This window comes from Pongo pygmaeus, chromosome 7 (assembly GCF_028885625.2).
Source record: "Pongo pygmaeus isolate AG05252 chromosome 7, NHGRI_mPonPyg2-v2.0_pri, whole genome shotgun sequence".
NCBI lineage: Eukaryota > Metazoa > Chordata > Mammalia > Primates > Hominidae > Pongo > Pongo pygmaeus.
The window spans coordinates 150,907,967-151,460,271 of NC_072380.2; the positions used below are offsets into that span (position 1 = coordinate 150,907,967).

A 552,305-nucleotide genomic window follows, 5' to 3' on the forward strand; every position below is an offset into this window, starting at 1 on the left:
TGTATTTTTTTCCTTCCTTCCTCTTCCGTTTCAAAGCCCTTTTGCTTTATTCCATGACAGCAGTCTGACTGTCTCTCTTGCCTAATAGAGTAAACTTGCATGCCATGAGTGATGCTGAGCCACTCTGACGTTGTTTATGATTTAGCTGGTTCATGTCCCCACCCTCCTTCAGGCTACCGCCTTCTAAGAGATACCATCTCCTATTGCTGACCTGCCCAGGTTTCCTGAAGAGATCCAGAGTGCACTGTGGCACAGCATGTCAAAATTAGCTTCTTTGCAGGTCTTTAACCCAACTGCAAGGTTTACAGAATGCAGAATACCCTATGCCCCAACTCCTCAGCTGTAGAGTTGAGAACCTAATGGCAACTCCTCTGCCAAGGGCTGTTTCCACTCAGCATCCAGGTCTGAGACATGGACTCAGGTTTGCCATTTCTGCTGCTTTTACAAAATCCCCCTGACAGTGGTGAATGAAAGTCTAGCTCAATATATCGCCCTACTTTAGGGTATTTTAAGATAATTCTTGCAGACCTCAGGAAACTGCCTCTGATGAGGGGATTTCAATCATCTATGCAAGAAATTGGTGGAAATATTTTGAGAGAGAGGGATTGCAGCTATATGATACTTACATTAATTTACATCTTGTTAATAACCTCCTTCTCTAGGTCCACATGTGATAAAGCCATGCATAAACAAGGAGACCAATGAAATGAAGTGTTGATCACACTGCTTAGTCCCTCGCATGGAGCCATGAGCAGCACACAGAAAGTCAGTGAACTATAATCAAGCACTGTCTGTGGCTCTCAAAAGTTACTTGATCCCCACTTTAACTTATTCAGTTGTCAGAATAACTATGAAATACATATTAGCTCCACTGTACAGATAAGAAGATGTGCAGAGTTCTTTAGGAACTTGCAGAAAATCTCAGAATTATTAATGGTGATGATGAAATGTGAACCCAGATTTTTGAAGGCAGATTCTATACCTGGTGTTCTTTTCACTATGGTGCATGTCTCAAAAGGAGGAACTTTAAAGTCAAAAGGTCCTTAGAAGCAATGTGCCTTACACTGATGAAACTGACATTTAGAGGTATGTAATCGTTTTGTTTTCACCCCGAGGTCACATATACAAAGAGCAGCAAGGTCAGGATCAGAGTCCTCATCTCCTCTCATGCCACCTCCAATGCTGCTGCCACTGCCACTGTGTTCCCCTCACTGTGGGGGATGAGACCCTCCTTTAGAGCCACCATTGCCACTTTCAACTTATACTCCCCCACAGGCTCCTTGCAGCACTCAGGTTACCAACTCCTCTCTGATCTCTGGAACCCAAGAACCACAAAAGCAACTAATCTGAAGTAATGTCTCTGCCTTCTTCTGAAAGGACCAATTTAAGAGGAGCAACTTGAAGCAAAGAGGTCAGAAGACAGACTGACAAGGTACATGCTTTATTGACACATCAAACAGACTGCAGAACCAGGCAGCCTTCTCAGCAAAGAGACAAAGAGAATATTTCTACTAGGAATAGGGATGAGGCAGGGGCCAGGTACACCTGGAAGGTTTTCACCATAGAATACTGCTGCCTGAGGATGTTATAGTATACCCTACAAGTGAGGAAAGCCTAGCAGCTGGGTACTCTCCGTCTAATCCACTGGAGGCAGGTACCCAGTGTGGACTTGCTGACAGTGACTGTCACCATTATCTCAGGTAGTTTCTGCACTCAGATGGAGTGCTGCCTTTTCAGGTCTTGATTTCCATTGAGTCCACTCTGCTTATGCCAATGGCTCCCATGATCACACTCTAAACTTTCCTCTGAACTCACTAATTGGAACAAACATTTCGTATTCTCAAACTTTTTAATCATCTTCTTCCACCCCACTCAATACCCGTGCACATACTCTTAACTATGGCATATTATGTCGCCGTTAGGTTCATGAGATCAATAGTATGTCTCATATGGTACTACCTTCAATGTGTGCCAAGAATCCAACAACTCAAATTGTTGAGCTTGAATTTCTGCTGTTCAAAGTGACTTGAATTTAACCTGTTTTCTTAGCTTCTTTTTTTGAGAATGAAGATGTTTTTTCTACTGCCTTTCATGAACAGTTCCTCCCCATGCCTGGGTCCTGGCTCCCCTCCCTGAATCCACTCCTCCAGTGTTCTCATCCCACTAAATGGAGCCACCAGGTATCCAAGTAGCTCAAAGCAGAATCTTACAGATGTTCTTGAAGTCACCCCCTTCCCTGCACCCCCCCCAAATGCAATCTATTATCAAATACTGCAAATGAATTCTGGAAAGCAATAGAGAGGCTTGGCCTCCCTTGTCAGACCTAGATCCTGGAAATCTATAGACTTAAGAATAAATGTCTTCCTGCTGGTGGGATATTAAGATGATATAAAATGTGAATAAGCCCTGGGAAGGGAGCCTCTGCATCCCAGAGTCTCATGTGCTGAATCAGAAAGTTAAGTACAGACGAAGTTATCCTCAATAGGCTAAATTTTCTAGGACCTTGGAATATTCTGTATTTATTTCCCCCTTCTTTACAGCTGAGCCATTTCTTAAAGGATTGTTTATTCACCGCTACCTGATCTCTGGTTGGCTTTGAAGCACATTAAGCATAAACATCATGTCTGTCCTTAATAATTGTGGCACCTGTGTTGAGCATTTATCATCCAAGGCAGCATGCTACATGTTTTCCATGTATTAATTCATTCAATTCTCTCACTAAATCTACAAAGTTGGCACAATTGGTACTGTCAGTACTCCCATTTTATACATGAAGCGACTGAGACTCACAGAAGTTACATAACGTGCTCCAAGTCAGAGCTAATAAGTGACATTTCACAGATGAGAACACTGAGCCCAAAGAGGTTAAGTTCAAAGGCATGTGGTAAACAGGTGGTCAAACTGATATACTACCTATATCTGTTTGGATCAGATGCCTTTGGAAGGTTAACAAAATTCAGCATGTCCTGGGTATATTGTGTTCATCTGAGTTGAAATAAATTTTGTCCAGTTCCTCAACAAGAAAACCAGCGTTCTAGCAGAGGAGACAGAATGCATGTGAAGAGAAATACTCTCAAAGCAGGAGCACGTTCTTGACTGGGACAAAAAGCCAAAAATTAGGAACCAAAAAAGTCATTGAAGAAGAGAAGTTAAAATAGGGAGCTCTAGAAAATTCTCATAAACAGAGTGGGGTGCTGACTGCCTCAGTACATAAAAGGCTAGCCAAACAGCAGAACATTAGGATAGAGCATTGTCACCAAGGATAATTTAGAAAGTATAAGACAAATCAAGCCAGTGGCTTTATCCCAACATTATAAAGGCAAAGTCCATTTTATAAGCAGTCTAACTAATTCCTGAAACTTACACTTCTTTCCTGAAAGCTGTCACTGTCTTGTTGGTCATGACAAAGAACAATAGAAATCTTTTGTCTTTTAGCCAGATATCAACAGTTTCATTCCATTTCTGTGGACCATTGCAAAACACCAAGAATGGAGTTCACTGTGGGACAGTGCATGGGATGAACAAAAGAGAACTGAGTGGTTTTATTAGGATGTGAGCAAGCAAGGCAGAAGGGGTGCAAGGCTAGTACAATGGGCGTTGTGTCACTAAGCACAGATGCTCAAGGGTTGGGTTGATCATCATAACTGATTTGGAGCTCACACTATGAGGTGAGAAAGAAATACATTTTTCCCCCTTAGAAATAAGAAGGAATGTGAAAAGAAAACCCATTCTTTGTCCTGTAAGAGATGCGGAAGGAGAGAACAGCAGCGTAAATGTGTGCATAAGAGGGATTCTCACGCTTGGGTGAGAAAAAGCAAATAAAGCCCATGCTTTGATGTTATAAGTAATTTTATCAAGGTCTTACGGTGTTGCTTGCAGCATTTGAAGAATGAGAAGGAAAGGAAAGACACGTGCCTTGATTGAAGCTTAAAAACTGCCAAAAATTAACTTCCAGAATTCCTGCCCTACTTGATGATGCCTCCATATTGCAGTTAGCAAAACTATACATGAATTCCACAAGGAGTCTATGGATTGGCATTAAGACATCAGAAATTTTTTAATTGTATTCAAAATTATGTGTTTGTGTGAATGCACACATTTTGATAGAGGAGAGAAGTTTGCAGAGATTTCATAAATTTCTTGAAGGAGACTAAGTTCCCAAATATTGAAGAAACACTGTCAGATAGCATTGATTTTTCCTATGTTCCCCTATGTCCCTGATTTGGGTTTTCATCACATAGCTCAGGTATATCTTTGAAATTGACATTTCTTTCTTTTCTTCTTCCTTTTTTTTTTTTTTTTTTTTTTTTTTTTTGAGATGGAGACTTGCTCTGTCGCCCAGGCTGGAGTGCAATGGCGGGATCTCAGATCACTGCAACCTCTGCCTCCTGGGTTCAAGCAATTCTCCTGCCTCAGCCTCCCGAGTAGCTGAGACTACAGGTGCATGCCACCATGCCCAGCTAATTTTTTGTATTTTTAGTAGATACGGGGTTTCACCATGTTAGCTAGGATGGTCTCTATCTCCTGACCTCGTGATCTGCCCACCTCGCCCTCCCAAAGTGCTGGAATTACAGGTGTGAGCCACTGCACCCGGTCTGAAACTGACATTTCTATTGCAGTGATACATCGGTTACCCTGCAGCTCAAAACTCTTTGGACCAGCAGCATTGGTATAATTTGGGAGCTTGCAGAATAGGGGTACCACCCACAACCTATTGGATGTATTTGAATTGTCTCTCTGACTTCTAATGCTTGCCTGAACTCTCTTTCTCTAGCTGCACCAAATACTTTGCCTTTAAATAAAGGCCTCACATGAGTGTGCTCTGTGGATTCTGGTGAACTCTTTCAACTATTTGAACTGGGGGAACCTTTGCAGGGTAAAATTCCTGACCCGTGAACTAGAGCAAGTAACTAGCTTTGGCCAATAGGATGTTAGTGGATGTGATTATAGCCAAGTCAAAGGTGCTTGAACTACAGGGACTGACCATTTTAGGATCACTCTCATTGCATGAGGACATGCTGGGAGTAGCCTGATGAAGGATGAATAATACGACAAGCAGAATCAGGCCAGTTGCCTCAGCAAAGGGCAGCCTAGCTCTGTGGACAGCCAGCCAACCCTGAATATCTAAGTAAGCCCAGTCCAAATCAACAGAGCCTGCTGAACAAACTCAGCTGATTCCAGAAAACTGAGAAAACAATGTCCATGGTTGTATGCCCCTGAGGTTCTAAAGTTGCTTGTTATACAGCGTTACTATGGCAATAGACAGAAGGTATAGACAAGTTCTACACCAGCCAACTAAGGTGTAGGAGGATGTATCACAGTGTGGCTGCCAATCAAATAAGTACACCAATATTGCTAGAGTACTCTGTAAAATGCCAAATAATTTGAAACCAGCAGTGAGGCTCCTTGCAGACCTCATACATGGGAAACCCAAGGGCCACACTTGAGGAAGGTTACTGACATATTTGCCCTTTGGTAGCCACGTTCATGTACAGTAGCCACTTTTCATCACAATAATGTTTTATCAATTTAGTATGTATATATACAGCAATGCATCATTTAATAACAGGCATACATTCTGACAGATGTGTGCTTAGGTGACTTTTGTCATTGATACGGTTTGGATATTTATCTCACCCAAATCTCATGTTGAGATATAATCCTCAGTGTTGGAGATGGGGCTTGGTGGGAGGTGTGTGGGTCATCTGGGCGAATCCCTCATGGCTTCGTGCTGCCCTCACCGTAACAAGTGAATTCTTGTGAGATCTGATTGTTTAAAAGTGTGTGGCACCTCCCCATTTCTCTCGCTCTGGCTCACACATGTGACGCACCTGCTTCCCCTTCACCTTCCACCATGATTGTAAGGTTCCTGAGCCCCTCTCCAGAAGCCAGGCACATGTTGGTGCTGTGCTAGTACAGCCTTCAGAACCATGAGCCAATTAAACCTCTTCTCTTTATAAATTATCCAGTCTCATTTATTTATTTATAGCAATGCAAGAATGGCCAAACACAGTCATTGTGTGAACAACATATACTTCCACAAACCTAGACGGTGTAGACTACTACAAACCTGGAATGTAGGGTATAGACTATTGCTCCTAGACTACAAACCTGTACAGAAAGTTAATATGCTGAATATAGTAGGCGATTGTAACACAATGGCATGTTTTGTGTATCTAAATACTTTTTTTTTTTTTTTTGAGACGGAATCACTCTTTCGCCCAGGCTGGAGTGCAGTGGTGCCATTTCGGCTCACTGCAAGCTCTGCCTCACGGGTTCACACCATTCTCCTGCCTCAGTCTTCCGAGTAGCTGGAATTACAGGCATCCGCCACCACACCTGGCTATTTTTTTGTATTTTTTAGTAGAGACGGGGTTTCACTGTGTTAGCCAGGATGGTCTCGATCTCCTGACCTCGTGATCCACCCGCCTCGGCCTCCCAGAGTGCTGGGATTGCAGGCGTGAGCCACCATGCCCAGCCAACATTTCTAAACATAGAAAAGGTACAGTAGAAATATGGTGTCATAATCTTAGGCGACCACCATCTTATATGTGGTCTGTCATTAATTTAAACATTGTTATGGGACAAATGACTGTGTCTGTATACATATACATATATACACACACACATACACACAATAGATAATAGATAATAGTACATATACAAAAACATCTGAATTCAATACTAAAAATAAAATGTGAATTTTCTTCCCACCTAAAATATCAGTTTATTTATTTTGAGGCAGTTCAATATTGCCAGTGTCATATACATTGCTCTACTGAGGAGCTAGCAATGCAATTAGCTTCAACTCTAAATGTAACCACACAACTCTTCTACAAACACATTATATACATATGTAAAATTGCCAACAAACCTGCAATGTTAGCCACCATTTGCAGTAAGTCCATCACTGAAAATTTGAACCCCTAGACAAGAGTGATTAAGTGACTTTCTCAAAAAGTCATCCAAGTTGAGAGAGAAACTTGGTCTCTAAGCCCCCTATTTGCAAATCCCCATGGCTGAAACAGGCTCCCAGGGGAAGCAAAGCCATTCGTATATTTTCTTCTTTGTCTTTTGTAACAGGCATAATGCCATGTCACATTTAAAAAATAAAAATGCCATACTACTGAGAGTTAAAAGTACTCTCTGGTGCCTCTTTGAAGAAAAACCCAGTGGGAAGTCCCTGTAAACTCTTTGAAGGAGCCTCTCTCACTGCTGAAGAAAATGCATCCTTGCTCTTGACAGAGTAATAACGAGATATCCATCTTGCTGAAAGCTATGCTGGCTTTACATGTATGATTATGTTTAAATGATCACATATGCATTATCCCCACTCATATAGATACATTTTAAACTATTTGATTCACATCAAAAAAGACCAGATTAATTTATCAGGATTGCAATGGTGTGATGTAGTATAAAAGGCACAGGCTTTGGACCCAGGTATCAAAAGGTTTCTACTCTGACTCTCTCAATTGCTGGCTTTACGATTTTGGTCAAGATGCTCATTTTTTTCTGAGTCTCAGTTTCCTCATCAATAAAGTGGAAAGCATGATATCTATTTAACAAATATTTATTGAGAAGTCATAGTGCTTTTCACCAAGGATATAATGGCTATAAATATAAACACCAACCCTTTCCTCACAGAATCAGCAAGGAAGACAATAGTGTTAGTTACAACTTCTTCCTCAACCCTATCTTTAGAATTTAAAATACAGATTCCGAGTGTATCAGTCTGTTTTCATACTGCTATAAAGAACTGCCCAAGACTGGGTAATTTATCAAGGAAAGAGGTTTAATTGACTCACAGTTTAGCATGGCTGGGGAGGCCTCAGGAAACTTACAATTATGATGGAAGGGGAAGGGGAAGTAAGGCATCTTCTTTACAAGGTAGCACGAAGAGAAATACTGAACAAAGGGGGAAGAGCACCTTATAAAGCCATCAGATCTCGTGAGAACTCACCGTCATGACAACAGCATGGGGGAAACTGCCCCCATGATTCAGTTTCCTCCACCTGGTCTTGACACGTGGGGATTATGGGGATTATAATTCAAGATGAGATTTGGGTGGGGACATGAAGCCTAACCACATCACCAAGGAAAGAGAAGTCAGTCCCAGTGATTAAGGATCTTACTTATAAATCCCTTAAAAAATGAAGACTTCTCTATTTAGTCTCTGGTCTGTAGTGGCCGGAAACTGTGCCTGTATTGCAGGGACCCATGTGACTCATCTAGCTCTTCTTCTAGCTGCCCTCCGAAACCCACCAATTCACAAAGCTTAACATTCTGCAATGGAAAAATACGCATCGAGAGCGGTATGCTCAAAGTGGCAGCCAGCTACATGTAGTGGACTATTTCATATTCCCCAGCAACATTCTGGTTTCCTTTGTAAGTCCACCACCACCACCACAGTTTTGTTTTCTGTCTCTACCTGCCTCTTGGCTATACAAATCGATTTCAGTTTTGTGTTTAAAATGGGAATGAAAACTGAGGACTTTGTAAAAATAGCTTTTTAATATATAGGTGTCCTCAGAGGTTCCTGAGCACATTTCAAAGTAGAAATTGATTAATGATGATAACAACTGACAGAGGCTTTACATTCAGTGGAAGAACCGAGTCTCCCTTGATCTTGCACTGGCCCCCAGTCCAGCATGAAAAAAATGAGGACAGTCACTGAAAGAGTCTACTGAAATCTGTAGATAATGTTTCCATCTCTGATGAGAGGTAAACTGTTTAAGTCACTATGTGGGAATATTTGTTTTAAAAACAATTCCCTCTTATTATGAGCACCCTTAGAAAATTCCCAAATGCAACTGGGTGTAACCAATATATGATATTTTTTATTTTTCACTGGAATAGATGAGATTTAATGCCTAGACCAGTGTGCTTATGTAAGGTGGCCATAGCCTGCATGTCCCTTTTGTAAAAGTAGAGTGCGTATTATTTCTATTAATAAATGCACTGATAAAGCTATCAGTCACCTCCCTTTAACAACTGTGCACATTTTTTTGCCTTCAATAATTAAATTCTGTCTGTTTACCTTTTTTGAGATATATATCCCATGGATAGATTAGAGATATATTAGAGACAAATCAAAAACAAGGTGCAGAGGAGATCTAAGTGGATATCAGCACAGGCCACAATTCCTAACCCAAGAAAGCAATGAAAAAGAATCAGAACCACCCTTTGCCTGTTGAAACAGGCACCAGCTGGGACCCATGGGGAGTTTGACATCGAATTTCAGGTATAATGTTCTCTCATTCAATCAGCAGTCTCTGAGAAAGTAGTGTCTCTGAAACCCAGGGATGTTTGCATGACTGGAGAATCTAAGTTTTGGCAGGAAGCTAGGGTAGATGTTGTCAAGGTAGGAGAGGAGAGGATGCCTACCCACTGAAGGGCATTGCATTTTCCAGATGAAAAACTTTGACCAGTTTTTGTCCCTGGGAGTTCTGAAATGTTCATCTCATTCTAATAAAAATAAAAGCATGGTCTAGCCACCAGGAAAGATGACAGTGTTAATTTGGGGAGAGTTTAAAGTCATTCTCATATTTTTTTTTCTGGGGTAGGTAGAGATGAATTTGCCTTTTGCTTAAGTTCCAAAGGAAGAAAGATATTTCATAACTCCAGCTCATTGATATTTCCCCCTCTGCTCTCTGGTCTAAAAAGGAAATTCCATTTGTCACTTCCCTTTATTGACATACCCATACAAACAGACTGTTACTGTGGGCATTATGCACCTTTCAATAATGAAATAAACTATGACCTCAAACATGAAATAGCACAAGCAGTGAAAACTTAGAATGGAAAGTTTCTGCTAGTGAGAAAATCTGGACCTCATCATCGCTAGAGCAGGCTGTGCTTTTTAAAGTCTAATTTTGAAGCTGAAGTCTGTCATTTATGTTAAAATGCAAAGTGTTGGGGGAAGGTGGGGGGCTCCGAATTTATCATATGTGGGAAGACCACCCTGTTGTTCATTTCCCTGCCATATGGGAAGGCTATTACAAGCTCTTCTGTGAGGCATTTGAAACCTCTTCAATAGTCTTTCTGAAAGTTCCAAAATTTGTCCCAATTAAATTTTCAGGGCTGGGTGCGGTGGCTCATGCCTGTAATCCCAGCATTTTGGGAGGCCGAGGCAGGTGGATCATGAGGTCAGGAGATCAAGACCATCCTGGCTAACACAGTGAAACCCCGTCTCTACTAAAAACACAAAAAAATTGGCCAGGCCTGGTGGCAGGCACCTGTAGTCCCAGCTACTTGGGAGGCTGAGGCAGAAGAATCGCTTGAACCCAGGAGGCAGAGGTTGTGGTGAGCTGAGATTGCGCCACCAGTCTGGGCGACAGAGTGAGACTCCGTCGAAAAAAAAAAAAAAATTTCAGATGGGGAGGCATACCTGGCAAATGCTTCCTAGGGGATGAACCTTCAGCAACCCAGCTTTGGGCATCTTCATGTGCTGTGGCTTTGGGAAGTGGAGCTAAGGCAAGGTGAGAGAGGATGCTGTCTTGCCCTCAGGTTTTATAGTCTGAAGAGGTGCATTATTAGCTAATGCTTCATTCTTCATCCCATATCAGAAGACAGACAATGAATATCAATAGAGTTCTCATCAGGCTCCTTATGGAGGGTGTTGCAGTAGGGCAAGAGCTCATTCTTCCTTGGTTTAGCCATCAAATCCATATGTGGCCATCTGGCATGTAAACTGAAGAAAAGAATGGTCCCTTTCCCAGGGCTGTTGTGAGGATTTCATGAGGTGATTCTCATCAAGCCCTTGCAGCTTCCTTGCACCAGTGCAAGCTTCATGGCATTAGAAAGACACGGCAGCCCTGGTTTATGCCCCCGATGCCTAGTCTGCTGGTGGCCAAGTTGTGAAGCAGGTGACAGTCTGTCATGGAGTGACTGAACGTCTGACTATGGACCCTAGTCTCTCCACAGATGTGTTCCAAAGACTAGGCTCACTAAGGGCCATAGGAGGTCTTGTTATAAACTTGAATACAAATTTATTATTCGTAAATATGTTACTTTCTATTTTAATCTAAATCCTCGAGTCCACAACTGTTAAGACTCGTGAGATGGAAGGATGGAGATGAAACCATTGAACATCATCAAACCTCCAACATACATATATAAGAAATAGGGTTTAGGTAAGACAACTAATCAGTCCAAAGAGATTGCCTTAGCTTCACCATTCCATAATGCAGTGAGTCATTCTTTCTTTACTCCTCTGTAAAAGGCTCCCATTTTCAGTCTTTTTACAGTGAAATAGAATTTTCTTTCATCAGATGTTTATTTTGCTCCAACCATGAAGCTACCACAATAGATATAAAGATGAATATGATATGTTCTCTTTCATCAGAAAACATCCTACAAGTGAAGGAAACAAAGACGTAAACAGTACAGTGTATCCTAATAATTGTAATTATAACGTGAAACATCCTAGATACAACTCTTACCAGCACTGCAGCCTTGGACAAGTTAATTAACCTCTTTGGAATTCCATTTTATCACCTGATAAATTAATATAATATATCCCTTTTATGATAAGGTTAGAAATAATAGATATTGCTAAATAGCAACAATAATAATGACACTGTCATGTGGAATTTGAGAGCTTTCTAAGGAGGTACCTGGGTTGCCAGTCCACATATCATTTAACCAGCATGTACATAGAACCAGGCACAAGATTATACACAGATTTTGGTTTTCTGATTTTTTTAAGAAATAAGGTATCTGATTCTTAAAATCACCTAATAAAAATTCCTAACATAAAAGTGCCTGCAAGGAAAGGAATTTTGGTCAGGAATAGATACAAATAAATAGGTTTTGAATATTTTGAAAAAGTAGCTGTCATTTATCATGGAAAAAAAATGTCAAGAGTAGAGAAGGCATAGATGTTGCAAATCTCTATTGTTGGGGTATAAGACCTAAAATCAAGACTCAATATGACATGCTGCCTTGATATCTCATGAGATGACCTTACCACAAGTTTTTCTCCTCCCTTTGTTCCCATGAATAAGATTCCTTGACCAAATAACCTTCTCATTCAAAGGGACTAGGCACACTTTCTGCTTATAACCGAGTAGTTGATTTCTGTTCCCTGCCAGCCTGTAGAATGATTCAAACAAGCCAATCACATCCTCCCATAGAAAAAAGGGCCACCCTGCTCTCTTGATACTCCAAGATGTGTCTCCTACAACCCCTGCTTACTCACTGCATTCTCAACTGTAACCTCCACAAGGTCCTCCTCCCTGGAGCCATGGGTAGATGTGACTAATAAACTGCTGTGAGCTTCTCTGTCCAGTGCTGGGTGTCATGTGTCTGTCTGTCTCCATGACCCTCAGGTGGAAATCCTTCCTTATAAACAGAGTGCGTGGGAAACAATTAACACAATTGTTCTCTGATGGCTTTATTGGAGTGCATTTCATATCATTACCTACCTTAAAAAAATTGTTTTATTTTTATCTTTTTTTTTGAGACAGAGTCTCGCTCTGTCACCCAGGTTGGAGTGCAGTGGCGCGATCTTGGCTCACTGCAAGCTCCGCCTCCCGGGTTCATGCCATTCTCCTGCCTCAGCCTCCCGAGTAGCTGGGACTACAGGTGCCCGCCACCACACCTGGCTAATTTTTTGTATTTTTAGTAGAGACGGGGTTTCACCGTGTTAGCCAGGATGGTCTTGATCTCCTGACCTTGTGATCCACCCGCCTTGGCCTCCCAAAGTGCTAGGATTACAGGCATGAGCCACTGCGCCTGGCCAAAAATATATTTTTTTTAATTCAATGTGTGCTTGATTAAAAAGAACACCTTAACATTATTTGGAGTAAGTCAGACAAATTGAGAAGTAGAAACCGAGACTTCAAAAATGAACACATGAATGTCTTTTATTGAAATTAAACCTGTTTGACTAAGTGAATCCAAATAAATGCATTTTCAAATATCAGATATATTAATGTGTTGCCAATAATAACACTTTTTTCATTAAAATGTTTGAAAATGTTTTCAAATGCCTGGATCAATTACAACTAAAAGAAAATAACATATTTTCTAAATTATAAATTATTTCACATAGTATCATGCAAAATTCAGTTTCCGGTTGCTAACTGATCACTCTAAGGAAACAAAAATCTACATTTCTAGACCTGAAGCTTGAGGGTTTTCTTTCCCAAACATAAAGTGGTGGCGGATATATCCTTCTTAGTTTAGCATTCTACTGATCACCAACATCTGATCTAAATGAATGGTTCATCTGAAATTTTCAAGTACAGGTGACTCTGATTATGTAAAGACAATGTCTGTAATATGAAGTGGGGTTCATCTTACAGATGCTGTTCCTAAACACCTTGTAATTCCTTTAGGTAATCTTTGCTTTGAAGATAATGCCAGATAGAGTCCAGGAGGTGCTAAACCAACCAATTTAACAAAAACAAAGCTAGGAATGAAAATAGAATCTGAAAGTAAGGGGAGTAACACAGTTCTGACTCCATCCCTGACAGTGGCCCTCCATATTGGTAGGAAGGCACTTATCTGACTACATGCAATCATCATATTATGATGACTCTAGGAGAGATGTACCTCCATTTTGTACTTAGAATCATTAGAGAAATGCAAACCAAAACCACAGTGAGATAACATCTCACACCAGTCAGAACGGTGATTATTAAAAAGTCAAGAAACAACAGATGCTGGTGAGGTTGTGGAGAAATAGGAACGCTTTTACACAGTTGGTGGGAATGTAAATTAGTTCAACCATTGTGGAAGACAATGTGACGATTCCTCAAAGACCTAGAACCAGAAATACCATTTGACCCAGCAATCCCATTACTGGGTATATACCCAAAGGAATATAAATCATTCTATTACAAAGATACATGCACATATATGTTCTTGTAGCACTGTTCACAATAGCAAATACATGGAATCAACCAAAATGCCCATCAGTGATAGACTAGATAAAACGTGGTACATATACCCCATGGAATACTATGCAGCCATAAATAGGAATGAGATCACGTCCTTTGCAAGGACATAGATGGAGCTGGAAGCCATTATCTTCAGCAAACTAATGCAGGAATAGAAAACCAAACACCGCATGTTCTCACTTATAAGTGGGAGCTGAACAATGAGAGCATGTGGTCACAGAGAGGGGAACAACACACACTGGGGCCTATCAAGGGGTGGGAGCAGTGAGAGAGCATTAGGAAAAATAGCTAATGCATTCTGGCCTTGATACCTAGGTAATGGGTTGAGAGGTGCAGCAAACCACCACGGCACACATTTACTTATGCAACAAACCTGCACACCCTGCATATGTACCCTGTAACTTAAAAATAAAAATTTTTTAAAGTTAAGAATTAGTGGTGGCCATTACACATTTAACATGGTTTGAGTCAAGCAAAATTGTAGGGGTAAATAGTTTGGGCATCTTCACCAGCTTCTGGTGCAAAACCACATAATATTTCCTTTCTTTCTTTATTTTAAAAGATCCAAGTCTCAATCGCACCGATTGTCAGAAGACACAGTTTTTCTGTTTAGTTCTCCTCTTCCGATATGTCCAAGGCATCAGTGGGTGTTTTTTCAATTCAAAGAAGGAATCTGTATTTAACATTGTCATCACTCCTCTTCCCACTGTTCTGGACAATTCATAGAACTACCTCAAGGGAAGATGGTCTCTAATTGTCATGGTTCATTATCAGAAACATGTTATTCTGACCTTAGATGTTGAGACATTCTAACCTCTGCTGGGAAGCTGTGCTTGCTGCCCTGATGTTTCTCTCTTCTTTTTCTGGAAGTGGGTGGACAAAATTCCTCCCGCCTCACTACTACGCTCCATCAGGGAATGACTTGTGACAGAAATAATAAAATTGCCCCCACAATCCACTTGTTGTGGAAGATTATCTTTCATCAGTGGTGGAGAGGCAATTTGTCTTTATGGGACATGAGACCTTTCTTGCGAACATCCCTGAAATCTCAGGTTTGTTGACTCCTAATTCAAGCACTGGTAACCCCTTATCTGGAGAATAACTGTCTCATTGTGGCACAGCATTTACACCTGGACTTTGGGTGTTCTAGATGAGAATGTACATAGAGCAGGTCTTTTAATAATACTGTTTTGCTCAACGTCACTTCATTATGATGTCGACGAGAAAAAAAAATAGATTCCCCATCTAGGTGGGGCTTGCATGTCCTTCTCATGTCTACATGGGTTTCTCCAGGTACTTTTGTTTCCTCCCATACCCCAAAGCTGCGCACCTTAAGTTAATTAGTGTGCTACACTGTCCCAGTCTGAGTGAGTGTGGCTGTGTGTGTGAGTGTACCTTGCAATGAGATGGCCTCCTGTCCCAGGCTGGTTCATGCCTTTCATCCTGAGTTGCTGGGACAGGCTCCAGCCACCTGTGACCCTGAAATGAATAATTGGGTAAATAATTATCTTACTTATGTATATTATTTTTTAAAATGTATATTAGCTTACATTTATTTCAGTGTTTTGAGTCTTTCTTTAGAAGTTTAATGATTGATGTTTTTGTGGTCAGAAATATACTGTAGAAACTTAACTCTTATTTATATTAATTAGCATATGCTACAATTGGTTTTGTTACATGTTCTTTCAATTAATATCACAGTTTCCAAGAACCTATTGATGATGTTAAGTGAGGACTTATTGTGCCTCAGAAGGAATTGGCAGAGTTATTTCCCTTCCCAGTGAAAACATGAACCAATAAACAAATTCTCATAGGACCTTAGACATGGAAATCAGTTGGCTTCAATCTGAAAGCCCTGACTGTCTAAAACAAGGGATACTTCATTCAACTTCATGTCTATGAGGGAGGGACATTCAGTCTTTAGTGCTCTGCTCATGCCCTCATGCCCAGCTCTCAGTGACAACATCCCAAGTTTATGCAGCCTGCATTGGTGCACCCAAGAAATGCGTCAGCATCTGGAAGGATCCCCAGAGGAAGCATGGGATGAACTGCTAGAGAAGATGACTGTCCCCAGCAGGACTCAGCACCAGCATCTCTTAATTCCCATCTTCCTAAAAGCCATTGACTCAATTCAGAAAGAATGGTCCTCCTCCAATGCTACCTGTCTGTCATTTTATCATGAAAACCCATAATCAAATCTTATTCACTTACGGAAATTTGCTAGAACCTTTTAATTCTGTCAACTAAAAACATAACACTCTTGTAAATATGTTTCACATACAGACAATGCATTCCAATAAAAGGTATTTTCTTTGCACTCTCTCTGCTTTTTGGCTCCAATTAGATTATACACTATTGAAGTCCAGAAAGCCCAACCTTTCATTTTCAGTCTTCTTCTCTGTGGAACCTACTATATTAACTGCATTAACCTGACTAACCTTTGTTAAATATTGATTGAATCAAATTAAATTGAAGGACAGCCTCTCTCTGTGTGAGATTTTAGAATTAAAAACACAGTGTTTACATGGTGAACTTGGGGGCATATTTCCAGGAACTCAAGCTTCGGTTTGAGAATAGTGTATTTTATTCCCAAAGAGATAAGCTACTGAATAGCTTTACTCATTCAGTGCAAGTGAAGGGATGTGAAACACAGGAGAGCAATCATCCAATGCTGATCTCTGGGTCAACCAGGTTCCAAAGGTATTGTCACTGCAAACCTTATTCCATTAAGGCCTGGAGATTATTGGGGACCAGGACATCTCCTTGCATAGAGACTATGGTCATATCTTCCTCAGCACGTATAAGACTTAACCTGTTATCTATGCCCCCAAATCCATACCCCCTCTCCTTTGCTCCACATTATCTCACTCTTGGCTGATATTTACTATAGACTGTCCTCACTCCTCATCCATCCTACTGTTTCCCTCCATGCTCAAATCTCAATATGGGACAACAGTTCAGGGTCTTCCCATTGTCAACAAAATGGTCAGTGTCATGACTTGTAGATCCCCCCCATAACCAAGGATCATCTACCTTCTCAGTCTCATTTCCATTTTCCATGTAGTCACATGCAGCTACAGGTCATTCCTGTAATGCAGTAGGTCCCTCACACTGCTCTGCATTTCCCTGTGCTGATTCACTGGATAGGACGACTGCACCTGATTATCTGCCAATCACCTGCTCATCTTTACAACCACATAGAAATCACCTTCAAGAGGGCCCCTGTCCTACACTTCCCAGGCAGAAGAGGCACTCGGTTCACAGAGTCCCCTCTAGACTCCTCTGCCAGCATGCTTATGGCATGGCCTTACACCTTCAGTAGATATTGCATTCATTGCTTCTCTTTTCCATTTTAGGGCATGGCAAGCTTTCTAAAGTCATCTTATTGGATGCTCCCAGATTTTCTCTTCAGCTTTAATTCTATCAGTGGCTGCTTGTTGTTTAGATCATATATGCCTTACCAGCCAATGTTCTGCTAATATTGATCTCTGTCATCTATTGATTAGGGAGGGCAAGTCATGGAACCTCTTTGAATTCTGGTTTCTTCACCTCTAAAATGAACTCACTATTATCACTTAAAACATTAGAGTGAAAACAGAAAAAAGTAACTTTAATAAATTTTCTACCACAAGGTTTTGTGATCGTAACCTTCAACATACCATTAGGTTATTTAGTAAATATTCAGTTTATACTCTAGGCCAAGCAATGCAAAATATTAAGAAAAATCAGACCCAATCAGTGACCTCACTGAGTGTACAACTAACTGAAAGAGATAGGAAATAGTTACATTATGACAGCTACACACACACACACACACACACACACACACAACTGTAAGAGAAATACCATCTTAGAAGAGGAGCTTTGTGTTATAGAAATTATAATAAGGGTCATCCCTGACCATCATGTAGGGTCAGGAAAGGCTTCCTCAGGAACGTGATGGCTGAAGGATAAATAAAACACAGCTGGAATGAATAGAACATTCTCCTTTTTTCTCTTCTGTTCTGATTCCCACTTCTTAGGAAGCCAAAGAGGCACACACACACACACACTCCTTATGCCCAGTCCTCTACACCAGCTTTGTCCAATAGAACTTCCTGTGACGACAGAAATGTTCTGTATCTGCACTGAACAACACAGTAACCACTAACTCTTTGTGGCTACTGAGTTCTTAAAATGCAACTGATGAGACTTCGGAACTGAAATTTTTATTTTATTTATTTTAGTTAATTTAAGTGTAAACATAAAGAGCCACATGCATCTGGCCTGTGAAGTTCTAGACTCTATTTCCTTTCCAAATCTCAGACTCTGCTTGATTCATGATGGGTACTGACACACATTACTTCCAAGCTGTTTTGCAGAAACAGAATGTTAGAAAGGCATCTTGGCACCTTTTATTCAGAGTGAAAGTGACATGCACTGACTCAAATCAACTCTAACTGATTCATTTGTCTGGGACAAGTTGCCACGCCAGAGCACGAACTCACCCTCAAGACTTCTCACTAAGAATATCAAATATGCCATCATGTTTTCCATTAAATGAGCATTAAAAACTAACTAGTTCTTCCCTTTTCCTCCTATGTCACTATACACAGGAATTCACTCAGTTAACATTCGATGATGATTTTCCATGTACAAGGCTCTAGGGTAGACACTGGTAAAGAAAATAAAGAAGAAGATGTCTCTGTCCTCAAAGAGCTTTAACATTGGGAGGGACAAGGATGAGCAATTAAATCAGAGCTTGGGTGGGGCCAGTTGGGAGGACTCAGTGGGGATAGCTATATGAAATGAGATACAGAAGACGAAGCAGTCCCTTCCAATCACTGACAGGGATTGCGGTGTAGACCCCCACTAGTTTTGAGGGTTCACCTATGGGATTGGGCCCCACCTCCTGTGATGGACACTGGTCCCATTATGCACCATGGGCTGCCTTCCTGCACTTTCCTCCCTCCACCACTCTTACAAAAGTACTTCATGGCTCACCTTCCAAATACACCACTGACCTGCAAGCCTGTGTCTTAGGGCATGCTTCTAAGGGAACCTAATAAAGAGTAAAGAAATGGTAACCACTAAACATGCAATTTCATGGGCTGACAAATTTTCAAGCAGTAGCAACATATGACCGTTTTTATTTTATTTTTTCTCATTTACCATATTAGGACATTTAAAGAACAGCAAAGTATCATCAATAAATAAAAGGATTGCTTTGAAGGACATATAATTGTTCAGCCCTTCCAAAACACACAAAAAAGGAAAAGATGAAAATTACACACTATTAGTAGAGGAGAAAATAATTTTCAAGAGGACAGTTATCTGCTTTTGCCCTTGTTTTTCCCATCTCACTGTGGAACAGTAAGAACTCTGTCACAGATGGGCACATGTCCCTCGGACTGTGCTTAGGAAGTATTGAAATAGAAAAATAAAGAGGGATGGAATGCAATGGAAGAAAAAAGGAAAATAATAGGGCAGCCTATGGAGGTCTTTTGACTTGAAAGGAAATGAGTGCTCGAAGGGCTATCAGGAGCTTTGGTGATTACAGAGTGAGACGTGTGCTGAGTGTGTGGTATATATTCTCTCTTTGGTGTATCAGAAGAAGGCCTGGATTGGGGTGGTGGTGATAGAACTTGAGAGAAAAGGATAAGTCCAAGAGATGTTTCAGAAGAAAAAGGCTGATCTATTGCAGAGAGAAAAGTGGAAGGATGAGTCCAGGATGATTCCTAAGTCTCTGTTTTGGGTGAGGGATGGATAATAGTGTTGTACAGAATCTATTATACAAGAGAAGAAAGTTTAAGAAAAGGAATGTCTGGGGAATAATCAGATTGAAATATTTTGTTCTGTAGGAAACTCGTGTGTGTGTGTGTGTGTGTGTGTGTGTGTGTGGTGGGGGGGGCAGGGGAGGTGTGTTTCTGCAGAGAGAAAGAGACAGATTGGAGTCTTCTTTAGAACATTGGTCCTCAGTTCTTATCCAGAAGCCATTTTGCCCCTTGGGACATTTGGGAATATGTGGAGATGTTTCCACTGCAGAGGGTGCTACTGGCATCTAGTAGGACGTGGGTAGAAGCCAAGAATGCACAACAAATAATTCTACAGTGTCAAATGTCAACAGCGCAGAAAGTGAGAAAGTTTGTTCTACCATTAACATGAGACAAATGAAAGAACACCAATTGTGAGAAAAGTCAGACCTGGATTGGAATCTCAGCTCTACCACTTACTTGTTGTGTGACCCGGAGAATGAGATTTGTTTTCCTGGAGACCCAGTTTCTATATATGGGAAAATGATGATGACACCATTGCTGCAAATGCTACATGAAATCATGTACAAGAAATTGATGGATGCACATAGGTGCTTAGAAAATGCTTCATTTCTTTTCCTTATATTTAAAACCCATAAATGATCAATAAAGTAGGTCCTAGACGTATTAACAGCTTCTATTTCCCATACTATGACATGGCTATTTCTTTATCTATGTATAAGTTTTTCTAAGAAAGACTATAGTAAAGCTGAGGTGGAATTCCTCCGAATCCCCATGCTTTCCCTTGAATACGTTTCCCTCTCATGGGGTCAACTGTCAATGCATTTGTTGCATTATATGTTTATTTCCCCAAGTATAGATGACAAGCTCCTGGAGGCTAGAGACTATATTGTATTAAACTTGTATCTTCATCACTTTTCCTAATGCCTGGAATGTGGTAGATATCCAGTACACATTTATTAATGAAGAATTAGCTATGAATAGTTTAATTAATTTCCTGTAAACAATTACCAAAAGCACTCCATCTTATTCTCTCCTTGAACCCATACTATTTCATCATCTTAATTTCATACCTCATTTTCATACCTTATAAATTAACTCGTATTTTGTGTTTTATTTGATATTTCAAATTTAATGTTTCAAAGTTGGCTTTATTTGCTTTCTCCACTAATCTTGTTTCCTAAATGAATTATCAGCTTATATTCATGAAAGGGCCTCTTCCCCATCATTTTGAGTTTCTTCTTCTTCTTCTTTTTTTTTTTTTTTTTTTTTTTTTTGAGATGGAGTACCGCTCTGTTGTCCAGGCTGGAGTGCAGTGGCAGTGGCATGATCTCGGCTCACTGCAGCCTCCACCTCCCAGGTTCAAGCAATTCTCCTGCCTCAGCCTCCCAAGTAGCTGGGATTACAGGCACCCACCACCACACCAGGCTAATTTTTGTTATTTTTTTTTTGGTAGAAACAGGGATCCATCATGTTGGCCAAGATGGTCTCGAACTCCTGACCTCAGGTGATATGTCCTCCTTGGTATCCCAAAGTTCTGGGATTATAGGCATGAGCCACTGCACCCAGCCTCCCATCATTTAGATTTGAAACTTTATAGTAATCTTTGACTCCTTCCTTTTGGTGGCAGCTGTATCTAAACAGCCACTGAGGTCCATGAGAAAACTCTTCATGCAGTCTCATCAAGGTAAACAATGCCCCTTCTACCCTCACTGGCTTCACTACAGCCCATGAGCTTAAACATGAGCTCCAGCACAATGGTACCAGTCTCTATAAGAGATGATGACTTCTGGGAAAAGTTTGGTCTCAGCATCCTGCCCAAGACCCCTCATGATCTGTCCTCATCTTAACATTTTCAACCCCCAAATCCTTTCCTCTCATGTGCAAGCCCTTCTCTCCAGTCTGGTCACTCTCACATTTACTATCCTTCGATTCTGTTTCTCTGCGTCTACACTTGGAGAATGACGAGCTGGTCAACAATCACTATATTGTTATGTTACTTGACCATTAAGCAGCATTTGAAAGACTGACCATTTCTTCCTATTTAAAACATTTTTCTTGATGATAGATGCTCTTGCTTTTTTCTTTTACTTCATTTGCTGAAGGTTCTCAGTCTCCACTGGCAGTGTAGCCTCCTCCTTTCAGCTTCTACAAGGCGGAGGGCACAGAGTTCAATCCAGTCCCCCAGCCCTCTTTTATTACTAACTCTCTTGAGATTACTTCATTCACTCCCTTGGTTTTAGGGTTATCTATTTGTGAGAGTCAGTGTGATAGAAACTGCTGATTATCTACTCAGTAGCCAATCCCTCTTTTATTTATATCAGAATCCTGATTTTATTAAGGATGGCAATATATCCAGATTTTTCTGTTTCAGAGCATCCCTTGCAGATAGGCACAACCTATAGGACATAATAGAAGTTGTTGGATTGAGTCTCCAGGGAAGCCTTTTATCATTTCTTACACTTCTTCCTGGGCATAACTCCTACCTGAAACACAGGTAGGAGGGCTAGAGTTCCAGAAACCATCTTTGACCATGAAGCCAGCTTCAGTGACTAAACCACTTAATATGATTTATAGAGAAGACACATAAAATCAGCTTTAGTCCTTGGTAATACTGAACCACTAAGTCAGCTCAAGACTTCCTCCCTTTGGGTATTAATGTGAGATAATAGTAAACTTCCCTTTTGTTTAAATGATTGTTATTTTCTTCTCTGTTACTATCAGCCCATGACAATTTCTAACTGATACACACACCCAGTTTTAGATCTACATTTCTAAACTCCATCTAGAATTATCAACTTTTACATAAAAGTCCTAATAAATGTCCAATATACTTCTCAGAAAAAAAATAGATAAAATGAAACTCATATTTTCTTCTGGAAGACATGCTCCACCTGCAGTCTTCCCCATATGGGTAAATTATTCCATCTACCCTACCTCTCTGGATAACTGCTCCAGGGTTATTCTTGATTCTTTGTTTTTGTTCATCTTCTTCAAATCATTTCTACCCACAAGCCATCACAATCATTCCTTGTCCAAGCTCATCCCAATATGTATTGATTTCTCTTTGCTGTCACTTGCACAGTCTAGTCCAAGTCATCATTCTCTTTTCCTGACTGCCATGACAGCCTCTTCACTGATGTCCTTGTTTCCACCTCTTCTTGTTGAACATCCAATCTCTATGCAGCAGCTAGAGCAATTTTAATAAAGACATACTTTTATACAATCCCTTTGCTGAAAACCCTTCAGGGACCTTCTACTGTAGTCAGAACCACACAGCCTGAACTGAGATGCCTCCCACTAGTATATACCTTAGACCTTATCCCAAACCACTTGCCCTCTGCTATGCCTCCACTGCACTGCCTTTATTGTGAAAGCTGGGGTGCTAACATTCTTTCTCAGCATGTGTCATTTATTGGCGCTAGCCATGTCCCCTTCCAGGAATGCTTCTTCCCTAATCTGTGTGTGCACCCAGATTCTACTTTATAACCAGAACTAAGCTGGAAAGTTATCTTCCCCATGAAGCCTCCCTGATCACTTATTCAAAACTGCTGCCAATCACTTCCTATCTCATCACCTTATTGTAATTCTCTGCACACCATTCATTATTTTATATCATTTTTCCTTTTTAATTTATTTTAGCTTATTTAATGTCTTTCTTTCCCACATTAAATGTAAGCTCCCTCAGAGCAGGGACCTTGTCTCTCCCATTTGCTTGTGTATCCCTAGCTCCTAGAACAGGGATAGCAAACTAATGGTAGCACACAAAATTTTTTTGAGTAAAGGAATGAGAAAATGTATATTTGATTACTTCAGCCCTTCTGCCTTTAAAATCCCTCACTCTCCTTTCTATATCAGTAGTTAAATGGGCTCATACCTCAAGTTCAAAGTTCAAGTTCAAATCTCAAGATTTCAAACCTCTTGAGGAGAATATCTTGCACTTATTTGTACCCCCAAGTATCTCACGCAGTATCAAAAGTCAGTACCCGAGTCAGCAATGCAGGGGAACAGACCTCACCATTGTCCAGAACCCAACCTGCCTCATTTTCTCCTGTTTCTCTGATCTTCATGTGCTGGTCTGTGTGCTCAGATTGACCTCTCTTATTCCACATAAAATCCTCCTGCTTGTACTTCAAAACTCATTTTAAACATTAGCAAAACCTCTCCTCACCACTTCAGCAAAGCAATCACTGACTTATTCGATTCAAATGGCATTTTCACATTCCCGTAATATTGCACATATCACAGTGTTTGCAGGGCTGCCTTTTTAATATGTCTGCTTACTTCTCCAATGAGCGGCAGTCCACGTCTCGCCCACTTCTAGAGCCCCATTTTTTGGAACAATTTCTGTTACATATTCTCCATACTTTTTTGTTGTTGAATGTTGTTGAATGCTTATGTTCTGCTTTATGTTCCTTTTATAGGTTTTCATTGAAATGCTGATATTTTTTCTAGACTTAACATATTTTCAATGATTCTCTTAAGAGTCCCTCATTTCTCCAAGGCTATTTTTCTGATATCCATTTTCCTGAAAACTTACGTTTGGACCATTGCATAAGAAGCTCCATTTACAGGTTAAGGGTGGTGAGTAAGAAGAAGGAAACACAGGTACTTTTTTTTTTTTTCTTTAGCCATAAAACTCAGAATGAATTATGGTATGATTCTATGAGGTACAGAATAGAAAATGAACCATGTTTTCCACAGGCACTGACTTCATCACTTCCAGCAGGTAGACGCTGAGCTGGGGCTTGCTATCTTTGGCTGAAAGGATGTCTGTGCCACCAGGGAGAGATACACTCGCCAAGCCATTCAGCCACATCTCAGAGCCTAAGAACCCCCACATTTAGGACTGGAAGGAGACATCAAAGTCACCTTTCTAACCATCTCACAAACAGCTCCAGAAGGGAGACAGGATGACACTAAAGTCAATTCAGACTAAAGGGTTTTTTTGTTTGTTTGTTTGTTTTGAGACAGAGTCTTGCTCTGTCACCCAGGCTGGAGTGCAGTGGTGTGATCTCGGCTCACTGCAACCTCTGCCTCCCGGGTTCAAGCGATTCTCCTATCTCAGGCTCCAGAGTAGCTGGGATTACAGGCATGTGACACCACGCCCAGCTAATTTTTGTATTTTTAGTAGAGACAGGGTTTCACCACATTGGGCAGGCTGGTCTCAAACTCCTAACCTCAGGTGATCTGCCCACCTTGGCCTCCCAAAGTGCTGGGATTACAAGTGTGAGCCACCACTCCCGGCCCAAACTGAAGTTATTGAGTATGATTAACCTACGGAGCTGATGAGTGGGGCAATCTGAAGCAGAACTCAGCCCACCATGTCCTCCAGTGCCTGTCCTGCTGCACCATGCTACCTACTCGGGGAAAAAAAATAGTTTGCCACCTTCCACCCAGGACTTTCTGATAACCATGAGTCACATGATTCTCTGCACTCCCCTTATCAAAAACCTAATTGAGTTTCTTTTTTTGCAGTGTATTATTACTCCTTCAATTCTCTTTCTTCTATGCTAGACTGCAAGTTCCTAAGAATAGAAACCATATGTGTTATTTTCTCTATTTCTAGCTCCTAACACACTGTCTGCTGCATGCAGATACTCAATAACTATTTGTTGAATTAAGGTAGAAAGGGTATATAAGCTTTTTGTTCTCTCTCACTCTTATTCTTTCTCACTCTTCCTCTCTTTAATAGAGAACTCAAACATCCTACTTAAATACCTACCTAGAAAAATGTGTGACAGCCTGTGCATCCTAAGGACGGTCCAAATCTCACCAGTTAGAACCTTATATTTAACTAGGACCAAATCTCACCAGCTAGAACCTTATATTTAACTAGGACCAAATCTCACCAGTTAGAACCTTATATTTAACTAGGACCAAATCTCACCAGCTAGAACCTTATATTTAACTAGGACCAAATATCACCAGCTAGAACCTTATATTTAACTAGGACCAAATATCACCAGCTAGAACCTTATATTTAACTGGGAGGAAATCTCACGAGTTAGAACCTTATATTTAATTAGGACCTCCACTATTATTACCTATTTACAGTTTGCCTGAGGACCTAGGAACAGAGATACTGTTTGAAAATCAGAAGTTATCTGAGAACTTATCTAACCTTTGTGGTAACTTTTCTTCAAATGTGCCCAAAGCCCCTGGCTCCTGCCACATGATTTTTCTTGTCTCCTTTTTATGGGAAGAAAGGATATTACTAGATCAAGATCATTATTCTTAAGCAGAGCAGAGTAAGTCCATAGTGCCCTTTCTCATAAAATATCTGCATATCTGAATTGAGGAAAAATGAATATTGCTCTAATTCTTTAGTGAGTTCATTTGTTTGATACACATATTTCTATATTGTTTCAGGAGAAATGTGTCTCTTTGTTTTTCAAATAAGCAAAAAGAAACAACTGAACATGAATTTTTCATGACCTGACAATTCCTACCCTGAGATGATATGGGAGGTAGAATTATTACCCCTAAAGCTTTCTGTGTCCTAATCCCGAGAATCTGTGGATAATATTACCTTACAAGGCAAAAAGGGTTTTGCACATGTGATTAAAGTTAAGAAATTTGAGATGGAGAGAATATACTGGATTCTTCAGGTCAGCATAATCCAGTCACATGAATCTTTAAAAGCTAAGACCCTTTCCTGGATGTGGTCAGAGGAAGATGTAACTAAGGATAATTGTCAGAGACATGCAATGCTGCTGACTTTGAAGATGGAGAAAAGGTCATGAACCAGGGAATGTAGGTGGCTTCCAGAAGCTGGAAAAGCAAAGCAATGTATTTTCCCCGAAAGCCTCCAGAAAGGCATATAGTCCTGCTGACACCGGGATTTTAGTCCAGTGAGATTTATATCAGAGTGGGAGATACCTAAAGAACTATTAGGTAATACGCTTGTTTCATTTTAAACTATTAAGTTCGTGGTAATTTGTTACAGCAGCAAATAGAAAACAAGAGAGTAATGAAAAAAGCCAACGGAGCTCTTGTCAGTGCAGGGAGGATAGGGCAGCCTGATTGAGTGTGTAGCTCCTTGGCTGTTAGGCCAGGGATAAGCCCTCTGTTCAACCCCTGATCACCAAGCTTGGGCCAAGAACCACTGCAATGTGTCAAGATGCTCATCTCCAGAGAAAAGGCTGAATGTAGGCGGTGTGGGAGGTGTGGGGGGAATCTGATTAAGTATAATATCATGGAACAGGGAGTCCCCTTACCTCTCTGTCTCTACTACCTAGTTTAGTGCCAGTAGCCATATAGAAATGCTTCAATGAATGAGAGCTATGTGAACACTACAGTTGACCTGTAATAAGTGGAATATAAAACTCTTGGACCGATCTTTTTGGGGTGATGTATTCAAAAATTGTGTTTTTTAAAAAATAAGAAAAGTATTTAAAAAATAAAGTCCTTCGCACTAGTTTAACTTATTTTAGAAGTCAATGAATTGAAACTTTGAGAAGTTAGGAGATTTGCCTGGGGTCATCTAGCAAACCGGGGGGAAAATGTCACAACACAATCCCCTGAGCCCTTGACCACTGCTGTCTGTATTATATCAAGCCGCAGTAAAGCTGGCAAATCCATTAAAGAGGTAGACCAAATTTTATAGCCTGGAAAATATTTAGAACATAAGCTAGTAATTTCAACACAATAGTCTATGTAATAAACACTGTATATGATGTTGGCTTGCAAACATTTCAGACACATTCCTGGGTGGGCAATCCATGCTGTGTCATCCCATTGTCCACTCCCCATAAGAACAGGGTCCTTTTGTAGGGAGGGGACAACTATAACCATGCATGAGTAGCAAACCCATACACAATCACACCATAATATCTTGGAAAAGTAGGGTACTGAAATTCAGTTGATATTATATGGAAGTTAGAAAGAACAAAGGCTTGAAATTTGGAAGAAGCAACATTGCAATCTAGACATGAGAACATTAAGAGAGTCATAGCCAGGAACTTGGCCTCTTGGACCCTGAATTTGCTCATTATAATACAGGGATAATAGTGCATGCTTTGCAAAGTGGTCAATTATAAGGATTTATTCATTCATTAAATCATCAAATAATGTTAGATAAATGCACAGAATGTCATACAATCAGTGGCCAATTTTTTAAAAAATGTTTCTCACCTTTCCCCAGCTCTTTATGAATTTTTCCCTAACATATGAAATGAAAGCTTGATAATTAAAAAAAAAAGCTTGTTGTATGAAAAATGGTTTGTATATGATCTGTGTAAACTGCAATGATCAGTTGCCCCAACTCCAAGGAGATGGGCTGGATGGAGGCTTGCACAAGGTCTTAGCCAGCTCCAAACATTCTGTCTCACCTGCAACGTTTTCCAGGGCTGGTTTACTGGGGGCTTCACTTCCCTACCTAAAAAAAAAAAACCTGTTCCTCATTGATTGTGGACTCACAGCTCCATCTCGTGGATATCCTTAGACTTCCTTTCTAATTTTTTTTCCATACTAGAAAGTTCAACATATTAAATACTATCTCTCAGCGCAGAGGATACAAAAACCACAAACTTCCTTTCTGACTTTAAGAAGAAAATGCCTCGTTGGAGAAATGTACACATCCAAAACTAACTGAAATCGAAGGAAAATCCTAGCATATCTGCCTGACAAGCTTCCAGGAAAGTGCTTCTAGTCAAGGCGGAGGGCGTGGCCAGAAGATGGCCTCATGGAGGAGGTGGCAGATCATGATAATAACAGGCATTATGCATTGAGCACTGCTCTGGGCTGGCCTTCTAGATGCTTTTGTGCATTTACTCTCATAATCCTCATAAAAACACTGTGAGAATGTAGGGAAAGCCGACCTTCGAATCTAGGTGGCCTTGCTCCCAAATTCACTCTTGGTTACGAATGCTTGTTACTACTAGCTGAATAATAGTTTCCATTTCAAATTAAAGATTAAAAGTGCCATAGACAGGCTAAAATCCAAATTCCATAACTACAAATTCTCTGATTCCTATGAAGGAAACAACTTGCACTCAACAGAACCTTGTCCAATGAACAGGATTTTTAAGGCAGCAGCCTTTGAATGAGCGGGGCAGTTGGTGTCTGCACGGGTGGGTTTTCCAGGGAAGGAAGTGATGTGGGCTAAGTACAGCTGTGGGAGAAAGGGCGACTGAGAGAAAGGGGAACTGTAAGGAAAAGGGTGGTTGTGCCTCCAGATCTCATGGAGAGACAAGCAAAGGGGAGTGGGTGGCATGTTTTGCAAAAGGGTGAATCTCAAACTACACAGGGAGTGAAAGAATGCTGGACACTGGAGAGAGGGGTGGAAGACTGGCTCTACATTTACTGAGTTCTGTGACCTAAGACAAGTCACAGGTTTTTTGTTTGTTTGTTTGTTTGTTTTTGAGATGGAGTCTCATCCTTTCACCCAAGCTGGAGTGCAGTGGCATGATCTCGGCTCACTGCAACCTCTGCCTCCTGGGTTCAAGTGATTCCCCTGCCTCAGCCTCCCCAGTAGCTGGGACTACAGGTGCGTGCCACCACGCTGGCTAATTTTTGTATTTTTTTTTTTAGTAGAGACGGGGTTTCACCATGTTGGCCAGGCTGGTTTCTAACTCCTGACCTCAGGTGATTACCCGCCTCGGCCTCCCAAAGTGCTGGGATTACAGGCGTGAGCCACCACGCCTGCCCCTAGGACAAGTCAGATTTTTGAACTGGGCATTGTACCGCCAATCTCAGATGACAACTTTTTGATGTAGGGACTATTTTGGCGTGTCCCACACACAGTATCAAGGGAGACGGGGGGTACAAGAAGAAGCAGAGTGAGACCAGAGTGGAGTGGGAGCCAAAACAGGTGGGCGCCTGTGCAGAAAGGTAAGAGTTTTAATCTGAATGTCATAAAAAGCCAGGGTAGGGTTTGGGGCAGGGGAGTGACATGGTAGGATGAATGTTTTCTAAAGGATTTCACATAGGTCAATGTGCAGGAATGTCACAAATACCGTGAAGTGGGGGGAAAACCAGATACTAAAGATCTCACACTGCATTCCATTTATACAAAGTAGAAAAGTGGGCAAAACTCTTCTGTGCTGTGAGAGGTCAGGCAGTGGTTGATGTTAAGAGGGGCTGTGTCTGGCGGGGAGTAGGAGGAAGCCTGAGGATGGTGGGACAGGTCTGATTCTTCATCTGGAGCTGGTTACTGGGGGTGCTTAAGTTGTAAAAGTTCATCAAGCTGTATGCTTATTGTATGCACACTTCTCTGCATGCATGCTTTATGCTAGTAAAAATTTTCAAGGGAAATATTCCAGTAGGTCCTGTGTGGGTAAGGGACAACAGAGGAATGAGACCAGTTAAGAGGCAAACTCGGCCATCCTGGTGAGAGACAACGGGGGCTGGGACTAGGATAACTGAGTGAAGGTGGCAAGAAGTTGTCAAATTCATTCTCCATACCTGTGGCATCATCATCTACTCCAAGCCACTATCAACTCTCCTCCCGGCCTGTCCTTCAACCTCCATGCCTTCCCCCATAACCCAGCCCCTTCTGCAGCCACTGACCCTCTGAGTGGAGAATGCTCTATGCTCTTCCCCATATAAGCAGGGCCAGCGGCTCCAGGCTTTGCTTACTTTCTTTCCCTCTGTTGCTGCAACCACCCTGGATTTCATGAGAATACGTTTATAAAGAAGTTACAATAAACTAAGGTTAATGTACTATTGAAGGAAGAAACAAAACTATAAATTTAGTGTGGCCTAAGTGTGCAGTGTTTCTAGAGTCTTCAGTAGTGTACAAGCATGTCCTAGGCCTTTGCATTCACTTGCTTCACACCCAGAGCAATTGCAAGTCCTGCCAGCTCCTAGATGCCTATAGGCTACATCATATAGCCTAGGTGTGTAGTAGGTTATACTCTCTAGGTTTGCGTAAGTATACTGACACTATAATGTTCTCACAACAAAATCACTTAAGGACATGTTTTGCTGAGCATATTCTCATTGTTAAGTGATGCATGACTGTATAGGTAACAATATTTAATCTTCCTAGCTGGGAGTGCTTTGATATCTTTTATTCTCATTTTAATCCACTCCTTTTGGTGTCATGACATCCTAGTCTGTTGCATTAAAAGCAGTGTTTTCAAACTCACGAAATACATATTAGACACTGATGTCTTTCTGCTCATAATTTGAAACATCCGGCTGAACTCAATGCCCATATGCTTTATGAACCTACCCATCAGCAGGAGAGATTGAAAACAGCCTGCCAAGTGCTCCCTCGCTACTCCACTCCCACTTTCAGAATAAATTGCTTTAGCCCTTCAGAGTTTTGACATATTTATAAGGTAGCAGAGAAACACTCAATGTTATCCAGCCTCTATTCTATTTAAGCACATTTTTTTCTCCAACAATGACTTTTCACTAATTTTAACATGAATACAATGAGGAGAAACATTGCATAAGCATTGATTCTACAGGACTCTATGCATGTACTGGGACAGTTTCTTTTCTTTTTTTTTTTTAAATAATTCAACAGTAAATTTTCAAGATGTATAATTATTAGGTCTTCATTCTATGATTTATCTGTCAGCATATCTCAAAATATATTCTGTGAGGCACTAGATCTGCAATACATATACACACATGAAAAGAAATACAAGCCTCCAGATCAAATTGCTTTGGGAAACTATGGGCTAAATAATGTTAAAGAAGTTGTTTGGCTGCACAATTTCTTAGAGCTTTGAATAAGTGACTTATAAGTTCATATATATGATATCTTCCATACATTTGAATCTATTTCTAACTTGATATCTCTATGGAATATTTAATAACAGCTTGAGCTTAACATGTGCAAACGTGCTTTTTGGTTCTTTTTTCTCTGATTCTTGATTCTCTTGTTGACTTCTTCCTAACTGGCAACACTTTCCAGGTGTGGAAGCCAAAATCTTTGTTTTATCCTCGATCCACCTTGTTTGAAATATAAACAGAAATAATCCTCAGATTCTGCCTTTTCATGCATTCTAAATAAATCCCCAATCTCTGCTCAGCCTAACTGCACCGGTCCAAATCACCATGATTTCCAACTCGCATTATTATAATAACTTCTAAATAGTCCCCCTGCTTCTAGTCTTGATCCAATTCTAGAGGTTCTCTATTATGCGACTTAGAGTGGATCTTTTAAAAGTGTAAGTCAGACTGTAACCTTTCCTGTCTGATCAAAATCTTCCACTGGCTTCTTTTTGTATTTGGAATAAAATTACAAATCCCTAGCATGGGCTTCAAGGAACAATATCACATGGCTCTTGGCTACCTCTCCCACTTTATTTTCACCTACCCCTCATCCCCACCCCCACCTCTTCTTCTTTTCTCTCACTTATGTATGCCAACTACTCTTCTACCCACATGGACTTCTGTATCTGCTTTAACCTATGCCTGTCATGTTCTTTTCCTTGATATATATATATATACTTTTTTTTTTTTTGAAATGGAGTCTCGCTCTGTTGCCCAGGCTGGAGTGCAGTGGCGCAATCTTGGCTCACTGCAACCTCTGCCTCCCGGGTTCAATCAATTCTCCTGCCTCAGCCTCCTGAGTAGCTGGAACTACAGGTGCACACCACCACGCCCGGCTAATTTTTGTATTTTTAGTAGAGATGGGGTTTCACCATGTTGGCCAGGATCGTCTTGATCTCCTGATTTTGTGATCTGCCCACCTCAGCCTCCCAAAGTGCTGAGATTACAGGCATGAGCCACCGCACATGGCAGCCTCCTTTCTTAAGAAATACTTTAGATTACCAGGCTATTTTCACTGTGAGATAAGTCATCTGGAAATAATTCCATGCTGACCGTTCTGTCCTCTCTCAGACTGTGGGCATAGTCAGAGTAAGCCTTTGACAGCATCAGAGGCTGGAGGGCGGAAGGATTGGAGAAGCAGAAGCAGAAGGGAAAGGAAAGGGAGCAGAAGGAGGAAGGAGAAAGAAAAAAAGAAAAGGAGAAGATATTTGGATTTTAGTTGTCTCAAAAGTAGAGCTTTTTAAGGCTAAATGATATTCCATTAGGTGTGTGTGTACCTCACATTTTTCTTTATCCATTCACCTACCATAGACACTAAGATTGTACATAATGCTTCAGCGAGCATGAAAGCACAGATACCTCTTTGAGGCACTGATTTTATTTCCTAATACCCAGAAAAGGGATTGCTGGATCCTATGGTAGTTCCATTTCTAACTTTTTGTGGAGAATCTCCATAATATTTTCTATAATGAATGTACTGATTTACATTCCCACCAACAATATACAAGGGTTCCCTTTTCTCCACTTCCTCGCTAACATGCGTCATTTTTCACTTTTTTGATAACAGCCACTATAACAGGTGTGAGGTGATATCTTATGAGTAAAACAAACAGTGGTTACCAGGGGTGGGTAGGTGGGAGAAATGAAGAGATATTGATTGAAGGGTACAAAGTTGCAGTTACATATAATGTAAAGTTCTAGAGATACAGTTGAAGAGCATGACTATAGTTAATAATAGTCACATGTTACCTAACGACAGGGATGTGTTCTGAGAAATGCATCATTAGGTAATTCTGTCATTGTGCAAACATAGAGTAAATTTACACAAACCTACGTGGTATAACCTACTATATATCTAAGCTACAAACCTACACAGCATGTCACTACACTGAATGCTGTAGGCAATTATAACAAAATAGTATGCATTTATGTATCTAAACATATCTAAACATAGAAAACATACAGTAAAAATAAGGTAGAAAAGATGTAAAATGATGTACCTGTACAAGGTGTTAACCATGAATGGAGCCTGCAGGACTGGAAGTTGCTCTGGGTGAGTCACTGAGTGAGTGGGGAGTGATTGTGCAGGCCTAGGACATTACCGTGCACCACTGCAGACTTCAGAAACATGGTACACTTAGGCTACACTGGATGTATTAACAAATAGTTTTCATTTTGCGTACTAAATTAACCTTAGCTTACTGTAATTTTTTTCTTCATAAATTTGTTTTAAATTTTTTTTACTCTTTTGTAATAGCATTTAGCTGAAAACGCAAACATTGTACAGCTGTACAAAAATATTTCATTGATTTCCTTATTCTGTATGCTTTCTTTCACTTTGATTTCTTCAAGTTTTTCTTTTTTTTTACTTTTTAAATTCTTTTGTTAAAAACTAAGACACAAACACACACTAGCCTATGCCCACAGTCTCAGGACCATCCACATCACTGTTCTCCGCCTTCACATCTTGTCCCATTGGAAGGTCCTCAGGGGCAATAGCATGCATGGAGCTGTCATCTGTTAGATAATAATGTCCTCCTCTGGATATTTCTTGAAAGACCCATCTGTGGCTGTTTTACAGTTACCTTTTTCTCTTTAAGAAGTAGAAAGAGTATACTCTAAAATAATGTCAATAAGTATAATAAACACATAAACTAGCAACATAGTTGTTTATTGTCATTATCAAGTATTATGTACTGTACACACGTGTATGGGCTATACTCTTATAAGACTTTTATACTTTTATAAAACAAACCTGCTGCACCAGGTTTAGTTATACCAGCATCACCACAAACATATGAGTAGTGTGTCATGCTACAACTTAAGATGGCTATGATGTCACTAGCTGATGGGAATTTTTAGCTCCATGACAATCTTATGGGACGAGAGTCATATACACAGCCCATCATTGCCCAAAATATGATGCAGCACAGGACTGTGCTATATTGTATATTGGAAATGCCCTGAAAGTGTAGATTTCAGGAGCTCTCGACACACACAAACATGCACAAACATGGTAGCTTTGTGAGGAGATGAATATGTTAATTAACTTGCCTGTAGTAATTGTTTTTTTTGTTTTTTTTGTTTTACTTTACTTTTTTTTTTTTTTTTTTTTTTTTTGAGACAGAGTCTCGCTCTGTCGCCCAGGCTGGAGTGCAGTGGTGCAATCTCGGCTCACTGCAAGCTCCGCCTCCCGGGTTCACGCCATTCTCCTGCCTCAGCCTCCCAAGTAGCTGGGTCTACAGGTGCCCGCCACCACGCCCGGCTAATTTTTTGTATTTTTTAGTAGAGATGGGGTTTCACCTTGTTAGCCAGAATGTTGTCAATCTCCTGACCTCGTGATCCACCCACCTCGGCCTCCCAAAGTGCTGGGATTACAGGCGTGAGCCACCGCGCCCAGGCCAGCCTGTAGTAATTGTTTTACTGTGTATACCTGTAACAAAACATCAGCTTGTACGCCTTAAATGGATACAGTTTTTATTTACAATAAATAAGCAAATATTTTAAAGTGTCTTTATCACTATTTTCATTGCTGCATAATAGATGTACACACTTTCAGGATACACATGATATTTTGATACCTTCATATAACGTGTAAAGATCAAATCTGGGTAATTGGGATATCCATCAACTTCAATATTTATCTTTTCTTTATGCTAGGAACATTCAAGTGATTCTCTTCTAGCCATTTTAAAATGTAAATTTTTAAAAACTACAAGGGGGAAGCAAGGAAGGGTAGGAGAACAAGGGAAACAGAGGAGGAAGACAGGAGAAGTTTTGGAGGGAATGTGGACGGTGATGGTAAAATAAAAGTATGGGAGATGAGACAAGGGTGCTGGAGGAGTAAGTTACAAAAGAAGAGGACATGAAAGGACAGAAGATGGAGGAGACGGAGGGACACAAACAGTTCTACGACTCACTACAAACTTCATCCATGAAAAGAAAAATTGATAAATTATACCTCATCAAAATGAGGGTAAAAAAATGAAAACTGGGGTAAATATTTGCAAGCCACTTTTTCACCAAATGACCAGTATCTACAATGTAGAAAAAAGATCTCAAAACTTTAAAACAGTAAAATGAATAAATATATAACTTTTATTCAATATGTTACTGGGAATTCCAGTCAACAAAATAAGAAAAGAGACATAAATAAATAAGAAAAGGCAGATTGAAAAGGTAGAAGTAAAAAAAATTGTTCCTATTTGCAGATGGGTTCAACAAGGTTGCAGGATTCAAGATCAATGCATAAAAATCAATTTCATATCTATATATGAATAATACAAACATAGAGACTGATGTTTCTATGTTAAAAGATACAATAACATTTACAATTTCTCCAAAGAAAATAAAATACTTTGGTATACACTTAACAAAAAAGTATGTATGTTGAAAATTACAAATTGTTGATTAAAGACATTTTTTAAAAGATCTAAGTAAATAGAGAGCTATATATCAAATATAGATTAGGAGAGTAAATAGAAACTCATGAAGTGGAAGTGTTAAACTAGTAAAGATTATTTATAAATTGATGTATAAATTTAATGCAATTCTTATCAAAACCTCAGCAAGATTTTATTGCAGACCTAAAAAGCTTAATATAAAACTTGTGTGGAAAGGAGTGAGCCCTAAAATAGCTAGAACAGTCTGACAAAGAATTTAGGAGTAATCACTTATCTGATATTAAGGTTTACTATTTACATGTAGTAACTGAGACAGTGGAGTGTTGGTAGAGGCATGGATGGATAGCCTAATGGAACAGAATAGAGAACCCAGAAACAGACCCAAATAAATAAACTCAACAGGTTTTTTTACAAAGGTGCAAATCCAAGTCAACAAGAAATGTTTAACAAATAGATCTGGGGCAGTTGATCATCCATTCAATCCAAGCAAGAAAGTGAACCCTGACCTAAACCTCTCACCTCACATAAGCACTAACTCAAAACCAATCATGTTCTTCAAAGTGAGACACAGAAATATAGTAAATATTATGCTATATAAAATATAATAAATATTATATCATATAAATATATAATAAATCATAGAAGAAAAATTTTAGGTTCTTAGGCTAGGCAAACAGTTCTTAGACTTGATACTATGAGCTTGATCCACAAAAGGAAAAATTGATAAATTATACCTCATCAAAATGAGGGTTAAAAAAAACCCTGAAAACTAGGGGTAATTACTTGCAAACCATTTTTCCAACAAAAGACTAGTATCTACAATGTGGAAAAGAGATCTCAAAACTTAAAAAAAAAAAAGTAAAATGAATAAACAAACATTCCAATTAGAAAATGGGCAAAGGACAATAACAGACATTTTCCTGAGAGGATAAACAGAGGGCAAATAAGTGCATATAAAGAATTTCAACACCATTAGGCTACTAGGGAAATACAAATTGAAATCATGATAAGCTATCACTACAGACCTATCAGAATGGCTAAAATTATTTTTTTAAGTAAAAATACCAAATGCTGGCAAGGATGCAGAGAAACTGAATCACTCACGCCTTGCTAGTGAAAATGCAAAATGGCTAGAATGCAGCTTGGCAATTTCCTATAAAACAAAACACAGTTTCCACTCCACCCAATCAACTGTGCTCTTCTAGAAAATGAAAGCATATGTTCACACAGAAACCTAGACATGATTGCTCATAGCTGCTTTATTGTTAATAACCAAAACCAAGAAACAGCCTGTGTCCTTCAGCAGGTGAATGATTAAACAAACCGTGGTACATACATACCTCGAAATTCTAGTTCTCTCTCTAAAAAAAAAACGATTGATACATGCAAAAACTTGGATTAAAAAAAACTATTGAAACATGCAAAAACTTGGATAAAACTTCAGGAATTTATGTTTAGTGAAAAAAAATCAATACATCCCAAAGTGAATGATTTTGTTTATGTAATTTTTTACATAAATGAAAATATTAGTGGTTGCCAGGGTTTAGGGATGAGTGAACAGGTGGGTAGAGGAAAACAGGTGTGGTCATCAAGGGAAAATGAAGAATTCTTGTGATGACTGAGCAGTTCTGTATTTTTACTGTGGTGGTGAATACATGCTCCTACACAGGTGGCACAATTCTATGGTAGCACACACACACATGCACACACATAGACCTACCAATAAATAGTACAAGTAAAATGGGTGATATGTGAATAAGATTAATGGACTGTATCAGTGTCATGGCTATGACGGTGTACTTTTGTTTTAAAAGATGTTACCACTGGAGGAAGCTGAATCATGGCTATGATATGGCACTATAGTTCTACAAGATGTTACCATTGAGGGAAGCTGAATAAAGGGTAGATAGGCTGTCTTTGTATTATTTCTTAAAACTACATAGGAGTCCACATTGATAAAAAATTTAATGAAAAAAAATGGAAATTTCCTAAACCAACCTGTTCTGAAACTCCTATTAGAAAATGTATATGAAATGGAACCTAATTAAACTAAAGAGCTTCTGCACAGCAAATGAAACTATCCACAGAATAAACAACCTACAGAATGGCAGAAAATATTTGCAAACTATAAATCTGACAAAAGTCTAATATTCACTTTCTATAAGGAATGTAAACAATTGAACATGCGAAAAATGACCCCATTCAAAAATTAGCAAAAGACATGGACAGACACGTCTCAATAGAAGACATATAAGCAGCCAACACACAAATGAAAAAAGGTTCAGCATTGCTAGTCATCAGATAAATGCAAATCAAAACCCCAATAAGAAACCATTTCACACCACTCAGAATGGCTATTACTAAGAAGTCAGAAAACCTACAGATGCTGGTGAGGCTGCAGAAAAAATGGGAATGCTTATCCTGTTGGTAGGAATGTAAATTAGTCCAGCCACTGTGGAAAGCAGTTTGGAGATTTCTCAAAGAATTGAAAAGAGAACTACCATTAGACCTAGCAATCTCATTACTGGGTATATATCCAAAATAAAATGAATCATTCTATCAAAAAGACACATGCGCTTGTGTGTTCATCACAGAACTATTAACAATAGCAAAGCCATAGAACGAACCTAGGTGCCTATGAATGGTGGATTGGATAAAGAAAATGTAGCACATATACACCATGCAATACCACATACCCATAAAAAAAGAATAAAATCATGTTTTTTGCAACAACATGGATGCAGCTGGAGGCCATTATCCTAAGTGAATTAATGAAAGAACAGAAAACCAAGAAAGGCATGTTCTCACTTATAAGTGGGAGCTAAGCATTGAGTTCTCATGGACATAAAGGTGGCAAAAATACACCCTGGAGACTACTAGAGAGGGGAGGGAGTGAGGGGGGCAAGGGTTGAAAAACTAATTGTTGGGTACTACACTCACCACCTGGGTAATGGGATCATTTGCATCTCAAACCTCTGCATCACAAAATATACCCATGTAACAAACCTGTGCATGTACTCCCTGAATCTAAAATAAAAGCTGAAATTATAAAATAAAAATAGAACAATCAATAAAAAAGAAAAAACTATATGAATCCATTTTGTATGCTTCAAAATATTTTTGGAGTATAAGAAACCGTTGCTGTTGCTTTCACTGAGACTCAAGCTCTAGTGTGCTTACTCCCTTTTAATTTGATTAAACAATCTGGCTTTGTGCGTTCTTGGATAAATTGCCCTGCCCCTCCCTACAACGACAGAGAATAATCAAAATAGATAACCCTTCCAATTTCCTTGTACAGGTACAGCCAAGAAAACCTCTGGAGCCTGAAGGAAGCTGAGGCTGGGGTGGGTCTCAAATGATTTTTAAGCCTGAGATGAATAATTTTCTACCCCCCGGATCCTGCCTTTTGAATGATGGGATGGAAGGCGGTTTTATCTCAGAAATCACCACTAAAGAACCTATTCATGTAGCCAAACACCACCTGCTCCCTAAAAACCTATTGAAATAAAAAATAAATCTTTAACAAATGTAGAAATGTATTATAGGGACTATAAGAGAATTAAATATCATCCTGGACTGAATAGGGCTCCTCATCAGAATCCTGGCCTTAAAGAATCTTGCTTTGCTCAGTTTCTGAGAAAGGAGAGGTCGGGAAAGTCTAGGTCCTGGTATAAAAAGGTGCCTTTGGAGGAAATGCAAATCTCATACCAGCCATGCCAAGAATACTACTTGCTCACACATTTCAAACACGGTTTTTGGACCACCCAGAGGAAGTATTGAAAAATGTTTATAAAGAGCCTGAGAAGTCTCTCACATTCTCTCCTTTCTCAAAAGAGAATGATGCTAATTTCTAACGTGTAACTGCAAATGTCTTTGTGAGACTACATTAAAGAGATCAAATGTGAGTGTGAGCACGAAGACTAAAAGAGAGAGGACACATTGCCTTCCTCACAGCATTGAACAGTTCACACATTGTCTTCTTTTCCCCTTTCAAGCTTTCAAAATCTCAACTTCTCTGTTCTATTTCTACCACTGCACATAGTAGCTGGTCCATGAAGCTCTCGTTTGATGTCCTACATTTGTGCTATAGAAATGGCATGCATCTTTCAAAACAAGAGGAATAATGACTTTGTAAGAAACATTTAGTAATCAAAGGGAAAAGTCTTTATAGAAGATCCCTTATTTTAAGAATTACCCCTTTAGGGGTTTAACCAAAAGTTAGAATATTCTATCTTGAATTCCTGCATATATATTCAGAAGGCAGTTGAAAGGTGTTCTTCCAGGTTTGAAAACCAGCAAGTGAGAATGCTGGCAGAGACAAAGAGTAATTCTTAACTGATATTTATAGCCTTCACTTATAGAGATTTACAAAGAACTGTCAACTACATATTTGTATTTGCTATCATAGTATCTCTGTGAGAAATAAGCTGTTATTATGACCTAATAAATAAGGACTCCAGTGGTACAGTGAGATAGCTTTGTCCAAGGCCCTTAACTACTACAGGGTAAGCCACTGAACTGAACTCAGTTCTGATTCAAAGTTCCTTCATTTATGCACTTAAATTCGATTAGCATTTGTTATTTATTATTATTTACTGGATGCTCTAGGACTCAGTCCTGGAAATAAAAATAGCACATATTAGCTGGTGGTTTTGATTGCTCTCCAAGAACCAGACATTCTGTTAAGTGTCTTGCACACATTATCTCATTCTGGCTTGAGTTATGAGACATTATTTTACCCATTTTTATTAATGAAGCAGCCATGGTGAGAATTTAAAACTGTGGACAAAGTAGCGTTAAAAACTGGCTAAGCTTGGGTGTTAATTTGCTTTGGCCCAGTTTTGAAATGCATGCTTTTGCCACTGTGACATAGACAGCTGCTGCATGAAGAAGCCCTTCAGTGGGAGAGAGAGCTGCACAGATACAGAATTAGAGAATTGTATGCTAGGGGCTATCAGAATGATGACCAATATGCTTTGGAGTAAGTCTCTATCTACGCCTGGGATTTTGATCTGCATATATATTTTTTTAAAAATAGAACAAAGAACTTAGAACTTGAATCCAGACTCTTTGCTTCTCTCATGAGTCTTTAAAGAAAGGAGTCAAACATTCTTTGTATTGTGGTTTCTTGCCCACAGACTACCCATGTGATTTTTAACATGGTGTCTGCTTTTAAAAGCTGTTCTCTTTCTAAGCATCTGAGCACAATGAATTGCTTAGAAGAAAGGCTGGTTGACAGCCTCTCCCTCGGGAAGGTTTCACCATGCCACTTGGGAACCATGTGGAGCCTCATCCACAGGTCCCACAGTCACATGGAGAGCCTCCCATCACCCCCATTACTTTATTTATTTATTTTTTGAGACGGAGTCTCACTCTGTCGCCCAGGCTGAAGTGCAGTGGCGCCGTCTCAGCTCACTGCAACCTCTGCCTCCCAGGTTCAAGCAATTCTCCTGCCTCAGCCTCCTGAGTAGCTGGAATTACAAGTGCATGCCACCACAGCAGCTAATTTTTTTGTATTCTTAGTAAAGACGGGTTTTGCCACGTTGGCCAGGCTGGTCTCAAACTCCTGATCTCAGGTGATCTGCCTGCCTCAACCTTCCAGAGTGCTGGGATTACAGGCATGAGCCACCACACTCTGCCTTCCTCGTGACTTTATAATACTCACCGTGCCTTTTCCCTTCTCTTCTAAAGATAAAACATAAACTTTATTTCCTTGATCTGCTAAATAGCCCAGACGGCCTTTTTTCCACTTTCTGCCTGGCCTAATTTAAAGCAGATGAGGAGACATTTACTCCAAGAGATGAACAGAAGCCCAAGAGTCTCTTAGAGGAAGAACAGCAGGGACAGAATACACTTTTTAGGAAGTTTGAGGACTTCATTTATACAAATTTTAGTAGGAGTCAACAGAGTCTTGTGACTGCACACACCCCAAGTGAAGGGACGGTTTCGGCAGCACTGAGAAGATGATGATGTCTGGACAGAAGCTGTGATGCCAATAATGTCAGTCTTCTCTTACTTGGAATATTACATTCGGTTTTAAATTCATTTTTTTCCTATTTTTAAGCATATTCATTGAATAATATTTCAATTAAGGTTAATTTTCAGAGAATGGAATTGTCTCCTGCTAGTTGAAGGGACTTATTAGAGTACTAAGCAGATCACTGAATTGTTGGGATGGCGGAAGAAACAGACTACTAAAATGAGCTTCCAGGAAGGAGCCCCAAAGCTCAGTACAGAACTAGCTCGCCAGGTGCTGCTGCTCCTTGGGGATGAGGAGGTTTTAGTATCAGAACATTGCCTGCCAATCAGGGAAGCCACCTGCAAACCACCAGTTCCACAATCAGGCCACAATCAGCATCAAATAAATAGATGCCTTTCACCTTATCCTAGTTCTGAATTCAAAGAAACGCCTAATTGGAATGCTCTAAATCACATCTAGAAACCTAGCAGCAAGTACGGTTGAGAAAACCTAGCAAATACTTAAGTTTCTGACCCCTGTGAGACAAGAATACATACAGGGAGTTCGGAGTGAGCATCAATGAATTCAGTCTATAGTATTCACAATAAACAACTTTTGTTTTTTCCTCTGATAGCATCCAAAATTTTTTTTAAAAAGCTGAGAACACATTATTTACTTTTTTCTCTATTTACCCATTAACATTTTACTATGCAACACCTAAAACATATAATAATGTATAAATATTAAGAAACAAAGCTCATCTATCTAACAAGGGACTTATTTACGCCAATCTTGAAAAGGGTCAACAGCATTCTGTGCTTCACATACATACACCCCAAGTGTGAAAAAGTAATAGCCACAGTGAGATACTGGAGAAGTTCTACGAGAAAAAACGCAAAGGCTGCCCCCTCTTCCACTCTCCCTGTATGGATCTGAGTGCAGCACTTTCCAGGCTTTTCTCAGACACCTGTTGAGAAGGAAAAGGCAGACTGGTGTTTTGAAACAGATGTTCTCCAGCATTCAGAGCTCCCACCTCAGGTTCAGCAGGCTCCACGATGGTCATTATGTAAGATTTTTAATTATAATTTAGAAAGTAGAAAATCTTAGAACTTCTTTCATATTTCACGTTTTTATTTTTCAGAAATGTACCAGCAGCATTTAGTCATTCAACTGGCTTTTCCCTCCTGTTGATGAGATGGCGAGCTTCTTACCAATACACACGTTTCCCCGTGTCTAACATGCTCAGTGGGTTCACACAAATGTCAGGTCTGGACTTTTCTGGGCATCTCCATGATATCCTCATTCAGAGATTGAGACAATTCAGAGGTACAGAAAAGTATTGAAGAAAGTAATTGTTCTACAGGAGTATTTAGAAAAGGCCACCACAAGCTAAGGAGATGATTGTGAACTTGATGTTGAGGCACCAGCTAGACTAGTAGATGTGTGGGTTATGAAAAAAGAAAATCTACTCGTATATGGCTTGGTTACATCTTTCTCTATGGTCCTTCTTGTTAGGGGGGAAAGCTTTGTTCCAGCTTATGATTCCATGTAGAGGGCCTACTTAGTAAAACATCCCTTTTTCCCATGCCCTACTCACCCCTCCTAGAGTGAGTGCAAAATGGTGATGCCAGTGACTAAGGTAAGGAAAACCTCTACCCTTAGCCTAGGATTCAAGGTTCAAGAGAAAGATGCACACCACGGTTAAGCAGGTACTCAGGGCTCATTCAACATACAAGTGATTTGGAGTTTAATGCAATAGGAATATTTCAAGACTCCCTGACTGATAGCCCAAAGTGTTTAATGTACCCTGAGCCTTGATTCCTGACAAGGAAAAACTGCCTTAGAATCAGGGTTGATGTACACGCTACAAGTCTAGACAGGGCAGGAGAGACAAAGGGAATGTGAGCCAGACCCAGTTTTTGAACATCAGACATTGGTCTGTTGTGCATCACTTATTCTCACTCTTATGCCAGAGTGGCAGTGGGATTTGCATTGTCTGCGAGTAAGGAGGATCCTTTGCTAGTTCAGAACCTGAGCTTTTTTTACCTTGTGGCTTTGGACAAGTCACTACACATTCCTAAGCTTCATCTTTTCCAGAAGAAATGATCAGCAGAGGCAGGCAGTGTATATGCAGGACCTTCTTTACCATTGAAAGGTCCTTAGAAATAATTAGAATTATTTGTATTGGAAGTAGAAAAAAAGAAGTCTGATGTGACATAAGCGAGAAGGTGTGTTGGCTCATGGAACTGGAAAACCCAAGTGATGAATCTGACTGCAGAGACCATTTGAGTGTTTATCTGAGCCAGCTTTTGGATCTGCTCCCTCTGATTGGCTTCATTCTCAGGCTCTGTCTCATAGTCCCCAGCATGGTAGACTCTGCATTGTCAAGTAGAAGTTGTACAGGTTAGACTACATTGCCATTGTCATCACATGCTGTCCGGTGGATGAGATTGAATCAAGGCTCACTCCTGAAGCAATCGCCAGTGTAATGTGCTGTGCTTACTCATATATTCTACCATTAGGACTACAGCCACTCCACAAATAAAAATTAGAGCTGTTGCCTGAAGGAGACAACTGTGTAGCAGAAGAAAGAGAAAAAGGAGAAGGACTGTGTAGAGCAGCACTCTCCAGAGGAAATATAAGGTAAGCCACATATGTAATTTTAAATTATCTATAGACACATTTTTAAAAGTAAAAATGAACAAGTAAAATTAATTTCAACAATATATTCTATTGAACTTTTCCTTTTCATTTCCACAGATATTATGGTGGATTATGTTTAACTTAATATGTCTAAAATGTTATTTTTAACATGTGATCAATATAAACATTATTAGCAGGATAGTACTTTTTTCACACTATAACTCTGAAATTCAGTGTGTGTTTTACACTTACAGAATATCTCAATTTCAACATATTTTAAGGGTTCCATAGACACATATTGCTACCATATTAGGTAGTACAAGACTAGGACAAAAAATAACCACCGCTCTATTTCTTCATACCTACTACCACATTGGATGCTTACAACCCAGTAGTTAGGTTGAACCAGTGTTTCACAAGTTGAATGACTAGCTTAAGAAACAGAGGGATCAAAACTCAACACTAGATATCTTGAATTCAAATATAAGTTTTAAGGTCAATGAGGAATACATTACATGTTCTATAAAAAGAGGTTGGAGTAGACTTTTTAGATTTTTATTGAAGTAACAGAAGCTCCTTGCGTCAGGCCAGGTAGCCAGCTTGTAACCCAAACCCTGCTCATTCCACCCAACTTATACCAGAAGATCTCTCATTAGTTTCTGTAGGAAACCACCCCGTCCTGAATTTGTACTCCAGCCTTAATAAGTGAACTCTCTAGAGCAGAGACTCCTCCTCAACCCCAGTAAGGGTCTTTACAGTCTCCTCTTGTGTTTTGTGCAAATCTTTGTCTGGGTAATTGGTAATCTGTCTAATAAACATCTCCTTCTAGAACTCATTCTTCAATTTCCTCTCTTGCTTACCCTTTTTCTCGCCCCTGGAATCTTGCTTTTGTAACATGGGCCCTCCCACTTACAAGGAGACTCTACAGATTTTTTCTGCCTTAAGGGAACAATCTCACCCTTCATGGATCTCCCATCAAAAGAATTCTACATTCCTATTATCGGTTAGGTAATGGGTTACTTGTGCAGGATTTTCTTGCTAAACATGACCAGAGATTGTGCCTACTCCTCTGGTCATGACTGGGCACCTCAACTGATACTGCCCTTCACCCACCCTGGCAATGAATGGGGGTAATTTCTGTCCCATTAATCACAAATATATATGATACTAACTGTATTACTGTCAGCCATATTCTTTAGAGATGATATTCTGAATTTAAGGGACTCTTGGATTTTAGCAACTCTGGATTTAGGAAAAGAAATGAGTGTAGGAGCATGACCACTTATTAGCACTTACTATTTGTCAAGATAAATACTCTACATTTATGATTTAATGCAATAGTCACTAAGCTCCTGAAATTGCAGTAATTATCTATATTTTAAAGACGAGGAAACTGTGTATCCAAAAGTTCAATAAAATTGCCAGAAATCTCAGTCTAATAAGTAATGAATCTCCCATTCATTACTTATTAATGAATTATTAATTACAAAACCCAGGCCGGTGCAGACTGCCCCCTTCTCCCTCCCTCTGTTTGCTCTGTGTTTGCCTCTTGACCACACAGTCCCTTTAAAAGAGCCAATTAAAACAAAACAAAATAACTCTGAGGACTAAGAATCCAAGGCATTTGTGCTGCCCAAGTTCCATCATTCAATATTCTTTTGGGATGGAGAAGAAATAAAACCAAATAAAGAATTATGTGCCTTTTAAAAAATTCAATTGGCAAACTTTGAGTTTCATCTAAACAATTCATTTGGTGTTTATTGAGAATTATACTTCTCCTATCTATTTAATCATTCATGACCACAATGCTATAATACTTGATGGACCCAAGCAGGATTCCTCTCCTTGGTTTTTATACTTCACATGAAATTCAAGCTCCCTTTTTATGTAGCAAAATAACAGAGAGCATCTGAACAAAAGTGCTGTAGGAACCAGGAATCCAAGGCTTTTCTCACTTTGAGACTCATTGTGTTCCTGCACAGACTCACACACAATAGAATTCCAGATACTTTTAATAAATAGAATACTCCATTCTTTTGAAGAGCAATGATGTCTGTCTTGTGATCACCTCATCCTGCTATGGCAGAGTTTGCTTCTAATCTCCAGCATCATTATGATTCATGAATATGAGGGACACTATAAAGTCATCTGTAAATGTTCCTAGCACATGGCATGTACTGGATAAATGTTAGGCTGCCTCCTTCCTATCAGCACTCTTAAGGCCACATACAATTGTCCATTGAGGTAGAAAATGACCTCCAAGTTTTGCTCACAAATTCTCTAATGTCTATATTAATTACAACACCTTGAAGATATTTGTTTCTGTTTCTAAAGTGCATTAACATTCAGCATCCCACTCTGACAAACATCCCTGAGAGTCAGGCAGTACCGAAATAACATCTGTCTTTACACAAAAAGACAAAGGTGAAGAGAGGCCAAGAGATTTGTCGAAAGTAGATTTGTTCATCCGAATACAGAAGTTCAGTGAATTGGCTCACTTAATGCCCATCCCATGACTCACCTGGTTTACAAAGGAAAGAAAGCTAAAAACTACATTTCCCAGAGGTGCTGGTTACAGACATTAACACTTAAGGGAAGTTTTGTTTGGAATTTACCCCTGGGGAGAGTGGTAGGGTATAAAAGGCACACATTTGACCTGCAAGGATTGTAACAAAAGCAGCATAATCCTGAATCTTGCTAGTAGGGTTGGGCTTTTTAATTCACAGTTTCCTGACCTTGGTAAAAGCAGAAACTCCCTGGATAGTTCATTCTGCCGTGTGGCTTTGGAAGTCATTCCAGGAAGCTCAGAGCCTGCTGTGCAGCCTTGTCAGTGTTTAGAGGTATCCTGGCATTTAATACAATTTCTTTCCGCTTAATCATCTGAAGGGAGTTCTGTTAGTTGCAACTGAGAACACTGACTGGAGCTTATGGTTAAACCAATGATCAAAATCAGATTCTATTGACTCCATGAAAAAATAAAATATTTTATATAATGGCAAAACTTAAAGAGATAGGATGGTATAAATGGAAAGAAAAAAATAGGCCTTCGAGTTACTTATACCTGGACTCAAACCTCAACTCTGCTACTTGTGGACATGGATAAGAGTTACCAATATGGCCAGTAAGTGAAAGTTTACTGGAAGTTTTTGTGAAAAATGAGTCATGAGGTTGATGCCAGGCAAGTTTTCAGGTCAAAGAGAAGATGTGGTTATTGACATCAGGTAAGTGCAGGGTCTTAGCAGAAATAAAACTACACAAGTAACTTTCCATATGTCCTAGAAAATGCTTCTATAAAAATCAGTATAAAAGTAGGGGCCAAGCACCGTGGCTCACACCTGTAATACCAGCATTTTGGGAGGCCGAGGCAGGCGGATCACCTGAGCTCAGGAGTTTGAGACCAGCCTGGCCAACATGGTGAAATCCCATCTCTACTAAAGCTACAAAAATTAGTTAGGTGTGGTAGTGGGTGCTTGTAATCCCAGCTACTCTTGAGGCTGAGGCAGAAGAATGGCTTGAACCCGGGAGACCGAGGTTGCAGTGAGCCAAGATCATGCCATTGCACTCCAGCCTTCGTGACAAGAGTGAGACTCTGTCTCAAAAAAAAAAAAAAAGTAGGAAGAGCCATGATGTTAATATAATGCCCAACCTTGTTTTTTTTTACTAACCCTGTTTTTAGACTCTCCCTTTCCTTTAATCACCTAGCCTTGTTTCCACCTGAATTGACTCTCCCTTAGCTAAGAGAGCCAGACAGACTCCATCTTGGCTCTTTCACTGGCAGCCCTTCCTCAAGGACTTAACTTGTGCAAGCTGACTCCCAGCACATCCAAGAATGCAATTAACTGATGAGATACTGTGGCCAGCAATATCCACAGTTCCCAGGAATTCGTCAGATTGATAACGCCCAAAGCGCTGCGTCTATCACCTTGTAATAGTCTTAAAGCCCCTGCACCTGGAACTGTTTACTTTCCTGTAACCATTTATCCTTTTAACTTTTTTGTCTACTTTACTTCTGTAAAATTGTTTTAACTAGACGCCCCCTCCCCTTTCTAAACCAAAGTATAAAAGAAAATCTAGCCCCTTCTTCGGGGCGGAGAGAACTTTGAGCGTTAGCCGTCTCTTGGCTGCCGGCTAAATAAACGGACTCTTAATTCATCTCAAAGTGTGGCGTTTTCTCTAACTCGCTCAGGTACATTATGAATATCACAGAAAAAAATAGGACTTCTGGGGCCTCAAAATATGACTAAGAGGCACTGTACCTTGTCTTCATGCAGGTTGCCGACTTGTTGGAATTCAGTCCAATTTTCAGGAGAGAGACTGTTGCTCTTATAAACAGAGGCAGTAAAATGCAGGAGGGAGCAGTTCCAGGCACAGCTGCGGAGAAAAAATTCAAAGAGAACTCGGTAGACTCTTGGAGGTTTCTATGCTGTTTATCTTTTTTCAAGTAAAGGGAAATAAAAAGCAATAGGAGAACTTTCTTTTGGCCACTGTTTCCATGAGATCGCATTCCTCCACACAAGGGCTCTTCAAAAAATTGAAGATGGTCTATTTTACAATTAAAAATTAACTTATTAGGTAAGTGTTTATAATTCCTTTAAGAATTTCCTTGGAGTAAGCAGATTGAGAAACTTCCCCACTTTTCAACTCTTTAGGTGTTTTCCACTCATAATTTTCTTTCAAAATGGATTCCGTGAATTTTCTTAGGCCAAATTGTCACCTTCTTTTTAATGATACCAGGCAGAAAGAATTCTAGCCGTGTTTCAAGAAATGTACTCACCAGCTTGCAGTGAGCCGAGATCGTGCCACTGCACTCCAGCCTGGGCGACAGAGCGAGACTCTATCTCAAAAAAAAAAAAAAGAAAAGTACTCTCAAGCAAGGCCTGCCTGGTTTTATTCTTCACACTCCTTCCCCGGGGCTTCCAGGATTCTGAAAATTTTTCTCAGTCTTCAGTTCCAAGGGCATATTTATCTCTCAAGACAAGTAACCATTTGGCTCATCTGAGTTCTGAAACTTAGTCCCCATTTGCATGATAACATTTTTTGCAGGGCTGTTGGAGGAGAAAGTGGGATAATACATCGGCAGTAGTTCCCACTTAAACAATATTTCTTTGAGATAATTCTGGCTCTTCACTGAAAACCATTTCCTTTTATAGTTAGGTATCACCAAGAGGTAACAGCATGCTGGCAGTCCTCACAGCCCTCGCTTGCTCTCAGCGCCTCCTCTGCCTGGGCTCCCACTTTGGCGGCACTTGAGGAGCCCTTCAGCCCACCGCTGCACTGTGGAAGCCCCTTTCTGGGCTGGCCAAGGCCGGAGCCGGCTCCCTCAGCTTGCAGGGAGGTGTGGAGGGAGAGGCGCGAGCGGGAACCGGGGCTGCGCGCGGCGCTTGCGGGCCAGCTGGAGTTCCGGGTGGGCGTGGGCTTGGCGGGCCCCGCACTCAGAGCAGCCGGCCGGCTCTGCTGGCCCCGGGCAATGAGGGGCTTAGCACCCGGGCCAGCGGCTGAGGAAGGTGTGTTGGGTCCCCCAGCAGTGCCAGCCCACCGGTGCTGCGCTCGATTTCTCGCTGGGCCTTAGCTACCTTCCCGCGGGGCAGGGCTCGAGACCTGCAGCCGGCCATGCCCGAGCCTCCCACCCCCTCCGTGGGCTCCTGTGCAGCCAGAGCCTCCCCGATGAGCGTCACCCCCTGCTCCAGGGAGCCCAGTCCCATCAACCACCCAAGGGCTGAGGAGTGCGGGCAGACGACTTGGGACTGGCAGGCAGCTCCATCTGCAGCCCCCGTGCGGGATCCACTGGGTGAAGCCAGCTGGGCTCCTGAGTCTGGTAGGGAGGTAGAGAACCTTTATGTCTAGCTCAGGGATTGTAAATACACCAATCGGCACTCTGTATCTAACTCAAGGTTTGTAAACACACCAATCAGCACCCTGTGTCTAGCTCAGGATTTGTGAATGCACCAATGGACATTCTGTATCTAGCTACTCTGGTGGGGCCTTGGAGAACCTTTGTGTCCACACTCTGTATCTAGCTAATCTGGTGGGGAAGTGGAGGACCTTTGTGTCTAGCTCAGGGATTGTAAATGCACCAATCAGCACCCTGTCAAAACAGACCACTCAGCTCTACCAATCAGCAGGATGTGGGTGGGGCCAGATAAGAGAATAAAAGCAGGCTGCCCAAGCCAGCAGTGGCAACCCGCTGGGGTCCCCTTCCACACTGTGGAAGCTTTGTTCTTTCGCTCTTTGCAATAAATCTTGCTACTGCTCACTCTTTGGGTCCACACTGCTGTTATGAGCTGTAACACTCAACATGAAGGTCTGCAGCTTCACTCCTGAGCCAGCGAGACCACGAACCCACCGGAAGGAAGAAACTCCCAACACGTCCGAACATCAGAAGGAACAACTCCAGACGCACCCCCTTAAGAGCTGTAACACTCACCGCGAAGGTCTGCAGCTTCACTCCTGAGCCAGCGAGACCACGAACCCACCAGAAGGAAGAAACTCCGAATACATCCGAACATCAGAAGGAACAAACTCCAGATGCGCCACCTTAAGAGCTCTAACACTCACGTCAAGGGTCCGCGGCTTCATTCTTGAAGTCAGTGAGACCAAGAACCCACCAATTCCGGACACATCACCATGACTCTGACTTCTAGCTGCTGAGGTTTTGGCAGATGTGGTGTGTACTACTTCCCAGCCTTCCTAGTACATAAAAATATTCTAGGCCAGGCACAATGGCTCATGCCTGTAATCCCAGCACTTTTGGAGGCCAAGCCCAGTGGATCACCTGAGGTCAGGCATTCAAGACCAGCCTGGCCAACATGGCAAAACCCTGTCTCTACTAAAAATAACAAAAATTAGCTGGGCATGGTGGTAGGCCCCTGTAATCCCAGTTACTCGGGAGGCTGAGGCAGGAGAATCTCTTGAACCTAGAAGGCAGAGGTTGCAGTGACCTGAGATTGAGCCACTGCACTCCAGCCTGGGCAAGAGTGAGACTGCGTCTCAAAAAAAAAAAAATTTTACATCCTCCTCCATGCTCTGTCACCTTCCTGGCTATGTAGCCTAGCCATAGAAGTCAAGCATTGAAGATAGAAAAGATGCTATTATCCTAGATTCCTGAATGACTAATGGAGGAGGGCCATACGTGCCAAGAGAAACCTTTGTCCAGGACTGTGACATGAGGAATAAGATTATGATAAGCAATTAAAACATTGGATTTTATTTAGCTGGACTTCTTTGCCTTAACTAACACAAGTTGTGTTAAATTTTGATTTCCTAAAGAAAGGTTTTATTGGCCAGGCTCAGTGGCTCACGCCTGTAATCCCAGCACTTTGGGAGGCCAATGTGGGCAGATCACCTGAGCTCAGGAGTTCGAGACCAGCCTGAACCACATGGTGAAACCCTGTCTCTGCTAAAAATACAGAAATTAGCCGGGCATGGTGGCAGGTGCTTATAATCCCAGCTACACGGTAGGCTGAGGCAGAAGGATCATTTGAACCTGGGAAGTGGAGGCTGCAAAGAGCCATGATTGTGCCACTGCACTCCAGCCCAGGCGACAGAAAGAGACTCTGTCAAAAAAAAAAAAAAAAAAAAAAAAAAAAAAAAAAAAAAACCAGAAATAAAGGTTTTATTTATTTTCCTCAGCTTATTTTATATGATAACACATAGGGACAGCATAATTCTTTTGATCTTATTCATCTGCTCTCCATGCCTTAAAAATCTCATTGGCCCATAATGATAATGATGGTATTCCCTCTCCCTTGGGTGTGCCGTTCCATCATGTATTCTCAATATTGACAATATCATTCTTAAGGGAATAGAAATTGGTTATAGGTGAAGGGGGAGAAAACCGTGTTCTTCTGTGTAGAAAGCACAAATAATCATATTGTACTAAACAGATACATCATGATATATCTGGGGGATTGAAATTCTATGGGGGCATAGTAAGAAAAACGGTGTCTAAAATGTCTTGTTAGAAAGGCCATGATAAAGCAGCAAGGTTGAGAAGCACTGCCTTCAACGCAGCATTCTATGGTCCAGTGGTAAACATCTGTCCCCATTATAGCTATGAAGTATTTCTCAAATGGCTTCTTCACTTCCTTTAGAACAATGCATTTGCTAAGAAAACAATATGCTGTGTAGGTGTTTATTATGATAAAGATGAAATATATTGAACAAATCATAGCCAAGAGACTCACCAGTAATTTTCAGTCCATTCAGCAGTTCCCTCTGAGAAATCTTTTTCTGCAGTCTTTATAAATGACCAACCCTAAAAGGAGTTGAGTCAAGGCAAACAAATTATGTAAAGAAAGCCTGAGCATCCCATTGATAAAAGCCTTGGTGAAACAAAGACTTCTGCATTTGAGAGTATATTCTTTCTTTGAAAAGATGAAAAAGACAGTGATGAACTGAACTCTAGACCTAAAATAAGAGTTTATATTTGGGAATTCCATTCAATTAATTCAGTGGAAACTATCCCCTAGTCATTATCCACTGAATGCACTCCATATGTCTATATCCCTAAGAGTTATATATATTCATTGTACAAATGTTAGCACATTCACAAAAACAGTCATGCATCACTTAACAATAGGGATACATTCTGAGAAATGTGCTATTAGCTAATATTGTAATTGTGAGAACATCATAAAGTATACTTACACAAATCTGGATGTTGTAGCCTGCTACACACCTAGGTTATATAATATGTAGGCTACAAATCTGTACAGCATATTGCTGTACAGAATATTGTAGACAATTATAACACAATGATAAGTATTTGTCTATTTAAACATAGAAAATGTACAGTAAAAATATAATAGATAAAAAATGGTACACTCATAGGAAGCACTTACTATGAATGGGGCTTGCTGGATAGGAAGTTGGTCTGGTCGAGTCAGGGAGTAAATGCCATGTGAACATGAAGGCCTGGACCATTACTGTACATTCCTGTAGACTTTATCAAAGCTGTACACTTAGGCTACTTTAAATTTATAAAAATTTCTCTTCAATAATAAGTTAACCTTAGGTTACTGTAACTTTTACTTTACAAACTTTATTTTTTTAACTTTTTAGCTCTTGTAATAACACTTCACTGAAAACACAAATACATTGTGCGGCTGTAAAACTACATTTTCTTTCTTTGTATACTTATTCTATAAGCATTTTTATTGTCAAAATCATGTTTTAAAACTTTTTAAATGCTTTTATTAAAAACTAAGCCACAAACACACACTAGCTGAGGCCAACCCAGGCTCAGGATCATCCACATCACTGTCTTTTGCCTCCACACCTTGTCCCACTGGAAGGTCTTCATGGGCAATAACATGAGTGAAGCTGTCATCTCTTAGGTAACAATGCCTTCTTCTGTAATACCTCCTGAAGGACCTGCCTGAGGCTGTTTTACAGTTTACTTTTTAATATATAACTAGAAGAAGTACACTCTAAAATATAGATTAAAAAATGATACAGTATAGTAAATACATAAACCAGCAATATAGTTGCTTATTATCATGATCAAGTATTATATACCATACATAATTGTATGCATGATACTTTCATAGGACTGGCAACACAGTAGTCTTATTTTCACCAGCATCATCACAAACGTGTGTGTGACGTATGTGGTACAACATTACGATGGCGAGGAAGTCACTAGGAGATAGGAATTTTTCAGCTCCAATATAATTTTATGAGACCACCATCATATTTGTGGTCCATCTTTAATCAAAACATTGTTATGCAGCCCATAACTGTGCATAAATAAATCACCTATATACTCTCTCTTATCAGTAACTACTGCTAAATTCTGAGGTATTTATTTCTAGTATTTTTCTAGGCATACAAATTTGAACCAATGACTCCCCTAATAAAAATCGTTCAAGTAATTCACTGTTGATTAACCCACCACGAAGATAAAACAAGGTGAAATTAGAGCTTCCTTAAAGCACAGTGGCACATTAAACCTTTGGAGTTTTACACATACTTCCCTGTCTTCTGGGATGTTTCTTTCACACATTTGTCTGACTGGAGCACCGTTATTTATCTTTTAAGATCCAGATGCAATACCTTTCCCTTTGTTATGAATTTCTGACCCAACAACAACCTCTGGTGGAGTGGTTCATTACTCCCTTTGCCATAACTCTATCTTGCACATGCCCTATCATAAAGTGCTAGCATGCTGTATCTTATTTTATTTGTTTGGATGTACATCCCTTACTAAACAGTGAGGAAATTAATTGAATACACACGTATGTATGTAATTAGTTATCTACTGAATGTTGGATATTGTATCAAATACCATGGATTAATAAATTATGCCTAGCTTCCAGCTGTGCTAGAGAAAATTACAGCAAAACCATGTCTCCACCAAAAAAAAAGTATAAAAATATAAAATACAACAACAGAAACATATCTTTTAAAGGCTTTAAGGAGCTGCTCAACAACTAAGATGTGAAGAGCCAAATTATCAAGGAAAGGAGAATACAGAAGCTCATTGAGTTGAGCCCAACATCTGCATGTTGCTTTTTGGCTGAGAAATTTAGTGATTCTTGTGTTTAGGCAGAAAACTAAGAAGTTAGGTAGAGGAATAGATCATAAAAGCCTGAGAACCCACCAGACCTTAGGTAATCTCACTGGGCTGGGAAGAAAAATGTCAGGGTTTAAGGTTACAAGAACCAGCACTTAAAAACAAAACCCTGAGATGGTGAAGCAGAAAATTAAACTCAACACCATTTGCCAGTTTTTCCCTTGAAACATTTGCCAAACAATTGAACAGCCTAAGAGACTAAGAAGTCACTCAGAAAGCAGCTGAAAAACAGAACAGAGTTTTTTATAAATGTCACTATGGAGGAAAAACTGTAATTGCAACTCAAGACCCACTAAGAAAGATTGCTAAGAAATATCCCTCACTCTAAATTAGCACCTCTGGAGGACTAAATTCTAGGAGTGGTAAAATAGAGGAAGCTCAAGCCTCACAAAGACTACTAAGCAGTTTCAAATCTGTTCAGTCCTTGGGTGGATTGAGGAGATCTGATCCACTGCTATATACAAAGATAAAGAAAATGCTCTCAAGAGAAAGACACCAGTATGCAGAACCTCCACAATGTTCAGCAATTATTTTAGACACACTCAACAGGACTCATGCTAAAAACAAAAAGAAAATAGAACAGACACATACGTAACTTAGATATTGGAGATCTCAAGCATGGACTTTAAAATAATTTATTATAATATTGATAAAACCTTTAGAAATTTGGCATCTGTACAAAAAATCAAATAAAAATCTTAACAATGAAAAATTCATAAGTAAAATGTACAGCTTAACTCATGGGTCAAACGATTTGTTGGGCGTGGTGGCAAAGAACATTCATGAGCTGGAAAATTGTCAGTTAGAGATATCTCAAACATGGAGAGCAAAGGAGACAGAAAGCACAGAAACATAAAAACATAAGAGATACATAAAACATAATAGAAAGATCCAGTGCATGTAAAATAAATACCCAGAGGGAAGAATGATAATATAAGGGAGAATAAATATTTGAGGGGATATTGGCTAAGAATTGTCCCAAACTGACAAATGACTCAAGCCAGAAATTCTAGAATTACTATGAGCCCCAAGGCAAATAAATAAAGCAAGTAAATCACAATGGAGTTATTTTAGTAGTAGTCTTGTAAACGTAAATCATGGAGGTAATCTTGTAAGCATTCAGTTAAAAAAATAAAAACAAAATACAAGAACTGATTCAGTATTTTTAAAGAATCTACAATATCAACGATATAGAACTTATCAACAGAAATGATGAAAGCCAAAAGACAAGAGAACATGTCTTCAAAATGCTGGAAGAAAACAAACAAAAACTGAAATGATATATCCAATAAAAATATTCTCAAAGGGGGTGATAAAATAAAGACATTTTCATACAAAGTATTAATTTAATTTCCATCAGATTTACACTAAATGAATTCCAGAAGATATGATTTAATCAAAAGGCAAATGACCCAAAAGGAAACACAAAAATGTAGAAAAAAGACAAAAAGAATGGAAAATGAATAAACATTTGGGAAAATAGATAGTTATCATTTAGAATAAAACTCTCAATTCAAAATTCGAAGTCCAGCAAAAATACCTTTCAAAAATATAGAAAAATTCAAACAAATCAACTAAATCTCACAAAACTTAAAACTAGCAGAATTATGTTACAAGGAATCTTTTAAAAAGATACTCAAGCACAAACAATATAATATAAGATTAAAAGTAGATTTACATAAAGAAACTAATGACCTGGAAAGAAGATAAATATAAAAGCATTTCTCCTTTAAAAAGATTCTAAAGGATAATTGTCTAAAGCAAAAATAGTACAAATGGATTGTAGCTGTAGAACATATGCAAAGAGAAATGCATACCAAAAATAGAACAAAAGATAGAGGTGACTGAAATTATATTCTTATAAGACTATAAGGTTTCAACATTTTACATGAAGTTTTATATTATTTTTATTGAGACATAACAGATGTATATATCTTCTAGGTACATGTGACATTTTGATATATTCACATAATGTGATCAAATTGGAGTAATTGAGATATCCGTCACCTTAAGCATTTTTCTTTTCTTTATGCTGGAAACATTCAGATTATTTGCTCCTATTTTGAAATACAAAACAGATTATTGTTAACTATGATCACTCTACTGATCTATTGAACACTAAGTCTTATTTATCTTATCTAACTTTATTTTTATATCCATTAGTTAACTCCTCTTCACTCCCCCCTCTCCATTCCCACCCTTTTGAGCTTCTAGTAACCACCAATCTATTCTCTTTTTGAGATCTACATTTTTAGATCCCACATGTAGTCAGAACATGTAATATTTGTCTTTCTTTGTCTGGCTTATTTCACTTAATATAATAACCTATAGTTCCATCCATATTACTGCAAATGACAGGATTTCGTTATTTTTTATGGCTTAATAATATTCCATTGCGCATATGTACCATATTTTCTTTATCCATTCATCTGTTGATGGCACTTAGTCTGAAACCGTATTTTGGCTACTGTGAATAGTGCTGCAGAAAACAAACATAAGAGTGAAAATATCTTTTCTAAATACTGATTTCCTTTATTTTAGATATATACACAGTAGTCAGATTCCTGGATCTTTTAAAGGTAGTCCATAATGAATTAAAAAGTTATTTTAAAGCTATAGGATAACCATTAAAAATCAAAGATAGATAGGTAGATAGATAGATAGAGAGATAGATAGATAATGCCAATAATGGAGATAAAATAAAGTTATAAATATATCTGATTAATTAAAAAACAGAAAAATGAAAAACAAAAAACAAAAAGTGGATGAAGGAAATACAAAACAATAACTAACAAGATGGTATATTTAAAATTGAATATACCCATAATTATATTAAATGTAAATGCTCTAAATACATCAATTAAAAGATAGATATTTTCAGTTTAGATAACAACAAGGCCAAACTACATATCATCTCAAACATACATACACACAAACAAAAACAAAAAATAACACCTTAAACATAAAGATGTGTATAGGTTACAAGCATGGGATAAGATATACATTGCAAACTTTAAGTAAAAGAAATCTGATGCAGAGAAATTGGCCAAAACAAAGGGGCTACAGGCCCCATGAAAGGCTGAAACCCAGCATGGCAATCATTAAATTTTAAAGTTCCAAAATAATCTCCTTTAACTCCATGTTTCACATCCAGCGCCCTCTGATTCGAGGGGTGGGCTCCCAAGGCCTTGGGCAGCTCCACCTCTTTGGCTCTGCAGGGTACAGACCCTGCAGCTGCTTTCACAGCTGGCATTGAGTGCCTGCAGCTTTTTCAGGTGCACAGTGCAAGCTGTTGGTGGGTCTACCATTCTGGGTTCTGGAGGATAGCAGCCCTCTTCTCATAGTTCCAGTAGGCAATACCCCATTGGGGACACTGTCACTGGTCTCCAACCCCACATTTGCCTTTCATACTGCCTTAGCAGAGGTTCTCCATGAGGGTGTCACCCCTGCAGCAGACATCAGCCTGGACATCCAGATGTTACTATACATCCTCTGTAATTTAGGCAGAGGTTCTCAAACCTCAACTCTTAATGTCTATGGACCCACAGACTCAACACCATGTGGAAGCTGCCAAAGCTTGGGGCTTCCATCCTAGGAAGCCACGGCCTGGGCTGCATCTTGGCCCCTTTAGCCACAGCTGAAGTGGCTGGGCTGTAGGGCATCATGTCCCCAGGCTGCACAGAGCAGCTGAGCCCTGGGCCTGGCCCCCAGAACCATTTTTCCTTCCTAGGCCCCTGGGCCTCTGATGGGAGGTGCTGCCAGGAAGGTCTCTGACATGGCCTAGAGTCATTTTCCCCATTGTCTTGGCTATGAACATTCAACTCCTCATTACTTATGCAAATTTTTGCAACCGGTTTGAATTTCTACCCAGAAAATGGGCTTTTCTTTTCTATCACATGGTCAGGTTGCAAATTTTCCAAACTTTTATGTTCTGCTTCCCTTTTAAACAAAAGTTCCAGTTTCAAATAATCTTTTTGTGAATGCATAGGACTGTGCAATTTCAGCAAAAGCCAGGTCACATCTTGAATGCTTTGCTGCTTACAAATTTCTGCCAGATACCCTAAATTATCTCTCTCAAGTTCAAAGTTCCACAGATTTCCTAGATCAGGGGCACAATGCCACCAGTCTCTTTGCTAAAGCATAGCAAGAGTGATCTTTGTTCCGGTTCCCAATAAGTTCCTCATTGCCATCTGAGACCACCTCAGCCTGGACTTCAGTGTCCATATCACTATCAGCATTTTAGTCAAAACCATATTACAAGTCTCTAGGAAGTTTCAAACTTTCCCACATATTTCTGTCTTCCAAGCCCTCCAAACTGTTCCAATCTCTGCCCATTACTCAGTTCCAAAGTCACTTCCACATTTTTGGGTATCTTTATAGCAGTGTCCCCCTCTCATGGTAGCAATTTGCTGTAGTAGTCCGTTTTCATACTGCCTTAAAGAACTACCTGAGACTGGGTAATTTTTGAAAAAAAAGAGGTTTAATTGACTCAGTTCTTCACACTTAACAGAAAGCGTGACTAAGAGGCCTCAGGAAACTTACAATCATGGCGAAGGAAAAAGGGGAGAAAGCAGGTCTCGCCATAGTGGAACAGGGGAGAGACAGGGGTCGGTGGGGGAGGTGAGGTGGGGGTGAAGTGCCACACACTTTCAAACAACCAGATCTCGTGAGAACTCACTCACTATCACAACAACAGCAAGGGACAAGTGACAAGTACACCCCTGGATTCGATCACCTCCCACCAGGCCACTCCCAAGACTTGTAGGGATCCAGATAAGATTTTGGTGGGGAAACAGAGCCAAATCAAATCAGTATCCATGAAAATTAAAAAAATTTTAAAAATGGGAAAATTTGAAAACTTAGTAACACACTGATAAATAATTCAGGGATGAAATAAAAAGTGAAAAGGATAATTAAAAATGTTTGAAGTTGCAATTAAAATATGACAGTAAAACATGTAGGATACAGCTAAAGCAATGTTTAAAGAGACATTTACAACATTAAATTTTTATATTAGAAAGGAAGATCATTCTCAAATCAGTGATCTAGGCTTCTATTCTAAAAAAACTAGAAGAATAATTAAGTAGAGAAAGAAAATAATGAAAGGCAGAAATCCATAAAATTGCGAAAAGAAAAGTTTTGAAAAACAATGGGAAAAAAAGATAGTTCTTTGAAAAGCTCAATAAAATGCTAAATCATTAGCCAGACTAAGAATAAAAGAAAGAATAAACAAGTTGCCAATATCAGGAATAAAAGTGGAAACATCTCTATAGATCCTTCGTAGATGAACAATATAATGAGAAAATTTAGGAACAAAGTTATACCTTCAAAGTAAGAAACAGAGAACATTCAAGAGAATACAAAGAATGATAAAAGGAGACAGCATTCCATATCCTACAGAAATTAAAATACACAAAATATGAAGAACTTATTAACATAAATAAGTCAAACATTTTAAAATTCTGATAAAATAGATGAATTGCTATAAAAACACATCTTTCCTGAAACTGAAACAAAAATCTGAATAATCATATACATTAAATACTTGAAAAATGCACAGGAAAAGATCTTCAGGAATAAATGGCTTGACCCTTGCACTCTTAGAAGTATTTGTAGAAAAAAAAACAGAACATTAATATCACGCAATGTTTTCTTTTCTTTTCCCAGAGAATGAGAAAAAAAGAAAAATTCTCAACTTGCGTCATGAGGCCCTAGCAAAACTTTGATATGGAAACTTGAAAGGAAAATAACAACAACAACAACAAAAAATGAGAAGTCTTAGCCAATTTTTCTCATAAATATGAATCCAAAAATCTTCAATGAGTTATTAATGTAAAATTGATATCTAATTGACATATAGTAAAATGAGGATATACTATTTTTCAATCTTGTTAAGCTTATTTCAGAAAAGTCTTAGTAATTGAAAATTAATATAATTTACAATATTAACACAATAAATACAAATTATATGATTATCACAGTAGATGGAGTAAAATTGTTTTATAAATGTCAACACTATTTGAATAGAAACAAATTTATAGTGAATGAAAACAACCTTTCTTAATAAATATTATCTACGAAATATTCTGTATCCTATCCAAAAAAAAGTATTAAAATGGGAAATCTTTGAAAGGAAAAGGAAGAAACAAAGTGTTGCTATTTGCAGATTATGTAATTACAAAAATAAAAACAAGGATGTTGACAGCCACCCTTTAAAATTAATAAATGAATTTAACAAGTTGCTGAAGGCAGATTAATATAAAAAACTCAATTGTATTTCTATATTCCATCAAAATTATATCAATAATGCATTTTAAAATACCATTTAAAATAGCACTAAAATGTCAAATAGTAATAAATCCAATAAATGGCATGCAAGACATCTTTCACAACACTACAAAACACAAAGGAGGGCCGGGCATGGTGGCTCAAGCCTGTAATCCCAGCACTTTGGGAGGCCGAGACGGGCAGATCACGAAGGTCAGGAGATGGAGACCATCCTGGCTAACACGGTGAAACCCCGTCTCTACTAAAAATACAAAAAAATTAGCCAGGCATGGTGGCGGGCGCCTGTAGTCCCAGCCACTCGGGAGGCTGAGGCAGGAGGATGGTGTGAACCCGGGAGGCGGAGCTTGCAGTGAGCCGAGATCGCACCACTGCACTCCAGCCTGGGCGACAGAACAAGACTCCGTCTCAAAAAAAAAAAAAAAAAAAAAACCACACACACAAAGGAGAAGAATTAAATAAAACAAATAAAAGGGGAAATATATTATGTTAATGAACTAGAAGAATCACTATTATAAACACACCAATTTCACCTAATTTGGACAACAGATTTAGGGGGATCCTAATCATCTCCTGATATTTTTGGTTTTGTTTTCAATGAAAATGAATAAGTTAATTGTGAAATATATACAAGCATGCAAAGGAACAGTAAGAGCTACACATAAACAGAAACAAGGTTGGATGACTTATTAGCAGAGAGTAAGACATTATAAAGCCACAGTGATTATAACATTGTGTTATTTGTGCAAGTATAAACTATAGAACTAAACAGAGTTCAAAAACAGACATCACATCTATGATAATTTGATTCATGAAAAAGATACACTAAGAACAATGGGGGAAAAATGAATTTTTAAATAAATAATGCTGTCAGAAGATATTAAATGGAAAAAAGAATTTTTATTTCTACTTTAGGACTGAAATAAATTAATTTAGGATAAACTTAGAAGTTGACTGTGAAAGTGAAATGCATGTTTAGAAGAAAACAGTAGAATATCTTCACAGCATTGGAATAGGATAAAGATTTTTCAAATAGAATGCAATAAGCTACAACAATAAAATATATGTTTGATAAATTGAACTTTATCAAAGAACGTCATTAGGATAATACAAATACAAATCCTGGAACAAGTATAAAATCTACAAAGATGACATGTAAGAATCTCATGAGGAACCTCATTGATTCCTCAAATTAATGAGAAAAATGTAAACACAATTTTAAAAGATGCAAAATCAAAAAGAGAATATTAAAGTGACCCATAAATACAGGAAAATATATTCAATTTGTGTAGTGATCAGAGAAATTCAAATTTAAACCATAATAAAATACCATTACCCAATCACTAGAATATCTACACTTTTAAAAGACCGACATTGTCCACTGTTGTAAAGTAATGGCATAACTGGAACCTTCATATGCTAACACAAATGGTACAAATTGGTACAACCACTTCCAAAAACTGTTGGCAGCGTCTGCCAAAGGTGAATATATAAATACCCTTTACCCAATAATTTCATGCCTAGTATATACCTACAGAAATGTACCCATAAGTGCACCAAAAGTCATGTACAAAAGTGTTCATAGCAACGCTACTCTTAACACTCAAATGTGGAAACAACCAGAATGTAAGTCTAAAGATAGATAAGTAAAATAGTCATATATTCATACAGTGGAATGTGATAAGAATGATTGGTTTTCCACAATACACAATAGGGATGAATTTTACAAAAATGATATTGAGCGAAGGAATCCAAACAAAGAAGGGGTAATAAGGTGAAGTGTAAAATCAGGCAAAAATCATCAGTGGTAACAGGCTTTGGGACTGTAATTGCCTCAGGAATTTATAGTGATAGGAAAGAGACAGGAGTTTCTGTTCTATTTTTCAATCTAGGTTTAGTGTATTTGTGTCAAAGTTGTAAAAAGTTTTTTACAAAAAAAAATCATAAAACTTCATTGAGCTTATGGCTTATGCATTTGTTAAGTGTCAGACACTGCTGCTTCAAAGCACTTGGTACTCTCAAGCCGCTTTCAGGCATTAACAGCACAAGGTTTAAACAAACATTGAATTTTTACTTTTTCTCATGATAGCTGCGACTTTGAGCAAGTCATTTAACATCTCCAAGCCTGTATTTTACCTGTACATAGAGTCTGACAATAATATTCATCCCACAGAATTATTTTAAAAATTTAGTTAATTTAAGGTATAGAGTATGTAACATAGTGTCTGACACTAAATACACCCCCAAATGTTAAATATGATTATTAATGCATATTAAATATGTATGACAATATCTGGCATGTAGTAAGCCATCAATGTTAATAGTGATTATTATATTAGTAGTATTAGCAAAGTTCATGCAGGAATCATTTTAACCCAAGGCCTGCCACATATTATTGTCTCTGTAAAATGGTGTGATGCTAAAATTCTAAAGAAAAGCAGCCCTATCCTTGGTCTTAAAGTTGGTGATGGCTCCAGGTTTCCTGCTTTCTTTTTTTTTTTTTTTTTGGTGATGGAGTCTCGCTCTGTCGCCCAGGCTGGAGTGCAGTGGCGCGATCTCCTCTCACTGCAAGATCCGCCTCCCAGGTTCACGCCATTCTCCTGCCTCAGCCTCCCGAGTAGCTGGGACTACAGGCGCCTGCCACCACGCCCGGCTAATTTTTTTGTATTTTTAGTAGAGACGGGGTTTCACCGTGTTAGCCAGGATGGTCTGGATCTCCTGACCCCGTGATCCGCCCGTCTCGGCCTCCCAAAGTGCTGGGATTACAGGCGTGAGCCACCGCGCCCGGCCGGTTTCCTGTTTTTCTAAAAGACCTGGAGATTGGAGAGAGAAAGAACAGCTCTCTGGCAGTTAGTTATCCCTGCAGTATGGGAGCATGTTGATGATAACTAAAATTGCAATTAGAGGAATTTCCTCACCATGCTTCTGGGCATCATTACCCTGGTTTCACTACAAGAGTCTTTAGCCATTTTCAATCTGTGCCTCATTAGACAGTCAGCAGCATGTAGAGTCTATGGAGACATTTGGTAAAATAAGCTTTGTGAAAAGGAGTCCGCCTTTTCCCTCCCAACCTTTTTCTACCTCTAAGTGTCTGTTCCACAGAAGCTGGGGGATGCCAATGAGGGTTTTGGGACTCGGTTTCCCATTCCATCAAAGTCCTTTTTCCCGGCAGGGCGCGGTGACTCGCCTGTAATCCCAACACTTTGGGAGGCCAAAGCGGGCGGATCACCAGGTCAGGAGATAGAGATCATCCTGGCTAACACGGTGAAACCTTGTCTCTACTAAAAATACAAAAAAAATTAGCCTGGCGTGGTGGCACGCACCTGTAGTCCCGGATACTCGGGAAGCTGAGGCAGGAGAATCCCTTGAACCCAGGAGGCAGAGGTTGCAGTGAGCCGAGATCGCACCACAGGACATTGGGAAAATGTCCTTTTTCCCAATTTATGTATGCGTGAAAAACATAGGAGACCTTTGCTATTTCGTTACATCATAAATCATTTTATTCCCAGACACAGGAGATGCAGGAGAAGCCCACTGCTGCCTACATTGCTTTGGGATAGGACTTAACCTCTGCATAACTTGGATTACTTTTCTGGGAAAATTGGAAAATAAAAATTGCTATCTGTCCAGTTGTGGGATTGAATGAAATCCAGAGTCATGAACGTTGTGTTTCTAACTCTTCACGTTCAGAACCAAGGATTCCTCAACCAAAGCACTGTCCCATCAAACCACACCAGGAAATTTCCCAGCACAAACTCTCCAGTCTCTGTCCTCCAGGCCTTTGCTCAACAAATGTCTCTTCCCAGAGGTGTTCTTCTCTTCATGATGTGCCTATAGAAATAAATCACTGCTTTCTAAGTCAAGCCCAAATCCATCCTTTTTATCTCAGTTAGAATTAACTTCATCTGAGCCCAGTGGTTCTCAATCCAAGGTGGATTAAGACATTTAGCATATCTAAAGACATTTCTGGTTGTCACAACTGGGACAGGTCACCTTGTGGGTAGAAGTCAGTAACACTGCTAGACATCCTGTTATATGCAGGACAGACCCCCCACAGCAAAAAATAATCCAGTCCAAAATGCCAATAGTGCTCAGGTTGAGAAATCCTGTCCTAAACTATCATCTTTGACTTAGCCAGAAACCTCTTTTGGCCTCTGCCTTACCAGGGTGGTTCCTGTGCATGTTTATCAGTCTTGAGCAGTGAGTTCCCAGAGGAGGGGGCACAACCTCATATCATCTGCTCATCTTGATGCCAACTTCAGTGCCTGTCACAGTGCTCTTCCTGCTCAGAGGCTGTGCTCGGAAGTGTTGGCTTTGTGGGACTGGAATTCTGTTTGATTTAATCGTATATTGCCAATACTCAGCTTTCTTTCCTTCCAGCTTATCCTAGGTCTAGGAGTTAAAGTGGTCAGAAGAAGAGATGTTGGTGTAAACTCCAATAACCAAAGGAGATATTTAAACTGCTCTCACTGCTACACACCATACAAACTAAAGCTGCAGGAGTGGAAACTTCAATAAGGAATGTATTAGTCCGTTCTCACACTGCTATGAAGAAATACCCTAGACTAGGTAATTTATAAAAGAAAGAGGTTTAATTGACTCACAGATCCACATTGCTGGAGAGGCCTCAGGTAACTTATAATCATAGTGGAAGGCTCCTCTTCACAGGGAGGCAGGAGAAAGAACGAGTGCCAGCAGGGGAAATGCCACACACTTATAAAACCATCAGATCTCATGAGAACTCATTCACTATCATGAGAACAACATAGGGAAATCCCCCCATTATTCAGTTACCTCCCACTGGGTCTCCCCCATAATGTGGGGAGATTATGGAGATTACAATTCAAGATGAGATTTGGGTGGGGACACAGCCAAATCATATCAAGGAACAAGGATGTGATTCCTCAGTGATGTTATTGGGAGCAAGGTAAGTTGCTAATGGGGCTTTTGCTGTGTTGGGGTGGGAGACAGATAAAATCTTGGGTTTTATCAGGGAATAGTCAGTTTGGGGATCTGGGTGATCCTAGCCATAGGCAGAGCATGAAAACATGCATAAGGTAACTCATGGATTATTATGGGGCACACCTGTCCTTCTCTGACTGCCCTGATAAACTTCTATGATCATCTGACTAAAACTTTTTACCCCCACCCAGTATATGCCCTACCAAAGATATGGGTGGGGGTGTGCAGGGTAAGCCCTTCCCCTTTCTCAGTGGTTCTTGCATCTCTAGGAGTCAAGGGAACATGCACTTCACCCTCAAATGCTATTTCTATGGTCCTAATCTTTTGGGATTCAGATTCGTACTCAACCTCTGTAAGGTACTTGGATGTGCTTTGGTCAAGAATAGGCTGAAGTAAACATCCTGCATCACTCCGTGAGTTTGGAGTGCAGGCGCATATCTCCACTTGGTATATAACCTGTTTGTATAATCTCATACTTGGCTCAGAGCCACTGTTGTTTGAAAAAGGTATAACTGCCCTGCTGACATTATACATACAGCATGGCATGGCATGGCTCAGGCACAGTGGCTTATACTTGGAGAGAGAGAGAGTTAAACTGCTGACCCTGTAGGGAGAGCTGGCCATGCAGCTGTGTATGGGAGCTGCATGAACTGCAGAGCCGGCTGCTGAGAAGGGAACAGACAGCTGAGACAGAAACAGACTGTGTGAGAGAGCTGCTGATGAGAGAGCAGCTGAATAAAACCATTTTTCACCTGCCTACGCCGCACCCCCCACAACCTGACTGTTCTTTCAGCTATCTGCCACCCATCCACCCACCCCCTTCGGAACTCAGCATGGCCTGGAACCTAACACTGGGGGCATAACATTTGGCATAGTCATCGCAGGACAACCTCTTATCTCTTTGATTAGATTATCTCACTTGTTTTTCCTACATGACTGGATGATATGGGAGTCCTGGGGCACAGCTAAGGCCTGTGAAAAATTGTAATTTTCATCCAGATCATAGGCCAGAGCTGCAATGGAGTCTTCCTGGTGCACACCCACACCAGCCAGTGCAATATGATTAGATGGTTCTTAAAAGCATGTGGGAAAGTAGCCAAGGCTGGAACAATCAGGCATAGCCACTTGGCAGATACATCTTAGGAAACACTAGTGGCTGATTGAGCGTTGATTGAAAATTGGAGATCCTGAATCCCATTTACCTATTTTTCTATCTCTTTTCAACTTAAAGACATAAACAATGTGTGGTGCAGTTGGCATAGAGAGATGAGTCTGGTCTTTCATTCGCTGATTCATTGAATATTTTCTAAGACTTACCTCATGCCAAACACCAGGCTAGGTACTGAGAACACAGTGGGTGGCCAAAGGATGTGAGGAGATGTGGTCATTGATTCGAGGGATGTTAAGGAGGCGATAGCAGCAGTCCTTGTGATAGAGGGGACATGGAAAATCAGAAAGGGGGTTGTCAAGAGTGATTCTGAGGTTCTTCAGGTTCAGAATCTGGATGGATAATGGCACCATTTACTGAGACTGAGAGAGCTAAAGGAGGTAAATCAGAAGGATGGAGGATCAGGAAGAGAGCTTGGCATGTGCTGAATTGAAGACGCTTTGGAGCCCTCCAAGGTATGATGTCGAGTGGGAAGTCGGCCACATAGCTTTCTTTCTCAGGAAGGAATTCTAAGCTGGTATTGCTAAAGTTTTGGTGGTAATGGAAGACTTGGGTGCACCTAAGTTACCCTATTTTCAAACTGGATTCATCTTCCCACTTAATTAAGGAGATGAGTACTATGTGGGCTCCCAATGGAAAGTAATAGGATGCTAAATGGAACAATTAAGCTGATTGGCATTCACTGATATCAGAGAGTAAAGAAACCCCAAGGGGAAATCCTAACCATCACGAATCACATCATTAAAAGAACTTGAAAGTCATGGATAATTTTTCACTACATTATACATCTACCTTTTAGCCCTTCAGACTGAGGCTATATTTTGCCGTTTTGTGAAGATAAAACCACAGTGATGAGAGATTGCTGTAGCTTTTCATCTCCTTGGAAAGCATCCTGATGAAGGCTAGGCATCTAAAGGCCCACAAATGCACCTGCAACGTGTTTCTGCTTTTCATTTATTTCTTATACATTCTGCTTCACCCATGAAATTCCATCTGAAAGGCAATGAGGAATGATGTTCTCTGTTCTGAGGCCCGGAACAAGGAGGATCAACATACTGTTGTTTCTTCACTTGTTAAAATTTCTCATTGGTTTACTCTAAGAGGTAAGTCTTAGCAAATATTCAATGAATCAGCGAATGAAAGTGTTTCTCTATGGGAGCAATTTTGTCCCCCAGGATACACCTGGTAATGTCTGGAGATGTTTTTGGTTGTCATAAATTGGGGAGAGCTTGCTACTGACATCTAGTGGGTAGAAGCCAGAAATGCTGCTAAATACTCCACAGTGCGCAGGACAGCTCCCACAAGGAAGAAAGGAAGAATTGTCCAGTCAAGTCTCTCCATAGTACCAAGGTTGAAGAACGCTGTTATACAAAATGGCGCCACAATGCCAAGCTGTCACTCAAACCCTTCTGTGATCCCTCTCTCGAGGTGTCAGCTCCATCTAATACCTTTACCTTCTCATATGTTGTTCTTCAATCATTTCGATCTAGTCATAACATCTGAAACATTATGAGTATGTATATTCCGTGAGAACAGGAAATTTTTCTTTTCTGTTTTGCTCATTCCTGCTGTTCAATAAATAACTGTTGAATGAGTGAGTGAATGAATACTAAGTGTAGTGCTTGCAAAGACAACTTCTCTTCCTGGAATGTTTTATTTTCTCTGTGTTGAGACCTAATAAAACATTGAACACTGGAGCATCACATCTTTGAGATGTTCCTCCTTGCCCCAGGCAGCCTGTCCTACCTCTTCCACTGCGCCATTTTTCACCTTTGACATCCCTCTATTTTGTTTTCATCGCACTGCACTGCAATTTATCTTATCTCATATTTATCTTCTCTATATGACTCCAAGTACCTTTAAGGCAGTGCTCCTGCCTGATTTACTGTCTCCCGTACCTGTCACAGTACGTGCCACTGAAGACATTCTCAGTAAAGATTTTTTTAATGGGTGAATGAATGAATGAGGGGGTAATTGAATTCTTGCCTTGGAACAAACATGGTGCCTAGAGGGTGGGAGAGTCACTGTAGCTAACAGTGAACACAGTCCCACCAGGTAGCATCCCCCACTCTGTGTGTCTGCATGAGCCCCAGGGAGCACACAGGAACCCCCGCAGGGCCAATCAACTGCTGACTATTGTGGGCACAGTTTGGAGTTCTTGAGAATAAAAATACCACAATATATAGATTTGTAAAAGTAAGAGAAATAGAGAACGTGTGTTAAGAAAGACATTAGGTCTATGTAGAAGCAGCCAGCATGATTTCTTCACTTTTCATAGAGAGCATTTCCCAAGGGACACTTGGGGAGGAATTGATGTTTCCAGCATTGAGGTAGACACTGAGAGGTCCAGTGGAGAAGGGCCATGTGGCCAGTCACCCTGCCTCTCTGCACTTGATAAAAATAAAAGTCAAAATCCATGTAGGGCCAGATTGTCTGGAGGTCAAGGTAGAAGGAGCTGAGTAAAGGAACAGACAAATGAGGGCAGTGAATTAGCCCAATGTCTGTCAGTACAGACCGCTGGTAAATACATGCTCTTCATGCGAGCCTGGTGGGGGTAGCTGATGCGCTCATCCCTCAGAACTTAGAGGAACTGAACAGGGAAGCAGAGTGAGAAGTGTTGCCCCGCCCAATTGCCTCCAGCCGGTTTATTTATGGCTGGGGTAAGAAAGGTAAAATTTATTACTAGCGAAACTCAAAAAAAAAAAAAAAAAAAAAATAGAAGAGCCCAGAGAGTTAGGATAGAAAACTGTTAACTAGAGGGACAAACAGATTTGACAGAGCCCAAGTTCTCTTGTTGAATAAATCCACAAATACTGATTGTGAAAGTGTTCAAGTAAACATTTCAGACACAGAAGAATCTTGAGAGAAATTACTGAAGAAAAATTCCAGAATGTGGCCAACTGGTGATGTGGGGCCATCATCTACTCTTCATTCTCTAAGGGAAGATATCTGCAAGGAAGTCAGGAGGTGACAAAGACATGTCCATGAAACAGAAGAGAGAAAGATGCTTTTCCAGGCAGAATCTGAAACCATCCGGATTTTTCTTAGAGTGCTTCTCCTAGTCAAGAGTATCATCAGATGGTTGGAATGGGTCACTCTTCTCAGTTGTAGTGTATGACATTTTCTGGGAGACATGGTAATCTGTCTTGATATTTGCAAATTTGAGGATGCTGACGACCATGGAACATATTGTTTGAGAATTTTAGGTTTGCAATAAGCACAGAGCCGAGCAGAGAGCCTGGCACCTAGAGGGTGCTCCACATATGTTTTGTAGAATAAATGAATAATTTCATACCATCATTTATTGAGCACTTATTATTCACCCACTGCTTTTCATATTTTATCTCAATAAACCCTCACAACAGTTTAGCAATGTAGGTGAGTGTCTTTGTCCCAAAAGTCTACATGAGACAACTGATTCTTAGAGGGGTTAAGTCACATGTCTGAGGTCTCACAGATACATTTTTAAAAGTGTCTGAATACAAAGCACTTGAGGTGAATGAATAAATGAAGGTATGAATGAGTGAATAAATAAAAGTATGAATAAGTAAATTAACGAATGATTAAAAAACAGTCATCAGGCTTGTAGTATCACATCAGGGTCAGACATGGTGATTACCAACCCTGCTGCACAGCAGACTCACTGTGGACATTTGAAAACATATGGTACACGGGACATTCTGATCGAATTGATTTGGGGTGAGGAGGAGCCATCAGGGTTTTTACCAGCTTCCTCATGATGATTTTAATGTACAGTCAGGTTTGAGAATTACTTGGTTAGAAGAAAGGATGGTTTTCATTGAACTCAGTTGCTTGGTGAAGGAGATAAAGCTATTATCTTATGTTGGATATTTACAAAGGCCAGGAGCATGTGTTTTTAATAATCTCACCCAGTGATTCTTATCTTCCAGCAAGTTTGGGAACCACTGCATTTAAGGTAAGGCAGCTGGTTACATATCTCTTGCTGCAGGATGGGGTTAGTCCTGGAAAGTAGCAATAGACTTGGTCTTTCCAGGAGGGCAATGGGAGGTCAGGGCCCCGTGGCCCCACCTAGAGATGGAAAGGAGGAAGTCAGCTGGATGCAGAAAAGGAGTTGCACTGAAGAGGGCAATTATATGGTGCTATTCAAACTGACAGTCTTTAAATATTTGTTAACATTTATTCAATAGGGGCTTGGAGTGACTGATTTGCTATTAATGCAAAATGTGTGCACAAATAATGTGCTTATTTGGCTTGAACATTTTATTGCTGTGATAGCGTTTCTCAAGAAGAAACATTATTCAATGAGAACATTAAGATTTTTCATTTGTTTTTTGCTTTGAATAGCTTTGTTTTAATTTCCAACTTCCACAGGCAAGGGGCCAAATGATATAAAACAATTTATTTCATGGATGTTTAGAGACCCTTGTGCACTATTGCTTATCCAGCTCAAATAGCTGCCCTGCACTGTTTGGGGCATCTTGCGAGGCCCTTTAAAAGACAAATTTTAAAAAGCCATAGACTTTCCTCTAGTGGAGAAAAGTATAATTGCAGAGACACATATATTTTTAATACAAATCTCAGAGATTAACCTTGTTCAGACACCACATTAAATGAGAACATAAAGAGGTAGCTTAGGCTCACCTTGGAGCATCTTAGAGTGTATTGTAGCAACGTTCAAGTCTGGCTCCAGGCCAGGCTCGGTGGCTCACGCCTGTAATCCCAGCACTTTGGGAGGCTGAAGCGGGCGGATCACGAGGTCAAGAGATCAAGACCATCCTGGCCAACATGGTGAAACCCCATCTCTACTAAAAATACAAAAATTAGCTAGGCATGGTGGCGCACGCCTGTAGCTCTAGCTACTCGGGAGGCTGAGGCAGGAGAATCACTTGAACCCCGGAGGTGGAGCTTGCAGTGAGCTGAGATCGCACCACTGCACTCCAGCCTGGTGAGAGAGTGAGACTCCATCTCAAAAAAAAAAAAAAAAAAAAAAAAAGGTCTGGCCCCACTTTTGAGGGCAGACAAGTTATTCCATAAATATGTATTCTATGTCTATGCAACGCTGTGTACTTTCTTCAATGCCTTCGATAGAGATGAACAAAACAGACAAGATGCTGGCTTTGATAAAATTTACATTCTAGTTGGAAGAGAAGGACAGTGATTAAAAAATAAACCACAATATTCATGTAATCATTAATGCTAGACAGAGAATAATTCCAGGGGCACAGAGAATAACTTTAGGGTGGGTGGTCAGAGGCTGCTCTGAGGAGGTAACGTTAAGCAGAACCGAAATATCAAAGACGAGCCTGCCATAAAATAATTCCCATGTTCCAGGCAAAGGCTCTGGGGTGAGAATGGTGTGGGTGTGTTCCATGTGGCGGAGAGGAAGGCCAGGAAAGGTCAGAAGAGGTCACAGAAGTGCACAAGGACCAGGCCAAATATGATCCAAAAAGCTAGGATAAGGGTCTTTATTCCAACAAAAATATAAACGCGTTGGGAGTTTTTTTGTTTTTTTCTTAAGACGGAGTCTTGCTCTGTCACCAGGCTGGAGTGCAATGGCACAATCTCAGCTCACTACAACCTCTGCCTCCCAGGTTCAAGTTATTCTCCTGCCTCAGCTTCCTGAGTATCTGGGATTACAGGCATGCGCCACCACGCCCGGCTAATTTTTTGTATTTTTAGTAGAGATGGGGTTTCACCGTGTTAACCAGGATGGTCTTGATCTCCTGACCTCATGATCCGCCCACCTCAGCCTCCCAAATTGCTGGGATTATAGGCGTGAGCCACTGTGCCCGGCCTCACTGGAGTTTTAAAGAGGGAGTTGATATGTATGACCACTTCAAGAGAATGAGTGAATTAGGTCAAGCAGGAAGGTGGAGAGAATCATTGAGAGACCCTTGCATTGATCCAAGCCAACAATGATGGTAGTTTGAACTAGGATAGACCCATGAAAATGGTGAGGAGTCATTGAATTTGGGATATGTTGTGATGGAGGTGTCAGAGGACTTAATAAAGCAATGACTATGGACCAGTGAGGAGAGAGAGGTAGGAAAGGTTTTCTGGGCTTTGGGCTTGAGCATCTAGATATGTATTGGTTCATTTACTGGAACAGTGAACACTGGAGTAGGAGCAATTTCGAGGAAGAAAGAATAAAAACTTCTGATTTCATAAACAGATAAATGTATTGTGGGCAGAAGAACATATGAAAAGCACAATTAATATTAGTAAGAAATATGCTTTGTGCTAAGTATTGTGCCAAATACATATAGTTCAGCTAAACAAATATTTACCGAATGATATCTCACATAAACCTCCACCCAACTATGTAGTAGTTATTATTGCCCTCATTTTCTTTTTTTTTTTGATTTAGTAAATGTCTTTTATTATTATTATTACTATTATTATTATTATACTTTAGGTTTTATGGTACAAGTGCGCAACGTGCAGGTAAGTTACATATATATACATGTGCCATGCTGGTGCGCTGCACCCATTAACTCGTCATCTAGCATTAGGTATACCTCCCAATGCTATCCCTCCCCCTCCCCCCTCCCCACAACAGTCCCCGAAGTGTGATGTTCCCCTTCCTGTGTCCATGTGTTCTCATTGTTCAATTCCCACCTATGAGTGAGAATATGTGGTGTTTGGTTTTTGTCCTTGCGATAGTTTACTGAGAATGATGATTTCCAATTTCATCCATGTCCCTACAAAGGACATGAACTCATCATTTTTTATGGCTGCATAGTATTCCATGGTGTATATGTGCCACATTTTCTTAATCCAGTCTATCATTGTTGGACATTTGGGTTGGTTCCAAGTCTTTGCTATTGTGAATAATGCTGCAATAAACATACGTGTGCATGTGTCTTTATAGCAGCATGATTTATAGTCCTTTGGGTATATACCCAGTAATGGGATGGCTGGGTCGAATGGAATTTCTAGTTCTAGATCCCTGAGGAATCGCCACACTGACTTCCACAAGGGTTGAACTAGTTTACAGTCCCACCAACAGTGTAAAAGTGTTCCTATTTCTCCACATCCTCTCCAGCACCTGTTGTTTCCTGACTTTTTAATGATTGCCATTCTAACTGGTGTGAGATGGTATCTCATTGTGGTTTTGATTCGCATTTCTCTGATGGCCAGTGATGGTGAACATTTTTTCATGTGTTCTTTGGCTGCATAAATGTCTTCTTTTGAGAAGTGTCTGTTCATGTCCTTCGCCCACTTTTTGATGGGGTTGTTTGTTTTTTTCTTGTGAATTTCTTGGAGTTCATTGTAGATTCTGGATATTAGCCCTTTGTCAGATGAGTAGGTTGCAAAAATTTTCTCCCATTTTGTAGGTTGCCTGTTCACTCTGACAGTAGTTTCCTTTGCTGTGCAGAAGCTCTTTAGTTTAATTAGATCCCATTTGTCAATTTTGGCTTTTGTTGCCATTGCTTTTGGTGTTTTAGACATGAAGTCCTTGCCCATGCTTGAATGGTAATGCCTAGGTTTTCTTCTAGGGTTTTTATGGTTTTAGGTCTAACATTTAAGTCTTTAATCCATCTTGAATTGATTTTTGTATAAGGTGTAAGGAAGGGATCCAGTTTCAGCTTTCTACATATGGCTAGCCAGTTTTCCCAGCACCATTTATTAAATAGGGAATCCTTTCCCCATTTCTTGTTTTTCTCAGGTTTGTCAAAGATCAGATAGTTGTAGATATGTGGCATTATTTCTGAGGGCTCTGTTCTCGTCCATTGATCTATATCTCTGTTTTGGTACCAGTACCATGCTGTTTTGGTTACTGTAGCCTTGTAGTATAGTTTGAAGTCAGGTAGTGTGATGCCTCCAGCTTTGTTCTTTTGGCTTAGGATTGACTTGGTGATGCGGGCTCTTTTTTGGTTCCATATGAACTTTAAAGTAGTTTTTTCCAATTCTGTGAAGAAAGTCATTGGTAGCTTGATGGGGATGGCATTGAATCTGTAAATTACCTTGGGCAGTATGGCCATTATAATGATATTGATTCTTCCTACCCATGAGCATGGAATGTTCTTCCATTTGTTTGTATCCTCTTTTATTTCCTTGAGCAGTGGTTTGTAGTTCTCCTTGAAGAGGTCCTTCACATCCCTTGTAAGCTGGATTCCTAGGTATTTTATTCTCTTTGAAGCAATTGTGAATGGGAGTTCACTCATGATTTGGCTCTCTGTTTGTCTGTTATTGATGTATAAGAATGCTTGTGATTTTTGTACATTGATTTTGTATCCTGAGACTTTGCTGAAGTTGCTTATCAGCTTAAGGAGATTTTGGGCTGAGACAATGGGGTTTTCTAGATATACAATCATGTCATCTGCAAACAGGGACAATTTGACTTCCTCTTCTCCTAATTGAATGCCCTTTATTTCCTTCTCCTGCCTAATTGCCCTGGCCAGAACTTCCAACACTATGTTGAATAGAAGTGGTGAGAGAGGGCATCCCTGGCTTGTGCCAGTTTTCAAAGGGAATGCTTCCAGTTTTTGCTCATTCAGTATGATATTGGCTGTGGGTTTGTCATAGATAGCTCTTATTATTTTGAGATACGTCCCATCAATACCTAATTTATTGAGAGTTTTTAACATGAAAGGTTGTTGAATTTTGTCAAAGGCCTTTTCTGCATCTATTGAGATAATCATGTGGTTTTTGTCTTTGGTTCTGTTTATATGCTGGATTACATTTATTGATTTGCATATATTGAACCAGCCTTGCATCCCAGGGATGAAGCCCACTTGATCATGGTGGATAAGCTTTTTGATGTGCTGCTGGATTCTGTTTGCCAGTATTTTATTGAGGATTTTTGCATCAATGTTCATCAAGGATATTGGTCTAAAATTCTCTTTTTTTGTTGTGTCTCTGTCAGGCTTTGGTATCAGGATGATGCTGGCCTCATAAAATGAGTTAGGGAGGATTCCCTCTTTTTCTATTGATTGGAATAGTTTCAGAAGGAATGCTACCAGCTCCTCCTTGTACCTTTGGTAGAATTCAGCTGTGAACCCATCTGGTCCTGGACTTTTTTTGGTTGGTAAGCTATTGATTATTGCCACAATTTCAGCTCCTGTTATTGGTCTATTCAGAGATTCAACTTCTTCCTGGTTTAGTCTTGGGAGGGTGTATGTGTTGAGGAATTTATCCATTTCTTCTAGCTTTTCTAGTTTATTTGCATAGAGGTGTGTGTAATATTCTCTGATGGTAGTTTGTATTTCTGTGGGATCGGTGTTGATATCCCCTTTATCATTTTTTATTGCGTCTATTTGATTCTTCTCTCTTTTCTTCTTTATTAATCTTGCTAGTGGTCTATCAATTTGTTGATCCTTTCAAAAAACCAGCTCCTGGATTCATTTATTTTTTGAAGGGTTTTTTGTGTCTCTATTTCCTTCAGTTCTGCTCTGATTTTAGTTATTTCTTGCCTTCTGCTAGCTTTTGAATGTGTTTGCTCTTGCTTTTCTAGTTCTTTTAATTGTGATGTTAGGGTGTCAATTTTGGATCTTTCCTGCTTTCTCTTGTGGGCATTTAGTGCTATAAATTTCCCTCTACACACTGCTTTGAATGCATCCCAGAGATTCTGGTATGTTGTGTCTTGGTTCTCGTTGGTTTCAAAGAACATCTTTATTTCTGCCTTCATTTCGTTATGTACCCAGTAGTCATTCAGGAGCAGGTTGTTCAGTTTCCACGTAGTTGAGCGGTTTTGAGTGAGATTCTTAATCCTGAGTTCTAGCTCGATTGCACTGTGATCTGAGAGATAGTTTGTTATAATTTCTGTTCTTTTACATTTATTAAGGAGAGCTTTACTTCCAAGTATATGGTCAATTTTGGAATAGGTGTGGTGTGGTGCTGAAAAAAATGTATATTCTGTTGATTTGGGGTGGAGAGTTCTGTAGATGTCTATTAGGTCCGCTTGGTGCAGAGCTGAGTTCAATTCCTGGGTATCCTTGTTGATTTTCTGTTTCATTGACCTGTCTAATGTTGACAGTGGGGTGTTAAAGTCTCCCATTATTAATGTGTGGGAGTCTAAGTCTCTTTGTAGGTCACTCAGGACTTGCTTTATGAATCTGGGTGCTCCTGTATTGGGTGCATATATATTTAGGTTAGCTCTTCTTGTTGAATTAATCCCTTTACCATTATGTAATGGCCTTCTTTGTCTCTTTTGATCTTTGTTGGTTTAAAGTCTGTTTTATCAGAGACTAGGATTGCAACCTCTGCCTTTTTTTGTTTTCCATTTGCTTGGTAGATCTTCCTCCATCCTTTTATTTTGAGCCTATGTGTGTCTCTGCACGTGAGATGGGTTTCCTGAATACAGCACACTGATGGGTCTTGAGTCTTTATCCAATTTGCCAGTCTGTGTCTTTTAATTGGAGCATTTAGTCCATTTACATTTAAAGTTAATATTGTTATGTGTGAATCTGATCCTGTCATTATGATGTTAGCTGGTTATTTTGCTCGTTAGTTGATGCAGTCTCTTCCTAGTCTCAATGGTCTTTACATTTTGGTATGATTTTGCAGTGGCTGGTACTGGTTGTGCCTTTCCATGTTTAGCGCTTCCTTCAGGAGCTCTTTTAGGGCAGGCCTGGTGGTGACAAAATCTCTCAGCATTTGCTTGTCTGTAAAGTATTTTATTTCTCCTTCACTTATGAAGCTTAGTTTGGCTGGATATGAAATTCTGGGTTGAAAATTCTTTTCTTTAAGAATGTTGAATATGGGCCCCCACTCTCTTCTGGCTTGTAGGGTTTCTGCCGAGAGATCCGCTGTTAGTCTGATGGGCTTCCCTTTGATGGTAACCCGACCTTTCTCTCTGGCTGCCCTTAACATTTTTTCCTTCATTTCAACTTTGGTGAATCTGACAATTATGTGTCTTGGAGTTGCTCTTCTCGAGGAGTATCTTTGTGGCGTTCTCTGTATTTCCTGAATCTGAATGTTGGCCTGCCTTGCTAGATTGGGGAAGTTCTCCTGGATAGTATCCTGCAGAGTGTTTTCCAACTTGTTTCCATTCTCCCCGTCACTTTCAGGTACACCAATCAGACGTAGATTTGGTCTTTTCACATAGTCCCACATTTCTTGGAGGCTTTGCTCGTTTCTTTTTATTCTTTTTTCTCTAAACTTCCCTTCTCACTTCATTTCATTCATTTCATCTTCCAGGGCTGATACCCTTTCTTCCATTTGATCGCATCGGCTCCTGAGGCTTCTGCATTCTTCACGTAGTTCTCGAGCCTTGGTTTTCAGCTCCATCAGCTCCTTTAAGCACTTCTCTGTATTGGTAATTCTAGTTATACATTCTTCTAAATTTTTTTCAAAGTTTTCAACTTCTTTGCCTTTGGTTTGAATATCCTCCTGTAGCTCGGAGTAATTTGATCGTCTGAAGCCTTCTTCTCTTAGCTCGTCAAAGTCATTCTCCGTCCAGCTTTGTTCTGTTGCTGGTGAGGAACTGCGTTCCTTTGGAGGAGGAGAGGTACTCTGCTTTTTAGAGTTTCCAGTTTTTGTGCTCTGTTTTTTCCCCATCTTTGTGGTTTTATCTACTTTCGGTCTTTGATGAAGGTGATGTACAGATGGGTTTTTGGTGTGGATGTCCTTTCTGTTAGTTTTCCTTCTAACAGACAGGACCCTCAGCTGCAGGTCTGTTGGAGTACCTGGCCGGCCGTGTGAGGTATCAGTCTGCCCCTGCTGGGGGGTGCCTCCCAGTTAGGCTGCTCCGGGGTCAGGGGTCAGGGACCCACTTGAGGAGGCAGTCAGCCCGTTCTCAGATCTCCAGCTGTGTGCTGGGAGAACCACTGCTCTCCTCAAAGCTGTCAGACAGGGACATTTAAGTCTGCAGAGGTTACTGCTGTCTTTTTGTTTGTCTGTGCCCTGCCCCCAGAGGTGGAGCCTACAGAGGCAGGCAGGCCTCCTTGAGCTGTGGTGGGCTCCACCCAGTTCAAGCTTCCCGGCTGCTTTGTTTACCTAAGCGAGCCTGGGCAATGGCGGGCGCCCCTCCCCCAGCCTCGCTGCCGACTTGCTATTTGATCTCAGACTGCTGTGCTAGCAATCAGCGAGACTCCGTGGGCGTAGGACCCTCTGAGCCAGGTGCGGGCCATACTCTCCTGGGGCACCGTTTCCTAAGCCCGTCGGAAAAGCACAGTATTCGGGTGGGAGTGGCCCGATTTTCCAGGTGCCGTCTGTCACCCCTGTAAAGGGAACTCCCTGACCCCTTGCGCTTCCCGAGTGAGGCAATGCCTCACCCCTGCTTCGGCTGGCGCACGGTGCGCTCACCCACTGACCTGCGCCCACTGTTTGGCACTCCCTAGTGAGATGAACATGGTACCTCAGATGGAAATGCAGAAATCACCCGTCTTCTGCGTCGCTCGCGCTAGGAGCTGTAGACCGGAGCTGTTCCTATTCGGCCATCTTGGCTCCTCCCCCTGCCCTCATTTTCTAACAGGACTCAGAAATGGTTAAGCCACTTGCTCACTCTGCCACTCAGAGAGAGAGTTAGGATTCGCCCCAGGTCTGTCTTCTTGCATAGGTTGATCAGCTCAATCTCTGCAAATGCACTCATTCAATTAGGTGTAAGACCTGTTATGTCTTTTAAAATTCATTTTACCGAATGTGCTGGCAAGAACAGCAGAGCTCCTCATAGCTCTTCTGACTTAACGCAGGGCAAATCAGAAGCTCATAAAATCTAAATTAAATACACATAACATTATGAGTTTTTTTCTTTTTCTTTTTCTTCTTTAGACCCTTTTCAGTGACAAAGGAGATGTTGATGAAATTTATGCAGGAGATTAAGGAGATGTTATTTTTTGAATTTTCCAGATGTAGAAACTTACCATCCTGCTATCCAAAATTGACACCCCAGTGGTGATGTCAGTTGCCTTCAGAAGTCAGAATTTTATAGATTTCCAAGACTGCTTTTTCACTGCTCAACCAAATCCCACATTCCTAATCCCAACAAAAGAATCGTGATGGGGAAGATGGTGCAGGTAACAATATTAGAGCTAGAGATGCCGCCTTAGATGAATCCCCAAGCCTCTAGGAGCCTCACTTCTCTCAACTGTCAATCCTTTAATACTCACAACAGCAGCCCTTACTTTGCCACCACACAAAGTTTTTGCAAGAATCAGGAGAAAGCCACGCAGATGTGAGATTGCTTGGAAAACCAGGAAATCCTCAGATTGGAAGAAAAGGAATACTCCACCCACCCCACCCCCATTCTGGCCCTTCTTGTTGGCTCTATGACTTTTGGCGAGTTCCTTTTGTGAGTTGCAGATGCTTGATCTGTAACGTGGGCGTAAAAGAAGGAGTGATGTAGTAGGTCAGAGATCACCATAAAATGATCACATCTTTAGGGGCTTAAAACAACACACATCTATTATCTAACAATTTGCATGGGTCAGAAGTCAGACATGGCCTAACAAGTCTCTCAAGCCCTCCCAAGGCTACAATCATGGTGGTGAGTGCTCCTTGTTCTCCTCTGGAGCTTAGAGTCTTTTCCCAAGGTTACATGATTGTTGGAAATGGAGTCTACGTTACAAGGCAGCCTGGCCCTTCCACAGTGAAACCATAGCCCAGACTGGAACTCGGGGAGAGGAAGCCCATCTCCTTGGCTGAATGCACCAAGATAGAACTTCTGTAACATGGAGCTTGGTGGCAGCACTGAAGCAGTGTTGGGCTCAAATGTCACAGGCTTCCACTGTCCTCACTGAGAGTTAGTACATTTTCTTGAATGACTGTTTCTCCATTTTAGTAGGCCCTTAGGACAACTTCCAAGATAGCCCTCACATTTTCCTCACCACCCTGACTAAACTTTAGACAGGCTTCTTCCTTCCTCTGGGATCCTTGGACTCTCTTTTCTTGGAACATTTACTTTAGAAAACTTATAATTGTGCATTATAACCCCCTGTGATATAAATCTCTTACCAAGCCTTTTGTCAGTTTCACAACCCAGAACTGTCTATCTCTGGACCCTGAGAACCATCTCTTTGCAACATAATCGTCACAGAAGTACTGTCCCTTTCTCCCAGCCTCTGCTAGAAGGTGGGAGCCTGACTTTGGTGAGTGCATTGCTCCAAGTTGTTGGACTCCCTCCTGTCATAAGGTGAAAATGTTTACTTTTCTCGAATAAAATCAATTGACAAACACAGACGGCCCATGATCTCATTCACACTCCAGCACTTGAAGTCCTTCCTGCCTTTTGTTTCAGCAAAGTTCAGCTCTGACTGAGTCCTGGCCTCGCTCCTCTATTGCAATGGCCTTGAATAAACTCTTTCTTGCCTACTTAATTTGGTGCAAATTTTTTTTTGAAATTTTGATGATTTTTTAAAATAATTCTCACCAGAGAAGTTGTGGTTGTGCTGGGGATAAAGTCCACTGAGCTCCTTACTCATCATTCCAGAAGTTACTGGAATGATCCACTCTTGAGATGCAATGTGCACACTTGACTGAGGGAGTCTCCAAGGTTGTTTAAGCCCCTCCATCCTCAACGCCTAGCACAAAGTAGGTTCACAGTAGACAGTGAACGAATGAATAATAACAACACACACAATTCATGATCCAGACACTGTGCTGGGTTCTGGAGACTTAATGGTAAGCAAAAGAATCAGAGCTTACACCAAGCTGGGTCATGATTGTGGTCAGATCTCAGCAGAAATTTAGGTAATTTTCCCTAAGAGCAATGCGTAGCCATTAAAGATTTTTTTTTAATAGGAGGTGATGTTTTTCATGTATATCTTTAAATGATAAGTCTGTGAAATGAGCTTTTTTAAAAAATGCAAGCACAGATTTTATTTTCCCTTGATGTTCTGAGCCCAAGATCCATTTCCAATTACTCTGACTCATCTTTAATTACCATCCTCTACGCAGGCGGAGAGGCTACCTTGGGCCCCGTGGAGTGGGCAGAAGTGAGGGCAAGCTGGAAAAGGGCATGGGAAAGGAAACATGGCCAAAAGCCTTTTCCATTTCACTTATTGGAAAATATATTATTGGGGGAGATGAAGATGATATGAAGCCAAAAAGCAAATATTAACACTCAACCTACACGCCCAGGATTTAATGAGAATTAGTCTAACAACTGGTGTCAATTTAAAAGGACTTAGAGAGCCTACTGATTAAAATATGAGGAAAAGTCATTCTGTTCCTGAACCAGACATAAGTTTTGTTTTGTTTGTTTCAGTTTTTCTTTTTGGGGGGGGATATCATTTTTTTTTTTTTTTAATGAGATGGGTAGAGGAAAGGAGATTTGGGACAAAAGCAACCCCCAGCCTCCTGACAGAGAAGCAAGAGTACAAACCTCCTGGCTTAGAAGCTGTTAATAAATACCACACATATATACAAAGGGACGCAGGGAGCGGTGCTACCAGCATGGGGCTGGGAGCAAATCTCCTGGTATCCTGTAGGTTAGGTCACTGAATTGTGTGTCCTGGAGCAACTGAGGTGCCCTTCCTGAGCCTCAGTTTTCTCATTGGTAAAATAAAGTGATTGAACTGATGATTTTAAGGGGAACTACCAGCTCTAAAAACACCAATGTCTCTGTAGTCTAAGGAAAGAAGGAATTGATATTAGTGTTGCTGAACAGAGCAGATCTTCAGGAAACTTTAGTCAATTATTTTTACCTTTGGAAATAGTGAGTAGCAGGTCACTTCCCTCCAAGACCCTGCCATTTCTCTCTCTACACCCCATCTGTCAAATGACTATGCCTTTAATATTCTCTTTGGAATAAGCTAATTCATTTAACATAAAAGTAAATAAAGAGGAACAATGAAAAGATAACAGAGGGGAATTGAGGCTAGCAGTGTGGTATTTCTCTAAGAACAAAGACTTTGGGCCCAGACTCCCTGAAGTTAAATGCTGGTGTCCTGGTCTCCCTGTCAGCTGTGTGTTGTCGGCAAATTACTCTCCAAGTTTCTGTTTCTGCATCAATAAAATGGAAGTAATATTCATACATATTTCATGGGGTTTTGAGGACTATATGTCACGATGCCTGTGTTTAAAGAAATGGACTAAGAGAGTGAAACAAGAATAGTACTGACAGAAATGTTACTAGCAACAGGAGGCCCCATCCAGTGAGGAATCCAAGCTCTGGGGGATCAGGGTCAGTGGAGGAGAAGCAGAATACATTCTTTAAAACTAAAGTCCCTGCATGCTACCTTTGATCCACTTCAGCAAAGCACAAATCTCTTAGTGGTGTTGGTTATCTAACCATGTCTGGGCTGATGATTTGATAGGCACTGGGCCAGCAATTGCATGCACCAGGCATCCCACCGGAGACTATGGTATCCAACTGCCTTTGACTGGTAAGAGATGGGTTTATGGTGCTAAGTCAGCTTTCCACCATTGTCAGCAAGCTGTGTCACATGCATGGTGCCAGGCAGAGTTCTTAGCATGTAATAATATCAGTTTTTATAACTAATATCACTTAAAAATGTACACACAATAAAAACACTCAACACTAGATCATAGTTGTCCTTAGAATTATGCCATGTGCCCTGACAGTCCCCTGCTCTAGTGGCTGACATTCAGCCTGCTCCCATATGGCCATCAGCATTGACCCAGCAATGGTCAGACTGGTGCCATCCATCATGTCCTAAGCTTTTTGCATCCATTTGCTGTGCACTTTAGAGTTTTATTGCATATTAAGCATTTTATTGCATAAGCTCTGTAACATGTGGATTTGCGACCTATAATATCCATTCACTCGTCCTATTCCAGTTCAGAAAAGTGTGCTTATGATGCTCTTCCAATTTCCCATGCAGCCAGGACCCACCCCAAAGGCTCCCTCCTCCCTCAGCATAAGGCAGCCCTCGTCAATTCCCAGACGCATTCCTGCACACCTGTACCCGTGCCTTTGCACAGGCTGTTTGCTTTGCCTGCTCCTCCTCCCTCCGTCCTGTATCTGGAAAACTCTGGATCTTTGTTCACAATCCAGTGAAATCTCCCCCTCATTATAATTTCCCCACCCCACCTCCCCTAAGCATCATTGCTCATTGCCTCTATATCCCTAGAGCTCTTTGCACATTATATCACCTTGCATTATCTTTGGGTCCCAGTTTCTCTACAGGAATAATGGGAAAGTAACAAAGAAGCATTCATATTTACAGAATAGCTCAAGAGGCAAGAATGTCAACAATGTTTCACACATGTAAAGACTTTGGAGTCTTGTCTGAGTAGGGAATGATGTTCAGGGGAGTCTGGAGGGCGTCCTCCTAAGGCACAGTAGTTTTCTGAGTCTGCAGATGGAGACTCCAGTTCCCTCAAGCGGGAGTGGAGACAGGGGAAGGGGTTATAACATGTCTGTTTACACAAGCATAAAACTGTTGCTTACCCATCCTCAGTGTTAATACAATGCCAAGCTGGCAACTGTTTTGCAAAGTTGACAGAGCTGTCTGTGAGGTTTGAATGAAATAGTATTTTACACAATATTTTTAATGGGCAGGGGGGGCATTGCAGACCTAAAAGGGGTAGATTTGGGGGATAAATTTGCCTTACTTGCTTATTTCTATGCAAATGTCTGTCTTTTTTCATTCTCTGATTCTGTCCATGATCTTGGAGCAACTGGATCAGGCAATCTTAGCACCCCTCTGTGAATCCCATGGGGACAGATTAGCAGAGGCCTCCAAGAGAAAAGTAAAGGACAAAGGGGGCCGAGGTCATCGGCTAAGAAATGTGGATCTGGGTTTCCCTGAAACCGCGTAAGATACACAGGGTAGACAGAGTTATTGCTACTGTTTTATAGATGAGAAAAGTGAAGAAAGGTTGATTTAGAGGGGTTGATCAATAATATTATTGGGACCAGCATGGTGTGGACTGTGACACAGATAAAGAATATTACAGAGAAGAGAGAGGAAAAAAGAATTCCAATTCTGGTCAGCTGGGAGAACTTCCTGGAGTACATAGTATAACAAAAATCAGTCACTCTTCTTCATTTATTGTTTGTTGTCAATGTATAACTCCCTCACTAGAATATAAGTTTCATCAAAGCAGGGATCTTGCCTGTTTGGGCAACCGATCGTCTCAAGTGCTTATAACACAGCCTGGGACATTACAGATTCTCAATAAATATTTGTTTATTGAAAGAATAAATGGTTCCCACAGATCTCCTGTGGATTACATCATTGCCCCTACAGATAGCAACAGAGTTCTCTTTAAATGCAACCATTGAATAACATCTTTCAGAGGAGAACCTGCACATCTCTTTCTAAGAAGGCAACTTTCTAGCTGATAACTGAATAAAAAGCCAGAATCAGGTAAGGGGGGCATGCCATTCCTACACGGAGTCCCATTCCTAGACCGATGGCTGGCACACAATATCCCTCAGTAACAGTTTGAGGATTAAACTGGAATAAATTCATTCATCATGCTAATGCTAGCTAAAAATTCTAAGACATCATGCTGCACCTCGCTGATTCTAACTTCTTAACTTCCATGCTCCTCTCTTGTATCCAAAGAACAAATCCCAAATGATACAGTTTGGCTGTGTCCCCACCCAAATCTCATCTTGAATTGTAGCCCCCATAATTCCCACATGTTGTGGGAGGTAATTGAATCAAGGGGGTGGTTTCCCCCATGCTGTTCTCGTGGTAGTGAATAAGTCTCATAAGATATGACAGTTTTCTAAATGGGAGTTTCCCTGCACAAAGCTCTCTTGCCTGCCATCCGTGCCTTTCCTCCTCATCTGCTTTCCACCATGATTGTGAGGCCTCCCCAGCCATGTGTAACTGTAAGTCAATTAAACCTCTTTCCTTTATCAATTACCCAGTCCCGGTATGCCTTTATTAGCAGTGTAAGAACGGACTAATACACCATCTTCTCTTTTTCTGGCTCAAATTCCAAGCAGAGAGCATTAGGAAGAGGAGCTCCAGTCCTCTAAGCTTCCGTGAGCGTTCCGCTATTTGCTGGGCTTTGGGCGCCCTCTGCAGGCCCTGTGAATTCCTGTCTCTGCCCCAGGCATAAAACCCAGGGAGGCGTCTCCCTGTAGGCTACATTTCCAGCCATAGGCTGCAATAGTGTTTCCATTGGGTGGAAGAGGTGGATAATCAGACAGCACTGGAGAGGATCCCTGTGCTTAGTTAGACAGAACCAGTTCAAGACGGATGCTTCGGGTAGGGAGGTGGGGGTGTGCTCTAGCAAAAAGGAACTCGGGCTTAGGGATTTGTTAGCCAATATTCACTTACTGTGAGTCAGATACGTTTTCGTTCATTCATTCATCATCGAATTTTTAATAGGGGCCTACTAAGTGCCAGGGCACTGGAATTCAGAAGTGGAAAGCAGGCCACAAAAACAAAACAAACCGCCTGCCTTCATGGAGCAGGCACCCTAGAGAGCAAAGACCAACAACCAATAAGATGAATAAGACAGGTAGTAAGGTGGACGGTGGTAAATGCCAAGGAGAAAAGATGAAGTGGAAAGAAGGCTCTGAAGCTTCTGTGGCAGAGATGGGGAGCAGTGAGATGTTTTATCAGAGGTTCAGCAAAATCCTGGCTGAGAAGGACTGTGAAATGAAGATCAGAATACAGAGAAGGAGTGTGCCTTGCAGCTCCCTGGAGAAGGAGCATCCAGGAGAGGGAACTGCCATGAAAATGCCTTGAGGCAGTAGCATGCTCACGTGCTCAAGGACCAGCAAACAAACTGCATGCCTGGACAGGAGAAGATGAAGAGGAAGTAGGAGGGCACGGGAGAGTAAAGTAGATTAGGTGGGAGAAGTTACAAGGGGTCAGTTGAATCCAGGTCTTGCTGACAATGATGTGGGGAAGATGAAGAGCCTCAGAGACCAACCCAAGCTCCAATGTGAACTCCAGTTGCTGGAGCACAATCCCCTCAGCTGTAAGATGTGGATCACGACACTGGCTTGTAGGATTAAGAAAGTGCCTGGCCTGCTGTCTTGAACCTCTTTGCCCCTGCACACATCCCTGCATGTCACATTTACTCAGTGACTTAAGGATTTCTACAACAGAAGGCCTGAGGCAAATTGTGGAATTGGTTCAAAGTGTCCCCCACATCTGCCCTCCATGCACTCGGTGCTTAGGGCCCTCCTACTTCCCCATCAAAACCTACTGTCCTTCCCTGGGGATGCTGTTTGTAGGCAGCAGCCTCTATAAAAGTAACTTCAACTGCATCTCCATGAACATTTGAATGGAAAACACTACTAGACCTAGAGAGAAGATTGGAGAGGGAATGCTGGTGTTGTCCATTTACTGGTAACACAATCCTGGTCAAACACTTAAACTCTGCACCTCACCCATCAGATGGGCTTGGCTCAGAGAGCTTGGTAAGGACCTAAGAGGAGAATCGGCACATGCATCATTTGTCACCTGTGATAACAGCACAGTGTGTCTTTACCCAGCACTTTATACATCAATTTCAGGTTCTGTAGACTCTCAAAATATTTGGATAAGATTAGAGCCACCTTTAAGTCTTTTTGTCCGTAACCGTCTTGGAAATAGGGGGTTAATTTCCTAAGCTTTCCTGAATCTCCGATTGTGTCCGTCTAAATTTGGGGAAACAATATTTGCCTTCTCTATTTCACAAACCAGACTGAAATACGTATGTAAAAGGCTTTAAAAAGAAAAGTTAAAACGGGTAAGTATATGTGTTTAAGCAGATAGTTTGAGCTAACACCTTTTACTCCAATTTACATGATTTTGAACTCTCCTTGTTCGAGAACCCTACATATCACTCAGATGCAAAATCCTTGGTGCCACTGAGAAGACACAGGACTATGGTTTCTCATGATCACACAGAGACGGAAGTTAAGGATCTAAGGGAGTTGCAGGGGCCAGTCACCTCATTGCCCCCTCTGCAGTCGGAGCCACCTCTCACTAGCTCCCAGCTTCCACTTGGTGACTCAGACACACGTTCAGACTGATTACCTTTTGCTCCTCCTACTACACAAACTTGATGCTCTCTGCATTCCCCAGTTTAGCTTCTGGAGATACCCTTAAGAGTGTGGCCAGTTTTCTCCATTCCTGTTCTACCTGTCTGTCTATCACAGGTCATTGAACGGTCTGTGGAAGCTCTGCGCATGGCTGTTATCCATCCCTGGTCCTATGAGCTACAGTCAGTGGAGGTAGGGTCAAGTGATGTAGACACCATGCCACAAGGACAAACAGAATAGCCCAGGGCCTCCTTTCCCAGCAGGGGTTGTAATCATGGGTGGTTTCTATTGGAAATGGGCAGTGGACAGATGCTTATCACGACTGGCCTTTCAGGACAGCAGGAAACAATGTATTAGACATTCCCATTGCGTGCTTCTTCCAGTCAACTAGACACATTCAGCAAAGCCACTATCTAGAGACAAGAGCCTATTCTTCCAGGTGCACTTTGGATGAGCAGCTTTGATTGTTAGAAACTCCGAGTAATCGGGGTGCACTGAATATAGAGATGAAGACCAGGTCTTTAGTTTACTAAATGACACATCCCATTCCGTGACCCAATCCTCCAAGGGTCCGGTTAGGAGTTCTCTCCTATTCTGTCAGCCACTCCAGGATACCCCAGGTCCTTTCTTTATATATATATACATATTTATATTTATTATACTTTAAGTTCTAGGGTACATGTGCACAATGTGCAGGTTTGTTACGTATGTATACATGTGCCATGTTGGTGTGCTGCACCCATTAACTCGTCATTTACATTAGGTATATCTCCTAATGCTATCCCTCCCCCTCCCCCCACCTCACAACAGGCTCCGGCGTGTGATGTTCCTCTTCCTGTGTCCAAGTGTTCTCATTGTTCAATTCCCACCTATGAGTGAGAACATGCGGTGTTTGGTTTTTGTCCTTGCAATTGTTTGCTGAGAATGATGGTTTCCAGCTTCATCCATGTCCCTACAAAGGACATGAACTCATCATTTTTTATGGCTGCATAGTATTCCATGTTGTATATGTGCCATATTTTCTTAATCCAGTCTATCATTGTTGGACATTTGGGTTGGTTCCAAGTCTTTGCTACCAGTTAGAATGGCGATCATTAAAAAGTCAGGATACCCCAGGTCCTTTCTAAAGGGTGCCTCCCAAAAATAACAGCCATGTGCCATGTATCCTCTGACGAAATGTTGAAATAACTCCTTCAGCAATGACTGCACTCCTAGAGTGGCTACTGTGCATTCCATAAACACAAAGTCTTGGCAAAAGAAAGTCAAAGGATTTTCTTTTATTATTGTTGTTTGTCATTAATATACATCACAAGTCACACAAAATGCCAACCAAAAAACAAATGTAGAAAAGTAGTAGAATTGTATTGGCACTAATGACTTTGTAATTACTATGGTGGCTGTTTTACAGACAATTTGCAAGAGTGCAGGAGATTGTAATTATTGTATACAGATATTGTCACCAGAATAGATACACATTAGGATTCACAGTGGCATCAAGCTGTACATTCAGTTTCTTTTTCAGATAAAGAGACTATGACAAAAGACCCTTCCTCTCTTTGCCTTCTACAATGTAGGAAGTCACATTTGAAAATAAAAATAATAGAAGAGAAATTACAGAGCCCTGCCCTGTGTGATCAATAAACAGAAGCCACAGGCTGGTCACCTTGGCCAAGTCTAAGCATGGGCATGCTTATGGATACTATTGGTGTGCCTTTTATTTATTCAATAACCTGGCTTTGTCTATTAATTTGGAAAAATGTAAAGGCTGTTTACTGAGTATCCAGACTTTGTATTACAGACAGGAGGAGGTGCTTCTTGACGTACTGGTTTGTAATCTGCCCCTGTCACCTTCTCTTTTTATACATTCCCTATCTTGGCACTGATCTAGGGATGGTGGCCCAATGGAGCATTGAAATCCTACACGAATGGCATGGCTGATGTCATGGCAGCATCGCATCTGGACTGGATTTCTGCTTCCAGACCCAGATGAGAAGCCAAAACCCCAATACCAGGGATGTGATTTGCTTTTATCGATATCAGGATGATATTAGTCTCAATGTTTCCCACTTGCTCTCTTGCCTCATTAATCTATCCTGCACTATGAATGCAGCCATCCTCTCCCCCAACTAGATTATAAATTCTTGAATAGCAAAGTCACATCTAATTAATTTCTGTAACCACCAATGCTTAGCACAGAGCTAAGCAGAGACTAAACATTTTAAAAACTAAACGTATTTAATATGAGTTATGGGAAAATTGTAAATGAAAATCAAATCACAGACTTTCATGTTAAGTTGTATGTAGAGAAGATAGTATTTGGGGATCAAGTGAAGTGCACTATTTAAAAGGAAATATATATGTGTATGTGTGTATATATATATGTGCAAAGATATAGGAATAGGTTATCAGACACACCTTGATTATTATTCAATTTTCTTTCTCAGGGCAAGAAAAATAAGCAGGGTATTTTGCCATATGCAATAAGTTTAACCTTGGGCTGAAGGACATTTCAATATGTCTGCAGTTTGATGCAATACAAAGGATTCTGAGTGACATTTACAGAATTAAATCTTTCAAACACTTTAAATTAGATATAATACTGCTCTCAGCTATGTGTCAAGTTGCAGCCTTTCCTCAACTCTCAACAATAGTGTACAATATACCCTAAACAGAAAAATAGTTTTATGACATAGATCATTCAATAATGCACTGAATTGACCTGAAAACGTCCAGTCTGGAAGCTTGTGGAGTCACAGTGGAATGTTCTGATGGAAGCTTAAGGCTAAAGTTTCAAACCAAGTAATCTTCCTGAAGCCATCATATATGAATCACCTTAAAGTCATGTAAGAAATCTCTTAATGTGTTTATTTCAAAGATACTTCCCTATAACCAACCTTTTGCTATAAAACATTCCCAAGCCACTCCCCAAGCTTTTCAATGCTCACTCTGTAAAAGGCATTGTTCCAGATCTCTACTTTTCCTATATTGTTTGCACCCCTGAGCTACCTTTCAATTAGGTATTTCCAAGCCTTTCCAAGGAAACTGAGGCCTAAAGATAGAATGATGCTTCCCACTACACAAAATTCCACTGTGATGTCTGAAGAAACTCCTCTTCTCTTGCAAATTCAGAAGCTTAGAGAGTAAACACGAGCCAACGTCAAACTCTGCATTAGCAACAGTTGCTGTGGATGACATGAGGGGCTGGAAAGAAAGCATGAGCTTTCAAGGGACTGACCCTTTCAGCAAAGACGTATTGACCACCCACTCTGTGCCAGGCAGCGTGTGCAGGATCACGTGCACTGGAAGAATTAGACATGGTTTCTGCCCTTGAGGAAAAAATATTCATATGTGAGAGATCTATAGAGACACAGATAAAAATGTGATGAGAAATGAGAAAAGAGTGGGCTTATGGAAACGTGAGAAAACCTAGCTCTGATGGCAAGGCACTGAGCTCAGATTCATCCAGAAGCAGGAATCTGCAATCTAGGAACCATTTATTATAGATTCAAACCCTACGGTAAAGGGAATGAATCATGGATGAATATGATCAGCCACTGCAACGTGAGAGTTGCAGAAGGAGATAATGTATGGAAGTAAGAACATGGCCTGGGACAGCTGTGGAAAGAAAGGTGTGTGGTGTTGGAAAAGGAACTCTAGGTTACTAGGAGAAAAGAGAATCTTGAGAAACATAGATGATCCGCAAAGAATGCAACAGTTCATACAATTACACTATTGACAATGCTTTATAAAACTACCTTTGTCACTAAGTATTTCTTGCTGTTTAATTTATTGGTTACGTAGATGTCTCATATAAGAATATATTATAATAGAAGGTTCAAAAGCTTATGGTTTAGGAGATGTGGACTTGAACTCTGGCTTTGATTTTCACAAGACATGTGACTTTTACAGTTAAGTAACTCTCTGGGTTGGAAAAATCATAGAATAAAAGATAAAATGAAGGCTGGAAGTTCAAATCTTGACTCTACCACTGCTAAACTGTGTAATTGTAGGCAAGTTACTTGACTTCTCCCAACATCATTTATACGTTGTGTGAGATTAAATGAAACCACATATGCAAAAATCTAGCCAACAAATTTGAATATTGTAAATTATTTCCATTTTTTTCTTCTTCATTTGTTAAAAGTTAGATGGACAAGAGTCCACGTTTGTTTTAGTTGTAGAAGTTTCTGATTCTGTGATGACACGAAGTTTGAGGTTTGAGGACTGTTTTTTTAAAGTCCTGTAATCACAACTACATCTACGAAACAATAATACACACAGTCTTTATAATTTGGTCATAAAGAGATCAAATATAGAGAAATAACCCGGTTTAATGATTCACAAAACACTATTCAGCAACACCCATACATTTACATTTGATCTAAAAGCTCAGTTCTATATATTCTGCTCTTTCTTTTGTGTAACAGAAGTAACTGGGATCCTTTTCCCAAAAATTAAAAATGGATTATTACAGGGTTTGTGCACTGAAAACTCTGTATTATTGCATACCATATTATTTCCATTCAACATAAAAAGTGCTGGGGAGAGTTCCACTTTTCCGAATTGTCCATAGTGTTTTCTACTGAAACTTAATTAACATCACACATAATTGCCCAGGTGCCATGGAAAATCAAGCTAGAAACAAGTAAAGAAAAAGTAAAATTGATAAATAAAGGAGGAAAGGGAGGAAAATGCACAGAAATCCGGAGAAACCCACCTTAAAGACTTTGAAAAATCTCCATGGTGGTTTCTCTTCATTTAGAAAGTATATGTGTGTGTGCATGTGTGTGCGTCTATACACAATATTGTATATAATGTCACCACAATGACCGTGCTTTGTCATATATAGATCAAGACCTGTCTGGTCGAGTGAAGCTGGAAATGCACAGTTCAGGATATAGACGTCAGATACAGTCTATATGAAGCAGCCCATTTTTCCTCTTCCAATTCTGATATTCACTATTTTAGACACCAACAGTTAAAAGTAAAACACGGCCGGGTGCAGTGGCTCACGCCTGTAATCCCACCAGTTTGGAAGACCAAGGCGGGCAGATTGCCTGAGCTCAGGAGTTTGCGACCAGCCTGGGAAACAAGGTGAAACCTGGTCTCTACTAAAAATACAAAAATTAGCCAGGCGTGGTGGCGTATGCCTGTAGTCCCAGCTACTCAGGACGCTGAGGCAGGAGAATCACTTGAACCCGGGAGGCGGAGGTTGCAGTGAGCCAAGATCGTGCCACTGCACACTAGCCTGGTGACAGAGTGAGACTCCATCTCAAAAAAAAAAAAAAAAAAAAAAGTAAAACACTAAGTTTTATCGTTACCCCAGATCCTTCTAGTGTTTAGGATGATATGATTTCCTAGCACAGTACCCAACACAAAATAGATGTTCAATAAAACATGTAACAAATAAGTGAGTGAACAATTGAAAAAAAAATGATCCAGATGCTAGCGTGTAATGCTATATTGGGATGGGTGCCTTGCAAGAAAATTAACAGAAAGCGTAATTGTTGTTCTATGTGTTCTTTGCCATGACCACACTTCTTTTTTCTTACAGGAACCCCACAAGTGTCCCTAGTAGCCCTGGTTATTTCTAATGCTCAGAAATATATGCTGTGAAACCAAAGCTAATGGCATGGGGAAAAAGAAGTAGCAATTACATTCAGGAGCTTGCAAATACCTGAATGCAAGCTTTCAAATCAGTAGCCAGGTGTGTAGAGACAGATGCCATCATCTTACACAGTGAGAGCCAACTGAACACTTGTTCACCTCCTAGCACTTTTAAAGGCTATTTTTCTTCTTTACAGAAACACCTTGGTTATGTGCTATTATTTATAGTGTGTTCTTTGCCATTCACGTACTACATGGGTGATCTCCCTATTGGTTTCTCCCAAAGCTCCTTCTGGACATGGCCTTGGCCACACTCACTGTGCCTATAACTTTCTGCTCTCTGTCTACTTTCCCCTTGCATGTATACCCTCCATCAGGATGGGGTGATTATTTAATTTTAGCTTTACGACCAACACCTGGCTTGTGCCAGGCTATTAGGAAACATCTGTGGCCGAAGGAAGGACTATAGTTTTGACTAAGTTATCCCAAGCTTGTGGGGGCTGCAGACTGCTTAACTGTCAGCTGAGGATTGAATAACTTTCTTTATAAAATTTTTATGATCAAAAGCAGCTTGTGTGATCACCTTAAATACCAATATAAGAATTTCGCTTGATTGCTTCCATGCATTAAAAAAAAAAAAAAAAATTTAACCAAATGACTATTCCCTCTTCTTTGCCTGTTTATATAATGCCATTTGTTACAGTTTTTCTCCATGAGAAGCCCAGCAGACATGTCTACCATGCTTCTCAAAGGAAAATTTCAGAAATGAGTGATGGTGGAGGATGTGGCTGGACTTCTCCCAAGACAGGAGGGATCAGATCTCTAGCAGAGGGTGAAGCATGGAAAGACACATGATGGCAGGGGCAAGCCTTGGTCTCCCAGGGGCTCTCATTACCAAGTGGAAATTGTCCTGCTAGTGTTAACAATGGAAATTTCCTCCTGATAGAAGAAGAAAATCCTGCATGGCAGCTGATTTCTCACACCTCTGTTTTGCTACTTTTGTGCTCAAACATATTCTCCATCTACCTTTGCAGTGGTCAAAGGTTCCCAGCCCTCAGCTCTCACCTGAAGCCCTTTGCTCATTCTGTACCTCTTGGAGGGATCCACATAACCCACCTTCACCGAGCCGGCTCCTACTCAGCCTTCGGGTCTCGGCTTAGACACCAAGCCCTCCCAAAGGCCTTTCCTGACTATCTCTACCCCACATCCCTGCTGTAGGTGGATGCCTCTGCTCTGAGCACACACAGAACCATACCCCTTCTGTGGGGCCACCCACTTCGATTTCCCATTTGATCAGCTGTGTTCCTTGCTAGATGGTGAGCTACTGAATTTTACCAATGCATCCCTGGCACAGAGTAGGTCCTCAAGACAAACTCGCCAGATGAATGAATGAATGATATAATGGAAGAGTGCACACTGGGGTGATGGGCTGTGCAAGGTAAATAGTCTCACCTTTCAAATCTCACTCTCAACGCTTCCTCCCTGGCCTTCCCCAGGCAGTAAGGAGTGGATACCTAGGACCAAGGAGCACCAGCCCCAGCCTTCCTTAGCGCTTTTGTTATATCCCATTGTGATGATAAGACCAGATCTCCCTCGAGCTCCTCATCAGCATGGACTGTGCATTTTACCTCTGTGCTCCCATCTGGCACAGATGGATGGAAGCTGCTCAGTAGATACCTGTGAATTGTAGAAGCCAACAGGGGGCTTTTCTGTCTTCACCTTCTCTCAGGTTCATAGCACTCCCCCTGCTTTCAAACTGCCATTGGGGTATTTGTTTTGCTACAAGATGACTTTGGGTTCATATCTGCTTTCCTGGATTTATTTGGCTTATAAACAACAAATTCCAATTAATCTCAATATTGGGCATTTTTATTTCTAACTCATTTTGGGAAACAACAAATCACAAAAACAAAAACAAAAATTACGCAGAGAATGAAGACATATAAGACCATTATCTTGGCAGGCATTTTGTTTATAATTTTTACAATCAATAATAGAATGTCCCTGTTTTACATAATATATATTTATATATATTTTATGTATATATATTTATATATTCGATATCTATATTTCAATAGAAAGAGACATAAAAAAGCCTTTTCAAATGAGGCATGACACGCAACGCTCAACACTCTTATTTACAATATAGAGATGTACTTTCTACACAATTATAATAGATGCTCAGAGGCCAGAGAGGGTTTACAAAGACAGCAGAGCACCCCTATAAAAAAGAGGTGCACCATGCAGCTGGACGTTTATTGCCATTAGTTCTCACTATGTCCAGACAGCATATTGAAGTTAAAAATGGCATATGGTTATTGGAGAAGATGATGATCATCAGATTCATCCCGGCTCCATAACCGCGGGCTACACAGTCTTTCAAAGGACCAGGGAATGACGAACATTGCTCATGAAAATTGGAAACGCAACATGAAATGCACTCATCAGAGGGACAGGGCCCATCATTTGGCCAGAAAGGAGAAGCTGCTACCAACTTATGGTTCTGTACTGAGCATGGGCACTTGCCTAGGTCAGGAAACACAATATCATGTGCTGCACCACTAGGGAACAAATGTCTCCCAGGTTACAGAGCAAATACAGCACTCCTCATGAAGAACCAGAGTCTATGCCCAGCTCTGACTCGGGAGCTCAGACAAAAATTCCCGGTGGAAAGTGACCAGAGGACTCAGTGAACCCATATGCATTACGACCACGATATAACAAGAATTTAGAAAGGACTCACTGAGAAACCCTAAATCCATTGTGTGGAAGTCTGCCTTTGCAAGACATTCAACTCTCCCTCAACGACCCTCTCTTTCTTAAACAGAATACCACATGTCTACACTCCTGCAAAGCTACCCACCTGGACTCATTCCCATGGTCTGCTTTTATTTTTCAAAGTCACATTGTTAATATAAGAGGATCTAAAATTCTAGATGAGCTTAGATTTATTTGGTTTTGTTACCATGGCATCAGTGACCTAGAGTCATGGTCTAGGTGCTGAGAACCCTGGTCCTAGATGCGTTTCCACACTTCAGAAGGGATTTTTGCAGAAGCAGGAGTTTTCATCTCCAAAAGATGAGGCTCCTGTCTTATTTACCCCTACTGTCCAGGTTCATTCATCTCTTCCATACAACTAAATGAATCTTTAGGCTTCCTTTAGCCCGTACAACATACTCAGTCTTTGAGACCTGACTATTAAACATCCTGGTAATTTTCAAAACTCACCTTTGAGTCACTTACCAATAACAGCTTACGTTGAGTCTTCAGTCTGGTTGTTCTCCTCCTATCTGATCTCACTTTTGTCCCTGTCATCTATTGGTTTTTATCAATGCAGTGACCTTTCCTAGCCCTTTATTTTCCTAAGGCAAGAAGACATTTCTATTGAAAGATAGCCAGCACCCTTCTTAGAGCTCCCCTGAGGTTTTAATCCAGCACTCCTCCATTTAGATGTTTTCCTCCTTCCATGGAGAGGAGAAGCAGCTGGCCATGTTAATGGTTTTAATTTTTTACAATTGCATCAAATGCTAACATAGCATGTCTTTGGAAGTGTATCAGCAGGAGCTTCACACGTGTGTGCATTCATCTCAGTGCCCCCTTCTGCTAGGTTAGTCTCACTCAATGTTCCCTACTACAGACAAAGATGTAAGCAATCACTAAAATAATTTGTGGATCAGGGCTCTGCATAGAAGAAGTCTGGGGAAGTAGGTGGAGCAACTATTCATAGTTTGGTATGTTCCTAGAGCCAAGTTTCTTTGTAACAAACTTGTATTTACCAATAGTGTCAGCTTTATCCCTCTTTACCTTAAGTCACCCTGCTCACTGCTGTTATGAAATAAAACTGGGATTTGTAACACATTCCTTGCTCCCTTGTTTAGAAAACATGAAGAGAGAATATGAATATGGGCATCACATTTTCTTGAACAACTGACACATTTGAATCTATTGAGGATTCTATTTACACAAATATGTTCCACTTCTGCACAGAGGTTAACCTGAGTTCTGAAATGCTTGTGTGCACTTAATCAGAAATGATAAAGCTATAAGCTAGTAACATATTGGGCAAGTCTAGTTAAATTGGAGTAATCTCTCAGTAAGCCAGTAGTGGCTAGCAAGGGGAGCTCACCAACTCCCAAGTATTCTGTTTATTCTCTCATATTTTTCCTAGAAAACATCTTGAATGACACTCCAGGTAACTATACAAATTCAAGCAAAGTTTGTTGTCATTTAGTCTATTTGCTCAGCTTTCTCGAGTCTCCAAAACGAAAGCACCTCTCATGTCAGGTTCCACCCGAGCCTCCATCCCCCAATGCTGTTCCCTTGGAGCTTCATTCTGAAATGGTGAGGTCTGTAAAAGCAGGTCTCAGCTAAAGCTCTCCACCGATCATAAGCATTACCAAAGACCTGCTCCCTCAAAGCCACTACTTGAAGTAGTTGAGTCCTGCCACCAAGAAAAACTTCTCCAGGAAGAGTTCTGAATCCAGCACAGCGATGTGAGCGGCTCGGCCGATCAGGGTGTTGGCAGTGTTGGGCAGGGCGTGGAACACGTTGTGTCGGATTAAAGTGCAGTCCTTGGCTTCAACCAGAGGGCCCAGGAGGTTGTTGATCATTTCTGCATAAACTGGCCCTGTAAAGGGGGGAAGAAGGACATGAAGCTGGTGCAGAAATTAGCAGTGGAATCTAGAGAACATCACTGGATGTGTGTCGAAATTCTGTTCCTGGGCAGACCTGTCATACAGCAGTTTCCAACCTCTTCCTAATGTTAGTGAAAGAAATATGAAATAAAATCAAAGTTCTCTTTTTCTAGTCAGATTACAATAGCCAGAAGTCAGAAGGGGATTCCTAATAGCGGCTTTATGAACCCATGCACCAGAAGTTATGACAGCCGTGTTCGTGTTCTCAATAATAGCTGTGCCTCCCAGCAGGGTAGCAGAGAAGGAGGCCTACACCAGAGAGGACCCTCAGAGTTTCAAGTTCTATTTCAGGGGATCTTGGGGGTTGGAAACACAGCTCAATAGAGAACTGGAAGCAGACATTTTCTGATGTCATGCATAATGCAAGCCACGTGGTATTTCACCCGACTCCTCTGATTCCAAAGAAGGAGAATGCAGTTTTCTTTATGTTGGTTTGTTTTGTTTTTACAATTGTTAGTCTGAATTGACTGTTTCCACCTGAAAGTGACACAGTTGCAATTTTGCATCAGGCCATGGAGGTCTCGGAGCCATGCAGTGCAGTTGAATTGCTGAACAATAGATAAATTTGCACACCTGGATCTACGATTTGTATCTCCTAGCCCTGTGTTCTTCTTTTCTGAAAAACTGTTTGTGACAACTTTTATATCATTGACAGACACCTTCTGGAATGATCCTGAGAGCTGGGATATTTTACTTTTGACCAACTGGGGAGATAGTAATTGGAAGTTGTAAGTCAGGTAAGCTTCTGGGTACCCACTCCAAACAACTGGGTCTGTTTTACAAAGCCAGTAGAGCAGTCACTTTGGGTGATGAAAGAGAGCTTATTCTGAGTTTAACAGTCCACAGCCTCACTCTGGACACTCCCTCATGCCACGTGAAGGAACTCACACCGTTTTCCTTTTCCCTCCAGTTATCGGCAGGGGAGAGTACTTAGAGGTCTGCTTTCCCAGACTGGGATGGACAGCTGGACTCCCCATCATGCAGGGGGTATGTATTTGGGGGTGTTTCTTTTCCCCCCTCTTCTTGGGGTCTTGGTAGGAGCTTTGAGGTAAAGGGATTGAAACGTGAAATTGAAATAATTAGGGATTTCATTGTAGCCATGTCAATTCAGCTAAAAAGAATTTGGGGTTAAAACAAATGGTATGGTCATTCCCAAGAGCCCATTAATGTCTTAGAGTAGCGGTCATTACAACAGGCAATAATATGATATGAGGTTATGTCACAGTAATTTTATGCATGAAATAGTCTTTCCAAGGGAGAATGCAGGTCAGCCAAAATTCAGCATCAGAGGAATAGTTAAGTAAACCATGCTTTGTGGGCTAAACAATTCTGTGCTCCTTTAAAATGATGTTGATGAACATTACATAATCATATTTTTAAATGACATATGTGAATATTATGTAATAACAAGAATAATAAATGTTGCCAATAAATGGAAATAGAAGCATATATTGTTACACAAATACCATAATTTGTTTAAATTGTATACACAATAAAGGTCAGAAGGTCATTTATTTAAAGAAAAAAGTCACTCAAAATGTAGTGATTACTCAACCAGATCATTTTCTGTTGAGACCTTGATTGGCTTCATAAGCCCTGGAGGCAATCATCGGTATATTTTTTAACGTATATAGCAAACTCTTACATGTTTTCTCAAATACAGCACTGTTTTTAAATTGATGGACTTTTGGCATAGGAGCAAATTATCTACATGACAATGTAGAGAATAAATTGGAAGGTTACGTGAAGTCAGAGAGGTTGAGAGGTATTTTATTTCAGAATTTTTGAAAAATAAAAATATTGGTACTTCTTCCAGAAAAAAAAAAGTGATAATCACATATAAACTAAACTTCGTATCAAGACTTCCAATCTGCTTAATTCACCAATTAAGCCACATTTCTTTGATGTCCATGTAAAAGTGTAACAGAAAATACAAATTTAACAAAAGAGAGGGCGATTTTTTCTTAAGATGACTAACAGGATGATTAATCAATTTAAGTCATATATTAATATCCTTTGAAGATACACTCCCTTTTCCTTAAGTGGCCATTGTGAATATTAAATAAGATAAGCAAAGCGCATGAATTGTGCCTGGCCCATAATAAATACAATTTGCTATGCTACAGCAGCAGTTGTCAGACTTTCTCTGTAAATATTTAAGGATTTCCAGGACGTGCAGTGTAACTACTCAACATAATTCTGAATTCTAGCGTGAAAGCAGCCATATACAATATGTAAATGATGGGTGTGGCTATGTTTCAATAAAACTTTATTTACAAAATGAGAGGTGGGTTGAATTTGGCTTGTGGACCATAGTTGTTGAACTCTGTTCTTCAGCCTTTACCAAGGTTGAAATGTCAACAAAAATACTTCTCTATGTCAGGGAGATAAGAAAGCAGGCAAGGAAAATTAGCAAATCCCTGCACAAAGAAACAGTTTGGCTGTCTATTGACAACAGCTATGTTTAGTCAAATCTGAACTGAAAACCAGATCATTAACTCTTTATTTATTGTCACAGGTCTTAGCATATAATGATGTCTCATGGGCAATTAGAAAATATTTAAAAATGAATTAAAAATATACATAAAAAAGCATCGATATTTAAAAATTCAGGCTGAAAAATTATAAGCAAATATCTTTAAATTAATATTTAATCTGAGAGACAGTAGAGTGAGATGGGCAGGCACTAATATACTCTAACAGTACACATGTTGCTGGTATCAATATTTTAGAAGAGAATTTGGCAAAAAACTTTAAGAGTAGTAACTCATTAACATTTTCCTCCAATAATACCACTACTAGAAATCAATTTTAATGAAATACCATAGATGTATTAAAAATTTACACATGCAAAGTCTTTCATCACATAATAACTAAAAAGGAAACCTTCCAGAAGCAAGCTATATGTGCAGTAATTGAGACGTTGTTAATTAAATTATGGTATATGCATATATATAGTCTATAATTATTAAAATGTGTTTGTATTTATGATATTTTATTAACATGGACAAATAACTATATTAGTCTAAATCAAATCATGACACAAAATTATAACATTTATCATGAACACACATGAAGAGACAGACTAGAAGAACATGAAAAGTAGGTAGTGATAGAGGTGGAGTTAGAAAGGATCATAAATTATGTAAATGAGTTTGACTTTTTCAAATATTCTATAATGTTTTTAATCAGAAAAAAAGAATCATTTTAGAATATGCCCTGTGTTACTTTTCATTACATATACTAGATGGTATAAAGCACAATGCTATTTTATGTATTAAAACTAATGTTTAAATATTTTTTCATCAAAATTCCTGTTGTATTTTCTAGATACCCATGAAAATTTGGAATAGACCCAATTATATATTAGCACCAAATCTTTGGACCTTTGGTACACTATTTTTTTGATAGTACCTTAAAATATAACAAAACTACTATTTACTTAAAAAATAATCAATATGCCTGACATAGAAATAAACAAATTAGATTGGATTCTGGAAGAGAAAGGGGACATTAGTGGACACTGACATAATTTAGATAAGGTCTATAAATTAGATAATAATATTGAATCAGTATTAATTTTCTGATTTTGATAATGGTACAATGGTTATGTAAGACGCTAATATTGGGCATCAGAGTGAAACATATATAGGAATTGTTTGTACTGTTGTTGCAACATTTTTTGAGTATAAAATTATTTCAAAATTAAAAGCTAAAAACATGTTTTAAAAAAAAACAATTAAACAAATTAACCAAAGGAAACCACAAATGCCAGCCCACATCCATCTTGATTGTCTGGAAAATTCCTACCTATCCTTTAAAACCTAACTCATTGTCATCTCCAGGGATCCTCGTCTGACTCTGTCCTGTGCCCTGTTCCACTTCTGGGCTGCCTTAATGCCTTAGGCATTATTTTATCTTTTGACTTATCATATTTTACTCTCATTGCTATTACTTGTCGAGGCTCCAACTAGACAATGTGCCCCTTGAGGGCAGGGCCTGTCTCATTGATTTATACATCCCAGTCATCAATTTCAGTGGCTGGCACACAATAGGACTGAACAAAAGTTTCATAATCTAATAAACATGTGACTGTTGATTACACAAAGGAAGGATCTGGCACAGTAACATCGAGATGAGCTATGTTCGTCCTATCACTAAGCTAAGATAAATGCAATGCTAAACCTATAGCCCAGGTGTTCCCAATAGGCAGTTAATTTCATGAATTTACTTTTGCTTTCAAATCAGAAAGTCCCTGAGCAAAAATTAAATGTAGCTTACCTGTGTGTCTGTCTTTGAGGGCAGTTTTACACATTTCAATCCTGGCTGAATGAAATGGCACATAACGGTCTTGGGGAGACGCAACCAGCACGACGTTTTTAAAATACTGCAGCCCTGTAACAATTAGTCAGATGAGTGCTTTTTACCCAGGTAGTTTCAACTTCAACACCCTCTGGAAATTTGCACAAATTTCCAGACTTGTCCTAGAGAGAGAAAAAATGTTGACACACCACACACTAGTTGTGTCATCACACAAGGACATTCTGTCCTGAGGTTTAACAACACACAGCAGATGGCACAGAGGTATCGTGGGGGCCTATGGCAGGTTGAGGAAAGAAGTCACTACACAGGGGCTTTGCATTTGTGAGTGGAGATGAAGCCTGTTCTCATCAGCCATGAAAGCTAATGAGACACACAGAAAGCTACTCTGGACACAGAGAAATAAGCAACAAGGATGTGACCAAAAAAGCCTTTTGGGGATAGAAATATTAAGGGGTTCATAAAGAAAACTCAGTCTATCTTTAGTTCTCCTCCTCAGTTCTTCCTCCTCAACCCCAGCACCCCCTCTAATTCCAGCCTTCACCACGTCCCATGCTATAGGAAAACAGCCTCAGAACTCACCTCTCTGCAGCCAGTCTTGCCTTCCTGCAATCTGTCCCCACAATGCAGACAGAGGGACCCTTCAAATTAAACATCACAGTGTATCCCTCCAGGCCTCAGAGCCCATGGTGAATCTCCTGAGCACTGCAGACTACCCAGACACTCCATCTGTACTGAGACCGTCCTTCTGATTCCCCAGATCCTGCTGGGTGGGCGGCTGTCAGCTCTTAGCTATGTGTGCCCTACTGAAGTGGGTCCCCTCATCAGACATCACACATTGGGGGCAGCCTACTTCAACTGCTGGCCAATACACGGGCGAGGAAGACAAAGGTGTAATGGCCAGCCCCTCCCCTTCCTTCAGGACAGCTCTCCAGGGCCACCCCAGCTCCTGCACCCCTGATGAGCTCTACGGTGATCACACTGCAGTCCCACCTTCTTCTGCCAAGTCCTGCCTCCCTCCTCCTCCTCCACAGAAGATAGCTCTAAGAGCTCAACTCAACACACAGAGGCAGAAAGTAGGAAAGGGACTCAGCCAGGCTCACAGATCAGCCCGTGGCTACACCAGATTCACAGGCACAGAGGGATTAGCAGAGTCAGTGTTTACAGGACGGTGGAAGATTATGACCAAGAACAGACCCTGGGCCAGGCCAGCTTGTGTGATGGGAGTGCGCAGGGCAATCAATCAGCTGCTCCACTCCCCGACTGGACATGGGGACCACTCGGCAATGATCACCCTTACTGCTGTCCTCTGTGGACATTCCCATGTAGCAGGCAGGGTCTTCATCACCTCTATGCACTTCCATGTGACAGAGAGAGGGTGCAGGCATAATAGCAGGCCTGCCTGACGATGACCCCCGCCTCCCACTGCACAGTCAACATCAGCAGAAAGTGTTGCATCTGCCTTTTTTGTAGATGGGCCTGTACCTGGGTGAAGTTGGCACACAGATCTTAGGCCTATGCAATGAGAACATTGAAAAACTGGCACAAAGTGGAAGCTACAGCTTCTGGCTATTGAAATGATCCTACACACCTTGGCTCAATCTCTCACGTGCCATATGGGCAACGGGCAAGAGGAGCTGAGTTCCTGGTAGCTGTTGGCCTCCCAATGAGCTGAAGAGGCTTTGAGTGCTGGGCCTCCTGACTAGGCCCTTCTGTGAGTGAATCAGTGTAGCATTATATCTCATTTGTGTCTCAGGAGTTGAATCCCAAGCTCAAACTCATAACTGCAGCTGTGGGGGAAACCACTGACCTGTTTTTTGGCTTAGTTGGTAGAGGAAACATTTGCGCAAATCAGCATTATCCCTGAATGTCAGCTGCAGTAGAGACCCAGATTTCTTCAGTTTCTGCATGAGCCATAAGCCTAGGAAGACAAAAACAAAATAAAAATCAAAAACATAAAACAAAACAAAAAATAATTGGGATGGAATTTTGGTGAGATGAATGTTAAACTGTGAATTTTAGTTAACTTGAAAATAAGAGAGAAGTAGGCATACTAGCAAATAGTTGGGAAGTTAGAGGTAAATTTGTCCTCTCATGTACTGGTGGCAAGGACTTAAATCATCCTGCAAAAATGATAGGACAATGGCCTTCGGAGTAAGAAACTACCCACACTCTTCAATCCAGTCAATCTCCTTCCGAAAAAGAAGCCTAGGGTAATAATTTTCAATGCGAAAAGAATATAAGAATGATCCTTACAGATACATTTAGGATACAGTAAAGCTAAAATAAATGTCTCACTTCACAACTCATCTGTTGGCTGGGCATGGTGGCTCATGCCTGTAATCCCAGCACTTTGGCAGGCCGAGGTGGGTGGATCACCTGAGGTCAGGAGTTCGAGACCAGCCTGGCCAAAATGGTGAAATCCCGACTCTATTAAAAAATTAGCCAGGCGTGGTGGCAGGCACTTGTAATCCCAGCTACTCAGGAGGCTGAGGCAGAAGAATCACTTGAACCTGGGAGGCAGAGGTTGCAGTGAGTCGAGATTGCACCATTGCACTCCAGCCTGGGCGACAAAAGCAAGATTCTCTCTTAAAAAAAAAAAAAAAAAAAAAAAAAACTCATGTGTTTAGCTAAGCTTAGGCAAACACTAACATTGATGAGTGTAAGGATTATGTAACCACAACAAGCAAATTAATCTGATAGAAACACAAGGAAATAAGCAAGCTATGGTATGTACATATATTACACTGACTGCTAAGTCAATGTGTGTGTGCAAAGATAAGTAGAATGAAATATATAAAATTACTTTGGATATGCTAGATTGGAGAAATTATTGGTAAAGCCTCTCTTTTTTAAAAATATTTCATAATGTTGCAAGATTCCTTTATAACTGTGGGGGAAAAATGTAGTTTAACAAATTTGTTTCTGTCCAAAGAATGGCTTCCTTGGTTGGGGAGGAAAACAGAGTGCAGAGGAAAGGACTTCCATTTGTTATGTGCCATTGTGTCGGATAACTCATGTTCACAAGTATGCCATAAAATAATTTAAAAGCAAACTAACTAAACTGACCAGGTCATGAGGAAACAACATTAGTGTGGGAGAGGACAGGGGACAGTGGCAGAGGCCTGGAAGATTGCAGGGACAAGGAAGCTTATCAGGGGCGACCCTAATGCCACATAATGGGTTTGAACAATCAGAGACTACTGAGGTAGTTGTTAAGAACATGATTTAATAAACGATTTGTTATTACATATAAAACTCAATGCCCTCCTTGGGCTTCCATACACCAAACCATGTCACCTCCTCAGCTAAAATCTCATGAGTAGTATCTACAAGGTCTACGGGGTAAGTCTAACATCTTCTCGAGTCATTCAACGTCCTTCTTTGTCTGGCTCTTGCTGATATATTCAATCTCCCATAGATGTTAGTCAACCTCATTTCCTTCCCCTGTGTAATCTGCAACAATTCTATGATACACACATGCACATATGCACCTATGTACCATATATATGTATACATGCTTGTACACATACATATATGTATACATACATATACACAAACACAGATACACACACACATAATCTCCATTTTACAAACAGGGAGACTGAGGAGCACAGAGATTAAATGTCTATGCCACAGTCTCCCTCAAGTGTCCTGGTCAGGACTTAACCACAGGTTTGTCATGCAGGTGGCCTGATTCAGAGTCCCTGTTCTCTTCATCACAACACCGTGTCTTGTCAGTCTTTTCCAACCAGGACCCCAAGGACATTGCCTTTTTTTCACAGAAATTTGAAGGCAGAAAGGATCCTGGAAAACATCTAGTGTCACCTCACTCAGCCCCCAGACACAAGGGCCACACCTCTAAGGACAGGACTCCTCCCTCCATGCCATGCTTGGAAAAGACTGCACAGTCACAGGGTTCCATGTGGAAGAACCTGTCCCCAGTTTCACACCCCAGAGGCCCCAGATTACTTCTGAGGAATGACGAGTCCTAGAAGAATCTTACCTGTACTAACCAGGGTGCTGTTGTTGTACAGGGTTCCCAGGTGAGGCCCAGACAGTGACAGGAACGTGTGGAGTTTGTTGAGGTAATACCGGAACCGGGGCCGTGTGAGGACCGATCGGATGATGATGTTGCCAAGAGAATGGCCAATGAAGCTGTGGAAAAACAGAAGGGGTACCCGTGAGTGTGACGGTGAATGCTGCTGCCCAAGAGTGCAGTGCTGGAAACATCAGGGGCCAGCGTTCTCCACCTCCCACTGAATGTAGGGGAACTGGCAAAGAGAATAGGGACTGCCAAGTCAACCTCATCAGGTTTCCAAACCCTGGCCATGAGAAGCCCGAGATGGGGTCTTTGTGAATGGGAGCTTTGTGCCCAGTCAGGGGAGAAGTGTGGGCATTTCAGCCAGCTTCATGCTGTTAAAGCAGCCTGCTTTTATTCCACCTGGGGGAAGGGAAGGTCCTTCCTGAAATGCACCTCTGAGCATTGAAATCTCCTGGTCATTCACAGGATCAAGTCCCAAGTGGTTATCCTGCTTGGGACGCCATTCATATATGGATGGCCTCACAATGTCATTCATCCTCTCCTTCACCCGCTGTGTATATATTGAACCACCTGCTCACAGCCCATGCTGTTAGACCCCCTCCTGCAGGCTCTGCTCCAGCCATACTGCTACTCACAGGCCCACGTGTTCAATGCATCATTACTCTCAAGTTAAGTACTTATTTATTGAGAGCCTATTATATGAGAGGCTATACCTCCCCACCTCTACTCATGATGAGCATAAAACCAGCCAAGAAAAGAAATCAGTGTCAGCCTATGAAACTGCCTTACCTAGCTTTTCTTTTGTTCTTTTTTTTTTTAAAATCTAACCTCTATAGGCTTCATATGTGGAATAAAGAAGTAACATTTTGTATCTGAAGACTAAAAGGGATAATGTATATCAAGGGATTAGCACTACGTCTACATATTCAAATGCATGAAAAATGCAAGCTGCTTACTAGCACTGTCGTCACTGAAACATTTGGTACAGTGTAAGAATAAGAGTAGTGTTGATTGAAACCCTCTCTTTGGGGTGGGCAACTCATTCTGCTTTTTCTTTTCTTTTCTTTTTTTTTTTTTTTTTTTTTGAGACTGAATCTTACTCTGTCGCCCAGGCTGGAGTGCAGTGGTGCAATCTCGGCTCACTGCAAGCTCTGCCTCCCAGGTTCACGCCATTCTCCCTCAGCCTCCTGAGTAGCTGGGACTACAGGTGCCCGCCACCACTCCCGGCTAATATTTTTGTGTTTTTAGTAGAGACGGGGTTTCACTGTGTTAGCCAGGATGGTCTCGATCTCTTGACCTCGTGATCCACCCGCCTTAGCCTCCCAAAGTGCTGGGATTACAGGTGTGAGCCACTGCACCTGGCCTTTTTCAAACATCATCTCAGTACTAGTTCCTCTTAATAGATAAGAAAACAGAGGTTTAGAGATTTAGAAACCTTACAAAAGGTTATATATCTGGTACAAGGCAAGAAACAAGACTCCAACTTGTGAGTGTTAGAACAAGAATTCAAACCTAGGAATTTTTGTTTTCAGTCCAAGACTCTTTCTACAGAACTACAGAATTTTCATTCTCCCTGACATAAACTATGGCAGAGATGAATGTGTACGCCAGGCCTGGTACTTACTTCTGCTTTAAAAGTAATTTATTAAAAGTCACAAGTTAGCTTAGCTCAGTGGTATACAGAAGGCATCATATTATTGCTTTTTACAGCAAACACTCAAAAATGTCCCCCCTCTTCCCCCAGCATTAACTACCTGTGGTTTCCTTTTACCTAATTCGGGATATGGAGAGGTTGTACAACTGAATGTGTTGAATGATTTCATCCAATAACCGATCCGTCATAGTATCAAAATCTGCAAATGTGTCCATCTGGAAGAAGAGAGAGGAACAGGTGTTGGGTATGGTTGTGGCGGGGGCTGGGCTCTGTGCACAGCCTGTCTTCTTCCACTAAACACCGTGGTGTCTACTGGGGGTGTGCCTACCTCCGATGTTAGGGCTACAGGATAAGATATGACTTCAGGACAAAAGGCCCACAGACTGCGGCTCTAAGAAAGAAACATGGAGATGCTCAGGAACACTCAGCTGGGAGGGTGGCTGCCACTGAAGTAGCAAGCTTGTGGTGCCGACTGCCACAGCACGTGCCTGGCGTGTCAGCGTGCCACTGGGATTGCCGCCCCTGCTTCAAGGAGGAGGAAATTGACTCTGGGAGGGGAGGCCGCCTATTCACCTCACATGAGCCAGGGTTCACACCGAGACAGACCTGACTCCAAAGGCCCTCCCCTCTCTGTGGCATAGCCTTTACAGTATGCAGTCAGCTTTGGGAAGGATCGTAAAGTCATCCACATCTTAGAATGGACGGTTGAAGGATCCAGGAGATCAAAGGAAGAGGAGGAATGCCACACATGTCCCTGAATATTTGAAGGGCAGCAACAAGGAAGATACGTTAGATTGGTTTCTATAACCTCAAGGACTAACTTTTAGAAACATGAATTAGAGTCAAAGAGAAACAGATTTGGGGCCAATATCCAAAAATGTTTGAAAAGTTCCTCATATGTGGAGCTGTCTATAACACTATGGGCTGCCAAGAGCTAGGAAAAGTGAATAGGGTGTCTCACAAATGTCTATCCTGTGAAGAAAGGAGTACGTGGTGGGGGATAGGAGTGGTGAAGAGAAGACCTTTACGAGTATCTGTCACCTGCCATCCAATGAGCTTTGAGGCGCGAGAGAATAAAGCATACTGCTAAGACTTCCTGGAACAAGAAAGAACCATAAGATCTTCTGCTTATGGGATCTGTGCCCTGGACCTGTTGCTTCCCATCTAAACCTCAGTGTCCTTATTTATTAAAGGGGGATAATGTCGCCACCTCCTTAGTGCCATGTTAAAAATTAGGTAAAATAGGCCAAGCGCGGCAGCCCATGCCTGTAAACACAGCACTTTGGGAGGCCAAAGCAGGTGGATCACGAGGTCAGGAGATCAAGATCATCCTGGCTAACATGGTGAAGCCCTGTCTTTACTAAAACTACAAAAAATTAGCCGGGTGTGGTGGCACGCACCTGTAGTTCAGGAGGCTAAGGCAGGAGAATCGCTTGAACCCAAGAGGTGGAGGTTGCAGTGAGCTGAGATTGCACCATTGCACTCCAGCCTGGGCGACAGAGCGAGACTCCATTTCAAAAACAAACAAAACAGGTAAAATACACCTAAGAGAGATGCTGCTTTCTTTCTCTAACTTTTCAGAGCCTATTTCCTCATCTATAAAATATTAATCAACATATACATTATTTAAACAAATGGCTATAATTATGAGGCCTGAGTTGACCATGATGAGCTATGCTTTGGAAATCACAGCAGGTTTAAAAAGTATTATCAGGAACTCCCCAACCAAGGTGTTTAAAAGAATATTAATATATACTGCAAGTGGACCTGCTGATGAGGCAACTTTCAAAAAGTAACAACAACGAGTGCATAATCAGTACTGAGTGGCCAACTCCTGCAATTAAGTGAATGGTGTAAAGGTCCAGCTCTAAAGACCTGAGTTTTCCAGGTTGAACCCAGCAGCCATGAAGCTGCATCAGAGAGTTGCTGGATGTGCACACCCGGAAGGATTATTTCCTGACCAGATCTATCTTGCTAACAATTCTTATCTTCCCTGAAAAGAAAACCTCACTAGCACAAATCACAAACACAAAGCGAGCAAGTGCTGCTCACTCACTTCCCTGCTCCCTCCTCTGACAGGCCTGGTTATATTTTTTATATTTTATTTTATTTATTATTTTATTTTGTTTTGTTTTGTTTTGGTTTGGTTTGGTTTGGTTTTATTTTTTGAGACAGGGTCTTGCTCTTTCACCCAGGCTGCAGTGCAGTGGTGCGATCACAGTTCACTGCAACATCGACCTCCTTGGGTTCATGTGATCCTCCCACCTCAGCCTCCCAAGTAGCTCGGAATATAGGCGCACAACATCACACCAAGCTAATTTTTGTATTTTTTGTAGAGAAAGGGTCTCACTTTGTTGCCCAGGCTGTTTCTGAACTCCTAGGCTCAAGCGATCTGCCTGCTTTGGCTTCCCAAAATGCTGGGATTATAGGTGCGAGCCACCGCGCCTGGCCATCCTCTCTTAATAGTGCATCAGATTTGTTCACGTATTAAAGTTGGGTGCACACAGGAATTACCTTCCTGGAGATCATATATAGTATCCTCCTCTCCAGGACAGCCTGACATAGACCCTGCCTAACTCCCAGAAGCTCTGTTCCCTGTCCTGTGAGGAGATGGTGGTATCAATGTGTGATAGAACTGCCACGAAGATAAAATGAAGAAACAGGTACAGAGTACTCAGATGCTCCAAAAAGTCATTCTCTTCTCTCTCCGTCAACATCTATACCTCTGTGTACTGCATGGTGTACAACTTTGTATAGAGCAGGTGCCCAAGTAAAGGCAGCAGAACTGAGTGCCAACAGTTAGGAAGGGAGTCATTACCCAAATAATTTATGCTCTCACTTGCCACCCACCCTAATGCCCTGTAAGGGCAAAGGCTCCAGTCAACTGATTCACATGTTCTCATTTCTTACCGTTTCCTCTCCCTCCCGAAATAAAACAGTAAGTCTTTTCTTTCCAACCCATCCAAATGCCTGGCCAGTGTTTCTTTTCAAGGTCTCCTCCTATCTGTGTGTGTCCATAAATTATCGTGGTGCATTTAGGAGGCTCATATAAGCATGCATCCAGGGTTCTTCCAGTTCTGATATTTTTATCATCATACCTGATTCTTCTCAGACATTAGGAAGTCCAGTTTTCCTCCAGGGAGCCCCAGTTCTATGAAAGTCTTTACCAGCCGGAGGTCTGCACTGTTCCCTAAAAATGACAGATAACCCCCACCCCAGTCCCATAGTTAGTCATATAAAAGGTTGACACACGAGGAATTTCTTTCTCTCTCCCTCTTTTCCCATTTCTACTGGGTTTTCTCAGTTTTGGTTAAGTAGATAATATAAACAACTAAAACAGCTACAAACCCCAGCTCTCTTGTCACCCCTCGGCCCCCCACACTCAGAGTCTGGTTCTTTCTAGCGGTCCCACCTTGATAGAGGTATCCCTGATCTGTGAGCATGTGGCTTGTGAACACTCTACATACAGGAACAGTGGGAGGTACACCGCCTCCCCTTCTTCCACAGCAGATTCCATTTTGCAAGTGGTTCTTCCAAATGGCTGATGGAGCACAATGGGACCCCTACCAGCCCCATCTTCAGTTACTTACTTAAAAGGAAGACTATCTAGTGCTGCCTTTTATAGGTAATCTGCAAGCCTCCCCCTACCTCCCAATTAGCCAATCATGGCACAGTTATCTAAACAGAATAGGACTGTCTCTTGGGAACAAGAGTCATGGCAGAGCAAGCTCTATGGAGGCACAGCAATGGCCATCAGGGCAGACGAATGAAAGGTTAAGAATGCAAGGCTATCAAGGCACAAAGAACACAGGAAATGCATTCCCAAAATAAAAGTCATGTGAAAAAAAAATGGATTTACTACAACAGAATAAGGTTTATATACAAGTATAGTGAGGCATAAATTTAATGCTGGTCGTAGGGGTTCAATCGTGTCTTAATAAATTTCTGTCCTATTTCTTAAAAGTTCCCTGAACAGTTGAAAGTTAGAAGCTGGGTATTTGGATATATAAATTACCTATTTTATCATGTAAATATACCCCACAGGTCATAGTTCCAAAGTAGTTCGTAAACTGTGAGTGAAAAATATCATTCTTTATGAAACTACCCAATGATTCAAAGGAGAGTGAGAGTGCCACATGGAATTGGGGAAGTCCAGGTGTTTGGGGTTATCTCTAATGCTTAAGGATGACTCAGATATGCCCAAACGCCACCCATGTTGGTGGCCTGTCAGAGTACATGCCCAAACTTGTAGGGTCACAGTCATAAAATGGTCATTTTTTAAAGGAAATCTGTGCATTTTGTGTTATGAGGTTAGTTATTATTCATTCCCTCTTTCATTTTTGTCAGTAAAATTAGGCTCTTTGGTCCCACTGTTTCTATTGTTTAAAGTTCCCTAATGATATGCCAGAGCCTGCCTTAGGAAAAAAAAAAAAAGCTGCAAGTGTTTATATTCAGCATTAAGTATTAAGTAATGGATAGAAATGGCCCCCTTTCCTTCAGCTACTGAGGGAAAGAGAACTTTCTGCAACTTAAAATTTTCTCAGCAAATATGATTTAATAAGGTGTTATTAATAAACTGAGAACGTTTATAAGAATACAAATCTTGAAGGTTTTTACAACATGAGTTGTGTAAATATTCATAACTGTTACTAATGTGCTCAGCTCTCTGTTAATACAAGTAAGCCCTTGGAAATTGAATTTGAACAAGTGGATCCTGAAAATTCTGCAGAGTTTAGACATATGCACCTTGAACTAGAGAAGTCATCTTCCAAAGCACCCTGTGCTTAGTATCAGTTGTGGTTTTTATGACTTGTTGCCCAGTTGATAATGTGATCCATGGCTCCATTTTCTGACAGTACAAAAGGGGTGAAGCCACTCTATCTTCATAACATTCTTCATCTTTCACATGCATGATAGAAAAAAAATTTCCTATAGCCTGATCAGATTTCTTATTTTAACAAAGTTATTGAGAGTTTTATCTCATTTTACTTTAGTGTCATATACATGAGAGGTACAGACTGGTCAGGAATGACATTGAGCTGATGAGTGAGAAAGTTTTTGTTGTTCCTGCAAATTCCAGAACCTAGCAAAGTCCCTGGTATACAAAAGGTATCCTATAAGTGGGAGGTAAATAAAAATAGGTAGCAAAATAGTTTGGGCCACTAACCTGAGCTACTCAAAATGAATACATGTATTCATTCTTCTCCATTTCTTCCTTTATTCAGACCATTGTATTGACTCATGAATTCCATGAATTCATGGACTCAAATTACTGTATTCATGCATTTCATTAATATATTCATTCCCATAATACATTAATTTCATTAATTCATTCACTCCATTTCTTCTTTTACTTTGACACTCATTCTATTAATCATTTATTCCATTTATTTATGTATTGATTTATTCCATTCACTCCTTCACTACATTTATTCATTCATTCATGTATTTTATTTACTTAACAGATTTTTTGTGACAGAGAGATATTTTCTGTAAGAGGAAGCCATACCATTTCCTTAGATTAATCATAATTACTGTCATTCCACAGTTGCTAATTGAACATTCTGTTGAATGAATACCTCATCTAAATTAATGCATAAGTATTTTAAGTTGTATATATGACAGAATTTGGGAAGAAAACTTGTTTTAGAACTCACCATCCAGGCCATGGACACAGACAACCAGGTGAATTCCATCTTCCAAATTTTCTTCCTCTTCCTCTGGTGGGAAATATGGTATATCAGAAGCCAGTACAGTTAAGTCACTGTACAGAAATCCTTCAATCTTCAGTTCTTTTTTAAATTTTTCTTTGGCCTGATAAAAACTGGAGAATACACTAATTAATCACAAGCCAAGCTGTGTACTTCATGTTGAACAGGAAATGAGCTGGGTTAGTATGTAGGAGGGCTGAGCACCCACAAGCGAAGTGCCTGCTGAGTGGCAAATGCTGACTTGAGCCCCCAGGGGACATGCTAGTGAGTGAAACTTTGTTCTGAACAAGGAGGCAGGAAAGCACTCTATAAAAACCAAACACCGCATGTTCTCACTCATAGGTGGGAATTGAACAATGAGAACACATGGACACAGGAAGGAGAACATCACACACTGGGGACTGTTGTGGGGTGGGGGGAGGGGGGAGGGATAGCATTAGGAGATATACCTAATGTAAATGATGAGTTAATGGGTGCAACACACCAACATGGCACATGTATACATACGTAACAAACCTGCATGTTGTGCACATGTACCCTAAAACTTAAAGTATAATAATAAAAAAAAATAAAAATAAATAAATAAATAAAATAAATAAATAAGAGAAAACAAAAAACAAACAAAAAAAAAAACCGAAGCTTCTATGGGTTTTGGTTCTGCAGATGCTTATGTGATTCCTGCATTGAACAGGAGACAGAGTGACAGGACATCAAAGATTCTACCCAGCTCCAAGGCCCCACGCAATCTTTAAAAAGTGAAAGCTTCTTGACTTGATTGACACCCAGGCCCACCATGGCTTGGCCTTCCCCTGCTTCTCCAGCATCACTCCTCACCACTCCCAGCCTCCACAAATAACACATTTCTTATAATTTTCTGCATGAACTACATGACTTGGCTTTATTTCCATGCCTGGGTGCCTGAGGGCCTGTGTGTCTGAAATGCCTTTCTCAACTTGGCTATGATGCTCTTTGTCTGGTTACCTGGCAAGATGATGGTTAAGGGACTGGACTCTGGAGTCAGACTGCGAAGGTCAGAATCTCAAATTTGACACTGACTATTTCTTGTTATTATCTGTTATAAAGCCTCATCATCATCATCATCATCATCATCACCACCATCATTGTCTCTTATATTTTCTTCTCAGAGTAGATGCCATCTTCTCTAGGAAGCTTTGCCTGGCCACTATCCCTATTCACACTCATTTCCCCAAGCCAAATTAGGTGCTTTTCCTTCTGGCTCCACCACGCACACATGAAACATCATATTTACCCAGTCACTGCCCTCATCAACTTCTCTCATGTGTCTGTCTCTCCGTTAGACTGCAGGTACAATATAAGCAAGGGAACCCCTGGCCAGGCAGGCACTGGACAGCATCTACTATGTCTGCTGTGTACTCATTGAATTAATGACAAGTACCATAGGATAGGTATTTAACATTCTTTATAAAACAAAAACCCAATGTTTACCTGCCTGTGGCAATTTCTTCTGGAGACACCGTTAATATGTAACTCTTCAGCATTTTGCAAAAGGGTAAAGAAGATGGGATGTTTTGACAAAATGATTCTATTATATACATAATCAGATATATAGTTTATAGATGGGAGAGCAATATGAATACAAACCCAATACAAGGATGAAGAAATGAATTCTGGCATTACAAAGGTAAACTTAGAAGCCCCACAATGTTAAAGGGTGCTTGGGAGTCAAATCTGAGGAAGAATTGTATTCCCCAAAGGCTCTTAAGGAACTCCCCTTTCGAAACACGAAAAGGTAGAAGTACAATGATATTCATAAGAGAGTTATAATATTCATAATAAAAATTGAACAAAATTGGCAGGGTGTGGTGGCTCATGCCTGTAATCCCAGCACTTTGGGAGGCCCAGGCGGGCAGATCACAAGGTCAAGAGATCGAGACCATCCTGGCCAACATAGCGAAACCCCATCTCTACTAAAAGTACAAAAATTAGCTGGGTGTGGTGGCGGGTGCCTGTAGTCCCAGCTACTTGGGAGGCTGAGGCAGGAGAATCGCTTGAACCCAGGAGGCAGAGGTTGCAGTGAGCCGAGGTTGCATCACTGCACTCCAGCCTGGCGACAGAGTGAGACTGTCTCAAAAAATAAATAAATAAATAAATAGTTGAACAAAATTTAAAGGTTCATTGGTAAAGAATTTGGTTAATAAATCATGGTATATTCATGCAAGAGAATATTGTGTAATCATTACAATGATGATGCAAACATAGATTTATAAACATAGAAAGATATTTCTAATATATTATTAAATTAAACATTTACAATTGCCATTTGTACAGAATGGTCTCATTTTTGTATAAAAAGCATAAATAGATATAGATTCACATAGAAAAAATGCAGAAGAATATACACAGTGGTTACATTTGAAGGTCGACTTATTGACCATTTTTACTTCCTTTCAGTATTCTGCATTTTAAATTCATATGATATGAATTAAATATATATGATATATTATCTATAATATGATATATTACCTTATTTAAATCAGAAAATCACAGATATCTAAATTTTGAAACAGTATGCATGAAATGGAGAAATATGTGGAAAAATTTAAAAGACTGTTGTGAGAAAGGTAAGCCCGTCAGCCAGCTTACCTAAACATCCTTTCACTGACTTCCTCATCCAACGTGCTGGAATGGGTAGAAACAACTCCAAAGGATCCCAAAGGCTGATGGGTGATGGGAAACAGAGTCTGTTTGGAAGAGAATCCAGCCCTGGCAGGTGTCTCCTTGGGCACAGATGAGAAAGGGAGACAGGTGGCAGTGCAAGACACAGATAAGTTCACAACCTCCACAGCCTTCAGGCTGTCCAGAGTAAAGGTCTCTGCAGAAGTCAGATGGGACCCCATGATGGAAGTGCCTGCCTTCAGCTCTTGGTTTTTCAAAACCTGGGAATGAACGGAATGGGTCACAGTGGGGCACACAGTGCCTGCTTTATGTTTAGCCTCCGGGAAGGCATTCACTCCTCTATTAAATGCTGTGTCATCCATGATGCAAGGTGAATCACTTTGGCTTTGCTGGCCTGTTGAGTTCATGTTGATGGCATCAGCAGCTGACGTACAGCTCAATTCAGGCACCTGATGTTGAGAGAGACCCTCAACCTCTGAGATGCCACTGTTGGAAAGAGCTGGCTGACCCACATTCAAGTCTTTAGGCATGCCCTTTGGGGTTTCCACAAGTGCTCTATGAAGAGATCTGGTCCTGGGGTTTTCAAGTGCTATGACACATGGTATTTCTAAATTAAGACCTTTGGTTTCAACGCCTGGAGTGTTCTCACTCCTGCTATCAGGAAGACAGTGTTCTTGAGCATCAGACTGCTTTCCTTTCCCTTTGGGGATGTCTATGTATCCGGGGCCCTGCTGGTTGTCAGCGTCTAAACCTATCTCCACCAGGGGATGGTCTGCTCCAGCATCCTGTGTTCCAGAGTCATCACAAAGTTGAGAGCAAGATCCTGGGGAACCTTGGTTCTTGCTGTGCATATCTGAAGGTTCAGCAAAACCTCCATCTTGCTTCTTGGTGCCTGCATCTTCAGCAGCCTCCTCTGGGCTACTGATGTGCGGAGCAGATACAGACTTGGTTAACTTAGTGAGTGCCACCTCCCGCTCATCCTCCTCAAAAGGTAAAGAGCTAATGGAGGTGAGAGAAGCCTGGATGCCACTTGGCAAACTCGTGTTACTTTCTGTGTGTCCACCCTCTAGGGAGTTCCGGTGGAGGGCATGTCTTCGAACAAACGGGTGCAAGACTTCCCGATCACTGGGCAACTCCAGAGCCCTGCTTCGGGCCTCTGACCAGGCGACGGAGCTTGGCTCACTCTCAATGCCTGAATCAGATATGACGGATGAAGATCTCTTGATGACCCCGGATAGCACTGAGAGTTCCTCCTGCTCTTCTGTGTGAGAGTCCTTCAGGGAAGACCTAATATCTAAGGGCTCCCTCAGGGTAGAACTTAGTGGATCACAGGGCTCAGAGGGGGTGAGTTTCAAGCTTAGCAGCACCATCTTCCCCTCTTGATCTATCCCCTTTCCTAGAGTACTTAATTCACGGAGAGTTGTTTTGTCTGAAGAGATGGCATTTTGGTGGCTTCCACCTACTACCACTTTGCTTAACCCAGTCCTGTCTAATCCATACTTATCTCTAGAGCTCCTACTCTCATGCTGAGCACTGAAGGCCACCAGGGGTTCAGCTCTGGAGGGGTTCTTATTGCTAGATTTTACATCAATGTAGGTCAGCACTGGGGCCTGTCCATCCTCTGGGCCTGGACTCCTTCTAGAAGTATCCACATCTGCCATTGGATATGTCCCAGCATCAGATGTTTGGCCAGTCCAACATTCATCTTCAGGCACACCTGCTTTGTTTTGAAATTCACCAATTGATATATACACCTGAGATTCCGAGCACATGTTCATATGATTTTGTGTGGCCACATTCTCAGCCGTCTCTGGACACCTTATAACTTCTTCATCAGAATCCATTTGGGATGGTTTTATGGTAGACAAGACAAGGTCTTCCCTAAAAGATAAATTGCTATTTACCATACAGTTAACTTCTTTGTCTTTTAGATTCATTATTGTAGGACTTGTCACTGGAACATCAAAATTAGGATAAACACTCAAGTTATGCCCTACAAAAAAAAAAGAAAGAAAATTATAGTGTAAGAATCTGTGTTTACAAGTTATCCAAATGTCTAACTGTATAATAAAGAATTTAGCTTTGAGGACTCAGTTTGAAGATGGCAGAATAGGAAGAGCTCCAGTCTACAGCTCCCAGCGTGAACAATGCAGAAGACAGGTGATTTCTGCATTTCCAACTGAGGTACCGGGTCCATCTCACTGCGACTTGTTGGACAGTGAGTGCAGCCTACGGAGTGTGAGCCAAAGCAGGGTGGGGCATCACCTCACCAAGGAAGTGCAAGGGGTCGGGGAATTCCCTTTTCTAGCCAAGGGAAGCTGTGATAGATGGTACCTGGAAAATCGGGACACTCCCACCCTAATACTGCACTTTTCCAACTGTCTTAGCAAACGGCACACCAGGAGATTATATCCCGCACCTGGCTTGGAGGGTCCTACACCCATGAAGCCTAGCTCATGAAGCCTACACCCATGAAGCACAGCAGTCTGAGATCCAACTGCAAGGCAGCAGCGAGGCTGGGGGAGGGGTGTCTGCCATTGCTGAGGCTTGAGGAGGTAAACAAAGTGGCCACGAACCTCAAACTGAGTGGAGCCCACCACAGCTTAAGGAGGCCTGCCTGCCTCTGTAGACTCCACCACTGGGGGCAGGGCATAGCTGAACAAAAGGCAGCAGAAACTTCTGCAGATTTAAACATCCCTGTCTGACAGCTTTGAAGAGAGTAGTGGTTCTCCCAGCATGGAGTTGGAAGTCTGAGAACAGACAGACTGTCTCCTCAAGTGAGTCCCTGACCCCTGAGTAGCCTAACTAGGAGACACCTCCCAGTAGGGGCCAACTGACACCTCATACAGCTGGGTGCCCCTCTGAGACGAAGCTTCCAGTGGAAGGATCAGGCAGCAACATTTGCTGTTCTGCAATTTTTGCTGTTCTGTAGCCTCCATTGGTGACACCCAGGTAAACAGGGTCTGGAGTGGACCTCCAGCAAACTCCAACAGACCTGCAGCTGAGGGTCCTGACGGTTAGAAGGAAAACTAACAAACAGAAAGGACATCCACACCAAAACCCTATCTGTAGGTCACCATCATCAAAGACCAAAAGTAGATAAAACCACACAGATGGGGAAAAACCAGAGCAGAAAAGCTGAAATTTCTAAAAATCAGAGTGCCTCTTCTCCTCCAAAGGAACACAGCTCTTCACCAGCAACAGAACAAAGCTGGATGGAGAATGACTTTCAGGAGTTGATGGAAGTACACTTCAGATGATCGGTAATAACAAACTTCTCCAGGCCAAAGGAGAATGCTCGAACCCATCACAAAGAAGCTAAAAGCCTTGAAAAAAGATTAGACGAATGGCTAACTAGAATAAACAGCATAGAGAAGACCTTAAATGACCTGATGGAGCTGAAAACCATGGCACGAGAACTACATGATGCATGCACAAGCTTGAGTAGCCGATTCAGTCAAGTGGAAGAAAGGGTATCAGTGATTGAAGATCAAATGAATGAAATGAAGTGAAAAGAGAAGTTTAGAGAAAAAAAGAGTAAAAAGAAATGAACAAAGCCTCCAAGAAATATGGGACTATGTGAAAAGACCAAATCTACGTCTAATTGGTGTACCTGAAAGTGACGGGGAGAATGGAAACAAGTTGGAAAACACTCTTCAGGATATTATTCAGGAGAACTTCCCCAACCTAACAAGGCAGGCCAATATTCGAATTCAGGAAATACAGAGAACTCCACAAAGATATTCCTCAAGAAGAGCAACTCCAAGACACATAACTATCAGATTCACCAAAGTTGAAACGAAGGAAAAAATGTTAAGGGCAGCCAGAGAGAAAGGTTGGGTTACCCACAAAGGGAAGTCCATCAGACTAACAGCGGATCTCTCGGCAGCAACTCTAAAAGCCAGAAGAGAGTGGGGATCAATATTCCACATTCTTAAAGAAAAGAATTTTCAACCCAGAATTTCATATCCAGCCAAACTAAGCTTCACAAGTGAAGGAGAAATAAAATCCTTTACAGACAAGCAAATGCTGAGAGATTTTGTCACCACCAGGCCTGCCTTACAAGAGCTCCTGAAGGAAGCACTAAATATGGAAAGGAACAACCAGTACCAGCCACTGCAAAAACATGCCAAATTGTAAAGACCATCAATGCTAGGAAGAAACTGCATCAACTAACGAGCAAAATAACCAGCTAACATCATAACGACAGGATCAAATTCACACATGACAATATTAAACTTAAATGTAAATGGGCTAAATGCTCCAATTAAAAGACACAGACTGGCAAATTGGATAAAGAGTCAAGACCCATCAGTGTGCTGTATTCAGGAGACCGATCTCATGTGCAGAGACACACATAGGCTCAAAATAAAGGGATAGAGGAAGATCTACCAAGCAAATGGAAAACACAAAAAAAGCAGGGGTTACAATCCTAGTCTCTGATAAAACAGGCTTTAAACCAACCAACAAAGATCAAAAGAGACAAAGAAAGCCATTACATAATGATAAAGGGATCAATTCAACAAGAAGAGCTAACTATCCTAAATATATATGCACCCAATACAGGAGCACCCAGATTCATAAAGCAAGTCCTTAGAGACCTACAAAGAGACTTAGACTCCCACACAATAATAATGGGAGACTTTAACACCCCACTGTCAGTATCAGACAGATGAACGAGACAGAAAGTTAACAAGGATATACAAGACTTGAACTCAGCTCTGCACCAAGCAGACCTAATAGACATCTACAGAACTCTACACCCCAAATCTACAGAATATACATTCTTCTCAGCACCACATCACACTTATTCCAAAACTGACCACATAGATGGAAGTAAAGCACTCCTCAGCAAATGTAAAAGAACAGAAATTATAACAAACTGTCTCTCAGACCACAGTGCAATAAAATTAGAACTCAGGATTAAGAAACTCACTCAAAACCGCTCAACTACGTGGAAACTGAACAACCTGCTCCTGAGTGACTACTGGGTACATAATGAAATGAAGGAAGAAATAAAGATGTTCTCTGAAACCAATAAGAACAAAGACACAACATACAAGAATCTCTGGGACACATTTAAGCAGTGTGTAGAGGGAAATTTATAGCACTAAATGCCCACAAGAGAAAGCAGGAAAGATCTAAAATTGACAACCTAACATTACACTTAAAAGAACTAGAGAAGCAAGAGCAAACATATTCAAAAGCTAGCAGAAGGCAAGAAATAACTAAGATCAGAGCAGAACTGAAGGAAATAGAGACACAAAAAACCCTTCAAAAAAAATCAATGAATCCAGGAGCTGTTTTTTTGAAAAGATCAACAAAACTGATAGACCTCTAGCAAGACTAATAAAGAAGAAAAGAGAGAAGAATCAAATAGATGCAATAAAAAATGATAAAGGGGATAACACCACCGATCCCACAGAAATACAAACTACCATCAGAGCATACTATAAATATCTCTATGCAAATAAACTAGAAAATCTAGAAGAAATGGATAAATTCCTGGACACATACACCCTCCCAAGACTAAACCAGGAAGAAGCTGAATCTCTGAATAGACCAATAACAGGCTCTGAAATTGAGGCAGTGATTAATAGCCTACCAACCAAAAAAAGTCCAGGACCAGATGGATTCACAGCCAAATTCCACCAGAGATACAAGGAGGAGCTGGTACCATTCCTTCTGAAACTATTCCAATTGATGGAAAAAGAGGGAATCCTCCCTAACCCATTTTATGAGGCCAGCATCATCCTGATATCAAAGCCTGGCAGAGACACACTGAAAAAAGAGAATTTTAGACCAATATCCCTGATGAACATTGATGCAAAAATCCTCAATAAAATACTGGCAAACCAAATCCAGCAGCACATCAAAAAGCTTATCCACCACGATCAAGTTGGCTTCATCCCTGGGATGCAAGGCTTGTTCAACATATGCAAACCAATAAACGTAATTCGTCATATAAACAGAACCAAAGACGAAAACCACATGATTATCTCAATAGATGCAGAAAAGGCCTTTGACAAAATTTGACAGCACTTCATGCTAAAAACTCTCAATAAACTAGGTATTGACGGGATGTATCTCAAAATAATAAGAGCTATTTATGACAAACACACAGCCAATATCATACTGAATGGGCAAAAACTGGAAGCATTCCCTTTGAAAACTGGCACAAGACAGGGATGCCCTCTCTCACCACTCCTATTCAACATAGTGTTGGAAGTTCTGGCCAAGGCAATCAGGCAGGAGAAAGAAATAAAGGGTATTCAATTAGGAAAAGAGGAAGTCAAATTGTCCCTGTTTGCAGATGACATGATTGTATATTTAGAAAACCCCATCGTCTCAGCCCAAAATCTCCTGGCTGATAAGCAACTTCAGCAAAGTCTCAGGATACAAAATCAATGTGCAAAAATCACAAGCATTCCTACACACCAATAACAGACAAACAGAGAGCCAAATCACGAGTGAACTCCCATTCACAATTGCTTCAAAGAGAATAAAATACTTAGGAATCCAACTTACAAGGGACATAAAGGATCTCTTCAAGGATAACTACAAACCACTGCTCAATGAAATAAAAGAGGACACAAACAAATGGAAGAACATTCCTTGCTCATGGATAGAAAGAATCAATATTGTGAAAATCGCCATACTACCCAAGGTAATTTATAGATTCAAAGCCATCCCCATCAAGCTACCAATGACTTTCTTCACAGAATTGGAAAAAACTACTTCAAGTTCATATGGAACCAAAAAGGAACCTGCATTGCCAATACAATCCTAAGCCAAAAGAACAAAGCTGGAGGCATCACACTACCTGACTTCAAATTATACTGCAAGGCTACAGTAACCAAAACAGCATGGTACTGGTACCAAAACAGAGATATAGACCAATGGAACAGAACAGAGCCCTCAGAAATAATACCACACATCTACAACCATCTGATCTTTGACAAACATGACAAAAACAAGAAATGGGGAAAGGATTCCCTATTTAATAAATGGTGCTGGGAAAACTGGCTAGCCATATGTAGAAAGCTGAAACTGGATCCCTTCCTTACACCTTATACAAAAATTAATTCAAGATGGATTAAAGACTTAAATGTTAGACCTAAAACCATAAAAACCCTAGAAGAAAACCTAGGCAATACCATTCAGGACATAGACACAGGCAAGGACTTCATGACTAAAACACCAAAAGCAACAAAAGCCAAATTTTGGCAACAAAAGCCAAAATTGACAAATGGGATCTAATTAAACTAAAGAGCTTCTGCACAGCAAAAGAAACTACCATCAGAGTGAACAGGCATCCTACAAAATGGGAGAAAATGTTCGCAACCTACTCATCTGACAAACAGCTAATATCCAGAATCTACAATGAACTCAAACAAATTTACAAGAAAAAAACAACCCCATCAAAAAGTGGGCAAAGGATATGAACAGACACTTCTCAAAAGAAGACATTTATGCAGCCAACAGACACATGAAAAAATGTTCATCATCACTGGCCATCAGAGAATTGCAAATCAAAACCACAATGAGATACCATCTCACACCAGTTAGAATGGTGATCATTAAAACGTCAGGAAACAACAGGTGCTGGAGAGGATGTGGAGAAATAGAAACACTTTTACACTGTTGGTGGGACTGTAAACTAGCTCAACCATTGTGAAAGACAGTATGGCGATTCCTCAAGGATCTAGAACTAGAAATACCATTTGACCCAGCCAAACCATTACTGGATATATACCTAAAGGATTATAAATCATGCTGCTATGAAGACACATGCACATGTATGTTTATTGCAGCGTTATTCGCAATAGCAAAGACTTGGAACCAACCCAAATGTCCATCAATGATAGACTGGATTAAGAAAATGTGGCACATATACACCATGGAATACTATGCAGCCATAAAAAAGGATGAGTTCATGTCCTTTGTAGGGACATGGATGAAGCCGGAAACCATCATTCTGAGCAAACTATCGCAAGGACAGAAAACCAAACACCGCATGTTCTCACTCATAGGTAGGAATTGAACAATGAGAACACTTGGACACAGGGTGGGGAGCATCACACACCAGAGCCTGTCGTGGGGTGGGGGGAGAGGGGAGGGATAGCATTAGGCGATATATACCTAATATAAATGACGAGTTAATGGGTGCAGCACACCAACATGGCACATGTATACATATGTAACAAACCTGCATGTTGTGCACATGTACCCTAGAACTTAAACTATAATAATAAAAAAAAGAATTTGGCTTTTTTTCATTCCTAATTCCTAAGAGATACTCTCTGGATTCTGAGAATTTCTCAAATGGTAAGAGTCTCTTTGGTATTTATGGGGTCTTGATAATTTATGCTAACCAGGGACTCATGATGAATCCTTAAACACTATATGCTAATAAGTTTGTTCAGGATAGAGGTTGGCCATGCCGGAAAGACCAATTATGTGACTAGAGAGTTAAGACATTCAGTCAAGTAATACTAGCCTGATTTCTGGGAAAGAGTGGCCTGGAGATTGATTTTGGTCACAATTAACCCCTGATAAACACTCTGAATTCTGAGGCTTAGACGAGTGTCTCTGGTGATGACACAGACTGGTGTGCCTGGGGGGTGGTAAGTCCTGAGGGCACAGAAGGTTTATGTCTGAGACCCCTCAGACCTCATCCTATGGCTCTCCTTTTTGACTGGATGTTACTTGTATCTTTTATAATAAAAATGCAATCATATGTATGATGCTTTCCTGAGTTCCGGAAGTCATTCTAACAAATTATTGAACCTAAAGAGTTATGGAAACCCACAATTTATAGCCAGTTGTTCAGTATACGGGTGGCCTTGGAACCCCTGAGCTGGTGTCTGGTTTTTTAATTTATTTATTTATTTTTATTTATTTATTTATTCTTTCTTTCTTTCTTTTGAGATGGAGTCTCGCTCTGTGGCCCAGGCTGGAGTGCAGTGTCTCCATCTTGGCTCACTGCAACCTCCACCTCCCAGGTTCAAGTGTTTCTCATGTCTCAGCCTCCTGAGTAGCTGGGATTACAGGCACATGCCACCATGCCCAGCTACTTTTTTTTTATTTTTTGTATTTTAGTGGAGATGGGGTTGCACCATGTTGCCCAGGCTGGTCTCAAACTCCTGAGCTCAGGCAATCCACCCGCCTCGGCCTCCCAAAGTGCTAGGATTACAGGCATGAGCCCCCGCGCCCAGCCTGGTGTCTGATATTTAAAGGTCAAGTTCATCAAGGATTGTGCCCTTAGATGGTGAAGTTCGACCCCTGGGTAGTTAGTGTCAGAACTGCACTGCACAAACAAAAAGCTGTCAAAACCTGTCATCCTTCAAGTTTTAACTCATCTAAGTATGTGTAATAATCCCCATTTGTAAATATCAAAGCATTTCTCCATCTTATGCACAATACTTATGGAGTAAAAGACAGCTTTAGAGCCAGAAAAGCCTGATTTTCAATTCTGACATTGCCATTTACCAGCGACGAGACCTTGGACAACTACGGAACTTAGATAAGCTCTTATCTTATTAGAGGTCACTTTCCTCAAATCTACAATGGGAAGATTCAAAATAAACTTCATGCTTTACAGTCATAAATCAAAGTAGAGTTATGATACAAGATGATGTTACACCTGGGGAAGACACATTTCTACTTTCTCAGAAAAATACTGCCAAGCTTGAATTCTATTCAGATAAACTCTCCTTTGTGGCATTCAGACCACAGGAAAGCTCCCAGAACCATTGTGATCTTCATAATCAGATGGTAGGGAGCCAAAGATGATCTTTCCCTATTTTTATTTAGGTAAGCCATTATCTCTCTCAATCTCTTCTCAATCTCTCATCTCTTCTTTCCTTTCTTCTCTCTCCCTCTTTCTCTTTCTCTCTGCCTCCCTCCCTTCTAAGAATTCGTAACTGGACAAAAACTATATCCTCTCATGTCTGTGTGTATCATGGCTGTCATGAAATAGTCGTGTGACATATTATTCAATTTACATATACACCAAACAAAAAAAAGGACTGGATTTTTATTTTCTTTAAAATGTTTAAATCCTCCACATGGTCTTAGTAGAAATTAAATCAATGCAATCACTATTGAATGTGACCATGAAGTAAACCACTGAGACATTATATAGCTAACTGCAGGAAGTATTAAGACATGATGCCTTTGAATGAAGTTTATGATTGCAGCAAGGAAATAACGGATCTCTTCCTTACCAGGGTGCATTCTTTGCATCTTAAGCAACTGTGAACAAACTTTCCTCTCTCTACAATACCCTTCCCATGACGTACCGCAAGTTAGACCTTCTCTAATAAATTCCGAGCCTCCCTTCTACTTACATGCAGTCTGATATATCCTATTGCCATACTATGATCTGTTTGTGCATCTGTTTTCAAGTCTAGAGAGAAGAGTTGGTGTTTTGTGAATTTCTATAGCCCCAAGGCTAGCATCATGGCTAGTACATAGGTGATGAATTGAGAATAGTACAGAATTCCAACAAAACAAATAATAATATGCTCATTATTGTTTGTATTGGTTTGAAAAAATTTGCTTCAATAAAAGTCCCACAAACAGTACTTTGACATATTCTATGTGAAAAATCCCTATCCTAGGCAGTGGCTTAGGAGGAGGGAAAGTGAGTACTAGTTATAACAGTGAACCAGGCTCTGCCTTTAAGGGATTTGCAAAATATTGGGAAACATATACAGATACAGCTATCTCTTCTGCCAAAATAATGTGGACTATGGCAAAACTATGAAGACAGTAAAAACACCAGTGGTTGCCAGGCACTGGGGAGAAGGCAGGATAAATAGGCTAAGCACAGAGGATTTTTCGAGCAATGGAACTGTGTATGATAATATAAGAGTGGATGCACGTCACTCATTATACATCTGTCCAAACCCATAGAATGTGCAACATAAAGAAGGAACCCTCGTGAAAACTAGGAACTTTGGGTGATAATGACGTGTCAGTAGAGGTTTATCTGCTGTAACAAAGGCACCACTCAGGTAGGAGATGTTGATAATGAAGAAGGCTATGCATCTGAGGGCACAGGAGGTATGTAGGAAATCTCTGTACCTTCCTCTTTATTTTCCTTTACTGGGAACTTGAAATCTCTTTTAAAAAGTCTTTAAAAAATAAAAAAAGAATGGGACTGCTGGGTAATATGAAATGAGCTTCTTCAGAAAAGGAGGGAATGAGCCATGCTAAGCACAGGGAGCAGCACGGGCAAAGGCCCAGAAGGCTGGGCACACTATGCTCCAGCTTCGGTTCATTCCCACGTGGATGGAACAAGAGTGAGGTATAGGGTGTATGAAGTCAGACAGAGAGAGAGAACCCACGCCACAGATGAACTTGAATGCCTTGTATAAATGAGTCATCTGGTCTTTATACCACAGGTCATAGATTCTTGGAATTAAAAAAAAAATTTAACCGATTCATCGCAGACAGTTAAGACAGGAAACAGAAAGTGCAGAAAGTAAGTCAGTTGCCAAAATAGCAAATAATTAGTTTCACTATTGTAACTATAGAAAAATGAAAGTAGCAAAGGATCTAATTGAAAGAGAATGGATTTAGAGTCAAATACTAATGAATAGTGGTAGTTAACATGCATTCAGAATGCCTTTATGCCAGTTGCTCTTTTAAGTGTTTTATGGACTGATCAATCCACTAGTCACAACAATCCCATGGAGGAGAAATTACAACCCCTTTTGCCCAATTTCACACGGTTAATAATTGTTAGGGGGAAAGACTCAAAACCAGACAATCTGACAATCTGGCCAACTCTTCAGGCTTTAGGCGAACCTCCCAATTGTCTTGAGATAGAGAGGCATGGTGTGGGTGTTGGGGGAGCAGAGACAAAGACAGATTTTGCAGAGTGCCTGGTGCATGGCACATGTTTAGGCCATATGATATGGTTTGGCCGTGTCCCTACCCAAACCTTATCTTGAATTGTAGCTCCCTTAATTCCCATATGTTGTGGGAGGGACCTGGTGGGACTTAATTGAATCATGGGGGCAGTTTCCCCCAGCTGTTCTCGTGCTAGTGAATACATCTCACAAGATCTGATGGTTTTATAAAGGGAAAACCCTTTCGCTTGGCTCTCATTCTCTCTTTGCCTGCTGCCATGTAAGACGTGCCTTTCACCTTCCACAGTGTGATGCCTCCCTAGCCACATGGAACTGTAAGTCCATTAAAGCTCTTTTTCTTTATAAGTTACCCAGTCTTGGGTATGTCTTTATCAACAGCATGAGAACATACTAATACACCATGGTACTGTCACAGACCATGAACAAATGCTATTATGGCTTTTGTTAGTTGTTTTTTCTTTTTAGAGACAGGGTCTCACCTGTCACCCAGGCTGGAGTTCAGTGACAGGAGGCACAGTCATAGCTCACTGTAGCCTCAAACTCCTGGGCTCAAGGAAACCTCCCACCTCAGCCTCTCAAGAAGCTTGGACTACAGGTGTGAGCCACCATGCCCAGAAAATGCTATTATTTTAACATAGAAATGGAAATCTTTTATTTCCCCTTTTTCCTTACACTAGAAGAATGGAATATAATTGTATCTGATAACGTCATGGCAAGGCATAAGTATTAAGGTCACTGGGTTCTTGAGGTAGGAGAAAATAGTTCTTTATCACTCATGCTTTTGATCTGGGGTTAAAGAATCATCAAAATGCTTTGTGAGAGACCAAGGAGTTCAAGAAAAGCTTCCAGTTTGGAGAAGGGGTACAGATATTTCTGTAAAAGTAGTCTGGGGGATAGAGAAGGCTCAGGTCAGAGGTCCGTGGAGAGAAGCCTGGAGAAGAGAGACCCGCCTCTGAGAGTGACTGCCTTTGTTCTTCCAGGAAGATGAGTGCACCTGTGCTGTGCCGGAGTCCCAGCCTCAAGCTCAACACAGAAGCTGCAAAGAGAGGCTGGTCCTAAAATATGACATTGTGAAAGGAAAACATCTTGAGGCCCCCAAAATCACTAAGCTAAAGGGAAAAGCCAAGCTGGGAACTGCTTAAGGCAAACCTGCCTCCCATTCTATTCAAAGCTACTCCTCTGCTCACTGAGATAAATGCATATCTGATTACCTCCTTTGGAGAAACTCATCAGAAACTCAAAAGAATACAACCATCTGTCTCTTACCTATCTATTACCTGAAAGTCCCCTCCCCACTTAGAATTGTCCCGCCTTTCCAGACTGAACCAGTGTTCATCTTACGTATCTTGATTGATGTCTCATGTCTCCCTAAAACACATAAAACCAAGCTGTGTTCTGACCACCTTGGGTACATGTCGTCAGGACCTCTTGAGGCTGTGTCACGGGTGCATGTCCTCAACCTCGGCAAAATAAACTTTGTAAATTAACTAAGACCTATCTCAAGTTTTTGGGATTCACAACATAAATATGGATAACCAATGGGTTAGAGGAACTGCACATTCGGACAATCCTAGAAAGACCTCCTGCAACCATGTCTTGTTGCTGTTTGACTCCAGGGCACTGACGTGAGAGGTGGTGAGAAAGGAGTGGGCAGAGAAGCCCCAGAAAGACTGAGGTTGATTTTCCAGCTGATGTTGCAGGATGGAGGCCCAGAGAGGGAATGAATTTATTTATTTATTTAATTGAATTTTTTTTTTTTTTGAGACAGAGTTTCATTCTTGTTGCCCAGGCTGGAGTGCAATGGCGCGATCTCAGCTCACCACAACCTCTGCCTCCCAGATTCAAGCGATTCTCCTGCCTCAGCCTCCCGAGTAGCTGGGATTACAGGCATGTGCCACCACACCCGGCTAATTTTGTATTTTTAGTAGAGATGGGGTTTCTTCATGTTAGTCAGGCTGGTCTCGAACTCCCCACCTCAGGTGATCCACCCGCCTCAGCCTCCCAAAGCGCTGAGATTACAGGTGTGAGCCACTGTGACCGGCCAAGGGAATTAATTTATTAAAAAAATAGAGATATATGTTGTAACTTCACCTGTGAGCTGAGGGACTGAGATTCATATTCACAAGAATGTATGTTAATATGTGCAGAAAAAAAGACTGGAAGACAATCTGCAACAAAACCTAATAATGATAATACTAGAGGATCTGCTAGTGGGCGATTAATTTAAATTTCTTCTCCAACAGTTCAGATTCTCTGTAGTTAAATCATATAACTCTAATGAAGATGCACTTACATATTAATATACATGCATACCTACGTATGCATACATACACATACATACATATGCAAACACACATACATACATGCACACACACACCCCACAGAAGAAAACATCTCAGTGTCATGTTTCAAACTTGTTTTGACCAGTTGGTTTGGAGGCTCTCTGGCCTGTACACTTTAAAACTGCCATACACTGTACTGACACTAGATGTCAGGGTATAACTGAGAACCAAATAACTGTATATTTGCAAGGTTGCACTGCCCTTGGAAGTCATTTGGATTTTTAAAATATCCTTTAAGTCTCAGGTAGCAGAATCTTTGAACTTCAGCCATTTTAAAGCATCCTTTAAATGACGGGCACCTAAATATGATGATTTAAAACTCCTTGCACAGACAGCGAGGCAGAGCATGGACTTTGGAATCAGAGAGAGTTGGCGTTGAACGTCGGCTTTAATAAGCCTTGTGATCTTTAATACATTCTTATACTTAGTGCCTCAGATTCTCTCTGTGGCATTGAGTTTGTGAGGTTGTTTATAGGATTAAACAGATAAAACACCCAAAACCTCCAGCATAGGGCCTGAAGTTTTTCTGATCCTCGAAGGGAGCACAGGACAATTTAGCTTGTTGGGTTTCCAGGAGCAGGGCCGTGGGGCAGGACAAGAAATGAACCTTGACCTCTCGCCCACTCCCCAGTTGACCTGTCAGTCCATTAACAAACTGTGTGTGAAAGCATGTGTGAAAGCAGCAAAACAGGTTGCACTCTGGATACATATACACAAACAATACACACAAACATGTGATCTTTTCTCCCTGAAATGAACCATTCATCTATTAATCCATATACAGTAAGTCCTCATTTAACATCATCAGTAGGTTGTGGGAAACATTGACCTATAACACAATTAAAAGGATGTATAACAGAACAAGTTTTACCATAGGCTAATTGATATAAACAAGCGCTAAGTTCCTATGGCATATTTCTGATCCCCAAAACATCATTAAACTTAAAGACTTAAAACACTTCTAATATTAAACCCTGAAGTAAATCTGAGATATACATACATTTAAGAGCAATTAATAAAAACAAATAATGATTTTCCCAGTATTTGGTGACTCGATGAGCGACGGCAGTTGTAGTGGTGGTGGGTTAGATCAAAGAGTAAATGTCTGCAAAGTGAAATTGTAAGGAGCACATCCTGCCAACCTGTACTTCACAATCAATCAGAAATATGGTAGCTCGCTGAGTGCTTCCATACTTTACCCTTTCCTGGTGCTTCAGGAAAACAAATCAGCCAGGACAAGATACCATCCCATTGTAGGACTCAGCCCTGGACAAGACACCATCCCATCTCAGGGCACACTCACACATACCCACACTCACTCTGACCAGGATGATGTATACACACCAATTCACCTAATGAGCACAGCTGTAGACCGTGGGGGGGGGGGGGGGGGGGGAAATCAAAATACCTGGAGAAAAAACACCCAAGCAGACAGGTGGATAATGCGCCAACTCCAAACAGACAGTGGCCCAAATGGCCAATACCTTTATTTTTATTATTATTATTTTTTATTTTGGGGGGATGGAGTCTTGCTTTGTTGCCCAGGCTGGAATGCAATGGCACGATCTCGGCTCACTGCAAACTCTGCCTCTTGGGTTCAAGCGATCCTCCTGCCTCAGCCTCCCAAGTAGCTGGGATTACAGGTGTCCGCCACCACGCCCAGCTAATTTTTGTATTTTTAGTAGAGATGGGGTTTCGCCATTTTGGCCAGGCTGGTCTTGAACTCCTGACCTCAGTTGATCTGCCTGCTTCAGCCTGCCAAAGTGCTAGGATTACAGGCATGAGCCACCGCGCCCAGCCTTTGGCCCAATGCCTTTAAAGTTCACCTGGAAATCATATTTATTTGAATGGCACATTTGAGATAAGAAAGAATCTTCATCTGACTTTCATGTCACTCTGGTGTGGGGGTGGGCAGGCTGTGGTTCCTATTTTGCAGGTGAAAAGGCTGAAGCACTACATATAATTCCACTCCAGAAGGAGTCAGGGAGGAAGTCTTTCATGGTTATTTTGTTAGATCGGTTTGTCTATTTCATGGAAACAAAGTCATTTCAAACCATTACTTTGTTTCCTCTCTATGAACTGACATAATCCTTCATTAATTTGGTCTCACTTTTGCTGGGACATAAACAAACTGTGCCATTGTAGGAATTCCACTGGAAAGCCTTATTCCTGAGTCTTTCCAAAACAAAACAGACAAACCTGTTGCAGGGCAGTCCACGTATCTGTCCTCAAAGATCACCGGCAGGGTGTTCCAATCGCCGTCGATGTCCAGGCACTCTGCAGGCAGCGGGGGCATGCTGGTGAGGTACTCCGAGTTCCGGATATCCAGGGACAGCTGGCTGTGCGTCTGTATCCTGGGGAGCACATGGCAGGGTGAGCGTCCAGGGAAGAGTCAAAGGTTTCCAAACTGTTGCCCCCTCTTCCTAATCCCGGGAAAATACTTGGTTCTCAGCTGACTCTGGCAATTGTCTGCCCATCATCCTTTTCTCTTCCACCCACATACTTAGCTCCCAGAGCCATAGTCTGCTTTGTTTTGGAACTGGCTGAGGTGTTGAAGTTAGAGGACGTAGATTGTAGGATTAGCAGAAACACAAGAGCATTTATCATAGACCATTTTATTGGAATATAATAAATACCACATTAGTGGGAAGCAAGCTGAGTTTTTAAATGACTAGAAATTTAGAAATTTTAAATTAGCATTTTGAAAAAAATGTAAATCTTTGTATCTTTTACTCTTTTCTGGCTTCTTGGACCACTTAGGATCTGGTCATATTTTGGCATATTTGAATTAAAACCTATCTAAAATACCTTTTTTATTGATTATTACAGGGACAGTGGCATCCTGGATGAAGGTATAAATTTCCCTAGATCAAGAGCCATATTTTTTGGTTTCCCCTGTAAGATGAAGAAAAAATGTCCCATATTCTTTCTTTATGACATATATATCCTTCCATCAACAGGAATTCAATTCCAGAGTTTGGAATAATCACCATTCCTAATTCGAAGGCTGGGGTGGTAGAAAGTGTGTATTCGCTTCTCATCAAGTTTCTACAGTAGGGGAAGAGTTTATTTTACTCTATAAAGGAAAAGCATGAACATTTCATCATTTTTTTCCATGCCAACTCAATCACTTTTCCCTCAAGGGAAGAAGGAGCCTTATGGCTATGAGTTTTGGGAAGACTTGAGCTTGCAGAGCTAGTTTATGTGTGTCTGTCTATCACTCTTGTTGGAGCAGCTCGGCCTCTGGAAGCCCCCCTTCTCCAGTCTTGTAGGCCAGCTGTCTGTAGAAGAGCTTTGTAGCTGTGAAACTCTGCACAGACTCAAAGCAACTTCTCAAACTCAGCATTCTCAGTAACAGATGCAATGAAGATAAACGTATAGAAATATATAATATTTATGTATGTATATTTCATATAATATACATATTGAATTTACATATTAACTATGATTTCATATACATATCTATTTAATATACATACTAAATATGTATATTTTGTTTCCTTCTCATTTTTCAATTGGATCTTAACCCACCACAATAGAAGGGAAGGGTTATTTTCTCTTCCTCAAAGCCCTGAAGGCTGTTACAACTTCATAACTGAATTCTTGGAATATTTAACTCTTCAAATGTTCTGTGAATATTTAACTCTTTAAATGTTCTCTGAATATTTAACTCTTCAAATGTTCTTCCCGGAATATTTAACTCTTTAAATGTTCTTCCCGGAATATTTAACTCTTTAAATGTTCTTCCCGGAATATTTAACTCTTTAAATGTTCTTCTCGGAATATTTAACTCTTTAAATATTCTTCTCAGCATATTTAACTCTTTAAATATTCTTATCTGAGTGTTTAAATGGAGTTTTATTGCACTCAATTCTGTACCTTTTGCCACCTTCTGAATCTGGAACTTCTGGACCAGTTTTGGTTTTATTAGAAAATATGCTGAACACCTGTGAACTTAGGATGACGTACACGGGCTAGGAAGTATACCTAGAGGATTGCAACTTGACTTTAGGTCGAACAAGCCAACATTCATGAAAAAAACAAGTGATTAAGCAATATAGCAGGACAGGTGTGGGAGAGTCAGGTCTAAGTTATGTTATGCAGGCTGTGATCTAGGGTAATGCAGCTTTTTTTTATTATTATTATTATTATACTTCAGGTTTTAGGGTACATGTGCACAATGTGCAGGTTAGTTACATATGTATACATGTGCCATGCTGGTGCGCTGCACCCACTAACTCGTCATCTAGTATTAGGTATATCTCCCAATGCTATCCCTCCCCCCTCCCCCCACCCCACAACAGTCCCCAGAGTGTGATGTTCCCCTTCCTGTGTCCATGTGTTCTCATTGTTCAATTCCCACCTATGAGTGAGAATATGCGGTGTTTGGTTTTTTTGTTCTTGCGATAGTTTACTGAGAATGATGATTTCCAATTTCATCCATGTCCCTACAAAGGACATGAACTCATCCTTTTTTATGGATGCATAGTATTCCATGGTGTATATGTGCCACATTTTTTTAATCCAGTCTATCATCGTTGGACATTTGGGTTGGTTCCAAGTCTTTGCTATTGTGAATAATGCCGCAATAAACATACGTGTGCATGTGTCCTTATAGCAGCCTGATTTATGCAGCTTCTTGAGCACAGGGCTTTTGTCAATGTGACCAAGTACCTAAAACAATGCCTAGCAAGTGTTGAAAAACTGACTGAAAATGCTAAAGGGTACATAGGAATCAGCGCCTATCTCTGATTGCAGGAATCTGAGGAGTCTGGCTCTAGGCCAAAATCCTGTGCGTGACTCTCAGACCCAACCACACGCAACTGCAAGGTTTTGCTAGGCAGGCCTCATGGGAGAAGCTTCCTTGCCATCCTTAAACTTGATGTACAGCCAGTGCAGTGTGGCTGTCAGGAGGAAGTTGCAGGATAGTTGTGTCATGCAAGATGTAAGTAAGACACTGTTACTATCTTTTTTTTTTTTTTTTTGAGACAGAGTTTCGCTCTTGTTGCCCAGGCTGGAGTGCAACGGCGTGATCTCGGCTCACCGCCACCTCCACCTCCCAGGTTCATGCGATTCTCCTGCCTCAGGCTCCCAAGTAGCTGGGATTACAGGCAGGTGCCATCACACCTGGCTAATTTTGTATTTTTAGTAGGGACAGGGATTTTCCGTGTTGGTCAGGCTGGTCTTGAACTCCCGACCTCAGGTGATCCGCCCACCTAGGCCTCCCAAACTACTGGGATTACAGGCGTGAGCCACTGCGCCCAGTCCACTATCTTTATTTGAAGATTAAATATAGTTTAAGAAATGCAAATGGGTGCCAAGTTGACAAGGGGTGGATTTGTGATGGTTGATTTTGGATGTCACCATGATTGGATTATGTGATCCTTATATGGCTAAAGCACTATACATTCTTAAACATTGCATGGATTATTCTCAGTGCTTCTGCTGAAAGGGAAATGTAGGTGGTTTCGTGTGGATTAGAATGACTGGGCTGCCCCAGGGGTGTCTGTGAAGGTGTCTCCAGAGGACACTGGCATGCAAATTGTGGGATTGAGTGGGGAAGATCTACCCTTAATGTGGGTGGCACCATCCAATTAGTTGGGTCCTGGATGAAACAAAAAGCAGAGGAAAGGCAAATTCATCTCTCACTCTCTCTTGGGTCTGGAATGCTCTTCCCCTGCTCTTAGATGTCCGAACTCCAGGTTCTCCAGCTCTTGGACTCTGGGACTCTCAACGACACCCTCCGCACTCCATGTGCTCCCAGGCCTTTGGCCACCATCAGCTTCCTTGGTTCTGAGGAATTCCAACCTGGCCTGAGTCACGCTGCCAGCTCCCTTGGTCCTCCAGCTTGCAGAAGGCCCATCATGGGACTTCTTGGTCTCCATAATAAAGTGAGCCAATTGTCCTAATATATTTCTTCTCATCTCTCTCTCTCCATGTATATCCTATGGGTTCTGTCTCTCCAGAGAACACTGACGAAAACAGATCCCGGTAACAGAAATTACCAGGTGCTAATCAACTGAAGCGAGTGGGGGGAGAAGTGTTCCAGGCAGGGATGCTCTCTCCTCCACGGCAAAGATCACAGTTAGGAAACACCACAATCCACCCCACTCAGCCCAACCAAAGGCAGTGGTGATGTCCACTTACCCTGCTCTGTTTTTACAATGCCTATCACCTTCCATCATGCTGCATAACTGATTGATTCATAATGCTTATTGTTTAGCACCTGTTTTCCAACACATGCTGTTTTGCTCAATGATGTATATCCCAAGTGCCTTAGACAATGCCTCCCATACAGCGAACAGTATTTGACTAAAACATACTTGTGAAATCAATAAAATCAATCAACATGGCATATTCAGGGAACTAGGGAGCTCTGCAAGAGTGGTTCAGACGGCTGAGGCTGCAGCAGGAAGGTCCTGAGCACATTTTTTGAGTCTGGACTCTATGTGGGCAATGAGGAAGCAGTGAAGACCAATAGGCCAAGAAGGGCCGCAGCCTCATCTGTGTTTTAGAATGATTATTCTGACCAGGCAGGGAGTCTGTGAGAGAGTGGGTTTCTTTACATGTGTGGCGCATGCAGGTGTGTGGTTACGGGTGTGGCATGTGTGCATGTATGTTTTCCTGAGTGTATGCATGTGCACATGTGTTTACATGGACACATCTGTGTTTATACAGGCAGAGGTGTGCATGTGTGTGCATATGAGTGTAGCTGGGTGTATGCACGGTGCATATATGGGAATGTTATTGCTGCATGCACACATGCATGTTTATGTGTATGTGTTTTATGGTGTTCTATGGAGAATAAAGAGGGATAAGCTAAGAAAGGCCAATTAAAAGGCAACAATATTTGAACAATATTTAAAGGGAAAAACAACTTTCTCTCTGAATTAAGCAAACTGCAGGGAGAATGTGGAGTTGGAGTTGGAGTTAAGTTTATTATTAGCACAACTGGAAGTGAATCTTGATTTCTGACACTCCAAGGCTCTGAACGACCCCACCCCTGCCATCACTGTAACTCCTCCACCTTCCTCTTCACACACTGCCCTCCAGCCTCACTGACATTCTCCTAGATCTTTGGTGCAGCATTCAGGCTGTGTCTGGCCTCAGGGCCTTGGCCCTGGCTGTTACCACCACTGGTAATGCACTGTCCTCCTGGGCTGCTTCCCACCTTCAGACCTTAGTGTAAATGACACCTTCTCTGAACTGTTCTCCTTTAACACCCTACTTTAGGGAGCCGCTGGTCCTACTCGGTCAAATCAGGAACTTTCTATTACCCAGTTCTTTAGCCCCATCTTAAATTTTCTTGCTTATTTGCAAATTTATTTATTGTCTTCTCTGTCCAGTGAGGGCAGAGACCTTGTCTACCTTGTTAGCTTTTTAATTCATTGTATGGAAAGCCCCCAGATCAGTTCCTGGATATAATGGATGACGAATAATTATGCAGAGGGAGGGAGGAAGGGAGGGAGAAAGGGAGTTGAGTAAATAAATACGTTAGCAACTAAGGGTAGCATTAAGTAAATAAGAAATCCTCATTCCTTATCATCAAGAGGATCCCAGCAGGAATCTGAACTCTGCCTTTGCCTTTTCAAACTGTCACCTCCCGTTCCCCTCCCTGCCCATTCCTTCCCCACCCCACCCATGGCAGAAACCACACAAGTAGGGAAAGAGAAGCCTGGAATGCAGCCTGCATAGGTCGGCCTTGCACACCTGTGTGTGAGTGTGCATGCTCCATGCATGGCCCCTGTTCAGCACATGGTCACCTCCTCATCTATCTAAATGACACTCTGGGGGAGCGGGCTTTGCTTGGAAACCAGTTGTTTGCACAGTAGGCAGAGACACTCCCATTCTGAGCATTCCGGCAGAATCCTTGGATTTTATTTGGGCTATCCTGTGTGGCACATAGGGAAAGAGTCTCCTGAAACATACAGGACCTGGTTCATCTCCTTTTTGTTTCAATATCAGGTTTACCTGAGTCCGGACTTATGCTGTCAGACTGTAATCCTGACTCCAGGAATACACAGCGAAAGCATAAAGACACTTCTGTTTTAGAGGTTCAGAAATCTGCATTTCACTTTATTTCTCCTCACGTATTCTTTAGGATGATGGCTCAACAGTGCACAGAGAAGCCAAAGCAAGGAGGTTACGAGTGTGGCCTCTGGGCTCCAACAGATCCATGCTTGTGTCACTTGCTGGCTGTGTGGTCTAAGGTAAGTTACTTAACCTCTCTGAGCCCAGGTTTCCCCAGTTTTTTGTTCTTTAAAGTGGGGAGGATAATAGTACCTACCTCATAGAGTTCATGTGAACATTAAACGAGCCAAAGCATGTAAAGCACTCAGTTTCTGATCAGAGTAGTTTCAATAGACTAAGCACCATGAATAAATGCCTATTCATTGGCACCAGGTAAAATGCCTATTGTGGTCAACCCTATGGACATAGCATCTCTTAGAATGAATTCCTTTTGAAAAGTTAAAACTTACAATTATCAACACAGGAAATGCAAAAGTCAGAGTGATGTCTCATTACTATTGTTATGAAAATGAATACATTGGTATAGACCTTCTATTCCATCACCACTTCCACGTTCATTCCTCAGCAAACTTTCACCCAATACCTCTTTGCTGTGTGAAAAGCACCAGCTAGACATTGGTAAAACAGAGAAGAGGAACAGTAAAACACACCCTTGCTACTGGTCAATTCTAGATCATTTGTTAACACTTTTTAAAAATTGTGACCCGTGGCAAAAGATGGTCTTCATTTCCATGGCAACCCAGTGCAATCACATACTCCCAGAAACACACACACTGAAGGAAAAGTTTCAGCAAACACTCCTTCCTCATACCATCTATTTTGCCTTGCCCTGTCCTTTCCTACTCCCTCCTATCCTATCCTATTTCATTTAAGAAGCACTGTTCCAAACACACTAAGTTGATTTCACTGTCCACTAAACGATTGTGACCCATCGTTGGAGAAACACAATTTAATCTGAGCTTGAACAAGATGGGTCTTGACAGCTGAGTTTCACCTGTGCCACCATCTACATTGCCTCATGTCCATCCTGATTTGGGAGTGTGCTGCTGCCTTGTGTAAGCAGCATGACCTCCCCGGGGTGACTACCTTTCTCCAGCTCTGACCTCCAGGTGTGCAGAACCATGTTCATGCACAGGTGCCAGCCCTGCATAGCCACTCTTCACTATCTCACAGTAAGCCTCACTTCTCTTCACAGCACTTTGTACCTTTTCTCTAGCAATCTTCTCAGTCTGAAATAAAATTCTCCCTCTGTTTTACAGCTCTTCTTATTCTTGATGACCTGGCAAAAAGTTTACTTTCTCCTGAATAGTATGCCGCTTATCTTAGTCTATGATTTATGTTTTTTGTTAATGTCTACTATTTACTGAATGCTTACAACATTCTCTAATCTCTAAAGTCACTCAGAGGATAAACATTACAATCTCCTAGGGATCTGGAGAGCTCCATCTCCCATCTGATTCAGATCTCCCTCAACCGTCACCTTCTCCAACAGACCTTCTGTGACAATTCATGAACTAGGACTCTCTGTTCCTCTCACAGCGATGCATGTTTCCCTATAGCACTCATTACCACTTAGCATATCATATCTATGTACTTGTAGGCCTTCCATCACCAAAATATAAGCTCAATGAGATAGTGGATTTGTCTGTTTTATTCACTGTTGAATATCCAGCACTCAACATAGTGAAGACCTAACTAACACAGTCAACACTAAATATATTAGTTATTGAATGAAGGACTCTTCCCTTTACACCTAAAAAAATCAGATATAAGAGATTCAGTAACTAGTTTGATGTCACAAGCATTACAAATTACAGAATTAAGATTTCAAATCATGTATATAAGATTTGAAATGCCAAGGCCCATAGTCATTTGCTGGTAAAAGAAAAACAAAAGCATTAACCATAATTATCATAGTACACAATCCAAAGTCTTTTCCTGGCTGACAAGGCCCCACATGGACTGGTCCCTACTGCCCTCTGGCCCTCCCTCCCGCCCCTCTCCTACTTTCTCATTCTATTCTAGCTACACTTGCCTTCTTGCTGATCTTTAAACACATTGTGTTTCCATATCAGAATCTTTATGACAACTATTCTGTCTACCTAAACAATATTCTCGTATGTCATGGCATGGCTTGCTGTAACCCCAGACACTGTTCAAATGTCACATCTTCAAAAAGACTTTTTCTTATCACTTTGGCTAAAACAGACTTTCTCTTCTACTCAGTGTTGCCTTGGAGCCCATTCACACTGGTTTGCAAGAGCTAACTGTGCACATCTCTTCCCAATTCCATATTCGGTGATAGTACAATGGTAGCTTGAAACTGGCCATTGTGAAAACATTTGCACAGAAGAAATCAGCAAACACTACAAAAGGCAGTTTGTCCTTTGTCTGTTTTTTTTCTCTTCTGAAAGCTGGTGGTTAAACATTTATGAGATTACTAGTCATACCCCATTTCTCTTAATTTTCTATGTTCTTATCTTGCTTTTTTCTTCCACTTGTCAAAACTTGAAATTATATAATTTATGTCTTGCCTGTTTCCTCACTAGGATGAGTGACCCATGTATACAGCACCTTTACTGTATTATTGCTGTATATCCACTCCTGTGTGGACAATACACATTCACTTACTTCATCAGTCACCGTCTAACATTTTCTGAGCAGAGTCTGTGGCTAGCTCCATGTGTTCCATGTTCATGTACACGCCCATTATGTCCTCACAATTGCTGTCTTACCCACTGTGTGGATAAGGAAGCTGAGACTGGATGGAGGTGAGAAAAAAATGAGAAGGACAGAAACATAACTCTCTCAAGGACCAACTGCTAATAAATGCAGGAACAGGGTCTTGAACCCATGTAATATGAGTGCTGGGTCATCTACAGTTTGTACAGGGGGTCAGTGTTCCAAAGCTCTTCCAGGAGAGCAGTTGTCTTTGAGTCTGTCTCCTCTGTGCGTGCTCACACTGCTTGAGAATGCAACCATGGCTCCACAATCTAAGGTTTACCTATTGTTGCAGTAACTCTGCAAAGAAGATTTCCTGCAGGGACCTTGATGTGCAATATTTTTCTCAGTGACCCTCCCAGTTATGTTTGTATTTGTCAGATTAGCTCTTCTCTGATTTTAATTCTAGAAAATATATTCTCCCAGTTCTAGCTGGCCACTGGGATAAAAGAATTAATGAGTGAGTGAACGACCGTAGAAATTCCTAGACTTGTCATTTCAACACGCAGCTGTGCTTTCCTTGGTGCCACCCCTTTACTTGCAGAATCCATGAGACAAGCCGTGAATGTCACTGTACTTTCCAAACGGAATGAATTGTGGGGAGAAAATAGGATTCTAATGAGAAAGGTGAAAAAGTCGCCACATCCGTCTTGAGTGATGGATGGGTCTCATGTGTTTCTCCTTCTATTTTTGCTATGGCATCTCAAGCATCTTTCCATCCACATTTAATGTTTGAGGTGAACATACCATTTGGAAGCAAAAAGAAACCCTTGGATTGTGGACCAGAGGACAAAACATATTGGAGGATTCTCTGCTCCCACTCACCTGGGAATCTATGAGACAGTGACCTCATCCTCCATCAACCCTCTCACTTCCTGGAGTACTTTTCAATTTTTTTCTGGAAGAAGGCAAACTTAGCAATCATCAGCCCTCCTAATTACCTAGTTCAGACTTAATTCTTATGCTAAATGCATTTCATAGCTACCACAGAGTCTCAGGCAAATTCTATGTTTTTTCTGACATAGTTTGAGGCCACACCACCTGCTTCTAATTCATTTTGCAGAGGACTCAGCACAGATGTCTTCAGGGACCTAGGGTGCCTTGATTCTGCCTACAAAACCATGATACTCAATGAAAGAAAATTTTGGCTGGTGACCTTCTCTGACACCTGCCAGCTCCCCACTCTGCAATCTGTCTGATTCTTTTGCCTGCAGAGGAAATGCAGACAGAAAGTGCAGAGGTGGGCAGACTTGTCTTCTTCACATCCAGTGAGAAAGTGAAGAGTAACTTTGAACAGCATGTCTTAGGTGGCTGATTTTAGGGATGAAGGGGGCATGCAATGGATACTTACAGATTCTCCTGAAATGTCAGGACTGCAAGTTTTTGGTGCTCCATGTAAAAGAAGGCCTCAGAAAACCTTCGGACCTGCAGAATAAAACAATGTAAACAGTTCAATTCTTTAGGTAGGTATTATCTGCACTTTCTTTTTTTTTAATCGAGGCTCAAAAAGATGAATGATATTTCCTAATAGGAGGAGAAGCATGCCCCTGACCTGAAGGTCCTGAATCAACAGTCTTCACATTCCTCCAAACTGATCTCTCTCCTTCAGAGCTCTTAGCCCACACTTGGTTTATGAACACACGTGAATGCAGTCTATGAATCTGTTCTTGCATTGCTTTTGCTATTATTTTTAACTTGAGGTCTTATTTATCCTACTAGAATATAAGACCTCTGTGAACAGGGTCCATAAATAAATGCAGATGAAACAGAATTCCCAAACCCAGTCATGTATGCTCTTTGAACATTTTGTGGACTCTGATCTTCATTATGTTTTGTCATCTTGTTCTAATGAGATGTTGGTCTAAATACCAACATATTTAGTTATGCATCAGCACCTACCCATATGCATCTAAGCTGGTGGCAGAGAAACACACAGAGAGCAATGTCTTACAATAAAAAGCACTTTTTCAGCTGGGCGCGGTGGCTCATGCCTGTAATCCCAGCACTTTGGGAGGCTGAGGCGGGCAGATTGCCTGAGGTCAGGAGTTCGAGACCAGTCTAGTCAACATGGTGAAACCCCATCTCTACTAAAAATACAAAAAAATTAGCCGGGTGTGGTGGCGTGAACTCATAATCCCAGCTACTCGGGAGGCTGGGGTAGGGGAATTGCTTGAACCAGGGAGGTGGAGATTGCAGTGAGCTGAGATCACACCACTGCACTCCAGTCTGGGTGGAGTGCGAGACTCCATCTCAAAGAAAAAAAAAAAAAAAAAGAAAAGCACTTTTTCCAAAATACTTTTAATATTTCTTGTGATAGGCTCTGAAATCCTCTGAGATTGCCAAGGCAAGTACTCTATGAATGACACAGCAAAGGCCTGAGAGGCTAAGAAAGTTCACAACGCCACCCTGCATGATCACGGTACAGACAGGAAAGCAGGAAGACCTAGAGGCCAATCCCAATGCTTGATCTAATTCTCATAAAGGTTCCTCCAAAGAAATCAAATGCATGTGATCAGAGAATGCACAGCAGTTGGCCACTCACCCTCAGGGTGTGGTGTTCCTGGGTGAGATAAGTGGTCACTTGGGAGTGCAGAGTGACCGTGTCCAGGAACTGGGTCCACAGAGCCATCATATGGGACGTGAGCCAGGCCAGATCCTTGCTTATCTGCTCAGCGATCTTCTCTGGATTGTTCAACATCTGGAGAGGCAAAAAAAGGTGGTAGTCAAGGCTCCTGACTCCATGAAGTCAGGAGTAGCCTTCTTCCTGAAGTCTTTACTGACTTTTCTGTTTTCAATAAATCACTCTCCTTTCTCTGTACATCTGTAGTATTATATTACACCTCATAGTACTATAGGATCGTGTTATCATGTTTGATCTGGAAGCTAAAACAGCAATGGCAACAATAAATTATTGAGGTCCTGTCTATAGAAAAACATCCAAAGCCCTTAGTCTAGCAGGCAAGACTGCCCACTACCTAGTCCCAGTGTATCTTTTCCATTTCATTTTACTTTCATGTATGTTCTGAGTACAGCTTACTCTTAGATTTCCATAAACATCTTGCACCTTTAATATTTTCTCTCTCTCTTCGTTTATCCTGGATATCCCCTTTCAATTTTTCTATCCAAGCCTTCTAATCCCATCACCACAAAACTCAATTCACCCTACTTTTCAATGCCCAGAGCCAACAACACTTGCTTTATGATGTCTTCACAGTTGCCACCAGCTGGAAATTTTTACTCACATTCTCCCCAAACTCCTCAAGGTACCCCAGATCCACCTACTGGACTCTACTCTGTATCCCATCAAATTCTGGATGCAGTACTTCACAGCAGTTATAACTTCCAATCATCACTATCTCCTATGTGTAAGGTAGAGTACCAGGTATTTGCCGGTGCTCCCCATCTAATCCTGCCAGATACCCTTTGGTAGAGTTACTGTGGCCATCCAATTACAGAAAGTGAAATGAAAGTCAGTAAAAGAATGCCCAACCTCACACACAGCAGGGATTCAATGGAAGGGATGTATGACTATGAAGCCACATCACCATGTCACCTTTGCATAGTAAGTGTTTAAAACACATCCTGAGAGAAGAGAGCATCTCTGTAACCTCACAGCACCTGAGGATGAGGCAATTCATGCACGGTAGGTGCTCCATAGCTTTTCTCCACCATCCTCCTCGCACTACTCCACATTTGTTTTTGTTTTTTTTTAGTGACAGGATCTCACTCTGTCACCCAGGCTGGAGTGCAGTGGTGTGATCATGGCTCACTGCAGCCTCAAATTCCTGGGCTCCAGCAATCCTCCCATCTCAACCTCTGGCTGGGACTACAAGTGCATGCCACTGCACCCAGACAAATTTTTATAGAGACGGGGTCTCACTATGTTGCCCAGGCTGGTCTCGAACTCCTGGGCTCAAGTGATCCACCTGCTTCAGAGTGTTGGGATTACACGTATGAGCCATCACACCTGGCTTCACTCCACATTTCTTATGGGGGATTCCTGGTTACATTAACTAAAACGTAGAGGAGTTAGACTAGAAAGGGCCTAGAGGCTTTGGGAGAAGGCCCTTTGGACAGAAATGCTTTAGATAGCTGCAGTTTAGAACCAGGAGAACCATCTTTTGGGGGAGTAACTTGAATTCTGGAGAGGTGAGAAGAGAGGTCACATCGCTGAGGATGGCAGGAAGCCAGTTGCCAAGGCCTGCCACTGACCTCTAAGCTTCATCACTTATTCAAGCATTTAATCCCAGGCACATGTTTAGAATAAGAGAGAACTCAGAGATGAACAAGAGAGGGTCTCTGTCCATAGGGAGCTTTGTTCAGTGGTGGATATTTCCACTCATTAACGTGAGTTAACAATTAAAAGTGCCGCGGAGCTTTCCACTATGCACAATAGACCAGGGACACACAGCCATAGCCACATCCAATCCCATTCCTTTCTCTTCCTTGCCCTGTGCCTCAGTTTCCCCATCTGTAAAGTGAGTATGCAAAGCAAATTACTGCTTTTGGATGTAAAATATGAGGGGATCCAAGTCCAATGCCTAGCTTGAAATGCTGGAATTTTCTTCTGCTATTCTTAGACTGAAGACTGGTGCTAGATGGAGACCAATTGGGTAAAGTGAGACATCCAAGAGTAAGAAAAAGAGGGAAGGAGGAGTTTGGCACCCAGTAAGGTTCTCTGAATGTTGCATATTTTTGCTTTATCATGGATGACTTGCTTCCAGATACGGAACATCATTCAGCCACAGCATCATCTCTGAGCTACTTCTTCCAAAAGGTAAGATAAGTCTGTGATGATGACACAAGCTATGAAACCCCAAAATGAGGGAATGGCTTGCATTTTCTTCTGATGGAAGCTTTACTTCCAGCACTGGCTCTGGGGCAGGCAGGGTCAAACAGGGAATGGCCACTCTTGGCCCATTCCCATACATCATGGTCAAAAGTGTTAAGTAAAAACTGGGGCCGGGCACGGTGGCTCATACCTGTAATCCCAGCACTTTGGGAGGCTGAGGCAGGCGGATCACGAGGTCAAGAGATCGAGACCATCCTGGCCGACATGGTAAAACCCTCTCTCTACTAAAAATAAAAAAAAATTAGCCGGGCATGGTGGCAGGTGCCTATAGTCCCAGCTAATTGGGAGGCTGAGGCAGGAGAATTGCTTGAACCCGGGACGCAGAGGTTGCAGTGAGCTGAGATCGCACCACTACACTCCAGCCTGGTGACAGAGTGAGACTCCGTCTCAAAAAATAAAGAAGAAAAGAAAAGTAAAGGTTGAATGGGGAATATGGTGGACAGGGTCAGTCATTACAAAACTTCCTGGCTAGAGAGTGAGGCTTTTGGATGAACTGTAAGTGACTTCTATATAGATTCTTGAACCAGTGCCTCTCACTAATAAGACCCAACCTTCTGCATCAGCACATGGCACAACTGCTCCTGAAAATGCCCCCCACCTCACCTCTGCCCACCTCCCATCCTGGCCCAATGCACTCCCGTTCCCAGCCATACCAACCTGCCGGCAGTGGGCTGCACACACACCTGGCCCTCTCCAACCCCAGGCCCTTGTTCAGGCTGCTGGTCTCCCTGAGCACCTTCCCCCGTCACCTTCCAGTTTCCTTTCTTCTTCTTTTCATCACTTTGGACTTGTCTGTCCTCTACCAGGTAACCATTTCAGAAGCCAATTTTGTGTCTCCTTGTTTCTTTTTTTTTTTCTCTAAATAATTTCAACTTTTGTTTTAAATTCAGAGAGTCCATACACAGTCCATATTGCTTCTGATGACTCTTTTGAACCTTCTCCAATGCTCCGCGTGTAAGTCTAAGATCCTTCTTGACGTCTACTTGACCTGCACAGGCACCTCTCATAGCACCTCCACCCACGTGTTGTTGGCTTCACTTCCTACATCCCTGTTTGCCTGCATTTTGAGCTTTAGCCTTCTCAGTATTCCCAGCCCCTAGCACAACAGCTGATAGAGAGTGGGGGTCAGTGACTCTTTACAAAATGAATAGGTGGCTCGGTGTCCGTGGGAGGTGTCCCAGGCCTCCCGAACTCAGACTGCCTCTCCCAGGCTCCTTGTTCCCTCACAGCACCACCAGCACGCCACCAACACAGTGGCACCGGCAAACACAGCACGAATCCTGAGCTCCGCCACCAGAGTGAATAAGAGAAAAAAGAAAAGCTATTTATTAAATGTGTCTTTGGGAGGATTATGTTTCCTCAAGTTGATTATAGAAATGGCTTTAGATAAGGTTAAAGAAGCTTCTAATTAAGCCACAAGAGGACTTTTCTACTCCACAGATGCCCGAGCCTGTGCAATCAGATGGCGAGCTTGGAAGGGTTTTTTCCAGAGAACGAGGAGGCCCTTTACACTAACAAGGAGGCAGCTGCAGCCCAGAGCTGTCATAGCTGAAATTCCCTGAAAAAAGGCCCTGCCATCCACGCCTGCCACACTTTCACCCTCATCACCTGGGTGCTAATCAAGCACCTTTGTTCACTCCCTCACTCTGCCAACTGAGTGCCGGTTCTGTCCCAGCGGTGTGCCGAGCTCTGGGGAGCCAAACATAAATGCACACAGTCCAGGAAGAGGTGTATGATCATGTTATAGCTATTTAATTAGATAATTATAATATACCTGTAAAGTACTGTGCAAGAGATATATACTGAGTACCGTAGAAACGTCATGGAAGGCTTCCTGAAGGAGGTGATACCTACATTACATCTTCAAGGTGAATAGACATTAAGTCAAGAGAAGCCTGCTTTACATTCCATGAACAAACTGCGCTCTCTCACTGGTCGTCAATTATAGTTGCCCATCGGAATCACTAGGAGGCTATAAGTCCACCAATGTCTGGGCCCGTCTCAGATTCTCTGAGGGTGTGGCCTAAACATTAAACCTTTGTAAATTTTTCCCAGGTGATTGTAATGGGCAACCAGGGTTGCAAACCCCTGCTTGGTCACAACCCCTGCCTTCGTGCATGTCCTCATCTTTATCCAGAATCCCTCCCCAACACCTTGTGTGCATACACGCTCAGGCCCACACACACCTGTGATGTCCACTCCTGTTTCAGATCTCAGTTCTGTGCCATCCATCCAGGTGCCCTCTCCTACATATACAGGAGGGGGGGTCTAAGAATAACAATGGCAACATTGACAGTTGAGATTTACAAGGTACTGTGCACCAAGAGCTTTACAGAAATTTTAATCTACTTAATTACTTAATCCTTATAGTAATCCTACCCATAAATCTAATATTATCACCCTTAATTTATGGATGGAGTAACTAAGGCACTCGAAATTTGAGCAACATGCCCAAGATTACAGATAGTAAGTGGGAGGCAATGTCTGGACCCAGGAAGTCCAGCTCCAAAGCTCTGTTTAGTTGCCAAGCAATGCAGCCTCTCATTAACCCCTCTATATGCTGTGTAGACCTGCATGCTGGCTCCTGTCCCACTGCATGTATTACAACAGCATGCTCACATGTCTGCTCAACTCACTTCAATATATATTTGTAGATGACAGAAGGAATCTCCTGCAAACTTTGCATGTATCAAACTCTAAACTCACATAATATACTTGGAGACTTCTGGCATGGGATTCACTTAATACCCCCTTCACTGAGAAATTATTTTTCCTTCAGATGTTCAAGGATTTTTATAACAACAACATAGCAATAGTTCTGCAAGTGCATCCACTTACATGACTTTGGACCAAGGGTGACGTGGATGAAAGAAAATTCAAGTTGTTCCGGGAGACATTTTATCAATGAAAAATGAAATCCAACATCTTGTTGAGTTCAGTTTGATAATTACTTTGGGATCTATTCTCTACCTGGTGCTATTTGGAGACGCGTTTTGCATTTTTGCTTTAGCAAATATTTAGCACGCTTAGTATGTTTTCGTAACAGCCTCCAAATATAAATAGAACTCAGTCCCTTCTATGCACGAATTCATGGCTTAGTGGAGCAGGAACAAAGTAACACAAATCATTAAACTAAACTGAGCCATGGCTGGGATGGAGCGCGGCACCATGAAACACAGGAGCTCACGAGGAGCTCTCAGATCCCAGGATCTCAGATGGTTTCCTGAGAAGTCAGCCTTTGGTTTGGGCTTTGCAGGCTGATGGGGATTGTGTCAGGAATAAAAACAAGGTGAGATGGGATAGTCCGGGCAGAGGCCATAGCTTGCAGAAAGACACTGTTTTTGCCCCCTGAAGGTCTGAAATACAAGGTGTGCAGGAGGGCTGGGGCACCTCAGGGACAGGTGAGAGGAGCATCACATGTCCATGGCTTTCACTTCCATCCTAAGCAATCAGGCCTTCATCTTGCGGGTGAACAGGATCTACCAGGAGCTTTTAACCAGGACAGTGAGAGTTGTCCCTGTGTTGGTTTCCATGCTTCCTGTAGCACACTCTGTATGGGAGGCTGTGTGAAGCAAAAGATGAGTCAGACAAGGGCTCCCCCAAATGGGGCCTTGTGGTTACAGAAGAAGTCCCCGTGAAGAGTGATACTGACATGTGGTGAGGTCTCACTGGGCCTAGAAGCTTTCCCATTCCATGGGACGGGCCATGGGAAGACAGGCTGGGTATTGCTGCCAAGGACCCTGGAACCTCTGGAGAGATGCTCTGTGTGTACTGCTGCAGAAAAGACCAGGCAGAGAAGAGTTGAACCCTGTGTCCAGCTTCATGGCATGGCAGAGGGGGACCAGGAGACAGCTATGTGCCTGCTGGATGTCCACCTAAAGGGCGACCCCCAGTGAAGGTTTAGAGTTCAGACACACACTATTCAAACCGCGGTACATGATATCCCAGCTGCACCATCATCTCCAGGGAAGTAGTTGCAATTGCAGAATCTCTTGTCCCACCTCAGCTCAAAAGAATCAGAATGCACCTTTTAACAAGATCCCCAGGTAATTCATGTGCACATTAAAGTGTGAGAAGTTCTAAAATTGGAAAGAGAAATTGGTTTTTCTCAAACCAGCTGCCTCCAGCTGAGCTTGGTGTTCCGGGCTGCCCTGGGCAGGCTCTCAATAAGCTCAGAGTCACCCTCTATAGTTAGTGCTGTGAAGTCCTAGCGCCAGGAATTCCCTGACCTGCGGGACAGGGAAAGGAGAGGTAACAGTGACCACAGTGGACAGCCAGTCCCCAAAGCTTTAGTTTCCCCACTAGGAATCAGGCCTAATAAAACCTACATCACAGCATCAAAACGAGGACCTATTGGGCACATGTGTAACATACTAATCAATGGGACCAGTGCAGACTAGGTGCTTAGTTTCTAGGAATGGCTTTCTTTCACTCATTGTTGGGAGGTAGATAGTGTCCCGGAAGGCCTCTTATGCTCTTTACCCCCTTGAATTTGAGGTCAGCTCCTTTGCAGCAGAACCTTGAGAAGCCACTGGGCCTCACGAGACCTGAGTGTCCTCTAGAATCACCGACTTCAAAAGGATGTTAAATGAAACAATGCATTTAAAAACCCTCTGACAAGAGGACTGGTCAAAGCAAACAAACAAATGAAAGAAACAAACCCCAAATACACAATCTCCACCACTCCCCCAAACCAACAAAACAGGCTGCCCACAGTCAGAAGCTGCTCACTGATGCTTAGTAACTGTACTTATCATTAGTAGTTCCTGCTAGGAGGGTATAGCTCTGGGAAAGACTACATGACAATTTGGGATCTTCCAGAAGTTTACTAGGGGGCAACCAGGGAATTCTCTTGTGTTATAGAAAACCCTACATTGCTGTATTATAAAAAATTAAACAACAACAGCAACATTGCTCTCCAGTTGATACTCAGCATGTGTTGAACTTGTTTGTACCAAACCTCATGTCTGAGTTTCATTAGAACCTGCAGGTCCTCTGCGAGGAGTACACCCCACTTCCTAATCAGGCTTCACAGCAGGGGTCCTCACCAACTGCTCCAGCTCCCCTCTCCAGCCTGCCCTGCATCCCCACCTGATCTCCACCTAGGTGGGACCCAAGTGCCCACGCTCTTCAGTCTGGTGGTCCCTTACCCTGGGCTTTGCATGGCTGTTCCCTCCGCCCTGAGGGTCCTTCCCTGACTGGTGTCTGACACCCCCCACTCCTTCAGGGCAACATCCCAGGCTCCATCTCAGCCTCCCCAGGCAAGATAACGTGCCCGCTCCTCCTTGCTCCTGCAGCCCCTCACCTCTCACTCCCTGGTTCCAGTACTGACCACATCAGCAATGTCCACCTTATCTGTGAACAAATCTATTTCTCATTGAGCTGCAAGTAAGTCCTCGTTGGTATCTTCTATCTTTGTATACCCAATGAATAGTCGAGTGGTCAGCACACAGTAGATGCTAAGTAAACGTTTATAAGAATTGTACGGAATAAAGATTCATCCACATCACTCCATTACTGCAGAGCTGTGTATCTTCAAATTGCTTTAAATCACCCAAAACACTTTCCAGCCTTCCCACCCCCACCACTGGCAGGAGTGGGGGAGACCAGGAGCTGGCAATGTTCTACCTCTAAACAGTGCTGCTGACTTAGCTTGCTCTTCAGGGATTTTTGGGAAGCGGGTGTTGTTTCTTCCATTGCAATGACCAGGCCAATTCTTCAGCAAACCAAGGAGTAGGCGGAAGCACACCCCCATACACCCTTTCCACCCTCTTCATCCAGCCACATCCGTGCAGCAGTTGGCTAATTTAGTTGCTTTGTATAAAATAAAGCCTGTGGCAATACAGTCACTCAAAACCAAGAACCGGTAGTCCTGCAGCTTGGGGCACTGCCCTAGAAGAGGAAGGCAATTAGTTGACCTCTCATAAAATATACTTGATCAAGTCATTGGCAGCCTGCATCCTAACCCCTGAATCTCCCACCAGAACCACTGCGGGAAACAGACAAGATAGCATTGCAATGGAATCCAGGTGGCCTTGCGTTTAGGCCCTGGGCCCACCCCTTAGTGATTTGTGGACTTTAAGGAAGCCACATTTCTCTGTGTCCACTTAAAGCAAAATGACTGGGGATACTTGAGTACCTCCCTCCTTGTATTCCCAGGGCTGCAGCAAGGATAGAGGCTGGTGAACCATGGCAGGGAGGCAGCATTCCCTAGGCCAGGTATGTTGGTATTGTCATTGTTGTAGTGACTGCAATTAACCTTAATCATCAGTTCCTGCCTCAAGATTCACTCCCTTTCCTTGTATGGTATTGTGATGGAAGGGAATTAAAATTTCTTACCCCCAAACATATTTCTTTGACATGTATTGAAAAGGCTGCTGCTTGGCCACCAGGCAGAAGTGACCTTGCAAAACTGCCTTAAGTGGGAAAAATTTGTATCTGCAGAGAATCTCTATCAATGAAGCCAGGCTCCCTCCCTTTTTCATGCCTTTCCCAAGATCCAGGAGGGATGGAGAGTTCCACACCTTTAAAAGTCCGAAAAGGAACATGTGCCACCTATTCTCTGTGAGGGAGACTTCATCTACACAACAAGGCCACCTTGGCTGGCCAAGCCTCTTCTCTCCCTCCCATAACCTGGTTTGCCAGAATCTAAGCCCCCATCTTTCTGTAACCTTAAGGTGGTGTGTAAGTTTCTGTAACTCACTGGGAAATTGGGTCTTTAGGGGGCCAAGAGCCTATAGCCCCCATATGATATACAAACATACACATACATATATATCTCTCTCCACAGTTTCTGTCACAGAGCTTCTATTAATAAAACCCTTGACATTTCTGAAGTCATAGGAACGTCTTTTGTTATTCATAAATTCCTTTCAAACATATGCTAATTGAGCCTGTGCTAATGAGGTGACTCTTGACAAACCTTTAGATAGCTTTAGGGTAGAGGCTGTTTGCCAGAAAGACCAATCCATGATTGGAGAGTTGGGACATTGAGCCCCGCCCCTAATCTCTGGAGAAAGGAGAGGGGCTGGGGACTGAGCTAATCAACAATGGCCAGTGATTTAATCAATCGTGTCTAATGTCAGGGAACCTCCATAAAAACCTTTAAGGGATGGGTCTTACAGAGTTTCTGGGTTAGTGAATGCCTTCACCTGCTAGGAGGATGGTGTACAGGTGAGGACACTCACCTGCTAGGTGGATGGTGTACAGGTGAGGACGCCTTCACCTGCTAGGAGGAGCTCTACAGGTGAGAGGTCCCTGCATTTGGGTTCCTTGCAAACCTCGCTCCGTGGAACTCTTCATCTGGCTGTGCATCAGCACTCTTTGCAATATTCTTTATCATAGAACATGTTCAGTAAGAAAAGTGCTTTCTGAGTTCTCTGAGCCATTCAAAAAATTATTAACCTAGAGGAGGGCATCATGGGAGCCCCTGATGTAAAGCTGATTGGTCAGAAGTACTGCAGGCCCAGGACTCACAACTTGCACCTCAAGTGAGGCCTGTCTTATGGGGCTGCACCCCTAACCAGTGGGATCTGATGCTGAACCCAGGTAGACAGGATTGAGTTTGAATTGGATCACTGGACATCCAGCTTATGTCAGAGAGTTGGCAAGGTTGTTGGTGTGAGGAAAACCTCCATGCATTTGGTGTCAAAGTGTCTGTGGATACAGACAAATCCTAGTAGTTCCTTTCTCTACACAGCTTGTCAGCCTCCTTTCTCATGGCTCTCTGTGACTTGGGAATGTGTTTCAGCTCCGTGGTGCCTGGGGCACACAGGCCTGTTCACTATTAGCCTGGGATCTCTCCACAGAGCCTCAGTCATCCCATGCCCTGCCTTCCTGCAGCCCTGCCCACTGTTCCACAAGCACAGCCTTGCACCTCATGTCTCGCTGCTCCCAGGTTCCATCTACCGCCTTTGTGCAAACAGAAAAGAGGCTCCGTATTCTCTCCAGGCTTGGCTCCAACCTAGCCTCCTCTCTCAGGTCCCCTGGAGCCAGCCTTTTCCTGGGTAGAATTAGTGGCACATCAACCTGGGATCCCTCTACCACATACTGATAGGGACAGGAGACAGGAAAACTCTGGGCAGAAGAGGGAAGGTCCTGGCAAGGGCCCCACCCTCAGGCCTGGAACTGTGGCCCAAAGTAAGCACATGCATTTCTATTTTCCTGCTCGAATGTTGCCTTTTCAAAACCATCCATGGCCTGCCCCACCCCCCATCCTATGCCCATAAAAACCAACAGGCTATACCAACAGAGAGAGGAGAAGAGGAGAAGCAGCTGGATGCCTCCCCAGAGACTACGGTTGCAGGCTGGAGAGAAGCAGCTTGACTTCAGAAGGATGGCTTGACAGCGTTGTTTCGCAGAGGCATCTGGCTGGGGATGGCCAAACTCTGAGGGAAGATTATCTTCCCGCTCCATGCCCTTTCCAGCTCCCCTTCCCACTGAGAGCCACTTTCATCAGCAATACAAGCCTCCGCAGTCACCACTCTTCAATTCATTCACCATCCTTCAATCACTTCAACCTCATTTTTCCTGGATGCCAAACAAGAGCTCGCGTACCACAGGTGTGGATGCAAAAGACTATACACTGACTGTCTGCCCTTATTGGCGGAAAGCAGCCACCTCATGCGAAAAAGCGAAAAAGTGTTAACTGAGCTGTTAACACTTAAGACATCTGCACGTGGCAAAGCTAAAAGAGCATTGACTGTAACACTCCTTCTGGGACTTTGGGGGTCATGGGTACTCCCCTCTAGATGCTGCTGTGAGGCCCACATGGACTTTCGCCCCTCTGAGCATCCCAAAGCACTTGCCCCAGCTCCTGTACCTGCTCAACTCCTGTGAGGGGTTGAGCTCAATGGGATTGAGTGAGTGGAGTTTGCCCCTGCTGGTGCAGAAGCAGCCAGCTAGCTCCAGTGCCTACGTTCCAGTTCCTGCCCACAAAGGGGCTAGGGAAAATTTCCTGCTTCAATACAGTACCTGTATCCAGTGTGGAGTCCTAATAAGATAAGTAAGCAACAACAAGGAAGGGGTCCCAGATGCGGGAGAACAATTTTTTTGAGACATGGCTAATCACAGACAACCTGCTGGCACAACATCTTTTCCCAAATACCTTGTTCTGCACATAGCCCCAGCAGCACAACCTTATCTGCATGGAGCCCCTCCAGCATGGCACTTTAAAACTTCCCTCCAGTCTCTGACTCTTTGCAGACAGCCCCTTGTCTGCTCTGCTGCCTGTGGTACCCTTGCAACTTATCTTCATACCTTCGTACTTTAATAAATCTGCCTTTCTTTACCTATGACTGTCTTGGTAAATTCTCTTAGCACCTGCAATGCCAGCCCCAGCCAATTACACCTTCAATGGCCACATCCACAACCCTCACCACTGTAAATCAAAAATAAAATTCTAAGCCCCCAAACTTACTGAATGAACCCCTCCTCTTGGTCAGGGGCATTCAAATGCAAACCTGAAGCACTAGTCAGGCCATGACACAAATGGTTACCTAGACATGCCTCACTATACCTTCCACCCTTTGGAATTCAGGCACAGCTGACCAGCAAATTATAATGTTAAAACAGAGGGCTTAAGACTGACAAAACAGACTCCTTGTAGCAAGAAAATACCAACACAACAGACAGCAGGCCCTGAAAGAAACTGAAGTATTTTACCCTAAAATATAGTTATTTAACATATTTTGGAATGACCCTGCAAAGCTGCCTCTTTAAGGGAAAATCTACATTGTATAGAGAATCTTCTTCCCTTTATGTTTTTGTTGTTGTTGTTGTTGTTGTTGTTTTTCTGATGTGGCAGAGAATTAACTAAGAGTCTGGCACCTTTTTAAGTCTTATAAGAAACATTTACCATCTATTCTCTCTGAAGCCTGCTATCTAAAGACCTTCATCTGCATAATAAGAACTTGGTCTCCACAACCCCTTATCTTAACCCAGACTCCCTTGTATTGATTCCAGGTCTTTAGATAACCTCTTTCAACCAACTGCCAATCAGAAAATCTTTGAATCTACCTATGATCTGGAAGCCTTGCTCCCCCAGCTTTGAGTTGCCCCACCTTTTTTGGACCAAACCAATGCAGATCTTACATGTACTGATTGATGTCTTCTGTCTCCCTAAAATGTATAAAACCAAGCTATAGCCTGACCACGTTGGGCACATGTTCTCAGGATCTTCTGGGGCTGTGTCATGAGCCATTGCCACTCATATTTGGCTCAGAATAAATCTCCTCAAATATTTTATAGAGTTTGACTCTTTTCATCAACACCAGGCCCATGGAATACGATGAACAATGACAAGGATGGCAGTGACACTGGCGGTGGCATTTTGCCCCAAGCTCTATTCTGAGCACTGTGCACCTGTGACCCCACTTCATTCTGCTATGGCCTGCCCAACGCTGGGCAGCCAGCTGGCTGATTCAGGACTGTGCCCTGCAGTCTGGGCAGAAGCCTTTACCCACTACTTTTGAGGTGACACATGACAAAGGACAACAGCACACACAGGTCCATTGGATCAGTAAGTGAACACACTGAGTCCAAGCTCCTTTTGCAGATGGGCCAAGAGCCTCAGGGGTATGACATTAATGGCTCCAGGGTCAGTCACTTCCTCACCTTTGCTACTGTTGATCCACTCACTCCAACATTTATTCAGAGCTTCTAGGTGCCAGGAGCCCTTCTAAGCAGGACAAGTTCCAGAGTGAACAAATCGCCTCCCTAGGCTACGTGCTGCATGAGCAAGGGGTCACACTGAGTCCCCAAGGCTTAGACCTGAAGAACACTGGATCTGGGAAGCACTGGGGGCTTGGGAAATATTTGTGAAATTAATAAAAACTCTCATGGGCCAAAAGACGAATGGCAGTGCTTCCCGGGAAAACGTTGATCCTTTTTGTCATGAAGACAAAAGGAACTTGGACATTTGACCATATTCCCTGCCAAAGGCATGAGTATCACCAAACTCTACTTTATGACCACAAAAAATGACAAGCCAAAGCCCCCATCATTTGATAAATACTTGCACTTGCACCAGACATGATAGTTTGCATTTTCTGCATCTACTGCACCGGGCCAGGCCTCATGGACTCCATCTCTATTCCCTGCACCGATGCTGCCTCCTGGGCTTGCATCACACTGGGGAGGGCTCAGCGTCGCAGGGACCAGCAGCCTCACCCTGTTCTGCCGGTGCTGTGACTCTGGTCAGTGTGTGAGTCAAGCCCTGTTTCCTCATCCACTGAATAGAATGTGATGGCTTATCTTATAGAATTGTTTTATCAATTGCATGAGAAAATTCACACAATGTAGCCAGGCAACTAGCCAATGTGCCAGCTTATTGGCTAAGAGAAAAAGATGTCAATGAAACCACCATTGCAAAATTATAACTGAGATGGTGAAAGAGACCTGAACTAATCACTTCGTTCTTGAGTCTAATCTCCAAGCTGTCCTTGTTCATTCCTGGGCATAGGCCAAACTAACTTTAGGAGGAACTTCATTTCTAGTTTGAAACAAAGATAGCAGCCCTTTCCCAAAACAAACCCCCTTCTTGCCTGGTGAACTAGACTGCCTTTGTAAGACTAACAAATTAGCCAAAATCTTAGAAATTATGGTTTAGGAGTCATGCAGCTGGAGGCTACAAGATTCTGACCCTCACTCTCCTCAAATTGCTTCTATGGAATAATATCACTATTGTAAAACCTAAGATCAGTGCTCGAGATATTTTGCAGACCCTGCACTTGATGGATCAGTTGGCATCACCCACATTGATAAACTTGCTCATCTGGTCTTGTGGCCCCCACCCAGGAACTGACTCAGAGCAAGAGGACAGTTGGACTCATCACCAACCCAACCAATCAGCACTCCTGACTCACTGGCCACTACTCAGCAAATTATTCTTAAAAACTCAGATCCCCAAATGCCTGGGGAGACTGATTTGAGTAATAATAAAACTCAGGTCTTCTGTACAGCTGGCTCTGCATGAATTACTCTTTCTCTATTGCTATCCCCCTGTCTTGCTAAATGAGCTCTGTCTAGGCAGTGGGTAAAATGAACCCATTGGGTGGTTGCATCAGTGAAAACAGATTCATTTTTATCCCCATTTACAGATAAGAACATCAAGGTTCATAAAGATTAAGCAACTTGCCTAAAGTCACACAGTGAGTAGGTAGAGAATTCAAAGCCATATCTCCCTGGCTCCGATGTACATAATCTTTGCAATATAGGATTCTCCATCACTACCACCCACCATCATGTGACGTATAAGGAGAAAACAGGCAGTGGTCCCTGCCTGCCCTCATGACCGCATAGTTGGGGCTCTGGAGGCAGAAGGCCTGCTGCGTGTGAGTACCGATTCCTCCCACCACTTACCAGGTGACTTTGGACAAGTGCTTTGGTAATGATGAAATCTCAGGGGCTATAGAAAGATTAAAGGGGATTATATTGACAAGCACTTAGAACTGTGCCAGGCTGAGAATCCCTGAATATTAAATATAAGTCGGTGATGCTGGTGCTATGGTGATCCTGGACTAGGGAAGAGAGGCTCCTGGAAACCTGAACATAACAGGCACAGAAAACAACACAGAGAACCTGCAGGCCACACCCAGAAGGAAAGAGAGTGGGTGTATTGACAAATAGTCACGAATCAGCTCTTCAGCCTGATCTCGTGATGGGAAATGGAAAAGCTGAACTGGAAAGCTGCCTGTTTCTGTGTTCCTTGTTGTTGTTTCAATTGCTAAAACTAAATTTCTGATAATTTACAGAGTAAAGCAGTTTCCCCTTGGGATGCTGAGCTGCACCTCCACAGGTACATGGCTCTGGCCAGGCCCTCAGGGGATGGAGCCTGAGGCAGCCCGAGCCAGCCCTGGAAGGAGAGGCCATCTCACCAGAGAGGAGCAGACCCCATGCGCAGAGCACTTAGGAGGGTCCTTGCATGAGCTCTCGAGTGGTCCCCTCGGAACAAACCTACTATGTAGATGAGGAATCCCAGGCCCCAGAGGGTGAGCCCACTGTCTCAGGTCCCACAGCTGCTCCAAGGAGAAGCTCAGAGCCTGGATTTAAACCCACGCCACCATGGCTTTGAAGCTTCTGGCCCCTCCCTAACGCAGTGGCTGCATTGAGGCTCACTCGGGGAAGGACGAGAGCTGTAGCCATCTAGAGCCCAGGGCCTCCTGTCTACCCAGCTGCCCGCTCATACACACATCGTCAATACTGCATCAGAGTTGGAGCATATAAGCCCCCAAGTGTGGACATCAGGTTTTTGACTCGTCTCAGTGGCCTTTACACACTCTCTAAATGGACTCCTGTGTTGCCCTCCTACAGTCTGCTGGCCCTGCATTTATGATAATCAGTGCTTGGTATGTGTTTCCCTGTTATTGCTACAAGCCAAGTCCCACCCCTTCTCCCACGCTGCCGTCCAATGGACCCTCCCTGAAGGCTCTCCAGCTCTAGGCTCCCAACACCCTCCTCTGTCTCTGCCTCCGCATTCCGCCCTCTCCAGGGATCTCCTCTGCATCCACTGTGAGACTGGATTTTACTAACTTTGTAACATGCTCTAAAGCAGGGGTGCTCAACCCTGGCTGCACATAATATTCATCTGGGGAGCTTTGAATAAAAACACAGTATCTGAACTCCAATCCCAGATACTCTGTTTCAGCCAGTTTGGGTGCCCAGGCTCAGGCAAAGATGCATCATTAAAGTTCCAAGGGTGATTCTAATGTACAGTCAGGGTTGAGAAACACTGGTTTAACAGACAGAGGTGTCGGTTTGGGGATGAGAGTTTGAGTCCTGCTTCTAGTACTGATTAGCTGTGTTAGTCACCCTGGTATAGACTTCTTTCCAATCTTAATTTGTCTCTTCATATAGAAATAAGAGTACCCACCCAGATATCTAACACAAGGGGGATGTAAAAGTGTTCCAGAGATTGTAAATAGCAGCAGCATGCATTTGTCAAATATTTATTCAGCCTTTACTCTTAATGCACAGTTGATGAGGCTTTGTTGGCAATGCATGTGACTGTTTTCATTATCATCACTGACTCTAGACTCCCTGCCATGTCTGAGGCCATCTGTGCACAGGTATAAGATTCTGTCATCCACAGTGAGAAGCACTGAGTTACTAGTCAACAACCGTTTGTTCAATGGATGGGTAATGGACAAATACATATGTGTAGCCTAAGCTTCAGGGAAACAAAAATCTGTTAACATGTTTAGTTTTTCCAAAATATCTAGCAAGGCACATACTTATAGAACACAGTGATGTAGGGTAACAGAATGTAAGAATATTTCTCCAGCTTGGTATCTAGAGTGAAGTTGCAAGTGGTGTCTTTTCACTTCTGTTTTTTACAGCAAGCAAGCAACTGCATTTGCCTTGCAAAACTACTGCCATTCATTCAGACCCCAGCGCCAGTTCCCCAATTACCTGTAGCTCTGAGCACAGCTGAGAAAGTGTTTCTTCAACAGCAAGGGCCTCTAGAAAGAAAAAATAAACTGTATGATTAAATGAACCCATACTGAAATGCAGCAGTTGCTAATTAAATGAAAAAGCAAAAGTTTCACATTGGCATTAAAGTCACAGAGACAAACACATTTCTGAGGACCTTCTATCTATTCTAACTTCCTAAAAGGACTGTGCTTATCAGGAGAATAAACCTGATTGGAGCCATGGACTGAGCACTAGATAAAAGCCAATATCACCTCATGCACACAGTTATGAGAAGCAGTACATCCCAAATTCATACAGCACTTTGTGTGGCCCAGAGAGATTCCACATTTATTTCTATTTTTGCAGGTACACACACACACACACAGGTATACATCTGTGCATCTATATGGAACATGGATTTGAATCTCTATCTTACAGATAAAATATCAGAAGCCCTGAGAACCTCCTGCTCAGCTCCACCAGCTCTGATACTCTGATACTGAAGAATGTGGCCATCTTATCAGCGGAAACCAGGTGGCCTCTGGCTACTTGTTTTAATGGTCACAGTTGTGACTGGGTTTGAACTCTCCTCTGATTCCATGATGCTGTGGTCAGTCATTTGCACATGGCTCTGGCATGGATTTTAATTAAAGCATGCTTGCCTAGGTGAGTGGAAACAATCCCTTAGCAGCTTGCGGTCCTTGCTGATGACCTAATTAGTAGACACCTCTCTACTTCACCACTGACCTCAGGTCCCTGAACCCCACAAGGCAAAATGAACTATTGATACATTAGTCATGGCTATGTATCCTCAGTGTCTAGCACAATATCTGACACATAGTACATGTCCAGTAAAATATGCTGAGGGTGTGAATGAACAAATAAATTCAGCTCCTTTGGATAAAATATAATATAAAAAGTTGTATCAGGAATCCAACTGCTACTGAAAAATCTCCATTTTTCATTTGAGCTATGTAAAGTCACTCTGATTCTGTGCATGTCTTTCCTGCATGCATAAGACTTGAACTTGAAAAAAATTCAATGATTTCATGATTCAAAGAGTAGTGCCTGAGTACAGGATTTGTATATGATGTGAGAGCTGACAAAGCTTATGGTAAGAAGGCTCCAGATTCAATTCAACAACTATAACCCTGTACCCACTCCTTTACTCTACGTACCGGAGACAGTGTGGCAGGGATCTGAGGGGAATCAGTTCTCAAAGACCTCAGTCTATTTGGGAAGCAAAACATGCAAATAAATTTTTTACGTGATGATTTCATTGCAGCAACGAACAATGAATAAGGCCACTGACCCAGCCAAAACCACAGTTATCTCAGTAGTTGCGGTCTAGGGGTACAGATAGGGAAGTCAAGGTATCCAGCAGAGTTCTGATGTTGAAATGGGTGTTATCATTGAAAAGCAGGCTGAGGACTTGGCCTGTGTTCTAGAGTCAATGAGGCCTTATTAGAGAACTTTGAGCAGAGCCAGGACATATCACCTATTGTTAACTGAGTGTGACATGATACAAAGGACTCTGCCCCAAGGGATCAGCACAGGATCCCTGAGCTCCTGTCATGGTTCTGCCACACATTACTGTGTGATGCTGAGCAACGCTTTTACCTCTCTGAGTTTCAGGTCCATCGTCTGTCAATCAACAGAGATTCAAGCCCACTGATTTCCATGATGTCTCATCTTTGGAAAATCCATGTGAAAAAATCAATTGATCCCCAGATAACCAAATGTAATGGATACTAAGAAGTTTCTATAATCACCCAGATCAAGCATATATGTATGCATATATATGTGTGTGTGTGTGTGTGTGTGTATATATATATAGTTCTTTATGAGGATTGTTTTACACTCTTGTAAGTTACAATTCCATAATTACAGCTTAATTAAGAAAAGGCTATAAACTAGCATTTTCCTCTAGAAAGCAACCTAAAATTATGCAGTGGGGTGGCAGGTGTGTAATAGGTACTCAATAGATGTCTGGCAGATGAATGCGTGACTGAATTAATGTGCCTTGAGGAGCATGTGTCTTCTCTTACTGCATTTGCATTTCCCAGATCCTCTCCTGGTAGACTAATAAAAATCACAGCTCAAACCTACCTGGACCAGGGTTATTCCTGTGACATTTACAAAAGCATGACAACTTTTCCCCATCCCTTGTCTGGAGGAGGCACATGAGCTGCTGGGATGGGCTTGCCCCTGTCCTGGGCCCTTACCCAGCTCCGTGTGTGGCAGCTCCGGGATGTCCCGCATGATCACCAGGAAGTGGAGACGGAGTCCCCGGTAAGCGTGGAGGAGCAACAGGCACAGGTCTCGGTGCCACTTGTGTGCGTGCTGCATGCAGTTCTCAGAGGTGATGTAGAAGCTTCCCTAAGGGGTGAAACAGAAACAGAGGCTGAGGAATATTGCACCTGGCCCAGGCAGCACAGGGCCCGGATGCTCCATCCACCCGCACCAACATTCACAAAATGTTTGGAGGTTCAGGGAAGGAAGCAGACCCCATCCTGAGTAAAACTGGAACATGGTTGAAGATTCCAGGAAAAAGAGAGTCCTGAGCTGGAATCGCTTCTTTATCTCTCCAGGTAAGAAAACACTGAAATCTGCCATACCTTTGTCTTATATTCAAATTAAAATAATAAAATAGCAACAATAATAATGAATGATCATGAAGGTGATGAGGACATTGGCCTCACAGGTTTGAAACAGCCGAGTGGCCCCACTTACAAGCTGATATGGTTTGGCTCTGTGTTCCCACCCAAGTCTCACCTTGAATTGTAATAATCCCCACATGTCATAGGAGGGACCCAGTGGGAGGTAATTGAATCATGGGGGTGGGTTTTTCCCGTGCTGTTCTCATGATAGTGAATAAGTCTCATGAGATCTGATGGTTTTATACAGGGCAGTTCCCCTGCACATGCTCTCTTGCCTGCCACCACGTAAGATATGACTTTGCTCATCCTTCACCTTCTGCCGTGATTGTGAAGCCTCCCCAGCCGTGTGGAACTGTGAGTCCATTAAACCTCTTTCCTTTATAAATTACCCAGCCTTGGGTGTGTCTTTATTAGCAGCCTGAGAATGGACTAATACACAAACCTCCTTTCCCCACTACTGCAGGGTGCACTATAGAGGCCATGGGACAGGTGGCTGTGGGCTCCCTTGCAGGGAGAAGAAATTTAGAAAGACCCTTGTAGCAGGTGGGTGAGCAGTAGGTCGTGCTGAAAAGGAGGAAAAGAAAGTGTCATCGTAATGTAGAAAGAAGTTGTGAGATTAAGTAACCAATGCTGAAAGCACACCTGTAAACATCTCTGCATGTGAGCATGCAGGGTCAGAACACTGTACACTATATTTTGTTTGTAGAAATAGAATGGATTAAACTGGTACAATTACAAAGTAATTTGTCCAATGAGGAAAGGACACCTAAGTCTACAGTGCACTTGGAGACCTAGGCATGATGAAAAGGAAGGAACAGGACAGTCTTTTCCTGCCAACTCAACAGAGAAGGATGTCCTGAGGTGAATTTCAAGAGATTTGTTCTTAGAGCAGAGAAAGGAATCGCGTGGGAAAAGGCCTGGGCACAGAAGTGGGAGTCTTTGAGTAGTATGCTGGTGCCCATCTACTGTTCACATGGCTGTGACGGGAGGAGGCAGTGGCTCTTCATGTTCCCAGGCCACCTTGCCTGCCTGCTGGAAGAAATGCCAGATGAGGAATTGGTGGCATTTCACCCTTGGCTTTTGCGAGTGAATCTGCCCAGCCAATGACTGGAGAGCCTCCTGCCTTGCTTGGTCTCCTTTCTCCTAGCTGCCATCCAAGAGGGCTGAGTTGATCCAATGTGGGTGGGCAAGTCTTCTGGAGTTGACATACATCTGCACATCATCTGCATTCCCAAGGGTGTTGTACAGGCAGATAATGACGTGCACTCTTATACCCTCTCTAACCACCGTACCACAATGATTGTCATGTGTGATGCAGGTTGCTACCAATTTGAAAACTTGGATAGAAGTCTCAGGCCTGGTGTCATATACCTCCGAGACTGTCTTAGGTGAGAGACTATGAGAAACCAGGAGAGGGTCAATGGGTTGTGCTCTCAGGAGCAACATCTGTGCAGCTGTAAAGCAGGATGGGTGGAGGAACTGCACTGCATCGTCCTGCAGGCACAACAGAGAACTTAGCCGATGCCATGGGGAGTGCTGGGCCTGCAGAGTTACCTGGCCTTGAGGCAAGGACCAGGTCTTTGTACCCATTCACTGATCAGTACTTGGTGTGGGTTACCCTATGTATTAATTCGTTTTCACAGTGCTATAAAGAAATATGAGACTGGGTAATTTATAAAGGAAAGGCGTTTAATTGACTCACAGTTCTCCATGGCTGGGGAGGCCTCAGGAAACTTACAGTCATGAGGGAAGGGGAAGCAGGCACATCTTACATGGCATGAGGAGAGAGAAATGCAAAGAAGGAACTTCCAAACACTTATAAAACCATAAGATCTCATGAGAACTCACTATCATGAGAACAGCAGAGGGGGAAACTGCCCCAATGATCCAATCACCTCCTCCCTCAACATGTGGGGATTACAGGTTCTTCCCTTGACACATGGGGATTACAGTTTGAGATCAGATGTGGGTTGGGACACAGAGCCAAACCCTATCACCCTAGCAGGGAAGTGTAACCTTGCGGGAGCAGCTCTCTCCAGACAGGGCAGTCTCCATACTTAGCCAATTGCTGTGGACCACCGACATTCCCAGCAGCATGAGGAGTGAATGGCTCAGGTCTGAAGGTAGGGCTGGACATCACACCACAGAGTACAGGGGAGAGACCCTCTGCAGAACTTTACCCTCCATGGCTTGCATTTCTCAGCTCTGAAACCTGGCCTTGGATTAAAAGCTTGTCAAATTCTTTCTGATTTGAACTTAAGACATTCAGCAAGGTTTGAAATCAGAAGACTTGTCGATTTTGGAACCAGAAAACTCAACCAACTGCCCTGTCTGTGCTCACCAGGCATTCAGGGTAACCCATATATTCACATTTCTACAACTTTCCTATTATATTAAGGTTTAATACAGAGAAGCCAGTATGGCTGTAGAAAGTCTAGGAGGGCTTGTATGCAGCATGGAACACATCAGGCCAGTTAGATCTGTGGAGCAGGAAGGAAGCCACTGCTTATGAAGCATCTAGATAGTCCTATTGTACTTTATCTCTTTTGATCTTCAGCAAGCAGCATGAAAGGCAGATACTCTTGATTTTCAAAATAGAATATAAATATGGTGAAACAAACAAAACCCCATCAATATCATCAAAGTAAACACAACATGAAGTGTCCCATTCCCCACAGTCTAATAATTTTTTTTGTAGATTCTTCTAGAATACTATGCATCTATGCTTTTGTATATGTATACACACTTGCTATATGTGTGTATGTCTTGAAAACATGCACTGACACACTTATAAGTTGGAGAATGCTCTGGCCATTTCTCTGTTCCTTGCTTTTATCAGCAAATATTGGAATTATTTCTGATCAGATCAAACAATAATAATAGAAACTCTTATTTCCATTTCATAGCTCAAAAGACTATGGCTCAAAGAACTGAGTGACATGTGCAAGGTCACTCTGCTTGCCAGCAGCAGAAATTTTGTTTCTCAGGATTCAGGGCTGAAGTGAGGTTGTCCTTTCTCAGCATGCCACACCTGCCTCTGAAACCAGGCCTGGCAGAGAGCACATGCTAGACAAAGCTCCGCTTGCTTTGACTGAGGCATTCAAGTCCTGCAGTGTGTCTGACAGCTGTGACTAAGCAGAAATGAAAGCAGAAAGGGGATTAACAAAGGCACCAAATACAGTAGTCATGAATTCCCAGTTGACTTCAAGCGGTCCTTAGAATCCCATTTTCAGGTCCCGCTACCTGCCACTGTCTCATCACCTTGGTCTCATTCTGCAAAGCTTCAGGACACGTTAAAGGCGGCAAGGAATCTATGAAGTCTCTTATCAAATTTGACTTTTAAAACTAGACGCCAATGCCATAGACATTTTTCAAGAGACACTTAAAGAAAACTTTGGGGAAATGTCACAAGGCTGATTCAGTATGATTATTGAAATAGTAATAAGACAAAATGCTAATCCAAAGAGAAATCCTGAAAAAAATGTATATGGCTAGAGAGTATTATAAACTAAACAAAACCAAAAAAAGTCCATTCTTCATAAATTGCTCAGCAGCACGACTTTTTGAAGCTGTGCGATATACTGCAGAAAATCCCATTAGTCAGTCGGGCAGACCTGCAGAGTCGGTGTCAGAGTGGACGGGCCAGGGTGCCTCCATTAGAATTGCATGAAGAGCATTGAAAAACCCTGCGCCATTTCCCTAGCACAAAGCAGTAACATTTTGGCAAGAGTCTTTCCAGCAATCTGAAATGAAACCCCTAAATAATAAAACAAAAATCAAGCAGGCAGACAGACCATTACATTGTGAATGAACTCGCAAATAGAAGGTCCCTGGCCTGGGCCTGCCCCACAACAGAAGCAGGATAGCTGAGTGCAGTGGCTCATGCCTGTAATCCCAGCACTTTGGGAGGCTGAGGTGTGCAGATCACAGGAGATCAGGAGTTCGAGACCAGCCTTATCAACATGGAGAAACCCCCTCTCTACTAAAAATGCAAAATTAGTCAGGCGTGGTGGCGCATGCCTGTAATCCCAGCTACTCAGGAGGCTGAGGCCGGAGAATCGCTTGAACCCTAGAGGTGGAGGTTGCGGTGAGTCAAGATCACGCCATTGCACTCCAGCCTGGGCAACAAGAACGAAATTCTGTCTCAAAAAAAAAAAAAAAAAAAGGTACCTCTCCCCTTCTGAGACTGAAGTAAGTCCACTGTAAATGGGAAAATATTTGTATGGTTAAATATGGAGTCTGCAACAAGAGATACAGGGCAAACAGTCTGTTTTTTTGTTTTGCTTGAGATAAGGCCTTGCTTTGTTACCCAGGTTGGAGTACAGTGGCGCAATCACGGCTCATTGCAGCCTTGGCCTCCTAGGAGCAAGTGATCCTTCCACCCCAGTCTCCTGAGTAGCTGGGACTACAGGCATGTGCCATCATACTTGGCTAATGTTTTAATTTTTTTGTAGAGATGAGGTTTCACGATGTTGCCCAGGCTGGTTTTGAACTTCTGGGTTTAAGTGATCCTCTCTCCTTGGCCTCTCAAAAGTAGTGGGATTCCAGGCATGAGCCATGCCCAATTAGTCTTTGTTTTTGCTTTCCCACTTACTACCAATGTCACCTTGGGGAGGTTTCTTCCCCTCCCCACACAGCAGGTACATCACCTGAAAAGAGGGCACGGTCCTGAAACCAGCATCAGAGGGTTGCTGTTAAAGATTAAATGAGATTATTCCAGCAAAATGCAGACTTATGTAATGCTCCAGTGTAAAGTCAGTGCACACTAAGAGGAACTTTTGCTTACTTTTGCTTACATGCTCATTGATGGCCTCGGTGAACATGTCTATGGATGGTGCAGCTTAAGATTCAACAGTGATCCACTTAGAAGCCTAAGAATGAATTTTAGCTTAGTGGGGAACTCCGCAGGGACACAGTTTGGTTTGAAGGCAGAATCTGGAGTCAAATAGGCCTGTACCTCACTGACGGATGGCTCCCTCACTAGCAGGTTGCCTGAGCTAGACCTTTAACATAGGAAGTGCCAGTTTCCTAACGAGGAAAATCAGGATAAAGTTAGTTAAAATGCTTATGGAGTTCTTGGTTTACAGTTTAGTATTTGAAAACTGTTAGATAAGATGTTTTATTTTCTACTTCATTTATTTCCTAACAGAGTATATATACAAATCAGACATAGCTTAGCTTGTTATCAACTCTTTCCTTTATGCAAATGTCTCTCAAATCTACATCTCTACGTCTAATTCCTGCACTGGGCTCTAGATGTCTATTGTCTAAACTTCTAATTGGATGCCTTGCCAAGCTGTCACAAAACCATCTTACATGGAGCTCACTAGATCCTTCTTTTCCCTCTGGTCTTCCTTAACGGACCCCACTTTGCCCAACACCCAAGAACAAAACAGGTTCTTCTATATTCCAGACTTCATTCTCACTTTGAGCATCTGTCACAACGTCTTGAGGGTTCTACCTCTAAAATTCTCTTAACTCTGCCCCAGGTTGTGCTGTCTGTATTGCTTACTTGAATTATTAAACATATCCATCTAACGTGTCTTGCTGTTCTGATCTTACCTTCCACCTGCAGCTCCTGTCTGTGCAAGTGGGTCATATCATTATCCACTGTTTGTAAGAGAAAGTTTGAATTCTTTTGTGTGCCATTCAAGGACTTTACACCTTAAAGCAGTAGTCCCCCTCCTTTTTGGCACCAGGGACTGGTTTCATGGAAGACAATTTTTCCATGGACCGAAGGTGTGGGGGATGGTTTCAGGATGATTCAAGAGCATTACATTTATTGTACACTTTATTTCTATTATTATTACATTGTAATATACAATTAAATAATTATACAATTCACCACAATGCAGAGTCAGTGATAGCCCTGAGCTTGTTTGTCTGGAACTAGATGGTCCCATCTGGGGGTGATGGAAGACAGTGACAGATCATCAGGTATTAGATTCTCATAAGGAATGGGCAACCTAGATCCCTCCCATGTACAGTTCACAATAGGGTTCATGCTCGAGAATCGAATGCCACCACTGACCTGACAGGATGTAGAGCTCAGGTGGTAATGTGAGTGATGGAGAGTGGCTGTAAATACACATGAAGCTTCGCTGGCTCACCTGTCACTCACCTCCTACTATTCAACCCAGTTCCCAACAGGCCATAGGCCAGTACCAGTCTGTGTCCCAGATTTGGGGACTGTTGCCTTAATGCGTCACATTTTCAGACTCACCTGCTATCTCTTGTTTTCCTCCAGAGCTTTAGTGGCACTTCTCTTCAGAGCCTATGCTCTTGCTGTTGGAAATGTCTTTCTGAATTAACCCCACTCATTGCCAAGATGCAGGTCAAATGTCACCTCCTCTGTGACATTCTCCAATCATCCCCTCCTCATGCATACTTCATTAGACCAATTCTTCCTGTATCTCTCATTCCAATACTCCCTGAACACTTTGGGAGTAAAAAGACTTTTTTACTTTTTAGTTTTATTTTTCAGGTTGTCTTTGAAACTGAAACAATTGGCACCTAGATTTCACTGAATACACAGAGAAAGAGTGAATGAATGAATGAGTGAGTCATAGCATCCTCTACAGGGCACTGCAATGGCATGACAGTGTAGACTTGATGTATACAGTCCTGGCCTCAGGGTCCAGCTTACCCTCACCGCCTCCTATTTTAGAATCGTGGAACATTCGCACAATTTTGGGATTTGGATTAGGATTTCCTAGATTACAATAATAATCATGCTATAGAAATTTATGTCCTATATAAATATACTTGTTCATGCTTTATATGGAATATGTATGTAACCTGATTTTAACTTTGCCTGGGATAAACACTGATAACTTTTCAACATGATTCAAACAGACCCATAAAAGCAAGACATATTTTTTAACTGAGAAATATCAATACATTGTTTGTGTTACAATTATGGAAGAATGCATAAATGGAATTGGCTTCTAATATTCCAGAGGTTTATTGAAAAAAAGAAATGTAAGGTTTATCAGACCTCAAAATCTGTAATGCTGTTAACAGTCTAGTGTTCGTTATATGTCTGCTGTGTGCCTGGTACTATTCTTAGTTCCTGGATTCCTCTTCTTGGTGATTCAGTGAGTTTTATATTATTATCCCATTTTCACTGATAAGAAAACAGTATCATCATAAAAAACAGCTAACACTTATTATTTGGCTCTTAGATGTCAGGAATTAAGTGCTTTATGTGTATTAAGCATTTAATTCTCTTGCCAACCCGATGCAATAAGTCTGAGTACTCACACCCATTTTGGAGAGTGGAAAACTGAACCTTAAAAGGGTAAATAATGTTTGCAGGTCTCATGTCAAAAAAGTGGCAGATCAAGAATCCAGACATGATGTGGTGCTGGAAGCCCCCAGACTTTTTCATCTCGATGTTGAACTTCCTCTTTGAACTGAGCTTCAGGCAGTTTAGATAGTTTGCCTGTGTTCACACATCCAGGAAACAGTCGAGTTGAACTGCTGACTCACGTCAGGGTCCAGGTTTAAAAAGGAAACCAGCTTCATCAATGACAAAGAAAAGCAAAGCCTCTTGTGCCAGCTGTAGCTTTGCTGCTAACTAGCTGCGATCTGGGAAAATCACTTACCTTTCCAGCTCTTTAATACCTTCTCTGTCAGCCACAAATTGCTGAGCTTTTAGTCAGTAATACCTAAATTATGTGTCCCAGTACTCTGGATTGTGGTGACCAGCTTTGAGTTGAACTGCAAATATTTCTCACCAAAAATTTGAAATACAAAATTCAAAAATGACTTTTTCTATTAATACCATTGGAGTCAAAGGTACCAATGTTGTCTCCTCATTAACATTCCACAGAGTGTATCTAAGAATGAGAAAAAGGGAGCAGAAGCTGCTGGGCTGGAACTGAGGGGTGGGCATAGGAGTGAGAAGGCAATTGAGAAACCTGGTCAAGGTCATGTTCTGACTCAGGTATCTGCTCCATTATGCATGTATGTACTTGCTGCCCTCCCCCTTCACACAGCTCCAGCAGCACCTCCACCTACACACAACTCAGTGTCACCTCGACCTATGCAAGACTCCAGCATCGCCTTCACCTACACACAGCTCCAGCATCCCCACCATCTGTGCATAGTTCAGCATCCTCTCCACATACCCAGGGCTCCAGCATCACCTCCACCTACACACAGCTCCAGCAGCACCTCCACCCACGAACAGTTCAGTATCACCTCCACCTATGCAAGGCTCCAGCATCCCCTTCACTACCCACAGCTCCCTCATCCCCTCCACCTACACACAGTTCTATCATCCCCTCCACCTACCCACAACTCTATCATCCCCTCCACCAACACACAACTCCAGCATCCCCTCCACCTACCCATAGCTCTATCATCCCCTCCATCTACACACAACTCCAGCATCCCCTCCACCTACACACAACTCTATCATCCCCTCCACCTACCCACAGCTCTATCATCCCCTTCACTACCCACAGCTTTCTCATCCCCTCCACCTACACACAGCTCTATCATCCCCTCCACCTACACACAGCTCTATCATCCCCTCCACCTGCCCACAGCTCTATCATCCCCTCCACCTACACACAGCTCTATCATCCCCTCCACCTACCCACAGCTCTGTCATCCCCTCCACCTACACACAGCTCTGTCATCCCCTCCACCTACCCACAGCTCTATCATCCCCTCCACCTACCCACAGCTCTATCATCCCCTCCACCTACCCACAGCTCTATCATCCCCTCCACCTACCCACAGCTCTATCATCCCCTCCACCTACCTACAGCTCTATCATCCACTCCACCTACACACAGCTCTATCATCTCCTCCACCTACACACAACTCTATCATCCCCTCCACCTACACACAACTCCAGCATCCCCTCCACCTACACACAACTCCAGCATCCCCTCCACCTACACACAGCTCTCTCATCCCCTCCACCTACACACAGCTCTCTCATCCCCTCCACCTACACACAGCTCTATCATCCCCTCCACCTACCCATGGCTCTATCATCCCCTCCACCTACCCAGGGCTCCACCATGCCCTCCACCTACCCACGGCTCCACCATCCCCTCCACCTACCCACAGCTCTATCATCCCCTCCACCTACCCAGGGCTCCACCATCCCCTCCACCTACCCACAGCTCTATCATCCCCTCCACCTACACACAGCTCTATCATCCCCTCCACCTACACACAGCTCTATCATCCCCTCCACCTACCCAGGGCTCCATCATCCCCTCCACCTACCCAGGGCTCCATCATCCCCTCCACCTACCCACAGCTCTATCATCCCCTCCACCTACCCACGGCTCTATCATCCCCTCCACATACACACAGCTCTATCATCCCCTCCACCTACACACACCTCCAGCATCCCCTCCACCTACCCACAGCTCTATCATCCCCTCCACCTACACACAACTCCAGCATCCCCTCCACCTACACACAACTCTATCATCCCCTCCACCTACCCACAGCTCTATCATCCCCTCCACCTACCTGCAACTCTATCATCCCCTCCATCTATGCACAGCTCTATCATCCCCTCCACCTACACACAACTCCAGCATCCTCTCCACCTACCCACAACTCCAGCATCCTCTCCACCTACCCAAAACTTCAGCATCCCCTCCACCTATGCATGGCTCCAGCATCAAAGGATCCTACAAGCGACTGTTGAGTGATCACAGACACATCTATATGGCTCTGTCCACATGAGAAATAAACTCACTTTTGTGTTCCTCTCCTTCTATAAATTTGTTGTATTACTGTGTCCCTCATGGAAATCAGGGAGAAAATATTGATCATCTTCTATTCTCAGCTACTTTTACATAGATGGCAATAACTCTGTGTGGTTGACTGAAACAAAACTTTTTTTTTTTTTTTTTTTTTCTTGAGACTTGTCTCGCTTTGCTGCCCAGGCTGGAGTTCAGTGGTGCAATTTCAGCTCACTGCAACCTCTGCCTCCTGGGTTCAAGTGCCCCAGCCTCCCAACTAGCTGGGATTACAGGCTCCCGTCACCATGCCAGGCTAATTTTCGTATTTTTTAGTAGAGATGGAGTTTCATCATGTTGGTCAGGCTGGTCTTGAACTCCCAACCTCAAATGATCTGCCCGCCTCAGCCTCCCAAAATGCTGGGATTACAGGCGTGAGTCACCGCACTCCACCTGAAACAATACTTCAAGAAGGTGAGGGTCTCTGTGAAGCTTGAGAGATGCCTTCAACTTTCTGAAGGCTCCTGAGGGACAGCTCATTGCATAGGATCCCACAGAGTGGAGCTAGAGCCAACGGATGAACGTTACAGGAAGGCACTTACTGTGGGTGAGAAGGCTAATTTTCCATCCTTAATGTCTTTCAACACGGAGGGACATCCATTAGCATAATAATCCTGGCCTTTCTCTGCCCATTTATTGGGCAAATGTTGAGTTTTGAATAAGAAACAGGTCTGCCTTGTTCTCCCTCAAAGGCGTCAATTTCCATCACTCTCAGCCCTGGGGTAGCCTGGTGAAGGAGGCATTCTGCAAGGAAGGCTGGTAGCTGATAGCACTGCCATACCAGGGTGGGTAAGTAGTTAAATCCAGGGCTCACAACTCATATATCTTTTTGCCCAAAGACATAAAGAAAAATCTGCAATTTGTTCTCTCCAATTGGTTCAGCACTCATTTGGCGAAAACAAGGTATTGTTTGTTTCACACTCAAAGTTTCACACACCAAAAGTTGTTTCACACTCAACTTCAGATTCGATCTCCTTGGATGATGAGGCCACTGAGGTTATCACCACTCCGCTGTGGACAGACTGCCTCAGAAGCCTCCTATCACCCAGGGTGCTCAGGAATTGAGGTTGGGGGGTGGCACACAGGAGAGTTGGTCAGCACTGGTAGAGGGTTCCAATAGCTCAGTGAGTGGTGTTCCCATTTCAACAAATCTGTTTCGTTTATAGCAATTTTATATGCTGGATTCTAAAAATTAAAAAAAGAAAGTTTGAAAATCATTAGACTAAATGAATGCCTCTGGAAGTCTTAGCTATTCCATTGTGATCCAGAAGGCAGGTACGAATTATGTGGCTGAAAATCAGACCTCAACAATCTTTTTGCTCATGGTTTTCATTTCTTATTCCTAAATATTGTTTTCTTTCCTCTCTGTTTCTAAGTCTTGTTTTATCCAGCATTTTTTAAAAATATTCTTTCTGATCCAGTTTATTTCAAAAAGATTGCAAGGTGATTTTTTAAATTATATTTTGTGAGGCAAAGAAACAGAGTCCCACAAAAACATCAGCAGATGTAGAATTGGAGGAAAGATCCAGGGTCAAGTCCAGGCTTTGCTACTCCCTTTGGATAGAGACTTTGCTGCCCTCAGAGGGCAAGAGTGAGGATAAAGGGGAAACAGTTCTTTGCCATCATAGAGCATGACAAACATTAGTCTTCTGATTATGATTATTATCGGTAGGAATTCCATATGAATCCTTTCACTGGTGTACTTAAGTGATATTTTATTTAGTAAACTAGTAAATTAGTCAATTCTTATATTGCCAAGAGATTTTGACCTATTCAGAACTTTTAAAAAATCTCATTATTAGTTAGATAAGTTGATATATTGACTACGTATAATTCATAACCATCTTATAAATTACCTTAATACCTACGATACATGTTGCATGAATACGTAAGTTGTTGTTATTAATCTGTTTGACTTTAGAGAACTATATTTTCATATTAAAAGCATTGTGGTTGGGTTTCTGTATATTCCTCAGCAATCAATGGGGTCAGTCTCATTTATCATCATGATCCTAATTGCTAGTTTTTTTTGGTGCTTCCTGTGTGCCCATCACTGTGGTGAACACTTGAGGTCTAGAGGTTAATGAATACTGTTCTCACCTGGAGGAGAATATACCCAAATTGAAGAAATCTGGGTCACAAACACATAATTGCAGCACAATATGGTAAGCATGATACCAAAGGAAACCATAGGATGTAGAGAGTGTGAGATGGGGCACACAGAGGCATTTAACAGGTAGGGGTAGAAAAAGGCTTTCTGGACAGATGCTGCTACAGTTGGATCTTGAAGGCATAGGTAGATACATAAGGGATGAGAGGAGGGCGTGACAAGCACAGAAGCATCATGAACAAGGGCATAGAGTGAGTAAAATAACAAAGTGCAGGGAGATAGAATCAGATGTGGGCTGCCAGAGTCCAGGAGAGAAGCAGGAGATGAAGCTCAATGGACAGACTGAATCAGGTCAAGTCACAGAGAGCTGGGCATAGCTTGTTGATCAAGAATCAATTCCTAGGAAACTAGCAACATATTAGCTATGTCCAAACCATGTGATATTGTGCCCTTCAGGGAGATACAGGGAGGCCTTTCTCTGTGACTCTGGCTTCTCACTGGCTCTGGTTTCTGGTCCCTCAAACCCTTAGGAAAGTTGTAATCATGGTATAAATTTTACATAAGTGGAATGGGCCCAGAGAGGTTAAGTCAATGGCCCCCAGTCCCACATTTGCTAAGATACAAATTTAGAATTCCAAAACAGCACAGCCTGGCTCAAAAGCCAAGCTCTTTATCCCACATGGGACTATTCTGAATTCACCAGAATTTAAGTCCCCAAATAGAAGGGTGGCTTCTCAACTGAGGGCAAGACAATGAGAAAAGAGATAATGAAAACCGCAAGAGTGAGAAGAAACAGGCATCACATAAATAGGATTAATTATGTAGAGTGTGAAGCGTCAACCAATGATTACTCCCATCCCTGAGAGGCTTGTCCAAGATCATCAAATCAGACATGTCTGTGGAATAAGTAAGCTATCAGTCTTGGCGCCTCTGGACATTGTGACCATTGTGTCTGTTTCTACTTTGAAAGTTGCAGTGGTTCACTATGGTGCCTTAGAGATTAAAAATTTTATGCTTTTCTGATTTTAATTATACAAGGCATTAAATTCCTTCAGCTGACACTGGGGCAGGCACAGAGTCAGCAGCTATGAGTCTCTTATTGTGAGTTCTAAGATCTCTTGTATGAATTTGGTCTTTCTCTCTCCCCTAGTATTCTTGATGGGTGTATTAGTTCATTCTTGCATTGCTATAACAAACTCCCTTAGACTGGATAATTTATGAAGAAAAGAGGTTTAATTGACTCAAAGTTTGGCAGGCTTAACAGGAAGCATGACCGGGAGGCCTCAGGAAATTTACAATCATGGTGCAAAGTGAAGAGGAAGCAAGCACCTTCTTCACATAGTGGCAGAAGAGACAGAGGGAGTAAGGGAGGGAAGCGCCACACGCTTCTAAACCATCAAATCTTGTGAGAACTCACTATCATGAGAACAGCATGGGAGAAACCCATCCCCATGATCCAATCACTTCCCACCAGGTCCCTCCCCATAACATAGGAAATTATAATTCGACATGAGACTTGGGTGCGGACACAGAGTCAAACCATATCAATAGGCTTTCTACATATGGTGCATTCTGTAGGGAATCCAGAAAGTGCATCAGAAGAAACAAGCATGGGAAACATATTCTATGTTCTGATACCAAGCATACACACACCCATGTAGGCCCTCATAAACTTCCTTACCTGAGCCTCACAGGGCATTCAGAATCATATTCAGTGTGGGGTGGGGCAGCAGAAGTGGCCTTTCTGTCTCAAAATTGGACCATCAGTATGGGGCATGGCTGTGATTTGAACGAGGTGTACCTGATCCCAGAGCCATGCTCCTAATCACCACCATTTTTTGCCATTATATAAAAGATGCTCAGTCCTAATGTTAGCTTTCTCTTGGCTCCTGCAGAAAACAGATCAGGCTATTCTGAGGGATCACTAAGCCACATGGGAGACCACTTAGTGGACCCTGTCATATCAGAATATTTAATTCTATAGGAAAGCAGCTCAAAATAGGTCTGGCTTTTATTCAAATAACTACAGAAATAATAGAAACCAAAATAATAGTATTTGCATAATAAATCACAGTTTACCTGGGACTTTAAGATCAACTCTATAGTGTATGTATTACCATTAGTCCCATTCTACAGATGCAGTGAGAGAGGGGTGGATCTCTCAGTGTCAAGAATCAACAGTTTCCTACAAAATCATTTATCAAAATTAATAGCTCACAAATAATCTGAGCATATTTTAAGTAAAATTTGGATCATATCAACAACCATGTTATGTTCAAATGTCATTGCATGGTTTTGGTAGCTGCATTTGCACAGGGTTTAAGATCAAGTTGTTAAACATATGGCCATGCTGAAGTGACAGTATTGATATTGCATTGCAACATTTTAAAATTGAGACTAGGGCATTTGACTTCTATTTAATGCTGCTCTGCACTTATTGACTGTTTGTTATTTGCTAGTATGCTGCTGAATGCTGTGAACACCTTCTATATGGCATATACCATGGATGTATGTGCAGCACATCTGCAATGATTTATTGCCTCCACTATAAAATAGCAATTATAAGTCTGGGCATGGTGGTTCACGCCTGTAATCCCAGCACTTTGGGAGGCCGAGGCAGGTGGATCACCTGAGGTCAGGAGTTCAAGACCAGCCTGGCCAACATGGTGAAACCTCGTCTCTACTAAAAATACAAAAATTAGCCAGGCATAGTGATGCTCACCTGTAATCTCAGCTACTCGGGAGGCTGAGGCAGGGCAATCACCTGAACCTGGGAGGTGGAGGTTGCAGTGAGCTGAGATGGAGCCACTGCACTCCACCCTCGGTGACAGAAAGAGATTATCTCAAATAAATAAATACAATAAGATAGCAATAATAATAGCAATTACCTATTAGCAACATGGTGAGGAGCAACTAGGGCAGATAATGTAACCAAGGTGCTTAAGGGAGAGTCTGACAAAGGATGGACACCTGGCACCAAATAGGTATTTGTGCTATGAGTACATAGAAGAAAGGTATGCAGCCCTCACTGCAGGTGTAGGGGGAGTGATGGACCTCAGGAAGAACTCTAAAGTAGAAAGAGGGATGCTTTAGAGGACTCAGCAGGTAGAGTGATGTTGCTGGCCGTCACACTGGCAACTGTACTATACAAATCTTGCCCCGCTTTTCCCTGCTCTGAAGAGACTGAGGCACAAAAAGGAAATAAAAGGGAAAAAGGAAATAAGAGGGAGCTAAAGCCTTGTTTCGCTGCAGTCTCACAAACACAGCTGCCCCTCTGCCTTTTGCTTTTCAGGATTATAGACAGATGATATGCATAGGCTATTTCACAATTGGATTTGCTCACAATGACTCTGCAGACAGCAGATTCTTTAATTAAGGCAACTGAAGTCAACACATCATTCCAGTGTGGAGAATACTTAACAATCCACATTTGAAAATGCTGAATCTATCTATTAAAACATTTATAGATGGCACTTTCATTTTCTAGCATTTTACTTCCATTTGTTCTTCATTAAAAGCAATTCCCTTGACTGTGTGCAATGTTCAGCAATTTTGTTAGCAGTTGGCAAATTGGATTCTTAATATTTAATCTAATTGGGAACAACATTACACAACTCAAACTGAACAAGCAATTTAGTTGTCAGATCATTATAAAACCATAAACACCTTTCTGATGAATGTCTTTATTTTTATAATGTGGCTTGAAGGTCCGATTTTTTTAAAAAAATTACTAGTCTCCAATTTAATGTGTACACATGTTTCTTAAAAATTACTAAAGAATCACTATGTGTGATATTTTTTAAAATGTGAGACATTGTCTGTTAAGTGAAATGAGCATGAGCTCCACCTTCCCATTGGGGTCAACTTAGATTCAGATACTGGCTTTGTAAATTGTAAACTCTGAGATCACGGCTAAGAAGTGACTCCTGAGAGTTCCTGCCTTCATGTGAAAATGCTGAATAGAACTACAAAAACAATATTGGAATGAGATACCACCAACTGGATACGATTGTTGAAAAGATTAAATTTAGAATAAATTAAATGACTGATATGTATTAAGTGCACCGTATGATCACTACATAAATAGTAGCCACGGTGAATTAAGTAATAAGTATTATTGTCATTATTAGTGTTAATTCTTTCTATTAATATCATTATAATGCCAACAGCATGTCATCTCATTTTCCCTCATAATTACACCACAGTCCAGAGTTACAGGAGACAAACAGATGGAGGAATGGGAGAGGATGGCTAAATTCCGTGTGTTGTTTTCAATTTTATGTAATTTCTTTTTTTTTTTTTTTTTAAAACTTGATGTCTTTGACTGCTTTAAGACTTGGCTCTCAGATCTGGCAGAAATAGCTTTTGGAGATAGAATTTTAGCTTGTTAAGGATCAGATGTGGAGAAAGTTTATCTCCCTTGCAAATTGCTGTTTATAGATTTAAGCAAGAGAAGGATGGATTTAAGCAGTAGAATGATGCAAGAGGTAAAAATAAATGAAAATGGACTGGGGGGTTGTACAAAGAAGGGAAAGTCCAATGAACTCACTTAGAAGTATAGAGGAAGCAGCGAGCTCCACTAGGCTGGAACCCACTTAGAGGACAGTATCAAGGAGGCACCCACAATGAACAGGAGAGCCTGATGGATAGGAGAGCTTCTGTAGCCCTGAAGACTTGTGGCTGGAAGACTGCTCTCAACCCAACTGGACCCAACATAATTTTTGATGGTGTTCAGGATGGCTTTGTTGTGGGGGCCTTTCTAACCCAGGGACCAAAGCTTGATCATCCTCCTGTGGTTTCGTGTTGACCTAATTTCTCCAAATCCAGCCTGTTCTGTCCCTGACGCTAGTTTCCCATCCCAACACAACTGCATCTATATTCTATGCCTTCACCTTACCAAATCCATTGCCCAGACAGCCAGGTAATTGCCCCTGGCTTTTTCTCAACAGAGATCCCAGAAAACGAGAGTCCATCTCCTCTTGGGAACGGCTCTGCCATCTCCCTGACTCAAATACTCTTACTATTTCTATACAAAGGTAATAAACAATTCTATCAAGAATAATTATGATTCGTGTTATTATGAATAGCCATATTTTAGAATTAAGTATAATACACACACATAGCATGCTTAACATGGTGCATGTATGCATTTATTCAAGAATCACTTATTGGGCATTGTTTCTGGACTAGGCACCAAGCAGAACTCTACTAGAAAATGAAAATATTATTTGTATATGACTTTGGGTTCAAGATCATTGCAGTTTAGCATGTGAGGCAGCACACAGACTAATGATTTTAGGAGTCTGATAAGTGCTATGATAAATTTATACATAAATACTATTGCAGCAGAAAGAAAGATGTCTGCATCATTCTGGGGTCAGTCAAGAAAAACACCATGTAAAAAATAATCCTGTTGTTTAAAATATATAGTTAGCCAGATAGACACATAGGTGAAAATTCCAGGCACCTAGATAAGGAAAAACATATTGCGGAAGGGAAAAATAAAATTGATATGATTCTAGCAGAAAGTACAAGGTTGAAGCTGAGCTTAGACTCAGAGGCATAAAGCAGTATGAAGGTGTCTCTTATTTGTCATGATGATGCATTTAAGATTCAGCACCTCAAATTAGCCTTAGGTGAAGATGGAGCAGAGGGAAGAGGATCAGAAAAAAATAAGCAAGTTGGGAGTCTGTGCACTGTCTAGATAAGAAGCAATTAGGACATATTTGCAGGCAGTGGAAGAAGAGGAGGAGGCAAAAAAAGCAAAGACACAGTTTGTAGAAATCAGTCACTAATGTAGACGTAAGAGAGAAGAAGGGATCGGGGATAATTCTGAGGTTTCCAGTGACTCAAATAAACAACACAGATTTTTCAAAAAGTTTTAGATCCCATGAAGATGGACATGATTAAATATCTAGACATGATTAAATATCTAGAGTCTAACAGCCTGGGCTCAAACCCTAGAACCACCATCCACAATCTACCTAATCTTGGGCCAGTTATTTATCTCTCTATGCCTAAGTTACCTTATCTGTGAAATGAGGGAAAACTAATAGATTCCTGGTAGGGTGCTAGTGAAGAGCAAATTAGATAATGTGTGCAAGAACTTAATATGGGAGACAGAAAATAGTAAATACTCAAAATAATATTTTAACTGACATTATTCTATTAATTGAAAGTATGGACTCTGATCTGAATGTTGGCCATAGAGCCACTTCCCTTATATCTATAAACTCACCACCATGATCCCTGGAAATAACTATTACATAGCAAAGAGAACATTAGACTTGGAATCTTGAATCTAGCATCTAATATTTACTAGATGAACAATCCTAGGCAAGTCACTTTCAGTCTCTGAGCCTCAGGCTTCCATTCTATGATAGAAGTTAGCAAGTTGCAGAGGCGTTATCAGAAATATTAAATGAAACAAGAGGGTGAAAGTGCTTTGGGACAGACAGAACATTACAGAACCCCCAAATCATGTTGCATTAATTGATACATCAATAATAATTGTCAGAAAGTACAACTAAGGCACTTTGGGAAGGTTGCATGGGCACTCCATTATCTGCACCCTCCTCCCACCCATGAATGGCTCAGATCCTACAAGTGATGCCAAGCGAAGATTAGAGAAGCCCCCAGAAGACATTCTGGCAGCCATGAGCAAGCATCAGTTTCTTTGGACATTCTCTTGGGCATGAGAATGAGATCAGCATAGAACAGGATTCTCTGTGCTACCCAGAGAAAGCAATTAATGAGTCTGAGGGGATGGCAAAAGTCAGTGGAAGCGATACTCATTTCCAATGATAAATACCAGAACAGACTATGTTACAGTGAACAGTACAGTGTACATGCTACTACACCTACAGACAAGGAGCCTGTCTGCACATGGAACAATCTGAAGACTTGGTTCCAATAGGGTTTCCTTGTCATGTCAACTCCAGGAATAGAAGATCTGCAGTGGAATGGTGGCAGTGAGTTGCTGGTTGCCAAATAAAATCTAAATAACTACAATAACAATTTTTATGAAGATACTACCAATAAGACTTAGAACCACTGGAGGATGGCTAGATAGAAGAGGACACATCTGATCAATTCTGAGAGAAGATTTCTTCAGACTGTCTTTTAATAACATTCACACTCATGATATTTATTGAGTTCCAGGTGCTTACACAGATGCTGAAGGTCATAGCATGAAGGCAGACATGTCTGCCTTCACTAGGCCTTCAGCCTGTAGTGAAGACAGACAACTGCCTGAAGTGAGATTGGCACTGCACTAATGGAGAAAGGGAAAGGATGCAGGTAAGGGGTGCTGGGTAATGCCTGTCTGAGCCAGGAACATTCATTCTGAATCCTAACGAATGGCCAAGGGAAAGCTTCAAAAAGTCAGTTATCTGATGTGCTGCCTTTCTCACTCATTTGGGCAATAAATACCTGAAGTTGTCTGATGTGTTTATGAACAAGATGATGGTTGGAAAGCATTACTGTTTCTAAGCCCCACTAAACAGCCAGTGATGGGTTGCTCGTTGGAGAGTGAAAATCTGCTCTCTAAACTCTGATTAATCCACAGGAATCTTTGACTTGGTAGTCTTTGCAATAAGCATATTCATATAGCCTAACCCATGTTCTTAGAAGAGAGCTACAATCCTAACCATCTTATAAAGGGGGAAACTGAGGCATGAGGACACATAATAAGTAGACTACAGAGCTTTCCAGGGCTTTGGGCTATGGAGTCTACCAACTTCTTCACTGTATGGTTACGTGACTTTGGCCAAATAACAGAAACCCTTGTTGCCTTGGTTTCCTGATGCACATGATAGTATAATAATAGTCACCTCAAAGCTGCGAGGGATGAGATAATCTATGTAAGCGCTGCCTGTCACCAAAATGACCAGCATCATCACCACCATCATCAACAGCATCATCACCATTATCTTGAAGAACATGCCCACTTATGTCAAGAGTCTGGAAATTTTCTCCAGAATCTATATTTATGTAAATAGCAACTAAATGAAATAATGTGCTTCATGGCTAGAATTATCAATATACTTCTGGATAGTCATATCTAGACAATAAAATGGTATAACTGAAAAAGTTCTTAGCTTAAGAGTGGGAAGAAGTGATGTGGAATTCCAATATTGCTCTCTGTAAGATAGGAAAAAATCTCTCTTGCCTCTAGCCTTCCATGTGAGGCTATTCATTTGTTCTCTGATATATTTCTTTTCTTTTCTTTTTTTTTTTTTTTGAGATGGAGTCTCCCTCTGCAGCCTAGGCTGGAGTGCAGTAGCACGATCTCAGCTCACTGCAAGCTCCGCCTCCCAGGTTCACACCATTCTCCTGCCTCAGCCTCCCGAGTAGCTGGGACTACAGGTGCCCACCACCACATCCAGCTAATTTTTTTGTATTTTTAGTAGAGATGGGGTTTCACCATGTTAGCCAGGATGGTCTCAATCTCCTGACCTTGTGATCTGCTCGCCTCAGCTTACCAAAGTGCTGGGATTACAGGCGTGAGCCACTGTGCCCGGCCGATATATTTCTTTATACAACAGCATTCGGTGAGTTTCCTCCTATGCGTGAGGTGCGGAGGATGTATCAGTGTTCATGAACTACCTAGTCCTTTCCTTCATGGAGCTTTTGTAGCGGTGGAGACAAAGTAGGAAGAGAAAAAGCTGAATGTTACTATGAAACAGCCATAGGATGAAGACAAGAAACTGGAGGGATTCTTTTAGGCCATCTCATAAATGCAAGGAATTCTTATTTCTGTATCAAAAATTACCTCTGTCTTCCAAACAATGAAACTATTAATGGAAGTCATATTTAACTCCCACCTCTTCACACTAAGTATAATTGGTAGAATTTAGTGGGTGAAAATTTAGTATTTATGGAAACATGATAACTAAGATTACTTCCAAATGTGTGAGCAATGAGACTTTAGGGGAAAATAAAAATGGAATCCATGTAGATGCAGTTCTTGAATTAACCAAAAAATGTCTGTGCATATGAGCAAAGATAGAAATAATTCTACTTCTATTACTTCTACTTAAAGCTAGACTAAAAATAATGAAAAAAATAAAAGCAGGAGAAGGAAAAAGATGAGAGCTACCATTTATTCAATATTTGCCATATGTCAATCACTCTACACATTAATCATGAGAACGACCATAGAAGTCACATGGAGATAGCAATATGTCCTGCTCACAATCACATACTAATTTAGTGCAATACCAATATGCAAAATAGTGAAGAGTTCAGAATTATAGACGTGGGTTACAATTTGAGCTCTAATAATTTCCCTTAGAAAAGATGCCTGGCATCTCAGATCCCCTGTTTGCTCCTCTACAGAGTGGGACTCATACTTAGAAATGTTCATGGATGTTAGAAAAGTTAAAAAGATGATGTTTGCAAAAACTGAATATACAGCACAGAGTTGCTCAATAAATATCCCTCCTCCTTTCTTTTTACATGGGCAGTGGATTTCTTGCCTTCTAAGGTTTGCTATAGGCCACTCTAGAGACCCTGTTCAATGCCCTGCTCCTCCCAAACTTACACACACACACACACACACAGAGAGAGAGAGAGAGAGAGAGAGATTTATGAATAGAATGTTGTCCCATCAGACAAGGCAACGCAGCCAGGAAACTACTTACCAGGCACCAGTAAAATACTCCTCAAGAAAATGAAATTGAACCAAAATAGAAAATAAAACCATTTCTAAAATTCCAACAATAAAATTAAGTCGAAATGAGTTGAACGCATTTGCAGGTGCTGATAAATATCATGTGCCTACTTACCTGGCTAACCCAGTGAGAGCTGTATCTGTAACTGCCTTTAATAACCACACATCTGAACACTAGTAATTTGGTCTCCATGGAAACAGAAGGTAATATCTGCACTACTGTTCATAGATGGATCTTTTATTATTTCAATATTTGATAAGTGATTTTTCAAGATGATAGAAACTGTAAAATATATTCTATTATGCATAACATGGGAGATAGGAAGTGGGGAGTTTGAAATACGCCTTTGGTTTTGCTTATTTTTCAGGGAGAAAAGAAAATGACACTGATGGGGAGAACAGGTTGATATTTTAGAGGAAAGGATCACAATTCCTAGATCTCCTGTAATTTCTAACACTGTTAAACCTGGAACCTGTCCCTGGCAGCTTTCATCATAGGGGTTGATTTGCTGCCTTTAGTCATTTCACAGAAGTCCACCAGGTACCAATGAATGCCCAGAACCCTAGTGAATTCAGGAAGGCCACTCGGCAATCACACATTAAGGATCACAAAATCTGGGTAAATATTTGAGATGGGGATTGAGAAAATAACAAAGAAGCATGGTCTAAGATACCAAATGGACCAGGCCTTCCTATTCCTCCACTAGTTAAAACAGAAAACCAGGGTCATCCTTGTATGTTCTTCCCTCTCACCCAGACCTGTTCATTCTCTCTCTTAAATGACTCACTTTACCTCCCTCCCCCATTTCCTGTTGCATTAGCATGGATCAGGTTCTCCCTTGGAATAATCCAAATGTGTTTTTACTAGTCAGCTCCTTCCCTCTAGGAACTCATGTTCTGGTAGAAACAGAAACAGATGCATACGTGCTTGTGATAAGCTATTCATAGACAACAGCTAATGAAAGGCTGACCTCCTGCCCTGGATTATCTCATGGATTTTAATATATTAACTCATTTGCTTCTCACCCCAAACATACTGATTGTTCTTGTTAATATTATTTCTATTTTACAAATGCTTTAACTCATATACAAATAGAGTGATTTGCCTAAAATCACACAGACACATGCACACACACACATATACACGCATGTGTGTTCATGTGCAGAACTTAACAAAGCAGAGAGCAGAACATAAGCAATCTGGGTCCAGAGCCCCATGGTGGGCACTAAAGCAGGTATATAATTTGAAATGCTTGGGTTGCCAAAAGGTGACAGTATTACAAGAAGTATTCTCTTGACTGGGTCACCTTTCTAGCCAGGAGTCTAGGATAGGCTTGCTGTTTCCTTCTGAGCCCTAGGCAAGTGTAATTCAAATGTCACTCTAATCAGCAGCTGAAGTACCACCCTCTCCTCTGGGGCACCTTGGGAAGGTCCTACACATCAACTGCTAGTGAGAGGCAAAAAGCATCGTTGTTGAGCCTGGAGCCTCTGAAGCCACACTGCCCAGGTGTGTGTCCTGCACGACTGCTTACTAGCTGGTTCCTTGACCTTTCTGGGCTTCAGTTTCTTTATCTTAAAAATGAGATTATTAATGACCTGCCTTATAGGTGGTCACTTCATTTAAATAGTAAATAAATGCACAGAGCCTAGAAGCATATCTAACGCATTTTAAGTGCTTGGTAAGTATTGATGAAGAAGAGGGTGAGGGGGATGGTAATGATGCTAGTGGTGGTGATAATAAAATTGAAAACAGCTATCACTTCTATACCACAAGAACTCCCCCCAACTATTTTGAGTCCTGTGTTCATATTGCCAATGTAAATTTCATCTCATGGTTTATAAGAAAATAGGAAATAGAACAACAACTAACTGCACATATATAAATGTTCAAAAGTCCCATATAAAAAGGAGAGTAAGAAGCAAGGGACCACTGCTTCAGCCAACAAGGAGAAACAAACATACTCACCCACGTGAAATAACTAAAATCTAGATAAGAGAGGTGAGCATGTTTTTCAGGCTTTGGCTATCAGGCTGCATAGACTAAAAATGAAGTGAGACCTACTATTGTTTGTTCTAATATAGTTCTTGAAGGGAGTTTCTGGGCCATGATGCAGAAAGGTGAAACCCAGGAAATTTCTAGCTGACTGTTTGTATTAGTCTTTTCTTGCATTGCTAGAAAGAAATGCCTGAGACTGGGTAATTTAGAAAGAAAAGAGGTTTAACCGGCTCATGGTTCTGCAGGCTGTCCAGGAAGCATACTGGCTTCTGTTTCTGGGGAAGCCTCAGGAAATGTACAATCATGGAAGAAGGAGAAGGAGAAGCAGGGACCTCTTAGATGGCAGGAGTAGGAGCAAGAGAGAGAGCAGGGAAATGTCACACTTTCAAACAATCAGATCTCCTGAGAACTCACTCACTATACGGCACCAAGGGGAATGGTGCTAAACCGTTCATGAGAACTCTGCCCTCATGATCCAATCACCTCTCAGCAGGCCCCACCTCCAACACTGGGGATTAGAATTCAACATGAGATTTGGTGAGGACACAGATTCAAACCATATTTCTCTCAGATTTGAGAAGACAGAATGCATATTGCAGGGAGTTTAGCTGGGCTAGAGTTCACAGGACAGAGTACTGAATAGGAGAGCCAAGGAAACAATTCCCAGAGCTCATGCAGGACTGAGAATTAACTGATGTATCAGAATGAAAAACTTCATAATTCATGAAATATAGAGGAGAAAACTCAGAAGGAGATTATCTCAGTGATTGGGTAAAATTAGCCCTAGAGTAAAAGCTGCTCTGATCCCACTGAACAAATCTTAAAAAGCAAGCTTTGGAAAGATCAGATTCCAAGTAACTTAACCACATCCTATTACAAAGCTAAAGAATGCATATGTATATATGAGTGTGCACACCACACGCACATGCGCACACACCCACACATATCCAGCACTGAAAAATATGAAACCACAATGCCTATCATTGAATACAAAACTACTAGGCATACAAATAAGCAGGAAAATGAAATATATGTAAAGAGAAAAATCAATCAACAGAAACTAATTCAGAAATGGCAGCAATGATAGAGTTCTCAGCAAGGACAGTTGCAGAGAGAAAGAAGATGATGTAGTGAGTGGGAGGTGGAGATGTGGAAGAGACAAAAGAGGAGATGGAGAGAGAGAGACAGAGACGAGGAGCCGAGAAAAGATGGAGAAAAGGAAGGACAACTGAGAGGTACGGGGATACACAGAGAAGTCACGTGAGTAAGGAGAGAGATGCCTGGAGAGAAAAGGCAGATACAGGAGGAGGAGCAGGTAGTGGCAGATAAAAGGGGTATAACAGGATGACAGAAAAGGGGGAGAATAGCAGTCGCCTGCCCACTGCTTCTTAACTCTTATCACAATTGCGACTCATAACTAATTGGTGCAATTATCTATTTATTCTACATATGCCTCCTCCCCAAAGAAAAACTTCCCCACCAAAGCCCTGTCTGTCCATAAAGCCAGGATATCATCTGTCTTATTCACTGCAGTTTTACCAATGATTCACACAGTCCATTGAATATAGCAGGGTGGCCTAAAGTTACTGAATATATTAAAGAAGAAGGGGACAAATATAACTGTTATTTTACTGACCAGGCTGAAGAGGTTCAGCAACTTTCTCAAAGACAAAAGCTAGTAAGTAGAATAGTTACATTTAGATGTGGTGGGTTTTTTTTTGTTTGTTTGTGGGATTTTTGTTGTTGTTGTTGTTGTTGTTTTAATTCTGAGCCCAGGATATTCCTTAGAGTCAAAAAAACAAAATGAATTTTTAAAAAAGATTCTGAAAAGCAACCCAAGTCTTTAACTGCTCAATGAATAATTATTCTTAAGTTATGGATTATATTTTCTCAAGTAGGACAACTGTGAGTACAGACAGTTCAGAGTCTTTATCCTACATTTAGGAGAAAGACACATTGTCTTCTGCAACTGCAGGTAGGGCTGAGACAATGGAATGGACAAGGCTTGGCTGTGTAGAACACTACTGTCGGGGACATGAGCCTCCTCCAACCATGAACTGGGTCCTTTTCATGTTCAGATTCCAAGATTAGGTACACAGGTGTTAAAGGGTGTCTGCCACACTGGTCTTCTGTAGCTTCTCTACTGGTGTCACACAGGAGCAGTTAGTTTCTATTTCTGAACCTCCGTTTTCTTGTTCTGAAATGTCAATGGTGATTTCTCCCTCTAAGGGTTATCACGGGGTTAAACAGGAGAGAACAACAAAATCCATGTAGCAATGACTATTCCACCAGGGCCCATTTATGAGAAGCCTGTTAGTCTGGAAATGTACAGTGAAGAATAAACTACTTCCCCCAACACTTGTAGTCCAGGAGCTCTTGACTACAGAGACTGGCAAGAAAATAAGCAGTGACAATGAACTGTAACCGTTGAAATGATAGGAGTGAGCAAAAATATATCTGGGTCCCAAAGAAGGGCCTCCTAAACCAGCCGGGAGTCAGGCAAGAGGGTGGGAAGTAGATGAGGACTTTGGAGGAAAGGATGCTTGTGCAGAGTCTTGTAGGAGCAACAAGAATTCATAAGATAAAGAGGATCCTGAAGGGTATCCCAGGCATAGGAAGCAGCCTACAAACAAGTGGGAAACTGAGAAAGATCATGTGTTCTTAAGGATCCTTTGGCATGGGTTGAAGGATAGAGGTGGCCAAGACTCTGAGTTCAGTGAGTATTAAACAATCACAGACACATGTCTTACTCAGAGCATTGTGCACTAGTATTGCAGAAATGTGTTAAACTCACATGTTCATCACAGCACTATTCACAAGAGCAAAGACATGGAATCAACCTAAGTGCCATCAATGACGGATTAGATAAACAACATGTGGTCCATATACAACATGGAATACTATGCAGCCATAAAAAATAACAAAATTATTTTCTTTGTAGCAACATGGATGCAGCTGGAGGCCATTATCCTAAGCAAATTAACACAGGAACAGAGAAATGTCACATGTTCTCACTTTTAAGTGGGAGCTAAACATTGGGTACACATGGATATAAAGATGGTAAGAATAGAAACTGGGGACTACTAGAGGAGGGGGATGGGGGCAAGGGTTGAAAAATTAACTGTTGCATACTATGCTCAGTAACTGGGTGACAGGATCAACTATACCCCAAACCTCAGTATCATGCAATATACCCATGTAACAAAGCTGCACATGTGCCCCCTGAACCTAAAGTAAAAGTTGAAAAAAATAAAAATAAAAAAGCTAAAGCTAGGGAAATACCACAGTTGAAGAACATTGATAATTGCAGACCAAAGAATTGACAGCACTCTGTAGTTAACACATTCAGGAAGGCATAGGTGTCCAGCTGAGATGGAACAATGCAGAAAGTCATCCCACATCAAATACAGAGCGGGACTCATGCATGCACACAGGCACGCACACACAGGCAACGCAAGAGGGGCTAGACAGAACCAAGACCAAAACATTTTTTTTTTTTTTTTGAGACAGAGTCTTGCTCTGTCGCTCAGGCTGGAGTGCAGAGGCCGGATCTCAGCTCACTGCAACCTCCACCTAACATTTTTAAAGATATATGTGGCTAAAAGTTCCACATCATTGAGTAACAACTGGCATGGAAGAATAGTACTACAATGTAGCTATACCTAAACAGTTAAAATACAACTATTATCTGGTTGGCATATGTTATGGACTTGATGTTTGTGTCTCCCCAAAGTTCATATGTTGAAGTCTTATTTGGAGGTAAGGCCTTTGGAAAGTCATTAGAGTTGGATTAGGTCATGAGGATGGGACCCTCATGATGAGGTTAATACCCTGAAGGACATTATTAAATAGGCCAGACACAGAATACACAAATCCTGCACGATCTCAGTTCTATGTAGAATCTAAAAAAAGTCAAACTTGTAGAAACAGAAATAGAAAGGTGGTTATTAGAGACTGGCTGGGCAGAGGTGGGGAGAACAGGAAAGGCGGGGATGGAAAAAAAAGGACAAACTGGTTCAAGGGTACAAAGTTTCAGTTAGCCTGAAGGAATAAGTTTGAATGATCTATTGCACTGCATGGTGACCACAGTTAATGATAATGTATATTTCAAAATTGCTACAAAATAGATTTTAAACATTCTTACCACAAAGTAAAGGATAAGTTGGTGAGTGACAGATTACATAGATATGTTAATTAGCTTTATTTAATCTGTACAAAGTATACATAGATCAAAAGAATTACACTGTATCCTACAAATATATGCAATTATTATTTGTCAATTAAAAAATAAATAGAAAGAAAATTAGATTGAAGAGTAACAAAAAAATAGGAATAGATATGGATCTCTCTTTGCTCTCTGCCATGTGAAGGTACAGCAAGAAGGTAGCCATCTGCAAGCCAGGAAGAGAGCCCTCACCAGACACTGGGCTTGTAGTTGCCTTGATCTTTGATTTCTCAGCCTCCAAAACTGTGAGAAATAAATGTTTGCTATTTAAGCCAAAACAAAAAACAAAAAACAAAAAAAAAACCAAAAACAAAGAAGAAAAAGAAAAAAATTTTCAATTCTCAGGTGCTGTGTGTGTGTGTGTGTGTGTGTGTGTGTGTGTGTTGTGCAGGGGTTGGGCAGAGAATAGACACCTACACTATTGGAGGTCAAATGGTCTTACATCAGAGTCAGACACATAGATTCGGGTCCACATAGTTTAATAAGGCGCTGCTCTCAGGAGAAAATGATTGAGGGACCAAGATAGGTCAGGGCAGAAGCTAAGCAAGGATGTATTTTCTACTAATAATTGGGCTAAACTTGAGACAAGGGGTGGGCAGTCTTCCACACCCAGGTGTCAGGCAGTCATGAGTTGTGAGCAGGGACAGGTGAAGCTCTGAGCTTTCAACACCAACCCTCATAGCAACTGGCAGGGTGGTGGTGCATGGTTCCTGTAAAGGAGATCTATATACTATGCGCAGAGGAGGTAGGAGTAAGTTTCAGTTATATTAAAGGTGTATGCTCATTCCATAGGGGCCTAGCAGAACCTGGAATTCATGTTTAATTAGAAGAGGAGAGAGTTTATAAGGAAATAGTATTAGACCCCAGTTTTAGAGGTGGATAACTTACTATTCTTATTGTCCTATATAACAAGTCATCAAGAAAAATTAGCAGACAAAGTACCTTGAAGTTCTAAAAAAACACAATTTTCTGGGAACCCACTGTGTGTGTGTGTGTGTGTGTGTGTGTGTGTGTGCGCACATGTCATTTTTTTTCATTGATTCTGCAAACAAATATTGAGCATTAGTTTATGTTGAACACCATGGTAGGTCATGGAGACACTGTGAAAAACAAGAACATCTTTGAAACCTGCCCTCATAGAACACAGAGTCACTGTTGTAAACTAAGACAAATGCACAAAAGGAAAGGAACAGAATTCTGTTACAATGTATGCTAAAGGAACCTGACAAACTTACGAGCCAGGAAAAGCTCTCCCAAGGAATTCACCTTTAAACTGATCTGAAGGATGAATAAGGCCAAAGAGTAGGGGTTGTCCAGGAAGTGTGTGCAGCATGTGCAAAGGCCCTGTGGTTGCACGGAGCCTGGCTAACTCAGGGCTTTTTTTGTGTGTTTGCTTTGTTTTTGAGATGGAGGCTCACTCTGTCAGTAGTGGAGGCTAGAGTGCAGTAGTGAGATCTCAGCTCACTGCAACCACCACCTCCCGGGTTCAAGCTGTTCTCCTGCCTCAGCCTCTCAAGTAGCTGGGATTACAGGCATGCGCCACCATGCCCAGCTAATTTTTATATTTTTATTAGAGATGGGATTTCACCATGTTGACCAGGCTAGTCTTAAACTCCTAACCTCAGGTGATCTGCCCATCTCAGCCTCCCAAAGTGCTGGGATTACAGGCATGTGCCACCACACCCAGCTAATTTTTATATTTTTAGTAGAGACGAGGTTTCACCATGTTGGCCAGGCTGGTCTCAAACTCCTGACCTCAAGTGATCTGCCTGCTTCAGCCTCCCAAAATTCTGGGATTGCAGGCGTGAGCCACCACACCTGGCCCTAACTCAGGGCTTTCTATACAAAGCCTGGCCTCTCCAGAGCATGCTCCATGACAAACTGTCCTGTCTTCAGCAGGAAAGATATGTTCTCTTCCACGTGGCCCCAGCTCCCAAGTTCACAACTGATCAGATCAGGGCAGACACATGACCCAAGGGCAGCCAATCCCTAGGATGTCCAGTGACCTTTGACATGGCTGTTGCTAAAACTTCTGCTCAAATATGGATACTCATCTTTGCCCTAGTCAAACCAGTTATCCTCTTTAAAAGTGTTTTCTGGGAAATAAGAACAAAGTCAGCTATTTGGGAGTGGGGGAGTGAAATAATTAAATACAAAGTGAATCTGCAAATCAAGGGCAGCCCAGGGAGTTGACAATAGCACATTAGTAGGGACATTCATGAACACGATCCTATCCAGCTCTGCTGGGACCTGCCTTGGATCCAGAATTTTTCACTCCAATTAGCAAAACTCCAGGCATACAACTGCTCCTACCTTTGGTATGCTATAAGAGTCCTGTTACTTGTTTTCTTAAATTTATTATTGATCGCTTTATTGGGGTATAACTGACATACAAAAACTGCACAAGCTTAATGTGTACAGTTTGGTGAGTCTGGGCATATGCACATGTTCATGACACCATCACCCCAATCAAGGAAACAGTCACATCCATCACATCTAGAAGTTTCATTGTGCTTTCTGGTGTGTTTTAATTTTGTCTCCTTTTTTTTTTTTTTTTTTTTTTTTTTGGTGGTGGTGGTGGTTGTTTTTGGTAAGACCACTTAATAGGAGGTCTGCTCTCTCAACAAATTTTTAAGTGTACAATACAGTATTATTAGCTCTAGGCATTATGTTGTACAATGGATTTCTAGAACTTATTCATCTTGCATAACTGCAAGATGAACTGCAATGAAAAAATAACTGCCTATTGTCATAAGTCTCTGTAGTACATCTTTAATCCTGCTATCAAGGCAACCTAATAGAATATACAGAAGGTTGTACATTATAGCTTCTACTGCCTTCTTCATACACACAGAAAAGCATCCGTTTCTGAGCCATGCATGTGACTGCACTCTGACCCTGTCTTGAGCACTTTATGTGTGCATTGTCTCTAGCTCAAAGAGGTTAAATGATGAAATCAAGGACTAGAGTGACTAGGACTAAATTTGGACCTATGTGTTTGACTCCCAAGTCTATCCCTTTTGGACCATTCCAAGAGACCTCAGTTGGAGGTAGACATCAGAATCATGTGATAAGATTTTTTGTACTGCTATCCAAACTTCACTCTCACTGGGCTGAATTGGAATCTTTAGGTGTAGAGCTGAGGTATGCATAATTTAAAAGAGACCCCCCAGAAGATTTTGATATGCACTCCTGGTTAATAACTATTGCATCACCCCAAGCTGCAGGAGCTGGTGTTTTCTGCCTATTCCCTGGTACCATATTCAAGGTTGTTTACCACTACTGAGCTGCTAAGAAGTGCAAATTTGTTGGACTTCTGATGTTAATTCCTATGTTAAAGAATACACGGAGATCTTTGAGGGTGTGGATCTTGAGAGACATATGTTGGCGGGGAGCGGATCTGTGTTTGACAAGGTAGGTTTCACAGGCTGAGCTGAATGACAGACTCCCCTGAGCCAGCTTACTGGGAGTGTATGTCATATACCCCACAACTTCTGGTTGCTCTTCAGAATTGACTTTTCTTCCTCTTAAACCTCAAGCAGTGTCATCAGACCAGCATGGGACTTAGGAAAAGGAGGAAGACAGGAAGAAGACAGCAAGGCTTGCAAGTGCTGCCTGCAATGCAGCGCAAGGCCCTGATGCCCCCCTGGTTCCCAGGATTCTCTCCAGCCATCCAGCTGCAGCATCTGTTCTTCCTGGGCCAGCTACAATTTCAGACTGAGGACAGGGAAGCAGGGGTATCCAGTAAATAGGTATGAAGTAAACTGTTAGTCTGCTTATTGGGTTCCAAACAGAGCACAGCTGCTTTTGTGTTGACTGCTTTATCCCTCCTGCGAAGCGCCCGTGTTTCCCTATATGAACACTCACACGTGTGTGTGTGTGTGTGTGTGTGCGTGCATGTGTACACCACACTCACATGGAAATCGGCAATGCTGTCAGCACAATGCTGTTTGGTCAGTTTCTGGCTGTCTTCATTACTAAGAGCAGTCATTTAAGGAGTTTTATGAGGTTTACACCATTGCATCTTCCCTCCATGCATTGCCCCTGCTGTGTCTTACTCTTTGGCACCTTCTTCATGGGGCCTGCTAGAACCTGAGTCTGAAGGAATCATCTCCAAGTGTGTCTGGGCGTGGCAGTGGACACCTTCTATGATCTGACCCATCTCCCATTAAAGCTCACAAACCATACACAATCTCAAGACCATAACACAGATGTTAATGATGTCTTGCACATCAGACTCCCAGTCTTCAATAAATATGGTCCTTTCATCTAGGGCGCCTTTCCCCAGAGACCCATAGTTATGGTCAGAGTAGGTTAGACAGTGCTGAAGTAACAAACGACCCTAAACTCTCAGTGTGTAACAACACAAAAGCTGAGTTATCACTGTGGAAAAGGCAGCCTCTGTGGGCAGTTTTACAAAAAGCAGGGAGTCAGTGTTTCAGCCCTTCTATTTTGTGATGCCGCCACCTTTAACACACACCTTCTGTATCAGTCTGTTCTCATGCTGCTATAAAGAACTGCCCAAGACTGGGTAATTGAGAAAGGAAAGAGGTTTAATTGACTCCCAGTTTCACATGGCTGGGGAGGCCTCAAGAAACTTACAATCATGGCAAATGGCACCTTTTCTCAGAGCGACAGGAGAGATAATGAGTGCTGAGAGAATGGGGAAGACCCTTATAAAACCATCAGCTCTCGTGAACACTCTCACTATCACAAGAACAGCATGGAGGAAGCCGCCCCCATGGTTCGATTATCTCTACCTGGACGTGCTGTTGACACTTTGGGATTATTACAATTCAAAGTGAGATTTGGGTGTGGACACAGAGCCAAACCATATAACCTTCCAAAGGCACCACAGAAGGGGGTGGAGAGTACACATAAAATATTTTTCAGGGATGAGATATGTATCCACTGGCTAGAGTCCAGACACAGGACCCCAAACTAACTACAAGAAAGGCTCAAAAATGGGTCTTCAGTTGTGCATGTAAAGATGAAATGGGCCAATCTCTGCCACCATGATCATTCTGATCAGCCACAATCTATTTCACTCTTCTTTCCACACCTAGAGTAACCACATTCAAGGGGAACAGCCGTAGGCTCATGAAGTCCCAGCTTCATACTGAAACTGCAGAATCCCTGAGTGATGGGTGCTGGGTTGGCATTAGGTCTGGATGTGACTCTTTTACATCCAACAACTTAAGACCTGGACATACAAATTCACCACCCTTCAGAATGTACAATACCAGAAAAATAAGAGGATAACTGACAAAATCACTCCCATTAGGAGGAATGGAGAAAAGCCTCGCTCACAGCAGCCATGGGTCTATAGTAGTTCTCAAAAATGCTGCTGGGAAGGCAAATTGAAAGCCCTCTAGCTGGAGATGGGAATGGACTCATGGTTAGACACAAATTCTGCTACTGGTTGGAATTCCTTGTTCCATGCCCCTGGACTCATGTAAGCTGTGCCCGCTGAGTCTTCTTCTAGGAGGCTGTTCACCATTATTCTTATTCTTCTTGGACTGTCCTGAGGTAGACAGTGGGAACATGACACTTTGGGAACTATATGCTTTTTAAAGCCTACCTCCTGCCCTATAGCACCAGAAGCCACAGGGTTGATAACAGTCTTAAAGAGTCAAACATTCTTGGAGTCCAAGTTGGTAGTTTCTTTGACAATATAATTTTCTTTAAAAAACTGATTAGGCTGTCAATCTATCTGTTTCTGGTCTCCTAGTAAACACATTCAAAGTTTTAAAATCACTTTGTTGCTTGGCTTTTCATGTGCAGGTTACATGAAGTTACTTTTTCAAGAATTTCTAATTTATTTTATTTTATTTTTATTTTGTTTTATATTTATTTATGTATGTATTTATTTTGAGATGGAGTCTTGCTCTGTCACATAGGCTGGAGTGTAGTGGTGCAATCTCAGCTCACTGCAACCTCCGCCTACAAGGTTCAAGCAATTCTCCAGAGTCAGCTTCCCAGTGCTGCTGGGACTACAGGTGTATGCCACTACACCCAGCTAACTTTAATACTTTTAGTAGAGACAGGGTTTTGTCATGTTGGCCAGGCTGGTCTCAAAGTCCTGAACTCAAGCGATTTGCCTACCTCAACCTCCCATAGTGCTAGGATTACAGGCGTGAGCCACCGTTCCTGTCCTCAAGATTTTTTTAAATAGCTAATTTGTAAGCTCCATGAGAGTAGGGACCAGGCAGACTTGTTCACCACCATGGCACTCATCCTCACACCTGAGGGGTTTAACATAACCATTGTCCACGTCACATGAGTGCGCAATAAACGGCTTAGACTCAGCTTCACTAACTGCAAAAAAAGAGGAAACACTAATATAAATTTTTATTAAGGAGACACTTATTTCTGATGACTCTGTGCTAGGTACAGAATGTGACACATATGGCTTCCAACTTACCAGGAATATGAAAGGAGGTGAGTAGGTGAAAAGTGACTCAAAGTGGACAAAAGACAAGTGTTGGACACAGTCCGATCTGGAGTCACATCCAGCCCTGCCAGGAATCAGCTGTCTGATCCTGGCCAATTTGCTTAAGTTATTAGAGCTGTAGTTTCTTCAACTATATAATGTGAGTATATTCAAGAAGGTGTGAGGAGGCATATTAAAAATATCCAGCAGAGAGCCAAACATAAATAAACGCTCACTACATTTACCTGACATACTTATGTTACAAGATCCATGGGTTTGTGATGTCACCATCATAGCATCCCTGGGTGGGAGAATGGGGAAAGGAGAAAAAAGAGGGTGGGGAGAAAGGGATTCCCCAAAGGGGAAATACCTTACCCTTCCTGAGTCCCAGACAAATCTTATAGGTTAAGAAGATTTCATCCTCCCATTAAGAAAAGAAGAAGAAACAGAGGATCTGAATGGTTTAACGGCTCACTCAAGCTCTCACAGTTAATCCATGGGAAAACCCAAGATTAGCCCTACCATGTTTCCTTACTCCAAGTTCACTATTCTTGCTCTATGCCCTGCTGCTCTGTCACCTTGTACTCACTCAGTATGTATCTACTTCATGTCTGTCATGCACTGTGAGCCATGCTGGGCATCAAGGACACAGTTGAGGAGTCCTGGACTGTCTGGGAAGGAATTCCAGTGCCTCATCTCCATCATGCCCAGAAATACTGGTGTGGAGCAAGGCTTCAGAAGGCAGACAATGTGGAACAAGGCAATTTTCAGTAATAAAAAACGGTGGTGTATAATTTAGCAGTACTGTAGACCTTTGCATTAAAGAACCATTTTTTTTTTTTATTTATATGATTCATGAAAATGACCTGTGGAAATATGTTGGATTCATATGCAGATTGATGTAATGCACCATTTGCTCAAAGCCCTCCTTAGTGTGTGTATGGTATAGCAACGTGTATTTATCTTGCAGGATTTTATTAAATCAAGCAATCATTTAAAAGATAAATTTTAAAATTTTGTAATTTTAATGGGCAAAAATGCAAAAGTGCTTGACATCTCAATTCTTAAAATAGTAGAAGTTACGAAGTACAGTTTTTTAACTATAAAACTTTTTTCTTTAAATAACTTGTGTTTTTATGTTTTCTTGGTAACTTATTTTTTATTTCATTTTTTAAAATTCTAGTAAAAACTTTTAATTTGAAATCTATCCTCTTAACAAAATTGTAAGTGTTCAATACAGTATTTTTAATATAGGCACAATGTTGTACAGCAGATATCTAGAATTTATCCATTCCGTATAACTAAAATTTTATACCCATTGAACAGCAACCTCCCACTTTCCCCCTCACCACTGTCAACCACTATTATACTATCTTTTTCTATGAGCTTGACTATATTAGATACCTCATATGAGTGGAATCCTGTAGTATTTGTTGTTCTGTGACCAGTTGATGTCACTGAGCATAGTCCTAAAATTCATATGGAATTACAAACGATCTCAAATAGCCAAAGCAAACTTGAGAAAGAAGTACAAAGCTGCAGGCATCACACGTCTTGATTTCAAAATATATTGCAGAGCTATAGTAATTAAAACAGTATGGTAATGGCATAAAAGCAGATATATAGACCAACTGAATCAAATTGCAAGCCCATCCAAACTCACCAAATTGTAGATGCTAAATATGTACAGGTTTTATGCCACTCATACCTCAATAAAGTGGTTTTAACATAATAATAGAAAACTAAGAAATGAACCAACTCGTATACAGTCAACTGATCTTGGATAAGGTGTTAAGAGCACACAATGGGAAAATGGCTGTCTCTGCAACAAATGATGACGGGAAAACTGGATATTCACACATAAAAGAATGACCAATATCTTACACCATATACAACAATCAACTCAAATGGGTTAAACACTTAAACGTCAGACCCAAAACTGTAAAACTCCTAGAAGAAAACATAAGGGGAATGCTTCATGACATTAATCTTGGCAATGATTTCCTGGATATGACACCAAATGAACAGCAAGGAAAGCAAAAATAGATGAGCAGGACTATACAAAACTAAAAAGTATCTGCACTGCAAAGGAAACAATCAACAGAGTGAAAATGCAACCTGCAGAATGGAAGAAAAATATTTGCAAACCACATATCCAATAAGGGGTTAATATCCAAAATACATAAGCAACTCCTACAATTCAACAACAACAACAACAACAAATAAATAAATAAATAAATAAACTTGATTTTTAAAATTGGCAAACGACTTGAATAGTCATTTATCCAAAGAAGACATACAAATGGCAAATGGGCATATGAAATGATACTCAGCATCACTAATTATTAAGGAAATGCAATTAAAAAACAAAATGAGATATCACTTCATACCTCATTGTCACCACATGACATCTCTCATCATGCCCAGAAATACTGGTAAGGAGCAAGGTATCAGAAAGCTGATGACATGGAACAAGGCAATTTTCAGTAATAAAAAGGATGGTGTATAAGTAAGCAATACTGCTGACTTTTACATTAAAAGACTCAAACAAATTAAACTTGTCAACACTTATCTTGTAAAAAAAAGACAAGTGTTGACAACAGCATAAAAGATAAGTATTGACAAGAACACGGAGAAATTTGAATCGTTGCATAACATTGATAGAAATGTAGAATAGTGCAGCCACTATGAAAAACAATATGGTGGCTTCTCAAAATGCTAAAAACATAATTATTATGTGATCCAGAAATATCATTTCTGAATATATATCCAAAACATCTGAAATCAGAATCTCCAAGAGAAATCTGTACTCCCTTGTTCATTGCAGCATCATTCACAATAGCTAAGATATGGAAACAACCTACATGCCTATCAATGAATGAATGGATGAAGAAAAACATATCTGTATACACATACACACTAGAATATTATTCTGTCTTAATAAAGAATGAAATCCTGCCACATGTAACCACAGGGATGAACCTGAAAAACATTTTTTTCTGGTAACTTTCGTCCTTCTCTAGGTAGTTAACCTTAAAGCATATTATTCACAAGTGTCAAACAGCGGCACCTCTTGCATTCAGCTACTTCATCGGTGTACAAATGTCCTTGTGGCACACTCCGTGTGCAGGCAGGCAGACATGCTGCTGCAATGAGTGTTAGCAAAGCCTGGGGCCAGAGAGGACTGAGTTCTAGGTTCACATCTTCAAGCCTTGGGGAAGTCCCCTAGGCTCACTGGGCTCAATTTTTCTATGTCTATAATCAGGAGACGATAATGAGGGATAATAATAATTGCTCTGAGAGCTGTATTATGACTTTTGTGGGCCCCAGGCACCTTTGCCTTCATAGGCCTCCTTCATCCATAAAACAAGTATTTAAAATTATATTTTTGCTCCTGTTTGTATAAAGGTGACTATAATTCAGACTGGACCATATTCCTTATTTTTTCTGATTTTAAAAGAAATCAAAACTTTCCTTTGGTCCTTAAAAAGTACTGTAGACCCTAGCCACTGTGCCTACTATGTCTGATGGCTACATCTACAGTGGTCACTCATCATAGATATAAGAAGATGTAAGTCTCTATCTCCTCACCTCACTTACTGACTCAGCACTAACTGAGCACCCACAATGTGTCAGAAACTAATGGGCACCGAGGGCTCTAGAAATGAAGATGCTACACTAGGCTGGGATGAATAATGTCATTTCCATTGCTGCATCACAAACCCCTTGCACAGTGCCTGAGACAGAGTTAATGCTTGATTAATGTTTGATTAGTGAACAAGCCAATGGCAGTATCTCTGCTCAAAGAGATGTCCTGTCCAGAGACAACATAATGACATGTTTAATGATAATTATGCATGTCTGTGTCTTACACATGTGACTCTACATCCTCCTGAAAAGAATATGAGGGTGTTCACAATAACAAGCAAGGGCATATTCAAAGCAAGGGCAAAGTGCAAAGAATCCAATAGAAAGGGGTATAAGAGAATAAAAAGAAGAGCCTACTTAGGAGAAATAAGATTCCTGCCTGAGAGGCAGCTCTGTGCCTCAGTTTCCCCCTCCCCACCCTGCCCTGCCAGACACACACCTCCCATCAGAGGAGAAGGGGCTGTCATGGCACAAGGCTCGGCATGGAAGGAGACTTATAAATCTAAGCACATCCTCTTGTCCAGTGTGAGCATTATCCACTCTGAGGAAGATATTGTTCTACGATTCTCTGCAATTCGACTTAAAGACATCTTCAGAGTGGCAACCTTGTACATTTTCTCAATGACATGCATTCTTCTGTCTGGGAAACCATATTCTAAGTAAAACAAAGGAAGGAGGATTTCACTTTGTTGGCCAGCACACTCATCTCAGAGAAGGGTGCTCCCCACTGCAAGGCCGAACCTATGATCTCCACGGGTGAGCCAAGGAACTGGGAGGCTCAATGCGCAGGCTGGAAACAGGTCTGTTGGGAAAGTCAAATGCCTGACACTCTTACCTATAAGTTATTTTGTTCTTCTGCGTTCAGATGTTCTCAGATTCCAAGGCATCCAACACTCATTTACTCAACAAAGGCTTTGTGGCCATATGTCATGTGCCAGGCATACATAAGTAAATAAATCAGAAACCCACCCAGCTCTGGTGGAGCTTAGAGTCTAGAGTCCCACTTCTGGATATATATCCAAAATATTTGAAATCAGGATTTCCAAGAGAAATTGGCCCTCGCACGTTCATTGGTGCATTATTCACAAAAGCCAAAATATGGAAACAACTTAAATGTCCATCAATGAATAAACGGACAAAGAACACACACACCACACATACACACACACATCCCCACATACACACTAGACTATTATCACGTCCTTCCAAAGGACAAAAGGTATCACAACCTTCTTTGTTCAAACATTCACGTCATGGTTAATGATGGGGATGAGGAGATGGCATCAGGCTCACTGATTTAAAAATCCAGCTTGGTCCCTGCTCAGCTGTGTGGCAGCAGTGACATACTTAACCTCTCCCAGTCTCAATGTCTTCATTTGTAAAAGGAAATATGAAAGTGCCATTCTGTGAATTGAAGAAGTCCATGCACATAAGTGGCTTACCAGCATATTTGATGTAAAGTAGATGTTCAAAAATGTGATTTGAAATGATCAATAACACACTTTTCACACTATTGTGAAATGTGTAATTTTTAATTATTCCTTTGTTTCATGTACAACATGGTGAATGAATCACAGGATCCATTAAGGATTGGCACTGAGTTTTATTCATTGTCTTAGTCCCTGCAGCACACAGATCCTAGCACACAGTAGGGGCTAAATAAATGCTGATAGATGAATAAATGAGCATGTGTACTAAAGCCACTGCCCAAGGAAATGGAGATCTGAAGACAAAGAAATCTCCCTGAAGTCTGTGTCTCCCCACTAGGCTGCCATTCCTCCCTTGGATGACGGAACAGCCCTCCTTATGTCAGTGAGAAGAAAAGGGGTGTGCAGCCTTCCTTGGGGAAGAACAGGGTGCACCTCACTCTGAGTAACTGGATCCTTGATTTTTTTTCCTTTTTTTTTTGGAGACAGAGTTTCACTCTGTAACCCAGGCTGGAGTGCAGTGGTACAATCTCGGCTCACTGCAACCTCCGCCTCCAGGGTTCAAGTGATTCTTCTGCCTCAGCCTCCTGAGTAGCTGGGATTACAGATGCCCGCCAACACATCCAGCTAATTTTTGTATTTTTAGTAGAGATGGGGTTTCTCCATGTTGGCCAGGCTGGTCTTGAACTCCTGACCTTTGGTGATCTGCCAGCCTCGGCCTCCCAAAGTGCTGGGACTACAGGCATGAGCCACAGTGCCCAGCCTGAATCCTTGATCTTTAATGACAGTCTGTCAGAGCCTGAGTATTCATCAGCCATCAAATGACGGCTATTTATGTCTCAACCTGGCCAGTTCACAAAACCCAGGTATTTGGTCCAATATTACAGATGTTTCTGTGAAGGCATCTTTTAGAGGAAATTAATATTTAAATCATTAGATTTTGAGTAAAGCAGATAACCCTCAGTCGTATGGGTGGGCCCTGTTCAGTCAGTTGAAGACCTTTCAGTAGAAAAAGACTGACTTTCCCCAAAGAAAAAGAAATTCTGCCAGCAGACTGCATTCAACTTGGATGGCAACTCTTCCCTGGGTCTCCAGCCTGCCAGCCTACCCTGTAGACTTTAGACTTGCCAGCCTCCACAAGTGCATGACCCAATTTCTTAAAATCTTAAAATATACACACACACACACATTCACACACACACATATACAACTTATTGGTTCTGTTACTTGGGAGAAACTAACACATCGAGCATGTGCCAACTGCCCCCAACTGGACCAGGCAGTGTCAGGGATATCACAGTAAAAGTAGCACACAAAAGGCTAAAGGAGGCCTCTGGGATGATCATATCCAATTATCTCTCTATACCTTAAGAAACTGAGACCCAGAAAGGGTAGGTGCCTGGCCCAAGGTCACACAGCAGGTTGGCACTGAGGAAAACCACGTGGCGGACTCTTCACTCAATGTCTCACCACAAGGCTGCATTGGAGCTCTTGGAGTAACATTTGAATTAATTATGTGGATAAATGACAGAAAAAATAATATCAGCAGGAGGTTTTTATTGGGCATGTTTGTGTCAGGCTGTATGCTCAAGGCCTTTATAAGCTTATTTCATTTAATCCTCTCAGCAACCCTGTGAGCCAGGCATTAGTATCTCCTTTGACTGATAAGCCAAGAGTCAAAGAGGGTAAATAATTCCCCTAGTGTGAAGCTGCTGGTTTCAGATGCAGAGGGAACATAAGCGCTTGCTCCACCAACTCTAAATGATGGAATGTCTAGATGTCAAAGGTGCTGCAGGAAAGAACAGAGGCCAGGAGGGGAGAGGGGCTGGGGCTAATGAGAAAAAGACATGGCCTGTCTCAGCAACCCTCACCTCCCTGTGATTTTTTACACCAATCAGCTCGTTTTGCTATGAAACTCCAGTTTTGCAAATGTCTCTGCAAGGAAAGGCTTATTTTGAAGGGAACACCTGTTCTCTAATCCTTCCAGCTGATGCTACAATCTGTGCGGATTCCAATGTTATTTGTTAATGCGCTGGGCTTCTCAGGGATTTGGATACAAAGCTCCCAGGGGAGGTGGAGGGAGTGGATTTTATTCTTTGCTTGGCAGCACTTGTCTGGTGGGAAGGCACAGGGTGGGTGCACAGCACTGAATCTGCATAATTGGATGGGACCCAAATGGAAAATGCACAGGAAAAGAATCAAGTCCTGAAAATAACCCATTGAGCTAAACTACATGAGCAAGTTCAAAGCTAAGCACTCACAAATAAACCATTTTATCTGAGTCTGGTCAAAGACAGGGATGTCTGCTTTGACACACATCCCCAAAAATAGCCAAGAAGAGAAAAAAAAAGAAAATACTTTACTGTATCATGGGCCTAAGTCTATTTCTGTGATGTTTTTACACACATTAACTTCTGAAATCCTCCCTAGAAGGTAGATGTGATCCCATTTCACAGTTAAGAAAACTAAGTTTCCCAGTCCCACCAACAGTGTAAAAGTGTCCCTATTTCTCCACATCCTCTCCAGCACCTGTTGTTTCCTGACTTTTTAATAATTGCCATCCTAACTGGTGTGAAATGGTATCTCATTGTGGTTTTGGTTTGCATTTCTCTGATGGCCAGTGATGATGAGCATTTTTTCATGTGTCTTTTGGCTGCATAAACGTCTTCTTTTGAGAAGTGTCTGTTCATATCCTTCGCCCACTTGTTGATGAGGTTGTTTGTTTTTTTCTTGTAAATTTGTTTGAGTTCTTTGTAGATTCTGGATTTTAGCCCTTTGTCAGATAAGTAGATTGCAAAAATTTTCTCCCGTTCTGTAGGTTGCCTGTTCACTCTGATGGTAGTTTCTTTTGCTGTGCAGAAGCTCCTTAGTTTAACTAGTTCAACATTTGTGGAAGTCCGTGTGGCGATTCCTCAAGGATCTAGAACTAGAAATACCATTTGACCCAGCCATCCCATTACTGGGTATATACCCAAAGGATTATAAATCATGCTGCTATAAAGACACATGCACACGTATGTTTATTGTGGCACTATTCACAATAGAAAAGACTTGGAATCAACCCAAATGTCCATCAATGATAGACTGGATTAAGAAAATGTGGAACATATACATCATGGAATACTATGCAGCCATAAAAAAGGATGAGTTAATGTCCTTTGTAGGGACATGGATGAAGCTGGAAACCATCATTCTCAGCAAACTATCGCAAGGACAAAAAACCAAACACCGCATGTTCTCACTCATAGGTGGGAATTGAACAATGAGAACACTTGGACACAGGAAGGGGAAAATCACACACCGGGGCCTGTCATGGGGTGGGGGAGGGGGGAGGGATAGCATTAGGAGATATACCTAATGTAAATGATGAATTAATGGGTGTAGCACACCAACATGGCGCATGTATACATATGTAAAAAACCTGCACATTGTGCACATGTACCATAGAACTTAAAGTATAAAAAAAAAAGAAAAGAAAACTAAGTTTCCACAAGAGTGAATGAGTTCCCCCAAGCCACATAGCATTTATCATAGGAGGCATTTGTAACCAGAGTCTGCTTTCTACCGCATTGTAACAGTGTCAGAGATAGAAATTTGGCTGGGCCATGCTCAGATGTGTCATCTGTAACAGAGCCCGGTGGACTGAAATGGTCTATCACGTGTGCCATTCCATCCCACCCCATACCAGGTCTAACATTCTGAGCTGGGCACGCACACATCAGCAGAGATGCCCCTCACTCCACAGCTGCCTCCCATTTGGTTACTGGCTCCTGCCGTGTGAAGCAATGAATAGTCTGTGTGGCCTCAGTGTCTTGCTGCTCAGCTTCCTACATGCATATGATTCACACATTTGTATCATTTATTCCCCACACTTTTATTGAGCACTGAGTATGGCAGGCATGGTGCTGGCCCTAGGGATGGGGAGCTGAATGAGGTGGTTTCTATTCCCAGCCACTCAGAGTCCAGTGGAGGAGGGACAGAAATGCCTAGAGAATTGAAGAGAAAGTATTTCTTTTTAAGAAATCAGAGAGTACTTTCATATTAGTGGTGGCACCTGACAAAGTCTTGGAGTGTGTACAGGGAGTTGCACATCAGAGTCCTTCAGGACAGAAACCTTCTCATAATCATCTTCATAAGCTCCTGTGGCAGCCTCAGCAAAGGCCCTTGGCTTGGGAGATGAGTGTTGAAAGTGTTTTGAATTGATCTGTGACCACTGACATTCCCTAACGCCCCAGGCCACATTCCGTGGAAAACAGAGTTTGAGTGGAAGATTTTCAGGCAGCAGATTTACTGAGGTTCTGAGGGCCAGCCCTGGCTCTGAGGCTCTTCAGTCTCCACATGGGGTCTACTGAAACTCTAGGTGCCAGCCCATGAGGGGGCTGAAGGAAGGAAGACTGGACAGAGGGAGAAGCTGAATTGTGATGTAGTTACAGCAAAGGCTTCAGCCGACCATGGGGAGCTTTGCCTCAGTGATGGTCCTGTAGCAAAGGACCCGCAGCAGGGATAGTCCAACGACATGCTACAGGGCTCACTGCTTTCCACTCGCTTTCTTACTCATTCAGCTCCTATCTGCTGGGCCCTGTGTCAGTGCTAAGGACGTCAGGTTCTGAGAAGTTCAGTGGTTGACTGAAGTTCTGCATCTACAAGTCACTGGAGTCTACCCTGGAACTGGTCTTATTTGGCTTTAAAATCTGCTCCTTCCGTGGCACAGAACCCCATTCTGGCTTCAGGTCCCCTCAACAGGTTCTTGACAACCCTTTTCTTTGCGTCTCAGGACCATAAAATCATGTGACACAGCAGCTTGGACCAGATGAAGACATGACTTGGGCAGCTTTTGCCACTAGACCTCCTGGCTGGGTCTCAGAGCTAGCAAAGATGACATCACAGGAGAGCCAGCTGAGTGCATTACCTAATATTCTGAACAGTCTGTGTACAGAGCCTGACTGTACAGGAAGATAGAGCACCTCTTTTGGGGGGCTGACTGGGCATGGACAGTTTATCACACTTATAATGTGGGCTACTCAGAAATTAGTAGTGATAGTTACTATTAATGTGACAGTTACTTTTATGTGTCAACTTACTTGGGCTGCAAGGTGCCCCAGATGTTTGGTCGAACATTATTCTGGGTAAGCCTGTGAGGGTATGTCTGGATGAACTGGTCAATTGAATAAAGCAGATAGCCCTCTCCAACATGAATAGGTCTTATCCAATCCATTGAGGGCCTGAATAGGACAAAAAGACTGAGTGAGAGAAAACTGTCTCTTTTATTTATTATCTTTGATCTGGGACATCAGTTTTCTCCTGCCTTTGGACTTAGACTTGCAATGGGCCTTATAACACTAGCTTTCCTGGTTCTGAGGCCTTTAGCCTTGGACTGGAAAGATACCATCTGCACTCTTGGGTTTCCAACTTGCTGACTGAAGATTTGGGGCTTCTCAGCCTCCAAAATCATGTGAGTCAATTACTTATGATAAATCTCTTTGTGTGTGTGTGTTCTATTGGCTGTATTGGTCCTGTTTCTCTGGAGAACCCTGAATAATACAGGCTGATTATTTATGAGTAGGCCACTAATAAAAACACAGCACATACTGGCTCGGGAGAAATATGAGCAGAATCATACCCTGTGTGATTAAAGCTCTGCACATCACAGGAGAGTAGGGGATGTTTCCTAGGATAAAAGAACAAGGGGAAGGACAGGATATGCATATTTAGTCAGCAGCTAGTGAGTACTGGATACCAGGCTAGGAACTTTACATTTATTACAACATTTGGGTACATATAACACTCCATGAAATTATTAGCTATTGGGGAGCCCACTCTGCAGGTGGGAAAACTGATGTTCAGAGAGTGCACAAATGAAAGTGGGAGCCAGGTTTTGAAACCAGGCAGGGCTTTGAATGTTATCACATAGTCAGTGGCCCCCTCACAGCACAGCCTCCTGACCTACAGAGAACTGTATTCTTCCAAGAGACCACATATAAGAAGTATCATATGAAGACCACATTCCCTGTATCTATCCCAGGGCTTGGCCTTAGAAATATGTCTGACAGAGCTTGTAGTGATAAAAAGAAGGGGTGGGAAGATGGTGAAAGGAAGGTCAAATTAGCAAAAATCTCTGAAGGGGATGTTTCAAAGAAGCATGAATCTCATAGAACATACACTCTGCAAAGTAAAGTTTGAAAGTTTTGAAGCAACTGCCCCACACAGGCCTTACCTCTGAGGAAGTTGGCTTGCAGTATCCAGCTCCAAAGACCAAGTTTTCCAGAGAAATGATAGACTGTTCTTGTCCGGTGTCTGGGCCACCTTTACCAAGCCAGGAGCCTCTTCCTGGACGAGTAAAACTAAACAAAAGATAATTGAAAGGGTGAAAAAGGAGGTAAAGAAAGTGATGGTGCCATTAACTCAGCCCCTTTGAGAAGTGTTCCTGTGAAGCATTTGAGATAAGCCATTTAGGAGTAGTTCACCCCCTAGGGAGTGTTTGCATGTGATATTTGTGGATATTTTGATGATAAAGAGGGTACAACTGGCACGTAAGCTTGAAAGTCAATGATGATACACATCCTACAATGTGTGCATGTAAATGCCCAACCTAAATGCCAACAACATACCTGTAAGAAACACTGAAGCAGAGCTCCAAGCTTATATCACTAGAGGGGAAGGTGGCATGGGCTCCGAAAGTTTCAGGGGCAACTCTGACAAGACAAGGCCTGAGTCCTGTCTCTGCTCCTTCCACCAACTCCTCCCTCCCTGGACCTCTTTTCTTCTGTGGAAAAGCATAAAACATCTTCCTCCATGATCCGCATGAGAGTCTAATACAATGTCAAAGACTGTCATAAGCCAGAAAGCACTTGCTGTGTCAACGCTAATTGGGAAGATCATAACCTGCTCAGCTCACAAATGTGCAGTTCCTGCCCAGCTCTGCAATCCAAAGATTAATGGACATATTGTGATGGCAATGATCAATTTCAGGATAAAGTAGATTAGGAAAAGATGTGTGATTATTCAAATTTATCATATTTGAGTTTATGATCATCTTCCTCTATCTTTACCTGTTTGATTTTCATCAATTGATATACCAGTAATGTTTACTTATACTCATATTCTTTTTTAGATCTCTTCTGTTCAATTTCTTTTCTAATGGATGTTTTGCCATATTGTGGATACTATATTCTAGGCATGTTTTAGTCCCTCAGTAAAATTTAAAGTCTCTGATGGCAAAGAGGGTCTTGGCAATAAATAGCCCCAGGTGACATCATCTTCATCATCTTCACTATGGGTGCTCAAGAAACACTTGTGGAAGGACTTAATCCAAGAGATCCAGGTGCCTGCTTAAAATATTGACAGGAAAATAAATTTAGCATTATATTTATATTTAATTCATTTATTCAAATATTTATTAGGCCCATACCATATGCCAGGCAGTGGGTTAGGTGCTAGGATGATAAGATGATTGAGGCACAGCCTTCACCTTAAAGACATTTGTCTAGAGAGCAAAGGAAACCAATAGATGTAATACAATGCAGGAAAACTCAGGCCAGTGTGCGCAGGAGAGCAATTTTGATGCAAACAAGGTGAAAAGAATGCATCCAGAGATGATCCTCAGAGTATGGTCAAGCAGTAAGGGGGTAATAAATCCAGCCTCTCAGGGTTCAACTCCCTAAAGGCTGTGTGACCTGAGGCAAGTTTTTAATCTCCCTACCTCTGCTTCTCCCTGTCAGAAGGTTTGATACCAGCACCCTAGCCACTTGGTGATTGTGGGAGTCCCATGGGATAAGCCAGAGGCAGCTTCCAGTACAGTGTCTGGCAAGCAGCAAGGCTTCCATCAATGCTAGGAGCTATCTGTTGCTAATACCACACATATAATAAAATAGAATCATTGTTCTGATTTGTTTTGAATTGCAAGTTGAAGCAACTCTCTAATTTAGCTATAAGATAGATAGAAGGAACATTCCAGAAGAAAAGTAGAAAGTGTCTATGTGAATACTCCTGGCACATTCACTGGACAGACTGCAAATTAATAACTAAAATAACTTGTTATTTACTTAAGGGTGGTCTTAATTAGCTTTTCTGGTGGATCTGAATCCCTCAAGTGAAATCCAATCATATCCATTTGGGGGTTAAAAATTGGATTCTTTGCTTCAGCTTGTTTTAGTGAAGGCTAAGGGGTTTTGGAGGTTAAATGTTAATTTCACACCTGTTTCATGATCATTGTATTTAACCGATGCTGCAAAAAACTGCTTTTCTGGAAAAGCTAGTGCTTGCCCTATTTGACAGGTATTTCCCACAAACTTAAAGGGTTCCCTTTGTTTCCAGCTGCTGTGATCCAACTGATAGAAGTTCTTCCTGCAAAATCCAGAGGACAGAAGACAGTTCTATTTTTACCCCCAACCCTGGAGAAGTCTAGCCCTTACTGTGAATTTCTGTCTGTGTTTCACTCCAGCAAGGTTGCTGCAGACAAACTTGCAAAGGACTCTTTCTGTCGGAAGGTTAAACATTTTACTAAGATTTCTAAGATTCCCAAATTCGCATTAGAATAGTATCAGGGTCCTCATTATAAAATGGGAGTGAAGCCTGCTAATGTGGTTTCACTGTGTCCCCACCCAAATCTCATCTTGAATTGTAGTTTTCATAATACCCACATGTTGTGGGAGGGACCCAGTGAGAGGTAATTGAATCATGGGGGTGGTTACCTCCATGCTGTTCTCCTGCTACTGAGTGAGTTCTCATGAGATCTGATGGTTTTATAAGGGGCTTTCCCCCATTTGCTCAGCACTTCTCCTTGCTGCCACCATGTGAAGAAGGACACGTTTGCCTCCCCTTCCACCATGACTGTAAGTTTCCTGAGGCCACCTCTGCCCTGCAGAACTGTGAATCAATTAAACCTCTTTTCTTTATTAATTACCCAATCTTGGGTATTTCTTCACAGCAGCATAAGAATGGACTAATACAGTAAACTGGTACCACAGAGAGTGGGGTGCTGCTATAAGGACATCCAAAAACGTAGGAGTGACTTTAGAACTGAGTAACAGGCAGAGGTTGGAACAGTTTGAAGGGCTCAGAGGAAGACAGGAAAATGTGAGAAAGTTTGGAATTTCCTAGAAACTTGGAGGGCTCAGAAGACAGGAAGATGTGGTAAGGTTTGAAACTTCCTAGAGATGTGTTGAATGGTTTTAACCAAATTGCTGATAGTGATATGGGCAATGAAGTCCAGGCTGAGGTGTCTCAGATGGAGATGAGGAACTTCTTGGGAACTAGAACAAAGATGATTCTTGCTATGCTTTAGCAAATTTTGCCCCTTCCCTAGAGATCTGTGGAATTTTGAACTTGAGAGAGATGATTTAGGGTATCTGGTGGAAGAAATTTCTAAGCGGCAAAGCTTTCAAGAGGGAGCAGAGCATAAAAGTTTGGAAAATTTGCAGCCTGATGATGCAATAGAAAAGAAAAACCCATTTTCTGGAAAGAAACTCAAGCCTGCTGCAGAAATTTGCATAAGTAATGAGGGACCCAATGTTAATCACCAAGGAAATGGGGAAAATGTCTCTAGGGCATGTCAGAGACCTTCATGGAAGCCCCTCCCATCACAGGCCCAGAGGCCCAGGAAGAAAGAATGGTTTTGAGGGCCTGGGACCAGGGCCCCCTTGCTGTGCACAGCCTAGGGACTTGGTGCCCTGTGTTTCAGCTGCTCCAGTTGTGGCTAAAAGGGGCCAAGGTATAGCTCAGCCCACAGCTTCAGAGGGTGCAAGCCTCAAGCCTTGGCAGCCTCCACTTGATGTTGAGCCTGCAGGTGCACAGAAGTCAAGAATCGAGGTTTGGGAATCTCCACCTAGATTTCAGAGGCTATATGGAAACTCCTGGATGTCCAGGCAGAAGTTTGCTGCAGGAGCAGACCCTTCATGGAGAATCTCTGCTAGGGCAGTGCAGAAGGGAAATATAGGGTCAGAACCCCCACACAGAGTCACCATTGGGACACTGCCTAATGGAGCTAGAAGAAGAGGGCCACCATCCCCCAGACTCCAGAATGGTAGATCCACCAATAGCTTGCACCATGCACCTGAAAAAGCCACACTCAACATCAGCCCATGAAAGCAGCCAGGAGAGGGGACTGTACCCTGCAAAGTCAAGGGGCACAGCTACTCAAGGCCATGGGAGCCCACCTCTTGCATCAACACGACCTGCATGTGAGACATGGAGTCAAAGGGGATTATTTCAGAGCTTTAAGATTTAATTACTGTCTTATTAGATTTTGGACTGGCATGGGGCCCATAGCCCCTTTGTTTTGGCCAACTTCTCCCATTTGGAATAGCTGTATTTACCCAATGCCTGTACCCGCAATGTATCTAGGAAATAACTAACTTGCTTTTGATTTTGCAGGCTCATAGGCAGAAGGGACTTGCCTTGTCTCAGATGAGACTTTGGACTTGGACTTTTGGGTTAATGCTGGAATGAATTAAGACTTTGGGGGACTGTTGGAAAGGCATGATTGTGTTTTGAAATGCAAGGACATGAGATTTGGGAAGGATTGGGGTGGAATGATATGGTTTGGCTATGTCTCTACCCAAAGCTCATCTTGAATTGTAGTTCCCATAATCCCCACATGTGGTGGGAGGGATCTGGTGGGAGGTAACTGAATCATGAGGGCAGTTACCTCCATGCTGTTCTTGTGATAGTGAGTGAGTGCTCACAAGATCTGATGGTTTTATAAGGGCCTTTTCGCCTTTTGCTCAGCACTTCTCCTTGATGCTGCCATGTGAAGAAGGACGTGTTTACTTCCACTGCCACCGTGACTGGATGTTTCCTGAGGCCTCCCCAGCTCTGTGTAACTGTGAGTCAGTTAAACCTCTTTCCTTTATACATTACCCACTGTCAGTTATTTCTTCATAGCAGAGTGAGAACAGACTAATACACCTGCTCTCTGCCCTTTCGGCTGGCATGAACACTTTGCATCACCAAACCATCCTCCAATCTGATGTAACTTCCAGTCTAACCAACTCAAAGCTGCTGGAGTCTTTACAAAACATAGATCTTACCAGGTAACTCTACTGCTCAAAACCTTCAGTGCCTCCTTTTTATACAATAAACAAATTCTCAATTCCTTAATGTGTCATTAATTACTGTATTAAACTATAACTCCAATTTACCATCCCAAATTCACTTTTCACTGTCACAGTCTCTTATCCTCTGGATGTAGCACAAAGGCTGTTTCTTCTAGAAAGATTTCTCTCATGTCCCTGAAGTAGAATTGCTTCTTTCCCATGCTAACAATTACATACCATTCACTAAATGCTTATTATGTGCTAGACATGAGGCCTAGGTGAGGGCTTGGAATATGGGAGGTGCTAAATAAAAATCGACTGAATGAATGCCCAAGGGTTTTACATGTGCTGTCTCATTTAATCCTTCTAAAAGCTTTCTGGTATGTACCGAAACTGAAACTCACATGCTCAAGCTAACAGAGTTAACAAGCAGGGGGCTCAGATTTGCAACATGGGTTTGTCTAATCCTAAAAACCATCCCTTTAATTCCTACCCTACACTGGGTTCCCACATCCCTTGCTTTACAGGTATTGCTCAGAATTAGAGTTTGGTCTATATGTGTTTCTGCCACACTCTGAGACTTTAATGATGCCAGACTTGATTTATCTCAGAGCTTCCAGACATGGCCTCTCTAGAAGTGGCTAAAGCTTAGCGACACCCACCTTGAAGCAAGCATGTTTTCACCACATGCAGCACTATATACTTCATCCCATTGCACCTCTTCATCAGCCCTGTTGGGTTAGTATCACATCTCATTTTTAAAAAATTTCGGCTGGGTGCAGTGGCTCACACCTATAATCCTAGTACTTTGGGAGGCTGAGGCGGGTGGATTGCTTGACCTCAGGAATTTGAGACCAGTATGAGCAACTTGGTGAAACCCTGTCTCTACAAAAAATACAAAAATTAGCCAGACATGATGGCTCCTGCCTGTAGTCCCAGCTACTTGGAGAGCTGAGGCAGGAAGAACACTTGAGCCCAGTTGGCAGAGGTTGCAGTGAGCTGAATTTGCATCACTGCACTCTAGCCTCGGTGACAGACAGAGTGAGATGCTGTCTCAAAAAAATAAAACAATAAAAGTAAAATAAAATAAATGAAAATTCCTTTGACTCATTCATTGACTTAAATGTTGAAACAGATGCTAGAAAAGTTAGGTGACTTAACCAAGGATCCCCAAAAAGTAAGTGGTAGGGCTAGACGATAAGATGGTCTTGACTCCAGCCGATGAAAGAACAATTTGATCCTAGGGCCCCAGAATCCACTGCAGGAAGCTCTGCCTTTCCTACCCCAGGCTGTCTGTCACCTTCTCTTGCCTCATCTTCAGCAGTGACAGCCTGCTAATCCCAGGACCTGACCTCGCTAGCCTCACCTCGCAGAGGGCAGACAGTTCATGCCCTTAACTCTGTGTTGAGGATGTGATTTGCCAAGCCTTGGAGTGCATTAGCAGCTAGGGAATATCCTTTGGGAATATTCTTCACAGGATGATAGTACTCTGTTGCTTTCTGGATTCTTTGTCTCCTGTCACTTCCCAAGGTCAGGTCTGCTGTCCTTTGTTTCTATAACTGTGAATCTTGTAACATTTTCTACCAAACTCTACCACAACAGCATTTACCATATTATAATTTCGTATATGCAAATGGGCCCACTTCACTGGACTGTGAACTCACTGAGGGAAAGATCTATTCCAAAGTATTTTTATATTCCATAGTAGAATATACTGCATATTCACTTACACTTTCCCTAGAGCACAGCAGGCCCCCAGTAAACACCCAATGAATAAAATAATAATGGGGCCAGGAAAGGAACCCAGCAGATGGGTGTGGTCACTGGATCACACCTCCAGGGGCAGCAGCTCCTGGTCATGTGGCACGGGTCATGTGGCACGGGTCAGGCTGGGTAACTAATTTCCTCCTCTCTGACCCCAGCAGAGAACAGGGGCTTCAGGACAGGAACGGCAAACGTAGTGAAAATTCTAGTCTCCTGTACATGCACTTAAACTGTCAGCACTGAGAAGCCATTCAGAAAAGAGAAATTAGGAAAGATCCCTTTTGGAAACACCATGCTGCAACATTCTATGCATAAACATTGCACACATGCAACTTTTGCCCATGTGCATGTGTAACGTTTTGAAATTATTTCATGCACCTATCTGGCCATGCTGGGAGTCAATATGAAGACAGGTGAGCACGGTACAATATGCTAGATGCTGTCAGTTCTGTCCCTCTACTTGGGGCATTCATAGAACCTCAGTGCTTCACACGATCTTGAACATGTTCTGGGAAAATTCACTGAAGGGAAGAGTCAAACCATATGAATGGGCTGGGCGTGGTGGCTCATGCCTGTAATCCCAGCACTTTGAGAGGCCAAAAAGGGTGGATCACCTGAGGTCAGGAGTTTGAGACCAGCCTGGCCAACATGGTGAAATCCCATCTCTATTAAAAATACAAAAATTAGCTGGGCGTGGTGGCGGGTGCCTGTAATCCCAGCTACTTGGGAGGCTGAGGTAGGAGAATCGCTTAAACCCAGGAACTGGAGGTTGCAGCAAGCTGAGGTGGTGCCATTGTACTCCAGCCTGGGCAACAAGAGCAAGACTCCATCTCAAATAAGTAAATAAACAAACAAACAAATGAATGAACCTTCTACATTTGAGTAAATAACCACTTGGGGAAGAAAAAGAAAACTAAGCCCCTAACATGTGCCTGGTACCATCTTCGTTTGAGATTCACTAAAATCTTACGTAGATGGGACACACATTAGTGTTCTGGTCGTAGAGGATTATGTGGCTCAGGAACATTAGATGACTTCTCAAAGAAGGCACAGTTAGAAAAATGTGAAGCCAGACTCCAAGTCTTCCTGGTGTAAGTCATAGTTTGCAGGTTTTCGACTTCCGGGTTCCATACCAGTCTCTCCTTGGGACCTCCTCCTTCCTCTCTCACATGCTCCTCAGTGAGGCCCAAAGCTTAAACCAGCAGCCTTAGAGAAACTCCCTTGCATGTGCTGATCTCTCCTGGAAAACTCCCTGCCCCCCCACCACACCTGTGATGGAAGGTGGCTCCCACGTATCAGGGCTGCCTCCAAATTTCATACCTGATCAAGGGCTGCTGCAGAGCCACCAGGGCAGCATGGACGGTCACCGAGATCACAGACAGGTGGAAATAGTCGAACATGACCGGGACCTGGTGGTGCAGACCATTCCGGGGGTGGAAGTGCAGGCCAAGCGTGCGGCTGCTGACCATCGGTGCCCCAGCCACGTCCCTCAACCTAGAAGGCAAGCATGTGAGCTCATGTGAGAAATGGTGGGTTGCCCCCGCTGTCATCCTAGCGTGTCTGTATTAAGCCTCTCCATGGGCCAAGCACCGTGCATACATCATCTTATTCAATCCTGCAAATGCTCTGCCTGGTAGAAATCGTTTTTCCCACCATCGGCAGATGAGAAAACCACAGCTCACAGGTATCACTAGATATTACACAGCTGTTACACAACAGATCTGGTGACATGCTCCACTGTCACGGACATCAAGTTCACGTGTCAGTGATGGATAAGAAGCCCAGACTAGCTTTTAAAGACTCTTCAACATTGAAGCCTCCTACTTTTTCCACTTTTTTATTTCCCCCACAGATGTCCAGATATCCAGTGCTCTCCTCACAATGCTGCACGGACTGTGTGAGCCTGTGTTTTCTAACAGACTCCTACCTCTTAATGGACTATGACTAATGCATCTTAATAGTCCCAATACCTAGCCTAGTATCTGGCAGGTATTGAGAATATAAATACGAATTAAAATGAACAATTGACTGACTGAACAAACAAAAGAATGAATGACTCCCAAAGCACAATGCTTAAATAGTCTGATTAGTTTCATCAAGGATTCCCCAATGTCTGCTCCAGTATTTTGTAACTGACATGTATCTAAGTCTAAGAGATTAAACCAACTGGCATACAACTCAACAGCATCTTTGGTGATTAAAAGAAGATTGGTTTTGCCTAAATAAAACCTGGGGCCATGATCACCCCCAGAAGGACCCAGCACTAATCTCAAATCCTGAGAACCAGTCATTTGGGCTGCGCAAATTTCTCTGAAGCAGACCACAAGGGAAACCTGGGAGGAGCATCTTTCATGAGGACAGCAGAGAGGAAATGCTTGTCCTCCATCAATAGATAAGGAAATGAAGCACAGAAAGGGCGAGACGAAGGGAGCAGCCCCTTAAGACCCAACACCATGGGCTTTGCTTCCTTGAAACCCTTGTTGTTTGTGTGCAAACAAAGGCCAAGTCAAAGAGCCAGCTAAATTATTAGAGCTCAGGGTGACTCCATAGACTGAATACGAATGATGGTCCCCTGGTACCAGAAAGAAACCTGTTGGGGAGAGCGTGAAGGGTCTACGCCATGAATCTCAGCAAGGTGTTAACATTTACCTTCTTTTTAATTCAGGCTACAATTTATTGAGAGCTTCTTACGAACTGAACATGGTACTTTTCCCTTTACCCTGTATGGCAATCACAGGAGGTATTTATTGGCATTATTCTGTTTGTAGAAAAGGAAGTAAAGCCAACAAGAGTTAATCAAAGCCACAAGGCAAAAATGTAACCTTGGACCAGGTTTTCCTGATTCACAGTTGTTTCTGAGTTACTGCTCACTATTACTTTGAATCCAGTCAGACACAGGTTCCTAAGAATCACAGATATATCCCTAGGGCTTGAACAACAGGAGGTTAAATACATGTCAGTGTAGCAAAGATGGCAAAAATGTTAACAAGAATTTAAGCCACATTAGTAAGAGTAAAGAATTAAGAATGGAGATGTGGTAGCTCTCCTGTGCTCTGAAATAGATATATCCAAAATGGAGCTAAAACTTAGGTCCTGGTGGTGGTGCAGGGAGGTCTCTAAGCTCTGAAATGATGGTGATAAACTTGACTGCATTGACAGGAGAGTGTCTGAGTTCTTATACGGGAAATAAAGCAAACAAAAAAATTAAACAAACAAAAAACACACACAGAAAGAGCCCTAGTATTTAACCTGGAGATGATATAAACAAGGTTTCTTTTTTAGTTTTTTGAAATGGAGTCTCACTCTGTCATCCAGGCTGCCAGGCTGGAGTGCAGTGGCATAATCTCGGCTCACTGCAACCTCTGCCTCCTGGGTTCAAACAATCGTCCCACCTCACCCTCCCAAGTAGCTGGGATTACAAGTGTGCAGCACCACGCCCAGCTAATTTTTGTATTTTTCAGTAGAGACGGGGTTTCACCATGTTGGCCAGGCTGGTCTCGAATTCCTAACCTCAAGTGATCCTCCTGCCTTGGCCTCCCAAAGGGCTGGGATTACAGGTGCGAGCCACCATGCCTGGCCAAGAAGGCTTCTTTTCTGAACTGCCATCCAGACTTGGGATTTGTCTGCGTCGTCACAAGAAATAAAACCGAAGTCTACTGAGGGCAGATGCACAGGGATGAATTGTTCCTTGAAATAAAGAAGAATTTCTCCATCAGCAGAACTACTCAGGGCAGAATGGGCCGTGATGTGAAGAGTGAGCTCCCCATCCCTGTGCAAACAGGTTCTGATGGGTCTTTGCAGAGGAACAAGTACAAATATGAGGTTAGGATAAAGCAGGGTTTCCTCACCTCATAACATTGACTTTGGGGACTGAGTCATGCTTTCTTGTGGTGGGAGGGGGCGCTGCTGATTTGTGCACTCTACGATGTGAAGCAGCATCTCTGGCCTTTACTCACTAGAAGGCAATATCTAAGTGTGACAATCCTGTCTGCTTCACACCATCCTTGGGACTTGTTCTAAGGCCCTAGAAGAGGTTGGCCTTCTTTCTGATCTATAAAGTCAGAAGTGTAGCCCCGCCCTTATCGTGCTCACATCTCCCCTCAAGCATCCTCCCGAGCTGTGACAACCAAACATGTCTCTGGGCATGGCCACATGTCTCCAGGGGTCAGAATCCTCCCGCCTGCATTGAGAGCCGCCAGACAAGGCAAATTTCACGAGCTCTTCCGTCCCTTATATGAGAGGCTCTACTTCTCCATTTTGTTCCCACCCAGACCTACATGATGCTAAAGAGGCCAGATGACTTGGTCATGTTTTAGAGCCTAATGTCCACCCCAGGATATGCCACGGATGCCTTGTCATCCTTAAACTCAATTTATGAAAATTAAAAAATGTGGCATTTTCAATCTTCCCCAGCCTCTGGCTTCCTGTTCCTCTTAGCTAATCTTATAGTTCATGAAAACCCTTGCTCTGATTATTATTAAGTGCTTGGGAGAGGAAGCAACACATTGAAGCCTGGCCTCACTTCCAACTAGGAAGCCATAAAGAGGAAGAAGACATTTATTCATCAGATTGCGTACTTGGCCTATTACGTATATTGTCTCTCTTAATCATCAAACAGACCTATGAGGTATGTATTCTATAATGATACCTATTTTATAACTGAAGCTACTGAGATTTATGAAAGTGTGGGGACTTCCCCAATGTTTTATAGTGGATGAGTGCAGAGTTTAGGTTGCTGAGTTTTATACATTTGGATTAAACCAATCTCCTGTATACAGGCTCTCCATTAACTACTGTTTTGCTGAAGAGAAGGTCTCGTTCACTGTGTACAGTATGACTTATCACATGGAGGGCAGGTTGGAGGCTGATTTCTAGGCTGAGCTTGGAGTTAGCAGCAGGGTTCTGTGATGAATTGGAAATGTCTAACATAAAGCTACGAATGAACGTCTTGGAAGGAAGTGGAACACAGTGATAGGCGGGGTGGGTTAATGGAGGCGTTAATGACAGAAACCCCAGATGGTTAGGGGAAAATAGCACAATAAAGTCAGGGCTTCACTTCTGAGTTTATAGCTCAGGAAGAAGGCCAGCCTCTTTTAGGGCTTCTGAGTTCAGTATGGTGCTAGAACAAGTCCTGGCAATGGGGTGAGGCAGGTAGGATTCCTCAAGTCTCTACACTATCCTGCTAAGGAGAAAGCAGATGTAATGAGAAAAGCAGGTGGCCAGAGGACTGGGGTCCAGATAAAGACAAAAGTGAGGCATCTGTGAAGTTGAACCCAGACTGTGGCACGAACATGGGCAGATACTCCTCCCAGCCCAGGGACCAGGCAAGACATCAGCGGATGCCCCTTCTCAATTCCCATACACAATCAAGTCCCTGACACTTCAGTAGACATCCATCTTTGGTTCAAATCCCCTTGGACTCAGCTCCTCATGTTATGAACAGTCCCATAATGGATTAGACAGATTTCAGAGACAGGACAGTCCTTGAGAAGGGGAAGAAGTTCTGAGAAGAAATCTGACTTTTTTAAAAAATTAATTAATTAATTAACTTGTTTTGCTCTGTCACCCAAGCCGGAGTGCAGTGGCACAATCACGATGCACTGTAACCCTGAACTCCTGGGCTCAAGCAATCTTTCCACCTCAGCTTGCCAAAGTTCTGAGATAACAGGCATGAGCCACTGCCCCTGGCCAAGTCTGAACTTTGAAGGGATGAGGGGAACAGTTCTGCCAGCATTGGCTCATCAGCTTCCCAATTCCCCATTCTCCAAAGGAAAAGGGGAAACATTTGTTGGAGAGGTTAAAGAGACCAGAAGTGAGAATTGACTTTAATTTGCAGATAGTGATCAGTGTGTGCTGAGATTCTGCTAACAGAGAAAGAAGGAGTTTTCCTCCCTTTGCCTAAGCCGAGGGAGGAGGTCTTCAAGGGAGATTGCCCTGTGTCCCTTAGAACAGTAGGAATGCAGTTCCTGGTGCTCGACTCATTCTGCAAAGGCCATCAGGAGAGAAGCTGAGGGTGGCTGGATTGGTCTAAAGAGCAAGCAGGCTTGGCAGAGGAGGTTCTCCACATATGTGGAATGAGGGTTAAAATGTCTGTGTCCATTTCCCATGGGCCAGATGTGTGTGCTTTGGAAAAGTATACACCCCCAAAGAGCTTCCTGCAAGGAATGAGTCACCCAGCCTCTTGTGAGGCATCACTACATCAGATAACTGCAGGGATGGGGCTGGGTGACTGTCTTCTGGCCAAGGGTACCTAAGGAGTCTCTCTCTAAGGAATTCACAAGAACATCCTAAGGGCAGTTCAGGGTTTACCATATGACGATCATACTTACAAATGAACCCCTGCCCTTTCCTCCACTGTTTCCCTCCTTACTGTGCCTGACCCTGCAAAGCCTGCAAACTGCAGTGGGGAAGAAAGGGGGGATATGAAGTCCCCCACCATGCCCTGTTCCCACATTGGGAGTTTTCTACCCTAGGAAAGCCTGGATCTGGAGGTGAGGTAGAGAAAGGAGGAAACAGAAAGAAGTTATACAATGGATGAGGTTTAGAGTTCTTCACCAGACTTTTCATACCTAAAAGAGGATGACTTACTTATTAGCTGAAATATCCCAGCTTAGTGGCCTGACAGCTCAGCCCAGGGTAGGAATAAGAGGCCACATAACAAGCTGAAAGAAAGCAGTTATGGGAAAGAAGAAAGTTGCCTCCTGCTTATTTCATGAGCAGGTTATAGATAAACGGAGTTTCAAGTTTCAGAGCTGAAACATAATAGCAGATATGTCGCACAAAGATGTAGAATCCTGGAAGAATCTCCTTTGACTCAGAAGGGGATTTGCCATTTGTAGCCTCATAGGGTCCTTAATCTAAAACCCCCAATTACTCTCACATTGTAAGATGTGTGAAGGTGTCAGACATGAGAAAGTGCCAGTTAACAAAGCCAACAAGTTATGAGATTTCTATGTATGCATTTGAGCTGCCTGCCTAAAATGTATGTGGTTTGAAATGACCACACAAACTTTCTTAGCCCGCACCCCTGAGTCAGGGACATTGCAGCTTATCAGGAGACGCTGATCTGAGAGACATTCTGAGGTTCATGGCTATGAGGCTATCCCAGGAGTGGGGAAGGGGGGAGGAGAGCACCGTGCTACTACAATTCAATAATTTCCATGACACTCACTGCTGTTCACTGTCCGTAAAGTGCAGATCCACCTTGAGTTGAAAATCTACTTCACTCAGTGCATCTTCCATCTGCAAAAGAAACAGAGTCCAAGGGATTTCAGGAGTCAAATCTTGTCCAAATGAAATACTTAGCTGGTCTACTTCCCAAAGTAGAGGAACACTATCTTGTCCAAAAATCAATGCCATTTATGCTGAAAGCAGAATTTCCATGCATGTTTCATGGAGTTCTGGGTAAACAGGATATCTGGGAGTATTAGACAAAAAGAAAAATAGAAGGGATTTACATACCCAGTTTGGGAAAAGTCAATTTGCAAAAAAAATGCTAAACAAGTTTCCTTTTTGCAGGGCTTTTGAGAGTCTCATTTGTATTTGATCTAGAATGCCATTTGGGGCAAGAGTAAAGTGTTCTGTAGCACCTGCTCTGGGAAGGACGGAGCAGTGAACTCGCAGTGAAATCCCACTTGGCTAGCAATGGGATTAAGTCAGAGCAATGTCATCTCTAACCCTCAGGCATCCTCTCAGGGCAGGCACCATTGTCCACGTGTCCAGAGGAGGAAGCTCATGTTTGGGAAAGTAGTCTCTTCTTCAGGTGTCTCAGCTTCATAAGAAAGCAGCTTCTTCATTTTTGTCTTGAAATCCATTGTATTTAACCATTGTCACTTTAAGACACTGGCATTTTATGTCCTACCCATGGCTGCTTTTATCCTTTGCTTTAAGAAAAAAAAAAACAAAAAACATACTTTTTAAACACAGGAATCTTTATTCTTCCTGTCAGTTTCTCATATACACCTGGAAGACGGTACTCCTAGTTCTCTTTTTCTCACATCACCCCCAACTCAAGGGGGCATTACTTGCTAAACACCAGATCTCACCACCACCTCTACTCAGAGGTCAACCCAGGGTCAGTTCTGCACACCTGTAATACGACTTGGTCTCCTCCTCATTCACAGGCAGGATGGAGCCCTTTTCGTCTGTAACCACAAAGCCCATGTCTTGTCCATCTTGGTGTTTAACGGTGCCTATTACAATTTTGGAGGCAGTGTTATAAACTGGAAGCCTGTGAGCCAAGTATTGTCTGCTGATGTGTCTTGTTTAGCCCCCATAGTATTTTTGAAAATGTTTTGAACAAATTGCAAACATTTACAATTCAGGCAATTTCATATTTGTATTACGGGTTTTCAGCTTCTACAAAAAAAAAACAAAAAACAAAACAAAACAAAACAAAACCCTGGACTTGGGAGTGCTGGGCTGGCATTTAGAAACTCAGTTAGAAACTGTTCAGATCAGTTAATTGCTGTCCCATCTACCACCATTCACAGTATTCACTGCCACCCATTTGGCCAGCAGCTCAAAGCCCCTGGCTATTTTCTTGTGTAGCATCCCCAGTAATCCTTGTATGATTAAGAGAGAGACTAGTTTTAATTCATTCTTGATCCCTTGCTCCAGAAATAGTGTCTGCTGCATAGAAAGTATCAATGCATCTTTGAGGAATAAATAAAGCTCTTTCCCAATCCCCACCTTTTTTGGTTTTTGTTTCTTTGCAAGAATCTCCTCATCTTCCTGGGATGGAAATATCTTAACCAAAGATCTCTTTGGAAACGTCTCCCTGGTTAAGCATAATTCATGGAGAGATATACAGATGGAATTTATCTTTAGGTCTCCAGGGTTTAAAATTTGTTATTTAAAAAAAAGCATTTAAAAGTTAACATTTTGCTGAATCCAAGTGCTATAAATAACTTCCTTTCCTAGCTTTGTTTTGCATAATCATGAATCTAGCTTCAAACATACAAGGAAAGCATTGCAGCCTCTTGTCACTAGGAAGGGAGACTGGCAAAGTAAGCTTCCCAACTACCTTCTGAGCACGCATTTGCCTGGGTAATGAAAATTCAAAGTAAACTTGAATTTAAAGTTTTAAACTTGCTGCAATTTCCTTAGGAACTGGGAGAGAAATCATTGCCCTGGATAAGCTGTGGCTAAATTGAGCTGGGCTATGACTTTACAATGCTTTAATGAATCTTATTTGCAAGATATTCCAGAATGAAGTCACTGCCCTTTCTAAACATTTATTTCATGGTTGGTTGTTGACTTCCTACCCCTCCCTTCAAAAAGACACACACACACACACACACACACACACACACACACACCCCATACACACATAGGATTTTCCTTTATTCTGCCTTATCTCAATTAGAATCATCATCTCCTTTCAAGGGTCATTTTCTCACGACCAGGAAGCAGTTTTGCAAACTAGTAGAAATAATATAAGAAGCTAGCATTTACAGAAGAGTTATTATTTGGCAGGCAATAAACTATCATTATACATATACTATTTTATTTAATGTGGATAAAACTAGGAGTTAGGAAAGACTGTCCTGCATTTACACATGAGGAAACTGAGGCTCCCTGTGGTAAAGGCATTTTCCCAAACTCAGCTAGTGAGAGTCCCACATCCCAGATGCTGTCAAGGGCTCCATTTCTTTGGCCTTCTCCCATAGTCACATGTGTGTTCTAGGTTGGATGTTCTCTCACTGCTTGGTTTCAACTCCTAATGGTGACTCTGTTGTTTTCTCCTCCATTCTTAACTACTATCTTGAGCTTTGTCACAGCCTGATGGCTATGAGGGCAGCTTCTGAAATCAAGATACATGTGTACAACTCTTAGCTCCATCATTTCGTATCTACGAGACCTGGGGCCAATCAACCTCTCTGTTGTTTTCTCATCCGTAAAATGGGAGTAAAATAATTACACCTACTCGCAAAGCATTGTTATTGTGTGAACTAAAATTTAAAAATGTACACAAGGGCTTTGTTTAAAATTGAACTGACAATTCTCAACAAAGGTTAGCTATTATTATTGCTGTCATTTTCAACCATAGGGGGCCTGGCCACATGAGGGACCCATTCCTCTACCAACTTCACATAGTAGTCCTGCACACTGGTCACAAACACAGACTTTGTGATCGGACAGCCCAGGTTCAAACCCTGGCTCTACAACTTCCGGGTGGTATGACTTTAGATGAATGCCTTCTCTAAGTCACTGTATCCTCATTTGTAAAACAGGAGTAGTAAAACACCTCATCACGTTGTTGCAATAATTCAATGAGGTATTCCAGACAAAAAAATCAGCACAGTGCCTGCCATACAGCACATACCTTATAGGTATAAGATGCTGTTTGTTGGAGTTCAATCAGGCTGGTGGGAAAAATATTAAAGATAGTTATAGTAATAGTCAAAAACTCTCTTGGAAGGCCTGAGAGTTTGCATAGCTTCAGATTGCTTGGCTGAAGGCAGCCAGGGTCTCTTTCCAGGAGCCAGAAAGATTAGGGTGCAAGTCCAAAGGAATGTGGGAAGTTTATCTTACTAACCTGTTTCCTTATATGGGCTTAAGACTAACCTTTGTCCTACTAGGGATACTTTACTGCCTCCTACTCGGGGGTCAGCAGAAGTTTATTACCCGCAAATGGTGTTTGCTTTAGGCCTGAGAACCTGGCCCTTAATCTTTACCCTCTAGTGGTGTTTACTCACAACTTTTGTTAATTAGTCTTACTGAATAAATATGAGCCTCACTAACTGACCAGGGCTGAGTCGCAACTGTTTACAGAACTCAGCTTGGAGCCTGTAAGTGGCTTGGCCCCTCAGCTGGACTGGCAGAGCAGAATATCTGTGTGTCAGTGTATGTTTATTCATCCATCGCTGAATCAGGGGCTAGCAGGAACAGACCCCCCACAGCTAGTGCCCCCGCGAAACGGGCACTGCCTCTGCTGTTAGTGCTAAGATCCTTGTGATTGTTCTTATAACTCATCCTGAACTCCTTTCACTCCCTAGTAGAAGCTTTTCTTCTCCCAACTACCCTGGACTATCAGTAACTCCAAGCCCATTTCATGCCCAAATCTTAGAGTCAACTTCCATTTATCATTCCTCTCTACATGATGCCTGCCATCTCCTACGCTCAACCTGAACCCAGTCCTGAGGGCTGCACTTGGCAGCCAGGCAGCTCACCCTTTCAACTCACACAGTTTCCATTCACACAGTTATGCCCTCTGCCATGATGCTCACCAAGACACCACGCACTATAGCAGCAACTGCCTGTATGCCCTTGGTCTCCTGGGCCCCATTTTCTATATTATTGCCAGACTGACCTTTCTAAATGCCAGGTCTCCTCCTTCTGTCCTGAAAGAGACTCCTATCTTTAAAAAAGGAAAAACATGACCTTCAGCAGAGTCTCTGTGGCTCTCCATGCTGTGTCCTCAACCTTCCTCTCTAGCTTTGTGTCCCTGCCACTTTCTAGCCCATGAGCAACAATGCCTTCTTTCCCAAATCTGCCTTCTACTTTACTGCTTTTTATGGGCCTTGCTGTCTTCTGTCTCAGGAGCTCTTAACAACTGGTTACTGTGGAAATCGTGCCCATTTTTCTACTTATCAAAAAACTCTGAATCAACTCAGCCCCCTTTCTGCTTCCAGCAAAAAAAAAAAAAAAGAAAGAAAAAGAAAAAAACAAGCCCACCTCTGTCTGAATCACTAGGTCTGGCATGGGCTCATGAATCTGCATTTTGTACGAGTACTGCCAGGGGACTGTGATGCCAGTGCACCAAGGAATCACACTTTGGAAAATGCTTTTCCTTTTTAAGCCTACGAAAATGCAACCTTGCTCATGAAATGTGTTTAATATGTAATCTTTTCCTCTTCTTCCTCAGAGTGGCAAGAATTTTGTTGTTAATAATTGTATCTTCTTTGCTTTGCCTGCTAGGAGCTTAGCACTAAATGTATGGGTCAACACTATCAAATATCCAGAGGGTGTTTGTGCATTTTGGTCTACTACATTTACCCCAGCCTTTATTTTCCTGTATGTATTTTTCCTCCACTCTGCCCCAATCCATTGCTAACTTTTCTTTTTACTATTCTATGCATTTTGTAAGCCTTCCCAAATCTTCTGTGGGATTACGCAGAGTATATAAATAAAATACACACACTACCTCCAGATTCACTCTCTGCAACTGTTATTATAACATCTCCTCGTACACCTTAACTTGTGATGAGTTCTGTCCATGGTCATCTCTTGCACTTATCTGTGACCTCGTTGCACAACTGAATCTTCATGTCTGAATTTCTGATAGCACGTGGAATCATGTGTTTGATGAATAGGCATTTCATAAATGTCTGTTGTTCACAATGATATCTATGTGCATCCATGAACATAATTTCTGGCCAACTGGCTCTAAGCAGTGTTTCGGTTGTCATAAGCAGACTGATACTAACTGGAAATGCATCCATTCCAAATATACAGTGTTTACAGACATATCCAATTAACTTTCATTATCCCTGATTTGTATATAACAATTAGCTGTGACATTGTTTGCTGCCATATGGATTACCCCCAACACAATAATAATTTATTAGCTTACAGAGAAAAGAAATTTGATAGGAAGAAGAAAACAACATGTAATGTGAAATAGACTCCCCATTCAACTTGAGTACTAAGGCTGGCTACAACCTCACATGAGCTAAGGTTGAGGGTTGGGAAGGTCAAACTTGAAGGCTTTAAATTGTCAGGGACAAGAACAATTCTCTGATGAAATTAAGGTGGAGCAATGGCCAGGATACCTGAATAATGCCCAAACCCAGCCTCCATCACTGGTTTGTCACAAGCACTCTGCCAGGGTAGCTCTTTGAGATCAATGTCCCAAAGGGCAAAGGCCCATGGGAAAAAATGGAGCACCGTTTTCTTATTGGGATTTGGGGAAGTGGACCTTGAGCTTGCAGTCTGTTTAGCTGGGAGTTTATTACCACTCTAGGCAACCTAACTGCCTTATTTCCTAAACTAAAGGTATTAACTTGAGTCCAGGAAGGAATTAGAGGATACACTCAAAATGAGGACTCCAGGTACAGTTTATCAAAGGGATGATTTACAAAGTGTGTGGAAGATTTAGAAAAAGCAACTAACGGCTGGGTGTGGTGGCTCACACCTGTAATCCCAGCACTTTGGGAGGCTGAGGTGGGTGGATCATGAGGTCAGGAGTTCAAGACCAACCTGGCCAACATAGTGAAACCCTGTCTCTACTAAAAATGCAAAAAAAAATTAGCCGGGCATGGTGGTGGGCAGCTGTAATCCCAGCTACTCAGGAGGCTGAGACAGGAGAATCACTTGAACCCAGGAGGCAGAGGTTGCAGGGAGTTGAGACCATGCCACTGCACTCCAGCCTGAGCGACAGTGGGAGACTCTGCCTCAAAAAAAAAAAAAAAAGCAACTAACAATGACTGAGTTCTCAAGGTTAGTAACTACAGGACTTCCTTATCATCCTAGGCCTGAAGAGTCAAGAAGAGACAGTGGTTATCAGAACTGGAGAGAAAGCTACATGGAGTGTGTCTCCATGACTGGAGCTGGGGCCTTTGGAAGAAGGACAGAGCAAGTGGTATGCTGGTAAAGGTTTAACAACTGGCTCTCTTAAAAAAAAAGAAAAACACTGATTTGTAGCATTGGCAGTTTCTCCAGTGTAAATGTTTTCATCAAGCTATGAATGTGAAGTCGCTAAATAAGGAGTTGGAAAGAGGTCTGTACCCGTGGCTATCAAAAGCTGGTATAAGCAGGCTCCAGCACACCGCTGGACACAGCCAACCCTCCAGGACCCTGCAGGGAAGGAGTCTGGGGAGTGAACACTCTGGGCCCATTCTCCTCGTAGTCACCTGCAGAAGCTGTCATAGGCTGAACTCAATGGAAACCAAAAGGTAAAGACATGACTGAGCAGTTCTTGCAGCCAGTCTCTTGGGGGACATAGCAGGTGGGACAGCAGAGAGGGGAAATGGCCAAGTAGTCAAAAGCTAGCCAGCATGGCTAATAGGAGTTTCATTTGTTCTTTTAAATTTTGATTACAGATCAAGTATTTGCAGTCACTGTGATGGCATAAGGGAGACAGGGTCAGGTTAACTGAAGGCTCCAATGAGTGAGGTACGTGTTCCTTGAGGTATTGAAGCAGGCAACTCTGGTCTGGACGTGATACAGAGAGCCAAGGGCCATCAAACAGGGCACATGGTGGATGCTCATCCCTGTTTGGAAAGAACAGCTTGCAAACGGCCTAAAAAGAAGGGATTACAAGTTAAATTCATTCATTCAACAACTAAGTCATTCACTCCATGTTGGGTATCCACAATGTAGTCCTATGGCTACTAGGGCACTCAGGATGCAAAGAGAGATCCAGTCCTGTGGAGCTTGCAGACTGGGAGAGGGATGACAAAATTCTAAAATAAAAATTGTGCCATTGCACCCTTCTAACAAAATCAGTGGATTTCTATTGCCCAAGAATAAGCCCTAAATTCCCTATCATGGCCCACAACGCTGGGCCTCCCCGCTCCATCTTCATCTCCTGCTCCTTTCCCCTCCCTCTCTGTGCAAGTCACCTCAGCCTTAGTGCTTTTCCTGAAACACCCCAACGTCATTCCCACCTCAGACTCTTTGTCCTTACTGTGCTCTCCTCCAGAGCGGACATCTCCCTGAGCTCGTGGCATGCCTGAATCTTCCTCCACAGTTGGGTCTCAGTTCTGCACTGGCTTCTCTGGGAGGCCTGTCCTGTCTGTCACTTGTCCTCCAGGGAATAATCATCTTGGGTGAAGGTTGTGTTGATGGTTGTGCTGAGTTCTTGACATTCTCACTATCTGAGTATCTGTCATGAGGCAACAGCCAGTCTTGCACAGCAAGACTATCATGAGGTCTCTTCCACTTTAGGTACAGTTGCAGCTTCACGGGGCCTCCAGTGAGAGTGCAAACTCCTATATTCTTATCTCCCTCATGAGTGTGTCTCAGAGACTAGGCAGCTGAGTATGTAGCAGTGAGAAGGCTCAGTAATAGAATATGCATGATCGATTTATTTAATTACATTGTGACATATTGATCTAATATTAGAATATAAGCCCAAAATGCCAGGGATATTTCATGTTCACTATTTTACCTCCAGCACATAGTAGGTGCTTAGTGAGTACTCAATAAATTTTTGAAAGAATAGATGGGTTAATGAAAAAAGAATGAGTGACACCTTTTCAATTTTAGCCACACAGAGGAATCTGGTCACTAACTAGATAACAAAAGATGTTGACAAAAAGCCAAGAAGCCTGAGAGGAGAAAGTTAACAGATGCCCAATAGGAGTTGTTAATGCACACCACATGAGGAATGCAAGTAGGGGGGCTCTAATTAGATCTTCCTAAAATAGGAATACTCTTTCATATAATTCTCAATAGATTCTAGCAGGAAAAAATCAGCTTGAATGTGGCAACAGGTACACTTCAGTGAGGCTGGGGGAGGCAGATCAAAAGTTTGAGCTTCAGATATTCCTTTGAAATGTGTTAATCTGATGAGTAGGAAATTTTTAATCAAGTTTCCAACTAATAAAGCGAGCTCCCCAAGGCCTCTGGGCTTGCAATGATGCTGATTCCCCTTGTTCGATGCCCTTCCTCTTTCTTTCTCTGGTGAATTCAGCACGTGCATCTGAAGCCAGCTCTTTTGTGGAAGCCTTGATGAACACCAGCTTTGTCATCTTCACAGAGATCATTTCTCACATCACCTACCAAGGTGTTTGCTTATATATCTGTTTTCCTGTGAAATTATCAACCCTTTCAAGGTAGAGTTCCTGCTGCCTTCTCCGGTTCTGTCCCTTATCCAAGGGTCCCACATAAAGCCCTGGAAAAAATAGTTACTCAAAACCACCTGCTGATTGACTCATTGAATAGTTGCGCAACTGGGCAAATGGGGAGGGAAGAAGAGACCCAGTAAATGAGTCAATGGAGACTGTTTGCACTTAAGACTACATGGAACAAGCAAATATATGAATAAAAAAATGAGTAAAACAACGAATACATAAATAAGTGCATGAGTGCACTAAAAAGCACTAATCTCTGTCAGATTTCAGAGTACATCAGTACCTTCTTCTTTCATCATTTACCTAGCAATGAGAGAGAACAGCCATGAGAGGGAACAGCCATTTGTGGCTGGTGGTAGATTCATGACTTACCCTTTCACCACCTAAGAGCAAATGAACTCGGAAGACCACAGCATCATTTATGGGCACCTCTTCATTCCTGTATAAGATCTGAAAGACCCGGCTATGCACGGTGCTGTCATGAACACAGGCTGAATGCAGGCTGCTGCTCTCTGCAAAACAAGAATCAGTAGGAACCCATGAACTCCAATACTGTCCTGTACCTGCAGCCCTGTCAGGTGTCTTTCCTGCTCAAGGAGGCTAATGGCCCCAAACTGTCTTCCAATTTCTAAAGCTTAAAATCACAGTAAATGAGACCTCACCATATGAATATTTCTGTTCATTGAGTTGGGCTGGTATCTCAGAAAAACCTTGTTGCATTCCTTACAAGCGATAAAATCTTGGCTAAGTCACTCATGCCGTGGGCAGTGCTCGGGCAGTGCTCCTGGGCTGCTATGCAGTGCCTGCTCAACTTCTCCCCTGTTCACCTATCCCCTCCTCTGTGAAGCATTCCATAAACTTCCTCCCCCAGAAACAATGAGGAGAAGAATGGAGAGTAAAAGACAGAAAACACTCTTCCTTCTACAAGGACTTCCTAGTGCCCATGGAGTCTCCCTTCTCAAAGGTGCTGCTTGCACATCATGCATGTCATGAGAACACTCTGTCTTGAGTTCTAGGAAAATGTGCTAATCCTATTACGCTGTATATCAAGTTTTAAAGGGACTAGTTTAGCTCTGTATCCTCCAATGCATTCTAGATATACCATATCCCTAAACAGTACTTCAAAGTTAAGTTATACTTCAAGAAGACAAATCTATGCTATGCATCCACTGTCCAGGTTTATTTGGGGGAACAAATGGGTGAACTCCTCCAAATTACTTAACACATAAACTACACAGTTGGAGATATGTGTAAAAAATATATATATGTGTGTATATATATATATATATATAATTCTAAAATAAATAACACTGTCCAGGCTTATTGTGGGGGAACAAATGGATGAACTCCTCCAAATTACTTAACACATGAACTATACAGTTGGATATACATGTAAATATATATATATACACACACACACATATATACACACACATACACACATGCACATACATATGCGTATATATATTCTAAAGTAAATAATACTAATATTTGTATAAGGCAATGATTACCTCTTGATTACTTATTTATAATAGGGAACAACTATATGGCATTTTACAAGTTCTAAAGTGCTTTACAATTGTGGTTACTTTCCTTAATTATCATAACAAACCCATAAGGTAAATTTTACACCAGATGAAGAGACAAAGGCTCAAAGCAGAGGCAGGTGCCTAAATATGTACTTGTTATGAATGTTTATGTCTCCCCAAGATGCATATGTTTCACCAATGTGATTATATTTGGAGGTGGAGCCTTCAGGAGGTAATTACGTCCTAAGGGTAGAGTTCTCATATATGGGATTAATGCCCTTATAAAAAGAGGCCAGAGATCTGTTCCCCTCACCTTTCCCACCATGCAAGGATACAATGAGAGAAGTCATCAATCTGCAAACCTGGAAAAGGACCCTCACCAGAACCTGACCATGCTGGCATCCTGTTCTCAAACTTCCAGTCTCTAGAACTGTGAAAAATACATTTCTGTGGTCAATAAGGCACCCAGTTTATGGCATTTTGTTAGCAGACTGAGATGGAGCATTGCTATATAATGAAGCATTGTGTAGATTCATCCTCACATCTACCTCTTTAATAAGAGAGAAAATGAAGTCTCCAGTGAATGAATAAAATGCATCTATTTCCTAGCAAAGGGTGGGGACTCTATAAAACAATACTGAAATAATTACTTTGACTGAAATGGGAGCCAAGAAAAAAAAACAGCCCAACTAGCAAAGAAAAATCCTAAGTACCTTGTACCCTGTCTCTGGATGAGTCAAAGAGTTCTTTGGAAACAGGGACACAGGATCACAGTCACCTCCCAATGCACAGTCACATCTAAACAAACACCTACCTTGTAGCTTCTGAGCAAGGAATACAAAATATGTAAAATGCCAGGTTGTTTCCAAGGCTACTCAGATGTGCCTGCTCTAATTTGCACTTTGTCATGAAGGGAATAAAATCACTGGCCTAAAGCAGTTCTATTTAGACCTGCTATATTCAAATTGATGCGGCTATTAAATAAAAACGATTCATGTGTGCAGATGCCTCTCTGTTTTTACTTGCTACACTAGCTCTTTCTCTATCACTGTCAAGGCCCCACTGATCTATAAGCCAGAATGACAATGTGGCAGCGGGTGGATGGGGTGAATACCCTGAAGGTCAGAGCAGCCCTGAGCCGTCTGCCACCAGGAGGGTCAGCCAGCAAAACAGTTCAATCACTTGCAGTCTTGGGCAAGTGACATCACCTCTTGTAACAGCAGCTTTCCATGTGAGAAATGGACACAGCCACACTGACCTTCTGGGATCACTGTGGACACAAAGAGGATAAAATAGATCAAGCTCCTAAGACCAGGCACACTCTGGGCATACAATATACAGTATGATGACTTTTTAATTGTGTTTGCAGAGAAAGTTCTGAGCACTTTCTGTTGAATATATTGTCATTGGCCACATTTTTATGGGAGATTAAGCACCTCTGAGTTTGAGCAGATTGGCAAACAGACCACAGGGCTTAATGGGTATTTACTGAAAATCACCAAATCCCGAGGTGACCCATTAAGCCTGGGATAAGGCATTTTTCATACCTTAGGAGACTTTCTGGGTCAACTCCTCACCACTATTAAATAGGGCATCGCATAGAACAGGTGTCTTTTTTACAAGGGAAGGCTCACCAATCGCAAGACACTTCCCTGGGATTGTGGAGATCACTGGGACAACACTCCCTGCTTCATTCCCATTGGGATTTTCCCTTCTTCAACAACAATCCACATCTGGATACCTGACCCACTATCCTCACTCCTCCTTGCTGGTGAAATCAGCACCCAGAGACAACAAAAGTACAGAATCTCTCTTCCCTTAAAGACTAACTCATACTTTGGGATGGCAGCCTTTCCTAGCTATGTGGTAAATAGCCACTTTTCATTTTAGAGTATTTTTATGTATTTTTAGGCAACAAGATTTCTACTCAAGTGGTCCAATGAGAAGGTGTAGACTAGAGTCTTCCTACATATCTGTCTTCTTCTTTTGTGGGTGTCAGCCTTGGTACCATGCATAACAAGAGTTGAAACTTTAAGGGGAAAAAAGAGATGAAAAGAAAATGGGTGGAAGAAGGAAAGGGAATAATGAAAAAGAGGAGGGGAGCAGAGAAAAGAGAATATAGCAGAAGAGGTAAGAGGAACTCTTCAGGTTTCAGCTGCACAAAGAATACATTCCAAACAACTTAACACAGAATTTCAGGCCAGATGGCAAGAGAAAAAAAGACTTTTAGGTGCTGTAGTTTCTTCTTCTCCCCCTACAAAATGAATAATATTAATACTTTATAGATCTATGCACCTTTAAATGTTTAAACCTTAATTGATGACATTCCCTCAGCTGGAGCTCCCAGCAGCCCCAGAGAGATCTGTGAGTGTGGAGTATAAAATACAGGTATTATTCTTCTGACAGGGACTCTATGCCCCATGCTCAAACCAACAGCACCCTTAGGGACCATCTACTTGTGGACTAAACCCCAATCTCATTCCAAGAACATAGCCATGGCTCTGCCTGCATGTAGGAGATTCCCAAAGAATCAGTTCTATGCCCAAACTCCGAAGACAACCCCTTCAATTCCCCAGGCCTGAAGCCAGCTGGCTGAGGTCTGGACTGTGTGAATTCCTTTAAACTCAGCATATACTCAGAGAATCTTCCAACATATTAGAGCCAACAGAAGGGGAAAAGCCCCATTAGACATAGGTTCCTCAAAGTCACAATGTTGGTTTTCATATGGTTTAGAAAATGCTCCTTTCATAAGGAAAATATAAGTTCTAGACTTGTCCCCACTTTCCAGCTGTGTGGCCTTGGGCAGGACTATGGAATCCGAGCTCCAACGAGACAAGAAACATGCCTTACTTAATTTCCATAATAAATGTGAGGCTTAGGTAAAATGGTGAGTAAAGAAGTATGTTTTTTACTGAAAAATTATCAAAATCCAAACAGATTTTCTCATAGATTGAAGATGACAATGATTAAGACTCTTCAAGTAGGGTGAATTTTCTGACACTTTCTAGGAACAGGAAGGACAGAAAGTCACCCTGAGGCCAAACTTTATTTTTTTTCCAACGATTGTAAGGAATAGGCAGAAGAGAAAGCCACTTTGAAAAAGGTATTCATTGTTTTTCCAGAGAAGGACCAGAATAATTTCCTGTAGTTGAGCATGTGCTGCCTAGCTCATAGGGTCATCAAGCCTTCAATGCCAGGGTAGGGAGGTCCAATACACGACCTCTTGAGACTCCCCCAAGGTTGCTACTTTCCTGGAGAGCCCATCACTGGAGGGCAAGTGGAAAAATATGGATAAGAAACCAGGAAATCCTGGGAGACAGGCAACCATGATCTTGATGACTTTTCTTAAGGTTGAAAATCAGGGATACTGTTGGACTGGGACAGACCCTTCCCAACCAAGGTGATACTAGTGTCAATCACACAGCACAACCTGTTCCCAGAAATGAAGCTATCTTGAGAAAAGCTGGGGCCCAGGATGACAACTCTGGATGTTCAGAAATGCTCAGGGCTTCATGGGTAGAAGGTTGATTTGGCTACATCGTGAGCTGGAAAGATGAGGACCCACCTAACCTGAAACAAAGATTGTGCTGTCAAGAGCAATATCTTAATTCATTGTGCGCTGCAATAACACAACAGCACAGACTAAGTAATTCATAGTGCACAAAATTTGATTGGCTTACAGTTCTGGAGGATGGGAAGTCCAACATCAAGATGCTTGCATCTGGCAAAGGCATTATTTCTGCATCATCCCATTGCAAAAGGCAGAAAGGCCAAGAGACAAAAGTGAGCTGAACTTGCCCTTTTACAAAGGCAGTAATCCCACCCAGTAGGGTAAAGCCGTCATGGCCCAAACACCTCTTACAGTTCTCACCTCAAACCATTACAATGGCAACTAAAGTTTCAACACACGTTTTGGAGGGGACAAACATTTAAATCATAGCAGTTTCTAATGAGTTATAACCTGGGAGCTCAGGGTGGAGGCCCTAGTGGCCTGTGCAGAAAACTGGAGCAGCAAAGGGTTCACCTTTGAAGACCCTCAAGCTTTCTCTGAATTCTAAAGACCTATGCTTCAATAGAGACCCTATATGCCAATGAGATGCCCCAGCAGCAAGGGACTGATGAGATTCACTTCTATCCTAAACTAGCATTCAGGAAAGGACCACACTTCATTGTGTCAGCCCAGGGCTTCTTGGATGATGTGACATGGGAAAAGTAAGTGGCATTTCTGCTAACAGGGCATTGAGATATACAAGCACTTACTTGAAATATCGGAAGAGATGCAATTCTGCTTGTACCTTCAATTTTTGAAGCATATCAAATTGGTGACACATCAATAAAAAGCTGTATTTTGGTTGTCATTTTTATTTCTATCTCAAAGAATACAAAACATTTTTCTTGTTTTCTACTTAAAGTACTCCGCTGCACATGGAGTATTGAATATTTTGCTTTCATGCACATGGACGTAAGTTTATGCCTCACCTATAATTTTAGATTATTATGTTTGTATGTTTCTGCTATAAAATGTGTTTATTCATTCATTGAATATTTACTAATCACCTGCTATGCACTAGGTCTTGGGCAAAACATTGAGATTCAGCATTGAACACTCACAGGGTTCCTTTTGGGACATCTATGTTTTACACTTGTGTCTGTGGAATAGCGAATGAATATTCCCATTGTTGTCCGACTCCACAGACATCTCCTTGTGTAAATGAATGTTTCATCTTTCCACACACGTTGCATTAGTCGGAATGCCTTATATGGCTAATTTAAAATTCTGATTGAGGTGGCAAATTATGTAAAACAAACTGAGTTTGATCATAGATGTTATTTATTAATTATATGATTGGAAAAGTCACTTTTCTATAATATATAATACATACAAAATGATTTTGTTAATTGAAAATTGCTCAGTTAAAGCAATTGAGATTTACTGGTCTAAATTCTAGATACTTTATGTTCCTTACGTCACTGAGTATGGCCTTGGGTATATGAGTTTTCATTTTATTCATGAGGAAACTCATGATCACAGAGACTGTTACATCCTCAATGTCAAATATAGTAGATGGTACGATGGTGACTCCAAATGTTTTTTTTTAATTTCACTCGTTTATTCATTCATTCATTATTTAACTCAACAACCACGCAGGCAATATGTTAGACATAATTCTGTCACTGGTAAAGATAAAACAATGACAAGGAATATTATTCAATATTTAATACAGTATTTCCCAACTTTTTTTCTCTCCTCACTTCAAATGCACTATCCATCAATTTCTGTTTAATAAAAAAAAATCTGAGAATGACAGAACAAAAGGCTTTGCATATCACTAACACTCAAATATTTAGCGAATCAATCCATCAATCAATTTATTAATAAATACAAAAATGGAGGGATATGACTTTTGGAAGTTACCCAATGTTTGTTGTAGTTCTAGTTTGTGGTAGTTCTAATATCCAGAATTTCTGACTCCTAGCCTACTCTACAAGAAAACCCAACTTACAAAGCAGATACCATGCTCTGGCAGAAAGTCCTATTTGTAAGATGGCAACTAAACTAAAGAGCCCACTAAAAAGCACCATTTAACCTACTGAAAATGAGAAACGCTTTTGCTGCTATTTAACAGGAAGCATTCTCTCATCAACACTGAGTGGGCTTAATAAGTTAATTATAAACCATTGTGGCCTACTATTAGAATAAGCCCAGTAAGGCCAGCACTTGATAACACTTTATTATCTAATAACGTGTATTGCTTTATAATCTCAAAAGTAAAAGGCCAGTGTGTTGCCTCTAGTACACTTTAGTTGCTCAACACAGAAACCCACTGGATTTCCTTCGATTGGTCATAGCTGCTGAGTGGTCTTAGGTATTTCAGTTTGGATTTCAATAACAGAGTCCAGTGTATGGCCTTGTACCTCATGCTTGTGTAAGCACATAGATTTGAGTTAAAAGACATGGATTTACTCTCAGCTCTGCCATTTATACACTGTATGCCTGTGAACAAAGAATTTGCCCGGTGTAAGCCTCAGTTTCCTCATCTGTGAACTGGGGATGGAAGAGCAATACTGTTTCACGGTTGTGAGGGTTTTACGAGATGACCTATGAAAGTAACTGGTACAAGATGTAACATATAATAGGGGCTCAGACAAATGGAGTGAACAAACATGCTGCTGGATTAATAGGAGTGTGGAGCTGACACGGCTATTACAAATTATCCAGCACAGAAGTTTACCAGATATTAGTAGAAGTCTCAGTGAAAGTGAGGAGTGGAAAATAATTTTTTTTTTTTTTGACACAGAGTCTCGCTCTGTAGCCCAGGCTAGAGTGCCGTGGCGTGATCTTGGCTCACTGCAACCTCCGCCTCCAGGGTTCAAGTGATTCTCCTGCCTCAGCCTCCTGAGTAGCTGGGATTACAGGTGTGTGCCAACATGCCCGGCTAATTTTTGTATTTTTAGTAGAGATGGTGTTTCACCATGTTAGTCAGGCTGATCTCAAACTCCTGACCTTGTGATCCACCCGCCTTGGCCTCCCAGAGTGTTGGGATTACAAGTGTGAGCCACCGCCTCCAGCCAAAGGGAATCTTTAATTACCCTTTGACTCTATGAAGAAAGCAGGCTTGGTCAGGGCAGTGGGCACTGCCTGAATGGAGCATGGAGCATCTCCCTGCTTACTAGCTGGGAGATGCTGGGTGAGACTTCAACTCCACTGGCCTTAGTTCTTTTACAGGCAAAAATGACAATAACAATCCGACTACACTGGGGAGCCAGATGATGCCTCATGCCCACCTCGCCTGTTCTTCCAGCTCTTGCAGCTCTTCAGCTTCTCTCTCACTCACTCCTGCCCCTTCCGGATTCCTAGGCTCCTCCTGCACCTCCCACCTCTCTGTGTTGTAGAACCCCAGGTCATGGTCCCAATTATTTTCTCTGTTACTAGCCGTGCTCCTTCCCTAGCATCATTTCCAAGGCTTTCAAGGCTTTCTACACCACCTACAAGCTGAGCACTCTCAAATGTATAACGCCAGCCCTGTCTCTCTCCTGAGTGGGCCTGATCCTTCACCGCTTGACGTGATTTCTTTGATGTCAAATAAAGATCAGAACCCTCTGTTTCCAGTACAGAACCTTTGATTATATTTCCCAAATATGTTCCTCCTCCCGTCTTACCCATACTAGTGAAATACTTCCTTGTCATTAAATTCTTCTTTTCCACTCACCTCCTCTATCCAATCATCAGCATATTATCGGGGAACCTGCCCCGATATTCACGTAGGTTCTTTTCTATTTTCCTTAAGCATCGGCCAGATTGAGAAATAAAGGGACATAGTACAAAAGAGAGAAATTTTAAAGCTGGGCATCCGGGGGAGACATCACATGTCGGTAGGTTCCGTGATGCCCCACAAGCCGCAAAAATCAGCAAGTTTTTATTAGGGAGTTTCAAAAGGGGAGGGAGTGTGCGAATAGGGGTGGGTCACAGACATCAAGTACTTTACAAGGTAATAGAATATTACAAGGCAAGTGGAGGCAGGGCAAGATCACAGGACCACGGGACCGAGGTAAAATTAAAATTGCTAATGAAGTTTCGGGCACCATTGTCATCGATAACATCTTATCAGGAGACAGGGTTTTGAGATCAACTGGTCTGACCAAAATTTATTAGGCGGGAATTTCCTCTTCCTAATAAGCCTAGGAGCGCTATGGGAGACTGGAGTCTATTTCACCTCTGCAGCCTCAACCATAAGAGATGACCATGCCCGGGGGGCCAGTTCAGAGACCTACCCCCAGGTGTGCATTCTCTTTCTCAGGGATGTTCCATGCTGAGAAAAAGAATTTAGCAATATTTCTCCCATTTGCTTTTGAAAGAAGAGAAATATGGCTCCCTTCTGCCCGGCTCACCGGCGGTCAGAGTTTAAGGTTATCTCTCTTATTCCCTGAACAATTGCTGTTATCCGGTTCTTTTTTTTTTTAAGGTGCCCACATTTCATATTGCTCAAACACACATGCTGTACAATTTATGCAGTTAATGTAATTATTACAGGTTCCTGAGACGATATACATCCTCCTCAGCTGACAGGATTGAGAGATTAAAGTAAAGACAGGCATAGGAAATCACAAGGGTATTGATTGGGGAAGTGATAAGTGTCCATGAAATCTTTACAATTTATGTTTAGAGATTGCAGTAAAGACAGGCATAAGAAATTATAAAAGTATTAATTTGGGGAACTAATAAATGTCCATGAAATCTTCACAATCCACATTCTTCTGCCATGGCTTCAGCCAGTCCCTCTGTTTGGGGTCCCTGACTTCCCACAACAGCACATCCTGTGGATTCACACCCAAAACATGGTTCTGACAAATCAAATCCTTTCTATCTCTTTCAAAAAATGTTCTCTCAATATTGCATACTGAAAACCTCACTTTTTGCTTCTGCTCTTACCACCTATTTGTCTACTAATATAGAATATAAACTAGATGTTGGCCAGGCACGATGACTCATTCTTATAGTCTCAGCACTTCAGGAGGCCAAGGTGGGAACATCACTTGAGGCCAGGAGTTCAAGACCAGCCTGGGTAACACAGTGAGACCCTATCGCTACAATTTTTTTTTTGAATATATAAAATTAGCTGGGCATGGTGGTGTGTGCCTATAATCCTAACTGCTCAGAAAGCTGAGGTTGGAAGATCTCTTGAGCCCAGGAATTCGAGGCTGCAGTGAGCCATGATCTTGCCACCACACTCTGGCCTAGGTGACAGAGCGAGAGTTTGTCTCCAAAAAAAAATAAATAAAATGAATAAATAAAATATAAACCAGACGCCATTATCCCTTCCTTGCACTTAGAATGAAATTTAAAGTCTTTACTATGGTTAACTGGCCCTAAATGATGGGTGTGGGAGCTGCAGCCACAGTGAGGACCGAACACAGAGCTGACGCTTTGTGCTGTACCCAGGCCCAGCAAATATTTATAGAATGCATGACTGACCAAAGCTCCAAGTGGCCTGATCACAGAGAACTTGGCAGTGGGTGTAGTAACATTTGTGGAGGTGAGCTGAATCTCGGACGGAGCAGCTAGCTCACTGAGGCTGTCTCTATTTCCCACTATGTCCTCATGATGACCCAGAGTCCACATCGATCCAGGTTCCCTTGCAAAAGGCCGGCACAAAGGATGCCCAGAATGCACAACATGGGGCTTTCTGAGAAGGGTACAGCCAAGGCCCCACCTTCAAATCCTGAAACCCATCCTGTTAATAAGTCATCAGAAGACTCAGCAAATCGGAGACAAAGAGCCTTGTTGATGTGATTCAGACTTTCCTGAACCATCTGCCTCCCCATATGCTTCCCGAGGAGAACTAAGTATAGCCACAATTGCAGCTAATCAAATATTTGTCAGAGCTGCAGTGTCCCCACCCAGTCACAGTCTCCAGGATGTGCCAAGGAGCACAGAGCTGTTCGCTAGTCCACAGTGGCCTTGGCCTTAGTTGGAGGTCACAGAATATAGGGGGGAGTTGTGACTACAAAAAATAGCAGGGAGCCCCAGAGTCACCGCTGATTAGGGGAGAACAGGTGATTGCCCTGCCTTTGTTTTCCACAGAGATGGAAGATCCCTCCAGCAGGGCCTGCCCACTCCAGAGGCTAAGCTAAGCCCACCAAGTCCAGAAAGAGATCATAGCCTCAGTCCCTCCAACTCCCTCCAAGGTCTGAGGCCCCCCCCAACCCAAGCGTTGAATGAGCTGTCCCCGTCACAGCACATTCTCACCTGGATTGTCTCCCCTTTCCTCTCTTGGTCCCCTCCCTTCTGTCCATTAGGGCACACACCCACACACCAGGGTTGCACTTGCAGTCTGGAGCAGGGCAGGATATTCAAAATTGGGGAGCACAGAGAGTACCCAGTCAGAATGCCTGCGAGGCAGGGCGGTGAGCAGGGCCTGCAGGTCATCGGCTGCCCTGGTGTAAATCCTCTAGCTATGAATGATAGAGAAGGTGAGGGTCTGGAATGGGGGCCAGGGTAACTGGCCACTGCAGTCTGGGAAGGAGGGCTTGGAAAGCTCAGGGCAGTGCCTGTTATAACAATTGCTCCTATCAGATGTACTGGCTGAATATTGCTCCTGTTTAAAATGAGCAAGGTATCCCCATGCACAGGTCAGTCCTGCCGAGACATGTCTCTGCAGCTCGAGTTTTGTCTTCTTAGCTTCACAGCTTTTCACCTCATTCATTCTCCTTCTAGACTCCAGCGGCAGCTCAGAGTGACCTGAGCTCCTGTCCTCCAGGAGAGCAGAGGCTCTTGCAGCTGACATTTTTCCTTCCCTTATTCAGCTCCTCTCTCTGCTGTTAATACATTGTGCCAAATACTGCAGATACACAGTCTGTCTGTGCATGGACATGGGAATTCCTTCAGGGAGAGCTCCCCTCTCTCCAGCTCACACCTCCTTAGTCCTTGATACCCATGCACTCTTCCAGCTGCCTGCATACCTCAGAGTCCCAGCCCAATGGGTGACCTGGTTTCTGATGTGTCACCTTGACTCAGACTTGGCCCTGGCTGGGTCAAGTAATTAACTTTCAACTCTACACAGCAAATGCAGAACAGAAGGGTTTTAACCACACATTTCAACCAAGTTCTGGAATATTTCTTGATCTGAACTTCTGCATGTAAGACCCTTAGCTCAAGTCAACAATTGGACCAGTCTCAGGCATAGCCAGAGTGTATGGTAACCACACACTGATTGGTGCTGACACTTCAGGGAGTAGGGCCTTGAGAAATGATGCAAGATCCCACACATTTCAAACTGTCACGCTTTCAGCAAGCTTTCTCTGCCTGTCCCAGATTAGTGTGAATATTCTCACCTCTGGATCATACGCATTTACTGCTCAACAACACTCGGCAGGCAGAAGATGCTGTCCATCTCTTCCATGCATCCCTCCAATACACACACTCCATTCATCAGAAATACTGAGAATTCCAGGGACCTTGCAGGATCAGTAGACATAAGATGTTCCTTGCTTTTGAAGAATCCCCAATATTATTCTCTTCTCTTGAATAAATGTTATGATTTCCTCATTAGTGTCACCTGTTGAATCTTGCCCTTTGACCCCACAGCAGGTATACGCCCCTTGTGCTCAGCCCTCAGCAACGTATAGAGGGCTGGCTGACGGTGCCCTGGTGCCTAAACAAACTTTCATGGTTGCCTCTGCACCAAGATGTTGATGTGAAAATCAATGAGCATAGGAGAACAGGTCATCTGGTAGTTGAATTTAAGCTGCCAAAATTGCTGCTGAGGATGTAGATCTAGGTGTTCATTGACACTATAGCCAACTGGCTAAGCCTTGGCTGACACCCAGCCAGGTGATGCTGCAACTTTCAGAAGGCTCTTTTGACCCCTTGTGTCTGAGAAAATTCTACATCCACCATCTGAAAGTCACAGTGTCATCTGCATGGGTGTCAGCCAAGGCTTAGCCAGTTAGCTCTCATGTCAATGAACACCTATGCCTACATCCACAAAAGCAATATGTGTTTGTTCAATTAAACAGATGGGGCAAGATGACTTGAGGGCTGTGACAGTGCTGCTGTCTGGGGGACAGTACTGGGGGAGAACTGAAAGGCTCATAATTTTTCCTATTATAAGAACATGATTTCTTTTTTTTTTTTCTTGAGACAGTCTCGCTCTGTCGCCCAGGCTGGAGTGCAGTGGCACCATCTCGGCTCACTGCAACTTCCACCTCCCAGTTCAAGTGATTTTCCTACCTCAGCCTCCCAAGTAGCTGGGACTATAGGTGCCCACCACCACACCCAGATAAATTTTTGTATTTTTAGTAGAGACGGGGTTTCGCCACGTTGGCCAGTCTGGAGAACATGATTTTTTCTTTAAAAAACTTCATTTTCTGTAAAATGGAGCTATAATATCTAATCACAGGGTTGTCGTGAGTATCAAACGAGACGATACAAATCAATGCCTGTGACTCACTATACGTGAGCAATATTGTTCAGTGTTTTAATTACTTCCTTGACTTTTGGGGAGAAGGAGGGTGGGTCCTGGCTCATAGTGACTTCCACCATGCCAAATCTCAGCTTCTTTCTGATTAGACCTGGTTAATCACTGATAATTCTCAGAAGTCCTATCACACTGCTTGCCCAAATGACCAATCCGTAAATCTTTTTTGAACGTTCTGTTCCTCTGACATTCTTTTTTCCACTTCCTTCTTCTCATCCGTAGACTGTGTATTTTTCCTTTCCTCAGAAGTTCTTCCCTCAACGCCACAGGCAGAGTAATTGCTCCCTCGTCTGTTTCCACAGCATTTTGCACCAGCTCTTGTAGAATACTTGCTCCTCTGAGCAGCAGTTCTGTGTGTCTTTCTGTAACCAGACTGTGGGCTTCTCCAAGACGGAAAAGTACACAACTCACCAGTGAGTTCTAGGATTCTAGTAAGGTGCTTGACATAAGAGGCACATAATTAGTCTTTTTATTGAATTGATAGCATCATCCTCACCTCAAAAGTCTGCCTGTTTCTCAGCGGCCTCTTAAATGTTACCTCTTCTATGAAGATCTTCCCAAGTAGAAGGCAGAATTTAGTACTTATAAGCAGCACAGGCTCTGACTCACACTGATCTTTATTTAAGTTCAGGCTTTCCATGCACTTGCAAATCATTTATCCTTTCTGAGAATAATTACCTTCATATATAAAGTAACCATGAAAGATTAGATAAGACAAAGATGCCCATCATTATTATTAAAAACACATATCTTCCACCTGTTTATTCATCTAGCTTTACACCTTTCCTGTGTCTCACAGAGTCCACCTCCTATTTTACCCATCTTAGAGTCACCTTATTGCCACCCACCTACTCCCTCTCACCCTCTATTGTTCTGTAAGCTACTTAAGGGCATAGACATTAGGAAATCAGTTGAGTCTCTTCCCTGTGACCTAGATCAGTACTTTAAATAAAATAGATGCTCAAAAAGTTGCCAAATGAGCACTTAAGTGTTAGTCTGGGGAACTTGCTTATCCCCAAAAGAAGGCTGAGTACTCACTCCTATATCTGAAAACTCATGCAACCAATATGGGGACTGGGAGCTAAAAGAAAGTCATACAGTTTTATAAACGCATTTCACAAATAGGAACTGAAGCCTCAGAGTGATGGAGAATCCAATCAAGGACCAGCAGTGGAATCCCGAATCTACCCGCTATACCCACGGCCCTCCCTGCTACCCCCAACTGCCCTGATGCTTACCAGGGCACCAAAAAACTATTTCCAAGGCTCTCTTGACTCCTTGTGTCCGATAAAATTCTACATCCACTATCTGAAAGTTGTAGTATCACCTGATTGGGTGTCAGCCAAGGCTTAGCCCGTTGGCTCTAGTATCAGTGAACACCTAGGCCTACATCCTCAGAAGCACTTTTTGCAGCTTTAGATTCAACTATCAGATGGCCTGTTCTCCTGGGCTCATTTACCTTCCCATCAACATTATGGTGCAGAGGCAACCACCAAGTTTGCTATTTAGGCTCCAGGGCCACAATCGGCTGGCCCTTTGTACGCTGCTGGGGGCTGAGCACAGGGAGCACTTATCCCCTTGACCAAACATTCATTCCTCCACCTTCCTCATGATCTCTTGTTATTGTGCGGCTGTTTATTTGCATGTCTATATGAGTTCCTTAGGGTTCAGTAGTGCTGTGGTTCATCCCAGCAGCCACAGGACTTGGCACAGGGCTTGGAAAAAGCAAACTTTTTAATGACTGTGTTACCCAAAAAAGAACGGGGTTCATTTGCCTGGCAAGTAACAGACGAATCTCCACAAGAGCGCAGGTTTGGATTGATAGGAGTTACATCACTTGTCACAAGGGAGGAGAGCGCTAGGAGTATTATCCAAGCAGTGTCTCCCCAAGGGAAAGTGACAGGAGGGTTTTATGGGGTGGTGGAAAGGGGAGAGGGTGCATCATCGCATGCAGAGGAGGGGGCTCAGAGGTGCAGACGCAGTGAGTCATCACGCCAGCACAGAAGCACAGAGGTTGCATGTTATGATAATGAAGCTACAGCTCCTCCCGGGGTGGAGGCTTTAGCATGGTAACCAGGAAAGTTCACTCAAGTTCATCTATAAGTTGCCAGGGCTGTCGGGAGCTGCTTCCACCCAATTAGGTGATTACATTCCACACAGGATTTTAGGGGGGAAAAAAAACAGGCTGGAGGCTGTAAAATAGGCAGATTGCTCAAGTTGATTAAACTCCTATAGTCCCTGGAGATCCTCCATGTCTGCTTGCAACTAGAGTGTTTCAACTATTTTTCCTATTTTATTTTACATATCCAACATTTCCTCCTAAACCAGATTCGTCCCAATGATGTTGAAATATATTAACCATTCTCTCATTATAAATAAAATATACACAGAAGTCAAATCTCGCAGCTCTTCCTAGATACCTTGGTTGGGTAGCAACCAACTTACCTAAAGGATGTCTCTACTGGCTGTTTCCATTTCTCCATTGCTCTACTCATTCTTCATTATCCCAGATCTGGTTTCCGCCCCCTTAGCATCAGTTTAAAAAAAAAAAAATCCTATCGAGGTAAATAGTGTCCTACACATTTCTAAAAGCTCGAGGAAATTTTTAGTCCACATTATACTTGGATTCTCTGCAGTATTCTGCAATGTTGGTCAACTCCTCCCCCTTGAAATACCCTCCCTTGGCCGCTGTGAAATGAAGCTTCACCATATTTCCCCTTGACCCTCTGATAGCTTTTCTCTGTCTCCTTATCAGGGTCACCTCCCTGTAAATTGACATGCCTTTCCCCACTCCAATGTCACTTTCTATCCTCTTTAGGGTGGTTTATTTTATCTCATGGCACATATTACTGTTTGTGTTATACTGATTATCTTCCTTTTTAAAAAATTTTTAAATTATTTTGGAGACAGGGTCTTGCCCTGTTGCTCAGGCTGGAGTGCAGTGGCACATTAATGGCTCACTGCAGGCTCAACCTCCTGGGCTCAATGGATCCTCCTGCCTCAGCCTCCTGAGTAGCTGGAACTACAGGCATGCACCATTGTGCCCAGCTGATTAGCTTCTTTTCCAACCATAATGTAAGCAACATGAGAGCAGAAAATCTGCCTATTTTGTGCATTTTCCAAGTTCTACACACAAAATGACATCTAGGACATAGCCGCTTAAGGAAAATTATGTCTCTAAAACACATTTTTCCTCTAAGCTGAAGATCTGTAAGTTAAATTGGCTACTTCAAATTTTATGCTTAGATTTTCAAAGATACCATATATTTAACATGTTCAAAAGTAATCTATCATCCCAGAAGATAATACAGAGAAATATTTAGATCTCCTTGGGTCTGGTAATGAGTTTTTAGGTATGACACCTAAGGCACAGTTCCTGAAAAAAAAGAACTGATAAGCTAGATTTCATTAAAATTAAAATTTTCTGCTCAGAAAAAAATCATTGCCAAGAACATGGAAAGACAAGCCACAGGCTAGAAGAAAATGTTTACAAAAGGCATATTTGATAATGGAATGTTGTCTGCAGTATATTTTAAAGATCTTAAAACTTAAAAATGAGAAAATAAACAACCCAATTAAAAAATGAGCCAAATATCTTAACAGACACCTCACCAAGAAGATACAGGAATGGCAAATAAGCATATGAAAGGTTGTTCCACATCCTATGTCATCAGGGAAATGCAAATTTAAAACAGTGAGATACTGTTACACACCTATTAGAGTGGCTAAAATTCAAAACTCTGATAACACCAAATGCTAGCAAAGGTGTGCAGTAACAACAAGAACTCTCATTCACGACATGTGGGAATGGAAAAGGGCACAGACACTTTGGGAGATCGTTTGGTGGTTTCTTACAAAACTATGCAACCTCTTACCATATGATCCAGCAGTTGCACTCCTTGGCATTTACCCAAAGGAGATGAAGACACAAGTCTATGTAAAAACCCACATATAAAAGTTCATAGCAGTTGTTTTTTGTTTGTTTTTGAGACAGAGTCTCACTCTGTTACCAGGCTACAGTGCAGTGGTGTGATCTCGGCTCACTGCAACCTCTGCCTCCTGGGTTCAAGTGATTTTCCTGCCTCAGCCTCCTGAGTAGCTGGGATTACAGGCACGTGCCACCATGTCCCCCTAATTTTTGTATTTTTAGTAGAGATGGGGTTTCACCACATTGGCCAGGATGGTCTCACTCTCTTGACCTCGTGACCAACCCACCTCAGCCTCCCAAAGTTCATAGCAGTTTTATTCATAACTGCCAAAACCTGGAAGCAACCAAGATGTCCTTCAGGAGGTGACTGGATAAATAAACTGTGGTACATCCGTACAATGGAATATTATTCAGAGCCAAAACGAAATGAGCCATTGGGCCATAAAAAGACAGAAAAAATGTAAATACTTATTACTAATTGAAATAAGTCAATCTAAAGGGCTAAGTACTCATGATTCTAACTATGGATAGAGTAAAAAAAAAAAAAAAAAAAAAAAAAGGTTTTTCAGGGTTAAGGGAGGTGGAGGGATTAACAGGCAAAGCTCAGAGGATTTTTAGGGCAGTGAAACTACTCTGTATGATCCTCTAATGGTGGATATGTGGCATTATATATTTGCGCAAACCCATAGAATGTACAACACCAAGAATGGACCCTAATGTAAACTTGGGACTTTGGGTGATAATGATGCGCCAATGTAACAAATGTTCCACTCTAATGGGAGATGTTGATAATGGGGGAGGCCTTAGTCTAATACGAAAGGCAGTTACTATGTAAATAATCACACAAAGGTATTTCTACACCACTAGCTTGTAATCGGTTGCACAGACACACCACTAAGAGGTATGTCTGACCACGTTAAGGAGATTAGGGAAGACTTTCCAGGGAGGAAGAGATGCCTGAACTGAGAGGTGAGGGGTGAGTTGAAGCCTCTGGGTCCACAGGGAAGGGAAATGCCATTCCAAGCAGAGAGAACAGCATGGGCAAATGTAGCTTGTGACAGGGAGGGGCTGGCAGGCCAGGAAGGCTGGAGAACAGTGAGCTGGACAAAACTGAGCATGCGTATGTGTGTATAGGGTGTGGGTGATATACGGGAAATCTCTGGACCTTCCCCTCAATTTTGCAGTCAATATAAACTGCTCTAAAAAATAAAATCTGTTAAAAAAACTTCCTTATCACTACTAGAAAAAGAGAATTAAAAAATATTTTAGTAAATGACCCTATAATCTAACCTCTTGCATAAGGCAAAAATCTGAGGGTCACCTTTAATAAATCCTTTTCCCTCACTGTCCATGTGTAATCCCTCCACAAGTAATTCCAGCTCTCTCCCTCTCAATCACCACCACAACTTTGTCCGTGCTCTCCTTGCCTCACTCCTGGACCACTCTGCCCAATGGCCTGCCTTCTGCTCAGCCCAACTCCTGCACAGACTTTCTCCACAGTTTTGTCTGAGAAGAATCCTTTCAATATGCAAAATGGATCAAGTTGCTTCTAGCCCAAAGCCCTTCAGCATCTTTCCACTCCACTTAGGATAAAGAAAAAAAAAATCCTAATGTATTTCTCAAAGCCAGTTTTGCTTTCTCCCACCCCTCCATCTCCATATCACTCCAGGATCCAACCCCTTCCAGCTCACTGTTCTCCAGCCTCCCTGGCCTGCCAGCCCCTCCTTGGCCTGCCAGCCCTTCCCTGTCACAAGCTACATTTGCCCATGCTGTTCCCTCTGCTTGGAATGGCATTTCCCTTCCCTGTGGACCCAGAGGCTTCAACTCACCCCTCACCTCTCAGTTCAGGCATCTCTTCCTCCCTGGAAAGTCTTCCCTAATCTCCTTAACGTGGTCAGACATACCTCTTAGTGGTGTGTCTGTGCAACCGATTACAAGCTAGTGGTGTAGAAATACCTTTGTGTGATTATTTACATAGTAACTGCCTTTCGTATTAGACTAAGGCCTCTGTAAAGGGAGGTTTGTTTGGCTCAAACAGATCTAATACACTGTATAGCACCCAGCTGCTCAATAGATATTGGCTGAATGTGGAACTTTAAAAAAAATAGTATGAATTTTGAATGAAAGTATGAAGGCATTAACTCATTGACCATTTTCAAAGCATTTCCTTCTCATCGGACCATTACAAAAAATAATAAAAATATAGAGAAGTCAAAGTATTCACTTGATGAAATGAAATTAAAAACCAAACTGGAAAACATATATTGGCTCTACTAATTTTTTTTTTTGAGACAGAGTCTCCATCTGTCACCCAGACTGGTTTGCAGTGGTGCAATCTCGGCTCACCACAACCTCTGCCTCTGCCTCCTGGGTTCAAGTGATTCTCCTGCCTCAGCCTCCTGAGTAGCTGGAATTACAGGCACCCATCACCATGGCCCGGCTAATTTTTGTATTTTCAGTAGAGACAGGGTTTCACCATATTGGCCAGGCTGGTCTCAAACTCTTGACCTCAGGTTATACAACTGCCTCGGCCTCCCAAAGTGCTGAGATTACAGGCGTGAGCCACTACGCCTGGCCTTGGCTCTACTGATTTTTAAACTCTCTGAGACCCAGGTTCCTTCTGTAGGGACAGAGATATCTTTCTCTACAGATTGTTATGAGGATGTATACAATAATATCAACAAAAAATCTAGCACAGTGCCCAGTGTATTTGGTTGTATAGTCAAGAGAAATTTATTAGTGCCATTACTACCAATCCATGAAAATACGGGTCAGCCATTGGCACGTATTTCAGAAAGCTGAGCAAAGTACACTTACTTCAAGGGAGATAAACAAGAGCATTAATTTCCAGGAGTCATGACTTTTATTGTGTCTTAAACTTTAACAATATTGACCTGAATTCCTCTAAACCAAAGCCATCAATACTGCAGAATGTTTGCTCAGGTGAAGCTTTCAAACAGGATTTAGGTGAAAGCAAAAGGTTCCTAAAATGGAGTGTGGAAGTGATGTGAGATTCTTCCTTCATCTGCTTATCTTGGTGTCTGCCTACCCATCCATTGGCTCAAAACTTGAGTATTGAGTAACTGAGATACACCAGGCACTAGAGTTATGGCAGTGGAGAGAACAGAGTTCCTATCTGCATAGAATTTATACTATAGAAAAACAAAAACAGAAACAAAAACAAAAACATAAAACCCACAAAATACTCAAGTAATCATTCCATTCTAGTGCCACAAATGTTAAAAAATAAATAAAAATAGAAGAAAATATAGAACACTTAATTTGTAGATAGGGGAGGACCCGTTATATAATGATGAAAATAGGCATTTATATAAATTGTGGCTGGACGGATACCAGAACAGACTCTGCAAACCAATGTGAGGGAGCAGATTCAGAAGCAGAGCTCACAAAGGAGTGGGTGAAAACCATGGCTCTTGGACCCCTGGGTCAGGTTAGCGGAGGAACACGGTGTCAGGTAGAAGGAGAATAAAGCATTTTGGAAAGAAGACTTAAGCAGATGTTTGGAGAGAGCTTTTGCTATGCAGTCTCTGTTTACACCATCTCCAATGGAGGAGATCAAAGAAGTATCGCCTCCTTTTATCCACGTATAGAGGGCCTACTCAGAAAGCTTGGTATAGATTCCCATGTTTGGGGACCAGAGGCACAGGGATATTTCACTCCTCGGAAAGCTAAGGCAATCCCAGGCAACAAGAGGAAGGCTAATGCATCAGGATATGCTCAGATATTTAGAATTTGTTGAGGCAAAGGAAGCATTGCTGATGGACTAGAGGTGAGACACGTGGGGAAAAGAGTTGTCCTGGTGCCATTTTAAGGCCCAAGACTCCAGCAGGAGATTTCTGTGTGTTTGAAACATGTCCAATTACAAAATGGACATCCAAGGCACACTCAGTCAGCAGGGAGCCTCAGGAGGAGAGTCACTCACGAGGGACCCCCAAGGTTCCATTCTGACAGCAGCCTGGGGCTATGGCTCAAGCACACCATGACATCGGAGCCAATGAGATCTGAACACAAATCCCAGGCCCACCAGTTTACCTCCCTGAACCTCAGTTCTTCCATCTGCAAAACAGAGTATTAGCCACAGCATCGAGTGGTTGGGAAGAATATTTACATGAGTGGGAAAGCCCATTTTAAACAAGCTTATAGGCAAAAGCTTCAATACACTAAACTTCAAAGCTTAAAATGTCTGTATGACAAAAACTGCCTAAAACAAACTTAAAAGACAAGCTACAGACTACGGGAAGACACTTTCTACATGATATACCCAAAAATTGTCATCAAAGATGTGGTTGGCAGTAGACAGGAAATAAAATTATATAATGAAGGAGTAAATTATTCAAAGAAAAAGAAGCAAAAGTTGTAGATGGGAGATTCATGAAAGGGAAAACAAAAATAGCCAATAAACATGAGAAGATGGTCAACCTCCTTACTAATTAGGGAAATGTAAACTAAAATAGTACTACATTTTACCCTTCTTGATTGGTTTGAATAAATAAATATTTCCATAAATTGCGAGTGAAAGTTGAAACTGACACTTGGAAGTACCTTTTGGAAGTCTTTTTTTTTTTTTTTTTTAAATCTGCATACCCTATGACTACTTCAGCAATGTGGCTGCTTGGTAACTCCCTTAGAGAAACTCTTCACATGTTTTCACAAAGAGGCATGGACAGAAATGGTTACAGAATCATCCTCACTTGCAAAAGCCCCCAAACAGTGGCAGGCTAGGACATGTTTAACAACTGGCTTCCCCCAAACAGACCTGATTTGCAATGTTTGCTGATTTCCTGGCACACACAGCCCCACCATGGCAAATTTAAAGCTACTGAAATGAAGTCACTAAAGGAGATGGGATGTCCACAGTCAGCTCTTGTGAGTAGCACAAGCTGGCTGCAAGACACCACTGTTCCCAGTAGTACACATGGACAGATTGTGTTAAAGTACAAAAACCAACTACATGTTACCTATTAGTCACTGACGCACAGTAAGAAATGTAGATAATACATACCAACAAGTTAGCAATGGTTTCTTTAGGTCTTGGATTCGGGTAATAATCCATTATGTCTTTAGCCTTATTTGTAACATTCTCAAGGCGCATTTTGTTCTATTATATAACCAAATGAAGGAAGTAATGAAATTACCGCATAGTTAGCACTTATGAAGCAAAATTAGTACAAAAACAACATTAAGGAAATAGCCAATCAGTGTTGGTTCCTTTATTACCCCACCTCTCATTATAAGACCTCATGCATGCTGAGGGAAACCAATAAGGTTTGTTCATTCATTCATGAAATAAATTATTACTGAGTGCCCAGTTTGTACCAAGAACAACAAGAGAAGATGGTGGTGACTGAGGGGTACATCAAATTACCAAACTAGGAAGTTTTATAATCTGTCATTGAAGAAATGGACATTAAGGAGTAATTTCTATTACACAAAGGTGCAAATCTACCTGAGAAAAAGAGAAAGGAGGCATGCAGTAGATGTGGCCTTGGGGATATCTGGGGTGCTGTGAGGGAAGTATGCAGGGCAAGGTTTCAGAGCTAGGGAAGCCCTTCTAGGTTTATAAAACATTCTGAGGGATCTGGAGGAAAGGAAGGCGGGGGAAACAGAGGGAAAAAGCAGAGACATGGAATGATCATGCCAAGGAGAAAGTTCCTGGCAAGGTGTGCAGGTAAGAGAAAGCAGGAGATGTTGAGGAAATGGAGGAAGTCCACTGGGCTGGCACGTGTCAGGGTGAGCTGACGCCAAAGAGACAGGCAGTGCTGGGCTGGAGAAGCCTTGTCAGCCAGGTCCATTTTGATAATCAAAATAATTTATGATGAAGAAAGAATACAGGCAGATCAAAGTATTTTTCTTTTAAGAAGATAATTTTCTTTTAAGGAGAAAGCAAAAAGATAAAATTCCTCAAAAACAAACCACCCATTAATAAAATATCCTTAAAAATGTTCTAGAGCATGCATTAAAGATTATCTGACTTGCAGCACTTTGGAGCAGTGCCTGGAAATGTTAAGTGCACCCAGTAGGTCTGCAGTATACACAGATGTCCTGATTACAACGCTTGCCTATGCAGGCTGGAAGTCTGCCTAAAACAGGGTCCTGCCCAGCCAGTTTCATCTGAAAACACAAAGCATTTGCTTTTCTGCTTTCTCCACACCTCCCTGACAAGTCTCTCATTACCCACTGTCAGCCCGGCTTTCCTCTGGACATTTTGTCTTCATTTCCTTGGCCACAGGTCCAGTTTCTCTGTAGATGGAAACCTCTGTTTTCCTTTTTGTAAAATAAAAGAGAGAGATTCTTGCAGACAGGTTGTTCAAGCCTCTGCCGTCAGGATGTGTGAGTTTACAATTGCCATGTATGCCCACCCAATAGGAATCACAATCTCTGAATAATGGAGACTATTCTTTTTATTCTCTGCCTCATCTTTGCCCCTCGGAGTTGTTGAAGGAAGAATCTTTACTGACTGAGGGACCGATGCAGTGACAAATGAATTGTTCAGTTACTCAATCAATAAACTCATTCACTGAGCTCTGCTGGGGCTTGCACTCCCTCACTCTACTTCTATCTGCTTTAGCCCCAAAGCTGTGGCCCTGGACATTTCTCAGAAGTAGTTCTAGCTTGGTGGTATCTTCCCAGGAGACCCGCTTAGGGCAAGGAGGAAACTTGCATTTTTTTCAGAGTCATCCTGAGTACACTTCAACTAACTCCTCAGCACTGTTTACTAACACACCATTAAGACCTCTGTTTATAGACCTACTTTTGGAATCTGTGGTTGCATTTCTCTTTTGCCCTAGTTATATCTTATCTAGGAGGCTGAGCCCCCTAAAGCCACCAGCACATTACGTTGTCACCCATTTTCCTGTCCATCCCGATCATCCTGGGAGTTGGATGCCTTTGCTGAGTGCAAGCAAAAGGGACTTTTGTTGCTGTTGCTTGTTTTCATTTTTATCTCATTTAGTGATTAAGGCGCATCCAATACTCAAGTGGCAACACACCCAGTGGCACCATCAGAGTTGCCTGTGACATGACAGATTATCAACTATATCAAAGCGAGAACATCACAAACAGGAAACGTAGTTGTCAAATCATGCCAGGCCAAATGTGGAGCCTAAAAACACTGTGTCAGGAAGACATTCTCCAGAGCCTTGAGATGAGCATTTAAAAACAGAGGGTTGCCTCTCAGTGACTGCTCAACAGAGCTTTGCATGGGGGGTCCACATCATGAATCATCACCGAGCTCCCCTTACAAGCTGGGTAAGGATGCTTGAACTTCTGAGCCTGCCCACCCTTGGCAGGGAAGGCAGAGCTAAGGAAGTGAAGGTGTGGTCGGAGGTATCTGTTAGAGGAGCAAGGACTCAGTGATTCTGAAGAGGGGTATTCATGAAGCCTGGGAGGGTGAGCTGGATTTCAATCAGAAGTGAAACGATACAAAGAAGGTTGAATCCATGCCTTGGCCATGTCACTTCTCAGTCCCTTTAGAGCAATGAATGCCCAGATTTTATTTATTTAAAATAAGAACTTAGTGGTCTCAATGTGTCTATCTTTAACTTTTGCCTTTTTTCTTCCTGAAATGTTAGGGTTTGTGTGCACGTGTGTGTGTTTTGTTTGCCTGAATTATTGTTATTTTCTCTTGATTTCATGAGGAAAGACCCCACTTGAGTAATAAAAACTTGGTTTTGAAAAATCCAATTTGATTCTGTTGTAACTTATTTATTTTGATTTTTACTCCTGATGGCTTATTTTCTCATTGTAGCAGTGTTGGGTTAGGGGAGCAGAAACTGCTCTAGATATTTCGAGCAGAGAGAAACTTAGTGCAGGGATTTGGTTGCAAGGGTATTGGGGTGGGTTGGGAAAGCAAAAGTGGGAGGAAGATGTTGCTGCTAACACGGATTTAGGAAGCTGGTGTTCGCATGAGATGAGGAGACTGCAGCTGAGAGATTTTGATTGACTTGTTTAAGATCCTGCTAACCCTTCTTCTCATGAAGCCCAAAATCCAGGCAAGGGAGCAAACATACATGATCAGCCATGGAGATTGAGCCTCTCCTGCCTCTAATTCCTGCCCAGTTCTCACTATGTCATGCTGCCTGCCATAGATGAGTGACTAGGAGGCTCAGGGACCTGGAAGGGGACTTTCTCCATCTCCGTACCCTGCCGTATGTTCTTGGGATCTGAAAAATTTATCAAATATCTACTACCAGCTCTTTGAAACTTTTCAAAAACACCACATGCAGAGCTAGCTGACAATAGCCTGAATCTGAACAAACAGGTTGACTGAAAACTGGCTGGATCAAGGTAGCTATATTTAGACTAATAGAATAGCATGTCTTAGTGAAAGACTGGAACCTCAAAAGTCACCTATAAGCATATTTATTGACCAGGCATTTGACTAATGGAAGATATTTCTAAGGCAAGAGACAAAGACACTGGCAGAACTTAGGCATAAGATGCCCATCACACAAGCATTTATACAAGAATGAATGTCGATCCTTCTCAAACTCTTCCAAAAAAATAGAATAGGAGGTAACACTCCCAAACTCATTTTTTGAGGCCAGCATTACCTAGATACCAAAACAAGATAAGGCCATCCAAGAAAAAAATATATGGATCAATATATCTGATGAACATAGATGCAAATATTTTGATCAAAATACTAGCAAGCCTAATTCAACAGCACATTAAAAGGATCATATGCCATAATCAAGTAGAATCTACTCAGATGCAAGGATGTTTAACACATGAACATCTGTAAATATAATACAGTATATCAACAGAATGAAAGACAAAAACCATATCATCTCAATAGATGCAAAAAAGCATTTGACAAAATTCGACATCCTTTCATGATAAAAATTCTCAACAAATTAGGTATAGAAGAAAGAATAAAGACCGTATATTTCAAGCCTACAGCTAACATCATACTCAATGGTGAAAAGCTGAAAGCTTTTCTTCTAAGGTCAGGAACAAAACAAGGGTGTCCATTATTACCACTTCAGTTGAACACAGTACAGAAAGGCTTAGCCAAAGAAATTAAACAAGAGGAAAAGGGCCTCCGTATTTTAAAGGAAGAGGTAAAGTTTGTTTCTGTTGGCAGATGACATGATCTTATATATAGAGAAGCCGAAAAATTCCATCACAAAACTGTTTTAGGATGAATAAAAAAATTTAGTAAAGATGAAGGATACAAAATCAACATTAAAAAATCAGTCGTGTTTCTGTATGCTAACAACAAATACCTCCGAAAGAAATCAATAAAGCAATCCCATGTATAGTAGCTACAAAAACAATAAAATACTTAGAGACAAATTTAATCAAGGCGGTAAATGATCTATACACTGAAAATATAAGACACTAATGAAAGAAACTGAAAAGGGCACAGATACATGTAAAGACAGCTCATGTTCATGGATTAAAAGAATTAATATTGTTAAAATGTCCATGCCATTTAAAGCAACCTATAGATTTGATGTAAGCCCTGTCAAAATTTCAGTATTTTTCACATAAATAGAAAAAAAAAACTAAATTTCATATGAAACCACAAAAGACCTCAAAAAGCCAAAGCAATCTTGTGCAAAAAGAACACAAACAAAGGGAAAAACATTCCATGCTTATGGATAGGAAGAATCAATATCATTAAAATGGCCATACTGGCCAAAACCATTTATAGATTAAATGCTATTCCTATTAAAACTACCATTGATATTCTTCAAAGAACTAGAAAAATTGTTGTAAAATTCATATTGAGTTCATATAAAATTCATAAAAGAGTCCAAATAGCCAGTGCAGTGGTAATTACTTTACAATACATACATATATCAAATCATCACATTGCAGACCTTAACAAAGGGAAACACGTCTCATGTCATGGATTGGAAAACTCAATATCGTGAAAATGACCATTTCAATACTTGAAAATGACCATTTGAAACTGCCCAGAGCAATCTACAGATTCAATGTTATTCCTATCAAAATACCAACATCATCTTTCACAGAATTAGAAAAAACAATCCTAAAATTCATGTGGAACCAAAAAAGAACCTGAATAGCCAAAGCTATCCTAAGCATAAAGAACAAATCTAGAGGAATCACATTACCTGACTTCAAATTATACTACAAGTCTATAGTTCCAAATCAGGATGGTACTGCTATAAAAGTAGACACATAGACTAGTAGAAAAGAATAGAGAACTCAGAAATAAAGCCAAATTTACAACAAACTGATCTTCAGCAAAGCCTACAAAAAATAAATTGGGGAAAAACATCCTAATTAATAATTGATGATGGGAAAACTGGATAGCCACAGGTAGAAGAATGAAAATGGACCAATCCTCATCTCTCACCTTATAAAAAAATCAACCCAAGATGAGTCAAAGACTTAAATCTAAGTCCTGAAATCAGAACAATTCTTGAAAACAACCTAGGAAAAACTCTTCTGGACATTGGCCTATGCAAAGACTTTATGACAAAGAACCCAAACACAAATGTTACAAAAACAAAGATAAATAGATGAGTCCTAATTAAGCTAAAAAGCTTCTGTACAACAAAATAAATAGCCATCAAAGTAAACAGACAACTTATAGAATGGGAGAAAATATTTGCAAACTCTGCATTTGACAAAGGACTAATATCCAGAATCTACAAAGAGCTCAAACAAATTAGCAAGAGAAAAAATAATCCCATCAAAAAGTGGGCAAACGACAGGAACAGACATTTCTCAAAAGAAGATACACAAATGGCCAATGAACATATGCAAAAATGCTCAACGTAACTAATCATCAGGGAAATGCAAATTAAAACTACAATGAGATACCACCTTACCCCTGCAAGAATGAATATTATTAAAAAGTCAAAAAACAGTAGATGTTGGCATGGATATGGTGAAAAGGAAATGCTTATACACTGCTGGTGGAAATGTAAATTAGTACAAACTCTATGGAAAACAGTATGGAGATTTCTTAAAGAACTAAAAGTAGGCCTACTGTTTGACCCAGCAATCCCAGTGGTGGGTATCCACTCAAAGAGAAAGAAGTCATTATATTCAAAAATGTACCTGCATGCATATGTTTATTGCAGCACAATTTACAATTGCAAAGATATGGAACCAACCTAAGTGTCCATCAACCAATGAGTAGGTAAAGAAAATATGCTATATCCACAACATGGAATACTACTCAGCCATAAAAAGAATAAAATGATGTATTTTGCAATAACTTAGGTGGAGTTGGAGGCCATTATTCTAAGTGAAGTAACTCAGGAATGGAAAACCAAATACCATATGTTCTTTAAGTGGGAGCTAGGCTGTAGGTATGGAAAGGTATGCAGAGTGGTATAATGGACTTTGGAGACTCAGAAAGAGGAGAGTGGAAAGGGGCGAAAGATAAAAAATTGCACGTTGCGTACCACGTACAATACTTGGGTGATGGGTGTGGTAAAATCTCAGACTTCACCACTTTACAATTCATCCATATAATCAAAAACCACCTGTACCCCAAAAGCTACTTAAATAAAATTAAAATACAATTAAAAAGTGGTAGATCTTAAAAACATGCAATTTTTATTTGTCAATTATACCTCAATAAAGCTAGAAAAACAAAACAAACCAAAAAGCTGTCCACATCCTCATTCATAAGAAATGACATTGAAATCATATTCAATATAAGGAGAATGGTTAAAGAAATCACACCACATGCATTAAATGGAAAACTCTGAGGTAATTTAAAAGGTTTAGCTCTTAACATAATTAATGAAATAGCAACATATTTATAATCAATAAAATTAAAAAGATATTAATTGAAAAATTATCTCTGGGATCTTAAATAAATTCCTGACCATTCAAACTACAAAGAAACAGAAGCTCTTTCTCATGATGAAACAAAAAAAGAAACCTGTTTAAGGTGAAAGTGTCTTTAGATTTCATGTTCCTGAGTCAGAATACCAGCTTTGCTATTGACTAGTGACCTTAATCAATTCATCTCATGACTCTGCATCTGCAAGTTTCCCATTTAATCTTTAAATTCCTTTGGCCCTAAAACTCTGCTGTATTTCCCATATAAGTCTATTTCCTCTGGTTCATAGTCAAATACTTCAAGGCAACAATCTTCAGGGTCTGTTCTCAACGAAGGTAAACGGGCCACATAGAAGAGCTGGGTCATGAGAGATAATTCCTCACACATTCCTGATTCAAATTTCAATACCATCCTTGCTGGTTTTTTTTTTTTTTTTTTTTTTTTGGTTAAGAATCCCTAGCCCAGGCTCCTCAATGCACAAGCACAAGAAGGGCTGACGTCTAGCTCACAAAGACTCCAACCGAGGGACAGATTCCTCCATCTGTGCAAAAGGGAGAAAGGAACTATCTAACCTGCTAGCAAAGGCACTGGTCTGGGAACCCATCATGCTGGTTCTCTTGGTGACTTTGACATTGACTCTTTTGTGCTACAACTTTGTAGACAGCCAACGTCTCCTTATCTACAGAATATGGGTGCTGGCCTTGATGAATACCAGGCTTTGGATACTGGATCCTGTGTTGGGAAGAGAGAAGAATAAAACATAGTCCCTGACTTCACTGAGTTTGAATCTGCAGGGGCCAAGGGAGGAATTGGATATTTTTTACACAAATACACGCATACTTAAAGTCCTGATTGCCGCAAAACAGAGGTGCCTGTCAGCCAGGCCAAGGGGCACTTCCTGCGGGGAGTAGCCTGTGGGCAGAGTTCTGAAGGAAATGAAGGCGTAAGGAGGCAAAGCAGAGGGGAGACAGAGGGAGACACATGCAAGCATCCTGTCTTCTCAGTGTACATTAGCAGAGATGGCCCATCTATGGTCTGCACAAACCCATGGTTAGGAAGCAGAAAGCATCATAAGGAATGTTCAGATGAAATATTAAGGAAAGATTATGTCTTTTAAAGCAAGATTATTCCTGCCTGGAAGATAAAAGGCTTTGTGTAAGTGGGAGTGGAAAATTGAGCTGCAGAATTTGATGATCTGGTAGGAAATAAATATAAAAATTGAGGGGCAAAAGCACATTTGTCAGGTGTCACAGAAGAAGCAAAGGCAGCCTCTACCTGAAGGAACAGAAAGCAGCCCAGCCTGAGTGAAGGCATGCATCCGGTATGATTTCAAAAGTTGTATTTCAGAGACCTTGAAAATAAGGCTCAGATATTTGCTGCTAATGAATGCTTTTTAGTCTATATCAAATGCCTCTCTATAGCTTTTTTCACTGTGGACTGAGACTTCTTTGAAGTCCTCTCTGGTTCTTGTCTTTTTCTCTTAATTCTCTGGCTATTCCTCCTCAGGCATCCTCATCAACCTGTTTTTATCTGCCCACCCCTGAATGTTCACATGGCCTCAGAAGGCCTCGGCTGGCTTCCTTTCAAATTTCACAGAATCTCCACCTTCAAACTTATCCTCACGTCTGGCTTTAACCTCTGTGTATCTGCTGGTGACGCCACATGAATTAACATCAGTTCAGATCTTCCAACGAACCAGCTGAGTCCCCGGTGCTGGGCCGTTTATGCATTTTATTATATTGAATTATTTTTAGGCAATGGAGCTCCTTCTTTCCCAGCCCTGCAACTCAATCTTACATGGAAGTCTAATCTGTAAAACAGACAAACATAATTTTATGAAAATAATTTAGTTTATATAGTCCAAATGGGTAGCATTTGCTGAAGATAATCAATGAAACCATGAAGCTATTCTGGTTGACACGCAAGTTAGAAATCAAGAGCTATGGAGCCTTAGATAAGCAGTTCTTTATTTTTCTGACAGCATAAGATATAGTATATCTAACATCTACAAGCATCATTGTTTGTACATAGATATTTTGTGTGATATATATTTGATTCATCCCATCCCTTTTCAAAATCTTTGGTTCTGCTCTTCATTTTTACCCCCCATGGTAACTATTTCTCTTGCTATTACTCAAAAACCCTAAAATTGATTTTTTTAATAAAAATTTGGGATCAATTACTGTTTCAAAGTCCCGTTGCTTATCTAGCAAATGTTCACACTCTCTTCCTCATGAATACTAAAGCCAAATGAGAGGTATGGGGAGCTCAGGCTAAGCAATGAAATCACACATAGCCCAATTTGTCATGACCTGGGATGCCATCTGTTCTCATGTCATTGCACAACTCTGTGCTGAGCGGATGTGACCCAGCCAGGCCTGGCATCTGGGCCCCCCAAGTATAGGTGCTATGGAGGGGCATGTCTGCTTGCATCATGTCATGTGATCAGACGTATGCATCTGCTAAGTCACTCCCTTAATGCCACAGAGTTGAAATATGGAAAGAAAGGAAGTCTGCACAAAAACAGTTAAGAAATATAGCACGAGTCGATGATGGTGAGAAGGAGGGGCAGAGCCACTGCCATTTGAATATTAATTCCGTGACAAGGGCTTGCATGACCTAAGTAAATCTGCAACATGACCCCGCGAGACAGGGTCTACTCCTGCTACCATGCTCATATGTAGAAACTGAGGCACCGGGCACTTGCCCAAAGTCTCACCATTTTAGAGGTGGAGCCAGGATTTGAATAAAGACACTAGAAGTTATATTCCTAAAATAGGTCTTCACTGTATACATATTTACTAAAATAATAAGAAACATTTCATGCATTGCATTTTTTAAAACAGGTAACATATTTAAGAAAAGCAATTGAAATAACAAGTGTGTAGTTAACCTAGAGGCCAGTCCGTGGAACACTGTCTGAGAGACCCCTAAAAGTCTAATCTTGTCACTGCTGCATCAGTGTGAACGTCCAATGAGAGCTGGGAGCATGAAGAGAAGGAGGCTAGTGAGGATGCTGAGCAAAGGAAGGAATCTGGTTCTGCATCCGGCAGTGCCAGGGGCACAAGGGGAAGCTGAACATCTGAGAAGGAAGAGACAGCTCTGATGGATAGGACTTAAAATTTTGATTAGAGGCAGAAGTGAGGGTGGATAAGGGGTTCAGGATGAAGCTCAGGTCCATCTTGCTGGGCCAGCTGCATGGCAGGGCCATTTATCAACAAAGCTGATTCCCTCCTTCAGCAGATGCTTGCCACAGGTCCTGTTTCCAACACTACGGGCACAGAAGGGAACAAACAACACTTGTCCAGACCCAGGAGCTGGACCATCTGGACTTGAATCCTGCCTCCACGACTTAATACTTGGGGAGCCTTGGGCAAGTCAATGGGTTTCTCTATGCCTAAATTTCCCCTTCTGCAAAACAGGGACCTATTCATATAACTTATCATATAGGGAAGATGTGATGAGTTAAGTACAGCATACATATGAAATATTACAAATAACTCCTGGCATGTAAACACCACTCAGTAGTAGTGATCTGCTGAAAGTAACATTATTATTAAATTCAAGAGGAGATGCAGATGAAAAATAACTAAGCCCATATATAATAAATTAACTGAAGTCACCTAAGGAAAAAAAGAGTAAGGACTTGCATATCAACAAGTGAAACAGACAATCTATTCAAAGAAAAAACTGAGCAAGAATTCCTCTCTCAGAAGGTGACATTTGAGCAAAGACCTGAATTAATTAAGGAAACAAGCTAGACAAAGGTTGAGAGAGAAATCACCAAGTGCCAGACAAACACATACCCAAGTTTAGAAGCTCTGAATTGGGAATGAAGTTGGTGCATTCAAGAATGAATAAGAGTGACAGGGAAGAGGGATAGAAGATGAGTGTAAGAGGAACTCAGCGATGAGATGACCCCAAGTGAACCAGGACTTGCTAAGAAGTTTGGATTTCTTTTCCCATGGTTTACAGGATACGATAATATAGTAGTGACAAGCCATACTGAGTTAGAACCCTGAACCCACCTCTTATTATACCTTGGCTAGGCCACAGGCTTGTTTTTAACTATGAGTATTAACTTGTGGATTTTAAAAAAATTATTCCCAAGGAACACACAACGGGAAGGACAGGGGTATCAGGACCTCTGAAATGCAAAATCAGAAAGGGGAGTGTTCTCAGGGTAACAGTCCTGCTCACAGAGATTCTATACACCCCACACTGGGTCCCTTAGAGCCATTTCAAAAACGGCACCTGTAATCCTAGCTACTCAGGAGGCTGAGACACAAGAATCACTTGAACCCGGGATGTGGAGGTTGCAGTGAGCCGAGATCTTGCCACTGCACTCCAGCCTGGGCGATAGAGTGAGATTCAGACTCAAAATAAATAAATAAATAAATAAATAAATAAATAAATAAATAAAATAAACACTCTAAGTTTTGATGATCCCACTTCCTAGCAATTATATTAAAATATACCCAATTTAATCAATATGTATTATTTTCTATAACATGCATTTTCAAAATTAGTTACCTCCTAATAATCCTTGACTATCTGTTGCCTATCAAAGAAGGCCTAATCATCCACTATCATGAAAAGTAATTCTTAAATGAGGAAAGAGAAAATTTCATGTTTTTATTATGCAGATGAACCCCCTCCAACCAAACACAATGAGCCCAGCAGAGGTGGACCCAACTCCACCAAAACTGACACCCACTCACCAGGCCTCACCATTTTATTTGTGTTTGCCTTGGCTGCCAAAGGCAGGCTACCTGGAGTCTGCAAGCTGTCCAGTGGCTTAGGGAATGGTTGAGATACACATGCATGTATACATACACATACATACACACACACACACACACACACACACACGATCCAAATACAAAAATTAAGCTGCAGAGTCAAAATTACTAATGCTTCATTGAATTTCCTCAAAATGATAGTCCATTGGTCCCATGAGTCTTTATGAAAATGTCAGTGCATTTGAAGAGACCTTGTAGGTAGATTTTCTTACTTTGTAACATTTCTTGAGTATGCAGAAAAATCACAAATGCTTATGAATAAAGAGTTAGTTATCAGGAGGTAACTAATTTTGAAAACACGTGTTGTAGAAAAATGATACATATTTATCTGATTCATTTGTGGGAAATTTTAATATAATTAAAATTGGTATATTTTAATATAATTGCTAGGAAGTGGGATCACCAAAAGTGAGAGTGGTATGTATGTATGTATGTATTTATTTATTTATTTATTTATTTGAGACAGATTCTCGCTCTATCGCCCAGGCTGGAGTGTGGTGGCAAGATCTCAGCTCACTGCAGCCTCCACATCCTGGGTTCAAGTGATTCTTGTGCTTCAGCCTCCCGAGTAGCTGGGATTACAGGCACTATTTTTGAAATGGCTCTAAGGGAACCAGTGTGGGGTGTATGGAATCTCTGTGAGCAGCAGGACTGTTCCCTGAGAACACTCCCCTTTCTCATTTCGCATTTCAGAGGTCCTGATACCCGTGTCCCTCCCACTGTGTGTTCCTTGGAAATAATTCAAAAAAAAAATCCACAAGTTAATACTCATGGTTAAAAACCAGCCTGTGGCCTAGCCAAGGTATATATTCATCAGAGCCTGGAGACTGCCCTCCTGCCGTTTATGGCAACCACTATTCCATTTGCCTAACAGCCTCCCTAGCTCGGAAATAAAATCTATTTCTTTTCACGATTACAGTGCTTTCCACAAGCACCCGATGAAAATGCATCTGTGAGCGGGTCAAGAATCAAAGTCCTCTGCTGCAAAGGTCCGCAAAGATGTGGCTTTCACATTTAAAGCATTAAGACTACAGAATTTCTTCTTATAACTGTGAAGCTACCAAGGAGAAAAGACTAAATCATGTAATTATCCATCACTAGTATCAACCTATTAGCTACAATTTTAGAATTCCAAGGTTCTAGGAGAGCAAAGAATTTATCTTGTGCAGCCCCATGTGAATTTCCCCTTCAATATTTTCTCCCCGTGCCATTTTATGTCACTTTTTTTTTTTTTAGAGACTGAGTCTCGCTCTGTTGCCAGGCTAGAGTGCAGTGGCACTATCTCAGTTCACTGTAACCTCCACCCTCCAGGTTCAAGCGATTCTCCTGCCTCAGCCTCCCGAGTAGCTGGGACTACAGGCATGCACCAACACGCCCAGCTAATTTTTTGTATTTTTAGTAGGGGCGGGGTTTCACCATTTTGTCCAGGATGGTCTCGATCTCTTGACTTTGGGATCTGCCCACCTCGGCCTCCCAAAGTGCTGGGATTAAGGCATGAGCCCCTGAGCCCGGCCTCATTTTACTTTTAAAGTTTGACTTAGGAGATCTGGGAGTCAGGGTCAAGAAACTGACCTTAGCAAATGCCCATGGGATTCTGTGAGTCAGGACCTTGGGCCACACATTGAGGAACTCTGGGCTATGCGATGTGGACCCACGTGCTGTGGTTTGAGGCGCTACAGAACAGTTCTCCCCACACTGATCCTAAATATTTTCCATGAGGATAACTCAAATGCCAGGCATCATACTTCATTCTTAGTCTACCAGAAACCTTCTGACCAAAACAGAAAGCGGTTGTCTTGCCTCTATTGGTTACTTTGTTTTCTCCAAATAATCAGGATTTTTTTCTTTAAGTAACAGTTTAATGACTATGAGAACTCCAAACAGCATGGTTTTCCACTGATATTCTTTCTTCCAAAGCAGCCTATTTTGCCTAGCCTTCAAGAGCTCGATTTTCTTTTTTTTTCTAACTGCATGAAATTCAGCTTTCCACTTCCTTTTGTTCTTTGCTCCAAGCTCTGTCTTCAGATGTGGCTTTTCATCCACTCATTCAACAAACATGCATGAGATGCCTACTCTGCCCCAGGCCCTCTGCTAGGCACCAGCGGCCAGCATTGAAGAAAGCAACATGGTGCCAGCAACTTGGAGTGTGCATCTTAGCATCACCTTCCTCATGAAAGATTAACTTATATCTCTAAGTATCAAAAGAACAAAAAAGCTTTCTCATGTTAAAAAGACCTGGATGACTCCAAATAGATGCATACAATTTTATAACGCCCTTTTCATTGTGCATGGTCTCATACCATGCTGAACCCCTACTTGAAACCTTCGGTACAAGAAAAGTTCTGTGCTGTGGAAGACAACATCGCAGCTGGGCATCTCAGGGTTCAGAGAGAGCTCTGGACCAGTGCCTGGCACACAGGAGGCCCTCAAGAAACTTAGAACAAGTAAAACTCCATCAGGACTAACATTCCAGTCCATGCAACTTCCCCAACCTTCTGTTATAAAACTAAAATAGCCAGTGTTGATGAGGGTTCATCATGTCAGACTCCCTTTTCAGTGTGACATTTTTAATTCTCACAAAAACCACATGAAAGAAGTGTTATTATTATTATTATTATTATTCCCATTTCACAGAGAAGAAAAATGAATTCCAGGGAGGTGAGTGAGGAGTCTGAGGTCATCCAGTGTGAGTGCGGGCCCAGGCTTCTGATTCTACAATCTGTGTAAGCGGTACTCTAGAGACAGAGGTTGTTCTCTCTTCCACTCACAAGGCAAGCCACTCTGAAGCCTTGTGCTACATCTCTGGATGCATGCTTCAGGGGCCCTCCACTTGTCCCTCATCCTTAGGTTTGTTTGCTTAAAACTCATTGTACTGGGTGAAGTTTCCCATGCAGCAGCTGTTAATGCCACTGCCTGAGCAAGAAGAAGGTAGTTAAGTTAACCAGGGGACCCTGGAGCCTTACCCACTAGGGAACGAATGCAGGGCAGGGCTGTTGACTCCAAGTGAGCCAAAGTCATAAAGATCTGCTGGGGGAACCCTCCTCATTTCTGAGCAGATGAAGATTTGCCTTGATGACCTGCACCAGAAATCAGGACACCAGAAGTCAGGTGTGCCTCACAAAAGAGGGCACCTTGCCAAGGAGGTCGCCCTGAGCCCTGAGTCCCTGGGGCCTCCCCTCCCAAGCCCATATCACTCACGTTGTAATTGCCACACAATCTCTCTGTCCACACCCTGGTCTTTGGGCCCCATGAAAGTAGCACCAGCCACCAAGCTCACTGTCAACAGTGCCTCATACACAGCAAACTTTCAAAAGTAGAATTCTGTGCTGGGTAAGTATCTTAACAGAAATCACAACACACGCCAGTTAGAATGGCGATTATTAAAAAGTCAGGAAACAACAGATGCTGGAGAGGTTGTGGAGAAATAGGAACGCTTTTACACTGTTGGTAGGAGTGTAAATTAGTTCAACCATTGTGGAAGACAGTGTGGCAATTCCTCAAGGATCTAGAACCAGAAATACCATTTGACCCAGCAATCTCATTACTGGGTACATACCCAAAGGATTATAAATCATTCTACTACGAAGACACATGCACATGTATGTTTATCACGGCACTATTTACAATAGCAAAGACTTGGAACCAACCCAAATGCACATCAATGATAGACTGGATAAAGAAAATGAGGCACATATACACCATGGAATATTATGCAGCCATAAAAAAGAATGAGTTCATGTCCATTGCAGGATCCTGGATGAAGCTGGAAGCCATCATTCTCAGAAAACTAAAACAGGAACAGAAAACCAAACACTACATGCTGTCACTCATAAGTGGGAGTTGAACAATGAGAACACATGGACACAGGGAGGGGAACATCACACACCGGGGCCTGTCAGGGGGCAGGGGGCAAGTGGAGGGAGAGCATTAGGATAAATACCTAATGTATGCGGGGCTTAAAACCTGGAGATGGGTTGGTAGGTGCAGCAAACCACCATGGCCCATGTACGCCTATGTAACAAACCTGCACGTTCCACACATGTATCCCAGAACTTAAAGTAAAATAAAAAAATAAAGAAGTAGCCACTGTGCTAATCCCAATTAAAAAAAAAAGGAAATCACAATAAATGTGATTTCTAAGAGATTATTCCTGCCAGATGTGGCAGGGCGCGGTGCAAGGCTGTGGTGTCCTGGTGCGTGCACCTGTGCATGAGAATCCATGCATATGTGGGCTCCCAACAGGACGGGAAATCTATCAAGTACCCACATATGTTACCTGCATTGATCCTTCAAACATTTCTACAGGGTCATTCCTATCATCGCTATTCCCATTTATAGAGAGCTAAAGAGTGGCACAGAAGCTACTGGTTCAGGGTCACAAGAACCTGGGTGGACTCAGGTTTGGCCAACTTCAAACCCTACTTCCTAATTGCTATACTATTTCTAGCAGCTTCTGGACACAGATGCTAAGGCAGCAGACAACGATGTGTTATCAAATAACTTACGATGGGTGTGCCATCAGTGAGACCCGGATGGGGAGTGGAGAAGAAGGATAGGAAAAGAGAGGAAGACAGGCCTGGGTACATTTCAGAGGTCCTGAGAAGGGCGCTTCAGCCTGATTGTCAGGCACCTTGGGAGTGAGCCTTACCTCCCATCCTGAGAAAAGGGAGCTGGGTTTCCATGACCCTGTGTTAGTAGCCATTTGTTCACAACAAGGGTTGGGGTGAGGATGGGGGATGATGGGATTCAAACTCCCAGGGAAGTTTAATTATTGGACAAAATGCCTCCTGTTGTCTGGGATGGTCCTCCACAGGGAAGCCCCAGGTTCTGGGGACTGGAAACACATTAAAATAGGGTAGAAGCAGCACAGAAATGCAGGTGGGGTGTGGAAGGGGCTACGTGCTGCATGCCTATAGCTTGTGCGAAGGACGTTCAGTTGAGTAACTATTAATTCTGACAGGGGCAGGAGACTGCCCTTAGACCACCTGGTCACTGAAGGCTGCATGCATTCTTTCTATAAGTCCATTGGGAGGAGAGGCGGGAAAGAAAGAAAAAGGAAGGGGTAGGCATTCAAAGTTGAAGGAACTGCAAAAACAGGAGCTGAGATGAGTCAAGGCACATGACTGCACGGAGATTGATGGAAGCTCCTGAAGGAGGGCCCTAGTTGGCCAGCAGGTATCATGGCACAATCTCAAGGACAAAGGATACAGCGACAATGCTGGCTTGGCCCAAAGGAAGTGGGGTGGTCACCCATGCCCCTGGCAGAGCAGATTCCTGGCCTGCTCGGAGTGGAAGGAAAGGGCCTCTGGGCTTGGCGTTTCTGAGTTGACTAATGTTACCTGCCTGGAAGCCAAAAAGATGGAAGAGCCCCTTTTAAGTGCTTCGCTTAATCAGGAAGCCCACTCTGCCACACACCCTGCCGGCCACCCTGCCGGCCCTGGGTAGGATCTTCTGTGGCCCCAGGCTGGCACTTAGAGCCTGGGGGCTGCGGTGTTTTACCTGCTTAGAATTCTCCATGAAAACAGACATATTTGATATTTAGGTGCTTTAATGGACCCTGAAAAGAAATTAGATTGATTCATTTGAAGAATAAATGTCTGTCCCCCGCCCTCTACATGGTAAAACTCTTAAATGCTTCTACTTAATGGAAATGGAAATTACCTCTCAAAACATTACGAAAACTAATCATGGCAATTTTTATATGTTTCCACAATTTACTGTGCTATCTTTTCTCTTGCTTTGATGAGCAATGACTAGCAGATGCCTGTTTTGTGCCTAATCATTTACTGCAGTCTCACTCGACTTGAACAGACCCCTCTCCCAAGTATGATTCAACTGATCAGCCCCCTAAGGGAAAAAAATAACATCTCTAGGTAGGAAGAGACTGCAGAATCTATTAAATAGCAACATTGTGGCGGAAGAAAAGAGCCAAGGCTAAGTATATTTAACATCTGTTCACACAGACATGGACATACCAATTACTTTGTAACCCTGAACTCAAAAGAAAAAAACAAATCTGAGACCTGCAAAACAAAAGCAAGCCTTTGAAGAAAGCATAATTACATTTTAAAATGTCTTATGTCTGTTTTATCTTCCTGGAATACCTGAACTCTCACATTCAATTAATTATCATTCATCTTTGTATTTCTCAGGGCATAGTACACTTTCTGGCTTGTAGGAGGCATCTGAAAAATTTGTTGAACTCAGATAAATATCAGTTTCTATCCAAATGTCATACGCTTCACTGACAAGTATAATAAGTATGTTAGAAATAAGATAGACCAAATCAATTATACATACACACATATATATACATGTATATATTTACATGTATAGACATTTATATGTATAGGAAGACCACATGAAATTATATATACACACGCATGTATATGTATACATATGCATGTATGTTTGTGTATGTTATGTCTTCTGACTACTACAAAGAATAGTGAAAGTAGCATTCAATTTGAGTACTGAGACACACAATGAAGTTTCTGAAAATCCCCATCACACTTTTACTAAGAAAAATTTATGTTCTGTTCTATCTGCTTAACTAGCTGTTGGCAAGCCACATCCTATTGGCAGGCCTCCTCTTAGAAACTATTAGATGAGGCCAGGCATGGGGGCTCACGCCTGTAATACCAGCACTTTGGGAGGCCGAGGCGGGCAGATCACTTGAGGTCAGGAGTACAAGACCAGCCTGGCCAACATGGTAAAACCCCATCTCTACTAAAAATATGAAAATTAGCCAGGCATGGTGGCACACACCTGTAATCCCAGCCACTCGGGAGGCTGAGGCAGGAGAATCGTTTGAACCGGAAAGGCGGAGGTTGCAGTGAGCTGAGATCACACCACTACACTCCAGCCTGGGAGACTGGGAGACTGAGTGAGACTCCGTCTCGAAGAAAAAAAAAAAAAAAGGAAGAAAGAAAAAGAAACTATCAGATGAGACTGTACAACCCAGCTTTCCCTTGAATGTTTAGACCTCTTCTCTCTAAGGGTCCACAAGAATGCAGCAACAATACAAAAAGCCTATCACAGTCTATCATTTTTTTTTTTTTTTTTTTTTTGAGACAGAGTCTCACTCTATTGCCCAGGCTGGAGAGCAGTGGCATGATCTCTGCTCACTGCAACCTCCGCCTCCCAGGTTCAAGCAATTCTCCTGTCTTAGTCCCCCCGAGTAGCCGGGACTACAGGCATGTGCCACCATTCCCGGCTAAATTTTTGTATTTTTAGTAGAGATGGAGTTCTGCCATGTTGGCCAGGCTGGTCCTGAACTCCTGACCTCAGATGATCTGCCTGCCTCGGCCTCCCAAAGTGCTGGGGTTACAGGTGTGAGCCACCGCACCTGGCCACAGGCTGTATCATTCTTTACGGCCATTGTGGACACACAGATTAGCAAATGCTGCTGGTCACAGTCTTGGTCCTGAGCTGGTTGTCCCAGCCATTCCTGTATCCCACTCTCTTATCGTCCATCAATGTCCATCTTCCCATCTTACCTTCACACTGAATGTTCAGCAACATCCCTCCTGTTTAACCTTGGCACCTGACATGGTTTTGCTATGTCCCCACCCAAATCTCATCTTGAATTCCCACATGTTGTGGGAGGGACCCAGTGGGAGGTAATTGAATCATGGAGACAAGTATTTCCCATGTTGTTACTGTGATAGTGAATAAGTCTCATGAGATCTGACAGCATTAAAAAGAGGAGTTCTCCTATACAAACTCTGTCTCTCTTTGCCTGCTGCCATCCATGTAAGACGTGATTTGTTCCTTCTTGCCTTCCCTGGTGATTGTGAGGTTTCCCCACCCATGCAGAACTATAAGTCCAATTAAACCTTTTTATTATGTAAATTGCCCAGTCTTGGGTATGTCTCTATCAGCAGCATGAAAACGGACTAATACAGCACCCCTTCACCCATGCTATGAGGGCCCTCTGTCTCACTTACATCAAATCACCCTGTTTAAACATCCTTTCATCACCTTTGCCTTAGGAACACTTCTGTTGGCTCCATCTGCAAGCTTCCCTTGAATGCATAGTAAGACTTTTTATTAACTGATAAGATTAATAATAACAGCTGCATTTTATTTTTCCCATTTTGTATCAAGCGGTATGCTAGGGGCTTTGCCATCATGCTCTCAAATCCTCTCCGAAACCCTAGGCGAAAGGTATGACTATCCCCATTGTGGTTAAAAAAAAAAAAAAAAAAAAAAAAAAAAAAAAAACAGAGATACATGGAACAAAACAGCCAAATGAAATCATTTATTCCAACAAGATCATTCAAGTACTCAGTATCAAAGACATCATTAAAATCCAAATGTTTTCACTCCTCCTGGTTCTCTTCCAATGTTATATTTTTTTGCCTAAAGATATATTTTTCTTTTTTCCCCTCAGAAATGCATACAGATAATGGAAAATATGTTTGGATAGTTGGCCAGAAATAGGACTGCCAGAGTTTCCTCCCATCACTGTACATGCAGACGGTGCTTCCAATGAACGGCGAGAGTCTATTTCCGTTCCCCTGGGGCTGGCCTTGTCACCTGCCCTGAACAATGAACTGTGGAGGAAGCAACCCTGGGGTCAGTCTCCATCAAGCCCTTAAGTGGCCTGGAATCTTCTTCATTTTCTCTCTGAGGAACTCAGCTATCATGTAAGAAGTCTGATCACCCAGCTGGAGACAGAAGCCCAGCTGTCCCTTATCTGGTACAGCCACTCCAACCAAGGGGTCAGACACAGATGAGCGAAGGCATCTTGGCTGCTCCATCCTCAGCTGAGATCTCAGCTGAAGGTAGTGCATAAATGTCCCCAGCCTAGGCTGGCTAACTCAAAACATTATAAAAGAATAAGCCATTGTTAAAAGTCACAGGTTTTGGAGTGCTTCATAATGCAGCGGTCTCTAACCAAAAATAGTATAATTGGGAAATTCACCTTGAAGAAGAAATACAAATTCTGCACATCCCTCACCTCGGGCACAATCTCATTGTAAATTATTGCTGGTCACTGTGTTAGTATTCTGTTCTAAACCGTGTGTTACTATAAAGCTCAAGGCATACCAACTTCATCATAATTATTCTTCTGTTAAACTATACTAGAAAAGAAAATAGTTTTTTTTTATTTTCTTTGTCTCTGTGCAGCACTATCTCAAGCCCTTCTCTTCCCCCATTACTCGCTGGGCTCTGCCAACCACTGAGCATACTGCAGCCCTCTGGTCCTCACAGCTGGGGCCTGCCAGCTCCAAAAGATGGCTCGTTCGGTGACAGGACCCAAGCTCCTGTTGTCCACAGTCACAAGGAAGAAGCAGAGTCCTTGACAGGAGCCTGGGGATGGCTTTCATCAGGTCAGCTGTGGTGTTATTTCTGTTTCACTTCTAGGTCTCTCTCCGAGGCTTTTACCTTGACCCTGAGATCGGGTCCCTCAAACCCCTGATGATATGACCACAGGTAGGACTAACTGGCTACTTACCTTGTGCTAGTTCTTGTTCTGACATATGTATATTTATAACCTCTATGAAATAGAAAGTGTCCTTTTTATTTATAATTTCTAAGACAAATATCTATGAAGAATGCATTTTTATCCTCATATTTCAGGAAACTACAGTTCAAGCTGCTAGTAACACATCTGGGGTCACAGATATGTTGTTATCCAATGCACACTTATGAACACTGGTTCACGCAGGGCAGGGTCCAAATCTCCTGCTCTATCTGTGGACATCATGGACCTTCTTCTGTTGGAAGTAGGGTGGGGAAGGGGTGAAGCACAGGATGATAGGAAAGGAGGGAACTACTGGATTCTTAAATCACTCTGGATCTACACTGGACCTAGAAGAATGGGTGGCCTACTTATCAGATGCCTGATTCCTTCCCAGGAGAGAGGGGTGGAGGGAAAGAGGAGGAACACCTTGGAAATATGGCAACTTGACTGTTATTTAATGCTTTACTCTGCTCAGAGGCAAGGGAGAAGCCAGTGGCCATCAATGTCTTTCCTTTTGTAGATCACAGACTTGAGTTATCCTATTGCTCTGAAACCACAGGCCTCTTCTCATGTTCTATCATGTGGCCTGGGAAACCAGGTCCCCCTCCAGATGTCTTCCATGGTAAATTTAAGCAGACCACCACATCTACATTCCTGACTTGTGGGTATTCAATTGCATGTGATTCCTCTCACCATAACACATTGCAAATTCCAAATGAATTATATCAAGTGTAGCTATGACCAGTACTCTTAGCTCTACTGAACTGGATTTCTACAACATTCTTGGCTACTCGTACTTTATATTAAACAGATTTTGCACAGCTCTGTCTGTTTACTTTAATGCTTCCTACCCTCTACCCTACCTTTAAGTCTTTCTCCTTTTTTTTTTTTTTTTTTTTTTTTTGGAGCCCCGTTCTGTCACCCAGGCTGGAGTGCAGTGCAGTGGTACAATCTTGGCTCACTGTAACCTTCGCTTCCCAGGTTTAAGCAATTCTCCTGCCTCAGCCTCCTGGGTACTGGGATTACAGGCACCCGCCACCATGCCTGGCTATTTTTTTGTATTTTTAGTATAGGCAGGGTTTCGCCTTGTTGACCAGGCTGGTCTCAAACTCCTGACCTCAGGTGATCTGCCCACCTCGGCCTCCCAAAGTGCTGGGATTACAGGCATGAGCCACTGCACTCAGCCTCTCCTTCTTCTTAAGGTCTAGCTAGTCTACACTGTCCTCCCAAATTTAGTAACGCAAACTCCTAATAGCTCTACTAGTTAATATTATGTCTGTCTTTATTTCTGACACGGTAAGTTCTCTTCTGACTCAACACTCTGTGATAGACTACCTGCTCAGAGCCCTGGTTACCCACTTTGTACTCCAGCCTTCTCAAGATCAGGATCTGAGTTGTCCTTGGCAATCCTTCTCCTCAAGCTGGGAGCACTGCTCTCGGACCCCTCACGGTGTATGGAAAGTGCCACCAACACCACCTACTCACTCAGTCCTCTGTAGCTAGTTGATTCCCAGGTTCCCTTTAACAGGCTTCTCTACCCACCTGCTGGATGTCATTTCCTACCAGTGTCCTCCCTGACTTGACTTTAACCAACCCTCCACAGCCAGTTTATCTCCAAATACTGGCTGTTCCTGGGAAAGTGTATTTTTCTTAAGCCAGGTTCCCCTTGCCACAGTGTACACATATGGCCACCTCCAACTGTTGGTTTCCATTTTCAAAATTCGCTCATCCAACATTCACCACAGATGGACTGAATACGTCTACGTGCCTTGCACTCTGCTGTGCCCTGGCGAGCAGTGACAAAGGGAGGTTCGCCATTGGGGGCAAGTGCCCCATTGCCATTCTTCTGCTCACCTGTCTGCCCAGTGATGGAGGCACTCAGTCTGTGGGGGATCCTTGAAGACACCTTCAAGGTCACTCGGATCTGGTAATACCTAAGAAAAGAGAAGAGGACAGGCTGCTGAAGATCAGGCTTCTTAATGTTGACTTCTAAAAATACCTAGAATTAATCCTGAAAGCCATAGGAAATCAGGGAAGTTTCTTGGCAGCATGCACGATCACCTGGCATCAATGAGCAATGCATTTTATCAGCAGAGGTGGAGAGGGAAGCGACGGGGCAGTGTTGGAGATTGGAAGTTGAGTTCACTTGAGATCACACAAGACTGAACAAGGTTGGAGGTGGTGGGAATAGAGAAAAGAAAGAGATGGGTCATGTGACACAGTTTCATTAAATGATGTGGGTTTTATTTAGTCAAGAAAGGTTATTGTTATAGGAAAGTAGGTTATTTATGCACAGTGGAGAATCCATCTATAAATTGAGTTTCTATCATAATGCAACACAAAAACCACTTCCTTTAGTAATACAGCTGCTGAGTTATTCTTCTTGGGGTGTTGCCAAATGCATTTTTCCCTGTGTATTTCACCTTCCTTAATTTTAACACAGCACTCCCATTTTCAAATTCCACCATTTCAGGACAATGTGCAGGTTCTCCTGATGTCAGTTAACTCTCTAATGTGCTCTCTTTTGCCACAAGTACAGAAGCATCTTTTGAAGTTCTGTGCTTTGCAATTAATGACTTTTTGCTTGTAAACACTTGAGGACATTTCTGGCATCATCATTGTTCTCTTCTTTTACTGATTTGAAACCCATTGTGAAATGGAATGTGAATAAACCAAAGTGAAATATAAGGAAAATGGGCCATGAACACATCAGTCTCCCGTGGCTCATTGAGCTCATAGCTGGGTGAGTACCCTGCTATTGACGTCCTTGCACTGCACATACACTCATAGAATGTTTCTCTTGGCAGTCTCATGCTTGTTTTTAATGTATAAATGATGAACAAAAATGAAGAGAAAAGGGCACTGGCGCTGTACTCATAGCCGCAGCATGAGTGACACATTTCCAGCTGCGTGACTTTAAGTACATCACATAACTTCTCTGAACTTGTTCCTGTAGCTGTAAAATGAATATACATATATAGAGATGGCATCTTGTTGTGTCGCCCAGGCAGGCGTATAGTGGTATGATCTCGGCTCACTACAACATCCGCCTCCTGGGTTCAAGCAATTCTTCTGCCTCAGCCTCCCACGTAGCTGGCACTAGAGGCACGCACCACCACACCTGGCTAATTTTTGTATTTTTAGTAGAGACGGGGTTTCACCATGTTGGTCAGTCTGGTCTTGAACTCCTGACCTCATGATCCACCTGCCTCAGCCTCCCAAAGTGCTGGGATTACAGGCGTGAGCCACCATGCCCGGCCAAAATGAGTATTTTTTTAACAGTACCTGCTCTGACTTCTGTTTCCAGAAAGATGAAGTGACAGACATACTTTACCCTATTTTTCTCACTAAGCACAACAAAAACTCTAACCATATATAGAAAACAAGCAAATGAAGATTCTTCAAGGTGGAGAGGAAAGCAGACAGCTTAGGAACCTCAGGACCCAAGGAGAGATATGCTGGTGAGGCTTCTGCATTTCCTTTTGCCTCATATATCCCAGACTGGATACTGGAGAAGCCAAGAAGCCAGAAAAGCTAATAGCCACCAACAAGAAAATTATACAAAAAAAGCCCTCTCCCTCCAGCCGAAGGATCAGGAAGAGAACAGCCTAGCAAGACAGAAAACTTTTAGGCAACAGCTGTCTACTCCAGTCAAGAAACAGAAAACACTGTGGGCCCACCTCCACCACACCAGCAAAGGCAAAGTGGGAAGTCTAGACACCCGCCATCCCCAGACTGCATGAAAACACTGCATCCCCACCCAACCTGCCAAGGGAAGGACTTCAGCAGGGAGCCAGGCTTCTATCCCTAACAGATGGCAAAGGGAACCCCACCTGTTCAGCTGAAGTGGAGACCATGTGGGGATCCTGGACCTCCACCCACCACCCCGCAGTAATGAGGGCATACATATGCCCATGTGATTTTCACAAAGGTGCAAAAGCAATTCAATGGAGCAGAAATCGCCTTTTAAAATAAGTTGTCCTGAAGCAATTGGCTATCCATAGACAAAATAACAGCCACTACCAAACAAACAAACCTCAACTTTAATTTCATATCTTATAAAGAAACTATTAATAACTCAAACTAGATCGTGGACTTAAATGAAAAATATGAAACTATAAAACTATTAGGAAACAGAGAAAAGTTTTAAAATTACTCATTTTTTCTTTCTTTGAGACAGAGTCTCGCTGTGTCACCCAGGCTGGAGTGCAGTGGTGCGATCTCGGCTCACTGCAACTTCCGCCTCCCGGGTTCAAGTGATTCTCCTGCCTCAGCCTCCCAAGTAGCTGGGATCACAGGTACCCACCACCATTCCCGGCAAATTTTTTTATTTTTAGTAGCGACGGCGTTTCACCATGTTGGCCAGGCTGGTCTAGAACTCCTGACCTCAGGCAATCCACCTGCCTTGGCCTCCCAAAGTGCTGGGATTACAGGCGTGAGCCACCATGCTTGGCCTAAAACATACTCTAAACACAGAATTAAGCAAAGAGTTTTTAGACTTGGTACAGAAAACATGAACCATAAAAGAAAAACATAATAAATTTTGTTTGTTTTTTTGTTTATTTTGAGAGATGAGGTCTTGCTATGTTGCCCAGGCTGGCATCAAACTCCTGGTCTCAAATGATCCTCCCACCTCGGCTCCCCAAAGTGCTGGGATTACAGGTGTGAGCCACTGCACCCCGCAGATAAATTTTAGTTCATTAAAACTAAACACTTTTGTGCTGTGAAAGACACTGTTAAGATACAAGCTACAATGTGGGAAAAAATAGTTGCAAATCACAGGCAGTGGACCTCAGTATCTGTGTGTTCTGTATTTGGGAATTTGTTTCCTTAATAAAATTTGTTTTAGCCCCAAATGCAACACTCACAGCACCTTTGTGGTCATTCACAGACATGAACACAGTGGTAAAAAGTTTGAATCTTCTGACACTCAGGTGCCCAACTGAGGTTAAGCAATACTACAAACAAGTATCCCTTTTGCAATTTATTTAGTCCCACATGTTTTTGTACTCTGTGCTTTTTGTTGGTGATTCCACTGTTTGAGATGGACCCCAGGCATTGTACTAAAGGGCTGTCTAGTGTTCCTAAGGGCAGGAATGCTGTGATGTGCCCCATGGAGAAAGGATATGTGTTAGATGAGCTTCACTCAGCTATGAGTTATAGTGCTGCTGACTGAGATCAATGGTAATGAATCAATAGTACATATTAAGTGTGGGGTATCTTTAAACAGAAACACATAAAACAATATTATGTATTGATCAGTTTGGCAGAAATGTGACCAGAGGCTCACAGGAACCTAACCCTGTATTTCCCCCAGGAACAGTGGTTCAGCATTTGCTAATTCAGTATTCACAGTAACTTTACAGAACATACTACTGTAAATATTGAGAATTGACTATCTGACAAAGGACTATTATCTAGGATATACAAAGAACTCTTGGAATTCAGTAGTAAAAACAAACACACCAATTAAAGAGTGAGCAAACGCAAGAAAAATTTCACCAAAGGGGACACACAGAGGGCAAATAAGCTCATGAAAAGATGTTCAAATGTTTATACACACAAAGTAAAAACTAGTATCAGTGCAGTCTCTATTAAAATGTCAGGTCAGGTGTGGTGGCTCATGCCTCTAATCCCAGTACTTTTGGAGGCTGAGGCTGGGGGATTGCTTGAGCCCAGCCTAGGCAATATATGGAGACCCCATCCCTACAATAAATAAATAAATTAGCTGGGTGTGGTGGCACATGCCTGTAGTCTGTAGTCTCAGTTATTTGTAGGGCTGAGGTGGGAAAATCACTTGAGCACAGGAGGTTGAAGAGGAAGTGAGCTGAAATCACAAAACTGCACTCCAGCCTGGGTGTCAGGCGGAGAACTTACCTCAAAATAAAAAATAAAAAATAAAAAAAAACAATTTCAAGGGCATTTTTTATACAAATAGAGAAAATAGTTCTAAAATATGTATGTAACCACAAAAGATATTAAACAGCTATAATACAATCTTGAGAAACAAGAAAAACGAACAAGGTAAAATGGTCACTTACAATCAAAAGAAATTATTTGCAAAAATATGTCTGATAAGGGATTAGTGTTCAAAATAGAAAATCATGCAACTCAATAGCAGTAATAATAATAATAATATTCCAATTTAAAAGGACAAAGGACTTGAATACACATTTTTCCAAAGAAAACATTCAAATTACCAACATATTTGTGAAAAAGTACTCAATGTTACTAATCATCAGAGAAGCACAAATCAAAACCACAACAACACAAGAAGAAATAACAACAAAGACAAGAACTAACCAGATCTGCACCTCCACCTTCATTGTGGCATTAATCACAATAGCCCAGATACAGAAACAACATAAGTGCCCAGTAATGGATCAATGAATAAACTGTGGAATACATATCAATGTACACACACACACACATACACACACACGCACACAAACAATGGAATGTTATTCAGCCTTTAAAAAAAAAAAAAGAAGATACTTCCATTATCAACAACATGGATGAAAGTGAAGAACATTATGCTTAAGTGAAATAAGCCAGATACAGAAAAAAAATACATGATCTCACTTACATGTAGAACATTTTTAAAAAAGGAAGTCAAACACATAGAAAGAGAGAATAGGATGATAGTTACCAAGAACAGAGAAGGGAAAGAAAGAAGAAATGGGGAAATGTAGGTCAAAGAGTATAAACTTGCAGTTATATAGTATAAATAAGTTTAGAGATCTAATGAACAGCCAGAGGATTATAGTTAATAATATTGTATTATATACTGAAAATTTGCTAAGAGAACAGATTTTAGATGTACTTACCACAGAAAAATTTAAAATAAAAAAAGAAGGCCACTTTGGAAGACAGTAGATGTGCTACTCTGCTCACATATAATGATCATTTCACTGTATATTTGTTTATCAAAACATCATGTTGTATACTTTAAATACATACAATAAAATAAATGTTTAAAAAAGATATTCAACATCATCAGACAAAATACTAATTAAAACCACAATGAGATGCTACAATTCACTCATCAAAATGACTAAAATGAAAAACATTGACAACACCAGATACTGGCAATTATTCAGGCAAAGTGGATCACTCACACATTGCTGGTGGAAATGTAAAATGGATCAGCCACTCTGGAAAACGTTAGCTAGCTTCTTTAAAAATTAAACATACAGCTGGGAGTGGTGGCTCACGCCTGTAATCCCAGCACTTTGGGAGGCCAAGGCAGGTAGATCACGAGGTCAGGACATGCAGACCATCCTGGCTAACACGGTGAAACCCCATCTCTACTAAAAATAGAAAAAGTTAGCCGGGCGTGGTGGTGGGCACCTGCAGTCCCAGCTACTCGGGAGGCTGAGGCAGGAGAATGGCCTGAACCTGGGAGGCGGAGCTTGCAGTGAGCCGAGATCGCACCACTGCACTCCAGCCTGGGGGACAGAGCAAGACGCCATCTCAAAAAAAAAAAAAAATTAAACATACAACTGTCAAACAACCCAACAATTGCCCTCCTAGGCATTTCTCTTAGAGAAATAAAAACCTACTCATGCAAGAACTTGTTCAAAATGTTTAGAGAAGCTTTATCCACAATACTAAAAACTGAAACAACACAGATGTCCTTTAGTAAATGAATAAACTGTGGAAACTACTCCTCAATAAATAAGAATGAACAATTCATACACAGAACAATCTGGATGGATCTCCACACAGTTGTGCTCAGCAAAAGAAGCTAATTTGAAAAAGGTGTACATTTCCATTTACATGGCAAGTTTAAAGTTGCAAAATTATGAAAATAGAATACAGATTAGTGGCTGCCAGGGGTTGGGGAGTGGATGGGAGAGAGAGGCAAGTGGGTGTGGCTATCAAAGAGCAACATAAAATGTGAGATCCATGTGGTGATGAAAATAATTTGTATCCTGACTGTCCATATCAATATCCTGACTGTGAAATTGTACCATAGCATTACAAGATACTACCATTAAGGAAACTAGATAAATATTATATGAGATGTCTCTGTACTACTTCTTAAAACTGCATGTGATTCTACAACTAACTCAAAATAAAACATTTAACTGAAAAACATAAAAGGCATCTGTCCTGTTCAACAGGAAAATCACAGTGATCAGATCTATTGGAAAGGATAAGGCTCCATACCAACTGGAGAAAACGCAAACGCCTACAGGGGCCAGGCAAATTACAAAAATGAAATTGTAAGAAAGCCTTAAGTTCCACCAAATCTATCTTTTTATTTTCTGCTTTTGATGGATATACGAGTCCACAAACAATAACCTACCATTAGAAAATCCCAGTGGAAGCACATTTACAAATGACCATGACATGTACCTCTGTGTGAGGGCAGCGGTGGCCGCCTTGGCCACAGGAGCAGCTGCTACTTAGCAGTGGCTTATTACGACCCTGCAGAAATGCTGACTGCATGTTGCTAGATCTTTCCATTTTTCAGGGGAAGACAGAAATTTAATTTTGTAATAAAACATCTTTAAAATGCTAAATATTGGTTCACAAATCAATGGCAATGACAACAGCAACATCAGCAACCGTAAAAACAATTAGCAGCGGCAGCCATGGCCACAACGTTAGCAATAAAGCACTGTGTCAACAAGATAAAACACATTTGCAGACTCAATCCTCATGGGCCAATAATTGGCAAACCCTGATTGACACAAATAGAAGATGTTACTTTTAGTGTTTCTTTAATAAAAGATCTATGTATTTCAGTAGTTTCATGAAGAAGGAAAGGGACACGAATCCCGCCAGCACCACCACCAACTGTCACATTGTAAGGGTGCCTTCTCTGAACATATTAATACAATGAGTCAGTCATTGCCAGGGGCTATGCATCCCTCTCCCATCCCACTGCACTTGTAGTGGTTATAGCTATGCTCAAGATTTATTAAGCATTTATGTGGCAGGACCTATACTAGCAACTTCCATGTATGCAATCTTGGTTGATCCCCCATAAATCCTATGTGAAAGCAAGAAGCAGCTCAAGAGTAAACGAAGGAAGGCATTGAGCTATTGGAAAGATCTAACCAGTTATCCAAAGCCACAGAGCTGGCAAAGGGCAACCAGGATTCTAACTCCAGAGATGGGTGTTTCCTTTTCCCTGATACACCTCATAGGAAGCACATTTTGTTGTATAGCTAAGTCTCTTTTATGGCTGATTCCAAAGTGCTCTCGAATTGTTTCTTAAAAGCCCTTGATGCTACTGAATCTTACTTCAAGAACTTAATTATATTGAACTTCAGATGCTTTATAGGAATAGGGTGAAAGTTTACATTTCAATTAGGTTGACCCATTCAGGTTCTGTCCTGATTAAACAGAATGCTAAAACTGCTTTAGTAATTCCCTTTTATATCATGGGAAATTTCTACCAGGTCATAAATCCATAAACCACATATTCACATATGATGTGCAAGATACTGTTTGATCCCCATAGGATGTCTTTAATGTACTTACCATGATTTCTGTCTTAAAGATGGGAAAATTAACATTTAGTGATAAAGATTTGTGCAAGTTCACAGACTCAGTAAGTAAATCTACAAGTTTTTTGTTGTTGTTGTTTTGTTTTTTTTGTTTGTTTGTTTGTTTTGAGACAGAGTCTTGCTCTGTCACCCAGGCTGGAGGGCAGTGGCACAATCTCGGCTCACTGCAACCTCCGCCTCCCAGGTTCAAGCAATTCTCCTGCCTCAGCCTCCCATCTAGCTGGGATTACAGGAGCAGGCTACCACACCTGGTTAATTTTTGTATTTTTAGTAGAGACGGGGTTTCACCTTGTTGGCCAGACTGGTCTTGAATTCCTGACCTCAGGTGATTTCCCTGCCTTGGCCTCCCAAAATGCTAGGATTACAGGCGAAAGCCACTGCGCCCGGCCTCCAAGTATCTTTTAACCATCTTAGAGCTATCTCCTACTACCTGGGGTCAAGTAAGTAGTCATAAAGAAGGGAGCAGTTAGCTTAAATTGTTGGAGAATTATCAAATGGAAAAATAAGATGGGCCATTAGTTTCGTCAGAATGGGGAAAGAAGCTAGGAGGTGGAAAACTTCAGGCAGTATGCTGATGTGTTTCAGTGGCCTAGATTTGCACAGGACTCCTTCTGGGATATAGTAACAAAAACAGTCACCCTTTATTGATTTCCATCTGTATGACTGGCACTAAACTATGCCCTTTACATAATTTGGTAGGCATAATAATACCCCCCAACCCCTGACATATACCTCCTAATGTTCAGAACCTGTAAATATGTTGGGCAAAACAGAATTAAGGTTGCAGATGAAATTAAAGCTGTTAATCAGCTGGCCTTGAAATTTGGAGATTATTCTAAACTTCATGGGTATACTCAATGCAATCACAAGAGTCTTTTCCTTATAAGAGAAAGAAGGAGGCAAGAGACAGAGAGAGAGGGACAGAGTAGTGCAATGTGAGAAAGACTTGACCAGCCATTGCTGATCACCAGCCAAGGGATGTAGGCAGCCTCTATAAACTGGAAAAGATAAAGAAATAGACTCTTCTACTGCATGGAGACTCCTCTAGAGCCTCCCCGCAGTAATACAATCCAGCAGAAATACTGACTTTAGCCCACATTTCAGAATTCTAACCTGCAGAATTCTAAGATAATAATGTTATGTTGTTTTAAGCCACTTAGGTTATGGCAATATATTATAGCAGTAATTGTAAACTAATGAATACAGGCTTTCAAATTTCCTCCTCATGACAAAACCAATAGACGGGAATAAATATCCTCATGTTAACAACACAGAAATTGTGACTCAGAGAAGTTAGCTAATTTGCCCACAGTCATGTAGCTAGTCAATGGATCGTTTAGGGATTAAAATGCAGGGCCATTTGGCTAGCACCAAGCTTATTTTAGGGAAGGCAAAGCCAGGTGCTTTAACATTATAAACCCACCTCAATTTCCTCATCACTCTTATCACAGGAGCCCAGCTGGATTCTCGCTCTGATCATTAATTTTCTAATATCGTCTCTCGTTTCATGTATTTCATTGTTTTCTCAAAAGCACCTTGAGAATAAGAATGCTACTATTTACTTCTTTTGTATTCCTTAGAGGTCTCACAGCTGTGCCAGAGAGAGAAAAGCAACTAATGAACATCTGTTCTCAGTTGATTAGAGAAATATCCATTACCACCAGCCACTGAAGGAGACAAGCCAGGCCCCATTCATCTCTGTATCCCTAGAAACTAAAAGAGGACTGATGTGGTTGGCATTCAATAAATGCCAGGTGAAGGAAGGAATAAGTGAAAATTCTAAAAATAAAGATTTCCCCAAACAACGGTGTTCTACAATCCAATCCTACTATACAATTCTGTGAGTGATAAAGAATCCACATGCAACTTTTGTAAAATGAGGACTAATATTGTATAATGGGAATACAGAAATCTGTGACATTTTGTCAAAATAATTTTTCATAGCAGTATAGCATGAAACAACTGCTCTGACTCAGGGGCATCTGACATGACCTAAAATACAAATCATTATTATGAAAAGTCAAACACAGATACTTTGGAGTCTGAACACCTAGGTCCCCAAAGTCAGGCTGGAAAACTTAACGCTAGTAACTTTCCCTCCCTGAGCCTCTCTTTCCTCATGGGCGAGGAAAGCCATACTGGTACCAGCCTTGCAGAATTATTGTGAGGCAGGAACAGGAGCATCCATGGCAAGCATGGGCGCGGCACGATGCTCAACCCCATATTTCATTAAAGATATAACGTCTTCATTGCTATTCCCTAAGACATGTGTGACACAGCCTCCCACCTCCATGATCCCAGTCTATCCTCCAGCATCACAGCTGGGATGAAGCTGGGAGAAGACATGATGCTTTTGGTGGGACACGTTTCAGGGATGCCTGCGGGATACAGTATATGATTATACCAAACAGCACACTCAAGATGTAAATGGTCGGCTATGATATGGGTGTGCCCACACGGCTGGGTGAAAATTATCTTTGAGACTTGTGAAGCAATATAGCATTTTGATTAAGAGGGTAAGCTCTGAAAATCTGCCTGCTTCTGAATGTGTGACCTTGAATAAATCACTGTCACAGTATCCCTGTGCTCAAGGTCCTCATGTATAAATGGGGATAGTAATGATAGTAATTTTCCTCATAGTGCCATTATAAGGATTAAATGATTTGTAATATGCAAAGTGCTTATAATGCCTGGCAAGTATTGAGTCTAAATGAGTGCTTTTTAATAATAGGTATAATAAAAACAGTGATGATGAAGATGGCTTTATGAAGGCACCTTGGGCACCCAGCATCACACTTGTCACATGATAATGGAATGACTCCCCTCTTTCTGTCTGTTCACCCAGGTGTCGAGGTCCCTGTGAAGAGGAGTGAAGTGTCCTTGCTTGCACCTCAGGAATTACAAGAGAGCTGCACATGCTGTGACTGCCAGCAAAGGTCACTGGAAAGTGTGAGCATGACTCTCTCAAAACCGGTCTTGTGTACATGAGCTTCAGGAGGGAACCACGGAAGGCACAATGGAGACAGGCAAACATAGACTCAAATTCCCAAGGATTCAAAACTTGCAGAGGCTCAGTTCCATTATGTTTAAAGTATACACTGTAATATGAACGTGCAGGGGAACTTTATTTTTAAATGACAGTGAAAACATTGCATATGGCAGGGACTCTGTAAATGGTAGCCATGATCACAGCTTCCCATAAAGCATGTACACATTTCTATAAGCAGCGTTAGTGGAAACTCAAAACAGCTCCTCTGCCCCACACCTGACAAGTGTGGTGCCTACTTAAGGGCAAGTTGGCAGAGGATCAGGATATGAGCCAAGCTTCCTCTGTTCTGGCTAGAGGAGGAGACCCTCTCCTGTGCTATATTGTTCCCCAAAAGGCTGAGTCAATTTAGAGTCAAAACTAACTCCAGATTGCTTGGTACTGTAGGTTTTTCCAGTGGGTTCTGAAAAGCCCGATTAAATACTGGCAGTCCTGTCCTCGGTCTTGTCCTAACAGTGGGACACCATGACAGAATCAGCAATAAAGCAATCAGTGGCTTTCTCTCCTTTAAAAAAGCTAATGCCCCATAATCTAATGATAGTCAGCTATGGGGAAATTGCATGAGGATTTATAAATAACTAGAGAGGTGAAATATTTTCTTATATGGCCAGGTATGATAAACATAACCTGCCCTACCTCCATCTTTATAAAGAACTGCCATTTGCCTACACGTCACCTAATGAGCTGTCACACTGCTCTTCCCAGTCTCTTTGCCAGCAGGACACCTGGCACCAACTGGAATCCCAGCCTCACATAGCTGGCCCCCACCTGACAGGGGAAGATACTGTGATGTGGAGGTGAAACTCTGCCCTAGCAGGAAGGCCTGCAAAGTCCTGCCAATAAAAGAGGCCTTGGTGTTCCAAAAGATAAGAAACAAAAAACCAATGAAATGACTAATATATTTTTACTACACAGTACGCACTCATAGGTTGACAGTATGCACCCACCACTGTAGGACTATGAACCATTCTGTTGCATTTTATTGGCCTCAATGGCAATTACTGACATACTTTTCCAAGGAAAGTCCACTCCAATATTTCAGCAGAACTTGTCTGGATACTTTGATATAATCACAATATAATAATTCATTCAGATTCCACCAATGTTTACTGTGATGATCCTCTGCATTTCTCTACCCGCATTCTCCTTATTGACCCAGAAGGTTCTATGTGGCTCATGCTGAATTTTCTGCTCACTATCCATAAACTTCTCTTTCCTTACAAAGCAAAGCCAGGTTTTCTCAGGGGAATTACTATACCTACCTAAAAATACCCACCCTTTGCTGACTCCCTTGCAGCTAGGAGAAATCTCATGACCCCCTCTTGGCTAATGAAATAAAAGTGCACATTGGCAGGTAAAGCAGACAGGAAATGACCCTTGGGCTGTTTGTCTCATCTCTTAATTTGTAAATATATCCAAAAATATAATTGTGGTTGTTAAAGCAGCCTTTCTCCTGCCATGAGTATTAAAAAGCCATTTGCTAAGCATGGAAGAGCAGAAAGAGAAGTCTGAGTCCTTACTGTCCCTGGTGACATGGTTGTGCTGTCTACTTCTGTGTTTCTTGTGGTATCTTGTGCTAGTTAAGCCAGGGGAAGTTATATGCTTGATTATTTGAAACCAAACACACCTCTTACTGCAGGATCTGATTGCAGGACCCTCCTGGGCCATACTTTGTGTAGGTGAAAATTCAGAAGAGTTGACACAGACAGTCTGACTTCTCTCACTGCCTTTTTTTTCTGAAAATGGAAAACTCAGCTTTACCTTGCATAAGAGCCATTAAGATGTAAGAATCTAGGTTGGACTTTTGTGTAGCAGCAGATATTTTTTATATACCATAATTGAAGGTTCCTTAATGGAAAACAAAGGCTGTCTTCATGTGGCTGAACCTAACTCCTTGGTATTCTCCAACAGGGCTTGGGGCCAAAGCCACAGGTGGCAGGAAAGTGCTTCTTTCTTAATTCTCTGTGCACATATCTGTCCAGGAAACTTGAGGGTAGTAAGTGGTCAAAAGCAGAAATTGCAAATCCCCGTGTCCCAGCCAACTATAAACTAGTTGCATTTTCTGCCATTTTTCAATCCTTTGTGTCTAGCACTATGTGGCATCCACACTACGAGAGATCACATTTAATTCTGATGAAAATTCTATGAATTGTACATTGTCATTCCCATATACAGCTAAGGAAGTAAGGTTTTTCAAACTCCTGCAGTCACATGACTCCTAAGTCAGGTAGGAGATCTATGTAGTATTAGATAGCATTTATTCTTCAATTTCTTTTAAATAATTGAGGAATTCCTTAAAAGAAAGTAAACATTTCCAGCCAGACCACTCACCTCTAAAAAGTAGTAATGACAAAGGGTAAAGCCATTTGCTATTTTTGCAGAATCTTAAAAGTCCAAACAAAATTATTTCTTCTTGCCACAGGAGATGTTTAAAAATATCAAACCAGCGATTTCCCTGAATTACCAAAACCACAGAAACTCAGAATGGAAAGAATAATCAGCAACTGTTACTTTGATACCTGACAATGTTCCAACCACTATGCTCACCACTCCTAGATCATCTCATGTAATCATCAAAACCATCCCTGTATGGTGGAAACAAATATTAATATCCTTTCAGAAAAACGAGGTAAGATTGAGAGAAGGTAAACTATTTTTCCAAGTTTCTGCAACTTGTAAATTGGAGAGCTGAGACTCAAGCCCAAGAAATCTGATTTGTGAGTGTGTGCTCGTAACAACTATACAATATACCCTATCCTGACCAGGGGAAGAATTAATTAAAAGTACTGGTTTTATCTACAGGAAGCTGAAAAGCAATTTACATGTAACCACTTAGCTAATGCGTACAAATTCTCTTTGCATTAAGTACTGTTCAATCATTTTACATAAAAGAAAATTCAAGCAAAATGAATTAGATAACTTTCCCAGGATAAGTAGTAGAGTCAGGATTCATCAACACAGTCTGATTTCAAAGCCCATATTCTTCTTTCTTTCTCATTTTAGACACTGTGTCTCCTCTGAGGGCTAGAGGATTCCCTAGAAATCATTAACCCCCTTAGATTAAAAAAAATCAGAAAATTTAAGTTACATAACAAATATCAAAGCTATGAATGAAAACACTGAGTTGTAGGCACTTAATAAACATTTGTCCAATCAAATTGTGTTTAAATGGAGCCGCCGCAGGAGCCCAAAAATAGTTGCTGCATGCTGATTGTGCACGCCTTCAGGTCCTTTAACTTCACATTGGTATCTTGAAATTGGCCTTGGTGGAGTACTTACAGCATGCAAATGGACAAATATCATAAATCTTTGTTTTGAAGAGCCAGCTTTTACACATTTGTCAGTACCACTGCTCCACCTCCTTCCATCACCACCACCACTCCATCCTGTTAACCAAAGAAAATCTGAAACCCAAACAGAGGAAATAAATGGGCGATCTGGAAACATTTCAAGAAAATCACTGTTGGGTTGGACTCAAACTGTTGAGCCTTCAGGAAATATATACATATTGCTCAGAGAATCCTCATTGAATAAAGCTAGCTAATTAAGCTCTTACAAGCTGCAGGGAAGAATGACCTCTAAAAAATGTATGCCTTTTGTACATAAACTTGGAAGTCTGAACAGAATGGCTATAACTTCTCCCATTGCCTCCCCTTCTCATTCATATTAAAACAAAACAAAGCAAACGAACAGCATTAGCAACAACCCTAATGGTGTTTCTGTGTCAACTTAAAGCAAACTAACTCTCTGAGCTTCAGTTTTCTCATTTGCAAATGAAGATTTCAGTTACCTTCTGGAGTTAATATAGAAATCAAAATCAATGTGTGTATAGCAAAACTGAGCTTCAACGAATGGTGGGTATCATTACTGCTATGGTTATCTTTGCATATCTACCCTAAATACATTCATCAGCAAATATCTGTACTCCCAGAAGGAGGCCCCTTAAGGAACTCAAACCAGCAACACAAGTAGCTTAGTTGGAGTGACTGTATATAAAAAAAATATGAGATTGCTGAGCTGCTTGGAAACTGAAAAGTGCTTCCCCATCCTCGCATCTCCCTTTGCTGCTTTTATTCATATGGGCTGATGGACCTGTTGTTCCTATCTAATGAGTCAACCCAGATGGGATTCTAGTTTGCATGAGTGGCCATGTGTCAGTCTTGTGCTCAGAGAAGTTGCTGCTGCTGGTCTGTCATCCAGGGAGGTACCATTTGCAGGTAAACTGAAAGTTCCTTCTAGAGGGCCAATATGAAACATCATTACAAGATGTCAGATACAGTGGATGCTCAACAGGTGTGGATTCAAGGGAGCATTTGATTTTCTTTGTATTTGTATGGGTTGATTAAATGAGCTTGGTTGAAGCAGGCCTTCAAGTGACTTGCACAGCTTGAAATGTCACAAGTAATTTAAAACCTCAGACCAGAAAATTTGTCGTGCAATATCACACTGTGACAGAGTTTCTGCAGAGAGAATTTTTCTGATTGGCAAAACCAGAACCTGCAACCAGTTCCAAGCAGTCAGAAGGTGGGAGCAGAGTTGAAAAGCAAAACACCTCACAAGTCTTTCATGCAGAAGGATCAAAGGCATGAAGTGAAAACACACAATAGAATCCAGGTGCTCAGAAAGACCAGGTTTTAAATGCTGGATCTGCAGTTTACTAATGGTGCATGACTCCAAACAATTCATTTTAGCTCTCTGAGCATTTGGTTTCTCATGTTAACATTTTTTATGGGGAACAAATGAGATAAGACACGCACAACACCTGGTACATTGTAGGAGACACAGTAAGCACCAAGTCCTTCTAAAACTGTAATTTAATTATTATTATAATTATGACATTCATATGTTGCTAATGGAAAGTAGACACAGAAAAGGGGAAGAAGTCTTCCAAAGATTTGCAAAGTCTGTGCTAGACCTCATGACTGCTAATGTTGGCCCACCATCCAATTCATTATACCCATATAATTGAACACAATTTAATTCTAGGATATATATTAATATGAAGTGATAAGAAAATACTTCCTACAAGTAGGCTGTTATCTTATTGTTCCTGTTACCTTATTGTTCCTTTCAGGTACTCTGTAAATATCAATAATAAGCAGAATATCAGAGTGAAAACAAAGGAAGCCACTAGTCCTTGCAAGCTAACCGTGGGTTAGCTAACTCAAAGACTCTTGGTGATTTACATTCATTGTCACATTCTACCTGGACAATATTCAAAAAAGATTCTGCCAATATTCCTCCTCCAATATTCCTATGAGGAACCTGAAGTTCGGAACAAAAAGTATCTTGCTCATAGACTGTAGCTTACAAAAAAAAACTGGGATGCAAGGTCATGGCTATGAAACTCCAAAGACAAAAATATTCTCAAAATTTATCAAGTCATACATAATGGCTACCCACTAAAATGTCACTGGGGTACATAAAATGAGCCATAATAGCATGAAGAGTACAAACATTCACAAGTCATGCCAGTAATCGTGATGGAAAAAGCTATTGCAAGCTTTGTGTCCACATCATTCAAATTCTTGCTGCTCAGCTATGCTCAACTGTAAATTGAACATTGCTGAGGACAAGGCACCAAAACAGTGGCTGAGAACACAAGAAAGAATGATGGACTAGTCCCTGACTTGGAGGAGCTTACAGTCTAACAGAGAACAAAACCAGTTTCACAAATTATAATCGTAATCATAGGAAACCCCTCAGGACTTCCAAGGGGGTAAGAAAAAGAGTGAGGCTAACTCAAAGTGGGAACAGATTGCCTTTAGTAGAAGACAGGAGTTGATTTAAGGAAGAAGTAAATTTAAAACTAAAAGTCCCTACAAGGTAGTAGAACATATGAGAGAGACTTCACATTGCAAGAAATAGCCAAGAGTACAAAGCCAATAAAAACAGCAGAATGGTTGGAGCAAAAATTGATATCTTTGATGTCAGTAATTTTCATCAGGGCCTCATTATCATTCTTGTCTTGGGGAACAAGCTTAAAACTGCATTCAGTGTTTCTATATTCCCTGGAGAACCCCAGCATACTTCTTCAGTTTTAGAATGTAGGCCATGACCCCAGAGAGGATTGAGATGCTGGTAGACAGAGATGCCCTGTAAAGAAATTTTGTGCATGTTGCATATCTCTACACATGAGCTCACCAGACTTATTCAGGTTTCACCCATTTTACAACTCTAAATGAATGCTGATGAAGCTTACGTGTCATTTTGGCTGACTCCTAAGAACAGGTAGGTCTTGACCAGGCTGGGGAAGATGGGACGCCATTTAACCTATTTATGCCTGAGGTTGCAATTTTTTGAAATTTTGTGATCAGACCTTGGCGATGACCTTGAGCAGTAGGATATAAATAACTCCCACATGCTTAGCTTTCCAATAATGGAACACTAGGCATGAATGGCTAAGGTGGAGGAACAGCTTGGAGAAATGCAGGAGGACAAGTCCTAGAGAGCATTGTAGGAACCCTGGGGAGTTGACCTTGGCCAGAGTATGGGATGGGTAACAAGGAAGTGCAAATAGACATTTCCTTCCCAACCATTTACTCTAATAAGTGCTACTATAAAAATAGATGGCCCGAGCTACCTTCCACCAGAGGATATATGTGTAGTGGTTAAGGGAATCAACTGTGAAATCAAACAGAGCTAGGTTTGAGTCATCACCTCCCAGCTTAGGAAAGTTACTTAACCTCTGTGAGCTACTATTCCCTCCTTTGTAACATGCAGATGAACAAAGATCCAATTCATAAGGTTGAGTGAGGGAGACATACAAAAGTTTGCCACAGCCCAGAGAAAGTCTTCAATAGTTATGAGACTATTTGATGAAAGGTGCCTGTATATACTGTATGTACTCAGAAAATGCATGATGCCTAACTTATCCTTCTGGATGATGTCATGTTCTCCTCTGTTTCCTTTGGAAACAAATAAAACACCCACAAATAATATAGTACAAGTAACAGTTTATGCATGGGCTACAATGACAGGTAAAGTAGGCCACCAAAAACTCCATAAACAAACAGCCACATAGATGATCTATTGAAAAGCAGACAGTGAGGGACAGAGATAAGTAGATGTTGGGTAGGTAAATAGAGAGATACAGATGGATGGATGGTCAGATGGAAAGATAGGTAGAGAGAAACGGAGAGAGAGATGATAGAGGAACAAACACACTCACCAACTGTTTTGTCACAGAAAAGATCTCTGACCAATTTCCAGCTCCTTCCACCAGCATGTGTCTCTTTTGAGAATAAACCATTATAACCCTGAATCATGATTCCCTCCCTTGGCTCCCTGTGTCTCTTAATTGCTTTTTGATATGAAAACTCCCAGGTGTCTGAAGTCATTCTGGAGATTTCAAGGGATTTCATTATATGTGTAGGAATTTCCATTTCCTCATCAATCAAATCTTTATTTCTGCAAAACTGTTCAGACAGAACAACAACAAAAAAATTCCCTTGGCTCCATTTGACTAGGAGATGTATTCTGTAATTACAATGGGGGAGTGTGTTTTAATCAAAAGATCATACATGAGGCAAATTGTCTTTGCAGAACTCCTCACTGGCTGAAGTGAGGAGCAGGTAGAGTGAGGATTCTGGGGTTAGACAGACATGGGGAAGCTGTAAACTCACCTCACAGCTTTGTTGTGAGGGTTCACGAGGCAGTAGGTGGGAGAACTCAGCCCCACATCTAGTAAGCTACTGCAATTTTGGTTATAGTTGTTAATATTAATTCGAACATTATTATCGCTCCAGAAAAAGCCCTGGGTTCCGTGTAAGAAGATCTGCGTCAGGAAGTTTGATAGATGTCACTATATAAATATTAACGAATTGAATAGAAGGGAGAAGGGAGAGAGTCCCAATGTTTAAGAAAAGAATGCAGAGACTGCTTGATAAAGTTATGTTGAACAGAACATAAGAATGCTGGCTTGCATCTGGGCATGCTCTCAACCAGCTAGTTAGTGGCAAGCTGTCTGATGGGCTTGTTCTTGCCCAGTCTCTCCAGTCTCCTCTTCCCACCCCAACTCACTCCTCACTCATACCTTTTCCTGACGATAATGCCCAGGCGGCTGCTTTTATTTCTGAAGTAAAGCACTGGCTGCTTATTTTTACTATCAATTGCCTTTTCTTATATGTCTCCCTTAACCTGTAATCAAAGTGTAATGAGTTCAAAGTTGTGGCTGCTACTTTATATGGTTCAGGGCAATGTCAGTCTCTGGTGGACGGAAAGCCACCATTTCCCTGGGCTTTCTTTGTCTTTGAGTACCAGGAAAAGCAAACACCCAAGTTCTGCAAGAGCAGAGCCTGGAAAAGTCCAGACACCTCTGAACCCACAGGCACACGACAGGCCCACAGAGAACACTCATCTCACGATAACAATCTTGCTAAAACTTTTCTTGCTCAAAGGCACTGCCCTTTTCAAATAAAAATAGTACAACTGCTGGCTACCAAGCATGGAATCACTGCCCTGTGCTGCCGACCCCTCCAGGAGGACACCTTATCTCTAGACTTCAGCAAACCCCTTAAGCATGCTCATCCTCAGGTTATTAATGAAGGAAGTCAACTCACAGAGGTTAAGTGGCTTTTCCCAAGGCTGTGATACTGATAATTAGCCAAGCAGGATCCAAGGCAGCTCCATCCACTCTTACATCCCTGTGCTCTCATTACCTCCCCTCTGCACTTTTTCTGAGCAGGACTATATTTTGGAAGGTCCCACATTTCAGGCAATCAATGATCTCCAGAATAAGCTGTCAGCCACTCTCATTTAAATGTACATTTTTTTTTTTTTTGAGATGGAGTTTCGCTCTTGTTGCCCAGGCTGGAGTACAGTGGCATGATCTCAGCTCACTTCAACCTCCGCCTCCCGGGTTCAAGTGATTCTCCTGCCTCAGCCTCCCGAGTAGCTGGGATTACAGGCATGCACCACCGCACCTGGCTAATTTTGTATTTTTAGTAGAGATGGGATGTCTCCATGTTGGTCAGGCTGATCTTGAACTCCCGACCTCAGGTGATCCACCCACCTTGGCCTCCCAAAAATGCATTATTTTTAGTCCTGCTTCCCTGGCATGCCACATATGGTAGGTGCTAGGAAACAATTTCCAACTTAATGCAAAGTTCCAAAAACAAGAAGTACTGACTAATGAATGGCTCCAATCACGGACACATTATTTGGAAAAGAAATATATTTGGGTGTGTATTTCACCATCTGACTCAGGCATTCAAGTTGCTAATCAAAGGTCTTCGCAGCATTTTTATCAATAATGTGTAAACCCCAGATAGTTTCTTTTATGATACAATGCTTCAAGGAATATAATGGCTCTTCTATTTTTAGGATGACAGAAAATAGATTAATTCCTTTTTAAAAGCAGGTCTAAAAATAGTCATTATCCCAGATTATAGATGAGGAAAGAGGTCCAGAGAAGTTGACTGACTTCTCCAAGCCATACAGTAAAACAGTGGTGAGGCTGGATTTAAAACCAAGGTCTGTCAGACTCTTTGAGCCACAAAACCCTACAGTACAGAAAGGTCTTCCAAAGATAAGCACAACACAGTCAACTCTTAGCAACCTCACCTGATGACTAATTAGTGGAGGACTGAAATAAAGTCTTTTCTCTGGGGTGAATGGTAGCATCCCCAAAGCCTGCATTTTGCTTGTTTGGTTAGTTTAGTTTCTACTTCTTTTATAGCAGGCTAAATAAAGTTGGAGTAAAATAATCCAAATACATTTATCTAGGATTTGGAAAAGGATTCTGTGAGAACTCTTAGATGGGCCTGAGCATCTGGCCCTGTTGTGTCCATGATGGGCTGCTCCTCTGGGAATGGAGAGCCCCCAGGTGATATGGTCAAAAGGTCCCAGAACCATCCCTAACACCAACCCACATGTGACCTTAGGCAAGTCACTTAATGTCTCCAGGACTCTCTGAGTAAATTCCCCAAATGAAAAGACTGAACTACTTATGTTATGAAACCCAGTGCTACATTCTTGTTCCAAGCTGCCCAAGGATCTATTTGAAGGGCTCTGAACAAGTCTGTAACTGTCAAGTAAGGTTGCAAGTCACAATTCCATGCTTATTTGCAAAATAAAAGTTAATAATACAGGTGCAACTAAGAGATTGCTCTCTCATTAATGACACTTAATGGGAGCAGTGTCAAAGCTTGGGTTTACACCTGGATCATCTGTCTCTGAGTCCAAGGCTTAGGATAGCACATCCCCTGGAGACCAAAGGATACTTCATCTTCAGCCCAAGAGTGGTTCCTTTGGTCTTCAAGGAAAGGGCATGCTTGCATTGCATCAGGACCAGGTAAGGCTATGTGGACACCTGCTTCTTCGTGAGCCAATTTCCATGGCCCATGATGATCTCTGCTTCTAGTTTTAGAAAGACGCTGCCACTCTTAGGAGATCACTGAGGGCTTTCTCTTGGGGAGGAAAAAATATTTGCATTTGTTACAATGCTACAATTACCTTAATGGACACTGCACATAAATTATATCATTCAGCCCACCCAGTCATACAGTTAAGATGCCATATCCCAATTTTCAGAAGATGAACTTGAAATTCAAGGTAAAACAAAGTCATGTGTGGATTTAGTAGACCTGGGATTTGGACCCAGACCTGGTTGCAAAGATCACACTCTTCCTCTCTACCCCTCCATCTCACCTCCATTCAGGCAAAAGGGTGGATGATGAGGCTCCCAACTGTGACAGGTGAGGAAAAACCCTGGTGAAGAGCAGGGGCATGTGGTGCATTTGGGGGGAAGGTGAAGAGTGAACATGGAGTGCAGGAAACCCGGGCAGGATTTAGGGGCCTACGCAACTCTAAACCATTTTGACTTGAGTCCTAACACACCAGAGAAGAAATGAAAGTTGTTGAGTTACACCCAAACAAAACAGCTGGCGGCGCTTTCTCAACGTCTGTGTGGTGCTTCTTCAGGGAGTTGGTTGAAGTGAGATGACCTCACACAAAGCAGGGTTGGGTGTTTTGTGCTGAGAGAGTGCTGACCGGGGTGCTGTCCTCCCCTAACAATCCTAATGGAGGACTCTACAGCTGGGATTTGGAAAGCACACACACACACACACGCTTGTATTTTAGATTAACAGTCCTCCAACCAACCTTAAAATATTTGGGAAAAAAAATCACATTTAGAATGTTATTAAATCAAAGGAGATTTTGGCTTAGTGACTTGTAAAGAGATAAAGGAACATCCAGTCAGGAACCTTCTGTGCTGTGTAGGGATTAGCCTCAAAATCAATTCATGGAACAAAGATCATCTCCACAGAGCCCTGCAACACTTGCCCTGGGACAACTAAACCTCGGACCCTGTTTGCTCGACACAGTGGCATCTGCCTTTTACTAGGTTCTGTCTCTGAGGTTGGGTCTTTCATCCTGTCTTCTGATAGCATCTTGGTCACCTGCTTCCTACTCCCTAGGCATCTGCCTTTGTACCAGGTATGCTGTGTTGCTGGTGTGCAAATGCATCATGCCCTTCCACATTTCCACAACTTTGCACATGCCACTCCCCTAAAAGGCTCCCTCCCTGACCTCGTGGTCAGCCTTCCCTTATGTCCAGCAGAATAGGCATTGCCCATCCTCTGTTGTCTAAGGGCCAGGGGCTCCCCACTGTTTTCTAAAGATAATACCACATCACCACTGCTTGATTTCCAGGCAGGTTTTCCTTAGCTAGACCCGAGCACTTTGACAGTAAGAGTCATATCATGCTCCTTCTTTCTGTCCAAAATCCCAGCACAGTGCCTAACACCCAGCAGTCCCTCAAGACATGAATTGAGAAAGGATTTATAAGACATTAATTAACAATTAATATCTGCTTAACCCAAGATCCTCATTCAGACTGTGAGCTCCTTGCCTTGCTATGAGAACTGTTGCTTGACTGATATCTGCAGACTGCTCAACCTATTTATTTGAGGAATGAGTGCATGACCCATTTTAGTGGCCAGAATCTAACCACTGACCTCCTGATCCTGACCTCCATGTCTCTTTTTTTTGAGGGGAGGGGGGAATGGAGTCTCGCTCTATCTCCCAGGCTGGAGTGCAGTGGCATGATGTTGGATCACTGCAACATCTGCCTCCCAGGTTCAAGTGATTCTTCTGCCTCAGCCTCCCGAGTAGCTGGGATTACATGCACACACAACTATGCCCAGATAATTTTTGTATTTTTAGTAGAGATGGGGTTTCACCATGTTTGCCAGGCTGGTCTCAAACTCCTGACCTCAGGTGATCCACCCTCCTCGGCCTCCCAAACTGCTGGGATTACAGGCGTGAGCCACCACGTCCGGCCCCATCTCTCTCTTATTGACCCACCACAGTAGGGTGGGGCTAGAATTGCTTGCTCTGGCAATACTTCTACATACCCACATCGCTCAGACTTTGGCCTACAGCAAGTGGCTGTAGAACCCCCTTAGCAAATATTCACTTTTTCACTTGTTTTGTTTGTTTTCTTTTTTAAAAACTTTTATTTTAAGTTCAGGGTTACATGGGCAGGTTGTTACACAGGAAAACTTGTGTCATTGGGATTTGTCGCACAGATTATTTCATCACCATGGTATTAAGCCCAGTACCCACTAGTTATTCTTCCTGATCTTTTCCCCCTCCCAACCTCTACCTTCCCATAGGGCCCAGTGTGTCTTGTTCCCCTCTATGTGTCCACATATTCTCATCATCTAACTTCTACTTATAAGTGAGAACGTGTGGTATTTGGTTTTCTATTCCTGCATTAGTTTGGTATGAATAATGGCCCCCAGCTCCATCCATGTCCCTGCAAAGAACATGATCTTGTTCTTTTTTATGGCTGTATAGTATTCTATGGTGTATATGTACCACATTTTCTTTATCCAATCTATCATTGATGGGCATTTAGGTTTTTATCTCTTTGCTATTGTGAATAGTGCTACAGTGAACATACATGTACATGTGACTTTACAACAGAACTACTCAATTGTTCATAAGCAATCAGAAAAAGGTAAAGGATTCAGTGTGTCCAGTAGAATCTTATTTTTGTTTAAAATGCTGACATCAATGCATTTATAGTCCTTATGCATGCAGAAGAAAAGTCTACATTTTCTAAAACTTCAGTAATGATTGTGAGGAATACAATTTTTCTTATCCTGCATTTTCTAGTTTGTTTAAATGAGTATACTGTGATTTTTTGTTCAACAGAACAAATGTCTCACATGTAATACAGATCTCAGGAAGTGCCATGCCCAGCTCTAGACATGACCTACAGGGCAGGATTCTGAAAAGGAGTCTGTTCTTGGGAATCCCATGCCCATCGGAGAACACGGGGGATTTTCACAGTCCCATAGAGGTGAGAGAAAGAACCTGCTGCACTCAGTACTTAAAACGATTCCTCATTCTTCTCGCCCAGCACCCTCATCATCTTATTATTTTCTTTGTGTAAATTAAAAGAGTTGTGCAATATGGCATACATAATTTTAAAACCCTAAATAATCATACAAATGATCTACCAAGCAAATGGAACAAAAAAAGGCAGGGGTAGCAATCCTAGTCTCTGATAAAACAGACTTTAAACCAACAAAGATCTAGAGACAAAGAAGTCCATTACATAATGGTAAAGGGATCAACTCAACAAGAAGATCTAACTATCCTAAATATATATGCACCCAATACAGGAGCACCCAGATTCATAAAGCAAGTCCTTAGAGACCTACAAAGAGGCTTAGACTCCCACACAATAAAATGGGAGACTTTAACACCCCACTGTCAACATTAGACAGATCAATGAGACAGAAAGTTAACAAGCATATCCAGGAATTGAACTCAGCTCTGCACCAAGTGGACCTAACAGACATCTACAGAACTCTCCACCCCAAATCAACAGAATATACATTCTTCTCAGCACCACACCACACTTATTCCAAAATTGACCACATAGTTGGAAGTAAAGCATGCCTCAGCAAATGTAAAAGAACAGAAATTATAACAAACTCTCTCTCAGACCACAGTGCAATCAAACTAGAACTCAGGATTAAGAAACTCATTCAAAACTGCTCAACTACATGGAAACTGAACAACCTGCTCCTGAATGACTACTGGGTACATAACGAAATGAAGGCAGAAATAAAGATGTTCTTTGAAACCCACGAGAACAAAGACACAACATACCAGAATCTTTGGGACACATTCAAAGCAGTGTGTAGAGGGAAATTTATAGCACTAAATGCCCACAAGAGAAAGCAGGAAAGATCTAAAATTGACACCCTAACATCACAATGAAAAGAACTAGAGAAGCAAGAGCAAACACATTCAAAAGCTAGCAGAAGGCAAGAAATAACTAAGATCAGAGCAGAACTGAAGGAAATAGAGACAAAAAAACTCTTCAAAAAATCAGTGAATCCAGGAGCTGGTTTTTTGAAAAGATCAACAAAATCGATAGACCTCTAGCAAGACTAATAAAGAAGAATAGAGAGAAGAATCAAATAGACACAATAAAAAATGATAAAGGGGATATCACCACTGATCCCACAGAAATACAAACTACCATCAGAGAATACTATAAACACTTCCATGCAAATAAACTAGAAAATCTAGAAGAAATGGATAAATTCCTCGACACATACACCCTCCCAAGACTAAACCAGGAAGAAGTTGAATCTCTGAATAGACCAACAACAGGCTCTGAAATTGAGGCAATAACTAATAGCTTACCAACCAAAAAACGTCCAGGACCAGATGGATTCACATCCAAATTCTACCAGAGGTACAAGGAGGAGCTGGTACCATTCCTTCTGAAACTATTCCAATCAATAGAAAAAGAGGGAATCCTCCCTAACTCATTTTATGAGGCCAGCACCATCCAAAGCCAGGCAGAGACACAACCAAAAAAGAGAATTTTAGACCAATATCCCTGATGAACATCGATGCAAAAATCCTCAATAAAATACTGGCAAACCGAATCCAGCAGCACATCAAAAAGCTTATCCACTATGATAAAGTTGGCTTCATCCCTGGGATGCAAGGCTGCTTCAACATAGGCAAATCAATAAACGTAATCCAGCATATAAACAGAACCAAAGACAAAAACCACATGATTATCTCAATAGATGTAGAAAAGGCCTTTGACAAAATTCAACAACCCTTCATGCTAAAAACTCTCAATAAATTAGGTATTGATGGGACATATCTCAAAATAATAAGAGCTATCTATGACAAACCCACAGCCAATATCATACTGAATGGGCAAAAACTGGAAGCATTCCCTTTGAAAACTGGCATAAGCCAGGGATGCCCTCTCTCACCACTCCTATTCAACATAGTGTTGGAAGTTCTGGCCAGGGCAATCAGGCAGGAGAAGGAAATAAAGGGTATTCAATTAGGAAAAGAGGAAGTCAAATTGTCCCTGTTTGCAGATGACATGATTGTATATCTAGAAAACCCCATTGTCTCAGCCCAAAATCTCCTTAAGCTGATAAGCAACTTCAGCAAAGTCTCAGGATACAAAATCAATGTGCAAAAATCACAAGCATTCTTATACACCAATAACAGACAAACAGAGAGCCAAATCATGAGTGAACTCCCATTCACAATTGCTTCAAAGAGAATAAAATACCTAGGAATCCAACTTACAAGGGACGTGAAGGACCTCTTCAAGAAGAACTACAAACCACTGCTCAATGAAATGAAAGAGGACACAAACAAATGGAAGAACATTCCTTGCTCATGGGTAGGAAGAAACAATATCGTGAAAATGGCCATAGTGCCCAAGGTAATTTATAGATTCCATGCCATCCCCATCAAGCTACCAATGACTTTCTTCACAGAATTGGAAAAAACTACTTTAAAGTTCATATGGAACCAAAAAAGAGCCCGCATCGCCAAGTCAATCCTAAGCCAAAAGAACGAAGCTGGAGGCATCACGCTACCTGACTTCAAACTATACTGCAAGGCTACAGTAACCAAAACAGCACGGTACTGGTACCAAAACAGAGACATAGACCAATGGAACAGAACAGAGCCCTCAGAAATAGTGCCACACATCTACATCCATCTGATCTTTGACAAAACTGACAAAAACAAGAAATGGGGAAAGGATTCCCTATTTAATAAATGGTGCTGGGAAAACTGGCTAGCCACATGTAGAAAGCTGAAACTGGATCCCTTCGTTACACCTTACACAAAAATTAATTCAAGATGGATTAAAGACTTAAATGTTAGACCTAAAACCATAAAAACCCTAGAAGAAAACCTAGGCAATACCATTCAGGACATAGGCATGGGCAAGGACTTCATGTCTAAAACACCAAAAGCAATGGCAACAAAAGCCAAAATTGACAAATGGGATCTAATTAAACTAAAGAGCTTCTGCACAGCAAAAGAAACCACCATCAGAGTGAACAGGCAACCTACAGAATGGGAGAAAATTTTTGCAATCTACTCATCTGTCAAAGGGCTATATCCAGAATCTACAATGAACTCAAACAAATTTACAAGAAAAAAACAAACAACCCCATCAAAAAGTGGGCAAAGGATATAAACAGACACTTCTCAAAAGAAGACATTTATGCAGCCAAAAGACACATGAAAAAATGCCCATCATCACTGGCCATCAGAGAAATGCAAATCAAAACCACAATGAGATACCATCTCACACCAGTTAGAATGGCGATCATTAAAAAGTCAGGAAACAACAGGTGCTGGAGAGGATGTGGAGAAATAGGAACACTTTTACACTGTTGGTGGGACTGTAAACTAGTTCAACCATTGTGGAAGTCAGTGTGGCGATTTCTCAGGGATCTAGAAATAGAAATACCATTTGATCCAGCCATCCCATTACTGGGTATATACCCAAAGGATTATAAATCATGCTGCTATAAAGACACATGCACACGTATGTTTATCGCGGCACTACTCACAATAGCAAAGACTTGGAACCAACCCAAATGTCCAACAATGATAGACTGGATTAAGAAAATGTGGCACATATACACCACGGAATACAGTGCAGCCATAAAAAATGATGAGTTCATGTCCTTTCTAGGGACATGGATGAAGCTGGAAACCATCATTCTCAGCAAACTATCGCAAGGACAAAAAACCAAACACTGCATGTTCTCACTCATAGGTGGGAATTGAACAATGAGAACACTTGGACACAGGAAGGGGAACATCACACATCGGGGCCTGTTGTGCGGTGGGGGGAGTGGGGAGGGATAGCATTAGGAAATACACCTAATGTTAAATGATGAGTAAATGGGTGCAGCACACCAAAATGGCAGATGTATACATATGTAACTAACCTGCACATTGTGCACATGTACCCTAAAATTTAAAGTATAATTAAAAAAAAAAAACCTAAATAATCATACAAATGTTTGCTGGTTAGGTGGCATTTACTCAGATTTGATAAGTCAATTGCATCCTGTTTAAAAAACTAACTAAATATATAACTAAATATTATTTTAGTTATATAACTAACTAAATATATATATTTAGTTATAAATATATATATTTATATATATTTAGTTATAAATATATTTATATATATTTAGTTATAAATATATATATTTATATATATTTATAGTTAGTTATATAACTAAATATATATATAAACATAACTAAACTAAATATATATATTTTAAATATATATACATTTTTATATATAAAATATATACATTTAATATATATAAAAAAATATATATGTTTGAAATATATATATTTTAAAATCTCCAATGTAAACTGTTTTCCCTGAACTCCTCCCCCACCACCCCCCACACACACCCATTCTCCTCTCTTCTACCCTGAAGCTGGGCAGAATGCCAGGCATGTATTAGAGTCAGGATAAGTGACACCTGCCATTTCTACCATGCTCTTGTGACATCAGAAAAAAGGAGAATGGATTGGGGAGGCTAGAAAACTGCACTGGCCTTTGACAAAACTGGGACACAGATTGCATATGTGTCCCAGTTTTTTTGCATATGTGCATATGGTGATTAGAATTAGAGCATTCCATCAGCTGAGAGCTGCAGCATCACAGAGTTAAAGTGCTAGAACAATCTAAACACAATTCCTCCTTGCTTCTTGTTACAGGAAAGCCTCCCCCACTCACATCCCCAACCTAGCCCCCTCTGTTAGGCCACCTGAGTGTCCTCTGCAGGGCTGGACTCCAAAGAGAGGGATTCCATCGCTTCCTGTTCATCAGGATGGAGAGGAAGAGCTGATGGGGGAGGGGAAGCGTAGGAGCTGTGCTTTGTCCCCACCCCCATCTGGTCCAGCCTGCAGTGGGCACAGCCCCTCCATCTGAATTCCTCATATCTAACTTGTGATCCCTGGACGCCAGGCCTGGTTCATCATCCCGGGATGGGCTGGGAGCTGCAAGAACTCCTTTGTCATCATCTGGCAGGACTGCAGTCCTTCCCGAAGCACACAACTCAGCTGTCTATGGAAAGGAGGTCACAGAAAAGTCTGGAATAACTGCAGCAAGGTCCAGCACTCACATCCAGAACAGCTCTGCACCCTGGATTTCTGAAAGCCCCATCATAATTCATGTTCCCCACTGTCACTGCTAGAGAGAGCCTTCTAAAATAATAAGGCCACACCAGAACAATACGAATGATACAAACAGAAAGAAAGAAAGAAATAGAACAGGAAATGGTCAGGGAGCACTCATCTATGCTCCAGGCCTATGTGAAGCATTTTACTTAAAGTGTCTCACTAAATCCTCACGACCGCCCTGTTCACATGGATATGATTAGTATCCACATTACCCACATCCTTATGTCCATGCTGTCATCCTTATTATCATCCACAAACAGGACGCTGACATAGAAGGAGAGAAGATGATGGGTCCTGGCCACACAGCTAGGAGTTCACCCAGGAGGGCCAGGCTCCAGCACCCATGTCCTCTTCCTCATTCCTGACCTAGGCATTGAGTACTAGCTATGATGCCGACCTGCTCTTAGAACCCCCCTGCTGGCCAGCATCCCAGCTCCTCAGCCTGGCACATAGGGTTCCTCGTGGTCCATCTCTCCCACATCCATCCCCTCCTCCCTCCTGCATGCTTCCCACATCCTTGGATGAGTCAGCCCATGCCCCCGAGGCCCCCTGTACCTCAACTCTCTCTGTGCCTCGTGCATCCACTCATCCTTGAAGGGCTGGTTCAAGGTTCACTTTCTTGGCAGTGGTAAATGGCCCTTCCTTCTCTTGGGACTCAGCCCCCGCATGCTCTCCAAATCCAGCTCCACCTCCCTGTGTTACATGAATGTGCTTTTGTTCATCCCACAAGACGGAGCACTTTCCTAGTATAGGAACACTGTCTTACTGTCTAGTACTCCCTGTTCCCAGCACCTAGGAGAGAAACTGAAACAAAGTACTCAAGAATTGTTTAGTACTGGGTATAAACCCAGAAGAAGTAGAATAAGAGACTCACACAGATTTTGCATACTCATCTTCATTGCAGCATTGTTCGCAATAGCCAAAAGGTAGAAGCAATGCAAGTGTCCATCACCATATGACTGGACAATCTGCAGCATGCCCATACAATGGAACAGTATTCAGCCTTAAAATGGAAGGGAATTCTGGCACAGCTACAACATAAATAAACCTTGAGGACATTATTGCCAAGGGAAATAAGCCAGTCACAAAAGGATAAACAAATACTGTATTATTCCTCTCCTATGAGGTTCCTCGCATAGTCAAATTCGTAGGGACAGAAAGTTGAATGGTGGTTGCCAGGGCACGGAGAAAGGCAGGAACTGGGTTAGTTATAATAGTTAGTGTTTAGTGGGTTCAGAGTTTCAGCTGGGGAAGCTTTAAAAGTTCTGGAGATGGATCATGATGATAGTTCCACAACAATGTGAATGTACTTAAGACCAAAGAATTGTACATTTAAAATGGCTAAAATGACTTCTTTTATATTATGCATATTTTACCAAAATTGAAAAAAATTAAAAAGGTTTTTGGTAAAGTAAATGAATGAATGAAGACTTGGACCACTGCAAGAATCCCCTGGAATCATCTCTCTACTATAAGCCTCTCCTAACTCCAATCCATTGCCCTTACACATAATCAAATGCCTGTCCCCTGCAATCACCCCTTTCTTTCCCAAAAGTATAAAGACAAATGTCTTAGTCCAGCACACAAGGACCCTCTTAGCAGGGGGAACACTGACCTCCCCATGAAAGGAAAGGAATGCTTATTCAACCTCCTCATCTCCCCAGAAGTTAGCTAATAAGTCTTTAACACGTTTATACTACACACTATATACTATTTTAGGTGCAGGGAATAAAAGTCACTTAAGTCGTGGACCAAGTTTTGGTGCTGTCAAGCCAGCAGATGCGAAAAGCACTCTGCCAATCATTTAACGCTGTCATTAATTACTGCTAGAAACACCTACTAGGTGTCAAGCACTCTGCTAAGATCTCCACATCTCTTCACCCATTTTATCCCCACAAAAACACCATGAAATATGTCTTCTTATAATATAGGGAAATACAGGCAGACTGAGCTCAAAGAGATTAAACCAACCCTTCAGCTAGAGTGAGACAGAACCATGATTCAATTCTAGAGCACTCTCAAGGGAGTAATCCAGGCATGAGTGACAGTTGGAGAAAATGAACCAGAGAGGTGGAATGACCCTTCTGATGACACACAGTAATTAAGGACTCATCCCAGAACCTCCTCGTCTCCCCAGCAGTCAAGAAGTTTCATTGCTGCTTTGGCCTCAAAATCAGCAAAGGCAGCTGCAAAGGCAGAAGGCACACCCTCCTTTCAGACCAGAGAAAAGGGAAGGTGCTTTAAACTGTGCTTGCGACCAAGACCCCTTCAGGTGACTTTAAAGGGCCTTTGGCACTCAAATCGTTCTTAGAACATATCCCTGTAGACCCCAGGGAGAGAGGAAGATACCTGAGTTGACCATTGAGCAAGAGATTATGACACTCAGTAGAAACTTCACTATGGCGTAATGAGGTGGATAATTCAAGTTTCACTTGGGAGAAGGGACATGAAGAAGAAAAATGCCACAGGCCTCCTCCAGTGTCCAAGGCCTTCAGTGCTGTACAGCTGAGTTCAGATATGCCTGCTTGTTCATTTGTTTAATTAAGCATGCATGCCCACAAACACACACGCACACAACTATGCATGCCCATAGACATGTCAGCACATAAACATGTATGCCCACAAATATATGTGTAAACAGCTATGCATACCAAAACACGTGTGCATCCAAACATTCATGCACAAATCCCATGGCCCCAGCTGTATGCTAGGTATAGTGAATTCAGAACTGAATATAATGAGGTCTGTATATTGATATATCAGCGACATTTTCTTCCTTACATTCCATGCTGTAATAGAAGTACACTGATTCTTAAAATATGTATTCATTTATTTATTTATTCTTTAAAAGCTTGTCCCATGAGGAATAGTTGAAGAAACTGAGGCTCTTAGAGCTTGAAAGACTTGGAGTCCTGATGAAGCTCAAAGGAAAATCCAGAACTAAGGGCTGGAAGGTAGAAGGTGGCTGTCCCACTGTTGCACAGCTTTCTGACCACAGAGCTGTTCAATGGGGGAATTGGCTCTCATGAAGCCTTGGGTTTCCCAGCTCTAGAGACGTGCAGGCAGGAAGACACATGCAGACACTGCTATACACTATAGCTGCCAAGAACAGCCAAACCCAGGCAAAGACACTCTCATCTCAGCTTCTCAGGCACAAAGTTTGACCTCCAGGCCACAGGTGGATCTTAAAAGGGCCTCAGGACTCTGAAAGTCTCCAGAGCTAACTCCGTCCCACCTCTGGTCTCTGTTGACAGCCATGGATGGCTGAACTGAAGCTGCAGGAACTGTCTTCACCTCTTACACTGAGCCACAGCCAACATGGTAAAATGAATGTGACGAACTTTGGCTTATCATACCCTGCTTTCACTGCCAGTGCCCAAGGGGAAGGCCCTGCCCTGGCCAGGTATCTTCTACCACACAAGCACCCCACATTCTTCCTTGCCCTTGACTAAGTCCACAGCCATTCCATCACCTCCCAAATGTGTCTACTGTGTCCTCTGGAACTCTCACCCCATAATCAGAAAATGCTTCCAAATATTCTTGCATCTCCCTGCCTAAGATAAAGAAAATCTGCATTCCCTGAGGACTCTGGCTCCCTGCAGCCCCCTGCAGTGCACTGGTTTGGTTGTTTTCTCTTATCTGAAACACCACTGGACAGGAGGTGGGTTTAGGAGCTCCTTTCTCTCCATGGCCCTTCCAGACCACTGCTGCCTGACCCTTTCGCCCAATGCTGAGGCCTGTGCCATTTAGTTATACCCCCTCCAGCACCTCTGGCTGCTGTGCCGATGAGAATGGGATGAGGAGGAAGGCAGAGGGAGGCTAGGGAGAGGCAGTGACAGGCATCCAGGTGAGTGAGGACAGTGGCTTAGACTGGACGGCAGCAGTGAAGATGCTGAGAAGAGCAGCAGGATTTGAGGTATCTTACAAATGAGCCAAAAGCATTGCCTGAGGATTAACAAAAGATAAGAAGTGTCAAGGGAGAAGATATCATGTCAAGAATGACTCTGGGGTTCAGTCCTGTGGGGCTGCCTGTAATTCTCAATGGCAAGGTGGTCAATGCAGTGCAATGAAAGATGCCCAACAGAGAATCACAGCCCATCGGAACCTGGTGCCAGCTCACCTCTCCAGCAGCCATGGTGGCCTCACTTCATTTTCTGAAATAATCTGTCCCCACCTCGGGGTCGCACGACTGCCCTTCCTTTGGCCTTTTTCCTCCTACCCGCACTTGGCTATCTCTTAATTAACCTTCGGCTCTCCTGTCAAATGTTACTTCCTCAAAGGTGCTTTTCCGAACCCTCAGTCTAAATTAGGAGTCTCTTGCTACACTTTTTTTTTTTTTTTGAGACGGAGGCTCGCTCTGTCGCCCAGGCTGGAGTGCAGTGGCGTGATCTCAGCTCACTGCAAGCTCTACCTCCCAGGTTCATGCCATTCTCCTGCCTCAGCCTCCCAAGTAGCTGGGACTACAGGCGCCTGCAACCACGCTCAGCTAATTTTTTGTATTTTTAGTAGAGACGGGGTTTCACAGTGTTAGCCAGGGTGGTCTCTATCTCCTGACCTCGTGATCCGCCCGCCTCGGCCTCCCAAAGTGCTAGGATTACAGGTGTGAGCCACCGCACCTGGCTTTTTGCTACACTTTCTATGGCCACCTGCACTTTACATCATAGCATGTATTTCAAACTGAATGATCCACTTGGAAAAGGAAGTTTGGGTTTTATGCTTGTTCTCCCATGGGACTGAAGCTCCGGAAGAGCAGGGACTGTTCTGTTTGGGTCATAACCATGAAAGCAGCATCCAGCACTGTGTCATCAATGCAGTAGACAATAAATACTGTTTTACTGTTGAATAAGTGGAGGACGAGGGTTCGAATAGTTCAGCCCAGCTCAGGTAACTTTTCAACAAGCTTTGACTGAGCCTCGTTCTGTGCCAGCCTGAGTGGCAAGCCTGGGAAACAGAGGAGTTGATGGATGAGACCTGGCTGCAAGGCCCTGCTGTGTCACAGTGAGGTGATTAGCATAAGTGGTAGGACAAAGGAGAGCATGGGGGAGGCTCCTCAAACAGGATCAGCCGTCAGAAAGTTTCCTGAAATAAGTGACATCTGAGCAGAGACAAAAGGCATGAGCAGGAGTTGGCGAGAGAACACTGCAGATGGAAAGAGTGCTTGTAGCAGCAGCAGGGCCAGGGGCAAAGCTTGGAGGTAACAGAGTCTATGTAACTCTGGGTAATTCTAAATGGACAGGGTGGGCAGTAGACTGACTGCAAGTCAGCCACCATAATCACAGTGGAAACCCTTGTTTCGCCAATGTGATACCCCCTAATCCATTTGTTCAAGCCCCTTTGACATGGTATGTGAGGACTTTGTGATATTAACTCAGTCTTCTGTCCAACTCTATCTGAAGCCACTCACTGCCCCCAAACCACTCAGCAATGTGGCTACAACATTGGACATCCCAAAATTGAGAAGAGGGGAGAGCATCTTCTGACCATGACTTTCAGCCATTCCTGAATTCGCCAAAGGAAAATCAAACTCTGCCTTGGAAGGGCTCCCATAACATCCTGCATGATGATCTCTACTGCCTCAGTTTCTCCATCTGAGAAGGGGGATGTGGATAGGACTTGTCTGTGTTCTATGATTAAGTTACATGTTTTGCAATCTATCCATCTGACAAAGGTCTAATATCCAGAGTCTACAAGGAACTTAAATAAATTTACAAGAAAAAAACAAACAACCCCATTAAAAACTGGGCAAAGGATATGAACAGACACTTCTCAAAAGAAGACATTCATGTGACCAACAAATATGAAAACAAGCTCAACATCACTGATCATTAGAGAAAAGCAAATCAAAACCACAATGAGATACCATCTCACGCCAGTCAGAATGGTGATTATTAAAAAGTCAAAAACAACAGGTGCTGGCAAGATTGCGGATAAAAAGGAACACTCTTACACTGTTGGTGGGAATGTACATTAATTCAACCATTGTGGAAGACAGCGTGGCAACTTCTCAAAGATCTACAGCCAGAAATACCATTCGACCCAGCAATCCCATTACTGAGCATACAACCAAGGAAATATAAATCATTCTATTATAAAGGTACATGCACATGTATGTTCACAACAGCAGTTCACAAATGCAGCACTATTCACAATAGCAAAGACGTGGAATCAACCCAAATGCCAATCAATGATAAACTGAGTAAAGAAAATGTGTTACATATATACCATGAAATACTATGCAGCCATAAAAAGGAAGGAGATCATGTCCTTTGCAGGGACGTGCATGGAGCTGGAAGCTGTTATCCTTAGCAAACTAACACAGAAATAGAAAATCAAACACCACACATTCTCACTTATAAGTGGGAGCTGAGCAATGAGAACACATGGACACATAGGGGGAATGACACACACTGGGGCCTGTCGGGGGGTCAGAGGTGGTGAGTGGGAAAATATCAGGAAGAACAGCCAATGAACGCTGGGCTTAATACCTAGGTGATGGGTTGATCTGTGCAGCACACCACTGTGGCACACATTTACCTATGTAACAAAGCTTCACATCCTGCACATGTACCCTGGAACTTAAAATAAATGTTGAAGAAAATAAAAAAAATTATATCATGTGAAATGTTCAACCGAAGGCCTGGCAGGTAGCAAGCACTCACCAATGTCCATTATAATCATACTGTGTGATAATATGTGTCTGTTTCTATCATGAGGCTTTAGAAGCCCGAGAAAAAGGTTTTGTGTTTTCACTTCTGGGTCCCTAATATCTAGCACCCTGATTGACACACAGGTATCAATTACAGTTTGGTAAGTGAATAAATACATGAACAAAAGGAAGAATGAATGGAGGAATGAACAAAAGGAAGAATGAATGAATGAATGAAGGCAGGTATGAGTAGGACAGTGTCTTCCCCAGGAGGACCTGGCTCCTCACTCAGGGAATGGGACTTGACAGAATGTCTCAGTAACATCAGGTCCTAATCCACCTAAGTCATGGGTCTCTGTGCTTTCTAAATGAAAGGCTGGAAATGGAGCTCTGCACTTCACAACACAAATCATCCCTTCCTGTGGTATCAATGATCCATGAGCCTGTAATTGGCTCAGCCTCAAAGTGAGAGAACAAAAGAGATGGCAATGCTTATAGAAGCCTGGGATCCTTCACCCTGGCGTCATAACCTATAACATTGAGGCTTAAAAGTCCCACAGGTCATCTCCGCATGAGCATAGTGCATGGAAACCCAAGCTTCAGAAAGATCACAAGAAGGAAATAGCCAAAAGGAATGGTGCCCAGTCAGGATTGCACACAAAGACAGTCTGCTGCTTTTATAACTAACAGCCCTCTCATAACCCCTTGAGATTTTTTGTTTTTATTCTTAAGATGATACAAGTTGCAGTCGTCAGTCACCTACCATCATCACTCTGCTTGCTGATCTCCAGGGGATGGAAAGTCAGGGCCTGAGCCAATCACACCTGTTCTAGGACAATCAGACTGGTAGGGGTCAATATGACCTTAGAGATTCTCCAATCTGATCTCACAACGGGCAGCCAAGCTCTGCCTCAGACCAGCAGTGTTACCTCGAGTAAGTCACATCATGCTTCTGTGTCTTGGTTCCCTTACCTACAAAACAGAGGTAGAACTACAGTCCTGATTTCATGAGGTTAAGAATTCAATGAGATAATAAATATGAAGTCTGGAAGAGTACCAAGCTCACAGTAAATGTTCAGGGACTGTTGGCTAATTCTACTATGACTATTTTTACTGTTTTTATCCTAGTGGTTCAAATATGTACAACGAGGTCCTCATGTTCCGAGGAGAAGGCTCAAAGTTGCCCCCCATGCAACAGCGATCAGACTAGCTCTTCTTTTTCCTCCTCTTTTTTTTTTTTTTTTTTTTTTGAGACGGAGTTTCACTCTTGTTGCCCAGGCTGGAGTGCAATGGCTCCATCTCAGCTCACCGCAACCTCCGCTTCCCGGGTTCAAGCAATTTTCCTGCCTCAGCCTTCTGAAGCTGGGATTCCAGGCATGCACCACCACACCCAGCTAATTTTTGTATTTTTAGTAGAGACAGGGTTTCTCCATGTTGGTCAGGCTGGTCTCGAACTCCTGACCTCAGGTGATCTGCCCACCTCGGCCTCCCAAAGTGCAGAGATTACAGGTGTGAGCCACCGCACCTGGCCTTTTCCTCTTTTACACATCGGTTTGCTTTATAAAATTCAACACGACAAAAGAAAGTCAACACGTTATAAACAACAATGCTTTAAGGCCTGTGACTCAATCCTTCACCACTTTCTTCCCTGGCAGTAGCTTTCCTAGACTCCCAGCTATATTAACACATCTTCTTCTGGTAAGGACACTAATGATTGCCCACAACAACCCTTTTCATTGAGGACAATTCCATTAGAAAACAGTTTCTGGTAGGGAACATTTAAAATCTACCTTCTTTTCACTCTCAGTCTTAGTTCTGGACTTAAGAGAAACTAAGAGTGAATCCAACTGATCTTCCTGGGAAACCATTTGTGATCACAAAATTGTGCTTGCGCAGCTCTGAATCATCTCCAATTCATTTAGTTACTTCTTTTAGGACATGGTTGGGGCATAATTGGCCAGGCTCAGAGTGCCCAGGTTTGTCAACACGTGCCCAGTGTCCTGGACTTTAAACATGGATGGGGAAGCCTAGAGATCTGTCTGGAGCAGAGAGTTGTGGCCATGGGCCCAGGCCCCTCTGGCACCAGACTAGATAAGACCAGCCAAGATGGGCAGGCAGGAGGTCATCCAAAAGTCATCATTCACCATGTAACCCTAGGGTGACCAACTCACTGCAGTTTGCCTGGGACTTTCGTGGTCTTAGCACTGAAAGTCTTACATTCCAGGAAATCCCCTTCAGTTCACCTGGGCTAATGCCCCTTGTGAAGTAGCAGCAACAAAAGCAAAGGATGTACCTCTGTGCCTCCTCACTTCTTGACTGTTCAGTAAGGTTGGGAGCTGTTTGGGAACAGGGACCCAGAACATGTGTTTTGGAAGGGAAACTCCATGCCTTTGGAGAAAGAATGTAGACTTGAAAGTGAGACAGACTTGGAACGGGATCCTGCACCCTTCACAGAGTACCCTGCTTGGCTTCAAGTAAGTTATTTTGCTTTACTCTTTGTTGAAGGCTGTTTGCTCATGTGTAAAATGGAACAGATAGTATCTGCTTCTCCAGGATAATTAAACAAAATGATGTAGATAAACTGTCTAGCACAATCCCTAGGATATAGCAGGATATAGCAGGGATTAAGGAAGGCTGGTTCTTTCTTTTTCATTTTTTCTTTCTTAAATTCCCCAACATTTGACATAGGGCTGGCCACAAACGACATATTTGATATGTGTATGATGAGAGATAAAATAGATGAATGAATGAGTGAATGAATGAATGAATACTTATGTCTGAGGATAAATGGATGGACAAACTCTCAATAGAGGTAGTTTTGTGGCTCATACAGGCCCACTTTTTTGCAGGCTAAGATGAGCAAAGCAGAGCCAGAAATGGAAAGCATGTTCAAGAATCCATAAGTTCTGCAGTGAGCCAGATTCAGGCTTCAATCCCGGATTTACCATTCACCTGCCATAGTGTTCCCTCAGACAAATTATGGAATAACCGTCTTCATGATGATGATCAAGAATATCCACATAGCTAAAATTCATTGAAAACAATACATACACGATTTTTTGTCCACAAAAAACCTGTGAAGTGGACTTTATTGTTATTCTCAATGTTCAGATGAGAGAGATTAAGAAACTTGGCCATGATCACCATTGCTCAGAAGTCCTGAAGTAAAGACTAAACTCATTCACTCTGATACCAGATGCCAGGACCCAAATCTCAGTCCCCAAGCAAACTCCTTTGGATTTCCTTTGTGTCCTCATCTGAGAAGTTTCCTCATTCTCATGATATTTCAAAGATGAAACCTAGAATATGCTACATGAAGTGCTTCACGTAAATAGATAGCAAAACATGCCATCCCGTTCTTTCACCTAAGTCAACATTCCTATGTCATGGAGGCCAATAGACAAGGGCACAAGACAATCAACCATTCCAACCCTCTCATCAAACCCAGCTTAGGACAATTTTGCAAATCAATCCTTTTGATGCATGAAAGGAGGTGGCTTGGGGAAAATAGCCATTCTCCAAGAGATGCTCACTGGGACACTAGAATCAGGAATTGTAAATAGGTTTTCTACAACACATACACACACACACACACGCACACACACATCTGTGACACACATAGAGAAATACTGCTGCTGTAAAAACCCCAAGAGAGAGATATTGCAGGCTGTATCTGAGGGACTAATGTTCCATTGAATACACTGGAATATTTGGTTGTGAAAGAGAAAAGGCCTTGATTAGGAATCAGAAAGCTGAGATTCTGAGAGGATTCTTCCACCTCCCAGCTGTTTATCTATTGAAGGCAAAGTTTCCTTTTCCTATGCCCTGTTTCCTTACTCATACATTAAGGAAGCTGAGCTGTGTGATATATAAGCTAATTCCCAGAACTTCCACATTTTATGCTTGTATGCCTAATTCCTACTGCCTTGTATACCTTGCGGTGCCTACTCACCACCAGATAATGTCCATGGTCTTCATATCTAATGTCCTTGCCATATAACCTGCTTACCTCCCCAAAGTCATCATTCACCATGTAACCCTAGGGTGACCAACTCAATGCAGTTTGCCTGGGACTTTTGTGGTCTTAGCCCTGAAAGTCTTACATTCCGGGAAACCCCCTTCAGTTCTGACAAAATCCATACAGAATCTACACATAATTTTACTTCACCTATAAGGCATGCCTTTTTATGCTCTTCCAAATTGTATTCCCTCTACACAAAACTAGCAGATGCCACCTGTACAGGCTGAATTGTGTCCGCTTCAAAGAGATATGCTCAAGTCCTAACTCCTAGTACCTCAGAATGTGGCATTATTTGGAAACAGGGTCTTTACAGAGTCTAAGAAAGCCCAATAGAGTTAAAACAAGGCCATTAGGGTGGTCCCTGATCCAATATGACTGGTGTCCTTATAAAAGGGGAAGTTTGGACACAGAGGCTGATATGCAGAGGGAAGATCCTGTGAAGAGACACAGGTAGAACACTATGTGAAGGTGGAGGCAGAAACTGTAGTAATGCACTGAAAAGCCAAGGCACATCAGAGATTAACAGAAAAGATACCAGAAGCCAGGATAAAGGCGTGGAACGGAGCCTCGCACTCCTGAGAAAGAAGAAATGCTACTTACACCTTGATTTCAGACCTCTAGACCCAAGAACTGTGACACAACACATTTCTGTTGCTTCATACGCCCAGTTTTGGGTACTTTGTAACAGCAACTCTAGAAAACCAAGACACCACCAATTCCTACATGCTTAGGGCAGATCTTTTTTTTTTTTTTTTTTTTTTTTTAAGATGGAGTCTCACGCTGTTGCTCAGGCTGGGGTGCAGTGGTACAATCTCAGCTCATGGCAACTTCTGCCTCCCAGGTTCAAGCAATTCTCCTGCCTCAGCCTTCCCAGTAGCTGGGACTACAGGTACATGCTACCATGCCCAGCTAATTTTTGTATTTTTAGTAGAGAAAGGGTTTCACCATGTTGACCAGGTTGGTCTTGAATTCCTCACCTCAGGTGATCTGTCCGCCTCGGCCTCCCAAAGTGCTGGGATTACAGGTGTGAGCCAACATGTTCGACCAGATTATTTTTTATTAACTAAGTACTTTTCTGATTGATCCTGTATGGAACCTTGGAAACACTGACATAATGCTCTGTGCATAATACTGTAGGTCTAGAAGGGGCCACGTGAAGGCTGACTGATCACAGACATTGGGAAACCATTGGCACCAAGACAGTGTTTAAACCCATGAAACAGTTTCACCCAGGCAATGAAGCTTTGCCAATTTGACTGTTTAAAGGCCAAGATTTTTACTGGGATGCATTTTAATAATAAGTAGGGGGTTAATTGCTTTAAATATAAAATCTGAATGATAAATGTTTGAGGTGATGTGTATCCCAATTACTTCAGTTTGATCATTATACATTGTATGCATGTATCAAAATATCAGATGTAACCCGTAGATGTGTACAACTCTCTAAAATAAACATCACCTTGTAAATATTATAAATAAACAAAAAATATCAAGAACCATGCACAATCTTATGACTAGCTGCTGTTTTTCCCTTGTATTCAGTAAATATAACTTGGCTGATGGACCTTGGGCTCCTCCTGGGAGCCAGGCATCCATTCATCTTCTCTCGTTTCACTCTCCCTGGCCCTCTGTCTCTAAACACTTCAGTCTAAAGATTTATCTCAGTTAGGGTGGAGAGAGACAGAAAGAAATCCCATTTTGGCATCCATGCCTATGTCTTACACTTATTGTTCAATCTGTTTTCCTCAATGCCCCCCACTAGGAGGGTACTGGGAATGTTTCCAGCTATAAATAAAGTACATTGGTTCCATTCCATTACTATTTCTTATTGTTCTATAGCTCCCTAAGCATGGCACATGTATACATATGTAACTTACCTGCACATTGCGCACATGTACCATAAAACCTAAAGTATAATAATAATAATAATAATAATAATAATAATAATAAAAGAAAAAAAAAAAGAAAAAAAAAAAAAAGAAGTGAAAACAAATTGTTGAACCCCACATCGACTTTGGTATCAAAATTACATGAACTATTATTTAAATAATAATTATTAAAATATTAAGATAATTGCCAAAAAAAAAAAAAAAAAATTCATGGGAAGAGAGAAATCAGTAGTGAGACTTAACTTATATAAACCTAACCCCAACATCTCAGAAACTACTCATCAATAGGATTTGGAGTGCAGTAGGAACTTTGTCACACTGCTCAGTACATGTCTCCTTCATCAATATCCAGCTAACATAAGACATCTCATCCAATAAATGTGAATTAAAATATGTGAGTGCCAACTATGTTCTAGGCAGGCAATGCCTCTCCCTGCTACAATCTGCTCTTCACACTTCAGCCAAATGATGTTCTGACCCATATCCGATCACATCACTCCCCTACTTGAAACATTCCACACTCACACCTTCTGTACCATTCCTAGGAGAGAAAGTCCAAACTCCTACACATGCTTTTCTACCTCCTCTAGGAAGCCTTCTTTGTCTCCTACCATATTGAGTAGTAAAACCTGGTTTATATGTCAGCTCCCCCAAGCGCATGGTGAGATTTTCCTCTCAGGATCAGTTCTCATCCATATTTGCACACAAGGCTCTCTGGCTGCTGCTCTCATCATATAGACAAATTATTTTGGCAAAGGCTATTCTTGACTCCTGAGCCGACATCAGGATCCTTTTTGGTCCTTATACTCTTGATTCCTCTGCAACATTTAGCCTTGGGATGCTCCCGCCTTCTGGCTCTCACATTTCTTTGATTCTTTGAATTCTTTTTCCTGATTTTCCTTGCATCTCTCCAATAGCTCTAGCTGAGACTCTTTTGCAAGTTACTTCACCTTCAAATATACTTAAATTGTGAATTTTCTCTTTAGAGTCTGGTCTTACCAACAAAATAAAATTCAGACTTCATAATACTGGCTCTGGAGACAAACAGCTATGAATCCAAACCCTGTCATAGGGTGGTCAAGTGACCTTGGGCTTCAGTGTACTTACCTGTGAAATAATACCTATCTCACAGGTCTATCGATGGCATCAAGTGAGTTGATACAGTAAAAACTCCTGGCACAGTCTGAGCTCACACACCTGTGCTAGTGTTGTATAGTCACTGAGTGATTTCAGCCAAGCTCAATTACGGCTATGAGCTGATGAATCCCAGCCCAGATTCTCACCTGGCCTCTGCACTCAGATACCCCATTGCCTTTAGACCTATAAACTCACATCAACTCCTCTTGCTGCTTGATCCTCTTCTCCTTCAGCTTTATTGACTAATTCACCCAAGGGAACCTCTTAACCATCACTGCAACTTTTCCCCTTTTCCCTTCCCCTCAACACAGTGCAAAAACACCAATTCTTTTCATTCCATTACCTCAGCAGTCCTCAATTATTCTCCTTCTGAGCTACCTTCACCTCTTTAATAATTTCTCCCCACCCCAGCTGTCATCCTCTTTGATTCTAACGTGTCATTTCTGTTACACATACAATCAAGCAACTCCCTTACTCAAATTGTTTCATACTCTTCCTTTATCTACAGATGCAATCCCAGCTCCAGAAGGGGACACACACCCCCTTCATGATCAATCTCCCTGGAATCTGGCTAGCCCCATCCCTCCCACTCTATCAAAAACAAAACAAAACACTTGTATGCAGTACTCTTGAAAACTCTAGCACTACCCAGGAGATGACATGCCCTTTTCCATTTCTGTACCTTTGTGCATACCTTCTCAATGCCTGAGACCCCCTTCCAGTCTTTATCTGGCTTATGAATGCCCTCTCTTCCAAGTAACCCATCCTGATACCTCCTGGGTGGGTGTTTTGGGAGTTCTCTGTCCTCCATCAACATCTTGTCCATGTTTAACTTCCAATTATGACATCACTTTCTTGACTTCCACCTGTCTCTCTTACACTATATCAGGAGCAACTTGAGTCCACAATTGTGTCTTTCTCATTGCTCTGCCCAGAATTCTTAGGATAGAGCCAACAAGAGCAAGAGCTCAAGGTCTCCTAAATGAGCAAATTGATGACAGTCTGTAAATCAATAAACGAAGGAAAATGACCCTGAGGTTTATCTTTTAAGGGGGGATTTGTATGAAAATGCCATGGGAGAAACATCACACATTCCCTTTTGAGGAGGAAAACATCAGCAAGAAGTGAGTGAGCCAAAGGGGACTCTCTTCTCATTCACTCTCTTTTTTTTCTAGGGTACATGTGCACAACGTGCAGGTTTGTTACATATGTATACATGTGCCATGTTGGTGTGCTGCACCCATTAACTCATCATTTACATTAGGTATATCTCCTAATGCTATCCCTCCCCCCTCCTCCCACCCCACAACAGGCCCCGGTGTGTGATGTTCCCCTTCCTGTGTCCAAGTGTTCTCATTGTTCAATTCCCACAGAGAAATAGGAACACTTTTACACTGTTGGTGGGACTGTAAACTAGTTCAACCATTGTGGAAGACAGTGTAGCGATTCCTCAGGGATCTAGAAATAGAAATACCATTTGACCCAGCCGTCCCATTACTGGGTATACACCCAAAGGAATATAAATCATGCTGCTATAAAGACACATGCACACATATGTTTATTGCGGCACTACTCACAATAGGAAAGACTTGGAACCAACCCAAATGTCCAACAATGATAGACTGGATTAAGAAACTGTGGCACATATACACCATGGAATACTATGTAGCCATAAAAAATGGTGAGTTCATATCCTTTGTAGGGACATGGATGAAGCTGGAAACCATTATTCTCACCAAACTATCACAAGGACAAAAAATCATTGACTCTCTTTTAAGGAAGGAGAAAAAGGGGACCATGATCACTTCTGAGGACTCTATTTGGAGACTAAACTTTTATTAAGGAAATGTGAGTACAGTTGGTTACGAAAGAATCTCTCATGTCTGTCAGTCATTGGCTGGAAGGATTCAGTTCTCAAAACCCACCTTATCTTCTCGTTATTCAAGGAAGAGACCCTGGCAGGTGCCAAGCAGTGAGAAAGGGAAGTCTGAGTATAATTTCCTCCTGAGAGTACCGCTCTATAATTTCACTGTTTGCAGCAGTGCATAGCATTTAAGAAATAGGGGGAGAAAGACATCACATTTGAATGCCCTTGTGTGAGCCAAATAAAACAAAACATGCACTGTGGCACTTATGGTAAGAATGTGTCCCCCTCTAAACTGTATGCTAAAACCTAATGCCCTCTTAACGGTGTTAAGAGGTGAGGCCCTTTGGAATGTGATTAAGTAATTAGGGCTTTGTCCTCATGAGTGGATTAGTGACTTATAAAAGGCCTGGAGGGAACTAGCTTAAGCTTTTTCTCCCTTCCACTTTCCACCATGTGACAGGGCAGCATTTGCCCCTTCTATCATGTAAGGACACAGCACTAGGGCCCTCACCAGGCATCAAATGCTGGTATCTTGATCTTGGACTTCCCAGTCTCCAGAACTGTGAGAAAATAAGTGTATGCCATTAATTACCCAGTTTCAGGCATTTTGTTATAGCAGCACAAAAGGACTAAAACGGTGTGTTGAGGGGCGCAGGGTAGAGACAGAAAGGGAAAGAGAGAGAGAGAGAGAAAGAAAAAGAGAGCCAGCGAACGAGAGAAAACATAGAGTATGCGAACGCTAGAGTCTAGGCATCCAAGAATGAATTCTTTCAAGTGGCCACTTGCAGAATGTTGAAAACTAGGGCAGATATTGAACCCATGTGAGCCTCTGCTTCCTCTATGATTGAGGGATAATACAATGTTCCTTGTAGAATTGTGAGAATTACATGAGGTTATTTGTAATAATACAGAATTTTAAAATTTTTCTTCTCCAAAGAATTCTGGTAAACTCCATTGGGTTGAGACATAAAAGACAGTTTCACCCAATGATGGTGAAGTGATTATTTCAAATAAAACACCAAATTTTACTTGTTCTGAGAACACAAAGTATGATGGTGAAAGCAAAGATCTCCCTACTTTGAGGAAGGACATCAGAACAGCCTCCAATGGTGTCTTCCATTTTTCCAAAAGTTTCTAAACAGTAACTCAGCTACCTGAGTGTCAATGGCTGGGGTCTGTGGAGCCACGGAAACCCTTACATCAGCTGAATGGAATATTAGTATACTTCTTCTGTTTACGAAAACTCCTCTCACTTAAAAACTGCAGATCCATTACCTAATACCATGAAGTTTCTTAATCTATGTTTAATTCCTCTAAGCTTTATGAAATGTCTTTTGCAGAGGTTTTAGAAGGGGTGGAGCAGAAGACATTTGAGAGTATATGAGGACAGTTAAGTCAAAGACCATTTCCTCCCTCACCTTGTTCAATGATAGAAGAGTTTGATCAAACAGATTATGAATCTTCATGAACACTAACCTGGACTACAAAGCAAGACAAGCAGCAAGACTATTCATTTTTAGAGCATATTATTTATATTATCAATAGAGAATAGTTTCCTAATAAAGAAAAAAATGACTATTTTAAATAATGAAATCATGAAAATTTGTGCTACTGTTGCATAGCAACATGTTTTTCCCCCATTTCTAAAATGCTCTTAAATGCATTTTAATATTAAAACTAAAACTATAAAAGAAGTGAAATGTCCGAAACTACAGCATTGGTTAAATAAATTAGAATCACATGATGGAATTCTGTGTAGTTATTAATTATGTTGTAAAAATATGTAGGGTTATTGAAAATGTTTATAACTTGGAAAGTGAGAAAAACAGAGAGTAACTTATACACTACATTTTTGTGAAGGAAAATACAAGTGAATATGAAATAGTTTGTGCCTAGTGAAAGAATATGATGACATTTTTCTTTGTACTTTCTCTTATTTCCACAATATGCATATTTATGTAATCAGAACTATAAACATACACACATACATATATGTGTGCAACTGAAAGTTTAAAATGAAGATATCTAAAGGAATACATTTAAAATTGCTTTTGAGCAATATTTGACAATTCATGGAAAAAAAAAAAACAAGAGCAGTGAAGGATCCCACTCTCTTATACCTCCTCTGGCCCAAGATCTACTCAAAAAACTTCTAGGAAAGAAACATTCTACAGTTTAGTATATTTTATTGACTATATTTCCCTAGTGTCCCTAAAGCTATTATTTCTTTAGAAATGTGGCATTTTCACTTTGTAGATCTCAAATGTAAAGTAAAAAAGAGAAAATGTGATTTCACCTATTGAAGCTGATAGGAATAAACATGGCGTCCATTAGTATATTAACCCATTTTCATACTGCTATGAAGAAATACCCAAGACTGGGCAATTTATTTAAAAAAAAAAAAAAAGAGGTTTAATGAACTCACAGCTCCACATGGCTAGCGAGGACTTACAATCATGGCAGAAGGTGAAAAAGGAGCAAAGGTACATCTTACCTGGCAGCAGGCAAGAGAGCATGTGTAGGGGAACTACCCTTTTTAAAACCATCAGTTCTCGTGAAACTTATTCACTATCACGAGAAAAGCCCAATAAAAATCCGCCCCCATGATTCAATTACCTCCCACCAGGTTCTTGCTACAACACATGGTGATAATGGGAGCTACAATTCAAGATGAGATTTGGGTGGGGACACAGCCAAACCCTATCAATTAAGTTTTTAAGTGGCAAGAAGACCCCTTCCTGAGGAATTAGCTGTAATAAGTATAAAGTACCTGCATAAAATGTACAGAGGAACATACATTCAGAGCTTGACCAGATCAACAGTCTGTTCTAGCCCTGGCACTAACCAGCTGAGGATGTTTGGTTCAGAGTCTCAATTACAATCAATGGAGTAGTCCATAGAGGGCTTAGGTCCTCTTGGCTAGTACTGTAAAACCTGGGCCTCTATTTTACTAGGTGCTTTACAAATATCACTTCATGGACATTTAATAGAATCTGCAAAACAAATGAAGAAAGTGAGATTAAAAAGTTTTAATAACTTGCCCATGGGTACCCTGCTAATAATAGAATAAATGAAATTAAAACCAGGATATGTGTCTCTTAAATGTCTCTGATTTTCCATTATCCTACCTTCATGGCCACACGACCTTTTACTCTACTTAAGAGACCCCAGTGAGAACCGTCAAGTACCTTTAGAGTACAGAGTTCTTTTTCAGCACAAAACTAGAAAGGACCACACTGCCCAGTGGCATTCTGCTCTGCCTTTGATTCCACCAGGAAGTATTTAGGCCCTGTGGGTGGCTCTGAGCTCACCAGAGGCATTTTAAATCTCAGCAGGTCAATATCCGGTCCCCTGGAAAGAGCTTTTCTTTACACACCTGCTGAGCCTGTCCTCAGCCAGGGGTTAAGAGGATAAAAGGCTCAAAGCAGCAGGCTCATAAAGTCACAGATTAAAAGGTAAATTGAGAAAAAAAAATAGGACAGGGCAATCATTAACAGGAATGTGGATTTGTCCAAAAAATAATCCAGAATGTTCATCTACATAAGCACTTGGGTAACTGAAGTCTATTCACTCGTCATAGGAATAATGATAATAATGTCATTGTATGAAAGGGGGATATAAAATTGTTATTAAAATAATAATTATGGAATTTTAGAGAAAAAAGACTCAGAGATGAACAAGGCTACCTACTCCTTTGTGCTAGATGAAACACTGACTATAAGTGATCAATATCCTACATCAAACTGGCTTTAACAAAAATAAAAGGAATGGATTGGCTTGAACAACTGAAAAGTCATGGGACTGGAATGATGCATTAAATCCATTGCTTCTGTGGTGTGTCCAAATCATACCCACCTACCATTAATCATGGTGGACACTCTACCTTCACAAATGCATCATTGTCAAAGCCGTCATAAGGCTAAACTTGAAGGTTCACCTGCATGCTGACTGCCCAGCTCTCTAACAGTTGTTTCTTAGTCCAGCAAAGCTCAACACTCAATGCGGCTCTCAAATATTTATAATTCCCACTCACTTTCAAAAGTGTGGGAATGAATGAAAAGGATCTCAACATATTTTAATAAGAGAAGTGGGAAAAAAAGATTGTTTCTGACAGAACCAGACAAATCAATTAATCACTGGCAAGCAAAGATAATTGTATTTCTGAGTCTATTAATGCACATCAGGGCTAGTTAGCTAATTTCACAGGGGAGCTGGATGTCGCTGGGCGTTAGGCAGTGATGGGAAACATCAGGTAGAAACGCAAGATGACATCGTCTTTCAGGAAGCACTTGATTTTCAATTCAACCATTTCCACTTTGGTAGAGAAAAGGCAGGTGAGTGTATTCAAAGGAGATTTCAATCCTAACATTTCACTTTTACATCAGCTCTGATAATACTGATTATAGGTCCTTTTTGTGAGACTGTTCCATGGATGAGAACAGAATTTTTCAGTAAAATCATCTAAAGCCACTGGGAAGAAAATCTCCTAAATGATATTGTAAAGAAGGGGAGGAAGAAAGACAGGGGATGAATCTCAACATCAAACAATGAAAAATCTTACTCGGAAAGAAAATCAGTTTGGTTTAGGGTTTTGTCTGAATTAATATTTAAAACCAAATTTGAATTCATTGTCAAGGACAAATGTTAGCTCCATTTCAGCTAACAGTATTAGAAATGCAGGTTCATGCTCTCGTAAATAGATACAAATGAGTTATGGATATACTGATGATTAACAAATATTTATGTAATGAGCTTTATAATTAATTGTTCATTTAGAAAGTATTTCCTTGGGGGAAAAGTATAAATTGAACAGTGAGAACACATGGACACAGGAAGGGGAACATCACACTTCGGGGACTGTTGTGGGGTGGGGGGAGGGGGGAGGGATAGCATTGAGAGATATACCTAATGCTAGATGACGAGTTGGTGGGTGCAGCGCACCAGCATGGCACACGTATACATATGTAACTTACCTGCACATTGCGCACATGTACCATAAAATCTAAAGTAAAATAATAATAATAATAATAATAATAAAAGAAAAAAAAATATGCTACAGATAAAAAAAAAAAAAAAGAAAATAAGACCATTCCATCTGCTTTCTCACTACTAGCACCATGCTGGAAAGCTAACACAAAGTCTCCAGAAGAAGAATCCATAAACAGAGTTAAGATCCAGTGTCCTATTGGGGAAGAGGAGGCTTCACAATCCGGTTATGAAAGTAGAAGTCAGGGTCTCATTTTCTTTATAATAAAGAGGCTAGCAAAGAGAAGCTGAGATTACTTGGCCTATGCAATCTTCACTTAGCCTTAATCCCGTCATTTCCAACCTTGGAATTACCTGGGGAACTTTAGCAAGTGCTGACACCTCGGTCCCACTGTGAAGATTTTTTTACTTAACTGGTCTGGAGGATAAAAATTTCAGTTTTCCAGGAACTTCTAGTACACGATGAAGGTTGAGATTTTCACAGGAACTCTTTCAGCAGTGTTCTTCAACCAGAGTCACCCAGGGAACATATTAAAACACGGTCTCCTAAGCCCCTCAACCAGAGATTCTGACTCAGTAGGTCTGAGACCAGGGCCAAGAATTTCCATTTCTTCTTTTTTTTTTTTTTTTTTTTTTTGAGATGAAGTCTCACTGTTGCCCAGGCAGGAGTGCAGTGGCACAATCTCGGTTCACTGCAACCTCCACCTCCCTGGTTCAAGCAATTCCCCTGCCTCAGCCTCCCGCGTAGCTGGGATTATAGGTGCATGCCACCATGTCCAGCTAATTTTTTTGTATTTTTAGTAGAGATGGGGTTTCACCATGTTGGCCAGACTTGTCTCGAACTCCTGACCTCAGGCAATCCACCCTCCTCAGCCTCCCAAAGCTGGGATTACAGGTGTGAGCCACCTCGCCCAGCCAAGAATTTCCATTTCTAATGTGTTCCCAGCTGATGGGGATGCTGCTGATCCGTGAGCCACCATTTGAGCAGCATTGGTTTAAATAGAACGTTAGGAATTTGGAATCATCTTCTATTACTATCATTTAATGAAGATCCATGTGACTCATCTGTAATTGAATAAATTTTGAAAGAAGAAACAGGAAGTTCAATACAATGAAAGATAAGCTACAATTTTTCTCCCAGTATGCACTAGACCCTATGCTGGGCACTGGCAATGCAAAGTCAAATAAGATCATACCTTTACTCTGAAGAAGCTCACATTGACAGAGAAGAAGGCAAAGCCACACATTACATCTCTAACATTCCTTTTTTGCAGTTTCCTCTTCTGCAGTCTAGAAAGTCTGTGGCAGTTGACACTCACATCCCTACATCTCCAAGTCTAATAAAAAGTATGCTGCAATAAATAAATTCATAAATCCTCTCACCTCCGCCCACTCTCCCACTCTTACTCTTCACTTTAACCATGAGTTGTCATCTTTGGTCTTTCAGGTGGGCTCGGCGTTCTGATATCCAGGTCCCTTGTCGGGCTGACCCACATCCATCCTTAAAGTGACAGCTCTGCTGTTATTTCACTCCGAGACATCTGTTCTGACTCTGCCTAGAGACTGCATTCCTCCGTCTCTGTTTCTTCATAGCATCCCCAGTCTGTCTCAGTGACAAGCATCTACCATGCATATGATGGCCATTTTCTTTTTTCCCTGATTTTAAATTTTAGTTTTAATTTTTGTGGGTACATAGTAGGTATAGATATTTATGGGGCACATAAGATGTTTTAATATAGGCATGCAATGCATAATAATCACCTCATGGAGAAGAGAGTATTCATCTCCTCAAGCGTATTTATCCTTTGTGTTATAAACAATCCAATTACCCTTTTTTAGTTATTTTTAAATGTGCAATTATTATTGACTATAGTCACTCGGTTGTGCTACCAAATAGCAGGACTTATTCTTTCTAATTTCTTTTGTACCCATTAACCAGCTCCACCTCCCTCTCACCACCCCCCACCCCCATATCATTTTTTTTTGACCAAATACCATTACACAATTTGTTGATGGTAGGGACCATTCATCTGATCATCTCCTCAAGCAGTATTGTGCATGGACTATGGTGCACATGCAAGTCTTCATTGACAGCCATTGGTTGAGTGACCCTTTAATTTATGAGACTTTGGTCTGAATGACTTATAGCTGTTTCCACAACCTCAAGTCACCTTCTAAGATATGAAGAAAATGTTGCAAGGTGGATAGCACATGCTGCTTGAAGTCAGACGTTCTGACCTTCTCATTTGTCAGCTGTGTGTACTTGGGCAAATCTTAGCTTGGGGCCTTGGTTTCTTCATGCCACAGAAGTTATACAGAGTCTTGGGGACGTTTTGAGGATAAATTGGATAATGTATAAATGGTATGACACATGGTAGGATTACTTATTATTGTTATCTAATTGGGATATACATACCCTGTAAAAATAACTTCAAGATTTACTGAAATATTTGAACTGATGGTCATTTTCTATGTATATGTCAGTCTCTCTCATTAGCTGGTAAACACCTCAATGGCAGGGGCTCTATCTTTTCATCTTAGTGTTTCTAGAGCTGAAAGCAATAGCATATGCTAACTAATGTCCTTGGGAATGAGTAGATGACCAAATAAAGCATGTACAGATGTGCCTTAGGAATATGGAAAAGCTAGGGATTCCAAAAATCTGGGATGAACACAATAGCTAAATGTCAATATACAGAAATGGTTTGGAGAGGAGGTTATATTGAGCTGGAACTTGTATAGCATAGAATTTTCAAGAGAGATGCTAGGGGGAAGAGGGCCAAGAATTGTCTGATGAGTGAGAGCAAAAAGAAACTGGGAGGGTTTTAAAGAGGGAAGCAAGGTGATCACGACAACCTTTTTGGGTAGTAACTCCATTAACAGTGTTAATGACAGGTTAGAGACAAGGCTGTACTTGTAGTAGTGAAAATTTAGTTGGCATCTGCTAGATACAAAGTACCCTACTACCTTCTCTGCATATATTAATTAATGCCGTAAACTTTCAGATTGCCCCACAAGACAGACTTTGTCACCACCATTTTACAGGCCTTACAATGTTGGGTTGGGGGAAGTTTCCAAGTCCTCAGAGCTCATAAATGGCAGACCATGGCTTCAAATTAAGGTCTGACCCCAAAGCTAGGTCCTCAGTACTTCCCTGCCCCTGCCTTTTTGTCAGCATGAGTCTTACTGCTGAATGTGGGGGTGGGTGACATCCTATGATTCTTGACAACTGGTTTGAGGAAAAGTTTTCCCTTTGAGAATTTGTGTCAGTCCATATAGACTTTGGATGAAGGCATGTTGACTGCTTGCTCAAAGCAAACATCATTACAAGGCAGTGTGCATTCTCAGACTGGAACAAACACTCATGAATATAAATGTGCTAGAAGCAAGGAACTCCCTGATCAGGACAAATTATAGGGCAATATTCTTTCTTCTTTGTCTTTACGCTCCTAACATAGCATCTTATAAAAACTGGAGAGGAGGTTTCTTTCTGGCCAGCTATGTATTAATGAGCTGCAACATTTGGATGGAGGAGATATTTCTCATCAACTACATAAATGAGGTGGAACTTGGAAGACCACAGTCAGGCTCAGTCTGAGAAAGGGTACTCTCCCTCTCTTGCAATCCGCAACTCTGATTTTTACCATCCCAAAGACCTTGTAGAGCACACATTTAATCACACATCCTCGCACCCCAAAAAGGAACCAACTTCCCCAAAATCTACATTTCTTCTCCTTACTAATGTCAGAAGACCATTTGCTTTTCTTCAGAAGCTACCCTGGGGCCCCACCTTGCACACCAGGCTTGGATTGTAGCCATGCCTTCTCCATGGAACACTTGCTGGATAAAGTAATTACACTTCATTTTAAGCATAGCTCCTGTGGGACTCAGATGAGAAAAATACTAGCACTTGAGCATCAGGGATCATGCCTGTCAAGAACACCTCTGGCAAATGCAGAATCCTGGTCGGCATCTTGCCCAGTCTGTCCACAGCTGCCTGAAGGCAGGATCTAGGAGGCTGGTGGTTATCAAGTGCAAGGTTTTGTTGCTGATGAGACCTTAGAGATGCTAGACATCATTACAAAACAGTGTGCATCCACCTGAGAGGTCTAATTCACTTCACCAAAACCACGTCCAGACCTTTCCATAGAAGTAACTGCAATCAAGTGACCCTCAAGCATATGTAGTCATACGATTATGACCTCATCCACATCTGAAGTATGTGCCTAAATACGCACCTTCCTTGAAACCGTGAAATGCTAGCCTTAAGAGCTAGAAGCTTGTAAGAATATTCCTAATCTTCTGGGTGAGTGGTCTCCAACTATTACTGATTTGCATGCTTATCTGTAAAACCATTCTTGAGTATAAAACCCCAATATATGTATATTTATTTATAAATACTATACATATACAATTATCCTCATATATAATATGCATTATAAATATAGAAAAGGGTTTTTTAAAGATGAGAGGATATAATAATCCATGTTTTAAAAATAGATATTTTATATATTAATGGATCACATAACATTCTGGGTTTTTTTCTGAGATGGAGTCTCACTCTGTCACCCAGGCTAGAGTGCACAATCTCAGCTCACAATCTCAGCTCACTGCAACCTCCACCTCCTGGTTCAAGCAATTCTCCTGCCTCAGTCTCCCAAGTAGCTGAAATCACACATGCCCGCCACCACTCTCAGGTGATTTTTGTATTTTTGGTAGAGATGGACTTTCACCATGTTGGCAAGGCTGGTCTCAAACTCCCAAACTCAAGTGATCCACCTGCCTCAGCCTCCCAAAGTGCTGGGGTTACAGGCGTGAGCCACCATGCCTGGCTGATCACGTAACATTTTTGTTCTCCCAAAAAACATTACAGTGGTTCCAAGTTCTGGTTTTAGTTTAGCCTAATTCAATATTAGACTTTGGTGGAGAGCATGGATAAACGAGACACTCCCCAAAAACATACTGATCTAGAAAAAAGGGAAGAGTATCCTAGGCTTGCTGAATAGGTGATGATTTTTATCCTCATTTTTCAAGCTTTTTTACAACTCAACAAGGGTCTATTCCTGTTTTGGATGTGTTATTTTGAAATATTTTGTTAATGGTGATTATTTTGTGTAAGACTGTCAATATCTCAAGCCCCAATATCCATTTAGAATAAGGTGCATTATAAGTATTTATGCTTACAAGTCTATATATCAAATAGTTTTTAAAATATAACTAAATCACTATCTACTTATTGTTAGATAGATTAGCTTATCATCTTTAATTCTTACTGTGTGTATCAATAGGCTTTTGTAAGAAGTAGGATAAATGTGGTTGGTTCTGGCATTTCCTGGTATTTAATATGCTTCTATTATTAATATTATCTTCAATTCATGATTCATCATGGTATTAGACATTTTTCTGTTTGTCTTTTCCTAACTCTTCATAACCAACGATATGAGGGTTAGTGAAGTTAAAACCAGAAATCAATTTAGAGCTGTATGTAACTGGCCAGTTGCACACTGCAGTATTTTGCAGTGTCAGTCTGTGCTACAAACTCCCTCTTTGCTCTTGAGACCTAAGTTACTGAATGGGATTCTGCCATACAGAAACAGCAAGTTCTTCCACATCAATCTGGATTCCAATTATTAGTGAAGCTTGATTTCCATTTTTTTCTTTTTCACCAAAGAAATTGTAAATAGACATTCTAATACTTTCTTTCCACATCCTGATGGCTGTCTTGTGCACCCTGGGGAGAATGCAGCCCACTTTGCACCTTAAATAATAAAATAATATAAAATAATACATGATTTTGAATGAGAGAAGCTTAGCTTCAGCTCCTCACTCTGCTGTTAAAGCTGTGTACTGTTCCACTTCTCTAATCCCAAGTTATCTATCTGGTAAATGAAGATAATACTGCTTAGTTCTACGGTTTGTTATGAAAAGTCAGGAAAAGACAAATAAGAAAAATGTCTAATACCATGATGGAAACCTGACATTATCAAAATCGCTTGCTTTTCTTGTAAATGTGAACCTGAAAAGCAGAGTGGAGTGGTGCCAAAGGAGCTCCCGAAGCAGTAGCACAGCCTGGACTCAGGAGTACTGGCCCCAAGCCCAGGGCTCCTATCAATATACAATGTGACTTCTGATCAAATGAGAGGTGGACCAATGGCAACAGGACTTCCAGAAGGATGCACAGAGCTGTGCCTCATTAAAGCTCAGCCTCTGTGAATGCTGCCCAAAACCCCTCCTCATATGCTTCCTTCCCTGAAACAGAAAGCTGGTCTCAGAACCGTTTCCCATTCTTCTCACTGCCTGGGGTTCAGGTCACCCGCCAAAACCACTCAGCCTCACTGAATTTCATCCTTAAGTAAGTAGGAGTCATAGCACACAAGAGGCACTTGAAGCATTAAACTCAGGGTTATCTTTTTCACAACTGGAGTCTAATCTTGGAGGTAGATTATTAAAATGTACATTGATTCTTAGTCTTCTATCCAGAGATGGTATCTATTTCTTCATTTTGAAGCTGGACTGGCCTTGTGACTTGCTTTGGTCAGTGGAATGTATTAGAAAAACAACTTTATGCAAATTCCAAGACTGAACAACAAGAGATTTTGTGTGTTTCTCCTCCTGATAGCCCAAGCCTGCTGGAGGATGAGAGGCTACAAGCAGAACCACAACAGCCCAGCTGGGAGCCCCAGACCTGTGAGTGAGCCCAGTGAGATCATCCAAGCCACATCTAACTCAGTAGAACCACCCAACTGAGCCCAGTCCAAACTGCTTACTCATGAGCTAAACTAAGTTGTTGTTTTTAAGCCATTAAGTTTTAGAAAAGATCGTTACACAACAAAAGCAAATGGATAGATACTCCTTGTTTTTTATACTAATTTGCTCTGTTAATTGGACACTTAATTCAATTTCTATTAACTTTGCTTTTTGTGTGTCAGTAACATGTCAAAAGTAGTAGCAACCATCATGAAGACATGTAGTTCACGTCTGTGTTTGGTTTCTTATATAACCATTTCACATCTTGATTACTTACAATGAGCCTTGGAGGTAAGTCTATCATGAGGATTTATTGATATCACCTGCATGTGAAATGCCAAATTCAGACTGCATCCTCAAAAGATGAAAGCATTATACTTCAATTATATGAATTGATGTTTGCAAATACCAACATTATCAGTTTTTGAAAGACCTAGGCACAAGTGTTACAATACGTGGTTTTGAAGTAATGGCCTGCATCAGCATCAGTATTGAACATACTGACTCCTTTTTACCACAGCTACACAGGCAAGCTTCATTTTCCATCAATTCACTTCCTGTTAAAATTGACATATGTCTTAGAAAGAGCCACCAAGAAGAGAGTAGGTAGAAGGGAGTGCAGAGGGGAGGAGATGAATTAGCACTTTCCAGTCTCTGTCAATATCTGGTTTGTTTTCAGATGCAATAAAGGTTTGGATTTTTGACTTGGCAAGAAAACACAATGAAAATATTTTCTTCGTTAGTCCCAAATTTCCTATAATCTGACTTCCCCACCTCCACCTTCTTCCACGGAAACAAACAAACAACACACACACACACACACACACACACATACACACACACAAATTGTAAAGCATACTTACCCTCTCTGAAAGAGATCCACATTATAAAATTTATGTAGCTCTACCGAAAACTCAACCGTTCCTTGTATTTCAGACATGATCTTTTCGGCTCATTACCTGAAAAACAAGAGAGAAATTAACAGTTTGAGATCACATCAGCCACTCAGAAAGAACCTGGCTTTTACAACAGGAAACCAATCTGACCAACAGGACCAACAGGAGTAGCGTGTGTCCACTGAACGTCACCACTCAGGGTTCCTTTTATGGAAAAAGACACGGAGAGACAAAAATGACTTGCCTACTGTCACAGCTTCTACCTGGAAGGGCCAGGAGGCAGACCCAGGTGTCCTAACTCCAAAGCTGAGCTGGTCCCCTGCCCTTTCCTATTTGTCAGTACCATGGAGACAACAACATCCCGGCCGAGAGCACATCCTTCATGGCCAAAGGCAGAAGAATCCTTGCTCTACCGCTTTCCAGCTGTGTGACCTTGAGCAAGTCACTTAACTTCTCTCATCTTCAGTGTTCTCATCTGTAACATGAGGACTGGTAATAGCACATAACTTTGATAGATGGTGGGAAGAGAGAATAAATATGCCACATTGAGCTCGTTGCACAGTCATTTGTGTAGTACCATTGATAATAACAATTTAAAATGATTTTGTCATTGATATTATAAATGCGGTCTCTAAAGACTGAAGGTGGCTGGAGTGATATCAAGCATGGAACATAGAGCATGTGGGTGCTGCTGCCAGGTAGATGTTTAACCCAACTTGACAGGTTGATAATTTTCCAATTAGTTGTTACTGGGGGTCAGTAACAAGAGGGTTGAATGGAAAAGATGGGAGGAAAAAAACATTAAAACAGTCCAAGTCTGGGATGAGAAAGAAACCAAGAGGTACATTTAAAGCAGGCTGGGTTTTCTGAGAATATGAAAGCATCTAGATACCAGGAATGTGATGAAAGGGAAAGAAGCTTACTTGTATTGAGCACCTACTATATTCTTGGTGTTGCATAAAGTATTCCATGTAAGTTGCCTGATTTTTTCCAACAAGAATTTTGTATTATTCTTGCCCCATTTTACATGCAAGAAAAAAGGACCAGAGAAGCTCTGACCTGGAGCCACTTTCTAACTCTGCAATGTGCTGGTGGTGTGGCCTTTTGTAACACCCTCCCATTCTCCAAGCCTGTTTACTACTACGTATAACAGGGATAATGCAAGCTACTGAGTAGACTCCTGATAGGATAAGAGGTAATGACTTGCAATATACCTGGCACCTAGCAGGATCTCAAGACCTGGTATGACCTCTGTGAAGGGAGAGAATGAGAGAGAAGGAGGAGAGGGGAAAGGAAGGGAACACGTGGCTCTGTCACCTGGCAACTGGTGATTCACACTTGGGTCTCCTTCCAAAGCCCCTCTTTCTGCCCCCAGATGCCTCAGGGACCAGACCATTCTTGTGGTTCAGAGCGCAACCTCACTGCAGTTAACAGGGTCAGGCTAGGCCAGATCCCACAGATAAGAACAGGAGAGATTAACTGGGCCTTAACTGCATCTCAGCTCAGGCAAATGTTTCATCCAGGAAATATTTCTAGAGATTCGGAAGGCTGCATACCAAATTAAAATCCTCAGAATCAGCCTCTATAAATTCTGCAAGACAGAATTTCAATCTGGCAAACATGGAAAGGCCTGGCTCACAAAATGTGCCAAAAACCCATTTCCCTAATGAAGAGCTGTGGAGGTGCACCCTGGCCCTGCCCAACACACCGGAGACAGTCAAGGTCAGAACCCAAGGCTCAATTTTAATCCCAAGTCATTTCCAGTCAAAGCCGGATGGAGGAGCAAGCAAATGGAAGCCACTCTGTGCTTCCCTTCATAATCACATTAAACATCAACAGCTGCATTGTCCTCAATTTCTCATCACCCCACTCAGTCTGAATCCTCCAAAAACTCCGAGCTGGTAAAACCATCTGACTCCTTTCTTGGGGTTGTCAGATTTCCATTATCCCCAGTTCCCCTCCTGATCTCTGATCCTGGGGAGGAGAATATCTAGAAAGAGAGACAAAGGGAGAGCAGAAACAATGCACCCCAACAGTGCCAGCCTATCATATACTACACACTGATGGGGGTTCCATGCATGACTTCACACAATCCTCAAAAGCCCTCTGCATGAGTAGTATTGGCCCCGAGCCACACAGACAGTGGTGCTGTTCAGGCAAAGAGTGCCTATCCAGGAGCCTGGGTTTTCCATCTCCTGCACTTACTGGCACAATAGCTGGGACCATGTTTTGGGGTAGAGTTAATATTTAGAAGACAATATTTAATGCATGGAGAATACCACACAGAACATTCTTTTCTCCTTGAAAGATGCACCATACCATGCTGTTGTTCAGGATGAATGGGATAGAGTTCTGGAACTTGTAAACACAGACACAGCTTCTTGGTGGGAAGTTGCCTTTTCCTTTAAAATAGCATGTTAGGCATTACAACCAAACACCCATAATGCAGTGAGGAAGATGAGTTCCCATGTAAAATAATTTTGGTTTTTGTTTGTTTGTTTGTTTGTTTTTGAGATGGAGTCTCGCACTGTCACCCAGGCTGGAGTGCAGTGGCTCCATCTCGGCTCACTGCAAGCTCCGCCTCCCCAGTTCACGCCATTCTCCTGCCTCAGCCTCCCGAGTAGCTGGGACTACAGGCACCCACCACCATGCCTGGCTAATTTTTCGTATTTTTAGTAGAGACGGGGTTTCACTGTGTTAGCCAGGATGGTCTCGATCTCCTGACCTCATGATCTGCCCGCCTCAGCCTCCCAAAGTGCTGGGATTACAGGCATGAGCCACCACGCTCCACCCCATGTAAAATACTTTTAAAACTCTGTGTTGATTTTGCTGGTAACATCCTTGGTCCACTTTGTGGTCAGTAATCTAGAGCCATTTGTCTTGGTCCCAACCTTCTCCCCTTCTCTTTCCATCTGAAGATTAGTGGGAAGCTATCAGAGCGGTGGTTTTCAGGTGTGGTCCTCAGACCAGTGGCATCAGCAACACTTTGTTATGAATACCAAGTCTTGAGTCCCACACCAGACCTACTCAGTCAGAAACTCCCACGGGTGAGGTTCAGGGATCTGTGTTTTCACAAGTTCCCCAGGGAATTTAGGTGCAAACACTAATTTGAGAACCACTGGCCTAAAGACAAGGGTTTTAGCATTAACCAGACCTGAAGAAACCATTAACTTGGTTTCTTGTGAGCTGCATGACCTTGGATCCATTCCTTAACTTCTGTGTCCCTCATTGCTAAGAGGTGAAGAGCAAGAGTACCTACCCTGTAAAAGTGTCTTCATGATCAGTAGGGAGACAGCATTCAAAATGTTTAATATAGTGTCTGGCATATTGTTGGAACATACTTATGACACATGCACACAATAGACCCATGACACGTACCTAACACACATATCACACTCATACACACAAACACACAGATACATACAATATGCATTGATAAAACACACACACACAAATCTTCATCACACACGCAAGATGCCCATGACACATACTCAGCACACACTGGGTGCTGAAAAGACTGTCCAGGAAAGTCCATTCTCTGCCTCTGTAGGACTGAGTTCAGGTGCAAGGTTCTCAGAATGCATCGTGATGAGTGCAGTGAAAAGTGTCAGCATACATCATGCTCAGGAGGGCAGGACATGATTCAATCTCCATCCCCAGCACATCAGCAACCACACCTTGGGTAGACCAGTTTTCCTCAATATTTGTTCCAAGAACCTCCCACGAAACATCAGAAAACCCAGCACTCACCCCCAACATGAGCATGTACCATATACACAACATACCCAACCCAAAACACACCAGCACCATGTGCACACACACCACAGACATCTTCTCTGCACTAACTTCCTACTACAACCAGTGCCACCCACCATTCTAGTGAATTCAGTCATTCTGCTGCATTTGGTGTGACTCTGAAAAACTCACCTTCAAACCTGCACTACCTGAAAGCTGTGTGTCCAGGCACTCTGGCACTCTAAAGCACACGGAGCTTACGAGCAGACCTTGCCCTCATGATGCTCAGGGACTGGGAAAGGGTGACCCAGTGACCATCACAATGACAGCGATGACGGCTCAGGAAGAGGGGGGACCTGGGTCTTTGGCACTCAGGTATGGCCTCCCTGGGAAGGCTGGCTTCTGAATGAGGAGGCCTTTGCCATGCCTCAGTCTAGGGTCATCAATGCAGATCTGCTCTGTTCAGAAAGTGAAGAGAGTAACCTCAGCAGCTCTTCTCAACCTCAGCTCACCTGAAGTCGGCACACCTGCCCTTGGTACTGCCCTTCACTGTGTAACCTCCCTGGGCCCCTAGTTACTGCCTGGTCCTCACTCAGGCAGCAACACCCACAGCTTACGCCTGTGTACAGACAGCTTGCCCCTGGCGCACCAAATTTTAGGCAAACATGCCTAGAGAAGAGGATGGAGGGAGGGGCAGGATGGGAAGGCCCCTGAAGCCTATGTCTAGAGATTAACACAGGCATCATCAGATTAGCCTTCCTTGTGGACAGTGGAGAGAACAGCCTATCTCTAAAGCAATATACATACAGGCTCCAGAACCAGACGCCTGGGTCTCAATGGCCCTGGGTGACCTTGGAGTCCTTATTATCTTCCTGGGCCTCATTTTCCTTGTTTGTAAAGTGAGGATAATAATAATACCTACTTCCTGGAGTATTGCAATAATTAAAACTATTAACATACATAAGGCACTCAGAATAGAGACTGGCATGTAATAACCTTTCAATACACGCAGACTATGTTTAGCTTTGTTGCAGAAGACAGAACTAGGAGACAGGGTAAAAGAAAATGCAGTGAAATTACAGTCTTGTTTGGTTTTCATTCACTAAAAAAAAATCTTGATCAAGTGCCCCTTACTGACCTGCCCTGTTCTGGGAGCTTTCTAGCCATCCCAGCTGCCCAACAATGGACCAGTCCACGTTATGAAGCAATGAACTCCCCCATCACTGGGAGTATGCAGACAAACGATGAGGTCCCACTTTTCTGGGATGTTGGGACCCTGCCTTGAATTTAAATGACAATTAAATTCCCCTTTGTCCACAAGGTTCTAAGATCCCATTACCTTCAGGCAGGCAATGTTTGTATTTGATTGATGAGGAAAAAAAGAGGCAGAGGGTAGGCTAGAGGACCAGAAGGTGATGTCACAGAACCTCAGTTCAGATGTGATTTCTGCCACTTAACAGGTTGACTAGGACATCACTTCATCTCTTTGAGTCCATGTTGCGGGAAGTCAGGGATCCCAAACGGAGGGACCAGCTGAAGCCATGGCAGAAGACAGTGGATTGTGAAGATTTCACGGACATTTATTAGTTCCCCAAATTAATACTTTTATAATTTCTTATGCCTGTCTTTACTGCAATCTCTAAACATAAATTGTGAAGATTTCATGGACACTTACCACTTCCCCAATCAATACCCTTGTGATTTCCTATGCCTGTCTTTACTTTAATCTCTTAATCCTGTCATGTCGTAAGCTGAGGAGGATGTATGTTGCCTCAGGACCCTGTGATAATTGCATTAACTGCACAAATTGTAGAGCATATGTGTTTGAACAATATGAAATCTGGGCTCCTTGAAAAAAGAACAGAATAACAGCAACGTTCAGGGAATAAGAGAGATAACCTTAAACTCTGACCACTGGTGAGCTGGGCAGAACAGAGCCATATTTCTCTTCTTTCAAAAGCAAATAGGAGAAATATTGCTGAATTCTTTTTCTCAGAAAGGAACATCCCTGAGAAAGAGAATGCGCCCCTGAGGGTGGGTCTCTAAAATGGCCCCCTTGGGTGTGGCCATCTTCTATGGTCGAGACTGTATGTAGGGACGAAATAAGACCCAGTCTCACATAGTGCTCCCAGGCTTATTAGGAAGAGGAAATTCCCACCTAATAAATTTTGGTCAGACCGGTTGCTCTCAAACCCTGTCTCCTGATAAGATGTTATCAATGACAGTGGTGCCTGAAACTTCATTAGCAATTTTAATTTCGCCCCTGTCCTGTGGTCCTGTGATCTCGCCCTGCCTCCATTTGCCTTGTGATATTCTATTACCTTGTGAAGCACGTGATCTTTGTGACACACACCCTATTCGTACACTCCCTCCCCTTTTGAAAAAAATCCGTAATAAAAATTTACTGGTTTTGCGTCTTGCGGGGCATCATGGAACCTACCGACATGTGATGTCTCCCTCGGACGCCCAGCTTTAAAATTCCTCTCTTTTGTATTCTGTCGCTTTATTTCTCAACCCAGCCAACGCTTAGGGAAAATAGAAAAGAACCTACGTGACTCTTGGGGCAGGTTCCCCAATAAGTCCAGGCTTCTGCATCTGTACTTGGAGGGAAACACCTACCTCAGAGGATAATACAGAATGGTAACTAATTAAACTGACTTTTGTAGAGTATTAAAAATGTTCTCATTGTCAATAGGATATTGTTAAAGTAGAGAAAAATATTTTGGAAACATAGCATGTTACTTTTCTTCCTTGAAGAAGGAGATGACTGGGCTATAAGCCCCTAAAAAGGAGTCATTGTCTGTTTATGAATTTCTAAGCACTCCATTCCTAACCTGGCATCTGGTAAACAGTAGAGGTTCACAAATACTATGGAACTAAGGAAAAAATGGTAACACCAGACAACAGACTCTAGGCCAGAGTGTGAATATGGAAGAGGAACAGAATTCAGCAAGGAAAACAAAGCAACAGAAAATAAGATCGGAGGCTCTAAGGGTTGAAACAGTGATGTTGGTTATGGCAGAAAAAGCAAGTTCTTTGTCATTAGAGGTATCCAAAAAGGGGCTGTCCAAGAAAGCCCTTTCTCTACCTCTGTCGGGCTGAGTTCAGGCACAAGGTTCTGAGGATGCACAGTGATGAGTGCACTGAGAGGTGCCAACATGCATCATGCTTAGGAGAAGGGCAGGACGTGATTCAGATCTCCATCCACAGCACATCAGCAACCACACTCTGGGTAAACCAGTTTTTCCCAACATTTGTTCCAAGAACCTCCCACAAAAGAACAACCTGGGAAAATTAACAACAACAACAACCTCAGATTATTGAGTCCTACACTCAGACCTCCTAATCAGACTCCAAGACAGGATCTAGGAACACAAAGGCTAAAGTCTGAGCCCACTGCTGCATCTGCCTGTAATGCCAACTCTGGCAGAAAAACTGCACATGTAGCTGATAGCTGACCCAGGGACTAGCAGAATGCATCTATTCCCCATTTGTGTGGCTGAAAGACGATAAGAAATCACCTCTGAGAAGAAATATGAGCTGATTATTGTGTCAAAAATCAAATTCCTTTTCTTTTAGAGCTACAAAAATTGTCTAGATTTATAAAGTACCATGTAAAATGCAGAGTCTAGGTGGCACCTGGAATGGAGCCTCCATAGTCTCTCTCTGTGTGTTTGTGTGTGTGTGTGTGTATGTGTGTATGTAGGTCAGGTTTTGGGATAGACCAGCCAGGATCCAGATATCAATGTTACAATCTACCTAAAGTTACAAAACTCCCTAAACCTCAGTCTCCTCCTCTGTAAAACAACAAATAAATCTTTATCCCCAACAGGTAATGCAGAAGGTTGACAACAGATGTCAGACCCAGCCCTTCCATAACACGTAAAGTTGAAGCCACCTAGAATAAATGTTAATACATCTAGTTAATTGTATGAGTGTTTCATTTTGAATTTTCTTTTTACTCTCATCATCATATTTCACTGAGCCTTTTCTTTTGGCATGTGTGTTGGTTTGCCTCCAGTTTTTCATCATTATTATCCAGAATGGTATATTCAAAGACATTCAAAACCAGGCAACATGGTAGGGATGGGGGAAAGTCTTTCTTCTCTATTCCAAAATTGTGACCTGCAGGTCTTTCTCCCAGTAACAGGGCATGGAGATGGCATTCCCCCTTGCATTAAAGGAATCTGGAGAGGCCTCAAAATTGTGGAAGACTGTCGTCACTTACCCGGTTGTCTGGGCATCAACTGGGTTCAGCCTTCAGTCCTTCTTTTTTTGTTTTGTTTTGTTTTGTTTTGAAATGGAGACTCGCTCTGTTGCCCAAGCTGGAGTGAGGTGGCATGATCTCGGCTCACTGCAACCTCCACCTCCTGGGTTCAAGTGATTCCCGGCTAATTTTTGTATTTTTAGTAGAGACAGGGTTTCACCGTTTTGGCCAGGCTGGTCTCGAACTCCTGACCCCAAGTGATCTGCCCACCTCAGCCTCCCAAAGTGCTAGGATTACAGACATGAACCATTGCACAGTCCTTCTTCTCCCTTCCTCACAAAGACAATTAGTTGTCAGTTCTCACTATCATTAGCTCCTCAAATTCAACTTCTTATCTCTGTCTCCAAAGCCACCACCCTGGGAATGCTGATCACCATCCTCTTTCCTGAATATTCCCACCTCTTCCATGTGCCTCTCTCTGCTCCAGCTTCATCACCTTCTGTGCATTCTCCACCCTCTCACTGCAGGGGCAGATCTTGAGCACCAAGCAGCTCATGTTCTGCATATCTCAAAAGTTTTCAGTGGTTTCTCTGGCCCTTACCATGATTCAAGAGGCATTGTATACTCCATCAACTTCTTACTTCTCCAGGCACAATGTTTTATCCTCCCTCCATGCCAAAACTGAGCTTTAATCTATTTCCTTTAGTTCCACAACATGTGATCTTTCAAAGATTCCATCTCTGTACAAAGTACCAGGGAGAACATCAATGCATTAGGGTGGCACTGAGGATTAAAGATAATCACATATATAAAGAACTTCAGTCATTGCCTACAAAACTGTCAATCACTCACCATCAGTAGCAATCACTATTTTTATTTCCGCCTTCAACATAGATGGCAGAAGTTCAAAAGGTCCCTCATATCCAGTCCTAAAGAACTAGGCCCCCATCTTAACTTTAGAGGTTCTGGCATTTGTAGATGCCCGAGTAAATGTCTGCACTTTTCATCACAATATATCAAAATGTTTAATTAGTTATTTACATTTTTAAAAATGTACTAGAGCATTCTCAGTTGCCTCTGAGAATGTTGGATAAAATATTAAAACTGTTTTGAAGAAATATCATAATTCCAATACCTCATTAGATTTTGCTTGGGAAAAAATTATTTCACAAACATGTTTTCCTTTCAAATGCAATTTTTCTTTAAAACTTCAATCTTCAGAGTATATGGTCTTTGAAAGATTAAATGATAATAATTTGATCTTAATATATATCAGCATTTACTTTATGAAAAGGGAAAACATTAATGTTCTCAAAGGACTGTGTACTACAGAATTACAGTATAGGAGATGGGAAAGGCTCAGGAAGAGATCTCTCATGTACAGAGGAATATTGTGAGAATAGAGAAGGGATCTACCTCAGTCTGTTTTCTGCTGCTATAACAGAATACCACAGACTGAATAATTTATAAAGAACAGAAGGTTATTTGGCTCATGGTTCTAGAGGTTGGGAAGTCCAAGAGCACAGCATCTGGTGTTCCCCTGTCCATGGTAGAAGGACTGAAGGCACAAGAGAACACTCAAGACAGAGAGGAAACTGGACCAAACTCCCTTTCATAACAAACCCAGTCTGGAGATAACTAACCCACTCCCTCCATAACACATTACTCTATTCATCTTTTAAAGGCTCCACATTTCAACACTGCTAATAACAATGAAATTTCAATATGAGTTTTGGCAGAAATCAGAGCAGGATACCAGAGCACACATGACCTAGCAAGTTCTTGAGCTAGCCACACTCAAACCCAGATTACCCTGTCAGAATGTGCTGCCTTTTCTCTAGGGTCCAAAAGAAGCAACAGAAATTACTCTCCAAAGCCTGTATCTGCATTCAGTGATGTCCTTCTCCCCAGGGGATTTACTCCATGCAGCCATTCTAACAAGGTAATAACTCTAGTTTGTTGCCTCGCGTGATCACTGCAGGGAAAATCTGCTCAGTGTTCCAGGCAAATAATCTTATTAGAGATGGAAAACTGGCACTTCTTCATTAAGAAGGGAGGATCCCCTAAGCACTCTTTCTTGCTGTGAGAGCATCTCATCCACATTTGACTCCCAATCTTGGGTCTCACTTCTGTGTGGAAACTTGGACAAGTCACATAACATTTCTAAGCCTGTTTACATGCAGAATTGGGGCCAACTTCTCATAGCAGGGACACAGGAAATCTGAGCCATCGACCTGGGCCACTGGAAGACACAGATAGGACCTGAGCAGAGAAAGTCAAGTCACAACTGTGGTCCACAAGGATAAATACCCTGACATAAAGATGCACAAAGAAGGCAGGAGCACCTACTGGTGGTGGCTGAGACCCACTGGGTCAGCCTTCTGGGACCTGGCCAGTCCAAGCAATACAGAGGCCAACCCCTCAGCAGCTGTGCAGTCTTGGAGCAAGAATTTATTCTCTCTGTGCCTCAGTTTCCCCAACTGCAAGTTGCTTTGGAGTCTGGCATATGATAAATGCTTAATAATTATAAGCTAGTATGATAAAGAAGCAAACCTAAAAATAGTTCTGTAGCAATGGCAGGAGAGGAATGATAATCCTCTTCCACCAATGAATTACCTACACCCTCACCAACTCTGAGGTTCTTCAGGGCCTCCCTGCTGATTAGGAGCAGAGGGGAGGCTAGAAATCACATCTCTGACCCTCACCTACCATAGAAAATGCAGCCCCAGGCATTCACCCCCTTAATGTTGAAAAGTATTTTCTTTCCTTCAATATAGAAATCAAAACCGGCTGTGTATGTTTGCTTATATTTTTTTCACATCTGAAGACAGTGCAAATAGAAGCATCCCACACAATGCCAAGTTCCTGTTTTCTTTGAGATTCTATGTCCCCCTTATCTTAGGCAGCATTTTAAAATTCAGGCTTGCAGGCACATAAGATTTCACAATCTCATAAAAAGATAACTGACTCATAAACTCAGGCAGAGGGCTTGAAGTACCAAAGATGAGGAAGCTCTATTAAGGGAGCAGCAGCCAATGCCATCACTATTTGCAGCTCTCAGGCATGGAGCCTTCTCCCTTTCTGCCAATGCTGGAAGCTCTGGTGACACTCACTGAGAAGTCAAACTTGTGACCACAGTGAGTGGCAATTTATCTCTCTTTCCACTTACTGAAACACATGCACAGACTCCTAAGTGTGTGTGTGTACATAAGCACATACAACAAGGAGCATACTGTCTCCAAGTTCTTTTTTGGAGAGGCAATGTCAAATAATGGAAAGATCAGGGGCTTCAGGGCTGCCAAATCTGGTTCACATTCTGACCATTTTACAGGTTACCCTAATCAAATTTTAGCGCTCCCATTTTCCACATCTGTAATCCTACTATAGTAATATCTATCTACTTAGTAGTGATTTACTTTTGGGAAGATCAACATAAATGTATTTTTTTTCAGTAACATTATGGCTTTTCAATATATAGTGGATAATGTTAATATTAGAATAACTAATAATAACAATAAAATATATGTATGTTGTGCAATAAAAATTTTGCATAACAAAGATGAGCTTAAATATCCAAAGAAATCCAGCCTGGAGTGAACCACAGGATAACCTGGATGAAGCTGAGTTGCTAGGGAAAGACACAGGCAACATCCAGGGCCCAGCTACCAGGACTCCAAGCTTGGGGCAAGCATACTGGATATCGAGCTCACAGACAACAAGGCTGGTTCAGATGTAGGTTCCCATCTTCTCTGGGACCTGAGGGAGACAGAAGTTGCATCTCTCCTCCTCGAGAAACTTAATTCAGACAGGTAAGAATAGCACCTCACATTCATTGAGGTTGGGGGAGGTTTCAATGCAATGATAGACATAACTTGATAGCTAATACACCTTCCCTGAAAGGCACTGATTCCCTGTCCCTGGAAGAACGTCACAGATGCCAAGTCTGCCCCAGGAGCTGAAGACGGGATTCCTGCTTTGGGATTGAGCCTTCAGTAGACATCCTCTATGCTTCCTGATAGTCTCGAGAGTCTATGAATATCACACCATCTAATTTTAAGGTTCTGCATTTATTAATGGCTATAAATGTTTCAAGAGCATTTCGTTTGCAGAACGGCAGTGCACCACACCCAAATCAAGTTGAATCACATAAAGGCATCAGCAGGCTTAGTATCAGTGGTGAGTGGTATCTCTGTAGTGACCTCTTTGAGCACCATATGGGTTTCTTTCTTTTTTTCTTTTCTTTTCTTTCTTTCTTTCTTTCTTTTTTTGAGACAGAGTCTCGCTCTGCCACTCAAGCTGGAGCGCAGTGGTGTGATCTTGGCTCACTGCAACCTCTACCTCCTGAGCTTAAGCGATTCTCCTGCCTCACCCTCTGAGTAGCTGAGATAACAGGTGCTTGCCACCACGCCTGGCTAGTTTTTGTATTAGTGGAGATGGGGTTTTGCCATGTTGGCCAGGCTGGTCTCAAACTCCTGGCCTCAGGTGATCTGCCCACCTCAGCCTCCCAAAGTGCTGGGATTACAGGTATGAGCCACCATGCCCAGCCACTATATAGGTTTTAATACCTCATGCATCAAAGCATAGTGATCCAGTGGTCCCTACCAGCACCTTGTCCACCCGCTCCTTACACAGATACGACATTTGAGGCCCAGAAAAGGGAGTGGTTTGCCCATAAGCACAGAACAAATGTCCTCAGGACCCCTGTCTCCAGATTTGTAGCCCACTGATCTTTAAATTCTTGGTGGTCAAAGTTTTTACATCCATGATTTCATCTGATCATAGAAAGAACCCCAAGAGGTTGAAAAAAAATGTAACAAACAACAAAATCTAACTTTAGATCTTCCTATAAGATCTAAAGTTCTGAGACACTGATAAATCTCAGTTATACCCACTTCCTTCCTCTTACCATGCAGATATGGGGGAACGGATAACATCAGGGTATCAGAACTTTAGATCTTACAGGAAGCTCAGAGATCACAGAGCTCAGGCCCTTATATTAGAGCAACAAAACACACACATGCACAAAAAAAAAAACCCCACAAAAAACAGAACATTTGCATGGTTTGGAGGGCTGTTGCACAACCATCTGAGAGAAAAACCATGACCTGAGATATCCAGGTCCTTAGAGTATGAACTCTGCAAGACTCTGCAAAACAGACCCAGCCCTCTTTCAAGTGCAGCACTGATGCATATTTAACCTGAGCATAATCTAAATCCTTAGCATGAAACAGATGCTTCCAACTCTAGGCCCTTCTTCCTTCGCTATATCACCACCACTCCAAACAAACCCTCTCAAAATACTCTCATCGAAGTGCTCCACTACCTCTAAACATGGTTTTATTATACCTTTGTTCAAGCTATTATCTCCACTGGAGGGCCCACCTTGCACCTCTCTACCTGACAAGCTCCCCATCCTTAAACGTCCAATCTAGCTTTTCCAGGAAGCCCTCCCTGAACAGCCATGCCACCTCCCTCCCTAACACAAGCCCCCAACCTTGCCTTGTGCATGTCAAAATAGCCCTGAATATGTTATGCTCTGCAAGCATCTCTATTTTCAGGTTAGGCTGTGAGCTCCATAAAACGAATGACAGCCACGGAGTCTAGAAAGAAACATGGCAGAGAATAGGTATGGAATCACATTTGTGGGACAAGCAGGAGAAGGAATCAAAGACTAAACAAACGCAAGAGAAAATGCACATATGAGTGACTGAATAAGCCCATTACTCTCCTTTCTGATCAAAGTTTTTTGGGGCACTTGGAATCAGCTCCTACTTAGGACATTAAGACTGATAGAATTATACCCGTCTTATTTTGAATGCATCTTTGAGCTCCTTTTGTCCTCTGCATATGTCCACTGAGGAGAGGAGGGAGGTGTGTACAATCCATCATGCCTGACAGAATCCCATAGAGAAGCCAGCGTCGGGGGAAGGATGCAGTAACGGGTGGTGTCTCAACTGCAGACGAGTCCTCTATTTATCCTTCCTGATGCCACAACATAAACAGGACAGGAGGTGAACGCAAGATGCAAGGCTCCCACACAAGTCAAGGTTGGCATTTCAGACATGCTATCTGTTTGTGCCCTGGTCACGGTGGTTTGGGATCCAATTTTGTTTAGCATCTGTCATTAGCTTCACAAGTGCAGCCATGACTCAGCCCACGTCACCGTGTTCCCACATTGACCACCCACAAGATGTGCAAGCCTCCATTCCCAACCTTCTCACACACTCCAAGGCCTGCCCTCCTCCCAGCCAAAATGGAAAACTAAGTAGGGACAAGACATCAAGATATGGAGGGCCTTAAGGATGGTCTTAAACAATGGTTTCTAAAATTTCTTGGGAGCCAGAGGAACCAGGGTAATCTGTCTTCCCTGTGCTCTGCTTAATACCAATCCTCCTGAGGGGCTCCTCTTTCTCCAGGGCTACAGCTACCTCCAGGGGTGTGAACCTCACTGGGAAGGCCTCTCTTGAGGGTTCAGTGGTCGGCTCATAGTCTCACAGGGATATGGGGGGTTTGAGGTGAGTAAACCACAGCAGGACAAGGAGAGGCAGCTCAGTGCACAGCAAAGGGCAAAGTCTGGCACCAAACTTTCATGGTCACTAGTCCTGTTCTTTATTAATCCCTGCTTTTGTGTGGTGCCTTTATTTCTCAGTTTTCTCATCTGTGCACAGGGACTCTGCACAGGATAATTGTGAAAAACCAAAGAATTTATACATAAAGTGCATAGTGTGGCATCTGGCACCCAGAGAGCACTCAGAGTAGCTGCTACTATACTTAACGTCCTATGGTGATGGCAATAGACACTCAATGAATTGCAATTTAGAAAAAAACAATAACGCTTTCATGCAGAGTTAGAAATACCCGACCCCCTCCCTTATAATGAACGAACAGGGTTAATTTCATATTGAACCTTTCCTTCAAAATCTGTCCTGCAGGCATAATCTTGTTGGCAAGAAGTTACCCCAGGATGATGGAGAGGAAACCTAGAGGATAGAAGATGGATGGAGAAGATGGAAACAGGAGTGATTGTAGGCATAGGTCTGGCCTGGACATATCCACTGGGAAAGGGGCCAGATCAAATCCCAGCCTCAACAAAGTTCATTCATTTGAATGACCATAGAGTATCTCCGTTATTTCCAACCTCAAAAGTGTCCCTTTCTGCACTGTCAACTGCTTATCTACATGTCAGTGAGGTTAACAATCTCCTCCAGCTCCTCATGATTCCTGACACTCAGGCCCAGGAGATCTGATGCCCAGGGGTATCCAGTGTCCTCACTTTTTCTTGGACCTTCAACTGAGTCTTTAAAGCCAGACATGCTTTGGTTCAAATCCCAAATGCAATGTGTATTTCTGTGCAAACTGGAGGTCAGTAGCTTAATGTGGTCAGTTTTCCTTACCTGTAAAAACACACATGTCTAGCAGAGAAAGGTTAGAGATTAAGGAGACCTAAGCACCATCTGGCACAGAGGGAATAGATGCATGATAGCTGATGTAGAGGTCGGTGGGATCCCAAGCATTCTGCTCTGTTTCTGTTTTCCCAGTTATTTCTATTCATAATTTATATAAAAATGAGAATGGGAGTAATAGAATAAAGGGGAGAGGAAACCACAGAGGCAAAACCTTAAACACCATGATACTGGATACTTCAATGCTTCTTTCATTTAATCTTCAAAACTCAACATGAGAAGTCATCAAAGAACATCGTTTTTTGTGTGTGAGAGGCAATTGATGTTAAGGAAGGCCATCTCTATGACTTAATCTCTGCATGATTCTTCTTGACACTCTGATTTTTTATTCTTAAAAGGTAATAGATACATTTGTTTGGTTGGTTTCTTCCTCCTCCCCGATCACTGCTGTATAAACACCGTGTTCCAATCAAACTGGGTTCCTTACGTTTGACAAAGGAGACCACGCCCATCCTCTGTCTTGGTTCCCATTCCCTTTGGTGCCCATTGTCCTGGCAGCTGCTTCCTCCCTCTGAATCTTTTCCTAGCCACCCAGAGGTGCCCCTCCTCCGTTAAGCCTTCCCATGCTCCAAGTTCATCCTGTTCTCCCCTGTTTTGGAATGTCCACCTTCATTGTCTATACAGCCAATGTGCCCTGCCTGGTCAGGATGCCTAAGGCACCATTCTAGGAGCTGCAGACACAGAAATGAGCCACACGGACATGATCTCAGCTCCCACACAGCTGGATGTCCAATGCATAGCATAGCTGCCTGCATTGGTACCATTCCACTCACTGCATGCAGGATTAGCTTGATGTCTGATTGTTGCAATGGGCCGGGCCTACCCAAAGTGACTGAACCCATCAAGGGTATTATACACCTAACATCACTTCCTCCCCTTTAGTCTGGGAGGCTAGTGGTTGCCTAGTGGTAACCTAGTCCCCATAGGCTCCATTTATTTATTTATTTATTTATTTATTTATTTACCCATTTGCTAAATAGATGTATTGGGGGCCTATTATGTGCCCGGTTTCCAGAGTGCAGCCTGTGGATTTGTGCAGAGAGGAAGAGTTGCAATGACCAGACTCCAGTGACTCAAGAACCCAGAGTGGCAGAGGCTCTACTGCAATAGGTCACAGGCTGTGATGGGGCAAGACTACCTGCTCCCAAGCATAGCAGAGACATTTGGTTTTCTGCCAAGTAACTTGAGAGAGAGGGAGAGAGTGTACGTGTGTGAGTATGTGTGTGTGTGTGTGTGTGTGTATGTGAGTGGTTTAGAGAAGGGAGAGATGGAACCATGGAAGGAAACACAGGAAAGGCTTTAGAAAGCCCTGATGTTTTTAGCTCCAAAATCTGTTTAGGGGCTAGCAATTGGTCACCTCCTGACTCCAAGTCTCACCACCTGGAGGACACAGGCCCCCACATTGCGTCTCTGCTTCTCTTCTTCCCCTCTCTCCACAATCCCTTCTTCACTAAGCAACAGAGGGGATGGGAGACCTTTCTTAGAAGTACCTCCAATCATGTCATCCTCCAGCGACCTCTCGTCCCTTCAATTAATGAGTTTCATGCCCTCACATCGGCCAACGCAGTCCGATATAACCTGCTTCCCAGCTCTGCTGTGGATCAGCCCCTTCCCCTAAGATGCCCCAGCAAACAACCCTCCTTACTGCTCCTCACTCTGTTTCCCCCAGCTCAGATATGCCTGAGGCTTTTGGCCTTGACCATCCACTTGCCTCAAAGGGCCTTTCTGACAAGTGCTCAGAGCTGCTCCTCAATTTTCCTTACTGATCTCTGCTCCAATGTCATTTCTTCAAGTAGCCTCTTCTCTCCTCTCAGTTGCTCTCCAGCATATCACTGTTTCATGATATTTGGGGTATCAACCATTCCACGGAATTATCTACTTGATTTCCACGTCCTCTCTCAGAATATTACCTCCAGGAAAGCCGCACCTCATTTGGCCCTGGCATGCTCTATCCCCAGGGGACAGCACAGGGCTCAACCCCTACACAGCACTCCATAAATATTTGCCCATTGAACTAAAGGTAAACATTGAGCCCAGTCTTGAAGAAATTGTAGGATTTAGGAGTTGAACATTGAGAAAGGACATATTTAACGCAAAAGGGGCCTGGCGAGTTGGCTCATGCCTGTAATCCCAGCACTTCGGGAGGCTGAGACGGGTGGATTGCTTGAGGTCAGAAGTTCTAGACCAGCCTGGCCAACATGGTGAAACCCTGTGTCTACTAAAAAGTACAAAAATTAGCCAGGCATGATGGTGGGTGTCTGTAATCCCAGCTACTCTGGAGGCTGAGGCAGGAGAATTGCTTGAACCCAGGAGACAGAGGTTGCAGTGAGCTGAGATGGCACCAGTGCATGCCAGTCTGGGTGACAGAGCGAGCTCAAAAAAACAAAAACAATAACAAAATAAAGCAAAAGGGACAAAGGACACATAGAATGAAACAGGCCAGACTTTTAGAACAAATATGATACTGGGTACTTCAATATTTTATTTCATTTTATCTTCAAAACCTAACCCAGCCAGGCACGTGGTTCATGCCTGTAATTCCAGCCCTTTGGGAGCCAAAGGCAAGTGGATCACCTGAGGTCAAGAGTTCGAGACCAGCCTGACATGGTGAAACCTCGATTCTACTAAAAATAAAAAATTAGCTGGGCGTGGTGGTGCGAGCCTGTAATCTCAGCTACTCAGGAGGCTGAACCTGGAAGGTGGAGGTTGCAATTAGCCGAGATCACGCCATTGCACTCCAGCCTGAGCAACAAGAGTGAAACTCATCTCAAAAAAAAAAAAAAAACAAAAAACAACCAACAAACAACCAAACAACAACCTAACCTAACATATCATCATGAAAATGTCCATGTTTTTGTGGTAGAAAATTGATGCTGAAGGACAGAAGGAGACAGCCTCAGTTCCCTCAAGCCACCAGGTAATAAAAGTATTGATGGTTCCATGACAGAAAAAACTGAGTTACGATGCCCCTAGCCAGTGAAAAGAAGGAGCTGATGAGCTCTTGGAAGACATGGGCCCAAGTTGTGCTAGAGTCTTGGAGGGCTGGAAGAAAAGAATGGAAGATGAAGGAAGTCCCAACAGCATTAGGGATTCTAGGAGTTGCCTTCAACTGTGGTATAGAACGAATTTGAAGCAGTACACTTTATACTGGCCTAGATATTAATCTTTATAAAATGACTATGCACAACCTATTTTTGGCATGAATTAATCATGAACTTATGCTTTTTAATTTTTTAAAACAATCTTCCTTTATCAATATCTCAGCAAAGGCTGCTCAGACAAACACCTCCCTGGTCATGATGAGACCGCTGCTTCATTCAATCCGTGAGCAAATGTTAATATTAATGAAAGGCCAAGCATGTGTCAACTGCCAAAATGGGTATTAGGGAGACAGGCATGAATGAGACGGGAGTTCAAGACAGGGAAGTATGACGAGATATTGATCATACACTACAATGAGTGCTATATGGTGCCTATACAGAAAGCCTGCCACAGGATCATACAGGGGCCCAATCATTTCTTCATCTCTTGAAGGTATACAGGGACACAGGGACTGCCCCACAGGACCCAAGCCCTATAAAAGCTGAGTATCTGTGAAATTTATCTCCCATTTAACGTGACATATGTATTCATACACAAAGTGTTATTTGATATTTGGAAATTAAGGAAAAATGGCAAACAGTTCACTAAATGATAGCAATTAACATTATAGTTGCACAGACCAGCCAAGTACTATGGAGTTGCCTGAGTAGGGAGGGAAGAGGTGAGAGCAGGCCAGACTTCTTAAGTCCTGGCTCTAAAGGGAAACACCAGAACTAGGTCCAGGTCTCACAAGATTAGCACCTCCCTGCAGCCACCTGCAGCCACCTACTTCCAGCAGTACACACGCCTCCTAGTGCTGTGTGGATTTGAGATGACGGGGAGTCCATCCAGTAGAGATATAGAGAAAGAAGCAAATGCAGTTCAGATAAGCCCACCTCTCCACCCCACCTTCCTCTCTTTTCTCCTTTTGCTCATTCTCTCCAGACCAGCAGAAAGAAGATGACCTAACATCAATGAATCCAGAAACTCACATTCTCCCACTGGACTTTGAGACCCAGGCTATACTGAAAGTGCTGAGGGACGGGACTCCTATTTCTTGGAGCTCCTGTTATGTGCCACACCCAGAGTAGGTTCTCCAAAGTCATAGTCCCACTTAATCCTAGACACAGCGCTGTCATTACCCAATTCCACAGAGGGGATTACTAAGGTTCATGGGTGGCATGGTGTACCCAGGTATCCAGTGCCAGAGAGAATAATCACAGAATCATGAACCACTTACTCTCAAATCCTAGTCATCTCTCTCCCTACTCCTAAAATACCTTCACTAGTGGTCTCCCTGCCTCCTCCATCCTCTACCCAGAAGCTAGAGGATCTATTAATATGAAAATCATATCACACAATTCTCTGGTTACAAAATCCCATTGGCTTCCTATCACCCTTTTAATAAAATTAAAGTTCTCCTAAGAGGATACGCAAATGGCCAACAAGTACGTGCAAAGAGGCTCAACATCATTAGTCATGAGGGGAATGCAAATTAAAACCACAGTGAGATACCCCGATTAAAAAGTAGGCCGAAACCTTAACAAACCCCTCAGCACAAAAAGACACACAGATGGCAAATAAGCATATGAAAAGATGTTCCACATCACACATCACCAGGAAAATGCAAATGAAAACAACAATGAGACCCCACTACATGTCGATTAGAAGGGCCAAAATCCAGGAGACTAACAATACCAAATGATGGCAAACATGTGGAGTAATAGAAACTCATTCACTGCTGGTGGGAATGCAAAATGGTATAGCCACTTTGGAAGACATTTTGACAGTTTTGTATGAAATGAAATATACTCTTACCATAAGATCCAGTAATTGTGCTCCCCAGTATCTACCCAAAGCAGTTGAAAACATGTCTATACAAAAACCTGCAAACAGATGTTTACAGCAGCTTATTCATAACTACCAAAACTTGGAAGCAACTCAAATATCCTTCAGTGGGAGAATGAATAAATAAACTGCTGTCTATCCTGACAATGGAGTATTATTCAGCACTAAGAATAAATGAGCTATCAAGCCATGTCGAGGCATGGAGGCACCTTACATGCATATTACTAAGTGAAAAAATGCCAATCTGAAAATGCTATATACCATATGATTCCAAATATATGATGTTGTAGAAGATGGAACGACCTAGACAGTAAGAAGATGAGTGGTGGCCAAAGATTTAAGGGATAGGAAGCAGTGAACAGGCAGAGGACAGAGGATTGTTAGGGCAGGGAAAGTACTTAGTAAGACATTACAATGGTTAATATATGTCAACACTTCTGCTCAAACCCATATAATGTTAGAGTATTCAACACCACGAGTGCATCCCAATGTGAATTGTGGACTTCGGGTGATAATGATGTGTCAATGTAGGTCTATTTGTTTTATATATATATATCCCCCCTCTGAAATATCTTAATAGAAAGGTCATACATGTGTGGAGTCAGGGGGTAAATGGGAAATCTCTGTATCTTCCATTCTATTTTGATGTGAACCTAAAACTGCTCTTAAAAATAAAGTCTGTTCACATACAACACACACACAATGAGATATCACTTCATAGCCACTAGGATGGCCATAATTTAAATGGAAAATAACAAGTGCTGACAAGAACGTAAAGACATTGGAGCCCTTATACATTGTCGGTGGGAATATGGAATGATGCAACAGTCAATATGGAAATCAGTTTGATGGTACCTCAATGAATTAAACCTAGAATTACCACATGACCCAGCAATTCCACCACGGGTATGTATACACAAGAGAAGTGAAACCGTTGTTAAAACAAAAACTTTTACACAAATAATTGTTCGTAGCAGCATTATTCACAATAGACAAGTGGCAGAAATGAAGGAAATGGCCATCAACTGATAAATGGATAAATCAAAATGTGGTACATGTGTGCAGTAGGATATTATTCAGCCATCAAAAGTGTGAAGTTTTAATACATGCTACAACACAGATGAGCCTTGCAAAATTATGCTAAGTAAAAGAAGCCAAACACAAAAGGACAGGCACTGTATGATTTCATTCATAATAGATATCCTGACCAAGACAAATCCATATAGACAGGGAGCAGACAGGGGCTAGGGGAAAAGGGGAGAATGAGGAGTGATTTCTCATCCAAATAAGATTTCCTTCTGAGATGCTGAAATACTTTGAGACTACATAGTGGTGACATTTGGACAATATTGTGGATATGCTGAAAGCTACTGAATCGTTCACTTTAAAATGGATCCAATTGTGTTTGTGTTATGTGTGTTTTACCACCACAAAAGGAAACGAAATCAAGTCGTTCTCTCTTACCCTCTTCTGGAAATTCCCTTCCTGGACAAGTCAGCCCTAAAGTAGTTAGAGGGCCTAGGAAATAGCTGGCAGAATAAGGATGCCCTATTGTACTTATCTGCTTTGCACTTAATTATTACATGTGTATGTTCTTACGTATTTATGTTTAACGCATGCAAACATCCACTAGAACCAACCTTGTTTATCTTGTTCACCATTTAGGATTTCCAGACTTAGCAAATAAAAATATGACCAATAATGGAATATTTGGGGACATACTTGTACTCAAAAATCTTTAATATTTGTTTGTCTCAAATTCACACTTAACTGGGTGTCTGATATCGCCCGGCTATGTCCCCACCCAAATCTCATCTTGAATTGTAGCTCCCATAACTCCTATGTGTTGTGGGAGGGAACCGGTGGGAGATAATTGAATCATGGGGGTGGATTCCCCCATACTGTTTTCATGGTAGTGAATAAGTCCCAGGAGATCCATTGGTTTTATAAGGGGAAACCCTTTTTGCTTGGTTCTCATTCTTTCTTGTCTGCCATCATGTAAGATGTGCCTTTTGCCTTCTGCCATGATTGTGAGGCCTCCCCACCCACGTGGAACTGTGAGTCCATCACACCTCTTTTTCTTTGTAAATTACCTAGTCTCAGGTATATCTTTATCAGCACCATGAAAAGGGACTAATATAGTGTCCTATAATTTATCTTGTTGTCGTATCACCACTGTATCTCCAGTGCAGAGTAGGTTCAAGATAAATATTTATGGAAATTGAATGAATAAATACTTCCTCATTCAACACTGCTGTGTTCACTAATGAGGAATTCAGCCATTCACTGCATGTGTGCATGTCCATCCATCACTGATATTCTAGTGTACAGAGAGCAAAAGCAGAAGGCAGAGGAAGGCGGGGATGTGGTCATCTCTAGACAGGCCTTTTCCATTTTGTCTCCTTCCGCAGCACTCTATGGCAGTGTTTGAAGCAGAGTTGAGCTCTGGGGATAGCAAATTTGCAATTTGGAAACTCTGCCCTTCAGAAATGTACACTTTGGAGAAGACAGGAAGCAACTGTTTACAGTACCATGACGCAACAGGTGCTACCCAGGGAAAGCAAAAGTTTCCAGGTACACAGAGGATGAATCATCCAGGAAGCTACTTCCCAGATGAAGAATGGGAGTATTCTGGGCAGCAGCAGATCACTCCTAAACCCAAGAGTCACCCTGCTCCCAAATGCAGGGGCTGCCTCCCATCACCCCCCACCACCACCCGACTGCTTCCCTCCCTGCAGCCCTGGAATCCCTGTCCTCTCATTAAGGCTGAGCTCCTTGTTTCTGGTCCCAGATCAGAGAGACCGGTGAAACGCAGGGTGGCAGGCCCCTCTGCTGCTTGCTCACTTACACTGTCTTATTGCCAGTGGGGGGCATTATTCCCATTTTACAAAGGAGGATCCAGGGCTACAGAGCCCCCAGGACTGGCCTCTTCCCCATCTGCCTCCAGCACCATTTCCCCTCAGTCCCAGGTCCCTCCTTTCACCTCCATTCACCTCCCAGCTTCTCCATCCACTTCTCCCATCCACCAGCCTCACACAGATCTTCCTGGTTTCCAGAACAGTCAAGCCATTTCATAATTCGCACCTCCCTAGCCCTGCAGGGTTTTTTCTGGCCTTGACCTAAGCTCTTCAACCTGCAAGCACCTACTTCTCCCTCCAGATGAATTCTCAAGCCAGTTGCCCTCTGAAAGGAGCAGGCTAGCTGGTGGGTCATCCACCCTCGCACCACCTAAGTTTGTGTCTAACCTTCCCTTAGTCATTCTTGTACTGTAATGATCACATAGACTAATATTTACTAAGCATTCCCTCCATGTCAGGCCCTGTTCTAAGGTTTGTATATAATTAATTTAACCTTCCTAACAGCTCCATACAGTAGGTATTATTATCATCATCCCCATTTTACAGACAGGTTATGAGGCACAGGCAGGTTATGAGGCACAGACAGGTTATGCAAGTTTCCTGAGGGACACACAGCTAAATCAGTAACAAAGCGGAATTGGAACCAAGGCAGCCTGGCTGTGATCCCCAGCTGCTCATCACTAGGCCGTCTGGTCTTCAGGTAAGTAAACACTGCCTAGAGGAGGATGGGTATCTCTCACCTCTTTGACCGCAGGTCAAATGAACACCCAGCTCATGAGGTAGGGCAGAGTAAGGCATAAGACTCAATATTAGTTCATTAATTGCATGGAACCAAATAACATATGGAAACACCTGGCAAGCTGAATGTCACACATTCAGATAACGTCTGGAATGTAACCATCTCATTTGACTAAACATTTCCCTTTCCAGTCTTTGAAACTCCCTTTGCAAACTGCTCTTGCATCTTCTGGCCCCAGGCCCGGGAGCCCCTCCCACCCAAATCTAGCTTCTACTCCCAACTTGCGTGTATCTCTAGGCTTGCTTCAGGGAACTCTCCAGACCAGAAGACTAAGTAGCACTTTGCTTCCTGTGAAGATAATAGCCAACTGGAGTAATTCACACTAAAGTGTGAATGAAGCCAGCAGTTGCAAGGGAAAAGTGAGGGGGATATATTTTAAAGCAGGAGCTGAGTAAATCCTGTATTTGTTGCAGGTCCCCAAGACCCACAAAAGTCCTTTCTGGAGCTTGGATCACTGTGAATACTGCAGTCAGCCTGTCCACCTCTCCCCACCCCCTCACCTTCTCCTGTAAGTCACAGAGTCCAGCTACTCTGTCGGGATTTTTCTAAGTCAAAATGAAAAAACAACAATGCTTTTGAATTAGAACTGAGTTTAAATCCTCTCCACCCTTGAGCTTTGTGACCTTAGACAAGTAACTTAGTGTCTTCTGAGCATCTAGGTACTCTTTTACTCTTTTTCAACTGCACCAGGGGCATGGAATTACATTAGTCCAGCAGGGTCCTAGCAGGAGTTAGGGACCACTACTCAGGGGCTTCTCTTCCTCCTGCCAGCCTCTCTATCCTTGTACTTCCACTCCAGCCTATGGGGAGGAATTAGAAACTACCTCCCAGACTGTGTTCTGAGAATACTCCTTAATTGGTGTTTTATTAGTCTGTTTTCAAGCTGCTGATAAAGGCATACCCAAGACTGGACAATTTACAAAAGAAACAGGTTTAATTGGACTTAAAATTCTGCGTGGCTGGGGAAGCCTCACAATCACGGCGGAAGGTGAGGAGGAGCAAGTCACGTCTTACCTGGATGGCGGCAGGCAAAGAGAGCTTGTGCAGAAAACCTCTGCCTTGTAAAGCCATCAGATCTCATGAGACTTATTCACTATCACCAGAACAGCATGGGAAAGACCTGCCCCCATGATTCAATTATCTCCCAGTGGGTCCGTCCCACAACACGTGGGAATTATGGGTGTACAATTCAAGATGAGATTTGGTTGGGGACATAGAGCCAAACCATATCAGGTGTTTCTTCCCAACAGAGTCACTTGGTCAAAAAAATTCTGGAATCACCAGATTTAAAAGGGTAATCTTTGCTCCACAGGACTTCTCAGAAACTTCAACATGCTGGCGTTTATGTCAGTCTCCAAGGTGGGGGTACACTCTAGGACACTGTTTTAGTAAAAAAAAAAAATTTTAAGAGTATTCCGTGTGCCATAAATGGTGCTAGGTCCTCTCTGTGCAGAGTGAACTTACTTCCTGCAGCTTAGCTTACAGGCTGGGGGAGGGGTACAGATGCATGAACAGAAAAGCCCTTTTTGCCTGAAACAGTTATTGAGATGTCAATAATAATGCTGCATGGAAATATAACTGCAGTAGTCCCAGGCTGGAGACTTCAAGCAGTTTACTTTCCTGCCCTCACTGAGCCCATGCTTAGCATCCCCACTGTCCTCTGCTCCTTCACACGATCTCTGCATGTGTCTCTCCTAGATGCTGAGGTCCTGGGCAGTGTGTGCCACAAAAAGCCTGTTGAGGGGATGGATGGATAGACCAACAGTAAGACAGAACAAACATTCTGATCGAGGATTTTTAACACCCATATCTGGAACCTAGGCCTTCCACAAGCACTCCATATGCCTAAGAGCCAGCCACAACCCTGTGCCTTGGTTTCTTCTTTTATAAAGTGGGGTGTTGGGGCAGTTGGGAACCAAGCAGCTGGCATGCCTGAGCAAACAGGACACTTTGGTTCACGTGATGGGCTGGGGAATCTGTGCCTTGACTAAGAGGACAGCACCCCTGAGTCCCAGGGACTGTGGTCCTTCAGCAATGTCGGGGGTGCCTGATCTATTTCTCAGAAGAAGACAGATCACTAATTTCCTAGGGGATATACCCTCATATCAATGTCGGGAATGAATTTAGAAATTTTTCAAAACCTCTGGAGTCCATGCAAAATCTGTCTGCAGGGTGTGTTTGTCCCATGGGCCACCAGCTCCTGAGCTGAGGCTGGATAATAATGGGCCAGTATTTATTCAAGTTTCCATGTGGCAGGCACTGGTCATGTGCAGTACCACATCATCTCCTTCAATCCCCCATTAATTCTGAGAGCAGTCACTCTTCTCCCCATTTGACTGATGAGAGCACAGAGGTTTATGGAGGCTAAGTCACTTAGCCAGTAATAGAGAATAGAGTTAGAGCTGGGATTTGGACCCAGGATGGTAAGACTAATTAATTATTCAGGTCTTGCCAATATACTCTACTGCCTGCTCTTGGGCAAACTCGAAGAGCACTTTAGACCTGTTGTTCTATCTGTGGTGGTCTCATTTCACTGAGGCAGGTGACCTTGGTGATCTGACTTCCGTGAATGTCATATATGTGTGGAGTCCTTCCCATGTTCTGAGTCCTCTGCATGAGTTCTCTCAACCCCACAACAGGTCTGTGTGAGTTTGTGTTCCTACTTTACTGAAGACACAGGCTCAGACTGACCATGATGTCCTGGGACCCACCACTACTGGTGGAAGGAGACAGACCCCAGCTTAGGTCTAGGCAACTGAGCTGTCCATGTAAGCAGCAGCTCTCGAGTTAATTGCCAGCTGGGTACATGTAAGGAAGCAGCAACTTCAGGAAATAGGATGATAGACTCAGGGGCCAAAGGGAGGGGAACACACAGCCATCGGAGGCAAATCATTTAATGGACATGATTAGGTCACCTGTGTCCCTTCTCCTGACTTCCATTTTTCTCCTTGTTTCCACCCTTTTCCACTGCACTCTTTTTAACCCAGCCCCTGCTGGCCAGTGGGTCATTGCCAATGCAGTGAGTTAATGCCTTTGCCTTTCTCCACGCCTGTGAAACAAGCCCTGAATCCCAAGTGCTACTTATCTAATAAGACTGCAGTTACATTAATTATATTTAAATGTCTCCACTTATATAATAAATTTGCCTGCACAACCCTGTCATTATCTCTCCTCTGTAGCCCCTCCACAGTCTCTGGGTCCTCTGAGGAATTCCCAGCAGAACTGCCAGCCCCAAAATAGAAGGAGCCTGGCTGGGAGACGCCGCACCTGCTTGGTTACTGAGGTCTTCTCCTAGTTTGCATTGCAGATGTTCTCCACTCTGAGCCAGAGAGCTACAGAACCAAAGGAGCTATGGGGGAAAGGGAAAAACTGAGACACCTGAGTCTGTATCCACCATCGGCTACTTACCACCTGGGTGACCTTGGCGCTATCTCCTAACTCTCTGAGATACAGCCCTATTAGATTACAGATTTGCATCTGTGCAAAGATGGGATGAATTTAGTCTTTCTAGGTCCCAGGTGGGTCTCCTTGGGCACAAGTGTCCCATGCAAAATATTTATCAACCACATATTATGTGCCAAATAATATGCTTGGCGCTGGATATGCAAAGGTAAAAGAGGATTGCCAATCTCTGTACTTTGGGGGAGAAAGCAGAAAGATTCTAGACTCTTAAAGACCTTAGTTTTGACAACTTCTCCACTACTTAACAAAGGTAGGACATTAGGCATATTGTTTAACTTCGTGGTCTCTGCTGTTAATTATCTGCAAAGCGAGAATAATAGCTACCTTCTTTATATGTCTGTGGTGATTAAAATAATCTGCAAACTCCCTTGAACAGTTTTTGTGTTATAGCACGTGTTCCACAAATGGATGAATTACTCGGCTGATATCTTACAAACAGGAGTCTGGGCATCAGGGTTGTAACCTTCATCACCAGGCTTCCCTGGGGTGAACTTATTTCAAGTATTTTCCTGTTTATGTGCCTCAGTTTACCCATCTGTGTAATGAAAGCACATCTTTTCTTCCTGGAAAGAGCATGAGCTTTGGGGTGAGACCAGGACAAGAAGACCAGCACTTCCCCTTACTGGCTCTGTGGCCTTGGGGTACAGAACCTCTGAGGGCCCCATTTGCTGCAGTCTTCCCCACTGAAATGTAAGCCCTGTGCACACCCTTGACCATGTCTGCATGGAGCAAAGCAGTGGCCAGCATGTGGCAGGCTGCATAGACATACAGAGTGAATAAAAGAAGGAAAAGGGATGCAGTGAGAACACTGACAGCCACTTCCCAGCTTTGTTGTAAAGCCCATATAAAACTCCATCAATACCTTCTTGATGATGTTCAGGCTCCAACTGATCCACTGCATTCCAATGACTCAGGGCAAGAGTGGTGTGAAAAGGGGACAAGGCATAGCAGGCTTACTCTGTCCTTCCTCCCAGCATCTGTGAGTGAATGCCTGATAAATATTTGTCTATGGATGTGTTTAGTTATTGATCGAAACTTTACAGCAACTGTGTGTATAACAACAATGATTAAAGGTAACGACATTGAAGCCCCTGGCAGGAAAGACATCTGGCCAATAGCACATGGAGAAGTGCCTAATAATTGGGATGCAGATCTTCCCTGAAGTCTTTTAAAATCTGTTCACTTTACCTCACTTAGGAAAACCTCATCCATGGCTGCAGGGCCACTGACTCCACTGGCCCTGTCCCCCCATGCACAGAGCAGCCTGTGGCTTTGCAAATAAGGAAGCCCATCTGGTTACCTTCCCCTAGACCTATCCCCAGACAGCACCTGCTTCTGCTTCAAAGGACACACGTGCCCCTAATTATGTATCCATAAGACAAATGTGGCTTATTCCATCACAGAACTAGAGAGACTAAGGAAGAAAACTAAAAATGTATAAAATCAGGGTTCCTTGACTAATTTGTCCAACACCACAGCTAGCAATGATGGGAGCCAGGTGTGCATCCCTCAGGCTGTAAAGCAGTTAACCACCTAACCAGGTAGTCAGTCCCAGTCCTGAGCTGCCCAAGAACCGAATGAGCTGCTTTAGTAGATTCAGATATCACAAGCATCTGTGAGTCTACAGAAGGCTGGGCTCCGTGACAGATGAAATGTTTCACAGAAATCTGGAGCCAGATTCCAGGGCGCAAAACCACCCACAACAGACATGAACCTTGAAAACATCATGCTAAGTGAAAGAAGTCAGCACAGAAGGTTCTATGTTGCATGATTTTATGTGTATGAAATGTCCAGGATGGGTAAGCCCAGGTCCATGGAGACTGACTGCTTAAGGGGTATGAGGTTGCCTTTTAGAGTGATAAAAATGTCTTAAAAGTACATAGAGGTGATGGTTATACAACATTGTGAATGTGTTAAGTGCCAATACATTGTACACTTTAAATAGTTAATTTCATATTATGTAAATTTCTTCTCAGTTAAATTTCATCTCTAATATCATACGTACCTGTAGTATGTTATGCACATATCCCATAACTCAGTGAAAATAATTGCTGTTGAATCTAAAAATAATTAGCTATCGATATTATTAATTAGCTATATCATCTTATATCTTAGCTGTGACATCAAGGCTATCTGCCACTCCCTGGACTCCACAGGTTGGCATAGACTCCACAGATTAAGCCTCTTTCTCCCATGGACAGAGCTTCAGGAGTTTGAAGTCAGAGTTCCTGTCCCTAGAACATTTTCCTTTGGTGATGGCTCATGTTCAGGTCCTCCAGCCTTGGAGAACAAGGTGTCGCCATCCCTTCCTTGCCCAGGGCAGCCCTGGTGTGCCTGGAAGGAAGGATTCATGCCCCTCTAGGAGTGGCCTGACCAGCCAGGCTCATTCAGTCTGTGCAGGTAAAAAGACCAAGAGGAAAGAGGAGGCAGTGACTGGATTTTCAAGGGTATAAGAGTGTACCTGTAGCCAAAAGGATGTTGCTAAAAATAGCAGATATTCTATGGATGATTTCATATTAAATCTGCTCAATTTACAAGTCAAAACCTTATTACCTTCCTTTCCCACCCCTGCAGGCCTCGGGGAACCAGGCACAGATGCACACAGTGCACGGAAGAGTGAGCCCTGGGCTTTAACAGAAATCAGCCACATTCAGAGACTCCAGAGAGAAGGGTTTGGCTCATCCACCTGTAGACCCAACCCCTGGGTGTGCAATGACAGTTTGATTTGGAAAGAATGCAGACATTAGAAGCTGCATGGGGGAGGAAGTGGCATAGGGAAGAGAGAACAGAAAGGTTGAAGTGCATTCCTCCAAAGAGGGGGGCATCGACTAATTTTAAGGCAATGTTGAGGCAATGGTTTTAAGCCTATGATGAAAAGATGTTGAAATAGCCATTGAGATGTCAGTGGTCAGACCCTAACAAGAAGGTAGTGAGATACTTGGTCTTCATATATATTTAGTCCTCAACCTTACCTGCCCCTTCCCAGCCTCTATTTCCCCTAATACAGAATCTGGAAAATTATTTGACAAACTCTTGCTCAAAGATTGACCAGGAGACAAATATAACCCTGTAATCAGGACTTGAATCCAGACTATTAGGATTCTAGAACAGAGCTCATTCTACCACAATACCTTGCTTATGCAAAACTAGCCTGTCTTCTCATTAATAAAAGAATAACAGGAGTAAGAATAATAATATATATTTTTAAGACCCCTGATTTAGGGTTCTCATAGCATTGCATCATTCTAATTAATCCATATGTCTTTTTTTCCCCTGGGACAGTCTCAGTTAATATCTAGTGTCCTAGCTTCCTAGCTGAATTAATAATAGCATCCCCATTAATTCTCAGAAGTGTCTGGCTTTGAACAATATATTATATGATTATCCAACCCTCAGCAACCCTATAAGATGTGACTTATTGTCGCTTTCCATTTACAAATGAGGTGATCAAGGATGAGACAGATTATTCCAGCTATTCGGCAGAGCAGTATTCAAATCTAGTCAATCTAGAATAGAGAGTGAGCGCTAATCTCCCCCCAACCATTTCCTACCAAAATAAGTGGTTTTCAGATAGTGTCCCTTAAACCCCAGGGCAGAAGAGAGGCATTTTTTAAGATTCAATGAAGGAACACAGGAAAACCACATGGGTGGGTCTTGGGGTTCTACCACCCCCACTGTCAACAGACCAAGCCTTCTTTAGATTTTATAGATGGGGGGGTTCTCTGCAAGCGTTCCCTTGGGAAAAAAGGCTAATATTTAGAAAAATGAACACGATGATTTTATTTCTATATCACCAGTTCCTAGAACAATGCTAAGCACATAGAGTCTCCAGTTAATACTAAATAATAGAATGAAAAATAGCCCCTACCTAATAACTCCCCAGGCTGATGGATACTTTGAAAATGACTGACATAAGCTTTCTGGTGAAGAATCACATTCACATCAGAATTCATGACCAAAATATTCATGTCAGACCCACCCAACCCCAGCATCAGAGGACATAATATGGAAATACAACAAAAAGCCATAATTGCAGAAGGCATCCTTGAGCTTACCTGGCCTTGTAGGAAGAGCATACCCTTGGCAAGGCTATAAGGAGGAGCCATGAATACATATCATCATCCTTTGGAACTATCTAGCTAACCAGTCCCAGGCCCCCCTGCAGAGTGTTTGGCACTGTATGAAGACTCAATAAATTTCAGATGGGGGAATGGATGTTGGTGTGAATGCGATATCTGAATCTCTCTGGAGCTCGGGCTTTGGGTATGCTGGAAGCCCCCACAGCAAGGCTTGGCTGGGATTCCGTCTGAAATCTGCCAAGGGAGCCTGGCTAATGCTGAAGCCGGAGTCGCTCCTCAGATATTCCTGCTTGGAGGGGGCAGGAGAAATGGAGTGTCCCAGGCCAACAGATGCAAGGCAAATGATTCAGTCGCTTACTCCAGCCCCTGTCTACAATGACCTGCTACGAAAGAGCCCTTCTGGAATAAGTGGAGAGCAGAATGCAGTGCCGTGGATCAACAGAGGGACCAGAGACTGGGTGATAGACTTGAAGCCTGGTCATTCCCATAGTCTAAGATCTCAGGATCTCTCCCAGTTTATCCCAGTCTCACCCTCCACCCACCACCATTGGAAGGATGTGGGAGGAAGGGAAGATGAGAGGAGGAGGACTGAAGAGATGAGTCAGTGAAAAGTAGGTCAGACTCCTACTCTCCCAGCAGAATCCCAAGTGTGGAAGGAGCTGCCTGATGCAAGCTGAGGAATCCCCTGTATTCCCTTAGCACATTGTTGCTCAGCCTTTGTTTAAACCCATCCAAGACAGGGAATGTGCTACCTTCCAAGGCTGCCAGAGCCATTTCCTCCTTGAGCTATCCACTGCCTCACTCTACACATAGGAAGTGTACCATCCCCCTAATTTTAAACTACTCCAAAATCCATACTACAATAGGTCTGTGTTCCAAAACACCAAAATGTATGAGAAATAGTGTCTCCAAATAAGGTTTGAAAACACTGCAAGACTATATGCAATTTATTTCCTACAGTTTGATGACTTTGCTGAAACTGAACCATCAACCATTTTAAGATCTCTGATAAGATTGCAAAGGACTATGCACTGAAGAAACAACTTAGAAATTCACAAAATGTTTGGGATTCAAAGGGAGAAGCTTAGCAATCCTCTAATTGGGCATTTATTTACAAAATTATAAACCTAGGCAAGTTTTTATATAAAACATTAACTGGGATTATATCAAAAGAAGCTTCCATGCTCAACCAAGTTTGGGACACGTTAGGTCAAATGTCTAGATTGCAGGACTTCTCAGAGCCTCTGAGATGATGATTCCCTGTGTAATACTCTAAGCAGGACTAGTGCAGAATGTCTCCCTAGCTCCCTTAATTATGGAATTATTATTTTGTAGGTTATCACCTGGACTGACTGTCTATGTTACACTCTTTGAGAAAAGTTGATCTACCATCACTGCAACCTTAAAATCATTAAAACTTTCTGAGACTTGGTTGCGTTCTCTGCTATTTCTGTCCTACCGATGAAGACCAAGGTGGTGTAACTGTGGAAACCCTGAGCAGGCACACAGGAGGCACAGGGCACCCATGTCGCCTTTCTTTCCCAGTCAGTGACAGCCACGTGCTTAAAAGAAACCCATCTGTTTACCAGCCCAGGCTGTGAGCCAAATGCTGGTCCCAGTGACAATCTCATATCTATTTTCTCAGCCTTCAACAAATAAGAAAGAAAAATGGCCTTTTAACCTCAGCTGACATAGCAATGGGACCTGGAAAAGCAATGGATGAGAATCTGTCTGTTTAATGCAATATTTTCCTACGGAGATAACAACCAATTGCATTTCCTTTCTTAAGAGCCAGTGATGAATGTGACTGATAAGCAAGAAATACCACTCCTGGGTAATACATTTTAGGGTAAAGCTATGATACCAAACTCACCCCATCATTTCTGAGAACCGTATGGCTTAAGTGGATCATTACAGAAAGTATCAGCATTCTGGGAACTCAGGCATGGTTTTTCCAGGTAAGCTCTGCTCTCCACAGATATTTATTCTGCTCAGATACCAGTCCGCTTACAAAGAGTTACCACTGTCTACTGTATGCCTGTCCCTGGTGTGTGTGTGTCTGTGTGTGTGTGTGAGGAGGGTGGGAGGTGGAGACAGAGAGAGACAGAGACAGAGTGAGAGCTGGTGCTGAAGTTCCACGGGCAATAGGGCTCTTACGCAGAGAAAACAAAGAGAAGGAATAGCTGCAGGTCAACTCCAAAATCACTGGGGGCTTAGAAATCCACAGACTCAGCAGTACCTGGAACACTGCCTTTTCAACAGACTCAATCCTTCCTTCCCTTGGGTGTGAAACACAAAGGGTATTTCTGGTATTGTATAAAGGCCTATGAAGTCAGGGCACTTAATGACAAGGGATTTCTCAGTTTTTCGTGGGAAATAGAATCCACATTCAAGAAGTTAACTGGGAAGAATGTTCATTTCTGATTCTGTGCTCAGCCCTTGATGTTTTTGACCCAGGTGTGTAAGGAATGGATGGCTTCTGTTTACTGTAGCTTACCTCAGGCAAAACCCACAATTCTGTTACGCCTGCACCCTCAAATAACCATTAGAAACAACATAGCCAGAGACTCTTGGACCAGACCTTGTATTCAGTGATTCCCCTACATTAACTCACCTCTACACAGAGAAGTAGGTGCTCCCTGTTGAAGATGATAAAACCAAGATACAAAGAGAGTAAATAACTTGGCCAAGGTCCAAAAGTAGGAAGGGACAGGACTGGAACTCACTGTGGCATTCTGACTCCAGAACTGCTGTTCTCAGTCACTATACTACACTACCAAGGTTATCATCCCAGTGCAAAAGTGAATAATGCAAGTTAAATTAGAATTTGTGAGGAAATGAGTACTACAGACTGAATGTTTGTGTTTTCCAAACAATTCACATGGTAAAGCCCTAACCCCTGATGTGATGGTTTTTGGAGGTGGCGTTTTTGGGAGGCCATTAGATCATGAAGGTGGAAACTCTCAAGGGAGATGAGTGACCTTACAAGAAGAAACATGAAAGAGATTATCTTTCTCTCTGCCACGTGAGGACACAGCAAAAAGAGGGCCATCTGCAAACTGAAGCAGGCCCTTACCAAATGGCAAATCAGCTATGGAGACCCCATAGCTGATCATGGAGACCCCAGCCTCAGAACTGTGAGAAATAACTGTTTGCTGTTTAAGCCATCCTGTCTATGGTGTTTGTTATAGCAGCCTGAACTAAAATGAGAAAATATTTATCTCACTTACTCCACAGCAAAACATACTGATGATCCAATGAGACTACTCCTTACCAGTTCCTTTTCAGAGGCAAACCCCTTCGCTCCCTCTTCCCATTCAACCCTTCAAATGTCCAGACAAAGCCCTCTCACCTTCCATTCCCATGCTTTTACGTGAGAGAACCAGCCCTGCAGGTAGACAGACCCATCACCAACCTTGGAGAACAACCCGGACATCATTCATGATATCCAAGTCAAGTCTAACGGGAGGTTCATTCAAACAGGTCACCAAATTGTTGATTCTCAACAACATAGAGTTCTTCATACAAAAAGGAGTCTGCTGCTATGAAATATAGTTTCCTCAAATTGTTACACAGGGATTATTTGATTTAATCCTTAGAACAATCTAGAAAAAATTCATAAATGTTTATCTCTGCTCTGCAGATAAGAAAACTGAGCTAGAGAAGGTTGACAAGGCATCCCAATATCAATGGAGAGTGGGGCTGGACCTTGACCTTTTGCTCTGGGCAGAGCAACCCTGAAAACTTGGTCCCTTTAGCACATTCTGTGCCTCTTCTGAATGGTTATCTGCCCATTCCCCTCCCCCAAAGACCTACAGCTCAGTGTTCATCCAGTGTTTCATGCAGCAAATTTTCTAAGCTGTTCATTGGTATGAGGCAGAGGTTCTCAACTAGATGTCGGGGGCAACTTTGCCAGCAATGTCTGAAAACATGTTTTAATTTTCAATACTGGAGGGAGCCATCAGCATTTAGAGTGTAGAAGACAGATATGTGGCTAAACATCCTAACATGAATAGGGCAGTACTTGCACAACAATAGTATTAAGGTTGAGAAATCCTAGGAACAGGGTACACAAAGAAAATTATAGGTAATCTTACACCATTTTGAGTGATTTTCTTATATTCAATTATAGGTATACCTTGGTGATGTCGCAGGCTCAGTGCCAGACCACCACAATAAAGCAAATATCACTAAATATTTACTATTTAAATAAAATAAATAAATAATAAAAATAACTAGTCATGGATTTTTTTGGTCTCTCAGTGCATATAAAAGTTATGTTTACACCATAATGTAGTCTTAAGTGTGCAATGCCATTATGTTTAATTAAAAAAATGCACACACCTTATTTAAAACTACGTTATTGCTAAAAAATTATAATAATCATCTGAACCTTCAGTGAGCCATATCTTTTGCTGATGGAGAGTCTTGCCTCAATGTTGATGGCTGCTGACTGATCAGGGTAATAGTTGCTGAAGGTTAAGGTGACTGTGACAAATTCTTAAAATAAGACAACAATGAAGTTTGCCACATCATTGGACCCTTCCTTTCATGAAAGATCTCTCTGTAGCATGTGATAGCATGCTTGCTAACATTTTACCCAAAGTAGAACTTTTTTCAGAATTAGAGTCAATCGTCCCAAATCCTACAGCTGCCTTAACAACTGTATCTTAGAATATCAAATATTCTAAGATTATAGAATATATTAAATCCTCTGTTGCCATTTCAACAACGACAACATCTTCACCAAGAGTACAGTTCATCTCAAGACACCACTTTCTTTGCTCACCCATAAGAAGCAACTTCTCATCCATCAAAGTTTGATCATGAGATTGTAGCAATTCAGTCACATCTTCAGGCTCCACTTCTAATTGTAGTTATCTTTCTACTTCTAACACATCTACAGTTACTTCTTCCACTGAAGTCTTGAACCTCTTAAAGTCATCCATGAGGGTTGCTATCAACTTCATCCAAAGTTCTGTTAATGTTGATATTTTTACCTCCTCCCATGAATCACCAATGTTCTTAATGGCAGCTAAAATGATGAATCCTTTCCAGAAGGTTTTCAATTTACTTTTCCCAAATCCAGCAGAGGAATCACTATCTATTGCAGCTATAGCCTCACTAAATGTATTTCTTAATAATAAAACTTGAAAGTCAAAATTATCCCCTGATCCATGGGTTTCAGAATTGATGTTGTCCTAGCAGGCTTGAAAACAAATTAATCTCCATCAGAGCACTTGGGTGAACAGGTGCATTCTCAATGAGTAGTAATATTCTTAAAGGAATCTTTTTACTTTCTGAGCCGTAGGTTTCAACATTGGGCTTAAATATTCAGTAAACCATACTATAAATAGATGTGCTGTAATCCAGGCCTTGTTGTTCCATTTCTAGAGCACAGGCAGAGTAGATTTAGCGTAATTCTTAAGGACCCTAGGATTTTTGGAATGGAACATGAACATTGGCTTCAACTTAAAGTCATCAGCTGCAATATCCCCTAACAAAAGACAGTCAGCCTTGGAAGCTTTGAAGCCAGGCATTGACTTCTCCTCTCTAGTTATGAAAGGTTTTTATGGCATCTTTTTCCTCTATAAGGCTGTTTTTATCTACACTGAAAATCTGTTCCTTAGGTTAGCCACCTTCATCAGTGATTTCAGCTAGATCTTCTAACTTCTAACTGATAACTTGCTGCAGCTTCTATATCAGTACTTGTTCCTTCACCTTGCAATTTAATGTTATAGAGATGGTTTCTTTCTCTAAACCCTCATTAATCAACCTCTGCTAGCTTCCAAATTTTTTTCTGCAGCTTTCTCACCTCTCTCAGACATTATAGAATTGAAAAGAGTTAGGGCCTTGCTCTGGATTTTGCTTCTACTTAAGGGAATTGTTTTAGTCCGTTCTCACAGTGTCATAAATATACTACCTGAAACTGGGTAATTTATAATCAAAATAGGTTTAATTGACTCACAGTCTTGCATGGCTGGGGGGCCTTAGGAAACTTACAATCATGGCAGAAGGTGAAGGGGAAGCAAAGCACGGCTTACACGGAAGCAGGAGAGAGAGCAAGAGCACAGGGGAACTGCCACTTTTAAACAATCAGATCTCATAAGGACTCCCTCACTACCATGAGAACAGCATGAGGGAAAACACCCCCATGATCCAGTTACCACTCACCAGGTCCCTCTCTTGACACGTGGGGTTACAATTTGAGATGAGATTTGGGTAGGGACACAGAGCCAAAACGTATCAGGAATGTTGTGGCTTGTTTGGTCTTCTATTCAAACCACAAAAACTTTCTCCATTTCAGCGATTAGGCTGTTTTGCTTGCTTTTCATCTGTTAACTGAAAAAGTGATTTTAAATATTCTTCAAGACCTTTTCTTTATATTTACAACTTGACTACTGTTTGGTACAAGAGGCCTAGCTTTAAGTTGATCTCAGCTTTTGACATGCCTTCCTCACAAAGCTTAATCATTTCTAGCTTTTAATTTAAAGTGAGAAACATGAGACACTTCCTTTCACTTGTCAACTTATAGGACACTGTAGGGTTATTAATTGGCCGATTTTCAGTATTCTTGTGTCTCCAGGATTAGGGAGGGCCAAGGAGAGGAGAAAGATGGGGGAAGGGCCGGTAGGTGGAGCAGTCAGAACACATACAACATTTATCAATTAAGTTCACGGTCTTACATGGGCATGCTTCATGGCAGCCAAAACAATTACAATAGTAACATCAAAGAAGACTAATCATGGATCACCTCAGCAGACATAAAAATAATGAAAAGGTATGAAAATTGTGAGAATTAGCAAAATGGGACACAGAGACACAAAGTGAGCACATGCTGTTGGAAAAAGATAAATGGTGCCAATAGACTTGCTGGAGGCAGGGTTGCCACAAACCTTTAATTTGTAAAAATTGCATCACCTAGGAAGGACAATAAAGTAAAGAGCAGACTGGGCATGTTGGCTCATGCCTGTAATCCCAGCACTTTGGGAGGCCGAGGCGGGTGGATCACGAGGTCAGAAGATCAAGACCATCCTGGCTAATATGGTGAAACCCTGTCTCCACTAAAAATACAAAAAATTAGTCAGGCATGGTGGTGGGCACTTGTAGTCCCAGCTACTTGAGAGGCTGAGGCAGCAGAATGGCATGAACTCGAGAGGCGGAGCTTGCAGTGAACCGAGATCACGCCATTGCACTCCACTCCAGCCTGGCTGACAGAGTGAGACTCCGTCTCAAAAAAAAAAAATAAATAAAAACAATAAAGTGATGTATGCAAGAAGAGGATATGGAAGTCTGAGAGTTGACCAAGGTCATAAAGCTAGGACTTGAACCCCAAAGTTCAGCTTCAGGGCCCACACTCTAAACTGTTGTTGCATTTTTTTTCACAGTTGAATAAGACACTGTCAATATTTTATACTGCTGGTGAGAGTGAAAAGGTTCTGCAGTAAGGACAGGATGGTGCCTGGAGCTGCCACTGTAAAGGCTGACTTAGAGAAAACAGATATTTTTCTAAGTGGGGCTTACATATTATCAGGAAGGGCTCCAGGAGGAGGAGAGGTTGAAAAGACTCTGAGGTGAAGTCCTTGGTGGCATAAAACGACCACACCCCTGAGACTTCCCTGATTCCCAAATGCAATGCAGTTTGTGTAGCAGTCTGCTTCTAAGATAGCCCCAGTGACCCCTGTTCCTGGTGTCGATGCCCTTATGTGATCCTAAGGATTCCGGCTTCTACCTTGCTTGATCTGTCTTGCTTGGTCAGATGAAAGGCAAGTGCCATGTTGTAAACTGCCTTATGGAACTGGCGATATAGCCAAGGGACTGAGGGAAGCTTCCAGACAACAGCCTGTGGGAACAGAATCCTACCCACAACAATTTGAGCGAACTTAGGACAAAATGCTCAACATCGCTAATCATCAGAGAAACATAAATCGAAACCACAATGAGGTACTATCTCACACCAGTCAGAATGGCTATTATTAAAAAGTCAAAAAACAACAGATGTTGGCAAGGCTGTGGAGAAAAGCGTTCGCTCATACACTGCTGGTGGAAATGTAAATTAGCTCAGCCACTGTGGAAAGCGGTTGGAGATTTCTCAAAGAGTATAAAACAGAACTACCATTCTACCCAGCAACCCCATTACTGGGTAAATATCCGAAAGAAAATAAATCATTTTACCAAAAAGATACATGTACTTGTATGTTCATAGCAGCACTATTCACAATAAGAAAGACATAGACTCATCCTAGGTGCCCGTCAGTGGTGGACTGAATAAAGAAAATGTACATATGCATCATGAAATACTCTGCAGCCATAAAGAAACAAAATCATGTCCTTTGCAGCCACATAGATGCAGCTGGAGGCCATTTTCCTAAGCAAATTAACGCAGGAACAAAAAACCAAATACCGTATGTTCTCACTTTTAAGTTGGAGCTAAACATTGGTTAGACATGGACATAAAAATTGCAACAATAGACACTGGGGACTACTAGGAGGGGCAGTCGGGAAGGAGGGCAAGGGTTGAAAAACCAACTCTTAGATACTATGCGCGCTACCTGGATGATGGGATCATTTGTATCCCCAGCCTCAGCATCATGCAATATACTCATGCAACAAATCTGCAAATGTACCCCCTGAATCTAACATAAAAGCTGAAATTATTTAAAGAAACAAAAGAAAAAGGAAGTGAGTCCTTCTTAAGAGGACTGCAGCCCCAGGCAACACATTAATTGCAGCTTGGTCAGAGACTCAGGCAGATAACCCAGCTAAGTCACACCCAGATTCCTGATCACAGACATTGTGACAAAATAAACGTTTTTGTTTCAAGCTGCTAACCTTGGGGGGTAATTTGTTACATAGCAGAGAAGACTAACAAAGTGTTCACATCAGATTCTTCCAACACACTTCTTCAGGTCCTCTGGGACTCACCTGGTTCTGATTCCAGTCATCTTTGAGGTGACCAGTCTTGCTTGGGCTCCAGTCACCTTCATGCGGGTGGAATCTGGTCCTACTTTGCTTCTGTCTTATATTGTACCTGTCTCCTCCCACCTGCCGTGCACCCATGCATGTCTATTTTGCAGATAAGTTAACTGGCTATGGTGCAAATCTTTGACTAGGGGGCAACGGAACAATGGATAATACATGATTTCCCCTTTCCTTTTTCCTGGAAATGATATCCTGAGATACATTTCTTACTGCTTTTCAGGAACTGTTGTATGGTAACTGTGAAAGTATGCAACAATACCTACAGAGACAGCCACCTGGCAACACTTGCATCAGCGATCTCTCCTTCCATGATTTGCTTCCTGACTCTCTCTCCTGCTCCCTGGGATCACACCTCCCAAAACTGCATGCGCAGAAGCCTTTGTTGGGCTGTGATTTCTGGGCAATCTAAGCCAGGATGGACATTGTCTAATACATCAGAGATGCTCAGTCTGTGAAACTATCAAGCCTCTTCTCTGTATGGTTGAGTGACCCGGACCGTATTCCTTTTAATTTGAAAGTTTTATAATTCCCTATATTTTTATTTTGTTCTTATAGCCTCTTTCTTATATTCATGAGAGAAGATAACAAAGTGGAAGACACAAAGCAGTTCAGTGAACAAGTTTTAAATAGCATTGATGAAATTTTTCCCTCCTAACTCATTCTCCTGTAACTCCTTCCACCCATTCCCTCCCTTGCTCTTCATTCCTTATTGGTACTTTCCAGTGTAGAGTTCCCCTGTCTCATCACCCTTTCATACTTCCAAGTCTTTGCTCATCTACTCCCCCTGCCACAAATATCATCCAAATTTCTAGTTAATTATTATGTATTTTTAATGATACCACTTTAAAGTTCGTCTCATCCAGCAACTTAGGAAGCCTTCTCTAAAAACCTCCCTTTGGATGAAGTGTTCCTTCTCTGAGATCTCAGAAGAACCTAGAACATATGACTGCCTTATTCATTTTTCATAAAAAACATTATAAACTTTGCTGGAACAACAACCATAGTATATTCCTCTAACACCTTCAGTGCTTAATTACTCTTCATTGAATGAATGAATAAATCCAATAAAGCAAGAAGAACGGCTAAAACCAATTTTCCCTTGAATGTCGTGCTGACAATTTCAACATAAATCTAAAAGCTACTCAATTCTGTGTTGAAAGTTAGGGTGACTGGAATAAAAACTCACACTCTTTAAACCAGTTCCATATTCAGCCTGCACCCAGTTTGCTGTTATCAGTGCAGTTCAGCAAGGCAGACAATCTGGCCCTCCTCCTCTAGCACTTTAGAGCTCATGAGATGACATGGTAAAACATGCAGAATAAACCTGGGGGGTGGGTGACAAGCATTTTTCACCTCGCCTCTTGCCTTGGCTAGGCCTACACCCTTCACTTCCCAATATCCCACCTCTAACATCAACCTTATTTTCAAGAGCGAGAGCATGAAGTGTCCAAAGTTCTACAACCTTGGAAATGTCTACAGATCAATGAATTTTGAGACCAAAGAATTTGTGCGATAATTTAATAATACAATATGCTTAAGTCCCCCTGTTCACACACAAATATATATATATATGCACAAAAATATATAAGAAGCTCATTAGCACTTGAGACAGTTCATTCTGTTTCTACCTAAACAATGAATAGAGAGGATATCTGATATATTATTTTCTAGGTTGTGACCTGTGACAAGTCAGCTCACCCACTGAGCCTCAATTTTCTCATCTGTACAACTGAAACCATATGCGCCTGCATGGCCTTGTACAAAGGATGATAGCAGCAATCACAGGAATGAATGGAGAACAACTCTGAAACATGAAGAGATGTTTTCTTCTAGTACAGACTGTTGTTCCTCTTCTACCTACAATCTAGGGCCATTGGGCATTCTTCATTCCCGAAACACCCCCCAAAAGAGATGGTGCATTAGAATTGCAGACATAAGAAGAGAATAGTTTATCCTTACTTTTAAGTTTTCAAACAGACTTTTGAATTTAATGAGTAAGATTTTAATTTAATAACAAAGAATTTGAAGCTTCAAAACTCCAGGAATTTGGCCATGAATAGTAGCTTCAAGAGATTACTAACTGATTAATTTTTTTCCCCACTCCTCAACCTAAAAACTGGATAGAGTTTGATTGGACTAAGAGAATCTGAGACAGAGTCAAAGGGGAAGTGAAGATGGCTGTAGCACTTACCAGTCCCCCACTAAAAGGCTCCATGCATGTTCTCACCCCACCTTCAAACCTGGCTGAGTGTCCTAATTCTAAAGAAAAAAACATGAAATGACTTGGAGGAATCTCTGTGCAGAGATGATCTGTGTCCTCATCCCTCATTCGAATTTGGGCACACAGCAGGTCCCTGAGTTCTCCAAGCACGAAATGGTTTCCTATCAAAGGACCTTAAAGGGTCCGGGGATCCAGAAGTAGCAACTCTGGATAAGCAGTGAGAAGTTAATGACTGAGGATCCTATGGGAAGATGTAAAACTCAAAGGATGCTGGTGAGGAAGATAATGATCACAAGCTAAATACTCAATCCCCATGTTCAATTCTCAACTCCAATACTGTAGCTCTCTGGAAACCCAAGAACTTGGTTTCAGCCTCACAGAAAAGTGAGGAGAAATTCTTGATTTTGCTATTGTTGTTAATCTATGGCCTGGAGATTAGAATAAAAATGAGGTTCAACTACAAAAAACAGCTCCAGTTTTGCAAATCTAAGTTGGTGGGCTATGTTACCATGAGTAAAGGGACTCACACAGCATCTGGCCCAGAGCAGGTGTCCTGTTATTAACAGCTCCCTTCCCACAATGTTGAACTGACCCTGACCTCACAACACTCTCATAGCTCCCAGTTTAGCTCTCGTGGTGACAATGACAAATGATTTAATCATAGAATCTTTGCCCAGTATGGAACTTTCCAGGCCAGCTCTCTCAATTTAGAGTTTGGAACCTGAGACCCAGGGATGGAGAGAGACACTACCAGACACAGCGAAGTAGCATCAGATATAGGAGGGAAGCCCAGGTCTCCTGAATTTATGTTACAACTCTTTCCATTTCTCATGAAGCTTCCCAAGGAAAAAAGCCGAGGATGACTTTGCAGGAGATCATCAATAATTTAATTGGTGGAAGACAGAAGGGCAAGAGGGAGTTAATTAGTGTGAAGAGCTAATCAAGACAATACGGCCCCAAGGGGAATCCTAATACTCTCCAGCATCTGAGAATGAATGACAGTGACACAGTAACAAGTTGCTCTAATCTTTCACATCCCCATAGGCCCACCTCCTGAAATATGTTTCACATGGTTATGTCTTTATCAAATATCTCCATTGGTTTCACGGTGTCTAGAAACTAAAATTCTACTTCTTTGGCATAGCAGTCAAAGCCCTCTCTGTTCTTCCCTCAATGCCCTTTGCTAGCCTCAATGTTCTCTGCAGCCTTTTGGACAACCTCCTCTCCCTTCCCTTGGAGCATTCATGCCTGGTCCTCAATTTTTTGCCCAGTCTGCAAGGCTCTCTTTCTTCATCCTCCGTCATGTATCAAAATTCAGCTCAGTTTGTAAGGCACAGTTTAGATGGCACTTTCCCTTGATCCCCCAGGACAAAATAAATCTTAATTCTCTGTACTTTTGTAGTACAAAACTAGGAGAATAGTAAAGCAGAGCAATAGAGAGGTTAAAGCACAAGAGCTTAAGTCAAACAGACCAGCCACTTGCTAGTTACATGATCCTTAGCAATTTCCCTAACCTCCCTGAACCTTTAATTTGCAAAATGAGATATTAATGTTGTCACCTTCTAAGGGCATGTGACTTACATAACACATAAGACCTGTTGCTTTGCACAATGTTTGGTACTTGTTTTATTTCATCCAGTCTAATACAGCTGGAGTAAAATATAATAATATGCATAATCATATTTTAATGCCTCACTTTTTATCTTGTGTTATCATCCTTTTAGTCTTTTCCCCTTCTCTGTATAAGTTCCAGAAGGGTCAGATTTATGTCTTGCTCATTCACTCATTCAAAAATTAGTTATTGCGCACCAATGTATGTCAGATATTCTTCTAAGCACTGGAGATACTGAGCTGAAACCAAACAAACATGATTCCTATTCTCAAAGACTTTATTTTTGAGCAAGATGGCTGACTAGATGTGGACAGGAAGAGCTTCTCTTACCAAGATACCAAATCATCAAGAAGATTAGCACACTCAAAACAGATCTCCATAAAGAAGGCACTGAGAGTGAATGGAGGGACGGTGCAGATGCAAGGCTAAAAGGGGAAGAAGGTAGAAGCTCTGCATGCAGTTGCCAAGCACCAGGACTCATTCCTGGCCCAGACTGGGTCCTGGGGAAGAGGTGTGTGAAAGAGGCATGGAGTGGCCCAGTGTCACCATGGACCTCCAGAATCCTAGCTTCAGGAGATTCCACAACCCCGATGGTCATTTAAGCTGGCAGGAAACTGTCCAGAGAGATGGCAGAGACAGAACTCCAGCCTGCATGTAGCTTAGAGGATATGGCTTGGGAACAACTGTAGTGGAGCACAGTCATTGGTGCTGATCCTCCTAGGCTCACCATACCCCTCTAGTTGGCTTTTTTAGCCTTGATTGACTGACAGACCTGAACAGAGCAGGGCTATCTTGCCCATGGGAGGGGGCCAGTCTGATCTGACTGTCCTCATCTGCTGGCTTATCCCAGAGTCCCTGCCTGACTGCACCTAGTTGCAACACAGCCTCAGCTGCCCAGCCAAGGCACCTGCCAGTGGTCTCCACCATAGCTCTTTCACTAGCAGACCTGCCTAAAGCTGGAGGGCTTCCATAGGCAGGCCCTCACCACCAGCAACCCTCTCCCCATGCTGCTTTGTTGGTGTACACTCACCCCCAGCCTTCCCTTGCTGCTTTGCCAGTGCTCACTCACCCACAGTCTCCCCTGGCTGCTTCTCCAGTGTGCATGCATGTGCTAACCCTGCCACTGGCATGAATGTGTACATGGGACCAGCCACTGTCCCACCACTGCCCTGCTGAAGCACTCTTGCCAGCATTGCCCATGACAGTATTGTTACCAATGGACTGGGGACACCTTGGCTCCTCCAACACAGCAGGTGCTTAACCTCGAGAGGCCAGAGAGAAAAAATATGCAGGCCTGGTCCCAGACTACCACAGTTAGTGCACACAGCCCAAGAGTGCAGAGCGAAGCCTTGGACCCCTGAAATCAATGAGAAATGAAGCCAATTAACTAAGCCCAAACTATACCACAGTCAAAAGCATCAAAGAATCCCACCCAAAAGACAGTAATTTTAAACATTAAGGGAATATCAACCCATTCATATGAGAAAAAATAAGCATAAGAACTCTGGCGACACTAAAAGCCAGTCTTCTTACCTCCAAAGGAGTGCCCTAACTTCCCAGCAATGGTTCTTAACCATGCTGAAATGGCTAAAATGACAGACATCAAATTCAGAATCTGGATGATAATGATTATCATCAAGATTCAGGAGAAAGTTGAAACCCAATCCAAGGAATCTAAAAAATCCAATAAAATTTATATAAGAGCTGAAAGATGAAATGGCTATTTTAAGAAAGAACAAAAGTAATCTCCTAGAGCTGAAAAACTCACTATAAGAATTTCATAATATAATCAGAAGTATTAACAGCAGAATATACAAAGCTGATGAAAGAATCTCAGAGCTTGAATACTGGTTCTTCAAACCAACTCAGACAAAAGTAAAGTGAAAAGAATTTTTAAAAATAAACAAAACCTTGGGAAAATGAGGGATTATGTAGAGAGACCAAACCTATGACTCATTGGCATCGCAGAAAGAGAGGGAGCAAGCAACTTTGAAAACATATTTGAGGATATTGTCCATAAAAATTTCCCCAACCTCACTAGAGAGGTCAATACACAAATTCAGAAAATTCAGAAAACTGCAGTGAGATGCTATACAAGACGACCATTCAAAATTAGTTATAGACACATAGTCATCAGATTCTCCAAGGTCAACATGAAAAAAAAAAAAGTAAAGGCAGCTAGAGAGAAGAGGTAGATAATGTAGAAAGGGATCTCCATCAGACTACCAGCAGAACTCTCAGCAAAAGCCTTACAAGACAGAAGAGATAGAAAGCATATATTCAGAATCTTTAAAGAAAAGAAATTCCAACCAAGAATTTTATATCTAGCAAAGCTAAGCTTCGTAAATAAAGGATAAATAAAATCCTTTTCAGACCAGCAAACACTAAGGGAACTTGTTAACAAATCTGTAACAAATTATCTTAGTGTTTGCTGATCTGAAAAAGATTTTCTTTTCACATCTGCCTTACTAGAAGTCCTTAAGGGAGTGCTAAACATAGAAAAAAAACACTCACCAACCACAAAAAAAACGTACTTAAGCACATAGCGCACTGACACTATAACAACTATACGATAAAGTCTACATAATAACTAGCTAACATAAGAAAACAGAATTAAATCCTTACATATGAATATTAACCTTGAACATAAACAGGCTAAATGTCCCACTTAAAAGGCACAGAGCGGCAAGTTGGATAAAGAAGAAAGAAGACAAAACTGTATGCTGTCTTCAAGGGACCCATCTCACATGCAATGATGCCACAGATTCAAAGTAAAGAAATGGAGAAAGATCAAGCAAACAGAAAACAACAAAAAAGAGCAGAGGTTGCTATTCTTATTTCAGAGAAAACAGACTCTAAACCAACAACAATAAAAATGACAAAGAATGGTGTTACATAATGATAAAGGGTTCAACTCAACAAGAAGACTTAACTATACTAAATACATATGCACCCAACATTGGAGCACTAGACTCATAAAACAAGTTCTTAGAGACCTACAAAGACAATTAAATAGCCACACAATAATAATAGGAATCTTTAACCCCCTACTGATAGTATTAGACAGATCATCAAGGCAGGAAACTAACAATGATATTCGGAACCCAAACTCAACACTTTACCAAAGTGACCTAACAGACATCTACAGAACACTCCACCCAACAATAACAGAATATACATTATTCTTATCAGCACATGACAACAACTCTAAGATCAACCACACATTTGGCCATAAGGCAATTCTCAACAAATTTTTAAAAATAAAATCATATCCATGTTCTCAGACCACAGCACAATTAAAAATAATAATATCAAGAAGATATGTCAAAACCATGCAATTACATGGAAATCCAACAATTTGCTCTTGAGTAACTTTTGGGTAAAGAATGAAATTGAGACAGAAATCAATGTTTTGGAACTAATGAAAACAAAGATACAACACACCAGAATCTCTGAGATACAGCTAAAGCAGTGTTAGAAAGTTAATAGTGCTAAACACCTACATCAACAAGTTATAGAAAGGTCTCAGATTAACAACCTAACATCACACCTAGAGGAACCAGAAAAACAAGAGCAAATGAACTCCAAAGCTAGCAAAAGAAAAGAAACAACCATAATTGAGATTCAGTGAATGAAATCAAGATACAAAAATATATACAAAAGATCAACAAAACCAAAAGCTAGTTCTTTGAAAAAATAAGTAATATTGATAGACCTCTAACTGGAATAATAAAGAAAAAAGGGAGAAGATACACATAATTAGAAATGGCAAAGGTGACACTACCACTGACTCAACAGGAATACAGAAAAAAAAAAAAACCACTCAGAGACTATTACAAACACCTCTATGCATGCAAACTAGAAAACCTACAAGAAATTGATAAAATTCCTGGAAACATAAAATTTCCCAAAACTGAACCAGGAAGAAATTGAATACCTCAAGAGACTAATAATGCATTCCAAAATTGAATCAATAATAAAAAATCTATCAATCATAAAAAGCCCTGGATCAGAGAGATTCACAGTCAAAATCTACCAGATATAGACAGTACAGGTGATACCAAACCTACTGAAATATTTTCAAAACATCAAGGAGTAGGAACTCCTCTCTAACTCATTCTATGAGGCCAGCATCATTCTATTAATAACACCAAAACTGGGCAGAGATACATCAAAAAAAGAAAACAGTTCACTATCTTGATGAACATAGATGTAAAAATCCTACCAAATCTAATCCACCAGCAAATCAAAAAGCTAACCCACCAAGATCAGGAGGCTTTTTTTCCTAGGATGCCAAGTTGTTTCAACATACACAAACCAATAAATGAGATTCATCACATAAACAGAACTAAAAACAAAAAACACATGATCATCTCAATAGGCACAGAAAAGGCTTTCAATGAAATTCAGCATCCCTTTATATTAAAAGCCCTAAACAAACTAGGAATTAAAGGAGCATACCTCAAAATAACAAGAGATGTCTACGGCAAACCAACAAGCCAACATAATTCTGAATGGGCAAAAGCTGGAAGCACTCCCCTTGAGCACTGGAACCACACAAGGCTGCCAAATCTCACCACAACTATTTAACGTAGTGCTCAAAGTACTAGCCAGAGCAATAAGGCAAGAGAAAGAAATAAAAGACATCCAGGCCGGGTACAATGGCTCACGCCTGTAATCCCAGCACTTTGGGAGGCTGAGGCAGACGGATCATGAGGTCAGGAGATTGAGACCATCCTGGCTAACACAGTGAAACCCTGTCTCTACTAAAAATACAAAAAAATTAGCCAGGCATGGTGGCGGGCACCTGTAGTCCCAGCTACTCAGGAGGCTGAGGCAGGAGAACGGCATGAACTGCGGAGGCAGAGCTTGCAGTGAGCCGAGATTGCCCCACTGCATTCCAGCCTGGGCGACAGAGCGAGACTCTGTCAAAAAAAAAAAAAAAAAAAAAAGACATCCAAATAGGGAAAAGGTAAGTCAAACTATCTGTTTTCACAGACGATATGGTTTTACACCTATAAAACCCCATAGTCTCTGTATAGAAGTTCTTAGAACTGATAAATAATTTCAGTATGGTTTCAAGATACAAACGTCAGTGTACAAAATCAGCATTTCTATACATCATTAATGTCTAAGCTGAGAACCAAATAAAAAATGCAATCCCATTCACAATAGTCACAAATATAATAAAACACCTAAGAATACAGCTAACCAGGGATGTGAAAGAACTCTACAACAAGAATTACAAAACACTGCTGAAAAAAGTCAGAAATGACACAAATAGAAAAACATTCTATGTTCATGGATAGGAAGAATAAACATTGTTAAAATGTCCATACTGTCCAAAGAAATTTACAGATTCAATGCTATTTTTATCAAACTACCAATATCATTTTCATAGAATTAGAAAAAACTACTCCAAAATTCATATGAAACTGAAAGAGCCTGAATAGCCAAAGCAATACTAAGCAAAAAGAAAAAAGCTAGAGGCGTTACATTACCCAATTGCAAACTACACTACAAGGCTACAGAAACCAAAACAGCATGGTATGTGTACAAAAACAAACACATAGACCAATGGAACAGAACAGGTTAGAGAACTCAGAAATAAAGCCACACAACTACAAAGTCAACAATAACAAGCAATGGAAAAGGACTCCCTATTCAATAAATTGTGCTGGGATAACTGGCTAGCCATAAGCAGAAGATTAAAACTGGACTCCCCCTTTCACCATACACAAAAAAACCAACACAAAATGGATTAAAGACTTAAACATAAAACCTGAAATCATAAAAACCCTAGAAGAAAACCTAGGAAATACCATTCTGGACATACACCTTCACAAAGATTTTATGAGGATGACTCTAAAAGCAATTATAACAAAAACTAAAATAGGCAAGTAGGACCTCACTAAACTAAAAAGCTACTGCACAGCAAAGGAAATTATTAATAGATTAAACAGAAAACCTACAGAATTGGAGAGAATATTTGCAAACTATTTGTCTAATAAGGGTCTAATATCTAGAATCTATAATAAACTTTAACCAACAAGCAAAAGACAAATAACCCCATTTTTAAAAAGCCAAAGGACATGAACAGACACTTCTCAAAATAAGACATACCTGCAGCCAACTAGCATATGAAAAAATGCTCAACGTCACTAATCACTAGAGAAATTCAAATCAAAACTACAATATCATCTCATACCAGTCAGAATGGCTACAATTAAGAAGTCAAAAAATAACAGAAAAAGGAATGTTTATACACTGCTGATGGTAATATAAGTTAGTTCAGCCACTGTAGAAAGCAGTTTGGGTTACAGATTTCTGAAAACAAAAACAAAAACAAAAACAAAAAGCTATCATTCAACCCAGCAATTGTATTATTGGGTGCATATCCAATTGAATATAAATTGTTGTACCGTAAAGACACATATACTCATATGTTCACTGCAGCACTTTTCGTAATAGCAAAAAGACATGTAATTTATATACATATCCATTAACAGTGGGCTGAATAAAGAAAATGTGGTCAATATACACCATGGAATATGATGCAATCATAAAAGAGAAAGAAATCATGTTCTTTGCCGCCAACATGGATGCAGCTGGAGGCCATTATCCTAAGCAAATTAACACAAGAACAGAAAACCACAGACCACATGTTCTTACTTATAAGTGGGAGTTAAACACTGAGTGCACATGTACACTAATAGGGAAATAACAGACACAAGGGCTTACATGAGGGTAGAGAGTGGGAGGGGGGTGAGGATTGAAAATCTACCTTTTGAGTACTATGCTCAGTATCTGAGTGATGAAATAATTTGTAAACCAAACCCAGACAAGGGGCAACTTACCTATGTAAAAAATCTGTACTTGTACCCTTTGAACCTAAAATAAAAGTTAGAGGAAAAAAGGCTTTGCTTTCTACTTAGGGAGATATCGGGGAAAATTCAGCAAGATATCGGGTGAAATTCACCCCCGATATTTCACATAGTTTCTTTTCTATTTTCCCTAAGCATCAGCCAGATTGAGAAATAAAGGGACAGAGTACAAAAGAGAGGAATTTTAAAGCCGGGTGTCTGGGGAAGACATCACATGTCAGTAGGTTCCGTGATGGCCCACAAGCTGCAAAACCAGCAAGTTTTTATTAGTGATTTTCAAAGGGGAGGGAGTGTACGAATAGGGTGTGGGTCACAGAGATCTCGTGCTTCACAAGGTAATAGAATATCACAAGGCAAATGGAGGCAGGGTGAGATCACAGGACCATAGGACCAGGGCAAAATTAAAATTGCTAATGAAGTTTCGGGCACACATTGTCATTGATAACATCTTATCAGGAGACAGGGTTTGAGAGCAGACCACCTATCTGACCAAAATTTATTAGGCGGGAATTTTCTCATCCTAATAAACCTGGGAGCACTATGGGAGACTGGGGCTTATTTCATCCCTACAGCTCGGCCATAAAAGACGGCTGCACCCAAGGAGGCCATTTTGGAGGCCCACCCTCAGGGATGCATTCTCTTTCTCAGGGATGTTCCTTGCTGAGAAAAAGAATTCAGCAATATTTCTCCCATTTGCTTATGAAAGAAGAGAAATATGGCTCTGTTCCACCCGGCTCACCGGCAGTCAGAGTTTAAGGTTATCTCTCTTGTTCCCTGAACATTGCTGTTATCCTGTTCTTTTTTCAAGGTGCCCAGATTTCATATTGTTCAAACACACATGCCCTACAAACAATTTGTGCAGTTAACGCAATCATCACAGGGTCCTGAGGTGACATACATCCTCCTCAGCTTACGCGATGACAGGATTAGGATATTAAAGTAAAGACAGGCATAGGAAATCACAACGGTATTGATTGGGGAAGTGATAAGTGTCCATGAAATCTTCACAATTTATGTTCAGAGATTGCAGTAAAGAGAGGCGTAAGAAATTATAAAAGTATTAATTTGGGGAACTAATAAATGTCCATGAAATCTTCACAATTTATGTTCTTCTGCCATGGCTTCAGCCGGTCCCTCCTTTCGGGGTCCCTGACTTCCTGCAACAGGGAGAAAGACATGTAGATGTGTATATCTTCAATACCTTCTTAGATTCTAGCACAAAGATCTGCACAAATGGGTATCTACTTTAAAATTTACCCTTGACGAAGTAGTTTCTTAGTGCTAAATGTCAGACTAAGCAATTTCTATGCATTATCTCAATAAATATTTACAACTTCCCAGTGCTCTCCCTATTTCAACACTAGAAAATTATGGCTCTGTCAGGTTATGTGGTTTGTTCAAGGATCCACAATTAGGAAGCAATGACACTAGAATTCAAATTCAGATATGCCTTACCCCAAAACTCTTATCCATTCCACTAGATTTTAGTGCCTCTACTTATTGGATACTTAGTCATTGTCTCAATAAATAAACTGATGGGTAGAATAATATTACGAGGAGCAGGGAAAACTTTCAGGATTCCATTTTTGTCTTTGCTTTCTAAAATTACAAACGATGACATTTTTTGAACCATCCATCATATTGAATTTTATGAATATTATTCATTCCTCAGGTTGCTATTCAAACTACATTACAATGCATTGCTACCATTTAACCTTTGTAAGGCTCAATGAGCCAGCCAACTCCATTGATTATCTGTCACTTCAGAATATGTCTGTCACAAATTCATCCCAAAGCCATGTTGGGCCAACCACATAGTCATCCTTATCTTTGACTTAATTTCACCATTCATAATAAGAGCTACCATAATGTATACAAGCATTATATATTTTAAAAGTAATAATAATAAGGGCTGGCATTGAGTGGGTGTTCACTTGTTGCCATGAACTCTCCTGAGTATTTTATACACATGGATACATTTGATCCTTACAGCAGCCTTTGATGTGGGTAAGATTGCTCAGTATCACAGATGGAAAAGACTCAGGGCACTAGCAATCTGACCAAAGTTCAAACAGAGCAAATAAGAAGCAGGACCAGATCTCAAAGAGCATAGCTTTCAGGCCACAAGCATTTGCTTGGAAACATCATGTGTAGTTGGTGAAAAGGTAAATATTATTCTGAGTAAGGCTTCTCACCAATAAGATGCGGTTGTGAAGGGAGTGGGGACAGAACCTCCTTATGTGTTCATAAAACTGTCCAGAGAGAAAGCACCTCTGGCTCTTGAAGGTGTGGTCTCTATAGTGGCCATTCCAGAATCCTATTGTTCAGAGCAGCTCCACTCATTGGCTTAAATGAACATTCCATTTGGAATGATTCTAGTGTAAGGGAGAAGAAAGAGTGTGCTAAGCCTTATTCACCCTCTTCAGAGTAGAATGAATACAGACAGGCTTGGCTTTTCATCCTGGCTTCAACTCTTACTCAGTGTAGATATTTGCTTTCTCCTGAACTTTGGTCAAACAATTGTTGGTCAGGTACTGTCCTAGGTGCTGAAGTCACATAAAAGAATGAGGCTCGATTTACACTAGCAAAAAGTTCACAGGAACTGGAGAATATAAATATACTATGGGGTCGGTCATGGAGGCTCATGCCTGTAATCTCAGCACTTTGGGAGGCCGAGGCAGGCAGGTCACCTGAAGTCAGGAGTTCGAGACCAGCCAGGCCAACATATATATACACACACACATACACACACACACATATATATACACACACACACATATATATGTTTTTATGTATGTTATATATATATACACATTATATATGTGTGTGTGTGTGTGTGTATATATATATAATGCTAAGCACAACCAGAAAAAAATCTAAGTAAGCCTCAAGTTGTACATCAAAATATTGTACCAAGGAAGACCACATCAAACTTCATTTGCAATCTGGTAAGCACAAATTAACATCATAATATGGCACTTCATACTGACCAGAATGGCTAAAATAAAAAAGCAGAGATTACCAAGTGTGGATGTGGATGTGAAATGACTGAAATTTTTGTATATTGCTGGAAAAGTGTAAATTGGTATGGCTACTTTGGAAAACTATTTAGCAGTATCTACTAAAACTAAGCATGCATGTACCTCATTATACAACTGTGCCATTCTTAGTAATATACTCAACTATATATAATATGTATAATATATATGTATAATATATGTATACATATATAATGTGTATATATATACATTAAAAGACATGTATGAGAATGCTATTATCATTTTTGTAATAATCTAATGCTATAATTTATACAAATCTCATTAGAATGGGTAATTGAATTGTGGTATCGTCATACTTTAAAACACTTCATGGCAAAGAGAATAAAATACTATTCTATTAAGACAGGATTAAGATACTATTATTCTATTAAGAATCTATTAAGAGTAGACCTAAACATATATTCCTTGACCTATGAGACACGAATTATGATATCTACCTTTTAAAATATTTAAAAATCTCTTACATGGCACTGAATTTGAGATATGGCTTTTAACTTGGTTTCTCCAAAAATTCCTATTTTCTTATCCTGAAATGAAAACTATCTTCCCAAGATGCAAATGAAGTTTTCTGAACCTCGACTTATGAGACAAGAATTATGATATAATAGAATAAAATACTATTCTATATGGCAATTTGGATTAATTGCATAATAATGTTTGAGCAAAAGAAGCCAAACAGAAAAACTATATACTGTCTGATCCTGTCTGTATAAACCTGTTCAAAAATAGTCAAAACTAACCTATGGTGTATAACTCAGGATTGTAAATACCTTTGGTAGCAGGCAAGAGGGAGTGATTATGTGTAGACAGGAACAAAAGGGAGTTTTGGGGGTGTAGGTGATATTCTGTTTCTTGATCTGGGTGCTAGTTAAACTGAATCTTTGAGTTGGAAGAAATTCATCAAGATTATATATATATATATAATATTTACGCATTCTACAAATATATATATGCATTCTACAAATGTATATTTTAATAAAATACTTAAAAGTTTGTTACATGACACTGAATTTTGAGACAAGGCTTTTAAATTGATTTCTCCAAAATTTCTCATTTTTTATCCTGAAACAAAAACTATCATTCAAAAATATAAGTTAAGTTTTCTGAACCTTGACCGATGAGACAATAATTATGATATCTACTTTCACTAAGTGAAAGTGAGAATTAAATTTGCAAACTTAACACTGCAACAACTTGCCAGCATAATAAATACTTGTAATGGGTGAGTGAGTGAGTAAACGTGTCCTGTAAATGCTATTACATTAAGGTTAGGCCACTACATTGTTTACAAAACCATGTAGCGGCACTTATTAAGAGTAGATCTAAACACATTACATAACATAGCTATGCCAATTGAGCCCTAGAATGTACAATAGATTGTACATTGTTGTTGAAATCGATGTAACATCATTCCCTGATCATTTTCCATATTTTAATTTATATTTCCGGTACTTCATTGATACATCTTTTATTCTTGCCATAACAAACTTCCTACTCATCCCAAACATGCCCCATGGATTTCTCCACCTGGTCTCAAGCCAGATGGTTCCATCTTCTCAGAATTCTCACCCACCAACCTGTGCAAAGCGTACCTATTTCTTCAAAGTCCTCTCACTCTTTTTAACTCCCATGATACTTTGCCTACTTCTCCAATAGCAATAACAGCACCACGATCATAATAGCCTTCCATTAGTTGGGTGTCAAACTTTGGGCTAAATGTTTTATGTTAATTTATAATCTAATCATCCCCTGAAATAGTATTGATAGTCTGTTGATATTTAAACAGAAAAAAATAAAATAACAGTAACTATGGGAATTGGGCATTGTCCTCCCATTTTTTAAATAAGAAAATGAAGTCTCCCATTGATTAAGTAATACATAGATCTATCCCACACAATTAGGGCCTAGAGGACTTGGGACTCAAAACCACAGCTAGTACAGTCCAACACCCAAACTGCCTTAGCTAGTAATTGACTACTGAAATTATGAACTTTCAGAATGATAGATCCAGACATCAGGCTGTCTCTGCTTGCAACATAATTGTGATTTCTCTGTTTACAGCTGGGGTACTAAGACAGAGATTTATTTCAGTGCCTAGGCCATTGTCTCATTGTCTCATATCTTGTGTAACACAGGAATCATAAAATTGGAGTCATGATTCTGGAAAGTGTCAACTGCAGCTGCCAAATAATCTACCTGCATTACTTCATCTGATGCTAAGAGAACAAAGGGTATTCTCCTCAATTTGCAGGTGTGTTAACGGTAGCACAGACAGGTCAAGCAATGCCCTCAAGTTTACAGAGCTAATGTTGGCAGGAAGCAAACTTAGAACCCACTGATTCTTGATACTTTTATGCCAGGCTCCCTCCACCACAAAAGCTACCTCCTTAAAGATCCACGTGTTCATGAGTCTTAGTAGGGATCCCTGCCCATTCATAACAAAGGGCTAATGAGGTCCCACTTTCCTTTTAAACTGCCCATTATTTTTAGACTTGCTTTTGTTTCTGCTGTTTTGGATGCAGGCTTCTATTTATACCTCGAAATTTAATTTGAATATCTCATTCTCTGGGGAGTCTTATCAGATCATTTACACCTCTATTTCATTCCACAAACTGCCCCCAAGGGCCTACTATGTAGGAGGCAGTGGCCAACGTACTGGGGATTCAATGGTGAATAAAAAGTCATACTCCCTGTTCTTCAGAGCTTACCTTTTTTAGTGGGGAGATGGGGAGGGCTCAATGCATCACTCTGAAATGCAATTTCCAATTGTGGTAAATGCTATGAACAAAAAGTATGGGTATCTTTAAAAGAGTATATCAGGGCATTGGATCTAGTTGACGAGGTCTGGGAAGGTTTCCTATTCCTTAGGTAGAATTAAGAAACCTGGCACTATTTGTACCTCTGCATTTACCCTCACTTCACTGTAATTTATTTGCCCATAGGCTATAAGTAACAAGTACAGGACCATGTCCTATTCACACCTTGAGCCCATGTCCTAGAAAACTTGCATGGTATATTATAGGTGGTTAATAGCTCTCCCTTGAATTGGCTTTTATTATCATCACCATTATTGCTGCTATCCTTGTGGCTACCACCATTGTTGGAGAAAAAATGTGGGACGTGTCTGAATCCAAGCCCCATGTGACGAACTCTACTTTAACTGCACCTTCTTGGCACGTAAAGGAAGCAAACAACAATTTGTTGATGACAAAAGAAATGAGAAAGCTGACTGACTCCTACTGCTTCTCTGAAATGCTAATTTGCTTTCAGAGCCTCTTCTCTGGTTCCTTTGTGGCAATTTTACAAGCTTGTAGCAAGGACAGCTTTCTGTTAATGACTACTTGCAAATCCAATATGATGACTGTGTTTTGTCTTAAGCTGGGTTAAAACACTAGCTTACAAATAGAACAGCAGAGGCAGAGATGTTGGCAGCCAGTCCAGAGCAGAGATCAAAGGCACTATCCTGACAACAGATATTTGCTCTTAGGTACTTTAAAAATTAGAACTATGTTTTTTTAACATCCAGAAAGCCCTTTTCAGAAACACTCTCCAACTACCATACTGGAGAAAGAAACTGACCGATGCCTGAGAAGATAAATTCTAGGTCATACAGTCATACAGCAAGATAGGGTGAAAATGGGTTTTAGGCCGTATCTTTGTTGGTTTTGTTTTATGCAAAACTCTTTCTACTATGCCGAGTTTCTTTAATAGCATGCCAGAAGTATGAAATTTCAGCCAAGGCAGCACTTTCTAGAGAAGAAGGGCTACAGTGATTGCAAATTTAGTGTAAATTTTTCCCATGGTATTCCATTCCTTCACCACCTTCCCAGTTCTGTCTTCTCCTGACCCTTCAGGAAGCTTACTCTGCAACAAACGGCTGCTGCTTCATAAACACCTCACTGTGCTCATGCTGTTCCCACTTCTATCTGTATTGATAACAATAGTCACTACTGATCACCTGTTATGTGCCACACACCCAGTAAGATGCTTGGTATATGCTTCTTCCGAAGCTCAGAAGAACACTCCAAGGACAATTAGTATGTATTTTTAATATACACGCATAAAATCACCCTGAAACTCAGTGGCTTAAATTAATAATGATTTGTTTGCTCTCAATTCTATGGATCAGGAATTTAAGCAGAACTCAGATGGGCACCTCCACATCCAGCTTGGGAGCTCTCAGCTGGGGCTGGGATGTGCTTCACTCAACATAACCTCTCTCTCCAGCTGGGCAGGTGCTGGCCTCCAAGAGGATACATTCCACAAGGTGATGGTAGAAGTTGTGAATCTCATAAGGCTCAAACTTGGAAGGAAAACAGGATCACTTCTTCCACATTCTATTTTTTAAGCCAGGTGGCAGAATTGGCCTGGGTTCGAGGACAGGGGTAAAAAGACCCTGCCTCCCAGCGGGGCTGTGATAAAGTCAACTTGTAAAAGAGCAATTGGGATAAGACAGGAAATATTATTACAGGCATCTTTGGGAATAAAATCTACCAGAATATAATAATTAGGAAACTGTTCTTTGGAGTCAAACATTTCAGCTCAGCCATCAGCTGTGTGTCCATGGATAGGTTATTTCACCTCTGAGCCTCAGTTTCCTTATCCCTAAAATGGGAATACCACCACGAAATTTCCCAAGGGAATAAATAATGTATAAAATGGGCTTAATGTCATGCCCACACAGAGTAAGCCTCTATACACAGTTGCTATTAATATAATTAATTATCTAAGGATACTTTTAAGAGTGAAAGCCTTATGAAATTTACATAGAGACAACAGGTATACACCAGAATTTATGTTCACCTCCAGCTAACATTATCATTAACCACTGAAAATGGGGAAAATCAAACTAAAACTGAAACTGAAAGAGATTAATTAGCTTACACACATTCATTAACTCACTCACACTTACACACTAATGAAACTTCTCTTATGTGCCAGGAAAGAGAAAACATGCCCCTGCCATCTTGGGACTTGTATTCCAGTGACAGACAGACTGAACTACCAAACAAGTAAATAATTTCTCATCATATGCCTCTTAATTAAATGAATCAGGTTAAAGAAAGAGAGAATACATTAGTGGACATGGTTTCACCTGAAAGAATGAGCTAATGCTGATTCAAATGGCTTAAACCAGGGGTCCACAAACTAGCCCACAGGCCTAGCCTGACACCTGCTTTTGTAAATAAAGTTTTATTGGAACACAACCACACCCATTTATTTCATATACTTTATGGCTGCTTTCATGTGACAATTGCATCTTCAAGTACTTCCAACAGATCGCATGGCCTGCAAAGCTTAAAATATTTCCTATCCAGCCTTTAACAGAAAACTTTTTCCTATCCCTGTTTTAAACAATAGAGAAATGTATTATCCCCCATAACTGAAGATTTTGAGGAAGACAATATCATGTCCTGAATCACTGCTGTCATGTGGGACTCAGGATCCTCGCATCTTTCCATGCCGTGGCCTTCAGGCTACAGCTTCATGCAAGGCTGGGTCCCTTTAGGTTTGCAAGATGGAATACAGATACTCCAGACTCAGATTGACAGACAGTCGAGAAGAGAGCATCCTCCAGAGGAAAGGCCACTCCTAAGAATGCCTCTCTTGGGAGGAAAACAAAATCATTCCCAGAGGCACCCAAACATAACCAACAATACCAGACTTTATCGGCCAGAAGTGTGTCATGTGTCCTCCCCTAAACCAGCCACTGGGCAGGGAAGGAGACCAGCACAATTGGCTAATACCCATCAGAACGATCCCTGGGGATGGGTATAGGCTCCTTCTTCCCTAAATTGTGTTGAGGAGGGATACATGTATAAACAAAGTTGGCACAAAAGAGGAGAGACTAGTGGACCCCAACAGTGTCTGATATGAAAGTGATTGTAGTCAGCATAAAGGTAAAATGTTCCTTTACAAAACATGTTCAGAGAAAGAATCTCACAGGATATGATGCCTGAATGTAGCCCTGAATGATAAGAATGAACAGGCCTTAGGTTCTGTGAAAGAGCTTCCCAGATAGAGGGACTTGCTGGTAAGGAGCAAGAGTGGTATTCAAATTCCTACACTTTGGATCCAAAGCTTGCATGGTCTCCACTACTCCAAGCTGTCTGCTGAAACTGCACCTGTTCCCAAACAACAGTCTCTAATATCATGGTCTTCTGCGCAGTCTTTGACCATGTCCTCCAAACCAGGCGTGTCATCTTACCCATCTTGGTACTTTTCTCCTTCTGTTTGATATATACAGAGTTATACAGGTTATTTTGCCCTAAGCAGGTTATCCACATCCCTAAAACAGGGATAGCATCAGTAGCATCAGGTACTTCTCATCTAATCATCACTAACGGAAGATAAGAGGGCAAAATCTAACTGGTAGATATTTTGCTCTTTCATCTTCTATTAGCATAGGAACTCCTTAAGGTCAATGACCATAGCTGGTTCCGATCCACATGTACCATGACATCTAACACAGAGTGAACACACAGTACATTCTTGATGAATATACATCAAATTAGACACAGTAGTATAGATCCGTGGCTCAGCTCGATTCAATTTGTTGGGGGTGACAGGGCCCCAGAAAACCTTAATGTTTGTAAAACAGTCCAGGTACCCAACCAAAAGGCACACAGGAAGGAATGACAATGGAACATTTTCCATCCAAAATCTGTTCCCAGAGGACTGATGGGGAAAATACAAAGTTGGACAGAACAATGAGGCAAGAGGCAGGAGAGCAGTCCACTGTATACAGATAGCAAAGGGTGGAGGACACATGTGGAGGGCCTAGAAAGTCATAATAAAATTAGATCTGACTTTTTCCAGCAATGAAGAGTCACTGAAAAGAAAACAAGATTTACTGATTGCTTGTTATATTTCAGGAAATGTGTAAGGTATTATATATATATATATATCTTTAATCTTCATTTAAAAAGATTATTAAGGCCGGGCATGGTGGCTTATGCCTGTAATCCCAGCACTTTGGGAGGCTGAGAAGGGCAGATCACTTGAGGTCAGGAGTTCAAGACCAGCCTGACCAACATGGTGAAACCCCATCTCTATTAAAAAAACAAAAATTAGCCAGATGTGGTAGAACATGCCTGTAGTCCCAGCTACTAAGGAGGCTGAGGCAAGAGGATCACTTGAACCCGGAAAGCAGAGGTTGCAGTGAGCAGAGATCATGCCACTGCCCTCCAGCCTAGATGACAGAGCAAGACTCTGTCTCAATAAATAAATAAATAAATAAATAAAATAATTTTAAAAGATTATTCAATAAATGTAATCTCTGTTTCATAGTTGATGAAATTCATGCTCAGGAAGATCAGGTGGCTGAGGGTCACACGGTGAGATGACAAATCTAGGATTCTACCCAAATCTCTTTGATGTTCAAGTTTATGACTTGTTTTCTCAGCCACATAGTTGACCTCTGACCAATGATTTAAGAAGCTCAACCCAGTAAGAAGAGAGAGAGAATGGGTTTGCTGGAGAGGGAGAGAAATCAGAGGTTGGGACATTAGTTAAAACCAGTGACAATAGCCCAGGACAGAAAGGGTGAAGTCTGGCTCTGAGTATCATTGTCAGAAATCAACCACACATACAAACCAAGTGGATGAAGAGAAGGGAGCAGCTGCAGAAGACACAAACGCATCCACCTTGGGGAGATGGGCTCTGGGAAAACAAGCATTTCTGCTTATGCTACTATTACTAAATAAAAGCAGCATTGACATTGCCCTTGGGATTCTTGCTCTAACTCTGGGCACACATTCTAAGCTTGGACAAGCTTTAGTCACAAGGACAAAATATTATTAGTTTAGCTGTGTTTTAGCTCCAGCTTTCTCTATGAATCATGTGTGCATGAATCATAATCACCACTCTTCATATTTTAGAAGCAGATGTATAATTTTTCTTACCCAAGAAAAAAATCAATTGCTGTCTAAATATGAATCTAATGTTGTTTCTGAATCTCTTTGATTTATTCAATTCTGAGCTTTCATATTCTTTGGGAGTGAGAATAATCAGGAAAGCTTACAAGAAGGTGACAAGGTGACACACACTGAGCATTTGCTCTGTCCATGACTGCTCTCCACTTTTCAAAGTCAAGGTAGGTGTAAGTGTTCCCATTATTTTATAGATGAGGAACCTAAGGCTCATATAAGCAATTTATTGGCTTGAGGTCACACAGCTAGCAAGCACCAGAAGCTAGGATTCCAATTAAAGAGTGTCAGACACCAAATTATATGCTTCCAATGACCCTTCCCCAGCTTACCTAGCTACAGTGTAAAAATAGGGTATTAGGCCAACTGACTGCATGTTACAGTTCTCTTTGGAGATGACATTCAAAGCTCTTCCCAAGATGGCCTTGTCATTTGTTGTTTACTGTCATCTTAGGACACTGCATTAACAATGGAAAGCTACTTACCTCTGAATATGTTCACTGTCTATGAAATGGGGATACGAATCCCACCAGCTTCTTACAGTTGACATGAAGCACACGGTTCAAGTAGGTGGGGGTACATGCTGGTATTGTGTCACTAATAACAGTGACACCAGTCAGACTGGACACCTTTCAGCTCCAGGACATGATCATGTAATTCGCTGAGCAGTTCTACCCTCCTGCTACTGAATACAAGTTTCCTCTGGCACATTACCTGCTCCACTATCAGACAATGTAAATATTTTCAATCTTGTAAGTGTGGCTGAAGCCACATGCCAGCCAGGCGCAGTGGCTCATGCCTGTAATCCCAGCACTTTGGGAGGCCGAGGTGGGTGGATCACGAGGTCAGGAGTTCATGGCCAAGATGGTGAAACCCCATCTCTACTAAAAATACAAAAAATTAGCCGGACGTGGTGGCAGGCGCCTGTAATCCCAGCTATTTGGGAGGCTGAGGCAGAGAATTACTTGAACCTGGGAGGCAGAGGTTGCAGTGAGCCAAGATAGCTCCATTGTACTCCAGCCTGGGTGACAGAGTGAGACTCCATCTCAAAAAAAAAAAGAAAAAGAAAAAGAAAAAAAAAGAAGCCACATGCCAAACTCCATGATGACGCCTCAATGCACCTCATCTCATTGATGCCCCTAACCAATGGTGAAGCTTGGAGTGTTATCCTCAGGTTACTGATGCGAAAGCTGAAGTTCTGAATGTTGACATGTCCACAGGTATACTGCTTTATGATGTAGTAGCCTTGCTGTATTTAAATGCTATACGACTACTAGTGTATTGAATTACATTACTTATTAGAATGCAATAATATTACTAATATTATTTATCAAATACAATAGCAACATCTATAAGTAGTTATGTATAGTTTGAGAACAGTTTTTGTATTTTCAATTATATTATCTCATCAGGCCTCAATATTCTCTAAAATTTAGGTCTGCAATAAATATTTCTAAAAAAAGCACATACAAATGAATCAAAACACATATTTGAAGCTCACAAATTGCCCTCTGGTCTGCTCTCAAAATTATCTTTCTAAATTGCAGTTTTTATTCTATCACTCCTTTGTTTAAGGGGTGACTTAAGCAAAGGAGGGGAGACCTCAAATCTGATTTATCAATAGAACTGAAGTAAGCAATTCCAATCATGATTCAAGACTGGGGATCTGGATTTAGCAGATATTTCAAAACCACCTTGTTCTCTTTGTCTTTTTGATCAGGACTATTTCAGCTTTCTACCATCCTGCCTTTCCTGACCTTCCGACTATACTATCTGTGACAGCCTACATGCTTCATTGGGTCTCATGTTATAATAACAGTGTCGTAAAAGAGGTGGAGAGGTGGAGACCAGATCCTTCACTTTTATTCACTGTGAAATACAGGGAATATGCAATTTAACGCTTATCTTACATGTGATAACTGGGCATTGGGAAGGGCAAACAAGGGGCTAAGCAAATGCTAAAATGATGAGAGAACCTGGATCTGCAAGAGATGTTCTCTGGGAAGAACTCAGCAAGATAAATGGATATAAATTGCTGAAAAAAATCACACTTATATGGTCACTTCTTCCATTTATCTGGAAAATACCCCTGAGCATTTTTTTTAATGCAATGCATAGCGTCACTGTGATATGAGAGGGTGACAATCACATGATGAACAGAAAATCTTTACACAGCATGTCAACATAGGTGGGCATATTTGATTCTGACTGATTTAGCCATCAAGTCTGATTAGAATGTGACTTTCCAAACAGTGTGAGCATAGCAGGAAGAGGTCTTGAAGTTAAATGAGCTGGTGACATTTTGTAAGGGCCATGCAACCTTCAGTAAATCCTTTAAGATTTCTGAGTCTTAATTTCTTGTTCTGTACAATGGAGATGAGAACCTGCCACATAGAGCTGTTGTAGAATAAAATTTGGTGACATATTTACTATAGTATGTTCTCATATTCTGAGAGGTTGGAGATTTCCTTGCCTTTGTCCCTTGGACCTTGGAGTGCTGCAGATCGATACTGATAAACAGGATGGCATAAATAAGGAGAATAAACTCCAAATGCTGTGGCTTGTTTTTAAGGCCCCCTGTGCTCTGACCTTCTCCAGTGGTGTTACTTCATCTCCTCTCACTGCCATTACTGAACTCCCATTTCAAGTCAGCAGCTTCTCTTAATGACAGGAATGTGTTGTATTCCTCAGGGGTTTAGAAATAGAGAAGAATAAAGTAATAATGTTTGGTAATGATATTGGTAGAGAAGAAGAATATAGACACAGCAATCAAACAAACATGGGTTAAAACCCTAGCTCTGTGATATAGTTAGGCTTTGTGTCCCTACCCAAAACTCATCTTGAATTATAATCCCCATAATCCCCACCTGTCATGGAAGGGACCTGGTGGGAGGTAATTGAATCATGGGGGCAGTTACTCTCATGCTGTTCTTGTGGTAATGAGTGAGTTCTCACGGGATCTGATGGGTTTATAAGGGGCTCTTCCCCCTTCACTCGACGCTTCTCCTTCCTGCCGCCTTGCGAAGAAGGTGCCTTGCTTCTCCTTCCCCTTATGTCATGATTGTAAGTTTCCTGAAGCCTCCCCACCCATGCTGAACTGTGAATCAATTAAACTTATTTTCTTTATAAATTACCCCGTCTCAGGCAGTTCTTTATAGCAGTGTGAATACGGACTAATACACTCTGCCATTTCCTGGCTGCAGAACCTGTGACAAGTGGCTCAGCTGCTTTCAAACTGAGTGTCCAGGGCTGTAAAGTGATGATAAATCCTACCTTACAGCAGCATAAAGTGAAGATAAGACTTACTTTACAGTGGCATTGTGAGAACACAACACACTACCACAAACCAAGTGCCAGGCATAATGCATGGCTTACTGCAGCCATTCAGTAAATAGTAGCACAAATATTCTTATTTAGCATACCAGAATTCAGGAATCACTACATTATTGTCATTATAATTCTGAAGGGCAATGAAATTTGGTAGCATGGTTGATGTGCTAATGCTGAAATCACCTGTTCTCAGAACATCTCTATTTGATTAGTCAAAGAACTTATTTGTGCTTCAATTCGCTCACCTGTAAAAACACCGGAGAGTACAAAAACAGTCACCTTCTTTGTCTGGGAAACCTGCTCATTTTAATTAACCTAAAAGGTTTCTAGCAATTCATGTTTTTAAAGCACTTTGACATCCTAAGAATAAGAGGCAATTTAAATGCAAAGTTTTATTATAACAGCTTTTTTAAAATAATTATTACTCAAGGGGCTCTCAAGCGAGAAGGAGCTCCTAGAATTCCACACCTCTTATCTAGGAGAAGGTGCCGGGTGGCTATTGAAGAGCCATGTCTCAAGTACTCCATGAGAGTTCCTGGAACTCTCCTTCCTTAGCAAAAATAATGTGGGGCAGAATCAAAAAATATAATAAAAGGTAGTAAAAAGAGTGATAATATGAGTGTCTTCAAATGCCAGCTAAATCTTGATTGCTGCTACATCTACAAATCAAATTTGAATTGCACTTCTGAGTTCTGTCAAAGAAAAAAAAACAGAGCTAGGCAGTAGTTAAAGGGGTAAAAACAGACTCTATTCTGGATTATTGAAACAGGAGAAAAGACGCATCAATATAAAACTGGGTTCAATTTTGAATACAGCACAAGCGAGGGGAAATATATAACCAAGTAACAGGAGAGGGATCAGGGGGTGGAAAACAACTAAGAGAAAACCTCAGAAGTAAAAGGATTCTGGCAAAACCCACTGAACTGGATTCTTGCCAGAGACAGGCCAGGATGATCAGACATCACCTGAGGATGATGCCTGGCACAGTAGTCCCAACCAGATACTGGCCCAGCCATTTAATAATATGTAGCAAGGACTAAAACCAGGTTTCCTGGGGACTGCATTTTACTCCTTAGCATTTCCTGTCTTTCAATGGGATGAGCTTCTTGACCTAAAATTGCCATGGCAACCTTGTGGGTGGGGTGGAAGAGGTCACTATACAAACAGGTTATCAGTGACAGATGTGGCTTCTGTTCCATAATTGGTACCTAAAAAAACAAGTGGGTCATCACATTAGCTTGACTCAGGACATCTCTCACCAGGCTATTAGCCTTTAGAAAACACAGAGCTCAATTAACTTTCATGGAAATTGGATTACTTCCTGCCCATTTGAAGGCCTTCATTTATCTACCAGGATCTGTACAAGGCAAAGTTTCTGGTGTGTATATCCCTGAAAATCTTTGAGGAGGCTCCAGCACAAAGATAATATTCTTCTAGGCTACAAAGAACCTGCATGTAAATTACCAATTATCATTTCATAATGGCCCTGTGTGGTCAATACGAGAGAATCATAGCACACAGGACAATAAATGAGGTTCAAGATTAAGCAACTAATCACATATGTCATCATTAGGTATGAATTCAGACCTGCCTGATCCCAAATCCCATTCTCATTCCACTATACCATGTGACCTCAGTAGTCCTCATGGGTTACAAACACCAGTCTCATCTTCAAACTCCAAGGTAAAGCTTCATAGGCCGACCTCATAACATCAGAGGAGGACATTTCCTAGGGGGAGGGAACATGTCATGTTGGGTTTCCTTTTGACTGGAGTAGTCAAGGGATACTCCAGTCTCTGTGAATGGTGATGAAGCATTAACATTAACAAAAAGGGAAAGAACTTTCTACTGTAGTGCCAGAACTTTCCACTGTTACTGTGTGCCAGAAGCTCTCCCAGATGCTTCATGGCTGCTCTCTAATTTAATCCTAACCCCTCTGCTAGGGATGTATTACTGCGTCCCATGTTACATCTGAAGAAATTGGTGCTTAGAAAGTTTGACTGTCCAATGTTGAAATGTGAGCAAAAAAGGCAGACCTGAAATTTGGAACCAGTTCTTGGCTACAGGGCTTTGTAAACTTTGGCCAAGTGCTTTCCATCACTCCAGGTACTTCTAAAGTAATTCAATAGATAACTGAAGCAGTCATGGTTCCTGGGATGCCGACACTAATGCTGGCTTACCTGTGCAAGAATGGACCCACTGGAGAACTGGAGTGCAGGTGCAAGGATCATAGGGAAGATAGTGTGATGAACAAGGCTAAGAACTAAGAGCTATCAGGGTGTTCTTGACAGTCTCATCAGTGAGAACTTGACAAGCTCACCAGGTTCCCACCACTGGGTTGCAGGAACTATAATATTTTCTTTTGTGTTGACTCATCTCAGTTAAGACTTAAAGTTCCAGGTGAGAGGTAGCTTCCTGGCCATATTTAGGTCATCACCCCAGCTTTTGGCTATGCTCTTGCAAACAAATGTCTCAGGAACCCTTAAGCCACTCCAGAAGAAGGCATATTTCTGGGTTTACTTTCAACCAAGAGCATACATTCAAGAGACAATTCATCTAGAGGAATGTCTGGGTGCTATTAGGAGGGAGAAATGGGTGCAAGATAGTGACAAATATCTAGGACAAAAGTAAAATATGGGCTTTATATTTAACAGATAATACATATAAAGTCCAAAAAAGGTAAAATTAGAATTTAAATATCTATAATAATACACAGGAAAGTACTGACGAACTGCACTGTCTAAATCATATCTAATAAAATCACCATCACCATCATCACCAAAATCATTATCGTTGCTATCATTACAGGATAACATAAATCAGTTCCAGAGCCAGACCACAAACCTAGGTTACTGGACACCTTACCCAATACTCTTTTGACATGAGATATTTTAGAGGTGTCTCTCACAGAGTATAGATGGGAAACATCTTTAGAAAGCAAGATCAATTTAAAATCTATCACATTTCTGAGATATACTCATACTGTAGGCTTCCTCTAATAGATTGAAAAAGTGGCTATGATATTTCATGACATGCAACTCAAGAGGTAGAGCCAATTTCCATGCCCCTTGGTCTGGGTGGTAACTGAATATGCAGAAGTGAAACTGTGTGAGTTCCTGAGCCTTCCACTTTGCTATTTTGGAGTGTTCCTGCCACTATGTAACAAAGCCTACACTAGAATACTGAACACAGACCTTAAAGAAAGAGAGGAACAGTTAGCGCCTGCACCAAGACCCCCACACATGTGAGTGAAGTCATCGTAGACCCTCCAGCCTCAGTGGAGGAAGTGCTCACTCCAGCAAGTGCCTTGGATGACCGAGTAGCTGCTCCACGTGGCTACAATGTTAATGATGAACACAAGCACCATGGGATGGATATTTTTTACAGCACTGGAGAGAAAACAGAGGAAAATAACAAGATCTAGCCTTCAGACTATCAACTCAGCTCTGATGAGAGAACAAGTTTGTTTCTGGGGTAGCCCTAAAAGAATCTCTTACTTCATGTAGTCACAGGGAAGATAAGGCTGAAAATCAGAACTAAAACTTTCTTACGCAGTTTGCAGAATTATGAGGAAAGCCAAATTTGCACACCCAACAAGTCTCTTCTGTGAGCTTTAGGGCATCAGTTGGAAAGAGTGGGACAATGACACTTTGAATGGGGGTGTTTTATTGGATTGAGGACAAATGGAAATCTTTATCCATCAGCATCACTATTGTGTAAAGAACTAAATACACTGCCTTGAAAACAGCCTGACACACTATTTGCTTATTTTTTAAACAATGCTTTCTCCAGTTAGTACATACATTCCATGAGAGAAAGAATTTCTGTTTGTTTGCAGACCTCACTCACTACCTGAAACAATGCCTGCAAGTATGTTCCCTCCTTTTGTGACTTCCCTTACAATTCTCTGCTTTCTGCCATATAGCTTCTCTGCTTTTTATTTTTTTTCCTTAGATTAGCTTGAGACGTTGATTCAAATTCGATCATAGGAGTGGAGCTAGTAAGCAAGGATATTTTACCCTCAGCAGCTGTGAGAAGGGGGTGGTCTGACGACTCAAAGAGTGCAGTCATTTATGACAGAGAATATGCTCTGTGAGGAGAGAGCAAATAAATAATTATGGAGCAAAAAAGAGAGAAATTTGGAAGGAAGGAGGAAATAAGGGGGAAAAAGAGAGAAGTGTTGGGAAATCACACACACACAGAGTGATGCAGATTGGAGTTAGTTGAATATTTTGTATGTCAAGTTCTGTAAGTCCTTATGCAGCAGGCAAAGGATGTAAAGGACCATTTTATTATCTCCTCCTTGAATATTACAAATGTTGGAAACTGAGGGTCTTAAACTATTACATAATCTGTCCAAGGTATATGAAATAGAACTAGAATACAGCTTGTCTTAGCCTAGCATCTTCAATCTGGAAATAAAAAAAATTTAATGTGAAGAATGTGGACATCATATATATATATATATATGAAAAACCTTGGCAGTTGAATATCTTTTCATAGGCACAATGTATATGTTTGGTTATGTGTCTATATTTCTGTGTTTACTATTTTATTTGTTCAACATGAAATATTTAATGAGCACCTCCTACTATGTGTCAGGCACATACAACATCCTTTGAAATGAATGCTGTTTAACATCCTCTTTCAATGGGTTTAAAAATGTCAAGTGATAGGATGTAGCTAAGACTTAGGTTAGACCTCACAGATCTAGAGTTACTATTTTTTCCACTGTGTTGTCTCAACCTGACCTCTACCATGAAACACAAAGCAAAATAAACAAAGCAAATAAAAACAGAAAGAAAGAGAGGAGCATAAAAACAATCAAAAACATTCTGGAGAGTAGCCAGGTTGTTATGCCAGGCACTCTACAGAAAGCAGAATGTAAAAAGTAATAGATCTCCAATTCACCAAGTCCCCTTAGTAAAGAATTCCAAGCAAACCACATTGTATCAAAAAGCTCTGCTGTGTTAAGGAGTTCCCACTCCCAGGGGGAAGGACTGATGGGCTCTAGCTGTGTCTATAATTTGATAAGACAAGGACAGCAATGGAGTTTGGGAAATGGATCGATTTTAATGCAATGCCACTGACAAATCAGAAAGGACTATGTGATGGTTGTCAGGAGAACATCCCTGCACCTCCTCATCCCTGTGTGCGAGGATGGCTTGTCTTTAATTAAGTTAGGGGATTACAACCCCAGTGAGGCTGCTGCTACTGATGACTCAGGACTCACCCCAAGGCTTGCATTAAATGGAATGTAAAGACCCCAGTAGGTCCTATCTCAAGGCTGTCTGTTTGTGGAGTTGTGTGCAAAGGAGAGAAATAGTCCATGATCCACCCTGATGCCAGGCCATAAAAGCCTCATTGCTCATCATATCTGGGTAAAGCAGATTTTATCAATCTCCCCAAATAAAATAGGAAATTAATGTTCCAGAAATAATAGGTTATTGCGACAGAAATTGAAGTCTGGTCTATCCATTCAAATATTCTTTTCTTTTTCTCTTTTTCTTTCTTTTTACCAGATCCTATGGGTTCCAAAGACATTCTCCAAAATGGAGCCAGAAAATATGATCTGAACTCTTGAAAAGTCAGTATTATATGGGGTCCACTTAAATACCTGGGTCTTTCACTATGAAGGACAAAAGCAGGAAACAAAAAGCAAACAAAAAAAAAGACATTTTTCAAAATCCTACATCAAACCTGAAAGGCAGAACTCACACAAATAAAATTGCTAATTAGTTAATCCAAGACATCTTTATTTTCAAAATTGTCATTAATCAAATTAATTCACTCACCAAGTATTTACTAAGCACTGACTAAGGGACAAGGGCTGTTCACAGTACTGGGAATTAGAGAGCAAACAAATGACAGGGTGTATGGAACCCTCCTGTTGTGGACACAACAACATCAACAAAGAAATGTACTGTATGTCAGGTAAGACTCAGGTTATATGCCAGCTAACATCATAATGACAGGATCAAATTCACACATGACAATATTAACCTTAAATGTAAATGGGCTAAATGCTCCAATTAAAAGACACAGACTGGCAAATTGGATAGAGTCAAGACCCATCAGTGTGCTGTATTCAGGAAACCCATCTCACGTGCAGAGACACACATAGGCTCAAAATAAAGGGATGGAGGAAGATCTACCAAGCAAATGGAAAACAAAAAAAGGCAGGGGTTGCAATCCTAGTCTCTGATAAAACAGACTTTAAACCAACAAAGATCAAAGAGACAAAGAAGGCCATTACATAACGGTAAAGGGATCAATTCAACAAGAAGAGCTAACTATCTTAAATATATATGCACCCAATACAGGAGCACCCAGATTCATAAAGCAAGTCCTTAGAGACCTACAAAGAGACTTAGGCTCCCACACAATAATAATGGGAGACTTTAACACCCCACTGTCAACATTAGACAGATCAATGAGACAGAAAGTTAACAAGGATATCCAGGAATTGAACTCAGCTCTGCACCAAGCAGACCTAATAGACATCTACAGAACTTTCCACCCAAAATCAACAGAATATACATTCTTTTCAACACCACACCGCACTTATTCCAAAATTGACCACATAGTTGGAAGTAAAACACTCCTCAGCAAATGTGAAAGAACAGAAATTATAACAAACTGTCTCTCAGACCACAGTGCAATCAAATTAGAACTCAGGATTAAGAAATTCACTCAAAACCGCTCAACTACATGGAAACTGAACAACCTGCTCCTGAATGACTACTGGGTACATAATGAAATGAAGGCAGAAATAAAGATGTTCTTTGAAACCCACGAGAACAAAGACACAACATACCAGAATCTCTCGAACACATTTAAAGCTGTGTGTAGAGGGAAATTTATAGCACTAAATGCCCACAAGAGAAAGCAGGAAAGATCTAAAATTGACACCCTAACATCACAATTAGAAGAACTAGAGAAGCAAGAGCAAACACATTCAACAGCTAGCAGAAGGCAAGAAATAACTAAGATCAGAGCAGAACTGAAGGAGATAGAGACACAAAAAACCCTTCAAAAAATCAACGAATCCAGGAGCTGGTTTTTGGAAAAGATCAACAAAATTGATAGACCATTAGCAAGATTAATAAAGAAGAAAAGAGAGAAGAACCAAATAGATGCAATAAAAAATGATAAAGGGGATATCACCACTGATCCCACAGAAATACAAACTACCATCGGAGAATACTATAAACACCTCTACACAAATAAACTAGAAAATCTAGAAGAAATGGATAAATTCCTCAACACATACACTCTCCCAAGACTAAACCAGGAAGAAGTTGAATCTCTGAATAGACCAATAACAGGCTCTGAAATTGGGCAATAATTAATAGCTTACCAACCAAAAAACGTCCAAGACCAGATGGATTCACAGCCAAATTCTACCAGAGGTACAAGGAGGAGCTGGTACCATTCCTTCTGAAACTATTCCAATCAATAGAAAAAGAGGGAATCCTCCCTAACTCATTTTATGAGGCCAGCATCATCCTGATACCAAAGCCGGGCAGAGACACAACAACAAAAGAGAATTTTAGACCAATATCCCTGATGAACATCGATGCAAAAATCCTCCATCCTCCATAAAATACTGGCAAACTGAATCTGGCAGCACATCAAAAACCTTATCCACCATGATCAAGTGGGCTTCATCCCTGGGATGCAAGGCTGCTTCAACATAAGCAAATCAATAAATGTAATCCAGCATATAAACAGAACCAAAGACAAAAACCACATGATTATCTCAATAGATGCAGAAAAGGCCTTTGACAAAATTCAACAGCACTTCATGCTAAAAACTCTCAATAAATTAGGTATTGATGGGACATATCTCAAAATAACAAGAACTATTTATGACAAACCCACAGCCAATATCATACTGAATGGACAAGAACTGGAAGCATTCCCTTTGAAAACTGGCACAAGACAGGGATGCCCTCTCTCACCACTCCTATTCAACATAGTGTTGGAAGTTCTGGCCAGGGCAATCAGGCAGGAGAAAGAAATAAAGAGTATTCAGTTAGGAAAAGAGGAAGTCAAATTGTCCCTGTTTGCAGATGACATAATTGTATATCTAGAAAACCCCATTGTCTCAGCCCAAAATCTCCTTAAGCTGATAAGCAACTTCAGCAAAGTCTCAGGATACAAAATCAATGTGCAAAAATCACAAGCATTCTTATACACCAATAACAGAAAAACAGAGAGCCAAATCATGAATGAACTCCCATTCACAATTGCTTCAAAGAGAATAAAATACCTAGGAATCCAACTTACAAGCAATGTGAAGGACCTCTTCAAGGAGAACTACAAACCACTGCTCAATGAAATAAAAGGAGAACTACAAACCACTGCTCAATGAAATAAAAGGGGATACAAACAAATTGAAGAACATTCCATGTTCATGGATAGAAAGAATCAATATCGTGAAAATGGCCATACTGCCCAAGGTAATTTATAGATTCAGTGCCACCCCCATCAAGCTACCAATGACTTTCTTCACAGAATTGGAAAAAACTACTTTAAAGTTCATATGGAACCAAAAAAGAGCCCGCATTGCCAAGTCAATCCTAAGGCAAAAGAACAAAGCTGGTGGCATCACGCTACCTGACTTCAAACTGTACTACAATGCTGCAGTAACCAAAACAGCATGGTACTGGTACCAAAACAGAGATATAGACCAATGGAACAGAACAGAGCCCTCAGAGATAAAAACACACATCTACAACTATCTGATCTTTGATAAAACTCACAAAAACAAGAAATGGGGAAAGGATTCCCTATTTAATAAATGGTTCTGGGAAAACTGGCTAGCCATATGTAGAAAGCTGAAACTGGATCCCTTCCTTACACCTTATACAAAAATTAATTCAAGATGGATTAAAGACTTAAATGTTAGACCTGAAACCATAAAAGCCCTAGAAGAAAACCTAGGCATTACCATTCAGGACATAGGCATGGGCAAGAACTTCATGTCTAAAACACCAAAAGCAATGGCAACAAAAGCCAAAATTGACAAACGGGATCTAATTAAACTAAAGAGCTTCTGCACAGCAAAAGAAACTACCATCAGAGTGAACAGGCAACCTACAGAATAGGAGAAAATTTTTGCAATCTACTCATCTGACAAAGGGCTGATATCCAGAATCTACAAAGAACTCAAACAAATTTAAAGAAAAAAACAAACAACCCCGTCAACAAGTGGGCGAAGGATATGAACAGACACTTCTCAAAAGAAGACATTTATGCAGCCAAAAGACACATGAAAAAATGCTTATCATCACTGGCCATCAGAGAAATTCAAATCAAAACCACAATGAGATACCATCTCACACCAGTTAGAATGGCAATCATTAAAAAGTCAGGAAACAACAGGTGCTGGAGAGGATGTGGAAAGATAGGAACACTTTTACACTGTTGGTGGGACTGTAAACTGGTTCAACCATTGTGGAAGACAGTGTGGCAATTCCTCAGGGATCTAGAACTAGAAATACCGTTTGACCCAGCCATCCCATTACTGGGTATATACCCAAAGGATTATAAATCATGCTGCCATAAAGACACATGCACATGTATGTTTATTGCAGCACTATTCACAATAGCAAAGACTTGGAACCAAGCCAAATGTCCAACAATGATTGACTGGATTAAGAAAATGTGGCACATATACACCATGGAATACTATGCAGCCATAAAAAATGATGAGTTCATGTCCTTTGTAGGGACATGGATGAAGCTGGAAAACATTATTCTCAGCAAACTATCGCAAGGACAAAAAACCAAACACTGCATGTTCTCACTCATAGGTGGGAATTGAATAATGAGAACACTTGGACACAGGAAGGGGGACATCACACACCGGTGCCTGTTGTGGGGTGGGGGTTGGGGGATGGGAGGGATAGCATTAGGAGATATACCTAATGTAAATGACAAGTTAATGGGTGCAGCACACCAACATGGCACATGTATACATATGCAACAACCCTGCATGTTGTGCACATGTACCCTAAAACTTAAAGTATAATAATAAAAAAAAAGAAAAAAGAAAGACTCAGGTTATATGAAGACAAAGAAGGGTAAAGGGACAGAGTGCTGGGGAAGCTGTTTTGAATATCAGTGATCACAGAACATCCTCTGTATCATACGTGACCATACTCTTTAAGTCTCCAAACCACCCATTTCTCACAGGAAGTAGAAGATCCTTGTTTACTAGATTCTATGATCTAATTTGGCAAGCTGAATCAAGACTTCAAGCTAATCTAAGGAAAAAAAATAAGAAAGCAGAGAAGTCATATGGCAGAGAGCAGAGAAGGGAAAGAGAGGTCAGAAAAAAAAAAGAAAAAGTACTTGGGGTGCGTGTCAGAATTGTTTGGGGAAGGTGTCATGGTTGATTTTCTGGGTCAACATGCCTGGGCTACAGGGTGCCCAGATATTTGGTCAAACTTTATTCCCAGTGTGTTGGGGAGGGGACTTTTGGATGAGATGCACATTTGCACTGGTGGACTGAGTAAAGCAGATTGCCCTCCCTAATGTAAGTGGGTCACATCAATCAGTTGAAGGCCCCAATAGAACAGAAAGACTGCCCCTTCCAAGAATAAGGGTGGACTCCTTCTGTCTGTCATTTTTTCCTTAGATTAGCTTGAGACCTTGGTTCAGCTCACCAGATTAGATCATAAGAGTGGACATAGTTAGCAAGGATCTTTTACTTACTATAAAAGCTGGAATATCACTTATTTCCAGCCTTTAAACTCAAACTGAAATATCAGCTCTTCCTGGGTCTTGAGCCAGTCAGCACTTGGACTGGAGCTGCACCATCAGCTCTCCTGGGCTTCTGGCTCACCAAGTGAAGATCTTGGGACTTCTCAGCCTCCATAATCACATGAGCCAATCGCTGATCTCATATAATAACATCATGAAACTAACATATTATATTATGAAATAGATTTCATAATCACATAAGCCTATATCTTTCTTCTGATCCTCTGGAAAACCTAACACAGGGGAAAAAAAAAAAAAGCTAGGAATCGGAAAAAAAAAAGTTCTTGGGAGATAGTAGCTGTTTCCATGGAGATTACTAAGAAGAGCAGAGGGAGAGAGAAAACCAGGATTTAAAAGATGATCTTCTATATTTTATGGAAACCCCTCTTTACACACTAATCTTTGTTTGGGAGATCTTTTCTCAAGAGACTAAATACATACTTCAATCTCTTCCATTGTATTGCCAGTACAGTCCAATTGTCATTTCTTTTAAACAATTATCTAATATGTTTACTATAAATAAACTGAGGCCACATCAGGCCCAGGTTTACTCACAATACAAAATTATCTGAGTAGCTGCTATCTGCTAAGCACCGGGATACATGATGAAAAAAAACTTACAAATGGGTGAGAAAGGCATTCAAATGCTTCTCACATACATAATTAATTCATTACAACTGTATTAAGTAGAATAAAAGACAAGCACAGGCTGCTAAGAGAGCTCGTGCTGGGGAAACAAACCTGCTCCAACGTGCCATAAAGGGATTGAGGCTGGCCCAGATTACAGCTGAGATCCAAGGAGCAAGAAGGGAGGGAAAGGAGTGTTCCAGAGAGAGGAGCCCACAGGAGGAGGAAGGGCTCTGAGAGAGGACGGAGCTCAGAGCTGTCAAATTGTTGAGGTGAGAGTGGCTGGACGTGGGGAGGGGGGCGGTAGTGAAACATGAGCAGTAACCAATACGAAGGGGTGCTCATCTAAGCGGAAACTTGGGAAGCAGTCAGGGGCCCACCACTCAGGGCCAAGACCAACTTCAGGATTCAAACTCCACTAAGTGCATTGGAAGCCTATTTAAGCTACAGAGGAATCCGCTCAGATTTCTTTTTCTAAGACTTTATGTTTTTCAAACAGCTTTAGGATCACAGCAAAATTAAGAGGAAGGTACAGAGATTTCCCATAAACCCCCTGTCCCCACACATTAGAACATCCCCCATTATCAATATTTCTCACCAGTGTGGTGCATGTGTTACAACTGATGAACCTGCACTGACACATCATAATCCTCCAAAGTTCCGAGTTCACATTAGGATTCATTCTTGATCGAACCCTAGATGTTATACCTTCTACTGGTTCAATCCCTAGATATACATAAATATTATATAATCTATGGGTTTGAATAAATAGGTAATGATGGCATCCAACATTATGGTATCATACAGAGTAGTTTCACTGCCCTAAAAATCCTGCGCTCTGCCTCTTCCCCCCTCTCTACCTGCTGACAACCACTAACATTTTTATACTGTCTCCATAGTTTTTCTTTGCCCAGAATGTCAAGGAAAAGCTATGCCTTTTCAGGCTAGTAGGTTTCACTTAGCAATATGCGTTTAAGTTTCCTCCATGTCTTTTCATGGCTTGACAGCTCATTTCATTTTAGCCCTGAATATTTCATTGTCTGGGTGCTGCACAGTTTATTTATCTATTTAACTACTGAAGGACATCTTGATTGCTTCCAAGTTTTGGCAGTTATGAATAAAGCTGCTATAAACATACATGTGCAGGTTTTCGTGTAGATATATGTTTTCAACTCCTTTGGGTAAATACTGAGGAGCACAATTGTCAGATTTCCTGGTAAGAGTGTGCTTAGTTTTGTAAGGAATGGCCAAACTGTCTTCCACAGGGATTATATCATTTTGCATTCCCACCAGCAATGAATGAGAGTTCCTATTTTTTTCCACCCTTGCCAGCATTTGGTGGTGTTGATGTTCTGGAGTTTGGTCATTCTGATAGGTGTGTCGTGGTATCTCATTGCTGTTTTCATTTACATTTATCTGATGAACTATGATATGGAGCATCTTTTCATATGGTTATTTGCCATCTACATTTTCTTTGGTGAAGTGTCTGTTATAATTTTTGGCTCACTTTTTAATCTGGTTGGTTATTTTCTTATTGTTGAGTTTTATGGTCTTTGGGACACCAAACATCCTTCTCATTCCTTACTCAGCAAGGTCTCATTAGCAGTTGACTCAGGCTCTGTCGTCTTCGATCTTGAAGGAATGATGCAAAAATGCAGACATTTATTGAGTGCTGTCTGTGTCCTAGACACTGTGCTAAACTATGTGAATTATCTAATTTACACCTCACCTGATAAAATTGGTACTATTATTATCTCAACTGCATAAATAATAAAACTGAGGCCCATAAAGTTTAAGTAATTTGACAATTATCACAAAACTAATATATGAAGTGCTGTGATCCACATCCAGGCAGTCTGGACCCAGGGTCTGCTGTCTGGACCAAGACATTCTACTGCTTTTAAAAAGTGGCCGCAGACTAGCACACAGGCCCTGCTCATTCAATGGGATAGCCTTGACTAATTATAAACCCTGCCCCTTAGCCTCAGGGGTCCCTGCAGCTTCTGCTAAGTTCTGAACTAAATCTCTACCACGTTACTAAGTCAGCAATTCCCTCACATTCTTCCAAACCACTCCCTTCTTGTTTAAGATGATCAAGTTGCATTCTTGTTTGCTACCAAGAACCTTGACTGACACACTTCTTGTTGCATATGCCATATTGTTATTAGGGTAGAAGTTTTCGAAATGGTTCTTGGATTTTAACAAAGGGCAATTACTTGGACAGCAAGAAGATACTTGAAGAAATCCTAAAAATGGAGAAGGTCTTGAAGGATGAAAAGGAAACAACAGTAGCTATACATGCTGAGTACAGGTGTCCTATGAGTCACCTGGAGACATTTAGAGTAAGGGGACAACCCCTACAGCAGAATTTCCTATGAACAAGCTTGAATGGTGAAAAATCAGAGGGAACCAAATGAACATAGAGGTTTGAGGTGTTCAGTACAAGGGCAACTAACTCCTTTATCAACTGGAATAGAGTTTGCTATGAGCATGTTTACTGATCTTTAAATGACTCCTCTTTTGCTTTCACAGCAGATGTGCTCCTCTAAAGCCAGGGAATCTATGCTACTTAGCACTCTACCCCCAGGGTCCCCAACAGTGCCTGACACAGATAAATGTCCAAAAATATTTGGTAAAAAGATGGACTTATGGATGGAAGGGTGAACAAATTAATGGGTAAATACAGGAATGAGAGATGTTTCAAGACATTTTGGTATAGTCTGTGAGATTTAACATATTAGAAAAATGATGGCTAATGGCACAGCCCATATTTTCCTCCTTCATTCTTTTTTACCTTGCTCATAATTTTTATAACTAATATAAGTTGCATTTAAATACAGACAAAATACACTAATAAAAAATTATCACTTTGGGCCGGGCGCAGTGGCTCACGCCTATAATCCCAGCACTTTGGGAGGCCGAGGCGGGTGGATCACGAGGTCAGGAGATCAAGATCATCCTGGCTAACACGGTGAAACCCCATCTCTCCTAAAAATACAAAAATTTAGCCAGGCGTGGTGGCAGGCACCTGTAGTCCCAGCTACTCGGGAGGCTGAGGCAGGAGAATGGCATGAACTCAGGAGGTGGAGGTTGCAGTGAGCCGAGATCGTACCACTGCACTCCAGCCTAGGCAACACAGCAAAACTCCATATCAAAAAAAAAAAAAAAATTATCACTTTGTAGACATGAAAGTCACAAAACAATATTAATTTTATTATCCTATGACCCACAATTTCTTATTTCATCCACCCAATCTGTTTTTTTGTTTTTGTTTTTGATTTTGTTTTTGTTTTTTGGGGGGGTGAGATGGAGTCTTGCTCTATTGCTCAGGCTGGAGTGCAGTGGCATGATCTTGGCTCACTGCAACCTCCACCTCCCAGACTCAAGCAATCCTTCCACCTCAGCCTCTCAAGCAGCTGGGATTACAGGCGTGTGCCACCACACCCGGCTAATTTTTGTATTTTTAGTAGAGATGGGGTTTCGCCATGTTGGCCAGGCTGGTCTCGAACTCATGACCTCAGGTGATCCACCCACCTCAGCCTCCCAAAGTGGTGCGATTACAGGCACGAGCCACTGCGCCTGGCCCCAATCCACTATTCAAAGTGGAGGTGACCACAGTGTACAGATAAAGAGTAGGATTGAAAGGCCCAGGAAAAATAAAAGTGTCCACACCAAGACACAGAGAAGTGGCACTCGCTCCAGCTTCTACATAGACATCCTTCTGTGTCTTTTCCATGTCACTACACTGTATTAATTATCTACACTGGTTAACAAATTACCTAAATACTTAGCAATTATAAACAATAACCACTTATGAGCTCACAGTTTCTGTGGACACGGGATTCAGAAGTGGCTTAGCTGGATCTTCTAGTCTAGGGTCTCTCATTAAGTTGCAGTCAAAATGTCAGTTAGAGCTACTGTCATCTCAAGGCTTGACTGGGGCTAGAGAATCCATGCTCAGAATGTTCATTCCTCTGTCTGGCAAGGTAGTGCTGGTTGGTGGCAGGTGCCTTAGTTTTCCCGTGCACCCATCCACGAGATTGCCCAGGTGTCCTCATGGCATGACAGTTGGTTTGGCCGGAGCAAATGATCCAAGAGAAGAAAGAGGAAGCTACAACATCTTCTGTGAGCTAACTCTCAGAAGTTCAGCTCTGTCATTTCCACAGTGTCCTACGACTTATGTGGGTTAATGTGGGAGAAGACTAGTAGCTCATGAATAGAATACAATATCAGAAAGTGGGGATCATGGAGGGTCATCTCAGCAGCCTGACAGCACAAGAACTCCACTCAGAAGTAAAAAATGAGCTTCAGGAAAGATGCAAATCTGTAAGACCAAAAGCTAAGACACTCTCAGGCCTGTTGTCGTTATCTCTGTAACATCATTGCCTACTATGGGGACATCAGTTTTTTTCCCCGCATTTAGAAATCCCACTTGTGAAAAGTTCACATTACAAACAGATGCTGCTTTTGGAGGAGTGCTGATAGGTTATCAATAAATATCCCATATAAAAATACCTATTATTTATACAAGAATATTTCCTGTAGGCACTCTAACAAATTCCTGCCCCTGTCTTCTCTCACATAGGTCCAAGTGACAAAAAAAAAGAGGCAAAATGACTATCTTCATGATGTAAGAGAAGTATATGCCCATTCCCTGCTGGTCCCGGACTCCCTCACCTCCACAAACAAAAAGAAGCTTTCTCTTCCAGTTGGGGATTTGCTCAACTAGCAGAATGCTGCAGATCAGTCCAAAAAATAAGCAGAAGACAGGGTACCACATACAGTTAACGATCAGGGTCCAGAGTCCAGGTCACTCCATAGAACCAGCAGGGTCCATATTGCTGTTCTTAGCCCCCTTTTTAGAAATGGTAGAAGATGGCTGTTCAGAGAGCAGGTCTTGGAGTCAGGCCGCCTAGGTTCAAATCTCAGCACTCTACATGTTACTTCTGTGACCTTTTCCAAGTTACTTAAACTTGATGGGCCTCGGTACCTGTATAGTGAAGATAATAATAGTACTGACTCCATCAGGTGAGGTCAGATTAAATTATGTAATCCTCATAAAGTGGAAGGATCTTTGCTATGCTTTTGCCAAACTTACCCTCTCCTTATTTCACTAAAGAAAAATCTGACTCTTGGGGAGAGTGTGTGGCTTTCCCCAAAGTAATATAGATGGTCAAGCTATGCCTGCAACTCATGCACTGACTCCCAGGACCAGGCGGGGGTCACTGAGTTAGTTCAGACTGGATGCAGGAGAGGAGAATAAGGCAGGTAAAAAGGAAGGTAATTGCACAAAAACTCCTTTTAAGCCCACTGCTTTTAAAATTAAAAAAAAAGAAGAGTAATTTTGAAAATGCCTTTTGAAAAGCAGCGTAAGTGTTTAAGCCACAGACTTGGCCAAGGTTCTCTTCAAAGGCCAATTCTCTTGGCCAAAAAATGGGATCAGGTACACGTGAAGTGGATGACTGGAACACAGCCATGTTTCAGTGACCCATTTTCTCCTTCATTCGTCAAATGGAAAATGACTGCCCTAGATGCCTCCCTTAAGTGATGGCTTTTGAGGGATATTATAGTCTTAGTGCCGCTGGCAGAGGTTGCAAAATAACTGTCAAATTCCAGCCTCTTCTCCTGGAAAGAACCTGGGAGTTTAGCTATTTGAACCACCTACTAAACAGAGGAAGAATCTGAGGCCAAACATATTCTAATATTTCTTGATACTGCAGAGCAAATAAGTGCAGAACTAGGGCTAGTACTGAAGCCTCACTCTGCACCCTTTCTTCCTCCATCACTCAGGTCTTAATTTAAAAGTTGATGAGGCAGGCAGGATTCTGTAAACATAGATTTAGTTTCAGTCCATCTGGAGGAGTCTCACTTTCGTGCTATTGTGGCTTCACACACAGAGAGCTCCACTAAACTTATAATCAGAAGGAATGGAAACAACTAACTACTGCGGACCTACTGTGCACCAGGCATCTCCTCCTTGTCTCATGCACAGCCTATGTTGCCCACAATGCTGCAGAATCCACGAAAACAAGAACTCTGTCCACAGTTTCTCACCTTCGTGTCATTATCCCTCAGCCCAGGTCTTGGCATATAGTAGACATTCAATAAACGTATTGAGTCAATGATCTCACTTAAATCTTAAGATAACAGATGAGCACTGAGTTATAAATTAGGGAACTTAGCTGAAATTGATAGAAAGATGTGTTCAAGCCATTCAGAGTGTAAATGTGGGAACTGAGTGTGATTTTGTGACCTTCAGAAAGAGGAAGTCTTTGGGGGATCTATTTTAATGTAAAAGTAAGATTGCTTCAAATCCAACAAATACAGTGTTGCTGGCACATAGGACCTTTCAAAATACTCTGGAGGTTAAATACGTCTCCAAGCCATTACACTAGCTCTGCCTGTTTACTCAGCAAATTCTCTTTCGTCATGGATAGGAGAAATGTAAACTGCAGTGGGACCTTGGGTTGCACAATTGTCATAGATTTCAAAGTCACTAAAGTCCAAATTAACCAGGGTTTCATATTCTTCACGTTCCAAGTACTTGTTCTGACAGCATCTCTTAAGACTCTAGCCAACAATGCAAAATGAAGCATAATATAGATGAAAGAATAATAAACAATAACAATATCATAATAATTATAAAGTGCCAGACATTGTTCTGAGAGCTTTCCATGTATTACCTAATCTGATCCTTACAACAAAACTAGATGTAGGTTTTTATTATTACTATAATAACCCCCAGTTTATGGAAGAGACAACTGAGGAAGAAATAAATATCTAGGCCCAAGAGATCAACTGCTTCTACATTCTGGCTCTGTTCTTTCTTGTCTACCATTATTCTCCTTGTGAACTGATGGGTAGGTGGGTATGTGGGCAGATGGACGGGTGAATAAACGGATGGAAAGAGATGGGAATCAGCAAAGGGTCCATCACCACTATGGTGGTACAGTTTCTAAGTACCTGACTTCATCCATAATTCATGCTGTAGACAGCTGTTGCAGTGGCTGAGTCCTACTGGATTGGTTTGGAAGGCCAGGAATGGTGGTTATGTGCACAAGTTCTGAAATCAGATCTACACCCTCCATATGCCAGATCCAGACCTACAAGCTGTCTGCCTTTGTGTATGACTTTTCAGAGCCTCAATTTCTGTCTCTCAAATGGGAAAAATAAATTATCTATTCAGAAGTGTACGTGAGGACCAAATGTAATGTCAGCGCATAGTAGGTGGTCAGTAAATGTGTTGAAAGACTGAGTGAACAAGTCACCAACATATCACTGGCAGCCCACAAGGATTCAACAGGTCTCCCCTATGTTACGGTTTGAACGACACAATCACCCAAACACAACAAAACTGTGAAAATCCCCAGATTTATACTTTAAATCCTCACAAATATCATTGGGTATGTAGCTGAAGTATTTTGGCTTCACTGACATTGAAGTCGTCAAAATGAACTAAGAGCTAATTGCAATTTACAAAGTCAGGTAATCTTCCTAATCCTTTGTATCTTTGAACCGCAGATTTGCAATTTGCCAAAAACAAGTGCATTTCTGAAGAGGGTGAAGGGAGTGGGGAGGAAGTATTTTCACTGGGAGACTACAAGGTTAGGACAGGGTCTTAGCTTCTGTGTTTTGCTTCTTCAATATAATCCATGCTCCCAACCTAAGGAGAAGGCATTATCTAATGCTTAAGTGGGAAATCCCTGCCCACAAGGTCATGAGGCTGGTGGGTGGTGGGTTTATCTGAGTCTCCTATAGGCAGCTCTATCAATTCCTAGGTAATGATTATGCCACCAACTGGAAAAAACAAGCTCATTTTAAAGCTTTCCTAGGAATCTTCACTAAAATATACACCAAATGGTGATTTCCCCATATTCCCTTGATCCTCTTTAGAAGCACATTTTTCTCTATCAAAGAGAAGATGAAAAGGACATTCGTGTTGTAAGGGAAAGCAAAGGCCTCACTGGTATGGTCTACATACATCAGTACTTAGTAAGATGAAGGGAAAGCTGGATGGTGGAGACAGAAACCACGCTCCTTTCCTGGAGTCATACCCTATTCCTCTCACCACTGACATGGAAAGATAAAACGGGGGAAGGACCAGGAAAATCATCCTGGGAAGCTTTGGGGAGAACAAAACTGGGACGACAAAGAAGATATGAAAGAAAAATAAAAGGAACAACAAAAAAAAAGCTTTACGTGTGGAATTAAAAACATAGGCGATAAAAGAATAGGCAAAATGCCTCTAGAAAAGAGAAGGGATGGCCAGCAACTCTCCACGCTAGACCTAGGAAGAGGAGCAGGAGCCAGAAGAAAAGGAAGGGGACATGGGATATAAGTGTGTGCCGACACACAGAGGGAGGGAAGGGTGTGGAGGTGTGGGAAACGGGGCATGGCACCAGGTATCTCCAACACTGAGCAGGAGTGAGAGTCGTGGCAGAGATGGCTGGAGATGGTGTAGGCCATGGAAAGTACTGTGAGCCACTACAGGGTCATATTGTCACAGTGTCTAGGCTAGAGTTTCTCAAGGTGTGATACTCATACAACTGCCTCAATATCACCCCAGATGGTTGCTAAAATTTCAGATTCCAAGCCCTCCCTGAGGCTTAGCAATTTCACAAGACAGAATGTAGATGATGAGCATGGCGTCACCAACTCCCAGTGGTGATCCTTGTTTACACTGAGCTGGTGACTCTCCACCAGTCACAGGGGAGCCACTGAAGGCTTTGCAGCAGGAAACTGACATTCATGTTTCACTTTACAAGGGTTTTCATCATCCTTTATGCTTTATAGGATTTACAACAATCATCCATTTCATATATAAAGTACACATTTTTGCCCAGGCATAGTGGCTCACGCCTGTAATCCCAATACTTTCGGAGGCTGAGGCAGGCTAATCGGATGAGGTCAGGAGTTCAAAACCAGCCTGGCCAGCATGGCAAAATCCCGTCTCTGCTAAAAACACACACAAAAAATTAGCCAGGCGCCCTGATGGGCACCTGTAATCTCAGCTACTCGAGAGGCTGAGGTAGGAGAATCACTTGTTCCTAGGAGGCAAAGGTTGCAGTGAACTGAGATTGCGCCACTGCACTCCAGCCTGGGCAAGAGCGAGACTCCATCTCAAAAACAAAAAAAAAAAAAAAAAAAAGAGAGAGAAAAAAACTTAGCTGGATGTGGCACACGCCTATAGTCTAGCTACGTGAGAGGTTGAGACACGAGAATCACTTGAACCTGGGAGGAAGAGGTTGCAGTGAGCTGAGATCACGCCACTGTACTCCAGCCTAGGTGACAGAACGAGACTCCATCTCAAATAAATAAATAAACAAAGCATACATTCTTATGAGCATATAGTAGCATACTTACATATTTCCATACTAAATTATAAGCTCTGTGAGGGTGGGAACCTTGTCTTTTTTCTGTTTACCTTCAAAGCCTTAAGAGTTAACACAGTGGTGATCTGTCATGTCAGGAATTCAATATTTATTAAGTGAACAAATTCACAAATAAATGTAGTCTGTCAGGAGTCAAAATGACACATCAGAAGATGGAGATCTGAGGTAAGGTGGGAAACTTGGATACTCCAGGTGAGAGGGTTATGGCCTGAAATAAGATGGTCAAGGTTGCTATGAGGAAGAAGGAGCAGAGTAGAAAGAATCTGAAAATATTTCCTGGATTTGGCAGGGATGGCCATTAGACCAAAAGCGTTAGTACATGTGTCCAGAGAATTCCAGGCTTCCTTCCTGGTACCAAATCTACTATCACTCTGGCCCACGGTCTATTTGTGTAAATAAAGCTTTATTGGAACACAGTCACAGCCACTTATTTATGTATTGTCTGTGGCTGCTTCCTCACTATAAAAGCAGGGTTGAGTAGTTGAGTCAGGGACCATACGGCCTGGAAGACTTAAAATATATACCATCTATCTAGCCCTTTACAAAAAATGTACGCTGACCCCTGATTTAGGAGCTCATTTAGTTCTCTGCTGTTGTAGAAGTTACGCTGAATTCAGAGGGAGTAGCAAATGATAATTTTCCAGCAGCACATGGCTAATTTAAGCAGAGGCAAAGTGAAGTGTGGGATTTCTGACTTGCAAAATTGCCGGCATGTACTGGTGGCCACACAGTGCATGTGTGTGAAATTCCCTACACAGGCAAGCCCAGGGAATACAGCAGAGGCTGGGCGCCTGAATCCACGCAGCACTGCCACTCCCCACCCCCAAATCAGCCCACAGCCAAAGGAACTGGGGAAAGTTATGATCACAGTGCCTCTATAATTTTGTGATGAAGAATGACAGGGATTTACAGGAATCGTAGCTGGTAGAACAATCAAAGAAGGACATTAAAGGACTCAGGCTATTTTGCCGTAAACATCAGTAGCCTCCAAAAGTGTCAGTTCTCGGGCAGTAAGAGGATTTGTTGGTATTTTTCCAGAACCACTTTTCACAATTGCCAAAATACTATAGGGGAAGAAAACCAGACAAACAAGGCAGAAACTAGCAGAAGGCACAAAGCAGCAGTGGCAGGGACAATTATAAATCTCCAGGGCTGCAGGATCCTGAACTCATAAAATTGAAAAGGCACTTCAAAAAATCCTCCATGTCCGTGACAGTCTGTCACTAGAGAGGGCTTTCCTCAGATTATCAACAACCATGAAGCTCTCTAATGCCTTATCAACAGTCTCAAGGACCAGGCGATCATGAGAAACACAGGCTGTATTGATTCAATACTCAAACTGGTGGGATGATGATGATGAATGGCCAGTTTTTCTCTGTCTCATCCTCTTCAAGGATAATGCCACCCTGAGCCTCAGCTCTTTCCAGACCCTAACTCAGATTTGGACTGAGGTAGGGCTCAGACTACTGCAGACAGGGCCCTGGCGTTGTGCAGCCAAAGCTCCTATACTCAGAGAGCTTCGGTTTTCCTGTTTCCTCTTCCAAGCTACAGCAAAGGGAACTGGAGAGATAAGAAGCAGGCCCCCTTTGAAATTCAAGTCTGTGAGTCACTTTAAAATAGAGATTGGCCATGGACCCTGGGTCCAGAATGCATCAGTTTAAATCCCAGGCGGCCTAAGGGAGTTACTTCACACATCCTTGTACTCTGCTCCATCAGCTGTAAAATGAATAGAACCACAGAACTTTCCTCCTCAATTTGAGATAAGGATGAACTGATTTAATATATGCAAAAGCACTGTGAATGAGGCCAGCCCATAGGAAGCATCCTGTAAGGATTAACTGTTGTTTTTTTGTTGTACCAATAGTTTAAGCCCTTACTTTGGGTGATACACCATGCTAAGCAGTTTCTATTCATTATCCATTCCATTCATTATCACATTTATTACTAGAAGGCAGACACAATACCTACATTTTGCAGATGAGGACACTGAGGCACAGGTAAGGGACATAATTTGCTCAGAGGCACATGGCTAGTAAGCAGTGGAGCCAGGAATGGAAGATTCCATAGACTGTCTGGCTTCAAAGCCTGTGAGTTCAACAACCCAGTGCTATGCTGCAGTGTCTGAGACACCCACAGCCCCAGAAGCTAAAGCCTTCCTCCAAATGCAAAACAGCAGCCTGGAGGGTGAAACACACCTACCCTGGAAGTGGAGATAAAGGGACATGGCAAAGGTCTCAGAGCCAATTCACACCAACAGGGCCTTCACCCAAACATGGCAGGGACTGTCTAACCCAAGAGCTGTTTAATTCTCAGGCCTCCCCATGCCTCAGAGTATACATTTGTGCCTGCTTCAGACTATTAAGATTGGGGAAAAGAAGACAGTTATTCATTCTCCAGCATTTCTTCTAGGATGCTCCTCTAGGTGACCCCATTTTGACTAATGAAATAAAAGAATAAATATTCTGGGAGGCTTCTGGAAGGATTTTTTTTCTATCAAAAAAGAACAGATGAGGAAGAAAAATGGCTGGTGCTGCACTCCTCTTCTCTTCTGCCTTGAACACAGATGTGATGTTGGGAGCTGTGGTCATTCTACTGCAACAATGTGACAACAAGGCAATAGCTAAGGATGGCAAAGAATAACTCCACCCTGAATCTCAGCTCTTTATAGACCCTGATTCAGATCTGGACTGAGGTAGGGCTCAGACTCCTGCAGAGGGGGGCCTGGCATCGTACAGCCAAAGCTCCTGTATTCGGAGAGCTTGGGTTTTCCTATTTTCTCTTCCAATCCACAGCAAAGGGAACTGGTGAGATAAGGATCGGATGCTCATTTAAAAAACAGGGAGTCAATCCTTTGTTATAAGTTTCTTTTTTTTAATGTCAGTCACTGGTCACCTCCAGGCTAGTTAAGTAAACAGGAGTTGAAGCCACTATTAGTCATGTATACTCTTACGTAAAGCTGACAGCAGTCCTGGCTCACACTGCAAGGCAGCTGAGATCTGCAGGGGTGTTAAGCACACACCTGAGCCAGGAAGTGGACCAGGGTGCTGGGGACACATCCTGGTCATCAGGGAAACAACTCACCAATTCTCATTTGTAAAATAAGGAAATAAAGCCAGATGTCAGCAAAGGTCTGTTTCAGTTCTAAGATGTTATGACTTTTTGTAGTGAAGAGATTACAAAAATTCCTTTCCAGAGGATTTGAGAAGCCCAGTGACATGATGAAGGCAGAGTACGCACACAATAAATTACCACAAACATATTTAAACATGACCTCAGGATTGACATTTAACTTCTCTTGGTTTTCAAGTCCATGTCAAAGTAGGCAAATGAAATGTTAAGCCAATACTCTAATTCTATAGAGCTAGCTATTTAGGACCTGTGCAAGATTCCTTATACATATTGCATTTAACCCTGAAGAGAATACTATGAAATGAGTAGGATCACTCTCTTTGATAAAACATGAAGCTCAGACGTCAGTAGTCTATGTAAATCATCCTAGGACCTCACAGACAACCATGACTATTGGGATTTAAACCCAGGCCTGCCTTCCTCTACAAGACATAGCCACACTGGCACTGTCCCTTGATTTCTTTTTAAAACCAGCACATACTCAAAAATGATGATCTTCTCTCTGTATTGTTCAACCCACGAGGGTGGGAGAGGGTTGCTAATAACCGCCCACTCAGAGCAGCATGATTCATGTGGCTGTCATCCTGCCCGAATGACACAGATGAGCTGTCAGCCTTCTCTCAGAAGCCTGACTCAACTCTATGACCAGCTGAATCAATTATCCAAGGTTGGCTTGATAGATGATGATAATAATGATGATGATGATAATGATGATGATGATAAATCCATCAATGTAAATACTTCCAGAAACAAAGTAGAAATGAGAAGAAAAAGAAAGAAAACGAAGTATTGCATATATATGTAATATGTAATAATATACATTAAAAGTATTCCACATATATGTACATATACACATATGTACATATACATATATGTGGAATACTTTGTTTTCTTTCTCTTTCTACTGATTTCTACTTTGTCGTATACCAAAGGCCATTTGGGGACAACACATTGTTCCATTGCTCTTGGCATTTATTTTTGTTTTCGTAACTGTGCAGAATACTTTCCTATTTGGTAGAGCAAGTTACGTCTAAGTTCTTTCAAGGATTCACGAGGGTGGGATAAAGGTTCCAGTGTTCTGCTACGAATGAAGTCAACTCCAAGGGAGGCAGTTTTATTGCTGAGTGCATAGTTTTAAAGAGAGTCAAGAAAGAACTCCGGAGCTGTGGGTTTCCAACTGTCACCCAGAGGGTGTGCAGGTCCTAGAATGCTACCTGGAGTCACTGGGGAGAGGAGGGCAGGGTAAATGCCAGGACATCTGAGCCAGGCTCAGGACCCCAACTCATGATTTAACCCGAGTAGCTCTTCTGTGTGTCCATTTTCTATATAGGAGTTTTCTGTTCAACATCATTTGAAAAAAAGGGAGTTGGTGCCTTTTAATATAACAAAGAAAATGCTAGGGAATTATGCATCTGGCAAGCACCAGCGTGAGGTGCAAAGAAACAAGGTAGGTCAAGACATGGAAATGAGAGGCGGGAGGTCCAGAGAAAATCTGAAGCTGGGTCCAGATTTGGGGAAAGTCACCGCCCAGCCCATGGCTGAGTTTCAACCACGACTTCTCTGATGTTTCTGAGTGGTCAGTATCTATAGTTTCCTCTGTATTCTCACCCAAAAATTAACTAACAGCAGGCTATTTACATTACATTTTCATAATAATTGAAAGACCAAGAAGTAATAATAAATTATTCCCAAAAGAACATCACAACACTCAAAATGTTTATGATGCCAGTCCACCGGCACATCTGTGTTAATAAATAAAACCGAAGATCTCAGTTCTAAAAGGAAGTTTCTATTCCTAAATTTTTGGTGAAAAGCACATATGGAGTCCTTGCTTCATCGGGTTCTGTTGCTAAGCAGGTTGGAGGAAAGAGAGATAGAAAAGAGATGGTAAGTATCTTCAAACTCTTTCAAAGCTAATGGGGATGAAAAGCCCAAGTAGCAAATAATTATAATTCAAAGGAGAACACACACAGTTAGAGCAGCGACAGTAGGAAAGACAGGGCCAGCCAGGAGTTAGAAAAGGGAGAGACCACTGAATCAAGGAACTCAAGGGTGGGAGAGAATTGTATTAGGAAAGGGGGTGGGTGTTGGGGCCTCCAGATAGAGCAAAGTCCACTGTAAGAAGTTTCATAGCCATGGTGAAGCACGAAGAGCCTGGAATCCCAGCTCTACCACCTCCAGGCCGCAGCATCTGTGCTTCAGCTCCTCTGGGTAAATGGCTGGTCTGGGTGTTTTGAGGACACCATGGCATAATTTCTGGGGTGAACGCACAGCGCTCCACAAATACCAAAGGTCCTGTAACCAAGTGGCAACTCAGGAGGAGCGCAATGAGAAAGAGGAAGTAGCTGGCATGGGCACCTCTTTCAGGGAGGGAGTTAGTAAAGAGAAGCAGTAGTAAGATGTAATCTAAGATGCTGCAGAAGGGAAGGAAGTTTCAGAAGGAGGAGGCTTGAACTTGACCCCTGAGCAATCCTGAGGAGAAGGGTTGAGTAGAATGAGATTTTAAGATATAAAGAAAGGCCCACTAGTCAAGAAACCCTTTGATGGGTAGTAATTATCATTATTAAAATAACCAACATGTATAGGGCACTTAAAATAGCAAGTATGCTGCATTTTTGAGTTGTACGATCTCATTTCATTTGTCTACAACTGCATGAGATTATCAGTACCTTGCATTTATTTTAACAGAAAAGGAGACTGAGGCTGAGCACGTAAATGTCTGTATTCACTCATTCCTTCATCAGGTAGTATTTGACTGTCAGAGCCACGCATCAGGCACTGCTAGACAATGGAAGTGAAGACAGGAGTAAGGGGCATGCCATCCTAGACCTTAAGAAGGTTGCAGCCTATCATGGTGGATGGGGAGATGGCTGAGACATCACTGAGCAAATATCAGCCCGATGGATACATGGCTTGGACCTGACGCTCAGGATAGATTCTTCACTCCCTCCTGAGACACAAATGGACATCTCTTTGGTCTGTATGCTTTGTTCCTAGGGTACGGCTTACCAAATAACCTCCTTTCAGATCCAGAACTTCAGACCTCCAGGCCTCTCAAAAACCTCCCCCCAACACATGGCACAGGATGCCAAGAGAGAAAAACAATACCCACCCCTTAGAACAGAGGTTTAATTTGCATTTCTGAGCCCTCTGGCCTCAGTGATCTCCATAGACAGGGTCCTCTTGGGTGTCTTCTGAACACATGAAGCATTAGCCATAGAATTCTGGACAAAGCGAATATTCTAAGAAAGGAGGGAGGAAGACAGGAGGTTTGCCAAAGTGACAGTGAAATTCCGAAATGGAAAAAACCAGAATGGAAGGATTTCAGGATATTCTTCCATCATCCCAACAGAGATCCTTGCGGCTGGATGACAGTGGGCCCACTGCCCAGAACATCAGAAGAGAAAAACAAGTCAGCACATATCCTCACAGGAAAGGCATCCAATCATTCTGTACTGCCGCAGTAACTGCCCCGGCTGCACTGCCCCCTACGCTGGCCCTGGAGTGTGGCCCTCTGCACAACAGACAGTGTCTTTCTGTACCTTGGCACTTTGAATTTACCTGGCCATATTTTAAGACTTTTGCGAATGCAGAAGAATACATTCGGAAGTTGGGAAGAACTATCAGCGTTACTCATTATTTAAAGAACAATTAGTGAAGAAACAGCCACAAGCTGGAATCACAGGCTTGAGGGCAATTTTGCAATTAAGAAAATTGGAGGCTGCTGTTTCAGAAGACAAACTGTCGAGCCAAAAGCGGGAAGAGAAAGGGATACACAAACCGAGCCAGGCTCTTGCGGTATCCAAGTCAATGCTGGGACCCGATTTAGGTAGTTCTGAAGTAGGGGGAAAGGAAGGGAGCGGCATTCATTGAAGTTGCACATATCAGGTGTTTAGACCCAAAGGTCATCTGCCAATTGCCTGTCATGGTCCTTTCCTAGTAGGTGCTTATGAAGTGCCCACACTACACCTGGCCCTACACTTAGATCTAGCAGGCGCTGCAAGGAGTCCATCATATCCCCAATTTACAGATGGAACATCTCAGGCTTCAAGGTCACTTTGTCCTAAGATCACATGGTAAGTAAGGGGCGGTACCACAAGAGAAACTCAGGGCTGATCAAATCCAAATGCTTTGTCCTTTTCACTGATGGCGCTGCCTCTCTAAAATCCTCTCTCGTGCCCGTGCATGCTTTCTAACCACCCAGAAATGCAATGCCTATTCTTTGGCCTCTCTAAGTGTCATCGTTTCAGGCTTGAGCCTTTGCCCAACCCACTCTTTGCTTAATGCAACTGCATGCAGCCAGCAGAACTCCAGGAGCCCAGCCCTACAACAGCAAAAAGCCTCTCTCCTCTCAGCTGAGTGTGACTTGTATCCAGCCTCCTGCTCAGCCCTCATCTCATGTTCACCTGGCTGCTGACTTGTTGCTGTACATCCTGGTGCAAGTTTCACCTGATTTTTTTTTTTTTTTTAGATGGAGTCTCTCTCTCCGTTGCCCAGGCTGCAGTATGCAGTGGTACAATCTCGGCTGACTGCAACCTCTGCCTCCCAGGTTCAAGCGAATATCCTGCCTCAGCCTCCCGGGTAGCTGGGATTACAGGTATGTGCCATCACACCCAGATAATTTTTTTTTTTTTTTAGTAAAGACAGAGTTTCACTGTGTTGGCCAGGCTGGTCTCGAACTCCTGAAATCAGGTGATCCGCCTGCCTCGGCCTCCCAAGGTGCTGGGATTACAGGCATGAGCCACTGTGCCCGGTCTCACCTGATCTTTTAAATCTGATCGATGGCTTTAGCCTGGACAGTATGTTCTTCCCTCTTCCAACAAGAGCTCTAGGTCTTGCTCATATGCAGAGGACCTGGAAGGGGCCTGCAGTGGAGGGTAAAGGCCCTCTGAATCAAGAAGACAGACTGGACCCTGCTCTTGACTCCTCTTGTCTGGCACTGAAACTAAGACAAATCAAAGCAAGCAAGAGAGCTGCACTGTGACCCAGTTAAAGAGAGTGGGTCAGAATCTCGGTCAGGAGAGAGAAGTAGGTCAGTGGCAGGCTGAAAGCAAAGCAAACCTGGAGATGAAACTGGAAAACCCAAGAGATGATGCCTGTGAGGAGACAAGAGCAGGAACAAATGCACCAGGAAAGGCAATGTGACCAGGTGGGCCGCTGCATCCAGAATCTGAGATTCAGAGTGGAGGATGCCACCCTCATGTCCCCTGATGATGCTTTCGTGGAAGAGTGGGGGCCTGGCACTAGAATGTGTTCACTAATGTTAGCTGGAGAAATTAATGACTGAACAACCGAATTTAAATAAGAATGACGTTGTGTCTTACAAGATGAGAAGTAAGGACAAATTAATAATCTATGCCAATGCAATGAGTGATGTATCAAAAATCACTCTATTTTTAAAGCTCTTGGTTAACTGTATGGAGGGCTGGGATGTTCTGTTTAATTTACTTCACGTCTAGTTCAGGAGATGAGCTAAAAGTTTTACGTCAACCTCAGCGGTTAAAAGGTTTTTTATTTCCTTTCCTGAATAAGTATAGTGCAGCAAATTTATATAAACTTTACTTTGATGATTCAGGATCAGGGAGTTGTGTCATCAGTGAAAGGCTGACTATGAACACATAGAAATATGGATTAAGGAGGTGTGACAAGGTGGGATCCCAAGCAGATCCCAGAACTAAAGATGGTGATAAAACATCCTATCTGGTTGTTTTCCCATAATTCATCCCCTCACTCAAAAAAACAAACTCCGAATTAGTCATCGGTCACTAAAAGTTCTAGGTAATCATTGTCTTCCCAAAATATGATTGGAAGATCCCATCTGGCCTGTGCTATAAATGTGAAGAAATTGGAGAACATAGTCTGTGATTCACTGCATGCTATCTTATACCAGTTGCTGCTCAGTCTAACCGTAGGGTTCACCAGGGGATGAACAGAACAAGAACCTTTAAAATTGGGAACCAAATTTCAGACATCTCAGGGGCATAGTTGCTGGACTATTGAACTTATTCAAGGGCCCTCGGCCTGTGTTGTCAAATATGGTAGTCACTAGCCACATCTGGTTACTTACATTAAAATTAATTAAATGAAATGTTAAAAATTCATTTCCTTTATTTTACTAAGTACATTTCAAGTGTTCAGTAACCACGTGTGGCAACTGGTTACCATAATAAACAATGTGTATAGGATATGTTTTATCACCACAGAAAGTTCCATTGGACAGTATTGCCTTAGACCTCACTTCTAGTGCTTCTGAAATACAGGGCACAGAGAACCATGGTAAGTGACACTTTGAGAAAACAATCAGACAACTCCAACATGTGGAAATTTGTGTAAGAAAACTGGCTCACACTCTCAAATAGTCAATGTTATGGGTGCAGTGTTGAGAAGGGAAATTTGGAGGACTGTTGCAGATTTAAAGAGAATAAAGATATAACATCAAAATAAATTCATGTACTTAGATTAGATTCTGCTTCAAAAATATCTGTAAGCAAATTTCTTGAAAAATTGGGAAAATATGAATGTAGAGTATACATTAAATAGTATTACGAAATATCATTTATTTACTTCAGTATAATGTCACTGGAGTTCCACTGAAAAATGTCTTATTCCTAGGAGAAGCCTGCTGAAGTATTTAGAGTATACTGTCTTAAAGTCTGCAACTTATTTGCAAATGATCTAGAAAAATATGCATATGCATAGTTTATGCAAAATATGCATTCATATGCTGATAAAGAAAATATTACAAAATGTTAACAATTGTTAAACCTGGGACTAGAAACTATGGGTATTCATCGTGCCTTTCTTCAACATTTCTGGGTGATTGAAACTTTCATAATAAATTTTTGTGAAACAACATCTCTATGGAATTTACGGAGCCTGACATGTGTCAAAACTCCAAGGCAATTTGTATTTGAAAGCCCTTTTTGCTTTCCTTACCTAGTAATGGAACATTTCCATTCCTCTAACACTGTTTTATTTACATGGGTGTCAGGAGATCAAATGAGAGGAATAATTTTGTTGCGTTTTCTGAGTCCGCTGTTAGCTCTTCATGACTCTCTATCTATGGACAGAAGAAAGCCTGCATATTTTACTAATACGAAACTTTCAACTTGTGTCTCCCAATCCCAAGCCAATCAATTTCATTATGAGCCCATTTGATAAACTTTCTTTATTTGCCACCCATCACTCTTCCTTTTTCTTTTTGAATAGGGTGTTGCAATTTACATGCAATATTTACATTTCCCCATTAAATACCAGGCACCTCATTTCTCCTGTATCTGTCACAACTTGCTTTTGATTCAGCCAGCTGTAACCAGAGAGCCTCCTCTTAAACATCACAACTGAAAATTTAAAAATTTTAGCATTTTTTTCCATTACTTTCAAAGGGAAAAACCACAATTACTTTTGCACCAACCTAATAAATATATTAATTGAAAATTGCAGGCTGGATACGGTGGCTCATGCCCGTAATCCCAGCACATTGGGAGGCCGAGGCGGGCAGATCACCTGAGGTCAAGGGTTCGAGACCAGCCTGGCCAACAAGGTGAAACCCCGTTTCTACTAGATATATAAAAATTAGCCAGGCATGGTGGCGCATGCCTGTAATTCCAGCTACTCAGAAGGCTGAGGCAGGAGAATTGCTTGAACCAGGAGGCAGAGGTTGCAGTGAGCCAAGATATAGCCAGTGCACTCCAGTCTGGGTGACAGAACAAGATTCTGTCAAGAAAGAGAAAGAGAAAGAGAGACAGAAAGAGAAAGAGAGAGAAAAAGAAAGAAAAAGGAAGGAAGGAAGGAAGGAAGGATGGATGGATTGTGGTTTTTCCCTTTGAAAGTAATGGAAAAAATGCTGAAAATTTTGAAATTTTCAGTTTTTAAAGTTTCAGAAAGAAAGGAAAGAAAGAAAGAGAGAGAGAAAGAAAGTTACTGGAAAAGAAGAAGAAAACATGAAAGGTAATCAAGTTCCTGGGATTAAGGAACTCGATGAAGGGTTAAAAAGGAAGTAGCATGATTGATCAGACCTAGGAAACAGAAGACAAAATTTTTTTACGAGGCAACCAGTGACTAGGCACATCTCTGAATAGACCTAGGTGACTTAGGTGACAACTAATTTAATATAAAGCCAATGCTGATTGAGGACCCTGAGAAAGGAGCAGGGTGTGTGTGTAACATCTTAGGAACTAGGGAAGCAAAGTAGGAAGAAAAAAATCAGGGAAACTGAAAGCATTAAGCTCGCCTATTACAACTGGACAATGGGCTTATACTGATACCAAGAGATGGTTACAGAGACCGCTGCCAAGAAATATTAGAGATTCCTCAATTAATTATGTAACTGTATTATGTCTTGAGGCAGGTGGCATAGCAGGACAAACACAAGATTAGAAAGAAGATACAACCTCTCTGAACTGTCATGCTAATGCTACCTAACTAAGGATTAATATTTTGGGGAGAAGAAGGGCTGGGGATTTTATTTTTGGCTTTTTAACAGACTTACATTTACAGTCCCCAACACTGAGCTCTCAGTACATTCTTAAGCTAGCAGCATTAATTGAGAAAATATAATAATAAATGCAAGGCAACTAGCACATTGGCTGACATGTATGCACTGATCCATTCATTCATTCGTTATTAACTCAACACCTTGGATGTGGTGGCCAGTGGGCTAGGGGCTGGATTCCAGATATTGGCAAAAGCAGACACATTCTCCTCGACGTGGAGTACGCAGGCTAGTGAATGAGGTAATAAAATAATTATAGAAATAAATGCAAGACTTAAGGAAAACTGCTTTGAAAGGTATAATATCTGAACTGAAATATAAAAGACATGAGTGGAAAGAAGCATTGACTCTCAGGCAGGAGCCCTAAGACAGGAGAAAACACAAAACTTTAGAAAAATGTCTCCTAAACATTTTAGAACACACATCACAAGCCCAGACACAAGAGCAGCAACAAATGCACCAGGAAAGGCAATGAGACCAGGTGAGTATAAAAACCATATACACCTGCATACACAGACATAGATATTATATTCTCTGTGCATTTTATATTTATACATTAAATAATATCTTAAGTCTCAGTATATTTAAAGGCAGGAGCTCACTGTGGCTATGAATCAGTGTAAAGCCCTGGTTCAGATGGTCTTGCGGATGATATTTTTATAATGTATTATCAAATATAATTAGATCGAATTTGTTTTTTAACTTGTGATGTGTCTGGAAAAAAGCTTTTACTTGATTTCTATTCATCATGTAATTATCAGTATTGTCTTCAATCTGCGGTTTCCTTGCGGGAATCTTTCGGAGTCACTTGTTCATTTTGTTAAGGCTGTTTAATTAAAACTAAATACTATAATCCACAAATCTACACAACTGGGTACTAGAGACAATGCATTGTCACAATAAAGCTGGATTTGAAAGGACAAGTGAGGACATCACTCCAACTTGCTTTGTTAGGAGTCCCCCTTCCCTCAAGACACTGGTCACACTACATGTGACGTCTGACAAGTAGACAGGCAAGGGTACTGAAATCATGCAGAATATAAATATTAAAGAGCCCAATTTCTCATTTATTTTATAATTACAAAACCAATATAAAGGAAAGTTCTAGCATTTTCTCTCTGTGCTCCAGTGAACTCTCTTAAGCATTCCCTGAAATGCATGCCTCTCACTCTGGAAGCCACTGTTTCGGGAAAGCACTGTGTGGGGCTGAGAGGTAAACACATTATCATGCACACAGACAATGCTGAAATGTATGCTCTTAGTCTTCATGAAATTGCAAAGCCTTGTGGGGTTCCTAGAGAAAGGTGAGAGGGGCAGGATATCATCTCCATTCTGAGAATATCAAATGCACCACAGATTTGGGGCAGAGTGTGGCTGGTATACATGAGGAAATCATTAAGAGAATAGGACTGCAATAGAGCTGAGAGATGATGGTGGCCTCACGAGGGTCATCGAGGGAAGGATGAAGATGGAGGAAGATTAGAAGGACAGAGATGGACAGGTGATAGGATGGTGACACAGGCATATATGGAAACGATGACTTTTGCTTCTGGCTTAGGGAAACAGATGGACAAAAGTACCATTTACCCACTGAGACAGGAACCTCAAAGAAGGACAGATTGTAGAAGTAAGTTTGGAACTTGTTGAGTTTAAGGTGCTTTGAAATGCACTCCTAAAGAAATCCAGCAGGATGCATGGATTTATAGAAATGCAAGCACAATTTAAAAGTGAGAAACCTATGGTAATTTAAACCTTTGAAGTAGATAAGAACACCTGGGATTTGCATTTACCATAAAAACATCAAAGGATCAAAGTATATACCAGAGAGGAACTTAGCATTTAAGGAGTAAGCAAAGAATTAGAGATAACGTACACCACAATGAAAACAAGTATTATATGACAGGTAGGAGGAATTGAGGAAAGAATGAAATCAAGGAAAAAAATAGTGAAGAGAAGTGATTCACAGAAGGAAGACATGGTCAACTTGGTCACCATGCAAAGGGGCATCCTTCCAAAGATCTAAAGAGTGAAATGTTTCCAGTGAAACTGGCAATTAGAAGACTGGTGATTTGCACAAGGGCATGTTCAGTGGGAAAAGAATAAATGAGAAAATGGGGACAACAAGTTGAGACAACCTTGTCAAGACTGGGTGTGCAGGACCGAGAGAGAGGACAGAGACAGGAGGGGACACAGTGTGTGTTGAGGGGGAATGTAGGGATGGCCATGTGGTTTGATAAGAGAGATAAATTTCTACAATGTGTATATGTTAATGAGCTAATGAACTGGGGCTAGAAGAGAGGAAGAGGTTGACCATTCTGAAGTAAGAAGGAATATCACAGGTAACAAGTTCCTTGAAGAAGAGAAGGAGGCTGAGATCCAGAACAAGAGGGAGTAGGGAGGATCTGGCCTTAGAAAGAGGCCCATTCTTTCCAGGAAGAGCCACATACAAATGAAGTGGTATGCAGGAGTACAGGGAGATTACATAGGGACAGTCCCTGCGCTGTTCTGGTTTCATTTTGTTTCCCTAGTGCAGGAAGTGAAGTGGGTCTCCTGTCAGGTTCGAGCACACGTGGTGGGAGGTAGACAACGCAAGGAGGGTATAATTTGGAAGATTTTGAACAACTCAAATTCCAGTAGAGAAAGAGCAGAAGGAGAAAAAGCGGAAGATAAAGAGTAGAGGAAGGAGGTGTTAAAGGGTTGTCCAGCAATGTTAAGAACTGAGCTAAGTTTTAGAGACTATGGATTTCAATTGGCACCATTCCACAATGTGCACGTTGTTTCCACTGACAGCCTGACAGCCTCAGCAAGGGGAGTCCCACGTTTAGAAGGACTCAAGACTGAGCGCTGCTAGATGCAGGTATCATGGTTTGTCTCTGCTGATTGGTCTGTTAATGCAGATGCATTGATTGACACTGCCTGATGTCTCCCCTCAAGACCAAGAATGCATGTTGTATCACAAATGGAGCACATTTTATCTGGAGGTCACATATAAGTCCTGCACATCCATGATAGAGCACGTGGATATGGGGAATTCTAGTCAGAAGCACAGTCATTAACATGAATTATTACATTCTGGAAAAATAGGAATAAACTGAGATGAATTATTTCTTCTCAACTCAAACCATTTCCACCTTTTGTTCCACATTAGATTGTGATCATGTGATCTGCTTTTCTCGTGACGACTTAAGGCCTTGCATGAATAATGAGAGAAAGCAGGATCTAGTAGGAGAACCTCAAAGTGAGCACTAAGAATAAAACATGCTGACCTAATGTCTAGCCTGACCCAACAGACAGCCACACCCTCGTTGCCCCAGAATAATTCACAAAAACCTAAAGTCTTCTCATGGCATTCCCTTGCTTAAAAATCCTTCAAGAATCCGTGGTACATACAGAATCAAGCCCAGCATCCTTAGAATGCTTTACACAACCCTCCTGGATAAGGAGATAAAGTCCCTGCTGCTTCCCCAATCTCTCATCCTACTCCTTCCCACATAGATCCCATCTTCCTATAACACAGAAATATATACCTCAGAGAATTCTAAACTCACAGCCATTTCCTTCCTAACTTCTAAAAGATGGTAGTTTTTGTAATAGAAACAATATCCTAAGCAGTAAAAGCCATTGCTCCAACCAGATTCAGCCTAATATCCTCATCCTGAAAAGCAATTTCCTAAAGGCTTTCTAGATGCTGAAGACAGTTATTGATTGCCAATGAGAATAATGTACTGGTAATTCGCTAAACAATCAGGAGATCAGCCCAGTCACCAGCAGCTTTAAGATACAATAGTGAAAACAAATAAGAACAGAATTGTTCGTAACTCACTGATAGTCATGTTTAATTTTTTTATCCACTCATGTGAGAGACAGAGAGAGAGAGAGAGACTTTTCAATCATAATTTTATTGTTTTAATTCAGTCCAAGCATTGTATAAGTGTGCATAAAACTATAAACAGAAGCCATCCCTGGGGACCTTGGCACTACAAGTGAGTGCCTTGGGATACATTTGTTTGTTATGCACATTACATAAAGATCAGCATTCCATCTTTTATTTGACTATATCAACGTGTCTCAGGCAGAACTTTAAATAGATTCAGTGATTCTATCTAAGGTTTGCAAAACCATTGTAGAGTCAGCCAGTCAACAGAAAACAAATATAGCCCTAGTTCCTTCCTTGCAGTGCAGCGAGTTTAAATTTGTCCTGTGGAATACACAGTCGGGAGTGTCGCCTGAGTCACTTGTGGAGGATTCCATAGATGGATGAACAAAAAGTAAGGACGTTGAGGCCAGACAGACCCCACGAACATTCCAGTTCTACCAGCCATTAATGGTGGAACCTAGGGCAAATTATGTACTCTCTGAGCCTCAGTTTCTCTCCTGCAAAATGAGAGTAACAGCATGACTTATGATACATGTTTGTAAGGAACAAGTGAGAAAAGGGCAAGAGTTCAGTATAGACACCAGTACATAGTAGAGATCAATCATAACTTCCTTCCTCATGCCAGTTTTATTTCTGTGTTATTCCAGCTATAAAAGATGCAAGCTTGTTGGGGACGTAGGTATGATTTTACTGTGAAGAACTGAAGCTGTCATCCTGAGAATCCCCTGGTCTCCTTTCCTTTGAATTGAATGCCTTTCCTACACACAGTCACACAGCTCAAATCCTAACTTTATTTGGGTCTTTGCTCAACCAACGACTCTAACTAAAGCAGCAATTCTCTGCCTCCTCTTCCCTTGTTGTACTTTACTGCATTATGCATTTTACTTTTTGTTATATGTTGTAAATATTTATGTACTGTTTGACTCCTTCCACTAGGGCTGAGAATCTGGGGGAATGAAGGTTCGTTCTGGACTCTTCCCTCTCTATTCCCAATGTACTGAACAGCAACCATCCCAGAGTAAGCACCAGGAAGTATTTGTCAGCAGTAAATGAATAAAGTAATTCACATACTAGTAATCCTTAACCACTCGGTTAATTGTCAGCCTCTTGCAGGATGCTTTTCCAGACCTGTCTGTGACACGCATTCTCAGTATCACTCACTTTGGGACAAAACCTTGTGCTGTTACCAAGTTTTGTAACATTTGCTCTTTTTTGCTTCTAGATTAGTGAAAAATATAGTTTGAAAGCCATAGCTTATATTTGCTAAGGATAACAGGGAGACAGAAATAGCTGGGTAGTTCAAGTCAGCATCTATTAACTGAGGCACCAAACTTTGTGCAAGACTCTGTTGGTTTCTGCAGGCTCTTTTTTCTCCCTGACCCTTGCAAGCTGGTTTTCACACCACCCATAATTCTGTCTCCTGCCCTCTCTTTTATCTTTCTACAGGAAATGCTGTAACTGGGGAGTCACATCAAATCTCATGAATTCAGCCACAATCTTCACATCAATAACCCCTGAATTTCTACTTCCAACCCAGACGTCGCCCAAAGCCACAGACTATAGAGAGCTCTTAATGAGGCACCATATTGCCAGCTCTCAAAACTTCAGTTTTAGTCCTCCATTCTCCCATGTCTGCAAGTAGCATCACTACCATCTACCATCTTGTCATCAAACCCAAAACCTCAGAGTCAGCCAAGATTCAACACCCAAGGTCAATCTATCACCACGATCTGTCAATTCTAAATCGGCAATATTTCTAGAATTTAGTTACTCAATATCCACTGCCTCTGCCTCAGTTCAGGACCTCACTAATTCTTACCTCATTGATGGTATAGGTATTTTCTTACCTTGAAAACAAAACACTGGCACCACGAAATGCTGGTAAGGATGTGGAACAACAGACATGTTTTTATTGCTGGTGGAAATGCAAAATGGTACATAATAATTTGCTTGTTTCTTACAAAACTAACATACTCCTACCTTACAATCCAGCAATCATGCCCTTTGCATGTACCCAATTAGTTGAGAATTTATGTCCACACAAAAATCTGCATATGAATGTTTATAGTAGCTTTATTCATAACTGTCAAAACTTGGAAGCAACCAATATGTCCTTCAGTGGGAGAGTGGATAAATAAACTATGGTACATCTAGATGATGAAACGTTATTCAGCACTGAAAAGAAATAAGCTATGGAGCCATGGAAAGACATGGATATTACTAAGTGAAATAAGCCAATAGGAAAAGGATACATCCTGTATGATTCTAACTACACGATATTTTGGAAAAAGCAAAACCAAGAAGACAGTAAAATGATCAGTGGTTGCCAAGGGTCTGCGGGGATTGAAAAATGAAAAGGCGGAGGACAAGATTTTTAGAGCAGTGAAACTATTCTGCATGATACTACAATGGTGGAAACATATCATTAAACATTTATCAAAGCCAACAGAATATGCAACACCAAAGTGAACCCTGATGTAAACCATGGATTTGGGGTGATAATGATTTGTCAAGGTAGGCTCATCAATTATAAGAAATGAACCACAGTGAGGTGGATGCTGATGAGTGGCTGTGCATGTATGGGGATGGGGGATGTGGGGTATCTCTCCACTTTTTGCTCAATTTTACTGTGAACTGAAAACTGCTCTAAAAAATTAAGTCTATTTAAAACAAAAAAGGAAATAAACACAAAATAGCCTTTCATCTAGCCATATGAACCCATCATGAACCTATTGAATCAATCTCCCGCAGAACTCAGGAATAATTTTTAAATAAAAAATATAATCAGCATAACCCACTTTCAGAAAACCCTTTCATGCTTTTCATAGCCTAGCCTATAAATTAAAGGGCTCTGGGCAAACAGTTAGCATTTTTTTCCCCTTGTACATTAAGAATCTGACCACTGGATAAATTTTCTAAGCTGCTTTCCTGGAAACAGATATATCACTTAAACAAAACAGTACTGCTTCTTGTAAAATGACCCCTGTTGTTAAGAGGACTAGAACTGGACTTGGATAACTATAGATACCTGACGAAGATTCCTTACTTTGGGTTTTCCCGATTATGGAGACTCCTATAGTTAGCATGAGTGAAGAAGCCAAGAACGGAGAAGCAATGCCTATGGAGTTCTTATGAGAGATAAATGGTTCCTGAAAGGCATGAGACTTTTAAGCCATGTGGAACCTTAACCATCCAATGTACATCATTCTTCCTTGCATCTGAGCTATCTGCCATGTGGCTGCTGCAAAGGCTCTTGCTAATGAGGAACACCTGTGATTCCTGAGTAGGCAGATGTCAAGTGTCACCAATGGTTGTCCTATGTGTCTAGTTGAGACTAAGAAGAACCCACTCCCCTTTTACCCTTCTCCAATAGAACAAACTATTTACATTTGCCAGCCAGGATCATGTAATCTCTTTTCCCTGAGCTTTCTTGCATGTCCTTACCTCTTCTTTGTCACCTACCAATTCTCTTCCTTCAAGCTCAGCCGCAGAGTCACCTTCTCTAGGGATACCATACCCTACACTGGGTGAAGAGCTCCTTCCTTTGGCTCCCAAATCACCACAGATCCCTCTTACCCTACGTTTTCATCATCTGTTTGTTTATCTGTTGCCTCATTATGAGCTGCCTGATCGTCATGGCTACAAGGTCATGGTAACCTTTGATGGCTGACAATGCCATTTTTTGTAAATGTAAGCTGATTCTGTCACTCACACTAGCAGGCACTGCTAGTTTCTCAGCCAAAATCTATCCTCCTTTTCTCTCTAAACAGAATGGTGACATTAACTGACACCTAAATTCAGACAGGCACTTCCTCAGATGCCCTTTTGGCCAATGGTAGCCATGAGGGCCAGTTCAGTCTGAGAAGATGTTAGTGAAAGTCTAGTGAATGGAATTAGGAGAAAGATACTTTGTCCTGATTCAAAGAGATAAACTTTGCTGACATATGCTTTTGCTCTTCACCCTTCCTGCTTCCTAAATATCAGGAATATGGACATCATGTCTGATTATAGAGCAGAGATCTCATGGTCATGAACCAGAAAAAGACAGACATACAGTAAAGATGTCAGAGAAGAGATCCTGGGAAACCTGGGTTCTTGACAACTTCCCACAAGTAGCAGCATGAGTCAGATCTGTTGTTGCACGAGAAAAATAAAACCCTATTTGGATAAGCCATGTCGTGAGGTTTTTGTTATTCCAGCGGAACCCCGTGTTAACTGGAAGAAAACTACACATAATTTCTTCCCCCAAAACAAGATGAAATCCCAACCCATCCCCCTGACACTCCCTGCATCTCAGGGTCTGTATACCTTATCAGTCCCACCTCCTGCCACTAGTCACACATGCTCTCTGAGCCCTAGTCATTCTAAATGTGTTAACAAGTGCCCCTGAAAACCCTGTCTTTTGCTATAGGTCCTTGTCTTTGCAAAGGTTCTTCTCTGTCCTTTGAATGCCTTTTTCCCCACGAGCTTTGCCTGAAAGTATCCAACTGGCCTATCAACATTATCAACATGGGGGTACATATTACCTCCTCTTTAAAGCCTTCCTTGATTCCATAGTCCCTCATTCCCCTGAACTTCCAGAGAGCACCGTATGGTTGCTTTTGTCGCAGCAATTAATAAATAACTTTCAAATTATTTGTTTTATCATCTCCCTTCTCCACCAGAACTTGAAACCACAAAGAACAGTGATCCTGCCTTATCAGGCATTCAACATAGTGTTGAAGGGTGCTTCTAAATACACTGGCTCTACCTACCAAAGTAGTGACCCTGATCTCTAACTCTACAGATAAAATTGGGATGGCACTAGGTTAGCCACATAAGACAACCCTAGGGATATAATACTACAAATAATAAGGTCCCTGCCCTTGGGTGAGTGTTGAGGAAGACATGAAAACACATTTCCCATAAGGAGGGGAAAAACAAACCATTTTTCAATACGCTCACAGAGAAAACATTTCTGCCGGCAGATGTGTGGGTTTTGCACACTGAGCAATTCTGACACTAACTGCCTGGGGTCAGTGCAGACCCTGCAGGTTAAGGGCTCAGACCCCTAACTTCAGATGCCAATGGAAAGTCCAGTTGTCATCTGTGCCTCTGACCAGCTCTATGTCACAGGTTCCCACAACCTCCTCATCAAGTTTAACGATTTCTTAGAATAGCTGGCAAAACTCAGGAAAACATCTACTTACATGTATCAGTTTATAACAAAGGATGCAACTCAAAAAGCGCTGAAAAGAAGAGATACATCAGGCCAGGTAAGGAAAGGGGTGTGGAACTTCCATGCCCTCTCCAGGCAGCCACCCTCTCAGCACTTCCATGTGTTCACCAACCAGGGAGCCCTCTGAACCCTGTCCATGTGGGTTTTTATGGCAGTTTCACTACATAGATATGATTGAATAAATCATTCACATTGGTAATAAATTCAGTCTCCAGCCCCTCTCCTCACCCCATCCTGGAGGTTGGGAGGTCGGGGGTCTGGCAGTTCCAACCCTCTAATCACATGGTTGATCCCCTTGGCAACCAGCCCCCCCTCCCCCCGTTTAGGGGCTTTCCAAAAGTCACGCCATTGATAACAATTCAGACAATGTTGATAGAGGCTTGTTATGAATCACAAAAGTTGCTACTTTCATCTTTATTGCTCTTATCACTTAGGAAATTATAAAGGTTTTAGGAGCTCTGTGTCCATAACTGAGGACTAAAATAAAAATTTATATTTCCTATTATATCACAATATCATATGACCCTGGAGTTGGGCACCCTATGGATTAAATAGATAATACATGCGAAGTGCTTAACATAATGCCTGCTAAAATAAATTCAACAAATATTAGTTTTGGGGATGATGATGATGATTGTATATTTGTATCCTCAGCACTGGACTTGGACTACAGTAGGTGCTTATTAATATTTTTTGGATAAATAAATGAAACAAAACTTGGGTCTTTTGTTCTTGCTTCTAAATTACACAGAGCTCTAACATCTCAATACAAAAGGAACACAAAAATCAAATTATATCCCTGTGCACCTAATTTTCCCACAAAAACACCTCCTGATGTTTATCCCCCAAGGCCTACCCCATCAGGGAGGCTCAATTCCTCATTGAGACAGTCTGTTTCTGAGCACAGTGAGGCCCTGGGGCAGCCACTTTGCGGGGAGGTTCTCAGTGGTGCCAACTGTGCTGGCAGGACTGGGTCAGTAACAAACACAGCTAAACAACACAGTCATTCATTGGATCTGGATGTCCATGAGCCTCTGGGAGTTGAGCTCTGGCTCCACCATTCTTAACAATTTAATTTCCTCATGTGAATTCCATGGGGACTCCCTGGGACAAGAGAGGGCTGGAGAGAAGTGAGCAGCCATTTATAACTAGTGCTCAACTCAGGAGAGCCTAGCTTGGAGACTAGCTCTCAGCCTGTGCTAGTAGCTCAGGGGAAACCTCAAAGTCAGTTATTTTGATCTATCTAGTTCCAAAACATCATTACCTTGACATGATGCGATCACTCTGTTTCTGTAGGCTGTTGTCATCAGGTTGTACAATAAAATCCTAATGGCAGAATTATATAAACTTTTATTGTGCAGCTGTGGTATGGAAGCCCTGTGGAGAAAGACAGACTGTGAAATAGGCTCAATATTCAAGTTGTCCACACTGAAATAGGATTTTTTTAATCTAAATAAGTATCTCTACTAAAAGAGAAATAAAGAATATATGAGAGAAATAGGAAAAAATGAGAGAGGTTCAGTGGAAGACACAAATTCAAAGGAAAGAGAAAATATTTCCTAATGGAAGAAAGCCAACATGAAACAACACTAAGATGATCTCTGCATCTCTCGTCATTTCGAGAAGCAAGTCAACTTGCCCTAGTTTGCACTGATTGCTCTGCAGGACTGTGAGTCCGTCTCTATTTAACAAGTTAGCCTTCTGAAGCAGCTTTGGAATCAGATGCCTCTAAGTTGGAATTTGGGTTCTGAGACTGATCATCTTTGTGACTCTTGGCAGGGCACTCAACTCTCTGAGCTTCAGAATCTTCATTTGTGAAAAGAGATCAGTAAGAATGCTTTCATCTGATAAAACTGTGTTGAGATTACAGGAGAAAACCCATGTCTGTTGAATGAACACGTGTTTGAACACATTGTTTAGAAGAGAAAACAGAAAGAAACTACTGTCTGTTACCTCTGACTTCTCCCTACTTTCCCTGCTAAAAGAATTTAAGTTTGAGGAGATATATACCATGCCTGCCTTGCTCTCAACAGCATCCCCAGCACACAGGATGATTCTTGGCACATGTTATAGACTTGATTAAATTTCATTTACTAATAAAATAAATATTCTTTCTCAATTATGTCACATGGTATCAGGCACTTTGTTAAGTCTGTGTATGCAGTGGTTACATCATTCAATCATCCAGGCCACCTAGGACAAAAATAGTCTTTTTATCTCCATTTTACAGATAAGAAAACAGATTCAGAGAAGTTAAATGTTTTCCAAATCAGAGCTAGTAAGTGGCACGGTTGAAACTGGAACAGGATTTTTTGAATTCAAATGCTCTGTTTGCATCCTTCAGGTCAATTAGCTTGCATATTACAGCTGAGCATAGCAGGGCAGAGAGTGGGTCTGAGCTAACGCCAGCGGAGCAGGCTTTTAGGAAAGCACTGATGGCTGCACCATTCCCTTAGGTGAACAGTGATTGAACTGGGTATGTTTTAGCATAGTCCTGGGAGTCTAGCCCTTCAAGGCTGGTTTCCACACTGCCTGCCCCGGTTATGCGGCTGTAACACAGCCAGTCTTTGCTCATGCTTTATTGCTTTATTCTCGCTTGAATGACAGCTCCTCCACTCTATCATTTTCACCTTCCACTTGCTCCTGTCTCTGTCCCATCCAACCCAATGTCTGTTCAACTGGTCTCTCCCAGCAACTGGTCTCTCCCAGCTACTTCAGGGAATTGTCCTATAAGACCAGCTCCAGAAACCAAGATTTTACCATGAATTTGTGCATCTAACAGTGCCAAGGCCAGGCCTAACTTTAGAAGAAATGATTGGAATAGTCAGGCATTAGATAGGAGTACAAGATAAATAAGTCAAGGGCCTCCCCTGGAGGAGTTCACCATCTGGAGAAGTTGGGTGTGAAAATGTTCAGTTCAAAGGTGGACATTAGTATGAGCTACATTGTCTGCACATAGGGCAGAGAAGTCCATTCCACATCATGCCCAAGCTTCAGCTGAAAGATGCAAAAGAGATTCCCAGACTGTAGAGGGAGGATGGAAAGGAAGTGCCACTTCAGCAGAGGGGGCATGAGTGTAGGCTGTGCAGGAGTGACACCATGCTGGTTTCCAAAGATGTGGGGAACAACAAGGTCCATAGGGTATCTGCATGGAGTGAGGACGTGTAGGGAAAAGGGAAATAGGGAAGAGCGTGTTGAAGTACATGGCCACAAGGGCCATCAAGAGCCTGCTCAGAAGATGCCTGTAATCTTTGTCAGACTCTGTAATTTAGGGAAATGAGCATCCTACCAGGGTTGACTTTATGAGTGCATGCCCTATGTAGTCACAGAGAATCCCATACCACGCTAAGAAGAACCCTCCCTTCGGTTAATTACTCTGCTGTTACCATCGTGATATTAATAATAATTTTTAACAATGGGCTCCACCTCTTCATTTTGCAGCTGGCCCTGCAAGTTTTGTAGTCAATCCCAGGTCCTACCTAGTAGTAGTAGCTTACACTTGCTAGTGTTTATATATAGTATGCCAGTCACTGTTTAAATGTTTTTCATATATTAACTCATTCAATCCTCAAAATACTCCATTAGGTAGACATATTGTTCTTGCATTGTTTGATGAAAGGATTTATGCTCAGATTAGTTAACAAACTTGATCAACGCCAGTAGCAAAGTTAGGATTAAACCCAGTTTTCTGGCTTCAGAGCCAGTGTTCCTATCCACTCACACTGGGTCTCTTCATTTTACATTTTCACCATGGAGTAGTACTCTGAGATACCCACATTTTTAGAAAAAAAAGTTGTTAAACTATTTTAGCTTCCATCCACCCACCCATGCACCCATCCATCCATCTACCCAAGTATTCATTTAATGACTCCAAAAACCACATTTTTCTATAAAACCTGTGCCAATATAGTACTTAGACTTAGGTACCTCAATGAATTTTGCTTTAATAAATGGAAGAGACTATATTTCAGGAACAATGAATTTACAATTTGAAAAAAAATCTCACTGTCTCAAATAAGAAACAGAGATGGACTTAAATCAATGCTTAAAGTGCCAAAGTTAACATTTCTTGAGTCTTGCTATGGGTCACATTTCTAACCACATTTCTTCTTGTGTTTGTTCTTTAATCCTAACAAAAATTTGAAGGAGGCACCATTTTATTTTTTATCCCAACTTTACACATGAAGAAATGGAAGTACAGAGAGGCTGAGCAACCTGTCCTGGGTAACACAGCTAACCAGGAGAGGAGCAAGGCTTTGAGTGACGTGTTACCACACAACCCACAGGCTGTCACGCCTCCAAACTGGGGTCTTAACTGAGCTGCTGTGGGAGCAGAAAGACAATGAATTCAACCATCAGAGGGGTGGGAAATGCCTTTTCAGAAAAGATGGCAACTGAGGTGAATCTGAATCCATGAGGAGGCTGCCCAGATGAAGGTGGGGTTTGTACATGTGTTTACGCGTGCCTGTGTAACACAGAGAGAGGCAGAGAGACAGGAGAGGCAATAATATGAAATTGTGCTAAAATTAGATGCACCAGCTCCCTCTTTGGGGGTACCTCACCCTCTGTACCCCTGGAAGCCATAATCGGGACCCCAAAAATACTTGCAAGGACAACTTCCAGCTCAGGGCACACTGCTCATTCCTGCAGTGACCCTATGCAAGCCTCAATTGTATTCCACTGGGTGTCAATCCAGTCTCAGTTTTAACTTAGAATGAGATGCCTCTTAAAGCAATATATTGATTTTCAGTCTAGGTATACACTATACGTTACATATGCATCCCAGGAGTTTTGACACATACATTAATCACTGAATTTTGAATAAAAATATCTAGGGGGACATTGAATGAAGCCATACAAATAAGAAAGAGCAGATCTGCAATTTTAGTAAATGCTCCTTTTTTCCGGTTTGTTTCAAGGAAGTCAATAAAGCATAAAGTAAAAGGATGAACACCTAATATTTTGACTGCTCATCTGAATAAGTAGGGAGGACATAGATTTCTCTGGATTTCTTTTTCTTTTTTTAGCCTAAGCAGGATTCTAATTCTATGAGTTTTTTCAAGTAAATGCGCCTGCAGCCCTTCACGCAGACCTGATATGAGGGATCCTCAAATAAATCCCCTCCTCCAAGTTAAACAGGAGCTCTAGTCCTTTCTCAAGTTCACACAGCTGGGTGGCTAAAAGCAAGCAATCTGGAGTAAATAGGGTATTTTGAGGTTTTATTTGGGTTTCTTTATTGGCTGAGAGGGAAATGGTTTGTTTTACTTTCATGATTTATAGCTGAATTTTGAATACCCTTCACAGGGGACATCTACAGTGCGGCCGGGAAGGAATAAGTTTTGAGATCAAACAAATTTGGGGGTCAGGTTCTGGCTGACTGTGTGACTGTGAACAAGTATTTTGCCCTCTTGGCTTTTATTTTTTTTAGGGCTAATGATGGCCCTGCATGAAGATGACATAAAAGCTTCACCTGGGGAAGTACTTGCTACAGTCTATAGCTCATAGTAGGGGCTTAGAAAGAGCTTCCTTTTCCTCTCATGCACACCACTTCCTAATTCAATGTTAATCTGTCACTGAAAGATGGTTTTATTATCATTCTTTTTCTCCAACATCCGCATGCTTTTGAAAAGAAGGGGGGGAAAGGAAGAAAAAAAAAGAAACCTGGGAGAATCTCATTCTGTTATTCAGAAGCAATTATATTAATATTCATTTTATTCTCCCAAAAGGCCAACACAAGATAAATACCTGTTAAAATACCAAGCTTGATGAATTCTACCTTGGGCACAAGATTCCATGGATAATCTTATCTTTATACATTTCCTTTAAACAAACTAAAAATGCAATTTATTCTTCAGTGCATTTTATATTCTGAGTTAAAATCAATGAGGTTTCACCAAAGCCACCAATTCAGTTGCCTTCTCTCCCCTTGCAATAACACGTCAGCTAAGATGATGTGTGCCCCAGAAATTAATTTTCCAGATAACTAATATCAAGTCCTTTAAACACCAAATAGCTTTATATTTAATTTTAGTAATTTCTGATGTAACCTATTTTAGAAATTATACTCTTATTTCAGCAGAGTTTACAGACTATAATTTCGATTTTCTTTTATGACTCATTGTCACGCTTCTGAACATAAGCTATTGCTCAGTGTTGTCATGGGTTGATGGCCTCAAAGACCCCCTAAGGTATAACCATCTCCAAAGCCACACAAGGTCCCAGGGTCTTCCCTAATGATATTCCCTTTGTCCATCCCATCCAGAGTTTCCATTCAAGGAAGAGTCGCTTCAAGGTTCCTCAGTTTTCAGAGTGGAATGACAATCCGCCATCCTCTTGGTTGATATTAAGTACATACACAGATCAGCCTTTAGTCAGAATAAACATTGATTAATCTCTCTCCTACTATGTGCCAAGTATTACAATAGAAGCTGTTTAATTTTATTTTTATGTAAATTTTATTAAAAATTCCTCATGGGTTGTGTATTATCATTATTTTAGAGATAAAGGAACTAAGGTCAATACAGTTAAAGCAACATGATTGAAGTCTTTCAATCTCCTAGGGAGAAACTGAGGTTACAATCAGGTTATTGGGAAAAGTACTGCTGAAATTCCATACCATGAAACCCATGTGGGTGAGGAGGGGAGTTATAAAAAAGAGGGCTAAAGAATTGAGGGAAATACGGGAGATCACTGGGCCAGAGGAATCCAGGCAATCAAAGAACAGCAATAGCAGGAAAACTCAAAAAGCAAGCTAAGAGACGAGGCCATGTTCGACAGATCATCTGGAATGCAGAACAAGTATGATATGTGAGTGAGTGTGTGGCTGAGGGGAGTAGAGGAAAAGCTATCTGAGTAGAAGGTGGGATCCAGGATGGTTTAGGGGTCACCTACTTAGACTTGGAAAGCCTCCTAGGTAATTGCAGAAGTGGGTGGTAAACAAGCTTCAGGTACCAAAATGATCAGTGAGTGGAGAGTAATGTGTGAACAGCTAATGCAACCCCACCAGGCTGAAAGGTACTGGTGTAGCTGCCATCCCGTTGCACTTTTGCTGGTCAGTAGATGCTTTTAAGAGATGAGCAGGAGGAGTGGCTAAGTCGGGATGAAAATCCACGTAGGGTTCCTCGGGTTCCAAGCATGGCAAAGTTTCAGGAGACATTTTTACAGTATTTAATGACTCATTCCCTCAGGGCACAGGCATTTTCAGAGGATCAGAGGGTGGTAGGGCTGAATGATATGAGTCCCAAAGAATGAGCCCTGGGGAATGTGTGTGTCTTAAAGGAAGACCTGGAGGGCTGTAATTGAAACACTCATTAATGTAGTGGACGCTACTGCTGACCCACCTGGTCCCCTCTCCTGAGCTGGCACTCTATCACCCAGATGATTTTTTGGCTGCTAGCAGCCTGCAGTTGCTTTGTTCTTCTGAGAATTGCCCACAGCTGACAGGAGCTGCTTTTCCCAGAAATACTTGGGAGGATATGCTGCCAGAACTGAGTCTACAGTGACAACAGCCTGGGCCCTGGCCTCAAGGAGGAAGACTGTGTGGGCCATGTGATGTCTCATCCTGTGCCATCAGGCTGAGACTAGATATCAATGGCTGTCCTCTCCCTTGTCTAATCCTGCTTCCCTGTCTCTCTGAGGTTTCAACTGAAGGTACCTGCTCAGCCAATCACTTGCACAAGAATCTCCATTTCAGTTTCTGCATCTGAGGAACCTGACCTAAGGTGGAGTAAGCAGGACCTCTCCACGAAAACCTAGTAACTGCCCAGGGTCCCTTGGCTAACAAATATCAGAAATAGGGTGACCAACTCATCTGTGTTGTCCAGGACCAAGAAGGTTCCTGGGATGCAAGACTTTCAGTTTTCTTTTTTTTTTTTTTAATTATACTTTAAGTTCTAGGGTACATGTGTACAACGTGCAGGCTTGTTACATATTTATACATGTGCCTGTTTTCAAACTGGAACAGTCCCTCTCAAAATGGTACAAGTTGATTACTCTAATCAGAATTTGGATTCAAACCAAAGTCTGCCTCACTCTAAAGGTTGTGATTTTCATTGACATGACCCTGTCTCCCTAATACTCAGAAGACCTGCTGTTTTAGTTTTCACCAGAGAATACAATCACTTTGTGATACCCATGCAGGGATGTCTGCAGGCTCCACAGCAGCCCCATCCCATGTAGAAAAGGCATTCTTAGCTGGTCACAGAGGACTTCAGGAGATCCATACCTTCCCCCCAGCACCCATAGGATTACTTTTTTTTTTTTTTCTGAGAAGAGTGGCTATAAATTTTATCAGATGTTCAAAGTGATCCTGGACATAATTAAGGTTAAGAACAATTGTCTAAGAAAACATTGCTTTTATCTCTGGATTAAGCAGAACAGTGTGGTGCTGTACTTACATCTGATGCTTAATGTCTCAAGCAGAGCTGTTTCCCAGTAAATGGCCCAGCGCCCACCCGTGCATTCACGGGAGCATGGTGGGTGGGAGCTGTCCACTGCATTCCTCAAACTACTCTCATCCGAGCCCTAGGTGTGTGTGCGGGGGGGCAGGGCGGGGGGTGGGCAGGGGTGGTACTTCTTTTCTGTTTCAACTGAAATTTAAAACACACTTGTCACTTGTCAGCCAGGCACAGTGGCTCATGCCTGGAATCCCAGCACTTTGGGAGGCCAAGGTGGGTGGATCACCTGAGGTCTGGAGTTCAAGACCAGCCTGGCCAACATGGTGAAATCCCTTATCTACTAAAAATACAAAAAATTAGCCAGGCGTGGTGGTGGGCACCTGGAATCCCAGCTACTGGGGAAGCAGAGGCAGGAGAATCGCTTGAACCCAGGAGGCAGAGGTTGCAGTGAGCTGAGATTGCACCACTGCACTCCAGCCTTGGAGATGGAGTGAGACTCCCTCTTAAGAAAAAAGAAAAAAAAAAAAGATGCCTGTCAGTGTCATCTGAGGAGATGGACAGAGGAGGTCATCCCATGGGGGTAGGTGTCCAGCAGCAAGCAACCAGGCTGCAAGGTGCCCCAGAACTGGAAGGCCACCTTCTGACCCAGGAACTGTAAATGGTGCTTAAATAGGGCTGCAGTTATGACTTTTCAAATGTAAAAAGTATTATTTTATTATTGATGATTTCTGCATGTATCCTTCTATTTTTTGACAAATACTTATTGCATGCTCAATGGGTGTCAGGAACTATTCTAAGGGTTTTGTGCAGCTATGAGTACAGCAAAGTCCTTGCACCATGGGAGGTCACATCTTGCAGAGGAGATAACAGAAAACAAATAAACCGATGCATCTCTACTATTTCAGATAATGATATAATAATGAATTCTTTTGAGGAAAAAAAAAGCAAGCTGGGTGGCTAGAGACTAACAGGGTTATTTAACTACGGTTGTTCAGAGAGACCACTCAAAGAGGGGACTTAGAGGAGGAAAGGGAGTGAGCCACAGGAACATCAGGGGATGATCTGTCCCAACCAGCAGTGTAGACACAAAAGGAAAAATCCCTAACGCCAGAGGAAGCCAGATAGTGTGTGTTTTTGTTTGTTTTTGTGTGTGTGTGTGTGTTTGTTTTTGTTTGTTTGTTGTTTGTGAGACAGAGTCTCGCTCTGTCGCCAGGCTGGAGTGCAGTGGTGTCATCTCGGCTCACTGCAACCTTCGCCTCCCAGGTTCAAGCAATTCTCCTGCCTCAGCTTCCCAAGTAGCTGGGATTACAGGCACACACCACCACACGCAGCTAATTTTTGTATTTTTCATAGAGATGGGGTTTCACCATGTTGGCCAGGATGGGCTCGAGGTCCTGACCTCGTGATCCGGCCCCGCCTCAGCCTCCCAAAGTGCTGGGATTACAGGCATGAGCCATCACGCCCCGCGTTTGTTTGATTTTTTGAACGAGCAGTAGTGTAGACCTTGTGGGTCTAAAGGAACACCTTTGCTTCCTCTACGTCTACACTTCTCCTAGCCAATCACTGCTACTCCCAGGCTCTCAATTAGCATCTATGTGCTGAGGATTCCCTAAGTCTGTGTATTCAGCCAAACTCTTTTCTGAGTTTGATTGATATTGTCTAAAATGTATATGGATGTCATCAGAGGCCTGAAACTCCATGCATTCGAAAAAGAACTCATCATTTCCTCCTGAAAACCTGTTCTTTCCCCTGTGTCCCCAGGCCAGTGAACAGCAGCAAAGCCAATCCACCAGACTAGGTCAGAAAATGGAGCATCATCCTGGAGCAGAGGTATTCTTCACTCTTGGACCCTGTATGTCAAGATTCTACTGACTGAATAGTTCTCATGTTGGTCCTCCTGTCTCCGTCCCTACTACCTTAACCTAGGTTTGGGCCATCCTTACGTCTAGGTACCCTAAATTTCCTGCAATAGACTCCCACCCAGTCTCCATGCCTCCCGTCTAACTTACTTTTCTCCAATGCATTCTTTATGTTGCAGCCAGAATGGACCATTCCAAAATGCATGTTTGTATCTGTCTGTCATCTCCCAGTTTAAGATCTTTCCACCCCTCCCATTAGCTTCCAGATAAAGAATAAATCCATTCACAAAGTGTCCAAGGGCCTGCACACGCAGCCTCTACTCACTTCTCCAGCCTTTTAGCTTCCCACCTCTTTTCAAGTTCTTCACCCACACTCTGAGCCCACACATTCCACTGCCTGCAATACTCTCTCAACCCCTGCTCTCCACACTGGCTTTCTTCTATGTGAAACAGCTCCCCCGACTCCTCATCCCATGTTTATCTATGTAACTCCTACTTTCCATTCATGTCTCATATTTGATACCTCTTCCTCCAGGAAGCCCCCCCTGGCATTCCCAGGTGGGGTTAGGTGTCCTTCTCTGCTCTCAGGTCTTATCTCTATCATAGCTTTGCCACTGTACATTATAACTGCTTCTCTACTTGTTTGTCTTCTTTAAAAGTTATAAACTTCTTAAGAATATAAACATTATCTTTTTTATCTTGGCCCCCTTCAAGCTTCTATAACAGAGGATGAGGCATAATAGGCACTTCGGAAATAAAATTTGTGTTGACTGCCTTCATTTCACAATTGGGAAAAGAACTCCAGGGAGGTTAAGTTCCTGCTTAAAGAACACAGCTAATTCATATCAGAGTTAACCCTAGAGTACCTGTATTCAATTTTTGATCCAATTTTCTTTCAGATACAGACTCATAAAAGATAAAACCCAGTTCTTCATCTCAAAAGTACAGAGTCTAGGAGGGACTCAAGAACTAGACAAGAAAGCTACAGACTGAGAAGGTCAAGCCACAGGGTTGCACTGAGCATTGGAGAGGAACACAGGGACCTGCAGGGCCCATCAGGGAAGTGAGCCTAGCCCTGGAGACATGGAAGAGGGTGTGCCTCGTTGGGAGAGCAGAGTGAGCTATGCTCAGACAGACAGATGGGTGGATAAGGGCCTTATCTGCCATCCTAACAAGAGAACTTCCACCACGGGAACTTCCTGCCGAAAGAGCTGCACCAGGAAGACACTCCCACAAAGGAAGCCTACACCACTCTGCCTCTAGATTATCCATATGCAAAGAGTTCATCCCACCACTACCTCCCTCCAGCTACCTGGGATGACACTCACCTCTTCTCTTCACTCTCCTTGCCTATCTTCCCCCCGATAACTGAAGACTAAAGACTGTAAGTTACAGTTATTCTAAGTAACTGAAGACTTAGAGAATATGACGTCACTTCAACGTCTGCTAAATACAATGAAATTAGAGAAAAAACTCCAGAAGAGAAAGAAAAATAGGCCAGGCATGGTGGATCATGCCTGTAATCCCAGCAATTTGGGGGGCCAAGGCGGGTAGATCACTTGAGGTCAAGAGTTCGAGACCAGCCTGACCAACACGGTGAAACTCTGTCTCTACTAAAAATACAAAATTAGCTCAGCGTGGTGGCACATGCCTGTAATCCCAGCTACTTGGGAGGCTGAGGCAGGAGAATCGCTTCAACCCGGGAGGTGGAGGTTGCAGTGAGCCAAGATCGTGCCATTGCACTCCCAGCCTGGGCAACAAAAGCAAAACTCTGTCTCAAAAAAAAAAAAAAAAGAAAGAAAAGAAAAGAAAAATATTTCCTATATCACAAAGCCCAACAACAAAAGCTATATCATCAATTAAAATATAGGGCAAGACTTTAAAGAATGGGGTGGAAAGAATATGTCTAAAGTGACAAAGAAAGTGAACAGCAGAACTCAACCAGGCCCACACCCTCCAATGTCTAGCTGGAGACTCCTCTAACAATAAATCTATAGTTTTCTGTGTCCCAAGAAATGTTTCATAAGAAATTTGATCTTGGTAGTCTTGCTATCCAATTGCCTAGTAATGCCTGGAATATTGCAGCTATGTAGGAAATAGTCACTTAATTCTAACCCACAATTTGGAACATGTCATTGTTTCTCCCTCAATCATGTCCTCATTTTCTAATTCCCAGTCAATGCTGGGACCAGCAACTACTCTGGCGTGCAATCCTACGTTCACTCATTCATTCATTCATTCAGCAAACATTTACTGAGTGCATATTATATGAGAGGATTTGTTCTACCAGAGGGAGTTCAACAGTGAACTATGTAATATATTGATAAGTACTATAAAGAAAGAAACATCAAAATAAGAGACTGTCATTGTAGAAGTAGGTGGTAAGGATGGGCTAAGGATATGCTAAGGTGACATTTGAGTTGCAGCCAGAATAAAGTAGGGACACCCAGTGGTTACCAGGGAGAAGAATGTCCCAGGAGGAGGGAGTAGCATGTCCTGCTAAAGATCAGCCAGGAAGCCAGGGTGGGTAGAGGTGAGTGGCTGTAGAGGAGACTAGGTCACAAAGTGGTGAGCAGGGTTGGAACAGGGGCTGAAGGTCATGTAGGTTGCAGGTCATGGGAAATGCTTCAGATTTTACTCTGAGTTAGAAAACCACAAAAGGGCTTTGAGCAAAGAGTTTAATCTGATTTTAATTTTATAAAGATCTCTCTGGCTGCCTTCTGCAGAGTAGACACTGGGAAGCAGAATAGAGGCAGGGATGTCAATTCAGAGCCTAGTTTATTAGTCCTTGCCTTCTTCTCTCATGGTGGGAGGATGGAAAGAAATCCTGAGTATCAACCATGACCCCTCCTTCCTCTTGACCTATCAATGGTCAAAGGTCCCTAGAATGTCTCACTGATATTTTTGTGAGATAGGATGCAATCTGTTCATTTCTCTGATACCCTCCTTCTGTTCCCCTCTACTATTCCTTCTCACACTATTTCTTCTCTGTCCTTCTCTTTTTCCCACCTCTCATTACCTGAAGTCAAGCACCTCTGCAGAGTCTCCTAAGAGGCCATAAAATCTTTGTTGGCTCTCGCTAACCTGGCCTCTATCACAGCTGGGGAGAGTATCCTGCCCAAGTCTAGACCTTTCTGTGACTTCCTATGGCCTTCCATTAGAGGAAAAGACTGGCTTGTGAAACTCTCAAACATGTAACCCTACCATCTCCCAAGCCTCAATGGACACCACCTCACCCCTTGGCTTCTTGTTCCAGCCCTGCCGTTCCCCTCTCTTCCTTGCTACTTCTTGTCTCGAAGTCTCTGCATGTTGCTCTCCCTTTCTGATTGCCCTTCCTTCAGGTCTGCATGTGGAGATTCCTTCAGACTCAGCTTAGACTCTCTCTCCTCTAAGAAGGCATCCTTGACAGCCACCACCTAGGAAATATGTCGGAGGCTTCTTCTCTTTGCTCCCACAGACCCCCTGCATTGCCTGGTTTGTTCTTGCCAATTTCCATACCCGATCCCCCAACTACACATTAAGCTTTTGAAAGGCAAGGATGTTGTGTTGTCTACAGTCGATTCTCAGAGTCCAGCATGATGAGTGACACAGGGCAGGCTACTTATGCAAATGCCCTGTACCAGGCACATCACAGCACCATTCCATCCACACCAGAGGTGGAGGGAGGGCCACAGATCCCAGGCTCACAGTGCCACTTTCCTTTGTGATGCTAAAATCTCCCTCATGGGTCATTCCTGAGATGGGTGTGCAACCACCTAGAAATTATTCATGTTTGAGCAGAAACATTTGACATTTCTGAGCACCCAATGTCTGGGTAGCTCAGCAGATATTAGCGATGTCCATGAATCTCTGCCGCTCTCTCAGGTAAGATCAGACTTTACACACACAATTTACTGCATTTGGAATTAAGGAGATCTTCCAGACTGGACTGAGCAGCAGAACCTCCTGCCTAGAGTAGGATAAGAATTGGACTGGGACAAGGAGTATTGAACAACTCCCTAAGTCCCTGGTTCATCTTGAGCACTTTTAACTTTCTTTCTTTTTCTTTTTTTTTTTTGTTTTTTTGAGTTGGAGTTTCACTCTGTTGCCCAGGCTGTAATGCAGTGGTGCAATTTTGGCTCAAGAGACAGAGTCTTGCTGTTGTCAGCCAGGCTGGAGTGCAACGGTACGATCTTGGCTCACCACAACCTCCACCTCCCGGGTTCAAGCAATTCTCTTGCCTCAGCCTCCCAAGTAGCTGGGATTACAGGCGTGTGCCACCATGCTCGGCTAATATTTGTATTTTTTAGTAGAGACGGGGTTTCATCATATTGGACAGGCTTGTCTTGAACTCCTGACCTTGTGATCCACCCGCCTCAGCCTCCCAAAGTGCTGGGATTACAAGCATGAGCCACTGTGCCCAGACTTAACTTTCTAAACTAAGGAAAATGCAAAAATAAGAAAAATTTGGTGGTAGGGCTACGGGTATATAATGCATTGAAATGTAGAGTTTTGGGTAAGCTGTGAGTCCCAACAATAACAACAACCAGAAAATGGCCTGAGGGCTATAGATGTAAACTCTGTAAGGGGAAACACTGATTAGTGTATACCAGCATTGAAATAGAGCTAGAGAAGGCCATTGACATCACCCAGGTTTTTTACAGAAGAAAATACTGAGTCAGGAAAGGTAAGGTGACCAGATCAATAGTTCTGCAAATAGTATCAGATCTGGATGAGGATCCGGTCCCTGAATCTAAATCTTTAGGTCATTCTGCTCCTTCCTGGTGTCTCTCATGTCTAACCAAAAGAGGTTCTTGGTGGTTGGGACCATGACCATGTTCTTAGTTCTTCCTCTCTTGTAGAACTGTAGGTGAAATAGAGGGAGGAGATTCATTTGGGGCATTTCAAAAAATTCTGGAACCCTCTATTATTGGCAATTACATCTATCATTTGCAAATTACAGATATTACATATTGAGTGCCTGGCACAGTATTTTTCTTTCTGTGCATTTCCCTATCTATCTTGAACGGTGGCTATCATTACAATGCTATGCAGATAAGGCAGATGGCTGGGGGAGCAAAATGATTTACTGAAGGTCACACAGAGCTAGTAAGTGAAGGGGCCAGCATTTGAAGCCCATGTGATGCTGTGAAATTAGACAAGGATTTTGCTCATTTTCTAGGATGAAAATTAAGGAAAAGAACGAATTTACTTAGAGTATTAATATTTTACAGTTTATGAACTACTTTTATGGCACAGCTATTAATTCGCTCCAAAACTCGACATCCCTGTGAGATGGGTATTCACATCCACACTTTATGAATGAGGAAACTGAGGCACAAGACAATCAAGTGCACTAGTTCCAGGTACCCTGAGAACTGAGATTAAATCTAGGCTATCTTAATCCAATGCTTGTGCTTTTTTACTATACTGGAGCTGAAATCCCAATGCTTGTGCTTTTTTACTATACTGGAGCTAAAATCAAGGAAAGAAATTGAAGTGAGAGAAAGATATTTCAAGTTTAAAATATTCCATCAGATGTTTTCAGCAAATGTTACATGAAGGCCATTCAACAGCAGATTTCAGTTATCCTAAAGTGCCCACTTGAAAAAAAATGAGCATTTTAAAGCAAAATATGTGCTTCTGTTCTCCTTCACTTTGCCTCAGTGGGTTGACCCGAAATAATGCACAACAAGGCATGGAGCATCCTTCAGGCTTGCCACACGGACTGAGATGGCGAAAGCAGCCAGGAACAGCCTTTCTGCAGCCTACGTCTGCACAGGTGGTCACGTTGGAAGTAAGGCTCATTCGCTCATTCAACAACCATTCATCATGGCCATGGCTGCATCAGGTGCTGCAGCCACAACCAAAGTCAGATAGGGAGAGGCACCTATCATTGGGAAGCATCAAATCAACAGAAAGGACAGGTATGTGTGCAAGCGATGACACAGCACAGTCCATCACGAAGCAGGTCCAGAGTGTTGTGGGAGCACATGAGAGAATCTGGGGAGGCTTCCTATAGGAAGGGGCATTTGAATTGGGTTGTTAAAGGAAGAAAGAAGTGAGAAATGGTTATTCTAGGCAGGGAGACCACCATGAGCAAAATCAGGGGCATAAAAGAGCAGAGAATAGAATAAGATAGTCTTGGTTCCTTCCAGAAATTATAATTCCTTCATCAATAAAATCAAGCTGTCAGTATTCAGTCTATTTCAGTCAAATTGAGCAAATATTTGGTAAACACCTGACATTACAGAGCAGAGTTGGATGAAAGTAATCCTGCCCACAAGAAACCCACAACCCGAGGTGAACAGTTAAATGAGTCCCTACTCTGTGTAAATCTGTTTACACTGTTAAAAAAAAAATTAATCCACCCCTGTTGTGAGCAGACCTTACTGTTTCAAACTAGACGAGTGCTGCATTTGATGGCAAAGCACTTGACCTTCAGCACTTGTAGGCAAGGAGGATGGCATGCAGCATTTTCCCCTGAGAAGCCCTCTTTATGTTGCCCTGAGTGAATCTTGGACCAGACTACAGTGTTTCCACTGTGAGTCACTGACTAATATTTCCACTCTCTTTCCATAGTTGATGGATGTTTAATGATTTGCCAATCTGAGGAAGAGAGTTTCTTTAGAAAACAATAATCCCTTTTACTTGCACAAGACATTAGGTTTTAAAAAGCCCTTCCCAAACATCCTCTCCACATCCCATTGGATTGTGATTGAGCCTGGTAAACTGCAAGACTTGTTAGTTAGTATCCCCATTCTCCAGATGAGAGAAAGAAGCCTCAATGAGGTGCAACAACTCAAGGTCACACAGCAGGTGCATGAGAAAATCAGAGTTCAAATCCATGTTTTCTGACCCTCCAATCTGGTCCACTTTCCTCTACACCTAACCATCTGCCTAAGCTCTGATAATATCATCCGTATTATGACATAAATCTCCAGATGAGAGGTTGGCCAAATCACATCCCCTTGGGTAACATAACCACGCCATAAATTAAAAGCCCAATTAAAGAACATAGCCTTTTAACTGGGACTTAGACTGTCTCCTGAGGCCACAATATAAAGGAAGAGCCCTTTCAAAGTCAATGGCTGCCTATCCTGGATATTACTCAGAGACCTACTTACCTACATGCATGAACTTTCAGACCCTAATTATTCACATGCTATCTTCCTTCTGCCGGGGCCCTGGTCCCAGCTGATCTGAGTTTGTAACCACTCCCCAAGCTCTGGCCCTCTCTCCAGCCTGCAGATGTAGTTAACAGTCCATCACACTGTATGGACAGCCCAGGTGCCTCTCGACTTTGACACATCACTTAACATCAAGAGCATCATAACCTGATGAAAAACAATGCCCCCTGGTTCAAATGGACAACCGAAGCGGGTGTCTCCAGCTGTCTGAAAGCGAGATAGTTTGCCAGTGGCCAAGGAGCAAGGATTGTCACTATGCGCGATGTGGTTCTTGTTTTGCTGGCAAAGTGGGGTGGGGAGCTAGAAATGAGGTGGGGAGAAGGGGAGGGCATAGTCTTGACTGCTAGCTGAAAATTGTATTTCTATTCCCATCCTATCCCTAATAGTCAACGGCAATAACATTATACTCCTGTGTCCCACAATAATAACAGTTACTACTTGCCTCGTCTAAACATCCCCTCCAGTGACTGGGCTTGAAGCTGGCTCTACAGATCAAGAGCTGGTCCCTTTCCATGTCATAGCTGAGCTGCAGTGTCCCCGCACACCCCTGTCCCCAGCCAAGCCACAGGAGGAATGGGTCTGTGCATTCGCCTAGATTACAGAGAATCGCTGCCACTGTCCCCTCCACCCCAGTGCGGTCTTCTCCTGAGCCTGGCCCCCGGGTTCCCTGGCTCCAAGGACCCCAGTGGCCAAGGTCTGCATGCGCCCCCTCAGCCTCCATCTGGGACTCCTGGGGGGAACCCCTCATTAATCCAGCCTCTCCGCTCCTTTCACAGCCCTGGCCCTTCTTATCCCCTCAAGACCTGTCCAGATGTGCAGCCAACCTGGAGGGCAGAGAGACTGGGGAAAATCGAGGGAGATAAACCACATTTTGCGGCGGAATCGCTGTTCCGTGACAGAAAGCCATCCAACTGGCAACCACGCTTGCAGAAGCGTCACTACCACCGACGAGAGAGTTTTGCAGCTGCCGACCCCGAAGCGCTCTCACCTACCTGTCTCCACTGCAGGGCTCCCCTCTCTCTCCCCCGGGGGCCGCGCTCCTGGGTCCCTCTCTCTCCCCTTTAGCCTTCTCTGGCCGCCAACACTTGCGGCGGCGGCGGCGGGCTGACTGGGGAGTCCGCGGCACCTGCGAGCTGGTGTTGGGTCCCCGCGGCGAGGCTGCCTGGAGGAGGAGCGAGCGGATGCTGCCCTCGCCCGCCGCCGCCGTTGCTGATGCGGTTGCTATGGTTATGGAACTCCGCAGCTGCCCCCCTCTCAGTGCAACAGCTGCCCGGCCGCGGCCTCCGGGCAGCCCCAGCGAGCGGGCGCCAGGACGCGAGGCTGTCAGCGCGGTCGGGGGAACGCAGCCGCCAGCGCCGCAAGAAAGCAAGGACCGAGCGGCTGCGCCCGCGCCGCTGGGCTGGCGCCTCCCGGGCTGCACTCACCTCTGGCGCCCTCTCTCCTCTCCTTCCTCCGTCGGGACGCGGCCAGACCTCCGCGCCGCGCCGCGCGCCCTCGCGGCCGGGAGAGCCCGCCCTGCTGCTCCCTCTGGCTCCGCTCCGCAGCCGCTGCGCACAGCGGGGGTAGACGCTGCGCGACTGGTTGGCGGCGCGGCTCACGCGCTCCCACCTCGGTCCCTCTCCGCCGCGAGGCCCTGATGGGAGCCCGGGGCGGGCCGCCCGGCGGCCAAACCCCGCCCGCTCGGCCGCCCGGGTGCCCAGGGCGCAGGCTGCGGCCCCGCGTGCGGCCCTCCCAGCCTGACCGGCGCGAGCATGCTCAGTCCCCTCGGCGGGGCTGCCCTCCCGAGCCAAGACCCCAGGCCTCGGGCAGGAAAAGGGTCCCTGCAGACCCCCGGGGGCGGGGCGCGGCGGAGAACTGGCCGGGAGGGGGCTGTTGAACTTGGAAGAGAAGCCCAGGCAACAAGTAGATGCCTGAGGAAGGGTAAAAGCGCTGAGCAACCCATACCTCCAATGCGAAGTCAGCAGTGGCCTTCAACCAGCCAGCCGGCCCGTCATCCGATGGGCTCCTCACCTCATGCTGAACATGGGGGTTCATAGACGTGTGAGATTCTGTCCACGGAGGAGGGAGAGGAAGATTAGGGAGGGTTAAGCCAACTCCCGTCTACTGAGCATTCTTAAGGGGCATCGGGAACTCTAATTATCACCACCACTGTGTTGGCAAGTTCTCGTGGCATGCCTGTGACAGATGACAAAACAGCCTTAGAGAAGGAGCCAAGACTGGGACTCGGAAGCCCAGTGACCCGTCCACTAGACTCGGCTGCACTAACTCCACCCAGGAGGAGGCAGGGAATGGAACCAGGCATTAGAGGATGACTATGTCCCCCATTAGACTGGGCTGCACTAACTCACACCCCAGGAGGAAGCAGGGAATGGAACCAAGCAATTGCAGTTGGCAGGAGGAGCCTCTAACCCAGTCAGGCTGGGGGCAGGGGCAGGTAATTGGGGAAAGATATCTGGAAAAAAGGCATAAGAACAAATGAGTGGGGCGGTGAAGGGTGGAGAAGACTGCTCTTTCCAGGACAAGAGGAGCAGGGTACAGAGGCCTGGAGGCAGGACAGAACAGCTGGAACCTAGCAGCAGCAGGCAAGGAGAGGTGAGGCAGGCGAGTGGTGAGGTTTACAGGGCAGGCACTGCACACCAAAGGCCTTGCGATCCAAATGAAGGGGTTGGAATTTACAATGTAAATTCCCACCCTTAGGATGGGAGGGGAATGGGGAAGGTGGTGGGGAGGAGGGCAGTGAAGCAGTTTAAGCAGGAGAAAGGCTGGGTGGGAATGAAGGGAAGGTCACCTTAGTTGAAGTGTGTGTGGTGCTGGCTAGGGTGGGGATTAAGGCTGCAGAAAGGAGTGTCTTAAGGAGGCTGTTGACATAGTGGGCCTGGGCAGATGGAGGCTCTGAGCTGTCTACCCTGCTTGTCCTCCCCACAGCACCCAGCAAGCCCAGGGCAATGCATACCCTCAGTAAATGTTTGGTGAATGGCAAATAAATATGAATTTCTCAATAGAGAAAATGGATGCTTTTCTTTTACAATATTTGTCTCTTAAATGTGTTCATAACCATATGGCATTTATTTTGCTATTGACATTGCATTTTTAAGCAACCTTATTTTTGAAAGTCAATGCAAGCACTCATTATTTTCCTCTGCATTTTCTAGTCCCCAGCAGTAGAGATATGCCAGGAGCATAGGATTTGCTTGTATTGGATGTGTTTCAATCGTCTGGATAAAACAGCTCCATGATGTATTAAGTGAAAAAGCAAAGTGCAGAATAGATAAAATAAGATAATATTAAAATAAGACAACTGTTGTGAAACAAGGAGACAGATACACATATTTGTATTGCTTGCATTGACATAAAAATACGCTAGAAGGCTATGTAAGAAACTTGGAGAAGTAGCTATTAGCTATGAGGGTGAAGATGGGTGGAAGAACTAGGTTGACGAGGTTAGAGTGAGAGTGAGAATTTTGACATAAACTATTTTTTTGTTTCTTGAGACAGGGTCTTACTTTGTTACCCAGGCTAGAGTGCAGTGGCACAATCTTAACTCACTGCAGCCTTTAACTCCTGGGCACAAGCAATCTTCCCACCTCAGCCCCTCCAAGTAGGTTGGACTGCCATGCCTGGGTAATGTTTTTATTTTTTGTAGACCTACCACCATGCCTGGGTAATGTTTTTTATTTTTTGTAGACCTACCACCATGCCTAGGTTAGGATTTTATTTTTTGTAGACCTACCACCATGCCTGGGTAAGGTTTTACTTTTTTGTAGAGATGGGGTCTGGCTATGTTGCCCAGGCTAGTCTCAAACTCCTGGGCTCAAATGATCCTCCTGCCTCAGCCTTGCTGGGATTATAGGTGGGAGCCACTGCACTTGACCTCAACATACACTTTTATAAAACATTTTGATGTTTAAGCCAAAAAGAAATTGCACATATATATAAATGTGTATGTGCATATATATAAACACACACATATGTATGTGTGTATATGTGTGTATGTGTGTGTGTGTGTATATATACATATACACATAATCTGTATACATAATCCGTGACTAGAATCTCAGTGAATCTTGAAATAATCTCAAAGGCAACATGCAACATGTGCCAGTGAGACCCTATGTCCCAAGAGATGCCCCCAATCCTTGTTCCCCATGTGGTAAAATAGTATGATGAATTATGACTGCAAAGTCCTCTTCAAACTGTGCTCATGGACTGCCCAGCATGACATTAATCAATCAGCTGCAGTGATGCACTGTTGGCCCTGAGATCCCCTTACCCACTGTCCTCTTAATGAATGGGCCTTGTGCAAGGTAAGGCCCTGAACAGCTGGGGGCTGGGGGAGGTCTGGAAGGGAAAACCTTTGCCACTGCCCAGGTTGGGCCTTGGTGGAACTAACTCAAAAGCAGCAATAGCCCTCCACTGTTATCTCCCACCAAGAAAATGTCCCACTGCACATCAAATCACAGAAGCCAGAAACCCACCATCGTCCTAGGCTTCCTAGTCTCTCCCTCTCTCCCATTCTCTCGACTCTTCTCATCTCCCTCAACCGAATTAATTGCCAACGTCTGCCAATTCCACCATGTAAATAGCTCTCAGAGTCATCTATGACAGGGGCTCCCTGAGACATTTTTAAAAATCTTCTTCAAAAAGGGGCATGAGTGATGATGTGTCTTTCAAGAGAAATGGTGTTCTGGGATGAGCAGTTACAGATAGGACAGATGGACATTGGTTCTGAGACGGATACAAGCCAAATCCAGGCCCTGGTTCTGGTGCAGGTGGAAGGTGAGCCCACTTGAAAGAATTGAGTGCTGAGAGGTACAGTCTGGGGAGCTCCCCTGAGATGCTTTGGCTGAGTGGGGTTCAAGGGTGTGGTGTGAGGTTGTCCCCCTTCATAGGGACCACAGGGGCTTGAGCCCCTTCAGGGTGAGCAAGGGATCACAGCCAAGTGGGCCAGCATTTCTTCCTGCAGAAGGCAGGTTTTCAATGGTGACATCCTGTGGCAGCAAGAAGCAACTGTCCTAAAATGCTAATCAGACTCCGCAGCTCTACATATCAGAAAGTCCGAGCAGCCTCCCTGGGGACTGGACTGTGTGCAAACCCCGGCAGATTGAGGACAATTCGGGAAGAACAGACCCCAAGAGGGAGCAATTTCACTTCCTGCTAATAGAAGGACACAGAGGAAACAATTTGCCAGGCCTGGAACCCTGGCTTTGCTGCTGTCTTCCTGTTGTCCTTAAAGATGCAGTGTGACCTAATTGCATCTCTGTTCCCATTTCTCTAAAACAAGGATAATAATAAAATGGACCTCATAGCTTTTTTGTGAAGATTAAATGGATGAACACATATGGATGCAAATGGCTTGAAACTTAGAACCCTGCCTCAGACCCAGGAAGGGCTATGTAGGCGTGAGCTGTTAATTATGATCTTTTTCAATACTGAGATTAGTTGAAGAAATAGAAGAGGTGTCTAGGTGCCATGTTTATTAGTTATACTTTCTTATCTAGCCACACCTTGACCCAGGACCATCCTGCTTCTTATCTGAAATAATTTCTTATCTGATCTCTCCAAATCTTGTTTTGTCCCCTTTAATACTCTTCTGTATACATCCTGTGGACCTTTTAAAAATGCAACTTTGATCCCATCCTCTTCCTCTTAAGATCCTTCAGGAGTGACTCTGGACTTCCAGAATAAGTTCCATGCCCCAGAGTCTGGCCTTCAGGGGTAGATAAGGTCTGACTCCTGCTCTATTTGGTCCAGCAACACCCAAGTGTTTGCACTTCACAGAAAGCCTCACGATGTCTAGAACATCCATGAATTCTTATTCATCCTTCAAACCTCTGTCTCCTTATGACTTCCTTCCTGAAAGCTTCTCAGACCTACCTTAGAGTTAATCCCTTCTTCCACGGAGCTGCCTCTGAACCTCACACATAGTCAGAACTTGTAATATGATTATTTAATATAAAAATAGATTTCCCACACTAGACTGAGAAGTTTTTGAATTAACTTGTTTTAAAAGGGGCCTGTGTCTTTTTATCTTTCTTTACTCAAACTATAGCACAGTGTTTGGAATATACAGAAGATGTTCTCAGTACATGTCAAAAATGTTATTTGAGGCCGGGCGTGGTGTCTCACGCCTGTAATCCCAACACTTCGGAAGGCTGAGGTGGGTGGATCATCTGAGGTCAGGAGTTCGGGACCAGCCTGGCCAACATGGTGAAACCCCGTCTCAACTAAAATTGCAAAAATAAAAAAAAAATTGCTGGGGATGGCGGTGCACGCCTATAATCTCAGCTTCTCGGGGGGCTGAGGCAGGAGAATCACTTGAACCCAGGAGGTGGAGGTTGTAGTGAGCCGAGATTGCACCATTGCACTCCAGCTTGGACAACAAGGTGATACTCTGTCTCAAAAAAAAAAAGTATTTGTATAGATTTGAGGTTGATTTTCTTCTCACGTGATATAGTTTGGCTATGTCCCCAAATCTTATCTTGAATTGTAGCTCCTATAATTCCCACATGTTGTGGGAGAGACCCAGTGGGAGATAATTGAATCATGGGGGCGGTTTTCCCCCATATTGTTCTCATGATAGTGAATAAGTCTCACGAGATCTAACGGATTTATAAGGGGTTACTCCTTTCACTTGAGTCTCATTCTCTCTGGCCTGCTGCCATGTAAGATGTGCCTTTCACCTTCCACTGTGATTGTGAGGCCTCCCCAGCCACGTGGAAATGTGAGTCCATTAAACCTCTTTTTCTTTATAAATTACCCAGTCTCGCATATGTCTTTATCAGCAATGTGAAATGGCCAAATACATCAGGTATTTGACTTGTGGCAGCCAACCAAAAATCAAAAGTTTGTTTTAAACATCAATGTAGTTATGATAGCCATTCAATTATTGCATTTAATTTTATTCACTGATGAAATGAGGGACTGGTTCACCTGAGAACCAGCTCGATTGGCACAGGAGGGTGGGAAGGGGAATTAAGAGAAGGCCGACTTCGTTATGCTTCCGGGCAGGTCTTCAATGAAAATACTTTGTCAGCAGTTCAGCCCAGAGGTATTCCCATGTTTATCACTTCTTTCCATCAGTGCTTTATTTGGGGGCACATGTAACAGTGACCACAGCCAAACTCTTAGGCAGCAGTGTTCTTACCAGGAATCAGACACTATTCTACACACTTTATGTGGAACTCATTTCATCTTTCATAGAGTCAGCAAGCCTGTTATGAGGAAACACAGGCAAAGGTGTGGAACTTGACAAAATTTACCAAGCCAGGATTTGAACAGCCAGTCCCTGTTTACTCCCACTAAGCATCACCACCTACATCCTCTGTTCGAGCTTGGCTTCCATTTCCTGTGTGGTTTACATTTATAAGTTGTACAGGTGTCTTACTATCATTATCTAACACAGTGTTTCTCAACCTCAGCATTATTGACAGGTGAGACCCAGTGATTCTCTTCCAGAGGGGGCTTCCCCATGCATTGCAGGATGTTGAAAAACTCCCTGACCTCTGCCCAACAGTAGCACCTTCTCTCACCCTAAATTGTGATGAATAAAATGGTATCTAGACATTGGCAATGTCTCTGGGGAGCAAAATTGAGAACGACTAATCTGAAAAATAGATTTAGGGCATTATCATTTACCATAAAAGATAATGAATATAAAACCAACTTAAATAAATTTACGGATATTTTCAAATAGGCCAGTATCAGCTGGGTGCCATGGGTCACACCTGTTATCCAAACAATTTAAGAGGCTAAGAAGTGAGGATCACTTGAAGTCAGGAGTTTGAGACCACCCTGGGCAATATAGCAAGACCCTAGTTTCTACAAAAAACAAAAACAAAAACAAATTAGCTAGGTATGGTGTTGCCTACCTATAGTCCCAACGACTTGGAAGGCTTAGGAGAGAGGATCTCTTGAGCACAGGAGCTTGAGGCTGCAATGAGCTATGATAGAACCACTGCACTTCAGCCAGGGTGATATAGCAAGACCTCCCCCCAACCAGAAAAGGGGCCAATATTTGTAGATGTAATTGAATCATCACTGTTTTCAATTGTAGTTTGGGCTGGCAAAGACTTTCCTGGCAGATGTGTTTGCTTGACTTTTTCTTTCTGTTCACCTGTGTTTCCATTACATGTGCATTCTTTTTTTCTTTTTCTTTTTCTTTTTTTTTTTTTTTAGACAGAGTCTTGTTCTTGTTGGCCAGGCTGAAGTGCAACAGCACAATCTCGGCTCACCACAACTTCCACCTCCCGGGTTCAAGCGATTCTCTTGCTTCAGCTTCCCAAGTAGCTGGGATTACAGGCGCCTGCCACCACGCCTGGCTAATTTTTGCATTTTTAGTAAAGACAGCATTTCACCATGTTGGCCAGGCTGGTCTTGAACTCCTGACCTCGTGATCCGCCCGCCTCAGCCTCCCAAAGTGCTGGGATTAGGCGTAAGCCACTGCACCCAGCCCATGTGCATTGTGCATTCTTTTTAAATCTCTGTGTGTGTGTGTGTGTGTGTGTGTGTGTGTGTGTGTGTTTCATTTCATTTGTTTGCAGGGGTCTTTTTAAACCATTTGTCCACTTTGCAGGGATTAGCTTAATTATAGCATTTTTATGATCTTTAATTTAATTATTAGGCATGACTAACTCCATATCCCCATTGCACTGAAGGAGGTAAACCACTGCCAAGTTCTGCTCATGTGTGATTCTCAAAAGTAGGCATCCCTCAAGATTGGGCAAGGCAGGTGCCCACCAAAATGCAGACAGAGTTATGGTGCTGCTGTCGACGTTTATGTTAAACATCCGTGAAACTAAACCATTTTCCTTTTTAAGACAAAGTTCAATATAAATGAACATTTTAACATATTCTGGCTGTGCACAAAATTTCCCATATTTTAGACAGCAGCACCATAACTCTGTTTGCATTTTGGTGAGCACCTGCCTTGCCCACTCTTGAAGGATGTCTACTTTTGAGAATCACACATGAGCAGAACTTGGCAGTGGTTTACCTCCTTCAGTGCAATGGGGATATGGAGTTGGTCATGCCTAATTAATTAAATTAAAGAAAGCACATGGGCAGTAGAATCAAAGGGACCCAGTGGGACCCCAACTTTAGCCTCTCTACCTGTGTGACCTCATGCATGATATAAAATCTCCCTGAACTTCAGCTTCCTCCTCTGCTGCTTTACATGAGAATTAATCGTTATATGAAAAAGGCCTAACCCCTGGCATGTTCTCAGTAATGGCAGCTACTCTAATTCAGCTGAACAACCACCTGCATTTGCCAGCCCTCCTTGTAGCCAGATGGGAACTGCATGACTCCCCAATAGTCAGTGGTCAAATGAGCAGACATGTTTGTGTGAGGAAATAGTGGGCATGAGACACACACACACACACACACACACACACACACACACACACACACACACACACCCTCTCTTCTATCTCTGCAAATGAAAACAAAAAAAGAAATATACAACAACAGCAACAAAATAAAACAGCAAATTTCAAAATAGAGATAGGTCTGGCCCCTGAAGTTACCTCTGAGGCTCCTAGTGACAATCGCCTGACCCACATCGGGGCAAGAAGTTAACTCTCATTTCAATTTCACATCCCTGAGATGTCAGGGCTTATCTGCTTATGTAGCATACACTTGCCAATTCTGAGTAATCTAGGCAGAGTGTCACAGATTTCCAAACCAGTAGACAATCACCTTGAAAACGACACCAAGACTTCTCATGTCCATACCACAAGATCGGTGCTGTTATTATCCAGAGTTTTCACAGATAAGGAAACCGGCATAGCTGGCTAATAGCACTTCTCCAAGCTAGAAAGTGGCAGAGCTGGAATTTGACCCTAGCAGTCTAGTTCCAGGATTTTCTCCTCTGGGAAGCCCCAATAAAGGTTTGAGTAATGAATGATCGATAGAATTGGGGGCACATTATGTTGTGTTTACTTATCACACTTAATCATGCCCATTTCATTACTGCTAAGAGCTTGATTCATTACTGAAGAAAAAAGGTCAGTTGGTAACAAATAAATCATTTGTGTCTTTGAGAACGTCAGCAACTTTGAAGAAAAGGGGGTGAGGATGTCTATTGAGTTGATAGTGAGCCTAATGACATTAAAAGCAAATGTCCTTAGTAAATAGTCAAACAATGATATTATTTTTCAAGTCAATAAAGAAGATATGTATATATTAAAGTTACGAATATATGTTTTCTTTATTGAGTTGAAATGATGAATGTATATGTACATATTCATCCTTTTAAGTTAGTGAATTATTAAATGGCTACAGTACTTTGGGAACAAATTCTTCCTTTTATAAAGGACACAGCCTTGGGAGTTGTCCAGGGCATTCTCTCGTCTCTTGATCAAAGTGTTTAAGTCTTCGATATCATTCGTGTCTGCAGAAACTCCAGGCCCTGTTCCAAGGCCTGCCCTTGGTGAATTATAAAGGGGGAGCAATTTATCTTCAGCACAAAGTTGCTATGTGTGTTTGCTCTGAGACTTTTTCCCCCTCTGTGTAATAGAGTAGGTGCACTGCCCTTGCTGGGTGCACTGGGGGATTCAATGGCACCACAGTGTGCAAGCTGGGGCTCAGCATGGGGTCTGGCACCTAATGGGCATCCAGTACATCTTCGGCCCATTCCTTTCAGGCTCCTACAGTCTCGTGTTGCTTCCTCGGTCACTAGCACCTTGTGGCTCACCTATAAAAGACTCAGTGACCAGGCAACAACCTCCTGAGAATACTGTAGACAGGAAACCCTGAGCCTGGCTCTAGCACTAAGAACTGCTAGTAATCAGCTCAGTGACCTTGGAAAAATCATGTGGAGTCTCTCAGTTTCTCATCCATATAAGGGACAGTATTCATAAGAGAAGCACTAAGTTCCCTTCTAATTTTGACATTTAATGTGTTATCAGACCTACATTCCATTCCATGCAAACATTTGTTGCCTTAGATGAAAAAAGTACAAGTTCAATACAAAACTCAGCTCAAATATATTACTCTTATTCAATATCAATGCTGTCTCCCCTAGTTGAATGTAATTAAACACATCTATTGTTTTAAGGTATTCTTAAATAAACATTTTAAATTTAATTTCAAAATTAAAATTTTTAATGAAATGGATCAAACAGATAAAATAGTTATATATATATGTAACTATATATATAGGAGAGAGAGAGACATAGATAAACAGAGATGGCACATACATCTTCGTTATAACAATATTAAAACTTAGTACACCCAATCTAGTCTCAGGATGAGAGCAGAGTCTGTACCTATGCAGTGTCCTGTGTGCCCTTTCCTGATCCCATTCCCATCTCTCTCCCCCTTCAGGTGACATTTCTCAATTTTGTGTTATTAAGTTCCATGTTTTACATTTTGCCATACGTATATATCACATAAAATGATTGTTCAGTTATTTTAGTCAAAGGAAGTTATTTGTATTCTTCTGAGGCCTGTTAATTTTTTTTTCTGAACATGTTTTCTTTTGGTGCTAGACATGTTGATGTAGTAACTCTAAATTCACGCATTGCTATTGCTGAATAATATTCCATTATAAGAATAAACCAGAATTTATGAGATTCCACAGCTATATTGTTTCTTCTGAGTATGGAGGGTGTGTGTGTGTGTGTGTGTGTGAGAGTGTGTGTGTGTGAGTGTGTGTGTGTGTGTGTGTGAGAGTGTGTGTGTGTGTGAGTGTGTGTGTGTGTGTGTGTGTGTGTCTGAGCATGCACATTTCCAATAAGGGTGCTATGACTATTAATGTATTCACCTCTTGGTACACTTACGCCTGTTTTCTCTATGCATTTAAGAGGACAATTGCTGAATTATAGAGTACATACGTGTTCCAATGTATGGGTAGTCCCATATTATTTTCTGAAAGGATTGTATCATTTTAAACTCGCATCAGCAGGGGGCACAAGTTCCCATGGCTACATGTCTTCCCAATACCTGATAAGGTCAGACTCTGATTTTGCCAGTCTAATGAATTGGAAATGGCCTTTTGTGCAGAAATGGTTTTTCTTTGCATTTTTCTGATTGTAAGTGATATTCAGGTCTCCTTTTGTGCTTACTGGCCATTCATGTTTCCTGTACTCTGAAATGCTTGCTGTTTTGCTGATGTTTATTACTGGGTCATTTATCTTTTTCTTATGAATTTGTAGGAGTGTTTTATGTAGTCATAGTATTTCTTAGGTTTTATGTGTTCAAATACCTTCTCACGATGTGTGGTTCTTGTTTATCCACATTTCCACGATGTCTTCAGATGAATAGAACTTTGTGTTAATATGTTGATCTTTATATTTTTCATTATCTTTGCTTTTGTGTTGCTTTTTAAGAATACTTCCTTATCATGAAAGCCATTAAGATCCTCCCCTATGTTTTTTTTTAATTATAGGACTTTGATTTTTACTTTTTCTATCCAATGACTCAGCACCATTCACTGTCCAGGCCATGCTCCCCCGAGTAATTGGCCACACCAACTCAATGACAGACGAGGTTTGCACACATGGAGGGTCTGGCTCTGGGCTCTCTGTTTTGCTCCATTAGCATAGTGGGTCTGGCTCTGGGCTCTTGATTTCGCTCCATTAGTGGAATTTATTTCCCCTCTTATAAACAATATGTTACTGTTCATAATACTATAGTTTTGCAATGAATTTTGTTATTTCCTACTGTATTGTCACTCATCTGGTTCTTCTTCAGGAAGAATTTATTCAGGCATGTCAGTGATTCCTGACAACACACCACTGCAGGATTCTGGAAGGAATAGGACAAAAATGTGTTTTTCCTTTAAACTTTAGAATAAGCTTTGCTAAGTTTCGTAACAACACTATTTAGGGTTCTTTTTTGAGATTTCTAATAATTACAGAGAGCAATTTGGGGGTTACTAACATATTTACAAAAATGAGTATACATTTATTTCAATCTTCTAATGCAAGAAAAGTTTATAATTTTCTACTTAAACCACTTGAAAACATTTTATTCCATTTAGACCTAGGTACCATGTTTTTTGTGGCTATTTTATTTTATGAGACAGGGTCTCACTCTGCACAGGCTGGAGGGCAGTGATGTGATCACAGCTCACTGCAGCCTCCATTTCCTGAAATCAGATGATTCTCCCACTTCAGCCTCCCAAGTAGCTGGGACTACGGGCATGTGCCACCACACCCAGCTAATTTTTTGTGTTTTTAGTAGAGACAGGGTTCCGCCATGTTGCGTAGGCTGGTCTCCAACTACTGTACTCAAGCAGTCCGCCTGCCTCGGCCTCCCAAAGTACTGGGATTAAAGGCATGAGTCACCTCGCCCAGCCTAGTTATTTATTTATTTATTTATTTATTTATTTATTTTTGAGATGGAGTCTCACTCCGTCACCAGGCTGGAGTGCAGTAGCATCATCTCGGCTCACTGCAACCTCCCACTCCCTGGTTCAAGCGATTCCCCTGCCTCAGCCTCCCAAGTAGCTGGGATTACAGGCACGCACCGCCACGCCCAGCTAATTTTTGTATTTTTAGTACAGACAGGGTTTCACCAAGTTGGCCAGGATGGCCTTGATCTCCTGACCTTGTGATCCACCTGCCTCGGCCTCCCAAAGTGCTGGGATTACAGGAGTGAGCCACTGCATCCAGCCCTGGCCTGGCTATTTTAAAGATATTTTTTATCCATCACTAAGTAGAAATGCAACTGACTATAGCATTGGCTTTGACTGTCTACTCAGTTTGTTTAGGCTGCTATACAAAAATATCATAAACTGGGTGGCATATAAACAACAGAAATATATGTCTTTTAGTTCCAGTGTCTGAGAAATTCACGATCAAGAGGTGAGCAGATGTGGTGTCTGGTGAGAGCCATCTTCTCACTGGAATCTCATATGGAGGAGGGAAGCAAGGCTGCTCTCTGGGACCTCTTTCACCAGGGCACTAAATGCCATTCATGAGGCCTCCATCCTCATGAACAAATCACTTTCCAGGGACCTCACCTCCAAATATCCTCCTACTGAGGACTAGGATTCAACATAAGACTTTAAGGGGCAGACCCCAATCCAGACCATTGCACCATCTCTATGCTAAACACGGACATTTACATAGTTAGCTGGGTCTTCTCCCTGATATCTAGATATGTATAACCAACTCCCTGGAGGTCCTGTTAGGAGTCGTCAGATGTCCCAAAGTAACAGTTCTAAAGCATAGCTATTGGTCCCCGACCAGACCACTTCCCAATATCCCCCTCACTCACAGCTTCTATGATTCAGCAAAAGTCTCAACGCCCAACCCAGTGCTCAGGCCAAAATATAGGAGCACCCCTATCCTGCCTCACAACTTGCAACAGTAATGCCCTTCAGTGGCACCTCAAAAACCTTCCCCAAATAGCTCACTTCACCACCTGCACAGCCACCTCCCACCTGGCCCCCACATCTGTCATCTTTACCCCATAAATCTGCCAGAGAGACATATCTTAAGAACTTACGCTGTTTTTTTAAAAAAAAATTTATTGCTTAGTCCGTTTGGACTGATATAACAAAATATCATAAAATCGATAGCTTATAATCAACAGAAATTGGTAGCTTATAAACAACAGAAATTTATATCTGGAGGCTTGGAAATTCAAGATCAAGGTGCTGGAAGATGTGGTGTCTGGTGGGGGCTGGGGGCCTGCTTTCTTTATAAAGGAACCTCTTCTCGCTGCATCCTATCATAGCGGAAGGGAAAACAAGCTCCCTTGAGCCTCTTTTATAAGGGCAGTAATTTCATTTATATCCTAATCACCTCCCAAAGGCCCTTCTCTTAACAGCACCCTTGGGGATTAGGTTTCAACATATGAATTTAGGGAGGACAAAGGCTTTCAGACCATGACAGCCAAGTTCCTATAATCTGTTACTAATTCCAATAATTTGTCCATAGATTCATTGATTTCTTATGCAGACAGTTGTGTTAGCTGGGAATAATGGTAGTTGTGATTCTTTCTTTTCATAATTTATACAAATTATTTGTCTTTCATGTCATAGGTCCCTGGCTGAACATAGAACGCAGGAGATGACAGTGAGCAGTCTCCCATTGATCTTTACTTTAAAGAGAATGCTTTTAAACAATTCAATGTTGTATATATCATTCCATTATTTTACCTGTAGATACCCATAGATTATTGAAGAAAGTTTTATTTTATTCTTATATTACTAAACTTTTTAATATCAAATGATTATTGAAATTTTACCATTCTTTTCTACATCTATTAAGATAAGGAGGTGATTTTTCTTTTTCACTTCTGTGAATAGAGTAGATTACTTTAATGTGTTTTATTATATTGATGTAAATTTGCACTCCTGGAATAAACCTCAATTGGTCATTATTCACCTTCTTTTTGCAAACACTCTTCCAGTTAGACTGCCAATGTTTTATTTAGAAATGTTATATTATGTTTATGAATGAGATTTAAATACAATTTTCCTTGACTCTACTAATCTTGCTTGGTTGTAGAATCAAAGTTATACCCACACTCTCTTTTTCACTTTTTTGAAATATTTTATATAATATGAATAATATCTACTTCTCGAGTACTTAACTGTAAAATAATTGGGGGAGGTCTAAAATTTTCTTTATAGGAAGAGATTTAATTGTTGATTTAGTTTCCTTACAGAGGAACCTGCTGTGTAAAGTTGGATAAATCACTGGTTCTCCCTGGATCACTGTCTTCATTTATAAAATCTATTGAGTTCTATCATGTTATGTAAGCTCCTTTCTTCATTGTATACTTGCTGTAGGTCTGAGCAGTGACACAACTCAGTCTTCCCTCTAACTCTGTTTTCTCCTTCCTGAAGTTGTCACAAAGTCTCAGCTTTTATGGAAAAATGTATAATAAATAAATTTATAATAATTTTTAATTTTTTAAATTTAATAGATTTTATTTAAAAATTTATACTAAATTTTATAATAAAATTATTAGTAGAAGCTCCAGAGGTGGAAGAGGGACATTCCAGGATTGAAGCAAATTGAGCCTATTTATAAACTGAAGGAACCAGAAAGAGTGAGAGTACAGAAAAAGAGAGGGAGGGAAGAAAGAACAGGGAGGTCCTGAGGAAGGCTTTACTGCTAGAGAGGAAGATTTGGAATCAGAGATTGAGGAAAATGGGAAACCTGGACTGGTGTAGAAGAATAGGTGATCAGGGACAGGCTGATGGCTTGATATGACAGATAACGGGCAGGTCGCTGGGCTGTGGCTTGGATTCCAGAGGAGCTACAGCAGGACTGGAGTGGAGAGAGCTCACTGTATGAATTAGGGTAATTACCGGATGCTGGCTGAAGAGCTGAATCGTGATAAGCTGGAGGAGGATGAGGGAAGTGGGGGCTGGAGGTGTCTGTGATATTAAAGTAAAAAGAGGTGGTGTGGAAGGGAAAGAGGACAATAAAATACCGGAACTTAAAATTAAATTCAATTAAATTTTTTTAAAAAGGCAGCTGCTATGATCAGAAAGAACAGGTCTGAATGTATATGCTTGTCAGGGTGGAGTGCTCTGAGTTTGGGATTGGGTTAAGGTTAGGGTAAATACCCAGGGACATCATGGGAGGGGAAATGAAAGGAGACTCTGTGGCAAGATAGAGTGAAGCCAGGGCTGTAGAGAAGCATCTGCCGTGAGTGGTTGATTTTGCCCTTATCATCTGCCCCAAAGAGTGTTAAGAAATTTACATATATTATGTAATTTAATCCTCACAACAGGATAATGAGGTAGGCTTTAATATTATCTCTAATTTCCAGATGGAGAGCTGATGCTTAGAAAGTTGGTATGCCAGCTTCAGCTAGGACATTTCTGAGATGGGATTTAATTCCACATCTTTCTGATCCCAAAGTCTTGACATTTAACCAGTATTCCACATGCTAGAGAGGCCAGGAAGTTTAGCCACTCATTCCTGAGACATTAAAATCTCCCAGAGAAACAGCAGGACTTTGGTGGAGAGCAAGCCCCTGAGCCAGCAAATGCCAGATTGAGAGCAGGTGAAGGGTAGAGGAGCAGATGCCACAGACTCCAAGAGCCTCTGCTGAAGGCCGGGGACAGGGACCTGGAGCTCCATGGAGAACTGGAGTATGGGGACAGAAGAGAGTGCTACATTCACTTGAGGTGGCAGAGGAGAAAAGAAATCCCCAAGGGAGAGTCAGGTTTCAGTTAAGGTGGGGGTCCTGTCCTGTGGAGCTCTCGAGGGACATCTCATCACTCAAAAAAACTCAAGCTCCTGTATGAGCACTCCTTGCATGGGCTAACAAGCAGTCATCATGCAACAGAAAATGTGCAATGGCAGCCAAGGCAAGCTGGCCTGGGATCTTGGGTTGGAACTCTGCATTGAGAGGTCAAGGGAGGATTCCCAGAGGAGGTGACATCTGAACTTGGACTTGAAGCATCAGCATTTCCAGGAAGCATAGTGGGATTACAGACACAGGAAACCTAGAGGTGTAGAGCAGTGTGGATTGTGGAGAAGCTAAGAACAGTCCACTGCAGCGGGAACACTGTGGACATTTGTGAGGAGGTGGCTTTGCCTGCAAGGCTCTATAGAGAAGGCGATATTTCCACAGAATCTAAAAAGATGCTAGATGAATGAGTGCCAAGCACATAAGAGGAGCTGACGAAAACATTCCCCATGAGAGGATGCTAGAGCACTGAAATATGGCTGGGAAGGGGACCTTCCAGTTCCCAGGAAGCATCACTGAGAGGTGAAAACACACACCTGCTGGCTAAGGCAGCATCCTCCTTCCTGGCTTAGGTGGGCCCGGCAGCAACACAATAGATCCTTGTGTGTATTTCCTTCCTAAGCCATCGGCAAAGTGAGCCTGCCCTGCATGACACCACATTGCTTCCACTAAGGTGCTGAGGATAGGGCCATTAGACCCACGTCCTGTGGGTTTAGACCCACGTCCTATGCACATTTGTATATAAGTGATGTGACAGTCTCTCCTCCTCTACCCTATTTCCTCCCAAGGGAAAGTAAGCCTCCTGTTCTTGATCCTTGATGTCATCTGCAATCCATTTATTAGTTCCCAATATTGATGAGAGAACTGAATGAGGCATTCCACGTTTAGCATCTTTCTTGATGCCTACTTCTACCCCATGAGTTAGATACTATTATCCTCATTTTACAAGCCACAAAACTTAAGCATACAGAGATCAAGAGATTTGGCTATGTACGAACATCCCTTGCAATTGTAGACCTTTTTTTAAAGGGAATATATACTGCATGCTTTTGTATCCACAGTCTGTGATTTTGTTCCTGTTACCTCCACTGACAGAGAAGTAGTGCCCCTTGCTCCAAAACATGTCACCAATAAATGCTGGACTTTTGGCTTGCTCTCCTGTGATATTTTCACAAGGATCACTGTAATACTTCTACATCCAGAAGCAAAGGGTAGATTTTCATGCAGGAATGTTGGCTAAACCTGGTGAATTTTATCACTTTGGCTCAGGGCTTCCAGAAAATTTGGCACTCAGTGGGGCTCCCTCCCTATGTCCTGGTTCACCGTTACTTCAAGAGGCAGTTAAGGGACCACCAGTGGGTCCTGCAGAAGTCAGGCACAGATCAGAGGGGAGGATGCCAAGGCCCCGACTCCTAAAGACTCCCTCCTCTTTAGGCAAAGGACAGAATTCTCCAGTGACTGATAAAGGAATAAGGATAAGGTAGGGGCATTAGTCTAGTAGATTCAGTTCAAAGGCACCGAGAGACTGAGGTTTTCAGCATGGAGATGTTCACCTCAGGGTGGGTCTGTGTTGCATGCTAAGAAAGGAAGCCAGCCGTCTACTGAGCTCTTTCAGAGTGCTTTGTCTTTTCATTTACTTCTCTCACTAAACTTGCGTCATGATTATCAACTTTTTTGGACTAGAACACAGTGAGGAGAACAGATTTGGAGTCTGAGTACCCAGAAGTAATTACTGAACGTGCCAGTTCCTAGCTGGTCAACTGTGGCTTAAAAGTGCATGTTGGGGGTGGGGGTTAGGGAGAATGAAGGGATGAATAGGCAGAGCACAGAGGAATTTTAGGGCAGTGAAAGTACTCTGTATGGTACTATAATGCTGTTAAATCATCATTCATTTGTCCAAACTTATGGAATGCCCAACACCAAGAGTGAACAGTAATGTATGCTATGATAACAATGTGTCAATTTAGGCTCATTGTATTAGCCCATTCTCACACTGCTATAAGGATACTACCCAAGACTGGGTAATTTATAAACAAAGGAGATTTAATTGACTCACAGTTCCACATGGCTGGAAAGGTCTCAGGAAACTTACAATCATGGTGGAAGGCAAAACAGGAACATCTTATATGGTATCAGGAGAGAGAAGCAAGTGAAGGAGGAGCTTGCCAAACACTTATAAAACCATCAGATCTCATGAGAATGCACTTACTGTCACAAGAACAGTATGGGGGAAACTGTCCCCATGATCCAATCAACTCCCACAGGTTCCTCCCTCAACACCTGGAGATTACAATTCAAGATGAGATTTGGGTGAGGACACAAAGCCAAACCATATCACTAATCTACCGTAGCAATAACACTCTGGTACAGGACATTGATAATGGGGGAAGGCTATGCAAAACGGAGGGGGGGACTATATGAGATGTCTCTGCATCTTCTGCTCAATTTTACCTTAAACTTAAAACTACTATATAACACGTAAGTGTTTGTAAAAGGTTTACATCCCTGAACTTTTATTTTATAAAATAATTCATAAAACACAAACACTTATAAACTAGAAAGACTAATAATAATAAGGCTACTGTGAGGATTATATAAATTATTACACATAAGGTATTGAGAAGAATAACTGACCCATAGCAAGCACTCAATATGTGTCTGCTGTTGTTATTATCAATAATATGAATACTGAGAGAGAAGCTCAGAGGGGAAATAATTTGGCCAAGAAAATGCAGCTCACATGCCAGCCTGGGCCTTCCAGGTTCTAGAATTCATGTTGATTCTGCTACAGAGGAAGATACTTCAAGAGTTCTATAGCTGAGTTAATCCTTGTAAAAACAGCACCCTTCCATTTACATTATCCTTTATCCAACAAAATGTTTTCAGAGCACTGCCTCTGAATGGGACTCTGTACACGTGCCTGGGCTCTGGTCCCTGTCTCTGAGGGGTCCTCAGTAGGGGGACATCAGACACACAGAGAAATAAACAGGGATTAGATAGGAATCAGACTCTCAGTAGGGCTTTAAGGGAAAGCCTGTAAAAGGCTCTCAGAATCCAGTTGAGGCTGCAGGCATTGGCACTCAGAAAACAGAGAAGGCTTTGTGCATAAATCTGGAAAGATCTGCAAGACAAAACAGTGGCACGAGACTCGGAGAACTGGAAAAAAATAGTGTGAGCGGAGGCAGAGTTGGGTACCCATCAGCTTTGGAACTCAGAAACTTGAGAGCAGGAGGGCATCTTACTGACCAGCTAGCCCAGTCCCTTGCAGTAAATCAGTGGGTGAAGTCATTTACTAGCCACATGTTCTTGAGTGGGATTTGAACCTTTCTATTCCTTAGTTTCCTTGATTTTAAATACTTACAGCAATATTCCTACTGTGCAGGGTTATGATGACGAATGCTCCTTAAACATAAGCATTTGGTAATCATCATTTATAATAATCATAGTTATTATTGTTATTTAAACAGATGTGAAAACTGAGACGAGAGAAGTCAATAGAATTTCCAAGTTCTCACACCAAGCCAGAATCTAAAACTCTGTGTTTTTCATCCCAGCAAACTTCCTCCTCTTATGAGGGCAAATTGGGGTAAATATGGGTAAAGTACTCTTAGGAGGACAAATTGGGGTCAATATGGGTAAAGTACTGTAATAGTTTGCTAGGGCTGCCATAACCAAATACCACAGACTGAGCAGCTTAAACAACAGAAATTTACTTTCTCATTGGTCTGGAGGCTGAAAGTCTGAGATCAAGGTGTCAGCAAGGTTGACTCCTGATGAGGACCATCACATACCTGGTCTTTCCTCTGCATGTGCATGTCTGTATTTTAAATTCCCTCCTCTCATAAGAACACCAGCCCCATTGGCTTAGAGCCTGTCTTAGTTCATTTGTGTTACTACAACAAAATTCTACAGGGCAAGTAATTTATAAAGAATAGAAACATATTTCCTCACAGTTCTGGGGGCTGGGAAGTCCAAGATCAAGGCTCCAGCAGGTTTAAGGTCTATAGAGGGCTCACTGATTCAAGATGGCATCTTGCTGCATCTTCACATGGCAGAAAGCTGACGGGCAAAATGGCCTAAGCTAGTTCCCTCTAGGTCTTTAATCAGACACTAATCTACTCATAAGGCTGGGTCCTCATGACTTAATCACTACCCAAAAGGCCTTACCTCTTAATACCACCACAATGGAGACTAAGTTTCAACATGAATTTTGTAGGGGACACAAACATTCAAGCCATAGCAGGGCCTGCCCTAATGACCTCATTTTACTCAGTTCCCTCTTTAAAGACCTTATCTCCTAGGCCAGGTGTGGTGGCTAAAACCTGTAATCCCAGCATTTTGGGAGGCTGAGGCAGGTGGATCCTGTTGGTCAAGAGTTTGAGACCAGTTTGAGGCCAACATAGTGAAACCCCATCCCTACTAAAAATACAAAAAATTAGCTGGGTATGGTGCCTGTAGTCCCAGCTACTTGGAAGGCTGAGGCAGAATAATTGCTTGAAGCTAGAAGGAGGAGGTTGTAGTGGGCCAAGATCGTGCCACTGCACTCCAGCCTGGACTACAGAGCAAGACTCCATCTCAAAAACAAACAAACAAACAAAAAACCGACTTTTAGTTTTGGTTGGGCCCAGTGGCTCATGCCTTGTATTAGTCAGGGTTCTCTAGAGGGACACAGCTAATATATATATAAAACATATAATACATACATATATATATATATATATATTTATAGGGGAGTTTATTAAGTATTAACTTACATGATCACAAGGTCCCAAAATAGGCCGTCTGCAAGCTGACGAGCAAGGAAAGCCAGTCCGAGTCCCAAAACTGAAGAACTTGGAGTCTGATGTCTAGGGGCAGGAAGCACCCAGCATGGGAGAAAGGTGTAGGCTGGAAGGCTAGACAGTCTTGCCTTTTCACATTTTTCTACCTGCTTTATATTCACTGGAAGCTGATTAGATGGTGCCCACCAGATTAAGGGTGGGTCTGCCTTCCCCAGCCCACTGACTCAAATGTTAATCTCCTTCAGCAACACCCTCACAGACACACCCAAGGTCAATACTGTGCATCCTTCAATCCAATCAATTTGACATTCAGTATTAACCATCACACGCCTATAATCCCAGCTCTTTGGGAGGCTGAAGCGAGTGGATCACTTGAGGTCAGGAGTTCAAGACCAGCCTTGACAACATGGTGAAACTTCATCTCTACTAAAAATACAAAAATTAGCTGGGCATGGTGACATGCACCTGTAACCCCAGATACTTGGGAGGCTGAGGCAGGAGAATTGCTTGAACCTGGGAGGCAGTGGTTGCAGTGAGTGGAGATTGTGTCACTGCACTCCAGCCTGGGTGTCAGAGCAAGAATCTACCTAAAAAAACAGGACCTTGTGTCCAAAGACAGCCACATTCTGAGGTTAGAACTTCTACATATGAATTTTGGGGGCTCCTAATTAAGCCCATAAGAAGAACTTGTCACTGATTCTGGCAGAGAACAGATGCTAAAACATATCAGCTGCTATTGACACAGCATGGTTACTACAGTGCCATGTCGCTAGAGTTTGATGAAATCCTCGTGTCAACACCCATTGTTTGTGTAACATACATAGCAGAAGCCCCTTAAACCTTTTCCACATATTCTGCAGGGAACATCACACAGTTCCACAAACTGCTGTGCCCTCAGGCTCCTTCTGCAAAATGACAAACCCTGTAACATTTTTTTTCATAGAGCTGGTTTTTGAAAAAGCTGTATCAAGATGTATTAGCATTCTCCAGAGAAGCAGAACCAATAGGAGATGACAGATAGATAGATAGATGATAGACAGATAGATAGATGATAGATAGACAGATAGGCACATAGATAGATAGATACATAGATAGATAGGAGAGAATTTATTAGGGAATTTGCTCATGAAATTATGGAGGCTGAGAAGTTCCATGAAATGCCATCTGCAAGCCAGAGAGCCAGGGGAGCTGGTAACAAGGCTCAGTTCAGGTTCAAAGGCCTAAAAACATGGAATTCTGAAGGCCAAAGGCGGAAGATAGGTGCTCCAGCTCTAGAGAGGGGGTGAGAACAAATTAGCCTTTCCTCTGCCTTTTTGTTCTATCCAGGCCCTCAGGCAACAGGACGGTGCCTTTCCACATTGATCAGGATGGATCTTCCTTACTCAAAACCACTGATTCAAATACCAATCTCTTCCAGAAACACCCTCACAGACACACCCAGAAATAATGCTTTACTAGCTATTTAGGTTTTCCTTAATCCAGTCAAGTGACACCTAAAATTAACCATCATGCAAGGTCTACTTGACACACAAAAAATTGCGCACATGTAATATATCCATTTTGATGAGGTTAAACATATGCATATACCCTGATACCATCAACACAACCAAAATATTAAACATATCCATCCCCCGCAAACATTTCCTTGTGTTCTTCTGTGCTCTACTTTTCTTGGCGAGGGGGTGGTAAGAACACTTAACTTGATGTCTATCTTTTAACATATTCTAAAGGCCAGAATACCGTGTGGTTAACTATAGGCACTATGTGGTCCTGCAGGTCTCTAGAACTTACTTGTCTTGTATAACAGAAACTCTATACCCATTGAAAAACAACTCATCATTGCCGCCTTCCTCTAGCCTCTGGGAAATAGAATTCTACTCTCTGCTTCCATGAGTTTGACTATTTTAAACACCTCCTATAAGTAGCATCATGTAGTATTTGTCTTTCTGTGACTGGCTTATTTCACTTAGTTTAATGTCTTTAGGTTCATTCATGTTGTTGCAAAATTGGTCAGACCCATGAGCATTGAGTGGAAGAATCCCTACTCTACTACCCCAGCATGTAATTTTGGTCAGACATTAATGTCTGACCACAATGCAGCCAGGGATGGTAATACAGGTATCAACCCCGTCTGTCTGTGGTATGGAGCAGTGCTCAGTGGAAAACATCATATAATTTTGGTGTTAGAGCCCCTCTCTTTGGGGGCAAAGAGATCAGACTTGAGTTTGACCCAATCTATGCCCCACCTCCATGTACAGAAAACCCCAAAAGACTCGAAAACACTTTTATTTCTGTGTATCTATAATGTACAATGCTTGGATGCATTTGATCTCCTCAGCTATTCTCCAGGGCCTTTTCCCACTCCCTTTATCCTAAGGCCAACCATACTTTCTTTTCATGGAGTGCCTGCCCTTCTTATCTATAGGTAAATTGCCAAGACAGAGTAACATGCCTCCCTTTCAATTCTCAGAGAATGGGGTCAGCATGAGGAGGTGGAGTTCCTGTCCGTTATTGTGGTTTTCTTTCAGGACCAGGGACTTTGTAACACTCGGCATGCCAGCGAACAAGAGGATGGCAAAAAATGTGTTAAAGTGTGTCTCAGTTCTGACCATCTATGATGCAATGTGTGGCCCCTGCTCTAGTGCACACACACCCCCTGCCAGTCCCTTCTGCCCTCACACTACAGCAGAGCCTGCACCTCAGAAGGCAACTCACGTCTCTGCTGCTGCAGGGAGGGAGGCTAGCAATGATGGATGGAGAGCAATTTGACAGGCCGATTTCAGTGAGTGTGTGTGCGTGGGTGTGTTTCAACTTAAAGAATGCAGGAGGAAATACCATGTCCATGTACTTGTTTATTCCCGTATTAGACAGAGGATGTGTCATGTCCCCTGCACAGTGGGAGGCTCTGAGAACACAGAAGAGCCCATTGTCTGCGTGGGGGCACTGACCATGAACCCACAGGAACGTCACAGCCAACAGGAATGGCACCAGGACACAGACACATGTGCTGCAGGGAAGCTCACCAGAGGGTGTCTCACTCAGCCCCTGCCCACCAAAGAGATTTCAGAAGGGGGGGATTTGGGTCATTTATTGTTTGTGTAACCCTTGACAAGTCCTTCCACACAGCACGTTTGGGAGAATCATGAGAGTTACAGAAGCACTCTGTATGTTGCAATTGCATTATAAATGCTAATTATTATTAAGAAGGTGATTGCTCCGGGGCATGATACAGTTCACACTCCTTAGCATGACAACCAAAGCAGCTAAACGTCTGACTCAGGTTACATCACTGTGCCATGCAGTCTGTTCTCCACATACATAGGGCAAGGCACCATTTTTCAAGCCATCCATACCTGGCCACACTCTACGTCTGCTCCCTGCATCCTGGATGCCTGCCCCGTTGCTGTTTGGCAAATGCATGCTTACTTGTCAGAACTGGCATTTCCTATCATCCCACACGTATATGCATCCACACAGACCCAAATTAGGCACCATTAGCTTTGTCTTCTAGACAAATTGTCTGACCTCAAGGTTAAGTCAGGAAAGACTAAATTCACTAAACAACATTTAAGTCATTTTTTCAAGAAGCCCCCTGGTTCTGATAACCCAGAGGCTCTGAAAGAGTCTTGGTTAGGTCTCATGTTCCTGATTCTACCTGCAAATTCTCAAACAGAGTGAAACGCAGGGCAGTGAACTTACGGATAACCCTTTTGTGCAGTACAAGGATGTCCATTTCTATGTTCTTTGCAGTAACACAAACAGGGAAGAACATTTTAATGTATAATATTAGAGGAGATTGTTGAATAATAGATAATAAGCTATGAGTCAACAATTAAAGTGATGCTTTAAATGTATTTAAGAATAAAAGGAAATGTTCTATTAAGTAGAAAAAATAGATTTATGAAATACTTTATGGTGGGATCTCATTTTTGTACAAACCTAGTCAAAGAAACCATAACACCGTGGAAGTACACAAAGCCAAGATAAGCTCTGGGCACAGTGAGTACAGGTGATTTTCATTCTCTCCATAATGTTTTTTCTACAGTTTCTAAATATCCTACAAGAAATCATTCCTTATATCACCAGGCAAAAATAAGTGTGTTTTTATACATCACCTTGATTCAAATGACTCAAATTTTTGTATTCTAGACTTTCATTTGTTTTAATAATCATCCATCCATTCATCCATCCTAAGAAAACTGATGTATCTCACGAAGTTGGCTCTGTCCCGTGCAGCCTTTGGGATATCACTGAAGCAGTGAGCAGGTTGGAGATCTGCAGATATGCAGGGGAGGTGCTGGGCCTGTGGAGGGACCCTTCCTCTACAGCTGGCTCTGCTTTGCATTGAGACCTGAGGGCCCTACACAAAACAAACAGGGGCCTTCTGCTCCATCCACGCAGGTTGGACAGCAGCCGCCAAGAGCAGACTAGGAGCAGCAGGATGTGGGAACCTTGGCACAGGATGATCGGAAAGTCCTAAATGATTTCTGAGGCAGACCCTGGGCTGACTTTTAGGAAACCATGAATGCCAGTGGAAAGATCGCTAGATGAGAGTGTCAGAAGTAGGAGCTGGCTGTGCCAATGATAACTGACAGTGCCATGCCCTTGACAAGGTTCAGGACCCTGAGCTTCACTAGCCATGTGCAAGCCTCTCATTTATACAGAGGAGGGAAATGAAACTCAGAGAGACCATGCACCCCAAGACCTGGGAGGGCAAGTCCTGATGAGAACCCCCATCCCCACCACCCTCCCCAGGACCCCACTGATACTGAATACTACTCACTGGCATCCTGACTGCCAAAGAATAGCTCAACCTCTGTCCTCAGTTAAAACATCTGTGAATGGGGACAATGGCCTCAGGCTTGCGTGCCTTTAAGGGTTCTTTTGAGGAACAAAAAGACTTACGGATGGGAAACCCATTCAAAGCTTCTACTCCCCAAGTGTGTGACCTGCACTTTTCATTCTCCAAGCAGGTTTCATGCTCACCCACTTCATTTTGCAGAAACCCAAACCATCCCACAAACAATAGCTTTCATATAAATGCATTTTTGGAAGCAGTGAAGGCTCCAATTAGGATTTTGATGTCTAAAAGAAAATGCATACCATCTCTTCTAATGTAAAAGCAATTTACTAACTTCCTATATAAAGGATTCTTTTCATTTAAATAGAGAAGAAATCTTAATAATAGATGATTACTTTGTGAATATGAAAATTATATATTCACTGCATAATCAACCATTTAATTGACACATCATCACATCTCCCATGGAGTGTGTGGAACAGATTTGAAACCATGCGACTGATTGTTCCAATGCTTCTTTTTTTTTTAAAAAAAAAAAAAAAGGCCTGCTATTCCACTAAAAGTATAAGAAAATATCCCATCCAAGGCCATTTTTATTTATTAAGCACCTGTCGTGTGCAAGGAGAGATTGTTACAGAGTTTATAATCTTCAAGGGGATATCTCCACCACTATGAAGCAGAAAATGCATGAGACCAGCGCACAGATTATCCTCATACAGTCTAGCTTTAAATCATTTGGGGAAAAGGCAGAAATGAGTAAAGGAAAAGAGTTTTAAGGATCAACTATGAACAAGCACTTCAAACATATAGTCTCACTTAATTTTCAGCACAATAGTATGTAATAGGTATCATTAGCTCCATTTTACACATGAAACAAAAAACTGAGTCACAGCCAGATGAATCACCGTACTCAAAAACAGGTGACAGAAGCAAGAAAAGAATCATCTGGATTCAAATGCCTACCTTCTGTCACTTACATATCTCATGCTGTTAGCCCTGTCCCTTGCAGCCCTTGGGATATCACTGAGACAGAGAGCAAGTTGGAAACTTCCAGATGCCCAGGGGAGGTGCAGGTTGTGCTAGGCCATTGAGGTGGACAATCTGCACCTCTGTTGCTTCCTCTCACGTGAATTACGAAGAAGAAATACACAGCTCTGGGTGGGAGCAGCGTCAGAGCGACAAGCACTGACAGAGCTCCATAGGGCATGTGGTATTTAAAAGGAGTGGGGTAGACAGTTTTCCGGACTGAGGTGGCGAGCATGGAGCAAGATCTCTGCGCTGTCCAGGTGGGCTGCTTAGTACACATGTGTTTGCATAAAGGTGGGTTGCAAGCAGGTTCTAGATGACCTCTATTGGCACCTCTATTGGCAGAGAACCCTGAGCCCTTCAGGATGTCTGAGTAGAAATGAGTGCAAGACACTCTGAGATTTGTGCAGGCTCTGTCCTTGTGGGAGAAGGATTGCAGTAGAGACAATGGAGGCAGGAGGCCTTAGCTAGCGTTTTCACTTTATGACATAAGAGGTGCAGCCTGACCTAGGGCTCAGGGAAAGGCCTCAGCTATCTCAGAAGTAATTCCTACAAGGCTCTGAAAGGCTCTGAAATTGGCTCCCTGTAGGGGATTGTAGTTAAAGGAATGGAAGGAGTCAAATGATCTCTGGGGATAGGACTCTGAGGGACCCCAAAGAAGCCCACCATCCATCCTTCTCAGCAGAATAAGATTTCCAATTACAGAAAATAAAAATAAAGATGGCCAATCACATTTGAATTTCAGGTAAAGGATAATTTTTAATAGAAATATGCTCTAAATCATGCACGGGAAATATACTGAAAAGTTACCTGAAATTCAAATTTAAATTGGGCGTTCTCTATTTTATCTGGTAATCTACACCAAAAGGACACAAAACTCTATCTCCCTACAGAATGGGCCCCCAAGCACGGCATTGCATTGGCCCCCATACCACCTGCAGCCGGCTCTGTCTCTGAGGATATGGGTGCACCACACAGATCCAAAAGCAGAACACATCATGGCTAGTTTGCACCATCGCTATGGAGTTGCCCCAGAATCTGGGTGTCTGCTACGGGGCCACAAGGAGTACCCATGAGAGGGCACCTGGGAAGAACAGCGGGACCCAAGAAATGGACACAATCACCGTACGGTCATTTGACTTTGATACACAGAAGGAAACAAGCACAAAGACTCTGGAAGGGTAAAATTAACTTTTATCCCGATTCCTTGTCCTCCCTTCCTCCCATTCATTCAACATTTGTCAACTTCCTGGGATGTGCCAGGCACTATGACCTGCAGCTATAAAGATGAGTGGGACCCCAAAAGGCAGCCTTATATAACGGGTTTCAAACGCTTTCTTTGCCATCTCCAAGCTGTCTGATCTTTCACTGTCCCTGTTTCCTCATCTGGAAAATGGGCATAAGAGTGCATTCCCACCAGGTTGTTTCAGGATTAATTTAAATGAAGTGAGCATTTAAGCAAAAATAATACTCACCAAAAGCTAGCTGCCCACTTCTGACGCCATTCTCATTTTCTATTCATGGAGAAAGAAAGATGATCTCATAATCCCCAAGCAGCGAGAAAATGATACAATTTTATAGAACACCAGAAGAAGGAGCAAGTTTTTAACAGAAGAAAGGCATTTAACTATAACTTGAAGAAAAAAATAAGGTGTGCTCCATACAGGCTTTTATTTAAACCTACTCAGGATTCTTTGCTATGGAAAGCCACCCCTCCTCCATCCTTAATAACCCCATTTAGTTCCCAAGGTTTGCTTGGGACTTGCCTTGTTCTCAGGGCTGGAGGCATTGTGCAGCCACTCAGAGAAGTTATATCTGAGAATGAAGAGAAAGACCCAGTGACATAACTGAGACCCTGAATTGGACTATGTCTGAAGTCAGCTCTGTCTCCTGGACTTATCCATTACAGGACCCAATAGACGTTCCTTTTCACTTAAACCAGTTTGGTACAGAGCTTTGTTACTACCAGTTAAACAGCTCCCATACTAGGGGACATCTTCCATTAATTTTGCAAATACTGAGTGTTTCCTATACTGCTTGATGAATAAAGAAAAGATAAAATTTAGAAGAAAGTAGTCCCAGCTACTCAGGAGGCTGAGCTAAGAGAATCGTTTTCACCCAGGAGGCAGAGGTTGCAGTGAGCCAAGATCGTGCCATTGCACCCTAGCCTGGGTGACAGAGTGAGATTCCGTCTCAAAAAAAAAAAAAAAAAAAAAAAAAATTAAGTAATCTTGTCATCAAGAAGTTTTTAGTTGACTATTGGGGTCTTCATCTCATATGTATATATGATAAGATATTTCTATTTGAGTTAGATTTTGAAGGTGGCACCTTATTCAGATATTGGATAATAATAAAACAACCAATACTACTGTTACTTAAAATACAAATAAAATTTCCTTAATTTACTTTAAGGAATTGTTGGTATTCCTTGAGGTAATTGATGGGTTCTAAACTATGGCAAAATCACAAGGAGGTACCCTTGCCTGGACAAATATTTGAGACTCAAACTGAGCTCATAATGTCAATGGCAATTTATGGTGAATTGTATTGTTTCCTTGTATTTTGAAACATTTCAGTTAACTGGAGTCAGTTCCAGTAAGATTTTTTTTTTTAATCTTGCACATTTAAAGTTTTTGAAGTTCAATTTTCATGCTTTCTGGGAATTTTAAGAATACTCATTTTATATGAGCAAATGTTCATCTCTATGAACCAATGAGAACAGAGTACCTTTAATTTAAGAAAATTCATAATCTAATTTATTAGTACTAGGAAAGTATCACGCAGGCACATAATGAGGAGTAAAGTCCTTTTTGAATTACAGATGTATAGAGAGAGCTGGGTTTTCAGCTTCCATTTTAGCCATAGATGAAGAGACATAAGAGACACTGAAACACAGTTCACAGATCCAAATATCAAACAGCAGTTCTTCCCAATGGGCACAAAATTCTTAATTAAATTTGAGCCTAAATAGATAAACAGACACACAAATAGACTAAAAACTGTATTATCTGTCATTTCCCATCCGACAGAGAATAGACCTCTATACTTCACTAATCTATTTACAGAAACCACCGAACGGTCAGATTATAAAACCAAATTCCCAATCATTGCTGCCACCAATAGGAAGCAAATTTATCAGCTGTCAATGAACCAAAAACAAAACACAAAATTAGTAGAAAATAATATCACAAAACAAAGGATCAGCAAAATTTCACTATGCTTGGAATTCACCTCTGTAAGCCAAGAAAAGATGCACCTGGGCTTAAGGTGTCCACTGCTGGCAACACGGTTTACCTGGCTCTGTCAGGTGAATTCAGGGGCATCTCAATGGATGACTTCCCAAACTATAAAATGATAATATTTTTGAAAAGATAAAATCATGGCTTTTATAAGTCACAGATTGTATTTAGTTTATGAATAATGACAAAACCAGCAATAGGCTACTATAGGTTCTACTTAACTGTTTTAACTTTAAGAGTACTCAGAAAGTTCATTGAAAAATAGAAACTTATTAGTGATGCCTTTTCTAAATGTGGAATGTGAAAGTGTGTTCGGGCATTCCATGTGTAGTGAGTAATTTTACCGCACACTAATTTTACAGTGCCAGTGATTCAGAAGGTAAAGCTGAATTGTGTGTAGGTGTCTTCAAGAATGTGGGAGGTGTGGCTGTGGATATGTGGTGGAAACGAGGGGCATGTAGCACCTGTCTCAAAGCAACAGACTGGACATGGCACCTCGTCCTAACAATTTAACAGTTTCACACCACAAGGACATAATAAACAATTTCATGAGAGTCTGACATTAAAGTGCTAAATTCCTTGAGATCAGGTGAAGTATTGGAAAACCAAAAACACTTTATCTGTAAGAGAAAAGCATTTACTATTTGTTGTCTCCTCAACAAAATGCTACAGTCTTTTTTTCTTAAACAAGATTTGAAACTCACAAGGGCCAAGCTCCTACTACAAAGAATTATATCTAAAACTGATTAAAAACATGTTCATAAAAAGATATGTATGTATATAAATAGATATACATACATATGTATAAATGTAGATATGTGTGTATATATATTGAAAAATATACAAAACAGAAGATAATGTGTCATGCCAACATATAGGCACGACACACCAATAGCATTTGTTGAGCATTTCCTGTGAGCCAGCTTTTCAGTAGCTAGCCTTTGAAAGTTAGAAAAGTGACGATGGACTAAGTTTGGGTTTCCCATTAGGCACTTGTGGATGGGAAATCTCTGTGTAACATTTACATGCATTGCAGCCTTTGTGATTTGGGGCAAGTTTTGCCTCTGACTCTCAGTTGGCTCCACTGTAAACTGTGAACATGGTGCTCGGAAGCTTATGTGCTTTCACATGTGTCTGTGCTTTATTTTCCACTGAGCCCTGAAGATTGGATAAAGGACAGGGAGGAGAGGAGGGTGGAATCTGAGGAAAGGGGGACTGAGAAAATGAAGGAAGAAAGACAATCCTGGGGTTGTTATCTCTCTGGGAATTAGCCAACACATGCTATCAAGCAACAATTACTTGTGAAATTAAAACTCCTTGGTGACATGTTTAGACACCTACAAACAGACTGCCAGTTGTTTGGGACTATGTGTCTTTACTGAGTATTGGCAAAGGCTATCCACTACAGCTGTGCTTTTTAACACTCCTACCAGCCTTGCAAAAGAGCAGAAGGAAATTGATTTGAATGACGTTAATGTGGGGGAAAAAAATCAAGCAATAGAGAAATAAACTGTGGTTTATATATAAATTATTTTTAAAGTAGATAAAATGACTGGCCTACATTATCTGTTATTGGTTGGAAAAGAAGAAATTATGAGATTTATAAAATAGAATGCCACTTTTGGAAAACTTTCAGACTCACCAACTAATACAGGATATGGCTTATAGCTAAATATATATGTAGCAAAAGTCCAAACTATAGATGGGAATGGTACACAACAATTTCAGAATAATGGTTGCATTTAGGGAAGTAGATGAAGTGAAAGTATGAGAGCTAAGGCTTTTGCTAATTTAGCTGTAATGACTATTTCTTTACAAAAAATAACTGAAGCAAATACAATAAAATATTCGCCTTTGTTAGACTTGAGTGGTGAGTGCCTTGGTGTCTATTTATGTACATTTCTATTTTTTCATTTTAAAATTATAATGAAACCTATGTACATGTATTTCAGTAAGAAGAGCTGGTCTATCAAAAACGCAAGTGTTATGCTGACTATCTGGGTGATGGGATCATTTATACCCCAAACCTGAGTATCCTGCAATATACCCATGTAACAAAAATGCATATGTATCCCCTGAATCCAAAATGCAAGTTAAAATTATGAAAAAATATGCAAATACATCATTATAATTGTTACTGTCTAGAGGAAAGGTCACTACCTGTGCACCCTGATTCCTTTTCTGGCAAAGTGCTTCTGAATTACATTTTGTTCGTGATTAAAAATAGGTTGTCCATGGCTTTCTATATCACGATCTGCAAAATTCTTCCATCTTCCACTCACTACCTGATTTTAATAATACTCCCACTTTTAGGCATTTATTGTGGCAGGACCCCACTTTTAGACACAGAAACATTTATTTTTAACCTATTGTTGCATAATAATATTACCAAAATTTTAAAGGAGTAAAACAACGTATGTTTATCAGGCAGTTTCTGTGGGGACAGGAACTCCAGTATGGTTTAGCAGGGCCCTCTGCTCCAAGATCTCACAAGGTTGTAATCAAGTTACAACTCATCTGTGGCTGCCCTGGGGAAAAACTTGAGTTCCATCTATCTTAGATCTTTGCCACATGGTCCTCTGCTGAGGCAGCTCACAACATGGGAACTTGTTCTTCAAAGTTCACAAAGGAGAGCCTGTCTCCTTGCAAGACGAGCAGGCATTTCAACATTCTGTAATGTAATCATGTGCATGAATCACATATACCCCCATCACTTTTGCTATATTCTTTGGGTTAGAAGAAAGTCCCAGGTCTTGCCCACAACACTCAAGAGGGCCAGAAGGCAGGGATTATGGAGACCACTCTAGAACTTATCCACCACCCATCTCTGAGCTTCAAGACTTCTTTAGGCTTACTTTTCCCTGTGTCATTGGCTTGTACCTTTAAAATCTCTGGAGTATACGTTGACCTCTGAGTTTTTGTTATCTGGCTCTGACCATGAACCTAAACTCACTTTTCTCTTATGTATAGGCAAATCTTCTCTAACCCTGTGGATAACCATCCCCTCCTCTGCTGCAAAAATACCTGATGCAGTTGCCTTCCATCAGCAGCAGCTCCAAGCAAAATCAACTGAGCAGCTGCTCTGCCCCATGCCCCACAGGTGACATGTTCATATGTGTTTTCTCCAAATCTTTCACATTCCCACTACTGAGATACATAAAATCTATTTTACAAATGACTAACTGGAAACTCAGATCAATTAATTATCTTTCTTCTAAATACATATTAACACATTGGCAATGGCAGAACTTGGATTTGAATCTAAATCCCTCTATTCTTTCCATTGCACCCCCACCACCTTCTTAATACATGTCTCTTTCTGTGTTTTTACAGGTTCAAGCTATTTGTAAAGTAGCCTTCTTCCTCCTCTAAATATACGCCTGATGTTGAATGTCTCATTCCTCATCCCTCACTGTTTTTCATTTGTAGTTAAAAGCCTCCTCTAATCTTTGCTTTTTCCCCCCTTTTATCTCACTTAAGATTCCATTTCCAGAGTATGCAATAAAATAAAAATTCTTGGTGCTAGTATGACATGTTCCAAATGCTCAGGGAATAGATATGGTTATATCTCTTCTATTTTTCAGTTATTGTTCAGATACTGGCATGTACGATTAGAACCTGCCTCATCCAAAGTTGAATGTTCTAGATATCCATGTATTTACTTGGTCTCAAAGGAATTAAAAACCTGCATTTAACTGTCAGCTGGAGAAGAAACTTGGATCTGATCAGCCTATAACTATTGCATGTTGTTAGGGAATGCAGCAGATGAAGACGGTGCCTGTATCATGCAACAGATAAATATTGCCTATTGTTGTTGTGGTATACTTTCTGAAACAGAACCCTGCCTGGGCCATCTTAATGCTCCAGATTCCATGGTTACTGCTCACAATTCTGTTCCTCAAGGCACAGTATTGTGGCAGGGTGACTCTGACATGAGGATATTCTAGCCTCAGCCACCCATATGCCACAAGTAGGTCTTGTATTAGTTAGCTTGTGCTGCATAACAAAACATCCTCAAGCTCAGGGCTTTAAAGCCACTATAAGTCTATGCATTGGGAAGCTGGATGCAACTGAGTGGTTCTTTTGCTTGTCTCAGCTGGATTCACTTACGTATCTGTGAACAGCTGCAGATCAGCTACAAAGCTCTGTTTCTGGGGGCTCTGATATTAATTTTAACCATGATTATAGGGGTATGGGGGTAATGGGAGCAACAGGGCCTCTGTCCTCTGTCCTCTTGCAAGTTACCCTGAGCTTGTTTACATGACAGTAGAATTCCAGGAGCAATAAGAAGTAAGCCCCAATATGCAGGGGCTTTTCGATCTCTGCTAATGTCACATTTGCTACTGTTCTTTTGGCTAAAGCAAAGATGTGGCCCCAAGTTCAGATTCAATGTGGAAGGGCACTACAAATGGAAGGGCAAGAGGGAGGTATGTACAAATCAGGGCCAAGATACAATCGATCCATCACAGCCCTCCTTAGTGAGCCCTTGACTTAAGACCAAGGAGTAAGACTGCTTTATTCATTTCTTCAAGATTCACTTGACTTCAGAAGTTTCATGGCCCTTCCCTGCATTCTTATCGATCACCTCCAGTTTACCTGGACTGCATCCATGGATCATTACACCCCTTCTGTAGTGATCAGCTTTGCATATTATTTCTCCTGCAACAGAAGACATTTACTCCACTTGCATGAAAGAGAATAGTCAAGTGCATCTTTGTAGAACGATGAAGATGTGATTCAAGGTTATTTTTCTCATGATTGCCAAGAAGTAGCTGATGACTTCTCTTGCTTAAAAAGCCAAACAATAAGATTTCCTACCATATTTGCTATGCACTGTGAAAGTCAAAAGTCATCATCGCATGTACCCAACTTAAAGTACTTAAAACAATATTTTTCAAAGTAACAACACAAATCAATAGAAATGTGTTGGCTCCTATAAACAGGAAGTCCCATGGTGAAGCCTGGAGAGAACTCAATCCTAATTTGGTTCTGTTTGTCTCTATCTGGCCACGTTCATCAGAGAGACTTTTCTCATGTAGTAGGCAAAATGGCCCCCAGGAAGTCCTGCTGAAAATAGATTGTCTGCATTAGCAAAAAAATGGGTTAGTGTTCTACAATGTAATAAAACCATAACCTTTGGAGTCATCTTTTCTACAGGACAAATGTCATTTGCATCATTACTAGCAAAGATCGACAAGTTGACAGGAAATGCCACACAGAGTTTGATACCTTAAATACCAAATTTCAAAATGAAGCAGAGGTCAATTCCCCCAGATAATTAAATAATGACTGAGTGGACTAGATATTAAAAAATGCCCCATTCTGACACTGTAAGGATTTGCTGCTCGCTCTCGGCCTGCTTTCCAAGTTTCGGATAAGTTTCTTCTATCACTTGTAATGTTACCACAGGGAACTCGAAGCACAATGAAAGGTTATGACAGAGATAATCATTCAATGTAGAATAATAAGATTTGGTTACTAACCTGTTAGTGACCTTTCTTTACTTTTTACTAGCTAGTACTTATGCTAAAAAGAAAGCTTTCAAATAATGTTCGTATGTTAATTTAAAGTTAGCAATTCAAGGCTGAGCATGGTGGCCCACACCTGTAATCCTAACACTTTGGGAGGCCGAGGTGGGCAGATCCCTTGAGGTCAGGAGTTTGACACCAGCCTAGCCAACATGTTAAAACCTGTCTCTACAAGAAATACAAAAATTAGCTGGGCATGGTGGCACATGCCTTAATTCCAGCTATTTGAGAGGCCAAGGCAGGAGAATCGCTTGAACCGGAGAGGCGGAGGCTGTAGTAAGCCGAGATCGTGCCATCACATTCCAGCCTGGGCAACAGAGCGAGGCTCCATCTCAAAAAATAAAATAAAATTGAGTTAGCAATTCATATATGATTAGTAATTTATGATAAGTACAGTGAGTTCAGGGTAAGCAGGTTAATTATTGCAAGGATGGATAACAAAAGAGGTTAACTCTTTTGACAAATACAGCCACATTAAATAAACAATAATAATTCATAACAACAAATGAATTTTTATAATCTAAAAGTTATAAGCAAATAGGTCTGAAGATATTTTTAAAAATAAATCTTTGAATATAACAGAAAGTTCTTTGTCCTATTAGAAAAGAGACAGAAATTAAACTTTAAGATGACAAGATACAGACTAAAATTCCATGACTATCTCTCGTGTCTTCCTGAACAAAGAGTAATGGCTAAGTGCTTTGCATTTTCATCTTTTTAAATGCTCTTACACACTTCCAATGAAAACTGTGGTTTCTGATTGATAATAAAATGTTAATCAAGGCTAACTCATAAGTATGGGAGTCTCATATATTTATAGCTACATTTAGCAAGTAAAATAGATGTAGTAAAGGAAGTGATTATTAAATTCAGATTTTTAAAAAATGAGCAGGAGCTAAGTCAGCAAGTGCTGGCAGGTAGGATAGGGAATTCCAGACAATGGGAGGAATAAGAATCAATGCTTCCTGGTAGGTTGGATCTTGCCAAGCTTGAGGAACACAGTGAAGGTGAGTGCATCTCTAGAGCACAGCCATCCAGGGGCTTGGCCAGAAATAATCCTGGAAACAGGCTTGCCCTTCCAGGTCAAGGGCTTTTTACGTTATCCTAAAAGCAATAGGATGGCATTGTGGGTTTTAATACTGAGTTCAGAAGGAAGACCAGGATTAGATCTGTTTTTTGAAGACAACAGTTTGGCTACTATGTTCAAGGCCAAGACTGGCCCTAGCTATACCCATTAGGAAGCAAATGAAGTCACTCTGGACAATGGGGCAGAAAAATTCAGTGGTGGCGGACACAGAAGTAAATGGGCCGACTTATGAAACTCTAAGAATTAACATAGAGAAGAGGCAAGGAAAAGCATTTAGCTGACATAGCAGAACTAGATGACAGGTTATAAATACATGAATTACAGGAAGAATTCCAACTGACAGGCTGTTTTGTACTGCAAAAGAAATTTTATGTAAAACATTTCAATTTTTGTATTCTCTGGGAAAAATCAGATTTGTTAATATTTGAATGACAATTCTCTTTGGCAAACTCCAAGCAAACTCCAAGTTTGCTGGAGTTGATGAGTGGCTGACTTTTACACCAGAAATACACTCTGCATCAAGATCCTCCCAAGGCCAATGCACCCTTTATTGTATTACCCTACTTCCTGTATGGAGTCACCTACCTAGCCCTATACATTTACTGGTTTCCCATCTGTCAAAATATTATTTTCAAAAATATGAAACATGGATCTCATACACATATAAAAACAAACATGCCAAAGATGCATTTAGCTCATTCATGTGGAAACTAGCAAGGTAGTAAAGCTGGTTTAAATGTGAAATCAATAACCAGAAAAACAAATATATATATTATATATAATAATATTATAATATATGATATAATAATATTATATATTATTATATAATATAAATATAAATATATTATATATTATTATATAATATAAATATAAATATATTATATAATCTAAATATATATTATATATTATATATTATATATAAAATATATTATATATTATATATTATATATAAAATATATTATATATTATTACATACAATATGTATTATATTATACATTATATATAATATTATTATATATTATATATACTATATATTGTATATAGTATATAATTATATATTATATATTATATATAATATATTATATCATATATAATATATATTATTATCTATAATCTATTATTATATTATATATTATTATACATCATCTATTATATATAATATCTATGATTATATATTATTATATATTATATTATATATTATATTATATAATATATATTAATTATATAATATATAATATAATATAATATTATATAATATATATTAATTATATAATATATAATATAATATTATATAATATATATTAATCATATAATATATAATATATAATATAATATTATATAATTATATATTGTATATAATTATACATATTATTGTATATAATTATATATATTATATATAATTATATATTATTACAGATAATATATAATAATATATTATATAATATATATAATATATTATCATATAATATATAATAATATATTATAGAATATATAATATATTATTACATATAATATATAATAATATATTATTACATGTAATATATATAATATATTATATAATATATAATATATTATTACATATATTATATAATAATATATTATATAATATATATAATATATTATTACATATATTATATAATATTATATTATATAATATATAATATATTATATAATATTATATTATATAATATATAATATATTATTACATATATTATATATTATATAATAATATATTATATAATATATAATATATTATTACATATATTATATATTATATAATAAATTATATAATATATGATATATTATTACATATATTATATATTATATAATAATATATAATATATTATTACATATATTATATATTATATAATAATATATTATATAATATATATAATATATTATTACATATATTATATATAATATTTTATATTATATATAATATATTATTACATATATAATATTATAAATATTATATATTATATTATTATATATTATTATATATATTATACATTATATATTATATATTATATTATTATTTATAGATTATATTATTATTTATTATATATAATATTATCATATATTATATATAATATTATCCTATATAACATATATTATATATTATATAATTAATATATAATATTATCCTATATAACATATATTATATATTATATATTAATATATATTATATATAATAATATATTATATATTATATATTATATAATTAATATATAATATATATTATATGATATATTATATATTATATAATTAATATATATTATATATTTGTTTTTCTATAGATACAAAAAATATATATAGAGAGAAATATATAAATATATATTTACATATTTATTATTTTTATTTTTATATATAAATATAAATAAAATATATATAGAGAGAAAAATATATATACAGAAGCTATATATAGTTTCTATAGAGAATATATATGGAAATATATACAGACAGAAAGTATATATAGAGAGAATGTTTACATATATAATAATACATATAATTATATATATATGTACATCACACAGAAGAAGTAATACCATCTAACAATATTACCTCCTCTGTGTGTGTGTATTTGTAGGAACAAACTTATTTCACATGAAGCAAATTTGTTAAAGACAAAACTTAATGTTTTGTTGATATGCTATAGGTCAATAAAACCTTAAGCTTTGTAGTTATCTTCCTTACCAGAAAGAAATCACTTAAATAACTGGGCAGAAACCTACAAATTAACATGCACCTCCAGAGTCTGGGCCTAATCAAAGTGAATAGTAAGCCAGAGAAAACATCCTCTAGAGAATGAAATATTCCTTGGACATGCCTGTTAGGCAATGTTCCATCCTGGCATTGCAAGGACATGCAGTCATTCTTTGCTTATGTGTAAGTATTGAAGAATTGTTTTCTATATGTACTGCTGGGTAGGATGAGCTTGAATTGACAGTTTTATTATGCCAGTGCTTCTTCTGAAATCCATGCAGATGGTTTTAACCATTGACTTTAAAGGTACATTATTCTGCCATTTGTTCCCTTAATTTTTAAAGAAATTACAAATAAATTTAAAGTACCTGGTTAAGAAACTCAGCTCCCTGCCATTATTTCCAATCAGGCTCCTACCTCTTACTCCCTCTTTGTCCATTTGCAAATAGTGCTTTTCAATTAAGCTGCTTCATTCTCTGAATGAAATCAAGGTCTCAGGTTTGGCTGAAATTACATCATTTACCAGCCTGTCCATTTTTCTAGATAATGACGGGTCCAATCTCTGCTTGGTTGTTTGTGGTCCAATTTTCTTTTGAGAGCAACAGCAAGCCATGCTATGTTTAAACACAATGAGTAAAGTGGAAAATTGACACAATTATTCAGAAAATTTTGGCTAAAGAGACAATAATAATCGAATGGAAAATAATGCATGTTTCAGCAGACATTATACAAATGGGCTGTCTGTATCAGTCAAATTCATTTTCCCAATGATTTATTCCATAGATTTTCTCTAGTGTGTTATCTAGTGAGAGACTTTATTGTACATGACATATGAATCTCAGTTTAACGTCTGCTTTCCCAGGAATAGATTCCCCTGAAATTTTTGCTGTTTTCTGTAGAATGAAAGAGAGTGTGATTTAAGTTGCACAGATAGGGGTCTAGTTGCAGCTTCACCCTTTACTTGGTGTGGCCTGGGGGCAGATCCAAGTACCTCCTATCCCTTTTCTTTCAAATGGAGATGACAATGCTAACACTTCAGATTATCGTAAGAAGGGGATGAAATTGTTTATGTATGTATGACAAGGTGCTCTGCATCCAGTGGGTTCTGGTAAATGCATCCCCACGCCCCTGCCCCTTCCTCTTCCTCTTCCTCTTCCTCTTCCTCTTCCTCTTCCTCTTCCGGGAGGTGGTGTGCAAGAGAGTGGGGTTCAGAGATGAACCGTATGGATGCTCAGTATAAGCAGAGTTGTCTTCTAAACTCCTTTTGTGCTAAGATCACCTTTAGGGTTCTTACACATGTAATGAGCATGCCCTATGCCCCATGCCCCATCCCAGACACACTGAGCTAGACTCTTATTTTCTGGAGGAGAGGCCTGACAAAGACAGCATGCTCAGTCTGCTGAAGACTTCATGGGAGAGACAATTGTGTGTCTCTGAATCAAAGAGATTTGTAATCTCAGAGCTGTAGGTCACCCGGACACCTGACATTTCAAACAAACTTGCTGTTCCTCTTGCATAACTGTTTATTTGAACAAAATCTAAACTGGAAATTGGATATGGGAAACAAAGTGGAGCCCTCTGATTTGAGTTAGAGGGTGAGGGGCAGTTGGGCTATGTACAATGCCCCACCTCAAAGATATCCACATATGAATTCTCAGAACCTGTTTACGTGACCTTGCATGGCTAAAGAAGCATGGCCAGTGTGATTCAGTGAAATGATCTTGAGATGGGGAGATTATCCTGACTATCTGGGCTCCATGTAATCACAAAGGTCCTTACTAGGGGTGGTCAGATAGTGAGAATCAGAGCAGATGTTAGGATGGAAGCAGAGGATGCATTAATGAAAGATCATGAATCAAAAATGCAAGTGACCTTTAGAAGCTGGAAAATGCAAGAAACAGACATTTCCCGACAGCCTCCAAAAGGAACACAGACCTTCTGACGCATTTTGGACTTCTGACTTCAAGAACTGTTAGAGAATAAATTTGTGTTAAGCCACTAAAATCATGGTAGCATGCTACAGCAGCAATAGGAGATGAATACATGGGCTCATGCACTCTAGTTACCATGGCTGAAAATTATTAAGATCTAAGAGAGATTTTCCATTAGATGATACCAGGAAAAGGCCCACTGTGCTGAGATCTGATTAAATTGGGAGCAGTTGACGGACCTGGCCAGGGCCACAGTGAGTCACGCCATCAGCATTAACATCTCAGCAAAACCCAAGTTCTAGTTCAGCTCCCCCATCCCCCATGCCCAAGGCAATGTCAGCACTTTGGAATAACAACAATAGCTACCACTGATTCTAGGATGCAGCAGACAGCCACAGAAGTTGTGGCTTGCACAGCTGGGAGGGCACCTTTCCCATGGTCTGTAATAATGAGCGGCAGTTGTCAACTTGCATAGCCTTCAACCTATGTGACCTTGCCTGGGAATACTGGCATCAACATCAACACTGTGCCAGGCAACAGGGGTACAAAGATGGGTAACTAAGAGTTCCTGCCCCAAGGAACTCAAAGAGGTGAACCACCTGTTTTGATTCCTGGGGTTTTTGCAGCCCTGTCTTTGAAGTGCTACTTCCCATACCCCATTCTCCCTCAGGCTGAGCTGGTACTCACGGTATACTCCATGGGAAGGGGGAGGTCTTTCCAAGTCATCCTACTCCATTGATTTGGTAAGCTAGAGAGGAGCTTGTTCAGCAGCTACATCCTGGAGAGAGCTTAAGTAGCTGCATCTCGGCCTTGAAGGGCAGATAAAGAATAGAAACTGGAACACCACACACCGAGGCCTGTTGTGGGGTGGGGGGAGGGGGGAGGGATAGCATTAGGAGATATACCTAATGCTAAATGACAAGTTAATGGGTGCAGCAAACCAACATGGCACATGTATACATATGTAACAAACCTGCACGTAGTGCACATGTACCCGAAAACTTAAGGTATAGTAAAAAAATAAAAAATAAAATAAAATTTAGTTGCCAACATTTAAAAAAAAAAAAGAATAGAAACTGGAGCCAGAAGAGGCACAGAAAGATGTATGTTAGGGGCCCACTCTTGCTAGAAACTATGCTCAGTGCCACATATACAAGAGCTTCTTAACTACTCCACTAACCATGTGAAGTAGACATTGCCATACCCATTTAAGAAATGAGGAGAGCAAGATTCACGAATGTAACGTCCAGCCCAGGAGCACTAAGACATGAAGAGTAGAATCTGTATCACTGACCCCATGGTTCAAAATCTTGCTACTACCACTACCACCAGCTAAGAAGTGAGTGACTCAGCCTAAAGATGTCCTCTTCCATCAAATTATGTTCTCCTTCATACACAAACACAAACTGAGAGTGGAGAAGGAAGGAAGGAAGGAAGGAAGGAAGGAAGGAAGGTAGGAAGGAAGGAAGGATGGGGAAGGGGAAGGGAACATGCTTTTCCATCAAATTATGTTCTCCTCCATATATAAACACAAACTGAGAGTGGAGAAGAAGGAAGGGAAGGGAAGGGAAGGGAAAGGAAGGGGAAGGAAGGGAAGGGAAGGGAAGGGAGGAAGGGAAGAAGGGAAGGGAAGAAGGGAAGAAAGGAAGGGAAGGGAAGAAGGGAAGGGAAAGGAAGAAGGGAAGGAAAGGGAAAAGAAAAAGGAAAGGAAAAAAGTAAAGTCTCACATATTAGATATGGGTATAATCCTTTTCAAGCTCATCATTACCTTGTCAACATTTGGTAGTATTTAATGAGCACCTATTTTGTATCAGACACTACGCTAGTCCAACACTGCATGGCATTTATAGGCCATGTGGTAGGATTTTGGAATTTTATTCTTAGTGTGATGGAAAGTGTTTGAAAGGTTTTAAGCAATTGAGTGACATTGTCTGGTTTATGTTTTATGAAGCTCACTGGTATGGAAAGAGTGAGGTCAAGAAAGACAAAGAGATGAACCTTTGATGCAATAGTGAGTTACAGCCATACCCAGGTCAGAGGGCAAAGGCTTTACAAAGGGAGAACAGGAAAAAAATGAAAAGAAAAAAATGAGATCAATAAATAAACGACAAGCCCAAGAGCAGGAGGAAAATGAAACGAGTCACTCCTGGGACTGTCAGGAGGCAGCTCCATGAGAATCTGTACCATGCCTCTCTCATTTATAGTTATGTCCCCGATGTCTTGAGCTGCTCTCAGCGTACAATGTTTTATAAATATTTGTTCAAGAGTGGAAGGAAGGCAGGATATTATAAGGCACTGAGAGAATGTGGAAATGCAGTTGCTAAGCTGAAGTTTAGGAAATCATGAAGAGGGTGCTTGAAGGGCAGAGAAGGCTGAAACGTCACTCTAGGTGTTTAAAAGATCTGAAGAAGGTGGACTGTACAAAACATATACAGATGCTCCTCAACTTATAGAAGCATATTTTCAAACTAAGGATATTTTCAATTAATGATGAATCTATTGGGTATAACTCCATTGTAAGTTGAGGAACACACTGAATGTGTAACATTTTGCACCACTGTAAAAGGGAAAAATCTTTTGAACCATTATAAGTTGGGGACTTGTGAACCTGGCTTCACCCAAATATTAATTAGGATACAGTTCAGCTCTGAGTGAAGGAAAACCCAAAATGGCAGTGGCTGGTAAAAGGCAAAGTTATTTCTCTCAATTTTACTCAGTCGTGGGGGAAACATTTCAGGACTTACAGTCCAGCTTGGATTCACAAAGATTTCAGGGACCCAGGCTCCTGGCAACTCACACTCAACCAAAAGTGAGGTGTGATCCACAGGGTGCAACATGGTGGCATTTGGATTCTAGGTCACAGAATGGAGGAAGGGAAGGAGAAGAGGCAGCCCTCTCTAAGGAAGATGGCAGGAAGCTGACACTGACTCCCACTCTCATCTCAATTGGAGCTTCATCATGTGATCCCCTCTAGAGAGAAGTCAGCCAACTATAGTGGGCTGGTCGCCTGTTTCTATGAAGAAAGCTTTCTTGGAGCACAGCCACACCCATTCATTTATGGATTGACTTTGGCCATCTCTGCTACAGCGACAGAGTTGGGTAGTTGTCACAGTGGCTGTGTGGCCCATAGATCCTTAACTATTTGCGTCTGACTCTTTATAGAAAAAGTGTATTAGCCAACTCCATATTCTATGGAAGAAAGGGACAGAAGCCACTGGGGGATGCCCCTAGTTAGTGTTGTAGAAGAAATCACCAAAGAGATGAAGTGTGAGAGCCTAGGAGAGGAAGCTGTGATCCCAGGGAACTGGAAGGAGTTCACTGAACTTAAAGGGAAAGTGGGTAGGCCTGGTATCCCAAAGTCCCCACTCAGGACCTCTGCTGGGTAAGAAATTGCCCATGAGTGAGAAGTTTCCTTCACTTCTATGAGCTGCAATTTTCTCACTTACAAGAAAGCTTAATAACCACATCCCTTAATGCAAGTCATGGAGATTATATGAGCTGGAGAATGAGAAGTTCCTGGTACCAGGACTAGCACACAGCACGTGTTCAATCAACAGGCACTGTTATGATTACAAGGAATATGTCATCTATTCTGATCTCCTTCTTCTAGAGGATCCTCAGACAGTGTACTGGGGTGAAAAGTCAACCACACATTCTGAGTTTTAGTAAGGCCTTGGAGGAAAGCCCTGGCCAGTGTGTGCATGTGTGTGTGTGTGTGTGACACTCACGTGCCTGTGCTCATTGACCTACATTCTGGGACAAACAAAGCAATAATTAATTGAAAATCATATTGTGAAGTTTTCAATTCATTTGTGTTTAATCATTCAATATTAATGACGCTAGCTCCATGCTTGGGATACCAGCAAAGCTGAGTCATTAAAAATAATCTTTGAAAAAAGCTTTTTTGGAGAGATTTTATGTTTGAATGCTCAAAAGCAGCAGCAGAATTAGAACAAATGAGACTTTTCTCCATTTATTTTTATGGTTTATTACTGCTTTTATTTTAATCCCACATAAAGCACTATACTATTTTCAGTGCCTACAACCTTCTAAGGTCTTTATCTGGAGTTGTGGTAATGGTGATGTTAAGAGTGCAGAGGTCTATGGCGATGTGTTGTATAACAGATTTGGTTCTTGACAGATGCAAGGAGGTGCCCAAACAACAAAGAACCAACATTAAATCAAAAAGCTTCCCATGTAAGGCCTGCAGTTTTATCCCCTCAAGAAGCAAACAAACAATAGCAGCAATTAAAGCCACACCAACAAAAATAGGCCAGAAAAACAGTAGCTCTTAAAATTAAATATTAGGGTTAAACCTCAGGAAATTCAAACAAGTGAAATCAAAGTTGGGGCTGTCCTACACTGCCTGGAGAGATACTCAGCATCCTCTCAGCCATCCAGTGGTCAATGCTCCCTGAGGCACTTCCTGGTGGAGGCCACATGGAATGAGAAAAAGGGCAGCAGCTTTGTAGCCAGCAGATTTGAGATTGGATCCCAAATCTGACCCTTAGAGACCCCATGAACCTGCACAGTTCACGTCACATCTCTCAGACCTTTCTCATCTGTAAAATGGGGATGATGCCTGCCTCATAGGGCTGTTGAAATTTAATAGGAAGGTGAGTATAAAGAGCTAGCTCAGCAGCTAGCACAAGGTAGGCATGGGAGTGGGCCCTGTTCCAGAATGTGGGAATGTCTTCTTGAGTCTAATTCTCAGGTCTAAGGAACTCCAGGATTCCCTAAGGACCCAGATCCCTAAGACTGTGTGATGCTGAGATTCCAGTGATAGACCTCCTTGCCAGGCTCGGTCGTGCCAATGTATGACCTTGATGTTTACTAAGTTATCTTGCAACAGTGAAAGGCTCTAAAGCCAGGGGTTCCTTTGATACTTGGCAGAGCCCTGCTCTAATACTCCCCGAAGGCAGCTGCTCATCAGCCTAAGCAGCAAGAGAGGCTCACAGTGATGGGAGGCGACACTTCACCAAGCCCATCTCCTTGGGTATTTCATATAATTCACACAGTTCTCAGCATGATACACATTCAGCCCTTTAAAATAGGGGAAAATGCATTATTTACGGATGAATGATGGATGAATGAATGAATGAATGAAGACAAAATGTTTGTGTTCATATCCTGGTTCTGCACTTGTATTAGTCCGTTTTCACGCTGCTGATAAAGACATACCTGAGACTAGGTAATTTACAAAAGAAAGAGGTTTAACTGGACTTACAGTTCCACGTGGCTGGGGAAGTTCTCACAATCATGGCAGAGAGTGAAAGGCACTTCTTATATGGCAATGGCAAGAAAGAATAAGGAGGAAGCAAAAGCGGAAACCCCTGATAAACCCATCAGATCTTGTGAGACTTACTCACTATAATGAGAATAGCATGGGAAAGACCAGCCCCCATGATTTCAATTACCTCCCCCTGGATCCTCCCACAACACATAGGAATTCTGGGAGATACAATTCAAGTGGAGATTTGGGTGGGGATACAGCCAAACCATATCAGCACCCTACAGTTAGCTTCATGATTTTGACACTGTCACTTCCATGAGCATCAGTTCTGTTTTCTACTTACATGTTTGTTATCAGAATAAAAATAATCCATTACAAACAATGCCTGGTACAGAGAGGACACAAGAAAAACTCAAAAATAAGGTAGTTATGGTATTGAAAGAAGGCTAACCCCACAGGAAATTGTGACTCAAATGAGATAATATGTAGAACTGCTATTGTTCAATGACAAATAAATGCTAGTGATTAGAATTCTAAACGCTAATGGGTTGACTGGTTGAGTCTATAGTTTATTTTCTTGGTAAAGGAGGTACAATCTTCAATGAGTCAGAGCATAAGAACACCTAGTTAGCTGAGCATAAAGAAAATATTCACTGTACACACCATAATAAGAAACATTGCAATGATTTTAATGGGTTCATTATTTGTTCCATTCCAAAAGTAATATATATTCATTTAATGAGATTTGGAAATTACATCAAAGCAGGAAGAAGAAAATAAAATTACTCACTTACCAGCCAGAAACATACTCTGTTAACATTTTAATATGTTTTCTTTTAGCTTTTTATTTTCCTCTTTATAAATTTTGACAAGAAACTCTGTAGAATTTTTTTTACCCAGCAGTGATAATATGGTATATAAGATTTAACTTTTACATTTTATTCACTTCACTTTTTAAGATAAATGTTTTCTCCATCTTTGCCTAGATTTTTTAACATAATTGTTATCGCCTGCAAAGTATCTCAAGTGTACATGCCTGCTTTTATTTAGTCACTATTAAATTTTTTCCACATTTTATTGCTTTCAGTAATGATAGAGTGAACTATCTATGCAAATTTGTGCATAGTTTTTCTTTTAAAATTTAGGAAATTCTTTGCATTTGATGAGCATGTTATTGTTTGCACAGGAGTTCCTTTTATTCCATCATTTGAAAAACATGCAAGGCACTGCTCCAGGGACTAGCAATACAACAGAGAATTCAGTGGAGATAGGTTCTGGAAAGATGGAACACACCCTCTCATCAGCCATCACATTTACCTAGGGTTGCAGGGACTTGCTGTCATTGCCATTTCAGGCATGCAGAGTTTAGAGATTCAAATGACAGAATGATACTGAAACCTGTTGTTTGGATATAAATCCAGCATGCTTTCTTGCCTTCCTTGCACCCTCCACCCCATAACCTCTATGAGGAAAGCTGATGGCTGGCCTCCGCAGGCTTTCTTAGGTACAGAGATCTGTCTGCCCTGGATGGACACTGGACTGTGAGTTCCTTAAGGGCCAAGACAGGGTCTGAGTATCTCTACATCCCCAGTGCTCAGCTCCCAAGATGGCACTCAAGAAGTATTTGGTGAAAAGCTTCATGATTCTGTCTTCTCTTCTCTTTCCCAGTGTCTATTGTAACGGGGTGCCTCCACTTATCCTGCTGTCAGCAAACCCCAGTTCCTGCAGCCCCGCTGTGAGCATGTCGCCCACACTCCAAACCCTTCCAAGAACTTACTGTTAGCACAGGATGGTGCACAGAGGATCGGACACTCAGTCCCATGTGATTGCCCGAGTGCCTCCCAAACTCAGGCTGTGCATCCTCAGTGGGGTCTGCAGTGAATGCCCAGAGGTAAGGTTGGGGGAATAAATCCCAGAGAGACTGCAGGCAAGAGAAGCAGGGCTTGATGATAGCAGCGGGATGCTTTCCATCTGGGTGTGAAATAGGGTTTTTCTCTGTGGTTAATGAGAACAGCCTGTTTCCAATTTGACTAATGCCTTCCATTAGAGCTTTGGCACAGCCCGGCCGAGAGGCACGACTGGGGGCTTTGAAGTCATTTCTTAAAAGCCAGAAACTGCTTTGTCATTCAGGACTTTCCTTTCATCCTGCCCCAAAATTCTAAGGCAAGATTTATTGTGGCAGATCTGAAAAAGCCTACCTTTCCACTTGCTGACAGGCTGGTAACCTTGGGCAAGATTTATCACCTCTCTGAGCTTCAATATATTCTTCTATAAAATGGGGGTGATAACACCTATGCAGCCTACTTCCCAAGTTCAACAAGAGGATCAGATTTGGAAACCACAAACAGCAATGCCTGCTACAATTTATTAAGCCCTTAATGTGTGCCAGACACTATACAGGCATTTGACTTTCAATGGCTCATTTGATTCTTATAGCAATTCTGTAAGATGTGGTAAGTGGAATAATACCACTCCCAAAGAAGGCTACATCCTAAACCCTGGAAGCTGTGAATATGCTAGATTACATGGCAAAGGGGAATTAAGGTTGTAGATGGAATTAAGGTTGTTCATCAGCCAACTTTAAAATAGGGAGATTATCCAGGTGGACCCTACATAGCAGGATTGTTCTTTAAAAAGGAAAAGAGAGTTGGGGAAAGAGACAATAACATGGCAGCAAGGTCAGAATGATAAGATGTGAAAAGGGCTCCACCTGCTGAAGCTGGCTTTGAAGATATTGGAAGGGGCCATGAGCCAAGGAGTGTGGCAACTTTTAAAAGCTGGAGAATGATTTTTAAAAGTAAAGAAATTGATTTTCCTCTAGAAATCACACATCCCTTCCCACATCTCAATTTTAGCCCAGCAAGAGACATGCACAACTTCTAAATTTCAGAAAAGTAAGGTAATGAATGTGTGTTTTAAGCCACTACATTTGACATCCTTTTATTATGGCAGCCATAGAAAATAATACACTCTTATTTTTCCTTTTCTTCTTGTTTAAAGCAGATGAGGAAACTGAAAGTTGGGAAAATGAAATGTCATAACCAAGATCTATCAGCTATTATCAAACAACAATCTGTGTTCTTCAGTCCACCTCTAACTGATTATTGGCCACAAATGTGTATCTTTGGGATGAATAAAGTCACATTTTGAAAAATCTGTATATTCCTAGGTATAACATACACCTGCCATCAGCTTGACATATCCTCTGTTGAAGAATCTAGGAATCATGGCTCCCCTCCTTCTGACCCGCAATGGGAAATAGGTTTCTCCTTTTCCCGTTCACAATGGACAGCATGGAATGGAATGGTGTTATCAGTTTTCTATTGCTTCATAACAAATCACCACAAACTTAGAGGCTTAAAATAACATCTGTTATCTCCTGACCTATTGCTTGGGTCAGGAGTATGGGCATAAGTTCAGAACTCCACAAGATTGGATTGGGCTGCCTTCTCATCTGGAAAGATTCACTCCCAGACTCTCTCAGTTTGTTGGAAAAAAATTTATTTCCCTGAAGCTGAATAAGTGATGGAAGCCTGCTTCTTCAAGGCCAGTGGGAGAACAAGTCTTTGAGTTCCAGATATTCTTTTAAAGGGATAACTCAATTAGGTCATGAGCACCCAGGACAACCTTCATTTGGATTAAAGTCAACTGATTATGGACCTTCATTATGTCTGTGAAACCCTTTGGCCTTTGCCAAGTAAGGGAACATAGTCACAGGCATGGTACCTCGTCAGCTTTGCAAAGTTCCCTTTGTTAGAATCAGGTTGCAGTCCCGTTCACACTTGGGAGAAGGGACTATACAAGTTAAAGAGGAGGGTCATTTTAGAATTCTGCCTGGTGGGATATTCCAGCGAAAATCACCCTAGATCTTATCCAGCTCGAGGTAGAAAGAATTTCCTGTTGTTTAGCCTACATATAGTTACTAAGCATCTGACCTGCACCATGTGGTGGTCTCGGTGCTAGGGATACAGAAGTGAACAAACAGCAGACAAAATGAAATCCTAGCAGGTGGAGAAAGACAATAACCACACAAATGAAGAAACAGCTTGTGAGCCTTTGGGCTGGAGAAAGGATACTCTAGCATGGACCATGAGTCGCTGTGGCTGGAGAAAATGTTAATTCCATGTATGAGTCTGTTTTGCAGTGCTACAAAATAGTACCTGAGACTGTGTAATTTACAAAGAAAAGAGGTTTATTTGGCTCTCATTTCTGCAGGCTCTACAAACATGGTGCCAGCATCTGCTCAGCTTCTGGTGAGGCCTCAGGAAGCTTTTACTCATGGCACAAGGTGAAGCAGAAGCAAGCCCATCACACGGTGAGAGAGAAATCAAGAGAGAGGAGGAAGTGCCAGGCTCTTTTCAACTACCAGTTCCGAGTGAACTAATGGAATGAAAACCCACTCATTACTGTGAGGACAGCACCAAGCTCTTCATGAGAGATCCATCCCTATGACCTAAACACCTCCCGCTAAGCCCCACCTCCGACATCAGGGATCATTTCAACGTGAGATTTACAGGGGACAAGTATCCAAGCCATATCACTGTGTCATAGGGAAGCCTCCAGTGGAGCTGTCGCTCTAAGTTTCTGATTGTTTTCTTTGCAACTGGTGCCTGATTCCACCTCACAGCAGCCACGCAGGCTGAATGGGGCCTGGGGTGTGTGGAGAAGTAGCCTAACCCAGAGCCCCAGGAAGGCAGGAGGGTCATGCTTGGGGAGAAAGGAAAGGCTGAGATAGGGCACTCAGAAATAATCTAGGGAGGACAGGACAGGAGCAGGAAAGGGGGCACAATGTTGGTGGGGACAGTGCACAGCAGGGATGGCCCTGGGTATGGTTCCATCCGCCCTACATTCCCCAGTGGCTCACTGCAGCCTCCACCTCCCTGCCTCAGCCTCCCAAGGAGTAGCTGGTATTACAGGCACGTGCCACCATGCCCGGCTAATTTTTCTATTTTTTTAGTAGAGATGGGGTTTCACCATGTTGGCCAGGATGGTCTTGATCTCCTGACCTCGTGATCTGCCCGCCTCGGCCTCCCAAAGTGCTGGGATTACAGGTGTGAGCCACCATGCCAGGCTTTCCCCAGGAAGTTCTAACAATGGCCTCGTGCTGCTGCCCGTGCCCCTGGTTTTGCTCTAAGTCTCTAGCTCTCTTGTTTTCATTTGCATTTTCTCTTTATCCCACTCTCCCTTACTTTGCCTCATTGCCTAAATCCCAGTGTCTCCTTTGCTACCTCTATGTGTTTCTTTCTTCCTTAACTTTCATAAACTGTCTCTCTTTCCATCACTCTTTAATTTGTTCCTCTCTTGTGCTCTCATCTCCCACCCAAATAATTCTCTTCCCTGGGATTTTCCCTTATCATTTCTTCTCTAAAATCTCTCACTTTACTCTTCCTTTTCTAGTGTGCTCATGTTCTCTCTCTCTCTCATTTTTCCCCTCTCACTCTCCTCTCTCTCCTTCTCTCTCTTCCTCTCTCCATCTCCCTCTCTTTTTCCCCATCTCCATTCTCTCTCCCTGTCTCCCTCTGTCTCCTCACTTCCCCCTCCTTTCTCCTCCCCTTTTCTGCTCCCCTTCAACCCCTTGCTCAGCCCTCACTGCCCCACTTCTCTTTCACCTTCTCCTTCTCTCCCTTTTTCTTCCCTTTGAAAGCCATTTTCCCCTCTGATTCCCTCCTACTTACCTAGTCTTTAGTAACTGATTTCTCTTTCAGATATTCAATTTTCTTTTCTCTGGTTCATAATAATTAAAAAGGACAATGTGTGAAATTCTTTCCATCTCTATTCTCTCCTCTCATCCCATTTCCTTGCTTTCTTTAAACTTTCCCCATGACTGCTGTTTCACCCTCTCCCTCTCTGTCTTGTTCTCTCCATGTCTCTTTTGCTACCTCTTTTCAGCTTGGCTGGAGAGGGAGGAAGGGACTGCCCTGATGTTCCCCACTTCCGGGCTCTGGCTATTCCACACAATGCTCTGAAGTCTGTGTACAGTCTACCCCTGTTATCCTAGTCCCTGTGTGTGTTCTACTTTGCATCTGTCACCATATGAAATTGTCTGGTTTATTTCTCTGATCATTTGTCCCCACTAGAATGTAAGTTCCTTGGGTCAAAGACTTTGCCTATTTTGTCTGTGGCTGTGCTCACAGTACTTAGAAGAGTGTCTGCACACAGCAGGTTCTCCACAAGTATTTGTTTTATCGAATGGATTTATAGATGCGGGGATGGATCAATACATAGACGCATGAATGGAAGAGTTTTTAATAAAACCAAACCAGGCCAAAGTGATGGGGGCATCTTTGCAATGACAAATATAAAGCGAGTCTGCAGAGGTGCCCTATGTTGGATCTGGATCTGTTAGATGCATCTGAAATATGCTTCTACTCCTGGTCCATGTGGAGATTTCCACCAATAAAGACAGTAAATTACTTCTGGAAAAATGACCATCCTTTACTAAAGCACTGCCAGAGAGGCACATACTGAATTGTGTTATGTGATGATCCTCAGCTCTTCACTGTAGCAAAACTGACTTGAATCAAGCCCTAGGTAGCCCGCCATTGCCAGGCCAGGTTCTAACTGATTAAGCACAGACAGGCTCACATCCCTTCTCAAATCCATAAAACAGTGGTTCCTGAGCCAGATACTACCCTGAAGTAATATTTATGGACCTGCTAACTTGTTTCCAAGCCAAATTAATCAAAGACATAACAGGGAGGGAGATATTTTTTATTTTCTAAGTTAATGAACAAATGGATTTTCTATTCATTATTCATTGGTTTTTGAAATTTAATGAATAGCTCAGGGACAATCACTAAATGTTAGTATTTATAGAAAATCAGCACCAGCCAGAGTCAATATGCATCAAGTATTCAAGTATCAGTTTATTATATGTAATGAATTCTACTTACTACTTTAACTATCTAGTATTTATCAACTTTAAATTTTTAATGAAGAAAAAATGATGAATTCATTAAGAATGCCCTCAGTCTTCACTCTTCTGTTGTTTGATTCCTTTGTGAGAAGTGGATTAAATTTTCCACAAGAGCCTGCATTGCCTTTTATTCATGTCTGTCTTTTAAATGGTTTTTTGTTTTGTTTCCAACAGAACTAATCTTTCCCTTGATATTCATCTACTTTTTCCATTAATTTCTTCTGCTGCTGGGAAAATATCTTTCCTCCTCTTCTTTCCAGAAAGACATTCATGGATATTACGATTAATGATAAACCATCAGAAGATGAGACGTTTTAAGGCTACTACTTTGCGATAACTTAAAACTCACAGCAGAAGTGCAAGAGAAAAAAATAAAATTCCATTTCAAAAGTCCTCATTCATTTCCTGTAGCCTCTACCTGTAGATATTTAAAGAGGATAGACTTGGAGATAATTTCGAAAGAAGAAAATAAGAGATTGATGTTACCCAGGAAAGCCTCTTGACATATCATTATGATGATAATCAATATTATAATCATTAAGTTGCAGTTTTAGAAAGAAGCCTAAATATGCTGGAGACAGACATGAAACAGTTATATTTTTTCTCCGGTGAAAAATCTTTCTTCCCTTTGGGCTGTGTTTCAGGTTTTTGTTTTTGGTTTTTAGCATCCGAGTATGGTTCAAGGGTATTTTTAGTCATTTTTGGTTACTGAAGCCATCATGTTTAAATTATTATACCTCATCTACTCATTTTCATACTTCTATTTCATATCCTACTCAAGGTTCCCTACACCCCACCCTGTTACCCCACTATCTGTGCAAGCCAATAGGTGCTTCATTAGTAGCCCTACAAACACAATGGGGAGGCTAGGGAATGTAGTATTCTCTCAACTCCTTCCCATTCATTTTGGGGAAAAGAACAAAGAGCAGGAACCTCCATAAGTGATTGCCTGTGATGAGATTGTTGCTGATGGGCTTGAGGAAGGCAAGCATTGGCTTTACAATTCCCCCTTTGCACGGGTCTCACTCACAAACAGGCTTATTTTTTCCTGTTCACCCTCTAAAGGCTGACTCATGGTGCACTCCATTCCACTGCTGCAAGCACCTCTTAGCCCCACGTGTAGAAGTCCTCAGCCAGCCTGAAACCCCCAATCTCACACCATCATGGACCCAAACTCTGGGGCCTATGAATTGGTAGGGTACATTTCTATAACTCTTGGGAATGGAAACATGAGGAGAGTGGTCCTCTTTCCTTTTTCTGCCTGAACTTGCTACCAGACCAGCCTCACCTGATATGGTTTGGCTCTGTGTCCCCACCCAAATCTCATCTCAAATTGTAATCCCCACATGTCAGGGGAGGCACCTGGTGGAAGGTAATTGAATCACGGAGGTGGACTTCTCCCTTGCTGTTCTCGTAATGGTGAGTGAATTTTCATAAGATCTGGTTGTTTGAAAGTGGACAGTACTTCTCCCTTTGTCTCTCTCTCTCTTCTGCCACCATGAGAAGAAGGTCCTTGGTTTTCCTTCACCTTCTGCCATTATTGTAAGTTTCTGGAGGGCTGCTGATCATGCTCCCTGTTAGGCCTGCAGAACTGTGAGTCAATTAAAAACCTCTTTTCTTCATAAATTACCTAGTCTCACGTAGTTCATTATAGCAGTGTGAGAATGGACCAATATAAAAAATTGGTATCAGGCAGTGGGGTACTGCTATAATGATACCTGGAAATGTGCAAGCAATTTTGGAACTGGTTAACCGGCAGAGGTCGGAACACTTTGGAGGGCTCAGAAGAAGACCAGCAGATGTGGAAAAGTTTGGAACTTCTTGGAGACTTGTTGAATAATTGTGACCAAAATGCTGATAGTGATATGGACAGCAAAGTCCAGGCTGAGGTGGTCTCAGATGGAGATGAAGATCTTATTGGGAACAGGAGTAAAGGTCACACTTGCTATGTTTTAGCAAAGAGACTGGCAGCATTTTGCCCCTTCCCTAGAAATCTGTGGAACTTTGAACTTGAGAGATATGATCTAGGGTATCTAGTAGAAAGACATTTCTAAGCAGCAAAGCATTCATATTGTGGCTTAGCTGCTTCTAACAGCATACAGTCATATGTGTTCACAAAGAGATGGCATGAAATTGGAACTTAACATTTAAAAGGGAAGCAGAGCATAAAAGTTTGGAAAATTTGTGGCCTGACCATACGGTAGAAAAGATAAATCTATTTTCTAGGGAGGAATTCAAGCCAGCTGCAGAAATTTGCATAGGTCCTGAGGAGCTTAATGTTAATAGCCAAGACAATGGGGAAAATGTCTCCAGGGCATTTCAGAGATTTTCACAGCAACCTCTCCATCATAGGCCCAGAGGCCTAGGAGGGAAAAATGATTTCATGATCCCAGCCCCATTGCTCTGTATTCAGGATATGGCACCCTGTGTCCAAGTCACTCCAGCTCCAGCCACGGCTAAAAGGGGCCAAGGTACAGCTTGGGCTTCAGACAGTGCAAGCCCCAAGCCTTGTCTGGATTCCACGTGGTGTTGGGCCTGCACATGCACAGAAGGCAAGAGCTGAAGTTTGGGAACCTCCATCTAGATTTCAGAGAATGTATGGAAATGCCTGAATGTCCAGGCAGAAGTCTGCTGGAAGGGCAGAGCCATCATGGAGAACCTCTACTAGGCCAGTGAGGAGGGAAAATGTGGAGACCCCATGCAGAGTTCCCACTGAGGCATTGTCTAATGGAGATGTGAGAAGAAAGCCACTGTCCTCCAGAGCCCAGAATGGTAGATCCACCAACAGATTGTACTGTGAGCCCTGAAAAGCTGCAGGCACTCAATGCCAGCCTGTGAAAGCAGCCATGTGGGCTGTCCCCTGTAGAGCCATAGAGGCAGACCTGCCCAAGTATTTGGGAGCTGACCCCTTGCATCAGTATGCCCCAGATGTGAGACATGGAGTCAAAGGAGATTATTTTGGAGCTTTAAGATTTAATGACTGCCCTGCTGGGTTTCAGACTTGCATGGGGCCTGTAGCTCATTTGTTTTGGCCAATTTCTCCCATTTGGAATGGGGACATTTACCCAATGCCTGTGCCCCCACTGTATCTTGGAAGTGATGAACTGGTTTTTTATTTTACAGGCTCATAGGTGGAAGAGACTTCTCCTGTCTCAGATGAGACTTTGGACTTGGACTTTTGAGTTAATGCTGGAATGAGTTAAGGTTTCGGGGGACTACTGGGAAGGCATAATGGTGTTTTGAGATTTGAAAAGGACATGGGAGTTGGGAGGGGCCAGGGATGGAATGATACGGTTTGGCTGTGTCCCAATCCAAATTTCATTGCGAATTGTAATCCCCACCTGTAAGGGGAAGAGGCTGGTGGAAGGAGATTGAATCATGGGGGCAGATTTCTTCCTTGCTGTTCTCATGATAGTGAGTGAGTTCTCATGAGAGCTTGTTGTTCAAAAGTGGGTAGCACTCCCCTCTCTCTCTCCTGCAACCATGTGAAGAAGGTCCTTACTTCCCCTTCACCGTCTGCCATGATTGTAAGTTTCCTGAGGCCTCACATTCATGCGTCCTGTTAAGCCTTGGAACTGTGAATCAATTGAACATCTTTTCTTTATAAATTACCATAAATTACCCAGTCTTAGGTAGTTCTTTATAGCAGTGTGAGAATGGACTAATACATCCCCCAAAGCTTCATTGCTTGCTCCAAGGACCTCAGCCATGTCAGCAAGCCCAGTGCATAAGGAGCTTCCAACTAGGAAACAAAATAGTCTCCCCCTGTGACAGAAGCCCCTTAATTAGTCAGTTTTATGAGTGGCTGTTTGGAGACCTCCATCTTTGGTTTTGGTTCTGGAGAAGCTACGCTAGGATTTTCACCCAGTTCTCCACTCGTTCCTATAGCCATGCGCTTTTCAATCAGACCCTCAGCTAGCACCTCTTGTACAGAGGTGTCATCTATTTCCCTACCCCTTGAGCATGGGCTGAACTTACAATAAGATAGAATATGGTGGAAGTTTGTGTTACATCTGAGCCTAGACCTTAAGAGATTTTGTGCACTGCTTCTCACTCTTGGAATTCTCCCCAGCACTTATGAACTATTTACAGTTGTGTAGCTATTTACATGATGCTTAAAATCTGCCCCCTAAAATATATTTTAAATTTATTGAACAGGGAAATCCTGCCTATTTTGTTCTGTATATTCAGCTCCTAGTGTCTGGCTTTCAGTGGTACCCAAAAGTATTTGTACTAGGAGAAGCACAGACTAAAGTGGAATTTCTGGGGGGACAATGCTCTAAGATAATGTTTTTAAACTCAAATATTTACTGTGATTTTATTTATGATATGTCAAGCAACCTGAGTTCTTCCTGCTATCACCATCAATCTTCCCACCCCAGATCTCCAGTAGAACCAATTCTTCTTATGAAGTGTATTTTGCAGTTGAAATTTGTGTATTTTTTTTCTCTGAGAAAACAGATTAAGGAATGAGTCATATTTGAATTAATACAGTAGAATAACAAGACTGAATACAAGGAAGTAGAGCCCAGTGGAAAGAGGAGGAAGAGAAAGTTAACACTTTTTATAAATTTGTCTAAAGCTGGGGGAGATTTTTGGACTTCCACATGATGTGAAATTTGGGATGCCAAGACAATTTTACCTAGAAAGCTGTAGGGATGCTCCAGCCAACATCAGAGTTATGTAAAGATAGATGAATTAGACTGCTTTCCGACCCTGACAAGCTTATGCTCTGGTCATATCTGAAGCTTATGTGCACACCGAGTTTTCATGCCCAAATATCTTCAAGACTGAGCTCCTCAAAATGCTATACATATTCCAAAAGGCAGCACAGATCACAGGAACACTAGGAAATTGGAAGTCAAAGGGCGTGAATCCTAACCTCAATTCTGGCACTGGATCTGTAAGTTTGCCCAGACAAGGACCCTCCTCTCTCCAGGGCTCAGTTTGTGTGAGCTGAGCAGGTGCTCTGGGAATACCCACTCTGCCTCAGCTCCACGTGGTGCTGATAGGATGGAGGGGTTGTTTCTTCTACCTTTTCATGTGAGGTACTTATTAATACTTTCTCTAGTGCCATTCAGAGATCATCCTAGGAAGCAGAATAAATAATCAATGTATGAACGGGACACATGGCAGAGATGAAATATACTAATTTGGAGAGAGACTTGCTAATCAATAGTGCTCCCTGTGGCAGGATTTTGTTTCCCTAATGAAGTGTGGGAAGTGGAGTGGTAATATCAGCATCACGAACCACTAAACACTCTTTTTTCCTCCAGCAGGATGGAACGTGGGTTTTAGTGACTCGGTGACATTTGGAAAATAATTTAAAAGAATAGAAACTTCAATGGTTGCTAGGCAGCCTGAAGACTTTGTGAAATAAATATATTAAGGTCTGATGACCAATCTTCTAAAATATTATTATTTTTTCAACCTGACGGGGCTATGGCTCTAAGGAATGCCAGGGCAGAGTTATTAGCAATTATAATTACGGTCATTTGGAAAAGGCTACATTGTGCAGATTTTTAAATCCTGTTTCAAGATGTTCCTCTCATTAAACCACATAAAAGGTCCCTGACTAGTGCCTAATATACTCATTCAATTTAAGGGTCAGCTAACATCAATTGAGTGCTATACGCCAAGCGTGGTGCTGGACACTTTAAATGGGGTTGTATTTACTTGATGGTCACCCAAACCCATATGAGATAGAGATTCATAATGCACTTACAGATGATGCAACTGATGCCAGAGAAATAAATTGCCTTATCCAGGGACAGACTCAACCCATTTTCCTGATACTTTGTCCAATCCTGAGCATTTGCCAGATCAATCTCTCTCCCCTTTTTGATAGTCAGACTCTGTCCCAAGAGGTAATTCAAACAAAATGTGAATTCTTTCATCTTAATCATTATAATGTGGGGGTTTTTTTTTTTTGGTGTTTCCCCCCATGTGGAGGGCATAGTTTTGTTTCTTTATGGCATTATTGAATTTATCCTTGTCAAAGCTATGTGAGGTAGAGACTATTATGAGCTATTTTATAGCTAAAGAAATTGAGAGTCTTGAGGAGATGAAATAAGTTGCCCAAGGTCACCCAGATCCAGAATATTTAAAGACCAGATCTGCCTGATGCCAGGACCTGCTTGCTCAGCATCTTTGCTGTGTGACCTGCTCTATATGAGTTTATATGCTAAACCCATCTCCCTTTATGAACAAAGGGAGCTGTGCTAGAAATTAAACATGTGCAAAGATCTTGAAATCATTTACTCCTCCCTGTCACTGACATTACCTACAACTCTGCCCTTTCTGCCACACTCCGTGTCCAATTCATCAACAAATCAAATTGGCTCCACCATCAAATGCATCCACAATTCCCTCACTCCTCACCTCCTCCACAGCCACCAGCTTGTCATGAGCCAGTGCCACTTCTCATCTGGAGGAAGTATGACAATGACCTCCTTCCTGGTCCTTGACCTCACTGAAGCCTGTGGATAGGGGCATCCAACTGGGGCACTGATCCCCTATCAGATCATCTTCCTTCTACACTTCTCAGTAACCCATACACAGTAAACCAGTATAATAAATATGTAAGGCATATTTATTATAGTATTACTTCTTAAGCATTTTGTACATATAAAATGGTGCTACAGTTTTAAATTTCTTTTCTAATATGTCACTGATAAAGTTTTTTAGTGTTGTGACTCTGATTTTTGTTCTGCGATTGTGAATAGTACAGTGATTTTTAGTAACATATGCATAACATTATAGCAGAACAATGTATATACATATGCATACAGCATACATAGTATTTATCCCACCTATTTCACTTCTTTGAAGACTCGTGGATTTAGGCATGTGTCAACTATAGTCTTTTTTCTAATTTTTTAATATCTTATTTTTGATTGACAAATAAGAGTTATATATGTTTGTGGGATACAATGTAATGTTTTGATATATATTTACAATGTGGAATGATTAAATCAGGCTTATTAATGAATATAGAAAACAGTATGGGGGTTCCCCAGAAAACTAAAAATCAAATTACCAGGTGATCCAGCAATCCCACTTCTGGGTATAAATTAGGGGTATAATATTTGAAAGAGAAGTATATTTATTACTACGTATAGATGAATTGGTTATAAAACTGAAAATTCTAAGAGAATAAACAAAAAAACTGCAAAAGATAATTCAATTGGAAGTTGATGTATAAAATCAATATTCATGAATAAATCATCTTTAAAGATAGAAGCAACAAATAATTGGGAAACATAATGCACAAAATCCCTACCTACAATGACAACAAAATAATAGGTAATAATCCATTTAACAAGAAATGTTTTAAAATCTTTATGAGTAAAATTATATTCATAAATTACCCAGTCGCAGGTAGTTCTTTATAGCAGTGTGAGAATGGACTAATACATCCCCCAAAGCTTCGTTGCTTGCTCCAAGGACCTCAGCCATGTCAGCAAGCCCAGTGCATAAGGGGCTTCCAACTAGGAAACAAAATACTCTCCCCTGTGACAGAACCCCCTTAATTAGCTAATTTTATGAGTGGCTCTTTGGAGACCTCCATCCTCTGGTTTTGGTTCTGAAGAAGCTACTTCAGACATACAGGCAAGTCTGTGGAGACTTGTACTGTGTCAACTCAGCAAACAGGAGCCACATTTTTCAGAATTCCCTTCTCTGCCTGGTTCTCATCTAGGGGCTGCAATAATAAGTCTCCATGGGATTTGAAAGCAGGACAAGAAGCAGCACCCATTGTTTTGCTTTGAAGGTTACTGCGGGACATCAGGCTCTGTGGCAGCTTGCTCACATCCTCAGAGATCTTCTGGAGGCAGAACCCAGGCCCATGACTCCCAAAGCTCCCACCAGATCACTTCCTTAGGCTTCTTTGAGTCTTGGGCCAGGTATGTGCACAGCCCCTTGGCGCAGCTCTCCTGTATTGTCATCAAATCATTGAGCTTGGAAGGAACGGCCTTATGGATTCCAGTTTGTCCTTTTCTGTCTTGCTTTGAGTCTAGCTTTTGTCTTCAACTGAGACAAAAAAATGAGATGCAATGTATCTATTGCCAAAATGATACTTTGTATCCTTAAAATGGAATACAATTGTATCTAGTGCCCTGAATGAGCTATAGTGACAGTCACTGAGACAACAGCCCTGCATAGGCTTCTCCACCAGCTCCCATAATGGTATAAAGGTCTTATCCCATAGCAAATCCTTTAGTATCCATTACTTATTGTTGTCCTACTTCTCTGATCAAACCTTCAATAACCCAAGGCCCCTGACTCAGAAATATTAAAAATTGACATGAAATACTGCATTATAGATTTAAAATCATAGTTTATCCATTCACTTAATGCTGGATACCTGGGTTGCTTTCATATCTCAGCAATTGTGAATAGTGTTGCAATGAACATAAAGTTCAGACGCCTCTTTGACCGGTCTTACTGAAACAATAGCCCTTGGTGGTGTATGTTATTCACTTACTCTAGTTAATTTTTCTTCAGAAGATTTATTTCCCGAAAACATTTTTTTTGTCTTTCTCCACAACTGTAATATAAACTCCAGGTGGACAGAAGCATGATTTGTGTGGTCTGCTATGGTGTCAACTATAGCCTTTTTTCTAGTTTTAGTCTTTAGTGTCTAGACTCAAGTCTGAGACATTGGAAGTATTCAAGAAACATTCCTGGGAAGAGGGAAAAAAAGGAGGGAAAGAGGAAAGAAAGGAGGGAGGGAAGAAAGAGGAAGGGAAAGAAAATGCTTCCTATTTCACCTCACCCATACCCTAGCTTCCTCCACCTACCCTAAGCCACAGAGGGAATCCTTCTGCCATTTCTGGGAAGAATACAAAGACTTAATTTTCTATAAAGGTTGAGATCACCAAAGACAGGTTGGAGAGAGGAAGTTGATGTTGCAACGTTTGCTGATTTGAGGGGAAATGGTGCTTCCCACGGGACCTCCAGTAAACCATAGAATCTGGGTAGAGGGAAAAAGGCCAGGAAGTGGGCCAGGCAGAGCTTTAGGAGAGCCTGGCTCAGTGTTCCACACACAGACATAAATCTGGGCTCTCGAGGCATCCCAGGGTTTATTATGGAGGGCTGGTGTCCAGGGTGCAGGTGGAAATGGTCCTCACCATGTTGACTTCCAGCATCACTACGACACATTCAGTGAAAAAATATAAGGTGCCGGAGCCAGGGTAAATCATCATGTGCTGCTGTTCATATGTGGAGCAGCTCTGAAGGAGGCACGCACGTGAATCAGGTTAGAGCAACTGCCCCTTGGAGGAGAGCCAGATGACTGGGGGACAGTGGTCTACTTGCTTTTCACTGATGTGTCATTAAATATTGTTCATATAAGTATATTTTGTGGGCAGATAAAGTTAATTCTGACTACTTTTAGATCACATGGAGACTTCTTGTAGCAATGAAGGCAGATATATACTCCTAAATCTTCCCACTTCTCCTTCCATAGCTTGACAGAAAAGAACGCAATTTCTTTTCAGGACCCAGACTGAGCCACTACTGGCTTCCTTGCTCTTTGTCAAATGCACATTTGATTACATGTATAACCTTCCAGTAGTTTCTCACTGCTTTACAACAGAAACTAAAAATCTTTCCTTAGCATGCAGGGTTCTGCAGGGCTGGCCAGTGTTTACATTGCCAACCTCAGCTCCCACTCACCCCTTGCCGTCTCTGCTCCCACCAGGCATATTTTAAGTTCCTTCAATGAGATCCTTCCTTCTATGGGTCCGTTGTGCATCAGTTCTCTCTGGCTGAAATTCTCCTCCTTCATTCTATTCCCATCCCTTTGCCTAATCCTTCTTACCTAAACTCAGTCATGTCCTGGAGAGCCCTTTCTGTCCTTCTCACTGGTTGAGTCTCATCATAGGCTTTCATAGAACCTTCTATCTGTACCTAGTGCTTACTGTGGATGGACTCTCACAAGCTTCTGTGTGGTTCCTTTGTTAATGCCACTACAGTGGCCATAAGAATTGCACCTTGCTATCCTCCAACTACAGGGAAGCCCTGCAAGACCTAGGGCTCCAGCTCCTGGGATTTGATATCCATCATTGTGTTTGCAACAAGGCCATGCCTCCAACAGGCAACTACCCACTGGCCAGTAACTGGGCACAGAAGCGAAGCTAAAGCCAACTTGCTCCTGGGAGACACAGGACTCCTCAGACAGCTAACTTTGGCTCAAGGACCACCCCCAGCAGTTCTGCCAAACCCTATTTAGACTACGTGGTAGTCTAGGAAGCTTTTGCCCAGCCTTCTCCTCTTTTGTTGTCACTCAAGATTGGACTTATATAACCATATAACCATCTGCAGCTCTCTAGCCTCTCCCTGCTTCCTCTCTACTTTTGTTCACAGAGGCCTTTCCCCTAACTAAATCTTTGCACACTTAATCCCACATTGGCATTTGTTTCTTGGAGAACATGAACTAATGCAGTTCCTTTTTGTGACTGTATGTTCAACTCCCTGAGGGTCAGGAGCTAGCATCCCTCTAGGATACCACTGACCCTGGGATCTCACACAGCATCTGACACATACTAAGTAGTCAATAAATTAATAAATTAATAAATGAATGAAGAGTCTTTGATGCTGAGCATGTCTTTCCTTCTTCTTGGGACAGCCCCTCATGTGTTTTAGCCACTTGGAGAGCTCCATTCATCCATTGTAACTCACTCGCCACCCTCTGAAACCTTCACTGGATATCATGACTCAGTTGTGTATTCCCACTTCTGTGGTCCCATTAAATATTTCACATTCTTCTATCACAACATTTGCCACTTTGTACTGTAACTATCTGATTTTCTAAATCAGTCTTTGCCACTGATTCTGAGCTCCTTGAGTTGAGAGACTGTATTCTTCATTTCCGAATGCTTATTGTCTAGCACATTGACTAATCCATTTTAGATGATCAGTGACTGTGGGAAGGAAGGAAGGAAGGATAGAAGACTGAGAATAGAGAATTTAACATCCCCAAGAATCCATTTCTTCATCTTTAAAATACTCTGCCTATTCCAAAATATTTAGAAAAATCATGTGAGAAAATAAGCATGATTCATACATCCAAAATTACTATTTAAATAGAGAAAATTCTGGAATAGTTTGCTATAGTGGAAAGAAAAAGATTTGGCAATTTCTCAGTCCTAAGTCAAAACCTTGGTGTAATGTGTGCCCCTCTACCACCTTGGGAAAGTCGGATTTTTCCCCACTCCCTCATTTTCCCAACTATAAAACAGGATCCAATATGTCTCAATCTGTTTTGTGTTGCTATAACAGAAAACCACATTTATAAAGAAAAGACATTAGTTTCTCACAGTTCTGGAGGCTGAGAAGTCCAATATCAAGGTACTGGCATCTTGAGAGGGCCTTATGTTTCCATCATCTTGGGAGGATAGAGGATGAGAATGAGAAGGATAGAGGAGGGAAGAGGCCAAACTCCTACTTTTCTCAGGAACCCACTCCCAAGATAACAACATTAATCCATTTCTGAGAGTTGAGCCCACATGACCTAATCATGTTTTAAACATCCCACCTTTCAATGCTGTTGCATTGGGGATTAAATTTCCAACACATGAACTTTGAGGGACTCATTTAAACGAAAGCACAATAGGATGCCATAAGAAAATGCATGCAAATCCCCTGACACATGGTAGGAGATAGAGGAATAAAATTATTGTTTTTCTTTAAGCCATGAGTCGTGGGGGTTGCATCCTTAAAACATGTGACTAGGCTCAATGTTTTAGACTGGAGTCTTGAACAGATAAAAAGAAATAGCAACCATACTGCAAAGGAATAGATATTTGTGTCCTGGCAGCCCAAGTGATTTGAGTGTCACATCACAGACAATTGTCAGACCAAAATAGTCCTTACCAGGATTTCAGCTTTGACGCACTTTTTTTTTTAAATCTTGGCCTAAAATGATTTGTCAAGCTCTAGTTATGTATTTTTATTGGGAAAAAGAGCTCTGTAATTTCACACTTGCTTGCTACTGTTTGCTACCTTCTGACAGCTTTCACTATTTGGACTGGAATTCTGAGTGTGTCATTGAGAGACGAGGTGAGACATTTTTTAAATGTTGATGTTTTCAGTGAGCACAGGCAGATTTTCACAATCTAAGCCTCTGGCTTTAACTAATTTTGCATTTCACCAACTCCACTTACTGTAGCCCTACTCAACTTCTGTCAAAGGCTCGCATGGGACAGGCAATTGACAGCCCCCTCCATATGTGTTGTCACCTTTGCCCAGAATCCTCTCTCCATCTTGTCTACCTTCTTTCTCCTCTTCACACCTCTTATGTGATCTTCCCCCTGAATGCTTCCTTTACCCAGGATGAATTGATTAATCTTTGCTTGGTGCCACTACTGAACATGATTTTCTCATCTCCTTTCATACGTCCATTTCACAAACACTTATTGAATGTCCATCATGTGACAACTTCATTGATAAACACTGAGGATGCAAAGGTGAATAAAACAGACAAGGTCTTCCTCAAGTTGTGGAGCCTACCATTTAGTTGGAAAAATAAATAATTGGATTATTGTATAACTACAAGGGTTTTAAATGCTTCAGAGAAGGCAATTGTTTATAATGTTTTCACCAGTCAAATGAATAGGTTATGCTGTGGTAACACTGCCATGACCAAACACCATATCTCAGCTTAGCACAACTAACACAACTATAGTAGTTTACTGTTTTCTGTGTGTATTAGTCCATTTTCACACTGCTATAAAGAACTGCCCCAGACTGGGTAATTTATAAACAAAGGAAGTTTAATTGACTCGCAGTTCTGCATGGCTGAGGCCTCAGGAAACTTACAATCATGGTGGAAGGAGAAGCAGTCACCTCTTCACAAGGCAGCAGGAGAGACAAGAGTGAAGGGAGAGCTTCCAAACACTTATAAAACCATCGCACCTCATGAGAACTCATTCACTATCATGAGAACAGTACGGGGGAAGCCGACCCCATGATGCAATCACTTCCCTCCCTCAACACGTGGGGATTACAGGTCCCTCCCTCAACATTTGGGGATTATGATTTGAGATGAGATTTGGGTGGGGACACAGAACCAAACCATATCACCATGTAATGTGTAGTGTGATCATGGAAGGACATAGGGAGGCAAGGTCTACAGACTGGCCCCAGCTGACCATGGCTTGCAGAGAAGATTCAGACCCACACCAAGCCAGACTTATGCTGTGAGAGACAACTACACTTCTGGTATTGCAACAAGCGCCTTTCCAAGGTGGCCCCTAGAGTCCTGTTCCTTGATTACACACTTTCTCCCAGTTACTTAATAAAACCTTGGTTTAAGTGTTGCTATGAAGAGATTTTGCAGATGTAATTAACTGGCAAAACCTCTTCATAAGAAATTAACCTGTGTAACTACAAAGTTAACTTCTTAAAAAGATGCAAATTTATCATCTCATTCAGGAGTCCAGAACATTTCAGCTGGGTCCTCTGCTCAGAAATTCACAAGGCTGAAATTGAGTTATCAACTGGGCCTGTAGTCTCATCTGTAAGCTCCACTAGGGAAAGGTCTATTTAGAAGCTCCTTCAGGTTGTTGAAAGAATTCAGAATTCATTGCCTTGTGGTTGTAGGACTAAGGTACTCATTTTCCTGATAGTGGTCAGCCAGAACCACTCTCAGCTTGCAGAGGCTGTTCTGAGGTCCCTGCCACGTGACCCCCTCCACACACCCTTCCACACTTTGAATCTTTGTCTTCAGGAAATGTCTAGTCACATTTAAAAGTTTGCCTGATTAGGTGAGGCCCATCCAGGATAACCTCCCTTTTTATTAACTCAAACTGATTAGGGACCTTAATTGCAACTGCAAAATCCCTTCATAGCAGCACTTAGACCATGGTTTCATTAAATAACTAAGAGAAGGTGTGTAATCGGTAGGGGCAGGAATCCAGGGGCCATGTTAGAAGGCGGCTTGTCATGACACCAGAGACACCAGAAGTGTAGTTGCCTCTCACAGCATGAGTCTGGTTTGGTTTGGATCTGTGAGGCTATGCTGCAGGCCATAGTTGGCTGGGGGTGGGGGGGGGCCATAGACTCTGTCTCCCTGTGTCCTTCCATGATTATCACAAGAGTAGAAAGGGCACAAGCAGCCCCATACTGGCTCTGCAAGGTGTTAGGGCTAAAATCAAGGCTCAATGCTATGTGCTGCTTTGACATCTGGAGAGATAAGGAGGAACTTGAATGGCCTCATTCTAAGTTTCCCACCCCACTCTGCTCTCCTGGATAAGGTCTCCCAGCCTCCTTATCACGCAGGCCAGGCACAGTTTCTGCTTATCCTGAATAGTGGGTTTCAGTTCCCTGCCAGTCTGCAAAATTATTCAGACAGGCCAATCGCATCTGCCTGTGGACCAGCGGGCATTTCCCCTGCCTGTTACTAGAAAGCCTGCCCTCGACAGCCCCTGGTTGTTCTCTGGGTAGCCATTTTATGTCTCTGCATGGCGTGCAGTGTCCTTACCATTGAGCTGTGAGTGTATGTGACTAATAAATGTTGTTTATCTCCTTTATCCAGTTTGCATGTCATGTGTGTAGCCATCCCCATAACCTTAGGCTGGGAATCCCTCCTCAACACTGGGGCGAATGGGAGGCAACAAAAACATGCTGAAAACTTCAGCCCAGGAAATAGCACTGCTTACTTCAGCTCACATTTCTTTGACCAAAGAGAATCCAATGGCATTGGCTAACTTCCAGGAATTTAGGGAAATAAAATTACACTCTGTGCTCAAAAAAGAGAAAAGCTGGAAGTCTTTAGTGACAGCACTTACAGTCACCCTTGTGGATAAAAAGGGAGACTCTGGAACTGGGCTCTTTCATTCACTAGCTGTGGGATTTGGGGTAAGCCACCTAACCTTTCTGTGCCTTTGTTTATTCTTTTACTTTATTAGTTTAAAAAAAACTGCACAATAATAGTAAAACAAGACACAATAATAGTAAAACCTAACTCAGAGATTTGTCATGGGAATTAAGCTAACTTGCTGAGGAATTAGATGTGGAATTCCAGAGGACAAGAGAGGTCAGGAATGACGTCATGACTTTTGCCTAAGCGACAAGAAGGATGCAGCTGTTCAATGTGGTTGGTACTATAAGACCTAAGTGCTCCATGTGTTGCTTTGACATCTCTGAGCCCCCACAGGACTGTAAAGGTCTCACTGTTAGTTCCACTGCTTCTGCCAGATATGCCCCCACTAAGAAGGAAAGGCTCCTCACTGGCTAGTTCTCCATCAGCTAGACCAGCTGCACTCCACCAGGTTCTCAAACTAACAGGCTTCATCTCCCTGCCAGCCCATTATGTCCTCCCACAGGAGCCAGGGAGCATGTCACTGGTTTTTTGTTTGTTTGTTTGTTTTTTGTTGTTGTTGTTCGGTTTTGTTTTCTTTTGTGAGATGGAGTCTCACTCTGCTGCCCAGGCTGGAGTTCAGCGGCACAATCTCGGCTCACTACAATCTTTGCCTCCTGAGTTCAAGCAATTCTCCTGCCACAGCTTTCCTAGTAGCTGGGCCTACAGGCATGTGCCACCATGCCCTGCTAATTTTTTTTTTTTTTTTTTGTATTTTTAGTAGAGGCGGGGTTTCGTCATGTTGGCCAGGCTGGTCTCAAACTCCTGACTTCAAATTATCCACCCACCTCAGTCTCCCAGAGTGCTAGGATTACAGGCATGAGCCACCATGCCCAGGTGCTCACCTTTCAATCCTGCTGATCACTGCAAGGCTGCCTCCCACAGCCTATGCTTACTCATTCTGTTCTGCTCCTAAATGCAACCCCGGTAGAGCCCTGCATGGGTGTTGTGGTGTGCACCTTCCCCAGGCTGTCAGTATTTGCAGCTAATAAACTGCTGCCAGTCTCATCTGCCCAGTACTGGGTGTCATGTGTTCAGCCATCATGTACCATTTAGGGCAGAGGATCACTCCTTCACCAATGGGATAAGAGGTGGTCAAAATAGATGGGCAACAATGTATGAAGAGCATGAATATGTGCATGTGTATGGGAATAGATCAGAAGGTTGTCTTCAAGCATGTTAAATTTTAGAAGCTTCTTATTACATCCAAATGAAGATGCCATACGATAAGATTAAAAAGAAAAGCACATGATGTTCAGTCTTGGCTGGAAGCAGAAATGTGGAAGTCTTCAGCATGCATTTGGCATTGCAGATGGTGAGATGGATGAAGTCACACAAGAAAGAGGTCATAAAGACAGAGATGGGGGTCTAAGAACTGAGTTCTGTTCAGTGTTTACAGTTGAAGAGAGTAAGAAGCAACAAGACAGAGAGGAAGAGGGAGAGGGACAGACAGGGATTAAAGTGACATGATAGGTAGATGGTTTCTTAGAAGCCGAATGAAGACAGTCTTTCAATAACATGAAAAATTGTACTCTCTGTCAAACATTACTGATTTTTTAAGTGAAATGGGGATTGAGAACTGACCATTGGAATAGCAATAATGAGACAGAATGAATGACCATCTCAAGAATTATTTTATTGGAATAGTGGCTGACTGGAGCACATTAAAAAGAGATTGAGATACAATTAATATAGATGAATATTTGAGAAATTTACTATAAAAAACAGCAAAGAAAGTGAGTAGTAACTGGATAGGGAAGTCAAGAGAAGTGGTAATTGTTTTGAAATTGGGAGATGCTATAGTGTGTGCTGGTGTAAATCATCTAAAGGGAGGGGAGATATTTAATGCAGGAGACAAGGTAGAAATAGCTGGAGAATGCCCTTTTTTATTTGAAATGGAAATAGGACTAAGGCATATGTAGAAGGGTCACTGTGGATAAGAACAAAGTCAATTCATCCAAAGCAATGGGAGGGGACATGGAGATGATGGGCAAAGATGTAAGAGGTTATTAGCTATGGTGGTGAGTGTGTGGAAGTTTTTGTTTCATCACTTGAATAAAACAGAAATTAAAGCCATCATCTGAGAGCAAAGATGAGAAGAAGGTGTCAGAAGTTTGCGGGCAATGAAAGCATATAAAACAGCCATCCAGGAATATGAGACGGTGACTAGACAAAGAAAATAAGTGGTATTGCCAGGTAGCCCCAAGAGTTTATCTAGCATTAGTGATCATTAATTTTAAAGGAGGCAACCAATCAGAATGACTTTAAAATTTTTCTCTATCATGAACAGCTGTTGTAGGGGAAGTACAGAGAACACAGGAAAAATAAAGAATCTAAACACAGCTGGCATTTTCTCCTGAGAGTTACATGAGGGAGAAGGGGCCCAGGGCATGGAGGGTGTGATGATGATAGATTGTGGAATATAAGCTTGGTAAGGAGAGAAGTGTAGGGTCAAAAGATTTGGAGACCTTTGTCAGTGGAATGATTGCTGGGTGTGGAACAGCGGAGAAAATGGGTTTGAATGAAAGGAAGAGGTGGTTAGAGAGTGGAATGTTTAGGGTGAGACTATGGAGAGGGGACTATTGTCACAGTTAAGAGCTAGAGTAAGTCTCACTGGAGTGACTAACTGAAGCAAAGTGGAAATCAAGACCATAAGAGGAGAAGCGATTAGGGAGCACCAGGGCTGAAATATTAGAAAGATCATCTATGAGGATAGTGAAATTACCAAGAATTACAACTGAGAACAAAGCATTAAAGTCATCAAATAATGAGGACATCTGAAGGTGACTACAACAAGAAGGCTTGATGGAGGGAGGGTCTGATAACACGTGCTTCACAGACTTGTTTAGTGGGGAAGGTAAGGGGAGGAGGTGACAATAGACCAGAAGCAGCAACACGAAGGAAGGTCACCCTTTCCTTCTCTAGGATTAATAGCATGAGGCTAGGAGAGAAAACAGCTACCATGGGGAGAGCTGCAGAGGAAACCGTGTGTGTGTGTGTGTGTGTGTGCGTGCATGTGTGTGTGTAAGGGAAGGTAGTAAAGGGGATGTTCAGAGGAAGCACTGAGGGTATAGGAGATTTATCTGATGGACGACAGTGAGTTCAGAGGGCAGAGTAGATGATTTCAGGGGGTGCAGAGGGAAAGAATTTTGATCAGATCAGAGGATACATATGGCCAGTAGGAAGAAGAGTCCAGAAGAGGAATGACCAGGCATCCCAGGCTTCCCATGGTAACTACACTTAACCAGAGTTTCAGGCAGGAAAGGTTCGCCCAGATGGTGTTACAAGAAGGCTAGAGGAATGACACTGGAGAGTCTTGGCCATAAGCTAGAGAACTCTGGGACCCTGTCTTCTTTCATGCTTGAGGAGGGATGGTTCCATTTTAAGCCTTGGAGAGATTATTGAGTCTTGTTCTTCAGCAGGACTGAAAGCTCCACGCTGGGTGATTTCCAGGCTCTGCTTAGATACTTGCAGTATCGGGAAGATTGTTTCCTCACAAAACAGCCTAATCTATTGCGAATCAACTCTAGTTGCTGGACATGTATTTCTTACATTGATCCAAAAAAATGTATATTTATATCCTTGCCCTCAAAAGTCACACACACCATGATTTTTAATCTGTTCCTAAGGTAATGGCCATCAAGCTGTTGAAGCTCAAGCTCCACGCTCCTGCTGGCTCCTGCCTCTTTTTGTCCAGGTTAAACAATCCCATTTTCTACAGTCATCACTCACTGTCTTAGGTCTCAGACTGTCTCCTCTGATAGCTCTCAGGAGTATGCATAGCAATGTATGTCCTTCTGATGACCAGTGACCACAAATGGCAGCCATTTCTAGATGTGGTCTGAGAATGAGCCATAGCCATAGGGGAACCTTCACCTCCCTTACCCTGGATTCTCTGCTCATATTCATGCTGCTTATCATGAAGCCAATTTTTGTCTTTTAAATTCATGTCAAGTCATCATGATATGCACAGAATTATTTACATGATTTTCCAAAGAACAGGAATATCCCATATGTAAGAGAACATTGAATTTGAAATTTGCCCACCATAGAACCGAATACAAAATTTGTCTGATCTAGAACTGGGCTGTCATTTCCACACTTTACTTGTGAGTGCCATAAGCCTGTAGCATTGAAAATTCAAACTACAAATCAAATACGCATTTCCACTGGGTAAATTTGCCATTCAGAACAGTAAGACTCACCAGAATATGAAAGAAAAGAAACAAAAGAGCTTTGTTTGAATTTTTGCTTTGCTATTTACTAGCTGTGACCTTGAGCAACACACTTAACCTCTCTGAACTATGCATTTGTTTGTCATCCCATCAAGGACAGATTTTTTTTTTAATAAAAGCAGTTTGGGGATGATCTGATCTAAAATATGTTGCCTAGAATGTTCACAATTTACTTTAGAAAACATTAAAGCATTAATGTTTCAGAAAGCTATAACCAGGTTTTACATTAAAAAAAAAAAATCTGACTTAAAATTCAAACTCTGGCCTGCAGGAATTTACCATGGGAGGTCCTGGGGGCACTTCTATGGGAACAGGCAATCAGCTCCCAGCATATCCAGAAAAGAAGGGAGTCCTCATCACCCTGCCCAGAGTGTCAAGTCAAAGGACAACAACATGGGTTTGACAAGAAACCCCCAATCAAGTCACAAAAGTGGTCTAAATTTCATACAAGATCTTTGGTCATTCCAGTGTCTTGCTGTGGGTATATTAAAAAAACAGTTAATGATTCTCCCAAGCAGTGGCCTGGAGACCCCAACTTCCTTTGTGATATGGGGATAATTGCATTTTTCCTGCCTTGCTGTACTGGGGAAGTTGTTGTAGAGAGAAAGTGAGATATCAAATGTAGAAACATTCTATAGATAGATTGAAAGACACATAGATGGAACGAAGGGAGACAGGAAGGCAGGAAAGAAGGAAGGAAGGAAGGAAGGATAGGTAGTTGCATGCATGAATGGATTGATGGATGAATGGGTGGTTGTTTGGGTAAATGCATAGATGGATAAATGGATAGATAGACACACATAATGGAACAAGTGTTATGTGCCAAATATCATTTGAAGGAGGGAAGTAACTAGCTAAAACTTGAGAAAACATGTTCATGATCTCACGATTTTTTAAAGAAAGTTTCTGGAAGAAATAGGAATGTAAATCGTTTTCAGATGAAGCAACTTTGAGTACTGAGAGGGGCAGATACTGGCAGCACAGGTAGGGGTGTTGCCGGGGTCTGGATGAATGTAGTCTGTGCCTGTGAGCAGGAGTACATTCAGGATGGTGGGTATGTTTTACCTGGTGAAGGGTGGAGCCACGTATCTAGAATGCCACTGTTTTATCTGAAAGCTAATTCAGACAATAGGAACTCTGGAGTCTTCAAAAGAGGTGTCAAACATCATTGAGCTACAAGAGAATTACTTCTGAATAAGTTTCTAATGCTCAACATACTTATAATTACTTGTTCCAGGCTTTTCTATTCTAAGGAATGTAAACTCCATCAAAACAGGGATGGTGAATTTTCCATTTATCCCTAAATCTGCAACACCGAAGGTATCATGCAGAGTGGGAACTCACTCAACATTTTTTAAAGGACTTCACATTTTATTCTTTTGTCAAAGCTTCCAATTCTTCCTGCCGTCCCTGGACTCTGGACTGACCCATGGTTCTTTCCTCTTCGATGAAGGCATTCCTGGTAGGATTCTTTACTGGATTCCTATCTTCCTCCCTCCCTTGAATCTCTTCCTCAACCCTGGCCTGTTTCAGATGTCCTACTGCTGTTTCTGAATCAATAGCTCTGGATGGATAGCATGCTCAGGGTTTTTCTTGATATTTTTACTTGCTCGCCCTGCACAAGAGAATATCCCCTAGAATGGACCAAGGACAACTCCCGGTCAAGTTTCTCAACAAGAACTATTAAAAGACACTTAACCCCTCCACTCATAAAAATATGAAATATCACTTGGTCTTTACAACTGGGGCTAGTGTAGTGGATAATTGCATTTCTGAAGTGAATGGCATAGGTTATAATGAGCAATTGGGGAAAAAAAGAACCATTAACCATGATTCATACCACAAATTGAAGGTAGGACAAGTAGTTCTTGAACATCCTGATTAGATTTTAATCTTGTTTTAGCAGCAGCAGCTCAAGTTAATGTTTGCTCGGTGCAATAACGTCATGTGGATTGACACATAGGTAATTATGCTATTTATCTTCTTACGAAACTCTCTCAACTGAGGAGCTGTGATTATTCAGTGCTTGAGAAGGCTGGGGACAAAAAGTCACACTGGCAAGAGAAGAGGGCAAGACCAGCGCTTTGGGAGGGCAAGGCGGGCGGTTCACGAGATCAGGAGTTTGAGACTAGCCTGGCCAAGATGGTGAAATCCCATCTCTACTAAAAATACAAAAAAAATAGCCAGGTGTGGTGGCAGGCACCTGTAATTCCAACTACTCGGGAGACTGAGGCAGAAGAATCGCTTGAACCCGGGAGGCAGAGGTTGCGGTGAGCCAAGAGCACCCCACTTCACTTCAGCCTGGGCAACAGAGTGAGAATCCATCTCAAAAAAAAATTAAAACAAAAAAAGGGCAAGAAGTCATTGACTAATGAGGTTGGTGCGAAGCGGGAAATACTTGTTCTTCCAGTGGGAAATGTGGCTTGCTTCTCCGGGCTTTTACACCCAGCACACTCTGCCTCTCCAGCTCTCTGCTCTTCAGACAACCTGGATTAATGACATCTCTCCATCTCACATTCATTTTCCATCTCAAAGGAGCCTCCTAATTGGCTTCAGGTCTCTTCCCCTCCACTCCAGCCTCCTAGTTGTTTTTAGAATGACCTGCTACCCTGTTTTTATTCTGTTTAAATCTCTCTCAATTATGTCCTTACTCATTAACGTCTCTTAATCTCTCTCTCATTTACTCATTAGATCACTTACCTAACATGTAGTAAGTGACTACTTTTCTAAGACACAAAGCTAATCACATTACTTACTTGCTTAAAAAAAACCTTTTACTGGCTTTAACCTGTAGAATAAGAGCCTCATAACAGTCTATCCAAATGCTCCAACATCAGCCGCCATTTACCATTCAAAAGGTCTTTGCCATCACACTTCATAAGAAACCTAAACTCTGTGCACCTAACTTTCTTTATTTTGTTTGATACATGAACCAAGGCCCTAATGACTGGCAGGGCCTACAAAGATGTGAAACCCTCACTAGTAAGAGTGACACAGAGGAACAGATGACAACCCTTGGGAAAGAGGCCAAAAGCAAGACTAGAAAAGCTGAAGGAAATGAATTTGCACTCCTAGGTCCTAGATTTGAATATGTATATTTGGATATATGTATATCCGAATAGGTAGAAGTATAGATATAGATATCTGCATAGAGATATATATATAGAGAGAGATATAGATACATAGATACATATCCATCGCTACATCCCTCTCTGCTCTTCTTCCCAGCAAAACCCATTAAGGGAGTTCTTTGTATTAATTTCTCTACACTCTCACTTTTGATGTGTCCCCAGGTGACTAAATTAGGCCTCACACCCATCATAACTCTGAAATTTCCTTATTAACCTTATGAGTGGTTTCCTGCTGGTCGAAGTCAAGGACCAATTCTCTGTTCTCCTCCTACCAAACTGTGATGGTGAATATTGAGTGTCAACTTGATTGGATTGAAGGATGCAAAGTATTCTCCCTGGGTGTGTCTGTGAGGATGTTGCCAAAGGAGACTAACATTTGAGTCAGTGGATTGGGAAAGACAGACCCATCCTCAGATTGGGTAGGCACCATCTAATAAGCTGCCAGAGTGGCCAGAATAAAAGCAGGCATGAGGACTGTGGAAAGACTAGACTGGCTGGGTCTTCTGGCCTCCATCTTTCTCCTGTGCTGGATGCTCCTGCCCTCAAACATCAGACTCCTGGTTCTTCAGCTTTTAGGCTCTTGGACCTACACCAGTGATTTGCCAGGGGCTCTCAGGCCTTTGGTCACAGACTGAAGGCTGCACTGTCGACTTCCCTACTTTGGAGGTTTTGGTACTCAGACTGACTTCCTTGCTCCTCAGCTTGCAGATGGCCTATTGTGGGACTTCACCTTGTGATCATGTGAGTCAATACTCCTTAATAAACTCCCTTTCGTATATACATCTATCCTGTTAGTCCTGTCTGTCTAGAGAACCCTGACTAATAATGCACTAACCTCTCAGTAATAGTTGACATGTCTGATTCTTCACTGCTTTATGAAAAACTCGATTCTATAGGCTTGCTTGACACCAACCAAGCTGGCTTCTGCCTATTTTACTTGAATATTTCTCAAGCTTTTCTTAGATTCTTCCTCCTCTAGGACCTCTAGGAGTTGCAATGGACTGGGGCTCAGCTCTCTTTTCTGAGGAGTGAGTGCCTAAGGAGAAGAGATTGTATCCATTGCCAGATGGTACATGCCCTGTCTCTTAGTCCTTTTGGGCTGTTATAACAAACCACCATAGACTGGATGGCTTATATACAACATAAATTCATTTATGCTCTGAAGCTCTGAAGGCTGGGAAGTTCAAGATAATGGGGCAGGAAGATTTGGTGTCTGGGAAGGGCCATCTCTCACTGTAACCTCATACAGAGGAGGAGGCAAGGTTGCTCTCTGGGGCCTCCTTCACCAGGGCACTAAATGCCATTCGTGAGGCCTCCATCCTCATGTGCTAATCACCTTCCAAGGGCCTCACCTCCAAATATTCTCCTGTTGAGGACTAGGATTCAACATAAGAATTTGCAGGGGACCCCAAATCCAGACCATCACACCATCTCTATGCTAAAAACTCTGAAATTTACATGGTTAGCTGGGTCTTCTCCCTGAACTCCAGATATGTATTCCCAATGCTCAGGCCAAAACATAGAAGCACCCCTCTCCTGCCCCACAACATGCATCAGTAATGCTCTTCAGTGGCATCTCCAAAACCTTCCCCAAATAGCTCATTTTACCACCTGCACAGTCACCACCTTGGTCCCAGCCCTTCCTCCTCACTTGGACTCAGGCAGCCACCTCCCACCTGGCCCCCACACCTGCCATTTTGCTCCCCTAAATCTGCCAGAGGAATACTTTTGAAAAACTTTTGCTGGTTTTTCATTTGTTTCTTAGTCCATTTGGGCTGCTATAACAAAACATCATAAAGTGGGTGGCTTATGAACAACAGAAATTTATATCTCACAGTTCTGGAGCCTTGGAAGTCCAAGATCAAGGTGCTGGCAGGTGCAGTGTTTGGCAAGGGCCTTCTTCTTTATAAAGGGACCCGTTCTGACTGCATCCTAATGTGGAGGAAGGGAAAACAAGCTCCCTTGGGCTTCTTTTATAAGGGCGCTAATCCCATCCGTGAGGGCTCCATGCTCATAAGCCAATCACCTCCACAGCTGCCACCTCTTAATATCATCACTTTGGGGGTTAGGATTTCAGCATATGAATTGTAGGGGGACACAATTATTTAGACCATGTAATTACTCTTAGAATAAAATCCAAGCCCCTGACTCCATCCCTTACGGGCCTTCCCAACCAGTTTCCTCTCTCTTTCTAATCTCAGCTGTCTTTATTTTGCCCCACAGATGCTTTCTTCAGTACCCTTCAAACAAGGCATGATGCTTCCTACCACAGGAAATTTGCATATACTGTTTCTTTGTTTTAAATCCCCTCTCTTCCCTAACAGACCTGTGCTTGTTAGTTTCTTTCTCAACATCCAAGTTTCAGCTCAAATGTAATCTTCTCAAAGATTTTCTCAAACTTCCTAAGACAAGTACTCTATCATAACAACATACTCTGTCTTACTAGTAGCCCTTTTCAATATCTATGTATTGTGTGTGTGTCTGTGTGTCTTTAAGAGTTATACCGCCTATCTCTGCTAGAATAAAACTTTCTTGAAAGGAACCATAATTATTTTTTAACTATTGTATCTCTCGTGCCTAGAACAGTGGCCTGTTATAGAAATAAATTCCTCTCTAGTAAGTTATGGATCATGTGGTTGGTGATAGATCCACAGCCCAAAGGCAGCCCGCCTGGATGTAACCCACAAAGCCAGTTGAAAAGCTCACAGCTATGTGTTCAATTGCATCCACCGATACATGAATAAGGTGCATAGTCTTTACGTGCTATCATCAAGCTCCCATACACTGTAAAATAAGGGGGAAAAAAACTCCAATAGTAACCTACTGCCTGGAGAGAAAAGACATCCTTGCCTCAGTTTGAGTTCTCTGCTTACTGCTGTATGAAAACTGGGTCAGGTCGTTTTTCTTCAACAGGTATCTCCTCTGAGCCTCAGGGTCATCATTTGTAAAATGCAGATAACAAGCTCACCTATCAGAGACCTTGACTATAAAGATTATACATTTTTATGTGGTTAAGCCACAGTAGTGGTCATTTCTCACTTGCACTTCTCTGAAAAACAAGAGCTTTCTCCCTTTGGTCGTGAACTGGTAGGGTCCAGGGCACTGACCCTGCAAGGAAGACAGGAGCTCCACCCCCTCCTACCAACTCCCCTTTTCCCAGAAGGCCCTTCCAGGAGAATGTAAGGCGGCAGGAATCAGCAAAGAGTAGGCTTCAAAAGAGGCTTGTTCTAGTCTGTTTGCGCAGCTTTACTAGAACTGCCTGAGTCTGGGAGTTTATAAAGAGCAGAAGTTTATTTCTCACATTTCAGGAGGCTGAGGTGTCTAAGATCTAGGTGCAGGCAGGTTCTGTGTCTGATGAGGGCTGCTCTCAGCCTCCAAGATGATGCCTGGTACACTGTATCTTCTGGAGGAAGGAACTCTGTGTCCGCACATGGCAGAAAGTAGAAGGGCAAAAAGCTGACAGCTCTGTCAATCAAACCCTTTCAAAGGGCACTTAATCCCATTCATAACGGCAGAGGCCACATAAATCTATAGGCTCCCAAAGGCCACATCTCCTAATACTGTTGCACTGTGGATTACATTACAACATGAATTTTAGAGGGTACAAAAACATTCAAGCTGTAGCAAAGCTGACCGATCTCCTGCCCCAATCTCTCCTCCTAACTTCCATTACCCACTATGGAAGGAAACTACTCTTCTGGCGTGCCTCTTGGGGAGGAGGAGAGGTGGTTCACTGGACCCACTTGATCATGGTCTTCCAATACCTGAAGGACTGCGAGTAAAGGAACAGCTATGCTAGGAAGGCTTCCCGGTCTGCGGAGCCAGGCAGATGAATGTTAAACACTGGCTCCCACATGCCTGGGCTTCCTCTTCTATAAAATACACACATGGCCCTAGGAGGGACAATAGGAAGGACAGGAGGGGCAGTCATTTAGTGAATTATTGGTCACACACACCCACAGACAGCAGAGAGGTGTGCAACACAGACCTTCACATGGAGCTGGAGTCATGTCACCCGGTCCAGAGAGACCACTTGGCTGCTTCGCCTCCTCTCTCCATCTGGGCTCTTAGGTCCTTTATGCAGCAATAAAGTCTTGTGGTTCTCTTGGGCCTCACTCAGTGCTGAGCAGAAAAACAGTGCTCACTGAATAAGTGCTAATTGACCCACAGAGGGAAAAAAGAAGTGAGTGACTCCTTCCTGACTCAATTTTTTTTTTCTGCTTAAAACCAATCTACACCACCTTAGGGAAATGGCCCAGTTTCTGAAAGGCAGTGCTGGTGATATAATATTCTTGGAGAGAAGGCAGTGCTTTCCCCAGGTGAGATGACCTCTCTGGACCTGCAGCCAGGCTGCCTGCATTCCATTCCTGCTCTTGCACTCAGCACGGGCTTCTTCCTAGACATGTCGCTCCACCTCTTCAGTGTCTGCAGTGTGGAAAGGTTCATCATAAAATCGGCCTCACTATGTGGTTGAAGGAGTCTGATAAAAGCACATTCGTGAAAGATGCTAGCAGAGTATTGGGCATACACAGGAACTCAGAAAAGGTTGGTTGTGGAAGGTTTCAGGCAATCTAAGGTTATTAGAAAGTGCTGAGGCTTGGAGAGGACTCTTCGGCATGGGCTTCCAGGATAAGCATCCTGGAGGCAGGAGGGAAGGAAGACTGAGAGGGGAAGACCAGAGAAGGGACACTAGTCCCCCTAAGGTGGGAAATGAGCAAACCCACACTGAGGCAGTGGCTGGGGACGAACGGGGGAGAAGCATGGGAGGGGCTGAAGCAGTGGAATAAAGAAGTCACCCATCTCAGCACCTGAGAAGTTTCCACATTTCCAAAGGGACCAATATGTCCAGGGATGCTCATTCCCACGTGGACACCAGCTGGTTGGTGACAGTGTGGGACTGGGCGGCGCTGTAAAAGTTGGATGAGCTTCAGGGGCTGCAGGGCAGCTGATCGAGCAGAACTCAGAGTGTGAACACCTCCAGCCTTGCAGGCCACTTGAATTTTTCATCTCTCTGTCCTCTCTTTGTCACTCAATATGTAGTCAAATGGTGCCTGGAACTGTTTTCTTCTCTCGTGGGTTCTGAAGAGCCCTCTGCAGTGAATGGTGAGGACCCAGCTTCCCAGCTTGGGAGGGCAGTGGAATTGAAGGGGATCTTGAGTAGAGGGCGAAGCTCTGGGGTCAGAGCATGGAAGCAGATCTCCAGCAGCTTCCCAGGGTCTTTCTCTACTCAGACCTGGATGGCTTGGGTGGCTTTGTTCACACGAAAAGGCCACTGTCTGATGCCCAGTCTCACAGGGTGATGTTTTGTGATGGGTCTACTCTGACCTTCAGGGATTAACAATCCACCAGGCAAATATGAAAGGATTCTGAAAACAGAGGAGCACAGATCCCAAGCAGGGTGAGGGGTGCACCCAGTGTGGGTGTCAGAGCCCCAGCAGGGTGAGCAAAATGTCCACACAGAGGGGTGGGACTGGCCAAAGAGCTCAGAGCCTGTGCTGGGTAAGGATGCCTGCTTGGAGGTGTCAGAGCCCAATCAAGGTGAGAAAAACACAGTGTGGAGGCTGAGCCATGCAGAAAGACAGGGGAGAGGGCAGCCTGCTCAGGATGACACGGCCTCAGTGGGTGAGAATGACTTCCGGGAAGGGCCACAGGGGTTGGAGGTGGCCTGGGGGGGTGTCAGAGCCTGGATCAGGTCGGGGGTATAACAGCAGTGGCAATGGGAGTGTACAGGGAATTGGTGAAATAAAAAAAGATACTAGGACAATGGAGCCCATTTCTCATTGTTGAAAGACAGAGTTACAAATGTGGAAAGAGAAAACTAGAAGGAACCTGGTGGTTTTTGGCTGGAGTTGGAGGTATTGATTTAAAGCCATTTTCCGTCTATAGATAGATAAAAAATAAATATAGATGCAATATGGGATCTCAAGGAAGGATTCATCACTTTTTATTTCATGCTAAAATGATACAATTCAACTCACATGGATTTCCAGGTGGAATGAGGATTGGAAAGTGACTTCTCTGATTTACTTAACTGGAGCCAGAGCTTGGGGCTATCCTCTTGGTGGGCAGAGACCACTCACCCTGGACTCTCCTACACCACCTCTCCCACCCTCCGAGCAATCAAAAGCTCTTGTCATCTCCATCTACTCCAATCCCACACCTAGCCCCTTCCCCTCCTCCCTTCTTCTCTTTGCCAGGCTCCTTGAGTGGGTTTCCATCATCCTCCACTCCTCCTGTCCTCACTGCTGGATGGAGGGGACAGGAAGCCCTTTGGATCTTGAGGGTGGAGGAATGGAAGCATGAAAGAGTGGTTTAGCTTGAGGACTGGAGATCCAAAGAGCAGTGAGCCCCTATACCCTCTGAGTCCAGCTTGCCGGCAGGCTGCCTGTGCCTTATGTAAGACGGGGCACAGGGGAGGAAAGGCAGGTGACTGATCCTTCCCTGCCTGTTGTTATGTTGCTGAAAGCTACCTGGCCACAGGAGGCTCTGGGAACTGTAAGGAAAAGGGGTCATAGAACAGCTCTCTCAGCTCAATGCTAATAATGCAAATGATGATGATAATAGTGATGCTGCTGCTAATGCCAGCTTTTTAAAAAATACTTACTACATGTCAGATATTGAAATACCTTTCATAGAATAATTTATTTAAACTTCCCTCCAATTTTATAAAGAGGGCACTATTTATGTTCCCATTAAGAGAGGGGGAAATCAACATGTTGGGATGCTTTTGAAACTTGTCCAAAGCATACGCTGGAAAGTGGGAGAGGAGGGCAAATGTCCTTCCAAGTCAGGAGTCGGACCCTTACTGTAGACGTGATTACCGCCTGTCTGACTGCTTTGGGGCAGCTCCCACAGCAGTGGTAGAGCTGAGTTGACCCTCAGGACAAGTGGGATCCAGCGAGTCAGGGCAGAGGGTGCAGTAGTGGCCTGGGAGGATGTCCTGGCCAGAAGGGCAACTTTGAGGGAAGTGGTAGGGCACTCAGAGAACTGAAGATCCTTGGGTGTGTCTATGGAGAAGGACTTGGAGGTGTACTTCATGGAGCTGGGCCTGAAGAGGCAGCTGAGGATGGACCATGAGTGCCTGTCAGGCCATTCAGGGACCAGATGGCCACACGTATGGAAGGAGACTCACTATCTGCAGCTTCCAAGTCTTGGCGTAGGCATGCTCAGAAAATGCACAGCAGGAAACCACGGTATTGGTGTAATCTAAAGTTTGGAGGAACTCACCTCCTCAGATGGGCATCAGAGGAAAGGTGGCTGAAATCAACCCCAGAGGGGGAGGAAGGCCCATCTCTGTCACTCAGTCCCGTGGGGTATATGTGCAAGATCATCAATTGCTTGAATGTTCCAGACACAGAGAATGTGCCTGTTAATGAGCACCCTTAGGAGGCTTCCTAACCAGAGGTTCCAGAAAAATGGATGCTAAATGGAGAAAACCCGCGAAAAGCATGCACTCAATCACACAAAGAGCCCCTGTTTTTACCAGAGGGCGAAGAAACTCATCTAACGCTGCTAACAGACTATCTTAGACTTAAACATGAGTAATTAAATGACTAATTGAGTAGCTTCCAGATAATAAGGAATGCATTCTGAATCTCATCTAGTTTTGCAGTGAAGGAATGAGCCATAGTGCAGGCCACGTGTGGGGAGTGAACCACCCAGGGCTTCCCTCCCAGGAGAAAACCTCCAGGCAGGAAATTCCTCCCACCTGCTGAGTAAGTGGCTGGGCCTCTACAGCTGAGGCCCCAAGAACCAAAGGCAGGTGAGGCTTGGGCTTCCAGGACACAGGAATGAAAACAGAACCACAGAAGCTGAACGATCCATCTGTAGGTTGCCACCTTTCCTTTCCAGGGGTCAGCAGACTAGAAGGTCCAGGGTTTTCTGAGCACCCTTACAGCTGGCAGCAGTTCAGGGAGGCTGCTCAAGGCCTCCACACAGGGCCCCAGCTCAGGGGATAGAGACTGCAGGCAGCTGTTAGGGAGGATGAGATGCTAGGGCAGCTCCTGAAGGCGGTTGGACCCCAGGTACAGATGAGTGAGATTGTGCAGGTGGACGCTCTCCCCTGGGAGTCTAGAGAGACTCCACTGGGAGCCAGTTCTGTCCCTGGGGCTCAGTCTTAGCTCCTGCAGATGCTTTAGTTGAAGCAGCCCCTGAGGCAGGTATGCTGGGCACCCTCCAGCATAGGACCTTGGAGAGGAATGGAAGGGGCACCTTAGGAGCTGCCTCCCTCTTGCACTAGGGTGTGTCATCTTATTAATATTATTAAGACAGGGTTTTGCTCTGTCATCCAGGCTGGAGTGCAGTGGCATGATCACAGCTCACCATACCTACCTCCTGGACTCAAGTGATCCTCCCAACTCAGCCTCCCTAGTAGCTGGGACCCACAGGCATGTACCACTAGGCCATTTTGATTTTTTGTAGACATGGGATCTCACTATGTTGCTCAGGCTGGACCAAAACTCCTAGGCTCAAACAATCCTCTCGCCTCAGCCTCCCAAAGTGCTAGGATTACAAGTGTGAGCCACCTTGCCTGGCCTAGGCAAGTCATCTCAGACACCCCTTTTCTTCTCTGGGCTTCATCTCCCTGTCCCTGCAGTGAGGAGGTGGGAAGAAATCATCCCTCAGAGCCTCTAATATTTGTCTAACTCCTGACTTCTCAGCCCAAATAATCTGGTCTGCTAGCTGGGTTAACTTGTACGTTATCTGGTGCTATCTCACAGTTAACCCAGCCCAGCCCTGGGGACAGTCTGGTTTTCCTGCCAAAACAGGCTGCCCCTGGCACTTCACCAGTGCACTCCAGCAGGACAGGGATTAGGGGTGAGACAAGTGAAGAGCTCGCCTGGAGGGAAGAAGTATGGGTGAGCCACAAATATTCTCAAGATGAATATGTCAATGCGGTATTTTTTAAAAATCAGAATCAATGCAAAAAATCCATGATGAACAAAATATCAAATTTTAAGTAAAGGATCAGTGCTGCCAGTTTCTTTCTTTGCCTTCATCACTAACCTGGCTTCACACAGCACCCTTTATTGATCCTGTCTGGACTTAAAATTGTGTCCTTCACAGCATCTCCGATAAACCTCACTAAAACCCTTGGGGGTCAGGATTACGTCTCCCTGCTTGCAGGCAGAGAAGTCAAGTGCCTTTTTCTGGGGACTAGTAATTGACTGGACACTGGTTCTGTCTGATCCCTTACCCCACAATGCTCTTTCCAGTGGTGTCCGTCTAAGGGTGTTCATAGCCCACTCGTGGACATGGATAGACACATTTTTCAGTGTAATCATCTTATTTTCATTTTATCATCTGATTAAAAAATACAGATATTATGCCTCATGAAGAAGTCAAATATAAATTAAGGCAAAAATCAAGGTGTTGAATTTAAAAAATGGTCAAGATGTTTCACAGGCATGGCAGCCATCTGTGGTCTGAGGGCACTTTCTTGCTGTTTGATCTTGGCCAAGTGGCTTTCCCTTTCTGAACCTTTAATTGTTTCAACTACAGAATTGTCTCTAAGCCACCCTACAGCTTCAGTATTCTTGGGCTTGGGACTCATTTCTCTGTTGTCTCTCTTAATTCCTTTCAGGGAACTGTGGCTACTTAGGGGTCCCAGCAGGCTGACCCTGGGTATGGTCTGTCCCCGACCTGGGGTCTGGCTGCTCCTGGTTGTCACCAGAACAGTGGCAGACTTGGTAATACAAGAGGCTCAGCCCCACCCAGGCCCTGGGATGATGACAGCCCAGCCTGTGTCTTCCCATCCCTCGCCTCAAATCCAGTGGATAGAGGTTAGTACAAGTCCCCTCGGAGCTTGGCCAGGGCTGGGCCTCTGTCCTCCTCAACTCCTGGTGTTTTATCTTGCAAGCAGCAGCAATTCCGGATTTGCATTCCAGTGGCACCTGCTCTTGAACTCCTTTCACCTGGAGCTCTGGGCAACCCCACCACCCAAGATAAAGAGAGACAGCGCCCAGGCTCTTCTTCCATCTCTGCACTCCCCTGCTACTGGATCTGGGGAGCATCAACTTTGAGTCTTGAGTGCTTCATCTTTCAAATGCAGAAGTATCAATTCCTGCCTCAGATGCTGGCCACGAGGGCCACATGAAACAGCGTTTCTACAGTGTCTAGGCCAATGTCTGCCCTGTAGAAGATGATTCATCATTGTCACTTCTCTTTTCTCCCCACCCCACTCCACCCCTGCTGCTACCCAACTGTGACCTAAAAGATTCTCTTTGACACAAGCCGTGTGACCTGTTTCTTTACGATGTTTCTCTTGGTAACCACCTGGTACCCCGCATGCTGTTCTCATTATCCTCCCAGAAAACGAAGCCCCATTCCTCAGCTTCAAACTATGAATCCCCAGAAGCTAGTGCTGTTTCCCTAGGCTGACCCCATTTAAGGGTGTGTCCTGAGCCTCTGCCATGCCTGGAACATTCTCTGTTTGAAGACCTCTCGTGGCGGGGGCTCAGGTCCTTCATGGCTGTGCTGTCTCTGGGCCTTTCTGACCAAATGTTTTCATGAACGCCACCCTGAGAGCCACCCTGAGAACCACCATCTCCTAACTTTACTCATCCACTCCTTTCTTGGACTCTTCCTTCAGGAGTCCACATTCAGCTGTGAGGCATCTGACGTTCACTTTTCCAAGAGGAAAATCACAGTTCTTTGCGTGTCATGGGCTAAGTCCACCCAGCATTCTCCAATGTACCCCCATGGGTTTAAATTCCTCCTCGTGGCCCTCAGAACCCCTCGTTGTGCTGTGGCAGGCAGGGAGTTGAGTGGGGTTGTGTGTCCTGACTCCTTCTGTGGGATCAAATTCCTTAAATGTATCCCTTCTGAGAAGGGGTGTATTTTGCCTTCTGCAGGCCTCCTGCATGTCCTCAAAGGATCATCTCAACAGGTTCCCGTGAAAATCAGGCAACTCTTATGCCCTGAAAACAAGATTCTGAAAAACAGAACCGAAGGGTCCCCAGGGTGGAGTCTCACAGAAGGAAGAGCTCCACGTTTCCTGAATAAGATGAGGAGAGGTCCCAAATGCGGTTCAGCCTCACCCTACATCAGTTGTGTGGGGTGGTTGGGTGGGAGAGGCCAAGCCTCAGAGACTTCATATTTCATAGCAGGATTTGACTCCTTGCTGCTGTGAAGACGGAGGCGGCCCTTCTTCTCCCTTGCTGCTATGTCCTTCCCTGTAAAGATGGGGCTAAAAGCACCTGCTCCCCAGGACTGTGGTGAGAGAAAGTGTGTGAGGCCCCAGGCACTCAGTGGGCATGCTCACTGGCAGATGATAGTATCTTTATTTCTACTGTGGAGTCTTCTATAATACCTATAAGTTTTATTTATAGCTCTAATCAAATTCAATTGCCAGATTCTGTTCCATGCGTGTCTGTCTCTGTACTTGTTGCCCAGAAACACTCTTTGGGAGTTAATTATAGACCAGTCTCCTAGACTGTGAGCTCCTTGAGAATGGGCCTGTATCCTGTTCACTGTGGTATCCTCAGCACCTGACCCGTGTTTGCTCAGAGTGAAGGACTGTCATTTGCCCACTATGCCCCACCCACTCTGACCACAGAGAATAGCCCCGCTCTGAGTGGCAGGGAGCTCTGTCATCCCTGCCAACTTCTCTATTCTTCACTGACAACAGGGGGCATTCCAGAAGGGAACCAAAGTGAGACCAGGCCAAACAACCTCACAAATGTCTCCATGGCAACAGCTTGTCCTGCGGCACACAAAGGATCCTGGCTAACTATGCAGCCAAAGGTCAAGTTGTCAGTGTGAGGCCTCTTAGCCAAGCAGGCCTCTCAGAACAAGGCTAGCCTTCCTCATTCTCACTCCTTCTTTCCCAAATATCAGGATTGTAACTAGTGAAGACAATAACCAAGAACACCTTAGGAGGAATGCTTGTAGAAATGGGGAATTAGAACACTTTTACACTGTTGGTGGGAGTATAAATTAGTTCAACCATTGTGGAAGACAGTGTGGCGATTCCTCAAGGATCTAGAAGTAGAAATACCATTTGACCCAGCCATCCCATTTCTGGGTATATACCCAAAGGATTATAAATCATGCTACTATAAAGACACGCACACATGTGTTTATTGCGGCACTATTCATAATAGCAAAGACTTGGAACCAACCCAAATGTCCATCAGTGATAGACTGGATTAGGAAAACGTGGCACATATATACCATGGAATACTACACAGCCATAAAAAAGGATGAGTTCACGTCCTTTGTAGGGACACAGATGAAGCTGGAAATCATCATTCTGAGCAAACTATGGCAAGGACAGAAAACCAAACACCGCATGTTCTCACTCATAGGTAGGAATTGAACAATGAGAACACTTGGACACAGGGCGGGGAACATCACACACCGGTGCCTGTTATGGGGTCGGGGAAGGGGGGAGGGTTGGCATTAAGAGAAATACCTAATGTAAATGACGAGTTAATGGGTGCAGCACACCAACATGGCACAGATATACATATGTAACAAACCTGCACGTTGTGCACATGTACCCTAGAATTTAAAGTATAATAATAAAAAAAAAGAAATGGGGAATTAGTTGGTCTGGAAATGTCTGTGCCTTTTCAGGCCTCAAGTATCTGGGGAACAGATACATCGCTTACCCCACGTTCCCTCTCTTCCCAAATGAACGTTCAGGCCAGCTTCACAGATAGCCCACTATCTGCAAGCACATACACTACCCTCATAAACCTGGCTTCACAAAATAGCACCATCAAAGCAACCTGAAGACAAATGTTCACAATTAGGTAAGAAAAGAAAAGGAAGAGAAACAAAATGATTCCCCTAAAATAGCGTGTCCCCAACCACGTCAAAGATGCAGCCAGAAATACACCCTCCCTCCTTTTAATGGTTTAACGAATAGCTTCTCCTTTGCCCTGGGAGAACATTTCTGAAAAACACAGGTTTGGAGTCAGCTCTCTTCACCTCGCCAGGAGAGTGCAGGAGGGACACAGGCAAAGGTGGCCCAGAGTGAGGCTGCTGTCTGCTGGCTCAGAGCATGCTTCTGTGTCCTGTGTCACCGTGTAGGGAGGTGGGGCATTCTCCAGGGAGTAGGAGACAGGAGTTTTGTGCATGACATTGGGCAAATTGCCTCACACCTCTGACAGTTTCCTAATGAATGGAGGAGCAAAGATCTATGCCTGGCCCATCACAGTTGTGTTGCAAGGAATAAATGATAAAGCTTAAAGGAACACACTTTGAAAAATAGGTAAGCACCCACTGGTTTAAAAAGAAGCGTTACTCTCCTTGAATTGAAGTAAACAAATGAGCAAAGTTGACTCGAGTGTTCTTAAAGGATGGCAAAGAGACTCTTGTAAAGGATGGTTTAGTTTGCCCTACTTTTAAAAAATTTAATCCTCACCCAAATCCTGTGAATTAATGTTGTCGATTTTAGTTAATGGAGGAGGAAACTGAGGTTACTTGGTTATTCCTTTTGATGTCTCCAGTTTTGAGCAGCTGGAGTGCATTGGGCAGCAAGGGGATGGGCTGCAACACTAAAGCCAAGCAGTTGGGCAGTTCTTAGGGATCAGAGAGAGGCTAATCGAGAAATGAACGGGCGTCACCCAGCACTGCAGCCTGGCTGCACCCAAGCTGGGGAAATTCTTCCAAGTCCTAGACCACAGAAGCCAGGGCTGCTGGTCACCAACCTGCCCCAACAAGAAAGCATGCAGGTGCCCTGCGCAGAAGGCAAAGTGGTCCCTGAGTCAAGGCCAATATGGCAGGATTCTACTCATTCCCCTTCCTCCAGCTGGAAGAGGAGTGAGCTTGTATGACTAACCCTATATGGGAGAAACCCCATGTGGGCCTAGGTATCCCAAAACACACCTTGGACGTCTTTGGGAAACCCCTGGTCTCATCCATTATTTATTGAATATCTGCTGTGTATTTATTGAGCATCTACTGAACCAGGTGCTGAGTTTCTCCGAAACACAGAATCAACTCTTTCTGTACCTACCCTATGGCATTCTAAGAAAGAAGGGGTTTGCAGAGATGGACCCTCAGGCTGTAGCAGTTGGCAGAAAGCAAGTAGGAAGAGCTGCCTAGAAAGTGCTGGTCACTCCAGGTTTGAGCCCAACTCCTTGGGCCACTTGAGTGAATTATGTTTCTTCCCAACCCAGGAAATCATCTTTCCAAGCTCACAGCAGTGAGGATGAAGCATCTCATCTTTGAAGATCCCAAAATCTGTGGGGACATCTGAGTCCTGTTCTGGGTTTACCTAAACTCTGAGCCCCAAGGTTTGGGTTGAAATATATGCGACTCTGGGAAACTGAGCAGCAGGAGGCCTCAACGGTGCTTAGCCTGGGAGGGAGACAGCAAAGGTAGTGTGGGGAGGGCAGAGATCTCTAAAATCTGCTGGGGAGACTTCAAACCCTGATTATTCCATACCATCTCCCAGAGACCCTGATTCAGTGGTTCTGGAGCAGTTCCCTAGAATCTATACTGTTAGAAACAAAGTTCTCCTATGAATTTTTACCATCGGGCATATCAAGGGACTCACCAGAGAAGTGGTACGAACTCTTGTATCCAAATACTGGGCTCCACACTTAGAATTTTGGGAAAATCACTCTTTCTTTCTGAGCCTTGTTTTTCCCATTTGTGGGGGAAATATAAGGATTTGGATTACACCAGATATTCCCAAGTGTGGGAATTACGAGCTGGTACTTACGAAATAATAATTATTGGGAACTATGTAAGGTAGGTGAGCCAGGTCTTTATTTTGTCAAGTAAGGATATAAAAAACAAAGAAGTAAATATTACTCTGCACACAAACACACACCCCCCGCCCCACATTCTCTTTCTCTCACTATCATTTCTCACACTATGAGTCATTTTAAACTCTAAAAATTAAGAGAGATTTCAGTCTCAGAATGAAAGGTCATCCTTTCAATGAAACACATTTGGGTTGGTTTTCTGTCCAGCTCACACTGTTGACCTCCGGTCCCACCTGGCAGGTGAACACCTCACCCTGTACCAGTAATTGGGAACCTCAGGCCTGTGACTGCCAGGTTTCTGACAAAGAACTGTTATCCAAAATATAGAGAAAACTCTTGGATAAAAATCAGATAACTTAATTTTTTAAAATGGGCAAAATATCTGAACATAAACTTCACCAAAGAAGATATTCAAGTGGAAAATAAGCATATGAAAATATGCTGGATATCATGTTATTAGGGGATTGCTAATGGAAGCAACTGCGCACCTATTAGAATGACCAAAATCCCAAACACCAACAGCACAAAATGCAGGTGAGAAGGTGGAGCAACAGAAACTCACTGCTGGTGGGAATGGAAAAGGATGCAGCTATTTGGAAGACCAATTTGGCAGTTTCTTACAAAACTAAACATGCGCCTACCATGCGATCTAGCAATTGTGCTTCTTGGTATTTACCCAAAGGAGTTGAAGAATTACATCCACACAAAAACCTGCACAGATATGTTTATAGCAGCTTTATTCATAACTGCCAAAACTTGGAAGCAACCAAGATGCCCTTCAGTAGGTAAATGGATAAATCCTGAAACTTCCAGGCAACGGGATATTATTCAGCACTAAAAGAAAAAAAGGGCTATTAAGCCAAGAAAAAGCCATAGAGGAATCTAAATGCAAAATACTAAGTGAAAGAAGCTAAATTGAAAAGGCTGTATGATAACAACTAGGTGACATTTTGGAAATGACAAAACAATGGAGACAATTTAAAAAAATCAGCAGTTTCCAGAGATTAGGGGAGAAGAGGAGTATGAAGAGGCAGAGCACAGAGACTTTTTATGGCAGTGAAACTCTTCTGTATGATCTTATAATGGTGGATAATGGCATTTCAGTATCCATTAGTCCAAACAACCCATAGAGTGTGCAACAGCAAGAGTGAACCCTCATGTCAATTATGGATGTTGGGTGATAGCGATGTGTCAATGTAAACTCATCAACTGTAACAAATGTACCCGCTAGGGTGTGGGATTTGGAAGGTGGGTGCATGGGGGAGGCTGTGTGTGTGTGTTGGTGGTGGGGGGTGGGCAGGGAGCACATGGAAATCTGTATCTTCCTCTTAATTTTGCTGTGAATCTAAAACTGCTCTAAAACTTAGTCTACTTCATACAACAACAATAAAAATGAAATAGAATAGTAAATGTTCGCTCAAGCACACTTGATCAGGTAGATATTTATTTCAAAACCCTTGCTTTATATATGTATGCATGTACCGAGTCACTAAGAAATTACAGCTCTTACTGTGGGTCATGGTCAAAAAATGTTAGAAGTCACTGGATGAGAGTATTTCTGAGGTCCCTGAGATAGTTTCTTCAAATAAAAAAGGGTATTAGAGTAATACCCCTGCATCTTCAATGGTTGTGAAAACCAACTGAGATGGTAAACGTGAAAAAGACTGAGAGGGAGGCTGTCTCGTTCTGCACCAATAGGAATGGCTTCTTTTGGACCCCTGACACCCATCCAGCCCCAGAATCAGCACCAGCTGACTGAACACAAGGAATGGGTATCAGATTTCATTTTTAAATCATTGCAATAATACTTCTTTACCCATGGAAACATCAAACTTCTTGAAATGTTTATGTTCCCAGTTTCTAAATCAATTAGAGGCATCCAGAACAGGGGATCACACAAAGGAAGTTCTTGATAAACAATCTACTGCATTAGTCTGTAAGTGGCTAACAGCTTAGGTGAATGGACAAATGAATGGATGGATGAATCAATCAATGGAT

General features: G+C 41.9%; 1 protein-coding gene across 7 annotated transcripts; it reads right to left on the reverse strand.

Annotated features, from left to right (window-relative positions):
- Positions 1 to 95,667: 95,667 nt before the first annotated feature.
- Positions 95,668 to 460,526, reverse strand: FAM135B (family with sequence similarity 135 member B). Of its 7 annotated transcripts, XM_054498895.2 has the most exons (23): positions 459,940 to 460,278; positions 442,788 to 442,900; positions 416,196 to 416,403; positions 334,433 to 334,528; positions 277,048 to 277,127; positions 232,060 to 232,199; positions 223,059 to 223,129; positions 217,208 to 217,381; positions 209,305 to 209,431; positions 163,368 to 163,521; positions 161,140 to 161,189; positions 144,421 to 144,576; positions 143,230 to 143,303; positions 133,326 to 133,480; positions 116,870 to 118,895; positions 114,191 to 114,357; positions 113,280 to 113,432; positions 111,632 to 111,723; positions 108,651 to 108,748; positions 106,841 to 106,992; positions 104,645 to 104,755; positions 102,796 to 102,909; positions 95,695 to 98,447 (listed from the first exon to the last, which is right to left on the reverse strand). In XM_054498895.2, exons 4-23 carry the CDS (start codon positions 334,507 to 334,509, stop codon positions 98,242 to 98,244), a joined length of 4,377 nt encoding a protein of 1,458 aa, XP_054354870.1. In that variant the 5' UTR covers positions 334,510 to 334,528; positions 416,196 to 416,403; positions 442,788 to 442,900; positions 459,940 to 460,278; the 3' UTR covers positions 95,695 to 98,241. The 7 variants fall into 7 exon arrangements, with proteins under 7 accessions (XP_054354873.1, XP_054354876.1, XP_054354870.1 ...); XM_054498897.2 differs by lacking the exon at positions 113,280 to 113,432; XM_054498898.2 differs by lacking the exons at positions 113,280 to 113,432; positions 416,196 to 416,403 and having other exon boundaries at positions 95,668 to 98,447.
- Positions 460,527 to 552,305: the final 91,779 nt, after the last annotated feature.

Excerpts from the sequence above, each read along its gene's own strand:
- FAM135B (XM_054498894.2), bottom strand. The coding sequence starts at position 334,509 with ATGTCTGAAATACAAGGAACGGTTGAGTTTTCGGTAGAGCTACATAAA. Across the intron at positions 217,382-223,058 it reads TTTACGGACAGTGAACAGCA|GTTGAGGGACGTGGCTGGGG; the intron begins GTGAGTGTCATG and ends CTTGCCTTCTAG. Across the intron at positions 98,448-102,795 it reads CCTCAAAGACAGACACACAG|GGCCAGTTTATGCAGAAATG; the intron begins GTAAGCTACATT and ends CCCCCTTTACAG.